A 490,596-nucleotide genomic window follows, 5' to 3' on the forward strand; every position below is an offset into this window, starting at 1 on the left:
TTATTATATCTTAGTAATAATTAAGGATCTAAAAACACTTTTTAGTAGGCCAAAAAGCTTATAGTGTTGCTTTTTTAGAGAGTATTACTATTAAGTATATACAGCGTTATTTTATAATATTTACTCTAAAATAGAGATATCTGTTAACTTAGCTATAATATGCTACTTAAGTTTAATACTTATAACTATAAATACATATTAAAAGTTATTAACTTTAACCTTTTTATTTTAATTAAAAGTTTATACTTTCTCTAATACATATATGTTTTAAATAATATTATCTGGTAGTACTTTAAAAATAACGGATCTTTTATTATATAGTAGTAATATAGCTATATTTTAATGTAGAAAGTGTTATTATAAAGTATTACTTTATTATTAAGTATAAAGATGAGCTACTTTCTTTTTAATATGTTACAATGCTCTTAGATAAAAGTATTATTAATAAAAATATAGGTTATTAGAGGAGGTAGGTTTTTAAGCTAACTAATATATTTTTAACTTAAGATATATTAATTATTAACTAACTATTTTATATGGAATAAACCACCTTTATGATAAAGCTAAAATTTATTTAAATATAATACTAAAGTTAATACTTCTTAAAGATTTACTAAGTTACTATATATTATAATATTAAAACTAACTTCATATTTCTTAATAATAACTTTAATATAAAAAGGAAAAAAGTAACAATAAAAGTTTACATACAAATACTTAATAAGTATTTATTAAAGATGTAACAACTAAATTATTTCTTTATATAGGATAGTATATTAATCTATTTAGCTAAATTAACTACTTTATTCTTAAAGAATAAGAGTTATTTAAACCTAAATTAGCTTATTATAAGCTATATCTATTTGTTAAATCTAAGTGATACTATAGATTATTAAGAATTCTACCCTTAATAACTATATCTACTTAATAAGCATTTTACATCTATTTTTCCTCTGTATAAAAAGTATTTTAGAAATTTCTTTTTTTAATTTAAATTATTATAATTAAAATACCTCTAAATTAAATAAACTAAAAGCTAATCCTTTATATATTTAAGCTTTTTTAAATATTTATTTTACTAGTTGTTTAGCGTAATAAATAATAAATAGAAAATAAAGCTAATTAAACTAAAAATAGCTAGTTTAAAACTAATATTAATAAATAAAGAGGTGTTTAAAATAATCTAAATAGTTATTAATAGGTTTAATAACTAATTGAATAACTTAATAATTTTATAATGAAATGATAATAAATTAGCTATAGATTTAATATGAATAATAATACTTAATCATATTTGAATATTAATAATATTAAACTTTATAATATTTTTATTAATATCATTATTTTTTAAACTAAATATTATTTAACAATTAAATAATACTTAATATTTAAAACTTCTTTTTAATTTCTCTAAACTTAGAGAAAGCTATAATAAGTATATGATAGAAATATAATAATTATATAATAGAATTGAATAAAGTCTTTTATTTAAATAATTAAAAAATATAATATTTAACTCATTTTTATTTAGAATTTAAAATATAACGAACACTTATAATTTTTTATAACTTAAGCAATAATAATAGCTTATTTTAGCTAAATATTCTTTTAATATATTTAGATTTTATTTATAATACTTTAAATATAAAAAGTAAAGTTTTTAGAAAACTATTAAAATTTAAAATAAGATATAGTAAAGATTTTATTTTATTTCTCTTTTATTTTAAATATATTATCATAAGAATAAATAGTATAACTTAGCTTAACAATATTCCAATTAATTATTTATATAGAATATTATTAAATAAACTTCTCAATTATTTAGTTAATTATCTAACTTTTTAAAAATATGTTAAGAATATAAGCTTTATATAAAATATTAAATACAAGTTAAAAGAATTATATTATATTTATAATATTTTATATGAATCCATAATTCCTAATATACAATTATTATATCTAAAAATAGAAAGAAATAGAAATGTTAACATAATAAAATTGATATACATTTTATATAGAAACATAAATAAACGTTTTAACAAAAACATATATTATTATTTTAAATATAACAGAACTAGCTATTCATAAAATAATTATTAAAAAGCTCAAGAATTAAACAAATAATTTTAAAATAATAAAACCTACTAAAGAAATAATATATTTAAATTGACAAAACTAAAAAAGAATTGTGTATTTCTAAGTACAGAAATAAATAGTTTTAGTATGGAATTAAATATGAAACATAATAGAGAAAAAGGAAACTAATTAAAGATAAATTTAATTAAAATATAATATAAATAAGCTTTTTATAATATTAGTAATTAGAAATAATAATAATATTTTTGTTAATATTTTAATAAATTATGATTATAATATCTAGATAATAATAAATTATTAATGTATTTATTATTTGTATTTATTATATATTAATTACTAAATATAATAATTCTAAGTTTTTATTGATAATTTAGTTTAAATCATTATAACAGAAATAACTATGTTACATTTTAAAATGAGCAACTATATGTGATATTATTTTATTAATATAATAAAAACATTAAATATAAAGTGTGTTTTAAAGAAATTATAAGTAAAACAAAATGATATTATATATAATATAATAAAGACATAAATATTTTATAAAAACAGTAAAGACTACTATTATTTTATGAGAATAAAATAAGTTTTAAAAATAGAATAAATCTAAAAAGCTTGTTAACTAAGTATTATTTTATTTATAAAAATCTATTAAACAATTAATACAAACTAATTATTTAAAATAACAATAAAAATATAAATTATAAATTTGAAAGATATTAGAAAAGCACTTAAAATAAAAACACTAATGAATAATTTTAAAAAGCTATTATAACATACTTATAATAATGTATAAGATTTCGTAAGCTTATTGAATTATATTTCTTATTTCTAACTTATTTTAATATAAATTATAAAATTAATTTTAAATATAATGTTTCTGATTAAAAACTATTTCCATTTCAAAGCTTTCTCTGTATTATATTAAGAGACAAATTACTAGTATGTAAAAAAGAATTTATTAATGTATTAGTTGTTTTTCTTTAAAAACTAAACAAACAATTACAATTTTATTATAATTATTAAATGTTAAATATAATTATAAAATAACATTATTGTTCTTTATTTTGAACTTAAAAAACCTTTGAAAAACTTAATTCAATAAAATAATATATTATACTAAATATTATAATGGCTTTGTATAGAATTTATATACAAAAAGAATATTAAAAGAAAACTATTTGTATATGTAATACAAACCTTTTAAATAATTAATCTATTTATTTAAACTAAATAAAAGTCTAATAATGTTTTCATAATACTTTAATAATATATTAATAATATATTAATTGATAATAATAGCTTCTAAATAAACTATAAATAAGAAATTTATAACAGTCTCTAAATACTTGAAAAGATTGATTTTAAGTTTAATTTAATAAAATATGAGATCTCTATAAAGATACTAAAATATATAAAACTTATTTTTAAAATAAAAAGAAATATTATTTATGACATAGAGATAATATAAATAATTATTAAATAAAAAATGTTTATTTTTATAACATTATTATAAAACGTCTTTAACTCTATTAACTACTACTAAATACTTAGATTAAAATATTTCAAAAGTATAAGAGTTTGGATTTTTGTTTAAAAAAAAGCCTTATTTATTTAAAATAAAAGATAAAAGAATATATTTCAAAACTTTAAATATTATTTTTAAATTATATTAATATTATATCATTCTAGTTTATAAGCTTTAATAATTATTAAAATAAATTATTTAAAGTTTATATTAAAAGAGTATTAATTTAAAGAAGTTTATAAAATCAATAATATTTTACTGTTTTTAATTTATAAAGGTTAAATTTAATTTACTATAACTAGTTGAATTGTAATAAAAAGCTTTTAATAATACTTATATATTTAAATATATAAAATATAAAACTAAAAAGCTATTTTAAAATTACAACTTTAACTAATTATAAAAGCTTTAAATAGTTTATGTAGAGAAATATATAATAGAATATTAAAATTACTAATTAGAATAAGTTTTAAAATATGTTTTTAAATACTAGTTAAACTATTTTATAACTATATTTGATATATTTTTATATTATAAATAAAATAAATAAAAGAAATAAAACCATCAAAAAGGAATACAAACTTATTCTAAATAATGTTTAGGTTTATGTTATAAAAAATATATAAGTTAATGTCTATATACATATCTGTTATAATAGTATTTAAAAACTTAGTTTTTTAATATATTTAAAATAACTATAAATAGATATAAATTAATATTAAAAATTCTATTTGATAAATCAAAACAAAATTAAAGTTTCTCTTCTAAATTGAATTTAAAACTATAAATTATAGAATATAATATTAATACTTTTAATTAATTAATATTTATAGAGTAAATCTAAATATTAAATCAATAAATAAAAACTATTTTAGGAAGATTATTTAAATATAGTTAATTTAAAAATTAGACTTTAATAATAATAAACCTTTTTAGTTAAAATAATATATCAGCTATTTTAGCTTAATAATACTTTCAGTTAAAGTAGTCTTTAGCTATTTATTAATTTATAAAAAACTATAATAATTATAATTATAAAATAATATTATAGTAAATAAAACATAAATCCTTTTAGCCATTATGAATAATAAAATAGCTATATTATAACTCTACTATAGATTTTATAATACATCATTTATATATAATAAAAATAAAATCTAAGTATCTCTAAATAATAGTTAATAAGTCTTTAGAAATAATAACTTTAAAAAGATATTATTAGTAAATATAAACCTATATATTAAACGTTTTATAAACTATTATTATTAGTTTTATAATATATAAGAATTAATTATTAGTAATAAAAATAATAAGTAAATAAATTAATTATAGCAATATTTAAGATATCCATTAAAGTTAAATAATATTTAGATACTACTTTTAATTTATAAATAAATAGAAGAACTAAATATTTTAGCTAAGAAATCTAAACAGTTTTATAAATAATAATTAACTTTATTTAAAATAACTAAAAGGTTTGTTGATTGTCTATTTAAATAGTAATTAATAATTATAATATAGTTATAATAAAACTACGTTTATCCTTTTATTTAATAAATATTATATCAATTTAATATTCATAATTTAGTTTTTATTAAAATTAATAAACTTATATAAATTAGCTATTAATACGGTTATTAATAAACTAAGATTAACCATAAAATTAATATCAGTTATTATTATAATAGTTTAATAAATAATAAAGTAATTAATAAATATTATAAAAGTACTAATAAAACGCTAAGAAATAAATCATACGATTCAATTATTACTAACAAATTTGTGTATACAATAATTTTATAAGAAGTTAAATTAGTTATATTAAAAGTATAAAATAACTAAAATAATCTTCTTAATTAGAATTAAATCAAATATTTCAAAAAAAGTTTATAACTATTTTTATGTTAGTTTATTATATTATGTTATAAATACTTTACTCTTAACCTAGAAAATTAACAAGCTTTAATTATCGTTTATTCTTAAAAATAGAGAGAGTAAAGGGAAAGTTAAGTTTATTTTAATAATATGATAAAGATATGTAAATAAACATAGAAAATATAATTTACTAGTTAAATAAGTAAAACATAAATAATTTATTGAGTCATTTTTGTAATGTTTATAAAATAACTAAATAGTTAATAAGTTTTCAAAAAAAGCTTTCTAGATATAAATAAGAATGACTTTTAATATGAAGTATAATAAATAAATAATAATACATAAATAAAAATAAATTGAAGAAATAATAATAAAATGAATTATAATTAAGAAAATAAAACGAAATAAAAAACCTCTATTATAACATAAAACTATATAACAGCATAATAAAGCTAAAATAAACTGAAAATAAATACATAATAAATAAAATAAAAACTCTAAAAATAAAACTTTTAGTTCTTTTATTTAATATAAATAATAATAATAGTATCAATAAACTAAAAAGTAATTAAAATTTATAAATAGAAATAAAATAGAAATATAATACATTTTATAAAGTTTTTTAGTTATATTTAAACAAGCTTAAATAAACTAATATAACTAAGCTTTATCAAGCTTAACTAAAAGTAATATTAAAATAAAAATAATAATAAGAGTATTAAAAATAGAAATAGCTAGAAAATTAATCAAAAGTATTAAAGAAATATTAATATTAATAATAGTTTTACTAATAACTTTAATAATATATTTCTCTTTAGTTTTAATATAGAATTTCCAGTTTTAAATAGAAATAATATGAAAAAGCTTTATATAAGCTTTAAGCTATATAAAAAGCTAATAAAAATTAATATTTATATTAAAATAATAGAATAGTAAAACCTTATTAAAACTTATTTATTATTATTACAATATATAAAATAGATATAGCTAGAAAAACCCTTTTTACAATAATAGACTATATTTTTATTATTTTAGTAAATTATTAACTTTATAAAATGAGAATAATAAGAGAGTAATATTTATATCAATATAAATAGACTCAATAGCTTTATTAGAATAATAAATATAGTTAATAATATAACCTAAACAATAGTTAGTTTTTATAACAACTAAAAAGTAATAAATCAAAATGTTTTATTTAAGAATATTATAATTAATTATAATATTACTAAGTTGTTTAGTTTTACCTATAATAAATATATATTTTAAACGAAGAACGTTATAAATAAATCTTTAAGTTCTATTTAAAAGGGTATTATAAAATATAAGCTAGTATTTATAAAACCTTAATAGAATATTAGAAAAGTAATAAATAAGTATTTAAAATATATAATACAATAAGCTTTTATATAATAAAGTAAATAAAAAAGGACTAAATAAAGTTATAGAAGAAGTTATCTTTAAAGTTAAAATTCTTTAAAATAGGCTTTTTAAATATTAGAGAAACTAATAAACTTAATACAATTAAAAAGTAAGTTTTTATACTTTGTATTTTTATTAGAGTTAAAAAGAGTAAACTATATAAAGTTAATTATAATAAAATCATATAGAAAAAATAAATAATATGGTTCATCAGTCAGCAACAAATATCAGTCAGCAATAAACCTTTTCCCATGCACATAATAGTATTTACCATTACACAACCACAACATATTTAATTAACTATTCCTCATTACTACTTAAATCATTTAATAACTCCATATCCTTAGAACAGGTTCTCATATTATAATTAGTCTCACCACACACACCACAGCATCTCTAAGCTAGCTAGGCTCTTTTTGATAAACCCCCCTCCTTATCCTCTTGAGGTGTTAGACGTTTCCCTTTTTGTTTCCCTTTAAGCAAAACCTAAGATTCCTCTATACCAAGTGCCCCTCTAAGCTATATTTATATTGTTTTAGCCCTCTAGTGCTTAGTAAGTGCTATATTTATATCTTTAAGGGTATAAAGCTGATTAGTTAAAATAGTGATTAAGCATATTATTACTTGTACACCTTTTAATAATTACTTAACTATAGTAATAATTAATATTAGTAAGCTTCCTTAATAAGCAGAGATATAACTTTTAATAAATTTAGACTGTGAGATAGTTTATTATAAGTTAGAGGGTGTTTATAACTGCTAAGGTAGTAGTATTTGTCACGGGCTAGAGCCCAGATTGATATCTCCGGCTTCGCCGGAGCAGTTACCAAGATCCGGCTCCGTTCGACCCACTATTCTGCCGCAGTACGCCGCCTAACCCAGCCTGCTTCACCAGTGTTAGGTGCCTACCCATATAAAGTCCTTTCTTCCTTCTTCAGCTTAGAATAGTTAATCGACAGCACCTCTACGTTAAATAAGCCTAGAGGCCAGCCCCTTATATATTCTAAGCTCATCCACAAAAGACGCTTACAAAACCTCATGAGAGCGATATAACTGATTCGCTAGAGGGTAGCGCAACAAGAAGATGCTATATAAAAACCTTATAAGTGCGACATAATAGATTCACTAGAGGGTAGCATAAATAACGTAATGACTGCAGAGATTAACCGCAGGGTTAATAAAGCGGATAATATAAGCATACATCCTCTTTAGGACCAGATGACGCAGCTCTTAATAGCTCTGAACGGGCTTATATCAACAGATAGAGCAACCCTTACGCTAACTACAAGCAGCATACCTACCCCATCCACTGCTAATATAACTACACAGGCGATAAGCAACAGCATCATAATAATAGTAGCTAAGCCCCATTAACCAACCTCAACTAGATAACTAAGGCCAACGCTTCCTAACCCCCTAAAGTTTAATAGCATAAGATAATAGTTTCTATAGTAGGCTCTAGAGATAAACTTAAAGCTATAGATTGACGCTAAAGCTATAGGCGGAGAAGAGAATGCATTTGCATATATCTACGCTAGGCTAAAGGGAACCACCTAAGCAACATCCTCCACCTTCTTTGCTAATAGAGTAGCCTAAGGAGACACCTCTTTAGCTTAATTTATAGACTATCTTAAAAGAATATATAAAGACCTAAACGCTAAAGCCTAAGCTTTAGATAAGTTATATACTATATAGCAATAAGAGGAAGAGAGTTTTACTTCCTTTTTTCCTAAGTTTAAAAAGAAGCTAATAGTAAATAAGGGAAGATCTTAGCAAGATAAAATTAAAATTAACTACTTAGAGGGCATACTAAATTCTTAGTTAAGCAACCTATTAATAAGGGTACTAGAAGTGCTAAAGGACTACCACTAGTTTATAAAACTGCTTCTCACTATAAGATCCCACTTAGATAGCAGGAAGCTTAAGGAACACTACCTTAGTTATACTTCCCAGAAAGTACTACAACCTAACTATTAAAAAGATATAGATAGAGATATACTGATATCTAGTATTAGCTACGCTAAAAGTAAAGAGAAGATAAAATTATATTGCTAATAAAGCAGCTCCTTATCTAAAGACCTACTATAACTTATAAGAGACACCTATAAATACTTCAACTATAACTAGATCAGCTATATTGCTATATTATATCCTAAACTAAAGTATTCCTATCCTATAAAAGTTAAGAAAGCTAAGAAGTAAGAAGAGAGCAGCAATAAAAGTCCTATAGAGGAGCTAGAAAGCTCTAAAGCTGAAGAAAGTTTAGGAAAAGAGTAACTCCACTATAAAGTTAGATATTAGAGGCTAAACTTAGTGATATTATAAAATTAAAGCAGTTTAAGCATTATATAAGCAGCAAATCAGCAGTAATTACTACCTATATATATAAGGACACTTAAGCAGACGCCCTAATAGATATAGGGTGTAACTTATACACCTTTATCAACTATAACCTAGCTTATAAGCTCTACCTACTAGTAGTAGACTGCTTTAAGTAAGTATTAAGCAGCTTTAGCAACACTATAAGCATTATAAAAGCAATAGGTATAATTATCTTTAACCTCAAGCTATATAGTTATAATAAGAAGATCTTTAAATACTATATATAGCCTTAATAATAATCTATTCCTAAAGAAGCCTTAAGTAGAGAGGAACTATATCCTATATAATGCTGCTATATAATAGATATAATATAAAAGGGGCAGCATAAACCTATATCTAAAAAGCGAGGAAGAGCTAGGATAAGTGCACCAGATCAGAGCTGCCCACCTCCTCCTAGGAGCCCCTTTCATAACGCTTTATAAGAGGGCATAACAACACACTAAAGGGACTGCAGGATATAAAGTTCAAGCGATCAGCCTAGTAGATATATAGAAGGCTTTTATAAAAAAGACTGAGAAGGTAGACCTAAAAGCCTTCCTCCCACCAGCTGTACTAGCTAAGTTCTAAGAGCTATTCCAACCTAATAAAGCTGCTAACCTTCTACTATATCGCCCTAGGGTTAACTATAAGATCCCTATTAAATAGGATAGTAATAGTAATAAAGCTATACTACTATAGGGTCTACTCTATAGCATATTATGAGAAGAACTCCTTATCCTCTATAAGACCTTATAAGACCTACTTAATAAAGGCTTCATCTGCACTAGCAGCTTAGAAGCATCAGCCCTAGTACTATTCATATATAAACCAAATAGAGGAATATATTTCTATATTAACTACTACGCTCTTAATAAGCTTATTAAGTATAACTAATACCCTCTTCCCTTAATTCAAGAGATGCTACAGACTGTTAGCGCTACTAAGTGGTTTATTAAGCTAGACGTAGTAGCAATATTCTATAACATCTAGATTGCATAGGGAGAGGAGTACAAAACATCTTTCTAGATGAGATATAAGCTATTTAAATAGCTAGTTATCCCCTTTAGGCTTATAGGAGCCCCCACCACATTCTAATAATATATTAACAGCATACTTTAAGAGTATCTAGATAACTTTATAATAGTATATATAAGTAACATCCTGATCTACTTAAACAGATTATAATAAGACTATAAAGCAAAAGTTAAGCTAGTACTGCATAAGCTTGCTGCAGTAAGGCTACGTTTAGACCCTCATAAGTGCGCGTTCTCTATAAAGATAGTTAAATACCTAGGGTTTATTATTACAGCTGGAGTTAGTATCTCTTATAACCCTGAGAAACTGAAGGTAATTAAAGAATAGGTAGCTCTAAAAATAGTTAAGGGAGTCTAAAGCTTCCTTAGATTTATAAACTACTACTAGATCTTCATCCCAGTATACTTAGAGATTGCTGGACCCCTAATAGCTCTTATCAAGAAGGGTGTCCCCTTCTGCTGGGGTAAGGAACAAGAAGTAGCATTCCAGGAGCTTAAGAGGATCTTTGCTGCTAAGCCTATTCTATATCAACTGGACCCTAAGCGTACAACCTATATTGAGGCTAATTGCTCAGGCTTTGCCCTTAGAGGCGTACTCTCATAGGAAGATAAGCATAGCAGACGTCATATAGTAGCCTACCACTCACAGCAGCTTAACACTGCCCAGTTCAACTATCTAATATATAATAAGGAGATACTAGCTATTAAAAGCTGTCTATAAGAATAGAGAGCAGAGCTATAGAGTGTTAGCTACTTTAGGATCCTATTAGACCATAAGAACCTAAAGTACTTTATAACGAAGCAGAAGCTTATAGAACAGCAAAGCTGATAAGCAGAGGAACTATCTCAGTATAACTTCAAGATATAGTACCAGCTAGGAAGCAAAGCAGTAATGCTAGATATACTCTCTAGATATGAATAAGATATACCTATATCTCTAGAGGATAAGCGTAAATAAGGTTGAATCCTATAGCTCCTCCCAGAAGCAACCCTACCCTCAGCGCATATATAATATATAGGGGCAGCACTATGAATACTTATATTTACTAATAACAAAGAACTACAGCAACTCTAAGATCAAACCTAAGGATAAGATGAAGTCTACTAGCAGGCCTATACTGCTATAAAACAATAAGAAAGAAGCTTCCCCCTAAGCCTTAAGCTAAAAGTTCAGATCGCTAAGTGTAAGATTAATAATAGTAACCAGCTACTATTCAGAGATCAGATTTAGGTCATAGGTAATAAAGATCTAGATAATAACGCAAACACACTACGCACCCATATCATTCAAAGCACCCACAACTCAGTGCTTAGTAGCTATCTAGGAAGAGATAACACCCTCACGCTAGTTAGTAGATAGTTCTACTAGCCTAATCAGTCGCACCTAATATAGTATTTCTGCTATGACTGCAATAGTTATAGGTATAGTTATATCTAGAGGGAATATTATAAAGGACTTCTGAAACTACTACTAATACCACAGCATATATAAAGCAACCTCACTATAGATTTTATTACTAACCTTCCCCTTATAAATAAAAGTAGAAGATATCTTTCGGTAATTATTAACCAGCTAAGTAAAGGTGTAACCCTTCAGGCGATAGAAAGCATAGAAGCTGAAGCCTACGCTAAATAATTCCTAAACTGCTACTTTAGGTTTTATAGCATCCCTATATTAATTATAAGCAACAGAGGGAGTAACTAGATAAGCTGCTTCTAGCAGCAGTTCTGCAAGCTTTTAGGAATAGAGCAGCAGCTCAGCACCACCTACCACCTGCAGACTAATTAAAGCCTAGAGAGGATGAACCAGGAGATCCAGGCCTACCTATGCAACTACGCCACCTACTTATAGAAGGACTAGGCATATAACCTTCCAGCAGCTCAGCTAGCGCTTTATAGCCGCAATAATAGCGCTATTAGGATGAGTAGCTTCTTCCTAAAGCATGGATATAACCCAGAGCCTATTAAGATCAAGGAAGCAGACCCAGCAAGCCCTAAGGGCACCCATGAGGGCCAAGCACGTAAGTTAGTAATAAGGCTTTAAGATATGATAGATATAGCCTAATTAACCCTTGCCTCAATATAGCAACACTATGAGGAGCTGGCTAATAAGAAGCGCCAGCCTATAAAGAGACTAGAAGTGGGCGATAAAGTCTAGCTTCACATAAGGCATTATAGATCCCCTAGGCCTAATAAGAAACTAGATTAGTTACACCATAAGTATATAGTTATAAAAGTTATCTCACTATATATAATAGAGCTTAATATACTAGTAGCTATATACCTATGCTTCTATATAGATATCCTGAAGTGCGCAGGTAATAACCCCTTACCTAATAAAACGTTAGATAATAAGCAGCTGCTATTAATTATAGATAATAAAGGTGAAGAGACCTGGAGTGTAGAGAGTATTAACACTGCTACCTGGAAGCATCAAGGGCGCAGGTAACGCCGCAAAGTTCTAGTTAAGTGGGAAAGATATATAGAGAGGACCTAGGAGCCTGTTGAGACGCTCCAGGGGACAGAAGCAATAGAGGCTTACGAACGCCGTTATAGCTCTACAATGGAGCACAATAGAGACCCAGCCTTAGCGCCAAGGGCGCGCCGCCAGAGGGGAGCGGGGGGGTGATATCACAGGCTAGAGCCCAGATTAATATCTCCAGCTTCGCCGGAGCAGTTACCAAGATCCAGCTCCGTTGGACCCACTATTCTGCTGCAGAACGCCGCCTAACCCAGCCTGCTTCACCGTTGTTAGGTGCCTACCCTTGTAAAGTCCTTTCTTCCTTCTTCAGCTTAGAATAGTCAATTGACGGCACCTCTACGTTGAACAAGCCTAGGGGCCAGCCCCTTACAGTATTAAAAGGTTCGCTATAAGAGGTGTAGGTATCTATAAATATATATTAAGCTTTTTGATAATAGAGTCTAGGTCTTATAGTGAAATTCTAGCGCCTTAGAAAGCAGACCTGATGTTTTCCTTATCAAAAACCTCATTATAGGCCTAATAGAAGGTAATAAAGAACTTAGATTTAGTGATATGATTTATAGAGGCTTTAATAAATAGGTTGATTTTATCACTATATATGCATTTTAAAAGTGAATAAAGGGTAATATCTAATAGCTGTAGTAGATATAATAAATGTATAGGTGTACTAATAGTTATAATATTATTCTGCTTATAGTAATTATCAAATTCAGCTGATAAATAGCTTTTATAGCTGTTAATAATAAGTATCTAATAGACACCTTTTATTTAGTTCTTAATATGTTTATTAAAATGTTTAATCTAATTAAAACCTATCTAATTATCTATCTATCTATTAATAGTAGGTTTGATCACTTAGTTGCTTAGAAAACCTAATTCCATAGTCTAACTAATAAGGTGATATACACCCTTAATAATTCTAAACAGAGGGATATACCACCTGCCTAAATTAATATATTTAATAACTATAGCCTATTTATAGTTATTAAGTTAGACAGACTTTACTTTACTATATTAATCAGTATATATTACCACTATTAATATAGTAATCATACCTATTAGAAAGCTAGTTTTATTAAAATTATATAGGTCCCCCTCTTAAATACTATACTTAGCTATTATATTACATAATAATACAAACCACTTTAATATAACCTTAGGATCTTCTTAAAAAGCCTTTTAATAATTATATAGATGATTAAACTTGGTTTTTAGAGCAAGCTGTAAGTCTATAAACCGCCTAGCCTATCGCTTACTAACAGGCTCGCTATTACACGCTTGCAGCAGGAGATTAGCCATATCTTCCACACCAGCAAGGCACAAAGGAAATTCTCTGGAATCCTATTCAATAACATATTACAAAAGTGTTTTCTCTTTAATTAGATTAAATTTATATCATTAAGGTTAGGCATATTCATATTAGAGTCGATCATTTATTCCATAGCGTACAGAACTTTTAGGGACACCATAAGTCTTCACAGCATGTAACACACTTAGCTTTCAGCCAGCAACCCAGGCTGATTAGATCGCCTTAATAGCTAGAAGTATCTTATCTTCTTGTGTGTAAATTGGCATGATGGTTGCAGAGTAATTACGCATTAAAGTTTTAAGTGGTTTAGTGCAAACTGCGTTTAGGGAAAAGTTTGTTGCTAACTGATATTTGTTGCTGACTGATGAACTATGTTAATAATACATAAAAAGTGCTATTTACAGAGGCTAAGTGAATAGTAACTAGATCTATATAAATTAGTAATTAATAAGAATTTAAATCTAGTTAACTTATAAAATAAATAGACCAAAAGTATATTAAAAATATGAATATAATAATAATAGATTAATCAAATAATGGTATAAAAGATTAAGTAATCTACTACTATATAGATTAATAAAAAAAGAAAAACTAAAAAGAAACTAAATAAAAGAATTATATTATTACGTTATTTACTTATAAAGCCTAATATAATTAGTAGTCTAAATTAATAAAGCTTTAAGCTTATTTTTAGTTTATACTAATTACTTTTAGCTTCCACTAAACTTATATTTATGTATAAACTAGAAAGAGGAGTATATATTATAAATTATACTTATTTATTATGTCTTAATATTGCTATAAACTTATAAAAACTCTACTTCTAATAACTATATTTACTTAATAATTACTTTATACCTATTTTCTCTCTATATAAGGAGTATCTTAGAAACCTCCCTTTTTTAACTTAAATTACTATAATTAAAGTACCTTTAAGTTAAATCAGCTAAAAGCTAGGTCTTTATATTTTATAATTTTAAATAAGCTTAATTACTATAAAAATAGACTTTTTCTAACTTTCTAATTTATTTATTTATGTTTTAATACACTTTCTATTATTAAGATTAGCTATTTTGTCTATTAATATAAATATAAGTGTATTTAAGGGCGTAATATGTTTACTTATATAGTATAAGGTTAAAACTAAGCTTATATTATAAGAAAAAGTAATAGTTTTAAGTACTTATAAGTCTTTAATTATATAGGGAAGAATAAGAGAAGAGATGTATTGTATTAACTTTAGTTATTATAGTTAGTAAATTATATTTTAAAATAAAGAAAAAGAGGGGAAGAATAACTTAGAATATAGCTAAATTAACTACTAATTATATAATATAATTATATACCTATATATATTATATAATTAATATTATAGGTATAAAGTATTATAAGTAGAGTATTTATAGATAGAGTTTTATATTTCAAAGCTATTAGCTTATTTATAATAAAATAGTTAAATAAGTAATATACTATTATTATTATGTAAGATATTATATATTAATATCCTTTACTACTCATATCATATTTTATAATTACTAGTAATATTAATAAGTAGTTATGTTAATTAACTTACTAGCTGTACTAATAAAAGAATAATAAAAGAATATAAAGATAAAGAAAAAAAGAAAAGAGATTTGTTTATATTTATCTTTTATTTAAGAAATATAGCTATATTTATTATTCTTTCTCTTTTATCATCTTATTAGTAATATTATATTAGAATCTTTTTCTTTTTCTTCAAGACGAAATTAAGTATTATTAATAATACTTTTTAAAACGTTATTTTATAATACGTTTCTCTTATATATGAAGTTTGAAATTTAATAAAACGTATAATTAAATTATTATACTAATTATAACTGTTAAGGAATATACTTTATATTAATTACTTACTTATTATATTAATAGATATAAAAAAGAAGTAACAAAAAAGATATATTAGTTTTTAAGCCTTATAAAATATTAAGAATAGTAGAAAATTAAATATTATTAAATGTTATATTTAAGAAATAGATACTAAATAAATTACTAGAAAAGTACAAGAGTTTAACTAAATAATAAGTTTAAATCGAAATATATATAAATTTTAAATCATCCTCTATTTTAAAACTTATAATTTGTAAATGATTTTTTAAGGTAAACTAATATCTTTGTACTAATCTTTCTGTTAAAACCATTAGGTTTCTATTAAATATACTTACTATTATATAACTAATACTATACATCTTTTATTTTTAAGTAAGTCTTTATTATGCTTAAAGTTCTATAATATAAGTATACTATTCTAACCACTAAACATTTAAGTATATTATTTAGCTATTATCTTTATTTATAACTTATATTATATCTTATAAAGCTATATTAAACTATAATTCAGAATAGGACTAGAGGTTTCTATATATAGAATTCAGACCTTAAAGCCTATTATGCCTAAGAATCATTCTTACCCCACGCTCAGTCTAAAAAGAGATGTGAATGCTGAGTAAAATGCGTTAAAGAGCCGATAGGTTATATCTTCATTAATATTAATCACCGCGAGCTCTCAAAAGACCGCGTCTCCCATTATTACAGATACATCCTCATAAGAGATCACTTGCTTTCTGAGGTGTCGTCACATTTCACTAATTTATAGCGATTTTAGTCATCTTTCAACTTCAATTCAGCGGAGACTTCTCGCGCAAACTCTGAGAGACTTTGTTCTTCACGAAATAGTGCCTAAGTCTAAGTGTGAAATTAAGTCATCCGACATAGACCTTCCTTCTAGTGTGGAGTAGTCACACTTCAAACGTCAGGCAAGCACTCTTGTAGATCTGAAGTAACATTCTCTGAAGCTGTGGTCATTTGGGGGTTATTCTACAGCTTCATGACAACCAGGCTCGCTCATGTCAGATTAGCGTAGCTTTGAACAAGGACTGCGCAGAAACGAGTACGTTCTGGCCCTTCGTTACTTCCACTCAAGCTTTAAGAGCTCTCGGCACGTCTTCTAACTCTCATCTTAACGTTCTTGGGCGGGGCTTGCAGCTCAGCCACCTGTCTGTTCATGGGGCGACGGCCTTCATACTCAGCCGGGAACTCCAAATCGTAGTGCTTCAGGATGTGAGCCACGATCATCTTCAGCTCGAAATCGACCAAGAAGCGCCCAGGGCAGGCATGGCGACCGTGACCGAAGGGCAAATAGTCAGGAGACGTAGACACAAATGCATTGGTGTGATAAGCGCCCTGCTTGGAAGACTTATCATCGTCACCATCTGTCGCCTCGCCTGCAGCCTTCTTCTCTTCTTCCTGCTTCTCTAGCATGTTCGAGAAACGCCAGGGGTCGAATTTTTCTGCGTTCTCAAACTTGGCGGGGTCACGTTGGGCTTGGGACGCGAGGAAAGCAACAATGGTGCCCTTTTTCAAGGGAATGCCGGTATCAGTGACGATACCATCCTTCATGACCTTTCTCAACAGACCGCGGTTGCCGAAGGGGAAGGTCACGCGCATAGACTCGCGTGCGATGCTATCGTGGCCGTTCATCTTGAGGAACTTGCTCTTCTCCCAGCCGCCAGGGCCACTGGCAAGCGCAGTCTTAGCCTCGTCGCGGAGCTTGTTGATGGTGTCGAACTCTTTGTCGCTGTCGACGATGTTGAGAAGCATCTGAACACAGGTGCCGGCGGTCTGATGCATGCTCACGAAATTTGACGCTGCAAGACGAGTGGCGATGACCTTGATGTCGTTGATCTCCTGAGGTCGCTTCTTCTGCGCGAAGCGCAACATGACCTGAAGCTGGTCCTGAGGCTGGTCGTCCGGGTCTTTCTCAAGGGCTGCGAGGCGAGTGTGATAGTCGGGTGTGATGTGCTGGGCAATTTTGCTGAGGTTGTGCCAGGTGTGGATGCTGGCAAGCCTGGCGACGACGGGGAGGAGGATCTGGGGAAGGCAATTTCCGACAATGGCAGTGATCATGACGCCGTCGATAATGGCAAGGGTTCGGCGCAGGTAATCCTCGTTGCGGCAAAGTGGGAGGCCGACGGTGAAGCGACTAGAGCAGGCTGCGACGATGGTGCGCACGGTCTCGTCGAGGTCGATCTCCTTCCACTCAGTATTAATACCAAGAGTCTTGGGGACGATGTAGTCGAGCTCGTCGTCGACGGTGGGAATGAGACTTTGCATCATGTTGTTCAGCTGAGTCTTGACAAGTTGGAATTGCCAGGGGTCGCCCCAGTAGCGAGAGTGACCGAGACTGTATGAAGACAAGTTGGCTTCCAGGAATGCCTGCGAGACGCTGAGCGCGCTGTCAGGCTGCGCAGTGCACCATTCAGTCGAGCTTTCGGGCAGAATCAAGTCGGCTCGACCTCCGTAACCCGGGACTAGGGCGGCTTTTCCTTCCTTGCCAAACTAGAAAGGGCGTCAGAGGGTGTTCAGAATAAGTTATCTCGATGCGCCGTCATCGACAGACTTACACGGTAGTAGGCGTCGGTATATAGTGCAGCGCAGTCATAATAATATCTGAGGCGAGACTTGAGGCTGAAGCTCTTGGCACCCTCCGGTTCGCCAGCTAATGGCAGTCCAAGGCCATCGTAAACGCTTGTCGCGAAGACGAACTTGTAAAGGGTAACGGCTATGGCAAGAATCGCTATTCCCGCTGATGAAAGCAGAATTTCGCCGGTGCTGGGTAGCGCGGAAGCAATGAAGGACACCATGGCTGCGTGCAATGCAAAATTTGCAATCACTTTGAGCTGGCAATATGATAATTGGGTAATCGGAAGGAAGACGTGATGGACAGTATTGGAAGTAGAGTAGGCGTGATGATGGTTTATCCAAGAGTCTACGTTGTTGCATCGGTCAGTGATATATACCAAGATATGTCAAGATTAGGGTCTTCTTTCTAGGTGTGGACAACTTGATCATTTGTCATATTGAGCTGAGCGAGATGAGAATCGCGCGCCGGAGAGATGAACTCATGTCGGACGATGCGGAGCTCCTGCACGGAGTATACACCTGCCAAAATGCATCTCATCATGTTGCGCGGCGGACTTCAGGCTGACAGGGATTGAGTCGACAGCGGCTTGTAGGGCGGCAGAGCTCGGGATATTCGTAGGTGGCGCTGCAACTTGACGGAGTATTCTGCGCGCTGCCTAGCTTCCGAGCCGCATAACAAGGATTGCGGGATAAGAGCCTCCTAGATTTAGTAAATGGGCTATGTCGGTTGGGCATGATCGGCGAAAAGTAAGCTGACAGTTTAGCGCAAGTGGTGAAAACGCTTAGTGATTTCCCGGGCTGGCCATCCATCAGTGGCGGAAACGGCTCACCTCATATCCATGTCGGAGTCGGATCCGGGGATCCACTTGAGTTTTCCGAGTGAATGTCCGGGATGCATGGACGGCGTCTGTGGCTGCCTCGGCGTGAACTGGCTTACTTTGCGCCGGCTTTCCTGGGTGCCGAATCGCATCTGGTTTGAACTGGAAATTCTGGCCACCGTCCCTCCTTGGGCGAAGTCGATTTGGACATATGCCCGAATTGCTTCATAATTACCATCCCTTGGGAAGAGCCTAAACAGTTTGACGCAATTCATCTTGCACACCTAGCTTATCAACATTAGTGTCCATCAGACTGGCCATAACAGGAATCGATTTCCCACACATCGAAAACAACATCATGTCAGTACATCAGGGAACGGGTAGATTCGGCATGGACTACTGTCTAGAAAAGCCTCTCACCTTGGCCTGCGGGCTAACCATTTCCAACCGGCTTGTCAAGGCTGCTATGGCAGAAGGACTGGGTCGAAAGGATACAAGGAATCTACCCGCAGGCAGAGAGTGTCTGGACGTGTATGGAGAATGGGCAAATGGGGGCTGGGGCCTCGTCATCACAGGTTCGACCACCTCTCGGTCTCTTCGCGTCATCGAGGCCATCATTCGCTCGAGCTCGCTGACTTTCTGTACAGGAAATGTTCAAATTGACCCATCACATCTTGGTGGACCCGAGGACTTTGCTATCGACAGCACACTTCCTTCTCACACGACCCTCGCAGCGTACGCTGCATGGGCGCACGCAAGTTCGCGCAATAACACCAAAGCCATTGTTCAGCTATGCCACCCAGGCCGGCAAATCGCATTCCATAAGCGCCGAACCATTGCTCCGAGTGCTGTTCCGATGAACTTCGGCGACTCACTTGGTCCAAATTTGCTCAATAAGCTCGTGTTTGGCACGCCCCGTGAGATGACGGCCGAAGAGATTCGAGACGTGATCAACAGATTTGCAGGGGCAGCCCGCATTGTGGCTGATGCAGGGTTTGCCGGTGTAGAGCTGCATGGCGCCCACGGGTATCTACTCACCCAGTTCCTCTCTCCGGCTACCAACTTGCGCACCGACGAGTACGGCGACAGTGCTGCTGCGCGTGCTAAGATCGTAGTGGATATTATTCAGGCAATCCGCCAAGTTGTACCAGCAAAATTCTGCGTTGGTCTGAAGATCAACTCAGTGGACGTTGGCAGCAAGGGCGCGTTGGCGGAGTGTATTGACCAGCTGAGACTGATCACCGAAACCGGTGGGCTTGACTTCCTAGAGGTGAGCGGAGGCAGCTTCGAGAACCCGACCTTCAGCACCGGCGTTGGAGACGCCACAAACACGGGCGCCAAAGCTAGCACTCTCGCGAGAGAGGCATTCTTCCTCGACTTTTCGACTGCCATTCGCAAGGCCCTCTCTAGCGTGCCTCTTCTCCTTACAGGCGGCTTCCGCTCACGCAAAGGAATGGAGGCAGCTCTCAAGGGTGGATGCTGTGATTTGGTTGGACTTGCACGACCGTCAGTGTTGGATCCGCTATTACCACGACGAATTCTTCTGAATAGAGTTGTACCGGATGATGAGGCCATGTTAATTGCGACACGAGTTCCTGAAAGCAACATGGCCAAGAAGCTCGGAGTAAAGCTGCTCGGCGTTGGTGCGGAAAGGGTGAGCCTGAACAAGAGAATCTCTCGCATGTGTCTAAGTGCTGACTTATCGAAATGGGATTGGTACATCGAACGTATGCATCGAATCGGCTCCATCAAGACATCGACGTTGATTACGGCCGCCGATACCAAGATCGGCAACTCAATCCTTCGTCGATTTCTCTCGCAACGAGGCCTTGCACAATCACAACATGGCATCTATTTAGCTGGGGACATTGCTGATGTCAAGAAGACGCTTCTAGAGAATGAAAGACCACAACACTCTTACGAGACGATGCGTCTGGATCAATCCAGCGTCGCATCCGTTCGAAGAGTGGCAAGCGACATCAACAAACGGGTGGCAGCCGGATTCATGCCGCCGATTCAAGCTTTGGTATTGACCAGCGACCAGAACCAGACAGCTAACTTCCTTCTGTGCCTCTTATTGTTGCAAAGCATGGACAAGAACCGCGGCAGGATTATAGCAGTAAGGAGCAAGCCAGACAGGTCTGTAGTATATTCATGATGTGGGCATGCGTCGACACTGACACAATCTCTCTTCAGCGCAAATCGTCTCGATGAAGAGACAGACTCTGCTTCCAAGTTGGACGAGTCTAGAATCTGGCCGTAAGTTGACTGTTGCAACCAAAGACATTATGCTGAGACTGACAACCACTCTCCCAGGGCCCAACTTAAAAGTCGCTTGGCTGCTGATCCAGCATTGTGCGATATTTCTGTAGCAGAGGTGATTTCCGAAATTGGCTATTCAGAAAGCGGTAGAGTAGAGAACTGGCTATTGTTTGCAGTGATTTCGAATATCATGTGGCTTCTATCAGCGATCGTGTCATTCGTTTGGCCGATGCATGTCGCCGATGGGTCGGTCGCCCGGGACGTGGTTCGCGCAGTTGGCGAAGACGTCAACAGCGTTCATCTATGCGCCTTGGCTGTGTCTGAGAAAGATGCCATGGCTGATGCGGAGAGATACGAACGTTCTTGGCAAGATGCATGCATGCGGGCGGAAATGCAAGAGGGGGACACAATTTTGACAGATTGGCGATGATTTCGCTAAGGAAGTTTACTACGCTACGAAAATGACTGCCAAACTTCAAGGCAACAACCCAATGTTTTCAGTGCGTTTACCAGCGCAATATATAAGTTACAATAGTATTTAAAAATGAGTGAAACTTTTGCGCTAAGCTTTAGGCTCAACGGCGATGTGGGCAGGTGATTTCAGCCTCACTCCTCAAAGTTCAAGAATCTTGAGATGTGGCAATATGGACCCGGTAAATAAAACTGAACAATGATACAAACATCATTACATTCAACTCAAAGATGGCTTAGGGCTTTGGGGTTCATTTACAGGAGTCTCAATTTTGTCTCGCACTTGTGTATAAATGAACAGAAATTTTGTCTTCTGATGTTATCCCGCCAAGTTCCTAATTAGTTGGTCGTTCAATGACCAAAAAAACCAACATCGCCATTTTTGCATGATTTGAAGAGACAGAGATGGTGAAAATAGGAATCTTGATCTATGAAATGGGGATTCTGCTGGAGTGAATGCTGCTCCGTGTTCTTTAATACAATAGATGCGCCACGCATGAGGCCCAGCCGTTTGCAAAGTTTCAACACCATAGTCTCCTTCGTTTTACAGTATTATTTCCTTTGTGCCTTTGCTTTCCCGCCAATGTTGATGCTTCATATCTCCCGCTGACTCTGTACTGATGCTTGCACCTCCGAGATGGTTAAATTAGGCCTTGCCCCAGAGACCAGCCTTGTCCGTAGTCTTGATGGTGAAGGCGAAAAGACCGCCAGCAACGGTAATCGCACCGCTGAACATGGAGACCGCAAAGAAATTGCCCGTAGCCCCGACGATTGCACCGTTGATAGGAGGTCCGATCAGGGCACCGACACCCGCCACAGCCATACCCATACCCATGTACGTTCCCACCTCGCTGGGATCGGGAGCACACCGGGACAGCGATGCAGCAGCGCCAGACATGATAGTTCCCGAGCCCAGGCCGAAGAAAACGGCGTACACAATGATGCCGGCATTATCAGTGGCAGATGTCATGCAGAAAACAATGACACCAGTGGCGATAGAGCCAATGGAGAAGGTGTTCAGGTTACCATACTTGTCTGCCAAGATACCCGGAACAATACGGCCGAAAGTCGAGGTAGCATTAATAATAGCGATGAGATAACCAGCGAGTGCAGCGCCCATACCCTTAGAGACAGCATAGGTAGGGAGGTAGAAGTTAGGTGTGAACATACCCACAAAAATGATAAAAAGCGCGACGGTGAACATAAGGAAACGGGTCTGCTTCCAGGGGTCGAGTAAGAAGAGCTTAGTCTTTCGGGGCGGCACGCGAGGCTTGACGGAGATGACGGCAAAGGTCATAAAGAAGAGGACAATGAAGCCGACGATGCGCACAGACCAGCCGAAGCTGATGGGCGAGCTGTTGAGCAACTTTGACAAGATGATGGGCATGACGACGCCGCCAACAGACGAGCCAGCAACCGCAAGACCAAGCGCAGCAGCCCGCTTCTTATCGAAATACTGGGCGACGGCGGCGAAGGCGGGGATTTGGAGGAAGCCTTGGACGAGTCCCATGAGAATACCTTGGACCAGCATGAAATGCCAGTACTTGGAACAGAGGGAAAGCATCATAAGAGCGAAGACATAGAGGACGGCGGCGGGGTACATGATCTGGCAGATGGTGTTAGTATCAATTCAGATTGAGGTTTCCGCAGCATACGAGGAGGGAAATATCCTTACCAAAGCGCCATGACGATCGAACAAGGGCCCCGCGAGCATGCCGGTGAAGAACTGGAGGAAAGACTGCGTGGAACCGATCCAAGAGATTTTGGAAGCGGACTGGCCCTGCAACTGATGCGTCATGTAGTATTCTTGGAAGATACCGAACGAGTTGGAAAGACCAAGAGTGCAGAAAAAGATTGTCGCAGAGCCAGCAGCAACCATCCAAGCGCGGAAACCACCATCGGGAGCTGCGTTTGGGTCATTTGTGGCTTTCTCGTTGTCGTGATTGAGAGAGTTGGTGGAGTGAGCACCGTCGTGCTCGCCGGTAGAAGAGTGTGGAGCTGCGTGGCCGTCGAGCTCGCTGGGCGAGCCCGCTCTTGAAGTCTTCTCGGGCGACATTATCGGATTTTGCCAGGCGTAAGATGGAAGAAAGTCGATTTCCAGCTTCGTAACTTTGTGGCCGTTGCCGTGTTGTTTTTGTTTTTCTTGATGTCGGAGTTTTATCGTTTGTTATTTGATGCGTGATACCGATGTAATGGCTTTTCAATCGAACTTAAGGGCACGAAGGAAGACCCAATATATAAAACTGCAGACGGCGGCCCCGTCTTGTGAACATCCCGTGGACGGACTCGGACTCGGCGTCCGGACTCGGGATCGGAGTCGGGAAATTCGCCCAAAAGTCGGCTAAGCCGAAGATATCCCTCTGCTGCGAAGATCGGTGGATCACGGTAATTTGCCTGATTGGTGAAGTTCCTTCGGAAATGGGTCAGTCCAACATATTCCCGTGCCCACCGCACGCCAAGCGTCATCAGATGGCAATCTTGTCCTTGTTTTCGAAATTCTCCCTTAAGGTTGCCTCACAACCTCGACATCGGTCGGCTTTCTAGGTCCACTTTCCCCCTCGCGTCTGTCAGATCCGTCCATTCGAGAAGTTTTCGTCTCATAAGGGTATCACTAACAAATTCGGACGACCGCTTCGAATGTTTTTAGTACCAAATTCATCTTCAGATAATTCTCGTTTCTATTTCATCAACAGTTGAAGGACACATTTACGAACTCGCGGCCACCTAAGTAATTTGAACACAGCACAGGTAACGTGAGTCAACTTTGAGGCAACTGCAGACTTCACGCCAAGGATCGTTATTTTTTCCCCAGTCTTGCTATTGACTAACGAATCCCGCTGCAGTGCAACGAGACATGCAAGGTCCCACACCTGACGGTCAGGCACGGCGCCGAAGCCGTCGGCCGGCTACATCATGTACCCTCTGCCATAAGCGCAAGATCCGATGCAATCGTGCTAGGCCGTGTTCTAATTGTCTGCGGTCCAAGACTGGGGCCAGCGGATGTGCGTACGAGAATGACGCCCCCAACCAGTCTCAGGTACCACCTTCAGTGTCTTCGAGCGACCAGACGCAGCATGCACCAGATCAAGCGGCGCAGCCGCAATCTCAGTATTTGACACCGTCGAGCAGCGGTATATCCAGGCCGACATCGACCGGCTTTCCGTCAATGTCAGGCTCATTAGCCGCCAATAGCTGGACACAGCCGTCGAAACCAGGCAGTGCCAGTGGCCAATCCTGTCATGGCACGGAAGCGCTCAGGCTGCAACTCGGAATGCAGCAGCTGGAGAGTCAACTATCAAACCAATCTCAGTCCATTCCTCGTCGTTCTCCAGTCACTTTATCGTCCCCAGCTGTATCATCGTCTCCGGCACCTGCTACAGTCCGCGCGTCCGCGATGGATGCGGATGTGGAGATCATCAGCTCACAACTTGGAGGCACATTTCACATTCATTCGACCAGAGACACCATCCTGGGCCAAGATCAACCCCTGATAGCGAATGGCCTTAGTTTCAAGACGCGCTTGCTTGGACAAAGTCACTGGGCAGTTAGCACTGCACATTTGGCAAGACCTCATCAAATCTCACGCGGCTGTGTGTCAGACACCCATGGCATATACTGACCGTTGACGCAGATTCGTGATATCTTCAGCACTCTCGGACAGTATGAAGGCACACCCGATACGAATTGGACTGGTATAGGAAGATGCAAGTCCTTGGCTCGGTACATTAAAGCCCGACGAACACCAGCGTGGCCGCCGCCACCGAACTCGAAACTCCCTAGCAAAGAGGTTGCCGACACTCTGCTCGACAATTATCTCCGCACAACTGAGTCCATATACCGCATTCTTCATCTGCCCACCTTCCGGCGGCAATATGAGGCGCTCTGGGTCAATGACACAGTCCCCGACCCCGGCTTTCTCGTACAGTTGAAACTGGTCCTTGCCATTGGCGCCGTCACATACGATGACGAATTTTCACTTCGAACGTCGGCGATTCTGTGGGTATATGAGGCCCAAGTCTGGTTGGCCGAGCCTAATTTCAAGGTTCGCTTGAACATCCAATTCTTACAAACCAACCTCCTCCTCCTTTTCGCCCAGGAACGTGTTGGTGTTGCGGGTGACTCTACATGGGTTCTCTCTGGCACCATACTGCGCAAGGCGATGCACATGGGATTGCATCGCGACCCCAACCACCTCCCTGGCCGTTCCGCTTACGAGGCCGAGATGCGGCGGCGTCTCTGGAACACTGTGCTGGAGGTGGACCTCCAAGCTAGTCTAAGCTCCGGCGGAGCGCCGCTCATATCCATGTCCGATTTTGACACCGCGCCCCCTGGTAACTTTGACGAAGAGCAGCTAGAAGCCGATGGGCCAACTCCTAGGCCGCCGAGTGCATTTACGCAGGTTTCGGTTGCGATCGCCCTGCGCCAAACCTTCCCGCAACGTCTCGCAGTAGTGAACTTTCTTAACGGTCTCCGTGTGTCACCAGGAACGTATGAGGATACCCTACGTATCGACACTGAACTGCGAGAGGCGTTCAAGGGATTGAGTCGAATCTTGCGCACAGCCTTCAGCAGCTCTTCTTCACAAGCTCAAAATGCCAAGTCCGAGGTCCAGCTTGTCGACTTCCACATGCAGCGTTACCTCATATCCCTGCACGCGCCATACTTCGGTCCCGCACACGGTACGGCATACACATACTCACAAAAGGCCGTGGTCGAGTCTTCACTCCGTATCTGGCGTGCTGCGTGCCCGCCCCCGGCTCTCGCCTCCAATGGTCTCCAATTAAACCCGGGCGTTGGCGAGACTGAGTCAGACCTGCCTCGCTTGGCGTCGTGCAGCTCCGGATTCTATCAGACTGCCACTTTCCACGCCGCGCTCTTGATCGCCCTCGATTTGCGCTCCCAGCTTCAGGAAGAGGAAGAGTACAGCCTTCTTGGTCCCACGCCTCTGCGGCCGGACCTCATGTCTGTGATGGAAGAGGCACGCATGTGGTGTTTGCGGGTCATCGAGGCCGGAGAGACAAATGTGAAGGGATACTTGCTTATGAATCTGGTAGCAGCACAGATAAGGAGCATGATGGGACTGATGAAGAAGGATGAGGCTGCTGGTGAGTTGATCAAAGCTGTGAAGGGTGTGGAGGAGAAGTGTCTGCCAATTCTGGAACGGATGGCGGAAGAAGTAGGGATGGATGCCGCTGGCGCGGAGACTATTGATGACATACTGGGACAGCTGCCAGAACCTATGGAGTTGTGGCAAGGGATGGAGGATTGGGTCTTCAATGACGATATGAAATCTGGTGATTTCGTGTTTTAAAGTTGGGCTTGTATGAAGAGATCATAATTGACAACAGTCAAACGGTTTCAATGATTAGAATTCAGCCCTCCTCATCCAGAAATTCGTCTGCCAAGTTTGGAGTGAGTGTTTGGGCTCATGTGCTCTTTTTCTGGTGGCTAATTATGTGCATTTGCGAATGGGAAGGTCATCGTTTCTAGACGGAAATGGTCAAGCGACCAAGACATGTGTGTACCGACACAGGTTCTGCTCGCTGACCAGTCTACCGTCTCCAAGCTTGATCCGCAAAACACACTTATAAACATAAGTACTGACCATCATGTTCCCAATCAACAAGACTTTGCGAAGGAAATAGGGCGTTCGAGTTTCAGTTTCATAACCACGAGTCCATCACCATGATGGGGCATGTGTAAGGGGCTGGCCCCTAGGCTTGTTCAACGTAGAGGTGCTGTCGATTGACTATTCTAAGCTGAAGAAGGAGGAAAGGACTTTATAGGGATAGGCGCCTAGCAGCAGTGATGCAGACCGGGGCTAGGCGGTGTGCTACAGCAGAATAGTGGATCCGGCGGAGCCGGATCTCGGTAGCTGCTCCGGCAAAGCCGGAGATCTCGGCCGGGCTCTAGCCCGTTACAGCATGCGGTCAATAATTAGGTTCCAACTTGACATTTAGACATTCTGCGCAGAGCAAACATCGACGAGAACTCTTCCATCTACATGATTTACGCTTTCTCACACTCTATCATGGCAAACTCCGCAATGTCAGAGTAGTGCACGCCCGTAACCTTCAATCCAGCTCGTACAGCGATGTTGCAGAATTCCTCCTCCGTCCTCTCCTTGCCACCCATAGTTGACAGGAAGAAGTCAATTGCTGCCACGAGGAAAGAAGGAGGGTTTGTCGCCACGGTATCGGCGATCAGTAATTTGCTGTCTGGGGCCATGGCGTCGACGACGCGCTTGAGAATGTCGACAGCCTCGTCGTCTCCAAAGTCACGCAAGCAGCGACGGACCGAGTAGACCAAGGCACCTTAACTTCAGTCAGAAAACAATCGTCGTCTCGGTCGAATAGGTTGCATATATAAACTCACCTTGAACCGGCTGTTCCTTGTGGAAATCAATCGGCATCAGAGTTGCCTTTTTGATATTGTCGTCTCCGTGTTTTTCGACGAACGAGATCACACCAGGCAAGTCCTGCAACACGCATCGCTCCATGGGAATACCCTCGTTCTCGTTGACAATTCTTTGCAGCGTCCAGCCCTTGCCACCGCCAACATCCACAATTACTTTCCGGCTGTGGGGTTCTTTGGCGGCCCGATCAGCAATCCACGAGAAATCGTAGAACCCGGTCTGGGGATATGCGCCGTCCATGAGAGGCATAGAAAGATGAATGTGGGCGACCCGCTTAGGATGCTGGCTCATGATCTGCGCGACCGTGAGCTCGGGCTGGCCTTCACCAAATGCTTTGATAGAGTGCAGCCGGCCCGTGGGCTCCTTGATACCGAATTTCTCGTAGTAGTCGGGCATCGCGAGGAGAGGGTGCATCCATTCGTCGCATATCACCATCCACAATGAGGCGTTTGCGTTCGATGTGGTGGAATTGGCAAAAATGCGCGTGTGTGAGGTGTGGCCGATTTGGTCGTGGCCCCTTTGCTCAAGGAAACCAGTTGCAACCAAGACCCAGCATACGCGCCCTAATTCAAGATGTGAGTCGAATGTTCTGTTGCTGATGGGCAGACTAGTCGAGCTGCTTACTGATGAGAACCGCATCTCCGCCAACCTTCTCGGCGAGATCTTGATAGCGGATAAATCCTGATTCGGGTATGTTTTCGAAGACCTTCCAGTCTACCAGGAGGCGGATGGCAGCAGCCTTACACCACGCCATGCTGGTGTCATATACGTCATCTAATGGTGTGTGTACCGCATTGCCGACATTGCGGATCGTAGAGACAAGTGTGTCGTGCTCCTTCTGGGAAGGTTCATTACCCGCGCGCATGGTCTTCGCCGCGGATGTCAACTTGACAGCGAGCTCTTCAAGCTTGTCTGCCTGGTCTGCAAGAGATGCGGAAGGGAGCTGGGTTGTGGCAGAAGGCATGGTGAATGATGTCTATGTTGGATTTTGAGGCTTCTGGGTCAAATTGAAGAATGATTGTTTCTAGTATCGAGCAAAAAGCGTTATAATCTGATCATTTTGTTATTATGAACGGCGGAAAGGGCTTAAATTTGGGGGTGTCTTATTCAACAATTTTGTCAATATAAGTATTCGCTCAATGGCGCTGTGAGCAGAGTCTCGGCGAAATGGATTACATGCGTCAATCGTTTCCCCGTCTAATGGTGCAACCTGGCCAGGATAATTGTCGCAGGTAAGGCTCCTTCGCCCCGACAGTATGTTGTTCCCGTGTAAGTGTACAGCCCTTGAGCAGCCGTTGTTTCGGGACAATCTACCAAAGACTGTCCTCTAATTGGACAATCAATCGGAATAAGCCCTTCTCTCTGACCATAAGCGCCGATGTCAGAAAACTGCAGCTTGCCGCCTGTCAGATCCCCGGGGAATAAGACGGGGAATTCGGGTTAAAATGCGCCATGTACGTATTTCGGGATTTTGTCCATCTAGACGTCAAAACCCGTCAGCAGTGGAGAGCGGTCGAAAGCCAATCAGACGAAAGGTTAAAGACGGCATCAGTCGAAAACTGTATCCAAACGTGCTGTCACATTTACTTTTCGGAATAATAAGTGAGTTGATCGAGGAGCCTGAATAATTTCAAATCGTCTTCTTCAGTGTTTTATATCACTCATCGACCGGCCTGCATTTTCAGTCTTTTGCTATCTTTGCTGTCGTTGAACAAGCTACCGGTTGCCAAAACGTCCTTACGTATCAGCTGAGATGAACGTTAACGTAACCGACGATTTCAACACGGCGCAAGGCCAGCAATGGCTCCAAAGCATACATGACTACAGAGTCCCCCTGCTTGTCGTAGCAACATGCCTCATTGCCGTCCTCCTCAGCAGACCTTTCAGCAATAGCAAATCCGACAATGAAGGCGGCTTACCTGCTTCTCGCCTCTGGCAATGGGATTCTTTCCTGGGTCTAGATACCGTATATGGCCAGATGACAGCGCTGAAGACAGACACCTATCTCGACTGGCTCCAAGCTCTTCACAAAGGCCACAAGAAATCCAAGACTTTCTCCCTCCAGTTCTTCACGGGGCGCTGGATTTACACTATCGAGCCGGACATCCTCAAAGCCGTCTACTCGACCAAATTCAAGGACTTCGGCGTCGAGCCCATCCGCCGCAACTCCAAGTTCACTATGCCCTTCGCCGATAAGGGTGTCAACACAACGGACGGCGAGGATTGGCAGTTCAGTCGCGCACTGATTCAGCCATTTTTCGAGCGCGATGTGTACCACGACACTGGCCGTATCGAGTCTTTTGCTGATTCTTTCATGGCCCTGTTTCCGGCCGTCGACGGCGAGACCTTTGATGTGCAGCCGTTGCTGCAGAGATGGTTCTTGGATATCAACAGCGACTTCATCTTCGGCAAGTCAATGGACTCGCTGATTGATCCATCCAAGGTCAAGTTTGCGACTGATATGGTGACTGCGCTGCGAGGCGCACGTTTGCGAGCCCAATCCCGTGAGTTTTCCTTCTCATGTCGAAGCCACCAATGCGCTACTCAGGATTAATGCTGACCGGGAATCTAGACCGTTTTATGTGGGCTTTCAATTGGGGCTGGTGGCTCGAGGCTATCAACGACATTCACGCAATTGTCAACGCCCACATTATCGCCACATATAAGGAATTGGACGAGCGGGACCTGGCCCGCAAGAATGGCCAAGAGCTTGGCCCGGAACGTACTGATCTTCTTTGGATCATGGCCCAGCAGATGAGAAACGACCTTGAGGGACTGCGCTCCCAGGTCTGTCTCATTATCGTGCCAACGAATGACACCACGTCTATGTTCATCGCCAACTGCATCTGGTACCTTGCTCGACACCCTGAGGCGTGGGAAAAACTGCGCCAAGAGGTAGCTGAGCACGGTGACAAGCCACTGACTTTCGACGCGTTGAGAAACATGGTATATCTCAATGGCGTCATGAACGAGAGTAAGTTCGCTTCCCCTCAAACTTTTGTGTCAGAACAATACTGAGACTGTTGCTCTCTTCCAGCCCATCGCCTGATTCCAAACAACGTAACCCAAGTTCGTGCATGTGTAGCAGACACGGTCCTCCCCATTGGGGGAGGCAAGGACGGCCAGGCTCCGCTGGCCGTCCGCAAAGGCGACATTGTAACCGTTTCAAAGAACGTCATGTATCGCGACCCGGACTACTGGGGCGCCGACGCTGATGAGTATCGCCCCGAGCGGTGGGTTGGTCGTCGCGGAACCTGGGGCTTTGTCCCGTACGGAGGTGGGCCGCGAAGGTGCCCGGCGCAGATGATGGTGCAGACCGAGTGTGCGTACATGTTGGTGCGGATCGCACAGAAGTATCGACGTCTGGAGTCGAGGGACTCAAAGCCATACCAGCCGGTTATGCGGATTGGACCGTCAAACAAGCATGGTGTCAAGATTGCTCTCTACAAGTGATGAGCCTAGTGTCAACTAAATGGAAACTGCTTTTCTTTGTTAGGTCGAAAACATGTAGTAGTTTGCAGATGAGCCAGAAACGTGCGCATGGCTGCTCGAAATAAAGTGCAGACGTTTGCAAAAAACAACATATTCCCCAGATTAATGCCCAAATGGATTAGTCCACAACACCTCGCAGCAACACTGAAAGTATATGACCCAGTTTATGGAACTTCTCAGACGTAGAGTCTCACCTGCATTCAGAAGGTGTTCCAGGAGAAAGAGGTTCATATCTTTATTAGAATCACTTTTGATCGTATCAGAAGTATGTACACCAGGGAATCACAAAAATGTAAGTCCTGCATATCTTCTCAATCCATTGCGTTTGCTCCAGCCACAAACCCAAGGCCAACATGTCGTTGCGATCAACATAAGAACGACTTGCTGAGAAGGGTAGAGTATTTGCGTGCTACATTATTTTCAAATTAAGCGTCATCTCATAGAGAGGTTTTGACAGAGCTGCCTTGACAACCTGCTTTGTTGAAATTGTAAGAATGCGACGTGAAGGTATCACAATGCGGACATACGAGGAAACAGTTGTTGCGACTCACTTTTCGATAGACAGCCAATAGCCATGGGGAAATGAATTACGTTGTAACTAGATTCATGCATTGACGCAACGTACCAAACAATAACTGTTACTTCCAATCCGCCAGAGCCGTCTCCCCTTTCTGAAGGTTTACGTACCCAACGCTGTCTCTCCATAAGATTTGTCTCTTCTCCAAATCACTCGCTTCCGCACTAACCTCCACGGGCTGTGTGCCATCCAAGTAGGCCCCGCCGGCTACATTTCTTTGGTCATTCATACCAGCTTCCATGATATCCCTCGCTGATACATGAACAGTACGCATCGGACCAGTACTTCCAGGCCAAAAATACTCCCGAGTTTTCGTAATCGCTGCGATCAAGATCCATCTGGGGAAGTTCCGAATGAGCCAATGACTCCGCCGCAGCATCCCGGTGCCCATTGTACCAGGGTCAATACCTATGGAAGTGACGCCTTTCAAAGCTGGGTCCGCTGCGAGCCGCTTCTGAAGCTCGCCCCTTCACAGAGAGAATGTCAGTATCTTTCCGTGTGAGTAGGATGGGAAATCCTTACACCGACATGGCAACACACATCTTCGCTGCGCCGTACCTACGGAAGCCGCTCCGGAAAGTCGGGTCATCTTCCTTGGAGCTCCAGGTCCCCTTGGCAATCCCATCCGCAGTTCCATCCCGCATGAACGTCTGCCACTTCTCATCTGGGTAGATTCGCGCCGAGATGCCCGGGCGAGAGGGGTCATGCACGTTACTCCCCACCCAAACCACTCTCCCGCGCTCTTTGACAACGCTCTCCAAGAGAAGCAATGTGAGGAGGAAGTGACCGAGGTAGTTCGCCGCGAAGCTCATATCGAAGCCGTCTTTCGAGTATGTCTGCTCTGCGAACTCTAAGAAGCCGGCGTTAAGGACGAGCACTCGGATAGGAGGGATGACGCCGGATGAGACGCGTTGATTGATGGAGGCCGCGGCAGCACGAATGCTGGCGTTGTTGCCCAAGTCGAGTGATAGGACCTCGTGAGACGTGTTGGGGTCAATGGCTGCTTCTAGCGAGACATTGGGAGTGGAGGCGTTGCGGACCGTGTAGATGCCGTGGTCGCCTGGATAGACTGTTGAAACATGAGATGCAAGTGCGACTCCGAGACCGCCCTGGATGCAGTTGATGTTAGTAAGACGAGCGGGCACTTTAGAGCTACTCTGGAGAGCAGATACAGCTTGGGAATTGCGTACACTAGCACCGGTTATAAGAATGGTTCCTTTCTTCATAGCCATAATGAACTTGTCTAAATAGAACGCGTGGAACACTGAGATTTACCCACTGACTTGATGTATGCGTTGATTCAAATATCGAAACACAAAACCCATGTAGAAAATGAGGCCAACTGCCTGACTGCTAGGCATAAAAATCGGATTTGATCTTCCCAGCACGCCAACACGGACTATGAAAGTATGATAGTGTTTTCCATAAATTCCGGGCATACTTGCCGTCAAGCGGCTGATTGCTGAATTGGGCTTTGAGTATCCGTACGGGTTATTCAGCTTGTTTGTTCACGCCTCCAAATACTCCGACACATTGTACACCGGCCGGGCCTGTTCTACATGCGGTTAGATCCAACATCCATTACTCACATATGATTGGATGAGACAGACGGTCAACGAACTATAGTGGAGGAAACGTGTAAGCAGCCGTACCGGGCGTACCCCAGAGATTCTCCGCCAGACTCCATGTGGTGCTGAATGTGTGCCAGCTGTGGGCCTTTAGTCCGATTTCCCGCCGCGGAGCAAGAGGAACGCAGTGTCAGGACGGGATTCTGTCAGCACCGTCTTTGTTTCGCCGTAGGCCTGCCTCATTTGTGTATCAGGTGGTGATCCCCGTATTCCATATCCGTCGATGACCATCACTTGCTTCATTGAATTGACAACGTCTGGGCGCTAGCTATACAGCATGTCATCAAGTTTCTAGCCTGGATCGTTTGTCTGGTGGGAGTCAGGGTGTCCGAAGTTTACTACCGATAACTTGTGAGGTTGTTCCGTGGCAGATCGATGCAAACGCAATTGAATGATTGTGCTGAAATTCTGCCAGCTGACAGCACCTATCGATGATCCGTGCGAATGTACATGACTCAGGTTCCTGTGTTGCAACAAGCTCGTTTTCTGCGCAATTTTCAAGATCTTATTGACTCCTACATATTCGGAATGCCAGACTAAAGAACCGAACGCAGTTGGGACGAAATGGTCTATCTGACATCAAACGCCACTACTGCTTCTCATGCTACGGCTACCGCCAGCGCGTCAGACACACAGTAAACCAACTTCTTGCCCTTGACCTGACCCTTCCTTACCTCCTTCATCCCTTCCCCAATAGCGGCCAGCCCTCCGCTCCGGTCTTCTCTCGGATGCGGGTCAATCATGCCTTCATCCAGCAAGCGTTGTGAGACGGAGTACCATGCTTCCGCGCATCTCAAATCCTCCGGCCTCGCGTCGAGGTTGTACGGCGGCGCCCACGCGACCGGGTTACCAAACTGCGTGTACGTGCACACCCAGTCAGGCACAACACTTCGACGCGTGTGGCCGCGCAGGGGGAAGAAGTCTAGGCCGACATACCGGCCTCCCTTGCTCCCCAGCGCTTCGTAACACAGCGCCATCGACGACGTATCCGTAATGCAATCGAGAGCAAGTCCCAGAGCGCCTTCGGTATGATCTAGGATCTCCGATCCGCAGGTCGGCGAGTGGTAATCGAAGACGACTTCCGCACCGAGGCTCTCGGCGCGCGCCTTGCTCTCCGCCGAACCGCATGTGGTTACGGTTCTGAATCCCGCCCACTTAAGCACTTGGATCGCCATGCACCCTGTCGACGTGCCGCCGCCGTGCACCAGCACCCATGAGCCCGCCGTGTCCTGGTCGGCTGAGGAATTAGGCGATGGCATCGGAAGCTTCATGTACTGGAACAGCGACAACCCGACAGTTGCGAGTGCGGTGGGTAGTGTCACCGCCGCCGCGAGATCCATGCTGGTGGGGACATGCCAGATGAGCCGTGCCGGAACGGCGACGTATTCGGCGAAGGCGCCGTTGTCACGACGGAGAGGGTTGTTGCCAAATATTCCGCCAACGACGCGGTCACCAATTTCCAGCTGGCGCATATTGCGCTTCATGCGGACGGCGTTGTCAGATCCGCCGACAGATATTCCCAAGGCAACGATGACACCCGCGAACTCAGTGCCGCAGGTTGCGCCGACCGCTGGGGACATCTCGGCGGACTTGCTGTCGACGGGGCCTATCGAAACATAGGCGACACGAACTAGGACATCCGAGGGTTGGATTCCTGGTAGGGCAGTGTCTTGTTGTAGCGCGACAGCGCTGGAGCCGGTGATTTTCAACGCCGTCTGCGTTGACGGGAGGGTATTTGATAGCACCATTCTGAGGATTTGCGGTGTTGGTCTACCCTCCGCAGGTTTCTTCTTTCTCACGGATGAGGAGGGATCTAAAGTGTGAAATTTGAATTCTGAAGGTTGGAGCATCAAGTGATGCTCTCGATGATGTGGCGCTGGACTGGTGGAACAGAGCCGACATAAAAGCCCAAGAGACAGATATGCGAGTGCATATCAGCCCTATCTGCCCCGAGATGAAGTCTCAAAATAGCCCGTGGCTGTATTGCTAGCTTCCGCGACCTCCGGAACCCACCCGAAGCATATTTTCTCAAATTCTCCAGTCAGCGGAGTAAGACGGGGTTTGCGGCCGGTCTGCCGCCGCCTTGCTTCCCCCAGGTGGCGCCCGTCAGATTCCATCTGCCAAAAAAGCGCCGCTGACATGTTACTGGCAAGAAAAAACCGTTGCTAATCTCCAGTTTCGTCTTATCCGAACTTCCTAAAGGAGAATGGATCCTATGAAACCGCTTCTACAAGCGCAGGTTCCCGTCCCCTAGACGCACGCGGAGTAAAGAATAAGCTTCGAAATGGCCGCCGCCCCTTGTTCGCGGCCCCACGTCACCGGGGAATCCTACGAGGCTGCACATTTTCCGAAAGGTCCCTTGCCACTCGGAATGATCCCGCCACTCGGTCTTGAGGCTCGAAGGGACAAGAAACCCTGTGAGATCTGTAGTGCTAATCTTGTAGATACCGTCAATGGCGAGTATGCGGTGCAGTATTTCAAGCAGATTCGGCCCATCACCATCGTCATTATCGTCATTTTGTCAGCATTAGCCATTGATGCTCTCGATCCTCAGACAAGAGAGCCATACGCCCACTTATTATATCACACCTCTTCGTATCGCAAAGAGTATAGAATCTAGTGCATCTTGGTCGATTTACCTTCATAAGATACGTCAAATCATACCATAGGTAAATCACGAACTATTCATCGCCAACCATACGTCAATGCTGACGCCCGAAGCATAGACTCGCATTCCACAATGGCCACGCACAACTACGCCAAGGAGCCCATCGCCATCATAGGCTCATCCTGCCGCTTCCCCGGCGGCTCGACCTCCCCTTCAAGACTGTGGGATCTTCTTCAGAAGCCTCGCGATCTGCTTCAGGAGTTCGACCCGGAGCGCATCAGTCTCAACCGATTCTACCACCGTGACGGCGAGCACCACGGTTCGACAAACGTCACAAACAAATCATACACCCTCGGCCCGGACCATGACAGCCGCAAGTTCGACGCCTCCTTTTTCGGCATCGCGCCCAAGGAGGCAGAGGGCATGGACCCACAACAGCGCCAGTTGCTTGAGATAGTATACGAGGCGTTCGAGTCTGCGGGCCTCACTCTAGAGCAGCTTCGCGGCTCGCTTACCTCCGTTCACGTCGGCGTCATGACCAACGACTGGGCACAAATTCAGCTCAGAGATCCCGAGACTCTGGCCCAGTACGCCGCCACGGGCACGGCCTACAGCATCATGTCAAATCGTATATCCTACATCTTCGATCTCAAGGGACCCTCTGCAACCATCGACACTGCGTGCTCTAGCTCCCCTGTTGCCCTGCACTATGGTGCACAGGGCTTGCTCAATGGTGATAGCGAGACGGCTGTCGTAGCGGGTGTCAATCTCATTCTGGACCCGAGCGTGTATATCACCGAGTCGAAGCTTCACATGCTTTCCCCTGATGCGCGCTCACGGATGTGGGATAAGGACGCTAACGGTTATGCCAGAGGTGAAGGTACATCGGCTGTGATCCTGAAGAGGCTGAGCCGTGCCTTGGAGGACGGCGATCACATTGAGGGTCTCATCCGCGGAACAGGCGTCAACTCTGATGGCCTTAGTCCCGGCATCACGATGCCTTTTGCTCCAACGCAGAAGGCCCTGATTCACAGTACCTATCAGCGTGCTGGTCTGGATCCAATCATCGACCGGCCGCAATATTGTGAGTTTCTTGGTCTTTTCCTCCTTAATCTTCATCAACACTAATATGTCAATCTTCAGTCGAGTGCCACGGTACAGGAACACCTGCAGGTGATCCCGTCGAGGCGCGCGCCGTCAGCGAGGCCTTCGCAGTTGCACCCGGCTCGAACACCGACGATCATCCGTTGTACGTTGGCTCGATCAAGACCATCATCGGACACTTGGAGGGCTGTGCCGGTTTGGCTGGCGTCATGAAGGCACTCCTCGCCATCAAGAACCGCACTATCCCGCCAAACCTGCACTTCAACGAGCTCAACCCAGCCATCAAGAAGTTCTACGGCCCGCTGCAGATCCCCACGGCCCCGGTCCCCTGGCCTAAGCTGGCACAGGGCGTTCCGGCTCGCGCCAGCGTGAACAGCTTCGGTTTCGGCGGGACGAACTCCCACGCCATTCTCGAAAGCTTCGAGGACGCCACTTCGGATCACAATCCGACCGGCGGCGTCATCGGCCCCTTGATGTTTTCTGCCGCATCTGGTCATTCCCTTTTGCGGTCTGTTCAAGCTCATTTGGAGCACATCAAGGCTCATCCCGATCTCGACTTCGGCGACTTAAGCTGGGTTCTTCAGACACGCCGTACCACCCACCGCGTCCGCACGCACTTCTCCGGGTCTTCTAGGGACGCGATCATTGCCAACATGGAGGGATGGGTTGCAACCGAATCCAAGTCATCCAGCAGCAACGTTGGATACCAGCCCCGCCTTCTCAACCCCAAAGAAGTTCCTGGTGTTCTCGGCGTCTTCACCGGCCAAGGTGCTCAGTGGGCTACGATGGGAAGGCAACTTCTAGCCTGCTCCCCGCTCTTCCGTAAGACTCTCGAAGAGTGCGAAGAGACCCTGCGCAATCTTCCCGCTGCTGATGCACCAGCTTGGTCTCTTATTGAGGAGGTTCAGGCCGAGCAGTCGTCTTCTCGCCTCGGTGAAGCAGCTCTATCGCAGCCCGTCTGTACTGCTGTCCAGCTCGGCCTCATTGATCTTCTCACTGCATCCGGCGTCGTATTTGATGCCGTAGTCGGCCACTCCTCTGGTGAGATCGCCGCTGTCTACGCATCGGGTATCATCAACCGCCGCGCCGCCATGCAGATCGCCTACTACCGCGGCCTCCACGCCCGCCTCGCAAAGGGTGCCAAAGGTCAGAAGGGCGCTATGCTTGCCGCGGGTCTCTCACTTGCCAAGGCCATGCTTCTTTGCGGAAAACCGCAGTTCGAGGGACGTCTGCGCGTGGCTGCCAGCAATGCGCCGTCTACCGTGACGCTCTCTGGAGACGCGGATGCCATCGAGGAGGCAAGAGAGATGCTCACCGCCGATGATGTCTTTGCACGTGCCTTGAAGGTTGACACCGCGTACCACTCGCATCACATGCAACCTTGTGCAGAGCCATACCTCCGAAGCTTGTTGGCGTGCGACATCCAGATCTCACAGCCGAAGCCTGGCAAGGCTATCTGGAGTTCCAGTGTGCGTGGCGACACTGAGCTGCTCAAGGGCGATTTGAGCGAGTTGAAAGGCCCGTACTGGGTTTCGAACATGGTACAGACTGTTCTGTTCTCCCAGGCCATCGAGTCTTCCATCTGGCACGGCGGACCTTTTGATTTAGCAATCGAGGTTGGCCCGCACCCGGCTCTTAAGGGACCTGTAGAACAGACTCTCAAGAACGTGTACGGCTCCGTTCCTTTGTATAACGGCGTGTTGAAGCGGGGGGCATCCGATTTCGAGGCATTTTCCGCGGCCATCGGCACTGTCTGGGCCCAGCTCGGTCCGTCGACACTGGACTTCGAGGGTTACCGTGAAGCCTTCTATGAGGAGGGCCAGGCGCCGGCACCAAGGGTTCTCAAGGATCTTCCGACCTACTCGTGGGAACACGAAAGGGTCTACTGGCGTGAGTCGACCATGTCCCGTCGCTTCCGTCTTGCCGACGAGCGCCACCACGAGCTCCTCGGCCGCCGCGCTATCGACGACAACCAGCGCGAACTTCGTTGGCGGAACCTTCTCCGCCTGCATGAGGTGCCCTGGCTCCGTGGCCACACCGTCCTTGGCGAAGTCTTGCTCCCCGCTGCAGCTTATGTGTCAATGGCCGTTGAAGCTGGACGTGAGATCGCCAAGGCTGCCGGTCGTGATGTGCGCCTGTTCGAGGTCGAGAACGCGGATATTCTCCGTCCTGTAGTCATCCCTGACAATAAGGAGGGCGTTGAGGCAGTCTTCAGTGTTCGACAGAAGGAAGGAGGACCGCCTTCAAAGGATACCCTGCGTGCCGAGTTCGCGTACTACGTTCGCGCTGATCCCGCAGGCGCGTCGATGCTGCATGTCTGCAAAGGCGAATTGGCTGTCCATCTTGGACAACTGGCCGAGGGCGAGCCGATCCTACCGCCTCGTGATCTTGAGAATCAGCACACTGTGGATGTTGACTGCAAACGTGTCTATGGCATGTTCGACAAAGTTGGCCTGTCCTACTCTGGCCCCTTCCATGCCCTCGTCAACAGCCAGCGCGTCTTGGACTACTCAAGCGCAACAGGCGTCTGGCCCGAGGACAAATTGGCTAGAAGCGACATGATCATGCATCCTGCAGTCCTCGACGTTGCGTTCCAAACGTTGTTCGTTGCTTTGGCACACCCCGCTAGTGGCTTAATCACTTCCGCGTTGCTGCCCTCGCATGTGCGCCGCGTCCGCGTCAGCCCCATCGTGGCAAAGAGGGATGAGACTGGCAGCGTCAAGACTGACTTCGAGAGTTGGGCTGTCAAGCGTACCGCATCTTCCGTTGTTGGCGACCTGAGCTTGTATGATGGGGTGTCCGGTCGCACTCTCGCCCAAGTCGAAGGCTTGTCTCTCAACAAGGTCGGCGAACAGGACTCGTCACGCGACAGACCCATCTTTGCCAAGACGGTATGGACGCACGATGTTGCATTGGGTTTGGCTGAGCCCGCTCGTAACGAGGCCGATGATGCCGAGTTGCTTCGCCAAACGGAGGACTTTGAGCGTGTCGCGTTGTACTGGGCTCGTTGTCTGGACGATGCGTTGGTAGATGAAGACCAAAGCAAGTTTTCATGGTACCACCAGCGTATGCTGAAGGCCAATCGCGAAATACTTGAACTGGTTGAAAAGGGCCAGCACTCTGTTCTTCGGCGGGAGTGGATGGCGGATGAGGCAGATGTTCTGGATAGCGTCAGCGCTAAGTATCCTGACAATCCAGTCCAGTTGCAACTGCTCAACGCCCTGGGCCAGAACTATCCCGGCATCGTCCGCGGAGAGACCGACCAGCTTCAACTCATGATGAGAGATAACTTGCTGAACCGCTTCTTCACGGATGACTTGGGCTGCGACCGCTCCAACAAGTTCCTCGCGGATGTCGTGTCCCAGATCACGCACAAGTATCCCCGTACCAATATGCTCGAAATTGGTGGCGGTGCAGGCGGCACGGCGTCGAAGGTGCTCAACACTATCAAGGACGCTTACGCCTCTTACACCATCACTGACGCGTCGTCGATGTTCTTGCCTGCGGTGCAAGAGAAGTTCGCAGACTTCTCAGACAAGATGCGCTTCGACACTCTGGACATCAACAATGAACCTACCGCCCAGGGCTTCGCCGCTCACTCTTACGATGTCATCATCGCGACAAACGTTCTCCATGCGACTAAGAACTTGTCGACGACGATGGACAATATTCGCAAGCTTTTGCGCCCAGGTGGATACCTTCTCATCGCCGAGACGACTGGCATCGAAAACTTGAGCAAGCCGTTCATCTTCAGCGGTCTTCCTACTTGGTGGGCTGAAGAAGAAGAGGATCGCCAACTCCGGGCGACCGTACCCGTGCTCCGTTGGGAGGAAGTTCTCAATGATTCCGGTTTCTCGGGGCTGGACATGGTCGTCCACGATCACGCCGACGAAGATAAGCACACTGTCACGGTACTTGTCAGTCAGGCTATCGACGACAGGATCCAACGCCTTCGTGAACCCCTGACCGAGATCGGCACCAGCTCAGCCCCTGAGGGTGGCCTCATCTTCATCGGGGGCAAGAAGCTGGCCACAGCCAAGATGCTTTCTGAGATGCAGAAGCTCATCCCGCGGTCTTGGCGCAAATTTGTCAAGACAGTCAACAGCTTGGACGCGCTGACTGAGGATGATCTCACTAACATCGGATCTCACCCCACCGGAACTGACATCGTGTGCCTTCAAGATCTTGACGAGCCCATCTTCGCATCCACCATGAGCGGGGAGCGGCTCACTACTGTGCAGACCATGTTGATGAAGGTTCGCAACCTGCTTTGGGTGTCTTCCGCCACCACTGCCACCAAAACCCATGGACCCCGCGCCACCATGTTCCATGGTATTGCACGCATTGCTCCAGTCGAGATGCCGCACCTGAACTTGCAGACTCTTGGTCTCGAGAGCGGCGTCGCCCCGGGTGTGGCGGCGAGGCGATGCATCGAGTCTTTCCTCAGGCTCCGAGAGACGGCAGAACAACCCGATGCCGATGAGGACGACACCGGAAAGCCACTTTGGGCAGTTGAGCCTGAGATTGAGGTCCTGAAGAGCGGGGAAACGCTCATCCCGCGTGTCATTATGGATCAAGACCTGAACGATGTCTTTCTCGCCTCGAGTCGCACCGTCACGAAGCATGTTGACGCTACCGAATCGCCCGTTGTCGTGATGGAGCCAGCCGGACCCACGGCGAGAATGGCGCTCCAGGCCTCTGCTGACGATGTCGTCGAGGCAGACGAGGTCGCAATCCAAGTCCAGTACGCCCTGCACATCCCGACTACGCTATTCAACAGTGTCTATCTCGTCTGCGGTACCGATGTTGTCACCTCTTCTCCGGTGGTGGCAGCTCACAAACTGAACGCCTCGGTGGTTCATGTCCCGCGCGATCGTGTGGTGCCGGTACCTGCAGAGGCTTGCACTCCAAGCATGCTCATTGCCACCACTAACCACGTTCTCTCAGGCATTGTGACGTCGTTGGTGACGCCTGGCAAGCCGGTTCTTCTCTACGGCGCCGATCAATCTTTTGCCAAGGCTGTGTCTGCCCAACTTTCGAAGCAGGGTATCGTTGCGCACTTTGCTACCACCGATGCTGACGCTCCTGACTCGTGGACGAAGTTGCACGAACAATCTCCCTTGCGTGCTCTTCAAAGGGCAGTGCCTCACGGCATTGGTCTGTTCGTAGACTGCCCTGCATCCTCGACCGCCATTGGTGAAAGCTTTCGGGAGTGTTTGCCTCTGGGTTGCCAAGTTGTACAGCTGGACGCGCAGCTTTTGCGCAGGACATTCCTTGGCGACAAGACATTCGCAGCGTCGTTGCTTGAAAGGTCTTCGGCCGAGGGCCAGGAGCTGATGGGCAATGAAACCGGCATCGACATCATCGAAGCTGCAGCCTTGCCCAAATCTAACGCTGCCGCCCTGTCAACCAAGCGCTACATCACGAATTGGCAGACGGATTCGTCCAAATCCCTGCCAGTCACTGTCCCAAGTCTTCCTACTGAGGGACTCTTCCGCCCTGACCGCACCTACCTCATGGTTGGTGCTGCCGGCGGCCTGGGTCTGTCTCTTTGCAAGTGGGCGATCGACCATGGCGCCAGGCATCTTGTTATCACCTCCCGCAACCCCAGCGTCGATTCTACTGTCCTCTCGGAAGCAGAGCGTCTCGGGGCTACGATTCGCGTTGTCCCTATGGACGTTACCTCTCGCGAGGTAGTCGAGAATGTGGTGCAGGAGATTCGCTCCACCATGCCACCTATCGCGGGTGTGGCCCAATGCGCCATGGTGCTGCAGGATCGATTCTTCCTCGATATGAGTATCGAAGAGCTCAACGGAACCCTCGCGGCCAAGGTCGACGGAACTGAGAACCTGGATTCCGTCTTCTCACGGCTTGAGGCCGCCGACCAGAAAGAGAAACTCGACTTCTTCGTTATGCTTTCTTCTTCTGCGTCCACTATCGGCAACATCGGACAGGCCAACTATCATATTGGCAACTTGTACATGACCTCCCTTGCTGCTGCTCGTCGCGCTCGTGGTCTTGCCGGATCAGTTATTCATATCGGTCACATCACGGATGTCGGCTACATTGTCAAGTCCAAGGAGCGTACCGACCATCTCGCGGAGCACTTCGATCGCATCCGTATGATGAGACTGTCTGAGACCGATGTGCACCACGCATTTGCACAGGCCGTCAGAGGTGGCAGACCGGGAAGTACCATTTCTCCGGATATCATCATGGGTATCGAGCCCCCCACCAAGCCCGTTCCTGCAGACGAGGTAGACGGCCTCGAAGAGAGAATCCACTGGCTTAAAGATCCGAGACTGAGCCATATGACTCCCTGGATCCCTCTGCACGGTGATGATGATGCTGCTGGCAACGGCGCAGGTGGGGCTGTTGCTGGTAGTGTGCGGCAGGCAGTTGAGGATGCCGAGAGTGAGGGAGATGCGGTCGCTGTCGTCGTTGAGGCATTCTGCTCTCGCCTTGATGCCATGTTACAACTTCCTGCTGAAAAGACCGCAGAGAACTCCCATCGCCCGGTTATCGATATTGGAATTGACTCACTCGTTGCTGTCGAGATCCGTAACTGGTTCTTGAAAGAGGTTGGTGCAGACGTTCCTGTGGTCAGAATTTTGGGCGGAGACAGCGTCACGCAGGTCTGCACTGGTGCGGCGAGGACGCTGATGGCGAAGGTCTTGAAAGAGGGTGGCAAGAAGGAGAGAGTGAAGCCTACCGAACTCCCTGTTCCGCCTCCTGCAGTTCCTGCTGCGGCCAAGGCATATTCGAGTAGCAGCGGTAGCAGCAACTCGGGCAAGGAAGATGACGCTACCGGCTCAATCAATGGAAGCCAAACTCGAGACGCCGTTGATAGTGAGACTACCTCGATCTCCAACGACAATGACCCCTACAACAACCCCATTACTTCATTTTCCGAGAAGAGGAAGGCTGAGATCGAGACTGTCGCTTCCGCTGTCGAATCTAAGCCCGAAATTCTTCGGGAGGAACGAATGTCTCGCGCTCAAGCTCGCATCTGGTTCCTCAGCAAGCACATCACTGACCCGGCTGCCTACAACATGGTCTTTCACTACCGCGTTTCTGGACCTGTCAACATGATGCGCCTGCGCCACGCTCTGAAGACCACGACCCAGTACCACGAGTGCCTACGGATGAGCTTTTATCAGCGCGTTGGCGACGGCAGACCAGTACAGGGCCTCATGGCATCGTCTCTGTTCGAGCTGGAGCACGTTCCTGAAGCTAGCGACCTTGACTTCAAGCAGGCCATGGACAAGTTCAAGACTCGTGTCTGGGATGTTGAGACGGGCAGGACGATGGGCATGACGGTTCTCAGTCGTAGCAGGGATGAGCATGACTTTGTGTTCGGTTATCACCACATCATCACGGATGTTGCTGGCTGGTCTCTGTTTCTTCGGGACCTGGATCGCGCTTTTCGACTGGAGCGTCTGGGGTCGGACATCTCCCATCTCGAGTACACCGAGAAACAGTGGGAAGACGAATCGGCGGGATGCTATGCTGATCGATTGAAGTTTTGGCGCGAGGAGCTGGCCACGTTGCCAGAGGCCTTGCCGCTTCTGCCTTCTGCATCAGTCCGGTCTCGGCCGTCTCGCCAGGAAGAGGCCCTGGATTCCAAGATCCAAAGCGTCTACCGCGAACTCCCCCCGGCGCTTGTCTCTGCGGTCAAAGAGACTTGCAAGGCTCTTCGGATCAGCCCCTTCCATTTGTATCTTTCGGTCTACCAGGTCTTTCTTGCTCGACACGCCAACATCCAGGATGTGTGCGTTGGAGTTGTAGATGCGAACCGTGACGCATCCTCTGATGAGGCTGTCACTCGCATGGTCGGTTGCTTCGTCAATGTTCTCCCCGTTCGGACAAATATCGTTCCCACCCAAACATTTTCTGCTGTTGCCCAGGCCGCCTCTCGGAAGGCTCTCTCAGCTTTCGCCCATGCTGGTGTCCCATTCGATGTTCTCCTGGACGCGTTGGACACTCCTCGCTGGGCAGACGGCGACACACCACCCCTCTTCCAGGCCGCAGTCAATTACCGCGCTGCGAGTGGTGGCTGGGGCGAGATGGCTCTTGGTCGTGATTGCAAGATGACTTTATGTCTGGAGGACGGCAAGGATGTGCAGCCACCTTACGACATCAGTCTTGGAATCATGGACTTGGAAAAGGCGTGCACCATTGACTTGCATTGCCAAGGCAAGCTTTACAGCGAAGAGGCCACACGAGGAAGTAAGTGTATCAATTTTCCAGTCGTTCCAGGAAGCCATCACACTAACCACTCACTGCAGTGGCCGATTCGTACATCCGACTTCTTCAAGCGTTTGCGGCGAACTCAGATCTTTCCATTGAGAAGGCTCCGATCTATGATGATTCTTGTGTTACAGAAGCTCTTGAACTTGGAAAGGGTCCCGTATTGGACTTTGGCTGGCCATCAACTATCTCCCAGCGGTTCAAAGACATGTCCCAGCTTCATCCCAATGAGCCGGCCATCATCTGCGGTCGCTCCACCCTCTCCTACAGCGAACTTGCTGGACGTGTCGACGCAGCAGTCAAAGCACTTAGCCTCGCTGACTGTACGCCCGGCGACTACGTCGCTGTTCTTTGCGAGCCTTCGGTCGATATGATTGTTGCGATGCTTGCTGTCCTCCAGAGCGGCTGTGTCTACGTTCCTTTGGATACCAGCTTGCCAATCGCGCGTCACGCAGCCATGATCCGCACTTGCGAACCCACTATGATAATCTTCCACCCTGCCACGGAACAGCATGTCCTTGACTTGGGCGACGAATCCAGTGCGTCTTTCAAGCAGATCAGCCTTGACGATGTCCCCTCGTCTGCCAATGCCGAGACAAATGCACCCGTGGCGTCCGACGCAGATGCCCCCGCTGTTCTCCTTTTCACATCTGGCTCAACTGGCAGGCCCAAGGGCATTGTCCTTACTCAGGGCAACTTCGTCAACCACCTGGCACTGAAGAGCCATGTCTTGTGTCTCGGCCGAGAGCGTGCCCTTCAGCACAGCTCTCTCGGCTTCGACATGTCCCTCATCCAGACTTTCTGCTCGCTGGCCAACGGCGGAGCTCTTGTAGTCGTACCTCGCGACATGCGGCGTGATCCTGTGGCGTTGACAACTCTGATGGTTGACCACGGTGTCTCTTTGACAATCGCTACTCCCTCGGAGTACCTCGCCTGGTGCAAGTACGGGTCATCTTCCCTACGCAGCCACAAGGCATGGAAGCATGCCTGCATGGGTGGAGAGATCGTCACAGCACAGTTGAAGAGAGAGCTCCAGCTTTTGGGGTTGGAGGGTTTGACGGTGACGAACTGCTACGGGCCGACTGAGATCACCGCCGCTGCAACTTTCCAGACAGTCGCTATCAAGAATCTGTCCGAGGCCCAGCCTGGCCAACCTGCGGAGTCTGTAGAACGGCAGCTGAGAACGCAATTTGCTGTGGGCAAGGCATTGCCAAACTATACGATCCGCATCCTCAATGACATGGGTCACCCACAGCCAATTCACCACACTGGCGAGATTTGCATTGGCGGTAAGGGTGTTTCTGTTCGAGGCTATCTAGGTCTTCCCGACGAGACTCAGAAGAAGTTCATCTCGGACTCGGCCACTGGTGACGTTCTCTACCGAACTGGGGATTCTGGCCGACTTCTCTCTGACGGTACTCTTCTCTGCCTCGGTCGCCTCGAGGGAGACACTCAAATCAAGCTGCGCGGCTTGCGCCTTGAGCTGGAGGAGGTGGAGACCGCACTTCTCCAAGCATCCGAGGGCTTGCTTTCCAGCGTCGTCGTCTCCCGTCGCGGAGACATCTTGGTAGCCCACGCGACTGTCTCTCCAAATCTCTACATCGACACGGCTTTGACTGACTCAGAAATCAATACCATCCTTCGTCGTCTGCACGGCCGCTTGCCGCAGTATTTCATCCCGGCTGCCATTATAACCATGGCTGATCTCCCTACCAACCCCAACGGTAAACTCGATCGCAAGGCCGTTGCCAGACTTCCTCTTCCCGAGACCGATCCCGCTCAAGCCGAGTCCGTAAATGAGAAGGAGGAAGAGGCTAGCATGAACCACCGCGAAGGCGAACTTCGTCTTCTCTGGGAGAAGGTCCTTCCATCTGCTGCTTCTTCGACCATGGGACGCATCGTACCGTCGTCGGACTTCTTTCTTCGCGGTGGCAATTCCCTGCTCTTGATGAGGCTGCAAGCCTTGATTCGGGAGTCTATGGGTGTGCACGTCACGACAAGAACATTGTACAGCGCCAGCACGCTCAAAACCATGGCTGAAGCTGTCTTTGCCCAGCGAGACGCGGACATGGCCGAAGAGGTGAACGACGACGTTGACTGGCAATGGGAAGCTGAAATTCCTGACTGGCTCAAAGAGAGGGTTCAGGGGATGTCCAAGGAGAGTGGGAAATCCCAGCCCGCGAAGTCCAAAGGTCTCAATGTCGTCCTCACTGGCGCGGATGGTTTCCTCGGCGGTCGTGTGCTTCGAACCCTCTTGCAAACGCCCGCGGTCCAGACCGTAAACTGCATCGCTCTCGAAGACGAGCAAGAGGGCAATGGTAGCAGTCACGGCGATATCCGTAAGACCATCGAAGCCAACCCAAGTAAGACAGTCAACACTTTCGGTGGGAGTCTTGCAGACCCAAAGCTCGGCCTCACCCCTTCCGAGGCATCTTGCCTCAGGGATACAGCTGATATCATCATCCATGCCGGCTCCAGTGGACACTGTCTGAACAACTACGCTGCCCTCAAGGCCCCAAATGTCTCTGCTACGCATCGTCTCGCCGCGCTGGCACTCCCTCGCTCTGTGCCATTGCTCTTCATCTCTAGCAACCGAGTCCCGTTACTCGCCGGCAATACAGAGCAGGTGCCCTGTTCAATGGCAAAGTGGATGCCCGCTGGCGATGGAAGAGAGGGACTTACCGCGACGAAGTGGGTTGGCGAAGTCTTTCTGGAGAGTCTGAACAAGCTTGTCACCAACCAGACTGAAAAGGCCTGGGCTGTCGAGGTCCATCGCCCTTGCATCGTCGTCGGCGACCAGGCGCCAAATTCCGACAGCATGAACGCTATATTGCGATACTCGCTGCAAATGAGGTGTGCGCCTCTCGTGACCAGGGGTCGGGGATACATTGACTTCAAATCCGTGGATGATGTTGCCATGGGTATCGTTGAGTCAGCCCTGATTATGGCTCAACGCAGGACTGGAGGCGTGTCATTCAAGCATCACTCCAGCGGAGTCAAAGTACCTGTTGACAAGTTCAGAGAGCATTTGGAGCAGGAGTATGAGGGGAAATTTGAGTCTGTTGAGATGAAGGATTGGGTTGCTAAGGCTGGTAAGGCTGGGATTGATCCTTTGATCACGGCTTACTTGAACGGAATCTTGGAGTCGGATGAGGAGATGGTGTTTCCTTACCTAGGAGCTTGAGAGCTTCTTGTCTGAAATTGATATTTTACTCTATTTATTCCGTCGTCGGGCTCTTGATATTTGCTTTGTTCTGAATGTTTCGTTTTTATAGATTAAGATTCTGCGATTGCAGATCATACCAAGGCTACTACGCAGCTACTACCCCCTCTGCTTCTTAAACCTTACTATCTCTTTTAATCTGAGAATCTATTTAATCTAATATAACTGCCTCTTATATTAGTATTTAAGCTATTGATTGGTGCTGGCAAACCCGGTTTGTCATGCAACTGTAGAAGTCAAACAATCAGAAAGAGATAACGAGACTTATACGGCAATTCCTATAGAAGTCCTCACTTATAAAAGTTCGTAAGTACGAGCTTATCATCATCACTATCAACCATCAACTCACACGGCCCCGGCGGCGCTCGGCAGCTTGAACGTCAAAGAGTGGAGCTCTTCCGAACCCCGCAGCGGCTCCGCCGAAACCACCGGAGCGAACCGAGTCGTGAACCCCACGTGTCGCAACGCGCGGCTACCCGGGGGTCCTGCGCGCTGGCTTAAGCAAAACCCCCTACTCACGTAGGGGGGGAAAAACCCCTTACCACCGAAAAAAAACCCTTTCCACTCCTAATACCTCTTAAACAAATAAAGAAAATAATAAGATAAAATAGCTTAAAATTAAGTTTAAAAAATCTAGAATATTTCTATACTAATAAGTATAATATCTATAAAGTAATTTATAAGATATTAAGTCTTAAAGTTAGAGGGGGTTTTAAGCTATGATTTCGTATGAGGTACTTACATTCGCTAAGAAATTGTATGGTGGTAAGGGGTTTTCTCGGTGGCAAGGGTTTTTTTACCCCCCTACGTGAGTAGGGGGTTTTTGCTTAAGCCAGCGCGCAGGACCCCCGGTTAGCCAAGTCAGGTAAAAGTAAGAGGCGCCTCATTTTCAAGAATGAGACTCAATATGTCAGTCGGGACCGTGATGTAGCCATTACAAGAAGCCTCCGACATCGATCACGAGGCGGCGGGGTGAACGGATCTTGGATTGTCAGTCTCGGCCTCCGACGATGCCGTGTTGCTAGATCTGCTGAACAGACCATAACTTTGTCCCCAAGATCTGTGACGAGAAAACAAGTCTTTTGAGAAGAAGAGTCGTGAATGATAAGAGTTCTATGAAGCAAAATCAAGTCAAAACTCCAAACCCCGAGCCCTGAAGATCACCTCCAACCCTCCCTCAGGGCGTCCCATCATTCGGATTCGGAAACCTGCTCACAAACTTGGGCGTCTCCGGCGACTCCAGCCCATTGCCCTTCGGATCGCGATATCCTCCCGCGTGGTTATTCGCAAACAGTACATGCCTGCGCTCCTCCATCATCTCCGCCTCGCGCATCAAGTCCCCAGTCAGCGTGCCCGTCAGCGCATACGGCGCAGCGAACAAGTTGACCGACGCGGGGTGCGATGGTGCGAGCGTGCTGGAGCCGGTATGCTCGATGCCGGCCATGGGCGCGAAGCCTGCGGTGTTGATGGCAAACATGTCGGCAGTGGGCAGCTTAGGGGTATGGGAGTCGATGGTCGAAACACCGAAAACTGCTGGCTTTCCTTGCGCCTGGTGGTTGTTTAAGATTGTGCTGGGATGATTTTGCGGCATCACACTGGCGCGTCTCCTCCCGGACTGCGCCTTCTTCGAGTCATGTATCGTGAAGCCAGACTTTCTCGCAGCTGCAGCCGTCGAAGACTTGACAAGCATCGGTTTCTCCAGACTAGGCGGGTTGTACTTCACCCTCTTGCTCGGCCTATCGCCCACGTCAGGCACCTTAGAGTCCAGCGCCTCGTCCGAGGCCTCGTGCAGAACACCGCCAAAGATGTCCTTGATCCTGCTCACCGCCCCGCGCAGCATGTAATCGACGTCCCGCTTCAGACTATCCGCATTGATGGTGTTGATTGCCTGCTTGGTGTGACTCGTCGCATTCTGAATGGTGCACACGTAGTTCTGCACCGCCTCAAACTCCTTCGCCGGCAACAGCTCAATCTCCCTCCGCGCAAAGGTGAACAACCGCGCCGAAGACGGACGGTGCGCAATATGGATGTTGGGAATGAGCGGGAGGAGCAGCGCCCAGTTCTCCAGTTTGATCCGTGTGATCTCCCCAGACCACCCGAACAAGTACTTGGTCGTCTCGAATCCCCGTTCGAACATGGGCCTGAACTCCTCCGCGATACCCGGGTACATTCGCGTGGCTTGCGGCTGGTTGACCAGGGTGATGATCTCCTCGTGGAGGCCGGCCAACGTTTGGGCCCGAGCTTTCAGAGTGCGGATCACCGGCTGTACCGTGAACCTGATCCGATCCTCGTCGCCGAGGTTGAAGATGTCCAGGTACAAACCCGTGATTGTGTGGATTTCGTACTGAAGCTCTCCGAAATACGTCCGTAGAAGCTCGGCGAGTCTCCGGCCGGCCCCCTGCGCCACGGTGCCGATGTTGTCCCAGAATGTGTCTGCGTTGGCGAGGTTCAGCGACGGTGCCGGCAATTTCAGCTTGCGACCTTGCATGCGTTTTGTGAATCGGGCCAACAAGTTCTGGTACCCCAACAGCGCCTCGTCCTTCCATTTCTGGAGCTCCTGATGCGTCATATTCACGAGGTTCCGTCGGTAAGTCGCCCCGATCACAGCCTCGATAACAATGATGTTAGCCTGCGCGCCCGTGTTGAGGAGCAACCACTGTCTCTCTTTCCAGCTGAGGTAGTCCACCTGCCACTTGGCCTTCGCGCATGCCAGGTTCAGATGCTCCTGGGTCAGTGACATCAGGAACTCGTACACCAAAGGATTTGTCTTGAGCAAGTCATCAGGCCATTCGTTCCACAAATCCCACTGCTTCGGCAGAAGATCTTCATCTTCGAAGGTTGGCATCGTCCGGTCAGGAGGCGGAAGGATCCTGGTGGGCATGTCTGTGTTGAGGCGCATCGCGGCAGATCCAAAGCGCGGGATCTCGGTGGTCCACCACTCTTCGGTGAAGAAGCGCAGCACCTGGGCCACTGATATGAACGTCGCGTACTGGTTCGAGACGAGAACCGGGGTTTTGAGGATCGCGTCGCTGGGGTCTTTGCGTGTTTCGTCGTCGCCGGGAGGATCTTGGTGCAACGCCCGCGGCCAGCGATACAGAGTGAGCCCGCAAGCCGTAGAGTAAAGATGTTTGGGGTGGACATGTGAACTCCGGCCGATCAAAGGCCAGGCGGTGCCTCCATAGAGCTTTGAGGTTGTCAACAATACTGTGGAAGGAATCACTAGGGAGGCGTCTTACGTGATTCTCTAACGAGAAGCCCACTTCGCATCTCTGCTCTTGCTCGAAGAAAGGCTCCGGGGTTCTTTGATGGGCAAAAAGAAGTTTTCCTATGGAGGCAATCGAATTCTCCACGGCAGGATGGCCAGATATAATCGGCAGGGTGGAGGGCCCGGGCGAGTGCATCCAGTTCCTGTGGGCGTAGGTAACAGCGTGCTGTGACGTGTTAGCTAGCCGCATCATAACGAGGCTTCCTGCGAGACTAACCGCTATCTCATGAACCAAGGTAGTCGCAACACGAAAGGAAAACACAAGTCGTTCATTCGTAGTGTACCCCTCTACAAGCAACGGATAAATGTCGTCGGCGCCGAGACACGTGCGAATCGTCCCATCGTCTTCGGCAAACGTGATGCCGTTCAGGGGCTGCCCTTCTGCTTCGTTCTCCGTGTGGAATGTGCTTGTAATGTTCAACACCAGCCAGTCGTTGAGGACGTTCGCGGTGGTTTCGATGGGGTCCAGGAGCTGGTAGTACTCTGGCGGGATGAAGGGCTGGCCACCGGGGGGCAGGGGGTCAGTGTTCTTGGAGAAAGTAAACATCGGCCACCGGTCTCTCTGATCTTGCGGACGATCGTCGCGTGATTCTGGAACAGGCATTCTGTTCCAGACATCGCAAAGAGCTTTCCAAAACGGATCGTGTCCTTCGAGGTAAAAAACCATCCGAGACGCCAGTATCAAAGCGGGCTGAAGACATTCCCATACATAATCATCGCTCTGTTCGCATCTGTCCGTTAACAAGCACTCCTCAAGCTGGGAGAAGCAATTGACCTACGCCAGGATCTAGCTCGCCCTTGTGATTTCCCACTTGATAAACTAGTCTGGGCGTGTTCTCGCTATCACCGCGCCAAAGAGGCGATTCCCATCTACCCCTACGAAAAAGTCTACCAAGGAGTCAGTTGCACTTATCTTCCGAACATAGGTCATGACTTCACACCTATGCACGGGGCTCTTCAAAGTAATTCTGGAGTCGTTCCCGAACGATAAGACGCCGTGGTCCAATAGCTGAGGTTTTGTTAGCGCTGCTGTTGTCATTCGACGAATATGGTCTCACTTCGTTGGTAGTAGCTCCCAGAAAGAGAATTCTTTGCCAGTCCTCATCCTCTTGCATGCTCGTCATGGCATTCAGAACGAAGGCACTCTCTTCCGAAAGCCTGCCTTTACCGCTGGGATCCAGACTTGCGTATCTTTGCAAAAGCGCTTCGACACTGTCATCGCCCCAGTTCTTGGCGAGTTCCTCAGCCTCTCTGGCAACGTCCTCGCCACTGATCTTGTAAGCGGTGCCGCCGACGGCGAACTGTCGAAATGTGCTTCTCGTCGGCGTCATCCTAGACCGGCCGTCCTGGCGCATGGGAAAGATGCCGAATCGCAACGCCATAGCCGTGGGCTTCCGGATCTGGTCTTCGGGCCGTTGCGCGGGACGCAGGTACCGCAGCAAGTCCTTCGGTCGAACGAGGCGCTTGTGAGGGTCCTCCTCGTCGATCTCGAGCTTGGGGTCTACCCACAACGGATCGTTCCATTCCGGGATGAACTCGATGTAATTCCAGCGACCTGCGAATTCCCCCTTGGGTGGAGGTTTGGGCATGTTCACGCCCGCAAGGACGGCGTGCGGACGGCCATTCTTCTGGCGGGCGATGTACAATGCGCTTTCGTCTTTGCCTCGCTTCGCGTTGCCGATGTTCGCCTCTACGACCTCAGGGTCGGGGTGCTCGCGGGTATTCCGTATGTACCAGTCTTCATCGTAGACGTTGACTGTCTTGGGGCTTGGTGCTGCGCTATTGTACGAATCTGAGTCGTCGAATTTGGCCGTTCTGAGACTTGACGCCGAGCTGGCGGGGGAATATTGCTCGGTGTCCTGGCAATGCATTTTGCGTCGATTAGATAACAGGCGGAGTTGAGATGCGAGTTCATGGAGATCAGGTGCTTGAAGATCATGGTAGTCTGCTTTCCGACAATATTGAAGCTTCCTTCTGGGTACCGGCTGTAGTTATTCGCCTGTTGATCTTGTATATAGAAACATCAATGAAGGGCACAAGGGAGTCGAGTCCTGCTTTGAGATGAAGAATGGTGGCTATTACATTGTTTCTAGCGATTCTAAATTTGATGAAAGAAAGCATCCTGACATTGTAGACATTTCATAACGGATTTGGGAGGTTGCCATAAGCAGTGAGAGCAAGACATCGCCATAGCTGGCTGTTGATCATCGAGAGGGCATGCCAGGTTGGGGGCAGGACTTGAAGAGTTCAACAGCCAAAACAAGCCATGACTAGTGATATGTATGCTGGAAGATGCGAAGCTCGCAGTCACGAATACGCAGGAACTTGACGACAGGTGTTGGTCAGAAGCTGTGGGGTAATAAAAGACGCTGGCGAGAGCACTGGCTCTTTGCCTGTCAGTAAATCCTCATGCAAGGGATTGCTGGAGTGCGTGCACCCTGCTATGTCATACAGGAAACCAAGAAACAAAAGCGACCGTGGTCCCACAAACAATCGCGAGTCGCCGGTTCCGTTGATCCCTTGAATGACGTTGAAAGAGATGGAAAATATCGTGGAAATCAAGCACTCCACCTCGGGAGGTGCATGGCTCCGCCACGAGTCAGGTATCGGGATGGCCGCAACTATTAAGACCCAGGAATTCCTGCATTGAAAAACGGCTTCTCGAGGCCTGGTGTCGGTCATGGAATGGTTCGCGCAAGAGTCAAAAAGTAGATAGTAGTAGCAGATGAAGATGCCATTTAGAAACGCTGGACTGGCGGGGGACGCATGAGGCTGATATGCTGGCGGGAGATGGCTGGTCCTGTCTCGTATTCGAGGATTGAGATCGCCATATTTGGTGGTGGACCCATAACGCTCGCTTGCTACCGAGAGATTAGCCCAAGACAAAACAATATATCTCCGATCGCCTGTTCCAGCAAACACCCACAATACCGCATGACAGGTGTCGCGAGGGAGACTACCTGAGGCCATCGCGCGACGGGTATATATGGACGACAGCGACGGACGATAGGAACGGACGACAGGGGCCGGGACGACACAACACCCGCTCTTACCCAATTCACTCTTTAAAGCGGGTCGTAGTTGTCGAAGATGGTTCCTTCGATATTGATGCTGCTTCCGGCTGTGGCACTTGTTGCTGCAGACTGCGCTGCGGACAACTGCATTCGAGCTCTCGTCGCGACCCAGACCCCTGGACGCCTTAGTTCAGCCCAATCGTTTTGCAAGACTTTCATTGCCCAGCCGGTGGCCAGTACTGATATCCCTTCTTTTGCTTCTCACTGCTCTGGCGACTCGCTCGACGCCGGCGCATTCTCGACTCGGCTGTCGAGTGCCTGCTCCTGTATTGGAACCAGGGTGGCCGCCACCACAGCCCTTCCAACTCCCACTTCAGGCCTGCCAATCACTTCTACCACCCTCAGCCAGACGACCTCGGCGTCTTTCACGACGCTCATCAAGCCGTCAACCACACCTCCAGCGGATTCTCCAACTCCAACAGAGCCATGCGAGGTGGTAAGCCGCAGCTGGGCATCAGCGTTCCGAGGTAGGCAATTCGTGTGCATCTCGCCATGAGTCTGGCTCGCTGGGCAGTTTCAATTGGCTAGCCGTCGTCGTCTATCGTTGTTGTCATCTATCGTCGTCATGGTCTATGTCGTCATGGTCTATGTCGTCGTGGTCTATGGTCTTCGTCGATCGTCGTCCATCGTCGTCCATCGTCACTATCTATTATCATTGTCATTATCGCCGCCCCTATCGTCTTCTCTACTACTGTCGTCGTTGTAGAAGTATAGGGTACCATAGACGGCAACGAGAGACGGCAACGAGAGACGGCAACGAGAGACGACGACGACATAGGCGACGACGACATAGGCGACGACGATATAGGCGACGACGACATAGACGATGACGACATAGACAACGACGACAGAAGACGACGATAGATGACGACGACACAGACGGCGACGGCTAACCAATTGACACTGCCCGACTTCCTCGCCATATTAAATTCGAGGCTGACAAAAACTCTTTATAGGCGCATCTCCCACTGTACCAGCCAAAGTCGCGTACGACTGCCTCAAGTCGGTGCCTCTGCACAAGGACGCTGCCATCGAGCTAGTCGATTCAATCCGGCCGTACCTCGAGTGGCAGTCGGACCTGGCGTTCCTCAAAAGCCCGCCTGCGGACTATGAGCCTGGCCCTTTCGACATCGTCGGCCACCTAGAGAAAGTGCGCGCCAATCTTGAGGCCAACGAATACGACGGCGAGCTAGCGTTCCAGGAAGACCTTTTCGCTTTGACAGCGAAGGCTCGTGACGGGCATTTCCAATTCATGCCTGACGCTTTAACTGGCGTCTTCGAGTATGTGCGTCCGTTCGGGCTGGTGTCTTACAGTAAGGACCCGACATCGCTTCCGGTCATCAAGAAATGGGAAGAGGTCGGCGCGAAGCGAGACGAGGCCAGGATTCTGACGCGGCTGAACGGAGTCAATTCGTCGGAATACGTTCAGAGCATCGTCCAGACGGTTGCCGGAAACCAGGATCTGGATGCCGCATACAACGCCATGTTCTTTTCCAGAGCCAAGATCAACGCCGGGAGCACTTCGGGCTTGTTCAGGATTGGCGGTTGGCACAAGTACCTGTACCCTGGTGAGAACACGACGGCAGAGTTCGCAACAGGCGAGACGGAGTCCGCCGCCAATATTGCTGTTGTCAAAGCCAGCTTTGCAGGCGTGACGGATGGAGAGTCGTTTTACCAAAAGTTCTGCGCTGGCAACTCATCTTCGCTGGGTACAGCTGCCTCGCAAGCCTCAACGACGGAGGATGACCAGCTCGAAGCAGCCCTATCTCCAGTGGTTAGCACCAATGATGGAAAGGTCTCAGGCTTCTACTTGGACGCCGGTGACCTTGAAGATGTGGCAGTGCTGTCCATCCCCGGCTTTGACACCGGCAGTCCAAGGACATTCCAGAAAGCCGTTGAGGAGTTCCTCCAGGCATGCCGGTCTGATGGCAAGTCCCGTATCATTATCGACTTGCAGATGAACCCGGGTGGATATGTTTTGTCAGGAATCGATCTGTTTCGCCAATTCTTTCCGAAGATTGAACAAGGAGGTTTCAGCCGGTGGAGAGAAAATGAGCAGTTCATGGCGATGGCCAATATTGTGTCTGACGCCACCGGAAAGATCGACCCCGCAACGTCGCCGAGCGAGGAGGCTGTGAGCTGGGCTCAAAGCTGGTGGAACTACCGCTTCGACCTCGACGTGTCTGGGAAGAAATTCACTTCCTTCGACGCCAAATTCGCCCCCAACATGTGGGCTGGCGACCCGTACACAGCCGTCGTCCGTTCGGATCTGAGTAATAACCTGACAACGGGAAACGAAACATTCGGCATCGGCATCGAGGTAACGGGGTACGGAAACCGTCGGAACTTTACTCAGCCCTTCAAAGCCGAGAATATTATTCTGCTGACGGATGGGTACTGCGCCTCGACTTGCTCCCTATTCGCATCAGAGATGAAAAGAGTGGGCGTTAAGAGCGTCGTAGTTGGCGGCAGACCTGAGAAGAAGCCAATGCAAGCAGTAGGCGGTGTGAAAGGCGCCCAGGTTTTGCGATACAGCGACATCTTCAACCTGACCCAGGAAGCTCTCGCGTCTGAATTGGTAGAGGTTTCTGCCGAGCAAAGGGCGTTGTTGCAACGGTTGACGGACCTACCAATGCGACGAAGCACAGACGCCCGTCTGAATGTGCGGGACCAGATCTTGGCCGATAATCTGGAGGATGGTGTTCCAGCCCAGTTTGTCAACGAGCCTGCCGACTGTCGTCTCTTCTGGACTTTGGACATGATGGCCGATGTGTCGGAGGTTTGGAAAGCTGCGGCTAATGCCGCCTGGGGTAGTGCTGGCTGCGCGTCTGGAGGGTTTGAGAAGGGTGCCATCACATCGAAGCCGACGATGATGAAGGCGACTGCTGCAAGACCACTGCGTGAATCCACCGTGGTTTCGGATGCGGAGCCGGGACATCACGTATCGGAGATGACGCTCGATAAGCATAACCAGAGGGTCCACATCGTGTGAGATGGTGATCTCTTGGGGCGTCTCGGGCTCTCGAAATGAAGCCCATCATTATGTAGCTTGATTCCTATATACAGCCCCCCTGTTTTTCCTGTGCTAGAGCCACCACCTTTCCTGTGTGATCGCTATCTTCAGTACTGTCGTAGTCGTTGTTATCGTTGCTGTTATGGTTGCCCCTCGTCGTTGTCCCTCGTCGTTGTCCCTCGTCGTCGTCTATCGTCGTCGTCTATCGTGTTCCCTTGTCCTCTGTCGTCGTGTCTGTCGTCGTGTCTGTCGTATGTCTGTCGTTATATCTGTCGTTATATCTGTCGTTACATCTGTCGTTACATCTGTGATGATGCCTAGCATCGTATCTATTGTCACATCTATCGTCGTGTCTATCGTCGTGTCTATCGTCTTCCCTTGTCGTCTATCACCGTCGCCCCTCGTCGTCCTCATTAAAGTCGACGAGTACACAGGAAATGTAGCCGCCCAAGCACAGGGACTAAGGCGATCTCCCTATGTATTCAACCACAGCAGCAACATCATCAATACCCCATTATTGTTGCCATTGAAGGTCGCGATGATGTATGAGAGCCGCATGCACATCTGCCATCCAGTTGACACCAAGAACAGACAGCAATGGTTCATCGCCATTGACGCCGGTGTGGACGTTCAACGATAATCCTTGGTGATGGCCTGCCACCTCCTGACAATGCCACCCGGCGCATTCTCGCAGACACTTCGGACCCAAAAGCGTAAATCTTATTCCACCGGTTCGTGACGACGGGAGTAAGGTAGGTTTGTTGAGGCACCAGGCAGGGGGGTGTCGAGCAACTGCGGCTGCAAAGTATCAGTACGAGGAGCTGACGAGGTGTACGGGAGACGGGCTGACTCTTGCCTGCAGGTATTCGGGAGTCACGTCTAGTCGGTGACGGAATGCGTGGGAAGGTTGCGCGTACGGATAGGCCCGCGGCGGGTTGACGTCAAGCCATTTGGGAGGGGTGTGATGGATTCGATGCTCGGGATGGTGTCATGTTGGCGGGTTGGAGGCCGTGGTGTCTGGATTGCCAGTCCTTGGGAGGCTGGACATCGGTCCCACTGGAAGGCGGTTTGGTATGCTTCGGCCGCGTCTTTAGGAGGCTTCGGTCGCGGGATACTGGCTTGGGGACGTATCGACTGGATCACGAATTGTGGACGGCGCGGAAGCTTTGAATAGGGGTTTGAGTTCGTCGGATGCTTGGCAATTGTTCTGTACGGTAGAATATGATCTTTTCAAGGACACGAGGAGGCATTTTAGTCCAGTAGCGCGAAGCTATCAGTCCAATCTGAATGGCATCAATCCAAACGGCAGCAAGAGCAAGAGCATCACGTCACAGAGCTCAGGAACGGAAAGGAGCCAATCGGAGGCTGACCGTTGCTGAGTAATACCCGAGCTAACGCCGACGCCAATGGAGGGGCAAGAAATCAGCATTTGTCTTTTCTGGCAGTCTCCTGAGGCAGAAAAGAGACGACAGGGGGAGGCACTTCAAGAAAAAAAAATTGCAGATCGGAGGGAAGGAAGCATTTTTGACATGTGCTTCGAGGTTTGTCGCCCAGCCCACGAATCTCCAGGCTATGGAAATGGGAAGAGTCTACGGGCTGCGTTCGAATCATCACGAACCCAGTGTACCCCTCCATCCTCATGCCAGACATCAAGGCGGTCAAAAAGACGGGAGGGCGTGCGGCCCTTGCTTGCGACCTCATTGCCCGGCTAAGAAATGACCGACCTCGAAAATCAGAGGGCGAAGAAAAAATTCTACGGGGCCCCACGATTTTGTGGAGTAAGCCCGCCAGCTTGTGTGTTTGGCGTTATCGTGGAGCAGCCAAGCGAACGCACGGCAGAAAAAAAAAAGATGAGAGGCGGCTGGCTTATCGATACGTTCAGGCCATCTGTTGACGATGGAAGGCGGGGTTCGATAAGCGGCCGGGCGGGCTGAACGGTAATATCGACGACATGCCGGTGAGAGCATGTAAAGAGATTCTGGGGAACGAGGCGGCTGTGGGCTATGCTCCTGCTTGATGCGGTCAAGAAGCCGCCCTGCAGATAAGGGTTACATGCAGCGTACAGCGTACAGGTTACAGATTGCAGCCTTTGTGCGGTTGCTGTGAATAGAAAGGCGGTGACAGCGTGATTGTTGGCAGGACTGCTGATGGCCGCCTCTGATGCCTCAATGCCATACAGCCCGTGGAAGCCGCTGTTAACGTCTGAGGTTGTCTTCAAACTATCAGAATTCTGCAACATTGTCGATCAGGCCGGCCTCGAGTGGCCTGGCTCTTGTCTGACGGCTTTGCCTCGTCGCCTGGGCCAGTCTTGTCGCATCTGCGTCAGCCTTCCCACCAATCCGCACTCCCGCTGACCCAGGCTAGGGTGAACTTGCGGCGGCGGAACAAAGGCCCAGATGGCAACTCGGACGGCGTGCTGGGTTTGAATGAATCAAGTCGAACCGGGCAGGCCGTGGCAAAAAGGGACGATCCGAGTGGTCCGGAACGCCAGCGAAGCCCAGAACCGGCCGAGCGAGCAACAGGGCGAGAAACATTGGACAATCGCAGCGGGGGGGACAGAGTAATATAGTTTTATTAAGTTTATTGCCTATCTATATAAGGATCTGTTCTAACTACGCCTACTTAATCTCTATAAATAGCTAGTATTATTAAACTTTACTTAATAATAATTACTTCTATTACTATAATTCTAAGATATTAAATTAATAAAGAAACTAAGTATTATATTTTACACTTACTTTAATATAGTTAATTATATTAAAAGTACTAGCTTAATATTTATTATAGTATTTTTTAGTAAACTAATTATGAAAAAAGTATTAAAGCTAAAGATAAGGATCTATACTTATTCTTTATATAAAGGTTTTATTATTATTATTAGTATTATTATAAGCTTTTCTATTTAGGTTAGCTAGATATATATATAATTATATACTTATAGGGACTTTTAATATATTAAACGTAAGAGTTTAAACCTTGTAAGTATAAGAGGGTATCTTTCTTAGACTATAGAATATAAAACCTAAAGATTAATTATATTTATATTTTTATTATTATTATTCACTTTATTTATACATAATCTTAGTTACTATTATTATAGTTTCTAGTTAATAAGAAAACTATAGTAATTAGTAGTATAACGTAATATCTTTTTCTTTTATATAACCTTTCTTCTCTATAACTTTATTATTATCCTTAATAATAGTTATAAGAAGATAATATAAAAATTATAAAATAGTTTTTAAATCAATATTTAACTTTAAAATATAACCTTAAGATTTTACTATAATATTAGGTTTTTTAATATAACTTATAAGAAAAAGTAGTAAAAAAAAGAGGAAATTTACAGAGAATAGCGTTTAATAGTTAATATTTATAGCTAATTATTTAAGTTCTCTAATTTTACTATTTTCTAGTAATACCTCTCTTTTTAGTAATAAAAATCTCCCTCTAGAGGACTAACTATTAGAAAAAGCTATAATATTAAACTTAAAATATTATATAACAGCTAGAAAATTATAAACTTTTTAATAAATATATTATAACTATTAATATGTTATTAGCTTTAATAAGAGATTTTATAACTAAATTATAATTTAAATATTATTCATTAGGATAATATTAACACGTTTTTTTTTAATATAGATAATAAGGTATAAAAAAAAGTTTACTTAGAATATAGATAGATATTTTATTAGTTTAAGTATTATTATAGCTATTAATAGTATATTTAATACTATTTTTATTATATAAAAATTATAAATATTAAGAGTACATTTTATTTTAACTTTTTAAGAAGAAAAAATTTTTATATATAATAATAAATTTACTTTATATATAGTAATTAATAAAGTATATACTTTATATTAATTCATAGTTTTTGGAAAATAAGTTACTATTAATATTACTTAAGTTTTATAATTTAAAAAAGGAATTTAATAGGAAAAGAAAAGATTTTAAACCATAAATTAATTTCTTATTAGTTCTTATAATAGAATCCTTAAAATAATAAGAACATTAATAGAGGAATAATTATAAATAATTTAATTATAAAATCTTATAAATTTATTTTTAATAGCTTTTTAAAAATAAATCTTATTATATATTATATTTAAATTATTTATAATACTATAGAAGACTAATAAACTTAATATTAGTACTAACATAGCTATTATTACTACCATGTAAATAATTATTATTAAAATATCTCTATCTTTTATAAAATTTAGCTTTATTATTATAAAGCTTCTTATTAGAAGTTTTTAGCTAGCTATCTAAAATATTTAATTTAAAGTTAATATTATTTTAAGTTTTAATAAAATTTAATAAAATATTTAGTTTAGCTTAATAGTAGCTTCAAATAGTAAATTTATTTTAGCTAAGCTAAATCTTATAGTAATATAGCGTTTTCTAGCTAAACGCCAATAAGAAATAAAATATAAAGCTAATATTATATAAATAAGATTCTTCTTCTTATAAAAAGCTAAATATTTAGATCTTTAGTTCAAATATAACATTTTATACTTTAAATATAAAAATAGAGATTATAAACTATTAGAACTAACTATTATAATACTATTTTAAACTAATAAGAATATTATTTAGAATAAAAAGAACAATAGTAATATTTTAGAAATACCATTTGTAAATGTTTTATTCTATTTTAAAAAGAGTTTGTTAACTAAATCTAGAAATATAAGTTTATTATAAAAAGCCTTATTAGTAATATAAACCTCTATATTTTCGCTTAAAACTATTTTAAATATAAATAGTTTAATATAAGCTTTATATTAACTACTATTTAGTTATTAATAATCCTTTATAATATTCAAAATTTAAAATTTTAGAGATCTTTTAATAAATTCAATATTAATTATAATTAATTATATTTTAAACTTAAAATTTAAAAATAATGTACTCTAAAGTGACTTTAAATAAAGAGAAAGTTTATAGTTTTTATATAATATATAATAATAATAAGATTATATTACTAACTTTAAGCTTAATAAATAAGCTATTTAAACTATAACTCCTATATATAATATAGCTACTAAAAATATCTTTAAGACTACTATTAATACTACTAAAGCTATTAAGACTAACCTCTTTAAGAAGTTATATAAATAGCGCTATAAAAAGTATAAAGCTACTATAAAAGCTACTAGAAAAGCTATTACTAAATAGACTACTATTAAAGCTATTACTACTATTAATAATAATAGCAGTAATAAGGATAATAATAATATTATTATTATAGAAAGCCTTAAAACTCTAATTAAGATTAAAAAAGCTACTTTAAAAAAAAGATAGCTGCTACTATTTATAATAAAAATAATAAAAACAGTGACGCTAACTACACCTCTTATAAAACAAAGAAGCTTATTATTATTAAAAAGCGCCTTTACTAAAAGTTAATTAATAAAATAAAAACTTATACTATATTTATGCTTACTTATTACTCTAATATAGTTCTTCTCTAAAAGGTCTACTTTACTATTAAAACTATTAATAATATTAATAATATTAATAATACTTTATCTAATACTCTTATCTACTATATCTAGAATACCCTTAAGCGCGTTCTTAAAAAGTTTAATAATATTAAAAGTATTATTATTAAGGATTAAGATAAAAGTATTACTATTAATCTTCAGAAGTTATAGAATAACTACCTCTTTAGCTATATTATATTTTAGTTATTTAGTTTATTAGAAAATATAATAAAACTAATAATACTATTATAAATTACTTTATTAAAGCTTAACTATTTTAACTTTATATCTATTACTCCACTTACTTGTATTAATACTATCATTACTATTAATATTTATACTTATAAAAACTTTTATAAAAGCTTATAAATATATTATTATTATTATAACTAGCTTTAAAATAGCTATTTTACTTTATTTTATAGATATTAAGAAAATTATAAATAGTATTACTACCATTATTAATAATACTACCATTATAGCTAAAAATATTAATATAGCTATTATTAATAAATTTTCTTTTTAAATTATTAAGCTTAAAACTAATATTATAATTAAATAAGCTATAATTAATAAGATTTATACTATTATAGATAAAATTAAACAGACTGAAGTTATTACTTTATATCCTAAGATTACTACTTTTTATACCTCTATAGTAAAGATATAGAAAACTATAATAAAACGCCTTATTACTATATATATTAATATACCCTCTATGAAATATAGTTATATTTTATTTATATTTACCTAATTAATAAGTTAGTAAGAAGAATAATAAGATAATTATAAAGAAATATAGTAAAGATAAAATAAAGAATAGAGAGGAGAATATATCTATATATAGTTTAGAAGAACAGTTAAAATAACTATCTTTAAAAGAGAAATATATATTATAAGCTTTTTTTTATTTAAGTTAGCTAAATATATAAATAACTATATACCTATAAGGACTTTTAATATATTAGACGTAAAAGTTTAAACCTTATAAGTATAAGAAAATATCTTTTTTAGACTATAGAATATAAAACCTAAGGATTAATTATATTTATATTCTTATTATTATTATTCACTTTATTTATGTATAGTTTTAGCTACTACTACTATAGCCTCTAGCTAATAATAAAACTGTAATAAATATACTTATAAATTAGCTAAAATATTAGTTATTCTATAAGTATACAGTCTATTATGTTAGTTTAATTTATATAATTATCTTTAGATTAAAAGAGAAGATTTATATTGTATTAATAATATCTATAATATTTTATTTTAATATATTTATTTTAATAAATAATAGTTTTATAATAATAACTATTAAGTTTAAGGATAATAAATTTAAATTAAACTATAGATATTTCTTTTTAATTTATACTTTTTAAGTAGTTTTTAAAATTACTAAACCTAAGAAGAGAAAGTTTAACTTTATAGTATTAAAGCTATTATTTTTAGAGTATTTATAGATAGACTTGACACCTCTCTAGAGCTTATTCTAATACAGAGGTATATGTGTATACTGTATGCAAATGGAATATTGATATAGAGTAGTTAGGAAGGAATTGGAAACTACAAAAGAAACATTGGATAATGCTGCAGCGGAAAGAAGGCAGGCAATTAGAATGGAAGGGGGAAAAAAAGTTGGGACGATGGGAAACAAGCCGATGTCGCCTTCTTTTCTCACATGGGCGTAAGTACGGAACCTTCGAAGAGACAGGAAACTCTCAGACGCAGGACATGTAACAGGCTGCCAAAAAAGAATTCTGGACAGGAGGTATTCAGGGACGTTGCCGCCCCATGGGAAAGTCAATCTCCTGGAGGATCTACCTAGCGCCGCCCCCAAAGAGCGGGAGTGGGTGTGAAGAATCAATGAGTTCGGATATTGCAAATGCCTGGCTTCTTTTACTGCACACACAGAGACCAGAGGCCGAGGTGGCGAAGCCGAGGCGCAAGGGGCCCAGTGAGATCTGTCCCGTCCGACTGCGCTGCGCTACCTATACAGTACTCCTGACTTGCTTCGTTTGTGGACGTTCGCTCGCATGGCGAGGATAGGGACAAATCATGTCGTTGAACGCGTCGGCGACGACTCAGACGGCCTGGAAACTGCAGGGGAGTGTGCGGTTGCACATGGACGATGGCCGTCTCACCCCCCTTTTTTCTTCGTCAGTGTCGCCGCCGCGGTCGTGCTTCCCCCGTAATCCGCTAGACGCACGGAATATAGGGCTTATCGTGAGCCAGCCGGCATTTATGTCAGGATTGTCAGCCTGCTGATGCTCTGCGCTTGTATGGGGTGGTGAGATGGCTTGGACGGGGATACGTATGGGGATGCGACGGGATGTTGACGACATGTCGGGTCGACCGCCACTCGTGGAGCTGTCTTGAGCGATAGCCACCGCAATTTTTGGATTTGAGATGGCAAGGGGCAAGGCAGCAGATACACGTGTATGATTGAGGCAGGTATACAATTGAGATGGCAAAACACCGACACCGCCCGAGGGTCTTTTAGGAGAAGACGGTTCAAGCAGTGACGGGATGTTATGGGAATATCTCGGAGGTCTGCTCCGTTGGGCCAGCGTCGGAACTTCATTCGCACCTGGGTCAGGGGCCAGGTAAGACGGTGTTTCTGCGCCGACGGGAGCAGAAAGAATAGCATGGCAATCTTGGAACCAACCATTGTCACTATGAGATGGTGGATGGTCGCTGTGTGTGTGAGACTAACAATAAAGAGTACGGGGATCCCTGGTGAATGACAGCTCAACAAGAAAAGAAAAAAAAGTCAGGAACACCGACACTGGGACAAAACACCAGCAAGCATTCCACTATTGAAGTGTCAAATCGCAAAACTACGAATGGCAAAGTAACCGACCGTCCGTGGGCCCTGAATGACCAACCGGCAACTGGCACCAAATTTCCAATGCCACCCAAGGCAAAATGAAAAATTGTCGACCTGAGATTGAAAATTGCAGTGGTGCAGCCAACGCATGAAAGGGCATTTCTCTCACCGCCTTCCACCCTCCGTCCCGTTTCGGACTAGCGCGGGGTCTGATAGCCCCGCCGATAAGCATTACTCGCCAGGGGGGATGTCTCTCTGACTGGAGGGGTACAGCCCAGCACACGCCGCAGCGCTGCACTCACACTGTTCGGGACATGTCAGTGGTGGGCGAGCACCAAGCAAGATACCTACTGGCCAGGACAGGAGGACACCTCAGGACAGGACAGGACAGGACAGCGTGGACAGTGCAGCGACACCCAGTCAGGCCGCTGCACCGCTCCTGGTTTCCGCAGTTTCTGATTTTTCTGAGGTGTGGGGCTACCCTTGCCGCTAGCGTCGCCGTCGCCGGGCCAGGACTCTGAGAAAGGGTGCACCAGCAGGCGGAAGGACCAAGGCAGTGGCCTCAGGTCGCACGGGAAAAATAAAACAAAAAACTTTTTTGGTGGGAAGGCGGCGAGTGAATGTGGCAGGCACTGAGGCAGCCAGACCAGACCAGCCCAAGCCAACTAAGGCGACGCTGGATCTGCCACACCTGCGAGGGGACACCCATGGGCCCGCCTGAGTGGCCTCGAGTGGCCCTCGTTCAGTGGGAATGGAGGGGGGAGGAGGGGGCAAGAGCGATAACACAAGCCAGAAAAGCGATTGCAGATAAAAAAAACTCGTCCCCCCGCCATCTTCTCCCCCCCTCCCGAACATTTTTCCCTCCTCTTCCTCTCTCGAACCTCTCTCTACCTCCGTTCCCTTTTCTTCCTCTCCTGGATTGTTCGTCTTCCTCCAGACGTATCTCCACTCAGTCCTTTTGACTTTCTTTTCCACAAAACATCGTCACTGTCTGCGACGGTTGTCAAGAGCTTTGCTGCCCTGATCAACCCCCGCCTTCGCAAGAAGAAACAACAGCGACCGAAGCGCCACCTAGAGCAGAAGTTCTCGACGATCCTCCAGTCGTCGTCTCTTCTCGCGGGCCTTCCCAATACCCAGAACTCGCCTTTCGGTTTTACGATAGAGCATAGACTTCGCATCTAGACGCTTTAGACGTTCGGATCTGCGATTCTTTCACGCCAAATTTCGACATCACCCCGATCGAGATTAATACCCCCCAACAACCGCCATAATGTCTTCCGAGAACGCCCAGTCCGTCAAGGTTCTTGACGAGCTCTTCCAGAAGCTCACCGTCTCCAAGGAGGCTGCCGACGTCAAGGAGTCTGCCAGCGCCCTGGCTTCCTTCATGAACGGCCGCATCGAGGACCAGGAAGTTCCCACCAAGTGAGTTTTTCTGCCCATTGATTCCCGCTTCCGTCCCCTACACTCCACGGCGATGAGGCGACGGCACGAGAAGAGTCGGAAAAGAGTATGGCAGATGCGACCCAAGCCACCGTGTCCGCGGCCTTGGGACCCTTCTCCAACTTTTTCAGATTTTTTTTTCCTGCGTGCTTATTTTTCGCCTCGTCTCGGGCGGCCTTTGCACCGACCCGCCAGCATCTGCAAGTTGGCTGTCCCCCTGGCCACTCAGCGGCGAGCTATTTTCGGTGCACACACAAAATTTTTCTGGAGCATCAGAACTGACATGGATTACCCCGCAGGAGCATCGAGGCCATCCGCAAGCTGTTCAACAACAAGAAGGATGCCGCTGCCCGTGAGAAGGCTGCCCTGGCCATCGCCGCCATTGCCCAGCACTCCGAGGTCTCCGCCCACGTCGAGCCCTTCCTTGTCGCCCTCCTTCCCAACGTCCTCGCCGCCGTTGGTGACAAGATCACCGGTGTCAAGAATGCCGCCCAGGCTGCTGCCCTGGCCATCGCCGAGGCCATCAACCCCAACGCCGTCAAGGGTGTCTTCGACCCCGTCTGCAACTCTCTCCTGACCGCCCAGAAGTGGCAGGAGAAGATGGCTGCCCTCGACGTCCTCGAGACCGTCGTCCGCACCGCCCCCGCCCAGGTCGCTTTCCGCGTCCCCGACCTTATCCCCGTCGTCTCCGAGTCCATGTGGGACACCAAGAAGGAGGTCAAGGAGCGTGCCTATAAGACCATGGAGCTCATCTGCCAGCTCATCGTCAACAAGGATATCGAGCGCTTCATCCCCGAGCTTATCAAGTGTATCGCCAAGCCCGAGAACGTCCCCGAGACCGTTCACTTGCTCGGTGCCACCACCTTCGTCACTGAGGTCCAGGAGCCCACTCTTGCCCTCATGGTTCCCCTCCTTGACCGTGGTCTCGCTGAGCGTGAGACTGCCATCAAGCGTAAGTCTGCCGTCATTGTCGACAACATGTGCAAGCTCGTCGACGACCCCAACATCGTTGCTCCTTTCTTGCCCAAGATGATGCCCGGTCTTGAGAAGAACCACGACAACTTGGCCGACCCCGAGGCCCGTGAGAAGACTCGTCAGGCCCTCGACACCCTCATCCGTGTCGGTAACGTCGTTGACGGCAAGATCCCCGAGGTCAAGCGCGACTCTGACGTCAAGGTCGTCCTCCCCAAGCTCAGGGAGGTCATCCCCGCCAAGCACAAGGCCAAGGCTGAGAAGCTCGAGATCGTCCTTGAGTACGCTGCCGCCATTGCCGGCCAGCTCATCGACGAGAAGGAGCAGGAGTCCCAGGTCTGGGCCGAGGCCCTCAAGCCTTACATCGCCGTCATTGTTGGCGACGAGGATGCCCAGAAGGTCACTGACGACCTCCGCAAGAAGGCTTCCCCCGGCGCTGCCGAGGAGGCCGAGGGTGATGCCGACGACGAGGAGGGTGAGGACCTTTGCAACTGCACCTTCTCCCTCGCCTACGGTGCCAAGATTTTGCTTAACCAGACCCACCTCCGTCTCAAGCGTGGCCAGCGCTACGGTCTTTGCGGTCCCAACGGTTCCGGCAAGTCTACTCTCATGCGTGCCATCAACAACGAGCAGGTCGAGGGCTTCCCCAAGCAGTCTGAGGTCAAGACCGTCTTCGTTGAGCACGACCTTGACTCTGCCGACACTGAGATGACCACCATCGACTGGACCATGATGAAGCTCAAGGCTGCCGGCGTCGAGACCGCCCAGGCCGAGGTCGAGGCCAAGCTGAACGAGTTCGGCTTCACCGACACCATGGTTAAGGGTGAGATCTCTGCCCTCTCTGGTGGTTGGAAGATGAAGCTCGCTCTGTGCCGTGCCGTCTTCGAGGCCCCTGATATCCTGCTTCTCGACGAGCCTACCAACCACTTGGACGTGAAGAACGTCAAGTGGCTCGAGGAGTACCTCTGCACCTCCCCCTGCACTTCCATCATCGTCTCCCACGACTCCGGCTTCCTCGACAACGTCTGCCAGCACATCATCCACTACGAGCGCTTCAAGCTCAAGCGCTACCGTGGTAACCTGTCCGAGTTCGTCAAGAAGAACCCCCAGGCCAAGTCCTACTACGAGCTCGGTGCCTCCGAGATGGAGTTCCGCTTCCCCGAGCCCGGTTTCCTCGAGGGTGTCAAGACCAAGGCCAAGGCCATTCTCCGTGCCAGCAAGATGTCCTTCCAGTACCCCGGTACCAGCAAGCCCCAGATCTCCGACATCACCTTCCAGTGCTCTCTCGGTTCCCGTATTGCCGTCATTGGCCCCAACGGTGCTGGCAAGTCCACCCTCATCAACGTCCTCACTGGTGAGCTTATCCCTACCGAGGGTGAGATCTACCAGCACGAGAACATCCGTATCGCCTACATCAAGCAGCACGCTTTCGCTCACATCGATAACCACCTCGACTCCACTCCCTCTGAGTACATCCAGTGGCGTTTCCAGACTGGTGAGGATCGTGAGACCATGGATCGTGCCAACAAGGTCATCACCGAGGCCGATGAGGAGGCCATGAACAAGATCTTCAAGATCGAGGGTACCCAGCGTCGCATTATCGGCATCAACTCTCGCAGAAAGTTCAAGAACTCCTACGAGTACGAGTGCTCTTTCGCCATTGGTGACAACGTCGGCCAGAAGAACGAGCGCTGGACTCCCATGATGTCCGCTGACAACGCCTGGCTGCCCCGTTCCGAGCTTCTGGCTTCTCACCAGAAGATGGTTGCCGATGTCGATATGAAGGAGGCCCTCGCCTCCGGTCAGTTCCGTCCCCTGGTCCGTAAGGAGATTGAGTCTCACTGCGCCAACTTCGGTCTCGATGCTGAGCTGGTTTCCCACTCTCGCATGCGTGGTCTGTCTGGTGGCCAGCGTGTCAAGGTCGTCCTTGCCGCTTGCTCTTGGCAGCGTCCCCACTTGATCGTTCTTGACGAGCCTACCAACTACTTGGACCGTGACTCTCTCGGTGCCCTGTCCAAGGCCCTCAAGGCCTTCGAGGGTGGTGTCATCATCATCACTCACTCTGCCGAGTTCACCAAGGACTTGACTGAGGAGGTCTGGGCTGTCATGGACGGCAAGATGACTCCTTCCGGCCACAACTGGGTCCAGGGCCAGGGTGGCGGTCCCCGTCTCAAGGCTGACGACGGTGATGAGGAGGAGAAGTTCGACGCTATGGGTAACAAGATTGTCAACACCAAGAAGAAGGTGAAGTTGACCTCTTCCGAGGCCCGTAAGAAGAAGAAGGGTATGTTCATCCCAGCCATTACTTGACTCATGACTTCAGAAGCTAACTATATGGCAGAGCGTATGGCCCGCCGCAAGCGTGGTGAGGAGGTCTTCTCCGACGAGGACGACATCTAAACCAACTCGTCACGGTCGCTTTCCTTTCCATTTGTCACGAGCCTTCCAAAAGTCTTTTCGGTAACGCGGGTTGCATGGTTACGGGCCTGTTTATGATTTCTTTGACGAGCACCCATGAGATTCCCCTTTGACATGAATCGCCGGATGAAGGAATGACCATCTCGCTCCAGGATTGGAGGATCCTGCAGGCGAGGAGAGAGGTTCCTGGCGACAGGGAATGTGGGGTAGAATAAGAGGTAGAAAGAGTAAATAGACGGCAATACATGCCATAGACATTTCATAATGGTTCTTCGAAGTGATGTGCTGGTGACGCTGTCTCTGGTGTATGGATTCTCTGTTGATGCCTCAGGTTTGGTGTACCGCAAGCGCGAGGACAGTCCCCGTCCTCCCTTTACCATGCGGCCCTCGACAGTGATTGTTCCTCGGCGTGTTTCTCATTGTCATTCCTCTGCCTGCGGTGGCTATTTATGTGCTTGCATTCGAGTTCCCCTGGTTGCATTTGGCCGAGTCAACGTCGCTTCACATTGTCTTAGGTTAGGCTTGTATGCTCACATACATTGCCATCTGCGTCTTCGTTTCTGAAAAGCAAACATTGTGCAACGCCCAAAGAACAATGGTTTCAGCGTCTTTTCCGAGTCCGTCGGCGGCCCTTTTTCCCAGCGACGGTCCATCCGTCAGGTTGTACGTCCTCCATGACAACGTCCCTATCCGGCGGTCGTGGGTTCTCATTCACCAAAGGAAGCACGATCACCTCACCTCTGTCCTTCGCACCCGCACGCCCCCCGGCGCCGAGACCCCCTTCCTTACCTCCTCGCGCCCGCGTCTTTGTAGGCGCCTGCGTCGGTCTCACGTCGCTCTTCGGACCGGGAGAAGCCGCGTCGCCCTGCAGTACTTTCGCCCAGTTCATCTCGACCCTAGCGGCTTTGATGACTTTGGGGAATTGGCCGGGAGCTGGAGCACGGGGGACGCGTTGGACGTCGGTTTTCCAGCGGGGCTGGCTGGTTCCCGGGTTGGATTGTCGGTGGTCGTGGTATGCGATGATACGGTGGCGGCAGGAGGTTTGTAGCCATGTTCGCAACTCGGTGTCCTCGGGGGACAAGGTCAGGGCTGTTCCGGCGCGGCTAAGGAGGGATGCGGTGAGGGGCGATGGGGAGGTGTATTTGATGAACGCTGTGGTATGTCAGTGACGGGATTCAAGGCGTGAGTGGGTTAGGGGATGTGTACAAGTCATGTTGTAGATGGACGTCCCGTCAGAGATATACGTCTCGCGGAAACCTAGATCTGTCTCTTTGCCGTCGAACTCCCGCAATGTGTCCTGCGTCATGGGGAACTCTTCGGGGTTTGGTGCGATCTTAGCGACGATGAAGTTGCGCGTGTCGTATAGCTTGGTCAGCACCCAGTGCGGACTCTGTGCCTCGAGGTGGGAAGTGCAATCTGTGCCCCAGTATGGCTCCAGGTCGCTGAGTGCCTGGGTCTGCTCGGGCTTGATGTCTGCACATTGTAGTTAGCATTCGATCAACGCAAAGGTTATGATAGAACTCACTCCCCCGCCCGAAAACACAGTCCCGAATCCGGATCTGCGAGGACGAGAGCGGTTGCGTTGAAGACTGCTCCGGCACGACGCGTCCGATCCGCAACTCCTCCAGCGCGGCGTGTACACCCAGCCCGGAGACAGATCCGCCCTGCCCGTGGGCCTGCCTCCATGCCTCAGTGGCGTCTTGGCCAGCGAGATGGGAGATGAGGGACGCGCCGCCGGGGTGCATGTCGCAGTATCCTATCCAAGATTCAATTGAGCCAAGCTTCGTAGTCCACATACTTTGATAACATTACCTGTGAAATCGTATACGCTGCCGTTAATGACAGCATACATCCCCGTCTCGCGGAACGCGAACCACTTCACCTCGTTAGCCGTGAACACGCGGTCTCGCCGCCGCGGGCGGGACATCTCGTCGCGCAGCCAGCCGATCTTGTACGGAAGGAGGTTGGCGCGGATCAGGTCTGGGTGGAAGCCGGCGTCGATTGCCGCGACGGGGTTTCGGTTGCGGTAGAGGATGTGTTGGAGGGTGTGGAGGGCTGGGGAGAGTTGCATGTCTGCGTTGTACGTAAGTCGAGGGGCCATGAGAAAGGGCAAGCGAGGGGAGACTTACTTGTGATGTCGAAGACTTCGGCTCCGAGGGCAATCCAGTTCGGTCTGCCCTCGTTGCCGTCGTTGATGCAGACGTCTTCTTCTTGGCGCCAGAGCATTGCCTGGCCGAGTGGTTGTTGGCTGAGGACTTGGGAGAGGATGTCCGCTTCGAGGTTTGGAGAGAGCATGCGTCCTCGTGGACCGGGAGCAGTGAAGTTGTTCCTGGCATCTGAGTCCCAGCCGTTGGGAAAGATCTCGATGACATCGTAGACCTGCACCTCTGTTTCGTTTTCTTCCTGCCATAAGACGACCTTTTGCCCTGCTCCCAACGATTGGAGGTCTCCAATCTCACCAGGGGAGTAGTGCTTGATGACAGTGCCGGTGACCTCCTCCCCGGCAATCCCAGACCTTGCAATGGCCCAGCTAGGCAAGTCTGCATCTTCATCATCAAACCTGTCGTCCTCATATCCCACGGGGAAGCACACCTCCCCGCTGTACTCTGGCATCCGGAACCCGAAATCCAACCAAACATCATCCAAGGGGAACTGGTCCATCTTCACTCTCACATCCCTCATCGCAGCTTCGAACTCCATCACAAGTTCCCCAGACACAACGCCGCCCCATTTCCATCTCAAAAACGCAACCCTCGCATTATCAAAGCACATCTCCCGATCATGACTCCTCCCCCCAGCCCTTCCAACCACCTTCCACCTCTCCCTCTCCTTCTTCCCCTTCCCGCGCCGGATGACCTCCTCCAGTAACTCCCGTGGCGCCGCAAACCGCGATCCATGGATAAGAACCTCCGGATACGCCGGCACGCTCTCGTCCTCCCATGTTTCCGCGCCCCGCCTCACCGGCACCGCAGCCATTGCCAGAAACCCAACAGCCCTCCAGAAGCCCCGTCCGCTCCTCTCCCCCTCGATCCGCGTCCCGCAGACTTGCTCCTCGACACCAAACGGCCCAATCATCTTCTTCGCGGCAGCGACAACACCAGCTTCGCACTTGACGCTCCTACGAACACCTTTGATCCCCGGCACCCAGCTACGCATCTGAAACTCCGCAAACGGCGTCTCGCTCCACTTCGCATACTCGTCCGCATACCACGGCCTCAACATCTTCAACCTCCCCCTCCGCTCCCTAATCCGTCCCCCAAACCCGCCAGCATCATCAAGCACACCCGCCCGGTGCACCGTATACCCCCTCGCCTTCGAGTACTCCGCCCTCGCAACACTCACACCCCCCGTCTGAACCCTGACCCCCTCCGCCCCAAACCTGCGCACCCTCACCCCCCAGAAGTCCTCGCGGGTCATTGCCCACAGCACCCGCCCCGGCACGCCCGCCCGCTCCTCGATGAACGGGTCGGAGGGCGCCCAGCCGCCGTAGTACTGGAACTGCCCCGCGGCGGCGGTTTCCGGGCGCGGGGCGCGGAGGGCGTGGTAGGCTTTGCGGCGGGAGCGCGGGTTGGGCCAGGTGTTGCGGAGGACGGTGCCGAGGAAGGCGGTTTCGAAGGAGTAGCCTGCTTCGGCCCAGCGTTCGTTGTTGAAGAACTGGGGGAGGGGGGTGGTTAGCTTGCGGGAGGATGGGAAGGGGGAGGCGACTCACGAGTTCGAAGGAGGGGCAGTTGTGAGCTGGGTTTGCGGCTTTGATGGAGGTAAGGATGTGTCTTGATATAGCGTGCTACAGATGGGTTAACAGGTCAGGTTCAGATATGGAGGTTGAGATGCAAACCATGAGTTCGTGCAACATCTAGAATCAAAGATCACATTAGATTACGAACGGTACTAATTGGGGATGGATTACCTACAACAACAGCAACCTCAACACCGGCAACCCTCCTCTCCCCCTCACTCCCTTCACACATCCTCTCAGCCAGCTTCAACTCCACCGTGCACCAATGATACCCCCTTTCCTCACTCACAATCGTGTCCGTCTTGCCCAAAAGCCCCGGCGCCTCGTCCCCATGATGAAACCCCCAAAACACACTCCCCGCAATCTCATCCAGCACCTTCAGCGCCTGCGCGCGCGCTTCATGTGTAACCGGACCAGGAACCGCGCGGTAGATCGTCGCGTTGGCGTACCTCCGCCCATCAACCGTCACCGAGACCCCATGCACCGCCTCACGCCCCGCCGCGCTCAGCATCGCGAGCAGCCAGTGGTGCGAGAGCGCCTGTTCCAGCATCCTGTCCGCGAGCTCTATCCCGGGGGCGATGCGGCTCCACGCGGCGTCGTCGTCGATGTGCAGCGGCGCGTTGGCGATGTGGCAGGCGGAGCTGGCCCACCTGCTGCGGTGGAAGACGCTGTGCCATTTTGCTTCGTTGACGTGTATGAAGCCGTTGTTGGGGGGAGTGGATGGGGAGTAAGGGTCGAGGGCCTGGAGGATGAGGGACTCGGAGGTGCGTAGGCCGCTGAGGTTGAAGAGCTGGCCGTGTTCGGCGTGGAAAAGGGTGTCGAGGGCGGGCGGGGGAGGGCAGGGGAGGGGGATGGGGGTTGGGAGGAGGGAGGTTGCGGCTGGGGATAAGGGGGGATGGGTTGGGATTGTGAATGGGAGTTCTGTGTCGTCCATTGCGGGTGGATGAAGAGGATGGAAGAGGTGCTTGAGACTGATGGTGATGCTTGAGATATCCGGTTCATGGCGACGACATGGTTTTCAGAGAATGATGAAGGTTGGGCGGGAACTGCGATGCCATGCTGCAGTCAATTTTGTCGATGACTCCAACATTGATGATCAAGACAAAAAAGAAACTGGCAGAAACTTTTCATTCAAGTCTGACATTATCATATTCATCACCAGAAACTTTGCCTCGGTTAATACCTGGAAAGGGATGTTGTGCCCATTGTTTCTCGGCCTCGCCCTCGTTTCCTTTGTCATCCGTCTCCCTGCCATATTCCCCAGCATTGATATTTCAAGGTCCCAAAGAAACCCCTGAATACCTCTTGTTCTGTCTGTGCTTTTTCGCCGGTTTCGTTCGATTGAAAGCTATTTTTCGAAGTCCATTGAAACAGGTCACAAAGGGCGATTGTGTCAATGTCATAGCTGCTCTGGACTTCTTCAACCTCGTCTGGGAGTTGAAAGGGGGCGTGATGCCCGGCCATCAACCTTTGGTTCGATCTCTTTCTCTTCCAAACCTTGATTCTGCAGTTTCTTTTCCTTCAGTGTATTGCGACGTGTTTTCGACCGTCCGCAGCTCTCGATCTTGTTCCTTTCGCATGTCCTTCGACTCCTGCAACCATCAGATGCCAACATGAGCGACAACCGCGTCGACCCATGGAAGAAGCACTATGTCACGGGCACCCTCCCGCAGCTCAATAACGACAGGCTATCATGGCTGGACCCCATGTTCCCCTCCATGGATCCCCTCACGCTGCGGCTCGACCCGCCCAGCACCAATGCGCTCCCGAAGCCGTCGCCGGCCGAGCTCGACGACCTCTACCTCTCGGAGCGTCTGCAGAAGCACTTCATGTACGGCCTGACGACGTGGGAGGCCGCGATTCTGGCCAGCGCCGAGGATTACACGGCCTACGACGAGAGCGACCACACCACGGCCAACGACCTGTGCGTGGTTGAGGATTCGTGGCTGCGCGTGTGGCAGAAGTACCGCTGGAGGATCGACTTTGTGCAGCAGCAGCACTGGACCGGGAATGCGGGTAGGAAATGGACGGTGGATGACCCGTTTCTGTGGAAGGAGCTGTCGAAGTGTATTCAGCTGGCGGATAATATCTTGCGGGTGTCTGCGACGGAGCCGTGGTGAGTGCAGCACCGTTGGAGACGAATCTGGTCGGGAGTTAACATCCTCGTGACGCAGGTTGCGCATGCTACTATCCAAAGACGGCCTCGAATCGGTCAAAGTCGAAGTGCCGTACGGCTCTAAGAATTGGGAGCAAATCTGGCGCGTCAAGAACGACACCTCATTCATGACAACCACGCAAGCAGTGCTCGACTTCTTCGAGGACCCAGAGTTCTACACGGCCGTTCTATGGGCTTTCAAAGATCATTCTACCAACTTTGTCGCCTCAGATAATGGCTCGGCCGAAGTTGGGACGACCCATCAAACCTACAATGCGCATCGCAGGCTGTCGCCGATCACCTTGGATATCGTGTATTTGCAGACGATGCTTGACCCGTCCGCTACAGCGGTGTCGAAGAGATTGGCCTTGCACCTTCAGGCCCTTACCGTATGTCTCCCGAGATGAAAGATGCGTATTGCTGAGTCGTGCTAACCTTATTGGAAAGATTGTACACGAACTCATGGTGAGTAATGGGATTTGAACTTGGTAGCCCAACTAATATTTTTCAAGCACGCGGTGAACTTAGAGATCCGAAGCAGACCTAATCCCGGATTGACGCAACCAACGCTCACCTTAGGCGGGCACGCAAAACATGAAATCGTAACATCAACCATGTCCAGATTCCGCATACCTCGGTACTGACACGTCCCAGTTCGGAGCCAGGGAATATTACCCCGAGATGGGCCACTCCTGGGAGGGGTCAACTTTAGGAGGCTCTCTCTTCGGTATCGAATCCCTCGAAACCGGATCCCATTACAGGAACTCCAACGCAGCAGGCATCATCGCCGGCCTCGCCGTATGGCCGAACATCAACAGCCACACCTGGCACGAGACGTACGGCGTCGCCCTCTGCATTCCCTCGTACCGCACAACCTGGCCAGCCCCGGCCCTCTGGGCCACCTCGTTCCGCTCGGGCGACTTCTGGAACAAGATCGTGCCCAAATACGGGCCCGGCGCCCTCAAGATGCCCAAGCCTCTTGTTGACGTCACCATCGAAGATGCCCCGTTCAAATCCGCCGGCGGCCCCGTGCCATCGCAGGCGAGGTGGGTGATGGGCTATATCCCGCCTGAGTGGCATCGCAAGTCGCTGGGCACTCTGGCGCGGCGGCTCACCTCGCGTCGTCGGGCATACCAGACAAGGAGGCCGTGGTTCCCGGACACGTTCGCGATGTGGCAGATGACGCCCTGGAGCTGGACCGACTTCCGCCGCGAGCTGAACGTCGCGCTCACCATACATTTCGTCCGCAGGGGCCTCGTCGACCAGTTGTACCTGCAGAGCATGATCGTCAGACTCATCCACCCGCTCGTGATCGGCGTCAAGTTCCCCGACGGCAGGGTGAGTATGCAGATCCCGCCCGGCTTCGAGCACGTCAACAAGGAATGCGCCGTGCAGGCGTGGTTCTTCCGCGCTATCGGCATCCTCATGGCCGCCTCTCTGCCCGCGCACGACGGGGAGGTGGTGCCGGAGAGGGAGCCCTCGCATTACAGCAACCCCAACCCGTGGAAGATTAAGGCCAGCGTCGCGACAGCGCTGAACAGCGCCGAGCGGTCGGACCTGTCCGCGGCGATGAGGTATTTGTACAGGAACCGACACAAGTACGACGGCTTCCGGATGGATAAGAGGCATCACGCCCCGGACCCGCCTAAGAACAGGCTGAACCTGCGCCGCGACTTGATCGAGCTGGCTGTGAGCTGCTGGGATGCGTTCGAGGCAGTCTGCGACCTGCCTCTGGGGCTGCGAGGCGCTTTTTTTACCACTGTAAACGATATGACGGCCCAGCTGAAGGCGGACTTGGGCAATGATTACAGATCATGGCTTGACTTCAACTTCCGCATGCCGGAGTACGCTGGTGTATGGGAGAATGGGCGAGCAACTGGGTTGGAGAAGTTCAAGGAGGTACTCAAGGATGGATGGGACGCCATGAGCCCGGCGTTCGGAGAAGAAGCTGTTTTGCGATTCAACGGGGAGCCGGTGAAGGACCCCGGCCACATCGAAATTGAACCGACCTGGGCCATCGGATGCGTGGGTATCGCGGGTGACGTTGTTCCGGTTGATCAGCGTCCCGGAAAAGGCGACTTCAAGTACTTTACCACAAGCCAGATATACGACCAAGCGGTGGAAGAGGGGAAGCCTGTGCTCATTGCTGAAGAAGGGATTCACCTGAACATCTTCCTCGTTTCGGATGTCAAGGAACTCCTGGGCAACATCACTGAGGAACAACTGAACACCATCACGTCAAAGGAGTACAATGGCCAACAGCTGAAGCCCGAAGCTGTGAAACTACTAAGACAGGCTGCTCCCAACCTTGTGCCACTGGGAAGGGCGATGAGACTCTGGAGAGAGGACGAGATCGCCCTCTGCGATGGGACGAACGGCTACCCCTTTTGCGTCCGGATCGCAGATAGCATTTTTGACCTCACTGGTGCGTGTGAACCATTCATTTCGTGGGTTTCTGATGCTGACGTTTTGAAAGATGTTGATTACCTGGACAATGGTGGCCCCGACAAGCGCGTTAATGTCCTGGAAATCCTCAGGTCGACGCCGGGTGGCAACCCTTCCCAGAAGCTATTGCAGGCTGGCGTCTTCCCCCGAGCTGTCAGCGACCAGATCTCTCGATGTCGCATTGGATATCTGAATTCCAAGGTGCCCAGAGCCACCCACAGGCATCATGAGAGGACGTTCACGGAAAAGACGTTGCGTCGCTATGAGTTTGTGGATTGCAGCATGTATGTTGCCATCCAGGACAAGGTGTACGACATCACAAGTGAGACCGCCACTCTTCATCTGGTAGGATCAAAATACTGATAATTGCGAAACTCAGACTACGTTATGCTCCACCCCGGGGGCGAAAGGCTCTTAGTCGAGAACGGGGGAAGAGACATTACCGAGCTATTCAACAAATATCACCCCAAATCCAAGGACGAATTGATAGAATCATTGCAAGCCGTGCACATTGGAAGGATGGTCGAGAACCGGTCCGAGACAGTCCTGCTTGACGGACTGCCGTCGCCAGAGGTTGTGCACCATGACGAGATCCTGCTCCGCAATGAGATCTATTCAGTCCGAGGTGAGCAGCCCCATCATCAATGCGATGAGATTCATCAACTAACACTTTGTTCCTGTCAGCTCTCATCGACTCGGCAGAGAACTACCGCCTGGTCGAAGCACTCAGGCCCTACCTGGGCAAAGACGCCACCCAAGCGCTTGCGGCCGAGGACGACGACGAGGGTCCTCTGACGACGTTTGCGCGTATGAAGGGCTTCATCGTGGCCATGACCGACCCTAAAAAGACTGAGCTTCGCAACATGTCAATCACGGAGATGAGAGACTTCGACGGGCTGAAGGACCGCCTGGCTTATGTTGCTGTAGATGGCTTGATTTACGATGTGACAGGTATGCCAGGAGTTACAAGCTGTCTCTGGATGGTCAACTGACATCACCCAGATGTGATCGATTTTGGCCACAAAAATCGGAACTACGCCAATTTGTGTAACTACGTGGGTCACAGTATCCAGAGCGACGACGTTTTGGCCGAATACGTAAAAAACAACTGCGAGCACCGGCTGTGTGCCAGGCTGGTCGATTTCAGATACGCAGACAGTGGACCCGAAAAATTCGTCTGGAATGCCAAGAGATGGCGACCGAGTAAGTTGAGTCTTTCCATCGAAAGCGACATCATCCTGATTGATTCTCTCCAGGTGAGAACCATCCGCCTCTTTGGGGTTACAAACTCCCGAACCCCCCTTCGCCACCACAGCCCTACGAAGTCGCGCCCTATCCCCACTTTCAGATGGTGGAGGACAAGTACGGCGTGCAGGACTTCTTCGACGGCCCTGACGCCAACACCGCCGGCGAGGTGCTCGATTCCCTCGTCAACCCAGCCGGTGGCTACGAGGCGGACTCCGACGACTCGGACTCCGCCCAGACCGTCTACGCGGTGCAATCGTACCAGCCTGTGATGGCTTCGCGATATGGGAGGAACAGGGGCAAGATGGACGTCAAACGCCGGCTTAAGGAGAAGCACAGGATTCAACGGCTGCGTGGGAAGAAGACGCCTGGAATTAGGCCAAGGCCGGATGATGGCAGCGTGGGTGTGGAGGAGAGTGTGTGTTCGAAGCGTGAAGTTCATTTTGCGAAGGAGGATGGGCCTGAAAAGAGGCGGAAGATCTTCGAATACAGCACTGAATAGGCATAGAAAATGGTGGTGTCGTAAGTTTGTTAGAATTTGTAGGTTAAGTTGGGGCGTTCATTTGATACGGATTTGATTTTTCGACTGTTGTTTTTGAACCCACGTGGCTTAATCCTCTTTCATCGTTTGTACCATTCTATCCTGTCTGGACCTAATCCTCAACACGCTTAAACCAAACGAGCGGCCCATCGCCTGCCGGCGTACCCTCAAGTACATTCTCCAGCCTGAGATCCAGTCCAAGCTCAGTCACCGTACCGGTAACATCAACCTTGAACTCCGCCCTCATACAGATAGAAGGAGTCGTGACATTCTGGGCATCTCCAGCCTCCATATACAGACGCCCGACCCAGTAATTACCAGACTTGGGCTCGAGATACAGCACCGGCTTCATGAACGCCCAGCCTACGCCCGCAACGTTCAACACGCGAAGCATGCATTGCTCGTTGGCTTTCCCGTTGTAGCCGAGGAACGAAGGTTCCGCGTCTTCGCAGTGCAGATCGACCTTGACTGTTCCATATCCGGGATCGCTGTATTCGCCGATGTGGTCGGAGATGGGAAGCGTCGGGAGAAGAGGCGGCTCTGGTACTGAAGGGTAGATGTAATCACCGCAGTTCTCGAGATATTTCTGTTGCAACTTTTTCTGCGACTTGTACCTGCTCAAGTATCAGTGTCTCGCTTCCACTGTCCATGCAATCTGCTTACTGCTTATTAAGGTCAAGCCGTTTCTCCTTCGGCACGCCAAAGTGCTCGTACAAAAGATGATGAGCAATCAGCTCTATGGCAGGAGACTCGGTGTTCGACATTACCGTAACGGCGAACTTCTTCGACGGGATCATGATCATGATTGACACAAACTGGTTGACCTGCCCAGAGTGAAAATACGCCCTCTCGCCCTCGAACACCGCCTGGTTCCACCCGAAAGCGTACGTCACCGGCCCGACGAACGGAGGCTTCGACATGGCCGAGAAGCTCCTCGGCGTCTTCACCTCCCTGTGACCGTCCTTAGACAGCGGCGCATCCTCATTCATCATGACGTGGAGGTACTTGGCGTAGTCAAGCACATTCGAAATAATCGACCCGGCGCCCTCCTCAGCAGAGAACGGCTCATGCGGCACCTGCAAGTGCCTCCCCTGCACAAGATCGTAAACATACTCATTCGCAAGCACCAGCCCACTCTCCTCCGCATCACCCAGCGAAAAGTACGTCTCCCCCATTCCCATCGGCTCCCACAGCCTCTCCCTCAGAAAGTCCCCCAGCCACTGCCCGGTGAGCGTCTCGACGAGGTAACCCATCACGCCAAACATCTTGTTGCAGTACTGGAACCTCGCACGCGGCTCCGCAGACATGGGCAGATTCCGCAGATTCCGCACCATCTCGCGCGCCGTCGTCGCCGAGGACGCGAGGTCGTGGCGCGGGTAGCCCGTCCGGTGGCTCAGCGCGTCCTCGAGCGTGACGTGCGCCGTCGCCCACGCGTCGCTGAGGACGAAGTCGTCGAGCACGCTGGACACGGGCGTCGTCCAGGTGAGGCTGGTGGAGTTGTCGACGAGGAGGGAGAGGCCGGCGGCTGTGAAGGACTTGGTGGTGCTGCCGGTGTAGAAGAGCGTGTGCGGGGTGGCTGGGGTTGAGTTGAGGACGGCGTAGCCGTAGCCCTGGTGGTGTGTTAGCTGATACTATCGTGGGCGGACGGGGTTGGTGTAGCCACGCAGGCGCCGTGATTGCGGGCCTGGCGCCGATCGTCGGGCGGCGATGACCCGCCGACGGATCCGGGATGCCGGGCATTGGGGAAGTAAGTACCTTGGCCAACGTCTTGTCTCCATCTACAGCAGCCACTGAAAGACCCGGCACATGCCATTCTTCCATCAAGCCTTCGATGTAAGCGCTGATGTTTGGGGAGAGCACCGACGGATCAGCGTCAGATGATAGGATGGGCCGCTGTGCCGCATCCTCCCTGACTGCGTGAACGCCGAGCGGGAGCGCCAATAGAGCCAGAAACGCCCTCATCTTCAATTACAGTCAGAAATCAACATCTGTCAGTAAGTTGGTGATGATTTAAGGATGAGGGGTTCGTTGACACTCGGATATCCTGTAAGCTGAGAGCTTGAACGTCGGATGACGTTGCCGCACAATGATCCCTGTCTTAGAACATTAGGTCGTGCTGATTACGGCGCCGCATCGGCCATCTGTGCCGCACGAATGGATAAGCGCTGCATCTTGACAGGACTGTTTACATTGGTCCGTATAAGGAAGGTCGTTGCGCGCTGTCGCTCGACTACACATTGAGCTGGTCAATATGGTAGACGGACAACAATATTGCTAGAGGTTGAAATTGTCACTCATGTGCAAGGAATCTGCTGAATGTTGGATAATGGGCAGCTCCTTGACAATGAAGATGACGAGGAAGAATACAATGCATTGTCCATAAACGCCATTGCAGGATTTCAAAGACCCAAGATGCCCCTGGAACCTATCGGAAAGAGGATGTTGCATTATCCTTTATCAACTGTCCATCGAAGCTTCTTGTCCTTCTCTCATGTTTAGCTCTCTCGTTGCACAGGGAGGAGTTCTTTTGTTGCCTGACTTCAAAGAAGCCTGTGGGCCCAGCAAAGTTTCCAGGACACGCGCTTTGTTTCCGTAAAGTTGAAATATTTCCAACTTGTGCCCAATATTGGATCTTGAGATCAACGCAGTTTTCAACACATTCATTAAACTGTAGAGTTCTTTGCAACTTGAATTATCATCGAAGCAACGTTTTTCCTGGTTCAGACGCACCCAGGTAACCAACTCAATATGTCTGCCTTCTCCGCCACCGACGATCAGGAAATAGCCAACCTTCTTGTCCTCGCCGCAGCCACTAATGAACAATTCCAATGGTCCCAAGAGGCGGCCACAGCAGAAACCTCTCCGGGCCTCTCATACAACAGTCTGACCGACCCGAACGGCTGCGAAACCACCGTATCGCATCTCGACATGTACCATTAAGACCTTGAGAGTGGTATTACGAACGCGCCAAACGGAGATGGGCCCCACCCGAGACGAGAATCTCTGCCTAATACTCTTTTCCTGGACGATCTCCTTTGTATCGAGAGCAATACTCCGACGTCCTTCGAACTGACCTTGGCCCTCGAGAATCTTGGTTGAGAGAACGCCACAAAACCCGTTCGGCATGGAGCTATTAAGCTTTACGGGGATGCGCAGGACCCATATAAAACCGTTCAACGGCGCAGATATTTGTGAGCCGCATCACTCAGGGTTGGAAACCCCCTGCGAAAAGCCGCATACAAGCTTCAATATTGGTACGGATCGGGCACATTCCAATCTCACCCAACGATGCGGCGGCTACAGATCTGTCCAACACAATTTCACCAGAAGGATGGCCGCTCATCTATACTGGCAATATTGGCCATAGAGGAGCTCAGAGACGACAAATGGTGATGACGATGGCCACAGGGTATGGCAGCGCCTAGGTATCGGAGACTGCCAAGAAGACAAAGCAACAGTAGACAAGGGAAGAAAGCCAAAAGGGTCATAATCATGATACAGTCGTTCATCCAGACAGATTGAAGTATTTGTCCACACCGCACATCCCCAAGCACCCTGGGGGAACCTCAATATTCTTGAGCGTCAAACCGCCACTCGACTGAAGAATTGCCACCCAATGCTTTCTCCGAACTTAGACAACAACCGTTGCGAACAATGCAGGTTTTAATAAATAGAGAGATCTTCTTCCCCTCGCGTTCTTCTCGCTTTTCTTCCTTCTCATCATCGGCAGCTAGCAACCAGCTTACTGACATCAACGCTAGCAACTCTAACATCACCAGGTTTTCACGAACAACAAATCTTGCCATCTAAAACCATCTTATCACATCATCCATCCTAGTCACATACCAAGATGCACTCCAACAAGTTCCTGGCAGCCATCCTGGCTGTCACCGGCACAGGTTTGGCCTTGCCCCTGGAGGCACCCACCGCCACCCCGGCTTCCCCTTCCGCCGCCCCGGTCGTGGAGGGTCTTAAGGAGTCGTGGGTTGGCTGTGACAACGGTCATTGCCCCCCCGAGGACCCCAGCCCCTGGTCGAAGAAGGCCAAGGAGCGTTGGGCAGCGAAGAAGGCCAGGTTGCTAAAGAAGCCTTCGAAGCCCGAGAAACTCAGCCCCGAGGAGCTTGAGAAGAATTTAACTGAGCTTTGGGGAGAGAAGAAGGCTAAGAATTTCTTGGCAGCGAAGAAGGCTAAGAAGCCGCAGAACCCTCCGAAGCCTGAGGAGCCTCCGTGCAACAAAGACAAGAGAGACGCGGCTGTCGACGCCGCCTGCGCAACCGACGACGACGGCTTCAGAAAGCTGTCGCCGGAGGCCCTCAGCGCCATCCTCAACGCCGCCCCGGGGCCCGTCGTGGCCAAGTCAATGCCCGCCGTCGCCGCAGACAAGATCCTGCCCAACGACGCCGTCGAGAAGATCCGCGGCCGTCCTGGCCCCGGCGTCGTCGCCCCTACCGCAGCCGTCTCGGGTCCTCTCAAGCTGACCAAGAGGCCCGCCCGCACTTCCTCGGCCACCGCTACCCGTACCGCGTTCTCGGCCACTGGTACCCCTACCGCGTCCTCAGCTACCGTTAGCTCGACCGCCGCTACGGCGACCAACACCACCGGTACGGCGACCGGCACCACCGCCCCCACAAAAGCCCACCTCGCGGCCCGGGGCTACCCCTCTAACTTCGGGGACGTCGTCCGCGTCGGGCCCCAGATCGAGAAGAAGACGGCCACCGCAATCCCCGCCAACATGACGTCCCAGGAATATTGTGCTCCCAGAATCGAGAAGATCCGCCAGAAGGGCATCGAAGCCGGGGACAAAGTCGGGGAGCCTTCCATGGCGACCAAGAGGGCCGAGTTAAAGGCCATGGTGGGCTGTATCATCGAAATATTCAGGGACGCTTTGCTCGGTCCTGAGAGCGCGAAGCCCACCGCGACCCCGGCGCCCAACGCCCCCGACTGCGCTTACATCATGGACGAGGGCGTCAAGGAGATCATGGCCAAGGGAGACGCGGCCATGGAGAACAACGAGGCCTTCCAGCGGTGTGTCTTCGCTGAGGCCGCGAGCCAGAGTTCGGCTTTGTCGAAGCGTGGTCGTATCGATCGTATCCCAGTGTTGGATGATGCTACCCGCGAGCGTCTCATTGCCGACGGCGAGATCATTGTCCTCACGGGAAAGCGCAAGCCGGGTAGCAAGCCTCAGCACTCTTGAGTCCTCCGCCGACGATGAGGGATGGGTGAGGACAAATGGCGAGTTGATGGAAAGACGGGATGTAGGAGCACAGGGCCCTTAAACAATAAATTGAGCAAAAAAGGCCAGATGTGTGGGATCCGTATATTTATTAGAATGCATGAGTAGGGAAGCAGTGTATCACCTCATTGGTGAATAAGTCTAGATAAGAAGTGGAATCTATTTTTTCCCCCACACGTGTCGCTCTCGAGTTCCGAACATCATGTGCCGTATCTCCATGGGCCGTAAAGGTTTTCAATATTTCATGTTGACGCAAAGCTCCCCCCACTCACCGAACGCCACCCCCAAAATGAGCAAGACGAGGGCATCGCCTCACTAACCCGTGTGAGCTCCTCCCTCGTCCTCACCTCTCATGAACGCGTCTGGCTGGGAACGCCGAGGACACGAGGTAATGACAAACTTGGCAGATCACATACAAGACACGCAGAATCGAAGTTTAAGCAAATCGTTGTTCAATTGAAAGCAAGTACGACTGAAATGATACCTCTCCTGCTTGGGATATAGAACTAAAAAAAACGCCGCGACCAAGTACCATGAGCATCGCCACGTCCACACTTTTCCAAGTGCAGCTAACATGAAGGCTACTTTTCCATCCGCAAAATGAGGTAACCTAACGCCTGTTGGGTATTTCCGCTCCGAACGCCTCAAAGCATACGAAGGAGCACCCAGGCGCTCCCGTACGCCAAGAAGCAAAAGAATCTGACCGCTGGCGTTGCTTCTGCTGGTCCTCCTCCCATCCTCTCAGCCCCTTTCGTCTCTGGTCCTCGTCCGTCTCCGGTGTTTTCGTCGTCCTCGTCGTCATCGTCTTGGATCTTCGTCTGTCTTCGTCCGTCTCCGTTTCCGTCTCTCGTCATCCATTAGCAGAAAGGCAGATCTTTACACTGCTTCGGTTTTAACGCAAGCCTCGTGGGCACCTGCTTGAAACTCATCCTGCAGTTGCGAAGCGGCGAGATCGTCGTCATCGGCAAATGGATCAACGTCTTCGGAAACCGAGGAGACCTCGGCTGCTGGAGGCTTGGCGAACCACCGAGATGTGCCCTGCAAGATGGGGTACATTTCAGCCCGAAGAAGGCGCTCCGCTCTTGGAAGACCAGCTGGCTGGATGCTGGAGTCGACCCCAACTAGGACAGAAAGGTAGTCACGAGCGAGGAGGTTGTAAATCTCCTGTACCTGGGCAGCCATATCATTTTCGACCCGTTTGCATAGCGCCTTGAGTTGCTCTTTGACGCTATCTGTGGAGCGACGGAACATTGTATGACGGGCGTTCTCAACGTGGTTGATCATGTGCGACTTCATGCGAGCGTACGAACCGGTGCCTGTCGAAAGGTTAGCTTACTACCCGTTGACCGAACTAGATAAACTTACCACACTCTGCGACACACAAGTCATATCCCGGCTGCATCTCCTCGGTGATAACGGGATGGAAGCCTCTGCTGGCCTCACGCTGCAGTTCCTGGACAACGGTGCGGAGCAAACCTGGAATTTCTTTGAGCCGGGCCGTGTGGGTCCGAAGCTGCTGGCTCAGCATGTTGATTCCCGCGTAGTTGGTGCCGCGCTGCTGAGAACGGGCGATGGCTCCACGGTGGAAAGTGTCCAAGAGCAGGCGGGCACTCATAGCGAAACCTTCAAGCGCTTGGGGGAGGCGGCGTTGGAAAGCACGCTCCCATCCAGTGGCAAGCTGCTTGCTAATCGGCTCGAAAAGCTCGGCATTGAAGTCGCGAGGACCAGATGCACCAGCATAGACACCGGACCGGCGGCACGTGGCCTTGTAGGTTGCCCAGAACATGCCACCTTCGCTTCGGTGTGCGCCCCAGGAGGTGGCAGTTGGGACGGCTGCGGCGAACGCTGATGGAATGGTAAGATCAAAGTAATCGTATATGCTTTCAGCCAGAGCCTCCTTTATCGAGGTAAGGCATTCATCGACGGCCTTCTTAAAGTCCTGCATTCAGTCAGCACTCAACAAGACCCGGCAAGACAAAAGGGCCAGGGAACTTACTCTATCCAACGAAGCCAATTGCCGACGGATGTGACCTTCCTCGTTTCTCTTGTCTTGGTCGCTCATGTGGGAGAGGGAGCCATCGTTGACAGCCCACATCCTCATGGAGTTGAGTAGCTGGCTCAAGTCGTTGAGAAAACGACGGCAAGTGGCCGCACGGCCAGCTTCCGTGAGCTTCTTGGCATGCTGTTGTAACTGGGTAACCTCAGTTTCGTCGGCGTTGCGGAAGCCTTCGTCGTTGAAGTCGTCCTTCTGTAGGCGACCTCTCATCTTCTGGTACGCACGGCTGCTGACACAGAATACGGGCAGGTTGCGAGCGACCTCATCATAGTCTCTGATATCCTCATCCGGGTTGAATGTCTCTTCGTTCTCCTCGATGGCAGCTTCCTGGTCCAGTCTGCAGTAGTTAGTAACAAATTCATAGTGCAAAAGCGGGGGACGAAAATGAGAAACGAGGACGGAAAACGAGGGCAAGGGTGGAGAGCGGGACCGAAGAAGAGAGACGAGGACGGAGAAGAGAGACGAGGACGGAGAAGAGAGACGAGGACGGAGAAGAGAGACGAGGACGGAGAAGAGAGACGAGGACGGAGAAGAGAGACGAGGAGGGGAAACGAGGAGGGGAAACGAGGATGGGGTACGAAGACGACGGACGAAGATAGGGGACGAAGACGGGGCCAGAGACGGGAGGTGATGACGGGGCCGGGGACGGGAGAAGGGGAGGGGGGGACGGAGACGGGGGACGAAGACGAGGGACGAAGACGGGGGAGAAGGGGAGGGGTGGGGGCCAAAAACCTACTCTTTGATACCCATGGCGAAATCGCGTTGAATAGCGCCTTTCGAGTATTCGTTTCTGCCCTGGATGCAAACAGCTTTTACGCCAGCCAGCAGACGACCCTCTTCGGCTTGAAGGGGCTTCATCGCCTGTCGATGACCGGCTAATTTGTGGTCCACCTCCTTTCGCAGTTGGCGAACCTCCTTGCGCTGTGCCTTGAGCTCTGAGAGCCTCTCTTGGATCGTCTCCTCAGTTAACGGCTGGCGTTCGCCATCGCTGCCGTCGTCGTTGTCGTCGTCGTCCGGCTGGTTCTCCTTATCACTAGCCGAATCGTCCGAATACGACTCGTCGTCGCTGTCAGCAGATATGCGGTTCTTGCGGCTTCTGGAGGAGGTCGCACCGCGTTTGCGTTTCTTGCCGTGGGTGGTGGGTAAGTAGACGGTCTTGCCATCAGCGTGCCGCTGCGATAAGTCGTCCCACTTTTCCCACTGGCTGTCGAGCTGCTCGAGCCTATCGAGGAGGTCTGCCTTCTCGTCCTTGCCTTCCATGAGTTGTTTCTTGAGGATACGCAACTGGTCGCGCAGGTCGTCAATTTTGGCCCACGAGTCGGCGACGTCTGCCTCAATGTCGAGACTCTCGGCGGCCTCAGTCACCGAAATATCGTCCGTCTTGGAGCAGATGAAGGTAACAGCGGAGTAGATACCGTCGTACTTGAGCTGGCGCTTGAATGAGTCACCAAGAAGGGACTTGGCGGTCTTGTCGTCGACTGCGCGGTTGATGGGAGCGACAATCCAGAGACCACTGCATGCCTTCATGTATTGCTGGGCAACAGCAGCTCGGGCGGCGTTGGAGTCCTGTACACCGGGCAAGTCGACGATGATGGCGCCAGTGGACAGAGCGTTCGCCTTGGTGTAGATGCGGACAACCTTGATCAAGGGCCAATACTCCATGGGGACGTCCTTCTTGAGATGGTTGTTCTTCTCTTTGCTGTCAACGTAGCGTTGCATGCCGTTGTAGAGCTCCTTGGCGGTGGTCGACTTGAGCTTCTTGACGCTGCCGAGTACACGTCTCACTTCGGACTCGTTGGCGAGTTTCTCGGGGCTGCTCTCGGCGATCATCTTGTTGGTCTTGGAGGGATAGACGGACTTGATCTTGGCGTAAGCGATACCAGCCTCCGTGTCAGGGTTGGTGCACTCGCGGGATACATTGCCATTGTCGTCAAAAATGTCTGTGTGTAGCGTCTTGAGCTCCTTCATCCAATCCTCAGGAGAAATGAACTCAATCTCGGCACGGTAGAGCTCGGAGGGGTCGTCGGATTTGTTGTATGAGATCTCCGTGGGGGAGGCAGTGCAGGCTCGAAGACAGTTGGTCGGCAGAAGTCTCTCCTCGTCGAGGAGCGCATTGATGACGGAGCTCTTGCCGGCACCGGTATTGCCAACGACACCAACAATTGCCTTGGAAGCCTCCGATCGGGCCTCGAGATCGCTGATGGCCTTGAGCCAGACGGGAGCTTGGGTGTCGGGCATGGATGAAGCAGCATTGAAGAAGTTCTTGATATGGTTCAAAAAGTCCAGGCCTCGCTTGACGCCATCCTCTAGGACCTCCGGGGATGTCTCTGTAGACCACTCCTCGAGGGGGTCGGGGCCTTGCTGTTCTTCCTTAACGGGTTGCTCTTGCTTGACCTCAGCTTTCACTCCAGGCTCAGCCTTGACATGGTGAAGAGGGGTGCCGCGGAGAGTAGATGCCGACGCAGGTGTGGCGTAAGGAGAGACTTGGTTCGAGTTCCTGAGGTTTGCAACGGGTGCGACGGGGGTCGAAAGCAAGTCGTTGGCATCGGATGGCTCAGGTTTGATGCCCTCCATCTTTACCCCCTCCATCTTAATCGGGGGCATCTTGTCAGATGAATTGTGACTAAGCCGATCTGCCTGGACCGTGGTTCTTGGATGAAATTGGTGACGATGGGTTGACCTGACTTGCGGCTAACGTTGGACCCATCAGCAATACGGGCAGGTGGCGGTTGGTGTCCGTTCACGGCGGCCTAGATTGTTGGTTGTGTAACCCGGGAAAAGAAGCTTGGCCGGGATGAAGGTGAGTGAGAAGGATAAGGTGAAGGTAAAGCGGGGTCAAGAAGTGGAAGAAAAGCAATTGGGTGCGGGAAAAAGAGGGCCAGAATTCAGAAAGGATTGTACTGAATCGAGGCAATCGATATCCCGATCGACGATATCTGTGGGTGAAATTTTGGGGATTGTGGAAGTCGATCGATGTCGAGGACCCTGCAAACGCGTCGAGGTGAGCAGCAATTAGTTTTCGCGTCGAGGGCGGAGCAGGTGCCTCATCCCTGCAGCTTCCCTGTGTACAACAGGCAAGCAACCCCTCTGTTCGTTCCTTCCCTGGGCAAGATGGTGATGTCACGTGCTCAATGAAGGTATCCACTATTACAATATTTTCTGATTGGACGAGCAACTGCCCTGTGATTTGCAGGAGGAAGGGGCCGACGCCTGGTTTAGGAAGGTGCTCTTTCCTACCGAGGGTGACAAGGACGATGAATGAAAGAGACGGTGGGAGACAGAGGAAGGGAAGGTAATTAGGACAGAAACAAGGACAACGACGACCAGAGAAAATCGAGAATAGTGCCGGTTAACAAGATAGCCTTTTTGCTTTTTTTTTATATCCTTCTTCCCTTCTAACTTTTGTTTTCACAGCTTGCTGCCTATGGGCACACCTTTTTGACTGCTGTATGACTCTGACGGGGATTGAACCAGGCTGGTATCGAAAAACTTGACTGCGTGTCTTTTGATTCGATTATTGCTTCACTGATTAATTCAACCCAACCCAAGAATTCAAAAGTCCCGCATGTAATGCAATTCAGGCCTCCCAAATGTAGCCTCGAGATGCCCTCTGTCTCAGTCGAATGCAGCCCGCCAAGCATCCTCAGCGCCGGTGTCCTCGGTGAGCTCGGTGTAGCCCAAAAGTAGCTGACTCGCAAACATCCGAATTCGTTCGTGAGACAACACGCCCCTAAATTGCCATCGTTTTTCCGTTCCGCCGGTGATTTTATCCCATCGGTACCGTCCAGTTCTGCCCAGCTCCCCTATCTCAACGGTACGACGCCTTCGGACTTTTTGCGGTGAAAACTTTCACAATCGTCGTTGAACTAGCTGTCTCCGAGACAAAAACCAGTCACTCATTCTTCCCCCGGCCTCCTCTCAAACAGCAGCCACCACCACGAACTCCACCTGACCTTAAACCTCAACCACCACACTCACTCATTCTCACACCACCACCTCCAAAAATATGGGCTACATCGGCGCCACCGCAACGGGCCTCATGGCCGGCCTGCACGGCTACATCCTCGTCCTCGAGATGTTCCTCTGGACGCACCCGCGCGGCCGCAAGGCCTTCCGCCTGAGCGCCGACTTCGCCGAGAAGACAAAGGCCCTCGCCGCCAACCAGGGCCTGTACAACGGCTTCCTCGCCGCGGGGCTCGCCTGGGGCCTCGCGCACCCCGTCCCCGAGTTCGCCGAGCAGCTGAAGCTCTTCTTCCTCGGCTGCGTCGCCGTCGCCGGCGCGTACGGCGGCGCCACGGCGAACCCGCGCATCTTCCTGATCCAGGGCGTGCCGGCGATCGTGTCCATCGGCGCTGTGCTGTCTGGGTACTAAGCGATGAGGGCTGGTGAGAGTTGGCGATGGGGGTTGAGATGGAGTGTTGCGGCTCAACTGGGCGGTGAAAAAGACACGTTGGGGGGGGGGGGGGGGGGGGGGGTTGTGTGACCGGCATGACGGTGCACGCTGTTGACGCATCTTTGTAGAATTACTAGCGTTTAGCCTGTATAAAATAGCGAAGACTGTTGCTTTGGTTTCTCATGCCCTCTTTACTCCAACATTACAACTCATCTTTGTCTCCCCGCTCCGCAGCCCTCAGCTCCTCCTGGAACTTGGCCTGCCTATCCGACCTCTCCTGCCTCAGACGGCTTTCTTCTCTAAAGGCCTCCATTTCTTTAAGGTGGTCCGCCTCATTGAATTCCTCCGCGGGCTGGTTGGGATCGACCCAGCCATATGGAATTCGCTCCGTGACAAGATCCCGATAGACGGGCTTGAACAGCGGATTCGCCGCCATCTGCTTGCCCAACACCTTCCGCCCAGCCCGCACAATCCCATCGCTAAAGATCGTCTCCCAGATTCCGCGCTTGACCTCCTCAGCGTCCGTCTGGACCGGGACCCACGCCATCGGCTTCGGGGGGTTGTTCTTGAGGTAACTCACGGCGCGGTCCCTCCGTTTGCGGTAGGCCTTGTACTTCTCCTCCGCCTCGGCCTTCTGCGCAGGCGTCAAGTCCAGCTTGAACCCCTTCGCCCTCTCCCCCGAATCCAGCGCCTGCGCCGTGAGGAGCGACGGGAGATACGTCGTGTCAAACCGTACCTCCCAGCGTTCCGGCTTGTCCTTGGCCGAGGTGAGCTTAAACCAGTGATCATGAAGCCTCTTCGCCCGCTCATGTAAGTCGTGGGGCTCCTCCGGGATGGGGCTGTGGTACCCGCCGCGGTTGGCGATCGCCGACACCGTCTGATCGATGCGCGTCTCCTGGATGACGAGCCAGGTGAGGTCCTCGCGGCCCTCGAGGCTGCGCAGCATGGCCGAGTAGGTGTCGTAGTCGTCGCCCGGGAGAGATGTGGGCAGCATGCCGTCGCGCAGCGTGTCGCCGATGAGGAGCACCTCCTTCAGCGTCTCGTGGACGGCCGGGTCCGCGGGGAGGTCGCGCCAGGGATTCGTGGCGGCGTAGTCTCCGGCATCGTCCTTGCCCCCGAGCCCGAAGGAGCCCAACACGGTGGGGGATGCCCAGATGACGAAGAGGAATGCCAGGATGCGGGTGAGCCAGCTCATCAGCGAGCGCGTGAGTCCAGCTTGTGCCATGTTCTTAGCGTGTGGTGGCTGCCAGCATCAGCCTTGCTCTGGGATTGTGAGATGTTATTGTGTGTGATGAGATGTCGTTGGCGGCGAAACACATGTGACGGAAGGGGGCCGTGATATTTGGGGATGTGGCATGTGTGGTTGAACAAGCTTCCAGGGGGCTCCGCGGTTTTAGGTAGGCTAGCTATGAGACGATTTGCACTAGCGATGGGATAGCGCCGGACCCGGTTCGGCCGAGACATAACATTATGAAAGGAAAGACGGTAATAGTGAAATGTCGAGAAATCACATATGGAATAAGACTTTAGACGACGTGCGGCGTTGGAAGCGGGCGAGACACGTGGGAGGCTACAGGATGATGCTGTTGTCGTCTCCAAACCATTGCGCAGCCCGGGGGCAGTTCTCACAGATCAGGCCGCAGGCTCCAGGATGCAAGTTGCTGTCTTGATGGGCTTCAAGCAACCGTCAGTCACGTCACCGATGCACACGACGTAAGGCCAGCAAGATAAGTTCGAGATGCACGGATATCTTGCGGGCAGACAGAGGCAGTCAAGAAAGGTGACTGAGTAATGACAGAATCGAACAGCACGAGCACGAGGCGAGCAGATTTCATCCGGACAGCAAGTCTGCGGACAGCAGATAATAGGGCAGTTCAGGCGCAAAAGGCAAAGGCCAGCGCAGAGCCAACACCAACCTAGGTGAGGGGGTCGAACGTCGTCTCATTGTTCGTGTGTGATCATCCTGCGCAATGCTGCCTCCTCAACTCCTCCCCCTCCATCCCTCCCTTGGACGAGTCGAGCGTGAGTGTTCAGAGCCCGTTGGCTGCATGAAACAACCCAAAAGCATTAAACTCTCCCTTGAGCTTGTTCTGAAACTCCTGCCCAATGACACCTGCGGTGGGCGCGAGGGATGCGAGTCGTGGGCAGGCATGAGACTTTTCTGTTCTGGCCCCAAGACATGGGACGAGGAGGCGGGCGGGTTGGTTGGCAGCAGGCAGCATTTTGAGGCGTGGTGGTGAAGATGAAAGTCATGGCCTGACCTGAGAGAGGAGGCTTTTCTCTTTTTAGAGTGCATAGTGAGGGGAGGTCGGGCAGCGGCGACGGTGTGCTCTAGGGGATGACCCCTGAAGGCCTAGGTCAGATAGCCGGGTTTTTAGGAATTTTAGCACCCGATCCCAGCCCAGCCTACTGCGTAGGGTCTTGGGTGTCAGATAGCCCCCAAGCCAGAAGCCCTGCAGCAGCACCCGATGATCTGGGCACTTGAGGCTTCAACGTCAGAGTGGGGTCACGTGTGACGTACCACGTGACGCAATGGAAGGAGGGTCTGCCATTGGGTCACGTCTTTGTTGCCGTGGAGGGGAAGGAGGAAGCAACAACCCAATTGTCTTCCAGTGTCTTCAGTGTTTCCTCCAAGTCGGAGAAAATGTCAAGTCACACGAAACATTCAGCAGCACTTCAGTTCTTTTGCGATTAAGTGAAAATGCAAGATAAATAGAACAACCACCAAGCCAACGTCATCCGGCACTCACCCTAAAAACGTGTGGCCGGCACCGGCAAAACCCCGGGCGCTTCCCCTTCTCGGCCTAGCGCGGGTACGGTTCCCACAGTTCTCCCTGGTCCCCACACCACACCCATCGTGGGTCTTTCCGAGCTGGCAATTTTCCTTTCAAACCTTTGATTTTTTCGACGAGACAGCTCACCCTCACCACCCTCGCACGACGACCGCATACGCTCGCGAACCGCCCCCTCCTCGGTCTCCCGATCAATCCATCGTTTAGCAAGCCTTCATCAGCTATCTGTATCACAACACCGATCACCTCTGTGTATCCATCTCCAACGAAACGTCGCGCGCGACACACAAACACACACCAATCCAACTGCATCCGTTCCCTTTCGTGCCTTGTCCACGGAAGCGACCAGAGTCGAATCAGACCAACTCCCGAAACCCCCAACCCAAAAAAAAAAAAAATCCACAACCACAACCTGCGCGTTGTTGCTGCAACCCCCCGGCCCTTGCTCAACGCCAGCAAACACCTTCAATCCCCCTATTTTTTTTGCGCAACACCAACATCAGCCATGCCTTCGAATCTACCATCAAGCTTCGCCTCCGCCGCCGCCGGTCAGAACGCAAACGCGAGAGCGGGACGCAGCGACCGCGGTTCGGGCAGCGGGGAATGGTCAGTTGCCCTCTCCTCCACCTCTTCTCTCTGCTCCTCTTCCCACTTGGTCGCTTGTTTGCCCTACCCACCGCGCATTTTTCGTTTTGCCGCAGACTTTCTGCTCGGCCTGTCGTCGTGACGATGTCGCATCTTTTCCCTTTCTGCACGCTAGCTGCGTGCGTTGGTTGCTCGGCCGGTGTGGAGTCTGCTCCATCCTCTCAGCCTTGCCGCAACGTCACAGCACTCCTGCACAACCCTGCTGTCCCCGGCCTCGCCGCGAACCAACACTGCACCCAAGCCACGCATCCACAAGGTACTAACACGCGATGCAGGGCTCGACGTGATGCCAGAAACGGCACGCTGACCTTCCGCCGCCCCTCGACGACCCCCGGCCAAGCCTCCCAACCCGCTGCCTCATCCGAACACGCCTTCGCCGCGTCAAACGCCGACACAGGCGCGATCCCCCAGACCCCCGGAGCCGCCAGCTACGACTACCCGATCTCGTCACAGTACCAGAAGGAGTCAATCCTGGGCTTGTACAGGAACGGCACGGCGGACGCGGACCCTTCTGTCGTGATAGAACCGGGATGGACTCCGGGACACACAAACGGAAGCGCTGCGCGGGGTTGGGGCAAGAGCAATAACAGCCATAACTCTCAAGATCCCTCAGCCTGCTGGAACCCCCGTGGTGACGGCCACCCTGTAGGAGTGAACGGCTTGACGGACGAGGAGGAAAAGGTGCGCTGGCATGACGGCACTGGCAGCCACGCCATGGATACTAATATGAGGCAGGCATTCGCATCCGACGTCAATTCTCCTCTGAAGCCGCCCATCCAAAACAAGGAAGCAAACCAAGCGCCTGGAACCAACGGTCGGAAAGCGTCTCTGTCGCACGGCAGCGCCGCTGGATACGGTCTGTCTTCTCCAGTTTCCGCTTCGAGACCGGGCACCCGACGCCGCGAGACGACAGACTCGAACCCCTTCGGCGGCGGCGCCCTTGCGTCCCCGAGTGCAGCGCGATTCGGGGCCCGTGGCGACGATCAGTTCTTGTTTGGGCGTAAGAATGATGTGAAGGAGCAGGAGCCGGACGAGGTTGAGAGCCCAGCCCGGTCCCAGGCCAAGGCCCCACCATTCGGCGGTCTGACCCGGAGCAACACGGCTGGCGCTCCCTCGATGGGCGCCAATATCAGCTCTCTCTGGAACAATCCTGGCCAGACGTCTGCTGGTGGTGCGGGCGGTGGCGGTGGCGGTGCCTTTGGTCAATTTGCAATGCCGACGCCGACCTCTACCATCGGTTCCGGCGCTCGCGGTGGAAGTCGCTTCGCTAACCTGATCAACAAGGACGGTCCTGACAACTCTGCCAAACCGAACGAAGCCTCCGCCTCCGATACCCAATCCTGGCGCTCACGCCCTCGCACCGACACTGACCCCTTCGGAGGCGACGACGGCCTATCCGGCAGCGCAGCCCTGGGTGGTGCACAAGACACGAGCCCTCCGGCCGTTCCCAACCAGAGCAACATTGGGATGTTTGAGACGCCCGTCAAGGGCTCGACAGGCGATTTCGGCATGTCTGGTTTGAATCTTGGTCGACACTCGGAGCAGGAGCCCGGTCCCCAGAGTCCTGCCGAGACCAACCCATACCGTAGCCCTCCCGCCGAGCGCGGTGAATCTCACGATGACACTGGTGCTGACAAGCAACACGGTGCGTCTATCGGTGGGGAGCAGAACCCTGGCTTCAACTCACTGCGCGGCTTCCCCAGTCATGCTCTCGACGGCAGTGATCGCAGCCAGACAAGTAGCGCTGGGCCTCGCGGCTACGGCTCTGGTTGGCCTGTTCCTCTCTCAACTGGCACCCCTGACCGGGAGCGCGGTGGCTTCGGAGGAGTCTTTGGTAACTCGTTGTTTAGCCCCATGGGTACTGAACTTCAGTCTCCAGGCTTGGCAGGCATCAATGCTGGGGTCTTTGGGCCCGCCAGCGCCGGCGGTCTTGGTGGAGCTGGGACTATCGGCCGTAGCAAGCTGGGCTCACTTTTCCCACCCGCCATGCAGGCTCAGATGCAAAGCCATGAGCAGGAGAATTTGAGCGACTCCCTCCCCGACCTGCGCCAAGCCAACCCCCTGGGCGCTATTGGCCGCAGCAACTTCTCCGCCCAACCACGCGAAACTGGTAGTCCCATGCGCAGTGGCCGCGGCGGCATCTTCGAGGAGATGTTCCCTTCTGACCCGGCTCGCACGCACAGCGGCTTCGGTGGCGCTGACCTCTCTCACGCCGGAGCGGTCGGCGTAGGACACCCGCAGTCGTTTACTCCCGGGGCTTCCACCGGTGCTGACTACGGTGCTCAGCGTACCATGGTTATGCCTGATCGAATGAGATGGGTTTACCTCGACCCTCAGCAAAACATCCAGGGACCTTTCAGCGGCTTGGAGATGAATGACTGGTACAAAGCCAACTTCTTCACGCCCGATCTTCGCGTGAAGAAGGTCGAAGATGTCGACTTTGAGCCACTCGGACAGCTCATCCGTAGAATTGGAAACTCCAGAGAGCCGTTCCTTGTCCCTCAAATTGGCATTCCTCACGGTCCTCCCACCCAAGCCGGGCCCTTTTCTCCCAGCGGCAGCACCGGTGTCATCCCGCCTCTCAGTGGTGTCTTCCCTAGTTTTGGCAGAACTCTAACTGCGGAGGAGCAGAACAACCTCGAGCGCAGAAAGCAGGAGGAGCAGCAGGCCATGGCTCAGCAGCGGGACTACATGATGCGGCAGCAGGCCATCACTAGATTGCAAAGTCAGGGTCCAGGTGGTGTTCCCGGTCTTCACCATCAGCACAGCGCTCACAGCCTGCAGAGCCAACCTAGCTTCGGCAGCATTTCGTCTCCGATCGGTGCTCACCCCCATCAGCCTCCCATTGGCGGCGGTGTTGGGCCCACTTCCGGCTTCTTCGACTCTGCCATCCAGCAGAGCTCCGCCCAGGCCCCCGTCGGGTCTGGGCTTGATCATTTTCGTGAGGAAGATCTCGCGAACCTGAATCCTACCGAGCGCCAGATGCTGACCAGCATCCAAGCTCCCACCAGCCTGTCGAGCATCTTCCCCCAGCAGCCCATCGGCGCTCCCGCCAACGATACCAGCCTGCGCAACAACCTGCCTGGCACCGAGGATTTGGAGAAGGATGAGGAGGGCTTCAGTGAGCGCCTCAAGCAGTTCGAGGATCTCCGCGCCGAGCACGAGGCGGAGAAGGCTCAGGAGGCCCAGCACGCCGAAGAGCTAGTCGAGCAAGAGGCCCCCGCGTCAGCTTCATCTGCTCACGCGGCGAGCCAGGAGCAGTCTCGTTCTCCCGCTCCCGGCATGAAGGAGATTATGGAGGAGCAGCAACAACTCTCTTTGACTGAACAGGTCCAGAAGGCTCAGGCTGCTGCTGCCGCCGCCAAGAACGCTGCTGCGGGTCTGCCCATGCCGTTCCCTCCCCCTCTGCCCACCGCTGGCACTCCCCTCCCGGCTCCCACGGCCCAGCGCGCCCGCTCCAACCTCCCCGAGCAGTACAACCGTTCTCAGACCGGAACTCCCGACACCGGCTCCGCCACCGAGCCTCCCCCGCTGGCTCCCTGGGCCAAGGAGGCCGCCAGTCGCAAGGGCCCTAGCTTGAAAGAAATCCAGGAAGCCGAGGCTCGTAAGGCGGCCAAGGCTGAGGAGGTTGCCGCCGAGCGTCGTCGCCAGGTCCTCGAACAAGAGACCGCCGCTCTCAGAGAGCGTGAGAAGGCTATTGCTGCTGCCACTGGAGGCCTGCCCACAACTAGCACTTGGGGCAACGGGTCACCGGTTTCAGCCGCTAGCCCCTGGACCAAGCCGGCCGCCACCAAGGCTACCCCCGGAGCCAGCACGCCCAGCAAGCAGAAGACCCTGGCTGACATTCAGAGAGAGGAGGAGCTTCGCAAGGTCAAGGCCAAGGAGATCGCTGTCCAGACCGGCCTGGCGACTGCAGCTGCGGGTAAGCGCTACGCCGATCTCGCTACGAAGCCCAATGCCGCTCCTGGCCTCCCGCAGCCTGCCGGCACTGCCCCCCCTCCTGGAAGCGGCTGGGCTACCGTCGGAGCCGGCGGCAAGGTCAAGGTGCCCACCGGTCCTGCCGCGCAGACCCGCTCCGTCAGCGCTGCTGGTGGCAAGACTACCCCGGTGATTGCGAAGCCTGTAGTCAAGCCCGTTGCTGCTCCCATCGCGGCTCCCGCTAAGACCGATGTCGCCATGGACGAGTTCAACAAGTGGCTCAGCCGCGAGCTGTCTAGGGGAATCACTGGTGTTGACAGTAAGTCTCACACGAGTCCTTCAATATTGAGCGTCTCTAACCAAGTATACAGTTGATGTTTTCGCCGCTGGTCTGCTCATTCTGCCTCTTGAGCACGCCCTCATTGCCGACGCCATCTATTCTAGCTCGAAGACGATGAACGGACAGCACTTCGCCGATGAGTTTATCAGACGCAAGAGGCTCGCCGACAAGGGCATCGTGGAGAAGCAGATGTCTGGCGACAGTAAGGCTGGAGGCTCTTCCAGCGGATGGAATGAGGTTGCCAAGAAGGGCGGCCACAAGGAGCCCGCCCCTGCCGGCGACGCCGCCATCCAGGGCGCCGGCTTCAAGGTTGTTCCCACGCGCAAGAAGACGGGCAAGAAGGTCTAGGAGAAGCTGTCAGACGAGCTCTGGACATGGTGGAAATGAGGCACAATGAGATTCATAAAGCTAGCGTAATCATGTACTATCCCATGGCGATGTTGAGGAGACTCGGACAGCGTTATTGCGTATGGTTAGTTGTTCATGGCGGGGATCTCATCATGTAGCGTATCAGTGCAAGCGATAGTGTAGCATTGTCAAGACTCAGTCTTCCCTCGCGATATTGAACGAGTTGAAGTGAGCATCTATTCAGAGTGAGACTCATCAGGGTAATGGTGGTGGGTTAGATGCCCCGCGGAGAGCTCGGTGAGGGGCCAGTGAGCTGCTTATGTAAAAGTGACAGACAGCAGGTGAAAATTTGCCCCGCCCCCACCATGGAAATTTCGATCTCACAGGGCATCAAAACACCCCAAAACCGCGCCGTTTGACTCACCGGCGACGAGACGGAATCGAAGAAACGCTAAGTTACTTTGGAGGTACCATTGGGCGACCCTAGAGAACTACGACAGCCTGCAAGTTCCGCATCGTTGTACAGGGTTGCGAAATTTCAAAGGTTTTCTTTTCTCAAAAGTTACCCCGCCGCGGGGCAGACTTCACCCACTATCGCGACATTCTCATTATCGCAACCGAGATTATTCGTCTTGCGACAACAACTCACCACATCATGGCTGAATCCCAGCAGGCACCGGCCTCGCTGCTCTCGACAGTCGCAAACGGCGCCTACGTCGACGTGCTCACATCCTCCGCCGCGAAAGATGTTATCGCCAGATTCGCGTCCAGCCTCGCACAGACCAGCGAGCAGCAGCCGTCCGGATCTCTCTCCGAAGACGAGATCGCCGTCGGTCTTGCTACGCTCAACGCCTTTTTGCAGTCTAATGTTACCGGCCCTGTGTTGGAAAATGTCGAAAGGGTAGAGAAGCTCTTTGTTGAGGCGCTTGCTGCGGCAGACACGTCCACTGGCGAGGACACACTCAAGGTCCTGAGGAGGAAGAGTTTTAAGGAGTTGGAGGTTGACGGCGTCTCGCCGTATCCGTACATTCCCAACATCGAGCTCTTCGCCCTGGCACGACACATCTTCACCGCCTCCACTTCTGAGGATGTAGTTACTCTCTCCGACGCCACGCGCCTCAGCGTCCCCTGGACCCGTCTGCGCATCAACGTCTGGCACTTCAAACTCCTCAGCCAGCCCTCCCTCGGGCCCGGGTCCAACTTCGCCAAGGCGTCGCAGTGGATCGACGTGCCCACGCTCGCGGAGCAGATCACCGCCTGCCTCGACGCCGTGCGCAAGCAGCTCCTCGATGAGGATGTCTGGGCCACCGGCGAGAGCGCCGCCGCCTGGTCCCGCGAGGAGAAGGTGCAGTTCCTACTGGAGGCGGCGAATACGCACATCATGCTCGGCCGCGACGACAAGGCGCGCGAGGCGTTGAAGGAGGCGACGCAGTTGAATAGCTTCGCGTACGCGCTCTCTGGTGCATTGGGTAAGAGGACGAAGTTTCAAGAGAAGAGCACTTCTCAGCTTGTCGTTCTCGCGAAGTCCGACGTACCAGAGGAGGTAGCGGAGGAGGAAAAGACCGGGCCCGAGGCCGTGGCGCTCAACGACGATACTCTCCTCGAGGAGATCCAGTTCTCCAAGGACGCGACGGGCAAGCACGGCGAACTCGCCGCTGCACCTTCTGCGCTACCAGCCGCCCTCGCGGATCTCTCCCCAGACGCACAGCCTCGCCTCTCGCCTCTGGACCAGATCATCCTACTCACGGAGGCGACGCTGAAAGACACCTTCTCGCCGGTAGACGCGTTGACTTCGGAGGAGGTCCTGCCGTACGCCGTTCGCGTGGTGTCGGACAAGCCGACAAATTGGCAGATCTACACGCAGGCCCTGCTCGTGCGCTCCCGCATCGAGGTGCACCGCAGCAGGACCGTCGAGCGCGGCGTGCTGCAGATGCAGGCCGTCGTCGACCAGGTCGTCGTCGACACCTCCGAGGCGCCGCGCCCCAAGGCCGAAGACGTCGCTGATGTAGACGTGCCGGCTATTGCAGTCACATCCCCCGACACAACCACAACAACAACATCGCAACAGCAGAAGCCAACCTCCTTCTTCCCAGCGGCAAAGGACACCGACACTGCGCCGGCACGCGTCCGCCTGCAGTACATCCACACCCTCTCCTCCCCGCCGCGCTGGCACCTCGAGTCCGAGCTCGCCTACTCCTGGGCCGGCGTCGGCTCCCTCGTCTCCGCGCTCGAGATCTTCAAGCGCCTACGCCTCTGGGCCGAGGTCGCGCTGTGCCTCGCCTCCTCCGCGTCCGCCGATGACGAAGACGGCCGCGGTTCCGGGGGTGAGCAGAAGGCCCGCGCCATCGTACGCTGGCGGCTGTTCCATAAGACCGGCACCCCGGCCGCCGTCGAGCACGCGGACCCCGATACGGAGCTCGAGGACGGGGAAGACGTCACGTACCTTAAACCAGACGCCTTCCAGGGCCCGGAGCGCGTGCCGCCTCCGCCCAACGCCCCGCGGCTGTTCTGCATCCTCGGAGACCTCGAGAACGACCCCGCGCACTGGGAGCGCGCGTGGGATGTCTCGAAGCACCGCTTCGCGCGCGCGCAGAAGTCGCTCGGCGAGCATTGGCTGCAGCAGAAGGACTGGACGAAAGCACTGGAGGCGTATCAGGCCGCGACGCGGTGCAACCGCCTCAGCCCGGAGCTGTGGGGCCGGCTGGGCGACATCAGCCTGCGGATGGGCAACTTTGCCGACGCGGCGGAGGCGTACGGCCGCGCGATCGGGGCGGCGGGCGAGGTCGTCGGCGGAGAGGACGCGCGGACGTGGAGTAATTTGGGCAGTTCGCTGTGGAGCATGTACCTCGAGACGGTGGAGGATCTGAAGAAGAAGATGCTCGATGAGAAGAACAAGGAGGATGACGATGAGGAGGAAGAGAAGGTGGCGCATCCGCAGAGCGATGTCAAGGACCCCGCGACGCTGCTCTCGCAGGCCCTGGCGGCGTACAAGCGCGGCGCGCAGATTGCGCAGGAGAACTGGCGCATCTGGGACAACGTGCTCACGCTCGCGTCGCGCATGCGGCCACCCGCGGTGCTGGACATGGTCCTGGCGCTGCGGGCCATCATGCGGATCCGCAAGACGGAGGACGCGCTCGACGACGACGTGCTGCGCGCGCTGCTCAACGAGGCGCTGCTGACCAAGCAGAAGGCCGAGGACGACGGGCACGGGGTGTACACGCCCCCGCGCGGCACGGTGGAGCGCGCGGTGGTCGCGCTCTTCGAGGAGAGCGTGGTGCCGCTGATTACGACGCGCTCGGAGCTGTGGGGGCTGGTTGTGAAGCTGCGGGTGTGGCGGCGGGAGTATGCCGGCGCGGTGGACGCGGCGGAGAAGGGGTGGCGCGCGGCGATGGGGGCCGGGGCGGGCGGGGGGTTGACGGCGAGCGCGGCGGGGACGGGGGGCGTCGGGGAGGGGAGGAATTGGCTTGTGGATAAGGGGGCGTGGGGGGTTGTGGTGGAGAGGACGGATGAGTTGGTGGGTGTGTTGGAGAACTTTGGCGGCGAGGTGGAGGGGGTTGGGAGCAAGTGGAGGGGCAAGGCGAGGAGCGCGGTGAGGAGTGTGATGAGTCGTGGCAAGGAGAGTTGGGAGGGGAGTGAGGAGTGGAGGGTGTTGGAGGGGTTAATGGAGGGGTTGAAGTTGTGATGAGAGAGAGGTGTTTTGCTAGTCAGATGGAATAGACAAAAAAGAACATTCCGGTTTGACCAAACAAATGGCGCTATATTTTGGAATCAAATGAGGTTTGCATGATTGCTGGGCTTGAGCTGCTAAGAGAGGATTCATAGCATGGAATCTTGCCGAAGAGGAGTAATCATCCTATTTACTTCTTTGAAAAAAAAAACTGAGAACTTTAAGGCTGTGAATATTCAACGCTCGGCAAGCTAGATTCAAGCTCGTCATCCACTCACCTCCATCACATTGCTATTGTATCATCTTTATCATACACAACTAGCATCCCGGCTCCTTCTGATCCCGTAAAAGCACCCAGCCGTTGTCTTGCATCCGTAGTCTCCACTGTCCCAGCCCTTTCGTCCCTAGATATCGATCCTTCTCTTGAACATCCATCGGGGCCGTTCTCGTCTCCAGCATCTTCTTCTCCGACGAATCAATAGCAAAGAATGCAGGAAAGGTCGAACTCTTGACCACATTCAATCCAGCCATCCTCGCCTGAATTAGCGCAGCTACCAGGACGACTGTCGACAGCACGACCTGGCACGAGATCAAAGTCATCCACCACCAGCGCACCTTAACGTAAGTCTCGCTGACATACGCCTGTCCCGTGATGTACGCCTGCTCCGTCGTCAAGCTATCACGGAGACTATTCGTCAAGCTCCTCGCCACATTATTCGTCACATTCCCAACCGCCTCGAAAAGCTGCTTCTCCGTCCCGTTCCGCTCCCGCCGCACAACATCCAGCACGTTTAAGTACCGCGACGGCGCCCGGCCGCGCTCGTTCTCCGTCGTGGGGTACGTCCCGTTCATGGCGCTGGACAAGCTCTCGATCAGAGGCGTCAGCGCCGTGCCGCCGTATGGGAACGCCACCCCGGGCTCCTGCGGCACCGTCACCGCCTCCGTCGTGACCTCCACCTGTTCCTTTGAAGTCGTCGACTCCGGCATCAGGAATGTGCCCTCCTCCACCTCCGCAGACGAGTGGATCAGCGTCCGCGAGAAGACGTTGTTCTGCACCGAGACGTTGTAGCGCTGCGCGCACATGTAGAACATGACCTCCATCGCGCCAGTGGTTTTGGTCGTGGTGAAGATGGCGGTGAAGTTGAAGAAGGCCGACTGCGGCACCTCGGCGGCGGGGAGGAGGGATGCCTGCCCGTTGTTGAGGCTTACCAGCCCGGTGAGGGACGGGGCGAAGTTGGCGAGGGCGCCGTTGGGCAGGGAGAGGCTGCGCGGGGTGCCGGTGTTGACGAAGCGGCTGCTGTTGCCGTTGTAGTTGTACGTGAGCTGGTCGGTCATGTTCCACATCTTGGTGCAGATGGCGAGGGTGCTGAAGACGCGCCAGCGGCACTCGGTGGTGGGGCAGCCGGGCTGGTCGAAGGGGTAGAGGGTGTTGGAGTCGTGGCTGAGGCCGGCTTGGATGCTGGCGTCGTAGGTTGCGCCTTTGATGTCTGGGGGTCATGAGTATGCAAACACGCGGGCATTGCCGATTTTCAGCAGAGGAGAGATTGAGAAGAGACTTACAGGGGGAGTACCAGCTGACTGTCATGGGATTCCAAAATCGAACTAGACGAGCAACGGGAGAACTAGGCAAGATGGCAACCTGGCGCTCGGGATAGGTGACGGATGATTGTGTCAGAGCGGAAGTGAGCATGGCAGTGACCAATACAACCATAGAAATGACGCTCAGAGGCCTAGATGGCGTCAGTATTACTCGATTCATTGGCTATGATGAACCACGTACCAGCCTTTCGTGGTTTTCACCAGCTGAAGACTCCCCCACGGTCCGCGACTAGCAGCATCGAAATCCTGAAAGTCCTTCAGGGTCCTCTGCTTGCGATACCAGAGCCACTTGAGTTGAGACAGGCCCTCGGACACCGGAATGACAAAGGCAGACCTTGCGACGGTCGCAAGCAGAGCGATTACTGTGTTGAGGGTGAGTCCAGAAGGCCAGTCGGGCAACTTTCTATTGTCGTAGTGGCGCAAGAGGATGTACAGAGCGCAAACTGATATGAGGCTGATGGCGCACCATATCAGCTCTTGCCACCATGCCAAGAAAGTTGCGTTCCAAGAAAGGAGCAGGTCTCCGTCTGGCTTGGGGTCTTGTTTGTCCGATATTTTTGGGGTGAGATCTCTTCTGTCGTCCGAAGCTCCGGCTGTCGAGGAACCTGAAGATGGTATCGGAGCTTTCGAAAGCAGATTGCCGTGATCTCTTCCGAAGTTCTGCGTGCCATCGTTTCGCGATAGACCACGATTAATGCAGTCCTCCGTCGTAGCAGGGTGTGATGAAATGTCCCGTGTATCCGAATGGTGGACATTGGTGTCGTGCTCTGCTCCAGGAACGCTCTGGTATCCGCCTTCATTGACTCGCCAGGGATTCTGACCAAAATCGGTTGGAGATTGATAAGGCGCCAGTTCAGGACTATCAGGTCTCGGGAAAGAATCCGGGACGCGTTCTGAGTGGCCTTCATTGGCGTCAGAGTGCTCCTTCGCCTGCTGCGTGACAGGCTTCCTCCGGAGTTGGAAGCCTCCAACAACCCCACTGTCCTTCCATTGCATCGCGAGTGCTGTAAAGGAAGTCAGCTACAAAAAGAACCTCATTGATTCATGAAATTGACGGGCATTGTCCCACAGAAGGAAGAAACAGTTTGATGAAGTCGCAGGGGAAAAGACGAAAAAAAAAGAGAACCAGCTCATGTAAAATTCAGGCTCCAACGCTTGGCGAGGGAAATAATACGCACATGTTGGTGTTGTGGGTCAAGATCCCGGAATCGAAGTTCCAACAGACTTCGTCGCCCGGCCATTGGCCACGACATAAAGTATGCCAGGGGGAACCAACACGCCGAACCCCCAAAAAGGCTCGCTTAGCTGTGGAATTGCAACGTTTCTGCAGCTCAGCTGCGCTCAGCCCCGTTGGGGTTGACGGATTGACGGGTTGCTTGCTCTTTTGAGGTGGCGTTCGATATTGAGATTAAAGAAGCTGTGGGATGCTCGCCAGGGTTCAACAAGCGACTCTGTTGTCTTTTGGATATTCTTCCAATCCTCGTTATGCACGTGACAAACTCTGAAAGCGAGTCTAGATAGCAGACCATGTAAAGTATGTCGGTAGAGTTGGATTCCTGCTGCTATGAATGCAAGACGTCAACCTCTTCTCCGAGGTGACACAACTCAGCCCCAGAGAAGAAATTCATGCCTCTAGACAGCTGAATCACCACGCAGTTGATATTCACTCGGAAAAGAACAACAATTATCAGGGTCATCGTCGAGACTTCATCGACGCAACGAGGACAGCAGAAGACCACACTATGACAGCAGAGAATTATGAGAGGTGGCTAGAGTCCCCGGAAACGGCGCATGATAGACTGATGATCAAAGATAAATGCCTATGCCGTGGTCTCAGAAGTGTGTCTCGTCCACTAGCCATTGTCCTTCCACCAGTTCGACGGAATTTTGCTTCAAGTCGATGTGCATCCACAGTTGGTCAGCTGGCAAACGATCCAATCACCGGGTACGGCGTAAAGCGCAATGGAGAAAAGGTTTTGGGGAAGAACGGGCTGCCTTATGCCAGCCTAGGCAACCGCGGAGATTATCTTCGTGTTTCAAAAAATGTCGCCCCAGGGGGCAGAAGCTTGGCGATTGGCGATGGAAGAGAGAGATTAGGCGAGGTGGGATGCCGTTGATGGTAAATTGGTCCAACGAACTCATACGAAGCACCAGTGGGGCGAGGTAAGATAATCCGTTGACCTTGGTCCTGAAATCCTCGTAGATTTCTTCCTAATGACGGAAATGCCAATGGGACGTCCTTGAAAACCAAGGGCTGTTCATGATGGGTGGAAATATTCTCTTGTCGGTCTCGTTTGTCAGCCGTATTCATTGAGACTTCAAGATAAGATGTTGACGTAAGCGGAACCTCATCTCTCCCTTAGCTTTTCGCCGTCTGTGTCTCGGACAGAGCCCAGCTAGAATATTGCGTTGCTGAAAACAACGATTGACTTGGATTGTCTGGCGCTGTTGGGGGGTTGCGGGTGACGTGACCTACGAACTATGCCAGGGAGAAGAAGACTGAAAGATCCATGAAAATGAGTAGTGCTGGAGGATGATGAGGCACAAGCAAACGTGCCATCCCATTTGAGCGCTGAGCAGGGCTAGCCGTGGGGAAACCAGATGGGATGACAGCCTGCGGATTCCATTTGAAACCAGGTCTGCAAGATCAGTCATCATGTTTGTTTCTACGGCCGTTATGTGACAGAGCACACAACGCTCTCTAGTGTGTATATTGAAGTTTACAATCGGGGTCAGCGGGTGCTTTCTGGCCGGTGCTCAGGGGCAGAAATCATGACTTTGTGAAGCTAGAATGCTGTTGCTTGCGTCGAGGGCTGCATGACTAATGAGCCCACTAGAGTCCATCGTACAAATCTGCACGCCCTAGAAGCGGACCTGCCTTGGAAAAAAAAAAAAAAAAAAAGAGAAGAGGTCGTCGTTTTAAAGACGAGCCTCCTTGGGGGCATCAAGAACTATCCCAAATCCCAAGGGCTCCACCGTCTCCACCGTCGGGCACTTGTCGTCCTCCGAACTGGCACTGCATGATCCGCATGACGGGAACCGTAACACCCACTGCGAAAGCTCTGATTCGTCGATGGGCGTTCAAGATGGAGATGGGGTGGGTCTCCCCGCGTCACATCGTGGGCGGGAGTTGTGCGACAGGGAGTCCGGCGGCCTATTCCGACATGTTTTACACGATGCCTTGGACGGGAAACTTGACGACTTCAACAATATTTTCTGCTGGACGCGGATTAGATAATACGGACGGACTTTTTGACCCTGGCGTTGTCATTTTTCCTCTTCTTCGACATTATAAATACTCATTTCAACCTTGAAGTTCGTCTTTTCTCATGCTGGTTCATCGCATTAAGGGTTTAGATCTTTCAGCACTTCTTTTGACAAATTCTTCCTTTTTTGGCTGGCCAGCATGGAATTCCTCCAGCCCCCGAAACACTTTCTCAGCACCTGGGCGGAGTCATCTCTGCACAGGAACATGGACGTCTGGACATCGTTATGTCTGGGCATCATCCTCCTCAGCGTCTTCGCCGTCGTACCCCACATGCGCAAGCCCTCTCGCAAGCTCCCTTGGATCAACCCCCCAGAGTCACTAGACCTATTCAACAGCGAAAGGAAGAAGGGATTCCTGTTGAATGCCAGAGGCTTGATGGAGACTGGCAGAAAGAAGTTTCCTGGCCAGCCCTACAGATTCATGACGGACGTCGGCGAGACCGTCGTCATCCCGCCGGAGTTTGTCCACGATATTCGCAACGATCCCGGGCTCAGCTTCATGGATGCATTCGCGGATAACTTCCATCCCCAGCTATCTGGATTTGATGGTTTCGCGGTCGGTACCAGGCCCGATCAGCTGTTCCAGGTGGTCATCAAGAAGTCCATCACCAAGTTGTTGAGTAAGCCGTCTCCAACTCCACGTCAACTGTCGAAGCCTACCCCACACCCCACATTGCCGCAACTCGCTCCTCCACATTGCAACGGCAGCACTGACACTCATCTCAATCTCTTAGACCAAATCACGGAGCCGCTGTCATCCGAAGCCAAGTTCGCCGTCGACCTCCGCTTCGGAAACTCCACAGGTAATCCTCCGCACCGCAGCGACACATCGCACCGACTAACACGGGTCCCCCGACACACAGAATGGCGCGAGTTCAACATCAAAGCCGACGTCCTCGACATCATCTCCCGCCTCTCCTCCCGCGTCTTCCTCGGCGACGAGGTATGCCGCAACGAGGCCTGGCTCGAGGTCACAAAGTCCTACACCGTCAACGCCTTCATCGGCGCCGAGACGATGCGCATCTACCCCAGCTGGCTGCGACCGCTCGCCCAGTGGTTTGTCCCGCAATGCAAGGTCCTCCGCCAGCAGGTTGCCGACTCGCGGCGCATCATTGAGCCTGTTCTACAGAAGCGTAGGGACCTGCGGGCACAGGCGCGGGCCAAGGGCGAGCCGATTCCGAGGTTCAACGACGGGTTGGACTGGTTCGAAGAGGAGAGCCGCGGGGCCAAGTATGATGCTGCCGGGGCGCAGTTGGGACTATCTGCTGTTGCGATTCACACGACTACCGATCTGCTCGTGGAGACGATGTTGCGGATTGCTGAGCACCCTGAACTGTTTGATGCGATAAGGAAGGAGATTGTGGATGTTCTCAGCGCTGAGGGCTGGAAGAAGACCGCGCTGTTTAACATGAAGCTGACGGACAGCGTCTTGAAAGAGGCGCAGAGACTGAAACCGGTCACTTCAGGTTTGTCATCAGCCTTTTATATTCAAGGTAACTTCGAACTGACATCTTCGGCAGCCATCATGTCTCGAGTCGCAACCCGTCCAGTGACCCTTCCCAATGGTCTCCAACTCCAAACGGGCGAGCGATGCGTCGCTGACCTTGGTAGGATGGTCGATCCCACAGTCTATGAGAACCCCGACCAGTTCGATGGATACCGCTTCGTTCGCATGCGAGGAACCCCGGGCTTGGATGCCCAAGCCCACCTCGTGAGCACCTCGCCCGAGCACATCGGCTTCGGACATGGAAAGCACGCATGCCCCGGCCGCTTCTTTGCAGGCAATGAGTTGAAGATTGCGTTGGCGCACATTATCATGAAGTATGACTGGCAGCTTACCCCTGGGTACAAGCACCGCTGGGAGGAATACGGATTCGGATGGTCATCAGATGGTATGGCCAAGTTGCTGATGAGGAGGAGAGAGAGTCCCGAGATGGATATTGACAACTTCTGAATTCGCCCAGCGGCAGTCTGTTCTGTTAAATACCAGGTTAAGTTGCATGTGGAGGCATATTTGCTACATGTATTGGATAAGTCAGTGGAAGGTCCCCGCCATTTGGCTTGTACGAATGTTACGCTTTAAGTTGTTGAATTTTGGGGAACCCAAGCGGGTTTCTCAGCATTGATCATCACGGAGATAAGTTTGGATGTCGCATATTTTCAACTCAAGCTCTCTAGATCGGAGTTATACCAACTGTCCGTCCGTCTACTCTTAATACATGTCTTCATTCTCAGTTTGAGTTTCTTCTTGGGAATCATCATCATCTCCTTGAAGATCCTCAGCCTGGTTCGTGTCAGTATTAAATTCTCTTCAAAGGCCAGAACAGATAGTACTTACGTCTTGACCGCCATCGGTATTCTGGAGCTCCTTCATCTTGTAGACCTGGTCCGGCAACTCAACGCCCTTCGGCGCAGTAATGATGCCAAACTCAACAAGTCCATCGAAGTGATGCCCCCACCAACTGCGCCCGTAGAACCCAACGATTATCTCGTCGCTCTGCACCTCTGTCCCCTTGTTAGCATCACCATCGAACTCATTCTTATCAGTCCACTTACCCAAAGTCAGAGTCTCCTCCCGCGTCTGATACGGGTCATCCTCATTGCCGGACAACGCGCCGCCGGCCTTGCCATTCTCAAAGTGAATCCTCATCCCACACAGAATGTTGTCTTCCCTCGCAACCTGGATCCTGACAATCTCCTCACCCTTGGGCCAACGCACATCCTCGGCCGCGTGCCCGCCGAACTCGTGCAGATGATCACCGCCCGCCCACCTGCTAATCCGTGGCCCGCAGTTCACCTTGGTGCCGTCGGGGAACTTGATGTATGCGCCGTCGAGGATGCAACCCGTCCTGACGTCGATGCTCGACGCGCGCAGAATTTTGCCGTTGGGGGTCTTCTTGCTGAGCAACGTTGCCCAGCTCCAGAATTTGTCTTTGCCATCGTCAGACTCCTCCAGGTCCTTGGTCACCACAGACCTCTTGCGCAGCACGACGTCCGACCCGGGGATGCGGACGTACTCCGACGCGGCAAACACCCTCCACAAATCCTTCACCGTCTTACTCTTGCCATTCATCCCCAGAACGTGAAGCTTTAACTCCTCCTCTGGATCGAACCGGTTTTCCAGCTCCTTGCGACTGAAAAAAACCTTCTTGTACGGCTCCGCCACACTCGGCTCCTCTTCCGACTCCCCGTTGAATTCAAGCGCCGCAATCCCGGCCACGCAGTAAATCTCGACGCCAACATCTTCCATCTCGGGGTTCACCACAGACATAACAGGCGCACTAGTCCTAGCCCCCGCTTCCTTGATCTTCTTATCCCCTGGCATCCAAAAGTGCGGAAGCATCCGGAACGAAAGCGCGTCCCTCAGATCCCACCGCGCATCGTTCATCGTACGTTCGCCGTCGACATAAACCTCCGGCTCACGGGTTTGCCCCGCCCGCGCCGTCGTCGTCAGAAAATTCCGCGCCCAATGCCGCGGGTAGCCCCGCGCCATAATCCCCGTGGTATGCGGCGCCCCGAATGCGTGCCCGACCTCGTGCAGGAACGCGCCCTGCCCAACACAGCACGCCTCCCAGAACGTCGCACACTCGCCGTTGTCATTACCCACCGTCCGCCCGGGCACGCGCGTATCCCGCAGGGACTCCGTCACCTCCTCGACGAACCGCGGGAACGAGTACGCCAGGTGGCTGCCCATCATGCCGAGCGACACGCCCTCGGGGTTGTGGCAGCCCAGCGCGGCGTGGCCCAGGATCATGTTGTGCTTCGTGGAGAAGTGCGCGTCGAGGAGCATGCCCGCGACGACGGGGCGCGAGGACTCCTCGAACGGCGCGCCATGGGACGCCAGCGCGTCGAGGAAGTAGTCGAATAGCTTGTCCCTGTTGCGCGCGGCGTTGTTCTGCTGCGCGACGTCCGCTTCGCGGAGCTCGGCGACGGTCTTGCTGGAGCGAATAATGTGTACCTTTGCGGTGGACTGCATTCGCGGCGCGGAGTCGTCGGTGGACATGAAGGATTGACTGGTCGTGTCGGCGGCGAATTCCTCCTCGAGGCGGAAGGAGCGCCGGCCGAGGCCCTTCATGCGCATGTCCTCGGCGGTGAAGGCTTGCCACATGTACGCGGCCATGCGCATCTTCGCGACGGCGGCGTCGAGGGAGGAGTGCGCCGTTGAGAGGCGGCCGTATTTGGAGGGCGGGCAGTCGATGAGGAGGGGAGAGTCTTTGGCGACCATGATTGCGAGGTGCAGGGCGGGCGTCTGGAGTAGTGGGATGTAGTTGAGGGTGAGAGTTGTGGGAGCCGGGGTCTCGGCGTCGGTGGAGGAGCGGGTGATTGTGAGAATGTTCTTGCCGGGGGAGAGGAAGGCGATGGCTTTGAAGCGGGAGGCGTCGAGAGGCCAGGTTTGGGGCGGGAATGTCTTGGTGGTGCCATCGGATGATGAGATTGTGACGAAGTCATTCCATGGGACAGTGGTGCTGTAGATACCTTTGATGATGATACATCGCTTTAAGAAAGATGGTGTTAGTGCTGGAAGATGGCTCAGGGGTGCTTGCAGTTACCTGATGGACGGTTTCACCATCATAAAAGTTCTCGATAGTAAGGCGGGCTTTCACGGTGGCAGCAGTGTCCTTGGAGACAGTCTGGTGAGACACGCGCTGGCGCTTGGGTGGAGGCATATGAGAACGCATTTCGACAGTTGATGTGTTGGTGTTTTCGAGTTCAATGTACATGTCCACTGATTGAAGTTCAGCGCATAGAGTAACTATTGGAAAAGTGATGATAACGAGGCTTGAGGCGATGTGGAATGAGATCAAAATCAAGTTCAGGACATCTCTCTTCGCTCTTAAATACACCTCGAATGTTTCTGCTGCAGCCCCTTTCGACATCCGATGTTGGAGATGGCCTCACAGACACGAGATGGCGTTCAGGCAGAACTGCGCTCTGATTGGTCCACCCGCGCCGCTCTAGCCGCTCTGCCTAAACTTCCCCGGCCCCGCGCCCCACTTTCCCGGGCCCATCCTTGGCCGGACCGATCCCTCGGATTCGCCTCCAGGCAGCAGCACGTGGTTCGATATCACGGATCTAGGTGCGGAACACTGCGAATTCCGTTCAACATGGCGTTTCGCATCATCTCATATGATTGCCAGCAAGCGAAGGATTCGAGCGGCAGAGGCGATGACTCAGTACTACTGCCTAGGTTGGCAGGCGCGAAGCGATCGATCGTGGACACATGCCTGACCTGACGTAGGCAAGAACTTGCATCGCGGTATGAAATTCGGGAGGGTTTCCGGGTAGAACTTTGAAGCGGCAGTCACCAGTATCAACGGATGGCGAGAGGAGCTTGAAATCAAGCTAGCTAGGCTCTCTTGCATTTCTACCGCTATAATATTAGCCCGTATCGCGTAGCTAGTCTTTAAAATGCCTAATGAAAGAACTTTGTGACTTTTCACTTAGACGTTCTGGCGTGACGTAAAAATTGAGGCTCGGTCGTATGATAAAGACAATTTCATCAACGCAATTGACTTAGGGCTTAAGGGATTCGCATTGGCCAGATGCCTGTAGAGCACCATGGGAAAGGAGCATCTCTTATATTTGTCTAGACCAATTCTTTCACAGTTCATTTCATTTCGGACATGGCGAACGTTTACTCAACGGCGAATTGGGGCTTGAAGCAGCCTTAGGTATGAGACCGCGATGCGAATAGATTGCTTGGGGGCACATTGGCTGTGAACGTAGTGATAACTGTGATGTGTCATGGAGAGAACTAACTACTGGCGCTAGGGCGCTGGAGAGGGCTGTATGGCAGCCTCTGGCACTCGCTCCAGACTGAACATTACTCCTGCGGTGAGTGACTCTTGTATCATTCTGTCGAGCGGTCAGACTTTGCTTCTAATTAATCTGGTTGTCTTGTGCATCACTCGAAGGTTTAAACTTCGAAAACACAAGGATCGACTTTCGCCAGAGCTGGTGCGATTTAGCCACTAAATGCGTCTTCGGCGACCGAGCCGTAAGCCGTAATCCGTACGTCAAGCGATCAACCCGCTACTATTCTCTGGAGTATAAAGATCAAGTTTGGGCAGACTGCGCGGGAGACCAGGTTGAAAGGACGAACATGAGTCCAGTAGCGATGTCTGTAAGCCTGTTTCATCATCAGTCTTGCCCTCCTCGAAGGAAATCTTGTTGCGGAAACGCACCTTGAAGATACATCCGTGGATGGATCGGACGCAACGAGTCATACGGCAGTCAACAAGGTGTGCCTCCAGGCGGCAAACTGCGAAGAAAAAAGTTAGAAGGGAAGAAAGACGTTGTGGAGACCCCAAAAGGAGAAGTGTCATCTGCAGGCGTACCCAACGAATGCAAGTCCACCTGCGTAGCAGAAGTGACCAACCACCCACTGGATTATGTGGCCCAACCTTGACCGCATACAGCGACTGATAGAGTCGCTTCATCAACATCTCTGCGGGGTTTCGTCATCACCTACTGGGAAAGAATGGCCAGAAATGCTGCCAAGATGCAACTTCATGCAAGAAGCTGATGAAGCATTTGTAATCAACGGAACGTTCTTCCTATAAAAGTGATGAGTACAGTTGGCAAAGCGAAATGTGAAAGGTTTACTGTATTTTTTCGCTCAATCAAGGAGGGTCAGCAGGATCCTTAACCTCTTGATGCCCGAAATGGACAACAACTCGGAGTCGCTGAGAAAGATTTCTCGCAAGCATTCCAAATCGATTCCCCAGCTTCTCTCGGATATTCAACGGTGTCAGTCGACCCAGCAAAAGGATGTCAGAATTCTTAAAAGATTGGATTGTCTTCATATATCCAAGCGACAACGAGCTGCTGCTTGCCAGTCAATCGCAAGCTTCAATGATTCAAAATCAGTGCGCTTGTCGCGACGCCAGATTGACACTTCCGAAGAAAGCAACTACATCGCTTTATCATATACATGGACTGCATCTGAGCACGAAAACAATATTTCTGGAGCTTACAAAGTCCAGGGAAGTTCAGGCAGGATATTTCGCCCATCTCCAGTGCGAGCAAGCATCTTCGATCGTATTATTCGATACATGGACGCCACCGACGTGGACCTTCTCTGGATCGATCGCCACTGCATTGACCAAGACACCTGTGACGAGGAGATGTGCACTTGTGGGCGCTGCGACAGAAAGGCGCGCGCTTTGCAGGCCATGGACCTAGTTTACAGCAGAAGCTCTCACCCTGTGGCATTACTGTCAAGACCAGTCACATCCTACAACGAGCTAAAACTACTAGCCGACATCATGCAGAATGAATTCAAGGCGAGAAACAAATCCATGGTCGGTCCAGGGAGCAAAAGAGCATATGGCGCTCTACATTTGCTAAGATTAATGACCAACGACCCCTGGTGGACCAAGGCTTGGACCTACCAAGAGAACTACCGTGCAGGGGTTGCGATGATGCTTCTCATACCTCATTCATCAGATGTAGAGGGGTGGAAACACTTGATCGAGACTTCCATGTCTCATTACATCGAAGGCGAGATAGCCATCAAATCTGTCGACTTCATGAAAGCGGCCACTCTCTTCTGCGAGGAATACAAGCAAGCCAAGTATCGCCTAACCAAGATGGAAAGAGGTGCCATTGAGGGCATTCTCAGCAAAGCTGCAAAATACACAGCTCTTCTCGAACCGGACGCATTTATGTTTCCTACAGTCATCTCGGATCTCAGTAAAAGGGAGTTGGAAAGGCCTTGGGACCTTCTCGCCGTAATAGCCAACTGCTGCCAATACTCGTTTTACCTGGATACGCAAAAGCTATTCCAAAAGGGCGCCAGTCGAAATCTGTCAATATTAGCAATGTGTCTCATCAATGGCGAAATCTTGAACAATAGCTTTTCAGGCCCAAGAGGGGTGTCAGAAATGACTGTGGTCAAATATCTGAAAGAGCTATGCCTACCATCATTCGCGGCGCCTCCAGATCGGGACCTTACCTACCGTAAAGGTTGCAGATTTCACTCAGTTTCCCTTAGTGAAGCTGGCATTAAGACTGAAGGACATCTATGGGAGCTTAGAGATGTCATCGATACCAGGGATTTATGGAAACCCTCGCGTGATGCTCATCCCATGTTCAAGAATGAGCGATTCTCGGAGGAGGAAGTCGATCAACTAGCAACACTGACGGACGAATTAGAGGGTTGTTGGAAAATTCCTCTCGCGGATGGCATCAAAAGGCTATTACGCAGTGGATATACCGATGAGAAAACAACGTTCGCAAGAGGCCATATGGAGGCCATGGCCAAAGAGGTGGCGAGGGCTGTTGCTGAAGGACAGCAGCTGAGACTTGGACGACTCTGCAGCAAGCGTGACCCGCGACCCGATACTGCCATCTTCCTATCGAATGAAAAATGGTCTGACAGACTCTCAGAGAAGGAATATCAAGGATACGTCTTCACATCGTCATCAGAGCGCAAGGATGAGAACGATGTACATCGCCATGTGTGTCTGGACGTCAGCTGGAAAGGATCCGACTACGAGATACCTCAGCTGTACACCATACGCGGAATTCTCGGGTTATGTTTCTTTCAGGGTCATAAACCGGGGGAGGTGATTTTCCCATGGCCATCGTCGGTGTTGAACGTATCCCCGTGGTGCTAGGGTTGATCTCAAGTCTGGCTTAGAGCTAGACACTGTTCAATATCCCACCTGATACAAGGTTCATTGGCTATGCCTCGAAGTGACATTTGAAGCCTTATCATGGTGCTTCACCATTTATGAACAATGTCAGGTGCAGCGGGCATTGCAATGCATTCTACTGCTGGTTTCAGGAGAACATTGATACTCTCTTTCCATGCTGCCTGTTACTTGCAGGCGTTGACCCTGTTTCATGTTGCTGCACTGAGCAGTGAAATCAAGAGCGAGAAAGCTGCATCATAAATATCAAGCATAGCCTGTAAACCTGAAGTGGTCAAAATCAGCTTCATGGCTACCATGACAATTATGTGTGTCTGTTACCAAGGAACAGTAACAGACGGTCAAAAATTCGAGATTGGCAATGTGCAAATGGGCTAGTATATTTTCGTCTGGACGATGAAGTGCAAGTCATTTGGGCCTTTCATAGCTGCGGCAGGATCTGGTCTAGCCGCGCGCTCTGCAGATTCCCCATTATCCTGCTACCCCATCATCCCGCCGGCCATGAGTGGGTTCCAGCACATGTCACGCGAAATCGCAATCCATCAAAAGTGGATGGAGATTTTTCTTTCGCTCAAATTGGAGATTGCGAGGCTGGCAGGGCTTGGGTAAAATTGGGACGGGGTTGGAAGCAAAATATATTGTAATCCACTCATACCCGACGGGATATCACCTGTCAACTTTCGCGGGGAAATAGGGTCTACTGTGTGCACCTAGCCGCTTGACATGTCTGGCTCTGTAGACCCGCTCCTTGTACAACTGATCAACTCGTATGGAAACTCGCTTCACGATATCACTTCATAATTGAGGCTTGATTCGCCTGATTGCTCCTCGATGTTGCTTTCGCTGCAAATGAATTATCCTGGTCCCCATCGAGCAACGTCTGAAAATTGACGACGTCCCACCAAAGCGTTTTGCGCATGATCAGAGACCACAGCTTGGAGGACAAAATGATGTACAAAAGTTGGTCGATTATTTGGAAGCATATTTGCCACTAGGCAAAGCCAATAGTCTTATTAGTTTATCACCCGAGAAACTTTGATCAGAGGCCGATAAGGGACGGTCCAAATTCTCAAAGCCAATGACAACAACCGTTATTTTTCGTTTTAGGGTTGTTAATGGCAAGACCATTGTTGAATATTCGCTCCGTCCAGTTGTATCACGTTCATCGGGTGCCGTAATGTCCGCAATGCGGCAACACAGTCTAGGGGCGGATGTGGAATAGCTGTCTAGTATCACCATCGGCCATGAGGGTAAGCCTATCACAAGACTCATGCAGACATGTCAATGTACCCTGACATAGTTGAGTGTGACTTCACTCCACAAATCCACAACAGAAACTCGGCGCAAGCAGGGTTCTACGGGCCCAGCCGGATCGGTTCAGGGATTTCAGAGAGACACATACTCAAAGCTAACTATTTCAAGAAGATCCATCCAGCACGCGCAACTTTAAAGTGACCCCACCCCTGGCATACACAGAACAGTGCCAACTCACGTGTTCAAATCGACTCGACGGATGCCAAACCTCCCGAGTAAGAGCCAGTGATCTCATCAATCAAAGTAGGAGACACATACCAACCTAAACCTCGCTACAGCCCAAGGGCCCAAAGGCCCAAGAACTCCAGGCGCATTCTTCATCTTGGTACCTGTGATGTGTTGTGACATTTGACAAGACACCAAAATTGACTCTGATTTTCTGCTCTGCCAGATGTAACATATCATTTTCATAGACTCAACCTCGTACGATTTTATGATAACTCGAAAGCACCCTGAACTGACTTTGTCCTTCATCTTTTCTCCAGTGGAATAGTGTGATGTCCAGGGATACGTGGCGCGTCCATTGAGATTCAGTTCAATTCTTCTCCCCAGTGGAGGCTGCTCGCTAGCAAGTTGCGCATTTGCATGATTGAATACGTTTTCGGTTGACATCCTGCTTGCTTTCATGAAGGCCTTCACTCGCACTTTATTCCTCCACAAACCTATAAATGCAGAGGTATTTCCCTCGAGGTTGAATCTTTTGGGATCATCACTCGACACTTCACTCACAAACAATCTCCTTTCATCCAAGACACCAAGCCTTTTAGTCAATACAACGACTTCAAATATCCCCAAAACCACCAGTAAGAATCCCTACCCTTTCTCTTGAGCTCTACAGCATGAGAAACTGACGCCATAGCGCAGACATGAAGACCACCTTCTTCCTCGCCGTCGCCGCCCAGGCTGCTCTCGTCTTCGCCAACTGCAGAGTCGAGATCCTCGACGGCAACTCGTTCCAGCTTGGCACCGCCTGCATCCCCAAGAGAGGCCAGGGACCTGTCGCTGTCAATGGCCGCAACTACTTCGTCACCGCCACCACCAGCTGTGGCCTGGGCTTCCTCGGTACCCAGACCCACCCGTCTGACTGGCAGCTCAAGCTTCTCGGCAACTGCTAAGCGACTAAACGACCCGACGACTCTTCGAACAACATTTCCACAGATTGAACTGATAATCTCGTGCGTGGACACTTCAGATGCGCGAGAATGAGGTTGGGATATGGAGGAGTGGTTGTCACAAGGCCCGGGGACTTTTCAGAGAGGGACAGTCTGCATGACTGAGTGTTCTGTTTGCATAGGATATTAGTCTCAATACTCACTGAAAAGTTCGCTAAATGTGATTTGATCTTTTTCTAAATAACGCTGCTGTGAAAAATAATGTAAAATGTGCTTGGTTCTATTCTTGAACTCCTTGGCTTCAATTCAAATGTCGCTTAAGGCCCTAGGTTTTTGAACTGCCGCTTGTAATTGTCTGTCAGGTAGTGTACGTATTATACTTTCCTGGTAATGTCAGGTTGCTTCTCGTGGCATGGTTTCGCGTCTTGTGACGTCGCAGTGGGCACAGCTGCATTCTAAGACTTTCGAAGTTTCATCAAAGTCATACCAATCCACCTTATTGATACGCGGCACACACGATAGATGATGAAATTATACATTTTTGGTGCCGTTGTCCCGTATCAGACTATCAGTTGTAACGATACATATCAGTCGTCGTGTTTTCAGCGGCTTCGACGTCTGTGATAACATCGAAGAGACGCATGTAGGACCCTTCACCACAGCACATGACGTAGGTGAAACCCATCTTAGAAACCATACTATTTCTTTTTAAATTGAGTTTGGACTTGATCTATGACTTTGATGACAAATTGATTCTCCTGGGTGGCCTTCTCAAGAAGACATCATTAGAGCCAGTACCTATCACAACTTCAATGTTGCAGCAACCCTAATTGAATAGGCAAAGCACCGCATGCCGTTGATATAACAGTGGTGGGACGGAAAGTGGTGTATGAACGTACTGTCTTGGAGCCCGGACCGGCCATATAATCTCCTGTCTATTTGAATAGTGGTCTCTTTGCCCCCTTGCTGATTGCATCCATTGAAAACATCGCCATAATTTCCAAGTCTAGGTTCAACAACGAGGACCACATTGAGCAGTTGTGCAAGGGTTTGTGTTGAAAGCTCCGTCACATGAACAAAGGCAATCGCTGGCCTTGCTTCCGGCCAAGAACCCTACTTATGTTCAGCCAAGCTCTAATCATTGAGAGTGCGGAAGTGTGGAATATCTTACAGCAACACCCATCTCTGACGAGCAATTCATGCAACTGCAGCATCACTTTGAGCGTATGTTCTGCGTCACGTTTGGTTCAAACTTACTGCCTGACAATATTGTGAGCCACAATCACCCACAAAATAGTATCTCGAGTATAACATACCTGTTCTTCCGGTGTCTTTGCTTCCCTCGGCCTGTCGGTGTGGGGCGGAATTGCAGCAACCATGGCTACGAAGACTGAGAGCAAGACAACTAGCTTCATTGTGGCGTGTGATTGGTTGGAGTAGATTGTGCGGAGAAGTCTGTAAGTGTACCCTGAGGATTGGCGCTTACAGTAGGGGCGAAAGTATGGAATATGGCAGTAACGAACGAAAGGGTCAGAGAAAGGTGAAACGCATGCTCCGTCGAGGGACAGATTCCGTTTTATGGGATTGCTGGTCAGTTTTGCCTTGCGACCGTAAGGTAGTCAGCCAAATTAGCTTGGTGGGTTTCCGAACATGCGACGCGCTTGGCATGTCATAGACCCATTCAATACTCGTACTTCACGACTCATGTTCCCTTCAAAATACCACGATCGCAGCAACCAGGAAAATCGAGTGCCTCGAATCTGGCAAGGGGCTGAACTCTATTTGACTGCTAGTCTGGTGGGTGTTCATCTGGCCTGCATCGAAGCAATCCATACGGAAGATATTGTGTTCGCCGTTGGGGGTCCGCGGATCGACTGTTACCGCATGATTCAAGGTGAAACCGTCACACTGGTGCATCACTAGAGTACCTGCTTGGCGCAAAACAGAGCGTAACACCATAGCCCCAGATCAACAATTCGAAGATCATGGCAGTTAGACCAACGTGAAGTTTTGTATACATCTATAAGAAGGCTGTCGATTGAAAACAGAGAGTAGAATTGAAAGCGTCTGTACCATCCAGTCTCGATAACGAAACTTAGATCGATTTCAATACCACTCACACGCAGGCTAAGCTGCAGCCAGCTCTCACAAGGTGGTTTTTATTCATACGTGGTAAGGCCACGGTGATTGCATTTCATCGCAGGCCTCGAGGCGCAGACCACATCAAGCATCAATCTATCTCAGGCGTCGCTTTGCGCCCGTGTGATTATCTGATGGAGCTGCCCGCAACTCGGCCTGCCGACTCGGAGCTGTCCTCCTTGTCTTGTCGGCTATTCTCCGATGGTCCCGCCACCTTGGGTTGACACGAGCCCCACAACAAATTCGAAGTCTAGAGGGTTGCTCCCCTCGGCTCGACTGAAACGGTTGCTGCTTGTCTCATAAAAAAGGCCGCATTGGTTTCGGACTTCTTTGGACGGCGCTTTCTTCAATTTGCCTACTTTGGAGCCTACAGGCACTATTTTGGTCGAACGCTTTGGGCGAAAGATTGAATGAACGCATTCGCTGTCAGATTCCTCGCACCTGTCAGATGACTCGGACACCTTCCTAAGTATTTGACACTACCATTTTCGCAAGGGTTGAGATCGTAGACATTATTCAGGTATCTCGGTGGTTTGTTAAGCGCCGACGCCGATTTAGTAACAGGCGGGAAATTACCATTGGGGCCTGAATCGGAATCGGGAAGACCCCAAAACTCCGCCGGGGAGATGTCGCATTCGGTGTGCCGAAGTAATATGAGTCGTCGATTTTGATGCTGCGTCCCTCTCAGAGTCCTTGAATACCTCAACCATCTTTGACCCGCTCGTGCATTTGACGCTGAATCGATTGTGGCAACCCGTACTCTGTCGTCGTCTCTAGATCATGACAGCAATTAATCTGTATGCCTCGGAAATGTAACCATTTCTCACTTGACGACAGGTAATTGTTCTTCTGCGTCTGAACGACATACGCTGTTGTTAACGGGACCAGCAGAAGATAGAAGTTGAAAACGCTATACTGTATGTCCTGAATCAAACACTTCAGGAACAAACGTCGTTTCGTTGTCCATGGATTTCGGGGGTGTCATTTCAATTAATACGCAGTCTTCAAGACGATGTCGGTGTTCCAGATGACGTGACGGGGGAAACCTTCAGCGGTGATCAGTGGGGCCTCGGAGCTCAATTTCCATGTACAGATTACCGTCAGGGACGGGTGCTAAGCCAGGGCGTTTTCTACATGTGAATGCGAGTTGCTAACAGTAATCATTGCCAGATCCTCAAAACCTCTTGCTCTGCAGAGATTGTCAACATCGTGTACTGAGACGGAATTTCATCCAACTCACAGCTGTTCCCCAGCTCCAGAAACCCACATAATCCAGAAATGGCTTTGAACAATGCACGGCCATCATGTGCTGTGGCTGAAGCCGCTGACTAAGATGAAAACCAACGAATCTGTCCTATCTGCAAGGGGACCCTTTCCAGCAACCTATCAATACGCGCAATGAGACACCACAACCGACCAACGAGTTGATTCGTGTCCCACGAAACAATCAACCATGTCAATGCCTATTCAACCGACGGCATCCCATGCCGCCAACGACCTCTCCGACGCGGCCCTGGGAGGCCCAATTGCCTTGAAAGATGGTCTCTTCGTCGACGGCTACGGTCGGACTCTGGCGCTGCACGGTCTCAACATATCCGGGGCCAGCAAGCTGCCCACCGCGCCGAACGGCCTGTCTCACCTCACCGAGGGTTTCTTCGAGCACCGGACCGTCACGTTCGTCGGCCGGCCGTTCCCGCTTGAGGATGCACCGCTGCATTTCCGCCGGCTGCAGGCCTGGGGCCTGCCGCTGATCCGGCTGCTTGTCACATGGGAATCTATCGGCCACGCCGGTCCGGACCCCCGGACGGACCTGGACCTAGAGTACATCGAGTACCTGCGCCAACTCGTCGAGATGATGCCCACGTACGGCATAAAGTGCTTCATCTGCGCGCACCAGGACGTCTGGAGCAGATTCAGCGGCGGCAGCGGTGCACCTGGATGGACATTTGAGGTGGCCGGCCTGGACGTTGAGGCGTTCACGGACACGGGGGCCGCATATGTCCACGGGCAAGATGAGCTGCGCCGCGCGACTGCGCCGGTGAATGAGAAGGAGCCGAGTGGCCCGTTCGTGTGGCCGTCAGGGTACCAGAAGCTGGCTGCATCGACAATGGCGACGCTCTTCTGGGCGGGAGATGTGTTTGCGCCGAAGTTGGTATGCAGCCGACAGACTAAATCAGGCAAAGATGAAACGGTTTCAGTGAAGGATTTCTTGCAGGATGCGCTGATTGAAGCTTTTGGACGGTTAGCGGATGAAGTGGCTGACCTGGAAGCCTGCATCGGCTTCGAACCGATGAACGAGCCACATCGTGGCTTGATCAACCTGCATGGCTTCGATGGCTGGAACTACGACACAGATCTTCACATCGGCCATTACCCGTCACTGACGCAGGCTCTCGCCCTAGCTAGTGGCTACGCACAAGAGGTGGACTACTACGTAAAGTCATGGCCATTTCCCACACGAATCTCTCATCGGTCCGTCGTGGACCCGAAGGGCCGGTCAGCTTGGTTGACGTCCAAGGGGAAGAACCTAGGACTGGGCGAGTGCGTATGGCGTGCTCACGGAGCATGGGACTGGGACGCATCCAACAAGAAACCAAAGGTACTCCGGAAGAACTATTTCGAGGTCGATCACCGCCCCGGACGCGAGGGGACGCCGATTGAATGGTACCGCGACTTCTACGCCCCTTTTCTAAAGCGCTTCTCAGACCGTGTCTCACGGAAATCACCACGTCAATTTTGTTTTATCGAGCCAATACCGAATGAATTCATGCCTCCTTGGGTAGATGGCAATTCAGGAGAAGCCAAAAGTCCAAAGAAGCAGAACTACGCCACAAAGACAGTCATCGACACAAAACGACCAGATAACCTCGTCTTCGGGCCTCACTTCTACGACCTCAACGTCTTATTCAGCAAACACCACTCATGGATGAGCGTCAACGTGCAGGGTCTTTCCAGGGGCATGTTCATCCTCAAGGCGCTCTACTTTGGCGCGCGGGCACTGAGGAAGAACTACCGCGCGCAGCTCGGCAACATCATCAAATACGGCAAAGCCTCTCTCGGCGACCACGTGCCCGCGCTCATCGGCGAGGTCGGCATCCCCTACGACATCAACGGCGGCGAGGCCTTCGCCACGGGCAACTACGACAAGCAGCGCGAGCTCATGCACGCCCTCATCGCCGCGATGGAGGACAACATGGTCGGCTTCACGCTGTGGAACTACAACCCGGACAACCGCGTCGAGTACGGCGACGGCTGGAACAAGGAGGACTTCTCCGTCGTCAACGGCGACGCGGAGGAGGTGCCCGGGCGCATCATGCAGGACTACGCGAACGCGCCGCACGCCAAGGACGAGCTGTACCGCGGCGGGCGCGTGCTCGACGTCGTGATCCGGCCGTACGCTGTTAAGATCGCCGGCCGGCCGCTGCGATCGGACTGGGACCCGCGCACGCTGAAGTACGAGTTCGAGTGGACGAGCCAGGACCGCGTGGGCGAGGAGCAGGACGACAAGCTGCGCACGACGGAGGTGTTTATACCGAGGTATCATTATGAGGGCGGGATCAAGGCTAAGGTTAGCGACGGGGACTGGTCGTATGACGCGGAGCTGCAGACGCTGTATGTGCGCCACAAGGCCGAGGTCTACCGCCACCGTCTGGTCGTCGAGATTCCCAAGGTTGGGCGGCGGCTGCTGGAGAGGGTGGAGAGGCGTCGTCGAGCGGTCCCGCCGAGCTTCCCGCTCAGCTTGCTGTCAGCAAGCGGCGAGTTGGCGTTGGAGGAGCTGGATCCGGGGCTGGTTTTGGTTATGCTGCTGTTGCCGGCTATTGCCATTGCGTTGGCCGTCTTTGCTCAAAGACTGGGCTAGAATATGAATAAAGATTCGCTGTTGCGGGTTGTGGGCGCTGGTCATGTGTACTTATTCAAAAGAGACTGTACGTTGAGTCAAGAACAAGGTTGGATTATCGTCGAATAGCGCTAAGGGCCGCGGACTCCGCGGCATATCAAGCGAAGTGCAGACAAGCTTTTCATGCACGGACTAGTCGACTGAACCGAGTGTGATGGAGCATTAATTCAGACGATTTTTTGATGGACGTCCGATGGGATGACCAGGGACGTGCCTTCATGAAGTTCCACGCCAGTCTTTAGCTCCGCGAGTCTACGTGACACAAGTCTCAGCAGTGCGTATGAACAGGAACTCTTTGTTTGTTCTTGCGGTCCGAGCATCTGCGTCCAATCTGGCACGCATTTGAGGTCTAAAGACAGTTGAAAATAGATGTCATAAGCGTCTTCTCGGTATTGAGGCTGTAGAACGAGGTTTGCAAGTTTAAACGACCCCAGCTCCGTCGGCATCCATAGTGTGTATCGGATCAACGGCAAGACACAGATTCATCTGACCAGGCCACTTTCAGAGCCGTCATGGTCGGTCACAAAACCCACTTAGTGTCCGCAAATCTGGCCTTCTTCGTTAATGAGGACCGTAAATCATCAAACTACATCATTTCGGGGTCCACTATATTCGGCATCACAAGTCGTGCTAAGCGTTGTTACGGATACTCGGGTAGGGCCAGTCTACGGATAGGCCTGTGCTCACACATGAAGATTTCTCCATCAAATCAAGAGCTGCCTTGGGATAGAAGAGGGCGAGATTACCCTTCTCGTATTATGCCATCGTTGCGCGCATTGGCCCAGCCAACCGGCCGTCGGGACTACGATCTGGGCGCCTTGCAAAATGATCATGCAACATTTATTCAATTTAACAACTGCTAACGATGTTCCAGAAGCGGTCTAAGTTTGAACTTTTGAATTTCTTCCAAAGCCGTATTCCCGTTAACTCGTAAACACAAGCCCGCATCACTGGCGAACTATTTAACGTAGCGTTGCAGCCTGCTTTTCTGACCATCATGTGGATAGCATCTTGTTCATCTCTCTTTCCTTGATATTTCCAATTATCAGATTGAAGGACTCTTCATCGCCAAGATGCGTGTCGGATACCTTGCCCTTGCCGCGGCCGCTGCTGTCGTGTAAGTAAAGCCACAGGAAACGCCACCGACAGCGCGTCGACTAATAACAAGCACAGCGCCCACCCAGACCACACCAGACACAACTGCTGCGTGCAGTACGACGAGGGCGGCCCGTGATTCTACGACCAAGACCTTACTGTCAACACGTGCAAAGCCTACTTTGGCAACCGAGTGCGTTCCAATCTGCCATCCCGATCTCCGCTCTATCTTTGCTGACATGACATTAGGGAACCGTCGACAGCGGCACCGTACGCCATTGACCCCATGTACTGAAATCATGTTAGGCCATACTAACCATTTGCGCAGTGCCTGCAGAAGCCTGGAATCAGCATCGACGGAAGCGAGTTCGACTCGTACTGCCAGATTGAGGCGTATGATCACATGGGCTACACCGTGGCTTTTGTTGGTGCGGGATACAGGGGTAGCTGCTGAGCTCCATGATGGACGGCTGCATGGGTCTTTCCGGCAATGCGGGAACGCTTCCCGTGGGAACGGAGGTTACTTGCTCGGGCCTCCCCTGTCTTGTGGTTGTTCTCGTCAGCTCCCAGTGGCTGGGAGTTTTGAGGGTGATAAGTTTCCCCAAGTGTCTTCAGCCAGAGGGACAATGATAAGCGAAGATTTCTGTAATATAAGTAATACCGTTTGGAATAATTCTTGTCTTATACCAAGGCTGAAAGACGTTCACTCCCTCTCCATCTTAACCCCAGCGGATTGCAATGTTACACGCATTCTCAGCTCGCTTGAAGTAGAAAAGGGGCACACCCCATCCAAACGCGACAACTCTACAAAAGAAGCGGCATAATGACGCATGCCAAGATTAATAGTCACGAGAGAAAGTGACCACGCTTCTAGACGTCTTGTTCGGTCAATTAAACATGCTGGGAGGAGGCACAGCAACCACTTGATAGCCACGTCCAATCGCGTGTCAAGGAGCTGTTTTGGGTCACAATGCTTTTGCCTAAAGCAAGCGCGACAACAGAACAAGCCTCCAACACGAGTTGGCGACGACTTGGCGGTTTCTTCTTATTCTGCCTAAAGTCTTGTCGTGCCCTTTTCATTTTTTTTTCCCTTTTGGGTTTGAGTCGGTTACATCAGCTCTGCGGCGCAGGAAACGGAACCAAACAAGAGAGTTGAGTACAAGACGTTCTGGCAACCGGCATGAAGAGTCCGCAAATCTAGAAATCTCCGCCTTTTTCCTTCTACAAGAGGCTTAACCCTACGGTGTCCTGGTTGTTCTGGGTCTGCTTGGGATCTTTGCTGTGTGGGTTTTGTGAGTTGTTTACATTGGGGATGAGCTGCAAGATGACTGAGGGGCAGACCTCGATCACGATGTTCTGATATATGAGGCAGAGTTTACGTTCTCATGAGTCTTGTTCTAGGCCTCGCTCGCTAAGCTGCTAATTCTCCCATGATTTGACGTATTCTATCCTCTCTACTTTTCCCTGATAGAGATCGTCCTCTTCGGGACTGCCCCCAAAGCTCGCCCCCTCGCCGAGAACCGTCTCCTCGATACCCCTGATCTCTGTCAACTGCGGCAGCCTCTCCGCCTTCTTTTCCAACAGCTCCTTCACATGGCTGTCAACTGCAAAGTTCTCCCCCTTTCGGTACCCATACAGGCACAGGTACTCCAAGCTGGGCGGCAGCGCATCGACAAGCCGGAAGGGCGGCTCCTCTTTCAGCTTATACGGGGGTTTCCAGCCGTCGTTGGGGCCCATGAGCGCCTGAACGTTGATGCTCAGGTGCGTGAGGGCTGCGAAGTCGTGGAAGGAGCCGATGGTGTACCCGTACTTCCTCGTATCCGGGATCCTGTGTGGGAGGAGCGGGCCGGTTGCTTCGGCCTCGGCGAGGAGGAAGTACTCGTCCTTCTCGAGCGTGGCCTCGGTCACCCCAATGACTTCCTCGCCCTCTTCGTCGAGACTGTAGTCTTCCATCCCAGCTTCCTCTTCCGACTCGCGCGCGTGAATGCCATTCTCAAGGTCGAGGTCAAGTACGCGGAGAGTCTCCTTCTGCGTGAGAAGACACTTGCCGATCGTCTTCAGCTGGACAATCGGGCTCCCTCCGTCCAGGAACCACAGCCCGCCCATCGAGACGACGACTTCCTCCAGACCCTTGGGCGCTCTGAGGAGCATTCCCAAGACGCCGCCAGAAATGTCTGTGCACCTCGCCTGGATGCGCTTGAACGAGGGAGAGGACGTCCCAGCGGGGAAGAGGAGATTCTCCATCTGGTACTCTCCGGTGCCGTCGAGAATGAGGTTTCTGAAGCTGGGCAGACGGTGGAAGTAGTGCAGATACTCGAGGATTTCCAGGGTATAGTAGTGGCGCTCGTCGTCCTTCCACGACAGGTCGACGACCTCGACGGTCTCGAGCTGCGGGAAGGCGCGGTAGTCGGCGGGGATGAGAGCGTAGTTTGACTTTTTGAGGTACTCTTTCAAAAGGGGGGTCCATTCCAGGTTGCCGACGAGCAGGTGGGTGACCTTTCTGGTGTAAGATAGTAACAGCACGGCAGCGACTTCGGCGTAGAGCTTGTTATGCTTGACGAAGCCTTTTGGCGAATCGGGGTTCTGGGCAAGGAGGTGGGCCTTTTTCCAGGCCAGGGACCGTAGCATGACCTGTGTCGTCTTCTCACCCAGCCCTAGATCCCGGACGCGGCCTTCGAGGAAGGTGTGGGCTGCTTCATCAACGGGCTTGGCGGGCTCGGTGAGGGGGGCGTCGGGGTCACCAAAGAAGCAGCTGCTGCCGCTTGGCCAGCCGGCAGGGTCAATTGCAATCTCGGTGACGGATGAAGCGGAATCTGGCGTGAGGGCGTATGATGCGAGAAGGGGGTAGATTGCCTCGATGTCATCACGATCCTGGACGATCCGGATGCGGGAGCGGTGAGGCGGGGATGACCACGAGGCGATTGAGGAAGTCATTGTGCGGAAAGACTGGAATGAGTTCTGGAGATTGAAGATGATTTGAAGGGGTGCTTGTCGGGCAGCGGCAGTTGAGGTGGCGATGAGAATGAGGGAAAGGGAGGCAGGTGGGAGCAGGCGTTTTATGCCTTTATCCATCAACATGACGATGTATGCAGAATTGGCTTCAATTAGGCAGACGCTACCAGGCAGAAGCGGCAGTACGCTCGTGTTGGCAACAGGAAGGTCGAGGGAGTTATCGTGAAGCTGGCACGAAAAGGTGATGTCAACAAAGACGATGCAACTAGGCATCAGCCCCTATTCTGTCGTTAGTCATCCGATGTTTTCAGGATCTGACTGACACGATGCCCGAGTTGGGATGGTTTGGATCCTTTCTCATTCTGCGTGGTGCGCGTTGCATCGCTGCACTGTGTTGGTCCGATGCGGGGGAGAGATCCACTGAAGCTTCAGGGCCCTGTAGGTAGTGTGGGGAGGCTCAAGCGCCAGTTCCACCCGTCTGTTTCTGTTGCCCAAACTGGCAGCGACCCAGGGCACGGACCATTGATGTCAACTTCATCGCTCCTTCCCTGTGGATTTCGAAAGTTTTTGAGGCCGAACATGACTGATGGCGTAACTGGTTTCTCGGCTCGGTGACAGTTTAAGGTCTGGGTAGATATGATGGCGGGAGGATTGGATGCTGGATGTGCGCGGCGACCAGCTGATCCGCACTTTTGGCGGGGAGTGTATTGTTGAAATGCCCATTTCGACCCCCTCGTGGCTCATGAAACCAACTTACCAGCTTCTGAGCCGCCGTTCAGTCGATTCCAGCCAGAATGGACCCGTCCAAATGTTTGAACTGAGCATGCACAATGGAACAAACGAAATTACAAACCTCCTCACCAACTGGAGCAATCTCTATTTGGAAATTAGTGGACCCCTGCATCCATACCAGCTGAACTGGAGAAATATGGACCTTGAAGGGACCACACCGGAGAACCCAGTCACGATCAGCGAGAACCAGGAGGACGGCGAATCCGCCAACACCCAAGCTCCCAACCAGGATGAGGAAGGACCTGATGACAGGAACTACACAGCGCCAGTCCTTCTCGTTCGCGACGGCTGCTACAGAAAGTGAGGCTTCACATCATCGTCCATTTCGGCCTGATGCAACGATCTAATCAATAGCAGAACCGTGGTTGACACTGGGTACGATGAAGACGTCAATATCTCGGTTAACTATCTGCCACCTACGCTGTTTCCGAAAGACCCGTGCGTCAGCTTTCAAGGTATCGTCAGCGGCTCCGGCGAGACACTTCTGAGGAAGGGATACTTGACCCCCGTGACGAGAAGGTTTTGTGGTTTCGTCCAACTGTCTACCTACATCGATCCAGGCAACAGCTACACCACATTCGCAAAGGGCAACCATGGCTTTTGTATCTTTGTCATCACCCCGATCACCGAAAGCCCGTACGCGCAGAGGTACAGAAGGCTCGCCCAGTCCCCTCAGTCGCCCTTCCGGCGCAACAGCAACTTCGCATGCAGCATGGGTACCGTGGTCGGTATTTTGCCCAAGCATGCCATGGTCGACCCTCCCACGGGGCCTCGCGACACGGTCTTGATGGTGGTCCCTGAAGACCCGGACTTCCAGTTCGGGCCGGGAGCGACGGCCGCAGGATTGAACAACTGGACGGGTGTCGATCTAGGCTCGAGCCGCAGATCCCGCAGGAGCAGGTTCGTGACAATGGGCTCTGCGTCTCAGGCATCGCAGGCATCGCAGGCCTCTGAGAATGGGAGCACGGCATCATCGGATTGTGAGTATTGTTTGTGGACCTCTTGGCACGCCGCCCGGTAAGCTGACTTCGTGCTTCCACAGCCCAATCAAACTCCCGGGCGCCTCCCACTCCACGGGGGTCTTCCAACACGACTCCCATCTCCTCACAAACAGACATCAACGAGTCCTTCACCTATTCGCGTGGCGAACCTACCTCGTCGTCCCCTCCCACCGTCTCTCTGTTCGTCGCCGGGGAAGATTTCAACCCTCGTCAGAGCCGGTCGCGCACGGCATCCGTCTCATCGGCTCACTCTCCCACGAGTGCTAGCGCCCGCAACAGCAACAGAGGGGGCCCGTCCACCTCGCCGGCCGGGTGCTCTTGGGACAGTCTCAAGAATCAGCACCGGCCCGGCGGCGCCTCATCCCCGCAAAGCAGCGCCCGTAAGAAGAGGATGCCACGCACCGAGGAGGTGGAACAATTCAAGAGAGGACAGGAGCGTGCGGTGGCCAAGCGGGCGAGGCCAACCGACTCGGATGTCAACGCGGACGGCTCGCCCACCCCCGCGAGGTGGCGGAAGAAGCGCCTGCTTCCGTTGGTCACCGAGTCGCAGGAGTCAGGATCCCAGCAGGACTCTCAGCAGGACTCTCAGGTTGTTTGAAGACGGTCAGGCTGTTTCTACTACAAGGTCAGGACATTTCGAGGATGCTTCTTTGTTGTATGGCCGTGTTGAACTGACTCATGTGGATGGGCAATCCAATCACGCATGGACGGATTTGTCGCTGGTATCTTGGGTTCTTCATCTTTTTCTTTTGAGCTTTGTCTGTTGCAATGCTGCTTGCTTTACCTCTGCCTGGTCAGTTTGCTCTTGTCGAATGTCACTCGCTTTAGCTCCCGTAGTCTCCGCAATCGATCTTGTTTCCTCTCATGCCTGCGGGCCTCGGCCCCAGGTAACTGCGTTATGTAAGCTGCGTGGTTCAAGTAAGTAAACGCGTGGGATTCTTCCAGAGACCCCAGCTGACGCTGTCGCGTAACAGAAAAGAGACTTTTCGAGACTAATCAACAGGGTACTCACAGGTCTGTTCGTGTCTGCCACAAGTTTGTTTCTTCGCCATGCTCGGTGTGACATGCTGACCCGAGGAGACAGCAGCCACACTACTGCGAATCCTCCCACACCCAACACCACTGTATCTCGGCCAACAGGGCCATCCGCCACGCCAACGTCGCCGGGTAAGTCGGTATCGCCCCGAATCGTGGGACAGGTCACTGACATCTTTTGTTCTCAGCGTCTCCATCAACGCGATATCCGAGGCTCGATACGAAGTGCCATTATCGATTGCTGTCAGCATGGCTTCGCGGGCTTGCTGTACGCGAGCAACATGCGGCCGGTTCATCGTTGGGCCTTCCAGAAGCCATACACAGCTCAACAAGCCAAGCTGTAGGTGCTCAACATCCGAATTCGCTCCGAACTGCAGCTTATATGTTACCAGGAACTCTTTGACGATGGTTCATCTTGCTGTCTATCGAGATCGGCTTGTCTGTTCTCTTGAAGCCGATGTCCCTCTTGATGAGATGTGTGTAGAAGCGAGGATGTTGTTGGAAGTCGGGATCGTGTGGATGGCCAGTAAGTCGACCCGAAGGCTGATTATCGTTCTGGACTCACGGCTCATCTCTCCCACTTCGCAGGCTATGGCCATCTCCATGTTGTGAACGTCGGCAGGGTCAAGTTGAGCCATCTTGGAAGAGATTGACAAGGATGTTGTTGTGGAGGGGTCAACGTAGTGTCAGAATCCCTGGTAAGTTCGGTCTCCACGCCCTTTGTGATACTTCTTGTGCTAACATGAATGATGAGCAGCCAGCTTGGCTAGTTTTATAGCCATGCTGATCCTTGCCTTCAAGGTTGTCTGTCACCTTGAGAGATGAGGCCAAATGGTCAGTGATCTGTGTTCGCGCCTCTCTGACGTTAGACTGACCCGTTCCAAGCAGGCAGCATATCTGTTGATGCCTTGAAGCTTATTAGTAAAAGAATCTCTTTCTAGAACACTGAAAAACTGGGTAACAAAACCAAAGCGACTGTCGGGGTATTGACTTGCTCCTGAATTATTATACTGGGTACATAGAAACTGCGGTTTTTTTTGTTTTTTTTTTCAAATGATTTGTCCTCGTTGCGTGACATCTGTGAGGTTCTCGTGTTTTAATCGGGTCATGTCCTGAATGCAAGCCTGCGACGTCCTGTACTGCAAGTTCAGCGGCAACCCGCTGTGGTCGTTGGGTGTTGAAATTGGTAGTGTAAAGAACTGAGAGGAGTCTGATCAAGTCTGATGCTCATTGACATCGGAGAACATGGTGTTCGAGCCTGCATGTAGGAGGTTCACCTTCGCAGCTAAGTGTAGTACCTTGAGTCGTCCCAGTGCGCCCTTGCTGACAGCACAAGATTATCCTTGACAATCGTTTTCCAGTCAGGGAGGGGCGATACAGTTTTCCAAATCGCTGGGGAATGGCTGGACCATTCTTGAATCCATTTGCCATCGCCCCAGTGCTTGTGATCGTCGACGATGGCCTGGAAATCCAACGGTGTTCCTACCTCGAAATCGCACCGAATGATCGAGCTACCTTCGCCCATTTCTCTGACCACTCGTGGGAGCTCTTCGAAAAAGTATCCTGCAAAGTCGCAGAAGTTCTGCGGTCCCCTTGTTGGACCCGCATGGAAGACATGGTCTCTTTCCCTTACCGAGTTGGCCGCAAGCTTGCCTCTCAGGCCAAACCACGAAAGGTCCAAAGTTCCATTTCTTGCGCTTTCAATCCAAGCCTGTTGCCATGCTATATCGCGGTGCAAGACGGACTGGAATATCTGGCTGCACAACTCCGGTGCCCCACCGCTTTCTAACAGCAGTGAAAACGAGGCCGGGGGCATGCCAGCTCCAACGAGCGCCGCCGCCTCCACAATCCAGGGCCCCAAGGCCGCAGTTATCTGGTCGGAGTATAGGACGCCGGTTTCATGTTGGCCCGTCTGTTGAGCGCACTGCCATTCAAGGTATGCATCGTACGTCATGCCCGTGAGGAATACGTTCGTCCACAGCTTGACGCGGCGTTCTACGCGGAGCAACGGATTGTCCTGGCAGAACGGAATGAGACCTCTATCATGAGACTCTGGGTATGAGATGCATTTGGCATCTTCGAGGAGTATGATTTTGCGGAGGTGAGGGCGGAGGGTACAAGGGACGGATTTCAGGAAGTAAATGGCGGCGGCGGCGGCGGAGAAGCGGTATTTGACAGGGTCGGATTCGGCCGAGTCAAAAGAGACGGTTGTCTCATCCTTTGTGAGAGATATCAACTCATTCATCTCGTGTGTGGATGGAACATCCCACGCTTCCGAGCGGGCGTTGACAATTTCGAATTGAGTCCAAGGCCCATCCGCGCGGTAGGCCTTCGTAATCTTCGCAGGCACAAAGTCACGTATCGCACGTGAAGCTTCGGGTTCATCTGCCGCTAAGCACAGCGCATCTTTGACAAACTCCCGATAGGTTGAGGGGACCTCGCCGTACGGCCCGTTGCGCCTGTAGGTCCAGTAGCTCCGTTCATGCCCAAGGCGCTCTGGGGGCTCTTCGGACTTGAGTCGGTCCAGCACGGGCGCGAGATAAGGGTAGCCCCCCTTGAGCTGCAAGATTGAACTTTCCGAGAGATGGTAGCCAACGTATTTGAGCATGGCATCCCGGAGGGGCTCCAGGCCGTCGTTCATCAACTGCTGGAAAGCTTTGGCGAGGGTGCTGAGGTCTGGCGAATAGAGAGTTGTGAAGGAGATGGCGTTGAGGCGCATCGCGAGGCCTCCGCGGTCCATCTCCTCAGCGATAGTCTTGCAGGTATAGATCAAGGCTATGTTGATGGGCTGTCCGTCAATCCCCTTGAGCCGACCGGTGACGAAAGCGTCGGTGTCGCATAGGTACCCGCCATCGACGGTGATGTAGTATCCGTAAATAATCTCGCGCAGCTCCCGCGGCAGACGAAATAAATGAGACATAATGATGAAAGACGTGATGCGGCGATTATTGATGTGTGGAGTGATGGAGGCCTGAGAAAGAGACGGGGGGCTGCCTTGCTCTAAAAAGAGAACTGAGGCCTTTTGAGTTTCTCTCGGAGAATACTGCCTGCGAGACGCTGACAGAAATTCATGGAATTGTGTCCGATGTGCGACTAGCATCAGGTATTTGCTGATAGGCGGGTCAGTGGCACAGAGCTTGAGCAATCAAGGTCTAGGCCCCGATAGAGGTGCCCATGCAACACCATAACGACCTAATTGCCTTCTGTTCAGGAAGAGAAATTTTCCCAGCCAATCAGCTAAAACCCCATATTCAATGTTGTCTGAAATAATCGGAATTTTCGCTGCTCAAGTCAGGTTGCATCCCCTAGAAAAGTATCATTGAAAGAAACAGCAATACACTCATATTAGAAATCCATCCTTAAGAATTTGAAAACATCAAACTTTAAAATAACCCCGCCAAAGGTTTCTGAGAAGTCCATCAGGGTCGTAAGCTGACGCAACGCTTCTTAACCGCTCGCGATTCACCTGTCCGTACCCAGCGTACACATCTTGGTTCTTCTCAGCGTAATTCATGTACGTATAACCTGCAAACAAGCCCCTCTCCTCCGCAAGAGCCTGAATCTGGGCGATGAGATCTGCGGCACTCTGTCGCACGAGACAGTCAAGATGCGCTGTCTCCCAGTGTGTTGTTACCTGGATGTGCACCAGTGGGCCCTTTTCCGGTGTGAGTCCCAAGGCGTTCCCACCATTCTTTTGCATCGCCTCGAGAATGTTTGCCGTGATGGGCTGATACACGAAGAACGGCTCCACTGTCTCGTTAGTCTCTTTCGCCATCTCGATGAGAAGATTGGCGTGTTCTTTATAGAACGGGATGATGTCCTGAAGAAGCTGTGCCGCCCCCTCTCCCAAGTAGACGGAGGTCCCAGCCCAGGCTTTGCGCCCTCCATACGGCTCCGAGATTGCCTTGGAATGAGTGGTGATGTTTGCTACAGTGGTCGTATTCAGAAATGAGCCAGCGACGGATGCGCTCTTGACGAAGACTTCGGGCGTGTCTCCCACAGTGGTGGGGGGCGTGGCGTGGTAGAGGTAGTTTGCAATGACAAATCCACCGAGTGCTGCAAGATTCGTCATGATGAAGAACGTATGTCCGTCATGGTCGGCCGGCAGGCCGTTGACTGACAAGTCCACAAACGCAGGCACAAGCTCGGTGCTGGAAGAAAGAGGGTACAGCGCGGTGTACAGCCAAACATCGCCCTGTTCGAAAGCCACGAGGTCGAAGCGTGTGACTATGCCAAAGTTTGAGCCGCCGCCCCCGCGGAGAGCCCAAAAGAGGTCTTGGTTGGATTGCGGGGAAGCATTGACGACTTCGCCGGATGCCAGGACGACTTCAAAGTTGCGGACATTGTCGCAGGCCCATCCGTAGCGTCCCGAGAAATACGATATGCCGCCGCCGAGGATGAGCCCGCTGACGCCGACGTCGCTGACTCGTCCGCCAACAACGGCCAGTCCCAGCGGGTCGAGCTTTTCTGAGATATTCACCCATCGATTGCCAGGTCCGACCGAGACAGTTTGGCGATCATCGGAGAGGGTGATCTGATTTAGGCGTACCAAATCAACGGTCACTCCGTGCGCGATATTCGATCCTCCGCCAAAGGCCGTGTGGCCACCGCTCTTGACCGTGAATGGAATCGACGACGAAGTCAAGATCTTCATCGTGGTCGCGACATCTTCGGTGTCTTCGGGCGTCACGAAGCAGGCGGGGTGGATCTCTGCCTGGCGCCCTGAGTAGTAAATGTTTGACAACGCGTATTGTGTGGAGTTCGGGAAAGAAACTCTTCCTGGCAGCTGGGAAGCCAGGAGGTTGCACTGCTAATCCGTCAGAAAAAGCGAGCAGCTACACCTTGTGCTTTACTTACCCCTTCATGAATCTCTGGTACCCAATCAGTGGCAAAAGCTCCAGGTTGTAGGGTGAACACCGCGGACCAGGCGATCAGTGAGTACTGCATGGTAACTGGATCCAGCGGCAGCTGGTGTTTTAACGACGATTCTCGTGACTGGCCGCACCCATGGCAGCCTCTGCGGGACCGTTAAGGGAGCACTCGCCCTCGTTTTACAATTTTTAGGTGCCCACGCGATAATGGCCATGGTATGTAAGGGGTTTCTCAACCGCCAAGATGCACGTGGCTAGGTTTGCCTCTCACTTTCTGCTGGCAAACGGGACTCATTCGCGAGCTCGGACTGTTTCCCCGCCATAAAGACTATCCGGCATTTGATGAACGGCGATAAACGGTCTAGGGCTGACTTCGATGATGCTGGCAGCGGGTCCGGGTAGCATTCGCGTGGCGCGGGCTAGCCGCTTCCGAGATACGACGCCGCAGAGACTAGCACCCTATTCCGAGGCTCCGGGCAAGACAAACGGTCACCAGAATGGCGGCGTCTTTGACTATTTCCCGGAAAAGCTCACTTCCGAGCGCAATATTAGTTAACATGTACCAAAACGTGGCATGTGGACGTCACGAACACCAGCATCAAGTGGTCTGATCGACCCTAAGGATCTAATCACTAAAGTCCCCATCGTGAGTCGCACTACTGTGCTGAGCTTTTCATCGTTTTTGCGACGAGACAAGCGCAAGCATTACAGTGCCATAATGTCAGCTATCGTTACACGACAGATTACCAAGTCTCATTCATGAGCCTTCTGCCCCGAATTCCGCAGCCGCTCACCCCAAAACCAGAGCACCAGCGGCGCAGGTAGCCCCAACACCATGAAGATGAATGCCAGCAAGCTGTTCCCCCACTCATAGCCCAGAGTCGCATACTCTCCAACATCCACTGGCGACCATTTTGGTCCTAGCATTGTATTGTGGGCTGAGGGGGTTGGCAAGAATGCACAGCCAGCGAGGAATTGAATGTTCGGAGCGGCGGAAGGATGCCTTGCTAAGGAATATGGGTACTTGAGGGTTGTTTAGTCCAATCATCCATATCACACTCGCACGCTTTTCGGGGACCGATATACAATTATATGTATGCCAACCTCTCTCCATTGCTGAAAATCATGATGGAGATGCGATACTTGCAATAAATCGAATCAAGTTGACATCTCCATTCTCCCTCCCAGAACCTCGCACCACCCGGTCACAAAGTCCTCCCCCTTCAACCCCGGCCCGGCTCCTTCATAAACACCCAACGCAGACCCCGATACAACGCCACCGCAAAGTCCGAAAAGTTCAACGCGTCAACACACGCCTTCCAGCCTAAGAACCCGCCCTGACTCTGCGCATCCTCCGCCAACACATTAACCACAGCCGAGCCCTTCTTGCCACCGTCTTCGTCTCCATCATTCTCCGTCGCAGCCAGAACCCCGGCGCCGTTGCGTGCGACGTACGGAGCCCACGGGTACGCGTACAGGTGCATGATCCCGATGCCGAACATCTCGAGGCAGAGGAGCAGGTTCGGCACGCCGATCGCGAGGGACGGGTAGGATATCGCGTCTGTGGGGCCGAGGGGTTGGTCGTCGCGTCCGACGATTGCGTCGAGGACGAACTTTGTTCTGTCAGTCTTTGGCCCACAATGTAGGAAGGAAGCGTCAAATTGGACATGGGTGCAACTTACCCCTTGCATCAGCGAGAGGAACACCACGATCTTGATTGCGAGAAATTTGAGGACGGGCTTGTGCGGCTCCAGCAGCTCCTGCGACTGGTAGTAGAATTGGAACAGGCAGTGCATGGCCGTAATCAGGATGGCGACTGAGACGACAGTGTGCAGCTTTACTATGTCAGTTCATATGTTCACTGAAATGGAAACCTCGATACCCACCCAAAAGTCCGCATACTTCGTCCCGCCCTCCTCGGAGCAAAGCACCCCCATGCTCTCAGTAACATACGTCGCGATCGTGACGAGCAGCTTCATGAAGGGGTACTGGTAGATGCAAAGCCACATCCTCTGCACTTCAAGTCAGGTTTATCATCCCCAAAATTCCATCCAACCCCAACTCACATTAAACCGTCTCCAACCCGCATTCTCTGCCGGCTGGTCATAATACGACCCCTTCAGCGCCGGTACGCACGCCGCAAACGGCCTTGTGAAGAACCACTTCTTCAGCCCGTCCTTGTCCCAGGACGTCGCGAGCCGGCGGTGGTCGGTGTCGAGGTACGCGCAGCAGAGGGCGTAGAAGGCGACGAGGGCGCAGGCCTCGTAGAGGAGGTAGATGCCGGCGAGGTAGACGTGGTTTTTGTAGAAGACGATGGAGAGGAAGGAGGAGAGGGTGTAGATTGGGACGAGGAGGCAGATGCGGATGATTCTGGTTTTGGGTATTAGTTTTCGAGGTCGTGGTGGTTGGAAGGGGTTTGGTACTGTTTTTGCTCGAGTGGTTTGGTGTAGTTCGTCGCGTGCCGGAAGATCTGGTAGAAAGACATGGAGCAAGAGGTCATTGTGAGGATGCCGCCGGCGAGGATGAGGAAGCCCTGGAAGCTGAGGGCGCCGACTATGGGTTTGTCGGAGATGGGCAGGTTGAGGCCTGAGTCGGGACACATGATGGGCAACAATTGGATTACAACTGGGGGATGTATGTGATGTGGCTTTTTGTCAAAGAAGATGATTTGCGATTGTTCTTTCAAGAGCAAATGCAGTCTCCTTATATCGACGAGTGTGATAGATTAAGATATGTGCCCCAGACAACATACTCCGGCACTTACACCCCCTCCCACAAGGCGCGGCCCGTTTTGCCAAGGAGACACAGCCCCGGCGCCACGGGGAGCCCCTGTCTCTGCCCGCGCGTTATAGATTTTCGGCGGAACATGTTCGGGATGGGCGGATCTATGGTTTGTAGATCTGTAAGCGGAGGGACTGTCTCGCGTCTGTTACGAGGTACGAGGGCGGCTGAAGGGGTAATGCGAGGTGTCGAGCTTCGTGGCATGCAACTGAGGCACTTGGCGTTGACGGTGCTAAGCTGGATGGAAAGCTTTGAAATATGAGAGTGAATCGATTAAAAAAAGGACCTGACACGTAAAAGCTCGAAGATTAACATTGGAACATATTTTGCGAGAAAAAGAAAATCAACAGTCAAAAGTACAACATGTCCAGAATGGGAGGTTAGTGGACGATGATGGAAGACCTCGTCGGCCGATATGGTTGGGGTCAACTCGCCCCTAACATTACGGCAACCAACTGCGAGCCTAGCTTACAAACGCTGCAACAAACGAGGTGTAGTCAGGGTTCAACGAAGCTGAGCTGTCCAATCGGGAAACCTCGTATAGCTCGGTGAACCAACTGCCTACTGGCGTTTCACATTGGCAGTATGTGCGTACCGCCCGACTATCCAAGCTGAGCGCGAGTCATAGTGGTTCTCTCGCCTCGTCATTCTGCGAATAGGGAGGTGTCATCCAATGTTTAGACTCTACTTGGCAAGCTGACATACGACACAGCCTCAGGGATAGACCCAAATGACAGCTACGAAGTTTTTCGTGAGTTGATGCTCTTATCACAGCTGTGGATATGTCCTTATCTGCAGTATCATCATGACGGGATCCCGGATTTGTACAGCGAGACTGATGGCTGGACATAATGGTGATACACGTTATGGCAAGCAGTGGAGTGGAAATCAGACGCGGTTTCGTCTCGAACTTTTCTGTCGACTGTGGCTGGGTGATGGTAGTCATGCGCGCCTAGGAGACATATCAAGCCCAGCGCAATATCGTCTGCCATGCCCACGCCGTCTTGTAAACCTATTCATGTAAGTGACCTCGAATGTTTGAGGCTTATGAAAGTAGAAGTATTGCTGCAGACAACATGTGTCGCCTGAATGCAAAGTTTGAGAATAATACTCAACAGGGCTGATAAGTCGACAGAAGGCAAGTCCAGTGGTTGCTTGCGCTGCTCGTAGGGCCCGAATGCCTTCTTACATTAGACAATCAAGCGGTGTCAAGGAATGGAACGGTCTTTAGAAAGGACCAAAACTCAAAATGCGTTGTGCTGCTCCAAGCCACCAATCGACTTCTCGATCAAAGAGATCTGTTGGTATTTAACATGGCAATGTTGAAAGCTGATAGGTGGTGGATTGTCGATTGCTTTCGCCGGAGAAGGCTCAACAAGACAACAACCTTGCGAGCCGCTTGCGCCGGGTACTTGTCATGGCGGTTACAATTGGGGAGCGGCGTTTTTTATGACGTCAGGCTGGTAAACTGAACATTTGCAGTCAATCGCATGCCGCAATAGCGTCGAGACGACGATCATGCGCGGGTTAAAGAGCGTTTCCCCATTCTGGCAGATAAACTCCATAGAGCTTATGCAGCACGCTGCGGCGTGGGTTCGGTGTGATGGCCGCATTCCCACGAATGTCACAGGTAGACGCTGTCGGACAAGGTCGCAGGGTTTCCGGACGGGAACAGAACAGTCGGTGTCTGGGTCCGCTGCAGCAGGCCGGCGGTTGCGAATAGGCGAACCCATCAGCGACGAGGCAAAAGTTACAGTGGCCCAACAGGTGCATGAAGCAACCACGAGGGCAAAGCCGGCGGCCGGGATTGTCACACCGACACGTTCTGTGCGGGTAACCTTGTTTGGAGTTCGGAAGGGGTTCATGTCGGACGACTGGAAATCGTCCGCTCAATCGGCGGTGTCCGGGGACTCGGAAGGTGATGATGGGATGGACGTGTTCGGGCCGGCGAATGCGGTGTAACCAGTGTTTCTTGAGCGAGCACATCCGTGAGGGTGCGAAACGGACGAAGCGTGTGGCTGATGCGGGGGTATAAAGCCAGGAGGCATTCTTCTGAGACTGATGCAAGGCCGAATGAAAACGATCCTAAAAGTACTGGATTTCGGCCAGCCACGGCCAAGAGAATATGGAAGCCAATGGTCCGGGGGGACGCCTCACTGTTGTCGTGGGTGGAAGCTGACAGGTCGTCTTGCTTTGACAGGATGTCTCGGAGCCGCCTTGCAGTGGCAGCAGCAGGAGGAGGTGCAGCCGTTGGGGATGCGTATGCAAGCAGCGTCCATGCAGCCAAGCAGTACACGCAGCAGCGTAGTGGTTGCCCACCCACAGGCAAGATGAACTGTCCATCGGATGTGCCGTCGGTTGCAAAGGAGGGCTGTTGTCAAGGATGCTCGGTGGAATGGCGGGAGAGAAAGTGCCGACGTTGAATGGGCGACACGTCTCGCGTGTAGAATGCAGTGAAGCGTAGGCTTTGGCCCCATGACTGCCTCTGGATGAGGCTGAGGGCGATGGACCATGGAGATGGGTACCGCTTCCGATAAAGCAGGCTGCAATGACTGCCTGGGGTCAGTGTCGAAAAATTGCAAGGCGTCCTTTGTTGGATGGGAATCCGCAATGTCGTTGCTTCTGGAATGGCACTGTTGGATCGGCTCTTATTTCCATTTGGCGATCTGCCTGCAGGGCAGGCCGTCGGGGAATGACCAACGGCAAGGCGACAGAGGGATGAGTGGGCATGTGACCAGAATGCGACTCACGGCTGTGGGGATGCTGCTTGTTTGCAGTCGCAATCCAAGAGAAAGAGATGGTCCAAAAGTCGTGTTCTGATGCAGAGTAAGACAATCGATCGGATTAATGACAGCAGGTTTACATGTAAGCTGGAGCAGAAACATGACAAAAAGTAGATGAAGGCGGGGAGCACGAACCAAAGACAACAGCCATGGATGACTGGCCGAGTGGGCCTTAGTCAGCTGATTTTAGCGGGAGGGTCCATGACGATGGAAGGCAGGCGACCCTGAGCTGCCTGCTGCTGTCAGAGTGTGCCTACCCAAATCTTTCCTCCAGCGCAGGTGCAGGTGCAGGCAACAATGCCCGTGGAGAGGAAAGAACACCCAGCACCCAGAAACGCATCGTACTTTCCATCTAGATGAGAAGGTACGTTCCTTCCATCCATGTACCTAGCTTCTACGTAGCAAAGAACGTACCTTCCGTGGGAATGTTGTGTAAGAATTTGGTGCAGGTGCCTCCCAGGTGAGAATCCGAGGTAGGTAGGAAGCACCTTCAAACTGCCACACCACCACCTGCCCAGGAACAAACCCCGAAACCCAGGCGAACCACCATCTCATAACTCATTTCTCTAGAGGCGCGCCTTTGCTTCTGACGCCTTTCTTTTTCCTCTTTCCAGTTGGACTTGTTGCATACATCTTTGCATTTGCATTTAACCATCAACTTCCCCCGTCGTGACCCTCGTCAACACCGCTGGCTTCATCGTCATTTCTATCCCCAAAGTATTGGTACTATTACCGTCCCACGTCGTCCCGACCGTGGTCACCGTCTCCCATTATTTGGCCGTCGGACACTTCATTTCTCTCTACCACAGCACACTTCATCTCGTCATCTCGTATTGAGGTCAATCATCATACGTTTTCCACCATGGATACCATCGACGCCACCACGGAGCGGCAGACGACCGGCCCCGACGCCGTCGACGATGTCGACGCCGGCAAGACCCCTGCCGAGACCTCCACTTCCCCGCCGAAGCCCAGCATGCCTGAGTCGGACCCCAAGACCACCGATCGCACCGAGACTTCCAAAAAGGGGGAAGCGAAGAAACCTAAGAAGACTGATAAGACCAAGTCTAAGAAGCCCAAGAAGTCCGTCTTGGCCGATACGTCCACATCTGCTAGCGACGATAGCGACAATTCCAAGTCAGCCATCAAGGACACCGACTCGTCTGATTCCGATGCCTCAAATGACTCCGCCTCTGAACCCGACACCAAGCGCAAGGCCAAATCGAAAAAGCAGGTGGCCAAGAAATCCAAGAAGGCGCTCTCCCAACCTAAGAAGACCAAAAAGTCAAAGCAGGTCTCTGGCGATTCGTCTGACTCGGACTCCAGCGACTCCTCCGAATCATCCGAGGACGACGACGATGGATTGACCAAGGTCGCCATGTCTCCTCAGCAGTTGCAGGCTTTCCAGCAGTGGTCGCGCACCAACGACACGCTGCCCTACAGCCTTGGTCTCTCAACTGGTGATACACACGCGTACCTGCCTCCTCCGCCTCGGCGCCGCATCGGAGGCGTCGGAAGCGCCTCACGTCGCATGGGTGGCTTTCTGGACGCCGACCCCTTTGATGCCAGTCTGGGCGTCAAAAGGTCTCCCGCACCCTCAAAGAAGCGGAACGGCAAGGTCAAGCTCGACTACAAGCGGGTTGACCAGGTCTGGGATAGCTCCATCCATAACTACAAGCTGCAGGAAACCGCCGAGGCCACCACTGACTCCCAGTACGACGGCTTCGTGCTTCAAATCAGACGTACCTTTGACTGGGAGGGCAAGTACAAGACCACCATTGTGGATATCAAGAGCAAGATCCTTCGCGAGTGCCTGCAAGACGTCATCGGCAACATTAAGGGAGTCAGCTTGGTCGACGAGGTGCCCAGAATGGACCCCAATCTCCTCTTCCTGTGAGTCTCAGTCCACTCGACGCTTCTTAAGCAGAATCTAACAGGCAACAACAGATATCTTGAGGATCTCCGTGCCTACAGCAAAAAGCTCAAAAAGCAGGAGCCCAAAAGCACCGAGAAGAAGGCGCGTAAGAAGCAACAGAAGCACATCGATGACAAGCGGATGCATTTGAAGGTCCTGCTGAAGTACCTCGACAAAGACTACGCTCACATCAAGAAGAGGTATGGTGGCAGCCTCTATCCCCTTCACTGGCGCTGACAACTGTACAGTCTCTACCCCATGCTCGAGAATGGCCTCATCACCTTCGATCTCCTCTGGGCACTTTTCAAGCCCAACACCCTCGTTTACACAACCACCTATGGCACAGCAGACGAGCCTCGTATCTTCAAGGTTGAACAAACGGAGCGTCACAACAGCATGATGAAGGGAGAGTTTTACTGGGTCGACGGCAAGGTATGGTCGTTCTTCCACCGGAGCTTCGCTTTCTGACTTGCAGCAGTATTTCGAGTTCGACGGCAAACAGTTCGGCTATGGATCCTTCTCCGAGGAGATTGGCGAGTTCCGCGGAGCCAAGAAGATTACTAGCCTTAAGGCTTACCCTCTTGACTACCACAAGGACAAGGAGGCTGTCGTGGCTACCCTCGTTGAGCGCGGCAAGAAGTTCGTCAAGCTTGGCGGTGTTCACTACCAAAGTCACGAGGGTCTCGCGTATTACAAGAAGAAGAAAAGCGTCATCAAAGTCAACGTCAACAGCCGCGTCATGATTGACCCCGCTATCCATCGTCGAATCAATCCCAACTATCAGGTCTCTGCTGTGCGGCCGAAGGATCACGACATTCTGTCGGATGATGAAGCAGAGGACGATGACTCCCAGAAGGATTCGGATGAAGCTGGCTGCTGCGACAGCGACAGCGATGCTTGTGAGAAGATGGTTGTCAAGGTCGTCAAGGATGACAAGGGCAATGCCCGCATGGTTCGCATTCCCAAATCGGAAGTGGAGGACGAGAATGCCTCCGAGCAGCCTTTGGTGCGTCTGGAGGATGGAGGTGACAACAATGAGGGAGACCTCAAGACCCCTGCCACATCCTCAAAGAGCACTGAAGATGCCAGGGAGGTTCCTGAGTTCTCCGACGAAGAGTACCTCATTGCCTCCCCTGTGGTGCTGGGGTTTTCCTTCTCAGAGAAGCTCTGGCTTGAGTTCACTGTGTCCGGTATCAAGGATATACAGTGGAATGAGAGCGCATACGAGTCCCTTGTTCTTGAGCCGAAGCAAAAGGACATTGTCCAGGTGAGTTTAAGCATATCACTGAGCCATCGTATGGTTTGTGCTAACATGAACACAGGCCCTCGTTGAATCTCACAAGTACCACGCCTCCAAGAGCATTGACGATGTCATTCAGGGCAAAGGCAAAGGCCTTGTGGGTAAGTGGCATAGTTGTTTCAGTGCACCTCTTTTGGATTTGAGACTAACAACCCCCCTTGTAGCTGTCCTCCACGGCCCCCCAGGCACTGGAAAGACCCTCACGGCAGAGGGAATCAGCGAACTCCTCAAATGCCCGCTTTACATGGTATCTGCAGGAGAGCTCGGCACCGATTCGCGCATTCTGGAGCAAGAGCTCCAAAAGATACTAGATATTTGCCACGCCTGGGGAGCTATCCTTCTTCTCGACGAGGCTGATGTGTTCCTCGAGAAGCGAAACTTGCATGAGATTAGCAGAAACGCGCTTGTCAGCATCTTCCTCCGACAACTCGAATACTTCCAAGGCATTCTGTTCTTGACAACGAACCGCGTGGAGGTACGTAAAACATCTTTTCAGTGGCTGCTTGCCTCGCACTAACAATGACAGACCTTCGACGACGCTTTCCAGTCCCGAATCCACATTGCTCTTCGGTACGAGAGCCTCACTGTCAAGGCCAAGAAGAAGATTTTCAAGATCTTCATCGAGAGAGTTCGCGTCATGGAGAAGATCGACCTGATGCCCTTCACCGAGGAGGACTACAATGATCTCGCCAAGCATGACCTCAATGGCAGACAGATCAAAAACACGATCGGAACGGCCCAGGCCTTGGCCGTTAACAGAGGTGAAGCTCTGAGCATGGCCCACATCCGTCAGGTGCTTGATGTCCAGAACAGCTTCGATATTCACCTCAAGGGCGGTACTGGCTACCAGGACGCTCTGCGCAGCTACTACTGATCTGCTTATTTTTGAAGGAGGCTGTTGCGGACTTCGATGACGAAAATTTTCCTTGCTTTCTTGCGAAGTTCCAGGCTGCAAGAAGTTGCAGTCAATGGTCACCAATTCCGGGTGTTGAACACAGCGTACGGTAGCTAGCTTAGGTAACCGAATTAAACTCGAGCGATAATGTTTCGGAACATGCAGTGGACCATACGTTAGGCTCCTCAACTGGATTACGCATAAAATGTTTATGGGTGATTTCTGTGTAAAGCATTGTTCTTCTATCAGTTCTTTTGTCTTGACCTTATACGTTATTCCTTCTGCCCTGGCTTAACATATTGAAACTAGACCACACCTACCTCAGGGCGTAGTACAAAAACACAGCAAAAAGCCCCATAGTCGAGGCAAACTTCCACATTGTGCCCCTGGACCCTCCTCCTGCCATTCGTCGCATGAAAAGGTGAAGCTTGTTTCTGCCGCGAGGTAGTGTTGGGAGAGGGATGCCGTCGATTGTGGGGCCAGTATCGGCATTCTGACATTGAGACTGAAGATCAACCTCTGTTCGAACCGAGCGAAGATATGGTTCACAAAAATTCGCGAGAGGAAGCCGTTCTTCTTCGAAACGGGGCAGATCGGGCGGCCCTGGTCCACCGCGTCGAACAGGCGGCTGAAGCGGGCCGCTTGAAATTCTCGAAAGACAGCTTTGATTTTGTTTTCCGTGAGCGAGTCTCCGGGGGAGGTGGGGGCCGTCTTGAGCTGAAGTTGGTTGGTACAGCGGCTATTTAGAGAGAGCTGTTGCCGCCCTGCGAACTTTGTCCTTGAATGGATTGTGTTCTCACTTTGGAGTCTCCCTCATACGGTCCGAGGCGTCTGAAGTTTCAGCCAAGACCTCAACTAGGCCGGCCTTAAGACGAATGGGCACGAGTTCGGAAAGCAAACTAAAGCGGGCAAACTTACAAGCTGATCGGAAGGAGACGATTACTAAGCTCAACAGGATTTGGCGAATAACTGTCGAAAGAAACTTCAGGAATGTACGTCACCACTTATTGCTGCCGCAGCCCTAGCTCTAAGGTGTTGATACTAATATTAGATCTGATCAGATACTGAAATCGCAAAACAATATGAACATATGTCAAGGAGTCTAGATCAGATACTAGTCACCAAAAATATAGTCCGGGGCTGAACCACTTGGATGGGGTCTTCGGCAGCCCTGCCAAACCCTCACTTTCATCTATCCACTCAATGACGTTGCCGTCATCGAGTTGTGTTCCCACACCTGCTCAGAGTAGCGCAGCTACGCTTAATAATTCGCGTCCTGTTGGGTCAGACTTTGGTGATCCCTCATAGGGAATTCTTCTCTTATTATTCATTATTCTTCTCAACTGCTAGCGGTGACTTACATTACCCACCTACAATTGTCGCTAGTGGAAATAGGCATGTCCGCGTCTGAGCCCAGTCTAGCACATCGGTCGGCGCGAGGCGCAAAACATTGACGATTTTCAGGCATTTGCGCAGTCACACTACACAGTCTAACGTTTAGGCGATCGGAGACAACCATGCCGTATTCTATTGGGGGTGTTCATGTTGACAGAACGAATCTTGCTTTGTCTTTGAGCCTACAGACAAAACTCTCGGCGGCGTAGCATTTGAAATTCTAGTATTTATCAAACTCTAGGGCGGTATGGTTCTGTCGCGTGCCCCCAATTCGCGAAGTCTGATTGGGTTCGAGAAAAGCTCTATACGATTGTGACGAGTGTCTCTCTCCCCCCCCCCGAAAGCTGTACGAAAAACTCAGTGTCATCTTTGTTGTGGTCATAAATGTACCCAACTCTCTCGTAGAACCCTTCCTGCTGTAAGCGCTTGAGAATAAGTGCTGTTAAGCCACCCGACATGTTGGATCCGATTAGGATAAGAGTCAACGAAAGTCCTTCGTCGAAGCCCATTTCAAGATCCCATTCCGCGGGGAAGGTTCGTCCCCCAACATCAACGTTGAGGAGCGAAAGCACAGGACCTGGAGTAATATGACCTTGACAAACATGACCTCGAAGTCGAAGAAAGCCGTGTGTGATTTGTTCCGTAGGATCTACACCCTTCAGAGTCACTCCTGTGTTCACTACGACGGCATGTTTCTCCTTCAATCTCGTGCTGTCGTTGTTTGGGAATTCGAAAGAAACATGCTTTCTGTGTTTTGCATATTCGACACCTTCGCAAACTCTCGGAAATTCCCAATATTCGCCATCTAACGAGAATGGAGACCAAGAGGGCGCTCGATACCCCTTTGAGCGCTGAAGCCTGCGTGCTCCCCTTACTTGCCAGGTCATGGAATCAAGAATGTGATCCTCCCAAAATCCAGCCAGAGTTCGTGGAAATTGATTTGATTTCCACCCAGGCTTAGGCAGAGGGGTATGAATTGCGATTTCCTCATAATGCGCGACGACGGCTCAGACGTGGGGGCATGGTCTACCTCCATGCATTCACATTTCAAGTCTTCGACACATTCCCATAGAATCTCCCCGTTAGTAAAGTGGACAATTCGTTTGGCCAACAGGTATTCTTGTAGAGCCCATGCTCGACTGTTGAGATTTGCGCTTCTGATGGGATGCTCATGACGGTCTCGAAAACAACCATCTAATTCCCTTTTGAAAATGTGCGAAATGCTGCCATCTGGGTTCCTAATATGCCCAATCTCAGCGCCAATACTGAGTGAGCTCCTCGGCGAACGGCCCTTCACAATGTCAAGGAATCCCTCGGCGGTATTGCTAGCGTCGGGGGCGGCAATCACTAGAAAAGCATCTCTGTAATAAGCGGCCATTTTTGAAGACTCCGCTTGCCAATCTGAAGGCTGATCTTGCAGGATGCACAAAGAATCAATCCATAAGTATCGGATGTCGATGGCCCGGGCTACAACTATGGCGTCTTGGAAAGTTCTGGGTAAGTTGGCGAAATCGATGGCCTTCTCATGTTTCGAGAGATTTGATGCCATGGTCTTTGGCGGATGTGGCTGTCCCCAGCAGTAGCTGAGGGCCAAGTATTCGCCGGTGTCCTCTTCTGAGGAGACATGAAGAAACAAGTGAGGCTCAAGCTCGCTGCCTACAAAAAGGACACGACTCGGAAGTTTTGCACCCTTCGTCATACAGCCTTCATGTATCTTATTGCAGTGTATGATCCAGGGGGTGAGTATTTGCTGAAACTCTTCACGCCGTGCGATTGTGGGGGTCCGCGCAGATTTAATGTAGTCCCACGACGGTTTTGACGACCCTACCACGACGTACAGTTGGACGTCTCCCAGAGACCTAGTGGTGAGGCCGTGATCATCAAATAATCCAACCCGGAAAATGCCAGGGTGATCGGCACGACAATAAACTCCGACTTTATCGATTCCGTGTGCCCATTTTTTGAACTCATAACAGCTGCGATATATGATCATACATCTCGGGCAACCGCAATTGGCGTCTTTGTCGATCCTATCCAAGTCGAGATGCCTGCGGAAACCGTGGAGGCCATCGGCATAGCGGCAGATGCCTCGACATTCGGGTAGAGTTGTAGGCCACGTTATTTGGAAACAATTACGCTCGCGATCTTTTGCGCCCATGTCGAGATGAATTCAGGTATCTATGGTAAAAGAAAAGAAAATTTAAAAATGGGATGTCGGAGAGTGAAATATGGCTAGTCGAGTACTTCAATGGTATTTTTCCAGGGAAGGAGAATTTAGCGGAGGAAAGCCCTACCATATGCCGAATTACGCGAGGTGATTTCCGCCATGGTGTGATTGATGTGCATTCGGGCACGAGTTGATCAGGCAGCAAGTGGAGTGACCTCTAATTGGCCCAAGTCCCTAGCACACACAGCACCGTCATCTTGCCACGGCAATGCTGCCTTATCCCATCAAATGCCACATGACGCCAGAAAGTCCTACCCACAAAACGCCCCGATTTTACCCCAATTCTAGAGTCTATGAAATTTTTCGTTGGTCTAAAAAAATCCTTAGCGTCGCTCGGTGTACATTGATTGGCTCTACTCCGCACCAGGGGTCTCTGGCGTCATGTGGCATTTGATGGGATAAAGATAGAGATGCTGAAAGGTTGCCTAATCACTAGTCCCAAGAAATATCCATCATGAAAGTTACGGTGAACAGACTGTGGGTTAGCTATCGCGCTAGCGAGTGGACGCGGGAGTGGCACCGGAGGCATGCATGCTCTGCTGGCTGCCGAGGACCATGTCATGTTGCGTGTTTTGAATCTTGATGCGTGATTTGAAGCTAATTCACAACATTCATATCCTCAACGTACCAAGAGCAGCACATACAAAGGCAACCCAAGCCCCCAAATCCACCGTCAACATCCTTCTCCAGTTCACAATCAACCATTTATCCAGTGCCCCATTCAAATCCTCCCCCTCTTTTCCTTCCACAAGCGTTTGCACATGCGGCGCGATGAACGGGACATAAGCCAAGTGCCCCAGTGACAGACCCGCGCCCGCGACGTACCACCAAAAGGTGCCCTTGGTTTGAAGTACGGTCTGGTTTACCCGTAAGTTGGCAAGAGCCGTCCCAGCGGAGATAGCGAGGAGGCTGAGCACGATTGGGAGCCCGCGGGAGAAGAATTCTTTGTAGTAGGGGTTTATCAGAGGCTTTGAGTGGGTGCGGACTGTGGGATGATTGAACAAGGATAAGAAGAAGTGTTGGTCGTGGGCGTAGAGAAGGGTGCAGGTTGAGGAGAGGAGGGGGGCGAGGAGAAGAGGGGAAGCGCCGGGGTGGAGAATGCGAGAAGCCATGATTGGTTCAGTGGCTGTTGCAGGTTGGTGTTGAAGTGGAAGAATTGAAAGTCAGGCTGCGTACGCTGATGGGTCCTGGTTGTTTTAGATGGTTGGTGATTCGGATCGGTGGCTGTGTTTATGCTCCGTATGTGGGACAACCGAATCCTTCGCGGTCCCGGGTCAGGTGGTTCCCCACTTGATGGTCTGAAGACGGCTTATGTCCGGGCGGTAGCCGGGGATTCTCGGGGCCCAGTGTTCGGGGCTGAGTTCAGCGGTCGGGGATTTGGTCACAGACTGGATGAGACAAAACACCAGCAGGCTCCAGCACAGTTGGGTTTGAATTCCAGAAGGTTGGCGAATCTCAGTCGGAGAACGCTGAGGCTGAAGATGGTTACCTTTGTCTGCATAGGCATCGAATGAAAGCAAGACTGGACCAGGGTCTAGCAATAAAGATCCACAGAACAGAATCAGCTCGATGTTCACTTGGCCACTTTGTGGCATCTCACAATCATGATTCATTGAGAAGTACAGGTGTTGGTTCCATCGTGGCCTCCAGCATATGCTGGAGGCCGCCCGGCAACGTTGGTTGGTAGGGTCGCCAAAATGGCCTCTAAAAAGGAAAGTGTATCAAGTATCCGAACAGCCACCCAACTCTTGAGTCGTTTGATGAGATCAATCGAAAACCTATAAATGGTGGTTTTTGTTCGCCGTGTGAGTACTTCGTCCTCAGAGAAACCATGCCTCAATCGACTCTGGAACCCGCCGTCATGCAAAGCGACCTAGACCAAATATCTGCCCCCCGGAGAGACATGCCGGAAGACGAGGTAGCTGTTGCTCATCTCTGCGAGAATGCAAATACTCTAAGCCTCAACTCCGACCCTCAAAACGCCGAGACAGACACATTTGAGCGCTCAGGCGATATCATCCTTGAGTTTCTCCGTACGAACGTGCCGGAATTCGCCAGGCTCAGCGCAGTTCGAAAAAAGGTATCACCTGCCTGTGTTCTTCACTTTTTTGGGTTCGCATCTGCTGACAATGTGCTCTTAGGGATGGGAAAATCCAGCCGGCGACACATACTTCCGCAAGCAGCGAGAGGCTGCAGACCATGCCGACGAAAAGTTGTCAGCGGTCTTTTACAACATGATGAAAGGCATAGGGACAGAGCTGCACCGAAAAACCCAGGCGTTGAAGATCAAGGGGCCAACACTGGGACAGAAGCGCATCTTGGACATGTGCATGGCGCCTGGAGGGTTCCTCGCGGTGGCTCTCGAGAAAAATCCAGATGCACTCGCTCTTGGGTTTAGTCTCCCCGTTTCGCAGGGCGGGCACAAGCCTCTACTTCCACCCACCAGAAACGTGGACGTCAAGTTCATGGACATCACGATGCTGGCGCAGGATATGGGGGTCACAGACATTCCATCAGATCACCCTGACTCTGGCAACTTCATCTCGCAGCAGCTGGGCCCACAAGACAAGTTCCATCTCATCCTCTGTGACGGGCAGGTTCTTCGCCAGCACGGGGAGTACAGGGCGCAGTACCGAGAGAAATGCGAAGCGCGGCGATTGACGGTCACTCAACTTGCCATTGGGCTAGAGCACCTTCAGCCTGGCGGCACAATGGTTGTTTTGCTGCACAAGGTTGAAGCATGGGATACCGTGCTTCTGTTGCGGGACTTCAGCAAATTCTCAACCGTCCGGCTTTTCAAGCCTTCGAGGAGCCACGTAAAGCGCTCATCATTCTACATGATTGCGAGCAGAGTCCAGAGTCAGAGCGCGGCGGCTGCTGCGGCTGTCAAGGTGTGGAAAGAGGTCTGGAGGGTTTCTACATTTGATTTGAATGGGGAGATGAAGCACAACTGGCGGGAGGAGGAGCCGAGTGCGAAAGACGTGATTGATGAGTTTGGGGATCAGCTCATCAGGCTAGGCAAAAACATTTGGAAGACGCAGGCTGAGGCGCTGGAAGGGGCTACTTTCATCAAAGGATGACAATTCCCGTTTCATGCTTGTTGCTAGCTTTTCGTTTTGTTTTATCTTTCTGCAGTAATTTCCATGTGAAGGAACATCACACAACATAGTCGTTTTTGCGCTACTAAACATTTTCAACCTCGCATCTCCCATCTTGACATCGATTTGGACTTTGTTGGTGCATTGTCCTGCCAAAACCCAATCTGAGACCTTTTTTTCTTTTTTGTATCATTCACTAATCTGTAGTATGCTCAGACTCAAAGGCGTGTTATCATGCCATTGGCGGTCAGTAGACGCGGGAGGCCGACTGAACCTTGTGGGCTTTGGGGCGAGTGATTGGCTTCATGCATGCAGGCCCAAAGCAGCTCGCAGATCATTTGACATACGACCTCATTCTTCACGGTTTCTCCTGTGACTGTCAGAAGACCAAGATTTAAATGTCAAACTCTCCTCAATTCTCCAGATACTCCAGTTTCTCCTGACATGTCAAATGTCGACCTTTTTCGATGAATACCACTACTGATAACACAACCAAAGCCGAGATGCCAACAGAAGAATTGGACAGCGTTCGCATCGCTGCGACCGACTCCGAAGATATGGAACATGGCACTCCTGGTGCTGTCATCGTGCAGTACTTGACCCAACACTCGCCAGAGTTTGCTGAACTAAGCGAACTCCGCAAAATTGTACGTCGGCTACGTGAATCACGGTGGCGCTCCGTGTCTCGTTCTCCATGACTGGTACTGACCATCGGCGTCAACAGGGATGGGAAAATCCGGCCGGCGATCGCTTTTTTCAACAACAGCGTGCTAGAGCCACCAATCCCAAAACGAGTACCAAGTTATCCTTCTACGACATGATGAAGCGGATTGGCACCGAGATGCAGCACACCACAGGCGCTCTGAAGATCAAGTCTCCAGCCTCGGACTCCCCACAAATACTTGACATGGGCATGGCGCCGGGCGGCTTTCTCGCGACCGCCATGAGGTTGAACAAGAATTCCGGCGCCAAAGCTATCGGATTCAGTCTGCCAACTGCTGATGGCGGTTACCAAAGTCTTGTCCCGAAAAGCGAAGACATCGACGTAAGATACCTTGACGTGACGATGCTAGCGGCAGACCTCGGCTTCGAAAACATCCCGACAGACCATCCAGATGCCGACAAGTTCTTGCCACGTCAATTCGAGCCTGGTCAGAAGTTTGACCTTGTTATATGCAGCAGCTCAGTCGTCCGCGAGCACCAAGTGGACGACTATAGGAAAAGGACAGAGCCACGCCGGTTAACGACAAGCCAGCTCGCCTTGGGGCTTGAGCGGCTAATCCTGGCGGCACAATGGTCGTGCTATTTCACAAGGTGGAGGCTTGGACAACGGTACTTCAATTGTACCGATTCAGCAAGTTTTGTAAGAAAGTGTTTCTGTTCAAACCGACAAAGGGACATACGAAGCGCTCGTCGTTCTATATGATCGCTGCAGGCGTGCAGAGCCAGAACCCAGAGGCCGCTGTTGCAATTGAAAGGTGGAAGCAGATCTGGCGGGCTGCTACGCTCGATGTAGAAGGGACCGGCGCAATGTTACGGGAGTTGGACGAAGAGGAGCGGTCGCCGGAAGAAATATTACGAGATTTTGGAGGAGATCTTGTGCGATTGGGGAAACGCGCTTGGTCCATCCAGGCAGACGCTCTCAGGGATGCGCCTTTCATGAATGGTCACTGATAAAGACACCAATGGAACGAAACAAGGGGCGAGGCAGAGTGTAAGGTTCATATGTTATCAATTCACAGCATTGCTGCCTTGCCTTCTTTGCGTAACTTGCCTGCCAACGGAAGGAATTTGGTTCAATCTCTGCCCGGAGCTAATTTTGTTGGTTCGGGTATGTAGTTTTACTACTCGTCCTCTTAGACTGGTCGCGTTAAATAAGCAACTGCGAAGAGACATCAACTTGAAGGCTATTAACCTGGGGCAGATTCATAGCCCTTGAAGATTTTGAGTGACAAGCTCCACGATATATCCATCCTAGCAGTACAGTTGATCGTCAGCAGCTGTATCTAATGTGCTTTTTGTATGGCGGACTTGTATTCTCAGAATGCGAACAATGGGGGCTTACCGGGCCCTTGACAAATGCAATCTGCTCGAAGACGTTCTTGTAGGCTGAAGTGAGATCTCCCAGCCCGATGCCACGTCCAGCTTCCCATGAACTCAACGGGACATCTTCTCGAGTTGCGCTGCCCAAATCCTTGATGACTTCCACGCCATGGGCCTTCAGGCGCTCAAGTGCGAGTGGCACATCCAGGACGGAAAACCCCAGATGCCCAAGGCCCAGATTCGGTGGCTGGTTTCCGTTGCTATGATACCCTTCAGGCTCATTCTCCGAGCCATGAACATGGTACAACTCGAAGAGTCCCAGTGTGTCTGGAAGCCTGGCTACCGTGTCCTCGCGAAACCTTGCAAGGTCGGCGCGGTGCTCAGTTGTTTGCGGGTACCCGAGGTAGTAGATGGTGAATGGGCCGGTATTCATGGTGAACACGGTTCGCATACCCATCAAGTCGATGTAGAAGTGCAACGAACGCGCAGGATCTCTGATGCGAAGCATCGTGTGGTTGAACTTGTATCCGGTTGTTGGGTCGCTGGGTGAGATCGCTGCCTCGTCATCCATGGTATGTGGCCCGTGAGCTTCATCTGGACCAGACTTTGATGTAGATGGCGGCGTCGGCTGAGACATGATGAGAACGGTATGTGTCGAATCTGGGTGATCTACTGAGAACTGAATGATTTGTGTAGTTGGATGCTGGAAGAAAATAGATGGACGTTGAGGTAGTTGAAGTATTGTTCAGAGCGAGCTGCTGGAGGGAAGGCGCGAATGGAGGAAGCAAGGGTCCGTTTCCGAAGGCACAGATCTGTCCGCGGGTGCACGTCTATGCTCTGTAATGTTCTTCGGCGATTGGTCGACGAAACGCGAGAAGGGCAGGAGACGCAGGGGGAAGTGAGGGCAGGCAGGAAGTCACCAGGAGGATGGATAGTACCTTATGCCAACAGCAGCAGCAGCAACATCCTTTTCGCTCCAGTAGTTTCGCGCGAGATGCCGGCTTCAGCATTCACGGCATCTCATATTGTAAACTTCGTTGGCAGAGTATCCCACTGATTGCGTCGCACTACTCCATCTCGCCTATTTAATACCCATTTCTATCCTTTTCGTGGCCTTGAGCAGCCGGTGGGATACGCAGAGCTCCATTGTTGTACGTCCAGTCTATCAAATCAAGTATTCAATATGACGTATGAACACGGATTCCAAAGCTTAAGTTACAAATCAGCGGCAATCTCTTCTCTACTTGCCTACTTTCACGAACGTTCTTGGGTATTGGCCTCGCAGTGCTAACCAACATTTTCCCTCGAACTGCCATAACTTGTCAGAGTTGATTGCAGAGTCATGGCCTATCACCACTCTTTCAATGTCATAGGTAGGCATTTGCATTTGGACCCCTGTCAATGCTGGTCATTTACGAGCTTCGAAACACGGTTTAGTCTGAGATTCCGACGTTAATGAAATGGGCTAGAGATCTTTGGTGCATCGGACTTTCCATGGTGATTACCTTTATGTCTACCGAATAACAGACGATTGCTCTGAACTAGTTACATCGTAAGATGCACCTCACTGATCCATGCATGCGAAAGGCATCCAGCTCAAACCGTTGATCACTGCATTTGGAACTTCTACCAACTCATGCAGCCTATAAACATCAATGTTGTAACTCAGGACATCACGGCAACAGCAATGTAAGCGCTAAGGCAGCAGTCAGCATATATGACTTTCGTATCAAAAACATAACTTTCTAAATTGTCTGGAGCCCCTCGCAGCATAATAAGTGATTCCTCGCCATGCTCCTCCATGGGCTATCCGTCCAACAAAGATCTTAGCATTCTGCAAATTTCACACACTCCAAACATCGATTAGAAGCCGCAACAAGGGCCAAGTAATAATGATCACCAACGGCGTCGCCAACGGCTTCAAAACCGAGCGCTTGCTCATTCGCGCATTCGACAGCAGCGAGCCACAGATAAGGTTCATCTACGAGCATATCGGGGCTGACCCAGTCCTCTCCGCCCTCGCGCAACCATGGATGCTTAGACCCCAAATCCAAAAGCACGCCGAGGGGGTTGCGGGGGGCCTGACCAAGGCCGTCCTCAGTGTCACACTCTACCTCCCCGCCTCGGAACCCGGTGCCGAAAGCGAGAATACGCCTGACGGTGAAATTGACATCAGCAAGAAGGATGGAGATGAGCCCGTTTCCAATTGGGATCTTGATTGTCGGATGGGAAGGCGCCCCTCAATGGGACCAGTTCCATCATCAATCTTCGACGATTGGGATCAGTCTTGCTGCTGAGTATCAGAACCAGGGCTACGGCAGGGAGGCGATCAACTCGGCTCTGTACTGGGCATTTCGGTTCGGGGCATTTCACAGTGTTCGTCTTGCGACTTCATCGTTCAACGAGCGGGCGCAGAGTCTGTACCTCAAGCTGGGGTTTGTCGAGGAGGGGCGGGATCGACAGGCGTTTTGGTTCGACCGCCAGTGGCATGATGTGATTCGGTACAGTATGTTGGAGCATGGGTGGGAAGCGTTGCGAGGGTTGAAGAATTGAAGTCAGTGTCTGGTTACCTTAGACGACTATGGCCCTTATGGTTTCAATTTGTCTTGACATTCGAAATGCTGCACAACACTCGTTCCTGCTTTTCAGACATGATTTTTCTAAAGCTTGTTGGCCCGGCTGATGTCATTGATGCTCAAAATGAAATTGCCAGGAAAATTTGAAATTTACATGCAAAGAGGGGAAAAAAATTCAACTGGGCGCCGTGATGTCCGAGCCAACGGCCAATGCTCGTCACCAGGCTCGCAGCATCCTCGCTGCTCACCTGCGCACGTGTCGGCCAGCCCTCTCACCGGCCCGAACTCACGGCTGCAAGTCAAACCTACAACATGTGGCTCTGAGCGCCGTCATCCATGACCTCAACCACGCAGACGACCAATGGCGTGCCTGCATTCTGGCCGGAAGTCTAAATAAGCCTCAAGCAGGAGCCGGCTTGGCGCTTCTAGAAGTTCTCTATGCGGTACTGGCACCGTTCATCCCACCATTTTGCACATTTGACGTTTAACGTGCGGCCCGCCGGTTGACTTGCAATGACAAGAAGCACATTCCCTGCGCAGTGGCTTGCCGACTGCTAAGTTTTGCTTTACCGCCGCCGGCGTTGAAAACCTTTTCAACCCAGCCTATGAATGAAATTCCAACGGCAAGGAAACGTTTTTTGCTACCGCGATTTTGGGTCTGCCAAGAAAAGGCACGCAGCGACACCATCGCGGAACGCATGCCATCCGAAATCTAAACATTCGGGTGGACTGACTGTACACATAAAGGACCACGAAGCCAGCTTCAATCCTTCAAAGCTCTGACCAGTTACATCTATAATTCGATCACATACTTAACCAGCGTCTTTATTTATTCCAGCCAGATCACATTAATCACGCTAATCATAATGCTGCCCTCCAACATCTTTTACCTCGCCACCGCCGGCTTGTTGTCCTCGTTTGCGGCCGTTACCAATGCAGTTCCCACCCACAAAGATGCCGGCCCACTGGTTCCAAATGCCGAGCTCCTCTTCCAGCTGAAGATGACCCTGGGCCAATCCGTTAACTTTGGTGTGGGACCACGAGGCAACAGATTCTCTGATCCGATTACTGGAGGAAGCTTCGAAGGGCCGAAGCTCACTGGTAAGTATTTCACCACTTTGGCGGATTAGAATCGGCTAATAAGGTCATCAACAGGTGTCGTACTTCCTGTCGGTGCCGACTGGGGCCTTCTCGACGCCCGTGGCCAATTCGAGGCAATCACGCTGTTTCAGTTTCAAACGAACGACGGCGCCAACATTTTCGTTCGCGCTGAGGGGCCTGCGCCGAACGGCAAAGGCATCTTGTACCTGACGCTTGAGACCGGTGTAGATGCGTACTACTGGGTCAATCAACTGATGATTGTCGGAGTCACCAATGTCGAGAGGGACCAGGGGTTCGTTACCATCGACGCCTGGGTGTTGTCGCGCGCGGATGCCGACTAAATGCCCTCCAACACACCGGTCCCTCCTTTTCTTCTGGGCTGCTGGATGGCCCTAAAATATTGCGGGCTGTATTTTTCTTCTTTTTGTTTTGTAATAGATGTAGAAAGCATTTCTAGTTGTAGTGTTTAATTTGCCAGCAGCTGGTCATTCTGCCTGGGCGTTACTGGTCTTAGGTTGTGTTGGACGTAACTGCATGTAGGCATGATGTCACCGAAAGTCCTGTCCTGCTGCATAAAAAGCGACATGTGTCTAGCGATTAGTCTTCCTTGTATCCGAATTATATGTGATGCTACTGCATGCTGCTGCATGATGTGGATTCCAACCGATCGACGGGGACGAAAATAAGGTAGAAAATAAGCTATCCAGGGGGGCAATATGCAAGATCTTACCTCCGTAGTCCACAATCAGTCCACAGTGCTGAACACTGTCGCAGCGTCGGTGGGGAACTTCTGGGCCTGATGTAGGGGTAATGGCCGATGTCGGCAGGCTTCTGAATAGCTTTAACTGGAATGCCTCCTGCGAATGATTTGAACGGCGATCTGCGGCATATAAATTTTCGGACTACGACAGTTTCTTTGAGTGTCCTCCGATTACGTCTAATGTTGCGGCGTGAGTATGTTTGGGCTGAGGGGAATGATTTCGGAATGATTTTGAAGATAGAGGAGCCCCCGTAGCCAATGCTTGGGCAACTATCGGAAGAGGAATTCCGCTTGAATCCAGAACTTCAAGAAGCAAAGAGAAGCGATAATGCGAGGATGGTATCCAGCATCTTGGACCGCCATTGAGTTCACGATTCACCTGGATTATGTACGGCAAGCATAGTTAGGAGGGCGTTCATTTTGTCAAGTGTTTGGCTGGCGGCAAGCATAAGTTGGGTTTAATGAAAGTAACTCGGCATAAATCTTGAGGTTTGTTTGCGATGCCCAGCGTATCACAACATCATTCGACAAACACCAACATGGCTATTCAGCCCTTCGTATCTGTACATCAACAAACTTGAATTGAATGAGTGAGTAAGAGCCATTCAAAACGCCCTACAATGAGATTACCTCACGCAAGCAGTTAAATTTCAATGCGAGTGAGATGGAAGAGCCATAGTGATGGAACAACATGTCGCTTTAGTATTTTCATGAATGATCACCTCCCAAGCGAAGACGAGCCGTGTCATTCTCAAGTCCAGGTTCCTAGCGGCCGATGCTTGTGATGCCAAGAGCCCATAATAAGCACTAGAAGTTGGTGACTGGGTTCAAGTACCCTTGTAGACGTCGTATCGGCTTGCAGGCAGATGGATTGCTGGTTGAAAATAGGATTCTCCAATCAGGGGTTACGGCACAGCAAGTTTGCCCTGTCGATTGCTGCCACATCAATAGAACAGCCCATTCCGAGTCTAAAATAACGAGCTCCCCAGAAAACTGAAGCTTTGCAAGACTTAGTCTCGATGTAGCTCCAATAAGAACGCCACGAGATGTTTGACAAATATCGTCGAAAGTCTGGCATTGGAGCCCACTCAGGTCCCCCGTCGCTGGACCAGGAATCACGTCCACGTCGCCACAATGCAAGCCAAAGTCTTGAAGAGCCACTCGTCAGGAACTTCTCGATGAGCGCCGGTGAAGCGCAACCCGAAAACGAACAAGACCTCACATCCAAGAAAGCCCACCCCGTCTGCGTTACCAACGACGACCTCAAAAGCAAAACCCCGCCTGTCTCGACCTTATTCCAAGACTTCTCAATCCGTAAGGAGTCCAAACCCCTGCCCAGACCGAACGAGACCACACAGCCAGTCTTCAGACCGTGGGCCCCAGACATCGCCCTCCTCCTCACAGCCGCCTGCCTCCTCGCAGCCATCTTCGCCACCACCCTCTCGCAGGACGGCAAGCCCCAGCGCGACTGGACGCTGCCCATCACCCTCAACGCCCTCGCCAACATCCTCTCGACGCTCTTTCGCGCGAGCGTCGCCGCCGTCGCCGCGGAGGTGATTTGCCAGGCGCGGTGGATGTGGTTCTGGTCCGACACGCAGGGCGGGCGGCGGATGATTGATCTGCAGCACTTCGACAGCGGGAGTCGGGACCTGCTTGGCGCGCTGAGGCTCGGCGGGGTTGTTAAGTGGAGGAGCCCGGCGACGGTGATGGCTGTCTTTGTGGTTGTGGCGTCTTTTGCGGTTGGGCCGTGTGTACAGCAGGCTATTGGGACGGTTGAAAGGCCTATGCATGATCCTGGGGAGGTTGCGAGTATCCCGACGGCACAGGGCGTCGATCTTGATTCATACTTCTTTGAGGCGATTTACCGCGATGAGGAGGATGGCAAGAAGGCGACTGAGAGGATTATGCGGCCTGGGATGAGGATTACGCTGCAGACGGCTATACAGAGTCCCCGAGGTGTGGAATCTGCTGTTGCGCCTATCTGTCCGACTGGGAATTGTACTTTCATGGGGCTCGAGTCTGGTGCGCCGGTGGTTGAGCTCGGTGAGATTACACATGCGTCTACTGGTCTTTGTTCTATCTGTACGGATGTCACACCCCTCATCAGCGTCGCCGAGAACAACAGTTCGATAGCGTTGCCGAACGGGATGAACTTCTCCACGGGCCGAACCGCGACGGGCATGGCGTTTGGCTCGGGAGATCTATCTTGGGCTAACAGCGTCATGTCTGAGCGAGCTAGATCTCTGGCGAAGCAGGGGTTATCTAACATCACCGTCCTTACCAGCCAGAGCCCCATCGCAGATAGGTACGGCGCCCCGTTCATCCATACCCGCATGGCACTCTCCTGCTCTTTGTACCTCTGCCTGCGGAGTTACTCGGGGGTGGTCCAGAAAACCCAGCTCAGAGAGAAGCTCGTTTCTGAGGTTCCCATGTACCACGACCCGATGTACGACGGCGTCGAGCACCAATGGATCAAGAACGGCAGCTACCTCGCCTCCCGCACGCCCTGCGTAATCAACGGACGAAACTACACGGCGGAAGCTGAGGCCGGCAGTCTCAACATCACCACGCTCTGGGCGCCCGACGCCGCGGAATGCGTATACAGCGTCGCCCCGACCTTCGCGGACGGGCTGTCGTCGTCTCTGAACGAAGCGTTCAACGAGACCTGCACCTTTAGCGCGTTCCAGGACGGGAACCTCAGGTGCAAGAACAACTTCTGGCTCTCTGAGCTATGGTATCGGGGCAACGCGACGGTTGAGCTTGTTTCTGGGCGTTTCGCGGATATTGCTACTGCAGTGACGAATCAGCTCCGGCGCGGGTTAGGCAGGCAGGAGGGCTCGATGTCTGGGGTTGAGGGCCAGGCGCTTCGGTATGTTGTGTTTGTGGTCATTGACAAGGGGTGGCTCGCCTTTCCGGCTGTGCTGCTTGGGCTGGAGGCGGTGTTGCTGGGTGTGATGATTGCAAGGAGTTGGCGGTTAAGAGACGAGGAGGCTGTTTGGAAAAGCAGCATTTTGCCGTTGATCTTTTACAAGAGCCACTTTGCGGGGTCTGAGCAGGTTGTTGCTTCTGAGGGGCGGTTGATGACGGTCAAGGAGATGGAGGCTGATGCGCGGAATGTTTGTGTGAAGTTTTCTCGGGCCCGGACGGGAGATGAGATGAGTCTGCACCATATTGCGAAATAGTCATTTAGAGTAACGATTTGAGGTATAGCATTGAACTCATCTTGCTCACTCTCATCTTACCTCATTCTAGTTAATGGATTTGAGGTGAATCGTGAGTCTTTGTTTCACAAGTGAATGCCCCGCTCATTGAAAATCGGGAATGCTCCTCATCGTCAATGCCTTCTTCACCGCTTCGCAACCACTCACCTTCCACATTATTCTCACGTGTTGTTGATTGCAACGAGTCAGTCTCATCCCATCGCTGACGTGGCTTATGTAACGGGGGCAGGCATCGGAGGTTTAACAACGGTGAGGCATACCGAAGGCCCCCACTTTTTCAAATCTCACTCCGATATTGAGTTGCACACGTATCGCAAACCTTCACGATCAGATCTCACCTCACACATCCATCTGTCACTCCCTCGACGCCAAATTCACGTGTCACTCACTCGCTTCATCGCCAAGGACGACCCAGATCGATTGCAACTTGAGTATCCTCGCCGATCACAAACATCTCGAAAATGTCTCAAAAACCGAGACTCCTGTGCCTCCACGGCGGGGGCACCTCCGCCCAGATCTTCCAGATCCAGCTCATCAGGCTGCAGCGCATCCTCGACGCCCGCTTCGACTTCGTGTACATCGACGCGCCCATGGACTCGGCGCCCGGGCCCGGCGTACTCCCCGTGTTCGAGGGGTGCGGGCCCTACCGGCGCTGGGTCAGTGACGACCCCGCGACGCCCGCGGACGAGTTCCAGGCGCAGAAGGACGCCGCCGTGTCGTTCCTCAAGACATACATCAAGGAGAACGGCCCCTTCGCCGGGTTCGTCGGGTTCTCGCAAGGCTGCCGCGCAATCTCGAGCCTGCTGCTCGAGCACCAGCGCGGGGGCGATGATTTTATGGGGCCGGAGGCGAAGCCGTTTGCGCTGTTCATCTGCGGCACGTTCCCGCCGTTCGTGCCGCACGAGGAGAAGATCACGGCGCCGACGGTGCACGTGGTCGGGCTGGAGGACCCGTACGAGCCGGCGAGCGAGCAGCTGTATGAGCAGTGTTCGGAGAAGAGCACGCGGAGGATTCTGAGGTTTCCGGGGGGCCATCACCTGCCGACTGCACCGGAGACGATACAGCATGTTGCGAACATGACGTTGAGTGTTTACAAGGAGACGTTGAGGACGTAAGAGGGCATGGCTGTGTGAGATAGAGTGGGTTGGTTATTGGGCGCTAAAGATAGAAAGGGGGAAGCGTGTTTCGATCAACGGCCGGGAATAATAGACATCTTTGGACACAACAGAGACATCCAGGATCATCGAGAGACGGGAGGCAATCATGAGTTTGAGGGTGTTTGGTGGTGAGCTTGCAGCACAAACCAGCCACGAGATTCAACCCGAAAGCGCCAAGAACGTGGAATGGAGTCAATGGCTGGAACTCTGAGTATGTGTGTAACCTCCCCAACCAACAGCACCTCGCCGGCGACGTCTGTCTTGGACGTGATGGTGTGAGGAACGGCGCCAGAAGCGTGGCAGCCAAGTTTTTGGCCGAGGCGTTGTGGGGTGCTCCCGAAAGAATGTTAGCGCCAAGTGCGGGTGCTTGTCTCTGATTATCATCGGTCCCAGCAAAAAGAGGTGTCGTCCTGATAGAGAGGTACGTATCCCCGGTCGTGCGCTTCAACGCCCCCGCTGTCGGTCGACGTCACCTTCAGCGCAGCAGCAGCTTAAGCTCCGGCCTCCTGAGCGCCCGCGGCAAAACAAGGAAAAACGATGTGACAGCCACCACGACGCGCACGACGCCAACTTCTCCCGGTGCTGTGCTCTCTTCGTCCAGACTTTTCTCCCCAGGTCTGATCTTGGTGTTTCGACGTCTGACGCCGTCAATTGAGCATACCACTGCGGCTTCTCGCGATCATCGGCCGACAGACTCGACGACGGCAATTGTGGACGATACGATCGAACGACGACACCCGAAGAGATAACCGCTCGGAGCATTCGACATGGCTCGGTCCAGCTGGTTTTCCCGCCTGATGGGCTGGGACAAGCATCCCAGACACCATCACGATTTCCACGCCGACTGGATTCGCGACGACCGCAGACGCCGTACGTGTTCATCCCTTCTCCGTCGTCCCATGCACTCCCACCTCGGATGACAGCCTCCTGCCGCCTCACTTCCCTTTGGTAGGTCAAGAATGCTAACAATTGGCCCTATCCAGTCCTCCCGCAATACCGAAACGAGAACATCCAGTCCGCGATCCCCGCCGCCGAAGTCACAAAGGTCGCCCTCAAGCTGCGTCATCTGATCGAGCTTGCTGTTCCGTGCGAGCTCGACGAGGAGGAAATCACAAAGGCACACAGCAAAATCATCACTACCAAGGTCATCAAGGCCGCCAAGGAGGCTGGTGGCCCTCACTACCGCTCCTGCGTCGTGTTTTGCCTGGTGGTTTGCAAGAGATGGTTCAAGCACCAGGCCCTCGTCGAGCTCTGGGATGCCGACATGCACAGGGTCCGAGCCGTTGCCTGCGAAGTGGTGGCCAAGCAGATGTAAGTCCACCATCTATTACGATCGACGGCAGTATACTAATCACACGATGGCAGCATCGAAACCGAAGACGACTTCGAGTACCTCATGCATTCCGTCCTGCTCCGTCGATACTCCATCATCGTCGACGGCGAAGCCACCCCGCCCGCCAACGTCGTCGAGAAGGCCGTCGACCTTCATGCCGTGAGGGTAATTGGATCTTCGGGATACCAAAAGTGCATCTCCTACCTCTGGAAAGGCTGGCTTGTCCAGGACGAAGACGATCCGGCCGTCTTTATCGACTACAAGGACAAGGACAACACGAGCTTCTTCGTCCACATGGATCCCGACCGCATTCGCGCGCCCATGTACCAGAACGCCACCCAAGTCATCATCTCCTTCGTCTACATCGGTCTCTACACCGCCGTCATCAACTCCGTCAACCCGACTGGTGTCTTTGACACGGCCGAGGTCCTGCTGTACATCTTCACCCTCGGCTTCATCTCCGAAGAGGTGACCAAGTTCTGGAAGGCAGGCTACCACATCCTGGGCTTCTGGAACGCCTTCAACAGCGTGCTCTACGGCTTCATCACCCTGTCCTTTGTTCTCCGCATCATTGGCCTCACCCATCAACAGGGTGATGATACGCGCGAGTTCTACAGCAAGATGAGCTACAACTTCTTGGCGTTTAGTGCACCCATGATCTGGTCGCGGCTGCTGCTGTACCTTGACAGCTTCCGTTTCTTCGGCGCCATGCTCGTGGTGCTCAAGGTCATGATGAAGGAGTCCATCATCTTCTTTGCCCTGCTGATCGTATTGGTCGTTGGCTTCCTGCAAGCCTTTATCGGCTTGGACTTTGCTGACGATTGGGTCGCGGACGATATCCTCTTCATCCTGCAGGCCATGGCGAATGCTGTGATGCAGAGCCCCGACTTTGACGGATTCGACAAGTTCTCGCCGCCGTTCGGAATCATTCTGTACTACTGCTTTACGTTTATCATCATGGTAAGTGCATTTCCGCGTGTTATTCTCCGCGCATGCTAACCCGTCCCAGGTCGTCTTGCTCAACATCCTCATCGCCCTGTACAACTCGGCGTACGAGGACATCTACGGCAACGCCAACGACGAGTACCTCGCGCTCTTCGCCCAGAAGACGATGCAGTTCGTCCGCGCGCCCGACGAGAACGTGTACATCCCGCCCTTCAACCTGCTCGAGATGCTGGTCATCTGCCTCTTCTGGTGGATGGAGAAGTCCAAGTTTGAGCGCATGAGCGACATTATCATGGGCATCATCTACTCGCCCGTGCTGGTCATCGCGGCGTGGCACGAGACGAAGACAGCGGGCGAGATCCGCAGCAACCGCGCCCGCGGCGAGGACGACGACGACACGATCGAGGAGTGGGAGCAGATGATGGACCAGGTCGACTTTGAGGCCGACGGCTGGAACAAGCTATGCATCAGCGCCAAGACGAACCTTGAGGCGGACCCGACCATTACCGAGGTGCAGAAGCTGCGCGGCGAGGTCGAGGAGCTGAAGAAGCTGCTAGTTGATATGACGAAAGCCTTGTCTTCCGGTGGAGAGGTCGAGCCCAGCCAGGCGTCGACCCTTATCGACGTCGCCGAGCCAGAGCAGAGCGAAAGCAAGCCGAAGAAGAAGAAGAAGGGAAAGAAGAGCAAGAAGGACAAGAAGGCAGGCGGCGAAGGAAATGCGTCGGCATCCTCCAGCTCGAGCGACGAAGAGTGAGGAGAGTTCATCTGATAGGACACGTCGCGTGGTCCATGCGTTCTGTTATTATCTACTGATTGTGTGTAAAATGTTTATGGCCGTCACGTCACGTCTGTCACGAAAGCAATTGCTGTTCTGTTTCTTTGGGGGATTTGGATCTCGGGTAATCGGCTGCGAGTCAGGATTCATTGGCGTTGGACCATCAGTCATTGTTTGTCAGATTGGATCTGAGAGCATAGCAAACCATTACCAATACCAGCGAAAATTTGCACAAGTTCACCGACCAGAAAAAGCATCCGTGAGTCCGCTGACGGGAGCCGCGACTGGACGCAGTGGTGATTGTCCGTCGAGTCCCGTCCGCAAGTCGGCTCCGGGCAGATTGTTTGAGCCGACCCCACGACCGCCAAGGTCACCAGCTTCACCAGTTGGGCGACTCATCTTGGTGAGTTGTCCCGGATGCCGGCTCGGGTCCCACGCGAGGAGGGGCTGTGGTGCAAGTTGCAACAGCTGCGGAGACAGGGTTAACCGAGCTGGGGCTTGGGTGGCCTTTTTTCTCCTGGAATGGTGATGGGGGCAACCTTATTTTTACATGTCGGAAACGACCTTCTTTTGACCTCCCCAACTGAGACTGGGGCGCGTGGAGAATTATTGGGGATGTTGGCACCATTCAAGATGGGTGACAGTGATGATGATTCTGTAGAAGCTGACTCTGAGGCGCAGAGGGGTCGCGACCATCCCCTCCCTACCTTAGGTACTTAGCCGCCAACCACCCCTGGCTAGGCCCCAAAACCTGCATCTCGAGACGTTTTAAAGTTTAGTGGCGTCCAGCGGTTCCCCGGCATTCCCTCTCCACACACGGTGCCCTCTCTTCCCAGGAACACTCGGCACGAAAAGGAAACTTGCCCAAACGGTAGCGTGCTTTCTCCCTTGTTTTGCCATGGGATGAACGAGTTTGGTTATCGTTTCTGATGAGATGGGAGGAGATGGTTTGTGGCCATGAAGAGTGATGAAGTTGAGTGATTACGGAGGGATTGTCGTGGCTGCTTATGGGGGGGATTTGGCCGCAATACCATTCAAAGCACATACGGATAGTCAGAGTACCCCCATTCAGCTCCATGTTTACACGGAGACCAATTGGGCCCCCCTACTTCCCTCCCCCTGGCGCTTAGCCGGGATTGATTTTCGAAACATGATCCGAACATTGGCGCGGGACGACGGCACCATGGCCGCGGCTGTGTTTGGCCGTCGCGCCCTCGCCAGCGAGACACGACACGACTCCAGCCCAGTGCATCGCGTGGATGTCGTCGACCTGGTCCCAGACGCCATGGCTGAGGATGTCTCCCTCGCCTTGGTAACGGGAATTGGGTGTGTGTGTGTGCAATTAGCTCCCACAGCTTGGACCCATGTCAGCATGGGGCAAGGTAGGTAGCCAAACATGGTGTGGCACCGCATTTAGCTTCGTCCCAACGCTCGGGTAGTATGTGTATGTGTGTCTTTGACCCCCCTATTTGGCATCCGTCCGAAGAAACCAAAAAAGCTTGGCCTGCAGGTCGTTGGGGTTCGGTGGTGGCATGGCTTAGAGTGGGTTGCTAACTACCACGTAAACCTCGGATGTCAGATCCCCCGGGACCACTCACTCTATGGAAACAGTCCCTTCCGCGGGGCGAAGTCAACCTCTGTTTCTTTTGCTGCTGTTGGAGATTGTGTTTCCTTTTTCGGGGCTAGCTGATCATTGCCGCGCTAGTTCGCTGAGGGTAGGACAGGAGTCGGCTGAGGAGACCGAGACCTCCCTTTCCGTCTTCTCCGGATGGCGCTGTCGTGAGGCCGCCACGCGACTGGCGGCATTCTCGTGCCGAGATTGGGGCTGTCCTTCTCGGCTGCGGCAGAGCTACACCTGAACATGGGCTTCTCGAGGAAACGATGTTGCCTGGGGTTTGTGGCTTTCGGGGCAGCGTTAGACGTTACAGGGAGACCGCCACGAGACCTGCCTCGTCTCTTGTGCATGTCGGATGGGTTGTATAAGAGGACTGTCATCTTCCTGTCAAACTCGGACTTGACATCCCACCATCAGCACAAACATCTTCTCCTTTCTCTCACCTCCAGTACCCAAACACCAACATAATCCAGAGTTGATCTCTAACACACACATCTCAAAATGCACGCACAAACCCTCCTCGCCCTCCTGCCCGCCGTCGCAATGGCCCAGTACGGCTACGGCAGCGACGACGCCACCGATGACTCCTCCTCCTCCATGAGCATGGACATGTCCATGTCCATGACCACAACCGCCTCCGCCGCCGCCGCCTCCTCTTCCTCCTCCGCCTCCGGCACCGTGCACGTCGTCAAAGTCGGCGAAAGCGGCCTCACCTTCTCCCCCAACGACGTCAAAGCCGCCGTCGGCGATACCGTCGAGTTCCACTTCTACCCCAAGGCGCACTCCGTCGCGCAGTCCTCCTTCGACAAGCCCTGCGAGCCGCTCTCCAACGGCACCGCGACCGGCTTCTTCTCGGGCCCCGTGCCCGTCTCCTCGGGCGAGGGCGCCGACGTCTTCTCCGTCAAGGTCGAGGACGCGTCCCCCAAGTGGTTCTACTGCGCCACCGCGCAGCACTGCCAGGGCGGCATGGTCGGCGTCATCAACGCGCCGAGCAGCGGCGGCAAGACCGTGGACGCGTACAAGGAGGCCGCGGCCAAGGCGGCGAAGAACGTGGCCCCCGCGTCGACTGGGGGCGGTAGCTTGGGGCCGGCGGCGACGGGCAGCCCGAGCGGCTCTGGGGGTTCGGGTGCCAGTGCGAGCGCGAGCGGGACGTCGGCGGCGTCGGGCACTGCGGCGAGCGGGTCGGCGTCGGCTTCGAGGACCTCGAGCCCGAGTGCGGGTGTTGAGGCGCGCGGGGATGTTAGGTGGGGACTGCTCAGCTTCGGTATGGCTGTTGCCGGTGTCGTTGGTGGACTTCTCATCTAAGATGCGGTTGTATGGCTTTTGGGTTTGGGGTTTGGACGGGGCATTTATACCAAGGTGCATCAACAGATTGGGCTTCCTGAAAGGAGGGTCGGTCTGGGTTTAGAGCGATTCATGTGTACAAAGTACCCTACTAGTTAGTCATTGTCTTGCAATTTTGATCAAGCTGAGCTTTCAAGATTTTGTGGTTCTGGGTGATCTTAGATGACTTGGATCGAAAGAACAGTCTGGGGGAATAAGGTATTCTGGCTGCTTCTTTGATGATTAAGGGTTTCAATTCTATCCGGGCAGTATTTACATTTCTAACTAAACGGATGGATCGTTCTAGCCCGATCTGAACCACAACGCTGCGTGTGGATGAAGCTATCGCAGCCCTCAACAGGTGTCCTATAATCAAGACCTTCTTTAGGCGTTTGTAATTGAGGCTATTATCGGTGTGCTGTCATCGTTATTCTTGCGTGATTGAAGTCGTAATTAGTTGTGTGATCAGGCCATCAAGGCTCACTGTGACTAGTTAAAAATGTAGTTGCTGCCTGGATAGATTTTCCACATTGCCCAGATAGCAAATCCAGAACCGAAACACCAGTGGAACTAGACCTTTCGTGCGGCTTAATTTACAGCACTTAGTCAAGAGCAAAAGGTCCCATGAACGAACCCCGAGAAGACTGAGCTGGTGAACACACATCCTCAAACTATGTCATACACCCTCTCGCTCGCACGGCATCATCGATATCGATAGCTTGTATGATTCTGAAATCTCATGGCAGTTACTTTGATCTCAATCATTTCCAACTTCGTCTCATGGCAGCACCTGTCCTGACCCTTCCATGCTTCACGGTTCACCACTGGTATCCAACTTCTTGCATTGCCTCCTTCCCTTTCCGCGACCGCTTCACTTCTCGCTGAATCATCTCAGCAACGACCACAGCATCCAGCTCCGTAGCATCAATCACAAACCCGTCCCGCTTCATCTCATGAAAGCAGTCAACCTCGTCAAAGTCAAATAGCTTCAACGTGCGGTAGCATCGCAGAACGAATGCGTTCTTCAGCACCTTCCTCTGCACGCTTGACTCTGGCCAACACCGAACTGGGTCGGTGATGCGGCGGATGTTCTCAGCCTCGCTGCACATGACCGTGACAGGCAAGAACGGCCGGTTAGCCTTGTACGCGGCCTCGAGGTAGTCCATGGGGTTGTCCGTACGCTCGAGCGAGTCGGTCTGGAAGTCGGTGAAAATGATTGTCTTGTGTCGCATGTGTGGGGCAAGAACGCAGGAGCGCAATACCCTTTTTCGGTCTATGGCGCCTTCCTTCCAAGCTTGTGAATGGCGCCGGGGAAGGGCTATGTTGTCGATCCGTCGATGGTTTTGAATGAAGATGGCGCGGTCTGTTCCAATGAGATGGCGCAGTTCGATGGCGATTTCGAGCTTTCCGGTGCCTGGGAAGCCGTTGATCCAAATGACAGGAGCTGGCGGTGGCTTTGTGTTCTTTTGCTTGGGTTTGGGTACCCTGCTGCTGAAGGGACGAATTGACGGATTTTCACAATCGGCAGAAGCTGAGCTGACTGAGAAGGCAAAACCTGGGGTGGCTGACATTGTGCTCTGGACCTTCGGGTCGTTGTGGAAGACTTCTTCAATGGCGAGTAATTTTCGGGTTTGATGTAGTTGATAAATGAGAAACGTGAACGAAATAAATTTTTGATAGGCAAGTGATCTCGTGGTATCTTGGTGAGGTTGACGACCTGTCGGCAGTCTTCTTTTTGAGGCGGCGGGGGGTCTGCAGTTTGCTTTTGTACAATGAAACTTGCCTCAGATGATCAAGATTCAACTCGAAGCGTAACGCAAATAAAGCGAAAGGTCAAGAAGCGAGCTCGTAGAAAAGAATGCGATAAACTTAATCGACTTCAGGCCAAAATTGGAAGGGGCTTCAGGGTTGGACCTGCCGTAAGAAATATCAGACAAGGCGGTTTAGATCCACAAGTTCAAGAATAGATGAATCATTATCTATTCAGACGAATACTAGATTACTCGCGTGACGTCATTTTGTTTGATCCTGCTCAACCATATCCTTCCGATTCATGAAATAGTTGTTCATGATGGTCTCCTCAGCCGCCCTCATATCAACGCCTTCGGCTTTCTTATCCAGTCTCTTCCGGCTCTCAGACAGTTGCAGCGCAATATCCTTCCACGTGAGTTGCTTGCCCCCAAGTCCCATCTCCTTCGCGCCATCAATCCCTTTCACAACCGAAATAGGCAATAACTTGCCGGCTTCCTTCCTCACCACTCCGCCCACAATCACCGTCTCGACATCTCTCTCGCTAGAGTGCAAGACAATCGCAGCAACAGGGTCCACCTCAGCAGCCGGGAACATGGAAGTGCTAGTGGTATCGAAGACCACGAGGTCTGCTTTGGCACCGACCTTGATCTGTCCAACCTCTCCAGCCATGCCAATGGCACGAGCGCCTCCGATCGTTCCCACGTTGAATATCTGCTCAGCAGTAGGGCCAACGTGGCGACTCCATTTGCCCTGCCGACGAAGTTCTTCTTGGCGCTCGGTGCGTGCGTATTGCAGCCCCAAACGCATCTGACTGGGCATGTAGCTGCTTCCCCAAGTGTGGCAGTCGACTCCCAAGCTGGAATTTGCTTCGAACTCAGGGCGGAGAGCGAGCGGTGGCCATCCCATCTGGAGCTCCGTGTTGGGAGTTGCCGAGATCCAGACATCGTTCTTGGTAATCAGCTCCGCATCACCGTCCTTGGGGAAGTTGGCGTGCGAGAGGAGAACGTCGGGGCCGAGGAGACCATGGTTGTTGAGGAGCTGCGCCACGGATGGCCCATTCCCGAAGGCGAGGCCGGCGGCCGCGTGGGATGTGATGACCTTCGCCTTTGCCGCCCTAAGCTCCGAATAAAGCTTCTTCATTGCGTCTCCTGGCTGATAAACATTGTCGACGACGAAACCAATCTGGACTCTTTCGTCGCCGTATGGCCCTCCTGATGCCAAAGCTTTCCAATCTTGAAGCACGCTCGGCGAGGTGTAATCGTCCTGTACTGTGAACGGGCTCCAATTGGAGACGGTACGAGGAACGGCATAGCAGTAGACCGTCCGAAGACCAGAAGAAATCAGGGCTTGAATCATCGTAGGAGCTGTGAAAGTCAGACGGTACCTCGCGTCAACGGTAGAGATAAAACCTACGAAATTCGGGGCCCATGTTCAGACTTGAGTGATCCACCACTGTGGTGGTGCCGCCGTCGATGGCTTCGAAAGCACCGGCAAGTTCACCCCAGAAGGCGTCTTCAGGCTCATAAAATGCACCTGCATAGTTTCCAGGAGGGAGATACTCGATCAGTGTTTGGTTCACATGGCGTCCCTTAAGTTGAGTTTGCCAGACGTGGTGATGAGTGCTGATGAAGCCCGGAGAAACGACTTTCCCCTCGCAGTCGATGACCTTGACATCACCGTTTGCTTGAATGTTCTCACCAATCTCGGCGATCTTATCTCCTTCGATCAGTAGGTCGGCCCGCTGAGGAGTGACTTTGCCATCATCTGCATGCACAAGAAGCTGACTATTTTTGAGTATAATCTTCGAAGTAGGAGCCATGGTGTGTAGAGTACTAGAGCAGGTGTAACTTGACAAAAAATGGCCGTTCCAGTAGAGTCAAAATTGTCCGGCAGTTCTGATGATCTGATTATGTATTCACCGTCGTTTGAGACCAACCCCTCGCCACGAAAGTCAAAAGCGACCGGCGCTTACGGTGGCTTAAGTCCATGCCTTCTTGACGTAAAGCTGATTAAGCTTGAATTCAAAGAAGTTTAACGCGACCAAGCTATGACCCATGCGGTGGAGTCTCGCGTCAATCGACACGATCCTTTAAACGCGAGTCCCGAAGTCGAGGTACGGTGACATTTATCCCACTGCTGCCGCCCATTCGGACCGCCCCGGAGGCCGAGAATGCGGGGTAAAGTGGACACCGAGGATTGCGATACCTCCGGCCGGACGGTGATATCGCCTTTGGGCCTCCGGAGTGGCGTTACAACGATAATTGGTTTTTGCCCCCGACATCTGAGACTTGAGTCTACCTATCACCGAGAATCAAGACCGTAGGCCTTATAACATAGATTTGCAAGTTCATGGAATGACTGAGATGGGCCTAAGGCGATGCAGTCGGGTGTAATAGATCCGAACCTTCAGTCAGGAAATTCCAGTCTGCAACCATTAATAAGCCGAATGCACTTTGCGACTTACCCAAGGTTTTGCATTATTCCCTATTTGTGGTGTCAAGGATAGGCGCAGCCAGAAGAGTGGTGTTCTGACCGAATCCATCATATTCGTCTAGCATTCACGATGAGATCGTGGCCTCGCAAAGAAATAACTCCATGCTGAACCCTGTCCAAGTTTCCGATGAAAATTCTAAGCATTAGGAGCTAGGTCTCATCAGGCACAACTGCTTATTTGAAAGATGGGGAGGAAGTGTCTTCGAAAGGGAATGACTGAATGCATATCTCACGTCATGATCGCATATTACTGAGTGTGTATTTGGCATATATATCAGGTAAGGATGGTGGAAGTATTGTCAGTATTGGAGCTGCAAGGCAAGATCAAGAGAGACCATCGAACTTCAATTTGTCAAAATTCGTCAACATTCTGTGAAAGATCATAAGCAGCCTATGAGAGATCAATGAATGTACAATTGAACGAGCCGGGGTGTAAACAAAACGACCAATGATGTGTTCTAAATACAGGGTGTGTGATACAAAATATTAAGAATTGAATTCATATGTGCAGTCTGGTATCTCTTCTAACGTGCCCTTGAATAAGGTGTATGAAAATCAAAGGGCTTGGGGTTTAGGCTTTACCTATTACTAACACAAACGGCGAATATTAACAAGAATTAGAAACTAGGAAAGTTCTGTTGCTCTGTTGCTGCGAATCAATGCAAGCGCTGCAAGTGCTGGGTTCAGACATTACTGCTGTGGTCCACGTGTTTCAGGTGCGCCGTTCTGTTTTACAAAAGCATCTCGCCAAAAGGGAATGGCGAAGGAATTATGCCAGCTTGAAGCCGGTTCTGCGGAGGTTCTGGAACACGCCCTCGGGGTCGTATTGCTCAGCAACCTCGCTCATGAAGTCGAAGTTTTTGTATCCGTGGGTGGCGAGGGGGTCTTGGTCACCCCAGGCGTAGTTGGTGTACTTCCAGTCTTTGTAGAGACCAAGGTCCTTGGCGTAGTTGTCGATCTCCATGCGGAACTTGCGGATGTACGGAAGGAGGATTTCTTGGTTGGCCTCTGTGTCGACAGTCAAGGCGATGAGCCACATGAGAGTGGGGCCGTCGGCGACGACATCCTCGAGGCCGAGAACGTTGCCACCGGACTGGGCGCTGTGCTGGACAATGGACTGCGTGACCGGCTGGAACTGGATGAGGGTGTTAAAGTCGGAATCGGGGGCGGCAGCCTTCATCTTGGGCGAGTACTCCTTCAGCTTATCGTCGATAAACTTGAGCATGCGGATATCGTGAGCCGTCTGACCGACGAACCAGTTGGCGCTGGAGTTCGGTTAGTTGTGTCCAAAAAATAGGCGATTGTTTTACATACTAGAGACCAAGCGGTGTCGGGCCAGTAAATTGGGGGACCAGGTCAGAAACGGCGCCAACGGAAGCAGTGGTAGAGATGTTGGGAATAGCGAAGTATTCGCTGAAGGCAGGGGCTTCGGGGTTGGCGTCAACATTGCTGAGAATGGAGCGGAGGGTGTAGCCAGTTTTGTCGTAGTACAGCGCAACGATGTTCTGGCTGGCAAGATCCTCGTCCATGTGGTTCGCGAAGTTCATGTACGCATCGAAAACAGCGTCTCTCTTGGTCTGGTTGTAGGTGAAGAATCCACCCCACATCTGAGTCGACTCAACGACACCTGAAATTTTGTCAACGTTGAGGTTCAGATGGTTCGAAGTTTATGGAATCAAGTACTTACGCTGATCAATTCTGGTAACGAAGCCGAAGTTGCCAGAGCCTCCCTTCTGGGCCTTCCACAGGTCCGCATTCTCGTGTTCATTGGCGTTGACAATGGTACCATCGGCCAAGACGATCTCAAAGTTGGTGACCTGGTCACACGAGAAGCCGCGAGAGTTCGTATGGAAAGAGTACTGGAAATCGTAAAGTTAGCTATGGGTCTGCCAAGCTAATGTTATTCATCTACTCACACCACCGCCTGTGACGAAACCACCAACGCCGACGACTGATGCTCTGCCTCCAACAGCAGTTACACCATAGGGATCAAGAGCCTTGTAGACCTCACCCCAGTTAGACCCGGGGCATATTGAGGCTACCTTGCTGTCTGCGTCGTACGTCGTGGCGTTCATGTAGCCGAAGTCAATTGTGACACCGCTCTTGACGCCGTTGGAGCCCTTCCATGCGGAGTGAGCGCCGCTGCGCATACCGAAGGGGCACTCATGTTTTGAGATGATCTTGGCAATCGCCGAGACATCTTGAGTGCCCTCGGGAAGAACCATACACCAGGCTTCCTGCGCAGCGTTGGCAGAGTAGTAAGACTTCAAGCGTGCGTCGTAAACAGCACTGTCTTTGCCAAACACCTTGCCTCTGAGGTTTTCATCTGAAGCCAGAGCAGTACACTGAACTCTAAGTTAGCAATGATCATCGCTTGGCAATGGGGAGTTTTCAACGTACACATGAGCATTGGGGGCCACGACTCTTCGCAGACACCGCCGAGCCAGCCAATGCCAGGAGGGCCAAGGCTGATGTTGAGAACTTCATGACTGCAGAGTTTGCGCACGACCTCCCGCAGTTACACGACGATCTCTCTTGAAGACGTGAGAGTTTGGGAAAGGGCCACAAATGAGAGGGCGATACCTGGCTACACACGTGCTGTCTGTCCGGGGGTAGTCAAATCAAAGCGAGAAAAAGAACGGAAAAGCAAAAGGAAGAATGAGGAAGAATCGCCTTGGATGATATCTGTGCTGTTACATTCCATTTCTGCAAGCAAATCTTGAGGTCCGTGTATCCGCACTTTTAAGTGGCCTAGGGGGCCGGATCAGCATAAGGCGATCTAATTTCCATCGGGGGAGACTAAGTGGGAATCACCATTCGCCCACAAGCCGGAGACGGGGCTCAGCGGACGAGAATGCGGATTTGGAAGGTGGACGGGCCGAGGGAATTATATCTTGAGAGGTCTGCATTAGTTACGAAGGGATGCGATGTCTTCGGAAGAAAACATAGTTTCTACCGCCGTGATTGTTTTCCCTCTTGACGTTGTCTTCCCGTCAACAAACAAAACTCTATTCAGGGACGATGTGAACTTTGACGTCGCAACCGGTTGTCTCCAACGACGGAGTGCAACCTGACATCTATCTTCCTCAACATCCCAGATGAACAATGCCACCCTCTCCAGCAGAGATTATGGGTCTTTCATTACCGAGAGGGTTTAGCATCAACTTCTCTCTCCTATCGGCGTCCTCGGCAAGGTCTGGGGCGGGAAGGGAGGAGATGCGCACTGCAACCTAGTCTGGCGCCATTTCTGTAAGCCGCATGATCCCAGATGCACTCAATCGTTCATACCGGCGTTGCCTTTCTTCCTCCAGTTAAAATCAAAGACGCCTCCCCGGATCCACCTCCGGCAGCCAACTCCTGAAATGCGAATGTCATTCTGTCAACTTCCCTGACTATTCGTCCGAGATTTTACCTTCAACGTCTTCCTTCGCAAGGTTGGGCTGGTTCGAGTTTCAGCACACCGAAGACCCTGCGCAAAAGGAGAGAGAGAACATGATTCGGTCACCGAGCATCATTTCTGCCCAGTCATCTTGTTTTGGGGGCAGGCTTGCACGACACCGCCTGCGGAGGGGTAATAGCCGCCACCGAGGTCGTTTGAGTCATGTTGAACTTTCTGAGACTTTTCTACACAGCATATCCATGCAGACTGAGGAGATCATCGGGGCTTTGCAGACCGCCCAAAACCGCTCAGAGGAAAGTGATCAGCGCGTAGGAGAAAATTTGTTCAAGAGATCCTTTCTGGCACAAAGCACCTTCATTGAGTTGATCCCTTCTAGCTGAAGTGTTAAAATATCGTGACTGAGGATCACCGCTGGCTTGCATGACGTTGTGAGTTGCCGCAATTAGCTAGCCTATGCCAGGTGGGATTGATCAACGATTGTCCCAAGGTCCTGCAGCCTTAGAAGGCCCGGCATACGAGATGTGCGGTAGGGGTGGACAGACCCTGAATCTTGGCCAGATCGCTCGGCACCAGCGGCAGAGTGAACGCAGTGACCGTGAGATGCCCACCTGCCTATCAGTGATGAGCTATTAACATCTTGTGAAGGCCTCTTCATACGATATCCGACACGGGGCCTTTCCGAGGGTCTTCTCGAAAATGCAACTCTGAGCCAACGTCACATCAGCCAAGACCTTACGAAGTTGGGGCTTGGGGACGACGACTCTCGGTGCTTTTGCTAGGGGCTAAAAGTGCTCCGTATCCACATCCCCGGCCGCCCGCATGTCGGATGACCGCCATCCCGGCTGGCAGCCGACCCCGTTTGGCTGGGGCTCCCAGCTCAGGCTGCAGGAAACCTCAGCCGAACTTTATTGCTAGGTTGGATCAGCTTCTTCAACAGGACGATTTCTGCTGATCAACCAAAAAGCCAAGGCGCCCCTATAGCGGATAACCACGATCATAGCTTAAGATATTGAAGTCGCACAACCGCTACTCTCCGGCGAGCCTAAGCTGCCGCCCCGGCCAAGCTCTTTGCCGGGGTCTTCTTCGGTAATCGTCGAGCGGAGTCCCGCAATAGCATTGCTGGCGGATGAATCGTCGCAACATCTGTGTCCCTGAACCTCTGGAGACCCCGAAGATATCACACTCCAGATTTCCATAGTAATAAGATATTCGTAGGACAGTGCACAAGGCGGGGAGTTGATCCCCTTGATTTACTCACAGGATTCACTCGGCATCGCCATGTGGCCTGTTCGTCTTATCCATTCTCGAGTGGGAGCGTGCTCGCAGAACGTAATTTCGCAGAATAGAGATGCGGGCTTTCGGGGATGGACCCTGGTTCTATTCTGGGCCAAGAGACGCGAGATCGCCTGCCCAACGAATTGCTCAAACTCTGTCAGAATTCAGGCTAGACATATAAACAAAACCCAAACCTTTTGTTGGCGTTGGCTCCTCGTCGTCGATGATCGTTTGCTGTGTCGCCAAAGATGTCGAACCACACGCAATTCCCAACGGCTGATATGCCGGCGTCCGTAATTCCTCCTCCGCCGGGGGTGACGGTTGATTTCGACCATCCGCGCCAGCAAAAGGTGCTGGAGCATTACCTCATCTTTGGGATCGGCGGCACAATTGCCTTCATCGCCCTCTGTCAGAGGTTCTACACCAAGATCTTCTTGTCAAAGGGTCTTCAAATCGATGATGGTACGTCTTAGCCCTGACCTTTTGTACTGAGGAGCATTGCTGATTTGAGTTTCTTGCAGCTTTCATGTTTCTTGGTTGGGTATGTGATCGTCGGGAGCTCGGGGCTCGCGCTGTTTTCTTCGGCCGAAAGACGATGATCTAACTGACCGTTCACAGGTCGCCTCTGTGGTCACGCAGGCCATGCTAGTTGGTAAGTGTTGCCACAGTCTCAATTTGCTGCCATATGATGACTGACATGTATTTCAGCCTCAATAGCTGAGGGCGGGATGTGTGCACACGCTTGGGAAATGCCCCTTTCCCGATTTGTAAAATACTCCATCGTATGTGCCGACCACCGCCAAAAGCCCCAACTATAGCAAACAAAGCTAACTCGAGGAAGGATGTGTATGTCACTGCGCCGGTGTACATGCTCTGCAACGGCTTCACGAAGCTGTCGCTTCTTACCTTCTATCTTCATTTGTCGCCGCAAAGATGGTTCCGAATTTGCGTGTGGATCGGCATCGTCGTTGTGTCCTTGTACTCGGGATGCATTACTTTACTGATGCTGTTCCACTGCAACCCAGTCCGCAAGGCCTTCGACTTCACGATCAATGACGGAAAGTGTTTGGATGTGGCTGTGCTTTACATTGCCACGGCAGTGTCAAATATCGCGACGGACGTGATGTTGTTCATCCTGCCGATGCCAATGATCTTCAATCTGCGCATGAAAATTGCACAAAAGATTGGCGCGATGCTGATATTCGGTATTGGGTCTATGTAAGTGCATCCATTTTACCGCTGTTTTGGATGCCATGCTAATGAATCCAGCACCATCGCAACGTCAATTATCCGTCTTGTCCTTCTACCCAAGTTGCTGACCAGCACCGACCCATCGTGGGATGCGGCGCCCGCCAATATCTGGACGTAAGACAGACCATGCGGCTCTCATCTGGTTTCATCAGAACTAACTGAGTTTTATAGTTTCATAGAGGGCAACCTTTTCGTCATTTGTGGCTCGATGCCGACATTGCGAAAGTTCTTCAAACACTTCGCACCCAAGCTCATGGGAACTTCAACGAACCCATCGTCGTACGGTGCGGTATACCACGCATCTTACGCCAACCAACAATCACACAACACAAAGAGCCGAGCGCGATCTCAGTACCAACAATTTTCAGATCAGAACGAGATGCATACATTCCATTCGGATCACAAGCGGGGCATGGACGACGACTCCGCATTCACCTTAGTTGTGGTCGCTGGAGGTGGAAGAGAGAGCGCAGACGACATGAGCGACAAGGCGATATTACAGACGAAGACGGTTACAATTCAGCGAGATTAATGGGATGACGATGTGGATGGCCGGGTAATGGTTCGTGTCAATGCATGCGGAATGGAGTTTAGGACGGGGTTCGGTCAAAGCGTCATATCTTGGGGGCTGACATCAAAAAAGAATAATGGCGTAATGGATAACTGTCTAAATTTTAAAGAAGGCATTCTTTCTGCATTGAGCCGCAATTCTTGGCTGGCTGGAATATTTCGCTCTGACTCGGTGATCGGTGAAACCACTGGCTCATGATTCGTATGTGGCGGGACAACCCAAGGGAACAATCCGGTTGCTAATCTGTCTCTCTCTCAAGCGCTTCATGCTCGGCCTCTGCACTTAAGCTCGTCCGGCTGACATGCGAAATGCAATCAGTGCAATGACATGCTCAGCCGCACTTTCAATAGTTAATTGGTCCGCATGAGGTTTTCGTCACGGGTCGATCCGCTGCCTCGGGCGAACTTTTTGCTTTTTGCGATACCGAGATTATATCCGAGCGACTTCTTGACTGACAGAATGTTCGGACTGCACAGTCAACATTGGTCCGTAGAATAGTCAAGGGATCAAAGCCAACACCGGCTGCCGTGTTGCCGGATATGAGCGACATAGAGAGAGAAAAGGGAGGCCGGTGGCCGTAGCTCCAGAGGACGTATCGGCTCGTCTATTTGAGTTTGATTAGCGCCCGGGCCTAGCTCGTAGAATGAACCTTGTCAACTCGCAACTCGCACAGAGATAACAGCGGCAGTTTTCCCGTGACCTCTGAAACAGGGAAGAACGTTGCGACTCATGGGTTCTTACGGAACAAACCGAGGGGACCCCTCGCAGCTTGGAAGATTCTTCTTCAGCATATAGGCGAGCATTTCCTCGCTCTTTGACGCGATTCAATGGCCGAGCAGAGCAGAAATCCTTCCAATCTCTCTCCTGAAACCATCACGAGAGAAAGGGACGCGTTTCTCTGCCTCTCACGGAAGCATTCCGCAATCGTGAAGCCGTGATCATTTCATCTTGGGCAGAAAGGATGCCCGAGACCCTATGACAGATTTGTGCATATAAGTACGGATATTTGCGAAGGGTGACGAGGCGGTGTTCATGTGGGCAAAAAGTCAGGTCACGTTGTATCGTGATGTGGGAAGAGATACTGCGTCAGTAATCACGTATGTATTGTGTCAAATATTTACGAAAGAAAGGGAGTCTCAAGGATTGGACCTCCTATTTCCTAGCCAGCTCACACAATGGTAGAGCTCAGTTTCTTCTCTCATACTTGCCGGTGACCTGAATCTGGGGCGTCTGGAAGATGTCCCAGTTGTCAGATGCCTGGGGGTTACCAAAAGGCTTGAGAGTGGCAAATCGCATGCTGGAGGGACTAGTATTAGCACGGTGCCGAACCACTTCAACTTTAGAAAGGCACTTACGTGTAGTTCCCAAGTTCAATCTGACTTCCGTTGCCCAACTTGCCGAACCACCAGAACTCGTGGTAAGAAGCCTGTGTCTGAGCGTTGCGGTAGAGATCGACTTCAGGGTAGGTCCAGGTGTCATCGGGATCGTAGACATTGGGGTCAAAGTAGGAGACGCTGCCGGCCACAACGTGGCTGGTGGCCGGGCCGATGTAGCCATTCTTGCCGGGGACGGGAGGGTATTCCCACTGTCGCTCAGTCCAGCCAGGCTCGTAGATCTACGCACACGAGTCAGCTATTGTGGCAGTCGGGCGTCGATCAATGTGTTCACTTACATCCCAGCGGACTTCCTTGGTGCCCCAAATCAGCTTGGAGTAGATGATTGGGAAGTCGGCGGCGAATCTGTCCAGGTTGAAGGAATACACGCTTCAGGATGTTAGTTGTGCTTGCTCTAGAGAGAGACACAGGGAAGGTTCTCACTAGTCACGCTGCGTGGTGAATGGGTAGCTGGGACGGTAAATAGGGCTGATTTCAGCTTTCAAGTTGGCTCCAAGTCCTGCAGAGTTGTAAGAACAGGCGGTCACACAGATAGGTCCAATTCTACAGAGCCCGCTTACCCATGTAAGGCACGGACAATTGCTCGCCATTGTTGCCAGAGACAATGACCTTACCACTGTACAGAGGCAAAGCGGACGAGTTCCAACCCAAAGTGTCGGGGTTGGGGAAGTTGACCCTTGTCATGTCAGTTTGTTGCCATCAATTACAACAGTGCTCTCAAACTCACGAGACAGTCTTGCTTTCGCCTGGCTTCAGCGTAAAGTCTCTGGGAACCGAGACCTCAACTGGAAGACTGGTGGGAGTCAGCTCGGAGAAGCTCTTGATCCTCTTCTCGCCAGCCCAAGGCTCGACGAATGGGTACCATCCGAGCATCTCCACGCCAGCAGCATTTTCGTACGAGAACTTGTAGCTGATATCTTTGTCGCCGTTGTTGGTGACGGTAACATCGTGGTAGCGGCTGAAGAAGTGAGTGTCGTTGAGAGCAATCTTCTCAAAGGTGAGACCGGTAGCGTAGCTGACAACCTTGAAGGCATTTATCAGCCCGTTGCCGACCTGCGCGACGGGTGCGGAGAAGCCGTAGTCAGTGGCGGTGCCATCGGACCAGGGGAGAGATGTGCCGCTGGCGATGATGCGCTGGTGCAGCGCCTTGGCGAAGCCCTTGCCTGAGCAAAGGATGTTAGTGCACGCGTTCATCTGTCTAAAGTTGGATCTGGGATACATTCAGTAACTTACCATGCACAGATCGTCCGCCATTGGCACTAATATAGAGTGCTGCAACGCCGGCCACGTAAGGAGTAGCCATGGAGGTTCCGGATAGTAGAGCGTAGGTGTTGTCCAGGTAGGTGCTGAAGATCTGCGTACTTGTCAGGATCACGCAAGACCAGGAATTATGACAATCAAGTTTCCTTACCTGACCACCGGGAGCTGCAATGTCAGGCTTGATCTGGAGATCATATGTTCCTCCCCATGAGGTGAAGGTGTTCGGTCGACCGCCTGCAGGGTAATCTAGACCAACTACCTGTTCGGGGTTAATAGAGAAGTCAGCCGTAACATTACCACCCGCCTTGACGGTGTCAATGATGGCGGCGCCCGCTTCAGCTGTAATCAATGCAATCAGTCCGTTTTCATCGTCGGTGTACGGGGTGATGAGGGGGCCCTCGTTGTTGTAGAAGAGGATGTACTCCGCGCCCAGGGCAACCAGGTTTGCCTGTTTCGTAGCGAAGGTACAAGTGCCGCGGCGTACCAAAGGGATAACGCCCCTCAGGCTACGAGTGCCGTTGGCGTAAGGCTCGCATGCATCGGCAGGGTCCGTAGTGTCAAAGTTCAAAGGAACGACCGGCCAGTCGGTGATGTCAGATGAGAAATAGTATGTGGAAGGAAGGTATCCGGCCTGCAGCTTGTTAGGGCAAAGGTTTTGTGGCTGATACCAGGGACCTGACCTTGACTGTCTCCGTCTTGCCATCAAGAACAGAGGTGAGCTCGAATGGCGAAGCAGGGAATGTCTCTGTCTCGACGGAAGCAACAGCAAGAACATTCTCTCCTGAAGATCCGCTGCTTGCAAAGAATGGTCCGGCAGCACCAGAATTGCCGTTGGCGATTGTTACAACGACGCCTTCCTCGACGATGCGGGACGCGACTTCAGCCCAAGCATTTGTTGACCATCCACTAGGGCCACCGATACTAGCAGTGATAATATCGACCTGAAGCCTTTGTTAGCACTGTGGCATACGTCAGATCAACTTCGAACTACTGACTCCATCCGTGTAAGCTCTCAAGAAGGCCTCAATCAGAGTCGCATCATCTGTAGCGTCCTACAAATTGTTAGATCTGAAGGGGATTTCCTTGTTTCAAGATACCTACGATCTGAGCGAAGACCTTGTAAGAGTATAGACTAGCCTCTGGTGCAACTCCAGTCCAGCTGCAAGAAGGTTAGTAAGAGAAGATTGGTAGGGATGGTTTGTGACAGTCGTACAAATCTGTCTTGCCAGCAATGATACCGCTAACATGGGTTCCTACATTCGCGTCAGACATTTATCTCCTTTAATGGTTGATGATAACGTACCGTGACCCATCTGATCCTCTGGATCATCGTCGGGAGCCTTGTCCTCGTAAGGCCAGATGCCGTTGCCAACAAAGTCATAGCCACCAGCGACCTTGAAGCCTTCACCAAACCCACCACCTAGCTAGATGCAGGTCAGCACATACGAATCGTTGTCTCCAAGAAATGCAACACGTACTGCAGGATGATTGTACCAAGTGCCAGAGTCAACAACGCCAACCGTGACACCTTGACCGAAGATGCCCTTATCGTGGAGCTTGCTCACGCCCGTCGCGTTGTGGGTAGTGTAATTCGAAGCAGCCGCATCCTCGATCGCTTGCAGACCTTCGACAGGCGACAAGGTGACGCGGGTATTGTGCCACACGCGAGCGACACCCGCGAGGTTCTGCAAAGTGTCAATGTTATGCGTGTCCGTCTCGATGCTGGCGCCGGAGAAGATGTCGGTCTCGAAATCTTTGACGATCTTGATATCTTCTGCGAGGGCGACGTCGCGGCGAGCCTTTGCGGAGCCCTGCGATGCGGGATTAGCAAATCGCCTGTTTCAACAGCGAGCGATGAAGACACGAACCTGGGTGTATTCGATGATAAAGCTCTTGGCGACCGGGACCGTGGAGTTGCTGGTCTGTCCCTCGGGGGCTTGACGGGCAGAGAGGACATCCGCGCTTCCCAGCGCAGGAAGCGCAAGCAAGCTGGCGACGCTAAGGAGATGCATCTTGGTGTAGTTCGGCCAAGATCGTGAGGCGCCTGAAGCTTGAGGTTCGAGGTCAAGATGACAATGCCGGTGGGATGGCTATTTAAATGTTATTTGACGGCATCCAAGGTATTGTTTACTACAGAAACATGATATGAGGTGCAGCTGGGCACTGCAGCGTTGCATTGCCGATACGGGAGCATCCCCTTGGAGGTCTATGGTGATATCGCCATCGTGATGGAAATGAGCTTCCTACTTGGGACGACTTGCACCCCTGCCATGTGCTGCAAGGTCGGATGAGGAGAAATTATGAAGAATGCGACCACCACTTACGTCGCGTTTGACTCTCTTGGGGCGAGTTGTGCTGCGTTTCTTGGATTGATAGGGAAATCCTCACCTGTATTGTGTCTCGTATCCCAAAAGACATCGTGAATCTTCAGTGCTACCCAAACAGCAGTTAGACGTCGATCAACCCTCAATGGCAGCAATGAGAGCAGCCTCTCCTCAGCTCACGGCGGGAATTGAGGGGTACTGATGGCGTCTAACTGACTTGCGGCTCCTGATGCAACCCAACAGACGCCGCCAAGACTCTGCCCCTGGCTGTTGAGAGCAAGATGCATGGCCAATTCTCGTATTGGGATGAACGCAACGTGCTGGGCGATAAGGAACAAGTATGACCCGGTCGATGAGGCAAGTTATCGCCTATGGCGCGAAATGGCATCATCCCCCGTCGAGAGACGCGATTACAAGCGCCAGGGGTGTCAGAGTACCTGCAGGACCCCTTATCGGTCATCGTCCATAATGCAGCCCAGCCAAATCATAGATAAGTATCCGCGGAGACCTGCAGGTGTCTGCATGCTTATTTCACTCATCACCTCGTGTTCAATGTACGCGCGTGATCAACGCCGTTCATGGCGTCTTGGCCGAGCCAAGGGCCGGATAATGGACCGGATGCATCGGCCGATTGCTGTTCTGAGAGTAAAGGCAGCTCGTCGGCTGTCGGCTCGCGAGGAGTCTTGGCTTATTTTGACAGCATCCTCACCATGCCATGAAACCTTGCCATGCTCCATTTGATAGATCCCGATTGGAACTTTGGGAAGGTGATGCGGGGGATAATACTAAAGAAACGTTAGCGAAATGGCTCCGGAGGGCCCGCTCCGGCTGAGCGGACTCCGAAGCGGGGAGGCAGGCGGCGGAAGATAGGCGCGATCTCCGCCCGCCGAGCGGATCTCACGGAACAGATCGGATGCCGTATTCGTTAAGTTGAGCAATTCCGGCCGGAACCAAGCTTTTGCTGCGCGACATAACTCAATTCAACGGCCCGATTGCAGCTGTCGCTCAAAATCGAAATATCAGATGGTTTAATTGACTCTTGATTTCTACTGGCTGTTCTTGATGTCTGTAATCGATTCCGCAACCAGTCTGTTCCGTCACATCCAGTCGCACAGCTCGAGTATCATTGGCCGTTCCAAATCACTGGTTCTTCGGCTGTTTTGAATCTGACTGAACTCACTCGCGGTGAGTAGCCGACTTCTCCTGGTGCCCCATCTCTTCGTCGCTACCCACCGGCCGTCCAGCTCTCACTTCACGGTCATGGAGCTCGTCTTCCATCGTCTCAACGCCAGCAACCTCCCGCATATCCGAGTCATCAGCGACATCGAAACTGCGTCGCAGGTGCTCGGGCCCAATGAACGTCAACAAAATGACATACACGAACACGCATCCCATGAAGATGCAAATAACCTTGCCATAGTTGTAGCGCTTCGTGGTGCCCTTGCTGAGGAGGGGGAACTTCTCTCCTAGACGCGCCTCGATGGTGGAACTCGCCGACGACACGAGGTTACCGAGCTGGTACGATGTGCCGACCACAAAGGTGCGGAAAGCTCCGGGACTAAGTTCCATCAAGTGGATGGGGATCACACCCCATGCACCCTGCACGCAAAATTGCTCGAAAAACGCCGCCGCCATAACGGCCTCCGTCGTGACAAAAGTGTATGGGTACAGCAGCGCGCCACCAAAGATGCAGCAGACGACGATGCTGAGCCTTCGGCCAAAGATCTGACTGCAGTACCCGACGGTCGTGCCGCCCAGCATCGCGCCAAGGTTGGCGACTACCTGTGTGACAGTGACCTGGTCGGCGTTGAAGTTGAACTGGTTCGTAAGCATCGTGGGGTACAAGTCCTGGCTTCCGTGAGACATGAAGTTGAACCCGGCCATGAGGAGGACAAGGTAGGTCAGCAGCAGCCAGTGCCGCTTCAGCGCGACCTTTCCTTCCTTGATGAACGTCGAGGTGACATTAGACTTTTCTGTCTCAGACTCCGCGGCGTGCCTGCCGGCCGCCTCGCGGAGACGCTTGTGCTCGAGGAATGTGTCCGTCTCGGGCAGCATAAGACGGAAGATGATGAAAAGGACCGGCGGGCAGGCGCCGAACCAGAAGAGGGGCCGCCAGCCGTGCTTGGTGGTGTTGACCAGCCCTCGGGCAAAGGCCGCAGCCAATAGGTATCCGAAGGCGTACTGATCGGCGGAAAGGTTAGCCTCGTGACGTCCGTTGCTGTTGGCCAGATGAAGTTGGGGTAGAGCTGGTGGTGTGGAGGAGTTCGTTGGCTCCGTTTCAAACTTACACCTTGTTGTAAGACGCCGGACATCATTCCGCGCGTCTCCGAGGGCAGGTCTTCCAGCGCCGTCGCGGCGGCGTTGCCGTACAGACCGCCCATTGCGACGCCAAAGAGGGCGCGGCATGCTAGGAACTGTTCATACGTTTGGCAGAAGCCCGTTCCCTAGAACAAAGGAACAACTCATGTCAGCGTTCGTGTCACTATGGAATGCGATGCCACTGATGTCACTAGCAGAGAACTAGTTGGGTACAAGGGGGTTGGGGGTTGGGCGGGGGAGAGCTGGATTGTGGGGGAGCACAGGGATTCCCCAACGGACGGCGCAGCCAAGACGAGCGAGAGGGAAGGGTAAAGCTTGTCTGCTGCACCCGGGCTCGGCACAAACTTGCCGTCGGGGACCAATCACGGCTGCGGGAGGTGGAACAGGTGAGTGATTATTTCTTGCTTACCAGTTCGAGGATGATGAAGAGGATGTTGTTCACGATGAAGGGCCATTTGCGACCGTATCTGTCTGCCGCGATACCAAAGAGGATGGATCCGACGGATCGGAACATGAGAACGAGGGTGATGCCCCAGGTGATGTCGGTCTTGGACTTGTCGAAGGTTTCTGAGAGCTCGGTGACGGTGAGGGATACGGTGAAGAAATCGAAGGCGTCCCATGTCTGTGGGGAACTTGTCAGCAGCGGTCCCCAAATTGCAACGCGAACTGTGCGTGGCTGGCACATACCCAGGCCGCGAAGGCGACGGCGAAGAACGCCCACTGGCGGCGGCTGATCATCACGACCAGCTTCAACGGGTTCGGCGCGCTGAGCATCGGCGGCTTCAAGGTGCTGAAGCGGGTACCGAGGTAGCGACCGACAGACATGCCGTGCCATGGCGTCTGGTCCTCGTGGTGCTCGGCATGGTGGCTATGCTCGGGGTCGACGTGGCTCTTGTCGTGGTTCTCCATGATGTACTTGTACGTCGTGATGGCCGTGTCGAAGAAGTTGATCCCTCAAGGTTGAGTGGGCAAGCAGATAATCTTATATCCCAGAGACAACTGACGGCTTGTTCTCCGCGGGCACTAACATGAGCGGGGCTATCCATGAGTCAAAGGACACAAATAATGATGCAGGCTGGCAGGCTGCTAGATAGGGCCGACGAGGGTCGAATCCATGCCGGGGGTGCGCCGCCGTCCAGCTGGCCCGGGGATTTTGGAGGGACCATGGAGATAGCGCGGAATTGACGTGTCGCATACGCAGAGAAAGTCGCAGGCAGATGTACTTGGCCGGTACCAACCATCACCTTCGTTAGTTAGCTACTCTCTCATTGAAACAGAACTCTCTGAGATGCTTTCATGTCGGTTGCGCCGAAGTGTCGCCGTCTATTTCGCCTACCTTTCCTGTCAACTTCCCCAACCGCGCGCTCTGCCCCAAGCTTCTTCCCCATCCGGTGCCAAATGAGATGAACGCGACGCAATATTTACACATCGAACTCGGATGAGCCCCAAAAGACTGTGCGCCCTGTCACCGTTGTGGCCCCGTTGAGGGCGTGACATCACGTCAACAGCCAAGACGGCTATGGAAACCGATGCAGGGCACCCTGGGAGGCGACCCCGTACCCGCAGCCACCGGCGCCCAGTGAGAATTCAAATGATTCTCCAAAACCCCCCGCGCTAAAGGTGCCCCCGTGGGACATGTTTGGAGAACCCCAGCGGCAATTGGCCCGCCACAGAGCTTATCTTCGCTTGGTGTTGCCCTCTCCACCTGCGGCCAGGGACCGGTGTGCTCACTAACGGCTTGGTCAAAGGCTTCGCCTTTCGCCTATCGACGGTCCTGCAAGCTTCTTCCTTCTTCCCTTCTAACTTTTCTTCCGCAGTTTACCGCCTGGAGGCGCACCTTGTTGACTGCCGTATGACTCTGACGGGGAAGCATGTGGAGGGTTACAGCGTAACCTCTATGGCTAACCGGGGAATATGAAGGGGATTTTTGAGTCGCCTGGCCAAGCAGAAGCGGGCTTTAAATTTGGGCTATGGCAAGGAGGCATACCGCACCACCATTCATTGCACAGCCTGGCGTATTGCATGAAAGTAGAAGGCCGGTTGCAAGAAAGTTACGATAGGTCTTAAACGGTTACCTGGGCCAAGTTTCTATGAGTTTTTTCTCGTACGAGAGTTGTCTGAACACAAAAATACTATCGACCGGAGATGGACTTGTAAGAAGACTGTGGTAATGAATATTGTGATTTGACAAGGGACCATTATGCCCCTTAAAAATTAAAATATGACAGTCAACGCTTCTAGTTCCCAAGGTTGCAAAAGTCGCATACCCGTATTGTCCATGGGGCTTTCCACCTCAATGAGAAAGTCAAAAGGGAAGAAGGAATTAACTCGATCCTGACATATTTAAATGCACTGACTGCCACAACCCACAGCCATCTGGAATGTTTACCATCTGCTACCACCACCTTCAACCACCATCTTCGTCCACTGATTTCATCCACCGCTTTCGCGGAACTAGTAATCATGAGATTCCTCGCCGTCTGTATTTTAGCACTAGTGCTAGTCGTTCTCGTCGCGGCCGAAACAACATCCGCTTCCCTCAAGCCTCAGAATAAGTTCACATCGAACGGCCCCAAGAAGGGTTCCGAAACACGTCCCAAATCCCTCCGCGCCGAGCCATACACTTCCTGCCGCTACGGAAGAGACAAGATATACAGGATTATCGCAAACCGAGTACCTCTGGAAAAGATGAAGAAAGTGTGCAAAACATTTGAAGACCACCTCCGGGGGGGCAAATGCGGATACATGAAAGACAAGGCAAATTTCAAATGCGGATACGGTGGCATTCTCAAGCTCGATATTATATTTAATGCACAGGGTTGCCACCGCATGGTCGTAAGAGAGGCCTGGCGGGTTGCAACGGAAAACACATATGGCGAAATTTATTGCGGTCAAGTAAAAGACCAGCATCTGAATGACCCTAAATTTGGGAATCTGAAGGTACCTGATGTTGGGGTTCCTAAGACCATGCCACCTTCTCCAGCATTGGGTTGAGGCCGCGCTTCAGAACGGAATGCAATACGGTATGTGGGGCCTACCAGTCTTCAACTCTTTTTAGGGCATCCCTAACTCCTGTTCAGACACTAGGCTTCTCGCCAGTAAATGCTGTTGATCGCATTTCGACCACAACGGCTCCGCAGACAGTATGGACACAGGAAAACATGAACTTAGACCCGACCCGACCCTGTTGCTCAACTCGTTTGAGTGGTGTTGCGCAAGGCTGGAAAGAGTTGTGTCTTTCAAACGCGCCGACGTTTTTACAGAAATATCCAGGCTTGGGCTAAGCTCTAGGTATCGATGAGCCGCTCAACATGGATACACTAGTGAGAAATGGCATTTAGACAAGTGCTAGTTGATCAGAATATTGCAACTTTTGAATTTGGTTTCCACTGCTGATCATGAAACACCTTAAGAGACAGGCAGTTTCACTCCCGTGAGATTTCCCCAGAGCTCCAGCAACTGGTCCTGTCTCTTGATATCCCTGGTGAACTCCTCCGCGACGTCTTCCTTCTTCCCAGGCTTGAAGTACTTTCCACTCACGTCCCCACCATCGGTTCCCTCTGCAAGCATGACATATGTAGCCGTGCCATCATCAGCGCTACCCGGAGCGCTCTGTCCGCCCATCTTGGTAGCCACCCAGCCAGGATCAAGAGAGTTGCTCTTAACGTCCGGCCACAGACGCGCGACAGCATTCGCCAGCGTGCTTACGTGCAGCTTGGAGTCGCAGTAAGCCTGGTTCTGATCCCAACCGGCCTCTCCTCGCTCAACCCACGTCGGGTCCTTGAAGGTTGCGTCGCCGCTGCGGTGCATACCCGATGACACATAGATGATTCTCTTGGGTTTGCTCATGAGGCATGTTAGGAGGTACGGCGCCATCACGTTGACTGCTGTGAGGCTCGAAAGTCCGAGGTCGGTCTTGCGGTACGGGCCGCGGTAGAGGCCGGCGTTGTGGATGACCACGTCAAAAGTGCCGAGCTTGTTGGCGTCCTCGGCCAACTTCTTGGTCTCTGCGATCTTGGTGAGGTCGCCGATGAGGACGGTCTCGGCCCCGGGCACGGCCGACTTCGCATCTTCGGCGCGCTGGGCGTTGCGGGCATGGAGAACGACTTGGTGGCCGTTTTTGACAAGTTTCTGGGCCGCAATGGCACCAAGGCCGTCGGAAGAGCCGGTGATGAGAATGCGGGCCATATTGAGATTTGGGTTTTTTCTATTCGGAGTTGCTTGTGTCTGATAGCAATGAGTGAATGTGATGAGACTGGCGGGTTTTGATGTGGTTTTGCTGAATAATCCAACAGTCCCGCAGTCAATCAAAGCGCGCATGTCTGGAGCTTGAGTTAACTCCGCAGGTGGAGTTGATTGAGGGGTTGTTTACGTCATCCATTCGCCGAGACTCTCTGCCGTCAATGACGCCTACTATTGGCTGAGGCTTGGCTGCATTTAGCTCGGGAACAAAATAATAGATAAATCGAGACAAGCAGTGAATAAGTTGTTTGCGTTGCCTGAACACGGATCATGGCTTCTTTTGCGTCGGGATTCTTTTCCGACATCCACCAGCCTGCCTGCAGCTCCGATCAGGTTGATAAGTTGAGGTATTCCAGTTGGCTTTCAATGATATAAATTATTCTTGACTGTGAACTTGCCACTTGTGACTTTGCCTTCGGTCAGACATCTATAACACTCACGAACGACCATTTTGTTGCTTTCAAGTTAAGTATGTAGGTACACCATAGGCAAACTCTCATTCAGCCTATGCGATAATTATAATCCTCAACAACTTTGGCTAATCAATGGCCTTCGAATACTCAACATTCAAACAGTCCACATCATGAAGATTCCAGGGCCTTGTGGGAAAGAGACACCTTAACGCAAACTCGATTTAACCAGACTAATCAGACGTCCAGGCAGCCAGGTGTGTAATCCATGACAAGTATTTCCTCCGTAAGTGAGTGGAACATGAGGAACAACACTTTGTGTGCAGGATCCTCCTTAATGAAGTATGCGCAGTCGTCCGCGTTTTCAAACTCAATCTTGGTTGAGTGTGTGAAGCCGTACTGCTAATTATTAGACTCTAGAAAGCTGCCGACAACACGTTGCAAGCACTCACCTTGTTCGGTACGATACTCGAGTTCTTCCCGCTCACAACAGAGAGGATGTACGGCTTTTACGTACTAGGATGCACGCATTCATGCTGTAGATTCCTACTACGTTTCAGAGCCTGACATGGCGAATCAACATGTGCTTAGCAATTAAGAAGTCAAATATCTTACATTCTCAATTTCTGCAGGACTGCAATCAGGCTTGAATTTCATCAAGACAATGTGGATAAACGGCATCTTGTAGTTGAATCAGTATGAGCGACCGATCGGTGTTTATCAAGTTGAGAAGCACAATCTTGAGATGCGTCCTTATATACGGTGTTCAAGCGCATATGTTCACTGGGTTTCAATGCATAAAGTTCCTCTGTGGCGATAGGTCGGGCTCTCCGGTTACCCATCAACATGTTCCGAGTGACCCGCGAACTCCGAACCGGAGGAACTTAACCCCATTCATGACTCCATGAGCCGATTCAGCGTTGTTTGCTTTTACACCACATCCAAAATCCCGTAAGAGACAGTCTTCGTCACCGTTCTTAGTGGGCCGTCAAAGATCCGCATGCCCGTCGGCCCGTTGTCGCGACGATGCGGTCCCGTGATTCGGGCTCACGGAGAGGCTGCCGGCGGCGAGCGGATCGCGGGACCTTTACACCGCATAATAAAAATGCAACCAAAGCATCTCCGATCCCCAATGCCTAGACAACAAAGGTTTTCACTTCTGTTGACCAATTGCATTTTCGACAGCTTCTTCAATCCCACATCAATATGGCTTCAACGGCACCTTATGCAAACGATCATCGAGACACCAACGGCCCAGGCGACGCCCGCCCCAACGCGCTCGAAATCATCCGTGATGAAGGCTTGGATGGTAGTCTTCAGGGGAAGGTATGCCTCATCACCGGAGGAACGGCTGGCATAGGAATCGAAACCGCCCGTGCTATGCACGCCACAGGCGCTGATGTCTACAGTACCGGTCGAGATACTCAGAAAAGTGTCGCTGTTGCGGAGAGTCTGACCAGTGACGGAAAGCCGGGCAAGGTGATTTTCCTACAGATGTCCTTGGACTCCGTAGAGGACGTTTCTGCGGCTGCTGCGCAATTTTTGAGCATGTCGGAGAATTTGAACATTCTCATTTGCAACGCAGGTACGCCGTCTCGCCCTGCCTTACCGACCTGACTTTATGATCACATTGAATAACTCCGCATAGGAATTGTGCTTCATCCCAAGGGTCTTACGAAAGACGGTTTTGAGACACATTTTGGCGTCAACTATGCAGCGCACTTCGCATTGTTCCAGGCACTGCGCGAGACGTTGATAAAGTCGGCTGGTCCGAGCATGTCTTCAAGAGTTGTGATGCTCGCGTCCTTATCGCATCAAGCGTCATCGGTGAATTTTGCAGACATCAACTTCACGACGCGGGACTACAGCCCTATGCTTGCGTATGGAGCATCAAAGACGGCGTGCATCTGGATGGCCAACGAGATCGAGAGGCGATACGGGCGTGAGGGGCTGCATGCAACATCGGTGCACCCAGGAGCAATCCACACCGAGGCTGCACGACACAATCCCTCAGGTGACGCCGTGATGCTGAAACCTGAGATGAGGAAATATAGGAAGAGCCCCGAACAAGGTGCTTCCACAACGATTTGGGCTGCCGTCGGAAAGCGATGGGAAAGTAGCGGGGGCCGGTATCTCGCCGAAGTACAAGAGGCGGAGCCATTGAAGGATAATGACACCTCGTTTCCTCGACTTGGCTATGCGTCTCACGCGTATGATCAGGAGGCAGAGCACCGCCTTTGGGATATGACCGTTGAACATTTGCGCTCAAAACAGTAGTCCGAGCCAGCAGTCATTATACGCTAAGCCCCGCACTTGTATGTACGAAGTCGCTGTAGCCGGTGCAGGTTGCAAGAGGACTCTTCATCAATATTACTTGACCAATTCAGCCGCGTCGTTGACCACCGCAGCCCATTACAAAACCCGAACTTATATTCAAGATGCGCGGGGTTTCTCCGTCTTCAATACAATCTCAGGGAGTAGCCCGGCTCACTTTTTCACGGACTGCTCCGTCCCCTGCACAAGTCCGGAGGCCGTAGATTGGTCAAACGAAACAATGTTCAGCGGATCATCTCCGCACATCCACAATCCCCGCAACTCAATTGCCATTTACACGTAAAAGCAAAGATTCTCTGATCCAGACTGCCAAGTTAGTGGATGCTCAAGAGCGCCGATTTCCCGTTCGAGGTTGGACTTGGCTCGCGTCGAAATGGCTCTGGTGCAGTTCGTTACCGTAATCCAACGATTGTGAGAGAAAATGTTCGGAGAACACCCGGAGTACTCCGTGGACTTAAAAGTCGCCAACGACCGGAACATCCAGACATTAACGCTTATATAAAAGGTTCAAGACGATAGTCTTCGAATGACTCATGTCAACGTGTCCATCAAGTCTATTCCACGGAGGCCAAGACGCCAAGACTCCTGCCATGTGGTCGACGACGATTCCCATTCTTGCTGGCCTGCCTTTGGTGGCAAGCTCCTTCTTGGCAGATCTGCCAGCCACTTTTAATGATACGCCGGCGATATGGGCACATGTTTCCTACAGCAACCCCTCCGTAGCTGTTCTGACCGGTTCATTCAACCGTTCGGCCATGGATGCTCCGCATACGGGAGAAACGAGTGATCCAGCTTTGAAGAAGACGTAAGTTGTCACCGGTTTTGCGTTCAGTGTATATCACCCTCTAACACCGTCGAGAAATGAGTTTCTCAACACCACCAACTTCATTGCTTATGATGAGAGGTTCTTCGACATCTTCGGACCTCATGCGACCGTCAAGCAGGTCCAGCAGATAGCCTTTCAGACCCACGAGGCGCCATGCTACAACAAAGATACCAAGGAATTGTACTTCGCCGAGTGGGGTCCTCCCGGTGGTGACGATAGTACCCACTCCTGGCAGTATATGCTCGATACCAGGAACAATACGCTGAAGAAGATCACCACAACCCCGCCGACTGTCAATGCGCATGGCTGCATCTACTACCGTGGGGCTTACCACGTAGTCACTGACGGGTCTCGCAACGAAACCGGGGCCCTGGTCCGCGTCAATCCCGAGACTCTTGAAAAAACAGTGCTGTTGAACAACTACTACGAGGAGCCATTCATGGGTTTCAATGATTTTGACATTGACTCTGAAGGTAACTTCTGGTTGACGGATTCCAAGTCTGGATGGGTAAGATGACCTCAATACCGTTCAATGGAGAAAGCGGCTGACTAGATAAAGGGCCGAGATATCGTGGATTATACGCCGCCGACAAACCCTACGGTTTACTTCGTGAACGGAACCACGATGAGACCCAAGGTTGTTCATATTACTACAGGAAACGCCAACGGTGTCGCCGTATAATCTCTCCAAGACGGACGCCACACTTTGTATCTTCCTGACACAGGCGTATCCGAGTTCAAGCCTGTGTCCAAGAAGAATCCCTACGGCAACAGGGCACTTTTCGCTTACGATGTTGCAACTGGTGGGGTTCTGACGAGTCCTCGCCTGCTCAATAACCCGATCTCGTACTTTTACGACGGTATCAGGGTTTCAAGGAATGGTTGGATCTTCGTAGGTGCTGGAGATGGAGTGGACGTTATTGACCCTGTCAGCGGGCTAACTCTTGGCACGATCCGCGTTGGTGGAGGTGACAACCTTGCTGTCAGCTTGGCTTTCGGTGAGCACGAGTTCTGGATCGTTGGGAGGGGCGGTGTTTGGCATGTCAACAATGTTGCAGAGCGCCTCGATCGCGAATGGTAATTGAGGTGATTTGGGTTCTTGAAAATTAGGCTACTCAAATATTGAATTGCTTCATAACTGATCATGGTATCATTATACGTGACACAGAGTCAACGTACTTAGTAAACATAGACAAACTCGTCGTTCTGGCTGTCAGTCAAGTCCAAGAACGCATTCTCTCCCAAGGCAACACCCTCAGTCTCCTCCCCTCTGCCATTGACGTAGTGGCGCTCCATACTCAAGTCCTTGATCTTCCTGGGCTTTCCATTCGCCACTCTCTTGCGCTCTTGCATCTTGTTGGAGATGAACAGGACAATCACCTGCAGACCGATGATGGCAAGTAGCGCGCAAGTAATTCCCATGACCTTGGTAAGACCGGGTTTGTACTGCGGTGCATCCTTGGAGTTGAAGAGGAGCGGACCGACGATGTTTCCAGCAGAAGAGCCGGCATTGTACAGAGACAATAGGACGGACTTCTTCGTGGTACCGGCGATGTTGGAGATCATCCATGAGACGATGAGAGGGTTACCGCCGAAGAGGAAGGCAAGCATGTAGTATGCGACCAACAAGGGCGGGATGCTGTTGCGGTCCAGGATATAAAGCATAATGGCGCCTGCAAGGACCGGAGCCATAAGAGCAGCCAGGAAGACGGACTTGATGCGGTAACGGTGGGCCAGCCAAGAGGCAGGGAAGATGACGAGAAGCTGGACAGCTCCGAAGGGAATGTTCAGAAGAGACGTCTTGGAGCTGGAAAAGCCAAAGCCGGCAAGGACAATGGGGCCGAAGGTGTTCGTGACGGCGGCAGTAACGTTGAGGCAGATGGCCATACCGACGAAGAGGTAGCTCTTGGGCTCGATGAGAGCTTCCCAGACGTGGCTCCACTTGAAGTCGCGGCTACCAGTACCAGTCTGGTTTGCACGCAGACGCTCAATAGCCTGCAGCTTCTCGTGCTCAGTGAGGAACCGGGCAGAGGGAATGTCGTTGTCGAGGAGGAAATAGACAACCGGGGATGAGAGGACGGTCATGAGACCGACGAAGATGAAGAGGATCTGCCACGAGTGGATCGAGCCATTGATCTGGCCCAGGCCGTAGGAAACGGCAGCGGCAAACATGGTTGCCAGACCGTTGGTACCGTACCAACATGCGACTCGCATGGGCTGCTCAGCGCGGCGGTACCACTGGGATGTGATAACGGAGAACAAGGGCAAGCAGCCAGCCTCGAAGAGGCCCAAAAGGAATCGAGTTGCCAGAAGCCCTTGGTAGTTGTGGCAGGCGGCCATGCAGCACTGAGCAACACCCCATCCAAAGACGAGGGAGGGCATGAGGATGCGGTGAGGAACCTTCACAATAAGCCACGAGGAGAACGGCTGCCATGCGAGCTGGGCAATAGCAGAGATGGAGCTGACCATCGAGTATTGATCGCCAGTGAGGTTGCAGTCTGTCCTGAGACCGAAGATGGCGCCATATCCAAGAACTGACTTATCGAGAATCTGGAGGAAGTAGACCCAGATGAGGATGGAAAGGATTCGCTTATCGGTCTTTCGGCGGATGCGCTTGTTCTGTGTTCAAAGCATATCAGCATTCTGTAAATATCACCTGTGTAAGATTGGGAAACTCACATCTTCCTCTGTAACCTCAACTTGCTGGTCTCCGATCATGTTTGCCGCTCGGTCGGCGCCCTTGGTGGGGGCTTGGCTGTGATGCTTCAATTGCTCAACATCTTCGGTCTGATGCTGAGACGCCGTGTCTCCGGTCTTCGTGACAGTGTCCATGTTTCTGGTGAGGAAGGATGTCTTCTTGCAGTCGTGGAGAGCAAAGGAGTTCCCTGGACTTCTCAACACCACGCTCTTCTCGTGGGCGACGATAATAAAGCTTCTTATACGGCGGAGTAGCTCTGCCCTGTTTTTGGCAGCGCGGTGATCTATCCGGCCGGACTCTCGGCCATACGCTCGAGCCAGGTCGTCATAAGGAATGCGCTCATTGGACTCAGCGCTAACCCCCATGTCAAAAATGTCCAATAATTGTCTTCGTGGTGGAGGTTTTCCCCCATGGGGGGATGGCGTTCCCCTCTCTGTTTGCGACGCTAGTCAGGCTTCAGCATGGGGAAAAGAAAGGAGAAATGGGGGAGGCGGCCCTTTCCCCTCAAACCGCGACCACGTTGGCACCGGGTTGTGGGGTTGGGAGGGCGCGTATTCCGCGCGCGGTGAGTCGGTCCAACTGGTGGTTTGCTTGGCAATCTGAGACTGAATCAGTACGACCCTGCCTGAAGATCCTCGGCTTTGTCTAAAAACGCGAGATTTCCCCCCCACTTAGAGGCTGAGGACACCGTTTGCGTCACATGAGGATCGGATCACCACGGGAATTCCGGCCGGCCGAGTGCTGGGTTGATCAAGCCATTGTGAACATTAAGGTTTGATAAAGCTATCTAAGCCTGCCCATTCTCTCTGAGCAGACGGAGATTTGTACCCGTCAATATGATGTAGATTGTATCCAGTGTCGGCGTCGAAATGCTCAGCTCTTTGCCCTTCCTGTACGGGTAACCGAGGATGATATCCACCTCCATGGGTCTTCCGGCCTTGTAGTCGGCCTGCATACTGCTGCCGATTGGATGCATTGCCAAGATCTTGTTGATGAGCTTGTCAGTCAGGTCATAGTCGATGGGGACGTTGCACCCTTTGGCGACGTCAATGACCTCGGTCATCAGACGCCGTGTCAAGGGCGTAGCGCCGTCCGACGAGCTGAGCCAAGAGTGGGTATCGAGAAGCGTCAGGGTCGTGAGAGAGTTCCACGCGGCATTCCACACTACCTTCTCCCAGCGCTGGACCTGGATGTTGGGGACCACCTGGAAGACAGTCTTGCCCTCTGTCAGGAAAGCCGCGAACTCGTCTAGGCGTTGCTTCTCCACACTTTGGTCTGCATCATTAGGGTATAGTCCTATTTGCATGTCCTCTGACTTGGTGTGGATGATGTTGCCGGGCTGCGGCTGAGAGGCGCCAGTCCAGGTCTAGTCTCGTCAGTTTCCAGGCAGCCGGGAGAGGACCGGGTTCTGGGGACATACCACACATGAGATGATGGTCGCGTGGGGGAACGCGCTGCGGAATGGCACCTCATTGCCAACCCCGTTTTGGATAATGACTATTGTTGACCTCTTCTCGTCCACCGCTGGCGCTATTTGAGCAGGGACTGCATCTTGAGTGATGGCTTTGTGGGCACAGACGATGTAGTCGAACTTTGCATCTGCCTCGGCTGCAGTCTTCACAACTACTTGCCGTCAGACCTGACCTGATTCAATAGATTCATGAATCGCATACCTTTGTATGGGCGTATTGTGTGCTCTCCATGATTCTCGCTTTTCAGAATGATTCCATTTGCTTTTACGGCATCGTAATTTGACCTCGCCACCACTGTTAATCTGACAGCAGGCACCCTGCTCAGGATGAAGGCATAGAATGAACCGATACTTAGAGGCCTTAGTCAGCAACTGAACATATGTCACACACAACATTGGCAAAGTGACTTACGCCCCCAGTCCATAGAGCAGGACCTCGGTGTGTTTCTCGGTGGCCATGATGGTGTCAGCGATGCGTGTTGGGATTCTCCAATTAGAAGTCCAATTGGGGTTCAATCTATTGCTCAGGTGAGGTGAAGTGTGACTGTTGCTGCCGATTGTGCTTTCGGTAAAGCTTCCCTCATTCCACCGAGTATTTGTACGCGATTACTTCGGAAAAGTAGCTCAGAATCGACAGACTGTCAGCGGACACGTTCGTGCTAGCAAGCGTGCCCCTCCCCGATGTTCGGTGCTAAGCTAAGACCAAGCACTCTGGGGAACCCTTAGCACCTCTTCGATCGGAAGGGTGGTCGGTTGGGGGTACAGCTTGGGGTTCATACTCGTTGGAGTCTCGTGGGGGTCACACACATGAGTCGGCCGATCAGGGCTCGGGGTCGTGTCCGACGTGGAGCTCACCTTGTTTCCCCTCACTTCTCGGTCATCTTCCACGGCGGAGGTGGGGAAGCCGGCACTGGACCATCGCATCTTTATTGAAGGCCTCAGATGGGCGCATCTCGGGAAACCTGTTACTCGGGCCCTTAACATGTCGAAGATTACTTAGAGGACCTTATATTCCATGTGTGACATCATAGAAAAGATCAACTTGAAGGTCACACAAATTGCATCTTATATTTGATTTCATTCAATTGTGCCACTACATAAATAGGTGGTACTGTTGAGCCCATGATAGTGAATACCTAATTGACCGCGTCGAAAGCACTGAACATTATTTCTTGCAGCACAAAGCTTGCCGTTGGATTGCTGCCTTTCTGACCGTCCAAGTGATGAAACCCTTTTTCCAGCCCAAACTCCTAACCTCGCAGCTGAGATGTCGATCTTTTGCGTTCCAACTTGTCGCCCCAATCCCGCGCGCAGTTGGCAATCTGCAAAGCTGTTTCTCGAATACGATTTGCTTGCCTCACAAGCCTCTGCCTCTCCGCTGGTGTTTTCGGCGACTTGCTGGATTCCGAACCTTCCTCCCTGACGCTGTGTCCCCATTCGTCTGCGGACCTTGCAACCAAACGGGCTGCATCCTCGATTCTCTTCCCTGGAGGCTCTGTGCCATCATCAAATAGGCACTCTTGTGGTTGCGTCGACATGACTCCTGCAATCAGGTTCCAGACGGCAATAAGATCTTCCTTAGGAATTGACGGTGAGATGGTGGCGGAGATGGACCGCCGTTCCGCTGAATAACTCCGGGTCAACCGGACAGCCGATCCCGGACGGGCGAGAGCCCGGGCTATCAGGCAATTGCTGCATGCTCCGCCATGAATGCTCGGAATCTTCACGCATTCTGGCGACACGCCTTCTCCCCTTTGACACTTGGGGCATTGCTGTTCTGAAGCTTGTATTTCCCCTCTTTCGTGAAGCATGATGGCTTCTACAACGGGAGCTTTGGACACATCTGGTGGTGCTTCGCCCGATCTTCCCCTCCAAGCTCTCCGAACCGGCAGCGAACCAAGCTGCCTCATGACTTCTGTTGGTACTGTTTGCGCCTGTGATGCCGAGTCTGGTCGAATCGCACCGGATGCCGTCTCAATCGTGTCTTTCTGTCGACCTCGGGCCCCGTGTGCCGCCTGGCCATGAGCCAAGTTGTCTCCCGAGACATGCTGCCGGCGGTCGGATGCTGTTCCGATATGTGGCGTTTGTTGTGATGAAGCCGACCCTGAGGCTTCAGGGTTTACCGATGACCCATTTTCAGATCGAATCCGCGATGCCAGTGCCGTCGAAGGCATCCTGTTTTGTTCCTTCACAGCAATCTCTCCGGCCTTTGCCAACAGCTGCAGCGAGATGTCCGCAATATCCCTTTCATCGCCCATTACTCCCTGACTCAAGGGGGCATGGCAAGCAAATAAGAGTCGCGATCCCGCACAAACCCACCCGAAAAGAGAACTAGAACAGAGAACGGACCCAGGAGATGGTCGAGTGACCCCAAGAGAAAACAGTCGAACCTCGTGATGCACTACAGCTTGACGATCCACATCTCGACGGTACGAAGCCACGAGCCACTTATAATAAACATCTGCTCAAGCAAACCACGTCGGACCCTAACTTACGTAATTCTATTGGTCATGTCGCCGACGTAGCGGGCTAGCTAGGCGGTGATGATTGGCTCAGACTCATGTGCCGGGACGGTCAGATTTTGAGACCGGTTCTGGACTTTTCTCGAGAGGAGAACCGAGAGGAGACGCTTGCTAGGGAAACAGGCACTTTTGCTGTCTGGGTGGCCTTGAATCCGTGCCATGTCATCCAGCCAGCCTTAGTGTAAGGTGGCTTTAGGCTAGGGGTCTGGGGACAGTTCATCCAATCCGACGGTGAGAGAACCATGGGAACGACCGCTAGCGATGACAATAATCCCCGATTGGATGGTCCAGATCAGCAGAAGGGCAGAATCGGGTCCTTTTTTCCGCGGCGTGGAAGCCCGAGAAACCGGAACTTTGACAGCTTCCCACAACTTCCAGCTCATGTCTCAGCTGACTTGCGCGCGAGAGGGAGCCGGTGCCGGGGCGCGGTGTGGGTTGCCTGTTACCGAACATAGCCGGCCGGGCGCCGATCCGTTTGCTAATCTGAAATCTAGAAATCCCACCGCCAGACCGCGAGGGGTTTAGCGGAGGTGAAAGAACAGCAAATTGTACGAAGTTCTTTCCCTCTTTGGTATTGTTACTCATGTAGAGTAAGAAGAAACACAAACACCCCCACGGGGAACATACAGGAGACTGCGCGTCACTGAAAAGAGGTTGACCGTGTTCCAGTGAGACCAGCGACAAATTCAGCGAGTCGCGTGCGCGAGGGGGAAACCACGCCGTTTCCACAGCGGATGTCACCGTCTCGCCTGATGAATGCACCACGCTGAGTCCGGGGTGGGCCAAAAGAGTGCAGGTACATGATCTGTTTGTGTCGGACTCTGTGGGGAAGAAACAGTGGAGATGATGGGGTAAGAAGAAAAGAAAGACGGTGGTGTTTGGAGTTTGGGAGATTCCCTGCCAACACGGCCTGCTGGGAAGTCGGAGCCGTGAGGCAACTGTCGGGGACTAGAAAAAGCACCCGCGGGATAGTCTCCGAATCTTTCGTTTCCACCGATCTGTGGGGGCTAGGTGGAAGCTCTAATGCTTCGGATTAGGGACATCTGGCCCGTCGCAAAGGTGCCGGCGTGGGGGTCTTGGAGTCGGTCTGTGGCTACATGTACTACTTCCTCCAACTTGGGGTTGACTATTTGTGCGCATGACTTACACCGAGAGGCAAAAAGGTCGTGTTCGGATGATTATTCATAACTTTTCTGATTAGTTCCTTGCCTCCTGAAATAATTTTTCTTTACACAGGAACACTGCTTACAACCACATATTGCCTCCATTTGCGCTCTTATCAACTCCAACATCCCGCTACTCTTGAGTGCGCCCTCCTAAATCGACTCCCGCCTCGTCCCACAAACCCACAGAATCATACCATCATGTCGCCTTCAGCCAACGGCAACTCCACCCACAATGGCAATGGCAACGCCTCAAGACCGGCTCTTACGCCCGGTCTCTACGTCCCAACAGTAGCCTTCTTCCGCGGAGACGACTCGGTAGACGTAGAGACGACCACGACCCACGCGATCCGCCTCGCCAAGGCCGGCGTCGCCGGTCTCGTCACCCACGGCTCCAACGGCGAAGCTGTCCACCTCGACCACGCCGAAAGACAACTCATCAACCAGACCACCCGCGCGGCCCTCGACTCCGCCGGCAAGACCGACCTGCCTCTGATGGTCGGCTGCGGCGCGCAGTCAACAAGAGAGACCATCCAGCTTTGCCAAGAGGCTGGCGCTTCCGGCGGCGACTACGCCCTTGTCCTGCCGCCGGCCTACTACGGGGGCCTGCTCTCCACCGAACATATCCTGCAGCACTTCCGTGAGGTTGCGGATGCTAGCCCGATCCCGATCCTCATCTACAACTACCCTGGCGCGTGTAGCGGCCTCGACCTAAACTCGGACACCATTATCACGCTGTCGCAACATCCCAACATTGTCGGGGTGAAGCTGACCTGTGGCAACACCGGAAAGCTTGCCCGGATAGCTGCCGCTACTATGCCTAGGAAGGGAGACACTGGCAACCCATTCCGAACTTTCGGTGGCAGTGTCGACTTCACTCTGCAGACACTTGTTGTCGGAGGACACGGCATCATTGGTGGAACCGGAAACATTGCACCTCTTGCTTGCGTGAAGTTGATGAAGCTCTGGGATGAGGGCAAGCTGGCGGAAGCTAGAGAGCTGCAGGCTGTTGTTGCTCGGGGTGACTGGACGGCTATCCAAGGCGGCTTTGTTTCAGTCAAGGCTGCGTTGCAGGAGTACTACAACTACGGCGGCCTCCCCAGAAAGCCTTGCGCGCTTCTTGAGGGCGAAAGGCTCACCAAGCAGTTGGACGGTTTCTCCGAGCTCGTCGGTGTTGAGAAGAAGTTGCAACAATAATTACCTAGGTTAGAATGGACAGTGGGTTGATCAACGGACTGTATCAGAGGTTTTTAGCAAAAATGCATTCAAGTCATATTACTATATCAATCAACCGCTCCTTTGCGACAGTCTTTTTGCTGCTATCCGCTCACAGAGTAAGTGCCAATAACCAGGGTGGTAGTGAAGGTTTTGGCCGCGCATGCAATGAAGTTTGGGCCCCACGGGCTTTCTTGTTGCTGAAACCTTGACACGATGCGAAAAGTTCGCATCTTCATACCGCGAAGAAGCTTTAACTATGATAAGTTCAACCAACTTTGACTTTTGAAATTCTGGAATTCACGGGCTGGCGATCAAACCCTCCAACAGCTTGACAAGTCCATACGCCCCCGGGTCGGGACAATTCTTCCACTCCTCTCCACCCACATACACGGATCTGCCCAAGCTCGCTTCCATGCCTTTGGTAGACTCACACCCCTTCCTTGCTGCTTCAACAGCGTCCTTCAAACTGCTGCTCGCCGCGAATGTGGAGACGAAAGGCGCCAGGGCGTCAACTACCGTCCGGTCTCCCGGCTGCGCTGGTGTGTATTTTCCAAGAGCCGACAACGCCGACTGGAGAGCCTTTGCCCAGATTTCACCGGTAGCTTGCTGCTCTTGTTGGATCTGCTGTGACTGCGTTCTAAGCCCGTGAGCGAGGGCGTTCAAAAAGATGGCATAAAGGGCTCCAGAGGTGCCATCCATATTGCCTTCCACTACACGAGCGATGTTGTCGATGAGCTTTCCGGCATCTGCCTCTAGACTTTGCTGTTCGTTGATATATGCTAGTACTGCCTGAGCGCTGGTCTTCAGACAGAGACCACAGTCGCCATCGCCGACTAGTGTGTCGTACTTGGTGACTTCGGGCTCTACAGCAATGACATGGTTCAGAGCACTAGTCAGGGCAGATTTCGTCACAGTAATGTCGACTAAAAAGAGTCAGCCCGTGGTCTCTGTATTGAAAAGTGTCGTTGTTACCTCTGAGGTTGGTTCCTACAGGTTCCTCGTCAGTGGCAATGTCTTTCTCCTGCGAAGATGTCGCAGCTTTCTGGTTCTCAGGTAGGTCTGCAGTGGTGATGGCGGGCAACCATCCACTAGCTTGTGTAGAAGCGTCAATCAGCTGGATCCAGCTCTCATCAACAACCTTCAGAAGAGTGATACTGAAGCCCAGCCCATTCAGGCTGGACATATATGTACCACTCAGGACTCTTCTTGGCTGAATGCCATGTCCCTCCCTAAGCTGTGAAATGACCTCGTTGGCGATGGCGCCTAGCTCAAGTTGACTGAGGCCGCCGAGATTATTGATCATCAAGACAACCTTGTCCTCCTTCTGGATGCGGATGAATGCTCGATCCGTATCATTTTGGTCCAGAAGTTGGTTCAACATTGTGGAAACCACGCCGGACATACTGTCTTTGACCCGTCCGAAGCCTTCTTCATTGTGAATGCCCATGCCAATCTCAATCTCTTCGTTTGACGACAACTCATCTCCTGAAGGTGCCCTGCCTGGCACATGAACATGAGAAAGAGAGGCGCCAACAGTGACGAGATTTTCAGCAACCTGTGAGGCAGTGTTGTGAATTTCGGACAAACCATGCCTGTTGTCAAAGTTTAGCCCTGGCCCCTTGAAAGGTGATCGTCGGCGTTTACCCTTGAGCTGCTAGAGCACTAGCAATCTTCTGAACAATCACCGTTCCAGCAAGCCCTCTCCTTCCAACTCTTCCGGATCTGGACCTTCCAACACCAACATCATCGCCGACAACGAGCATATCGCACCGGATACCGGCAGCTCGTGCCTTTTCCACAGCCATGCCAAAGTGTAGGACATCGCCGGTGTAATTCATAATGACAACGAGGATGCCGTTCTCCCGCCGCTGAAACCCCAGTCGGAGGAGGCAACGGAAGACTTGATCGGCAGAAGGCGAGGCAAAGATCGAGCCAGCTACCGCGCCGGAGAGAAGCCCCTTGCCGACGAAGCCGGCGAAAGACGGCTCATGGCCGGACCCACCGCCGGAAATGACGGCGACCTTGGGATCGGTGACGGCGGCCTTTAGAAACACAGTCTTCTGAGCTTCGTCAAACGCAACAGATGGGTTAATCGCTGTTAGGGACCGGAGTCCGGCGATGACAAGTGCCGAGGGATCATTCGAGAAATGTTTTGCTTGAGCCTTTCATGTCAGTGATGCTGACGAAATCAAGTCGCCGATACCTTTGCGGGCGGATCTTACATGACATCTTTGTGGTATTCTTGAGAATTCTGTGCTGTGTCTAACTACCGAAGCATCCTTTCGAATCACCAAAATCCCTACTTATCATCATTCTTCCAAGAGTCCGCCGCCACTTTTCTACCTTTACCAACTGATTGGCATTCGATACAATAAGGACCAGCATCGTGGGATCATTTACTTACAGCATCGCCAGATCACCCCCACGCGGAACCACAAGTTCTCAGAGTAATACCAATCGCCCTCTCATTCAGATGAGATGCCCCCATCGTGGTCCTCAACGGACCCCCAACCGTCATGGTTTTGTCATATTTGTGTATCTCTCGCAACAGCCCCATTCTTTCTTCATCCCATTTGCATCGAGCTAATACCGACTTGGCTCCGACCGTCTCGAGACTATGACCGTAAGCGGAATCCTCCCGACCCCCACGCAAGCACACCGTCGCTCCTAGCCCGATGTCCAAGCGGCTCTGCGGGTCCGGACTTGTGCGGGGCTGACCCCCAACAGGGCCGGTGTTTGCGTGCGGGGAGCGGGTCGGACAAATCCGCGGGGAGGGGGGAGGGAACTGATCGGAAATGGTCTGATGCGTTCCTGGAATCCACACACCCTCTTCAAAGCTAGTATTCCCCGCAGGTTCCCCGTGGGAACGACTCGCGTGAGCAAGGACTTTGCTGGCGATGAGCCGGAACCCCTCACTTCGTGGCATTTCTAGATCGATCATACGTGTGGTGACACGAATCACCTGAGGTCCACTTCATGCAGAAGCCCGTGTTGAGCCGATGGTCGGATCTGGGCCATGGGGAATAGTGCGGGCTCAAGCTCAGCGTGGGGGTCGTTTACCTACGTGATCGCGGGGGAGGGGCTCGTGAGATTTGGGGATCAAGATTGGTTTCTTGAACTCTAGATTGATATGAAGGCATGGACTAAGGCCTGTGCAGTGTTGACAGACAGATTATTGTGATTTCACAACAACACAAGTCGTAGTACACACTGAAGATGGCGAACATCATCGAAAAGCTATTCTCATTGCAGGGCCGTACGGCTGTCATTACTGGGGGTACGCGGGGCATTGGCCAGGCCATGGCAATCTCCTTGGCCGAGGCAGGGTCAGATATTATTCTCATCCAAGTAAGCATCACCCCAATTACACGAGCCCAGCTGTTGCTGACAGTACTCAGAGAGACGAGAGCAGCACAGAAACCCAGAAGCAGGTTCAGGCATTGGGCCGCAAAGCCACCATCTACACCGCCGACCTCTCAAATCAGGAGCAAGTAGAAGGCCTCACACAACGCATTCTAGCAGACGGCCATGACGTGAGCATCCTAGTCACCTGCGCGGGCATCCAGCGCAGACACCCGGCACACAAGTTCCCCATGGGTGACTGGGATGAGGTCCTGCAAGTTAACCTCAAGACGGTCTGGACCCTCTGCAGAGACCTCGGCGCCTACATGCTCACCCGCAGCCCGAACCCGGTCAACGGCCACCGCGGTAGCATCATCAACGTGGCGTCGCTCGTCAGCTTCCAGGGTGGCATCACAGTGCCGGCGTACGCAGCGGCCAAAGGCGGCATTGCACAGCTGACCAAGGCGTTGAGCAACGAGTGGGCGAGCCAAGGTGTCAATGTCAACGCTATTGCGCCCGGGTACGTGGCGACGGACATGAATGAGGCGCTGATCAACAACCCCGAGCGCGCCGCCAGCATCTTGGCTAGAATTCCTGCGGGGAGATGGGGTACCCCGGACGACTTCAAGGGGGCCACGGTGTTTCTGGCGGGGGCGGGGAGTTTGTACGTTTCGGGTGAGCTGCTTACTGTCGATGGCGGCTGGATGGGTCGATAGAGTGGGTTTGGACGCATGTAGGTGACCAGAAGAGGATGTATCGATGGGCCTGCGGTCGGGATAGACCTGATGTAGAATTAAATAACCGTGATATCGGGACAACACAGGCGTCTGGTAACTAGCAAACCCCGCTTGGGGTACCCATGCCGATTTAAAGTGGTTGGCTAAGACATGGCGATCTCTACAGGGCAAGGCAATAGACGGCATATCGGAGAATTTGATGAAAGGTAACGTGGGGGCATAGATTTGTACTTCGTCTCGTAAACTTGCGAACAAGCACGAGTGAGATACATGGGAAGGCGTGAACGGTTGGTACGCAACTTATGGCACAAAGCAATTTCAAAACACTCGACAGACCGTTGTGTTGTAAGTGTGTCAGAGCCCTTTGAAAGAAAAGGTACTTAGGCCATTCGAAGACCCAAATCATGCAAGCCCATCATCGAACTTGCGGCCACGTTTCTAGTGAGGGGTTAAGCTGTCGCAAGACTTAGTACTGCAATGCAGCTTGGTCCGTTGGTAAAGACAGAAATCTGGAAGGCATTATATTCAGTGTATTCTCTCAGTATGACCTAGGCCGCTACCTGGCCACTTCAAACGCGCGTGATCATGTTGGGAATGTAATTTTAGCGATGCGTTTTCATTATGAACGATAAAAGTACAGTTTAGTCCGTCTTCTTCACCATTCTCTAATGCTTCCATCAGGACCATGGAAGACTTTGCATTGCCATGGCTCTGTCTCCTTGGCGATCTTCTCCACCATCTCCTCATCAATGTCAACGCCGAGGCCATAGCCCGTTGGCGCCTTGACATAACCGCCCTCAATGTCAAAGACTGTGGGGTTCTTCAGATAAGTCAACAGGTCAATGTCTCCGGCTTCGGTGTTGTAATGCATTCCCAAACTCATTTCAAGAATGGAGAAGTTGGGGGATGACAGCGCAACCTGGACACTTGCAGCAAATGCAACGGGACCAAGCGGGCAGTGCGGTGCAATCGCCACGTCGTAGGCCTCGGCCATTGTGGCGATCTTCTTAGTCTCGGAGATACCTCCAGCATGGGCGATGTCAGGCTGAAGGATGTCGACGCTGGCATCTTCAAGGAAACGCTTGATGTCCCAGCGAGTATACAAGCGCTCACCAAAGGCAATCGGGATCGTAGTCTGGTCGGCAAGTTGCTTGATAGCTTCGGGATGCTCACACAACAACGGCTCCTCGATGAAAAGCGGTTGAAGAGGCTCAAGTGCCCTTGCTAGTTGCTTGGCCATGGCCTTGTGGAGACGGCCGTGGAAGTCGAGACCAGCGTCAAGACCCAGAGCTTTGACTTGCCTGAGCCGCTCAACAGTAGCACTTAATACCTTGGGCGAGTCAACCCAGTTCAGATCTTCCGTTGCGTTCATCTTGACGCAAGTAAGGCCTTGCTCAATGCGCTTCTTGCTGGGGAGATGTCAGTGCTTGGAGGATATTGTGAATTGTTCAGAGTACTTACGCCGCAGCCTCAACATCGGAAGGTCTGTCACCTCCGATCCAGCAGTAAACCTGGACCTTGTTTCTGACTTGGCCACCCAACAACTCGTAGATGGGCACCTTGAGGTTTCGTCCTTTTCATGATGTCAGTATGGGGGACAATCCAAGTGGTCTGTTTGTTTTTCGTACCCTTCAAATCCCACAATGCGATATCAATGCCGGACATTGCAGACATGAAAACGGGGCCTCCACGGTAGAAGCCATGTCTCCAGAATAATTGCCAGATGTGCTCAATGTTGCTGCGAATCTCTAGTCAGCACTGAAGCTTTGGGTTTCTATGGGGTCAATGACGAAAATCATGAAATCTTACTTTGCCTCGAGACCAACAATCCTTGGGATCATCTCCTCAAGGGTGCCCTCTACCGCCAAGTCGTGGCCCTCGAGAGTGGCCTCGCCCCAACCATACTCTCCATTCTCATCGGTGATCTTCACCATAAGCCATCGAGGCTTCACGCGGTAATACCGCACTGACTTGATCTTGGCCATGATGATGTCTGTGGGTTGGGTGGTCTGGGCAGTGGGGTCTGCGGGCAAATCTGGGGAGGAGGTTTTGGAGTAAAGCTAGGCGGGGAAATCTGAAGCAATCCGGGGATTACACATCGCATTCTTAACAGAGCTTCAGACCATCGTCAGACCCCGACCTCGAAGTGCCACTAGTGCAGCCTGATCCACCAACGGGTTTGGGGTCAATGGGGTCGTGACTCCATTAGCTTCCATGAAACATCCGCATAAGCCCCCCACCACCCCAACTTGACCCCCACGACAGCTGGTACACGAGGCACGGAGAAGCCATCCCACGATCCCCACTCATCGGGTCGCGGCACAAGTTGTCTCGGGTTTCTATCCGCGTTTGCGTGGATGGAGAACGCGGCGGTAGAGTGGATTTTCTTACCACATCGTTTCTCAAGACGGGACCCATTTCGACCATTGACCCCACCTCCAACTCTATGCTCACAAGCCACAGTCAGGACCAAGCCACTTGGATGCTGCTTTTCAAGTTCAAGTCAGGCCATGTGTATGTAGCTGAAGACGCACAATTCTCGACGGCTTCTTAATGAAATACGACCTGTTGAAATCTTATTCTATTATGAGGTTTATCAATATGCCCTTACGCCGCCCATGTCTATGATGTCTATACCTTTATCCTTTTTCATGCATCGTAAACCATTGCCCCGAGAACCCCCCGGATTCTAATCCCCATACGTAGGGAATAACCGTCTAATTTCTTGTGTTTGTCAAACCCGAATCTCCGTTTGCGCCATCTCTATCAGAAGCCTTCTCCCGTGAGATACCTTCCTCCTCATCTCGGCTTTCGCTCGATGTATCCTTCGGCTTCGTATCGTCAATTGGCTCCAGGCCACGGTCCTTGATCAACAAGCAACCGACTAAGCAAAGTCCAACTAATGGAATCTGAAAGATGAAGACGGCACGACTCGCTGCCATATATGCGTCCAAGACTCTTGACATGTCGTCGCTGCTGAGCTGAGGAATCGAGTACGTGCTGCTTGAAAGGTACTTGAACTCCGCCGGAAGGTTTGCTCGAAGAGTCGCTTGAAGAATCGCAGCGGAAATAGCCAGACCACATGCACCACCAGCGCAGCGGAAGAAGTTGCGGTTGGATGTGATGACAGCTCGTCTCGACTTGATTGAGTGCGCCTGGAGGGCGACCAGGGTCGGCTGGAAGATGAAGCCAACGCCGATGCCGACAATTAGTAGCGGTATGACAATGATCCCCGGTTTCGTGTTTCGATCGAAGATCAATGTGAGACCGGCGCCCCTGTGCCATAATTAGTTTGCTTGCTCGACTTTGATGCCACAGACCACAATTGGTCGCTCACTAGGTATGTGTACTTACAAGGTCCAGAACCCAAATCCCAGCCAAATCACCTCCCCGTACCGCTTGGTGCGAGATATGTATTGACCCGATAGGATAGAAAAGACCGACTGACAGACGACGAGAGAGACGTAAATAGCCGCTGAGTGCATCACCGAAAATTGGTGGGCATTTTGAAGGTACAGCGGGATGTAGTAAAGATAAGATTGATATGCAGCCCCGAACAAGAAGGTTTGCACCAACATTACCACTACAACCTTGTTTTTGAAAATTGGGACTATCTTGACGTCAGTCCATCAATCTTAGTAGCTACGGTATGAAAGGGAAACTTACTCGGCATCATTGGCAGCTTGGCAAATTTCCATTCAACGACAATAAATGATACAAGAGCAAGCGCTCCGATGGTCAACATACTAATTACCATTGCCGAATTCCAAGGAAAATATGCACCACCTGTATAATGTGAGCAACTCGTTTCCACAAACGGGCTGCATCTGCATTAACTCACCTCCCGAAATCGGAATTAGTAACAAAATGACGCCGAGAGAGGAAGTAAATGACCCAGCGTAATCAATTTTCTTGACGCTATTCTTGAAGTCGTCGCTGGGTGGTTTTGAAGGCAGGAAGAAATAGCAAATGACTCCTACAATAACTCCCAGAGGTGAAAGCATGTAGAAAAAAGCTCTCCACGTTGCCCTCTCCATGAAGGCAGCGGCGAGGAAGGGGCCAAGAACGTTACCCAGGCCAACCATTGAGCCAATGATGCCCTGGTATTTGCCACGTTGCTCGAGAGTCACAACATCAGACACAATGATCATGGCCAGATTCGTGATACCGCCACCGCCAATTCCTGCAATGCCTCGGAAGATATAGAACATGGCCGCATTTTGCGAGAGCCCGCAAAGAAGGTCTGCCAATGCCAATAGGCCAATTGCGCTCAGAAACACAGCTTTTCGGCCGAAAATGTCTGAGAATCTTCCATAAAGCATCTGGAATGTGGTGTTGGCGATGAGCGATGACGTTCCCGCCCAGGATATCGTATCTTCGGCATTGAGGTCGGCGGCGATTGTCGGTAATGTGATACTGATGCCATTTTGATCGATGAACGCAATGAGGAGGGTAATTGCCAAAGTTGCAAAAACGACCATCAACTGCTTCAAAGGAAGTATATTAGTCTGATCGTGAAGAGCCTTTTCGGCCTTGGTGGTTTCGAGATCGCCCCTCATCATTCAACCCTTGTCGGCGATCAGTTGAAATGGGGCAGCCAACATCCGATAAAGCGGCACACAAGATAATGCAAAGTGAATTGAAAGATGAATGAGAGACTAGAAATTCGAAATCGATTAATGTTGAGTCGACATTTTGCACGCTTCAAAGAAAAATTTGACACCGGCAATCCGACGTTGAGAGTGGACCTGTCCGGGGAGCCAAGACGGGATAGCTGTAGGCGAAGATTGGTTCATCGGCCTGTTTTCGGCTCCGGGCTCGGCGAAATGATCTGGAAGGCGAATTGATGTGACCATGAAAATATCGGTGCGTCATGGCTGACAGGGGCTTCGGCAACTTTTGAAGCGATCGTCTCCACAACGGTTTAGTCCACATCGGAAGATCCGATGCCGAGGGTCGCTCGGCTGGCGGGCCAATTATCTGGTGGTCGGATATCCGACAATATTTATCTGTGGAATTTTGTGGTAGTCGATGGTTATCAGAGACGCATTGGTCGTTTCTGGCTTGGCGACGAAGATCTGGTTCTTATCAACTATCCTGAAGTTGGAGGGTGTGACGCCGCAACGAGGGCAGTACGGGCTCAGTGATAAGGCGTCTGTTCGTTATCTACATGATCTTTAAGATCTGCAATGGACTGAAAAAATGTCGGTTTTTGATATTAGTGACTGCAATGCACTTTTCGTAAAACATCTGCCGAGTAGCGTCGCCCATCTCGTTCCCGTCAAGCTGTGATGGGTCAAGCCGCGAGACTGCGGAGAGCTTTCTCCTCCCGAAAAGAGTTCAAGCAATTTATTCAGACCAAAGAGCATCCCGATGATGGTCCAGCTTATTTCAACGAAGACTTGCTTCCAACACCGCCCTGTAAGAACGCAACGTGAGAAGACGACAGCTTGGAATTCATAGCTAACAGCGTCGTAGCTCAGCGTACATGGACTGCGTTGCATTTCTTCGCATATTACTTAACGCAGACATTTTCGCCTAGCTCATATAACCTAGGAGCAACTCTGATCTCTATCGGCCTTGTGAGATTCGTTACTTGACCTTTCCCAGCCGACAGTCGCTAACTCAAATACTCCCAGCAATGGTGGCACGGTATTGTCGCAGCTGTTATCGGCTCAGCTATTCTGAGCGTCGTTGTTATTCTCAACTCTCGCGGTGCAACTCGATACCATGTTGGCTTTCCCGTCTACGTCAGAGCCGCTGCTGGGGTTAGCGGTGCAAAGCTGTTCATTGTGGTTCGCGCCTCTGTCGCCATCATCTACTTCGCAACCCAGTCTTTCTATGGAGGCATGCTCACCTCAGTTGCTTTGCGGGCTATCTTTGGTTCGGGATGGGACAAAATTCCCAACAGATTTCCCGCCAGTGCCGGAATCACATCCAAAAACCTACTCGCCTTCTTCATTTTCTGGGTTATTCAATTTCCAGTCATGTTTGTGCATCCAACGATCTTACGCCATTTGTTTGTGGTCAAGTCCATGACGACAACTGCTGGCCTGTTTGGTGTGATGGGATGGGCCATTCACATGAATGGAGGAACTCTAGGCGATTTCGACTTTGGAGGGAAGTCCCTGAGTGGCTCCGCACTTGTGTGGCCCATGATTCAGGCTATCAACAGTGTCATGGCAGCACTGTGCCCGATTCTTGTGAACCAACCCGATGTTGCTCGGTATGCCACAAAGCCCGCACAGGCAACTTGGTCTCAGGCCACTGGTATCCTCGTTAGCAAAGTCTTGGTCATGTTCCTAAGCTGTGCGACTACCAGTGCTGCGGCAGGGTTTCTCGGCAAGAGCTACTGGAACGTATGGGATCTCTACAACGCCATCCTGACTGAGTACTGGGGCCCTGGGGCAAGGGCAGGAATGTTCTTCGCGTCCGCAGTAAGTCCCCTCTTTTCAGCCAGATTCTTGTGATCTCCTCTTAACATGCGCGTCTTATAGGGCATGATCTTAGCAATCATTGCAACGAACGCTGGCTCAAATTCATTGCCAGTTGGTGCCGATACCAGCGGACTTTGGCCCAGATATATCAACATCGTCCGTGGCCAGGTTATCTGCGCACTTCTAGCACCGCTATGCGTTCCATGGAAGATTATCTCCAGCGCTAGCTCGTTTCTTACATTCCTAGGCTCATACACCGTTTTCCTCATGCCGACCTGCGGGGTATGTACCTCATTGGATGAGAGAAGAAGAAAGTTCTGTCTGACAAAACCTACAGATTATGATTGTCGACTACTGGATGTTGCGCCGCGGCAACTTTCATGTTCCGAGCTTGTACACCAAAGATGCAGGATCTCCATACGCATATCTAAACGGCTGGAACCTTCGGGCTATTGCTGCTTGGGTTGCCGGTGTGGCATTCACGGTTCATGGTATCGCGGGAAGCCTCGACCCAAACGCCGTCAATCAAGCCAGCAAAAACATGTACAAGCTTGGGTTCTTGTTGTCTCTCATGATGGGAGCGTTAGTGTACTACGTGGCTTGTCTGATTTGGCCGCCACCTATTTACCCCGAGGGAAGCGAGTCTGAAGCGACGATGGGCTTCGAGGATATGGCCTCCTCAGAAGGCTTCTTTGCGGGCGAAAGCGTTGACACAATACGAGGAGTTCTCTCAGCTGATGAGGGCGGAAACGTAGGCCGAGTTGAGGGAAAGGGTATAGGGACTGAGTCAGTCAGTGAGAAGAACATGGTGTAATCATTTGCCTTCTCGTGTCGAGGGAAAAGATGTAACCGATTACTACTCTTTATTGAAAGCACTGACGTATATGTCGAACTTTCTCACCGTCCGCCTATCCCTAGTCATTGCCGGAAAGGCTCTGCAACAATTCAAAATTGGGCATCCAGACAGGGCTTCCGCTGTCCTGATCGATCCAGTTCGCCAACTCAGCGACCATGGGCCAAGCACCTTCGAAACCCCCACCAGCAATTCCAGAATCTCCAACGCTACCCAGAAACTGGTCTAAGCCGTCATCGGTCATTTGTCCCACTTCCCTCTCGCCGGCAGCTTCCTCGCTCTGCCCGTCTAGCGTCGTGTCCTGTTGTCTTCCTGCACGCATCTGAGCTGAGGCCATTTCCGCCAAGCCCGATTCACCATCCTGAAGTTTCTCCATGGCTGCGTTCACAAGAACCTCAAAAGCGTCTCTGTATTTGCGAACCCAAGGTGCTCTCTCGCCCATGACGAATAACACTAAAGAGCAAGCACGGATGTCATTCGCAAGTGCTACTGACCAAAGCTCATTTCCCTGTGTCCAGAGTCCATAAAGAAGAGTGACCCCGGCGACGAACACGGTCTGAACGGCAATGAAGCTGTGACCGTAGTCAAGAGTTTGATGGAGCCTCTTGTGAGCCTGGCAGATATCCCCCGCAGCTCTCATACACAGTCCGTAGAACTGGTCAGAAGGGGGAAGAAGAGGTAAGAAAGGCTGGATCAGAAGCCTGAGAGCGCGATTGTACAGCAACAGAGCGTAGTTGAGTTCGGGATGATTCGGTGCCATCCACTCATTGAGCGAAACCCGCCAAGTTTGAAGCCGTTGGTAGAGACGATCGAGCTTTGGTCGGAGGGTATCTAAGGCTTTGTCTGTACGGTAAATGGAGTGATGAATCTTCGACTCGATTCGGCGGAGCTTGAACAGCACAACTGCGAGCGTTATGTCGTTTCCAACAGTCCCGGATGCAGATGAGCTGCTGTTGATACAAGTATCAGGAAACTCTACATCAATCTGGTTGTCCGCTATACTCAAGGGTCGACCGAGTGAGATGGCGATTGTCCGCTCTAGTAAGTAGACAGACCAGAATAATCTTCGCCTGCGCTGAACCACAGATTCAGAGAGATTGTTTTCGTGAGCTGCGCGGTGAAGCCCAAGATCAATGGATGTCCTCATCGCCAGGCCAATCATGTACCACAGTCCATGACTAGAGGTTGATCGAAGATGGAACATGACTAACAACGTCATCGCCTCAATGTTCTGCACCGTCCGCGATTCCCTTGCCGCGGATATGTGCTGCAGTGCAGTGATGTAGAGAGCCTTTCCATATATTAGCTCAAGTGCTTCACTTTGCAACGTCCGTGAAGAAATAAGGACGTACCTCCGGGGAAAATCCCGGGCCACGCTGTGTCAGCTGTACCAATGTTGCACCCATAGCATACACTAGGTACAGCTTAAACACACCAAATCTTTCAGCTTTGCTTAAACTTTGCGGTGGAGTTCCTGCCAACGCGACTCTTTCGCCATGCAGCTTCCATAATTCCTCAGGCTCGAGAAAAGGATACTTGGAGTGCAGTTGGGACATGTATGCCCTCAGCATCTTTGAACCCTGCTCATCACTCGGGGGCTCTTTGACACCGTGAGCCAAGAGATCCTCTACTGTAAGACATCTAGGGCCCGGATTGAGGCAGCCCGTTGACCGATTGGCACTTGCACCGTCATGGATGTCTGGCAACATCTTGTTCCAGACTGTAGCTTGGACCATCTCGCCGAGATTGAGGGCCAGCGATAACCCGGCCGAAGGTCCAACATAGGCAGGAGCCTCAAAATTCCCTAGCGACACGTGTGCAACCACGTCGCTCAGAGCATTTTTGTCCCTGTTTGAGTGACTGGAGTGAATACTGGCGGTTTCTCTGGGGGTCGAGTTGGTTTCTGGCGTAGGAATTTGAGCCAGCTTGTTCTCCAGGTAGGCCACCCTTTCTTCTAATGCCCGGGTGTATCTGGATCAGTCTTCAGCTTACGTTCATTAAATCCCCGAGACCCTGTGTATACTTACGCAGTTGATGAAGCTTCATCTGTGACATCTGCCTTGTCGCATTGAGCGCCTGACCTGCGGCAGTTCGAGCAGACCGGAAATTGGTCATCACACTCCAAAATCAGATTGGTTTCCAGTATTTCTTAACAACCATAGCCGATTACCTTTTGCTTACGACTTTTACATCTTGTGCAGGCCGTTCTTCCTCTCTTCCTAGGGTTCGGAGGGACTCCGGCTGAGGAGACCGGGGGCGATGAAGCCGGGGGATGTGCGTCAGGCGTCATCTCCGCAGGCTGATAACATGAGATGACCGCCAAGAAGCTCGACTGCCAAGCTGTCCGCAACGCTGGGTGAATCTGCGGAGGCGGATGTCCGATTTACATAGATGTCGGTTGCTATCACCGTTGCCGATCTCGCCTTTGGACAGCTTTTTCTTCGTCGGACGACTTCCGTGAGACACTAGCCCCCCACTTCGGAAACATTCCGACGCAGCAGCCGTCGCACTGCCGATCGGAGGTTCCGACACTCGTAGCTCGAACAGCCAGGAAGAGTGCCAAGTCGGCCATCATTGGCAATCGTCTTTCTCAACAAATGTCTTGGCTATGCAAGCGCTGGAAAGTGATTGATCATGTGTTCACTACACAGAACTAGTAGGTGTTTTGAGCAAGCTACTTCAATATTTGTGCTAGGAGATTTGCTGCATATCTACGTCGGTATTGTAATTGAATGATCAAGCCTTCATAGAAATATCTCTGACTAGAACCATTACCTCACACACCCTTCATCCACTCGCCATTGGGTTTGTACGGGAATTCAGCCCTCATATGCTTAGCAATATCCCTTCGAGTCGTGACCCAAACCCCCTCTTTCTCTGAGATGTACTTCATGAACTTTCTCAGTGCCTCAGATCTCCCTGGCTTGCCGATGATGCGCGTATGCAACGGAATGTTCATTAACTTCCCGCCCTCTCTGTACAAACAATCGAAGGTGTTTTTGAGATATTGCTCATATGTCTCAGCGACTGAGCTGCCAAACCCAGGTGACATGTGAAACTTGCCATCATTGCAGTCATAGTTGTAAGGGATCAGAAGCATGCCCTCCCTGTCAGCTTCTGGCAAGTCCTTCTCCCAAGGCAAGTCTAGCCAGTAAGGCACATCGTCGTTGTAGCACTCCGAGGACCAGAGAAACTCTCCACCCAGGCTCTTCCAAACCTCTGGGAACAAGGAAGGGGTATTAGGGGTTCCGCGGCCGAAGTAAGCACCGACCGGCATCTCGCCCGAGACCTCTTTCAACATCAAAATGTTCTGTTTGATGTATTCCTTGTCTTCTTCAAGCGAGTAGTTCCAGATGTCGAGCCATCTTAGACCATGGCAGGCAATCTCGTGGCCGTCACGGACCAGAGCCTTTGCGAAGGTCGGGTTTCGTTTCAGGGCATAAGCGACGGCATACGTGGTGAAGCTCCATCCGAACTCCTTGAATAGTCGGATAAGACGCCAGGATGCAGAGCGACTGCCATACTCGAAGTCTTGCTCGGCGTTGAGGTATCGTGCACCTTCCTTGTAACCGCCTGACGCACCCTTCTCCCACAGGTATGGCTCCGAGAATGGATCACCATCCAAGATGCTTCGCTCTCCTCCCTCTCTAGATGTTCCATCAGCCCGTGGTACCTTTTCAACGATACATACATAGTAACTTACTCATAATTGAGGACAAAAGACACAGCAATGCGAGCACCTTTGGGCCACTTTGGATCAAACCCCTCCTCGCCGAATCCTAGACATGATGATGTTAGATGCACATATTTCCGTTGTTGGACTATTACTCACCCTCAAAATCGCGAGGGATCTGGAGACTCTCCTCGATATGCACCATTTTAAAAATTGTCAGAAATTGTCAGTGGTTTCGAATATTGGAATAGGCCTAGACGAAACTTATGAGTGAGCAACCCAAGATCGATGGCCTCAATGCAGTCTCTTACTTGTCGCGATAAGCAGTGCGTGCTCTTTAATATAACCATTGAAACTCTCAATATGCAGCCTTCGTGAGATAGCCGCAAGAGACTATCGATTTGCCCCTCCTTCGAGAACTATTTCATCTTGCGATATCTTGCGGGGTACTTGGATGGTGGGGTTGATCCTTCCCAAGATAAGGACATAGTGGGGTTGATTGAGCTGCACTGCTACCGGTTCACAGTCGCCGATGGCCTTTTGAGAGAGGATTCGGATGATCCGAATGCAGTAAATTGTTCGCAGGGAGTCGATGATAGCGATAAGATATCGATTCAGGGCTATCGGACCTATCTAGGAGATTAGGTATGCATTAGAACTACTATGGATGTTCAATCCACATCGGCTTGAACAATATCAGCTGGCTTTAGTCGCAAATATCTTGAATCAGGCGTCAAGTTCGAAACGGAGTGCGCCTCATTGAATATACTGTCTAAATCTCAATACTGATCCCGAAATGTCTGTCTTCTCTTTGAACGTTGACAAGACAAACCCCGTCACGGCGGAAGTTCTTGACGATAGCCTCAACGCGCTGGGCGTTACTCTGAAAAATGATGAAAAGGATGAGTACCAAAAATTGCTTGCGGTATTCCACGAATCTGTTGTCGGGATCATGTCTCTTCCTGGTGAGTTGCGTGTGCACCTTTTGTCAGGCTGAACTAATAGTATTTGCAGACTATGTACCACCAGTGGATGAGATTAAATTTCCGAGAGAAGACATTCACTTTCCTGACTCGTCCAACAACCTCTTATCAGCGTGGGCGTGGAAATGTCGCATTGAGGACCAGCAGAAGAAAGGAGGACTTCTTGTTGGAAAGACGATTGCTGTCAAGGACAATATAGCCGTAAAGGGTGTTCCGATGCTTATGGGCACCGACTTCGTGAAAGATTATGTCCCTGTGAGGCATTGTTCCACAACCCGTTGAGCTTCTTTGGCGACTAATGCGCGACCGTAGAACACCGATGCGACTATCGTCACAAGGCTTCTCGAGGCCGGAGCCATTATTACTGGCAAGTCAGTCTGCGAGAACATGTGTCACTCCGCCACAAGTAGCTCATCATCAACCGGCCATGTACACAACCCCTACGCCAAAGGCTACAGCAGTGGAGGAAGCTCGAGCGGCTCTGGAGCTCTGGTAGCCAACGGCGATGTTGACATGGCTCTGGGCGCAGACCAAGGAGGTTCAATTCGTGTGCCTGCCGGCTGGTGTGGTATCTACGGTCTCAAGCCAACCTTTGGCCTTGTCCCTTACACGGCTTGCGGCTCTAACGAGCCGACGAATGATCACGTCGGGCCCATGACGCGAACTCTACTCGACAATGCTTTGATGCTGCAAGCCATCGCCGGAAACGACAACATCGACGACCGGTCTTTTGCAGCACCTTCACCGGATAAAATCCCCAAATATTACGACAACCTGGTTGCGTTGCAAAACCCGGCAGACCTGTCTGGTGTCAAAGTCGGTGTTCTGGTCGAGGGTATGAACCAACCCTCAGTTGAACCTCGTATCAAAGCCTGTGTCGAGGCAGCGATCCAAGGACTACGTGACCTGGGCGCAACCGTCGAAGAAGTCTCAGTATCGTTCCATTCTCAAGGCGCAGCAGTGTGGACGGCCATCAGCAAGGCTGGAGGATATCTCGCCAAGCGAAATCTCAACTTCGGCAGAAGAGGCCATGTGATGACAGACCTCACCGAGAAGTTCCAAAATCTCACCCAAGAGCAGTGGGACAACGCCTACGTCTCGTCCAAGAACATATATCTGAACGGGGTTTACGCGCAAAAGGCGTTTCCCGGTCTATTGGGGAAGGCAACGAACTTGAGCAGGAAGCTCCGAGACGATTATGACGCGGCACTCAAGAAGTATGACGTGCTGGTTGCGCCCAACCTGCCCTACATCGCCAACTCGCATACCCCGTATGATGCATCGCCGCTGGAGAAGATCGGGAAACAAGTAGGGTTGACGGCGAACACTGCTCCGTTTGATCAGTCAGGGCACCCGGTGCTAGCCATGCCTATTGGTATGCTCACCATCGAGGAAGGCCCACTTAAGGGCTCCGGAACTAAGCTGCCAGTGAGCATGCAGGTGATTGGAAAATGGTGGCATGAAGACGATGTTTATCGGGTGGCATATGCTTGGACTTTGAAGAACGACTGGAAGACCAGATAAACGACCGTCGGCAACACTGATCTTTGAATGTTTTCCTCGGGCCGGAGACCACATGATGTAAAAGCACAATTTTGCAATTTGAAAATACACCATATGCATTCGCGGGCTATGGAGAAACCCCTCCACTTTCTTGTTGTGCGTCATAACTACCAACAGCACCTTGACCGAAAGACGGCTTCCCTGATGCACTAGACATCGTATTGATCGACACTTTTGATGTCTTGCAAGGATAAGTCGGGCCCTCACATAGCTTTGATTAGCTAGAAATGCTAGCTGCAGACTTACTTGTTTAGGATACTAGGGATAATCGAGTCAAGTAACTTCCTCCGAAGCTCGGGACAAAGCGATCGGACTATCACTACCATGATTAGCAGGGGATGGACTCGTGAGAAGTAAAGTTCCAGGACAGACCGCCGTCTGATTCACACATAACATCACACGGCATTCCAGTCTCTCCCTCCGCGTCACGGCATGCGGCGACCGGCAGTAGCGGGTCCGAGGGCGGAGTCTATCTTGTCTCGGTGGCCTCAGTCCCGGCCGACCTCGGGCCCTTCAACTTCGGCTTCTTGCCCGATGCGCCGGCACCGTCACGAGAGGGAACCAACACTCCTGGGAACCCCCACGCTCCGCTCCCGGCCCCGGCAAAATTTCCACATTATCCTCGACACGCAGGCCCAGACCCAAAAAGGTGTTAGATAAGGGAATTGCAGCCTCAGTGGGTCCCCGCGGGCGCCCTTGTCCAATATCGTGCCTGATTTCAACCCGAAGTGGAGGTGGCAGACGCAACAAGAGTTGCAGATTGTGTGGTTGTTCCCCGCTGCGGAGTCGCTCCGCTTTGAATTCCTAGCCGGACCCGGCCCAAGGAAACATTTTTTGCTGGTTTTGAGCTTCCATAATTCATGGATGATGTCTTTGAAGGCGTCTCGGAGCTGTTGATCCATTGATTGTAATTGACCGACTTCGGAATTCGCAGCCCGAGTGGAGACCGACCGGGTAAGGATTTTTTCTGCGTTTTCTTTCAACACCCTTTGAACTTCTCGCACATGCGCATTTAAATGCAAAGCTCGTCCCCTATTTCTGGATTGTTTTCCGCTGTGTCATTGTTGGAATTAGTGAACGTGTTTTCTTGGCGAAATCCTGAATTCTCCCTTGTCAGCGATTCTCTTTCATCCTGTCTTTAGTTCAACCCAAGTTGGCAAATACATCGCATTCAACTCCGTGTTCTCTTTTCTATGTCACAAGAAGCGCTACGTCGAACAGGTCTCCAAGATGTCGTCGATAAATACCCTGTCAGAAGTACCCACGCGAGTGGATGAGCTGCCGCCAGACTTGCTCGCAATGAGGACTTCCAACGCCGAGAAGGGTGTGAACATCCTCGCGCAGACTCCCAGCCGGCCCTTCTCCTATCGTGAGGATGAGACGGTTTACGCCAAGTTCACCCCCAAGCGCAAGATCCTGATCACAGCCATTGTATCCTTTGGTGGTCTAGGGGTCAATCTGGCAGCCCTCCTGGTGTTATCGGCCCTGCCTGAGGTGGCAGCGGCTTTCCACACCACGGGAACCATTATCAACTACTCCAACGCGCTATTCCTATTGATCATGGGCATCGGTGTCCTCTTCTGGGGCCCGATCAGTCAGGTGTACGGCAGAAAATGGGTAAGCACAATCATCACTGTACCTCGAACATCATGTACAATAGTAGTCTTCACAATAGGCTTTTTGGCAACTCTCGCTGTTGCGCAATTTCTCCATCGTTCCGTTGAACTAAATGTCTCAGGTTTTTGTCATCTCGACAGTGTTGTTCTGCACATTCTCTCTCGCAACTGCGAAGGCCCCCAACCTCGCAGCTTTCTTTATCTTCCGCTGCATCACCGCGTTCGGAGGCACTTGCTTCCTAGTCGTCGGCTCAAGTTGCTTAAGCGACGTGTATCGACCGACTGAGCGCGGTACAGCTTTGGGCTGGTTCTTGGGTGGCACTCTGATTGGACCTGCCTTTGGCCCCTTCCTCGGAGGCGTCATCGTGACTTACTCTACATGGGAATCGCTCTTCTGGTTCCAAGGTGCTGTAGGAGGAGTAGCAATGATCCTGGCCGTCGCTTTCTTGCCGGAAACAAGTCATGGCAAATGGTCCGAAGAGCTGGAGGGGCTCACCTTCAAGGAGAAGGTTGGACAGGTCTGGGAATGGACCAACCCAGTCCGTGTCATTTCCCTCTTCCGTCATCCGAGGATTCTTCTTGTGGTAAGTCTTCCAAAAGCTCCTGCCATTAAGAGACAACGTAGGTTTTTCGCGCCAAAGCTGAACCGCTGCAAGCTGCAAGCCTCAACTCAAAACGCATGACGCGTTTTGATCAACGCGGTAAGATGCATTCTGTTCGTTCACCCCCAGCTAACTACACAACCAGGGCATCGCCGCATCATCGATTCTGTGGAACATGCAAGTTCTCTTGACGCCCGTCCGTTACGTGATCAACCCGCGATTCAACCTCACTTCCCCGCTGCAATCTGGATTCTTCTTCCTGGCTCCGGGAGCGGGGTACCTCGCAGGCACCTTCGTCGGCGGCCCCTACGCGGACTACACCGTCAAGAAGTGGATCAAGAAGCGTGGCAGGCGGGTGCCGGAGGACCGACTACGAAGTGCTTTTGTTGCCATGGGGTTGGTGATTCCAGGAAGTGCGATCATCTACGGATGGGCTATCGATCAACAAAAGGGAGGCATCCCCCTCCCCATTATCTGCATGTTTGTGCAGGGTGTTGCTCAGATGGTCTGCTTTCCTTGCCTAAACAGTTATTGCCTAGATGTCTTCCGAGACCGGGCATCCGAAGTCATGGGTATGTTTTCCAACTCACCGACTTAACCCGTATTTCTGTATCATGAAGATGGCATTTCTGACGTGAAACCCACAGCGAGCAACTACTTCATTAGGTACCTATTCGCCGCTATTGCGACAGCAGTATGTCTTCCGGGAGTCCAGGGCATTGGTGTCGGTTGGTTTTCGACAGTGAGTGCTCTATTCGTCATGGTGTCCTCTGCTGCTGTGATCTGCATTGTAATCTTTGGCTCTAAGACGAAGAAGACGGCGGAAGAAAAAGTTGAGAGCGCTTAAAGACCCGGCCAGGCTGGTTATAGAAGAGTCTCGGGATGTTCTGGTACTTGGGAAAATTGCGTAGCATTTTGTTTAGATATACTTAATAGCCTTCGAATTCATGATCATCTATGGTCAATTAGCTTCCTCGAACATTTGACTGCCCTATCTTGGCGCCGTTCAAACATCAGAATCTTCGCATCGAACTCGATCTCTCGTTGGTGGTGGCTTGAACGGTCTTGATCCGTTTGAGAGCGGGATCCAGCGGGATGGCGGAACGGCGGCTTCCTTGCCGCCACGTTGTACCCATGCGCAGCCAACATTTCAATTGCACTTCAACTGCATTTTTAACCGATCTCCGCATGATCTGCGAGAAGAATTCTCTCAATGATGTAAACTTGATTGGCTCGGGGATCAGCTCCGAAGACTTGACAACCTAGATCGCTCCATGCACGCCCTAATTATGGGGGAGATTTTACAACACTAGGCATTATGGAGATGCCCGTGTCAAGCTAAGGGCGCAGGCCGAAGTGGACCATCGGCGCCGAGACCAATGATTTTGCCTTTTCAGGGATGGCATTGACAACAAGGCGCAACAACAAAGGCGAGACCTGCCATGTGCTCGGAAAAAGGGCAGCCAGCAAACGCGCCTTGCCGGATTTTTTAGAGTTAGTGCGACGTGTCTCGCGGTTTCCAGAAACATCGATCGACAAAAGATCCAGTTCTTGCAACGATGAACGCGGTTACGCGATGCTCAAAATCTGTACAAAAGGCCCAGCTGCTCGGGTCTCCAATTTGTAGGAAAGTTAATCCGGGCTATCCGTACAGGTCACTCTTTGTGTGTCATCATCATCCCTTCACCGTCGCTCGGGATCGTCAAGTCAGCCGCCTCCTCAAGCGCCCGATCTCGTTCTCGTCGGTCACTCCCGCAGCCATGGCGAAGTCAGTAGAGATCCGATCGGACGGTCGTCCTAACATCGACATCCGGCCAGCCACCCTCGATGATGCCAAGACAATCGCGGAGCTGGGTGCGCATGTCTTCTCCGTCACCTTTGGCCACTCAGTAGAGCCGCACGAGCTGCAAGCGTTTCTGGACGAGTCATACAGCATTGAAGCCGTCACAAAAGACTTGAAAGATACCAACAAAGACACCATTCTCGCAACGGACGCTGCCGGCGACATCTTGGGCTTCGCAATGTTGACCCGCGGCTCTACAGAGCCATGTGTCGCGGACCTCGAGGGCATTGTCGAGCTGCAGCGCATCTACTTGTACCCTAAGGCCCACGGCACTGGTACCGGCAAGGCACTTGCAGACAAGTTAGAAGACATGGCTAGGGAGCAGGGCTTCAAGAATATCTGGCTTGGCGTGTGGGAAGAGAACTTCCGGGCAAGGAAGGCTTATGAGAAATGGGGATACAAGGCTGTCGGCACTCACGACTTTGTTGTCGGCTCTGTGGTTCAGACGGATGATATTCTGGTAAAGGAACTATAGAAGTAGTGATTGCAAAAGGGTCTGGCTTGGGTTTACGGAGTTTTACTTTTCTTCGGTGTCCAAGAGATAGATTCACAACGATAGACGCAGAACAGGTGCACTAAAGAGGACAGTAGAAATAGGAAATAGAATAGAAATGCTACGAACTAGACGTGCATGAACAGTAATTTTGCGCACATGACAAATTGAAAACCGGATCATTTCAACATTAGAACAATACCCGATTTTACTTTAAGACAGTTTTACAGCTCAATGGGGCATTTCGTAGTACCACCGATTCTTGTTCATACCCCACCCAAGCATTTTGCTGCAAGTTCGACAACCTCACTATGAACCAAGACTCATGAAGGACTAGTTGCGGGGTATGTCATAATATTGTACATCATTCTCGATCCCTAGTCAACGTCAGTCGCTCTGACAAAATGACACACGATGCTGCTCTAGTCAGCAAACAAAACTAGGGTCTTCTCAGGAAGCATACATTGAGGCATAGTACTTGTCTCGACGGATGACGACATGTTGCGAGACTCCTTATGTTTATACGAAACTTCCAGGTTGCGAGGGAAGTTTAGTAACAGCGTGATCGGCTGAGCAGCTACTCCACATCTAGTAGTTACACGCACCGTACTTCCCAATTCGACGGGTGCGGTAATGTTTTACGGTTCTGTTTCCGCCCCTGGCCAGCTCTTGGCCGTCGACCAAGGTCCCTGCGCCCTACGCCTCACAGAGTCACGCCCTATACATGACAGCTTTGGATAACATCAGTGCAACAGTGTGGTGGTTACTGATCATCTGTACCATGCTCAACATTGACACAGGATATTCTTAATCGAATAAAGACGGACTGATGCTCTATTCTGAGCTACAAACACAATCACAATTCTTAGTTTTAATTGCAATTACCATAAAGAACAATTTTATCAACACAAATTCATCATGAACGAAGTTACACGAGACGTTCGGTACCATGTTTTCCAGTATTACCTCGCGAACTGCCGTCCGCCAACGACGCAAGATATTGCCAAGTCAGTCGGCATCAGCGAGGAACAAGCGCGCGTTTCATTTCAATAGCTCGACACCGCCCACCATATAGTCTTGCATAAGCATGGAGTCCATACCCCGACACCAATTTGCATGGCACACCCGTTCTCTCACCTGTAAAGTGCCCCAAGACGACGTTGTGACGAAAGCTGCTGACAGTATTGTGAACAGTCCCACGCCCTATGTTGTGGTAAGTCGTCTTTTCACATTAACGTCGAATCGCTTTTGATTGCAAGATTAGGCTCAAGACGCCCGGTCTTGGTGGACGAACTGCGCCTGGTGCGGCTTCGGCTTGGCTGCGATGCTGCTGGGTCCCCATGGCTCCTCCTCATCCTCCGTCAGCTTGTCCGCCAAATCCGGCACAGTCGATGGAGAAATGAACTTCACGGTCACAAATAATGGCATTGAACTTCGCGGAGACGAAGTGAATACCGAAAAACGCGGGGTTCACTTCTCCGCACCTCTTAAGACGTGGTGGACCGACGTAAGGTTCGCTTGTGTTACGATTCACGTTTTCGGCAGCCAGACACAAGCGGCAGAGTGGGTGAGTACAACGAAAGCCTTCAATATAATAAGAAGTTTCACTAATCTATCTCAAGTGCGAACGATACGGATTCAGATATGGAGAGGTGATGAACTTGGACACAATGTGGAAGCTTTCAAAGGTACGATTGAACCTAACATGTACTACCAATTTATTTCTTCGGTGACTTACAGATCTCTAGGCTTGTTATGAGAACAAAGCATCGAATGATTACGACAGACTGGATGCTCAAGAGGTTACCGATCTCTTCCGAGAATTGGGGTTGGTATCCGAATTTTGGTCTCGATAAAATTGCGGGTGCTGCGCCTCACATTGAACAAAGGCCTTGCAAGGCCGGACATAGAAAGCGGAGGCTTCGTGAAAGCGGAATGAAAGATTACTTCATAGCTTGTGGTATTCGTTGGCTTGCACGTTGGTCGGTCATGTTGGCCTCCTCCTGTTGCTGGCGGTCCGGCCCAACCAACACGAGGCGGAGTCGTTGCTCCTTACGCGCCAACCGTTCGCCCTCAGCCCCCGGCCATTATGCGACCGGCCCGCAAGTCTCCAACAGCTGTCGTATTTTTGGTGCAATCATGTTGAAATGGACGGATCGCAGCGTCTGCAGCCTAAGCTCATTCGACGATCCCCTGCAGTGATAATGAAGCCCAGCGGCACCTGTCTGAGCCACGGACTTGGGCTCCTAGGCAGACAGCCAGGCATACTACACGCTCATATATTAGGCATCATTATCCATCGACTTTTCAAAACTTTCCTGCGAGTTCTTGCCACGGTTCATCTCAGTCAAAGCGCTCGCAACCTTCGGGGCTGCTGAAAATCAAAATGGTAGCTATCCTTGATGTCGCGAATCTGGAGGAAAGATGGGCAATTTGTAAAGTCGAGGACGACCGGAAATCCGCCTTGATCGGCGTAAGTCTGAACAACTCGATGCAATCATTTGGGTGGATGCTGATTCACTTGGCGCAGGACTTGTTCAATCACGTTGAGACGCTCACTCGCAAACTCGCTGAAGCTGAGCAGAGCCTGGAAGAGAAGAACATTTACATCAAGTCTGTGAAACAGAGTGGCGCTGAAATGAAGCTGCAGATTAATCAGCTTCAGTCCGAGAAGGTATGCTATGACTTTCGTGCCCGGTTTGAACTACACGATTGACGATGCTAGGATAAACACTCCTTTTCTTCTGTGGTCATCGACGGCGATTGTATGCCGGTAAGTGTTTTACCCTCACACTATCTTTTCACCCCATAGTCAAGCTGAACAATTTTAGTTCACCGATGAACTCGTTACTCAAGGATTTGAGGGTGGCAAGAAAGCAGCAGGAATGCTGCGTCAAACCATCTTGGAACAGTTGCCTGATTTGGACCCTGACATGCCACATTATTCTCAAGTGATGATCCGGGTATACGCCAACCTCAAGGGTCTTGCCAAAGTTTACCATGATACCCAGATTTTGAAAAATGTGGAAACCCTGAACGACTTCGTGAGAGGCTTCAATAGGGGATCATATCTCTGTGATTTTGTTGATGCTGGTAACGGCAAAGAATGCGCGGATGAGAAGGTTAAAGGTACCTCGAAAGCAACTCCAAAAAGCCGCATGATGTTACGCGCTGACATCTTTAGAAAACTTTGAGCTTGGTCTCAACGACGTTCATTGTCGCCGAGTCTTGTTAGGCGGATCGGGCGACAATGGGTACGCTCGTTTACTTGAGCGACATCTTGCCGACAGCCCCAAGCGAAGCAAAATCCTACTGATAGAGGGACCCCCGTTTGAGAGGGAGCTGGCAGATCTTCAGGGCAGCTTCCAAGTCCTGTCCCTTTCCAGCGTATTCAGGGCACAGAAGCTCCCAAGCGTTAAACGACGGGTATCGTCTCAACTCACCCCTCCGACGACACCGTCCACGGGCTATGCAGCCGCTGCTTCGAAAGCTTCCGCTCCATCAACCTCGGCAACCACTCGGATTGACTCGCCGTCCACGACGACTCCAGCACACACGATGAACGTGGTGCTTCGCAACAAGGTGGGCGAGCGTGTTGACTCTCCCCTGAGTTGTATGCCGCAGGACGTGATTTGGATGAAGAATCGGAAAATGTGCAATAATTTCCATCTCCTTGGAGATTGCCATTTTTTGAGGAACTTCGGGTCGTGTCAGCACAAGCATGGCCCAAAGTTAGATGGTAAAGATCTCCAGGCTCTTCGTGCAGTGGCTCGCCATTCGCCTTGTCTGGCCGGCTTGGATTGCGACGATCCAAGCTGTATTCACGGCCACCAATGTCCGCGAAGCAGCTGTAGTAGTATGTCTGGGTGCAAATTTCCATTGAAGATGCACAACACCGACACAGTTGTTGTTCGTCGTGTGGTTTGAGAAATCCTGGATATCAGTTAAGCAGCTGCTTCGTTTTGTTTGGCATCTTCATTTGTATCTAGAGCTTGTTTCCAATTCGGTCATTTTGTCTCCAATGCGCATCGTATTCTCCCCCCACTTGGATGCCTAAAGCTCGAGCCCGTGCCAACTGAATGAAGAAGTTGTCGATAATAACATGTGCTACGCCCTACTCGCTTCGGCCGAACCATGTCTAACTGGTGCTGCGCCGTCAAGATCAACAGGGGTTCGGACCCTCCCGTGCGCCATTTCAGGCCAAGCGTCCAATCACTGAGGGCTTCAATGTCTGATCTGGTGATGATGCAGAATGATTCATACCGGACCCAGTCATCTTCGGTGCGATCTCCTGGATCCCGCCGGGGCATCCCCGCTACCATGACCTGTCTGTGCGAGATGAAGCTTTCTTAAAAGATGCACCATGCTCTGTTTCACCTGCGATCTCAGTGGTTATTCAGAGGACAATTGAATCCACAACGAGCCAATATGACGACCCGAGATTCGCAAAGTGCAGCGGGGCGCTGTCGGCTTCAAGCGACTCGCAGGATATTTCCCAAGACGCCTGCGCCGGAACCTACCGTATCGAAGCTGTCCATCATTGACGCGACAGTCGCACGATTCACGCCTACCGCTGCGATCTGGCTTTACGATAAGAATGATATTGTGCAACTACCATACCCGAGTTTATTTGAAATACTTGGATTGGCCCTCAGCGAAACTTTGGACGATTTCCCTCATTTTGCAGGGCAAATCCAATGGGCGACCCAGGACATGGTGAAGAACGACGCAGTTCAGCATCATCTTGGCCGTCCAGTCGTATCTCATGGATCTCCAGAAGACCCTGGGGTAGAGCTCATAGTTGTCGAGTACCATACCAACTTGGACCAAGTCGTTCCGAGCAGGAACGAAAGAGAAACGAGTCTGAAAGAGTGGAACGCGAGCGACTTTCAGCAAAGCGACTTCCTGCCGAACACCAAAATTGCGCTATCATCCCTCAATGCGATCGAAGGATTGCCCAGCATGGCTATTCAGCTCACGGCATTCAGATGCGGAGGCATAGGGATCAGCGCAATGATTGCACACCCACTCGCAGATGCCGCTTGCCTAATGACCTTCATGAACTCCTGGGCTGCGCGATCAACGGCTTTGCTGCATCCAGAGTCTATATCCGGGAGCTCAAAAATTGTCAAGCCAGTCTTTGACCCTTCTCTGCTTGATCGAGTTGCACAACTAAGCCATGGAGGAGCACCCGACAGTGCCAAGATTCAGAAGGCTCGATCACTACCAATGCACCGGTTCGACTGGTGGGCGGAAGATGCGCCCGGGTTCCCTTCTGGTACGAAGCCCGCCACTCAGGCTACGATGCCATCTGCTGAAGAGATGGGACACACACAGCTCAGCCCGTCGTCCTTCCCCCCATGGCCAACATGGGACATGGCTGCAGCAGTTGATCACTACCAGATCCGTTTCTCGTCCAGCGAGCTAGCGAGGATGAAAGAAGCTGCGCAAGCAAGTCTTCCTGCCGATATGACATCTTGTCGCATATCTCGACTTGATACTGCATTGGCACATGTGTGGACTCTCATCAACCGTGCAAGAAATCTCCAGGATACACAGAACAACGTTTATCTCAACATCACCCTGGGACTTCGCCCAAGAGTGAGCCCGCCCTTACCCGAGACTTTTGTCGGGTCTCCTCTCCTTCTCGGATATGTTGAGAAGACTGGAGTTGAGGCGTCTACAACGGAATTGGGGCCTGTCGCGGCTGCGATCAGAGGAATGATGGACATGTTCACCCCAGATGCGGTCGCAGCTTATATCCATGATGCCGCTCATGAAGTTAGTCCACAAAGACTGTGGCAAGCCTTCTTGGGCAAACACCATACGCTTGTTACGTCTTGGGTGAGGGCACAAACCTATGAGCTTGATTTCTTTGGAACACAGCAGGTGGCCAGGTATGTCCAGGGAGTCATGCCCAAGATCAATGGTCTTGTCCAAGTCATGGATGTTGCGGATACTGGCGACTTCGATGTCAGCATATGCATTCAACGGGAAGCCATGGAACGGCTCTTGAGTGATCCTCTACTACGGAAGTATGAGTCTTAGAAGTCGCGATGATTTTTGCGAAGTCTGTGGCACAACTAGAGCAAACCTAACGGACAATTCAACTCTTAGATTAAGACTTACACTTCATATAGAATTATTATTTGGAAATTTCATGAAGTCGCATTCCTTCGGCCATGCCATTATCGTCTGCTTAAGTAGATACAAGAAGTTCAAATATGTACATGTAGACCTTGACCATCATTCTCCGAGTCGTTCAGGTCCAGTCTTGGCAATAGTGATTACGATGATAATTATGGTTCCTTCACTTCTGATTTGCCTCAGTCATACACTGGCCGATTTGCGCTTAGGCGTAGACGTAGCAAAGTGGCGATCCGCCAATCGTGTTCATCAGCTCGCTGATCGTGCGGTTCTCTGCCAAGACTCCAAGGTAGAGAACATCTTCCACGGTAGTGTTCCGACTCGCGGGCCTGTTGTTGATCGTAATAGTGCCGGCAACCTCGAAGGCGTTCCAAAGGTGCAGAGCTTGCCACAGCCAGTACACGCGGTCGACCATCGCATGGTGAAGGAAGAACGAAGGGTCAACGGGTGACGAGTACAGATCGCTGGCCTCGCCGTTAACGGAAAAGTGGCCTGCGGCGTGCATGCCGAGAAAGCCGTCCGCGAACCGTCCCTGGAGTTCGTTTTGGAAAAGCTCGATGTTGCGGGAAGCAGCTCCGATAGTGATATTGGCCATGTTCTCGTTCGTCATCCAGTTCGTCATGGTATAGGAGCTGAGGTCACGCTTCAGGCATCGAGGGTTGTGGCCGAGTCTTCCTGCGGGACTGGCCTCCATGCCGTCCATACCAGGGTTCACAGGTCCAAGGTTGACTGTCATGCTGTGCAGATATTAGCTTGCCTCCATAACGCGATTGGAGCAGAGAGATACTTACTTGACGAAGGGACCACTCTCTACGCAGCCACCGCCCTTACCGGAAGGCAACCAGATGGCGCCGGCGCCGCTGAGACTGCCATTATGCTGCACGAAGGCACCGTCGCCACTGAGACTCGTGTCGCTACCATCGAAGATTGGAGACTTGGTCAAATCATCTTGGTACTTGAGCCAGTTCCAGTACTATTTTTGTTGATTAGAAGTGTTCGGGCTTGAAAGAAAGAAATCAAAGATGTCCAGTCTTCAAGATAGTCCACTTACAGGTTGGGAGCCCTGATAGCCACACTCATTTCTCAGAGCCTCCTCATAAGCCCATGTGAAATACCGATGCCACGTCAAGAAATTTCCCTACATCATGGTGTTAGACTCGGTCGCATCGAAAGACGAATGTCTTGCTTACGGTGCCATGGATGGTGGTAGTCTGGTTGATATGCACAGCAACGAAGTCATCATAACGGTTGCGGGCGCCCGGGGCAAACTCCGGGTCTGACTTCGAGGGCGACGTCAACATGCACTGGACGGCACTGATGTACGCTTTCTTCTCCTTGTCAGAGAATGCCTCCCTTCACGCGCATATTAGCAACCGAGGACTACGCGCGATCTGCATCGAGCTGTGGGGGAAGTACGAACCAATCCCGGCGATAGCGTGCGTTGAAAATGTTGCAGCTGCTGCGCTTGTTCATCATTCCTGGGTTGGCTGCCTTGAGGGCGTCCATTGCCCGGATCTGCAGGTCAGAAAGAACATCGCGCGTCTCGATGGGAGAAGCAAGAGCCGGTGCGCTCAGCAGCCCAAAGGCCGCAGCCACGATATTGATTGAACGCATTGCTTGACGGTACTCGTGTTGTGGGAAGACGAACGAAGTACAGGGTCGCCGCGTGCGAACAGGACAAGGGAATTAGGGAGAAGGAGGAGATGTGGTCCTGTGTTACGTATGGCAAAGACACCTGACTCTCTGCAAAGACGAACACGCGCGGGAAAATGCGTGGGAAGTGGGAGCGGGATTGACGGTCCGGAACTTGTGTTCAGAGATCAAGAGGAAGGCGTTCCGCCATGCAGTCACAGAACCTCGCTAGCTATATAGACGGATGCCTGTCAGACGTTGAGAATAGATTAAAATCCGTTGGCTAGCGCCTCCGGCCTTTCGCTGCAGGGCTCCGGATCCGCGCCGCGGACGTCCTAGCCGCACTGGGCGGGATGGCATGTCTGGAAGGCTGCAACCCCTGGCGCGGGATGCCGCTGTTGGTGGGCGAAAAATCGAGGTGAGGGTCGTCAATCGAACGGTTTTATGCGGCGGACAATGGAAGAAAATTCGATAGCCCAGATCCTGATCCGGGGCCCACGGAGCCGGGATGCTGGATGTAACCCTCTTCGGTCAAGATGGGTGGATGAGATGCAGGGGAGATGGGGAGATGCGACTCCGCCGTTGCCACAGGCCGAGGCGAATCACCCGAACGGTATTTGCCATCGGCAAGAACGGCAAGTCGAGAACGACAGTAACACTCGGCTTCCGGCTCAGCTATGAGGTACGGTCACATTCGTTCTGATATCGACCATTTTTCGGTCTATGGGACCTCCCGCAACGCACCGACTCGTGTGCCCCATGAGCTTAACTCAAACACTCCAACTCAAAAGCAACAAAGGTGTTCATCCCATGATCCCAACCTTGACTTCAGTCGCGACATTTGAGACAGTGTCCAACTCATCGGTCACGGCCCGTCTCCACCAAGTCAGCACTCGGGATAACCAACCGTAGCAACCGATCCAGGACAGATCATTTTCTGGTCTGTTGTGACTTCCAACCCGTCCCGCTAGCCAGGTCTTGGCATGCATCCCATAGCATCCGAGAGGCAGGCAATCCACTTCTCGTTGCACATTGCTTCCGATAGGCCACTATGCCTGTTGGTCTTCGAGAGACGGGCGATTCCGTCGCGATTGTTGCTTTTTATCGTAGGACGGCCGTGGTCTTTAGCGGAGAAATTCTGCTAAAGAGCCCTCCTACGCCCACGCAAGTCCACATTTTTAATTAAGTGCCAAGGGCATTGGTCCGAAGTTGCCTGGTGGGCAGTCCCGAAATGGCCCACGAAGGATCGATATCTCCAGGGCGTGCGGCCGCCAACGAAAGCGCAGTTGGAAATTGAACATTCCTCTGTCTTCACTTCTGAAGACCATTTCCATGTCTCAGGTGATCCGAGAAGTCGGGTTCGATAGCTCATCATTCTCTTGACAGATGCTGCGCCGTGCGGCAGTAGTTCAGATGGCACTGCAAGAGGGCGGCGCCGTGATGTGGGAGACACCACCCTTGTTGCCCCCATGGAGCCTCCTTTCCATTTCGACCACTCACATATCTAATTGGCGATCCTGCAAAGCAAGCACAATCATCACACACTCCACTCCATGCAAGGAACACTCCGGCCCAGGAATTTTCAGACCAGATTCCAATACCTTTGCCATTCTGATAAGATGGATCTGCTTCCATGCCTCTCCTTGGAACACAGTCTAGAAGCAGCAAGTCGCACGAAATGTTCCCTCGGCTCCGCTGGGCTAGAACAGGAAGCTCTCCAGTGACTCCCTAAGCGACCGTCACCCAGTGACGACTTCTTAATTATTCCGTGTCGTGCTGTCCCTATTCCCGCCCCATGTGCCCTGCATGCTGTAAGAGTGGTGTGGTTCCTGCATTCCCTTGATGAAATCTGAAATCTCTTCGGAGCCGAATAGCTCAGAAATCATTCATGCTTAAAAGATTGCACAGATCCCCTCGCTCCTGAAAGTGCCCACTCCTGATCTTCGTGGCTCTTTTTTGCTTCCGTTGCCATCTTTTCCCTTATCCTAACGTGCGCCGCGTCTTTGACGCAGTCGCCTAGCATGTCTTCGACTTCGTCCACCACGGCTGTGGACCCGGCAAGAGCCGCGGAGAGCAACACCGCGATGATCTTGGCCGTGACAGGAACCTTCCACCTGATCGCGCTCATTTTTGTCAGTCTACGAACGTACACCCGCGCGGCTATCGTGAAGACGATAGGGCTCGATGATTATATGATGATCATGGCTGCGGTATGGATACCCGGGAGATCTCGCGCCTTGGCGTCGGTGCTGACCCCCTTCAGCTTTGCGCATTGGGTGGAGGCATGGTTATTTTCATCATCCAGGCTCAATATGGACTTGGAAAACATAGGGATACAATCAGCAAGCTCGACTATGTTGAATATTCCAAAGTCGGCTTCTTTCAGTCCATCATCTCCGCGATCGCCGCGCTGGCTTTCCTCAAGATTTCGATCGCGCTGTCCCTGCTGCGACTGAGCAAGAATCCCTGGTACTCGCGATCACTGTGGGCACTCATTGGTATCCAGTTACCTATCCTTTTTCGGCATAACACATGCTGATCACTTTCCAGTGTTTGTCGTCCTCTACACGATCATGGCATGGTTGAGCTTCTTCTTGTACTGCAAACCACTCGCCGGCTACTGGGATAAGAGCCTCAAGCCCACCACTTATGGCATCACGTTGTTTGTCAACTTTGCCCTCATCAACACAGGTATGCAGCTTGATCCAGCCTGCACTTGCTGCAATCTAACCAGCTATAGCATTCAATATCTTCACTGATGTCTGCTTCGCAACGTTGCCGATCCCCATCATTTGGGTATTGCAGATGAAGCTTCGCACCCGAGTCTATCTGATTATCGTCTTGAGTCTCGGCTATTTGTAGGAATATCTTTTGTCTGTGGTATGCTACAACTAGCTAACTGATTCAGTGCCGTCATCATGGGAATCATCAAGGCCGTCTACCAGATTGCTCAGCCCGGTAACAAGGACGGAACCTTCTATCAAAGTGTCCAGTTCTGGGGATTGTAAGTGCCGCTGGGATTATCCTACGCTTTGCAGTTGCTGATTAAACTTCCCACAGTCTCCAGCTTAACCTCGGTATCATCGCTGCCTGCGCACCCGCCCTTAAGCCTCTCGTGGGCAAGGCCCTTAAGATCTCCTCGAGTCGACGATACAAAAGCAACAATCTTTACGAAAACCGATACCCGACCGGGCGTACCGGCAGGACCGGTAATGGCACATCGAACGCTCGAAGGCAAGGATACAGGGAGCAGGGTAGCCAGGGAGCGCCTGACTTTGAGCTCGAGGACGGCCCTTTCTCTCCAAGCACGGAGATGTACAGAACAACCATCAAAGGGGGAAATCACCCGGCAGCGGTGGCAGTGTACCAGAACGGACGCAGCTTTGGGGGGCGATCAGGGAGTGAAGAGACGATTCTGGTCTCGGATCAGAAGCTCAATGATCATGGTATCATGAGGACTACAGAAGTTTCAATACAGCGTTAGTATATTCTGAAATGATTTTATTATGACCATGGTCTCCCGCGTGCTGCGCGACAGGCTGCGTTCGTTTCCAAGGTGAAAGGAGGAAACTATCCACTCCTCCGGCAGGAACATGGTGTATACGCTCAACTGAGTGTATTGAAGGCGCGTGGCCGTCCCTGTGTCTGGCGAGAGGCCGCTGTCAATGGAAGTCATCTAAAACTAGGCACTGGCGGGAGTTGAGCTCTGCCTCAACATATAACGGTATTGAAACTCTCGCAATCATGCCGCTCAGTAACTAACGTAATAGTAGACCCGTCAAATGCCTACGAAGCTATACACCATGATCCCACCAATATGGAGGAAAATGGCCTTGGCGTCTAAGGGGATAAGAAAGTCGGCGAGAAAGTCGGCGAAAAAGCGGCGCGGACCCGTGCCAAGACCGTTGATTGGGGATTACTCCATCCAGGATATCATGTAAGCCAGATTAATCTTCCAGCATTAAGTCTATCCAAGTGATACGAGCCCGTTCCATTGAGAAAGCTTAATCATTTTGAATCCAAATGTCTCCGAGAAGAAAGATATAAGGCAACAAACGTCGAAAGGCTCCTACCAACATGCTCTGCCCGTACTTCTGTCTGCACCTAGGTCAACACATCCCCGAGTTAGTATTCTGAAATTCAATAATCAAATAGGTTTCAAAATTGCTCCGGCATCATTGAACTTTTCATGCAATGGCATTTTTTGCGAAGCACACTCTCTTCCTCTGGCCAAAGGGATTTTACCCTCGTCGAATCGTTTACTACCTGCTCCTCAAAGGCTTGGCCACTCCTGGTGGCATCATGAAAGGCCAGAGCACCTCAATGTCATTGAAGATCAACATCATCAACTACAACTCGGAGACCAACCGTCTCGAACCTGCCGATGCCGACGACCCAAAGCCAGCTGACAAAAGCATCCCGTGCCTGCGAATCTTCGACGCAGACAAGGGAACCACCCGATGGATACACGAGAGTACCGCAATCCCGGCATACCTGGAAGACGCCTATCCCGATTTCTCTCCTCTTCAGAGCCGCGATATCGTGGACCGAGCCATATTAGGCGACATCATGGCCGGCATCAACGCTGCGCAAGACGATTTCAGCTACTATTTGCGCCACGCGTCGCCTGTCGCGTGCAAGTATATGGGGCTTGATGCAGCAGATAGGAGTCTCAAAGCGGCACTCAACGCCAAGGCTCAGATGCACAAATGCCTGCTAAAGGTGCAGACATGGGCTTCGGAATCATTGGAGAAGACCGGGTGGCTCACACCTGGCATCGACACACCGGGTCTCGCAGATATTTGTCTTGCAGGATGGCTCCGATACATTTGGCTATCGTATGAGTATGATGTTATCGAGGCGAAAGGCATGGATGCACTGAGAGACTGGTGGGTGCGCTTTCGAAAGCTCCGATGGTGGGCAGAGGTGGAGGAGACTGGAGAAAGTCATCCGGAAAGTCTTCGATTCGGGAAGGAAAGTCGAGAGGTCTAAAACCCTTCTAGATGAAAAGGACTGAACTAGCGACTTTGCCTCAAGTCTCCTTTTCTATCAAGGTGTTAGTATGCGCACAAAGCGTGTCTTTTTGACTTCTAAATGAAGCAATCAATTCTACAATCCAGAACTGCTAGCACGTCAAAATTGCGTCCGGGCTTCTAATAAAAACAAACAATATTGTCTTATATTCAATCTCGAGCGTCTTTAATCAATCACGACACGTAGCTAACCCATTGTACCTTTCTGTATACCTAGTACTGCATTTATAGTAGTCGATTAGGCCACGTTCTTGTCTGAAGGGAGCCGTCGACCGTTGTTCTGGTGCCGGATTTGAACCCACTTTGATGAAGTTCAAGTTTATAGCCCACCCAGTATAAGGCTTGATAGTAGGAAAGCACAGTCAAACCAGTTCTGTTAGTAGTCCATTCAATAGCATCCCAGCACTATACGTTGGCAGGAGTCTAATAGTTACACTTCACAAGAGACCTGTTCAGGCTACTAGCATAAAGCAAATCACTAGACAACGAGGTAGAGGGCGGAGCGGGTTGATTAAATATGTCCTATAGTTCCGTATACCATTGCCTAATTCATGAAACTACCTGGCCACATCATCCGAGGCGTTCCGGGGGGAAACATCACTTCATGCCACCGTCATTCAGAACAATGAAACTGTGCCCAGACTACAGGTTGGTTCCAAGCATTGGCTGGATCTTCGAGGGCAACATACAGCACAACAATCCTTCGAACTACGCATCGCAAAGTTGTTCGGGTGGTTTGTATAGCAAAATGTTGCGTGATGTGCGGTCAACAGCCCTTTAGGTGGTCTTTAAGGTAGGCCGGAGATACCTGACTAAGCTAAGTAGCGAGATCTGGGATCGTTGTAGTTACCATTTTTGGCGTTATTTAATGAAAGTGATTTCCAGGGTAACAGGCTGCTAGGACGTCAAATCCCACATCTCGTTCAGCGATAAAGAGCGCGACCTTTTTAGACCGTGGTGGAATCCGGGTGTTTACTCCGGGGTTGTGACCCACCCTTCCCGCTATCCTTGCTACATTCCGGCCCCGCAATCGGAGCCCAAGTGCGGACCTATCCGAATATCAACAATTTGATATTCCGAGACACTCATGTCTCTGGCTGAAGTTTTTACTTATCGCTTAATGAAAATTTCCATCTCAAGGTGACGCATGTGCGAGAGAAAACCACTTTGTTGAATGCCGACAATATGCAACGCAACAGTGGCTGGTCCTCGGATACCGATGGCGTTATCGAGCAGCCTAATGTCGTTATGAACCCAAATCTGCCAGGGGCAGAATTTTACGTCCGCCATGCCTCCTTTCAGGAAGGTAACAAGCGTTTGTCAGTCCTGAATCAGACTGACTTTCGGGTCATCAACGGCACTTCTTTGGGCACTTAAGACGGCGTGTCCGCCCGCGCCCAGACCGACCCGTTTTGGCCCGCAAATCTCGCCGCGCGTTCGAGGTCATGAAAACACCTCACTTGACCATGATTGCATACAAAATGCTGTTGACGCGAGACAAAATGTATCAAGCTTCCACCTCGGGTCTTCAAAGTTTGGTACGATTTTGGTCATCGACGTAAAGTTTTCGGCCTGATTTGGCTGTTGAGCCAAGCTTACGTATTTCCATACGAGTATCTGCACCCTTCTCTTCCCAATCGTGTGATCACTGGCCTACATTCCTTTCCCCTTGCATCAATGCAGAAGACAGACTAATCTCGTCTATCTACTCAAATGATCGCGCATCAGGTAGGTACCTGCCATAGCTCAAGGAGCACTTAATCTTCAACTGGAAGCTCCCGATGGATTGTTGTCCAACAGCAACTGTCTCATTCTGAAGAATTCACATTTGAAAATACGACTTGCCTTTGACTCAAGTCCAGTCATCTCTCATCTGGTTGGAACACAATGTATTTGAGCGAGCCATGTAGCCTTTCACGGTGGTGTGACCGTTTCTAGCAAATGTCGTCATTTGCCTTCGGTGTTACTCCATCGCAAACCTCCAACAGCTCCCCGTCAAATAGTGGACTCCGCCGCGTGGGGGTGGATAACCCCAGCCAAAGCTGTCCAGTCTGCAGAGCTTTGGAGACATTAGGGATCAGCCGCGGTGGGAACACCGTCCCTGGAGGTCGTTCTCGACGTCTCGGCGGACGCGCCCGATTCTTCTCTTTCGTGTAGTTGAGTATCAAACCTGATCTGAATGAGACGTTACGACCGGCTAGTCCCAGCTGATGGGGCGAATGTGGCCAGTCCGTGCCGGTCAGGATTCGAGGACCCCGATCGCGTGCTTGTTGGTGGTGAGGGTTTTGACGCCAAGAGACCAAGAAGGCAACGTCAAGCCAGCAAAAACATGGATCAGGAATTAAGCCAAGAGACAAGCAATTGTGTGATTTTACCCCATCGTATCGACGCCTGCAGACATGAGTCGGGTTACTCCTGCGGGCGGCGTCAACCGGGATATATGAAGTCTCGACACGCCTGCCATTAGATCGGCCATGATGCCCACAACCCTCTTCGATCTTCGTTTTCTCAATAGGTCTATTTGACACCTTCGCTCAGACCTTGAGGCAGTCTGTCTTCAAAAGCTGCTAGTGTTTTCACTATTGCAGCATAGTCAGGCAGACGAAGATGGTCTTCTCAAAGCTGTTCGGCGGCGGCGAGAAGTCCGAGCCCGAGTATCGGGTGGACCATGAGGCCAGCGACTCTGAGCCTTCGATCATCCATGATGGAAACCTCGCATATACTCGTCAGAAGGGAGGCAATGGCTCCAAGCCTTCCTATCAAGAAGCTGTCGGCGCGCCTGTGGAGTCCCAATCGCCCCTGGGGTACCATGTGGGATGGGCAGCTGTCATCTTTTTGAATATCAACATGATGATCGGAACGGGTGTTTTCTCAACACGTAAGTCCACGCAAAACATTCAGGCAAGAGCCACAGAGCCATATGCTTACAAAATCTGTTCCAGCGGCAAGCATCCTCAATCGCACCGGCTCAGTTGGTCTCGCACTTCTCTATTGGGTGATCGGATTCCTCATGGCGGCCGCTGGATTCAGCGTCTACCTGGAGCTTGCCAGTTACTTCCCCAACCGCAGCGGGTCCGAAGTTGTCTACTTGGAACAGCAGTACCCTCGCCCGAAGCACTTCTTCCCCGTCGCTTTCGCCGTCCAATCGGTCATCTTGTCTTTTAGCAGTAGCAACGCCGTCGGTAAGTTTGAAGTCACGTAGCGCAGCCATACATGCGCCGTCAATCAGTCAGTAAACTCATGAACTGGTAGTCCTCTCGAGATATTTGTGGAGGATGGCCGACATCACCCCGTCGGAGTGGCAAATGCGGGGGGTTGCCATCGCTGCTTATACCCTTGCCGTCATCTGCGTCCTTGCGCACAACAGATACTCTCTGTGGCTTGTCAACTTCATTGGTGTTCTTAAGATCCTTACTCTGGTCTTGTAAGCCTCCTTCAATCGCGGTCTAGTATCGATTGCGGGACTAACAGAATTTCAAACAGCATTAGCATAGCAGGCCTCGTAGTCCTTGGCGGCAACGTCAAACACATCCCCGACCCCAAGGCCAACTTTCGGAATGCTTTTGAGGGCACCACGAACAACGGAAACGATCTTTCCAACGCACTGGTGTCTATCATTTTCAGTTATGCCGGATACTACAACGCTTTCAACATGACCAATGAGATCAAGAACCCCATCCCCACCCTGAAGAAGAACGGCATTATTTCACTCGGTACTGTCGCGATCCTGTATATGCTTTGCAACATTGCGTACTTCGCCACAGTTTCCAAGGCTGAGTTTGCCGAAGCCAGCGAGATTGCTGCGGCCGTTTTCTTCTCCAAGCTCTTTGGCGAGAGCAAGGCTGCTGCGAACGTTCTCAACTTCCTCGTGCTGCTGAGTGCGTTTGGCAATCTCCTGGCCGTCTTGATCGGATCGTCGCGAATGATTCGTGAGATTGGCCGACAGGGTGTCTTGCCGTTCACCGAGTTCTGGGTTTCCACCAAGCCGTTCGGAACGCCGCTAGGCCCTTATCTCCTGAAGTGGGCCATGACGTTCGTCATGATCGTTGCTCCTCCAGCCGGCGATGCATTCTCTTTTGGTATGTCTGCCCTTGGAACCATTGGCGATAAATTGAACACAGTATGCTGACTAGCCTTCTCAGTCGTCGACCTTCAGACATATCCGAGCGCGATGTTCAACTTTGCAATGACATACGGCGTCTTCATCCTGAGACGCAGACGCAGACGTTCTGGCATTGGCCGCTCAGACTTCCAGGCTTGGGACTTTGTTGTTCTCTTCTTCTTGGCTATTCAAGTTTTCGTACTGGCAATGCCTTGGTGGCCGCCTAAGGGTGGCCCTTACGCTGGCAGCGTCAGCTTCTGGTACGCGACGTACTGCGTTGTTGGCATTGGAATGTGAGTATTTTCAGCGCGAGCGCAACTCACAACTTCTCCAGAATCTGCACTGACACTCGCTTAGCATGATTGTTTGCGGTCTCTACTACGTCTTCTGGATGTACCTGCTTCCCAAATGGATGGGATATGAAATTCGCACTGAGATTGTGGAGGTCGATAACGACGGTGCCAACACCCACCGCCTGATCAAAGTTCCCAAGGCTGAAGTTGCTCAATGGGATTCCGACCACGACGAGGCGGGTAACCTGCGCCGAAGGAATGTTACGACTGTTCAGATCGAGTCGAGTGGGTCCAACGAGAAGACGGCCTAAAGTAGACCACATACTTTGAGCTTCATTTTAGGGACTTCTTTCTAGAATTCTTCTGTTGCCGCTACACATGAGATTGCAGTAGATCTAATCGAAAGCAGAGTAATTCAGCGCAATATGATCGTTGGGCGCGAGAGGCTTACAGATACAGCTGCCACGCCACGTTGACTATCCGGCGATAATGAGATAACAAGCCTCGCCCACTTCACCAACGGCACTCGGCGTTTCATTTGGTATCTTCTGCATGATGTACTCGATCCAGGCAGCGAATCATAGTGCTTACCACCACGGACGCTGCTCCCTGAACCCACTAGTAGATGCCAGATGAGGGTCAATGGATCGGCGTACTAACTCTAAGAACGTAGATCTGGGGTTCGCAGCAAACACTGCAGCCGTCACATGGGGATCATGCGATTACATGCGATTCATAGCGTGCCATTGGTTCATAGACGCTCCGTAGTAATAAGCATAAATTATGAGACATTGGATCTGAGCATGGATGGAGGCTAGTGACGATCCACAAAGATTCCAGTCATGATACAAGAGGAAGATCTGATCGCCTTCACCTGCAAGCCAAAGTCCACCTTTCTAGTTCCAAGATTCGAAAAAAAGGGACGAATAAATCCCCCCCTGGTGGGTTAGTCGACTTCCACATAATGGCCGAAGCCTGAATGCATTGATACGATAATTACTTAGTTCTCAAGAGGTGAGCTCCACACCGATGCGATGAATCATAGCAGCCGACCCGAATGATGAGCCCGTGCTTGTACTTATCTTCGGAAGAGGTACACATGAACGTTATCGGATGCCTTCGTTCTATCTTCCACGTGGTACACATAAACATCTATGGGATCAGAAGTGCAAGGACGATGATGACACCCTTGACTGACATCATCCATCTGACTCTTGCAAGCTAGAAAATAAGCTAGCAATTGATTATCTTCTTGGACCTTCTCTTCTCGTATTAATCATCAGTATTACTTTGGCAGTGCTGTCATAGGAATCGTATTGGTATGGCTATGCATGCCAGATCCGGTTGACCGAAAGTCCCCATCAGAGTAATCGTCGCCTAGACAAACGTCCGTCGACAACGGCAACATGTTTGTCAACAAATGTCAACCATGTGAGTAAATTGATCCCATATCACGGACCAGTGACGGATCGCCGGAACCGGAACCTTCTCCAGGGGGTTGGGAATGTTTCCCGCGTCTTATCTCCCGAGGCCAAGGATCCCCCGCCAGCCGACGAGTCATTCTTGCGCCTTTTGATCCAGTGCCCCGCAGAAACATGTCAACCCCACAGAATGCGACGGACTGGACCTGCAAGACTCTCAATAAGCTGCAGCAAGAGCCAGCCAATTCCCCGGGATTTCTTCATTACCATTCCGTAATCGCTCAATTGCCGTGTCCTGGCTATCAAGATAAGTCGCAGATAAGACCAAGAGAGCACTAACAGACAACGGCCGACCCAGAGGTTGGTCGGCATGCGAAGTCGGTCAGTCCTTGCCGATGGCATTAAAGCTCATCTTTTTGCCGACTGATAAGCAAATCCCGACCGCACGGGTCCAGCGTTCGCCTAGCTCAATCACCTTCGGACCCCAACCACGTGCGATTGGGCACCTCCGTCAAGATAAGGTCGATATGTCAGGATGTTGGTCCGAAGTTACGATGAACTACGCGGATTCCATGGATTCTAGCTCGAGATCATCAGGCTTGAACGAGGCATTTTCGAATTTGGTCGGATATTGGTTCCAAAATCGGACATATTGTGTCTTATCCAGTCTTATCACCATGGCTTCACTGACGACAACCGGGAGAAGTCCGTCTTGATGTCAACAGTATAAGAGAACCCGTACGATCCATGAGAAACCCTTTTGGTTTTTTTCAGATCAGCGCAGACTTTTCAATCTCCTGCAAGCCGAAGCTGCCTCAAGACAAGCCCTTTCTTCCCAAGAAACATCAGCGCACCAATCAGTCAAGATGCAGACCCGCAACTTGTTCCTCGCCGCATCGCAGCTGGCTCTCGGCCTTGCCGCCCCGGCCTCCATGCCCGGCTTCCCGGTCCACCGGCTTTCAACCCGCGAGACTCACTTCAACGCCAGCCTGCCCAACATTACCATCTTTGCCACGGGCGGTACCATTGCCGGCTCTGCATCATCCAACGCCCAGACTACCGGCTACCAGGCCGGTGCTCTCGGTGTCGACATCCTTATCGACGCCGTCCCTGAGCTGTGGAACGTTTCAAACGTCAAGGGTGTCCAGGTTGCCAACGTCGACTCCGGCAGCATCACCCCCGAGATCCTTCTCAACCTCACCCGCCTTGTCCAAGAGGCCCTCGATGACCCGTACTGCCAGGGCGCCGTCGTCACCCACGGCACTGACACCACGGAAGAGTCCGCTTTCTTCCTTGACCTGACCGTCAACTCTGAGAAGCCCGTCGTTGTCGTCGGCGCCATGCGCCCTGCCACCGCCATCAGCGCCGATGGCCCCATCAACCTCCTTGAGGCCGTCACTCTCGCTGGTAACCCTGATGCCAAGGGCCGCGGCACCATGATCGTTCTCAACGACCGCATCGGTAGCGCCTTCTACACCACCAAGACGCACTCCAACTCCCTCGACACCTTCAAGGCCGTTGAGCAGGGCTACCTCGGTTTCTTCCTCGACATCAAACCCATCTTCTACTACCCCGCCGTCCTCCCCTACGGCCGCGTCTACTTCAACGTCTCCGAGGCCACCGAGCTCCCCGAGGTCGACATTCTCTTCGGTCACCAGGCCCTGCAGCCCGCTCTCGCGGCCGCTGCTGTTGAGGCCGGTGCTAAGGGTCTCGTTCTGGCTGGCATGGGTGCTGGTGGATGGACCACTCCTGGCCGCGACACACTCAAGAAGCTTGCTGAGGAGCACGACACCCAGATTGTTGTCTCCAGCAGAACCATGGGTGGCTTTGTCGAGGACGACGATGCGCTCAACACCTACGGCGGCTGGAACCTGAACCCCCAGAAGTCCCGCATCATGTTGCAGCTTGCGCTCTACGCCGGCTATACATCTGAGCAGCTTGAGACTCTTTTCAAGTTCGCCTACTACTAAGATTAACGAGTTGAAATTATGAGATCATGAGCACATAGATATCAATAATAGACCAAAAGTAATGTTTACCTAATAAAAGCCGATGTACTCCAATTGCTGAGTTGTTACGAGCCCAGAGGCGGGGAGGAGCAAACTTCCTACACGTGCAGCACTATATCCCCCTCTTTCTTCCCTTCAAACTTTTCTTATTCGCAGTTTGCCGCCTGAAGGCACACCTTGTTGTATGGCTATACGACGTTCACATCGCCAAACCCACGGAAAAAGAATGATCAGAAGAAATGAATGCCAGACCAATGAAGAGGTATTTTTGACTTAGTCTACGTGAGCTTCACAAGGCCTTCATTGAGTCAACTGTAGTCAACTGGCGATACGGGTTGTAGACCTCGCCTGCGTATGATGTTGGTAATTCGGAACAAGTTGTGCGAATAGCGAATACGAGTTGAACTGGTTCTTCGAGCTAAACTCGAGTGCACAAGATCCCCCTTAAGAAACATTGCTGCCAAGCTTGATGGTATATTCAAGTTCGTCAAGATCGTTAGCAACTTCGATCTATTGAAGTCATCTCCCCCCCTCCCCTTCCCCCTAACCACATACGCAACATCCAATATGTGAACTTATGTAAACTGCTTTCTGGATCACAATTCTTAGCTGTCCATCAGGACTCACTGCATTGGTATAATATCTACCAACTCAAACGAGCTTGTAGACTGAGTTTCTTGGGCTGAGAATTTGGGCGAATGATGTTGTCGGCTTATGCCTCTAACAAGAATGCAATACTTTTAACGTTGAACTATGTTCCGCCTATTTTCGTTTGAAGTCGTCACAGGAAACGCCGGTAACGGCTGGCAGTCCTAAGCCGGAACTCGGCTTGAACCAACTAGGAACAGAACTTAGACTAGATATGCACAACAGTAATGGGACAGCGACAAGGGATGCTATCAATTTATGATCTTAGTTCTAGAGGACACTTTCACAATACAGTGGAAAGGTTAATTCATCATTGGATCTTCGAAAAAAAAGTGTCATATCTTGAAGAGTACTTCCTAGCACGTGCCGACAACAAATGTAGTTAAAGTAGGCAGGTCATGAGTAATTCTGCGCGAACCTTACATAAGCCGAGGGGTTTTCACCCTATTATTGTGTCCACTAGCTTATGTTAAACTCTGAACAGGCGTATTAGTTAGACGTTACTATCACCTTTGCTGGTGGTTGCTTTAAACACGCTTGTCCCTCAGTTGACGTTGAACAATGATCTGAAGTTAAATGGCTCCCTTTCTCAAATCAGCCCTTTCATAGTTCCTACCGTAACCCAAAAGAGCGGGTCATACAATGTTTAAAGTTTGAGTGCATCCTGCGATTTCGGCTGCGCCGAGGAAACTATTGATAATGGAAGCAGAGACGGCAAGACTCATGAGCCCCACAAAATAAGAAAAAGTCTAGGTATGGAATAGAGTACATCGTAATTATTCGACGGAGCGAAGCATAATGTCATCATTTGGGCGATAGCGAAGGACTCTATTTTACATTTTCTAAAAAAAGAATTCTTGGCATCGCGCCGGCTTATATCCTCCAGATGCTGCACTTGTCTCTCCTTCAATTCTATCCTTGGCTGGTGCACTCAATCGCTCTCGTCACTCGTTTTCAATTGACTCTAGTCTTGACTGACAACAAGGATGCCTCAATCGCTGATCCTTCTTGCATTTTTCTACTTGTCATGGTTCGCGGTGGCCGCTCAAGCGTCCATGACGCTCGAGCGCCGAGCCACTCGCCGTCAACAATCAGACTCCTCGCAATTCTGCAGCGTGAAAACTTGCGGCGCAGCGAGTGCGAATACTTGTGATCAGCAGCTCAATACCAGAGTTCTCGGCGCGCCTGATCGAGGAAGTCAACCCGCCCCAGGCCGGTGGGCCGACCCTACAAATTACGGCGGCAACGTTGACAGCTTCTTCCGCGGCGAGGTGGCCAAGCTTCAGTGGTCCCAGCAGGACATCGTTTCTATTAACGGAGCAGACGTGACTTCAAAATACATACCATTCAAGAATGAGCCAAAATCGCTGGCAGCGCTAGGCTTCTGCGGTTGTGTTGGTGTTATTGTCATGTCGAGGTCAGCGGTTTGGATGGCGCACATCACCGAGGATCCCGTGCTCACCAATGAAGCGACATTCAAGAGGAATGGTCTCGATGTACTTGAAAATGGATCTGGAACGGACGACATGTACTATGGCTTGGCAGATCTGAAAGACAATGTTTTCGCCGCGAATCAGGATCCCGTCATTGTCGTTTTCGCCCCCAAAGACGAATCTGGGGAGTTCAAATACCGGAATCTTATGGCACAAGTTGATGATCTAGTGGAAAATTGTAAGTTCATTCCAGGACCTGTTCTGATTCCTGCATCATTGCATTTTGAGCTACAAGGTACGATAAGAACACAGTATGTTGACTGTTTTAGTGATCCCAGTGCGATCCAAATGGATTGGATATACTCCGATGACTGGAGGCATGGAGAAATACGACACCCGCTGCACGACTTCCAACGGCAAGCTTCTCGTACAATACCAACCGTCTCATAGCAAGTTGTTCGGCAAGTCAGATGCGAAAGCCAGAATTTGGGTGGAGGGAAGCCGATGGATATATGAGACCGCATGGAAACCACAGAGCGATCAGAAATCCACCTCATAGAATAAGCTGGGCCTGAGAGCGCAACAGCAAGTGCGGTAAAGGCTTACGGTTAGGAGTCAAACGCCACATTATGTTCAGACCGAGATTAATTGATCCATGGATGCTACATCAACATTTCGGCAGTTACCTTGTTGCCGCTCCTGCTGGGCGGGTATCATACCTCGGCTCAAGCAGCAAACCCGTGGTCGCCCACACCAGAGCAAAACCTTGCATGGATACATGTACTGAAACCCGGAATTTCTTTACATCAGAGTCGTGCAATGATCCTCCAAGGGTTCATCCAAGCCCCAGCCCAGGCCGTTGACGGCAACGCAGAAGGTTCCATTGCAACCGTTATTTTCCCGACCTGTTCAGCCCAATTTGCCGATGCTACCGCACCAAGGCCGAAAAAGCAATTCATGCGGAATTCCACTATATGGCTCAAGCTATGGGTGTATATCATAACGATATAATAGCGCACAGCTTCTAATGTGACAAAGACAACGGCTGATTGTGACAAAGGCGAACGCCAATGCAACAAAGGCGAAGGCTAATGCGACAACGCCCTCGACTAACGTCCAAGAATTCAGGAGCAGTAGGCTTGAACTAGTTATTTCCTAGCTTGGAAAGCTGGAAAAATTCCATCCAGTGCGGTTTACTTATACGGCCTCATGTGCAACGCAATTAAATATCCTCTTCGTGTCCCCTTTGCAGGTTTCCCAGCGGTAAGCCACTCGTTCAATTCACCGTCTTCAGAACATAACCAAAATGTCCCAAGCCTTCGCAGCTTTTACCACCAGGTGGCTGTTGACCTTTATCGTCGCCATTGCCTTGCACTCCGCAAGCTTTGTTCGTGGACTACCTGCTTCCGAAAGCGCCGACCTTTCAACGGATCTTCGAAGAGTGCCCCCCCACAACTTCCACCTCAAATCGAGACAAGATATTCCTGATGCTTTGGCCAAGTTTCCATCCGGCCCTTTGAACCAATTCCTCAGACTCATCAGCACACTCCCAGCGGGAGCCGCTGCCCTGGATGCAGTTGGCCTGGTTTTGACTCCGTTGCAGCAAAGTCTTGCCGACGCCGTCGGTATTGACACGACCGAGAACGGCTTGGCGCCGAATGCTACCTGTGCCGATATCACTGTCATATTCGCCCGTGGAACAACCGAGCCTGGAAACGTCGGTCTCGTGACTGGCCCTCCTTTCTTCGATGCTCTGAAGAAACAAGCGGCTGGCAAGTCTATCAACATTCAAGGTGTTGCATACCCTGCAATCTTTGAGGGGTTCAATAACAATGGGACTGATGGAGTGCCCAGCATGTAAGTGAGCTTTTACAAGTGGTGTCTACGATTGGAGTTTTAACTAAGCCTTCTAAGGACCAACTTCATCAACAAAGCCATGACCAACTGCCCTAACTCCAAGATTGCCATATCCGGCTACTCTCAAGGAGCCCTAGTTGTCCGCAGCACGACGCAATCGCTTCCGCCTGCGACAATGGCTAAGATCAATTCGGTGTTGACTTTTGGCGACCCCGGATACCCGAATCCCATCCCTGGGGCCGATGGTAAGACCCAGATTATTTGCCACGACGATGATGCGGTCTGTAAGGGAGGGTTTATCACTGTGGACCATCTGACGTACGCGGAAAATGCTACTGCAGCGGCACAATTTGTATTGCAAAAGGCAGCGGGTAAGTTCATGCAGGACGTTCCAAAATGTTTGCAAATCCGTCGCTAATATGGACTGTAACAACTTGAGCAGCTTGAACAGGACATGTTACTCATGGCGTATAAACTTAAACGCTAGTCGGATCTTGACTTTTGGAAACGGACGTAGGAAGCTTGTTAGACGAAATGCTGAGCAGAAGACAATTCATGAAGATATCCAAAAAGAAAAAAAAGAAGAAAAAAAAGTGCACGGAAAGATTAACTCTACTAAAGTACAACATCTTCTCTGTTCCCTGAAGCCTGAAGTTCGATCCACTGAGGCTGTACCTGTTTGCCTTCTCCTACCTTGGAGAATCTAGGTAGTCTTTCATTCATTGTTCTGGTAACCTTTTCAAACTCTCGCCACCCTTGAAAGAAATCGGCGGATGTTGAGTGCCCAAAATGTCTGTAGTCTTTCCTTATCGTCAGATCACGCATACGATTGACCATCCATAGGTTCTCCGACTGGTTCGCTCGAGAAGGAACAGTGCCCTGGTGTCTCTCGTGGTTCCACAACGACACCCCACTTGAGTCGCTTCTCCCCTGCGTTGGCCTCGTATTTGGATGTATGACAAGCCGCAGCAATTGCCGCACTGCAGCTGCTGGCTACAGGAATCTTTCCATCTCGAAGTTTTCAAAATCCTGAAGCATAAGAAAACCCTATCATGACCAGTCCTGCCGCAATGACACAAATCACACCATTTGGCGACCATCCGCACGTAGTAAAATTGGCCCTGTCGGAACCGTTGTTTAGCTTTGTGTCCGCTGCTTTGATAATATCCATAACATTATCCTCGGAAGGGGCATAAACCTCCAGATTAACAAGAAATATGCTCTGGGAAATCAGCCAGTGTACCCCTTCGGAAAATATCACGAGAGGAAGCGAGTATCGGTATGGCAACTAGAGGAAGTAGGTACTTCTCTGGGCACCTTTTGGTCGAGGCGATACCCGCAGGCCTTTTTCGTTTTTCCTAAGCCGATCCCACTCAGTCGCGAGGGATGTGCTGGTGTAAAGAGCGTTATAATTGAGATAGATGAGTGACATAATTGCCTGGGGTGTGTTAGCCACTATGGCGTTCGACGCGAGCGATTCAAGTTTTAGTTATTATATTAATCTATTTAGTTTACTTAAGTATTAATTTCTAGTTAAATTTCCTAAGTTATTCATAGTCTCTAGTAATATATTTTATTTTTTGATAGTTATAATGTTTAAAATTTGAAAGTTTTTTATTATTAATTTTAGTAGCTATACTAAGGTTTATAGGTCTACTATACTATTCATAAGTAGTGTTTTATTAGATATTATTTTAATTATTATAAAGGTTATCATTATTTTATTAGCTATTAAATTTTTATTAAAGTTACTATTAGTATTTATGTCTTAAATTTAAATTTTAGTATTTATTGCTTTATTTTTTATATTAGCTAAAGAGTTAATTATTAATTTTCATAATGAGTTTAATATATTAAAAGAAGTTATTAAGTTAGTTACTTTAATAATTTTATGTTTAATTTTATTTTTAAGGTTTTAATAAAATATAAATATTTTAGTTTTTTTTAGTAATGTTGAATTAAACGCTAAATTATCTAAAGTTAATAGAATAGTTTTTAGTAGATTTAGTTTATTAAAATTATAAAAGATTTCTCTTAGCTTATTATTTTTTATTAAAGTTCTAAAAAAGTAATTAAAATATATTTATAAACTTTTAAAAATGAGTATAAATATTATAAGGCTTTATAATATATTTATTAAAGGTTTTATATTCAAAATATTCTTTTTAGATAAATTTAAACCATTACAAAGCTTTTCTCTTAAAATAAATAGTTATATATATATATTAATTTCTTAGTTTTATTAATAAAATCTCTATAGTAAAAGTTTTAATAGTTTTTAATTCTTTTAAACGTTTCAGAGGTTCTATTATAAATAATAAATATACTAAGCTTAAGTTTTTATTATTCTCTATAGAGAAATGAAATAATAATATTAATAGTAGCTTAAAAGGTTTAGTTTTTATTTTTAAATTAAGCTACTTAATAAATAACTTATCAAAAAGCTTTCTAAAACTTATTAATAGCTTAAGCGCTTTTATTAAATATATTTTATATTTACTTAATACTGCTATTAGCTTTTACTAATTATTACTTGAGGTTTTTATTATTATTATTTCTTTTAAGTTTTATTTTATTTTATAGTTATTAAGTTTTTAAGCTAAGTTCTGAATTATTTATCTAACGGAGAAGTTTAAAATAAATAATTTTATAGAAATATAAAAAGATATTTTATTTATACTATTTAGTAAATATTAATAGTTAACTTATTAAATAGAAATAATTAAAATATTGTAATTAGCTATCTAATCATAAAATCTACTAATAAAAGCTAAAGATTAATATATTATAATAATATATTAAAGTTATAATTTAAGTTATAAATTATAAGCCTTATTATAAATTAGTTTTTAGAAGCTAAAATAATTAATTTTAAACTTTATAAGTTATTTATAGTGAAAATAAACTAGAAACATCTTAAGAATAACAATAAAATTAATTACTAAAAAGCTATAGAAGTTTAACCATAAAGCTAGCTTAAATTATATTATGTATAAATTCTAGATAATATTTTTATTTATATCTAAGTAATTACTTAAATATATAAGTAATTATAATTAATTAGTAATACTAACTAATTACTAAATATTCTTTCCTATATTCTACTAATTATTCCTTATCTTATTATTATATAACTCATAACTATAGTTCTTCTATCCTAAGTAAGTTCCTATTATTCCTATAATCCTATAGTATAAATATCCTATTCTAGCTATCTAACGCCTAAGTAGGTTGTTTAGTTATTATCCTTGTTTACAGGTCGTAATATTCAATTAGTCGCTAATATAAAAGTCAGCCTTCGTTTTAAGACACATGTCCTGAGTAGCTTCATCCACATCTTTAATGAAAGATGCTACTGCGTCTCCGATTGTTAACAGAAGTGCTTTGTCTTTCCTAAACGCAACGAGGAACATTAAGGTGCCTTTAAGTAAGTTGAGCGCAGCTACTACCCAGCAAAGCGAGTTGCTGAAGAGCAGCTTGCAGTGCTCATCTGTCTTCTAGCTATGACACTTTTATATCTTTAAGTCAAAGGGCTCCCAGGGCTTGGACCCATTTTTGAACGACACAAGCTGGTCGTCACAGGTGTTTGTGCTGTCCCCGCGGCACATCCACGCATACGGCTGAGATACTCCGCCGCTTTGGCCAAGTTCTGGAAGCAATTTCTCTTCGTTGAACGAGTTTTCGTATTCGGACAATGATTCTCCTTCCAAGATAACAAGAAGATTTCCCCTCAAAGATTGGAAGGGCGTCCCGTAGGCGTTAAGACAATCGGTAATGCTGATTGGATCCAGAGCGCCTTGCTTAACAGCATTGTACATCTTGTTTATATCCGCAGTTCGATTGATGTAGTCAGGGAGGCTGACGACTTTTTTAGCATCGACAGGGATGAAAGTGCTGTTCTCTTTTCTGATTACTTCAGAGGGAGACAGAAAGACATTGTAGGTATTCATTGAGGTCGATGTAAATATGATGGAATTGTAGCTAGATGTTTGTTAGCAAAGTTCAATAACTGAGAATGGCGAGGCCAGATTGCAGTAAATGCAACGGGAACGATGATGCAGATAATAGAAGCCAAAGCAACCGCCTCTTTCTCGAGATACTCCACAGATTTCTCATACTTGGGACGCCAATATCCAGCCACTTCTCTTTTGCGTGTGCTTTATCTGTATCGGAACGAGTTGGAGCAATGAGGCATTGCGTGCAGTAGTTGCTGCCAGCCAGAAGAATCGTACTCATGATGTTGATAACCACATGAATGCCGGTATTGAATCCCTTTGTGTACGAACAGCCCTGCTCGGAAATGATGCCGATACCGTTCTCCAGTGTATCTCGTCTAGTTATTGTTGCCCAGAGAACGAAGATAACGTTGACTGTGAAGTCAAAAACGCGGCGATGGAAAATCCAAGTGCGGCTTTTTGCCAACGAGTCTGAGGAATGAATGTTCGAGTCTTCTTCATCCATGAACCACTAGCCGAGTGAGCTTGAGACGGCGGCGAAAAATGGTGTGGCGAGACTAACTTCCTGATTGAAGTATTCGTCATGAGCGCCGAGCAACCCAAGGCGCGCAGATGTGGCCAATCTTTGGGACGTCGTGACGATCTGTAACTTCTCGCTCTGTGTGGTTCTTCACGGCTGGAAATACTCTCTCTCGGTGAACATGTGTTACTGATGGCCTTGCTCCGTGGGTCCCCTAGTTCTAACGCCTCTTGAGATTCGCCAAAGTCTTGGTGAACTGGCGTATACATTTTGCGCGATCCCTCGGGGCTGGCTTCGAGCAAACGGTGTAAATGCGCAGCTGACGGCCGTGAGCTGCGGGACAGCGTCGTAGGAAATATATGTTCACATGCGGCGCAAGGATGCCAATTGAGGCGGTTATGAGAACAAGAATACAAAGCTCGACAAGGGGGGATGGCTGCAGTATTAATATGTCGGTCATCCCTCGCGATGAAAGGGCGCCTTCAGAACTGTATCGTCAGCCACTCGATTGCACTCAATCTGCCGGCAGCCTATTTTTGGAACTCGGCAAATTGTGTGTAACAGTAAGCAGATCGTTGTCTAATACAAATCATTGGAGTGTGTAGAGACTTCATGACATCGCCTGTCTCAGCCTAGGCGCAGCCTGCGGCATTCGCAAGGCACAGCAAATCAGGCTGTGCTCATATTTCACAAGCCAGAGAAAATGCAATCTGTTGGGAGTAGAGAAAGGAGCGAACCTAGGATCGAAGCAAGGCAGATTGAGTTTCATTCAGCCGAGCTTCCAGAAAGGAACGGTCGATTATGATGATCTCTAACGAGGGCCATAGCTCCAAAAATGCGTTAACCAGGAGCCTTTTTTCACCTGCGAGCTATAATCATAGTCAATTGTTAAACGTGTATGCCGAGCTCAATGGCCAGGAAAGGCAAGCTTTAGGGGCCACAAGATGACGTACAAGTCGGCGATAAGCAGGCTGTCACGCAAAATCGGTGCTACCGACTACGCTGGTCATGTTACAAAGTCCTTGTTATCAGTGTAAACGCTCTCGACCGCTATTTGGTCGCCCGGCCCGTTTTTCGGCATAGCCCATCATCAAAAATACGGGGGGCTACTCCGCGTCGGGCGCGTCATTTGGCATCCGTTCTTTCGGCAGTGAACCCCCGGATTACGGACTCTCGGGCCCCCCGATTGAACAAATTCCGCACCCCGGGGCCAAAAGATCTTTGGTGATTCAGCTGGTCAAGGCATTTTCTGACACGAATACGACGAGCGATGCAATTTCGCTTGTTGAGCCACCGCTTCTCAGCCAGTGAAATTGTCCGTTTTAACAAACACTTGGCAACCGCCCAAGGTAAAGAGCTGATGGGCCGATCCGGGAACGCAGCTTCCCGGACGCGCCAAAGTGGGTCACCTTCCGCGCTCCGAATTGCAGCTTTCAGTCGTGGTGTTCCTTCGTTTTCTCAACGGTATTTGTACCCGACTACATCTCAACAACAACATCCATCATCCATCCCACCGGTCACACTCCAGCTGTATCATCGTTACGAGTAATAAGATTCAGAAAACCAACCACGACACGAGACAAGATGGCCGCCGAAGCCATCATCAACGCTACGATGTCCCTGCACCCGTACTTCCCCCTGGATGCCCCTCTCAAGGGCTACGTCGAGAACAAGCTCGGCGCCCTGGCTCTCTGCAGCACGTTTGCTGCCGGCACGATTGCCGTCCTCGCCCCGACGTACAACATCATCCGACGGACTAACCCACGTCTCTCCAATGGCGAAGTTGCTACGGCGTTGTGGTTTGTCCTCTGTGGCTTCATCCACTTCTTCTTTGAAGGTTTCTTGCTCACCTCCCCAACATCACATCACCAATACTGACATGACCACTAGGCTACTTCGCCTACAACCAATCCCACATGCCCCGCATGACCGACATCTTCGGCGAGCTCTGGAAAGAGTACTCCAAGTCCGACTCGCGCTACCTGACCCAGGACTCCTTCGTGGTCTGTATGGAGTCCATCACCGCACTCTTCTGGGGCCCCATGTCCTTCGCCTGCGCCTACTTCATCGCCACCGACCGACCGCTCCGACACCCGTTCCAGATGATCATCAGCCTCGGACAGCTGTACGGCGATGTGCTCTACTACACCACCTGCACGTTCGACAAGGTTGTCGAGAAGCTCGTGTACTGCCGCCCTGAGGACTACTACTTTTACTGCTACTACATCCTGATGAACGCCTTCTGGATCGTCATCCCGTTGTTTTTGTTGGTCAAGAGCTCGGTCGAGGTGAAGAGGGCCTTTGCGGCGTTGAAGACGATCAAGAGTGGCGCGGAGAAGAAGAAGCTCTAGGTTCAGCAGTAGCATCATCGGAAGGACCCGGCGGTATACACAGGAACTCCATGCGCAGGTTTGGGGGACTCAAGACAAAGGTTTTAGAGTGGTTATGATTACATTAATAATAGATAGGAGATGCTTTGGCGCGGCGTACGCCCCTTTCGCCTTGGTGTAATGGATCCAATCCAACCTATTCCCCCACCATCTATGCAACAACTCTTGGTATCCTTTTCCGACGCAAACAGAAGTTAGAACGTGATGCTAAACACTTTAAGCACCCTCACACGTCCCCTTTCTTCTCCGACTTCTTCTGTCGAATATCAACCCAGCCCATGCCCCATCCCAGGATAAAGACACAACCCGACAGCGCAACACACAGATAAAACACCTCGCTGATGCTTTTAGAATACGCCATCACCACACCAGGAAGCTCGCTAGCACTAACAACCTCCCTGAACCCTGTGCCTCCAGCAGCCAAGATCGTCTTAGCGTTGACTGAAGGCGCGTACTTTTCCAGGTTCTTGCCCAGCCCTTCAGTGAAGATGAGCTCGGCAAAAGTGAGGAAGACTGCGCCGCTGAGCGTTTGAGCGAATACCAGCGTCGCCATCGAGACGGATAGCAATGAGGGTGGCAGGTTGGCTTGGATTGCGATGATGTGCTGGAGATTACCATTAGCGGAGAATCGTTCAGGGAGTCAATCAGGAGACTAACCATTTGCATGCTTGAGCCACGGCCAATACCGAGAATGATCTGGTATCCGATCCAGATACCGGTTGCTGTCGTAGGCACCCAAGTCGAGATGAGTCCGCTTCCAACCGCAGAAAGGCCGGCGCCGATGAAAACCCATGGAAGATAGTATCCCATCCGCCCAACTGCGATTGAAGTCAGCATGTCTTCTCTTCTCCATTGATAGCGAAGAAAACCTACCAAGAGCACCAGAAGTTACGGCAGAAATCAGCTGCGCCAAGATCGTAGGCAAGTAATCCACACCACCCTTGAACGGAGTCTCCCCCTTGACACTCTGGAAGTACATCGGCAGGTAATAGCTTCCCACCAATGTGACACTCATGTTGATCCCGCCCACCAGCGCACTCGTGCAGACGACGCGCTTCTTGAGCATCCCCAGCGGTATCATCGCCTTTTCATCTCCGACGTGATGCTCCCAGAGAACGAAGAGGATGGCCATGACGCCAGAACCCACGAAGAGGCCGATGACGACGGAGGAGTTCCACGCGTAGTCATTGCCACCGAATTGCAACGCGAGGAGGAGCATGAGTGCTGATGGGATGAAGAGAACACACCCGGGCAGATCAAGGTGACGGGGGACTTCGAGCAGGGGAAGTGGGGCGGAGATTCTGTCGGGGATGTGGATGAGGGCGAGGAGAACGGCGACGACGCCGCCGATGGGGAGGTTGAGGTAGAAACCTGCCTTCACAGTCAGTAAATCGATTGTTGAAGATGGCGAAGGGGGGCTTACACCACCGCCAGGTAGAGTACTCCGTCAAGGCGCCTCCGACCAGGGGCCCGATCACGAGTCCCATGTTGGCGAGTCCGATCAAGATTCCAATGATCATGGGCCTTTTTGCCAAGGGCACCGTGTTCCCGATGATGGTCAACGCGCCGTTGTAGAGACCTGCGGAGCCCATGCCAGAGACGGCACGCCCGACGATGAGCATGTTGGATGATTTGGCGACGCCGCAGATCAGGGAGCCGAGTTCAAAGAGGAATAGGCAGGAGAGGTAGATCCATTTTGAGCGGAGGTGCGTGTAGAGCTTTCCCGCGAAGGGTTGTAGCGCAGCGCTGGACGTGTTAGGCTGAGGCTGAGATGGAGTAGGACCATGCAGATTACTCACCTGCACAGGTTGTATGCTGCGCCGTACCAGCCTACATCGGCGAGGGAGTTGAATGTTGTAGTGATTTGCGGCACAGCCTGGACAGGTCAGCTACCAACTCCTCGCCAGTGGGGAAAAAAAAAGAACACTTACTGTGACGACGATGGACATATCCAGCAAAATCAAAAACGTAGTCCCTGTCAACGCAGCAAGAACAAGCAATAACTTGATGCCGGTGATGTACTCCTCGTCCTTTGGCGCCTCGTCACTGCCATCGGCTGTCGTGCTTCCCCCGTCATCCTTCATTTCTGTGACCTGTTCATGAGACGGATGCGGTGAAATAGTTGTCGAGTTCTTCTCGTTCAGTGACGTATCTGCGGCAGAACCATCCCTCAAGCCTTGCTCCTTGACGGAGCCGCGCGAAACAGGTCGATCCATGTCGGAAGCCTCTAGATGCTGTGTCTAGGCAAACCCAATACCGCAGGAAATCAAAACGCCAGTGATGGAGGACAAGAATCGCCAAGCCAACACGGTTACGATGCGTGAAATATAAGCCTGGCTTGTCTGGAGGCTACTGCAAGGTCCTCCTCCGCCTCAACTCCCAACTCCGCCCCAAACCCGAACGCACGCGAAAATGCAAACAAATCTCCAATCGTTCTCGAGCAGCCTAATATGGGAGCGGACAAACAACACCCACACCAACACGCCGTTCTTCCGCCCCAACAACACATGGATAAGGAAGGGCCCCTGACCCCCCCTGTGCCGTGCCGCATGCACCTGCGGGGTTCATCCTAACCCCGGCCTTTAGTCCAGCCCTGCAGCGCTGAACGAACCCCAACCCATCTGAACATCAGCCCATGTTGGTGTGGAAGGTGTGGGTGAGTCACGCACGCGATTGGCTCGACGGAACGTTACTAGCTTACGAGATCTTTTGGCACCAGATTTACGACCGGTGCAGCAACAACACAGCCGCTAGGCATCAGGTTTGGATCTCAGCTCCGGTCTTTGCTGGCATTTCCCGTGATTGTTTTTGGTATGACTCTTTTTGGAGGAGCGAGCGACTGGATGGCTGACTGACAGGCGGACGGGCGTATGGGATTGAGATGCGGCTTTCGGGCGAACTCCGTCGGGTCAGCAAGCCATTGTCTCACACCCGCCAGCATGCAGCGGGACAAGATTGATAAGACCTAACAAGAGAAAGCAGAAGGGGACTTTTGTCCCGGATAATATCGCATTTCCTGATTACTAACCCATGAAGACCCCCATTTCACAATCCCGGGCTTATGTCCATGTCTCCGCCGCCCCCCAAAGCCGGCCCGTTGAGCGGCGTATGCATGTTCGTCTCGCTTCCCAAATTCAACTCCCCCAAGTCCGCGTCCTGCGTGTACTCATACAAAAGTATCGCCCATGCAAAAATGCTAATTCCCCCGGATTAGAAATCAAACGGCGTAAAGATGTCCGTGAACCAGCGGTTGTCCATCAAATCCAGCCCAAACTGCCCCAACTCCACCTCCCCGACCCCAGCCGGCACCCCCGCGCCAAGCACCGGCCCCACAGCCGCCGCCGCCGCCGTCGCGGGGTTGACAAACGGACCCAACGTGCTCTCCCAGTTGCCCCTCAGCCCGCGGATCGTCTTGACGGCCTTGGCAAACGCGTTGCCCTCTTCCACATCTATATTCAGCCCGGCCTCGCTGCAGACCCTCATAAACCGGTCGCCGACCTCGTCGAGGGTGGCGATGAGGTCGATGGTGTTGCGCACGCTGGTGCGGTCCCAGACGGGGTCCTCGAAGATGGTGAGGCGGTAGAGGGCAATGACGCACTGCGAGAGCTGCGCGAAGAAGGTGAAGGGGATGGCGTAGTAGGCGGCGGGCGGAAGGGTGAAGAAGTGCTCGAACCAGGCCTTGACGGCGTGCAGGCAGGCGTAGAGGATGTCGAGGCGCGCGACGTCGGGGAGGTTGGCGGGGACGCAGGCGTTGGTTTTGGAGGAGAGGGCGATTTCTTGGATGCAGAGCTCGGCGCAGTGGAGCTGGGAGATGATTGTGTCTGGAGAGCGCGTTAGTTTCGGGTAGAATGAGGGAGGTGGGAGAGGGATGGGATACTAACCTGAGCTCTGGAGTTCGGTGGGGAGGTTTTGGAGAATCTTTTGTAGTTGGCCTTGGAGGAGTTTGACGTACATTGACGGCGGTGTGCGGGAGCCGTCTGTTGCGTCGTAGGTTACCTCGGGCCGCCACGATAGACGGCCTGCTTCTTCCTTGAGGAGCTGCATCCTGACGAGCGCGACGAGGGCCTGGTCGGAGGGGACTGTGACATGACTGTCGAGGATTTGGAGGCACTCGTCCATGTGTGGCGTCCAGCGCAGGGGATCCATCTTGCCAAGGAAGCTGGCGACGCTGTGTTCTGTTAGCAAAATCACGGGGAGATGCACAAGTGCAAGAGACACATACTTGGATGTGACCATGTAGCACGCGAGAACAGCCCTCCGCTGCTCCATCGTGCGAGGCTGCTGGTTCTTGAGGAAGAGGCTGGCCGGCGCCGTGGACCCATTCTTCTCTCTGTCGGCCCTTTCCTGGGCGGCTTTCCAGCAGAGGAAGGGGTTCATCCCGTCGACGGGGTCCTTGTTCAGGCCCAGGTCGAAGACGAGGCCGATGGCAATCTGGCAGAACAGGCACATGAACGGCTTGTTGCCCAGCTGATGATTCGCCCTGTGATACATCAGCATCAGTCAATCACCAAAAATGGAGGTGACACTCACCATCCCAAGACCACCAGCAACCCAAGCAGGTAGTCAATACCCCTCTCATTCTCAACGAGCAGCTTCTGCCCCACAATCTGCCTCACCCGCGTCCCCAGCGCAAGCTGCTGGCTCGCCACCCGCGACGCGACAGTCATGATGCAAATCCAAAGAAACGGCTTCTCGCTCCGCAGCTCCCGCGCCGTCATCGTCGGCCGGAAGTGCAAGAACGGGAAGTACCGCAGGTTCTGGCCCCGGAACGACTCGAACAGCGCCTCCGCCTCGTCCGGCGAGGGCAGGAAATCGTCCCCGTCGCCGTACCCCGTGCCCTCGGGGCTGGCCGTCTGCGTCGGCGTCGGCAACGAGGTGCCCCTCGCTGCCCCAGCTACCCCAGCTCCGGCTCCGTCGTCCCTGCTGCCGCGGTCGGCATACCGTCCATCCGCGGCACCCGAAGCTTCGTCCTGACTACTCGACGACGCAGACGCAGCAACCCCCGCGGGCCCGCCGCCGCCGACAACGCCAGAGATGTTAGCCGTGTCAACGAGCTCCGGCCGCCCGCCAGACTGCCGCAGCAGCGTCACCAGCCCGTCGAGCTTCTCCTCGAGCTGCGCCGTCCGGCTCGACGGCGGCTTCTTGCTGCGCTTGCGCTGCGGGTTGCTCGGCTGGCACGTCTTGTTGAGCCGGTGACACCGCTCGCAGGCGCCGCCCGCGGGGCGGAGGATACATTTGCACTTTGCGCGGGAGCAGTTGGTGCACGCGCGGCCGTAAGGCGCCGCGATCCCTCCGCCGGCGGCCCCGGCCGGATGGGGCCCGGCGTCGCCGTGAATATCCCCCGTCGGCATCCGGGATTGGGGGCAGTAAGTAAGTGTGGTGGTCTCTTTCTGTTTTACCATGTTCCTCGGGAGCGGGCCGGGAATGCCGTCACACCCCCAGGTCCTCGCGGAATGGAATGTCCCCGGCGGCGGGTTTGCGGTCGACCAAACGCACCCTGGATCCCGCGCTCGCTCGCAGCCAAGCTTTGTGGCCGCAGGAGGTGTTACCCCTAACCAGGCGTTCTCGACTGGTGATTGATGATCCAATACGCCAAAACGCAGCGTCACCACAAAAAACCGGGCTTCAGAGTCGATGTTGTTCCACAAATGCCGTTCAAACCACCTTCGAAGAGCGCTTGCTGCAGGAGAGGGAAAAGGGGAATGGTGGGAAATCGAGCAAGGTGAGGAATTAGCAGAACAATTAACGCAGAGCGAATTCCGCCGGGGTTGGGGGCTGGGTCTCGAGGGACGTTGACGCATAAGTAGGGTGGACAGGCGGGTTTGGACGCGAATGAGGCCTACCCCGCCCGGCAGGACTAGTGATGACCTACTTTTTTTGCGGCGCGCTGGTATTTGGCTTGGGGGGCGCACGGATGTGGGCCGGGAACAGGATTCAGCCGAAGTCCGAACTCCGGCGCAAGCAGTCGCACTTCAAAGGGCGATGCTTTTGTGGCGGTTCACCTCATTCGGAAATGTTGGACGAAGGGATGACAATGAAACAGTTGTCGAATTTACTCCGCAAAGGAAGACGCTTCCTTCACAACATGCACAGGTAAGCCCTGTCAAGGTGGGAGGTACATTCCCACGACAAGGCATACAGGCCTCAGCAATCTTTCGCATCACGTTGCAAAGAGCATCATACGAGACGGCAAGTGCCACAAAGGTTGTACGATTAAAAGTTATCAAGCAATGTTCCTAAACGCCGTCTGCCCTGATTTGGTAGAATGGGCACCAATTGGCAAGCAGCCTAAACCCCCCTTTGGATATACCACGCATTGCATCAAAAACGAATGTCAACGTCTCCGTAGAGCTGGTCAGTCGTGACCGTTGACCGACCTCCAACGCCAGAGCCAAGCTTCAATTACTCTGCACCAGAGCCGCGCTCATCAACTGCTCAGTGGGAGATGAGGCCCTTCTTGCCAACGCCCTCCAATTCGTGTACCGTCCCAGGCCGTAGCAAGATGGTCCCAATATGGACACGGCACCGTAATCATGCCGAAAATTCAGTCGCAGGGTATAGTCGTACTGTACAGTTGCCGGTCCGAAATATGTTTGAAAAGTTGCACCGATTGTTCGAAAAGACTTGTTCCCACCATGAGTTCTGAGATTCACCACTTAAACACCGCCGCCCATGAAGGCAGCAAGGTCGTCCAACTCCAACAGCTGGCGCTCGAATGCGGAGCAGAGCTCGCTCGCGGTCATGTCCTGAGGCACAGGAACGGAAGGCTCGGCGCTGGGAGCAGTGCCGTTGCCAACAGGAGGCTGGGGGACGGCCTCGGGTGAGGCCTTGACCTCCGGTTGCTGGGGCGGGGGGCTGACGGAAGCCGGCGTTCCGGAGACGGAACCGCCATTGATAGTGGCGACACCAGGACGGCGGGGCTGAGGGGCAGGAGGCTCGCTGTCGCGGCCGCTCTCGCTGACGGGAGCAGTGCCATTGTTGACAGGAGCCTGCTGGGGCTGAGGAACGGCCTGATCGTAGTCCATGGCGTCGGGGTTGGTGTCGGCGTTGCTGGCGGCCTCGTCCTTGACGGACGCCTGGTCGGCGACAGGCGGGTTGGCAGGAGGAGGAACGGAGGTGCGAGCAGCAGGGCTGCTGGAGCCGGCATCGTTGCCCAGGACACGGTGCATGACGGCGAGGTGCCTCAGCCAAGAGCTAATCAAGGGCCAAGTGTCGACACCGTCTTGCATGAAGTGAAGGCCGTCGCGGACAATGTGTCCAGCGGTCTCCACGGCGTTATTCGGTGTGAGGCCCTTCAGGGACAGGTACGCGACCGTGGCGCTAGCGGTAAAGGAGGAGAAGAGCATGAAGATGGGGAAGCAGATGATGCCATCCTTGTCGGAACCATTCTCCAGCGCCGTCAGCATGGCGATGGTGCTGTGGCACGAAGTAAAGAGCCTGTCGATGATCTCGTGACACTGGGGAGACAGGCGCCAGCTCTCAACGCTGAAACCGGGTGCTGTGACATACTGCAGCAGGCGGCGGCGGTTGATGAAAATAGAGGCACAGTGGAGCATGCAGTGAAGCATGGCGTAGGTGAAGCCGGATCCCATCGTGATATGAAGGTTGATCTGGCCGGGCTTGTCCACGTACTGCATAGACAGAGAGTTTCTGAGACGCTCAATCTCATTCATGAGACCAGTGCAGACACCATCATTAAAGGTCTCGGTTGTGGTAGTCATGAGCATGTGGACGACATCGCGCCAGATGCGGGTAGCCAGGACAATCTGGCCGAACTCGCCAATGTCGTCAACGCGGGTGCCAGCGGGCAGGCGGGACGGGTCTGTCAGGTTGATAGTCTGAACAAAGACGGCGTTGCCGAAAGCGAAGTTCATGTCAGAGCACGGCAGCGAGACGTCGTTGGTGTCGTTGGTGGAGAGAGCCGGGTGACGGCCGGGCGTGCTGGTAAGCAGACAGTCGAGAATGTACAGCAACCAGAGGACACGGCGGAAAGACTCCTCCTGGAGGAAGCGGTCGGCCTCACTGACAGCGGCATGGTGACTGTGCAAGATGCGGTACATCTGGACCATGCGGCTGGCTTGGCCGAGGTAGATGTAGGCACGAACAGCATTGCGGGAGCCCCATTCGTGAATGATGATCAGGCAAATGGCTTGAATCTCCGCCAAGCTGGGGGTGTCCAAGTTCTGGTTGATGATACCCATAGCCTTGGCGGCGAAGTGCTCGGCGGCACCGGTTGCGCCGGACTGACCTCCATAGCGGCGAATCAAGTTCGGGGAGCTCCTGTGACGAACGAGTTAGCGGGGCCAGTCCGCTGAATCCACTGAGCGGCACGACACTGAGTCGGCCGAAAGTCTAAAAGAGTGCAGAAGGACGCTTCGGGCCAAGTCCGGACATTTGGGGCTTAGCGAGCCGACACGACACACCCGACCGGAGGGCCGCGCCACCCACAAAATTTCGGACATTGCGGGGGAGGTGGTGAAACACACAAGGGCAGGAAGGAGATGAGGATCGGGAACAGCTGCAAAACAGCCCATCAGGTGGGAGTACGTACCGAGCAGCACAGGTCAACAGCGCGTAAATGAGGGCCGGATCGAGCGAAGCGTTCTTGAGTTGCTGGATGAACGAAGGCTTGTGGAAGGCGACGCAAGCCGGGTAGGTCTTGGAAATGACGCGCTCGCATTCCTGAATGAGCTCGGGAGTGAGCCTGATTGCAGAGTTATGTCAGCATTCCTGTCTTGATTTGTTTCTCGGGGCAGACGCGTCCCGAGGAAAGCCAGAAACAGTGAGAGGAAGAGCCGGCACGAGGCCCGGATGTGTGGGGATCAGAGGCCACGACTCGGGAAATGAGGATGCGATGGCGCACGAAAAAGGGCTGTGGAGGCAAGGGGATGGGGGCAGAAAGCTAAACAGCGGCTCCGCGGCGACGCTAGCGGAGGTGGAAGATGCCGCCGGCGGTTGGAGATGACGGCCGCCTTCGGGAGATCGAGGGCAAGGCAGAGCGATCTTGGGGTCTCGGGGGTGTCCTCCCAGCGCAGAGCCAGAGACTCTTCTCCAACTCGGGCAGAAAGGGGGAACAGGCGTGTGTGAAATGTGTGTGATGAGGAGGGGGACAAGCCACCGCGCCCAGGCCGCATGCAGAAGGGGCCGAGCTCCCTCCCTGGTCGGCGGTGATGGGCGGCGACACAGCCGACGACCAGAATAGAACGCCGGTGCACACGGGGCGCGGCAGCTGATTCTCGGGGCCTGAAGGGGAGGGCAAACGGGGGCAAAGATGGGAGGGGAAAGGAAGGGAGATGGTGAAGCTGCTGTTGGCGAGTAGGATGATGAAGAGAATGTGCGACTTACTTCTCGGGCGGCTGAATGTGCCTAGAGGCAGCGGAGGCCGGGTTGGCGGCGCGCGCATCGCCGGCCGGGACCGAGGCAGGCAGGCTCTCGCGGGCAGGGCGATGAGCAGTGGTATGGCGAGCAGGCGACTGGCCGTGGTGATGGGCCATGGACTCGGAGGGCAGATAGCATTCGTGCATGCCCTTGGCGCAGTTCTTGCATGGCGCGCGGCCGTTCTCGTAGACGCACTTGGTCTTGCCCTTGCGGCAGCGCACACAGGCGCCGCCGGCTCTGAGGGCGGTGGACCGCACAACACCCGTCGACATTGTGGGTGATGCGATGCTGTGGAAAGTGGCGACGATGTGTCGATGTGGTGATCAAATGTCGCAAAGATTCAAGAGGTAGTATGCGACAAGACGGTACAGCTTGGGGTTGGATGACGAGTCCGGAGTCGCGTCGGTGTTGCGGGATTGTGCGCGCGACGCGATCAAAGCAGACGGTGTTTGCGGCAGCGAGAGTGTACTGTGCTGGATGCGACGACGAGGACAACGACAGCGACCGTGATGGATGACGGCGGTGTCGGGCTGAGTTGCGAAGTGTCCCGGAGGAGTGCAACAGATGAGGTTGGATGGACAGAGGAGAGAAGGAGGAAGAGATCGGAGGGGGATGGGGAGCGGGAGGTGGTGTGTTTTGTTGAGGGGGGCGGGCTCCGGAAGAGAAGAGAGTTTTGGGGCCGGGTGACGCAGAGAAAAGACGACCCGTCGCGCCGAGATTATGGAGCCCCAAGGTGAAGGGTGCCAGCGGTGGCAGCGGTGGCTCCAGAGGCGACACGGTGCCCAGGGGGGCGGGGGCGGGCGGGCGATGGGCGTGTGGGACGCGCAGGTGCCGGCTTGAAATGACGCGGGCGAGCAGACGTCTCCGGAGCGGTGTCGGAGCAGACCGATGATGAATCTGAAGAGGATGCACGAGAAGCGATGCAGACTTTTTTCGTTGGCGATGTTGATGGAGCGAGGAGGGAGAATCGGGGGAGGAGGAAGGACACGGGCGGCCGCGATTTCTCGGTGGTGGGCGAAAAATCCGGGCGGTGGTTTTGGTGCCCGTTTCGGTGGAGGGAGCTTGGGGGGGGTGTGGAGGAAGGAGGAGGGACAGGAAGGAAAAAGAGAGAGAAAGAGGTACGGAGGTACAAAGGGGATGTACCTTTTTTTTTTTTTTGTGTGCGGCAGACGGGACCTAAGAGAAAGAGTGAAGGCAAGGCAAGGCAAGGCAAGGCAAGGCCAGGCAAGGCCAGGCCAGGCAGGCAGGCAGGGTCGGTACCTACCTTACCTGCCCCAAACTCCAAAGGAAAGCCAAAAGGTAGAGCAGGAGTGGGCAGCCGGGGGAAAGAATGAACCGGACAGGGACAAAAGAACGGGAAAGAAGTCCGTCTGTTTAGGTTGATACAGGCACTAAAGAATTACGATGGTTCTATTTCTACGGAGTATCCGTACGTCCGTCTGATGCGAATTCTGATGCTGCTTCTGATGCACTGTCGTCTCCTGCCTGCCTGCTGATGGCAATCCCCCCAAGGCCAGGGCAGCTCAGTTGTGCCTCAGGGCTGGGCATGCGCGGCGCGGTCGGGTGCGGGTGTCGTCGGCGGGTCTGGGGGTGTGTGCCGAAAGAACAAGTGGAAATGGACGGAAGAAACGAGGCGGACCACCAGGAGAAGGAGGAGGAGGACGGGACCACCACCACCACCACCACACACAGAACCGCAGGCGCAATAAAGAAAACGAAAAAAGCCGGCAGCGACGAAAACCCTGGGTGCCTGCCTACCTACCTCCTCATCAGTGAGTCGCGTCGAGGCAGGAGGGGAAAAGGGAAGAGCAACGGGACGTGGAAGGGGGAGCGACGGGGCCAGGCAGACCTGTGCTGTGCTCTTGCTGTCCTGAAGTTTGGGCAAGTCACGTCCTGCCTCCCCACCGTTCTGCCGTCACTTGCCCTGAGGTTTTACGGGCGGATCGGCTGGCGGTGCCGGAGCTGAATGAGGAGGTACGGAGGGAAGCCAGGAGCCAACGTATCCACTTTGCCTGCTGAGCGCCTGCTTTTCTGCCTTGAACTCGGTGCCCTCCACGGTAGTGGGTCAGAGTAGATGTACTTCGCCCACTGCCTACGTCTCTGCGCGATGAAAGTATCGATACGCACAGCACCGCGTACCAGGACACCTCCTGCCTTCGCAATGCTTGCTGCTCGTTTGTACCTGCCGCAGCGCGTGTGCGCGCCTGCCTGACACTCTCTGGGGAAGCAAGCACCTACCTATGCGCGGCAAGACGCACCTGCCTCCAGATGCACCACTGCTCCTGCTCTCCTTCCCGCTGCCTTTGGAATATCTGCCTGCTAGCCACAGCCAGCCCTTACCAGAATTTTCGTGAGAGTTAAACAAATAAATCCGAGTCTGCTGCTCTTCATCCATCATCACCATCACCATCACCAACAATGACACCTCTGCCCAACGACGCCCGAGCAATGGTAGCCAACGACTACAGTGCGGCACAGTGTAGCCGGTAGACCTCCCCGACACATCTCGTGTCTCGCATCCATCCGTCCTCTGCCTTACCCACCGCCGCCGACCGACGCCTCCCGTTTGCGAGAGACTGCGATGCCCGCGGCGCAACAATCACTCCATCCTCTGCTGTCGCTCGTGCTATTTCGCATCTCGACTGCGTGCTATGTCTGCTGCCATCGTCTACAAGGCCTGAGATACTCTACAACCCGAATCTCTCGCGCCAGACGCTCAAAAAGACCCTCCGCAGCAGCAGTCTACGAATCTCCGAGGCAATATCAATCGGACCCGACCGGCAGCGCCTGTCACCAGCCTGCGACGCCCCCGGGCCCGCCGATTGCTACAGCACTTTTCACCTCGGCACCACAGAGTCACAAACCCTGACATGCCCGCCGCGCACCGGGCTCTGGCCCACCCAACGACATCAGAAGCGCGGACTGAGCGATCGGGCCATTCCACTTCTTGACTCTCTTGCAACGCAAACCGCCGACTGGAACGACTCGACAGCATTGGTCAGATTGTCCATGACATGGGGGCGTGGACGACAAACGCCGTCGGGCGGGCCTAGAATGGCCGCGCCCCCCTGGTTTTCCCCTTCTCTCTCGGTCACGGTGCGCACCTCCACCCTGGGAGTCCCTCCGTCTCCCGCCTTCGACAGCACAAGCTTTGCTCCATACGCGCTGCCGTCGCCCGTTATTGCCCTGAAGATTCCGCGGATCGCCCTGCTCCAACGCCGGCGGCAACACGTCCTGGGGCTTGCCTGTCTGTCCTTTCTCCTTCAGGATCAACACGGCGCCAACCCTTACCGGAAGTGCGCCTTCATACCTCACTTCAGTGGAACGGCACGGCCTGCTGACCTGAGAGAACGCCCTTCGCCCGTGCCTATCGACTTTCATTTGCGGCGCGGCCTACCGACCGAAGATCAAGGGGGGCCGGATCCCGTGCAATAACGAACATCACTCGTCACGTCGCCCATTCCCTTTTTTTCCGACTGCCCGCAGCATGCGGAGGCGTCGACCGCTGGTACGGCGAGCAAAAGCGTAGCTATATATGATATGCATGCTTAGCACATCAAATATGCTTTCATCTGGGGCGGGGCCGGTGGCTGCCAGCTGGGCCTCCTCCGGCGACCATGGCACTCGTCGGACCGTGGCCTCCATTCTGTCCGTCGCCAGCCCGTTTGAGCCGTCGCTGCTTCAACAGAAGTGCGCATCATTCCAGGGACTCTGGTGACAATCCAGTTGATTCTTCATAATCTGCGAACCTGATGCTTCGGACTGGTCTGGACTGGGTAAACTGGCATGCTGTTGACCACCAGGCTGTTGGCGCAGATGGCCGGCCCAAGTCGACATCGGCACCCGAATGCGCCTGGCAGCTGCAGACCTCACTGCTGGGCGCGAGCTGCCTACAGCGACATGTGGGTCCTCATGACAGCTAGTCCATCAGGCCCTTCAGTGAACCCTCCGCCTGGCATCAGCTTGAAACAACACTATTCAAGCAGCTCGGCAGGTTAATTACAGAGGCAAGCCAGCGCTGTGCCCGAAATTACCCACGGCAAACGCTGCCGTCCAGTCCGGGCCAGCTAGGCACCTTGTTCCGCCTTCGCTCCGGGGGCACCCACCCTTTCCCCTCACCCAATTTTCGAAAATGGAGCAACAATCCCGAGAGCGTTCAGCGCCATCTCGTTCCGGCGACACGCCAAATTTCTCTTTAATCAAATTCGCGCTGCCCCGGGCCTGGGCCTTTGCTTTACCCGCCCGTGCTGAGAGCGGACTCGCGCTTTGCGACCCACCCCGGCCGTCCATGGCAAGCACGCAACTGATTCTCGCGAGATTCATCATCTACGGCTACCCTCACGGCAGATTCAACACAAGTCTCAGACCCAAACTGGTTCGATTTCTCGCAGAAGTGTGCATCGACCTGCTGTTACCCTCACGAAAGCGAACCCGCCGCCAATCGCGAGGCCGTCGCCGTGCAGGAGGTATCGGAAAGTGGGAACACCGGCGACATCAACCTGGAGCGCTCGGCTCGCTGCCCTCGGAGCAGCCCCCTGCGCACTGTCGCCCGTCGAATAGGGGGCCAAGCCGAGTGTGCCGCAGTTGCAACCCCCCAAGACGGGAAAACCCAAAGCCCACGCAGACAAGCTTCAGCCTTTATCCGCGCTGTAGGGCTCGGTGCTTACAGCGTACTTTAGGGCTTCTGGTACGCTGGCTGGGGGCTTCCGATAGTCCACGCAGTTGAACAGAGAGCACAGCAAAACAAAGACAATGAACAGTTGAGGGAAAGGAAAATATGAAACGGAAGGGCCCAAATGCTGCATCATGGCCATTACTCCAGGTCATCCAGCTGGTTGGGACGCCCCATATGTCTGCCCCCCTCCTTGGGGCCTCGCGACGTTACTCTTGTTCGGCCGGGCGTCGTATCCCACGATGCGGGACGTCTGATGTCTTGCCCGGCGACCGAACAAAAGCCTATTGGAGATGAACTCGGCAGATGCAGAGACAAGGGGTTTTCAGGTTCTTCTTCAACGCGGCGCCTGGTTTATTCCGAGTTGATCCTCGGCTGGCGAGAATGGCGACAATTATCACCTGACCGCGTTGCTCCAGCATCTGGGGCCAGATTATTCTTGGCGGCGCGCTTCGTTCGTGCGATTTCGGACATGTACCTTCGCTTCCGCCCTCCGAAGAAAATTGTTTCTTCTGGGGCAGCTGCCGTAGCACTCCCGGCAGCTTGGCCAATGCGGTTGCTTCCCTCCAGAAGCCGCGCCGACCCGGGGGCGTGCCAGTGCGGTACGTTCAGCCCATTTCAACGCAGTGGTCCGCGGCACAAACAAAACGAGTGAGACCTGATGAGCCCTTCCGCAGCGTCATCTGAAACCCAACATCCGACACGGTGCTCTGGATTGTGTGACCTGCTCGGGCGTTTCCCCCCAGTGTTCGTTCAGAAACAGACAACAGTTCCATCGGCCACCCGTCCGCATGTTCCCAAAGCCGTGGACGTGCCGACGGAGGCGCCAGCGACCGGAGCAGCCCACCGTCATGCCATTGGGAGGCGTTCAGCGCTGCCGTGCGCTATTTACAAACGCTTGTTGGTCCTCAGGCGGTCAAGACCCGGGCCTGGGGGGGGCTTGGAGCAGGTCACCGTCAACCGCATGTCCGTAGGGAACCCGTAAGCTGATGGTCGCTGACGACGCCACGCTTCCTCGCTCCGTCTTTCCCGGAGGTAGCGTCCACTTTTCCCTGCCCCTGTTGGCCCCCATACGGAAGCTCTGCTCAGAGGCAGAGCGCCCGGAGTTGATGTCATTTTCCAACACACCTCCGCCTTGGTCTCGCTCTTCTGCCCCGTATTGTCTTGGTTGATATGCACGTAGCCCCGGCGCGTAATCCTCCTTGGCTTTCACGGACGTGGTATCACGGGATTTGCCCGGCACTCACTCGGCGCCACGTCTGGGCTCTGCCAGTCTCGCGGGATGTTGTCTTCTCTTCAGGGAGGCTCAATGGCTTTCTCAGCAGAGGGCCAGAAGACTGATGGCCATCGGAACGGATGCAACATTCACTGCTGGATCACCCGGGTCCTTGCGGGCGGGCGCCCGAGGAATGCGCATGTCCTCGGAATTGCGCCGACCCCGCCCTGTGCAGATCTGCCAGAATCACTACCAAAGGTGGTGAATGGGAATCAAACCAGCCGAAACGATGGCATTTCTCACGCGACCGGCGATCAGTGCACCGACCAAGCAAGCCCTGGGTGGTGTTTTGGCCTTGTGGCCTTGCGGCATCACGATTTCCATTAAGTGGGTCCCTCCGGAATCTCTTCCGCCGGTTTCCGGAACACCGGTGCGGGCACGGTCCACTCGGTGAGGCTTCGATCCCGCCCCAGCCACTCGCAACCAGCAATCAGGCCCTCCAGCGGCTCATATTTGGCAACGTGATTTACATGCGTTACGCCCTGCAGAATCTCATGTTTTTTTTCTAATTGTACCAAGGGCACGGCAAAGCAAGATCTGCCTTGGCCATCTGGCGACAACGGCAGGCAGAGTTCCACAACATACGGCCGAACAAACGGGTGACACCATTTTTAAGACTCTGTGCCTTGGAAGCCCGCGCAACATCGAGGGCCGTATCCGACCGGATACCTTGCGGCGGACTTTCCTGCCATCCTCCCTCGGAGTTTGGACGGCATTCTCGCTTTCCCACCCCTGCAAATCGACTTCTCTAACGGGTGTGGCACTCGGCTGATCTGTGACGTGTAGAGTGGTTCTGTCCCCCGCAACTTTGATTACCTCCCAACGGCTTCGTTGGGCCATACCGGCCTGCCGACCTGGCCGCCGGTCGTGATCCTGCGGCAATTGATTATCCTATCATTCGCGAGGATTATCAACGTTGACCGTCTGCAAACATTTCGTCCGGACGGAGGTGTTCTGACAAATTCATCGGCGACAAGGCAGAAATCCGAATCGACTTTTCGCATTCGGAGGCGGCGGGACCCTCCCGGCAGCTCACCCGGATATGTCAGCGGGGTCCTAAAAAGCTCCGTGGTCCGATGCTGCCGAAATTGGGCTGCTCTTGCGCATTCGGCCTTTGGGACAGTCGCTGCTGGCAAATAAGCTTTGCCAATAGATTGGTCTTTTTCAGAGTGGGTGCCGGGCCGTTTCCGAAGGTTTTGAATCGCGGCGGTGGTCTCACTCAGCACCACCTTCCTCCGGATGTGATCGGGAGCGGTATCGGCTGGGTGACTGAGTGGTCGAAATGCTGTTCGGTGTGCGTCTCGTATTTCAAGGTGAGAGGTTTGTGCTGAGGGATTGACGTCTTCAGAGCGTAGGTTTCTGAGTCAGAAAGACGGGTTGGTGATTCGTCTTCGTGTTATTTGCAACGTCGGGTCAGCTAAACGGTGACCCGAGTCTCTCATTTTGGTCAAAATTCCTTCGACTTCCAAATCACCAGCAGTCGGACATTTTGGGGATGAGGGAGGTTGTGTCCAGGGAAAGTAGCATGACGAACTTGAACAGTGACGAGTTTTGCGTAAAATAGGTGGTATCTCTACTCCAATGCCACTGCCTCAGTACGACCTTCTCCTTCAGTTCAACAATCCGAGCAGCCCGAGCATGAGATGGCACCTCGTCGGAACATCCGAGTAAACACGGCGCTTTCGACGCCGATTCCACCGATGAGTACCAGTAACAAATTCAGAGTCTCGTGCTATGTAGAGATTGTAGCTAGCAGAACGATTGAATGATGCCTCGTGGGGTAGAGCATCAAGACCATGGGCATGGCCTCTATAAGTGTTTCCTACTATGTACAGCGCCTCTTTCTTCAAATTAGAATCACCCTGTTCCAAATGCCGTGAGATAGTGTGGTCTGGGGAAGTCTGGGGGAAAGCTTAGGCTGCCCTCCCCCGCACTTTCCGGTGGACGTGCGGCATTGCCGGTGGGGGGAGGCTGATACGCCGCACGGCAGTAGGGCTGTTCGACTACCAGGACGGCGACAGGAGGCACCGATCCGGTTCTCTTCGTGGTCGGAAAACCCGGGTGTAAACCGTTGCGATATGGGACAACTCCAACGAATAAAGTTGTCTGCTCGTGCGTGCAAGAGTTGAGTCAAGATTGAAGTTGACTTTTGCAAACTTGTTACTAACTTAACTCAACTCAATCTCAACGACATTGGCACGAGCATTACGTACAACGATGGGCGGCACATTTGTAGAATCACGTGTCGTCGAGATGGTCTTGAATAATCCCACCCTCGCGATCTTGGGAGCAGTCATTCTTGGACTCGCTGTTTGGGTACGAAGAAAGGGAAAGTCGACGGCGAGATTACCGCCACAACCACCTGCCACGCCGGTCCTCGGACACCTGCCGGAGCTGATCCGCGAGAACAAGGCGAGGATGTGGCACTTGCGGCTGAACGAGTGGGCGAGGACGTACGGGCCGATATTCGGGGTTAGGTCGGGGTATATTGTTGATTATTACATCAACTCTGATGTGATGGTGAAGGTGAGCAAGCCAAGTTTTGGTTGTTCGGCATGGTTTGAGATCAGGCGCGGAAGGGCTTTGTTGACTGGGGCGCAGGAAATTTTTGACAAGAAGTCCGCGCAGACGGCGGACCGGCCGACGTGGATTATGTCGAGCACTATTCTGAACAACGACTTTAACGTATTGTTCTTGAAGGCGAGCGACCCGACGTGGAAGGTGAGTAGAAAGTGGCCAAGCCTGAGGGAGGCAGTTTCGGCAAAACAACGATTACGGGGAAAGATGTTATGTTTGGTGATGTAGCTTGCTGACGAGTGGTTGGAGAATCAACGCAAGGTTATCAACCAGCTTGTGACGAATGTCCAGAAGGCTGATGAGATCATTCCGTGAGTTTGCGTTTCTCGGATCACGAGACGGAGAGATCTTGGTGCTTACTGCGGCCGTGCCAGGTTATTGGAATACGAGACTTTGAAGTTCCTTCATGAGAATGTTACGGATCCCAAAGGCGGCCTTGCTGGCGCGAGACTGTATCAAGCGATCGGGAGGTACACGTACAGCGCTTTCGCGACGGCGTTTATGGGCATGGATGTAAGGCTCGTCTTCATCATGTGTGGACTAATAAGGTAGGGGGTTGTTGACGCGACGATGGACCTAGATTCCCGATACGGACGATGCCGTGATCCCGTTCATAATGGGTGAGTAGAACCTTGTTTTGTACCGCCTTGTTCGGACGCTGACATTGAAGCAGAGGCTGAGACGCAAATCATCAGTACGAGTACCCCTATATGCGCTCAAGTTGACTGTTCAGGCCGACGAAGCTGACCACAGTCACGCAATCTCAGACACGTTTCCGGGCATGAACGTCATCGACCTGATGCCGTCACTTGGAAAGCTCCCCATGTCCTTAAAGCCTTGGGAGAGGAAGGGGCGCGCAAGGTATCGTAGAGATCTGGCTTGGGCGATGAAGAGACTCGAGGTAGGTCGTAGTACCAAACGATCATGTTTGAGGACCACGTCTGATGCGTGGGTTGCAGGCTGCTCAAGACCGCCTGGCAATGGGCGATCCATCCTTGGAAAACACGTTTTGGGGCTCGGTCCTAAAGTCGGACGATCTGAGGGGGATGTCATGCAAAGAAGAGGTGGCCATTCTGGGGTTGTCCCTTATTGTCGGAGCAGCGGATACGGTGGGTTAAGCTCGACGCCTGCGATCCCCGTTTCGGTGAATGTGACTGATCAAGAGAGCGCTTTCATAGAGCCGGATGACAACGTGGACATTTCTGGAAGCGATGATGATGTTTCCCGAAGTACAAGCCAAGGCCCGGGAAGATATCGGCAAGTCACTCGCTTTCCGTCTTTGGAGCGCTTAGGACGAAAACTGACGTGCGAGGGAACTTAGATCGAGTCGTTGGCGAGAGGATACCCGTCTATGATGATTTCAAGAGCATCCCCTACCTCCGCATGATGATGAAGGAGCTCTGGAGATGGCGGCCGCCGGTGGCCCTCGGACACCCACACATCACTGCTCGAGATCTCCAGGTTGGGGAGTATTGCCTGCCAAAAGGCGCGAGGCTTCATGTCAACGCATAGTGTGTCCACACCAGGCCTGCAGTGACAAAATTTGAGGGAGACTGACATGATGCAGCGCCATAAGCCACGACCCCGCGAGACACGAGGACCCAGAGCGTTTCTGGCCGGAGAGGTTCAAGGACGACGAGACCACGACGATGGAGAGCATGAACGCCCAAGACCCGACGAAGAGGGATCACTTTGCGTTCGGGGCCGGCCGACGCGGTTGTGAGCTGCCCCCGTCCCCTCGGTTGAACACGTTCCAGTAGAGGCTTTGCTAATAGTGTGCTAGGTCCGGGGTACCACGTCGCTGAACGGTCTTTTGTGATCACCATGATGCGCATCCTCTGGGCATTTAAAATCGCTCCGGCGCCGGGGACCAAGTCGACGTTGGAGTTTGCTGACTATGCCGGCGAGTTGCCCGGAAATCCTGCGGAGGATATGCCTGTGAAGTTGACGTATAGGAGCGAGAGTAGGAAGAAGACCGTCATGGACGTTTTTGAGAGGGAGACTGCGGCCAGGCCGGCTATGGTAAGTTACGTGTCTGTATCGCGATTGACATGGAGCAACTTGGGTTGACGCTGTGTGCAGATGCCATTGAATATGGGGGAGAAGCGCATACCCAAACCAGAGGAATATTTGTAGGCAAGTGGAAGGGAGGCGAGTGCATGCTACCACAGAAGAAATCCAAAACCTGTTTTCTGAACCAAGCACTCGTCCGTGGTTGAAATAGGCATTTTTCGCCTGCGGCAAGTCGGATCGCCTAGCAAACCTTGTGAAGGTTGTCATTTATCCAAAGCCCAGGTGATCTCCTAAGGGGGCAAACGGAGGCCGGGATTGCCCTTCTTTATGGTGTGGGGCCGGTGATGGTGGCCCCGGAGGCCCCCTGAATGTTTCTCGGGAGGTTGAATCATCCCGGGCTTTGGATCTGGGGTAAAGCTAGGCGAATGGACATTATGAAATGGGTGATGAGTTTCTGGTAGGTTTTGGCCGTTGTGAAGTCCAACGGCAAGGCAACCCAAGCACTGGGCGGCAGGTTCTTCTAACACCTTTCTGCATGATGGCCACACTGCATTTCGCTTCCTCTCACATGCGGTTACGGGGACTTGGAGCTGATGACAGAATTTGTCTTGTTATTGGATTTATATATATATGAACTGAAGAGACATGCTACAAACAACGGCAGACGCTTCCCAGCAGTTGCCTGACTGCTTCTTAAGGGCATCCAGGAGCACCGCTGCCGGTGTTAGCACCAGCGGGATCACAGCAGCCCTGAGAAAGCTGTATCGCCAAGTCAGCAACTACAAGAAACTTCGCCATAATGGTGAATGCGCAGGAAAGAGATGGAAACTCACGTCGTTTGGTCCCAAGTAGTTGCAGCACAAGAAGTACTCTCCCCACTGCGTGGCAAAGGGGTACGGGTGGTCGAGAGAGCCCCATTTCTCGCACTCGGGGCTAACCTGGCGCTCTTGAATGGCGGCACCGGCGACGAGGGGGGCGATTAGGGCGATGACGGAGAACTTCATGATGAAGATGTGTGTGCAATTTTAAAAGAAAACGAGCGGAGATGTGTATTCGAGTGGCCTCGTTGTAAGTCTGTTCCATTACTTGGGAAAATGAGTCTCTTATATGCCGAGTTCTGACAGCACATTGCTCCCTTGGAAGTTTCTCCTGATCGGATGAACGGCTGACCCCGAGTGTGGAGCCGTCAACAAGTCAGGCCGCGTCCGTGGATATGGTTATTCTTGAGTTTCGGCCGATGGATAGAGACTTCCGGGCCATTTGCCCCATTAGGAAAAGAAATAGAGGCACTACCGTCTCAGAAGACAAATAATTACGGTGTATTAGTTGCACTCTCACTGGTGTTTACGCTTGATGTTCCCCGGTTTCGATGGTTCCCAGCCGTTAAGCGAGCTCTCGGTTCCAAGCAAAGAACCGCCAGCATGGAATACTACCTGGCCTCCAGTGATGATCCGCAAATTCAATTGAGACAAGAGGGCCGATCCCAGTACGTTCATACGTCACACGGACCAACAAAATCGACCTGCCAGACTCGGCTGCGCTGTTTGTGCCATGTCCTTAATGAGCTGTATGCTTTTGGAAAGTTGCCTAGAGTAACCGCGCGGGTGGTTCAGAGACTTGCCAAACTGAAGACGGGAGAGCAACTTGCGATAGCCATGGTCGAGATCTCAAAGCATTTGAATTTCTGTGACATACATGTTAGCGACATCCAACTGCTGCTTCAACACGGATCCCGCCCGCATGTGATAAGACTGGGGTTTTGCCTCGTTTGCAACACATTGAGATACTAGGTGATTCAAGTTCAAACGGATCCTTGCGTATATCTAATCTGTATTTTGGGCGATGTTGTGATACACGATAGTGATGACGTCTTGCCTGCACTCTCTCAAGGAACTCTGGCTGGTTTCTGGAAACAATGTCCCACAATAAACCATCATTGTAAGGGCTTGCAAGCTTTGCTTCAGGTCTACGGGAACATATATCTCGGCCTTAGAGGATTCCAAGCTCCTTCGCGGCCTGTTTGAAGAGCTCCTTCAGATCATCTTCGCTCAAGACCCTGAGACCCAAATTTTCATTCCAAGACAACTTCTTGGAGTCAGTGCCTCCGTATCCCTCGCTGTACATCATTGGGAAGTAATAGGTGATCATCGCAGACTTGTCTCCCTTGGCCAGCCTCTCGTTCGCGTCGCGGACCATATCCTCAACCTTCAGATTGGGGATGCGGCCGTCCTCGACGCTGCCAAAGTCGATACCGGTCGCCTCGGACGCAAGTCGGGTCACCATCTTCTCGCTGATGGCAGCAGAGTAGAAGTAGACCGGCTTGTTGGCGGTCTCCTCAAAATGGCCAGGCTCAAGGATCTTAACCAACGTGGTGCCGATGTCAGGGAGCAGGGATGCACCGACGACCTTTTCACCGCCGTCGTGGAAGGTAGCTGTCTTCTGCATCAAGTTGGGACCGAGAATGCCGAACTTGAGGCACAGCTCGAGGAATGCGCCGTTGTTGATAGATGTCCATGTCGTTGAAGAAGAAGCTGAGACCACAGATTCGAGGTACTCGCGAACCGCAACCTTGCCAAGGACGTGAGGCAGCTTGCGAGAAAGAGGGGTGTCCAGATTGGTAGTAAACTCGGAGGGAATGATGCGCTTCACTGAGGCTGCGATGGCGGCGTCGATTATGACCTTGTCTGAAGCGAGAGTCGGGTTTGGAACAGCGCTGATGCGGCGTCAGTAGTCGGTGCAAAGTAATGCAGAGTTCTGAGGGTCCCCTGGGCCTACCTGACGAAGACATCCTGCCCCTTGAACACGGAAACGAGGTCATCGAAGCTGGTCAGGTCAACCTTGACAGACTTAACGCCCTGAGGCGCTTCCTTCGTAGATTCCTTGCGCTGGATAACGGTGACAGAGTGCCCAGCGCCAGTCAATGCTTTCAGCAAGTGAGGACCCAGTGTCCCGGTAGCCTAACAGTAATTAGAGACGTCAAGATCTAGATGCTTGAAGAAGAGGTCCATCTTACCCCGAGGAGTGCAACGTTTCTCACGACTGTAGCCATTGTGATGTGTAGGAAGGTATAAAGAATAGAGCTTGTGATCAGGTGTTGTTCGAGAAGTCAGCGTACCAATTCACGAGATAGGCTCGAGCGTTTAAATAGTTGGGAACAGTTCGGATCTGACTCAAGTTGGAGGCGCCATACTATCTTGAACCGGCGACCGTAGCGATCCGTACCGCTATCGATTCCTCCATTCTAATATGAGCAGGTTACGATTGGCCCATCATCTCGGCGTCCGGAGGGCTCCGATGATTGTGCCGATTCCGCATCGGGGGCCCCGACTGACACCTGCTCCACTCGGCGTCGGTCGGAGGCCGTATGTCTCATGTGGAGCTTGAACGAGCTGGCTCCAAAATCATAGAAAAATGCGGACAGATTGGAGTACTCAAACATCTCGCATCCCTGCATCACGTATTGGAGCTGCGGACTTTGAGCGGACTTGAACCGTGATGTCACAACTCCGCCCTGACGAACCTGATTTGGCTACGTCCTGCGCTACTCCATAGACACTTCGAGACACTGCGTAATACATGGTTCCACGGCCCTTACCTCCTGCGGACTTCAGAGTGGGCTGGACATGTCTAGACTCTCCAATATCCGAAATAAGATACAAGTAACGATAAGACAGCATAATCACATAAGCGTCAACTGTCCTCAACCTCTTCCACTTCAGGCTATGTCTCGTTCAAGACTATCATATGATTCAATCCACAAATACTTCAGCTATCGCAACTCCGTGCTCAACTACTGCTTCAACGGGACCTTGTACATCTACCCTCGCCCGTAGAGCAGCTGAACCACCTCATATTGTATGGGTGTCGCTCGGCCGAGCAGCTCAACAGGCTTCATGCCTTGGTCGACCTGCAGACGCAAGGCCATGCATCGTGTCGCCAGAAGGGTGTAGATGATGTCGGCTGTCCCAACACATCTCCTAACGCTCGTGGGACTCTTCACAGGCGTTTTCAAGGCTACATGAGGACCTTTGTCTGAACTGTCCTACCTGAGTAAGACATACACACAATGACCATGAAGATGTCAACTATAAACGAGCTGGAAGTGTGATGAAATATTTAGCCGAGATGTTATCATCTGCTAGCTGCCCACTCTCTGGCTTGCTTAGGTGCTACGGGCAAGCTCAGCGGCTCAAAATGGCTCTTGGTCGGCAAAAGCAGCGCCAGTGGGCCCCTCGGCTCACACTCTGACACCTGGTGGCTGGGTTGGGTTCCATGGACTCCCTGACTTGAAGATGCATGTTGCCACGTTCGCCGCTCTTTAGGCTCGTGCCTGACATATACCATCTCTACTCATGGTCCAAGGATTCCTCTGGATTCTGACCTTTCCTTTGGCGATTTGTCTCTCACATGCTGACGTCCCTTTCTTTGGGGAACGTAGGAAGATTGATTGACACCCTTGTGTATTTCTGGCTGGTATCCTGGCCATCTGTCCGGCTTCCGTCTTGTGTACTATGAGGGGTTCGCCCAATTGAGTGAGTGTAACTAATGAGACTGATGAACGCCGGGTACTGGTCAACTGCCTTACGGGAACACACGACTGGAGTAAGCCGGAACCACTGCGGACTACTCCGTGTTACGCCCGTTGCAGTTGATCCCTGTAGGCACATGGCTGCATAGTGCGGTGCAGGGGATAGGGGTGCCGGAGGCACCATTAGCGAGACTTTTGTCTGGTGATGCAATTAATTCCCCTGATCTGCTCGTAAAACTCGGCCGCCCGGTGATACGAGAGCGTTAAACTGACAGTTAAGCCGAACTTATAACGGCTTGTCCAGGCTTGGCGCAACGGTCAGATGTGAAGGTTCTCAGACAGGGCCACAAACAGGTATAGCTAGATGTATGGGATAATGAAGTTAGAATGCTGAGGTATGTTTTCTCTTCGCTTGTAGGAGAAGCTAATGTTAAAGACAATTGGATCTTGCAGGTATCTCTATGTATCCCTTGACCACCGTAAAGAAGACTAAGATTCAGGCCTTTTTCAATAGCCTCGTATGACTTGTCGAGTCAGGTGCAGGACAATAAGATGAGCTCTCTCCCATGTCTTTGCCTTCCTATGAGTTGTAGCTCGGATAAGTTGCACTTTTTAAATCGAAATAGAACCATCCGTTTAAGGTTTGGAGAATCCCCCCACACATTCGTCTCGAGGCAAATCTATACGACACGCGTGTCACAAGGCCAAATTAATCAACAGTGATATAAGGCGAAAGCTTCAACAATAGTTATGCATCTGTGCTTGAAGTGTTGTGGCGAAGGGAAGTCAAGATATAAGAACCGGGAAGCACTCGCAGTAAACTACAGATGTTCAACACTCCTAGGCACTTTCCACAACAGGTTATCAGCTTTGCAACACCAAGCAACGCACAGTATAAACCCTCAAAATGCAGTTTTACAGTCTCTTATTTCCTCTTTTGGGCGTATCACTTGTGTCAGCCGGCTGCAAGACTTGCCTCGGCATCAGTGGCACTGTAGCGTGTGTGAACGGCAAAGACGACACATGTTTGGTCGGCAGAATAAGCAGCAATATTCCCTTTGGTTGGAAGATTTGCTGTGACGATCCGACATATAGCATTGTTAGCTGCAACAAGTCGTGTTAAGGTATGCGATGCACAATTTCCAACAATGCGCGAAAGACGGGGAAACTGACATGGGAGTACATTGAACGACATGATGGCGACATTGTGGTCGGCTATCCGACAGCAGGGTCTGTTGACAGATGTTGGGAATTCACGGTGTGAATCAGTTATCGCACGTTCCTGATCTTAGTTTTTGTACACCGAAAGACCAGGTGTCAAGGGTTCTCGTTATCACCCATAGAATAGAAAATTCAAATTGGCGATAGAGGGCAAATGAAAAGTATTCCAAACAGCAATCAGGTGATTTCTGAATTTCCAGAGTTCTCATTTCGAGTGCAGTTCAATACAAGTCCTAAACAGCCATTCCTATTTATCTTTACTTCCTACGTTGCCTTAGAATGTAGTCCACCAAGATTTCAGTCTCATGTTTTGTCTTGCACAGGTTTATGTAACCGTCGTGATGCTCTCATGGTCTGAAAAGCCCTTGAATTTATTGAGCTCGTCACAATTTCGCAAGCCGCCACCCCTACTTCCACAATCCTCCCAACACGCGGAACGAGAGTGACCGTATCGCGTCAGGCTTGCATCGGCAGCTTCAAGTTGGAGCCAACACCCTATCAACAATCCATCAATACTCCTGTGCCTTAACAAGGCCGCCCGGTCGGGCCTGTTCATTATTTGTACTATTGTACCCTCATCTAAGCCGAAATTCCCAAACCAACTCTCGAGCTGCAACACGGAGAGATCGTTGCATACCCCATCTCGACATTAGACTATTAGTACAAAACTCTCATAGACGGCCAAAAGAAAAACGAAGAAGAAGCTTTAGGATGAGTTCAGAAATCAAGATTTCAAGCGAGCGCGCTGTTGGACCAGTGCATAATTGAGAGCCTGCAGAACACGGTTTACCGATGAGGCATTCACGATGAAATTTCTGGGAAAACATTCATGGATGCCGGGGAATCTGACGGATTTTGACACGCTATTGGATGCAAACTGGCGAGAAAAACCAATTCGGTAACTCAGCCCCCGAATCCTTCTTGATCAGCGTACATGTAGACAGCGAGTTACCCCTGCATGATGCGTTGCCTGATTTGGTGCTTCCCCACGATCTCCCTTTTCGGGCAACCCGATTGCAGGCAGCTGTAGAAAAAGCAATGGTGATTCAGAATCCGGACTATATTTCCAGATCGCCGTTGGTTGATTACACCTCTCAGCGGGTCTGACAGCTCGCTAGTAGTCCGCAGTTGCTATCATATGACGATTTTGTGGTGGCCTCCGCAAGGCTCCCGATAGAAAACCGAGGGAAATTAAAACAAAACAACCCCAGTATCCGTAGCCAAATCAGCCGGCTCCGTCGCAAGCATCGTCTTCACAGTTACTCCCGCTCACTCATCTCCATCCCGAAAATTGAGCAATGACAGGAGGTTGTCTTGGAGAGTCAGACTTCATGGCATGACAACCCAAACTACCCTAAGGCAGGAATACGTGCACGGAGTCAAACTGTCTTACCATACTACTCCTACGCGATGATTCCTGACGGCTCTAGCTGCCCTGAGGACAGCAACTCGACCGACTGTCTCCTGCGGACTTTGCTCCAGTTTCTGAACGAGCAGCACCGAGAGTAAGATGCCCAAACTAACTAGGATCCGATCACTTCCTGGTTCACGGTTCCCGTCGGTGTGCTTGCCACTGTATTCGTCATTACCATGATTCTGCAAGCTGTTTGTCACTTCGTTTGGTTCAATTTCAGCATCCGTGATAGAACAACTGCAGACAGCCCTGAGGAGCTCGCCAAAATTGCACGGGTATTACAATGGGCTTTCGACGACAAGAAGCTACGTGTCAAAGAAACAAGAAATCTCGAGTATCGCAAAGCCGAACAAATCACCAAGAACAAGCACAAAGCAGAGGAAGCGGCCAGAATGACAACAAAATTGGCTCAAGGAAGAAATCGACGCCATGCTATGCTTAAGGCACAAAGAACTGCCGAAGAAACAGCTTTGGCTGAGAAGATCAAAGCTGAAGCCTCCGCAGCACTACAAGCTGCTGACTTGGAGTCCAAGGAACCCATCAAAGGCTATCTTTTGGTTCTTCAACTATGTCTCAAGTCACTTCACAGCCCGCAAAAGCTTAGACAATGGTTCCTCAAGTTCCCACTTGGATTGCAGAAAGCTTTGCGATGGGTAGTCCTTCAGCAAATGAAGGACGTCGACAAATGGCTTCAAGACAGCGGAAGGGATGATGTCGAGTTCCAGGCTGCGGTAGTATGCAGCACGACATTGCTCTTACTTCGCGCCGAGGAGATGGCCAATAATGTCCAAGATTGTGGCTCTGACACCAATTCTAGTTGGTGTCAATTTGATGGGCATGGCTCTGGCCAAGTTACGACACACACTGCAAACCAGCAACATTGCAGACATGACACGACTCGTTGTAGGCATTCGAAGACCCTACAAGCACTTGAAAACCTAGTGAAGAGCTTCAACCTGGATGAGAATATCTACGAGGCTCTAAACTCAACATATGACACGGAACATAATCATGACGTAGTCAGTCCCGGGCCTGAGATCGCCAGCAGCAAGGAGCAGCTCCTTCATCTACACCCGTTTGCTGAGAAAGCAAGGCAACATGGGCGCCATTTGAAACACCTCACAGGCTTTGATTTCGAAGAAGGCTCTGACGCAGCCGGTTTGCACCAACTTTTGGATAGACTGCGAGCACTTTTGTCCAAAATTCTGCTTCAGAGAGCGATTGGTCTTCCTGGGACCAAGCTCACGCCCATAGAGACCAGAACACAAGGGATGTCGACGATGTTATCATTTATCGATGTCTAATGGTAGCCTTTCTCATTCGAACCGCCTCGGATAGTACCAAGATACTCGAGTCGGGTCTTTGGGAACATGTCGTGCCTCTCATATAGGGCCAGTGAGGTGTAATTAAGCTAGGTTTTGTTTTCATCAGTTGAAATTTCAAGTTCTGTGACCAGCTGTTCGTTGTGCAAGATGGCTCATGCAAAAGGCCAGTACGCCAACTCGAAGACGAATCCCGTTGTCATCTTCGCATGCTGGAGTGCGTGATCGAAAGAAACATGCTCAATCGTATCGTTGGGGGTATGAATGTATGGATTGTGGTTTCCAAAAGGCGCCTCAAAGATGAACGATGAAGGATATCCGTTGCGGTTGGCCGACGCATGATCAGAGCAAGCATATCCGCAGACGGTCTCCTCATACGGGATGTCGGTGTACTGCATACCATTAGTCCTTCGCCACCACAAGTCTGGTCGACAGACTTACCGCATCAATCACCCGTTTCATGAACGCGACCTGATCAAGATCAACCCAGTCCGTGACGACACCGAATCTCTCGACCCCATCTCGGCCAACGTATCCGACCATGTCCTGGTTGAGCATGGCGACAACCTGACGGCGGCTTGCATTATACTGCGTAAAGATGTCCTGGCTACCAAGTAGTCCGGCCTCCTCGGCGCCATACCAGTGGAACTCAACGGTGTTCAGCAACTCTCCCGCCGCGATCCTTGGATCCGTCAAGGCGACTCTCAGCACCTCGAGAATCATCACGCTGCCGGACCCGTTGTCATCGGCTCCGGGTGCACGTCCTGCACCTCTATCCCCAGAGATCACGGAGTCCAGATGGGCGCCAACTACAACGGTACGTTGGTTCTGGCCAGGGATCGTGACAATGATACTGGGCTGCGACCAAGCAGTATGTCTAACGTAACGGACATTGGCGGTAGGGTGTCCAGCGGCATCAACGATGGCGGAGATCTGGCCGAACAGCCACTCGGCAGACTCAACACCTGTGCGAGAGAGGTAGTACCTATTGTGGAAGGTCGAGAAACGCTCCAGATGGGCTTGCATGCGAGACTTGTCAAGCTTTGGGGTAAGAGCGTTGACGTGGGATGTCTGGTTCATCTCGGTCGGGAACGGGAGAGCCGCTGCCAATTTGAAATCTCCAGTCGATGCCGCAGGGGAGTCAGGCCATTCCGTGATGTCGAAGAAGTGGATGCGTTTCTGGAAGTGTCAATAAAAGTGTTTTAGAGAGACGTGCGGCTACCTACGTCCATCATCTCCCACTTCTGGTCCTCCGTGACGGTGACGGTTTCACCGGGCGCGGTCTCCAAGGTGAAGAGCTTGGAGGCATCGCTCGCAATGGATTCTGCCGCCGCAGAGGCAGCGAGACCCGCAAGAAAGGTTGTAACGCGCATTGTGACGGCCGCGTTGAGCGGAGAACGAGATTCGGAATGGACGACGTCGAGCGGCTGTTACTTCAGATGATGCCCTCGCAGCTTCGGTCGATGATCTGGCCCAGGAAATGGAAGTGGGAGGGTGGAAGGTAGAAATATCCACTCAAGCCCAGCCTGAACCCTGATGAGCTCACATCCGTGTGAATGCGGTGGTGAAAAGCCCTGAAACTCAATTCAATCTATCGATCGTCAGTAATGGACGTTCGCTTGGCGGCTGGGATATTCGTACTCTGAGCTGCATGTAAGACTTGGTGGTTGCCCAACCCCCTCACCGTCACCATCTCCCCGCGCGATTTCGTCCTTGGCTAAAAGTCACCTTCCGAATACAGTCAGTCTTGGCACCTCAGAAAAAGTGACGTTGGCGAGCAACATGATGTTTGTTCAAAACATAAAGACAGGCAAGTGTCTGTCCGTAAGCCAAATCATTCGTAGTTCCGAGTGAAGTGAGCAGAGATTACTGAAAGTTCATAATAGCAAATCTTGCACATAATCAATCGAACGCGTCGCGAGGTTGAGACAGCGGGGAACCCAAGGTAGATGGCAGATCATTCCAAGAGCTCGGAAGCCCGGGCCAAGAAACTCACGCTCTTGGCTTCACGGGGCCACCTCATTGGGTACACAACATCCGTACCTGCAGATCTCCCAACCACAATCTCGAGCATCCTCTTGGTTCCATTGATAACAGCTGATCATGGCCCATGGATGTCTCGGGAAGCTGCCGAGTATCACCTCCTCATCCAAGGCCTCGGCGCGCTTAGCGCTGCATCAGCATTCCAACTTCCTAATCTCCCTGACGAGAGGCATTCGCCATTTTTCTCTCTGTGGACTCATTACGCGCACTTCGCTCAAATTCATTACTAACGGTAAGACCCCGGCTCCAAATCGACTACCTACCTCTGAGACGTTCAATCTCGAGTGTCTTGAGAGCTCGGGGCGTACTGGAGCTGTACGTACCAAATATTTAACTCCTAGGGTCCGTTCATAAGAGCTCTAAGTTGATCAGAATCATTGAACAGGCAAATTGAAGTGGTGGATCTTTGGAAGCCGTGAGCTAAAGAATGATAGACATGTTCATTCGTGTAGGATCTCTCCGCAAATTAAATCCTATCCAAAATCTTGCTCTACTCTTTGCTTCGTCAGAATGTTCTTCACCCTATAGCCAATCAAGCCTACCATCTTTCATTCAACTATACAGCTTCCATCCGTCCCAGCTTGCTAGGTGGGTTGCCCTCTTTAGATCAAGTTCAACGGCCGGTCAACATCCCCAAGGCTTCAATGAAAGCTTCTTCCATAGTACAGTCTGACTGAGGTCGGTAAAGGTATCCTCGATAACTCGGATGGTGCGATTGACTATCTCATCAATATCGTTCTCAGTCACGATGTAAGGTGGACATATCAGGAAGTGGTCCCCGGCATAGCCGTCATATGTTCCACCGGCATGGAATAGGGAGATGTCGTATCCAGGCTGGAGACCTTTGGCGTGGAGCAGGTTGTTGACGTCCAGGCTGGAAGGAAATGGAGCTTTTGTCGTCTTTTCCGAAACGAATTCAACGGCCCAAAATAGCCCACGGCCATGCACATCTCCTACAAACGGGAGAGGAAGAATCCGGTCTTTGAGCTGTTGTTCGAGATACTTCCCCACTTTTGCCACATTACTGACGAGGTTGTGCTCCCGGATAATCTGCTGCGTTTTCAGGGCCGCGGCCACGGCCAATGGATAGGCCATGTATGCTTGACCGTGTGGAAAGGGCTTTCCAGCCCTCTTGAACGAGCTGACAAGGTCAGAGTTGACCAGAACAGCCGAGATTGCACCATATCCAGCGCCCAGCCCTTTCCCCACGGCCTGGATGTCTGGGGCTACTCCTTCCTGCTCCCATGCATGTAGAGATCCGGTGCGCCCCATACCGCACATGATCTCGTCGAGAATCAGAAGCGCACCGTACTTTTGGCAAACAGCCTTCATCGCTCTGAAGTAGCCGGGAACCGGAATTGCGCAACCACTCGCCTAACGTTCCAGTCAGTCTTGCGGAGCAGCACGGGCAAAGTGACGGAGACTCACACTTCCTCCCACTGTTTCAGCCACGAAGGCACAAACCTTTTCTGGCCCGACTCTTTGGAACTCATCGTCGAGCTCCTGGGCAAGTCTTTCGACATAAGCTTCTTCTGTCTCCCCATGCCGCAGCCCGCGATAGGTGCCACAGGCCGAGACATGCGTCGTGATTTTGGGGACCATAGAGTCGAAGGGAACCTTCCGAGGTTTCCAGTCTCCAAGTGCCAGCGTGCCCAGGGTCGCGCCATGGTAAGATCGGACCCTAGCAACGAATCTCGTGCGTTCGGGCTCAGGGGTGACCAGGTGCGTGAAGTGGGTCTTGGCTAGCTTCATCGTGACTTCCATTGCCTCGGATCCTAGAATGCAAGCTAGTCAAAGTCTGCCGGAAAGGGTGATAAGGTAAGGTTCAAGGTATGTGAAAGTCCTTACCAGATCCGCACAAAATTGCCTTGCCCATGTGCCCATGCGTCGATTGAACTAACAACGAGGCAAGTTCTTCCGCTACTTTCGTCTGGTAGAATCCAGGGTGACAATAGGGGATATTCAAGAGTTGTTCAATAACCGCTAGCTTCACTTGTTGATTATCGAACCCAAGGCACGAGACAGCAGCCCCAGAAGTGGCGTCGAGTATTTTGCGACCATCCTCGGTTTCGAGGTAGATGCCCTTTCCCGAAGTAATTACCAGAGCAGGATTCTTTTCAAAGTGTTTGTATAAAAGGCTATGGGTGGCCTTTTTCCCGTTTATGTGGACTGGATCCTTCATGATGCAGAGATGTGAGAATTGTTGGCTGTGTCAATGATTCTGAGGAGGGTTTATGACTCTGCAGTGGTGACGAGGAAGAAGTGATTGGGAAATTGAATCGGGACGATGGGAAGGCCTTGGCAAAGTTATAAGACGTTTATTACAGCTGTTGATGCCCGGGGCCTGTGTTAAAGATCTTGCTTCCGATATTCTCACCTTACCAATGTTAACACTAAGCATCACCAGTACTCTTTTTGATACCCTTTGAAGGGGCCCATACCACTGCCATTCATGATTCTTGTAGTACTCTACTAACGAATCTAATAATATGCAGGAAACACTTATCTTCCCAGTTTGCCAACACATTTGTTGCACCGACGATGGCTTGGACGAGGTATCTCGTACTCACCCAGAAGGTGCAAGGCGCACCTCGATTGGGAACAAGACATTAGTGTGGTGCCGATATCGTCCGATGTGAATGCTAGAGGACAAACCCCATGACAGGACTTTGTGCAACATCAAGTTCATTGCTTTAGTGAGGGGTAGGGCATTCCACTTCCAATCGTAGACGATTACTGCATATACCTACTTTTCATCGTCATCGTAGTGTACGGACCGAGGCTCATACTCAATCACAAGCCTTTGCCGTCTTCAGCCTCTCGGTAGTCATCTGCACAAGAGTGGCTGTTGTTGCACAGTTGTTTCTCTCGACTAGCCTTGCAAGCTATCTGTGGCTAGTGTGCTCTCACCCCACTCACGTCATGAATGTTCCATACGTTGAACACATCTTCAACGTTTCCGAAGTCATTGGTTCTGTGCTCCACCTCCGGGAATATCTCTTTCCCAACATCTCCCGCGACACGGTAGATGTGGAGATAACTGCGCCAACCCAAGGAACAACGAATGGCGTAAGTTATCGATGGTTAAACGAAACGTCGCCGTCAGACAGTCGCTCAAGCCCCAAAAGTTGTACATGGTAGCAGTACGCCTGAGCGGTCCGGCAGCGATCCCCAGATCCGAGAGTTCGCTGGTGACAATCTACGACGATGGCACTGACATCATCATTGACCGACCGAAAAAATAGGACCACACGTTCTACCATACACTGATGTCGCACACTGACACTCCTGACCCGTCAACAAACAGGAGAGCTTAAGCTTCATGGTATTCCTTTTTGTCACAGGCTTGCACCATCGCCTCTGGTGCGCTTTCCGAACGACCATGCCTACCAGTATCTGGAAGGTAACGGCTGCTCGATTGACGAAATAACAAAAGAGGTGGTTTGGCGCGTAGTCGTGAGGGGACCTGCGACGTGGCATGCGGTACTTCCTCGCTTATCTTCCGGTCAGGACGGAACCCGACCCGGCCTTTGGTCAACGGCTCGGAAGTGGTTGAATGCGTGTCCGACACCACGAAATCCCACACTTATCTCACATGATCGATCCCTCAAACTCACACCCCAAAAAATGAAGAACCGATACACTCTGAAAAGGATCGGATGTTGCACCTAACGGAAGCTAAGCGGGGAGGGAACTGGTGGAACATTGGTCTAAACAAGAATCATCACAAACCTTTCGTCCGCGACAGATCCCGATCAGAAAATGGTATTCTTTGACGTCATGCCCCTCAAACTGCAAACACCATGTTACATGAGTTGCAGAATATGGGCCCCCTTCAAGTTCCACTTCCATCAGGAGGAACCCACAAGCGGCTTCTTTGAAGACCGTCATTTCAGCGCCTCCAAAGTTTGTCATAAGACACACTTTGTCGACGGAGGCGGCGGAAATATCAATAGCATCTTCGACAAGCCTGAAGCCGTTGATCATCATGCGTAAAAATAGACTCATAGCATACGGCGACACTGTCTTGATTGTGGATTTGTATCTTGGCGCGCCTGAGTTTAGCAATGCCCTTGCAGGCCTTCTCATGACACTGTTAGTAAGCTATTCTGCCATTAGCTTCTTGCACACCTTAGTTGGCGATACCGGCAAAGATGGCTTTTGGCAACGTCCGTCGAGGTTGTAGAAATGTGTGCGTACCTTACCTAGGCAGTGTGAGAGGTCACGGTACGTCCGTGCAGACGGCCATCCATGATTTGGATTGTAGAAATTTGCTGCAGAAATTTGCTCTTGCCAGGAAATGCAAAGATTTGCCAACCTCCACTCTAACAAAAATAGCCCCACCAAAGAATCAGATTCTTTACGCTTTGGAGATCATCAACACAACCGTCAAAATGTGGGAGTTGCTTCCCAATGAGTTGAGACTCCAAATCCTGGAATATCTCCTTGCCCTGAAACCTGAACGCTTAGCCCCATACACCACGTTCTGCCGACCATGGCAACACCGCATCGAGCCCATCCTATTCGAGGAAGTCACGCTCTACGTGACAACCGCCAATATTTTGTCAGGCAAAACGACTCCATCAACACTCGCTGACATCGTCCGTGGTCCAAGGATACAGGACCTCAAAAAGCTGAGCATTGTCATAGACTTTGATCCATCAAGTTCCACCATCGTCACGGATGGCCCGAGGCGCCAAATGCAACTCGGCGCTGCCTTTGCGGATTTCATCGACGGCACCATCGACGCGATGCGTGGCTGGAGACGCGACCAAGTATATGTCCATCTTGAGATCCACGAGAAGCGATCGTGCGGCCATCATCTGATACACTACGGAAGTAAGCTCGCAGATCTGCAGGGGAAGACCATCGACTGCGTGCGGTCTATTCGACACCTGGAATACATCGTCGATAGATGTCGCTGCTGCTCTTTTAGAGGACTCCCAGCAATGATTTGCTCGACAATTTCGACAGATCCGTTGGTTACCGAGTACGGATTCGATAGGCGTGAAATCAGCAATCCGGCGATGTTCAAGGAGGAATTCGATTAATCGATTTTCTTACTTAGGGTTGAAGTCGCTTACTGTGAGAAACATGGCCTCGAGCGGCTATGATCCATATGATCGAACATACGATCGATTTTATCCGTGTTCTTCGTCAATTGTCAAACTCAGCCAGAACTTGGAAACCTTCTAAACCTCAGATCCCGTTGAAAATATCTTGGGTGGTAATTTTCCACGGTGGCCGAACCTCAAGTCCCCCTCCATGACATCAACACGGCTGAGAGACTTTGCATACAATGCCCAAGCTGAACTGGATTGTATGGCAGAGGTCGCCCAGAGAATGCCACAACTGCGACGGCTCGAATTTTGGTGCATCGGAACCAATCGCGCGCACCTGGACAACGCGGGCCGCCAACTTTACACAGTGAAAGAAAACAGTGCTCATCTTTCATAGCAGGCTGGCGGGACCTTCAGTTACCGATTACGCATATCTCCTGGGCGCAAGGTGGCTAGCCTTCATGGCAAGGCGCTAAACATCACAAGTTCCGGGTTGGAACATACTGATGGGAGCGATCTGTATCTTTACATAAAGTTGATGGAATTCTTCGAAACGGGTCTGTATTATGGGAAAGAGGTGCAGAAAGACGAGTAAGAGACACTGATCGACATGAGACCGGACTAGCGAGGTGAGATATTGATATCAACGACGGATAATTGCAATATTCTGAAGGGCCACAAGTTGCTAGGTCGTCGGCAGAAATATTCGATACGTAGTCACCGAAAAACTAAGAATAGAAGTAAATATCATGAAGTTAATAGCTCTGTACCGAAAATTCGTCTCCATACGACGCTCGAATTTATGGCGTAGTTGTTAGCGATTTGTGTATGAAAAGGCTTCACCCGAGTTGTGTGACTGAGCTATCACCAAGGCTTACAGGCCGGACACGTTGTTCAGGTGATAGCAGACGCAGCATGTAGATATTGCCAAACTGGTGGCCGTTTCTATTTTTTGCAAGTCTACATTTACATTGTGCCTGATGTTGGTGTCGTGAACCGTCAGGTCCACATCAATGGCGCCCGGAAATAACCCTTTTGTCCCGGAACTTTGCACACCATCAGGGTGAAAGCGAGAACATGGGATTCCATGTGAATTATGAAGATGAGTAAGGGGCGCTTATGGCCGAAGTCAACCTTGAGAACAGCGTCATCCTGGTGTCAGCCTTTGGCGCGGCAACTTCATGTCACCTGCGACTTCCTCAAACCTCCTCATTCCCGATCTGCCTGCCTGGCACTGTGCTTTCCACATGGAGGCATGCATGCATCTCGATAAGTTAAGGTACCTAGGTAGGCAGGTGCTTGCCTTACGTAGGCTGCATCCTCTGTCAATGGCAGGTACTACTGCCATTCCTAGCACGGAGCGCTACGTCTGGTGCTTTCTGGAGTAGGTGCAGGTATATGCTCCTGCCTCTCGGGCTAGATGCTCTTGCTTATCTAGAGATGTCACCAGTCTGTCAGTCTAGAACGAGGAAGGCGACACCGACAGCAGCAAGTGCGAAATGTGACGTTAACTGCCAACCAGAGAACATTTAAGTAGCCGTCCGTCCCGGCACCTCAGCCATCTTTTGACTTCAACCAAACAACATCACGTTCAATAGGCATCCGTCCCGGCACTCCACGCAATCTTTTGGCAGCTCCAACCACACAACATCGTCTCAACGTCAACGAAACATGAAGTTCCCTACTTTCATCGCCGCCACCATCCTCCTCGGCCTGGGCGCCAACGCGTCTGCCGTCCCCGACACCGACGCAGCGATGGCCGCCGGCATTGGTGGAAATAAGCACTACGGCGTAAGTGATACCCTCAGCAGCCTCGACACACAGCCGGAGTGACCACTGACACCGACTGCCAGAAATGCCTCGCCGGCCCGAATCAGTGTGTAATCAACCAGAAGCACGGAGAGCAAAGAATTGACTGCAGGAAACCGGTATGTGGACCCTTCGAACCCCTTCCTTGCGAGATTCCCTATCCTGACTTGCGAAATCACCAGTGTTCAAGAGATGGTGCGCGCTGCAGAGAGGGACGTGTTCGTCACCAGGCGCATTGCTGGTGAGCGACCAGAATCTCTCATCAGACCTGGCTGGCCGTCTACATGGGGCGTTGGCAAAAATATTGGAATGCATGGAGAGGTTCGTGGGAAGGCACGACAACGTGGCTGGCGTTTTCGAAAGGAAACACTGCCCTATCCAGCGCAGGATGCAAGGGAATTGGCGGAAGAAGGGAAAAGTGCTTTGAGGCCGGGTAGGCATGCTGAGTATTGATAAATGGTAGCTGAATAAAAACATAATACGTCCTACTCCAAGCCAAGCCCAAATGCTCTTTCCTGGCATCACGAATCTATCCTGATAGCAAAGGTTGCGTTTCCGTATCCCCGTGGTCTGGTGTTGATCTAGTTTGAGTAATCCACAGAAGCATGCCCTGAACGATAGAAAACAGACCATTGTTGACCACTGGCCATCCAACCAGACGATACCATCCATCGTAAGAGGGTGAGTACGGAGGATACCTAACCCGGACCATCCACGAAATTGCCAATGCCGCGAAGACAACGGTCTGCGTGGCGAAGCCTGGCACACTGGTAGCCCCAGGGCTTGGCTGGCGCTGTATCTCTCGAGCTTGCGGGATGGCAGAAGCGAGCACGAGTATGCTCGATACGGGGAGCAGGATGAGGTAGTGCCCCATGACAAAGAGGTCACGGCCCCAATTTCTCGGTTCGGAGCGCGAGTCCGGGAAGATGGCGTCGAAGATGGCCGGGACGAGGGAAATCAGGATGAAAACCACGTAGATGACGCCGACGCTGTACCGCGTGGCTTGACGGCTGGTGTTTGATGCCGAGTAACGAAGGCTTAGAAACAGTCTGCCCACATGTTAGCCACCCGACGTCTTCAAGAAGCAAGGGATGCTTGGGGGTCTGCTTACAGAAAAAGAGAGCACAGCCAGACAACAACAAGCTGGATGAAGTTGAGCCAGTCGCCTGCTGTTGCGGGGTCGTTGACAAAGGCATCGCCCCGAAGTCTGCCCGTGTCGTTGACGTTGAGGAAGAAGCCAAGGGTGAGCTGCTCCGTTGCGCTGATGAGATTGAAGAGGACGTAGTACAATGACAGACCGTCGCAGTGGCCCTGCTCGAGGATGCGGTGGTACTGAGGAAGGTACGATGTGATGGTTGCGATGCTCAAGGCTCTGAGGGAAGTCAGCATTCGCCCCGGGTGCAGTATGGGAGGTCTCGATGTTGCCCCCGAGGCAAAGGCGATTATGAGGATAGGTGACTCACACTCTGGCCCAGTTTGGTAGAATATTTGGCACCATGGCTTCCCTATTCTCGCGGTCAGGGTCAAAAACGGCTGCTCGAGTCGAACCAACGGGCGGGGAATGCGACCGACGGCGGTTGAGTGAGACTAGCGGCGGTCGATGGCTTGTCCAACGAGCTTAGAAACGGCAATCGCACCGCAAGAGATGATAGCCTGAACGCAATAGACAAACAAAGATCCAAAGTTGGCTGCCTGTCGCGAGGCAAAATATTCTCGTGATGGTGGTTGATCCTGTAGGATTCTTTCATTCCGCCACGTGGGCGGGCGAATCAGAGCAACTCCGCCAAGAAGTCGGGGAACCGGTGATCGGCGGGTCGTTTACCTCTCTCGAAGCTCGCATTTCTCCAACGAGATCAAGATTCATCACGGACAAGTAGAAGGATCGCGATTTGGACGGTGGTTATCTGACAGAACAATGGCAGGTGCAACGAGACCTTGGATGGTCGTGGTCGCGAGTGCCCCGCTTCGGCTGAGCAGGGGACAGGCTTTGAAGCGATCGTGGAAGAAACACCAAAAAACATCATCACGAGTCAAGTCAACACGAGAGAAATGTTGCGTTGCATAAGCCGTACGCATTATCGGGCTACCTATTAAAGACTGCTGCATAATCTGCCCTATGACCACCTCGCGAAGCCACTGATACAATTAATCATCTCTGCAAGTCTGAATCTCTCTCTGCCCGTCCGTCTCGAAAACCTCAAAAGTCCTTGTCTCAAACCACTGATACCACTCCAGAACCTGACCGAAAGAACCCAAGCGGGAACCCCATCTGAAAGAAAGAACCGAATCTCTCTAGGGGTAGATCTGCCAGGCGCCGTGGGCCTTGTTGCCGAACTGCTCCTCGAGGTCGCAGCCGATGTTGCCCCAGCCGCGCATGCGACCGTGGGTGTTGTCGAGGTGCTCGATGGCGCCCTCGAGCAGACGCTCAATGTCCATGTTGCCGATGACGCTGAAGTAGCGCGGGCCGTAGGCGAAGTGGCACGTCTGGTACTTGATGATCGGGGTCAGGTCGCCGACGCGCGCGGCGCGCACCTCGTCCGCGTTGAACATCCAGAACTTGCGGTGCTCGCGGATGTAGATCATGAGCGTCTTGCAGTCCTCGATGAGCGCCGAGTCCTTGTGCGCGCCGCCCATCCAGATCGTCTTGCCGTTGCAGCGCTTGGAGGAGCCCAGGGGCGTGATGACCTGCTCGGATTTGCCGCCGAGGGTCTTGACCTCGGACCGGACGTTGCCGTTGACCTGGAAGGTGGCGTTGTTGCCGTTCTTGTTAAGGACGGCGACGTCGACCCAGGTGACGTGGGCGGGGTCGTCGGTAGGGGCCTTGGGCTCGGTGGCGTTGGCCTCGACGAGCTTGATGTTGCTGTAGTCGGGGGTCTTGAAGGCGTCGGCGTCGATGTCGTTGTCGCGGCGGTCGAGCTCGCCGGAGGGGAGGTTGGGGTTGCGCCAGAAGAGGCTGAACTCGCCGTTGTGGATGGGCCTGCTTCCGTCGAGAATGCACCAGACGCCCATCTTGCCGGTGACGCCGCCGTCATCTGTGTTGCACTCCTCCCAGCGGATGACGTTGTCCACGAAGCGGAGCATGTCTCTGTTGGTGACGACGATGCCGGGCTTGGTGGTCTTGAACATGATGCCGCAGGTGCCGTGGGCAGCGAACTTGGCCCAGTAGCCAACGTCGCGGTCCTTAAACTTGACGCGGGCACTGTTGTTCTGGACGAACTTGGCGAGGCGCTCGCAGTCGACCTTGCGAGGGATGTTGGACTCGGACCAGGAGGATGTCAGCCAGGTGGGCTTGCAGTAGGGGCCCTCCATGTCGCCGCCGGTGGTGAGCAGGAAGCGCTTGGCGAGGGTACTGTCGCCGGCCGTGTTGTTGGCGAGGGTGCTGTTGCTGGCCGTGACGTTGACGAGGGCGCCCAGGTTGGTGTCGATGGGGATTCTGTCGTTCATGATGTAGGCGGACGTGTCCTTGGGGATCATGTCGGCCGTCTTGACGACGAGGGGGCCAAGGGCCTTGGCGTCACGAATGTCGAGGGCGTTGTCGCCGGCCAGGGACTCGGTGGCGGCGCGCTCCTGGAGACGCCAGAACATAGGAGCCCAGCCAAGCTCGCCGTCGACAACGGCGCAGTCAGCTTCACTAGAGGCAGAGAGGCGGCCATCGACAGTCCAGGCGCGGCGGTTCAGGGCGCTCTCGAGGAAGCGCGTGACATCGGCGTTGCTGAAGACGACGTCGCGGTTGAAGGTCTGGCTGCGGAAGGCACAGGTTCCGACCCAGAAGACCTCGGCCCAGCGAGAAAGGTCGACGTCGTGGTCCTCGAAGTAGACGAGGGCATTGTGGGCCTTGACATAGTCGTGGAGGGCCTGGCAGTCGTCGCGACGAGGCATGCCGGCGCCGGCTCTCTTGGTGGCGCGGATGGTGCAGAGCTCGGCGTAGCCCTTGGCGGGCTCGATCTTGATATGCTTGGCGAGGGCCGGGGAAGACTTGTTGCGCATGTCCTCGACCATGGCGAAGCCCTTGCCGATGTTGAGGATCACGTCAGAGCCATTGGAAGCCTTGAACGTGATCTCGGTGGCGGCGACGGGGGCCTGGTGGGAAGCACTGGCGACGTCGACGGGGATGACGACCGCACCGGCTTGGGCGGCCAGAACCGCGATGGGAGCGAGAGCTTTGCGCATCGCGAGATTGGGAAATGGTGATGCTTGGAGTGAATTGACTTGGAGGAAGCAACGAGAGGAGGAGATCCCAAAGGAGAAGAGACGCAAAGAGCGCGAATCGCAGCAAGGAGAGGCGTGATTGGGATGAAAATTTCCTTCCAGGGAGACGCGAGGCCCTGAGCTTGGTGTGGAAGAAAATTGAGAGTGGTGTGGGAGGAGGAGAAATTTTTGCTGTGTGGCCTTGGGAAAGGTGAAAGGTGAAGGTGAATCGGGGCTGAGGGGGGTGGTTTGAGGGACGCAGGGCGGCACCACCACAACACAATATTCGCTTCTTTTTGGCTGCAAAAGAATGAGAAGGTCACCAGGAAGCGTATGAAGACTTTTTCGAGGGAGATCTGGAGGAGATTCAGGCAGATGAAGACTCGAAGGGCCAGGCTGAGCTATGTTGTGTTCGTTTTCAGGGGCTGCCAAGACCTGAGGCGAGGCAAGGTGAGAAGCAAGGTGAGATGCGTCGATGTTAGGAAGCCACAACTGGAAGAGATTTTCCCACTTCCTTCTGAACTCAGCTGGAGGTTTTACCTTGCGCCATGAAAACTCTGAATATTGAATATCAGTATCGTGGGCGTGGGCGTGGGCGTGGGTGGTGACGCGGGTCCTAGGGTTCATCCCGTGCGGCTGGTGATGGTTGCATGCTGGTGCGGCTTGGTGGTGATGAGGTATGGGCCCGCTTGAAGACTCAGTGTTCAGTTGATCACATGGCAAAGGGATGTGCGTGCTACGCATGGTCACTTGGGACCAGCAGCAAGGAGGCGCATAATAAGCCGGCAAAAGGATGTGAACAAGTTGGATGTGCGAGGTACAAAGCCACCCATGGATACTTATGCATCCAAGACCAAGTCAATCAAACTCCTGGATTCATGGATCAAAGCTGAGGCCTGCATCGGAAGAAGAGTTAGTGTTCATGCAAAGTAATAATTGAAGCTGAGTTTACGAGCTAATGGGTTGAGTATAGAAGTCGAGATGCTCATCACATTAGATGTGTAGGTTTGAAATTGAAAACAAAAGAGTTGGACAGGGCTTTTTAGACTTCCACAGCCAACAAGAGTCTGACAAAGTAACAAGAATCAAAGGTGACATTAAAAAAAACAGAAGTGCAAAAGATATCTTTGTATAACTTCAAACTCTTCAATTCAAACAAAGGATTACTCTCTCGAGGGCTACTCTAATTGCAACGTTTCTTCCAGTTTGACATCCCCCGCAGAAAAGCCTACCATAAAGTGATACAGACCTTCCACGAACTTTTCGCCGCGTATTTGCTGATCCCAGATCTTCAGATCATTCTTGGAAACAACCAATTCCACGTCTTTACTGCTGCCAGCTGGGACCTCCACCTTGGCGAAAGCCTTCAGCAGCTTGGGCGGCTCCTTTGCCTCGTCAGGATATCCAACATACAGCTGAACAACCTCTTGTGCGTCTATCGAGCCTTGGTTGGTCAATGTGACTGTAGAGATGACGGTGCTCTCATTGCTCGAAATCTTGAGATCGCTCAGGCTGAAGTTGGAGTATGTCAAGCCGTGTCCAAACGGAAAAAGGGGCTCGACACCACTCTTGTCGAAGGCCTTGTAACCGACGAACAGCCCCTCAGCGTAAGGAACATCGATGGCAGTGTTGATCTGGATGGTGTCGTTCAGCTTGGCTGGAAATGTCATCGGCAGCTTTCCACTGGGGCTAATATCGCCGAAGAGGAGACGCTCCAGAGCCAGGCCGACTTGCTGACCGGGGTACCAGATGTCCATCACCGCGTCCACATCCTCAAGCCAGGGCATGAGAACAGCAGAGTTGGAATTCAGAACGACAACCGTCTTTTTCGACTTTCCAGCAAGCCTGCTGATGAGCGCGTCTTGGTCGCCTGGAAGCGACAGACCAAGCCCACTGTCGGCACCCTCGGACAACCGATCGGAGGCAAAGACGATGCTGATATCAGCCCATTGAGCAAGTTCGTCGGCATCTGAGTCTCTTGTCTGGTTGCCAACGTCCACGCCAAGAGTGATTCCGTATCCCCCGGTCGAGAGCGAGTAGCCCATGTCGTATTTCAACGTGAGCTTGACTTCGGCTCCGGCCCTGAGATCTGCCGTGCCTTGAACGAAGTTGCCGAAATTGGCATACGACATGTTCGCGATGAGGACTTCATCCAAGTAAAGAAGGGCAGTTCCTTGTCCATACATGGAAAAGTGGTAGGTGCCGGTCGTGTTGGGCAGGAAGATTCCCTCGTATACGGCGGAGAAGAAGTCTGGGTATGCCTGCCACAACTGCGAGGGATAGCTCGCAATAGTGATATTCGGGATGATCTCGGTCGCATTGACGGGGCCGGAAAAGTCGGTCGTCTTGTAGTACGTCACATTCACGCCACCGTCCTTGAACATTGATGATGGGATGGTGGGAAACTGCCCCGTGCCGGGGTACGCTTCTGAGTACTTGACCGAGATATTCTCGGCACTCCCACGTCGAGAAAGCGCATCAAACGGTGCCTGAACAACCATGGTGGAGTCAATGACAAAGCCTCCGTGGTTCTCGGAGACTTGGTTCTCGGTCGTCGCACCAATGCCAAAAACGGCAATCTTGGTGTATTTCTCAGGTGATAGAGGCAATGTGCTGTCCTCGTTCTTGAGAAGCACTGCACCCTCTTCCACCATTTTCTGTGCAAGGTCCAGGTGCTCCTGTGTGCGAACATGAGCCGTCGAGTCGCCAGTGACGGGGTTGTCAACCTGTCCCAGTTTGAACATGTACCTCCAGAGCCTCTTGACCATATCATCAATGCGCTCTCTCGGAACAGACCCGTTGTTGACTGCTTGCACGAGCAGATCTCCATAGTACGCAGGGAAGCCATAACTGTCCGTCAAATCCCCACCAGGCATGGAGATATCCAACCCGGCCATGACGGCAGGGACCGTGCTCCTCGTCGAGAAATACCAGTCCGCGACCACGAAACCTTCAAAGCCCCATTCCTGGCGCAGCGTGGTGTTAAGAAGCCAATCATTCTCGCAGGTGAAATCGCCGTTCAGTCGATTGTATGAGCACATCACGCAAGCCGCGTCGGCCTCTTGCACACTTGCCTTGAAGGCAGGCAGATACAACTCGTGCATAGTCCGCTCGTCGACGACCGCGTTCACCGTGACCCACTCAGGGCCGAGTCCAAAGCGGTTGGTGTCCTGATTGTACGCCGCAAAATGCTTCGGGCAAGCCAGCGCGCCCTGGCTCTGGATTCCCTGCGTCACCGCAACGGCCATGCGGGCAGTCAGCCAGGGGTCCTCGGAGAGAGTCTCGGCCGCGCGAGCCCACAGCGGTGAGCGGAGGATGTTGATTGTCGGAGCGAGGACGATGTTACGCCCTTTTCCCATGTGCTCCTGTGCGAGCGCCTGGCCGTAGTCGTACTGGATGGAGGTGTTCCACGACGATGCGGCCATGACAGGGGCTGGGAAGGCCGTGACGTTGTTCAAAGAGTTGCCGACTCCTGCCGGGCCGTCGCCCATGCAGATGTCCGGGATGCCGAGGGTCGAGTTGCCTTGAATGTGGCCAATGCAAGCGTTGACGCCAGTTCCATTGTCGGTAAGCTTTGATGTTGTCAGTATCATGAGGAGAAGACAGTGGATGATGAAGGCTTACCTCCGTGTCGCCTTGGACCATGGCATGCTTCTGAGTGTCATTGAGCTGCGCGATGAATAAATCAAGACGCTCTTCAAATGGGAGTGTCTTGTCCAGCCATGGCTGCACTGCCAGAGAAGTTGACGCCCATGAGGCGAGTATTAGCGTTGACGAGGCCCTCATGATGCCGTCTGTGAACCGCGAAGATGTCCGCAGAACGCCAGTAATTCAACAATCTGGGGTTGGACCATAGATGGCTCCATGGACTCGAATTTCTACTCCTGCATGACATTTGCACTGCATATATGGTGCCTGCTATCGTTCATCTGTTGTTTAATTTGACCCTCTTTGACCTCGTGATCCTTCGGACCGGGGTTGATGGGCGGTGTGCGGGCTGGTCCCCGCGCCGGCCTCTCAACTCCAGCTCTCATTATCTTAGATTACCGGCCACTGCAACCCTAATATTCGGCATCGCCATTGGCATATCGGACGTCAACTCCACTGATAGGCATGGAAGATATGGCTCCGGCTAAATGCGATTTGCAGCCCGCGTCCCCGGAAACCGGAGTTGATGTTCTGCTTGCAAGGTAATCCTGGCTTTCTCATATCGACTGGATTTACCAGTGCCATGGCCCCGGGAATATCATCGGCAAGATTGGAGTTTCCAGATATCGAATTCCATAGTCAGGCACTGAGTGCTATCATTCAATATCTCAGATAACAGACGAGGGTAAAATGAAGTTAATCAGGCAACGCTGCGCTCCTAGGCTACGTTGCCCAGGTTTGGGCTAAAGAGTCTAGCGATATTCTCCACCGCAGTCGCCCATGTCCTCAAACATCTCCATCCTCTTGCTTCTCTTCAGAATTTGTTCAATCGAGGTTCGATCATCTTCATCCAGAGACCAGCCGAGCGCAGCCGTATTCTCGTCCGCGTGCTCACTAATACCCATACGAGCACCCACAATGACGGCGCCGACGTAGGGGAAGTCCAGGACCCAGCGAATCGCAACCGTGGAGAGACTGACGCCGTGCTTGGAGCTCACTGATTTCAATGTACGCAAAAGCTCTTGGTAGAGCTCCCATCCACCCCAGCTTTTGATCATGGCGTAGTACTTGCGCTGGCTTGGGGTGATTGTCTCGGCGTACAGATCAGGTTCATCCTTACCGAGCCACTTCTCGGCAAGGAAACCACCACACTGTGATCGGATGATTAGCACCTATTTGGTGAACATGATGAGTTCATCCCGGGCAAACTTACCAAAGTCCCGTACGTGAGAAGCTTTACATTGTGCTTCTCACACACCTCGGCCATGCCCACGACTGGTCTGGAATCAATTAGAGAGAACTAGAAGCATGTCAGCTCACCCGCCCTCAATTGTGAATTCGGAGGTTCATTACCTGGACCTGATTTGAATAAATCTTGATGTTATGAGAAAGAATGTTCTCCATGTGGTGCGTATCAAAGTTGCAAAGACCCAAAGTCCCAACTCGTGAGTCTTCTGCCAAGAACTGCAATGCATTGATGTATTGAGGGTCCTCGTACTATGTTTTGGTCAGGCTGTGGACTTCCAAAACATGCTCAATAATAGCTTGAGACTCACAAATTGCCAGTGAAATTGCAGCAAGTCAATCTTGTCCGTTCGCAGTCGCCTGCATCTCTCAGATACGTTGGCCTGAATAACCTCACGAGTGACGGTCACAGGATTGAACACGCAGTACTTGGTACCGGCGAACGTCGCTCCCTTGACAGGATACGAAGCGTTGAAACGTCCCTAGATGTACTGTTAGCTAGGTTTCAGATCTTATCAGAAGGCCTCGAGGCAACTCACAAAGACAATCTCCGCATCGCCGTAGTGGTCAGCCATGTCGAAAGCAACCAATCCAGAGCTGACATATTGGGAGAACTGGGCGATGATTTTGGAAGTTGGTGCTGAACCCCACGATGGACTCGACATCTGCCACAGACCCGAGAAGATTCTGGGGAGTTTGCGCCCGTTCATCTCGAAGGTCTCTTTGGCTTCGGGAGGAGTGACCTGCAGGGTATTTTCTGGCGTATTGAGGTCGTCGAAGGCTGGGATCGGGACTTCCAGGAGGATGCAAGTTGTCGTCAATGCCCGCGTGTAAGGATAATCAAGACCTTTCTCGTTTGTGGTTGCCTTACAGTCAACCAGGGCTTGGTGCAGGCTGTCGAGGAGTTTTCGCTCCTCGTCCAGAAGTTTAGAGCGCCCAGCTGAGAGCAGGGTCTTTTCTATTGCAGTTATCAGCTGCACAACATCTCCGTCGATGGATGCTAGAAACTCTTCCGTGCTCGTCCCTTGGCTGAGGAGTAGATCGACACCCTGCATAGTCAAGTTGCCCATGAGGGTGATGCTCTCGTGACTGAGGCCGCATCCCATCATGCACCGAATTGTCTTCTGAGTCGCTTTCAATGACGACGTATCCAGACCTCTAGACTGAGCCTGGAATTTCGGAAGAGCCACATCTTGGATGTAGCTCCTCGTCTCTGCTTCGAATGTGGACGTGATTTCTGGATGAGACGCCAACAATGAGCGCATGATAACCCGCATTCCCTCAGGCGTCATATTCGTAATGATGCTGTCGGTCATCATGTTGACATGGGCCGTCTTGACCCTGCTGGCCCCTGTACCTGCTGCCATCTTGACGGTCGAAGTTGGCAGTGAATTGTCTAAGGAAAAGATACAATCGTCGATGCAGTGCCCGGCGTCACGATACTGCCAAATTGCGTCGTACAAACACAATCTCGACTCAGATGCAAGCGTTGTCGTCACAGCGCGGGAATAAGCCAATGTCGTTAAGGATTCCCGTCGCCGGCGTTCAAACCGGCCTGTGGAATGCCGGCGAGAGCTTGTTATCGGAGTTGGCAGGGAGCCAGTCGGAAGCGGGGAAGCGGAGGGGACGTTTTGGGAGTAGCGCCGATAACTTATCATGAGACATGACCGCGGGGACCCTTGGTGAAGAGCCGACGAGATACCGCGGGTGGGGTTTTCCGAAATTTGACCGGGCTTCATCTGATCAATAAGACACCGACGGCGGCAACTATCGCCAGTCTGTTGACCGCACAGTTCAATCCAATCAATCGACGTTGCCTGGCCGAAAAGAGACTATGGAGGCCCTCAGTGAGGCTCCGCGGGGCCCAAAGTCCGTGTAAGCTTCTCGGGTACGACGCGATGCGTCAATGCGCAAATGCTGATGAGCTGATGGCCAATTCAAGTGTGAAGGCGTGCTTGCCGTGCAGAACTGTTAAGATGCGATGTGTTGTTGGGGAGAATGAGACAATATGTGCGCGTTGTTCGCGCAAGTCGCTTAATTGCGTTTTTCAGGATCATCGCCGGGGAAGGAAGCCTGGAACACGGTGCGTTGCGTCGTTCGAACAGTCACATCACACAAAACCAGGTAGTTGACGCTCAATTTGGGGGTTTAGGATTGCGAAGAGACACAGCACCTCCTCGAAGCACCTCGCCAGCACCCCTCCACCTGATCAGACGAGTTCAACTGAACAACCGTATGATGACTCTGCTGCAGCGACGGCAGTTCAAAAAAGTCCCGACTGGGATAACGGTACGCTCCAACCAGCCGGAATATTCAAGAGTCAAACTACAAGAAAGGGGTTTTGTCTGGGAAGCATCTTGAACGCGTCGGATATAACAATACCAGAGACTAGAGAAGACGATCTGGCAATTCCTTCAGACGATCCTATTCAACTTGGCTTGGTCAATCTGTCCATTGCTTCGTCCCTATTTGAGAAGTAGTGTCTCCATCCAGACCTGTGAAGACGCTCACTAACAATACACACAGTTTCATGGTCACTCTTAACCCATATATCAGCCAGCTAGATCCGCATCTACACAGTTTCAGTCGCGTGAGGAAGAAATCTGCTTTTCTTGTGACTGTCATACTCGCCGCGGCGGCCAAGGCTTTCAATCCTGCTCTCAACAAGAAGCTCCGGGATCATGCAGAGGATATGCTTGCCGACAGTTTTCGTAGAGGCTCGAAGTCGATCGAGACGGCTCAAGCAATCATGATCATGACTTACTGGAAAGACCCCGAAGATACGCGTGCGTGGATGTACTTGGGATACATCATCAGAATGGGAATGGAGTTGGGCTGGCACCGGCTTGCCCCGTACAGCCTCAAAACTTCCGATATCGGGACTGATCACGAAATTCGGGAAGCGAGAAATATTGAGAGAACATGGCTTGTTTTGTTCGTATATGACCGAAGGTGAGCGTGCTAGCTAGAGGGGCGGATAAGGCGACAACTGACTAACTCCTACCAGCATGAGTCTACAAACTGGAAAGCCATGGATGATTGAGAGGAGTGGGTTCATTGAGTCTGTGGAGGCGTGGTGCAAGGACCCTACGGCTATCTCAAATGATCGTCTCCTCGGTGCTTTAGTTACCCTGCGACTTCTTAGTTCAGAAGTCTTTCGCTTACTGGGTTCGAGATCAAATAGGGCTCGTGCAGGCCAGCTCCATACGCTCGAGTCCCTTCTCGCCATCATCAACGGGAGAATAGAAGAATGGGAGGGAAGATGGCTAAAGCTGGCCGATGAAGGTAAGATGGGCCACAATAACTCCAGGGCTTGAGTGCCGCTAACATTTCCACACAGACAGCTGTCATCCTTTCTTGATCCAATTCTACGGAACCCATCTCCGGCTACAGCTCTTCTCCTTACCCCTCCAAGAGACTCTAGGTCAGCCGGATGAAGGGTCCTCACACCGCATGGAAGCACTATGGGTCAGCTTCTCGAGTGCTTTGGAGATGCTGCATCTCATATGCCGCCATTCATCTTGGCTGTATTTTGCCCAAGATTCAGTCCATGTGATGACAGCGTACAGCGCCGCTTTCTTGATCAAGGTAATCCACTCTTGTAGGTCATCCAACCAAGTACCAAACTGACAACAAGAAATACAGCTCCTGATGTCTGCGCCAGAATCAGTAACTCGTCAAATCGAGCCTGCCATCAAGAGCGCCATTTCTGGCGCGGCGGTGGTGTTCTCCCAGCAGGCCGCTCCGCCTGGTTCGAGTTGTGCACTGCAAGCTAAGTTTCTCGACAACATCACTACAAGGTTTCCGAAAGAAAGGCCACACGTCCATGGCAGGGGACAAGATCAGAGTATTGCGGTAGAAGCAGGCGAACATTCCACGATATCAAGCACGCAGCCAAATTGTGACGACTCGCGATGGGATTCTGGCGAGACAGCCAGTTTCATTGCACCGATAAGGGGCGCAAACATTGCTGGGACAGGACTGACTTTCGAGTCTGCAGAAGAAGCTACTTGGGCGAGTCTCATCGCGGAAGCTGGATTCAGTGCTCAAGATGGGGTTTTCTTTGGATAAGAGTAGCCAATAGTTAGGCACAATTGAAGTCTTGAAAATACCATTGATTGATCAGATTCATGAATGTCTATTCCATCATTCCTTGTCTACCTTACAAACTCAAAACCTCCTTTAAATTCATGAATTTCCTGTCAAGGGCACAGCCGTTGTCTCGGAATGGCGAAAAGTTCGGATTCCCTCTCGGATGATCTTTAGCTGAGAGGGGCAGCATGGATCAGGGCAAGCAATTAAGGCGTCGCTGGTCATCCAGTCATGTTTGTGGGTGACTCTCTGCTTGGCCGCGAGAAGTGGCAGTACGGATGCTGTAGCCATCATTATTCACTGCACTACCGTCTCTCATCTTCTGAAAACTAGACATACCTAAGCTGTATATGCTGATTCCTTGATCCGGAGGCAGGTACAACATCTCGCCTTTCAGGGTGAAATGGTCGCCCTCCTTTGCCCCACACATGATTCGCTTGCCTGGCGGGCAAACAACTTCGACCCGAAGGTCAAAGAGTTGGAACTCATCGGGTGCCGCTGTTTCAGATGCCATTGCTAAATTTCCTTGAGATCTCAGTAAAGGTTCGGCTGACCAGGCATTCAACAATAAGTCTCGGCGAGTCGTCTTATCTTACTGACGATTTTACCGATGGCAAGTCCCTGTAACGACAGCCCCGCGATATCGCCCGGCGTCCTAAATGACCAATCGAGCCCCGCACCGGCGTCCTAAAAGTCGGTAAACCCCCGACTATCTTGATAGGCCGCGGATACTAGCAGATAAGTTCGTCCGGTGATCCCCAATGCAGCAGTCCCCTGGCCCGGTAGCAACGCCATGCCGGTTGCTTAACTCAGGGTCAAAGACACAACTGCGGATATAACATGGCCAACCACGCCTGACCCGCTGCCGGGTCGCATGGTTAACAGTGCATGCTGTGAATTTGAGCGAAACACAACTCAGCTCATAGTGAGCCCCAAAATTCAAAGTCTGTGACTTTGGAATCACCTCGTATGCAATGGAGGGGAAAGAGAAATACGATGCGGCGTCAGACACGGCCCCGATGCCAGACTTGGACGGAGGGCAGAATGTGTCTGTGTCAGACGCAGAGGGCGGGATTAAGCGCGACTTGAGCTCCCGGCATATCAACATGATTGCGATTGCAGGAATGATCGTGAGTTGTTGGTGTTCTCTCAAACTTTTGGCTATTTTCTTGACATTTAACGCAAGGGAACTGGTCTATTCCTCAGCTCAGGCTCGGTGATTGCAACTGCAGGACCCGCAGGTGCACTGCTAGCCTATATTGTAATGGGATTCGTTACGGCAGGCGTTTCATACACCACGGGCGAGATCACATCTTTCATGCCGGCGACTGGCGGCTTTATCCGACATGCGACGAAGTTTGTAGAGCCAGCTCTGGGCGCTGCGACCGGATGGAACTTTTGTAAGTTGTAGAGTTCTGCAGACTTGAGAGCAGCTTGACTGATGCTTAGGAATTAGGGTACACCATGGCAATTTCGGTGCCGGCTGAGATCAGTGCAGCGGCAACTCTTGTTCAATTCTGGAACACCTCAGTCAACCCAGCTGTTTGGATTACTGTCTTTCTCTTTTTCATCATCGTCGTGAACTTTGCCGGGGTCAGGCTTTATGGCGAAACTGAAGTTGTGTTTGCTTCTCTCAAGATAATGACCATCATTGGCCTCATCATTGGCGGACTAGTGATCAACCTCGGCGGCGGGCCCAATCATGAGCGTCTTGGTTTCCGTTACTGGCAAGACCCCGGAGCCTTCAACAGCTATATTGTTTCTGGCTCAGCTGGAGGCTTCCTGGCTTTCTGGAAAGTGTTGCTATCTGCTGCCTTCAGCTACGGCAACATCCAAGTCGTGGCCATTTCTGGCTCTGAGACTCGCCATCCGAGGAAGATTATTCCTGCAGCGACTAGAAAGACTTTCTTTCGGGTCTTTGTCTTCTATGTTCTGAGCATTCTTATTGTTGGGATGATTGTGTAAGTTGCTTTGTTGGGCCTCATTCGCAACTCTGAAGCTGACCGACTTGTAGTCCGTCCAACGACCCGGCTCTGAGTGTCTCAACTGGCACGGCTCAGCAATCCCCATTCGTCATCGCCTTCACTCGCTCTGGCGTGTCTGTCTTGCCATCGATCATCAACGCTGTCGTCTGCACATCTGCAATCAGCAGTGGATCAGCCTGCGTCTTCATTGCCTCTAGAACGCTTTATGGTCTCAGCTGCGATGGCCATGCCCCGAGGATCCTCCAACGGTGTAACCGCTTTGGAACACCTTATGTCGCTGTGGCTTTGACATGCGTCTTATTTCCGCTTGTGTACCTGAATGTTGGAAACAACACTTCCGTTGTGTTTGGTTGGTTCGTGAACATCACAACAGTCGCTGGTCTTATTGGCTGGATTGTCATTGAGGTCACCTATCTCCGGTTCTATGCAGGACTGAAGGCGCAAGGGCATTCTCGGAAAGGTAAGACCCCAGTTCCGCATCAATCTCCCAGAACGTTCGCTGACGTTGAGATCGCAGATCTTCCCTATCGAAGCCCTGGACAGCCTTACGTGTCATGGATCACGCTAGTTGCTGTTGTTTTGGTTGTCTTTTTCTCTGGCTTTGACGTCTTCACTACCGGAAACTTCACGGCTTCGGGATTTTTGACCTGTTATCTGAACGTCTTCATCTTTGCTGGTAAAATATCTCCCCTCGCCTGCTAAGATTTGTCAGCGAGCTAATCAATATGCAGCGTTGTACGTCTTCTTTAAGTTTTACCTCAAGTCTCGGGTCATCTCACCTTCCCAAATGGATTTCGAGACGGAGTTTGCATCAATCCGACAAGAGAAAGCGGAGTCGGAAGTATTTGACACGAGGGAAACCGGACTTAAGTCGTCATTTCGCAAACTTATTCACTCCGTTTAGACATTCTTCAGCACTTGAGAGTCAGCGGAATTAAGATAAGGTTTCATCAGTTGCCTTGCTTCATGTATGCCAAGTCTCCCTCTGCAACGTCTCGTGATAAACCCTTGCCTACGTGATTGGAGGACCGTCGGGTTTCCTCCTTGGACAGCTCGATCGGCCAGAAAATAGCCATTTTGAAGAATTGCGTACAACATCGGTAAGGGGCCAAGACTGACGAAACATGCGCCGTGAAATCTGGCAATGTACTCGCCAACTCGGCTTAATTGTCGCTTACGTCGCTTGATCGTGAACCCGTATGGTCTGACGTAGATTTCATTGACGTGTCCGGACCCAAGGAACTGTCGCCGCGCGTTCTCAGACATTGTCGTCTGAACCAGTCTCAGTTCCACGAGGTGTTCGTCTCACTTACCGCGTGGGGGCCTTTGGAACGGGACCTTTCCTCCGATTATTGACCATCTCCATCTCATGTACGTAAGAGGATACTTTTCGCCCGGCGGGCTGGCCTCACCCGCGGACGCCGCCCACCTGCGTGTACCCCGCATCGCCAGAGCAACATGAAATGATGGCCAACCACTAGTGTCAGATCCTAGCCAGGGGTCTTCAGGCGGGTGCTCCCGGGTCGCCGCGTGGCGACAGCTCGGAGGGCTGGCTGTCAGCATCGGGAGCTCTGCCTGTGCTTCCAGTTGGGGGCTGCAAGATTAACTTTGGTCCGTGACAACGTGGCTCACGACCGTGCGATGATGATGACTTCTCTATGCTCACTTCTCTGTTTCGTTGTCTTCTTCAAGAGAGATTGATTGTCTTCCCCGGTTGCCAAGAAGATCCGAGAGCTCACTGAATTGAGACATCGTGCGTCCCTTGCCTGTGATCTGGTCCAATGAATAAGCAATTATCTCTCAAGATGGGCATCTGCCGGGCTTGGCGTTATTAGTGTCGGATAAAAGGCCGACAAGGTGGGATCGCATCTCGCGTCGCCTTCTACCATTCAAAGCACGTAAAGCAATCTGCCGAGAGCGGGGTGTTGGGCTCTGCCCAGGCCAACTGTCTGGGTACACGTATTTGGCTAAACTTGGATATTGCAATAGGGACGATAGTTTCTTCTTCGCTCTTTTTGGGGCTGGCTGAGACCACGATGCGGCTTTTTGTGGAAGTGATAAGAGCCAAGAAAAATGGTGCAATCCTACGCCCTGCATGCGACGGATCGTATCCGATTGAGTATAGTGAGACACGAAACGGAGCCAAAAGATGCGCGGTCGCGGCGCGAAGTTGCCATCGCCTACAGGGCAAGCTATTTGGTCGAGTTCCCACTTTTGATACGGAGTAGGCGCCGAAGGAGCTCTGTTCCTCTCTGGAAATGGCCAAGAAAGCTCCTCCAAGCTGCGAGGAAGCTGTCATGGCCTATTGTTTTCAGCGTTAGTCCGGCCGGCGCAGCCACACATGTGATATGGGGACAGGTGCCGATTGGACCGAGACCCCGCACGACTGCATGAAACTCTAGTGTAGGTCTCACTCTATGGAGACGGTGTTAATCTACAACAATGTGGAAGGAGGATAAGACATGATGAGATGTGGGCGGGTATGTTTACGCCGTGGCAGCGTTGGCTGATCGTGAGGGGCGAATGCTGTGCCAGTAGCGCGCCTATGCAAGAGCTCTCGTATCCAGGGTCTAGTCCTCTTGGGCGAGAGCTTATAAAAAGGAGGGGTCGGAAGCTCTCAAAAGAGCTCGAACGCGAAAGAGCTTTTGTCCATCTTCAAAGCTGTTCTCACTGACTTTAGCGCTCCACGGAATATCCCCATCTTTCAACTCCATCTCCTCTTAAGGTTATCTGAACATACATCATGGGTGTCTCCACCGAAGTCCCGCAGACCGTCGAGTGGGCGGGGAAGCGCGTCCCCATCTACCCCATGGAGACTGTCGACTTCGGACGAGTCCTTTCCCAGGAGCCCGCTGAGCTCGAGAACCTGCTCCGATGCTGTCGCGAGTCCGGCTTCTTCTACCTGGACCTCGACAGCCTCGATGGCCAGAGATTCCTCGATGACCAGCACCAGACGCTGAAGATGATGCACCGCTACTTCGACCACCCCATTGAGGAGAAGAACGAGCTCGGCCTCGTCACCGCACACCTTGGGTAAGGAGTATATGCTCAATCCGCAGACGATAACAATGGTTAGACTAACAAGCCAATTAGCTACGAGGGCGTCGGCTCCCGCACCGGCGGTCTTCCCAACACCAGAGACGGATATGAGATGTTCAAGGTGAGATCGGCATCATCCCCGCTCCGCCACTTACGCGAGTCACTTACATACCCCAAAGGTCTCCAGAGACGAGATCCAGCGCAAGGACCCCAAGTTCCCCGCCATCCTCAAGAACGACACCGACAAGCGCGTCCTCCGCAATGCCATCTCCGGCTCCAACATCGTCACCAAGGCGATCCTCTCCGGTCTCTCCTCCGCGATGGGCCTCACCGGCGCCTCCCGCTACGAGAACGCCCACCGCAACGACCGCCCCTCCACCTCCACCCTGGCCATGATGCACTACGTCCCGGCCGATCCTCTCAAGGACAAGGAGATCGGCCACCAGAAGCACACCGATATCTCCTCCCTGACACTCCTCTTCGCCGAGGAGTGGGGCCTGCAGATCCGCCCTCCCGGAACCAAGGAGTTCGGCTTCGTCGCCCCCAAGCCCGGCTGCGCCATCATCAACGTCGGCGACTCGCTGCGCTTTGCTAGTGGCCACACCTTCATGTCCTGCATCCACCGTGTCGTGCCCTTCCGCCCGGATGAGCACCGCTACTCCATTGCTTACTTCCTCCGTGCCGAGAACGACACCATGTTCAAGGACAGCGAGGGCCGCTACATCACTGCTGGCCAGTGGCACGACGAGAAGTTCTTCCTGTTCAAGGCTACCCCTGATATCCAGGCTCTTGCCCCGCCGTCTATGCTGTACGGTGGCATGTCTGCCGATGAGGAGTGGACCCCGTACTCCCAGCCTGAGCTGGCCAAGGCGAAGGTTGAGGACGTCCAGAAGGAGCCCTTGGTGAAGGAGGCCCTGGTCGAGGCTCACTAAGCAAAGCATTCACCAATGAGGGGCATTGAAACTTGTCCCTTTCTTGGCCGTAAACAATACAAATAGTCAAATGAATACATGCACATTGTTTGTGTAAAAACATTGATTTCTTGGACGTAAAGCTACCAGATGATGCGACCGTGACGCCAATGACCCCACACTCTTCTGTGGTTTTAGACATGGCCGAGATGTACCGAAAGAACAGAATTGTTCTTAACTTTGAGGTGCAAATGACCAAAATGCACTCATTGATAATGACTGAGAATAACAACCATCCAGTCCACAGACGTTCGATCCTCGATCACTGACGAAACGAGGGTTTCTCGATCCCTCCTCCAACATGCCGAGCTCCGCTCAACTGACCTGGATTCTCTTAGCTCACTTAGTCTAGCTGTAGGCGAGCTCTTCCGTCTCCAACATCCCTGTCTTTCAGGGGGTCCAGCCCCTCAAGGTGCTCGTGTCGAACACCATCCCGCTGAAATAAACATGCCCGTCCCTCGACCTTCCAGTGGCTCTGTCGTCCACGTCAAATTGTCCCATCAGACGAATCTGCCATCGAATCAGCAGCCCATGTTCGCCGGAAAGAATGAGCTTCCTCCCTACAGCGCCATTGGCGAAAACCCCGCCACCAGCTCCGTGAGGGGTTCGAAATCCCGTCTCCAATTACCCCGCAGGTCGCGATTCCTGCGCGTGTTTGGCCTGGCTTGCCTCGCGTTCATCGTCTACGCGCAATGGCGGCAAATATCATCCATTGGGAGATATTCGAACTCCGAATCTAACGTGCATGGCCTCTCAATCGCGCAACTCAAAGAAGATCTCGCAACATGCGCCGAACTGCATCACAAACCGGTGGATCCCGCCGGGTACGGGCGGGCAAGGAACTCCCGGTATGTTGACGGCCACAGGCCCACTCTCATCAAGAACGCGACGGTCTGGACCGGGGAGCCGGTCAAGGGGACAGCGAACTTCAGCTGGATACAGGCAGACGTGTTTGTCGAATTCGGCCTCATCAAGGATGTCGCTAAATCAATTGCGGTGAAAGAGTTGCCTGAGGATATTTTGGTTTACGACGCTAAAGGCCGCCCCCTCACTGCTGGCATCATCGATATGCACAGCCATGCCGCTGTACACTCTCTACCGACCATACACGGCAATGAGGATGTCAGCGAACTTTCGAAGGACATCACGCCCTATGTCAGGATAATTGACGGCATCCAGCCGACGGATCATCAGCTTCAGGTCATCAAGTCCGGGGGCGTGACGACGTCACTGATCCTCCCTGGCTCCAGCAACAACATCGGTGGAGAGGCCTTCCCAATCAAGCATGCTATCGGACGACAGGATGGGCGAAACGAAACAAGTGTTATCGATATGTTGGCAGACCCGGATCGGACGTGGCGGTACATGAAGATGGCCTGCGGTGAAAACGCCAAGCAGATCCACGGGAAAGTTGGCGAGCGTGGTCCGTACAGTCGCCTGGGTGAGAGCTGGGAGCTTCGCCAAGCTTTTGAGCACGCCACCAAGTTGAAGCGCGAACAAGATGATTGGTGTCGAAATGCTGCCCATGGGCTGGATAACGTCAAGACGTATCTACCCTTCGAGCTCGAATGGGAAGGCTTGGTAGCTCTCTTAAGTGGCCAGGTCCACGTTCACACCCACTGCTACACCATCAACGACCTCGAAGCCTTCGTTGACCATACGAATGAGTTCAAATTCCCAATCAGGGCTTTCCATCACGCCCACCAAACTCATCTTGTGCCTGAGGTGGGTCCCCTTTTGTATCAACATGTTGTACTCCAGCTGACTTGGCTTGGTCTTAAAGATACTGAAGCGGGCTTGGGGTGACGATCCACCGGCATCAGCACTCTTCGCCGATAACATGTGGTATAAGGCCGAGGCCGCCATAGGTTCCGAATATGCTGGCAAGCATCTCTATGATGCGGGTCTCGTTCCCATCTACGTCAGCGATAACCCGGTTCTGAACGCCCAGCATGTCGTCTTCGAAGCCGCTAAAGCCTATAAATATGGACTACCATACCACGCGGCGCTTGCATCGGTGACAACAGCCCCCGCAGAGCGACTCGGTCTTGGTGAGCGCCTAGGTAAGATCAAGTCTGGCTATGACGCCGATATCGTCGTTTGGGACAGCGATCCTTTGAGTGTTGGTGCGACCCCGGTTCAGGTCTGGATTGATGGCACAGCTCAGTATGAGAGTCCATTCGAACTGCAGAAGCCATTTGAAGGGACGCTTGTACCGGATGAGGACCTCGGAAATATTGGGGAGGAGTCAGCTATGATCAACAGCGACGTGGTCTTCACTGGTATCTCAAAGGTTCTTATGTCTGTCGAAAAAGCAGGCGTTGCCGCTGATGGAGACGGCTACAACGTGGCCGTCTCCAATGGCAGGATTACTTGTGTCGGAATCTGCGACCGTGAGCTCAAGACCGCGTCCAAGGTCAAGGGTGCTGTGATCGACGTCAAGAACGGGCATCTCTCACCAGCCTTTACCGCCTTTGGCTCGACGCTAGGTCTGAACTACATTGAGACCGAGAGTGTCACGGACAACGGAGCAGACGGGGGTCGCTTCAGCCGCGGGGTTGATGGTCTCGCACTCGATACAGAGAAACTCCGTGTTGCCCATCGATACGGTGTTACAAGGGCTATCTCGGCCCCGAAGTTCACCGGCATCGCGACCCACCACGGCACCAGTGCGGGGTTCCTGACCGGAGCGGAGACGGTACTCGGCTCTGGGGCCATCTTTGCTCGAGATGCCGCGCTACACTACACGCTCGACCTCTCAGCTAAACGGGCAGTCGATGGAATCCCGTCTATGTCTGCAGCCGTCGGTGACCTGCGCAACAAACTCTTGAGAGCCGTGGCCTCCCTTGCGTCTGCAAAGCCCATCAACTTTGAAGAGAAGTTCTCAGAGGCTTCATTCCTTCGTGCGGTGATACAGGGAAGGATGGCTCTAGCGGTTACTGTGCATAGTGCCGATACCATCGCAGCTCTGTTGGATGTAAAGTCTTCAATTGAGGACACCATCAAAGAGGCCCATCTGGGTGGCAGGCATTTAAGGCTTGTCGTTGTCGGCGGTGCGGAAGCGCATCTCGTTGCCGAACAGCTCGCGTCAGCTGGCGTAGGTGTCATCCTCGCCCCGTCGCAATCTTTTGCAGTTTCGTGGGATCAACGAAGGGCCCTTACAGGAGCACCTCTGACCAACGGGACGGCGATCGATGTTCTCGTCAACGCGGGGGTACTGACGGCCATCGGCCTCGAGGAAGATTGGCTCATTCGGGACTTGGGACTTCTCGCCGGGGTTGCATACGCCAATGGGAGACACAGGATAAGTGAGACGGCGGCACTTGATCTGATCAGCCGCAACATTTATGACATGCTAGGCTTGGCAGACGAGGAACGAGACCATTTCATGATATCATCGGGCCATCCACTTGAGATTGGTTCCAGGGTAAAAGCTGTTGGAAACGGACAAAGGTGTTGGCGTGTATGAGTATGAAGGTCATCTATTCTGTTTTACGAATATTTTTCATTCACAAAATCCCGTTGCATTCCTGGATACGCGGCTGCTGCAGAACCACACCTCATCTTCTGCCTTCAGGTCGAACTCGTGTTACGGGCTTTGAGACGTGCTCCGACGTGGCCCGAAGGATGCAGAGTTCCCAGGCCAAAGGTTCTCAAGCTCATACCCGTCTCTCCACGCACCGCCTTATCAGAAGTGATCTCACAATCATATAAGGTAATGAAATGAGCAACGCATCCTATCAGAATGCGCTTCGCGAGGAATCGTCCTGGGCACATGTGCGCTCCGCCTCCGAATGGCAGCCACGATCCGGACTTGCCGTTGATGCTGTAGACAAACTCTCCGCTGCTGGTCTTCTCAGGCAAGAGGAACCTCCCTGGCCAAAACTCCTCGGGCGGGTGGCTCCTGGCAGCCCCGGTGCACCAAACAGATGGGTTCATGTGCTCAGTAGTCGAGTTGACGAAGAATAGCCGATGCCCGGGAATAAGGGAGCCCCGCACGTTCACTCCATCGACAGGTGTTTTGCGAGGGATGATGCCGTGGACTCTTAGGCGAAGGGTCTCGGCAAAGACGGCTTGCAAGATCGGCTTCTTCAAGAGCTTTTCCATGTCGAAACGAGGTCCGCCATCGACATCTGCAATGCGACAGTCTGCCACCTCTTCCTTCACCACACGCATAAGCTCTGGGTCGCGGCATATCTCAAGGATGGCCCAGAAAGCGGCCGGTGAGGAGTTTGCTGTGCCTCTGCGAAAAAGTCAGTGTCACGAACTTGTATGAGAAGGGACACGCGAGACTTGTACATACCCCCAGAGAAGCCCCAGGTTGTGAGCTGCGATAGAAGAGAAAGGAAATCGGTCGACATCGATGTACATGGCTGTACGATCGCGGAAGAACGCATGGCCCCAGTAAGGATCGAATCCGTCCTCTGAGATGGTGTCGGGGTGGAAGTTCGCAACTGCCCACTCGTTCCATTCTTGAACAGCACGGAGGCACCTATCTCGAGCTTGATATATGCGACTCATCAAGAAGTTGGGAAGGCGGAGAAACAGAAGGGTAATGTTGTCGTGGACGTATTGCCAGTCCTCCAAAAACATGGGGTTCTCCTTCAGCAAGTAAGGCCCACATAGAGTGTCGATGAAAGAACGCACGATCTCCATATCTAACGACTCCTTCAGATCATGGAGCTCGTGTTCCGCGTTGCCTGCAGTCAAGCTTCGCATGTTCTTCGCCAACGCTTCGTCGAAACGGTCATTGAAACCCTTCGTCCCTGGACCAGAGAGGAGGTTGCTGATGTGGTGATGACTGCGGGCTCCGAAGTCATTGCGGACCTCTTCTTCACCATGCTTGGATGGGCCATCTTCTTTTGCCTCTTCTTCTTCTGTCCAGAAGAGGCCGAGGTCTTTCTTAGGCAACAGAAAGACGCGATGGACGAAGATGCCCTGAAAGAAGAACGTCGAGAGGGACTTGTTCTGGAAGGTGGTTCGGATGTTGCTTGCGCCTTGAACGATGTAGCAGCTGAAGTTGAACCACTTGATCTGAAGTGGTGAAGCTCGATGAAAGAGATCGCTAAACATCAGAAGGGTTAGCCTTGCCTACTATTGGTGGGCCTCTACACAAGTAAAAGGCACATACGACACGGTGAGGAATTTGAGGACGTCGAAGACCCCTCTGAAGTGAGACCAAGTAAGAGGAATGAGGCTCGATCCCTTTGCAGGCTTCTTGCCGGAGCTGATGTGTGGTCGGAATGGGGTGTTGGGAAACGCATATGGCAGAAGGAGGAAGATGAACGAGATTGCAACTATGGTCAAAGCCTTATTTGACTCAACCGGGGGCAGAAACCCACCAAACGCGGTCGAGTTCTGGGCGATGATGGGCAGCCCAGTCCCTCCAGGCGCCACTGAAGCCATGACGCAAAGCTGTAAGGCCTTTCAGGGGATACTCGTTTACAGGACGGAGCGCACTTTTCCACTCCTTGCGTTCAAATATCAACCATTGCATTTTATATACACCACATCCTGCCGCCCACCTGCGCAATTCCCGGAGCCCGATCCATCAATGAGTCCTGCGATTGCTGAAGAAAATCCTGTTCTCGTTTTGTAATGTTAACAAGGGTTCACGAATGAGGGGCACTGTATGCTGCCAAGATGTTTCGACTGCCTAGATGCCTGCCAAAAAATGCTTCGTCGGGAGTTGAAAGGAAGAAGCCGGCGCGGCTTTCCCACCCCGCGCGGAAGATCGTGAAGACGGGCTGGAGACAGAGCTCAATGCGGTAAGTTCTCCATCTTATCAATCAAATTTGATCTTATCAGATGGGGATCAATGTAACGGTCCCCATCATTACTCGCAATTGCTCCACAACAAAGTCTTTAGGGTCGCACATTGGTCTCCAGTGATAGCGTCTGCGATAGCGTGCCTACGTCAATGCGTCTCGATTTGAGTCTGGCCCATGCCAGTTACTGCTGAAGACCATTTAATCCTCGAATAAGGTGGTATCAAGCTCATCTGGCCCGCATGAAAGCTGAAATACGCGAGTATTGACTTGTCGCTCATTGGTGGTTACTAGGAAATCTAGACCTTGCCCCTGAAGGGCCATGCAAGGTTAATGCGCCTAAGGCTGTTGTCAAAACGATCATCCGTGAAATTTTCTTGGTTTCTTGAAGCTTCACGTTAACAGCAGAGTATTCTGCGTCCCGGATGAAGGTGGAGGCCACTCGCTTAAAAGACATGAAGTCGGGAAATATAACCCGATGTCTAAACGGGGGACTTTTGGCATCAGAACTTTCGACTTCGCATCCCGCGCACCCCGACGAGCAATAAGTCGAAGAGACTGGATCTACCCGTTGAAGAAGTTCGTCTTCGCTCAGATTCAATTTTCCGCTGCAAGCTGGCTTATTCCATCAGACAATGATGGAAACGGTGAGAGCAATGGCCTGGCATAGGCTGATGTTTGCTGTCGGTGCCATCTCAGCCTTTGCCATGATTGTCCGCTTCATATATCGAGGATATCAACAACGACGCTTCTATCGAAATTTGGTGAGTCAAGAGCGTGGGCTAGACTAATTATTGTCCAAGACTAAGATCGGTCACAGCCAGGCCCGCCTCACAGCTGGCTACTCGGCCATCTCAAAGCAGTTGGCGACGTAGCTGGAATACTGCCACCAAATTGTCATCCGCAAGCTTACTACACCGAGCTCGCACGGCGACACAACCTCGATGGAATTTTCTACCTCGACCTCTGGCCAATTGGACCACCAAGCGTAATCTTGACACGGCCTGAGTTGTGCGACCAGCCTGCGATCATCAAATGCGCTGTTCGGCATCCTGTCGCAGGCGACACACTAACGCCAGTGGTTGGCCACGGTGGTATCGCAAACTCGAATGGGCCTTTGTGGAAGAAGTCGCACACGACGTTACTGCCGGCATTCTCTTGGGCAAATATCCGCTCCTTGGCAAGCTTGATGGCTGAGGAGTGCATGCCATTTCGAAGCCTGCTGGATAAACTATCTGAGACCGGGGAGGTCTTCTCTCTGGAGGACGTAGCAGCGAAGCTTGTCTTCGATATCATCTTTCGTATCATCTTCAACTTCCCCCTCAACGCTCAGACAGATGGAAGCCAGGACCTTGATGATCTGCGAGAGTTGATGGCGTTCGCGGAAAGCCAGAGCGACCCGGCTGTCATCCTCAACCCGTTCGCCCGTTTGAAGATTTGGTGGAGAAGGAAGAAAATCTCCAAACAGCTTGACATTTCAATGACCAGGAAAATCCGAGAACGCTTTGTGGCATTGCCTCAAAACGAAATCATATCGTCCCGACGAAGTGCACAGCCCATCTTGGACTTGATGCTGCGCGAGCACCTCCCGACTCCATCAGAAGCAAGCAAAGAACGACCCAATGCTCGGAATCTGTCAGAGGTTGACGAGGCTGTGATTCTATCCAAGTGAGTCAAACCTGCTATATTGATACAAGTACTGGCTAATGCATGGTCAGCATCAAGAATCTGCTTGTCGGGGGGCATGGAACGACGACAGACACCATTTTTGTAAGCTTAACAAGATCCTCTAATCACTATGACAGTTCAACCTTCTCACAGAAGCTTCCCAGTTTTCCTTTATGCTTCTTTCTGAGGCACCGGCGGTGGTCGAAACCATGCTTCAGGAGCACAGAGATATCCTAGGGTCCGACTTTGACAGCATCGTGAGCTCCATTGCAAACAACCCAGAAAAGTTGCAGACGCTTCCATACACCGAGGCTGTTATCAAAGAGATCTTGAGGCTGTTTCCTATTGGATTTACGGTTAGGCAGGCCGCCCCACAAGCAACGGTGAGCCATAATGGCGAGACTTTCCCCATAGATAACGGCTTGATGGTTTGCATGAACGGCCATGATCTACACTACAATCCTCAATTCTTCCCGAACCCCTCGAATTTCTCACCTGAACGGTGGCTAGGTCCCAATGAGATTCCGAGATCGCAGTTCAGAACCTTTGGGAGAGGTCTGAGGTCATGTATGGGAGAAAACCTTGCCATGAATGAGTTGAAGATCATCTTTTCGCTGATCTTGGTGGACTTTTCTTTCAAGTGCCACGGGTTGGCGCCGAGTACGAAAACCACAACTTCGTACACGGATTTGGACCAGACATACGGAGATATTATCTTTCAAGAGCTAGGACTAGAGGCAAAGCCTCGAGGTGGGATGATGATGACTGTTGAAAGACGATGATAGGACTACGCTATCTGAAAAGCTGTGATTTAGAAAGCTGAAGGTCCACCATCCAATTTATTCCGCGAATGTAAGCTTCCATTCCGTCCTTGTACTTCAGATCGTCAGCATTTTGACTGGAATCAGTGCCCCCCTAGAAACTCTCCCGCTTGCAAATTAGAGTCTAACTTCGGCATACACGGAATAGGGTCGTGGCTGCTGTATAACATGCTGGTCTCGCCAGGCTTCTACCCAAGATGATCTCCCAACTTATTGCGTCACAAACACGCTTCGCGGAAAACGCTTTCCGATCCTTGTCTTTGTCGTATCGGAGTTGGTGGGGTATTCCCCAACATTTCCGTCTGTCTGCTTTTGTAGACTTGAATCTGACAAGGCTTTGAATAATGGATGAGTAAACTGCCGACTATATCATGTTCAGTCATCTATCCATTGGCCTTTCAGCCCCTGTAACTCTCCGAGACCGCTGAAGCCTCCAGGCTTCAGCACATAACTATTATGCAGTTGTGCTTTAGTCTCGGTTAACATCACGACGCAGAAAATAAGTCTGTGGTCTCTAACCGTCAGAAGTCATACCCTACGTACTGAACATAGACCGTGCTAATGAAGATGATGCTGTGTGATATTTGACAGCCGATCCGGTCACTTCTATCTGGGCAAAATAGAGTTTCGATGGTCGAAAGCTTGACACGAACAAGCGAGACTCCGGATATCACTTGAGGGGTTATGTAAATCACCGTATAAGGTTGTATCGAATAATCGAACACGGAGCTATTGATTGATCCTTTGGAGTGATTTCAATGTCCGCGTCTTGCTCTCCCACCGGCAAGGCGACCAATTCCCTTTCCGACGCAATGTCCATGGTGCCGCTCTCCCACCGGCCCAAAGATTTATAAGCGATTGCATGCATGAGATTCATAGTTATTCATAGGCAATTTGGCAAACGAAAATCAAGTCGCAAGCGTGTGTTCAGCATATCGGAAATCAGAGGTCTGTCCCTTAGAAACCCGGAACGTGGCGAGAAAGTGACATTTTTCGAGAAGCGGAAGAGGCTACCCAAGGACCCATGGACGCCCTTCCTTAACGACGGGTAGAACAATATGAGCGGGCGCCCTTTCATTGAAGTACATAAAATCGAGGTCTTAGGACTTAGGCATCTTTCTGGAGCATCAAGAGTGCAATTCAACTCGAAGGGGGGGTGGTGTTTTGACGTCAGCGGAAGGCTATATATCAGTCAGCCATTTTCCCACTCGGCCTCCCACCCGATCAATTACTATCTTAGCGGGCAATTGTTTCTGAGCATGCTGCATGGAAAGAATCGTTGAACGGGAAGGAAAAGACTGAGTATTGTCTATGATGTGGAATCGCCGAATCCAGCATATAAAAGGAGGAGGAATGGACCGGGTCATCGGAAATGCTTCACTGATCACACTCTCAACACGAGAAGTATCACTGAAAATATCCTGTTGAACTCATCTGGTTCTTTTACGATGGCTAATACTTTCTTTCTTGTCTTGGCAGCCGCTGTTGGACTTTTCGCAACGGCTTCATCTTTCTCTCCGGAGCCTGCTTCTCTTGTGGTCGAAAGAGCTCCTTCGAATGTTAGGCCATATTTACTTCGATACTCTACCGGAGATGCTTATCAAATTGGGGCCGACATTTACAGGGTCCTGGTGACAGATCAGTCTTCAGGTGGCGCTTTCACCTTGTTTACGGAGAGCGGAAGGGAGAATCTCTAGATAACCAAGCACCGCCACCAACGCTACTACGAAACCTTCTTCGCAATCCGTGGAGGCATGACGATGTGGATCAATGGAGAGATGCGCGCGCTACAGGCATCGGACTTCGCTACTGTCCCTCAGAACCAAAACCACTCTTTCCAGTTCACTGAGCCGGATACCTTGATGGCGAGCTTCATAGCACCAGGAGGGTTTGGAAAATGGATTTACAACATCTCGGAACCCTTTTCGAGCGAATTCGATGCACCGTTCCCGCCGGATCAACCCTTGCCTTATCCTGTGGACGAGATCATTGCCGCAGCAGCTGACGGAAGCTTTGACATTACGATTGCCCCAGATGCGGCCTTGTCGCACAACATGACAAACGGTACCTCGAACCAAGGGTTGCCCTGGCATAATGGTAATAGTAATTTGCCGGGTAACCCACATGAGCCGTACTTCGTCGCCAACAATCGGGGCCCAACGTTCCTTCATCGCTCCGAAGGACAGGTCATCGCGCCTCTGGTGAGCAGGAATGAAACGTCCGGAAATGCTACTATCAGTATCTCACAATCGGGAGGAGAGCGCTGGATAGCGAAGTACCACTGCGCAAACCGAGCGGCTCACAAGTGTTGTTGGTCCTAGACTGGCAGTTGATGGTCTTGGTGTCAGGGCAGAAAGAAAGTCTCCTTACGGGCGATGTCGTATTTGTGCCACCTGATACTGAGTACAGCTACTGGAGTGACGTCGCTTTCACTAGGCTGTATGTTGGTGCGACATCTGGTGATGATGGATTGGCGGACCAGTTGATGAGGGACGCAGAAGACTGGGGCTTCGCGCCGTATCCTTCGACTTAATATGACGTCAGACCCGAAGAGGTGCTTTGAAAGCCATGGAAGAAGTTGCTGGTTACACAAGACAGATACTGAAGTTATCCTTGGTCGTGTACGTTGGTCTGGGGTCATGATGTTTGGCAAATGTAAAATGAAGTCGAGAGACATCCTGAATATTTCTAGGTATTCTTCAGCTCGACGGCTTGATCGGCATGACTTTGATAACACGCGCGCCTAAGTTAGTTCAATTGGCTACAAGTGAAAGCTCCTGAGGAGTTCCTACTTCCTAGTACGTCGACCCGAGTACATAGTGTTTCGTCCATTGTGCATAGACTCAGATACGATGGAGGAAGTCTTTGTTCCACCTGTCTATGACTGTGTACTGCAGAAATGTTGCGGACTTTTAATTCTCCGGCATGTCGTGTCGCTTACACTCATAGAAAATTCAAGGTGATGTCGCATCGTCTGCGTTTGGGAGACAGAAGAACAAAATCAACAACATCCATGCTGTCTGCAGGCATTTTACTGCTGAGCCTCGCCCCCCGACATTCCCGAAAAAAGATCGCCGCAGAAAGTCGAAGTTCCATCATGGCCAAGTGCTGGCCAATGCAGACCCTCGATCCACCACCAAGAGGTATCATAGCTTGCCTTTGTCGCAATGTGACCCCCGCAGAGTCTAGAAAACGGTCGGCCTTAAATCTAGGATCATGGTTAACTCTAGAATGAAATCAGACGACAGGATAGGTATACCGATGAGGTTCATGGAATATCTCTGGGTCTCTGTGAAGGGTGTAGGCAGGGCTGTAAACCACTGTACCTGCTGGGATGTAGTGAGCTGACAGAGTAGCACCTTCCTCGGGAACAGTCCGGGGTAGAGACGATGGAACCGCTGGATATAACCGCAGCGTCTCTTGAATTACAGCATTGAGAAGAGGGCAGTCGTCCAGCGTCTTATCATCGAAGTCATCACCTAGCTGAGATATCTCATCCTCGAGTCTTCTTTGTAGTTCCTCCTGCTTCAACACGGACCAAATCAGATAAGTCAAAACTGCGGCAGTGGTATCTGACCCAGCGACCATCATGCCCGCAGCCTCTATTCGCACAGTATCATCATCGAGCCATTGCCGTCCCTCCCTCTCGCAGTCGATGATCATTTCTTTGAACAGACTCCTGGTCTTGTCGTCTTGCCGATAAAGCTTCTCGACCCCGACCTTTCCCACCGCATCACACTGTTCAAGGCAGCGAGATATTGTCTGGAGCGACGATTTGGGAATCAGTCGGAAGAGGAAGTGCAAAACTGGGAGTTCGCTTTTGAAAACTGCTCCAAGCAAAGCGGTCTCAATTGCCCGCATGTAAAGGGTGCTCTTGGTCTAGATCAGCGAAAGTCGACTCTTGAAAGGAGGACGATCCTTTTCTTACCTTGCCCAATCCCAGCATACCGAAAGACTGGCCAAAAGACAGAAGACTGATGATGTCCGCAGCCATCAATGTCCACCATTTGTGAGTATTGGCAGTTCCCCGCAGCGCCTCGTCTTTGATCTTCGAGACGGCAAGTTCCACATTCTGACGGATCTCACTCTCCCAGTTTTGTCGCAAAGATGCAAGTGTAAAGGACCGCTGAAGCAGCTTCCGTCGCTCTTTCGCTTCCTGCTTGTTGGTGAGAAAGGACAGAGAAAGTGCCGGGAGCTTATCAGCGAAATTCCCAACCCACTGCGCTTTCTCGAAACCACCACCCATCTTGTACACCCGGATGACCGAATCGAGATCGACACATGAAATCTCATTGGGGGCAACTCTGACCAGCTTTCCGTATTTTTGGTGAAGATTGTAGATATAAGTCATTCGAGTTCCGGTAAGCCGACTTGCCTTCAGTCTCCATCGACAGAACCGAGTGTGCCATGGGCCTGGCACATGGCTGAGGGGCGATCGTAGACCCGCCAAAATAGTCTGTGATCTGTCAGCTCCGATGTATGATCGATGAAAGGACCCCAACTGACGCTGAGAAGCATGTAGGCTGCAACTGCAACCAGGAAGAAGAAACTCCCACCCCTGATAGACGGGATGTCCTGAATCGTCGTTGAATACTTCATTTTCGCAAGATTTGTCCCTGCTCGACATACAGAAGCAAAGTTTTTTTTTTTTTTTTTGCGCGATGAGTAGGCGATCGCGTTTTATCTGGCTCTCTCGCTGTGTCAGGAGCATGGTATGACATTGCATTAGATCCTGTGCCCCGGCGGTGCATCTTGTTTGCCAGGAAGTTCTCAAAATGGACAGGGCTGCCCCCACGAAGTACTAAGCTGATGGAAGTCCTAGACCAACCGGGTACCCTTTTTCACAACTGTGCCTCAAAGTAAGGCTTGGGAGAACCCATGGTTACCCGAACCATGTGGTCTAGGCCCCCGGCTGAAATAGCAAACCTGTTGTGAAATTGGTGTTGGAACCAACCGATTTCAGCTGGGTAAATTTGACAGCGAGAATGACACCCACCTACCAACAAACATACCGAATTTTGCCGGGGCCTCTTTCAGCCCGACTGGAAAGCTGAAGAATCCAAGGCACGCCTCACAAACTGCTTGGCTTCACCTTGAGCGCAACCAACACATGATTATGAAGGATCAGTATGTTTTGGGCACGTCTAGGCGAGAAGATAGAGATAAGGCTTGCTAACTAGTTGATGTGGTGGAAGAGCTGATGAATTTGATCGATCAAGCGACGAGATGAGCTTCTTACGGCCGAGGATACTTGCCGAATCCTTGGAGCACTGGGGACCCAAGCCTCCCGGCATGTCGCGATAAGACAAATGGGATTGGGAGTTAAAGGTTTTATTTGAGATAAGTCGTAATTACAGATGTGAGGAAGGGGAACAGCACATGAAGCATTGTTGCCCTTTAAACATACGTCTCAGGACGTTTTAAGATCTTTACACATGGAGCTCATGCCGCGTGGTGTTTTTCACAACCAGATTTATTCTAGAAGTCTTGAAGCTGAATTTAATTCTTCAATCCTCGCTCAACTCGCTTGAGGAAGGCGACCAGTGTAGCCACTGGAATGCTTGGACATGGTTAAAATTTGCAACGATAAAGTGGCTTGCGTTCTAGTGCTCTTAGTCTGAAGGGTCTTGAGAGATATTGACGGCTTTGCGATGATACTTCGTCGGCAAGTGCCGTACCGAACGTGAAGGCTTGCCCGTCCGAGTTTGACTTGCGAGTTGCTGAAGTTTAAAGATTATTGAAATACGGATTATTCAGCAGCCTCATCCGGAGATTCGATGAACACTCGGCGCCGAATTGAGTTACATGACAAACCAAATACAGCACGTCAACTTGCTCTTAGAGTTGGTGATGTCTGGATCAAACCGAACAACGGTTTCTTGTTTGTGGGGTACTGCAATTGCGAACTCAATGGGCACATGTGTTTCTTAGACCTCGGGCGAATCATGAGCTGCATGCTGCAAGGACGGTAAGAAGAAGAACTATAAATTCTGAGGGACGAAACACCCTCAATACCAACCCCGAACCAGCTCGGAATCCGGTGGAATTCACATCGTGGGCAGCCCGGCCGGCATCAAAGCCGAGCGAGTGGTCCTTCACATGGCGGCAAAGGCGGCTGTGGGGCCGTGCTTGATCGGTGGGCGGGGAGAAGACACTCCGACGGATGGAGACCCGAAAAGCCCGAGACCCCGATGGTTGTGGACGAATGCGGTTTCACAGCTAAGATGAATGACGCACACGACGGAATGGCTGTAGCTCCATTTTACGCGGGTAAGCTAGGTGTGGTGGCCAGAGCTCCGCGTAATAGCTTTCGCGAGCTGCCACGCCGGAATCACCTCATCGTAATGCGATTGATGCGAAACAACGAACGGGATTCCACCGTCTCTCTACACGAAAGACCATCTCTTTTCATAGCCGGTGGAAACCTTGGCTATTTCTGGGTTGCATCAAGCATGTAGGGCTCCGCGCAGCCGTCTGGTGTTCCCTCCGGCTCGCCCGGGGCCAAAGGTCCCATTGGAGAACAACGGGCGGGGAGAGTTTCACGTTGCCTTCGCTGTCCGATCGCCTTGACGTCAGCTGACGATTAGACCTCTAGGTGTTGGCGTAGTCGATTCTTCTGCCTGCGGTGGTCTGGCGTGCTATGGCGTGGTGTTTCTTTGATGTCGGCGAACAAACTACTTCCTTATCTACCTTCCTGCTACCTCGCTCACCCCTTGCCTTCCTTGCTTGACAACTTGCATTCCCTCTTATCAACCTTTTCCATCAAGATCAAGATAGTACTGTTATCAGGGAATTGATAAAAGTAATCGAATATGAAGGCTATCGCTGCCCTATCCTGCGTGGCCGTTGCCAACGCGTTTATCCTTCCCGACCCTCAGATTTTCGAGCAAGCGTCGATTCAGAACGACGAGCGCCCCTCCTGGTGGGACCGCGTCCCGTCCAAGGATTCCATCGTGAACACTGTCGAAGAGGGCTTCGACTCTTTGTCCTCCCAGATTGAGGGTGCTCTGCACACTCTCGAGGACACTGTCGAGAACAAGTTTGAGCACATTTTCGAGGAGGAAATTTTCAATGATGAGGGCGACACTTCCGACAAGTCCATCTTTGACCTCGTCGCCGGCAGCAAGTACACCACCACTCTCGCTAAGCTCGTTAGCGACTACGACGACATTGTCGAGGTGTTGAAGAGCACCAAGGCCAACCACACCGTCTTCGCACCGACCGATCGGGCTTTTGCGAAGCTCCCCAAGGGCTTGAAGCTTAGCAAGGAGGCCATCAAGAGTATTCTGCTGTACCATGTTGGTGTTGGTGTGTACGACGCCAAGAGGGTCTTGCGCACCCACACGCTCCCCACGCTGCTGAACGAACCCTGGCTCGGTGACAAGCCTCAGCGTCTTCGCACCAGCGTTGGTCTCGGTGGTGTCCGCGTCAACTTCTACAGCAAGGTTGTTGCAGTCAACATTGTAAGTAACATACGACCTCAACTAACAGCTGCAACTTCACGTGCTAATTGTCTTTTTCCCACAGCGTGCGAATAACGGAATCATCCACGGCATCGACAGCGTCCTCCTTCCTCCCCCTCCGGTCGGCCGGGAGCTCACCCTCCTGCCCAGCCAGTTCTCGACCCTCCTCCTCGCCTACGAGAAGACGGACTTTGTCAAGTACATCCACGGCGTCAAGTCCACTGGCACCACCGTCTTCGCCCCTTCCAACAATGCCTTTGCCCGTCTCGGACCCAAGGCCAATGCCTTCCTGTTCAACAGCCCGACCGGCCTGAAGTTCCTGAAGGCTCTGTTGAAGTACCAGATTGTCGCGAACACCACCCTGTACAGCGACGCCCTTTACCGCCCCGGTAACAAGGAAGCCAACGTCATGGAGCACTACCACGTGGACCTCCCGACTCTGCTGGGCGGCAAGAACATTGCCGTTGATGTTGCTGTGTGGCGCGGCTTCAGACGCGTCAAGCTCAATGGCTACATCCCCATTGTTGTTGCTGATGGCATTGCCAAGAACGGTGTCATCCACGTCCCTGCTCGCGTCCCCATCCCTCCTCACAAGCACAAGAAGGACAGCGAGAACGGCGAGATTAGCGTCCAAGATTTGAAGGAGAGATTGGCGGAGTATGTTGACGAGGACGATAAGCAGGACGATTTTGGATGGTCTGCTGAGCTCTAAGTGAAGCACATGTAGACAGGGAATGCTGTAGCTCTGCCCCGTACATAGCACCAAGGAAATGAACAGCAGCGCACGGGAAGCGCTGCGAAACTGGATCACATCACCCATAGCAAGTATGGTAAAAGTCTATCATGAACGCCAATACAAAAGCATTCTGAGTCGGAATTCTCATCTTAAAATCATCAACGTCGCTATGCACATGTAGAAGATTTCACCGGAGGCCTGCAACTAGTGAAGCTACTCAAGTCCGAAGCAGGTCCTTGCATCAACCAGGGCATAGGGCTCGGGTACATCAACGTATTTGCCAGTGCTTCTACTCTGCGCAGTCGTTAAAAGTCCGAAGCAAGAAAACGCGCCACGAGTGACCCATCCAGTGGACTGTAAACCTTAGTTCCCGACTACAGACACAGCCAGATACGGCCATTATCGTCTTCCCAACCTGCCGGAGCTGCTACACCGGCCACGTGAGACACAAGGGCCCCCGGACTCGGGGTAGCGCTGCTCTCAACTCATCTCGCTAACCGTCCAAAGCAATCCCCGACTTCAGCCCTACCTCCCCGACAACACAGAGCGTTCCAGCTACTTCATTGGATCCTCGGGTACGCTGACAGCGGCCAGGCTTGTAAGGCCAGGGAAGCTTGCGTCGCAGAGAGCTCTGCCAATTCAGGCTGCATCTTCAACACGCCATTCAAAGGACTCACGAACAAAAGAGATGCCACATTGGGACACCCTCTCACCTGCATCGGCCAACGGTTATCGGCAGTCTTCTGTCACAATGCACCATCACTGCCCATCCAACCATTTGCGCCTCAAAGCGTTGCCAGCCCCCTGAACACGCATCAACCTAGTTCAGAGCCGGCTACTGTAGCCATTCACGCCAAAAATCAGCTCTGCCGTCCCTGAATCCGCATCGCGACTGGTGTCGCCGAGGTGGCGCTGGGCGCAGGCTTCAGCTGAGGGAGGGACGGAACGCCTCTTCCAGTCTACACCTGCTTCGATTGGCTCCCAACCTTTTTTATCCGCGCGAATGCAGGACAACATGTGAGTGGGCAAAGGCGTGGCCCCTGATGCGGTCAAGCGGCCTCCCTGGAAGCCACCGAGGGCTGGACCGCGCCGGCACGGCGAGAAAACGACGAACCAGGTTTCGTGAAAGATGGAAGTCCTGGGCGGTGCTTGGCTTCTTGTCTCGGGGCGGATGCAGTAGGCTCGGAAGAAAATAGCAGCAGGCTCTGGGTCATGGAATACACTAGGACGCCAGACAATGTCCGACGGGAGGAGCATTATTCAAGCGCCGAGTGGCTCAAAAGATGCAATTCTCCCTGCGACTGCGGCGTCGGGAAACAGCTCTGGTGAGCTTTGCTGTTTTCCTAGGTCCTTTCTTAAAAGTAAATCATCATCGGAAGACGAAGCAACGGGTCCACGCCGTCGGTAACGGCCGTTGAGACAAAATGCACCACCCTCCGCCCGCTGATCAGTCGACCTTCGACTCGCAGGCGCGGTACAACCTTCAAGCCACCGAGGATGTCGACGACGAGCAGCATATCGTCGAGGAGGAGAAGATGCGGACCATCCAGTTGCCGAAACGACCGAGCTATAAGCCGAAGCCGTTGCGATGGCCGTTCATTGCTGTCGTTATTCTTCTGCTAGGGATCCTCATGAGTTTGGTCATTGTCGCCAGGACGACGATGCCCAACTCTGACAGCACGGCGACCATTGAGCCCAGGCATATCTTGGTGTACCGGCAAAACAATACTTCGGCTGAGCAGTCAATGTCGGCTGATCTACCGCCGTCAACGTCCCCGGCCGAACCCAACTCTACACCGGCAACAACGGCCTCCACGGTAGCCGCTACGCCGAGTTCTCTGACCGCAGCGAGCCTTCCTACCAGTATCGGCCCCGACCTACCAATCAGTTCTGAATCTCAGATTCAGGCAAAATCTGAACAGCTATTACGAGCCTCGGAGTCATCCACATTGCTTAGTCGCTCTATTTTGGAGGTGCCATCTCCAGGGGTGTCATCTTCAGTAAAACATGAAGTAGTGCCCACGTCAGATCACGCCGTGGTAGCAACTGATCAACCGACCATCACTGTGGTTCCGGAGTCAAGTCCGTCTGACGAGACTGTTCGGACGTCTTCGAAGAATCCTATTACCACTACGGCTCCGGAGCCAACGGACTCGACATCATTCTCACCGAAGACCATCGTGGAGACCACAAGCACCGCTTCTGAGAGACAAACTACATCCTCTATCAACTCGAAAGACAGCACCGTATCAACAGGTCCAGCATCCGGTTCCACATCCGCCAAGACAGGAACAACTTTAGACCGCGAGTCAAAGCCTGCGTCGTCGACGGAGTCAGAACGCAGTTTTGACGCAACTTCATCAAGCACAGGGCGCCGAGAGAAAGAGCGCCCAGCCATCACCGATACTAGTTCTGGACCCGAGATCACGTCGTCCACGTCAAGTACCAGTCACAATCCGTTCAGACTGCCCGTTATCACCAGCGAATTCACAACCACCATCACCAAACCTGGTTCCACCACAACACCAACGAGGTCACTATCCATGTGCCTTCGACTTTCACCTCAACCGGAAAGACAACGATGCCAGGAACCCATGGCGTAACAACGTACACCGACGTTCGCACAACCAGCGTACCGCGTACCATCACGAGATCGGGCGTCACGAGCTTCGCCCACGTGACAATAATACCAGTCAAACCAACGATGACTAGTATCAGAACCATTAACGACGAGAAGACCGTATCGGAAGTCGTAGAGACCTCATTTGAGCCCATAGAAATAACGTACACCTCGACGTCGGCTTTTACCGTGCCACCACGCACAAGCGATGTTACTTCCGTCATCGTCAGTGCCGTGCCATCAACAGTCGCGTCCGTCGTCACGAGTACGAGCCCTCCTCAGGTCTATGTGTCAGTGGGAACCACCGAGATTACCAAGTTCATTACCGTTCCTGGTGGGAACCGAGGCAACGAGCCACAGACCCAGCCTCCAGTCTTTCAGGTCATTACCAGTGTCTACGACGGAAAGGTCGAAACATTTGTGGACAAGGGCACTCCTCAAACCATGGTGAAGAGCGATGGTGGAGTGTACACAGTCGCCTTTACGCCGCCCCCACAGACGATTGTTACACATGAGGGAGGCCAGGCGACCTGGATGGTTATCACAGTGACGCCTTCTCCAGAGGTAGCCTTCGTCGCCGTTCCAACGACGAAAGATGGTACACCGACTGTCGTTATAGTCCCTTCGACTCTCAATCCAGCAGGGCCCGGCGCATTCAAAGAGATGGCCACCACGATTAATGGAAAGGCGACCGTCGTCAACGTTCCTGTCACTCAAGAACCAGTACTACTGGCTGTGCAGACCATCATCGATGGCACACCGACCGTTCTATGGATCAATTCTGTACCAACAGCAGGGTTCAGTCCCATTTCATTGACCCTGGTGTCGGAGATTGGCGGCAATACCGGTGTATTAACGACATTAGATCCTCTAGAGACTACCAAGACGACGATAGACGGCAAGGAGACTACCATAATAAGGACGCCGGGACCGCGAACGTTTACATCGGTGTCGGGAGGGACTCTGACGACCATGACCATCATCACTACCCCGACCGGCACAATGCCTCTGTCTTTTACAGTAATCACGACCATTGGAGGCACCTTAAGTACTATCATATCCACTCCCGCACCTACTACGTTCACCACCTCTATCTCGGGCACATTGAGGACCATTACCTCCACACCAAGTCCCACAACTCGCTTGTCAACCATCAAGCCCTCCACCACTCTTATCACCTCCACGACCAAGCCAACATCAACAGACAGCCCTGATCGAGTCATAACCGAGATCGAAAAGTTCGGTTTTACCAATGGCGACTACTTCGTCGGGAAGTTCCTCCCCATCATCCTTGCAGTCATGATTGCGGTTCCCCTCCGGATCATCGACCTTAACGCCAAGCTGTACCAGCCTTTCCACGCTCTCGCACAGGAAGGAGGCTCGTTGGGGAAAAGCAGCATGACCTTGCAATTTGATGGCTGGAAAGGCTTCTTGGCTCCCTTTGAGAGTTTGTTGCAGGGTCATCCGGTCCCTTTCATCACAACATTAATCATATTGTGCTCGTCTCTACTTGCACCTCTAGCGACGGAAGCTATCGGGATGAAACTCCATGGCACTTGCAAAATCACAGCAATCGAGGGCTGTGGCATCCAATTGGGTGTCTCTCCCGTGTCGAGCTACGCCCTAGTCGCCCTGATCGCCTTCATCATAGTTTTGCTTCTCGTCTTGCTCTTTTTCCTTCGGACTTGGGAAACAGGCCTCCATGCCAACCCCTGGAGCATAGCCGGAATCTCCTCCCTTGCACGTAACGCGGATATTCGATCGCATCAAATAGACTTCAAAGCCAGCGCAAAAGCGATGAGAGAGAAGCGATATGTTTTTGGCTACTTCGATAACAATCTCGGTCGCGACGAGTACGGCATTATCTACTGTGACGACTCAGCCCAGAGTCTCCAAAGCGCAACAGCTTCCGGCGCAATTCCAGCAGACGACGAACTCACTGGCACGTACCAAAGGGACAATGCAAAGAAAAGCCGTAAACCGGTGCCTTTCATTGCACTTACGTGGTGGTGGCGACTCGGGTTCATCTTCTTCCTCGCTGCCTTGTTTATCATCATATTGTACTACCATCTCACACTGTCCCTTCGAACTTCTTTCAAAGACTTCATGGATAGTCAGACGTTTGGCGTTCGGTTCTTTTTCGCGGCGTTGGGTGTTACCATTATCTTCTGCTGGGAGTCTATTTTCATCAGTAAGTTGACCCAACTAGCCTTGGGGTTCCCCTATCTAACGATCTAAGGCATCGCAATAATCAGCCCCTACGACAACATGGGTCGTCGCTCTCAGCCCCCGAAAAAATCAATCCTCTTGACTCGTCCAACGAACGGCTTCTACGGACTCTACGCGGCGATATTAGAGGGCAACATCATTCTTATGCTGGCAGCTTTCATGTCCATCCTTGCCGAATTCCTGCCGATTCTCTTCGCGAACGTGCCGTACAACCTGACGCAGACTCTGAAATCCCACAATGTCTGCGCGACCATCAGCCTTACGATTCTTGCGCTCATGTTGGCCTCCATGGTGGCAAGCCTATTCATCAAATGGCCCGAGCTGCCAGTCGATCCGCGCAGTATCGCTGGAGCGTTGTACTACGTCGCAGAAAGTCGGATGCTGGAGGATTTCGAGGGACTTTCGAAGCTGAACTCTGAAGAGCGGGAGAAGAAAGTCAAGGAGCTTGGGCGGAGGTACTTTTACGGAGGACTCACGGGTATTAATGGCAAAAGAATGGGTGTTGAGTCAGTCGAGAGCGTTGAGGACACAGTATATACTGGTGGTCATTGGTTCTTACCTCCACATCAAGACCAACGGGGTGATGGAGACAATCGAGGGGAGTGGGTGCCGGAATCTGAGGTACCTCATCAACCCGTGCAGACCCTGCATTCTGAAAGAAGGCAGGAGGTCAATCAAGAGGATGACGTTGATCGAGAGGCCGTGTTACCAGAATCCGCACAGCCTCGAGAGGTGAAGCCGGGTCCTGAAGGATTGATTTAATGCTGCATCACCTAATTCATTGTCTAGATGACGGACGTAAAGCGAAACAAGTGAAGTTGAGTTGTATTATGAAGAAATTTGTGTCAAACACATTTACCATTACAGTCTGGCGGCGACTCGGGATTATCTAAACGCAGGAAGACTTTTCAAATTTTTGAACAAAGGAAATGTTGATTCATGTCATGCGCGTGAGGCTTAGCATCGAGCGTTTCCCTTGGTAACAGACTTGATGTAAGACTTCACCTTCTCATATTTGCCTCCTCGCACATTTTCGATGTGGGTGAGCACACGAGGGTAGACCTCTTCATGGGCAGTAGGACTCATCCAAGCGTCAAGATGGCCGCGACCTTCGAAGACTTGCCTCTCGTAGCACATGCCGCCGTTAACCTCGCTGAGGGTAGTGAAGGACTTGTCGGTGTTCTGCGGGTCGTAGACTGCGTTCTCAGATCCGGAGAAGAGGAAGATGGGAAGACCCTTGAGACGAGCAATATTCCCCTGTGTGGTAAGTTCGACATTCCGAGAGTCAAGAACATTCCCTGCGAGACCGCTGTCCATGAGGTGGCGAAGGCTCTTCATCGAGGTACCTCCGAGGAAGTTCTCCAACTGGGCATGGGTGGCATCATTCAGGTGCTGGTGTGACCAAAGGCTAGCACATCGAAGTTAGCAGGTGAAAACGTTGGAATGCATGATCATGAATCGGAGTTCTTACCGTCCAAATACAAGAGAGCTACGATGACAAACGACAGAGTTGCAAATCTCGTCACGACGACCGACGGGGTAGAAGCGGAGCGCCTGGTTGATGACCTGCTGAATGATGCCGTCCTTGGAGGAGCTCGAGCAATCGTACCAATTGCCCTGGAAGAGACTGTAGATAGACGCCATGGAGATGGGAAGGCTGGCCTTGATTTGATTGACTTTGGCAAACATTGGGTTCATGAAGACTTGGGAGGCAGTCACGCCACTGAGCCACTGGTGTGGAATTGTGCCGTCAAGCAGACCTGAGGCGAGAGCAACAGAACCAGCGCAGTGAGCAACGACGTATGTTGTGACGGATGGTCCACTTCCGCTATCCTCGATGTGATGTCTTCGTCGAATTTCCTCGAGAGCGGCCTTGAGATCCAGTCGAGCATCGTATGTAGTCCAGTTTTGCTGGGCAACGATGGTCTTGCCCACTCGGTGAACCATCGAGTACACTCGGAAGCCCTTTGCACGGTAGTAGTTGACAGCATTCTTCTCAATTGTGGGCAAGGCGAAGATCTGCTGGTCAACAGCAGCACCGGGGATGAGGAACACTATGGGCGCGTTCGACTCGTCCCAGTTGCGCTTCTCATAGGGCTCGTAAAATTGAGGGCTCCAGTAGAAGAGCTTGGTCTTGACACGATCGCTCGCATGAAGTGTTATCTCTTCCGTGTATCTTGAGGGGTTCTGGTAGTTGTTGAATGGCAGACTGGGCCACTGCATGGGGATGAACGGGGTGAGGAAAGCACTGGCTGCCTTGGCGGTGAAGTAACCGAGGAAGTTGGCAGTCGAAGCAACGCGGGAGTAGAGCGTTGAGCCAGTAGTCTCCATGGTGGTGCATTCCTGGAGGAAAGAGGTGGGACGAATGTGGATGATACCCTTGCCGAGAACGTTGTTTTCGTCTCCCATGCCACCAGTCCCAAGCTCCGTGATGGTGCAGTACAGGGTAGTAGTAGCCTTCCAGAGGTTGAGAGGGTTGAGGGTGACGTCCGGATTGACGACCTTGTATCCGTTGAAGTGGAGCTTCTGGCCGTTGGGGCACGATATGGTAAAGTTGTACGTGAGGTTCATGGTGTCAGGTGCGCGAGGGTCGTCATTGAAGAGTTGGAATTTACCGCCCTGGACCATGCAGGTTCCGCCGAGCTTGGGGCAGGTAAAGGTTCCGGTAAGAGTGGCCGGGTGCTCCTTGTCATGGACAACTATGCGAGGTCAGCTTCTGTGTTCGATTCACTGGCGCAGGTTGACTTGCGGTTGTGGGTGTTCCATGAGCGAGCGCTCAGGAAGAATCGCGCAAACTCGCCACGACCGCGAGCAGTGGCCGTCGCGTGTTCGAAAGACAAGTTGTTGATTGTCTCATTCTTGTCACGGATATGAATCCAGCCGTCCATCATCTCAGTGAAGGCAATACCAGCAGTGTTGTCATCTCTGGCAGTCTGAATGATGTCTTGAACTCTCATCACTTGGAGGGCATCTTCACGTTGTAGGCTTTCGGGAATGTGCGCAGGCTTTCCAAAGAGATTGAGAGACCCTTGAACGTATTAGCATTTCGGAAATGCCATCGTGAACTGGACCGAAACTTACAATTGCGATCCTCCCTGATAGTCAAGTGCCTGTCTTCGGCAATCTTCTCCATCGATCTCTCGGCGAGGGCGGTGATGGTCGCGAAGGGGTTAACTCCGAGAGCAGCAGGGACAATAGTGCCGTCGCAAACAATGAGGCCAGGGTGGACCTCTTCTCCATCACCCTTAAACAACTGGCCCTTGTCGTTGACACCACCGCCAGCCCCAGTGCCGTCGTTACTGATGCGTGCGCCGCCACTGGAATGATCATGTAAGCAGCTATTCAACAAGACAAGGGCCACTCAGTTTCTTACATTGCGTGGACTGTGATCTCCTTTTCTCCGAAGGCGGCATAGAATGGGCTGTCAACGTAAGTGCCCCCAATCAGGTTGGTGATCTTCTGGAGGTAACCCGCGAGCTTAGTAGCTCTCTTGGAAGTGCCGACGCCGGAGAAGTTGATCAACGGTCTGTCATCCACCAAGTTCATTGTTGCTTGACTGCCTAGGAAGAAAGTCAGATGCGTCTGAATGATGAGGTGAAAGGGCTTCACTTACTGTCGTGCGACATGATCAGGTAGCATTGGGTTCTCTCAGTGCTGCCCTGTGGGTTGTAAGGTCCAAAGACGCGAGCACCCACAGCAGCAGCCAAGTGGTCGGCCTTCTGACCAAAGGAAAGATTATGCGGGAAGACGCGACCGGGCAGGTACTGCAGCATAGTCTGGTAGAATGGTGCCAAAGCGGCGGGAATGGCACCCTCCTCGATCACGAAGCCGTCAAGAGGGTTCTCTTGGTCACGGCAGTCGATGACACCCGTGATGCATGGCCCGACAGGGCGATTTGGCGGTGGGTCTGGCCGCCCCATAGAGTTGACATACTCATTGGTGTTGTATCTGACGTTGATTAGCAGCTGCTCATGTGGCCCGGGAGGGCTTCCCAGTCTTACCCAAAAGCCAGGATGTCGCCGTTGCCGCTCATACCCTGGCCGACGTCCTTGCTCATCTGAAGGCCAAACTTCTGACTGCGAAGCAGAATCTCCGTGGTACCAATACTACCGGCGCCGAAGCAGACCAGTTCCTTTGCGTGAACCCACATGAGGTCTTCGTAAAAGATGTCCTGGAAGTTGGCTCGCTTGCCTCCATGCCAGGCAAAGTAAACAATGTAGCCGTCTCTTTCAGGGGCTTCAGTGACGTAACGGACCTCACACTGGCAGAACATCTCGGCACCCCAATTCCAGGCATCGCTGAGATAGTTGACCAGAGTGGTTGACTTGCTTCCGTCATTCAGACCCGTGGTGTCTTGGCCAGTGAGCGAGGATGCCTTCATCGAGACACCAGTGCTGTTGTCTCCGTCGACGAACTTGGTCGTTTGAGGCACGCGATAGAACTTATCGCCCCATCCCATGAGCTTCGCCTGCTTCTCAAGCGTCTCCAACTTGGGAAGCTTGGGGTAGTCCTCTGGGTATTGTGCCGGCTCCAAGACTTTGCGAGCCTTCTCGTAATCTGTTACACGTCAGTCTCTTTTTAAGCAATCCACATCGTCCAAAACTTACATGGCTTGAGGTTATCGCCTCGGAGTTGCTCGGGCCAAATCGGTAGGCTCATCGTGCCAGGGTCCGCCTCCAAGAAGACATTGGCGTTCAGGAGACTAGTACCTCCAAGGCCGTTTCCGACGAAAGCGTTCTGGCCATCGCCAACAATGAGGTGGTAGAGACCAGTAGGATCGCCTCCTTCGGCAAACTTCCCAAGTCTGCCGAGTACGCCGTCCGTTGCTGCATTGGTCATATGCAGCTCTTGGGCGGCACCCGCAATTCCAGAGGGAAACTCTCCGGGCCACTTCTCTTTCCCGCGCTCTAGTAGACAGACGGTCTGTCCAGCTCGAGCCATTCGGCTGGCGGCGACGGCCCCACCATAGCCGGAGCCGATGACAACAACATCGTATGAGGGCCGGATCAGCTCAACGGGGCGCGAGATGCGAGGGTACGTGCCGGTGACAGGGTCGAAGTTGTCACTGCCATCGTTGTAACCGTAGTCCGTGTCACTGAGATCGTCCCGCAGCTGTGGTGTTCCGTTGTGCTGCGGCTCATAGTTGCCGTTGGTGTAGCCGTTGGAGCCGTTGACCTCCGAGTTGCCGTCCATGGTATCTGGTGCCACGCGAGAGACTAAGACTTACTTACCGCTAAAGAACTGGCAAGCGTCCGTTGAGATGAGTACGAGTAGCCCCAAAGAAGACGGAAACCACGGATAATATCCACTTCTTATAACGGGAGTGCTGCGGGTGTCTCTCGGCCCCGGACTCTCGTCAAAATAGCCAATCACACGGGGGTCCTGTTGAGAGACGATATCATAAACCGTCGCCAAGGGAACTCCATTCCCACGTTTCATTCACATGCCTCTTGGAAAGTGACTCTTAATATTCGAGAAGTCACCGGTTCGCGAATTTCCCGAATGCGGCAGGCTGTGCTCGGCGTCAGCATGGGGGTTTCTCACAGCCATCCTACGTACAGTCAGCATGCTGATAGTGGTGTTGAGGCACGGTAACTCGTGTGCTATGAGAATAGCCTACACTACGCCCCGTTTCTGTCAGCCTTCGAATTGGCTCTTCCCATTCGGTCAAACATTTGTTTGTGGCTTACGGTCATGTTTCCTCGACGCTCTCGGTGAAACCGATCTTACATTTGGCATGTGATTCAAACCCTTCAGACACAGCGGGTTTTTCCTGTGTAGCAGTCGAGAAGAAGAACAAACTCGCGAAGAACCGAGGCGGGACGTCCAGAAAGCCGCAAAGTGAAGTTTTTTCGTGCCGCAAGCACTTCTAGACTGACGATGTTTTGAACATGTCCCAACTCTAAACATCATGCGGCGCGGGGAAAAGGCCCTAGGCCTATGATACTAGCGGCATGTTGCCTGTGTTCTGAGTACTTTGGGGTGTTTGAATAATCTCCACTCTCTAAATGCCGCGTTCCGTAGGCGACCAGAGAATACTTGATGTCTACATCCTCTTCCCCAAATGGCCAGTCGGATGCCTCGCGTTCCCCGAGGGCTTCGGCCGTTGGCCCGTTATAGCTTTAGTGGAAAACGTTCCCTCTCGCCGAAATGGGATCATTACTGACTGATTAGGCATCGACCCTCCAATGTTGTCTCACCACCGCGGGGGCTCCCCGATTGGCGACCAGGGCGCGCTTCACACCTGCGGCTGCAAGACGACAGGTTTACGTGCGGGAACACTAGTTGACGGGCCGCAAGCGGATCGAGGGACAGCATTTTTGAAGGCCTGGCAGGTGAGCAATTTTGAGCTGAACGTTCAGTGGTCTGTAGAATGTGGAAAACATCCCTTGATTGAATCGCTTCGGGTGCCGCGAGATTCCGAGACACCACACGCAATATTTGACAGCTTGTGTGATTGGGGGTCTGAACTAGTTTTCAGCTCATTTTCACTAGTCTGGGCGGTGTCTTGATGCGAACCCTGGAATGCCACTTCTCAGCCATCCCGCCCTTGCTGAGGTAAGATACTTTGGAGATGCAGAAAGCAGCACCCACAACTATTCACACGAGCCGTGGTGGGCAGAAAATTACAACACCGCAGAAACCCTATCTCTGACGCCACTGTCAGATTGGGAGCCAGCGTGAAAGCTTCATCGAGGAAAAGCCCACAGCGAGGGGCTTTCGAGAGCTTCAGCACGTGAAAACAGCAACCACAGCATGTGAGTGAGAGACAACAAGGTCTTGATCTGCATTCCAAGACCGCGTCAACTCCCTTTTGCATCATATTACGGCAAGATTCCAGCCAGCAGCAAAGCCAATGATGAGATGACATTCATGAGAAAATGATATAAGAAAATAACTCGCCTCACAATTCTTATCGTAAGACTTGGCTTTGAAGTTTCTTTCTTGTCAGCTGAGCCGACCCAGACCTTCGTCGAGAATGGCCAAAGTCAATGTTTATCATTCCCTCCCGAGGGACCTGAGCAACCAGAAGATCGTCGCCGAGTCCGTTCGGCCGGTCACCACCGGCGACCTCCGATCGCTCCTCCGCAAAGAGGGCCCCCATCGCCCCATCAAGGACAGGATTGCCAAGCTCGAACTCCGGAAGCCTGACTACTATACAGGTGCACCATGGAAGCTCATTCGCGACGATGCGATCTTGTTCGTGAGGAATATCCCTTACCTACTTGGCATCGTCCTCCCTCTGTTTGAGAAGCCGCCTACGCGGTCATTCGACATTGAGCGTACCGATGATCAGGGCTTCAGCATCAACCGTCTGAGTCGTCAATTCGAGGCATTTGCGCAACGATACTTCCACTCTGGCCCTCTCGATGAGCTTTACCCGTCCTTCGCCAACATCTATGACATCACTTTCCACCTCATCCTCATCATCGCCCAGTCCACCTTTCTCCTCTCCCTCCCTTTCTTATCCTTCTTCTCCTTCAATCTTGTCGTCGCTTACATTATTGGCTTCGTCACCTTGAACTACTTCGTGTGCTACGCGCTGAATGGCTACATGCCTGGTGGTTACATCCAATCCACCGACTTTCCGGAAGCCAGTCTTTGGGACGAGGAGCATAGGAAGGAGCAATGGATCTTCCTGAACGGAGTCGCAGTCGGGTAAGCCTTCCCATGTTGCGGCTCTTAGATGCTTGAAGCTAATTGTTGCACAGGCAACACTGGCTGCGAAGTAATATCGACCGAATCTCCTTGACCTTTCACCGCAGAGTCATTGGTGTTCACAACAAGACGTAAGACAACAACTATACCTATGTTCTCATACATTCTGACATTGATTGAAGTGCTGGCGTTATCTTCGATATCATTCAGTGCCTTCTCGAGCGCTGCTTATACTTCGGCACCTCCGACACCAGAGCCTGCTTCGCCTTGATCTCGGAAGCTCTTATGCATCCCGAAAAGGAGAAGGTTGTCTTGATCCTCCACTCCCAGGGCGGGCTCGAAGGCAGTATCATCTTGGACTGGCTCATCAACCAACATCCCCGAGACATCCTTCAAAAGCTGGAGATCTATACCTTCGGCAACGCTGCAAACCACTTCAACAACCCTCGCGTGTTCAAGACCGACCATGGCGAGCACGACGGTCGCAACCGCGCCATCAGACACATCGAGCACTATGCCAACTCATTTGATTTTGTGTCGCGATGGGGTGTCATGCACTTCAAGAAGAAGACCGCCGACCAGCAAGACCGCTCCGTCATCTACAACCTGAACGCGGCTGTCCTGTCCGGCCGCACCGAACCCAAGAAGCACCTCAGCAAGAGGCAGATCAAGGAGAACAACAAACTCGAGAAGGCCTGGAACTCGTACAGTGGAGCCTTATTCGAGCGCATCGGTTCTGGTCATCAGTTGAACCAGCACTACCTTGACAACATGTTCCCACTCGACAAGGGTCTCACGAAGGTCCAGCAGAATGGCGACGGCTCCCCTCTCCCGAACACGTTCATGGATGCCGAGGTCAATGTGTACAACGATCCCAAGCAGATCAACAGGCTAAGGAACCTCCAGAACGGATTCTACGGCCACGAGCACAATGGTGAACACCATGGTATCAATGGAGATGTCACTATCAAGAAGGTGTATCAGCTGAGCCGTCTTTGGAAGTACGTCAACGGCAACAGTCCCAAAGAAGAAGAGTACGCAGGAGAGTATTAATCTGGCTGCCATTGTATGAAACGACCTTCTGCCACAAAACTCATAGCAAAGAAAGAGCGTTGTTTGATATGCCCTGCATAATATTCTTGGCAAATGGAATCTTTGCCCGTCACGAACTATTCACCTTGACACCAAGCTGGAGAATCTGATACGAAGTTCCCATACGTATGCTAACGAGGATGCTGACTCCCACGGCCTGAAAAGTGCCTCCATACGCCTGAAGAAGCTTTCGAAGACCTGCAAATTACAGCCATTTCTTATCTATGGGCGACTGGTCACTTCAATTTCAAATTTGTTGTTGACTCCTACATCTGCATGCATGCCATCACTTGATGACGATGGTGGGTTTGAAATGTCTCCACTGTCTGCCGTGTCGAAGCTAGTATCACGCCCTGCAGTCAGCCACCTCATGGTTAAGTTCTACATCAAGCTATCCCCCAGCACCTTTATTTCGATCGCATTCTACAGCAATGACGTGGTCTTTTGGGCTTAGAAGTCTACCGTGAAACCAGAATTTACAGAAAACAGCCTTCCGGACTCGCTAAGCCAGACTTCGACCGCATGTATCCCCAAGTCATACCTTACTTACCTATGTGTACTCTACAACCCCGGGGCTTTCACAAATCAAGACGTTTTAAGAATTTTTCATTGACGCCAATTTAATTTGGTTGTCATGCATCTTGAAGCCTTCCTACCTTAGCTATTCATCAAGCAACTAAATTCGGCACCTGCCAAGACGGAGAAAGTGGAGACTGTCGGAGCGGCCCGAGTGATGCGGGTCTCTTCTTCGGCCTGGGAGGATTCTCAGTATTCCTTCCGTGACCATGCCGATGGGTGGCACAACTCCTAGCACATCGATGAGCTTAAAGCTGAGTGCGACAACTTCAGGAAGTACGGCCAGTCAGTAGCCGGTCACCCGGCGACGAACCTTTCCAGCAATTCAATACACAGTGGCTACGTCAGCTTCTCGAGGAATCCAACGTGTCTCAGTTATATCTTTTCGGAGCGTTTATTTCCCATCTCAAACTCTCAGAATACGACCTCTGTTTTCTGATCTTTGATCTTTGACAGAGAAAGTAAGCGCTCGCAGTAACCAAAGAATGATTGAAAATAGTGCTTGGCGCCTAACCGGCCCGTCCGAAGGTTCTAAGAACGGAATGTGGGAGAGCTGCGATCATGTCGGGGGCAGTTTTCTGTCGGCGGTGGGGCTGAGAATTCGAGATTGAAGAACTGGGGGCTTGGTTCGCTAGCCACGTAAGGTCTTGCGAATTCAGGCACACCATCTGCCCATGGTCACAACGACTCGCCAGATCCACCGCGGACAAAACCGATAAGCGGCGGGAAGGAGCTGTTGGTGATGTTCTCCACATGTCTGTGGAGCACTCAATCATGGGCAGAACCGTCCATTGGCTACGCGCTTCATCCCTGCGTTTGCCCCCAGCTGTGAATGAATGTTGGCATGCGACACTGAGCCGACTGTTTGCTGTGCATAACTCCAAAGAGCATCGTCACTTCTTTTAATCATTGCTTTTCGGTTCAGCAGTCGTCTTTCTCCTGCCAGTAATACAGGGCAATCATGCGGTCAATGAGGGGTCTGCAAGTGTGGTCTGGTAAACCTGGCAGTGTCCTCGACCTGTGTAATTTCCTGTTGGTTTTGTCTCGACACTTTCCAGGATGGATCTCCATTGAACCATGGCAAGCCACCATGGCACGTTCGCCGCTTGTCCCATCCCTACCCCGCTAGGAGGACCGGCGCTTGAGCCACTGTGAATGACGGCGGCGGCCTGCATTCCGCCTGCCAGGGCAGCTTAGCGGCGCTGAAGTTAGCATCACACTGATCTAGCAATGATTTTCAATAGACCAGAGATGTGGGATGATGCTACAGCGCTGTTGGTTCAGAGTAGCATTGCGCAGCTTGGCTTGCTGGGGGCCGAGGGAAATAGATTATTCTCTTTGTTCAACCAACACACCCCTTCGCAGTGAATAGTTGAGGGTCAAAGCCACACACAACACAAAATCGTCATGTCGCAGGCATCAACAGTTTTCGTCTCCCGGAACGGCGGTATTTGAACACGTAGGACCTGCGATGCTGTAATACGTTTGGGAGAATTCGAAGTGAATGAAGGCCGCAACCTCATCTGACTGATGAGAAGTTTTCAGAAGATAGCGAAATGAACAACATGCTTCCATGCGAAGTTGAAGCCATTTGGGTGAGGGTCTGTTGGCGCAAGGGTGAGGCGCAGTCGCTGAACAGCGAATCGCGCTGAAGCCCAGGATGCAACCCTGAAAGTTTGCAACCGCCTGACCCTAGTCCTTGTTAGTGGGCCAAACCGGTCTCCGGCAAATCACAATTCAGCAAAGCTTCAAGGCTTAGTTGGTTTATCGTAGGAACCTAAGGGCTAGCTGGGGTGCCAAGCGGATATGACGGGTGACAAACAGTCTCAATTTGCATTGTTCACAAGGGGAATGGTGTTGGTAGTTGGACCATCACTCATAAGAATCCGGCACCACCCAGAGGAGTTTGCGCTACGAGTCCCTCTTGAAGGTCCTGCCTCTCGGCATGTTCAGCCCAGCATGGTTATCGTATCAAAGTCATCCTCGCGGATGACGACGACGATTCTTTCTGTTTGTATTTTGTTCATGCTTATGTACTCGGTGTCGTTCCTTTCTACTTACTACCATCCTACTTCTCTACAAACACCAATACAAACGCCACCACAAACGCCAAGTCCCCCGAAAGTCTTTGAGCAACCCGAAGAAGAAAGGCCATCGGCGTGGCAGAACGAAGCGAAATCGATCATCGAGAAGGCGAGATCCTTCATAGATACCCCCATACGTGCCCCGTACAAGGAGAAGTTCTACGATGTTGGCCAACGAACTCAGATCGCGCGGGAATGGGTCAAGTTTCTTGACTCAGCTGGTGAATCAGACGACAAACAGACTGTCAAGGACGCCGTCGAGAGCGCGATCGGATCCCTGTTTCCCTTCATTCAGAACTCGCCGAAACGACCCGACAGCACTACGCCGTTCACCGATGTGAGATCCTCCATCGAGCCAGGATCACGTGGCATTGTCATCCCAACGGGGAAGGCGACCATGAGATACGCTGCTCATCTTATCGGATCGCTTCGTGAGGTGCTCCACACCAAATTGGCGATCCAGATCGTCTATGCGGGAGATGAAGATTTCCCCGCTGCTGATCGCGAACGGCTGCAAGCACGCTTCGAAGACGTCGAGTTTTTGGACATCTTGTCTGTGCTTGATGACACCACTGTCCAGCTGGCTACTGGAGGCTGGGCCATCAAAGCTTTCGCTGCGCTTTACTCGCCTTTCGAAGAGGTCATTTTGATGGATGCCGATTCAGTCTTCCTTCAAGTTCCCGAAAAGCTTTATTCTATCCCGTCCTACATCTCAACCGGAGTCCTCCTCTTCCACGATCGCCTGCTCTGGCAGCACGCCTTCGCGGAACGCCACGAATGGTGGAGATCGCAAATTCACGAGCCCAGTGCGACACTCAATAAGTCTCTGGTGTGGACAGAGGATTACGCGGAAGAGGGCGACTCTGGCGTGGTTGTCATTGACAAGTCGCGTTTAGATGTGTTGATGGGTCTTTTGCACGTGGCGTGGCAGAACACGCACGCCGTCCGCGAGGAGGTTACGTACGTGATGACGTACGGCGATAAGGAGTCGTGGTGGTTTGGTTTCGAGCTTAGTGGGGCGAGCTACTCGTTCGAAAAGCACTACGGCGCCATGGTTGGCTGGGTCCGCGACAAGCTGTCGGAATCTAGGGAGAGGATTTGCAGCTTCGTCATTGGTCATGTTGATGATGAGAATGGGCTGCTCTGGTACAACGGAGGGCTTTTGAAGAACAAAAAGATTGATGCCCACGAGTTCGGGCTGCCGACCCACACAATGGTGGACGGAACTTGGGAAAAGGGCGCTAGAAGAACAGACATGAGCTGTATGGTCGGTTCAGCGGGCAAGCCCGTGGATGAAGACAAGGGAGAAATTTTGGAAAGGTCTGTCGCATTGGCGCAAGAGTTAGACGACGAGTTTGATTTTGTTTTGAGAGGCTAGCCACTGATTGACGACGAGAAGCTTAGAGATTTTGCATTGTTTCACAACTATTATACCCCGAGAATTGAACTGTTCATGAAGTTATGTTGCCTGTGCTAATCAAAGATGAGTGCTCAATACATATCTAAGCCGGGTTCCGGGAAAATTATCAAACCTTTAATTCATAGTACTCCATCTTGATTGAGGATGAGACACTCAGTATTACGCCTCCACTGCCTGTTTCCGTTGCAACTTGCGCTGATCAAATTCGAAACAGTAGCGGGTCTTCTGAATAGAACATAATGAATGGTGTCACTGTCGATCTATTTCCCCTCGATGCTCTCTGTGTCGATGGAGATCATCTCCTCCAATGCAACCCGTAGCCTAGCAGTGACTTCTTCGCTTTGCCCATCAACCTTTAAGATCTCTTCAATTCTTCCAGCCCAACTCTTCCATCTTGGTGGGCCCCATTTCTCCTTGTTTGTCTTCTTCATGTCGTCGTAGATGACTTTGCCAGCATGGATGATCCACTCCGACGCAACTAATAGTCGACACTCTGCAAGCTTTCCCTCAGGGAGGTCTTTTTCCAGGGCCACCTCAATATCGACGCTGGGATACTTCAAGTATGTCTCCCAAGGCTTGTAAACTTTGGCTCCAACGATCCGTGCTTGAAAAGATGAGAAGTTGACCCACTCATCACACTCGCGAAAGAATTCTTCTTTCTCCTTGGGGTCTTCGGGCTCAGGCTTATGGTCTGAAGCTTCGTCGGGTCAGATATTGAACTCGTTTGCCTCATAGTGTCTCGCACTTACGAAATTTGCCATTCCATTCGTCCTCACACATCATACCGAAAACCGGATCATTGTGGTATGGATGGTACTCATACTGGCATGGATATTAGCATAACAAATCACAGCTGGCTATCAAAGCAACTTACGTCATCTTCTTGGTATGTGACTTTGGGAAGGTCTCGCAACTCAATAAGTAGCCTGACCAGCAAGTCTTGTCGAGGGTCGCAGTAAGACTGAAGCCAGGATTGAGACAAGATCACATGATAAAGATCTCGTAAGTATGTTGGCCAGCCTTTGTTCTTCAACATGTATGGCTTGTGCAGCGGATCCTTACTGGAGGGAAGATATTTGGCCCAATAATCGGCCCCAATCTGAAGTGCTGCCTGCTGAGCCGCCATATAGCCCTTGTCTTCGAAAGCTAGGAACATCCGCAGAATGATGGAAGCAGTTTCGGTGACTTGATCTTCTCCCCAACTTTCCTGGGCGGCGATTTGCTCCTCGAGGTCCGCTTTCCAAGGCTCAACGTTGGTCTCGTCCTTGGCTTGGGAGGAGGAGGTGACGGCCATGACGGGTGTGGGAGCGGGGCAGTGCGGGGTGGGAGAGTGCAAGACAAGTAGTGAGTTGCAAAACGAAGGCCTCGATTTCTCGAATGTGATTTTGATGAACCTGGTGATGGGAGGGGGCTGATAGATGTTATATGCTTTTCATTTGTCTGCTCGACATATTTGGGGCAGTGCAAAAGGTCTTGGAGGAGGGCATTCACGTTCGCCAAGTTGCTGTTGGTCGGGTCTGCTCACTTGGTCGTATCGCTCCAGGAAGATTTTAGGCGCTCACTGGTCGGTTGCACAGCCCCAGAGGCCAGCGCTTCGCCTTACCAGGGTATCGGTACCACCCGGCTGATTCCCGCCCATCTCCGAAGAATCGGGGGATCAGGTCTGAGACAGCCCGGGCCCGGATAGCGCGCATGCGCCGGCCCAACCAACTCGAAACTGATGCCACTCTACCAACACAGAGTGTTACTTTATTTGATATCAGCGCTTAACTTGCTGGCTTTAAATCTAGAGATAGATGAAGACGTTGGTTGGGCCCGTATGATACACATGTCCAGGCCGGGAATTCTGGCCAACAACGGCTGTCTGGACTTATTTTAGTTTCTAAACTGCTTTGGCGTTTATTTTGGCCACAACTCGACAAGAGATCAATGAATGAAATTATTTAAGGTCGAACGCCCAGAGCCCCGGGTCAACGATTTCAGACACTGCAATCCTGCCTCGCCGAATCGTCTCTTCCTGGTGAAGTGACCTCACTGCGTTCTTACTATTTTTATTGTTTTTCGCATTCTCAATTTCCTCTGAGGCTCTGACTGCCATCTTAACCTTTTTTCCCCTGATATATTGTTCCCTGATACCGGGAAAGTTCTGAACATGGGCAACAAACAATCCACACAGCGGCGTAATACCGACAACACCAAGCAGCACCTGGTACGTGTGCGGCAAGAGTCTGGCGTGTTTATTTCCAACTATCAACAGTCTCTTATGCCAAATATTCTATGTCCGAGGTTGTAATTTTGGGTCACAATGACGGGTGCTAATTTTCCATCTCACAGCAATATCGCACTCCAAAAGGGCCTGTCCCAGCTGCGGCCATACCATTGAATCTGGAAGACGCACCTGCTCCAAATACACGAACAAGATCCCGATATCCCAGGGAATACCGGAACAATGAAGGTCAACGTGGGCAACCTCGCACACAGCCGATCGATAACTTCGAAACAGGCCCCGGTCGTGTGCAGGGTCCTGCAGGTCGACTACATGAATATCCCATCCCGCCACCGGACACTCAGTTCCGTTTTCGCTACGATGATCCATGTATGAACGCTCATCAAGTGGAGCGCCGTATTCATCGAAATGAGAGGGCAAACGTTTTTGGCCCAGCAGATGGCAGGCCAGGCAATGATCCGATGACGGTCAGAGCCGCTGTTCGTGTTGCGCAAGTCGACGGCAAGGACGAACTCGTTGAAGCTGGGGTGTTGGCGCATCCCCCAGGGAATCGCACGGGGTTTCAACGAGCTCCAATTGAGCCACTCGATCGTCAGGGCCGGCAAATATTGCAGCGCGAGATTGATGAGAAAGGAAGAACAAGAACATATCCTCCCCGCGGTTTAGATGCAGCTTTCGTTCAGGGAGTAGAGACGAATCACGAGAGAGTGCATCGCCCAACTTACCCTCAAATGAGACGCAGATGAGGTTTTGCTTGGGCTATGTCGGTTGCCCTGCTTGCCGGAGCCTGTCATTGTGGGAAATTGGTACAACAGCACTCGAATGTTTCAAATATTACAAAATTGCATTTGTTGTCCATCATCTTCTATCTGGGTATATTAAACGAGAGAGATCCTTGCTTTCGAAATGTGACATCCCCGGATGCCTAGGTCCCCAGGCTGTATCTGGCTTTGACGGCAACCTTTGATTATTCCAAGCATCGTCCCAATCCTTCTGAACTTCCTTTATTGGGCCGGCTTGCATAGGGAATGCTTCAAGGTCGTACTGTTGTTTGATCCCTTGTGCCTGCTGTAACCAGCCCTCACGACGACCATCAATCGACGTTGCTCTCGGATCGTAGCCCCAGATGTCATCCGAATTAGTTCTAGATAGAGTTGAAGGATACGTCAAGGTGTCTCGTTGAGTCTTCAAGGATCTTCCCCTCGACGACAGGCTATTTGCTGTTCGCGGCGCTCCAAATGACCAATAAAGTAACGTCCTTCCTCGTTTTCGAGCACCCTTGCGGCCCGTTCGTGGTCGGTTCGGTGAGAATTCTCGAATATCGAGCTTCCTTTGGATCAACAAGTTGATTGTTGGCAAACAAGCACAAATAAGTCCGATTGCTAGCTCCAGCGCTCTGTTTGTAGTCAGCAGTCTCCTCACACGTGATGCATCTAGACACGAGACCTACGTGGTGATGTCTAGCAGAACGAAACCCTCCGTTCTATCTGAAGGCTCAAGGAATAGAATGGACTTATAAAGACGAAAGATGGATACACCAGTAGCGATTCCTCCAGCACTTAGCAGAGCAACCACCTTGACCTTTGTCCAAAAAGGCAGCCGAAGAGAGAACGTCATAGCGAGAGGAAGCAGCAAGATGATGATGTCGGTAAAGACGCCCAAGCACATGTCGGATATAAATACCTTCCGCTGGTTCAAACAGTTTGCTGGTTTGATGTCGGAGTCCCACGTGGCAGAGACCGGTATGCAAACTAATATCTTCAACACCATTATCGGTATATAGCAGAACAAAAGCACGTATATAAAGGTGAAAACACCTCTAGATACCCTTTCGTAAACTGCGAATACTCGCGCTTCTAGGAGAAGAAGCGTGGCCTTCGTCAAGTAGGCTGCTGGGCAGTAGAGAATGGAGCCGATATAAAGCCACTGGCAATGGTTAGCCTCGAAGGGTATCGGGCAGGTTAGTTCCACAGATTTGTGACCTACTCGCAGGACCTCCTTGTATGCTTCTTTCGTTACTTCCCATTCGTGGTAGCCTTCTCCGTAGTGCGCCACTTTCGCAATCCATCAGCAGGTAATCACGCACAAGGCACGAAAGGCGCCACTTACTGACAAGCACAGTGCTGATATAGCACATCCACAGGCCCTGAAGACAATGTTATCAGAGGTGTTTCCCTTCGCGATGAGAGAGAAATCGTACATAAGCTGCTAAGCACGTCCCTGCGGAAGCGTTAGTGTCCATCACTTGATTTCAATTCTGGAGCGGTACTCACAATCTTCCATGTACCAATGAGTGTTGAGCGCCGTCTTGGAATAGCTTCGCAGACCGAACATGATTGTCGTCAATCCCGCCATCACAGCCAGACCGACCACCAGATTCGCTCTCCCAAGATCATCCGGCTGCGCAAAATTCGGTACCCGCCCCGGCGGAGGCGGAAATGCTCCCACCGGGCCAGCTTCTTGCGCCATGATGTCGCCCGCCCGAGTTCAGCTGTTTATCCAGAGTGGTGATGGTCATTGAAGAAAATAACAAGACAAGTGGAGTGGAGCGGGTTGCGTGGGGGGATGGGCAGACAGACTGCTATACTCTTGCCTGGGCAGAATAAGGTTCGAACGGATCGATCCCGGATGCTCTCGGGCTTACGTCGTAAGAGTCTTATTGCACAGAGGAACCTGGAGCACCCCGAACTATCAAACTTTTGGGGAAGATGCGAAGCAGATGTTTGTGGTCATACTACGCGACTCCTTGAATGGAATGCACAAATGATCACGTTGTTTACGCCCGGAGCTTGTTTCGCCAAGGTCAGTTCCGTCTAGCTATCCTTGATGAGCAACATCGGTCGAAGCTTGTATTTGGTTTGAAGGATTGAAACTTAGGTCAACCTGACTTGGAGGTGGGGAAACCGAGGGTCTTGCACGTGTCGGGGAGTCCATTTCATGCAACTTAAGACGACAGATTCCCTGTACAGACGAAAACGGATGAAGTATGCTTGAAGCACACAGTGAGGAAAGTTTGTCCGCCGTCAATCAGCGTGCATCAAATTTGGCCCGAAATTAGCAAACCGCTGGGGACACCTGGCCTGCTCGAATAATGGAATGTTCTACAAAGAATCGTTGAGAATCACCCTGGCTAGGAAACCGCAAAGTGTTTGAGATTGATCATAGCGCCGGCTTTTTGGCACTACTGTCGGCATCACTTGTCTCTGTTCTAATTGCCCCTTTCGCAGTGCATTGCTTGTTGCTCAGCCAATAACGCTCACCCGAGCTCGAGTAGGATAGGAGCTGGGGAGCGTACCCTCCTTACTCGCGAAGATGTTACTGTATTACTAACATTCAGATTCAATGAATGGAATCTGGTCGTTTAGCAAGGCTGCAGATATCATGCCAAAGGGCTTCTAGAAGCAAACACGTGCCTCGGCCCGTTCCATCAAACGTTGAAAGTCTTGGGATTCCACCCCGACAGCTGTAAACATGTTGTTCGGCGTCCGACCGCGTCTATTCACCCATATTGGATAAGAACTGCGGGGCCGAGACTCCCTGTTCATCACACCACGGTGTTTCAACCGTCTTTCCTGTTTCCTCTCTCTGGGGAATTTTCGGTCTGCACCGACTCTTATTTATGTACAGCCATGATAATTTCGAACATGGAGCTCGTGCCTTGCCCATATAAGCCCTGTTCAAGATCTGGCGTTTGCATGAACGGCTCCATGGATTAGGTCTTCTTTATGACCTTCAGTCGTGGGAAGTCCTAGTTGCCATGTCACTCCAGGAGGCTCCTGGTCCCTGGAAGTAGACTCGTCCATGTTGAGAGTCCCATGATCGGGACTAGAACCATTGATTGTTGATACCGAACGGCGTGTGATCTGCTTTTATCTTATGGTCAACACATGGAAACAACTCCCCAATACAGCCCGTGTAATTGTTTGGTACCTTGAGGTAAGTGATGAGGACCGCGGTAGGGACTGTTCGATATCTAATGCTAGTCCAAGTTGGGCGGCACTGAGCCAATCGGATCATAGCATAGGTAGCCTAAAGTGGGACTAGTCTCTACGCCAAGGACGATTCGGGCCCTCGGGCAAGAGGAATCCGAACGATGTTGGTGAGGGGAAACGGATATTTACAAGCCGCAACTTGAGGAATCCGACGCATGCTTGTTTTGTATAACTCACACGAGTTAAGGCCGTCAAAGAGGAGATCGGGCCATTCGCACAAGAACCTAGGTGTCGGACTTCATTCAGTCGAACGTTGACGACTCGGAAAACCCGTACAGTGCACCCTCCTCTGACCATCTTATTCCAGCGTAATTGCTGCTGTGAAACTACAACTAGCATGGAGGGACCGTAAGTTTTGATCCGGTAAAATTTCATTCATCTAACTGTTTGATTTAGACAATACGTATTGGTTACGGGTGCAACGGGCTTTATTGGAGCCCATGTTGTCGACGAACTCCTCCGACGGGGCGTCCGAGTGCGAGGCGCCACTCGGACTTTGGCGAAGGGTGAAGAAATGATCAAGTCACGACAGCAATATGCCGATAAACTAGATTTCATCGAGATCGGGGACTTCGAGAACACAAATGTGTTTGATGGGAAGATAGAGGGTATTGATGGTATCATCCACGTTGCCAGTGTGAGTTTACTTGTGTTGCAAGCTTGCGGTGGATGCTGACAGATATCATCCCAAAGCCCTTCACGTACGATGTCAAGGATAATGAGCGAGAGCTCATTCTACCAGCAAAAAATGGTGTACATGCGATCATGTCTGCGGCAGAGGCTCAACCAAACATCAAGCGGATCGTCATTACGTCATCTTTCGCTGCTGTGCTCAACTCCGACCGCAAGGCACCTCCTTACTTCGATTACACGAGTGATGACTGGAACCCATTAACTGAGGAAGGAGATTGCATCCCTGGAACAAGCCCAGTCATTGCGTACAGAGCAGCGAAGAAGTACGCTGAATTAGTCGCCTGGGACTGGATGCGGGCCACCGACGAAGGCAAATCTCGCCACTTCGACCTTGTGACACTGTGCCCCCCGATGACATTCGGGCCAGTCGTACATCCAGTCAGCGGGGTTTCGAAGCTGAACGAGTCAAATGCGATGCTTTGGAAAATTGCAAAGGGTGAAACCCCCCTTCCGGTGGCTAGAGTCCCATTCTGGATTGATGTTCGAGACCTTGCCGTGGCGCATGTCGAGGCGCTCTTACGACCCCAAGCAGGAGGAAAGCGATACCTCTTGGGAGCCAATGATCGTTTCTCGTACGGTTTGGCTGCGAAGATTATGGCTGACAACTTTGACTGGGCGAGAGGAACTGTTGCCGAGGAGGAGCAGGTGATTGACACGTCACACGGTCTGGAGAACAAAACTGCGGCAAAGGAGCTTGGTCTGGACTACCGGACGTTTGATCAGACAGTCATCGATCTCGTGACACAAGCCAGAAATATGGATATTGAAGACACGAGGTCATAAGCTTTGTATTCAGGCTTTGCCCAGGTCTCGATGAGACGAATTACCGACTTAGTCGACCAGATCACGGCCTCATATGGATTCCAGCCACCACCTTTCCGGTCATATCCAGCCGTGTCCCCCACAGTCACAAACTTGGTTGATGGTCGTCAAGTAATCCGCCTAAATACAATTTCTGCCAACCAGAACCGTCGTCGGTACTCAACTTCCGCTCTGACCAATCACATAAATGTCGATCTACCAGGCAATGTGTGAAGGAAAGTCAGCGTCGCTGTGAGATATATGATGTCGGCCCTTTCGGTTTGGCGGCAGTGTAGTCCCGTTATTTGCCTCCGAGGGCTTCCTCGCCAGGGCGTCTATGCGACTGGAGGCGGCATACTAGCGAATGGGCGCATCATTGTGGCCCTCAGAATAGAGAAATACCTATCGGAGTTTTGGACCTGGATTCCGATGAAAGGTTCGAACATGCCCTGAACCCCGAACTTCGATCTCTGTGGTGATATATATAAGACCAAGCTCTTCAGAGACACTTTCAATCGTTTTTCTCGTCATCATAGCAGGTATTTCTCCTGAATCAAACCCTCGTCATGAAGCTATCGTTCCTCTCTACGGTCACCCTTGCGGCACTTGCCCATGGTCACTGCATCTTCCAAGTAAGTCATGTGAAGGTATTTCCCGATCGTGGTGCCGTTACTCATCTTCCGCTTTACAGAAAATATCAGTAAACGGGAAGGAATATGGATCTCTCGCCGGTCTCCGCGCTCCGAACCAGAACAATCCGACGACAGATGTCAACTCTCAGGATATGATCTGCGGTAAAGTAGCCACCTCCTCTCAGGAGGTCATCTCGGTCGCTCCCGGAGACAAGATCGGTGCCTGGTGGCAGCATGTCATCGGCGGCGCCCAGTTTCCCGGAGACCCGGATAACCCGATTGCCGCATCTCACAAGGGCCCGATTACCGCCTGGCTGGCAAAGGTTTCCAGCGCTTCGTCCACCGGCATCACCGGTCTCAACTGGTTCAAGGTCGCTGAGGATAACCTTGACACCAGCTCTGGAAAATGGGCCGTTGACAAGATGATCAGCAACAATGGCTGGAGCTACTTCAACCTGCCTCAATGCATCGCCCCTGGGGAATACCTGTTGCGCGTTGAGCTGCTCGCTCTACACTCCGCCCACACCCAGAACGGCGCTCAATTCTACATCTCTTGCGCAAACATCAAGGTCACGGGATCTGGATCCTTGTCTCCGAGCTCGACTGTCAAGTTCCCGGGTGCGTATCAGCAAAGTGACCCGTCTATCTTCATCAACATCTATGGCACTGGTGGTGTCCCCAACAACGGAGGCAAGGCGTACACAGCACCTGGACCGAGACCAGTCACTTGCTGAGACTACACTGCATTCAATCGATAGGGTGCACGAGCTGCGGGTATCTTGATTGAGGATGGCTTCCATTTCTTAGTCCTAAGCCAGCCCTGCACTTATCCCAACTTCACTCAAAGCCTGCACCGAAACGTAGTTCCTGAATCAAGCAACCAGTCATACTTGATAAACTTCCGGCTCTGATGTGCCATTACACAACCCCGATGCTCACACGACCGTCTTCGACCATCACACGTAGATTTATGTTAATGCTCATGTCGGCGGTCTTGTTCGTCCCGTTGGTTCCCCCGCCACCCGGCCCGACATTGACGCCGGAAAAGTTCCCAGAGCCGACGTTGATGTTTGTCACCTCCGTAATTCTGTCTCCAATTTCAATGGTGTTCCCATCACCGATCGTATTGTTCCCGTCACCGATATCGAAGTCGTCGCCTAGGTGGCAAATTAGCACCTCAATTGAGTAAAAGTATTTGGAAACCTATGAATCAGAAACAGTTACCTACCAGTATCTATATCATTGCCTATACCCGCAAAGCCTACGCCGTTACCATCGCCTGTTCCGCCACAGCTGACAGAGCCGGAATTGCCGGTCTGGTTCCCGTTGACGCCTTGGCCCACTTGGCGCGGTGATACTGTTTGTTCTTCAGATAACAATGAACCAAGGTTGAACGGGAATGGAAGGGCAAGTGACGTTGCTGCCAGGAAGGCAACAAGAATGATCATGCTTTCTGCGACCATCCCGGAAGACAGAGATGATTACATCAGCCTATCATGCCCATGAAATCTGGACTCTTCCGCAGGTTAAAGGTACTGCGAGAAGACTGGCAACGTCCTCCGTAGATGGTAATAAAAGGAATGCAGACTGTGAGCCTTTCCGCCTCATCATTGCAGCATGCATTCGTGTCTTTTATGTTATTCTTGGCAGAAGCCAATTCTGAGGGCCGTCCAACTACCGAAAAGGCCCCTGATGACCATCAATAAGAACGATGTATGACAAGTTCGGCCGCCCTCTTTCCCGACAATTCGACAAGCTTGCGCTTCACCAAGAGGCTGCCAAGACCCGTTTATGATAGATTGAGCGCGGCAGATAATCGCTTTAACAGCTCATTTGACCGGCAAAAAGGTGGTGGCCAGTCGAAATCTCCTATTTGGAGTGTCTGTTAATCGGGCAGGCCGCTCTTGAACATGAAACGGGGAGGGTGCCATCTGGGAAGACGGCAGATTTCCAGACGGGCAGGACGGTAACGGTGGCATCGAAAGGCCACCAGCGTCCAGTTTCACCACACAGGTCGATGATTATCTTTCACAGAACAAACTACCGTCTATGTTAATGATTGGAGTATTGCTCACAATCTCTGTCGCATTCAAATTCGACTGGATGCATGAGTCTTGGCATTGTTCGATGGGGAGTGACCGCTGTGGGATGAACAGTGTGGCCAACACCACATTGAAGGGGGATCGGGTCAGAAGGTAAGATAAAGATGAAGAAGAAGAAGAAGAAGAAGAAAGGAAGAGAGGATTGCGACTGCGAACTTCGCCAACTATCCTTTTCCTGAATGCGCAGGCGAAGCTGTGGGTTAAAGGGGGAATTCCGAATTCCTGGTTTCGAAGGGAGTGCGCGGGCGCCGAACGAAGCCTCGACGGTGGGATGACACACGAGTTTCCACTGTATGATGCTCCTGAGGAACAACACTGCCCACCCACCTGGGCATGAATCATCAGGGATGAACTTCAGTCTTTTCAACCCGGCGGTGTAGGTATATGCTGGCCCGGTTCATTTGCAGGACGGTCACAAACATGCTCCCCCGCATGAAGTAGGCGAAGTCCTGCCGTTGGGGGTAGTCTCCTGTCATGGAAGAAAACACGGTGAAGCGCGACCCAGTTGAATGTGCATCAGGGTCCAAAACGATTGACCATCATACTCTTGGCCTGGTGGATCAACGAAATGGCTGTTTGAACTTCAAGCAAGATACTCGACTCGGGACTACCGCAGTAAGAAACAAATGTCTCTCCAGCTTGCACAGCTCAATCACGGTTGCAATGCGATAATTCAATGAGGGCAAGCAATACATCGTAGCCTAACCACTCCGCCACTATGTTGATTTTGCAGAAATATCTGCAAAGTGTAATAGAGTTATTATCAGCTCACAAATTCACGGCTTCCGATGGTTCAGAAGCACAAACAAAGCAAATGTCCAGTTTGTTTCCTCAAGATCTAGGCAAAGATGGCTTGAAATTCGTATTTGATCACTGGCACTCAAGCTTGATCCAAGTACTTCGATGGGCTGTTCGGTCGCGGCAGCCAATGAGCTCGTAAAGGGACATGCATGGGCTGTCAAAAACGGCGATCGTGTCAATCTCGATAGTAGGTGGGTTGTGAATGTGGATATCAATGATGGTTCAAAAAAAGAAACCTGCTCAACAGCCCGATTCGTGGAAACTAAACATAGCGTAAGGCATTAACTGGCATGAAGCTGGCTGGAGAGGAATGCAACCATCAGGGAAGTAGCAGTTCGTAAAAAAAAAATCAGAGAGAAGCCCCGGAAACATGGACGCGAGGGGCTTTGTTGTTCCGTCATCCATGTCTGGTTTCTGTTGAGTTGGCATGACAGATCATAGCAACAACAATGCCAGCAGGTCCTTGGACGAGAACCACGATGCAGACCTCGGTGAACACGCGCTTGGTGTGCTTCACAAACACGTTGGGTGGTCATAAAGAAGTGGATGTCATGATTGATGACATGATGAAAATCAACAACGATCGCAAAATTGCTCAATTTGCATTGCAGCCTTTGGGGAATAACATGAAGCACCCGTTAGCAAGCCCACCAGCCAATTAAATCTGTCCAGGCATTAGGATGGACCCATCCACAGTCTAAATATAGACTTAAAGCCTGTGCCATTTATTCGACACAGCGAATCCGCCTCGGCCGGGCATTCGTCCGAGGCCCCATTGAAAGAGCTCCCGTCGGAAGCGTCCCTTCATGCGGCCCTATGGGCGGCCCGGGCGCCACAACATGGGGAGAGGCCGCCCAACTGGTGGGATTTCCGAATTGCTTCATGTTTACCGTGAACAGAAGTCCGAGGTTGTGTTTATTGCCGTCGCATGTCCGACATGTTTCGACGGTTTCTTGCTTGCGCTGAGACCTTTTGCTGGCTATCGCGCCATAACCAAAAATCACTTCTACAACACCGCCATGAAGACTTTCTCCTTTTTTTCAATCGTGACAAGGCTGCAAGTGAGCAGGCATTTGGAAGCAACTCCGCATCGATTTTCAGATTCACATATTCCATGTTGTTTTACAGGGCTACAGGGCTGGTTTCGATGGCGGTGTGCGTATTTCCGGACCCAAGATCGCTAAGTTTTGAGTCAGGGATAGGGAGCCATGGTTATTCTGGTGCCCGTGAGGAGTGATCATGGCCGAACTCGGCTTCAGTATTGGATGATGGTCAACGGTGGGCTTGCAAGTGGACATCACGGAGAGCATGAGATGACTTTTTGCCGTTGCAACCGATACGAGTGTCCATTGTCCAATCCCCAGCCATTTCGCGAGGTTTGAGTCTAAAACAAGGGGGTGCAGCGAAGGGACTCGCTTAACACCAGAATACGTCGTCACTGCAATGCGCTGGCCTCCTTTGTGACCATCGTGTCTAGCGCGCGGTGGATGGAACCAGAAGAGTGAGTATGTAAGCGGCTTTGATACGGACATACGAGGGGACTCTGTCTTCCGGAATCATTCCGATTGAAAGTTGGCAGGTATAATTCACTTGATAATGCGGCGGAGGCAGTGTCATCTGATGGTTGAATGCGGGAGAGCCCTGAATTAGTGGAGAAAAACAACACTGACGTCTGTATTTATGGAATCTGGTGCAAGTTGCCCCCTACTTCTGGAGCTTAAACTTTCTGGGGCAGTGTTGGGATGAACACAAGGTGACAAGACGGCCCTTCGGCGCGCCTTCGACGTTGCTTCCTTGCATCGCTCAAAGGGTGCGATTTGAGCCTCTGTGGGTTTTGTTCCCTGTTTTAGTTTCCTCGACATAACGTTACAGAAGCTTTAGTGGCATATGACGTCGATATTCTCCTATTGCGGGGGACCGGTCCCTCCGAATACGAGTCAAGCATTGCTGGGCTCCACCGATCGTCGGGACTGATCGTCATTAACGAGTGAGGAGCAGTTGGGCTCCTCGTATTTGCAGACTTGCAGCCGAAGTCTGGAGAGATCGTGGCAACAATCCGAGTATATAAGACGTTTGAATTCATCGTCCAAGATTCTTTCTGGTCCTCATCCACAACACAACCAATCAATCACTCTCCTACAACTCAATAACTCTAATAAACCAACTCAACAACTCTCTTTACCAACCACCAAAAACCAACCATCAAAATGCAGTTCCTCACCATCCTCGCGTCTGCCGCCGTCGCCTCCGCTGCCGCTATCCAGCAGCGCGACGTTACCTTCAAGGTCTCTGAGTTCAGCGCCGGTTGCATCCCCCACAGCTCCCAGTGCTCCTACTCTTTCACCGTCATCCAGCCCGGCACCATGGAGACCACTGGTGTCAAGTGCTCCGGCCTCTTCCAGGCCCAGGGCACCAGCACCCTCCCCGACGTCAAGGAGGCCCCTTGCACCGACTCTTCCCGCACCTTCGACGTCGTCCGCTCCGCTGAGGGCCTGACCCTCACCGTCTCTCAGCCCGTCACCCCCAGCTCCAACCAGACTGGCTCCCACCTCATCCCCAACGACCAGCTCGTTGTCGCTACCCAGCCCAACGCCCAGGTCCAGTCCTACAACGGCCCCACTGCCTTCGACCTCGAGTAAGCGGTTCAACAACCAGCCGTCATCGACGCTTGACTCCGGTCATCTCAGACTTTTCATTCGACGATGGGCAACCCCTGACCTTGGCATTGCAATACCAAGCAAGCAGAACAATGCATGCATAGGTGGAAGACTGGCGCTTGCTCAGTCCAGGGCTGTACGACTCAATTTTGATAGACTTGTAACATAGAAAAATGCATTCGGATCCATTTGGCAAAAACTTTCCCTCGCTTCTCTCGTGATCTGATCTCCTCTTGATGTCAGAACTATTGGTTCGAGCCATAACACTCGATTTCACTTCCAGGGCTGAGTCGATATGACCAGACCTAATAAGTGGTCACTTTTGAGAACAACCATGAATTGTCATAGGAATACTAGCCCTTGGGGCCATCAATTTTGCGCGAACTAGTTGTCTTTACCTTTAGATCTGCTGACCCATAGCGCCGATGTCTTTGACTGCCTCGAGCTCAGGCAAAAAGCTCTCGAACTTTCCCTTGATCATCTTCCACGCCGTCGCGACTAAGGGCACTCGCAACGGAATCTTGTCCCCGCGGCTTGCGATACCATGAATGGCATCCGCAATGGCAGAGGGTTCAGCGCCCATGCCCATCTTGAGCCCTGCGTTGACGTATCGTTCAAGGGCTCGGGCAGGCATGTCGCTGGCCGCGTAGGCTGGATGGGGAGCGGTATGGGCCTTGCTGTGACCTTCAAAGTTAGTCTTGACTCCAGCAGGCTCCACGATACAGATGTTGACTGTGTTCCGAAATTAGCCCTGTGATCGAGTAACGAACATGAATGACAGGATTATTGGGCTCACTGTTCCAATCCGGATGCATCTCCCTGGCCACAGACTCAGACCAGCCCTCAACAGCCCATTTACTCGCATGATAGTAGGCGTGACCGGGAAGCCCAACCTGACCGGCCAAAGAGGAAATGTTGAAAATAACACCACCTCGGTGCTCCGGATGCTGGCGCATGACTCCGATAGCCCGGGTCGACACCCGTGCGGTGCCGAAAAACAGGGTCTCCATTTCCAAGTGGGTCTCCTCTTCGGTTGCCGACTCCGTATCGCCGGAAAGCGAGTACCCGGCGTTGTTCACCACGGCATCGAGGTGGAAGTCTTTCCCGAAGTGCTTGGCGGCCGACTCAAAGGCAGCATTGACGGATGTTGGCGATGTGACGTCCAAAGCAAGCTTGAGGATGTTGGGGTTGTCGTCGGAGAGATAAGACAGATCTGCAGGCTTGCGGGCCGTGGCGATCAACCGGTGGGAAGGTTTGCTGGCAATTAAGGTCGCCAAGGCTTTCCCAATACCGGACGAGCAACCAGTGACTACGCAAGAATAAGTCAATTTTTTCGACGGAGATTGGCGAAATGAGGCAGTCGCTAGAAGAAAAAAACATACTCAACCAAGTTGCATCGGCGGGCAAGTTGTATGGCTTGGTGTTGACGGGATTCATGACCAAGAATGGGGAGCGCCTAAAAGATAAGAGAATGTCTAATTTGTGTTGTATACGAATCGTTTAACATATCTTCACTGTGCGGCGAGCCAAGACTCTTTATATCTTTATTATTGTATCTTGTTTTACGCCGAATTCAGGCGCCGTAGCACCATAGGGCTTACTTCGGGAGACCGGCAGTCGGCGACTAGTGAGTTTGGCACTGACCCATATCCTTCGTTCAATGAAGACACCCGAGTGAGTCAACACGACCGGCAGCAATGCGGCGAGCCCAAAATGGCTGGCCGATGGTCGCATCTTCACGCTTATGTCTGTCAGCATGCCGCAAAAGAACCCCACACGCCGTAGTCCTGCTTACCTGGATTTGTCCTCTCGCACTCGGCTACCAGTTCAAGCCACACACCGGACGCGCCTTTGCATAGATCAAGCCACCAGAAAGCTGGATATCTTCTCAGGCGCCGATTGCTGGTTGTACGAATGTCTTTGACACGGCCAATGAAGGTCGCGTCAAGCCGCTCGATAGTCTTGATAACATCCATTGGTCAGTCGGCTCATCCAAAGGTGATGGTGGTTCCACCGCGGAAGGCTCATCAGCTGTACCTCATTCATATTACACCCGCCTCATGATGTTGCTTGATTTGCTGTGTGTGGCATTGATCACTGGATTCGGGGGAGCTACTTGATACACCCAGACTCACAATTGACAGATACTTAAGAATAAGCTGGTAGGGCTATTGGCCGAATGCCGAGAATGGCACGGCCTTCGTTGTTCCAATCATTAAAGGCAGATGATATTGAACTCTCTTTCAAAATATTCACTTCTGTCCTTACAACTCACGGTGCCGCTAGTAGTCATGCCCAAGACGATGCCTTGGCAAATGACTGGACTGAGAACGCGCTGAAATCACACATGGCCTGATCTTTAGTGATTTGGTTAAGAAGTGAGTAATCAGGGTGCTTTCCTCAGACGGTCCAGGCAAAGACTGAGCCTGAGTCAATCCTCCATTTTCTTCCACCACTACCACCTTTGCTGGCAGACATCTTCTCCACACATTTCGAGCCGACCAGATTGTGCGACTAGATATTACAGGGAAAACCAGACTTAAATGACAACTTCACTTGCTTGGTCTTGCGCCCTGAAATTCGTGTTGATTTTCGCGTCTTAATATCGCCAATTGACCTCACGACTGCGTGACTGGAACTTGCAGATGATAGTGTAGGGTCGTACAAAGACGCGCGCTCAGTGTTGTGGGGAAGAGCAGGGCGCACCACCACCGCGCCCGATGTGTCCACAAAATTCGCTCAACTACCCATCTCCAACTCCTGCCTTCACCGCCTACGCCGACGACCGAAGCAAGACATGGCGCCACGAGACGCATCGCCCCCAAGGCTACTACCTTATGCGGATCCCGAGGAAATTTACCCCGAGCATGTACGCTTGGAGGAGGAGACTTTCCCTTGGTACCATCCGGACAACTGGTACCCTGTAACAATCGGTCAGGTCTTTGAGTCGCGTTACCAAGTCTTGTTGAAGCTGGGGTTTGGTTCAGCGTCGACGTCATGGTTATGCCGCGATTTGAGGTATGCGTTTTTCGGCATCCTGTATTAGATGGTTCATACTGAGTGATTTTGCAGAGAACATGTCTACGTCACTCTCAAAGTCTTTGCGGTCGGCAATAGTCAAGCTGCAACCGAAGAGAAGGTGCTCCGCCATTTAAAATCTGTCAAATCCGACCATCCCGGAGCAAAATTAGTAAGACTTCTCAAGAACACTTTCAAAATCGCAGGCCAGAATGGTAGTCATATGTGTCTTGTTCTCGAAACTCTCGGTATATCCCTTGCCGACATTCGTGAGATGGCCGGCGGCAGGGTGCCTCCAACTCTTTTGAAAGGCTTGGTCCAAGGCGTATTACTCGGACTGGACTACCTGCACACTGCGGCAAATATCATCCACACAGGTATGTTTCTAATTTCGTGTCTTTGGAATTCTCGGAGCAATGATTAACAAAGATGTTAGATGTTCAAGACGGAAATATCATGTTGTCAATCAAGGACACGGATGTTCTTGATGCTCTCGTAGAAGATGAATGGGATTTGCCTAGCGCTCGAAAGATTATCAAAGATCGGGTGATTTATGCGTCGACGGGGCTGGAGATTCCAGACGAGCCCGGAGACCCCGTTATTGCGGATTTCGGAGATGCTCGGATAGATGAAGGCCCCTTTGAGTTCGAGGAGGAAGTAATGCCTGATGTCTATCGAGCCCCCGAAATAGTGTTGGGTGTGCCATGGAATGAAAAGATCGATATCTGGGCGCTAGGATTGTTGGTAAGTAGAAGTGACTGCGACTGAATCCAGAGCATGAGGTAACCCAGATACAGATATGGGACTTGCTTGAGGGTAAACTACTTTTCAAGACTAGACTGCGAGATCCAACGGTATCAAGGGCAGCGCACTTTGCGAGGATGATCTCTCTGCTCGGCCCTCCGCCGGAAGACCTCTTGGAGCGCGGTTCGGCTTGGAAAACTCTATTCGATGAAGACGGTATGTTTGAGACTCAGAGTATTGCCGACAATCTTTCTGACACAGTCCTCAGGGCGACTCATACTCGACGTTGAAGTTTCAGAAACCTCTCTTGAAGAGGAAGAGGGGATATTAGAAGGTGAAGAAAAGGCGAAATTTCTGGCATTCCTGCGGAAGATGTTGCAGTGGAAACCGGAGGACAGGCTCACAGCGCGTGATCTACTGGAAGACCCCTGGCTACGCGGGACTGCAGCGTGATGGCTACAGTGGATATCAGCCTCAATTTGAGAATAAAAAGCCATTGTAGGATGTTTTGAAATAACTTCATGCTTGAGGACCGTTCTGGGCACGTAAAATATGATGCAACCGAGAGGGGCTGTGCATAGACAACTCTGTCCTGCTTGGCGAATCGAAGGCGAAAAGATATGGTCCCACAGGAAAATATGAGCACACACATGGATTTCGCAGCCACCTAGTGTTGAAAAATCCCATCGAAGTTCAAAACGAACATTGACTCGTCTTCCAAACAAACACTAAGACTCAAGAACCGACCAACAAGGTAGTACATTTTTGCCTACTAGGCCTCCTGCGGAACACTCATCTCACACATAGTAAAAGCACTCAATCTCTCTTAAAATAAGAACGGCAGATCTCTAGAGCCCGGAATGTTAGCATTTCATCGAGAGGATATGGAGAGGTCAATGTAACTTACGTTCGGGACGGTGCTCTTCACTTCGCACCATGGCTTCATTGGATTCTTCTCATCTTTCTCGAGATTCTCAATGCTCCAGAATTCTGGCTTGCCATTACTGTTCGCCCACAACGTGATATTATGGTGTTCTTCTTTTCTGAATTCGATTCTCAGCTCGTTGCCTTGGTCATCCGTCAAAGTTTGCGAACTCGGTAGAGATCTGAATTTGCCACCGTCGCTGTGCTGCTCACTTTCCAAAACGGTCTTTTTGCCATCCTTGGTCTCGGAGATTGTGATGTTCGCCATGTGCACGTCGTCATTCTTATGTACATTACCCCGGATTTCTTGGCTGATATGGACAGTACGTTTGAGCGGCTCATCTGTATTTGAGGGTGGAGGGCTTGATGATGGTGCTGTGGAGCTTGGTCCTGGGGTTTTGGTGGCAGATGATTTGCTCGTGGCGACTGCCGTGTTACCGGAGGAAATAGAACCTGACCCCTTCGCCGATTGAGAACTGGTAAAAGTAATACTGGTGGAGGTCTTCCCCGAGGAATTGGATATCCCCTTTGATGCGGATGCTGAAGCGGATCCTCCATCACCTGATGCAGATGGTCCATTACCGGCAGCCTGAGGAACAGGGCAGGAGCCACCTCCGTCGTCGCGAGCCGCAACCGTCTCGTCTTCTTGATAACACCAAGACGACTCAAAAATTATCTTGTCGTAATACTCCCAGAACACTTTGATGGTAGGGCCTCGATTAACCCCATCAACCTTGTGCGCAGGATGGTATTGGAAGAAGGCAAGACCTGCAGAAGACTCCGGCTGCCAATAATCCATGACTCTTTGTCCTTCCTGCAAAGGCCTAGGCACACCTGGCCAGTATAAAGGACCTTTAACGTAAGCCTGGACCATAATCTTATCTCGAGGAAATCCGAGGCCAACAATGAAGTTTTTCCATCGTTCAACTGCAGACGGGTGCCGCACCAAAGCATCTCTGACAGGATCCTCACGCATTGGAGATAAAATTCCAGTCTGGGGAGTGAAAATAATGATTTGCAGTGTGTCTTCTTGCATGTTGTCGAAAATATGCGTTTGTTCCTTCAGCTGGTCAATACCCCTATGTTTTGCGTCTCCCTCTTTCAAAAACATCTCCACACCTTTGTGGAATTCTTCATTGAGGTCGAGTCCTGGATAATTGTAGGGGTTTGCGAAGTTTGGGACCTCCCAGTTGTGACTCACGTATATTCCTCGTTTGGTGATAATCATCAGAATACTGCAACCCCATAGTGGACCGCTCCCACCGACGATTCCTCTGTCAGCCCATTCACTGACTCGCATCGTGGACACTCCGTACGGCCCCAATCGCGAGGTTATACCGTCGGGATATCTGTGGTATTGCTCCTCTGCCCCGTCGCAGTAGTTCTTGATCTGGCGGAACATTCGCAAGCGCCAGGCGGCTTCACCGGCGGGCCAGGTTGTCACGTATGGTCTGTCATTTATGGGGATATCGTTGCCCGCTGCATCTTTTTTGACATCTTTAACCCAGATTCCATCAGGGTGGTTAAGTAGTTCATCGTCATCGGGAGGGTTCCAATCGACATAGTTGATTACTCTCTTTGATAGACCGGACTGCGTCTCAGTAGACGAAAGCACACAATCCCCGCAGTTGGACTCTGGGCTGCAGAAAAATTCAGAGGGTGTGGCACTAGCTGTAGAGATTGTTGTAGTGGTTGTGGTTTGCACCGTTTTACTGCAGACGACCGTTGGCTGACAGGTGAACGTGAAACATGATGTGCTGAAGCTCGTAGACTTGTCGATAGTAGTGACTGGTCTAGCGACACAGCTTTGGCCGCAGTTGGGATATAATGTGGTAGAAGCAGTACAAGACGATTCTGAAGAGGTGCTTGTGGGGGTCTCCGAGGGCTTCGGATCGTCAGGATCGCTTGGGTCACCCTTCCGGGGCTCCTTAGGAGGTATAGGCGGTGGCTGGGAAACACGGTCAGAAGCAGCACATCAGGTCCCTGGAGAGAAGGCTTACCGTGGCCCACGGAAACCCCATCGGGCCTGGAAGCTTGAGCTGAGGCATGTTGCAACCGAGAAACGGAATGAGACATTGAGGATGGCAAATCGGCCCTATGCAGCCCCAGACGGGTACGATCCAAGGAAAGATGATGCCACCGTCGGAAGAGGAGGTGGTGACTTCTGAGGAAGTCCACGTAACTTTGGTTGTTGAGTCCACGCCTGGCGGCTGCGTTGTCGTAGCGGTCATGAAGAGGACGGTGTAGGAGTTGTCTGAGCTGGTGGAAGTCGTGGAGCTGACACCGCTTGTCGCGCTGCCACCTGGCTGAGGTGTTGTTGATCGGGCGAGCGACGATGTGCTGGACACCCGACTGCTCCCAGATGAAGGAGAGGTGGAAGACTGATTGTCCTTGTTTGCGGTTGTTGAAAATTCATCGTCATTCTTTCTGTCAGTTGACGAGTTGCTGTCTTTTTGCTTGCTCGTAGATTTGCTTCTATCGTCCTCCCGCGCTGTAGAGGTGCCGTCGCTAGTCCTTTCAGTTGAAGAAGAGGCATTTTCTCTCCTGGTGGTAGACGCTTCGTCAACATCCTTTCCAGCGGTGAAAGAATCTGGTCCATCCCTCTTGGTAGTATGGCTTTTGCTGGCATCCTTGGTTGATGTGGTGTGAGTTTCGTCTCCAATTGTGGACTTGGGGCTAGTTTCGATGGTGGACGACAGACCTCCTCGAGGAGTGTCGTCGCCTAAAGAGGTGATGGAAGACTCTGCTACACTGCCTTTTGTCGAGGCCGTGTTTCTTACAGAAGAAGCGGCTCCGCTGCCGCCTACCGTACCAGAAGACTGGACAATGTCATGTGTTCTGCTCGTATCGACAGGTCTGGTGGTAGAAGAACCTGTGGCAATGAAAGGTGTAGGGCTTGTAACTGATGAGGGTGGCAGGACAACACTGGGACTTTCACTATGCCTCGTTGCATCCGAATGAGATGTGTTGGTGCGTCCTGGCTCGCCCACGGACAGAGACCTGTGAGTTTGAGAGGGATGGAAGGTAGAATTGAGTCCCTGAGAACACTGAGTTGGGAAAGCAAAGCCAGTTCCAGTTGAAGAGTAGCTCTGGTCGGTCTCAACAATCGTGCTCGAGAGGACGCTGATTTCTCCAGAATGACTGCTTTGCGGCAACGTATCATTTGAACTGGGGATGGGGGCCGTAGACTTAGACGAATATCCTGAAAAGTTGGACTTGGTAGATGTATTGGTGAATGGGCCTCGGAAACTAGATTGCAGACTAGTCGCACTATTCAAGGTAGCACTGGTACTGGTGTTCGCTCCAGGGACAGCTTGACTTGACGAGTTCAATGTGAGTACCGAGGAAGCAGGGACATCTTGAGAAGTGATTGAAGGCGTGACATCGCCAAGGCTTCTGGAGAATGTGACGAGAACGTATGTTGTCAGGAAGCTCGTAATAATTTGTCCATCCTGGAGTTCAGAGGTTGAAACAAACACCACAGTCTCATTGCTGGTGATAGTGGAAGCGGGGCTGTTGTTGATGTCTCGTTTGTTCTTGTTGCCTGATGGTAGATGGGTTAGTAATTGTCGTATCACTTTTGATCATCACAAGAGACTCTCTCACCTTCAAGGCCAGCATGACAAACGTCCAGAAGAGCAGCACAGGCAACCAAAGATATGAAGAAGCATCGAGTTGTCGGCCTTGGTAACCCCATTCTACCAGGGTAGCTTCGGAAGCACAGTACGGTCATATCGAAGGCCAAGATGAGAGGTCTGTGATTACAAGACGAAGTGAAAGAGGGGTCAAATTGAGGTTGTGAGTTTTCCCAGTAACGACGTTCGATTGAGCACGGCAAATAAGTGAGACACAGGTTGCTAACATTCAGGATCACAGCCTTCATATTTCAACAGTATCTCCTCTTCTAACGGCGAAGATATTATCAAGCCGCGAGACGCGCAAACTAATCTTCTTTGTTCCGAACGTTTATCATATGTGCCGAAGAGTTGCTGTCAGGAGGCATGATTATGGCGGCACAGCCTGAACCTGCAGGAATGGCCCGCAAGGGGTCATTTGTATCTGCGCTGGTGAGTCCCCAAAAGCCATGCAGTCCCAGGTTTTGATTTGCAACTGTTCCCAAGGTAAATGGTCCCGATGCCCAAAGTTGTGCTGCTTGTTCGTGTTCAATGCCGTGAGACAGTTTGCACAGGTAGCCTCGCTTGTTCTACAGAGTTGACTTGCCAGCAAGCCAGCAAGAGCCTCAACTATCCGACGTCGACTATACTGTTTTGAGAGCTGACCCATGCTATCTTTGGAGAATCTGTAGGTTCTATTGCCTCCTTGCCGATGCGGCATCAATGACGCGAAGACGCAGGGTTCGTTTCATGGCTATCGGCGTTGCACAAGCTGCAATGCCGTACAACATACCCTGAGGCTCCATGAAATGGATGCCCGCGTATGAGAATCAAATATAAGAAAAGCTCCAAGACTATTGCCGGATCGCGTTGTTGCAATCCTTTGTACCAACTGTGGCAGTATGCGTGCCCTAAGGCCGCCGACTGCGCCCGTGACTTTCCGTATGAGCTGAAGAGTTATTGTGGCCAGTCACATATTATTAAGACTAGAAAACAAAACAACCCGCTCCCTGCAAAGCTTCAGTCCGGATTCTATAAGACTTCAGTGCAGATTTTATCAAAATTCTGACCAGGCAATTCTCCTAACGAGTTTTAGCGTGACTGCAGACAGCCTCAATGCAGGCCCCAGGGTCGTACAGCAGATTCGTGATCTTATGAGTAGTGTTTTGGAAGGCGGGAGATACTAAAATGGAAGTAATTCCACCGCATGTTTGTTTTGGACCATCAAGGTTTGTCTTTAATTCGTGCTTTTACAGGAATTCGGAACACCTGGAAATCCACCCGAGTTCATCCATGAGTGGAAAACTGTGTTGAATCCATAGAGGTGACGAAGAGATCCACCCTTGGGAACAAAGGTTATCTGACCTGCTGACAGCTGCTTTCTTTCAACCTGTTTTCATGTATGCACACGACATTTTCACCGGACCCCCTTGCTTAACGCCCCCAACAGCAGTATTCACCAAGCACAAAACCATCTCCATGAGACATTTACTACAATCCTTTCAGGCAGGGGCGAGGCGCCTGGGTGCCAGGCTCGTCTGGTCCGCCAACATGTTCCAGGTGCCGCGCCCTATTGACGAAGAAGACCTGGCGGGGTATCGTCCAGGGGGCTACCACCCCGTCCGAATCGGCGACCATTTTAAACATGGCAAGTACAAAGTGCTGAACAAGCTGGGATACGGGGGCTATTCAACCGTTTGGCTTTCCCGGAATAACGAGTGAGTAACATGCGACTTGAGCATTGTACCTTATCCAAACTCACGGGTCGTCAGGACCGAGAGCCACGTTGCACTGAAAGTCCTCGCCGCACACACGTCCAAAGTCGGACTAGACATCAACGAGCTGGATATCCTCCTGAATGTGACCTCGAAATCTGCGACAAATCCAGGGACAGCCCATGTCCTGGGTCTCCTCGACCACTTTGAGCACCGCGGACCTAATGGAGACCATCTCTGTCTTGTGTCCAAGCCCATGGGCCCGAATACGTCGGTGTTCAGAACTTTGTTCCCGAAAGCGATGATTCCGGTGCCCACTATGAAGAGGGTTTCAAAGCGGCTTCTTCTTGCACTTTCCTATCTTCATGATGAATGCCAGGTCATACACACAGGTTGGTCCTTGATCCCAGCGCTATTCAGGTCATTCCTAACTTGCCTCCGTTGAAGACATCAAGCCAGCAAACATCTTGATAGAAAGCCCCGGGATCAACGAGCTGTTTGAGAAGGCGCCTTCAGAAGTATTCGTGTCGTCTGATGTGTCTCTTCCTCCACCAGATGCCTTCTATATAGGTTCGCATGAGTTTTGTGCAGGAGATGAGGACATCACAGAGTCGAGCGAGCTTTCAGTACGACTGGCAGACTTCGGTACCTGTAGGTTTCACTGTAGCATACGCCATAGGGATACCGCTGACACGGAGTAGCCAGCTGGTTTGACGATCACTTGACAGAGTGGATCCAACCCGCCATGCTTCGGGCTCCGGAAGTAACACTCGGGGCTGATTGGGATCACAAAGTAGACATATGGAACTTGGGGCTTGTGGTAAGTCATTTTCCTTCGACAGTTTGAGTGAACAACCGTATTCACATTTCTACTTAGATATGGGAACTCACCCAAGGGGCCGTTCTGTTCGACGGGAGCTGGACGCCTCAGGATCTGTACACAGGCGAGGCCCAGCTGGCGCAGATGACATCCCTTCTGGGAGCTCTCCCCAAGTCCTTGCTGTCTCGGTCGAGGGAATGCGATCGGTATTTTGCCAGCGACGGTCAGTTTACAATTGGAAGAAGAAAACATCTACGGAGCTAACTGCGCGCTAGGTAACCTTTTGAAGCCCTCAACATTCGGCTCTCTGTGCCTAAACGACATGTGCAAAAACAGGCTGAACTGCAACATTTCAGACTCTGACCGTGCAGACTTCTTGGATTTCACCATGGCGATGATAAGACTTGATCCAGCCGAGAGGCCGGATGCGAAGACGTTACTGGGACACAAGTGGATTCAAGAGTCGTGAGAATAATGTGGGTGGGAGTATCAGAAACGTCGCCTCCCGACGTTAAACACAACACGCCAAGTTCTCTCGGCCGAGGTTGCCGTGACCATGGATTCTTCCCCGGCCTCGGCTACCCAGCTCGGACCGTCAGCTGGTATGCTCCGCGACCCAGGATCCTGTGCCGATCCCCCGACTTCGTCACATTCCTTCATCGCAGACAGCAAAGATCCGCACAAACCACCTGAAAATCAGTTCGCCAACCACCCAAACCCCCCTCAAAGCTTTGATAAGAGCAAACTCATACATTAATATTATCCAAAAACGCTGCTGCTATGTAACGTCTATCCGCCTTTTTTGTGTTCATGTACTCCATTAAACCAGGCCCATCCGTAGGCTCTGGAACCATGCAATGCTATGCCCCAAGGAATGACGAGCAAGCGAAATGGCGATCATCAGAAATCGTTCAAGCATATCGCCGGAAAGCGCAAACTCCTGCGCTCGGCCCTCTTTCTTCTCCAACAACAAGACACACATCCACCTTACGCGACGGCGGAGATCTCGGTGATGGGCGTTGGCAGCGTGATCTTGTCGCACTTGATCTCGCGCCTCGAGTAGACCTCGCCAATGGTCCAGTTCAGGTTCTGCCAGCTCGTCTCCTCGCACGAGAGATCAGCGACGGCGCCGCCCTTTGCGGTATACCGAGCCCTGCCACAACCATTCCAGTCAGCCTCCATCATTCTTGTCCACGGGGCCACATGTGAGAGAAACTTACGGGTACTTCGGGTCGTCGTTGCACGTCCAGCTCTGGTTCAGCGCCAGCGCGCCGTCGGGGCGGCTGAAGGTGAAAGAGGTCGTGGCGCTCTCGCCGTCGGGGGCCTTGCAGTCGTAGACCATCTCGCCGTAGAAGAAGTCGTTGAGGCGGCTGCTCGCGGCGGAGCAGGAGACGGTGTAGTCGAGCACCGGGTTGGAGACGTTGAAGCTGACGTAGCCCCACGAGTTCTGGTGCGCGGGCGTCGTGAAGATGTAGCTGGCATGGAAGTCGAAGTCGGTGAGCGTCCACTCGGAGAGCTTGCCGGACTTTTGGCCGCATGTCGGCTCGTCGCGGGGGGCGATGGGAGAGGCGAGCGCGGGGGCGAGGAAGAGGAGCGTGGAGAGGAGCTGCATTGTGGCGGTGGTGATGTTGAGGTTGAGATTGAGGATTAGATTAGGTGGGATTGGTAAGGATGAGATGGGCTCAAGGAGTTGCGATGAACTGTTGCTCTGTGGTGATAATGCAAGATGCTGCTGGATGAGATGCAGTGATCGGACGGGGAGCACGTCCAGCTTAAATAAACCTCAGCAACCAACCCATCAAGGGTCGCGTGTGTGAGGAAAAAGATCGTCGAATGTTTGTTGGTTGGCTCCATGCCTGCCTGTCAACCTCAACCCAGCCATCCATCCGCATTAAAGTCGGTAAAGCCGGAGGACACAAAATGTTCGAGAGAATGACGTCGCACGGGTTGCCTTGCTCTCGTATTCCCCCTCAAAGGAGAATCCTACCGCACATCACTTTTTTTTTCTCCTTTGCATTTTAGCCGCATTCCACCCGGCACCCATCCCCCTCACAAACGCAGACCGCGGATCGCAGCCGTTGCTAGCCAAGCGGGCTGCGGTAGAAACAAAAAGAGGGGGGATGCCATATACTGCATAGTACACGAACCACATAAACACTAAAAAAACAGCCTCACTGGAAATGCCCGATTCCGGGGAGCGCGAAAAGTATGCGATGCAGGCCCGTAGCGGAGCCCGGTGTGCCATTATTAGCAGGCGTTGTTTCTGCCGTCATGCGACCCTCTGCGAGCTAAAAAGATTAAGTCTAAACGGTGACTGGCTGCGGATGGGAAGGGCTGCCGATCTCTGGGCTCGTGTTGGCAGCGGAACCTAGCTCTGCGATGCGCATTAACGGTTGCACACACAGCCTGTCGAATGCAGCCACGATCTCCCCTGGCGGTGCAGAAGACTCTTGAGCCCGTTGGGTTGGCGCACGGTTAGGGACGGGTGGCTGGATTTATTGGTGGTTGGGTTAGGACGGCATCTTTCAGGGTCCTGGCTTGTTCGAATTGCCGGATGGAATAGGGATGGAATGTTTCTGTGTTTCTCCGTTACATCGTGTTACATCGTTCGATTTCTTTACGAGGTGGGATAGATTGAAAAGGCGCCTGTATTGATTCACGCGCTCGTCAAAACACACGATCAATACGGGCGTTTCTTCCCTAGATTACTGCAAGGAGCGACTGAATTCGTCTCGACGTGCATGTCCGAGTTCCTCACTGTTGAAGCTGGAGCCCCACGGCCGAAGGTTGATGCCATCGCTCCACTGAGGGGAACCGCTGCGGCCGGCGCCTGTCATGCTCGTCATGCCACCCCGGCGGGCCGATCGAGCGAAGCGGAGCCCTGGGTGAGATCTTTTTGTCCCGCGAACAAAGGACGAGTCCAGCCACTCCCGCGGGAATACGATGTCCGGCTCACTGATCTGTTTTCGCCTCTTTGGTAGCGTAGGGAACGTTACAACAGTTGGCGGCTGTGCCTGATTCCACGTTCTCACCGACTTGGAGATCTTTCACCGACTCCAAATGGCTCCGGCGCGCGCTCGGCCGAGTGAACATGGCTGATGTCATGCTGTGTAGCGCGAGAGGACGGTCTATCGATTTCGTGAACGGGGGCGACAGGATCTGACCGCCGGGAACGTAGGGCTTGTGATCGGTGGATATTTTTGGGCAGCTGAATGTGAGCGGTCTGCAGCTAACCCCGAGTAATGGATTTTGGCGGGTTGTATTGGTTCAATGGACTGGTCGCATCGTAGGCAAACGGGCCGAGCGGTGGAATGCGGACACGATGGCGGGGTAGTTGGCGTGAGGAGCTTCATGAACCCGAGAGAAACCTTTTGATTTCTGAGCATATCGCATTCAGGAACCCTAGAGGCATGTAGCGAGCATTTCAAGCTGACATTGAGCCCGAAGACCGGCCTGCATTCGCTGGGTAGAAGATTAGGGAACACGGCCTTTCCAGACAGATCAGCGCCTAAGACGTGAATCCGTCGGCGACAAAAGATGATTAACCAGCCATACTCGTGATATCTCGACGAAGAGTTGGCCCCCATTTCAATGAAGACTGCGAGTAGGGAGATGAAGAGGATGCAGACGAAGAGCAGTCATTTCTTCAATGTGAGTGACACCAGCAACAAGTTGCAACTGAGGCGCGTGGCTGAGCCCCCAATCCCGAACGGACCCGACCCCTCCACTGCAGAATCCGGCGGAAGCGGCGAGAAGACACGAGCCTATGAAGAAGCGTCCATCGCCCACGCCCGGCGCCCGAGTCACGGAGCCGGCACATGGGCCCAGCCTCCCCTCCCGACAGGCCCAGAAACCTCCGGATCCTGCCGCGATGGATGAGATAAGATAGAGGTCATCATGAGGGGCAGCGGGAGCCAAGGTGTGGCAGATTGAAGATCGTGGCCCCTCCCTTTGGACCTCGAGAGATTTAGGATTCAGACGTGCTGAGGCTGCAAATCTATTGCGGTTGTCGTTAGGTCAATTGTCGAAACTCTGCTCGTCTGTAATATCCTCGGGATTTCAACAGATGGTGGAAAACCATTTCCTCAATCCACGAGTGATCAAAGAAGAGTCCGGATCCTCCCTTCGTCCTCCAAGCGCGGGGGAGGGGTAACACAAACCCGCGCGAACCTTCGAACCTCTCCGCTCTTGGAACCGCGCAGATGCTCACCAACGAATGAGAAAGAATCACATCCCACGTTCTCATTTCCCGCAGCGTGCGATGCCAACCTCAACCCCCGATCCGGCGGGCAAAGAGCCCCACGTGGGTGCCATGGTTTGCCCGTAGAAAAAAGGGTCTCGGTGGTGGTGGTGGGGCGGCCGTCGCAGCTTCCTTCCGAGTTTGGGGTGTTCGACATGGACATGGTGGAGGGGGTGGAATATTCTGGACAAGAGCGCTGTTAAGGTAAATAGCGACACCGAGGCGCCTGCCACTATCATGGCTATTGAAGACTTGTTGTATCTCGAATGTCGTTCCTCTGATCAAGTTTCACAAAGATTCCGATTCTGAGCACCAGAAAAGAAGCGCAGTAGCCGCGTGGGAGGGAAGAACGGGTATCGTTGCATTCAGTCGTTGGTGACCGGATGCCATGCCTCCAGTCAATAAATATCTCGAATTCCAGCGCGAAGTTGCCCATGCCGCTGCCCCTCCTGATGCTGACGGCGGCAGCACCCATCATACCCCTCACCTGAACCCTTGTACTCCCAAAGGCACCGCTGTTGGTCGTGATCAAGCCCTTGCTGAGACCTCATCTGCCATCATGAACAAAGTCGCCATCCTCACGTCGTCGACGCACGAGCCCGGCGTGAACATCCGGCAACGGTCCCTCATCGCCCTCTTTCGACCAACTTTCGACCTTGCCATCCGTTTTCAGAGGCTTGCCGCAATCGCCTCGTCGCTGTTGTTCGTCTACGGTCACCTTCTCGCAACCTCAACACTCTCGTCGACGGTGGTAGCGGCTAGACTCTTCGTCTCCCATTCGGCATATGTCTCCCGAAAGTCCCTGTCGGCGCTTCGATTTTCGATGCGAACGGCGTGGAACTCCAAGAAGATTCGGCATATGAGAAAACAGGTCTTCATGGAGTTTGCGACAACGATACTCGGTCCCGGGGGCAACATGCTGATTATCATGGTCTTCTGGCCAGGGTGGTTACTGATCCTCGGAGCCATCCTTGCAGTTCGCCTCTTCGCAGGCTGAAGCATTCATCGAATGCCTCTCGGCACAATCCTTACGAATATTTTACCCAGCCGGTGTATCCAAATCGACTAAACAACAGACGTTCACCTCGAGAAGAAGAAAGTATTGCCGCCGGCATCTTTCCGGACTTCCTTCTGGTAGTCTTTCTCGGGGTCGAACTCCTGCCACATGCTCGCTGGGTAGATGTGCTTATTGCGCTCATACCAGCGCCGGTCCACCACCTTTGTCAAGGTCGGATCATCGGTCGCACCCTCGAGGGTGTTGATATCGGGCAGAGCCTTGACAGCGGCCGCCTTAGCTTTCAACGCGGCTGCGGTGGTCAGGCCGCCATCGGGGACCGCGGGCGTCTCCTCGGCTTCGGGCTCGTCCGTCTTGGGCGGGGCGTCGGCGGCGTAGGTGAAGAGCTGCTGGCCGTCGGGGCCAGTGCTCTTGTTGATGATGAAGAAGTAAAATTCATAGTGCTGCAGAGAACAATTAGCCAAGAATCAGAAATAGAGACAAGATTACACCCACATGCGGAATAATGATTGACCCCCTCACGAGCATCAAATCGTCCACACCGACGCGTGCCCACTCTCGCCTAGCATTGGCCTTTTCTCCTACACCAAGCTCTGCGCCGACCTTGCGACTCTTATCGAGGAACACCCAGACGTAGTCGCCCTTCTTGACACGTACTGTGCCTCCAGGGATGTTGGAACCGTCGTAGAAGACGAAGGGAACGGCAATCTCGGTGGCCTTGACAGCTTCTTGGATAGCCAAGAACTCGCGTCGCAAAGCTTCCCTCTCAGCCGCCTCACGTCGGAGAGCCGCCTTCGACATGACCTTGGGCACGAAAGCGACGGAAGAGTTGGCAACGACCTTGGACTTCTTCCCTGAGCTGTCGTCGCCGTCCTTGTCTGCGTCCTTCTTCCCCTTCTTCACCGGCAGCGCGTCCTCCTCTTCCTCTTCATCGTCGCCGAAAGACAATTTGCTGCCCCCAATCTTCTTCTTTCTCTTCTTCGGCTTGCTTGCGCCGCTGCCAGAGTCGCTCCCCGGGTCTGGCGTCGCGGAGTGGGATCGGTTCGGGGTGGACGTGCCGGAGAGGGCTGCTTCGCGTTCGCGCTCCTGCTGGTCGAGGACTTCGGCGTGTCGCTTGCGGTAGTCGGACAGCTGGACCAGACCGACGGTGTTGCTCGATAGACGCTCTGTCGTGGTCTTCTTCGGCGCCGTGAAGCGCGAGGGGGCCTGGTCGGACATTGTGGATGTGTACGTGGACACGACAGTTAGAGACGGTCGCGATGAAGCTAGAGCTCAAAAGCGACGACATCGAAAGCAGCAAAGACAGACAGCGTGCGGCGTGATTGATTTCGAAGTCATTGGGCACTGTGTGATGGACCCGCTATTCTTCCCGCAGTGGGTCCAGGCGCCGTTCGCTGGCAGGTGCCGCCCCACCATCCCGCCTTCCAGCTGTCCGTCACCTCACATTTCGCTGAAGCGAGGCGAGGCGAGGCGGGCAGTGGTGGTGAGCTGTTCCAACGCTTCCTCGAATTCCCCCGCCACCTTATTAAATCGGATCAATCTCACAACTCGGCTCAGCTCATATCCTCGCTTGTCCTTCTTGATGTAACCACAGTGGTTCTTGTTTTTGTTTTGTTTGCATTTCAACCAGGAACACCCCTCACTTTTAGGTCCGCCGCCGTTCTCGTATTCCCTACCGGGCTCTCCCTCACCGCCGCGACTTTGGTGTCACTTGGTTGCGCTGCGTCTCAAGATGGCATCCATGGAAACACAGGCCCGACCCGTTGACACGTCGTCTACGCCGTACAACGGCCCCGGGGCTTTCCCGACAGGAGGAGCACCGCCTGCAGACAAGTATCTTCAGTCGCAGCCCGAGTACGCCCAACCGACCCGTCCGGAGGATTACCCCCGCCCTTCCCGAGAAGAAGACCCTCCGCGCAAATCCGACCAGTACTCCATCCGCCAGAGCCAACCGGCGCCTCCCTACATCACATATGGCCATCCTCCCCCAATTCCCAAGGTCGCCGTCCAGCCTCCTGTAGTCGAGAAGATGGCTGGGCCGGCCGCTTACTACCCGGCTCCTCCCTCCCAAGCGGGAACCATGGCCGAGCTGCCCCGCCCCGCCGCAGCGCTCCAGCCGATCACGACCACAACCCAGGACATCCGGTCGCTGAAGACGAGCACGCAGTTCGCTATGCGGGAGTACCTTTCTCTCATGCGCAAGAGACGCCCCGATGGCTCGTCGACGATGGAGCTAGAGGATCAAATTCGGGCGCAGGGCCGCATCTTGGTTGGGGACCTGAAGATGCTGCGAAAGGAGGTCGGCGTACTGATCAAGGAAGGCGAGAACCACCGTTGGAGGAATTGGCTCATTGGAGGAGCTGTGTAAGTACCTGGAGATACATCCAGAGGTGCGCCGTGTGAGCTGACAAAGAGCAGGGCGACCTTCATTCCAGCCGTCAAGCGCGTCTTCCGTCGACCTTCCTCGTCCGAGGGCAGGTCAAGCCTCCAGGCGAGCAACAACACCGAGTATGCCTTCTCCAAGAGTAAGGCTATGCTAGCGCGCATCAAAGACAGCGTTCTCGGCCGCAACAGCTTTGCCAGCATTGCCTTCTTTGTTTTCGCCGTGCTTTACATCTTCTCGAACGAGGTCTCTCTGATGGTGGCCAAGACCGTCTCGAAGCGGCTGAAGCGCCTCGGCGCCAAGATCGAGCGCGGCGACGTTGAGGTTGTTGACAGCGATATGAAGCTGCTCGAGGGGTGGAGATGGAGAGTCCTTATGTGGGGGCAGTGAGACGATTTCATGAACCTGATGAGTGGTTGCATGTACTAGACATGATGGATGAGTAGACGACAGCGTTGCATGGCGACTGCGTGTGTTTCCTTTGTGTTTGGACATATTTCGGAGTACCTACCAGAGTTTTGTTTTTCTTTGTCTCATCTTACTTATGGACTACAATAAGATTTGGAAAACGGGGATCGCAAAGGGCAGCAGTAAACCTCCATTCTACCTATGCTTGTTTGATGCGGGATTCTCTGAGAACACCGACTCTAACGTGGACCACTTTGCTTTAAGTGCATACTCCATCGCCGGTTATGCATATATGCATACGGAGGCCCACATTGCACCTCTTTATTCTCTAATCGCGACGAGAAACGATCCTCTGGATTGCATCAACATCGAAGACTCTAGACGAGGATAATCATCTTCAGATACCCGTCCATCGCATCCGACGCAGTTTTGACGCATGAATGGTGTTATTTCTCTACTACTTAAGCGCCTGCTCATCGGCGGCTGTTCTTGTTCGCCCACCTTGGTCTCCAACGGCTGCATAGGCAGCAGGCCCCCTCCCCAAACTAGGCCGGCTTTTCACCCACATCCTGTCACAGATGGCCGGCGAAAAGAGGTCGCATCCTGATGCGAACGAAACCCAAGCAGAAAGCGCGTCCGACTCTCACAAATTTCAGCGCATTGGACGGTCTACTTTCGAAGCGCCACGACCAACAGAGCCTGGCACCCACGCAGACACGTATTATCGTGACTTATACAGCGGCACGCACGACTACGCTGCGTTGGGCAAGAAGCACAGAAAACTCGGCACGAAGTAACACACCTCCTACCGCGGAATTGCGAGAATACAGCTAACTTCCTCTCAGACTCAGCGGGAACACACTCGACTTCAATGACCCGTATGCCGTCATCGCACTCAACAGCGCGCTGCTGAAGGAACATTTCGGTTTCCAAGTCGACTTGCCAGCTGACCGATTATGCCCACCTGTAAGCACAACCCTTGGCGCATTGAGCAAGAAGCTGACTGCTTGAAGATCGCCCAGAGACACAACTACATCCTGTGGCTCAAGGACCTACTCGATAGCACTTCGTACGAGCAGCCAGACCATCGCAGAGTTGTCGGTCTGGATGTAGGGACTGGTGCGTCATGCATCTTCCCTCTGCTCGGATATACACAACGTAGATGGTCCTTCTTCGCAACAGGTACCCTTCCTCGCTGACAGGTAGTATTCACAACTGACTAGTGCAGATATCGACGAGAAGAGCATTTCATATGCAAAACAGAACGTCAAACTCAATAATCTGCAAAGTTATATCAGTGTCGTCAGACGCAGCCCCGAAGAAAACTTGGTGAACCCCGAGGGACTCGGCGTGGATCACCTGGATTTTGTGATGACCAACCCCCCATTCTACACTTCCGAAGAAGAGGTCAAAGCATGCGAACAGTCAAAGGCTACGGCCCAGGAGAATCATTTCGCCATCGCCGCAAATGAGCAATTCACCGAAGGCGGAGAAGTCGCGTTCGTGGGCCGGATCCTGAAGGAGTCTCTCGAGTTGAGGGAGCAGGTGCAGTGGTACACTAGCATGTTTGGCAAGAAGGCCAGCCTCGACGCCATCTTGGAGAAGCTTCACGAACACAAGATCGACAACTTGGCGGTAACTGAGTTCATCCAGGGCCCGAACTCGAAAACCAAGAGATGGGCTGTTGCATGGAGCTTTGCGGCGATGAGGCCTTGCAACAAGGCTGCGAGAGGTCTGGCGGCCGCTCAATGGAGGGGTATGCTTCCTCCAAGCACCGAGACGGAGGTTATTGAGTTTTCATTGGATAGGGGAGTTGGAGCTCTGGCGAACAATCTGCAAGAGCTGGCGAATTCTTTGGAGTTAATATCATGGGAGTGGGATCGGGAGAAGCTCGTTGGCATCGGCAGAGCGCGAGAGGACGTGTGGAGCCGAGCATGGAGAAGGAAGAAGATGCGGGAAGAGAGGGAAGGAAAGAAGCCTGAGGATATCTCGACACCTGAGCAATGCGCATTCGGATTTGAGCTTGCCCTCGAGGTCGGGGCGGGGAGGATTAAGGTCATCTGCCGGTGGAGAGAAGGGCACTCCAAGCCACTTTATGACAGCTTTTGCGGCTTCGTAAAGACCAAACTGTCAAAATCCGACTGAGAAAGGACCGATGAGGGAAGCGGCGAACCAAACTTCATCGTGGGCCAGGAATAGAGACGGTACACTGACAGCGGGCTATCCGACCTCAAAAGTATGCTACTATGCGCCTGTGTAACAAGTGCCGAGCCTTTCCACCCGTGAACTAGCTTGAAAAAGGGGCGAACAGGCATCTCGCAGCCTGTTCCGTTTCAGTGAATAAACCACACGAAAGCTTTTCGTTCAAATATTGTGGCGATTATGCGGATTTTTCTCTGTGAATCGGTGGTCAACCTCAGAAAATGTGTCGTGAATCAGACACTAGTTTTAGCTGTCGAGAATTATAAATGGCAGTGATGGCCACCTCACCTGCATAGAGGAAACATCTTGAGTTCCAAGAAAGCATAAATACACAAAACCAATCCCAGAAACATCTCCAGCAACCACAAACTTTCCCGAAATGGCCGACAACCAGCCTAGTAAACCAGAAACCGTTGTTGACGAGTGCATTCCCATGAGCCGCACCTGTCCTCACGGCGTCAATAGAAAGCACTGCGTTTACTGCTCACCGCGTCTCAGATTGTAAGCGAGGCAAATCTCATTAAAGGCATGGAAAATGAGTGCCAGTAGCAACGTAGCGGATAAATTGCGGGAGATTCTCCGCATAGTCAAGCGGACGAGGGGAGAAGCATCAGACTAGTTGACCAATGCCATCGGCTTGGAAGTAAGCTTGGAAATATCAGCACAATCTTTCATCACCACAGCGGGATGTCACATTGACGTATGTATCTAATTCGAAGGATGCAAACTCCAATTGAAACAAGGAAAGGAAAAGATCAAAAAGCCAAGCCGATCTGGTCTAGAAGAACAACGCAAACAATTTTACTATTCATCACACCAAGCCCAAGTGCCTCAAAGCAGTCCACATCCTTTGCGCATTGTTCCCCATCCCGTTGCCCGCCAGCTGCGGCCCAATCGTCGCCCTCAACAAATGCTGATCCCGCGCATCCATCATGTCCCACAGCTCCCTCAACACGTCCATCTCCGACCGCGTCTCCCGGAAGATCCTCGCATACCCTACAAACAGCAACTGCGCGGCCCCAGGCGGCATAAACGCCTCAACCCTCGGCATAAACTCCAAAAGGAACTCCCCAATCGACCGCGCAAACATATCCGAACACCCCAGCGCGCGGTCCTGGTCCAGCACGCAGCACAGCAGGAACAGGTGCCAGTACACCTCCTGCACGACCTGCACTCTATTCCTCTCGTTCGCGAGCAGGAACCGAGGGCGCGAGAAGAGGTCGAACTCGGGCGGGCCGCCGTACGGCTGGTGCGTGCGGCACATCATCTCAATGTATCGGAACACGAAGCCCGCCGCGCGGCTGAGGCCGTCGCGAAAGCGCAGCTGGTTGAAGTCCGGCGCCTCGAAGCCCGGGTTGTAGCCGCGCAGGAATTCGGGGACTGCGAAGTCGCCGCCGAGGCCGTGGACGAAGTTGCGCGTGCGCGGGAGGTGCTCGTGCATGAGGTCGCGGTCGACGAGGATGCGGCTGCCGTCGGGGAGGATGACGGTTACGCGGTTGCGGAGGCGGCCGTCTGCGCGGAGGGGGCCGTTCTGGTTGTTGCCGTAGGGGTGGAGGTTGAAGAGAGAGGCAAAGTCGAAGGGGCGCGGGGCGAAGGGCGTTTGGGCGAAGCGGGGGTAGGCGTTGAAGGTGTTGATGTTGACGCGGTTGCCGCTGTGGACGTTGTTGTAGGCTGGGCCCGGGGTGGGAGGGGCCCAGGGGAAGTCTGGGGGATTAGGGTTGTAAGTCCATGGGCGGAACATTTTGGATGGCTGATAATGTTTTTAATATTGGCAATGAAAGGTTGTTGGAGTTCATGATAATGAAGAGAAGGCTTCAACTTTGTACGGTTTCTGGTGATGGTGTTTGGTGACACATGTATCACCAAATAAGACGGCACATGCTGCAGCAGATGTTTGTTGGCCTAACCAAAGGTAACCATCCGGGCTCACCGCCCATGGTTGGTTGGATGTGCTTGGTTCTGTCTTGCGGTGAAGTGATCTTTACGGCTGCCTGCGGAAGGACTTCAGATGGCGCTTTCACGTCCAGGCTCTCGGATCGCCATCGATCTTGCGGTGTGATAGTAAATCTGCCTTGGGGATTCCAGACACGCTGATGAAACAGAGCAACGTCAGGCTGAGGTGCCTGAGAGTTAGACCTTTATTTTGTTACTGTTGTTCTGTTGAGTGTTCTTGATGAAAACTTCGAAGCGCGTCCTGCAGTTGTAGGGCATGTTCATATAAATGGAGGAGGCATACGAATGTTCGCTGGAAATATTATGATCGTATGGACGCGACTATATATTTAAGCATCTGGTGCGCGTTCTGTTATTGAAGCTACTCAAATGGCCTGCAACTGTGTATCTACATGGTGTGGCTAGTTAAACTAGATATGCATCGAAGAAAAAAGTGTTCAGTGGACGTCCTTGTCCTTGTCCTGAATGTCCATATTGACATTTCATCGGTCCCCTGTGAGTCACCCTCGGCATGGGAAGATTTACTCCTGCTTGGTCTCCTCGCGCATGCCGCGGGTGATGCGGCTCATGGGGAGGGAAAGCTCGCGGGTGACGAGAGTGGTGCCGGGCATGGGGTAGGACTTGGCGTTCTGGTAAAGAGAGAACCTAAAACTTGGTGTTAGACATTTTGTACTCGCAAAACCGCTTCTGAGAATACTTACTTGGGGGAGAGACCGGCAGTGTTGGAGTCGTAGACACCAGGGAACTTGGCAGTGGCGGTGGGGACCTTGGTGCCAGAGCCAGTGACCTTCATCTGGCCGCAGTTGAAGTAGAACTCCGTGCCGGAGGGCTTGTGAAGAGCAAGGTGCTCGGGGCGGACGAGGTAGTCGCCGGCAGCGAGGTCCTATGAAACAGTCAGTTGAAAGTTTCTAGCCCCAGCAGGGGAGAAGGAAAACGCACCTTGGGGACGGTGAAGGTGATGATGTTCTTGTTGTAGACACCCCACTCCTCGGCAGCGCCAGTCAGGGGGAACTTGGTCGGTCCAGACTCGTAGACCTTGAACCAGTCGCCGGAGCCGTCATAGCTGGAGAGATCGCCGGAGGCCTTGCTCATCCAGATCTGGAGAGGACCAGGGTGCTGGATCTTGGCACCAAAGTTCATCTGAAAACCGACCTCAGAACCGGCAGCGACGGTGGCAGTCTTGGCCGCGGCCTTGGCGCCGGTGTTGCAGCGGAAGGTGTTGCTGGTCATGATGCTGTTGGACTGGGGCTGGTAGCCCTGGGTGCTGGAGCGCATGTAGTCGGCGGAGGCGACGCCGTTGACGACCATCTTCTCGAAGAAGTAGTGGGCAGAGGCGGAGTCGGCCATGAGGGCGGCGACGGCGACGACGGTGGCGAGAGAGAACTTCATTTTGGTAGTTGTTCGGTAGGTCTGGTGGTCAAGAAATCTAAATCGATTGCAGGAAGAGCTTGGACGACTTGTCAAAAGAACGAATGGCTCGACTGGCTAGGAATGAATGGCAGTGATCGAATGTAGGAAAGTGAAATGAAGAACCGGATGAGGATGGGAGGGAATGAGAGTGATGGGACTGAGTTGGAGGCTTCATATATACTTGAAGGTCTCCAGCCTTGCCAAGAACTATCTCGTTTGTCGGTCTAGTCCACCTGCTGGACTTTCCCAAAGGAGCAACCTAGATCAGTCTTTGGCTGAAACTGGATGACCGCGAGTTGCCCCGAGCAGCAAGGAGGATTTCGTCCGATAATCCCCTGCTGTCATCTGAATATAGGTAGATCGCCGCTAGCCGCCGGTCGGATAGGAGGACCCATGAACACGGAGAGTTCTCGAACGATCAAAGATCAATATACTTGTTTCCGTCTAGAGTTCTCCTGCCGTATGCTTAAAATACAATGCGTGGGGGCTAATCCTTATTCATTCCGCCGGCCCCAATCACCCATTACCGCGTAAGCGCGCCTTTGGCCAATGGCTTTGACCAGATCCTGGTCAATGTCAATAATGGCACAGTTCGGACGACTCAAGTGGAGCTCCGATGACCTCGGGTTCCAAGACAGCGGAACACCAATCGCAGGCTCGGCCCCTGCCTAGCGGCCACTTTGGAGGCGGGAAGAGCCTGCCGCACGAAGTCGCGGTAACAAGTTGATGATTCTCCAGTAGATGGTAAGTGGCTACCTGATACTCTTGCTGAGCTTCAAGTGAACTTTCTTTGACGTGACACTTTGTTAGTCTGCGTGGCGTTCCGATCAAGCTGGCTTCAGGCTGGTCATCATGCTGTTCGACACGATCACTCGATTATCGTCTAAATTGTCTGGACGTAGTCACAATCGACACTTTCTAGTCTGACTGAGAGTCAGGGAGATCATACCCCATGAACAGCGGAAGACTCTGGCGGCGGTGAACTCGGGTCCCGGTAGTTGTCCGTCGACAAGGCATGCCGTGCTGGTAGTAGTACACGGGCGTCGCCTTCTCGATTTTGTAGTAGGGACCGAGTTGCATGCTTGCGACTACGCGTTTTACATACATGGAAATATTGTGTGAACAATGGGGCAGCTTCTAGATTTGTTATTCCAGTACGCTTGGCGCAGCCGCCGGGGGCATGAAGCGAGGTCATCGCGTTCTCGGATTCATCAAGCGGCGACCCGAAAGGCACAGACAGGCGCGCGCCCCTGGGACAGGAGGTTTCAGTGGGTACGGCAATGCGACGCCAGCACACGAGAGAATGACGATCTAGGCCACTGTTGGTTCCATGCTTTCTGCCCGTCTGGCTATCCGTACCGCCCAGGGTGACAGAGGCGGGACTGGCAGCGGGGTTGAGGCTCTTTCGAGGTGCAATGTAGTCGCCACCGTCAGATACCGCCAAACGGCATCGAAAGATGAGAATTTGCGGGCTCACGTAGCCCTTTTACGCCTGCAACCAAGTCAACAGAAAATTACTAATGTACATAAATGTTCGGCCGCGGAGACGTTTCGGTACCCTCGTTTCTCGTATGGACCTAGAAGTGACGGCGCGGCCCATCAATCCCAGCTCTCACACCCCCCACCCAAGGAAAAGATGTACAAGAAGTCTTGCTGATTCATGGGTACATTCGGGAAATGTCCACCGAAGTGCTTCAAGTCTAAAGATTCATGTTCGCCGGCGCAGTCGCTGTGAGCGATCGCCACGAAATTAGTTTTCACATGTTTCTCCCGGCTGAGATTTGCCGATGCTGAAATTATCATGGGCGCAAGCATCTTGAGCGCGCGAGATTTTCAATATGGGCTATGCCAAGCTATAGCTTTGCTTGAAAATTGGCTTTTCAATATCACAACGGACTTGATCAAGTGTAAGCTGCGTATTCATGAAGTCTTCCAAGCAACTTGATGATCTCTATCCAAGCCGCTGATAATCTGAGTATTGATAGATGATGTATTGTTTCATTCGGCTTTGTGTCAGTATAGTGACCTCAGATCTTGCCCACCTCTGAGTACTGGAGATATTTAGGACTAGTGAATACTGAAAGAATTACGTCCCTCAACTGGCCTGTAAGTACGCTGCCAGGAGGAGATTTCAAAGCCAAAGGTTGTGTACGTATGGCTGAGGAAAAATAAGATAATTTCTACTTCCCTTGTCATCCACGACTTTTCCAGGGTGGTTGCTGTTGTCTTGGCCTTCGTGTTTCTGCTGGTTGTCGTCTCTGATCAATGTGATTAGCTATCACCTTTGATTAAGCATAAAATTGGAATCGGTTGGCTGTACAGGTAAGCAAGAGGCTCAGCAAAGAACACCCAGACGACCTTCATGAATATGGCATCACGTGGGTTGGCGCATGGAACGTAATCCGGAGTCTCCACCTGACCGGTCGCGGGTACGGCGTGGAATGTGACTTCGGTCGGGTGGATCCCCGTCCGGCTATCTCACGCCTGCGCACCGCTAATCGAGGAGAAAGTCTGACTTGTCGCTGATGATGACGCAAAGCAAACCTGAAGTTATGAATAAAATTATGAGGAAGCGGCCATCAATGACTTTACAACGAAGAAACCAATCATTCGTCACAAATTTGGCTGCATTGAAGCAACAGGAACCGGTTTCTCGTACGGAGACAAGCGGGGACAGATTCAACCACTGCGGCCAGGCAAATCTTGAGTCACAACCAGCAAAAAGACGATGTTCAACTTGCGGAAAATCAAGACCAAATGAGGGGAAACCGGGGACGAGTGCATGGTTACGAGTCCAGAGCAGTGTTGGTGACGCAAATTGTCCAAAGCGACGCCGTCGAGAAATGCGCTGCTGCGTAAAACGTGCTGACGATGAGCCAATCAGAACGCCAAATTGAATGAGTCAACCGGCCAAACGTCCGCCTAAAACGTGCCACAACCACCTCAAACCGGATGAATTCTAGGTGCCTGGGGTCAGATCTGCATGCAAGGTACGATAAGAGCTTTATCGATAACGGTGAGGGCGGTGTTGGACGCCTTGGCGTGACAAGCTGAGCGTCCGTTGCTTGTTGCCATCATCGGTAGAGCCACTAGTGAAAGCGATGGCTTTTGGCTTGAGCGGAAATCAATTGGTCCTCTTCAGGCTTTCAGTAAGGCACTCATCGGTGGAATACACCGCGGCAACAGCCACCAAGCCAACAGCTTTCGCGCGGTTTGTTCAGGGGTGATGAAGGCAAGATGCAGCGAAGGATCGCTTGGACGTGGTCATGAGAAATCCTACACACCTCCATCAATGGTTGAAGTATAAAGCAGGGCTGTCACCGCTGAGTTGTTCGGTTTCTCAAATCAATCCTCTTGTTTTACCCTCAACCCGACCTTACACTGCCACTTCAGTCCATCATTAGCATCACAGCCATGGACATCGAGAAGAAGGAGTATCACGTCCGTGATCTCCCCACGCGGACTGTCACCCTCTTTCCGAGTAAAGCTCAAGTCGTCCGCGACCTCAAACAACTTGCCCTCAAGGTAAACCCTCTCAACACCTTACTATTGAACATGCCCTAATGCCAGCACAGCCCGGCACGAACGAAGTAACCATCATCGGCCTCACCCCAACCGTCGACGACTCCACCATCAAAGTGGAAGGCACCGGCTCCGCAATCATATCCGACATTGCGATCGAACTCCTACCCAATCGCGACATCTTTGAAGAGGCCTACCCAGAGACCGACTCAGACCTCAGCGACGACGACGAGGACGACGTCGATACAGACAAATATGAAATCCCCGACTCCTCGGCACTCCAAGCCGCGCGCGCCAAAGTGGTAAAACTGGAGGACGAAGAGAGCCATGCCAGAGAAATCCTCGACAGCGCCGCCAAACGCCTCGCGATCCTCGACGCGCACTGCAAAGTCCTCGACGAAAAGAAGAACGTCGACGTCGTCCAGCTCATGACCGCCTACCGCGCCGAGCGCGAGAAGGTCTTCCAGGACCGCATGGCCGGCACAGCCCGCCAGCGCGAGAATAGCGCGCAGCTGAAGGCGGCCCGCGAGGAACTCAGTCGGCTGCTAAAGCTGAAGCATAAGGAGGAGAAGCCACTGAAGCGGCAGCAAACTCTCGCCCTCAAGAAGCAGACTCGAGACAAGGTCAAGAAGTGGCGAAAGGCGGAAGACCGCAGGAAGGAGAAGGTGCGCATCCGCCAAGAGAGAGAGCGCTTCTGGCCGAAGGTGTGCTACGCCGTCCGCGTCACCCTCGAAGCGCACGCGTTCACGCCCATGTCCTCCCGCCGCACCTCGGTCTCCAGCGACACCGCCCAGCCCTTCAACCCGGCCGCCGGGACGGAGACAGAAGCCGACCTCACCTGCGACCTTTCCATCTCCTACATCACGGCCGCGGCGTCGTGGTCGCCCAGCTACGACCTCCAGCTCTCGACGACTAACAACACCGCCACGCTGTGCTACGACGCCAGCATCACCAACGAGACCTCCGAGACGTGGAGCGGCTGCAAGGTCGTGCTGTCCACCTCGCTGACGGCCTTTTCCGGGCTGGAGCAGGAGATCCCCGAGCTCAAGCAGTGGAACATCAAGCTCGCGCCGAAGATCGGCGGCGGCGGCGCGGGAGGGAGAAATATTCTCAACAGCCGTGAGGAGAGGGCGCAGCGCGAGGCGTGGCGGAAGACGCAGGAGACGAGCACGCAGAGTCAGGTCAAGCGCGACGAGCTCTTTGGTGTTGAGGCGGTTGCGTACGCTGCCTTTGAGTGTGTCCAGGAGGAGGAGAAGGAAGAGTCGGACGAAGATATGGGCTTCGGGCTGTTTGACGATCTTCCGCAAGCTCCGCAGGGTGCACAGTTCGACAACATTCAGATGGCAGTCGCAAACAATTATGCCCGAAAGGGTCGCCAATCCGTTAGCTCGATGGTCGGCTCTGCGATCAAGAACGCTGCCCGTCGTAAGGAATCTCACGATCCCATCCAGGAGTACAGCGCCTCGCCGCAGGACCTGATGGACGCCGCGCTGGACTTTGAGGAGTCTACCACCGAAGAGACGGGACTAACGACAACGTACGACCTCCCCGGTACCAAGACCCTGCCCCCTCGCCCAACAGCTTCGAAGCAGCGCGTCGCGAGACTAAACTTCTCCGGCGTGGTGTTCAACCACACCGTCGTGCCAAAGTACAAGCCCGTGGCGTTCCTCAAGGCCAAGCTGCGCAACATCAGCAGACTATCCCTCTTGGAAGGCGACGCGGGGCTGACGCTGGACGGCACGTTCATGGGCCGGACGACTCTGCCGCGGTGCAGCGCGGGCGACAGCTTCACGCTTGGTCTCGGCGTTGATCCGGCGATCGTGGTCAGCTACCCCGTCGCCAACGTCCGGCGGGCTACGACAGGGTTCTTCTCAAAGGAGAACAGCTCCGTGTACAGTCGCAGCATCACGGTCGCGAATACGCGCGCCGCGGCGGGCAAGCCTGTGTCCTTACTTGTGCTGGACCAAGTCCCTGTGTCGGAGGACGAGAGGCTGAAGGTGGATATCCTCGATCCGAAGGGCATGCTTGTTGAGGGCGCGGGTGTGGCGAGTGGGTTGCCTGGCCGCAGGGAGAAGGAGGACGTCAAATGGGGCAAGGCGACTTCGACGTTGAAGAAGAGCGGACAGGTTGAGTGGGAGGTAAGCTTGAATGCGGGCAAGGCCGTGAAGCTGGGCCTGGAGTATGTCGTCGCCATGCCGTCGGGAGATTCTGCCGTGGAGTGTTAGGGGTGCGAGGGCGGCCGGGAAGAGGAACTGGCTCGGCCGCTTCTACTCCGAGCGTGTAGCCTCATGTAAGGATGCCGGCGGGTGGATTGTGGGCCCCGATATGCCCGGGACTTTGGTAATGCAGGGAGCATCTCTTTTTAAGAATACTTGAACGTCGATCTTTTACGTTGTCCCATTTGGGAATTTGGCTGCTTGTGTTCGGACAATTTCTTGAATTCGAAGACACAGGGCGAATGTTCCGCATCATCCTTTAAACCTTCCGGAGAGGAACTCCATTCACAACTATTCGACGAAGAACCCTTTGATTATGTAGCAAAAGCAAAACAATTCCGACCCTGATATCATTGAACAACCCAAACTCCCTCGTTTTGAAACTCATGGCATCTCCGATCTCTCATTTATGGCCGGCATCTCGTGGACTACCCTCGGATCATCGGGCAGCTCTGCGTGATAATGGCCTTGCGGATAGTATGGTGAATTTGGCGTTCTAGGTGTGCCACTTGGGCTTGGAACCACGGTACTCATGCTCATGTCGGACACCGGTCGCTGAATACCCATGCCGTCAGAGACAGTCGAAGGGGTGTTTGGCTGCATTAGGTTGCGCTTCTCGTCGGGGGGCGCAAGCTCGGCAGCACCGCCCCCAGGAGCAACATAAGGAGCAGCTGGAGCGGCGGCGGCGGCAGCGTCCTGTTGTTGCTTGGCCCGGCGGCGGCGCCACATGAAGAAGAAGCCGGCCAGAACCGCGACGACCCCCAAAGTCGACCCAACTGCAATACCTGCGATGGCCCCTCCACTCAAAGCTGCGGCTGCTTCTGGCTCGGCTGTCGGAGTAGACGTACTCGTTGCCGTGGATCCCATATCGGGCGCCGTCTGTGTACGCGTAACAGAAGTTTGTCCGGCGCCGCTGCTCTGCGGGCTTGGGTACGTAGGCTTCGGCTTGCCCGACGTGTTGACGGTCATGGGCACGCCGCCTGTGGAGTTGAGCGTCTCTCTAGCATACATCGCGAGTACTCTCGAGCCGAGGTCGGTGCAGAAGCCGAGCGGCGGCAGGTTTTGAATGGTATCTGGCCAGACGGTCTGGGTGACTTGAGGCTTATTGCTCTCCACAGGGCAGAAGTCGCCGCAGGTGTCGGGGTGGTTGCAAGCCCAGAACTTCTCGAAGCCTTCGTTGTGGGTGTCGTTGCATCTCACGAGGCCGACCCATGGCGACTTTCCTGTGCGAACGGTCAGCATGACGAAAGCTCTCAAGACGTCAGGAGGGCTTACCCATATCAAGGCCACCCTTCGGAGGGCAGTTGTTGTGCTCGTATGTCGGGTCATTGCAGCCATACTGGTATGTCACGCCGGTGGTGTTATCCCAGCAGGCCTGGGAGATGCAGTTGTCTCCGGCGAAGCAGCACCAGCTGGAGGCATAGTCCTTACCCTGAGACCTCGAGCCGTCATCGTTCTCGGTGAGGCAAGGAACGAGCGAGGGATGTGCGGGAGAGTCCTTGGCGTAGTAGCACTGGTTCCAGTCTTTCACTGGACTCTGCGCTACGATGAGCAGCGCCGAGGAGAGCAGAACGAGGGGGAGCATCGTGAAGCTCGGTCGTGAGCGTGGTGTAGTGGGTATCGTGTGGAGCAGAAAGGACCGTGTCGAGAAACACGTGGAGGCGAGAAATTTGCGGACCCTGTCGCCTTCAGGAAACGAAATTAATTGACCATGCGTCGGGGTCAGCGTGGTGGTGTCTCCTGGGGAATAAACAAACTAGCGGCCGTTGACGATGAAGGAAGAACGAAAGTCGAGACGAGAGATGCTGGTGAATGGGTCGAGGTCAAGTCGAGGCGGTCGCGGCCGGTTCGAAGCAAAAAGGGAAGGAAAGAAGGAAGACACGGCACCTGCCCTTGAGAACAGACCCAGCGGCAGATCATTTCATTTTCCCTGCAACAATTTTCCAATAAAAGTCCCCCTGCCTCTGTCCCCTCTCACTTGCCTCTCATTCTCAGCCCGTCAGCCCATCTGTCAATCTTTGCTTTTTCTCCGTCATGTTCCACGACCAACAGCACCGCAGCACCAACAAGCTGAACTACAGCCAAGCGTGTAAGCACGAGCAAACATTTCACAGCCCCCAACGGCCAAGCCGTAGCCTGCTCCCGAAGTGACACATAGGCTAGCCAACCAACAAGCTGCGACGACAGGATCTGCGGAGAACTGCACACGAGCTGTGTTCCCCGTCCGTGCCGGGGGTTTCTGATAGGCCCGCTGTCGGGGTTCAACCCCGACGCTTACAACGCGGGTGCAGACATGAGAGACACAGAGAACGATGCCAGATTGGACGAAAACCAACTTGAGTTGAGCAGGGGTAGGGGGATTGAGCGGCCGCCCCAAGGGCTATGACTGCCTATCTGATCAACATAAAGTAAGCCGCCATCATGCACTCGTTGACCTCTCATCGCGAAATATTGGGTTGAATGGCTGGCCTCTCGGGACCTTTTATCTCGGAACCTGTTATCTCGTCAGGTCGTATACAAGCCACGTTTATTTAATGCTCGATTATTATTGCCGACAGTGGCAAGGAGCACAAATCAAAAGACGGTATCCTCGGCTTAGGTAGCTGAGAACTACCCGTGTCACTATACATCAGGTGACGTCTTTATATGGATATTCCAGGGCATTTTTCAAAGCCTGGGCACCTAGGTTGGTTGGACCGGCCGCATAACTCTGACCAGAATCTTGGGTCTGGCGGGTCAGCCCCATTAACGCGACCACATGGTCTTCCATCAGTGGATAATTCTTGTCCTGACTCAGGATCTGCAATTTTTATCACCACCAAAAAGATAGCAATCTTAACTCGGGCCCTTGGTGGAAGGGGCACTCCAGCAGGGCCGTTTCCGACCAACATGCTGAAAGGAGTCGCACTTCCCAGGAGCGGTAGCCAACGTCCATCGCGCCTCTCGCTACCTCGTGACAGTATCAAAGCAGCTGGAGCCTTTGAGTATGATCACTGAAGGATAGTGAGAGAACTGTTGAAGACGTGATCAACGCCGTGGACATGCCGGATTTGGAGAGTGGGAATATTGAGGCTTTGCCGTCGTGACCCGGTCGAGCCTGCAAAAAAGGTCGCGCCTGCCGTCTCGACTCTGCTTCCGACTTTGCCGCTACTTCGCGTCACCACCCGTCAACGCGTAACACCGTCTATTTAAGTTATGTCAAATGTTTCTTTTTGCCAACGAGCTCAACCCTCTCGGGCATCTTTAACTTGCTACGGCTTTAAAGGCAACAGGAATGGATGAAGAAACAGATGGCTTGCCTCGCCGTCCAGAGCGCCATGAACAGCGGAAATACAGTTGAAGTCTGAACAACTGTAAGACGTGCAACGGACATAGAGATGCTTCTGAACTCAGTCGGGCCCTCGATTCGAAAGAGAATTGAGGCTATTTGCGCGACGGTCACTAGGTAAAGCCGTCACTCCGCTCCTGGGCTTCGCTTGTCTGTCGTCATTGAATTGATGTGAATATCAGATGAGGACGGGGCCACGGGCATTGGTAATTCCTATGTTAGGGGAGTCGTCGCTACCTGGTTGATATAGACCACAGGAACCGTCCGCCAAGATGGCTCGGATGTAAAACCAAGTACGGTGGTCGAGGTGGATGTCTACCGCAACGAAAGGGCCGTGGGTTGAGCATACTCTCGACAGAGACCACGTTACTCCACTATTGGCATCGAAGTTTGACGGAGCTTCAACTTAGTCCGTCCGTAGAAATCTTGAATCGCCTGCGTCGATATTGTTTCAGCACCTGCAGGCAGAGAAGCAAGAGAGAATTCATCCCTCTGCTTTGGTCTTACGGACTGTTCTATTGGGGCTTTCGGTTGTGTCCCCCCTGCAAACTTCTTTTCGGGCCCGTCTTAGGAGTGCTCCTTCTCGGCGTCTCTTTGGCTGCAGATGTCTCTGGTTGTCTTTCGCCTGGATTCACTGCAGTCGTATACTTAATGGAGGTTAGCCAGGTAGTCTCTGCATAGGTTGGTGCTAACATCATTTTATTCTGGGATGTTTCTTTTCCGTGACATGCCCTACGGCTCTGAATATGCAACCTTCTATTGAGAAACTTCACTATGCCCGATTTTCAACCTATACAACCCGCTCTTATGACTTAGGTGGCGATGCCGTGGAGGTCATCAAGATCGAAGATGAAGAGCGCAGCCTTCTCAGGTTCCTTCAGCGTGGGATCAACAACGCAATCGACACAGAAAGTGGACATGTGCTAACCGAGACATCCCCACCGCAGTTACAACACGAGTGGAAGCATGACATATTGGGTCAAGACGTCATATAATTCATGTCCCACCTGGAAGACTTGTTTCGGTTAAGTGCTGCCAGCGCTGTTAGGAAAATGGTATTGCGGCTGCTTGGTAGCACACGTGAGGTCAGGCATAGATCTGGCCGTTCTACTGAAACCTACGTCGTGGTAGGTCTTCTAGAATACATCACTAGCCGTTCTATTGAGGCTCTCTGCGACAAAGAGCAAGGTGGGTAGGTCAGTAATAAGGAACTCGTAGCTTAAGTAATCTCGAACAAAACTCGGCAAAACACAGTTTTGGAATATCGAGGGAGGTTCTGTGAGACGAATTGGGAAAGAGCGCCTGAGGTCAGTTGGGTTGCGACTTCCCGTTGCTGCTTCTATCGATCGCTTCGCGTCGCTTCGGCTATTTAGCCACCACCTCCTACATCACCCTCAACTCTTACTTTCTCCCACCACCAAAACATCTTGTACCGTGAAAATCCTTTCACCTCCAAACTGCTCCCACACCCGGGTTTTTCTCACTCTCTGAGTTCTCCCACCTCCTCCATCAGTCTCACCTCCAACCCTCTTCCACTTCCTATCCTCTGCCACCACAAACTCCTCTCCTCCCAAACTTTTCTCACCTGCCACCTTCTTCGACTGTCAATTTTTTCCGCCTCTTAACTTCCAACTTTCCCTCGCAATCAAAATTCGATCGTCCCCAATTCCTTCCCACTTCATTTTGGGAAAGCCCCAGGCCCTCGAAAATGGAGGCCTTGCCGGTGGAGACGATCGTGGAGATCATGCGACAGTGCGACAGTATCGGCGACCTTCTCGCACTTGCTTCTACATGTGAACGCTTTCAATCGACTTTCGACAAGTTCTCTCCTAGCATTCTTTAGCATCTCAAGGCTCCTGGCATCCCAGACTTTGATGACGCTCTCGTAGTGGTAAGACACCACAACCATTTTCTCCAGTTGCAAAGAACCAATCTAACAAAGTTCTTTTCAAACAGGTCAGAGCAACCGCTATCGTCAAAGACTCCTACGCCAAGGGAGTGCTGCCACCCAGGCCCTTTCCCTTTGACCAGCTCGCGCACGGAAAGTCACCAGCAACGCTGGTTGAGTACCAGAAAGTCACCAACCTCATTGAGTTTCTCAAGTTGATCGAGGCTGAGTTCGCTCATCTCTGGCGGAAGTACCTGCCATACATCAAAGATGACCTTGATGACCTCCGGCGCTCTTGGAAGGGCGCGTTGAATGACAGCATGCTCAAAGCCCTACTCATGAATGCTGCCCTGGCTGGGGAGATGGCGGAGCCTTTTTGGAACGCCGGCCAAAAACTCAGCGATCCTTCCGACACTGGTGCCAAGATCCTGCAATCAATTCAGGACCCTGGAAGCCGTCATCTGGGAGGCAGTTGGCAGCGCGACGAGTCTGGCATGACTTGGGTCACACGTGACCACTACGCGGAAGTCAAGGATTGGCTCAACGACAAAGACATTCAGTATCTCGAGACATACACCGCCTACAGAAATGACAGATACACGGGTCTCAGCAAGGATCTCAGCAACACAACCTTCGGCAAGCTAGCAAAGCACTTCAGGCTCGAGAACAAGTCCGCCGACTGTTTTCTTCCTCGAGTGTTTCAGACGACCTTGAGGGACATTCAGGACTATGCCTTTTTCGAGCATCCCGAAGATCAAGAGAACCTTCCGTACTTCCAATCAAGATTCAACAGCGATTCTCCAATCAAGATTCAACAGCGATTCTCCGATCAAGCAGATGGTCGTTGCGATTCTCCACCTCGGTCCATTGCTGCCAGGAAAGCTCACTCGCCTCAGTCCCGAAGCCCATGCCGGAAGAAGAACCGTCGACTTTGTCCCATTCGGATGCTTCAACGTCCACACTTACGCATTCGACGCCGTTGAGGGAGACTATTGGGAGCCTGAGTTCTTCTGGGGACAGGTTGGTGGCATTAGTCTGCTGAAGGCTCACAAGCCCCACGGCGTTGACTCGGGAGGAAAGTTCGCGGACCTTACCGACATTCTGAGCTTCTATCGGGGAGATTTGGATTACATATTCGAGAAGAATGATGAAAAGTACAATTGCGGGTATGATCGTCGTTGTCAAGCCGAGGCCGACTGGGACACCCGATGGAACAGGATCAGGTGCGACGGAGACATGGATTGGTAGGGTGTGGAACAAGGTCACCGGAAAATAGCTTAAACACAGGATGGCATACAAGATTATCGATAGCTTCAATACACGTTGGTCTGCAGGACGTACATGTCACGTTGTGTCACGGATGGTCCACGTGATGTTCAATCTTCAATTCTATTTCGTATGAGACGATCGAGGTAGCGACTGACAATTCCATGTTTTCCAAACCCATCCAACCAACACCTTGCAAGTAATAACACTGGCGCTACAGATAATTACCCATCAAATCTTTCTCTACCGTCTATCGTTTTACATCGGTGGCTCAACCTTCATTGTCGGTGAGTTCCGTGATTCGCATCGTCTGGGCCTCCGGCAAGGCCTGGGGAATAAGTTGTTTCGCAAGCGGAGGTGGATCTTTTTGAAGTGCTCCCTCTGCAAAATCGTTAGTGAACCGTCCTTCAATTTTCTCAGCAGAATTGCTTACCATATTGTCTTTGCGACTGAATATTCGACCGCAATCAGGGTGCGGGCACTTGATCGTAGGCTGGTGCGAGCCCATGTGGCGTTGGTAGTCTTTCCTCGTTGAAAAGCCAACGCCGGCTTTCGCGCAGGGCTTCTCCGTGCAGAAGAAGCACTTATCGTGGCCTCGGTAGTGCTTCCTCAAGTCGCACGCGCGGATGAATACCCTCGTGGACCGGCAACCTTGGAACTTGCATCGCCAGCTTCCATTCGCGTCGAGGTATCCCATGTGGCGTAGGTCTTCTGGTTCCCAAGTCTCCTCCTCGCGCTCTTCTGCTGGGCTGGATGAACCCTCACTCGTACTCCATACGTCCCAGCTGGGGGGTTGGCCGGCCATAATGTTGGCTGGCGTGGGAGACGTGATCACCCGTGTGTTGGAGTTGGAGGCCTGAACCAGATGGCTGGGCCCGTACTGTGGTATGGTGCCGGAGGTGGTATCCAGGTACGGCAAGGGCTGGTAGAGGCATACAGGATCTGGATGCAACGTGGATTGAAACCATTCTCCGTTGAACGGAGGTGCTGGCCCGAGGCTGAAGGGGTAGGGCGCCGGTCGCGCCTCGACTTGTGGGAAGTATTCGCCTCCATTGACGGAGTTTCGCTCAGTCTCAAATGGTGGTTCCATCTTGTTTGACAGAATTCTTCGAGCATGCGAATCAACGGCAAAAACAAGCTTGAAAGAAGGAAAGAGATCAGCAGAGGTTGTCCTGTTTGTGGAACGGGGGAATAGCAAGATGTGGCAGAATGCTCCGAGTTAAAGACGAAACCAACCCGTAGAAAACCATAGATTTCCAACCCGTCGATATATATCTGGGCATCATAAACTCTATTCTCGTAACCTGGGCCAATAGCGAAGCGGCGGTATAGCAGTTTGGGGTGCCGTTTCACCAGTACGTACTCACTGTTGTTGGCCGAAATTCCACAGCTTCGAGAACTTGGCTTCACTCCGCCTGGGCCCTTTCATCGCCGAATGAACGGGCCATGTGGCGGCTGGTAATCGGCAGCCGCTGTGGTCGGCATTCGATTCAGCTGAGAGTCGCCTTACGAGCTGGTCGCGATCTTCCGCCGGGGCTCCCGGTCCGGAAACCCCACCATGAAGATTGCGCTGGGATCCCCGGCGACCTGGTTTGACGTGATGCGCGTGCAACACTGCAGTTGGAATATGCCAGTGTCAGGGGCTGGGCAGAGTGCTGGCATCATAATCCCTGCTTCATTGCCCGCCTTCAACGATGTTGGGACTTATTCGGCGAGAGCGTGAATGGTGCGTGGAACTGCTCGGTAACCAAAGCCGTCCACTGCGATAGGTTTGCGCGAATTCTGATCATCTTGTGGTCGAGTTGAAAATCCCGCTGTCGCATTCAATCTATCAGGCATCCGTTTTCGAACAGTATGCTTATTTTATCAAGTGTAAGTGCTGTCCGTGCCCGCCGACGGCGATCATGCCGCGACTCGACAATCAACTGTTCTAAGTCCCGCACCTGATATCCTTATTAAAGAATTAATTGCAATATAAACTCAAAGATATTCGACCGAATTTTCAGCCGGCCTCACCCGCGGCAGTTTGGGTGTCCCTCTTTGCGTCTACTGCGTCTAGGTCGGCATTGAGAATTCTACACGCTCGAATACATGAGACTAAACTGACATAGACGTGTAAAAGCGTTGACTCCTGCATGTTTTGATAATGTACTTACAACTTGAGATACAAATCATTCTTGAGAGTCCTGGCAATACACCTTCATTTCTGTGATCGGTTATACATGAGCCTTGAGGGGTTTAAGCATTCACGGATCCTTGCGGATGTATGATTGAATATTCGAGGTCGTAGATCAAAGGTGGGGCTACTACTACTGTTTATGATGGCAAAAATCCCCGACAAAGGCAAACGAGTTTTTCAGTTGCCTATGATTCAATCCAAGAGGGTCAACCTATCCCGGCTTATTCCTAGCGAGAGTTGGGAGCGTCACATTGTTTTCATCCATTCCCTGATGGAAATCCCTCTTTCTGATTCATCCTACCCGTTAGAACCTTGTCAGGTCTCCAAATGCAGCTTGCTGACTTGAATTTCTCCTATCTTTTCAGATTGAAGACGAAACAGTACGTGAACGACCTAGCTGATGGAACCTCAAAAAAGACTCAATTTCAGAGTTCGCCCACAACCCCACAGTTTGGGAACGGGGTCTGCGATCAGTGTGGCACGGCGCTGCCGTGGTTGGTAAGAGGTCTCGGCAGTTGTGGTCCTCGTCCGATATCCGGCAACGACGGCCTCACGAATCCGGGTCCCGGGGGGCCTATGGGTCCGGGCGTCCCCTCAGAAAGTAATAACGGCCTTCTCCGTCAATACTACGCGACCGGTTGGCAATGCGACTGGCTCCTGGAGTCCTGAAAGCTGTCAAACCCCTCCCATTGATTGACCGGGGTCCCTGTCGAAATCGGTTAGCCAAAGTTTCGAGTCGTCTAGCGCGTGGCGAGATTCGCCAAACTCGTGATCTTAGTATATAAACCTGGGCAGTTATTTCCCATCGATTTCCGTTCAGAGAAAAATGCCGCGCACTCGGTCCTGAATTAGGTATCACTCGTGTCAGTCAAAAAGCTCTGGTCACTGTGCGTGAGCCTGGCCCGGCTGACGGACGTTTTGGAAACTCCCGGCAACTATGGTCGACGCGTACGTACTTGAACGAAACACATCAAAGAAATATGAGCGCACCAGCGTGAACTAGAACAGAAAACAACATTGTCAAATGGTCTTTTGTGTCTATGTTTCCGGTATGAAATGTCGGTGATGGAATTGAGTTCAATCATCCCGACACCCGTTGAAAACGAGAGGTACGGTTCGTACGAGGCTTTCACGAAAGACACTACGGCATGGCAACTTCAAAGAAAGGGGTCGCAAACTTTTGAGACCATGCTCCTTGGTCAAGCACGCTAGGTGGGAAGGTTTGAACCAATTCAGACAACTCATGCGATACAAGGCACGGCAGTTCTCAAGTGATCCAGCCCGCCTTCAGCTGGGTTTACTTCTGCATATTATGCTTCTATTATCCGCCTTGGCAGCCATGATTCCAATTCACCGGCATCTCTATCATCGTACATCCAACATACGTGACGTGTGATTTCGTCGTATGTTGAGTTTATAGACGTCTCTCACAAGCTCAGATTGGGTACCCTGAACAATCCGATTCCAAGGAATGGAGTGCGCACATCATACAAATGAAGAACATACACGTTCAAGCTCATGATGTTAGAACTTGGATAAGAGAGAGTTACATGAGGCAGGATAGCATTCCCGAGTCTGATAAACATAACCAAGGTGAAAGATGAAAGCCGAAGCCTCTCTCTGTGATCGCCCGGACGTGGCCAAGTGCACAATGTAGTTAATGATCTTTGACAAATATAGAATGAAAAAAGGGTGCATAGAAAGCAAGAAGTCCCAGAAGAATTGCACGGGAGCAATACGTAATCTTGTTCTACCTCCACAGAGCACTGTCCATAGACACCAAAATACCATACACCATCCTGAATAGGTGACAGCTGTCAGGATAGCATCCGAGATCATGATACACTCATCGAAGTTTCAAGACAAGCATTAACCTAGTACGGTAATAGAAACGAAAACTATGATGTGTGGTGAGGTATCTGGGTGAGAATATGAGGCCTTGTTGGTGAACCTCAAACAAGACCAGATTCATGGGACGCCGCATTCAACGAAGGTCGGACTTCTCCTGTAATGATTCTCACAGGCTCGTTCAAGTGAGGAGAGAAAAACAAAGTATGCAGCTACTTAAGGTATCAAACAAGGGGGAAACCTATTCGAAAGAACATCGTCACCTTGACTCAATTTACTTATCGATCAGGCGCGATAAACAACTAAGGTGGCCTACGAGTGACCGGAATTACCAAGTACCAGCTGAATATGTCTTCTCATAGCAGACACATGCTCGCCATATCACCTGAAAAAGGCCACGCCTCCGTCAACAACCGTACAATCTCTGATATGTAAGCTAGCCAGAGTCTCTCCCTGCCAGACATCTGTCCAGGTTGGCAACATCTTCAGGATCCTGTGACCCGCTTAGATCAGCTGCCACGGTGCGTACCTGGAAGTGCTGACAACAAGCTCCAGAACGCTTAGACGTATTACTGCTTTAACCATTCTGCTTGAATGAAGCAGCTTCGGTGAGCCCCTTTAATTTGTAAGGCTAATGCCAATAGTCGACCACATATCAGTGCGAATCATCCTGGCGCAATATTCAACAGCTACAACGGCTTGGCCATACCTCCTGCAGCGGCTTGTGCAAGACCTCAGACGGCCCATTTGCTGATAGAATACGCCGGTGCAAATGAATACCTTGCACCTATCAGCTTTGTCTCTACTGTTCAGAGCAAGACAATTTAGCCTTGGGATGGCATAAGATCCGATCAACTTCATACCTCGGCTCTGCTGAATCATGACCTGAACTGCATATTTGTGACCGAAGACTGCCCGAGGCATTTAGTTCTAGTCATTTTTTAATGATGTATTATGAAATCCGAGCAGGAGGAACTAACAGCATAGATGTTGTTCCATATGTCCTTGCTAATCTCGAGGATTGGGCTCTTTGTAATCAATCCAGCATTCGCCACCGTCTCATTCGCAATCATTCATATTTCCCCATTGTGGATTAGTAGCCATTTTCATCACAAGTGGTCAGATGTAGCACATACATTTTCTGTTAGAATATTGTCATCTTGGCATGAGCGGTCGGTTCCGTAGGCCGATCTCCAATCAGGCCGGCGGGATACCGTATGCCGAGTACCGAGTGCCGGATACCCACTGCTGGAACAGGACAAGGAGCGATGTGGACCAAGATTATCTTGCAGAAGGAACGCCGCAGAGGATGTATTACTGGGCTGTAAGGAGAACAGTAGATTACTGTCCATGCTTTTCCTTCGTCTGTTGCAGCCTCGATACTTGCGACATTAGGTATTCTTGTCGTGGGAATCAGCCAAAATGCCTCTATCAAACTTTCACGTACCACCGTCCACCTCGACCGTCAATGTCCGAGTCATTGACTCGACATCCCAAGTTGGCTGTAGCATCGAAGGCATGGTGTCGCATACCATCAAAGGTCACACCTGGCTTCAATGTCCCGCCTATGTCTTTCTGGTGGAACACCCGTCTTCGGGTCGCAAACTTCTGTTCGATCTCGGAGTACGAAAGGACTTCGAAAACCTAGCCCCGCCCATTCAGAAATGGTTCAAAGAGAGCGGCACGACCTGCAGCGTCGACAAAGACGTTAGAGATATCCTCGAAGAAGGTGGGGTTCAACTGGACGACATCGAAGGCATTATCTGGAGCCATTGGCACTGGGACCACATCGGAGACCCAAGCAGATTTCCGAAAAGCACTGCCTTGATAGTAGGACCGGGCTTCAAGAAGGTCCTAACACCGGGCTACCCTACCAACCCGGGCGCACCTCTCTTGGACTCCGACTTTGCCGGGCGCGAACTTCGTGAACTAAGCTTCGCCGAATCCGCCATCAGAGTCGGCTCATTCCCCGCCATTGACTATTTTGGCGACGGAAGCTTCTACATCCTAGACGCGCCAGGCCACACCGTTGGTCATGTCAATGCTCTTGCGCGGGTGACGACCAATCCAGACAGCTTCATCCTCATGGGCGCGGACACATGCCACCACAGTGCCGAGATGAGGCCGTCCAAATATCACCCGCTGCCCGACGAGATATCGCCACATCCGTTTCTTCGGGGGAGTCAAATGCCTTGTCCTGGCGCACTTTTCAAACCTATTCTTCAGGACGAAGATACGACTAAGCCGTTCTACGGCGTTCATCGACCTGGTATGCTCTTCGGCGACCCAGATGCCGCCGAAGAGACTGTCGACCGGATCATTGAAGCTGATGGAAGCGGCAACACTCTTGTTGTAATCGCGCATGACAACCACTTGAAGGACGTTATTAAGACATTTCCGGAGTATGCGAATGACTTCTTGCGACAAGATTGGGCCCAGCAAAGTAGATGGTTATTCTTGAGTGATTTCAAGGATGCGGTTGATGTGGATCAAAACGAAGAGTCGTAAACTCGACGCGGACATAGAGGTTTTGCAGTTCTTCTTCACACAAATTGACATATGTTAGAATAGAAAGAGACTCAGACAGAGATAGATTCGAATAGAAAGATTTTCAAATAACCATTGGACACCTCAACGATCGATTAGATGCGATGCTACAGACTGCCATGGCTAGTCGCACTTTCAATCAATACCAACGTGCAGGGTGAATGAAAGAAGCTACCCGAATGGATCTGAAATGATTGATCGCTGAGATCAAAATCCTTGTTAGAGTCTGTTGTCAGACTTTCTGTCCCAGAAACCTTGGCCTAGATTGCCGGTGGTCGCTTTTAACTCTTGCAGGTGATTGTCGTGGATTCCTCGAGGTGTGGTCTGATATTTCTTGCACAGGTGTGCTGCAGCCGCGGTAGCCAGCGCATGCTGACCTCCATTTGCCATGAACTTGGCGTTGGAACCTCCAATGTGGGTAGTGCTGATGTGTTTCCCTGCCATCATCAAGTTCGAAATATTGGTCGAGAAAAGACATCTGAACGGAATGTCATACGGCTTTTTGTCCCGCTCATCCCACTCCCAAGCTCTCAACCGGAAATTGTATTTTTCATCGCCAGGGTAATGCAAGCAAAATGCGCCAGCATTCTGAACCACCGCATCTGGGAAAATCTTGTGATCGCGAATATCAGTCTCCGCCAGAATATAATCGCCCTTGTACCGCTTAAATTCTCCTTGGGCTGCAACAAAAGCCACCCAATCAAAGTCAAGGTTTGCGTAATTCTCTGGTTCCATCGTTTTCACATTATGAAAGGTTCCATAAATGGCGCAGAGAAGGTGATCTCGGATGTGTTCACCGTTGGTGTACGGATCAAGCCATTGACCATACTCCCAGAAGTGCGTAAGAGGTCCCTTCATCCGCATATCGGCGGTCGGATCCGGTACGAAATTCGGAGGAATGACGAGAGGGCCTGGTCCGTTCTCAAGACCGGGTTCGCGTAGTTGACCACGGAGATCTGAGTAGTCTTTCGCAACCTCGATGGCCCAGGGCACAGCAGGGAACGGCACAGCCGCGTCAGCCATCTTGGTTCGGAAAAAGAGTGTGTGGCCATGATGCATGTCGTCGGCCTCGGCAGGCGCGAGACTTTCGCCGTACATTGACTTGGATTCTTGACCAAAGAGTGTCTCCGCACCAGTAAGTATGCCAAGAACAGCCTTTCCGGAGCAGTCAATGAAGGTCGGAGCCGACAGGCTGATTTCCCTTCCAGTTCGAGCGTGACGAGCGTCCAATGATGTTATTGCGGAGCCAACGAGATGCGCATCGTAGACGGTGTACTCCATGAATATTGTCGCGTTGGGCTCCGCGTCGAGAAGCTGCTTTGCCAGTAAATCCCTGTCGGTATGGCGCTGCGAAAGTTCCTGAATCAAAGGGCTAGTCATTCCACGTGGGGAGAGACCAATCTCAACACTGGCATTGCCGCCAAGTTTAGGGCGATCTTGCACAAGAGCAACGCGATTTCCCAGTCGTGCGGCTGCTAACGCCGCTGTGCAGCCAGGTATCCCTCCACCGACTACCACAACGTCATATGAGCCGGCATCGACAGGATTCTCGGGTAGTCCACGTAATCTTCTCCGCCAGGCACGCGCCTCCTCGTTATTCTGACTTGGCGGGGGGGGTGTATCCTCAAGGCTGAAAAAGATAGCGTCGCAACGGCCGCAGAATCCAGTCAGGTCGTGGAGCATAACACTTGTATCGCCATGTGGGAGATCCATAATACCTGCGTACTGCCAGGACCAGTCCTCATTGTTCGTGCCGAAAACGGTATCCAGGGTGCTTTCGTTGATGGTCAGGGTAAACTGGCCTGGATGATGGTCAGGAACCCAATCCTTGGCTCGAACCCAGACATGATAGTGCCCCTTTTCTGTAGATAGGACGGTTGTTGCATCTGCGACTGGCTTGCCATTACCGTGGGCAAGGAGGTATGGCGAGCCCATCTCTGAGTCGAATTGCGAGTCCAGAATCCAGCCACCATAGTTTTGGAACTCTTCCGCTTCCAGAAGTATGCCTGACTGTGGGAGCGACGTCATGATAAAAAATTGCTTATGATAGTGTGTGTAATGTATTGCCGCGAATAGGAGGACAGTAGCATAACCATTTCTTGTCTTCCTCCTGCTGTGGATGTATTTTATATGGCAACGCAACCATCACCGGCCCCGTTTTATGCACAAACAACCCGAGGATCGTTGAGCAAGATTATTAAACATCATTGTAGTCCGAGGTTGTCATTTCATTGTTCATTTGTGGACACCTCTTCTGGAGTTGACATTCTCGGCCCATGGACCAATCGGCTGTTCGATGCACGGCAAGCTTCGTAACTCGCAGTCGCTATAGAATGTGGAGCTTGTGCGGCTTCCCGGTACTTGGCAAGTTGGTCTGAGTTAGATGTTTTATGGTTGAGCGCAACCACAGTCTAGGAAGAGGGCTCGCCCTTACTTTAAAGCAGCCGTGCTTTTTGCCGCTAAAGTAAAGTAAAACACTACTTTTTAGCTACTATGCGCTTTAATTTCGCTTATAAGTAAAATGTCTATAAAAAAACCTAATTTATATTAATTATGTTTGAAAATTAGGTTATTAAAAGTATTACAAAAAAGGCTTACTTTAATTACTTAACGCTTAATTTTTAGTATAGGCTACGCCTATTCATTACGTCTAGGTATTACTATAAACCTTAAGAAATTCTACCCCTAGCGACTACGTTGGCTTAATAGACGCCCTATACCTATTTTTCTTCTATATAAGGAGTATTCTAAAAACTTCTTTTCTTTAGCTTAAATTACTATAATTAAAGTACTCTTAAATTAAATAAACTAAAAGCTAGCTTTTTATATATTTATTTAAGCCTTATTAAAGGCTGATTCTATTAATTATATAATATAATTAATAATAAGTAGAAAATAGAGCTAATTAAACTAAGAATAGCTAGCTTAAAAGTAGTACTAATAAGTAAAAAAGCTTTTAAAGCAATTTATATAATCATTGATAAGCTGAATAACTAACTTAATAATATAATAATTCTATAATAAGCTAATAATAAACTAATTATAAAGCTAATATAGATAATAGTAAGTAATAACGCTTTAGTATTATTAACGCTAAATTTTATAGATTACTACTAATATTACTACTCTTTAAGCTAGATATTACATAGAAAATAAGTAGTATTTAGTATTTAAAACATTTTTTAACCTTCTTAAGTTTAGAAGTTGTTATAATAAGTATACTATATAGGTATAATAAATATATAATAATATTAAAATAGATTAAACTTTCTATTTAAATAACTAAGAAGTATAATATTTAACTAACTTTTATTTAGAACTTAAAGTATAGTTAGTAGTTATACTTTTCTATAGCATAAGAAGTAATAATAGCTTATGTAAACTGAAAGCTTTTTTAGCATATTTAGACTATATTTATAGTAGCCTAAATGTTAAAGTAAAGCTTTTAAAAACCTATTAAAATTTGAAATAAAATGTAATAAAGCTTTTACGTCATTTTTACTCTATTTTAAACAAACTATTATAGAGGTAAATAGCATAATATACCAAGATGGTGTTTAAATTAACTACTTATAAAAAGTATTTAAAAAGTATTATTTTATAAGTTTTAACTATTCAGTTAACTACTTAGCTTTCTATAAGTATACTAAACATATTAGCTTTATATAAGATATTATATAACATATTATATAATATCTTATATAAAGCTTATAACTCTTAAAGTAAAATGATTACTTCTTAAAGTAAATATAAATAAAGATATTAAAATAATAAGTTTAATATATACTTTATGTAATAGAATAAAGAAAGACTTTAGTAAGGAAATATATTATTATTTTGAGTAAAACTAAGTTAGCTATTTATAAAAAGATTATTAAAAAGTTAAAAAGCTAAAAGATAGTTTTAAAGTAATAGAAATTACTAAAGAAACAATACATCTAAACTTAGAAGAAATCAAAATCAAAGAAGATATTTCTAATTTAAGAAATAAGTAACTTTAGTATCAAATTAAGTATTAAGGATAAAAAAAAGAATAAACTAAGTAAATATAGTTTTAATTAGAACAAAATATAAATAAGCTCTCTATAATATTAATAGTTAGAGTTAATAAAAGTATTCTTATTAATATTTTAATAAACTATAGTTATAATATCTATATAATAATAAACCATTAATATATTTATTACCTCTATTCATTATATATTAACTACTAAATATAGTAATTATAAGATTTTATTAATAATTTAGCTTAAGCTATAGTATAATATATAGTTATATTCTATTTTAAAATTAAAAACTATATATAGTAACTTTTTATTTATATAATAAAAAGATAAGATATTAATTTCTTTTTTTAAAACCTATAAATAGAGTAGAATAATATTATATATAACAGAGTAAAGAAGTAGATATTTTTAAGAAAATAGAAGTTATTATTATTTTATAAGAACAAAAAGAGCTTTAAAAAATAAAAGAAATCTAAGAAACTTATTAGCTAAATAATACTTCATTTATAGTAATCTACTAAAAGGTAGTTGGTTCTTTAAATTAATTATGAAAATAAAAACTATAAGTTTCAGATTTTTTAAAAAGGTATTTAAAATAAAAAAGCCAAAAACCTGTTTAGAGAAACTATTATAATATATTTATAATACGTTTATTAAACTCTTCAACCTTATTAAATTATACTTTTTATTTTAAAATTACTTCAATATAAATTATAAAATCTAATTTAATTATCATATTTCTAATTAAAAAGTACTTTTATTTTAAAGCTCTCTTTATAATATATTAAGAGAAAAGGTATTAATATTTTAAAACAATACTTATAGATCTACTTAACAAAGGTTTTATTTAAATTAATAAATTTCTTATTAATATATTAATAGTCTTTATTAAGAAACTAAATAGAGAATTATAGTTTTATTATTACTGTTAAGTATGAAATGCTATTATAAAATAAAATTATTACTTTCTATTTTTAATTGAAGAAATGTTTTAAAAAGTTAATTTAGTAAAATAATATATTAAACTAAACGTTATAACTACTTTTTATAAGATTTACATAATAGAAAAGTACTAAGAGAAAACTACTCTTTTTACATGATATAAGCTTTTTAGGTAGTTAAATAATTTATTTAAGTTAAAAAAGGCTTTAATAATATTCTAATAGTATATTAATAGTATACTCTAAAAAGTTGTTAATAACTTTATAATAATATATATTAATCATATATTATTCTATAATAATAGCTTCTAAATAAACTATAAATATAAGGTTTGTAAAGTTTTTTAATCTTTTAAAAAGGCTAGCTTTTATTTTAAGTTAATAAAATATAAGGTTTTAGTAAAAATAGTAAAATATATAAGATTTCTACTAAAAATGAGTAAAAGTTTTATTTATGATATAGAGAAAATATAGGTAACTATTAAATAAAAAACGCTTATTTTAGTAAACAGGTTATAAAATGTTTTAAAATTTACTAATTATTATTAAATATCTATATTAAAATACTTAGAAGTTATAAAGCTTTTTACTCTTTTTATCAAAACAGAAATGCTATTTATTTAGAATAATAAATAAAAAGATATATTCTAAATATTTTAATACTACTTTTAGACTATATTAATACTATATTACTTTAACTTATAAATTTTAATAACAATTAAAATAGATTACTTAAGGTTTATATTAAGAGAAGTATTAACTTAAAAAGATATATAAAGATAATACTATTTTATTACTTTTTACTTATAGAAGCTAACTTCTACTTAATATAACTACTTAATCTATAATAAAGAACTATTAGTCGTAATTACTTATTTAGATATATAAAACCCTAAATTAAAAAATTTCTTTAGATTTAAAGTCTTAACTAAATATAAAGGTTTTAAATATTTTATATAAAAGTAATACTTAATAGAACGTTAAAATTACTAAATGAAGTATCTATTAAAATATACTTTCTATTTAAAATATTAACGAAGCTACTTAATAACTATATCTAATATTTTCTTTATTATTAATAAGACGCTCTAAAAGGATAAGAGGATAAATAAGAGAAAACATAATAGTATAAATAATCTTAAACTGTATTTTAAGAAACACATAGAGGTTAATATTTATAAAAGCCCTTACTATAAAAGAAAATATCTTTTTATATGTTAGATCTTAAAAGCTATAATATAAAAAGATATTTTCTTTATTTTTGAATTTAGTTTATAAAACTTCTTTTTTATATTATTATAGTTAACAGTTTTATAGCTTTATATCTTTATAGCTTTATATCTTTATAGCTTTATATCTTTATATCTTTACATCTTTATATTTTATACTTTTATTAACAAGTTTTCTAACCTAATATTAATAACTCTTCTTATTGTTTAATTTAGCTAATTAAATTTCTGTCTTCTATTACTCATAGTAATAATAATCTTATATCTTGTGCTATTATTAATAGCCTTTTTAAGCTAATATTGATATTTTTCCTCTAAACTTTTAACAATAAATATAGCTGTTTATAAATTTCTAATATTTTCCTTTATTTAAATAATAATAATAAATAGCTGAAGCATTTTTCAGAAAATAACTATAATAATAACTTCTTATTTTAAGTTTAATAATAACTTCTAGTTTATTATTATAGTTATTTAATAGAAACTTAATAACTTAATTAAGTTTATTTATATTAACTTTACTTTTTATTATAATATTAAATTAATAACTTTAGAGATCTTTAAGAATAAATTGAATAATAACAATTAATAATAATATCAACTATATTATTATAAATAAGATCTTTATAATAATACTTCTTATATTAAGCCATTAAGTAGTTTTCTATATTATTTAAAATATTAATTAAGCTTTCATCTTAGTATAAAATAAATTATATAATAATAGCTATATTATAAACCTATTGATTACAATAGCTAGAAATATAAATGTTAATAGAAAGTTTGAAAAGAATATATTCTAAAATTAAAGCTATAATAGATTTTTTAAGAATAAATATAAACAGGTTTTTAGAACTTTTTTATAAGATAATAATATTATTATAATCCTTAGTAGTTTCAATAGCAATTATAAAAACCTTAAATATAATATTATTTATGTTTAAATCCTCTGTAAGTTTTATAAATATAGCTATAAATATAAAACTTATTTAAAATATTATTAAATTAACTACTTGAATAAAGTTCTAAAAACATCTAGTAAAATATTTAACGTGGTTCATCAGTCAGCCAGCCAGACCAGTCAGCTGGACGTTTTTTTCTAAACACTCTTACGTCCAAATCACTTAAACCTTTGACGCATAAAATCTCAATAACCATAATGCCAATCTACACCTAAGAAGATAAAGTCATTCTTGCGATTAAAGCGATCCAATCGACACGCGCTGCAGGTAATAACTTAAGCATTTCGCATGCTGCAAAGACCTATGGTATCCTAAAGAGCACCTTAGCTGATAGAATGAACAACTGACTGCAATACGAATAAGCTCAACCTTAACGATATAAACTTAATCTGATTAAAGAGAAACCACTTCTCTAATACGTTATTAAACAGGATTCTAGAGGATTTCCTTTCTGCCTTAGTAGTGTGGAAGATATAGCTAATCTCCTGCTGAGAGCGCGTAATAGCAAGCCTATTAGCAAGCAATAGGCTAGGCGGTTTGTGGACTCACAGCCTGCTCTAAAAACCAAGTTTAATCGTCTATATAATTATTAAAGGGCTTTTTAAGAAGATCCTGAGGTTATATTAAAGTGGTTTGCACTATTATGCAATATGATAGCTAAGTATAGCATCTAAGAGGGGGACCTATATAATCTTAATAAAACTAGCTTTGTGATAGGTATGATCATTATGTTAATGGTGGTAATATATACTGATTAATATAGCAAAGCAAAGTTTGTCCAGACTAGCAACTGTGAATAGGCTATAGTTATTAAAGTATATTAATTTAGGCAGGTGGTATATCCCTCTGTTTGTAATTATTAAGGGTGTATATCACCTTATTAATTAGACCACAGAATCAGGTTTTCCAGGCAACTAAGTGATCAAACCTATAGCTAATAGATAGATAGATAATCAGATAGGCTTTAACTAGATTAAACACTTTAATAAACACACTAAGAACTAAACAGAGGGCGCCTACTAGATGCTTATTATCAACAGCCATAAGAGCTATTTATCAGCCAAATTCAATAATTACTATAAGCAGAATAATATTATAACTATCAGTATGCCTATATATTTATTATATCTAATGTAGCTATTAGATATTACCCTTTATTCACCTTTAAAACATGCATATAGTGATAAAATTAACTAATTTATCAGAGCCTCTATAAATTATATCACTAAGTCTGAGTTCTTTATTACCTTCTAACAGGCCCATAATAAGGTTTTTAATAAGGAAAACATTAGGTCTGCTTTCTAAGGCGCTGGAAATTCACCATAGGACCTAGACCATATTATCAAAAAGCTTAATATATATTTATAAACGCTTACACCTCCTATAGCTAACCTTTTAACACTACCACCTTAGCAGTTATAAACACCCTCTAACCTATAACAAACTATCTTATAGTCTAACTTTATTAAAAGTTATATCTCTACTTATTAAAGAAGCTTACTAACACTAATTATTACTATAGTTAAGTAATTATTAAAAGGTGTATAAGTAATAGCACACTTAATCACTATTTTGACTAATCAGCTTTATACCTTTAAGGATATGAATATAGCACTTACTAAGTGCTAGAGGGCTAAAAGAACGTAGGTCCAGCTTGGAGGGGCACTTAGTATAGAGGAATCTCAGGTTTTGCTTGAAGGGAAACAAAAAGGGAAACGTCCAGCACCTCGAGAGGATGAGGAGGGGGTTCCATTAAAGAGAGCCCAGCTAGCTTGGAGATGCTGTGGTGTGTGTGGTGAGACCGGTCATAATGCGAGAACCTGTTCTAAGGATGTGGAATTGTCAAATGATTCGAGTAGTAATGAGGAATAGTTAATTGAATGTGTTGTGGTTGTGCAATAGTAAATACCACTATGTGGATAGGAAAACGTTCGTCGCTAACTGATATTTATTGCTAACTGATGAACTACTTTAGGTATATTTTTAAGGAATATAATAATATTAATAGTTTTACTATTAACGATTAAGATAAAAATATTATTATTAATCTTAAGAAGCTATAAAATAATTATCTCTTTAGCTATACTTATATCCTAGCTATTTACTTTTTTAGAAAGTATGATAAAACTAATAATATTATTATTAGTTATTTTATAAAGTTTAAATATTTTAATTTTATATTTATTACCTACTACGTTTATATTAATATTATTATTACTACTAATATTTATACTTATAAGGATTTTATAAAAACTTATAAATATATCAATATTATTATAACTAGCTTTAAAATAGCTATTCTATTCTATTTTATAGATATTAAAAAGATTACAAATAATATTATTACTACTACTGATAATTATTATTATAGCTAAAAATATTAATATAGTTATTATTAATAAGCTTTTTTTTATATCATTAAGTTTAAAACTAATATTACAACTAAATAAGCTATAGCTAATAAGATATATACTACTATAAATAAGATTAAATAGACTAAAGTTACTCCTTTTTATGTTAAGATTATTACTTATTATATCTCTACAATAGAGATATAGAAGATTATAATAAAATACTTAGTTACTATAGATATTAATATACCTCTTACTAAATACAATTATATTTTATCTATAACTATTTAACTAATTAATAAGTTAACAAAAAGAATAATAAAATAATTATAAAAAACCGTAATAATGATAGAATAGAGAATAAAGAGGAGAATATACCTGTATATAGTCTAAAAGAATAATTAGGATAACTATTTCTAAAAGAGAAGTATATATTATAAACCTTTCTACTTAAGTTAACTAAGTATATAAACAATTATATACTTATAAAGACTTTGAATATATTAGATATAAGAGTCTAAACTTTACAAATATAAGAAAGTATCTTTTTAAACTGTAGAATCTAAAACCTAAATATTATTTATATTTATATTTCTATTATTATTATTTACTTTATTTATATATAGTTTTAGCTGCTCCTACTATAGCCTCTAGTTAGTAGGAAGACTATAATATATATACTTTACTCTTAATATAGTCATGTATATATATATAGTAGAAAGTAGTAGAAGTACTTAGTAGTAAGAAGTTTATACTTGAAATAAAAGTAGTAAAATAAATTAGCTATATAAAGGTTTTTGAAGAGAGTAAAAAGCTTAGTTTCAATAAAAATAGTAAAAGTAAAACAGTATTTAAGCTTTTTAGTAGTAGTAATTATACTTATTTTATATAAAAGCTACTAATTAATAATTAGAGAAGCTAGCTAGCTTAAGTAGTTTTACATAGCTTATAAATATTAAAATACATTTTAAAACATATTATAATTACTATCAATACCTAATTATAATATTTATGATATACTTTTAGGTGTTTTATATATAGCCAATAGGAGTTAATATAGTTAATAAACTATTGTACTACTAATAATACTATTATAATATAATAGTAATAATATAAACAAAAAGTAGTAATTTAGTAGTAGAGGTATTTAGAAGTATATAGTTAATAAGTTAAAAAATTAGCTTCTAAAAAGATAATAGTAAGCTAAAAATTACTAACTTCTTAATTAAGTAAAGTAGCCTAGAAAAACACGTTATTGCAGCCTGTGCTTAAATTTATGTGCTTTTAACTAGCCGAGAAAAAGCGGGGCTCTTTTCTAAAAAAGCAGTAAATAGGCGAACCCTATTAGGAGAGATGTTTAGGTAATGTCCTCTTCCGAGTAGAAGATATATCCGGGTCGAGGCCCGGAAGGTCGCAACAGAAACTTGTAAGATCATAGACTCCACGAATGTGTCTCAATCATGGAAACTAAAAAACGGAGGCGGGATTGCTGTCAATCCGTCGGGCAAATCGACTGAACGGAGACGCGGCGCCTTTGTAGCTTCGGCTCCCACGCCGGCTCCCGCACTAGTATTGGTGGGGTCGATTGAAATAGCAGTCTGATTCCTGCGTACTCGGCACTTGGACATCCCTACATTTCATCATTTTTGGTTCGAACTCTAACATGGATTCTAGAACGGCGCGAGAGCGTGCCAACGTGGTGTGCGTTGAATGTCATTCCAGAAAGGTGTGTCGTCCTCAACGTATACTTCAACAGCGAGGAGCCGGTGCCTGACCACCGTATGGCCAGGTCAAATGCGATCTTCAAGGCAGTCCAGATAATAAATGCCGAAACTGTCGCCGCTCTGGTGTCCAATGCATGCAAGATTGCCCCATTCTCCCAAAGTTGCTCCAAGGAGAAATGCTGACCGCGTGGCTGTTGCAGTCGACGCGATAGCGTTAGAAAAAGACGGAAGGTCATCGCACGGCACGGTCAGGCACTACTACCGACATCGCCCACTGTGCCGATTGTGCCGTTGGCTCCCTCTGGCCTCGGCAGTGTCAGTACAGAGAATGAGAATGGGACGCACATGATCACCCCAACGCCGTCTTCCGACTCCAGCAATCGGACCTACCAGTCGGAAGGTTTCATTTCCCACACCTCCGTCCTGTCATACGACTCCATCACTCAGTCAATGGCCATACACGAGGGCCTTCCGCCACGAATTGTCCAGGCTAGAAATATTATTTTGGGCGCGAGACAGGCGAATATCCTCCCAGCTCCATGGCTGAGAAGAGCGTTGACGGATAGCTTCATTGAAAATGTTCTTCCTTACTGTCCCGTCATTGATTCGAAGGACCTCACGGGCGAGAACTCGTCGACCCTGCTTCAGTTAGCGGTGTGCCTCGTCGGGAGCCTTATGCGTCATGATCCCAGCAGCCTGCAACTGAGTTACTCCCTTTACGAAAAGATTCAAACTCTAGTTTACATCGATTTCGAAGATGATAATATGGCCCTGCTGAAGACGTTCTGCCTTCTGTCATGCTGGGCTCCAGCCTCTCCGTATCGGGTCACGCTTCATGGGCCGTGGCACTGGACGGGGATGGCAGTGCGATTGGCGATACAAATGGGCGTGCATACGCAGTCAAGTTACGCAGAAAGCGAAAATGCCGGATGTTTTCGGCGGATCTTCTGGTACTTGAACGTGCGTGCCTCCTTCCCTTCTACTCTTACTTAACGAGTCTGGCCTCTGTTTTATGTCACCTATCCTGTTTTGGAACGAAGACGCCAATGCCACCTTCAACATTTCTTTCTACAATCCAAGTTCAAACAAAGCACTCTTTTTTATCTAACTGAGACTTTTTACTGATCTCTCACAGAATACCGAAACACTTATGGTTGCCTGTTGGGGTCGCCCGCGTTCTCTGAAGCTGGAGGATTGTGATGTGCAGCCCCTTGCGTCGTCAGACTTCGCCGTTGAAAGGGTATCTGTCATGGTTTCTCTTCATTTCACGAGACTGATGAATGTCGCTCGCAGTGTTGCAGAATGGAACACCAAAAAGGGGGTTCCCTCTGAGCATGAGGTTGAAGGAATAATCGCGTCCATTTGTAATTGGTATCGAGGTCTGCCAGAAGAGTTGCGGCTTCACGACCAAAACGGAACCCGAAGACCATTCCACCGTTTCACTTCGGAGTTACATATCCACTATTTGACGACGATCATACTTATTCAGATGCTCAGCAAAGACCGCCATTCACCGTGGCGAACGTCCCCAGCCTCAATTGTGGCAGCGTCTTGCGTTGCTCATCTGTACGAAGAGATTCACTGCAGAGAGCAGGCCGTCCATTTGCTCAGTGTCAATGGCTTCTTGGCTTTAGTTGCTGCAATTGTGTTGATTTTCCAGCGCCCGAAGTCGCCACAGAAGGAGGTCATTCGCAATAATGGCGTCGACAGCATTTGCTCCGTTCTGCGCCTCATGTCCGCCAAGTATGGCGGGGCGAGATCAGTGCTCAAAAGGATCCAGGGGCTTCAACCGAATGCTGAGGGCAGACAGCCTTCCGCCAATTACCACCAAAATGGTGGCCCTGCGTCATGCGCCCCGTGGGTAGCAAGGGCTGTCAACAGGCATATTGATGAGCTGTTTCCTTTCCCGCATAGCTTTTGCGAGATTATGGATACTTTAGGTCTAGCGGAAATTCGATTGGACCAGCCATCAGTTCAGGCAGCAGGAGCCTTGGATTCCATGCCTTTTGAGCAAGTGTCAGACTCCGGGTTTTCGTTGATGGACATTCTGGAAATGGATTTCGACGTCTTTGAAACCATGACTAGCTGCATATAGGTGACGGTGCACTGCCATAATATTTAGGTATTTTGAACATTCAGGGTACTTCAAATCTAGTATGAACAATGAGATTCATGCCTGAGTATATGAACGTTTGGAATGAAGAGGAAGGCCGCGTGAGGCAGTGGGAGGTGGACAGCTTATTGCTTCATTCGTTGAAATCATCGTTCACAATTTCCTCAGTGACTTAGAATATGACGATAGTTCATTGCAGCATCGACTGAGTTGGTGCCAGCACGTGGATATGAGTCCATGGTCGGTGGCAGCGTTCGAATGATAGACTTTGGTCCAGCAAACCCTGTCCCTTGCCAATTCGTCTCGGTTATGTGACGGTTGCCGAGTGCCGATAACCACCGTCACCTCTGCCGAAAGTCACGTCTACCAAGTACAGTCGAAGTATACGTGATTCATAGTCAGTTCCTGGTACCAAGTAAGCTACACATGCTGTGTCTATATATCGGCGTATTCAGAAGGCTCATGCGGCAAATCAATGAATGATGTGGTATTTTCCCGAAGTACGAATCATCTTAGTTAGCCGAATGGCGGATTCCACGCACCGTTTGGTGTTCTAATTGATGTCTTTTGTACCAACCGTAGAGCCGAATCTCTTTGGAATCCCCAGTTTCATTACAGCTCCCCATAGATATAAAGAGGACGCAATGCCACATAATACGTGGTTCACAGAACCCATCAGCCTACTCATGAATAAATTTAATACCTCTTTTGTGTCATCTTAACATTTACAAACATGTCTAATCTCATTGTAGTCATTGGGGCAACCGGTGGTCAGGGTGGAGGAGTTGTCAACGCCTTTCTCAACGAGGTAGGGTGGAAGGTGAGAGGTACCACAAGAAACACCTCCAGCGAAAAGGCAAAGGCACTCTCCGCAAAAGGCGTCGAAGTCGTTTCTGCAAATCTCAATGACGAAGAAAGTCTCGAGAAGGCTTTTCAAGGCGCCACGGCAATTTTTGCATTCACCGACTACTACGAGACGTTCTTCGAATTGGGAGATGAGAAGTCTCTGGAGCTGGAGTTTGCCCAGGGCCAGAAGATTGCACGTGCGGCAGCCAAGAACCAGTCTCTTCAGAGGCTCGTGTTCAGTGCCGGTCCTCACACAAGCATGATTACCAACGGAGAGGCAATCTGTCCTCATCTTGAAGGAAAGGGACGCATTGTCACGTATGTCACGCAGGAAATGCCCGACCTTGCCGCCAAGACAACATTCGCCGTTTTCACCGTCTTCGCCAACAACGCATTGCTCTACGATATCTTCAAGCCCATCTACGTCGTAAGTGGAGTTATCCACGTCGTATCATCAAGACATGTACTGACTAAATTGAAGCCAAGCGCCAAGAAGTATGTCACCTTGTACCCAACGCCGCCCAGTACGCCATACCCATGTGTTGGGGATCCTGCAGTCAACGGGGGCATCTTCGTTCGAAGACTGGTAAAGAGCCCACCACCTCCGGGTTCCTTTGTTCGATGCAACGTGGAAACTCTGACCATGGAGTCTTACCTCGCCGCCTGGGGGCGAGCTACCGGCCTCGCCCCGGAGGAGGGAGCGACTGCCGCAGTGCAGATTTCTCCCGAAAGCTACGTTGAGCTTTGGGGTTCCATGGGGCAAGAGCAGCTATCTCAATGGAAGTTCTTCCAATGGCTCCACGATCATTATCCCTCAAAGTGGGAAGGAATTACGACCGTGGAAGGCATGGATCTCTTGACTGACGAGGACAAGAAGGAACTTCTGAGTGTCGAGGAGTCGCTGAAGTGGTACGACTGGAGCGCGTTCGAGAAGAAGCCAACCGCTAAAGCGGTCACTGGCCGGTTTTCTACCTAGGCGAAAGCTCAGAAAGCCCAAGCCTGTAGGAGCGCCATATGAAGCGATAACAGACCTATTGAATTCGCGTCATTACTTTACAAATCACTCTCTATCAACATTCTTACGAGCATGAAGACGTATCAATAAAAGACCGTAAATCATACATAAACATGTTCGATGCTGCCGAATCATGATAAGGCGATGTCTCTTTATTTCATGTTGAGCCACAGGCGGTCAAGTCATCCCTGACTACGGCATACACCATCTCGTCCATCAAGACACCGTTTTTGAACACCGCCTTCCTAAGCCTGCCCTCAAGCTGAAACCCGCTCTTCTGCAGCAAGGCCTGGCTCGCCTTGTTCTCAGAAAACACACCAGCCCATAGCCTCTCAACCTCGGCCTTCTCCTCGCCCATTCCTTCGAACATCCACTTGACGAACGCAGGAACCAACTCGCTCATGATTCTTTTCCCCCAAAATTCCTCGCCCAGCCAGTATCCCAACTCATAACCCCGCAGATACACGTCTTTACCGGGAATGATACCGATGCTACCCATGCCTCGACCCGATGTGGGGCAGATGATGACCCAGCTGCGGTACGGAGGTGTCTGGTTCATTGAGATCCAACTCTCGGCGTCGGCGAGGGTGTATGGGTGCGGAAAATGGTTGCGGAGATGAACGACGACGGCCTTGGAGTTTGCTGCTTTGGCCACGGACGGTGCATCTGAAGGGTGATACGGTCGGAGGATGCTTTTTGAGAGGGTGAGAATGGGCGTGGGCAGATCAGATGGGGACGCCATGTTGCATGCCAAGTCGACGTGACCGAAATCTTCGCCCTGAGGTGAGTCGTCGTAAGCCCAAAAGAAGCTTTCTTTGCACAATGTCAATGAAGTTGGTTGACCTATTCTGTTGAAGAACGCGAGTGAACAGTCATTCGACGGAGGGTTTCTTGTGGTTTAATATGTGTCATCAAATGACTCTTCATACAAAAGTTCCGCTGTAGGCGATAAGGTAGTCAGCACGCAACGTTGCTTATCAGCCCCTGTGTAGAATAGCACCTTATGGTCCGCAAAATTCCTAAGTTAATTAGGAATCATCCGTCATCGTTCCCTTCAATCGGCGCCGGCCTCCCATCGGGGCCCGGAGGGATCTTGACAGCTGGACCCCGAGACACGGCGGTGTCAGTAAGACTCATGCGATGCCACACAAGCTTCCGTTGTACTGTTCCAGCCACATGCAGCAGCCACAGCGTGTGATGCGCGTATGATTTGCCCACGTGGGTAGCTGCCCATCAATCGGAGGATGTAACAACAAGCGCAGCTCAGTTTTTGCCTCCCCCATTTTCTTAGCTGGGCAATTCTCTCAACCTTGCAACATCAGAGCACCATATTGTTGCGAACAAAACATACAAAAACTGCAGATACATCATGGCTTACCTGCAACCCCACGTCGAACGTCCCCAGTACCCAGCCGGGGTGCCCAGCAAGTTCGCTCCCGACGGGGCGGTCCAGGCCTTCCCGGGAAACACGATCATCTGTCATCTCTCTCCATCCGATCCTCTCTACGTCTCAATGCAGGAGCTCAGCGACAAGCTCGCAGCCAGCAAATTCGCCTCTTTGATCACTCTCCTACCAGCGACGAGCTTCCACATGACAGTCTTCGAAGGGGTGTGTGATCAAGTTCGGAAACCTGGATACTGGCCATCTGATCTACCCCTAGAAGCCCCTCTTGAGGAGTGCAACTCCAAGTTTGAGCAAGCTCTGGGTGCATTTGATCTCGGGGATGAGCATATGCCCCCGTACAAGATGACGGTGAGGGGGTTCGACCCACACGAAATCGGCATCGGTATCCAGCTTGACGGGCGCACGCCGGCCGAGACGGTGCGGCTAAGGTCCTTACGGCACAAACTTGCAGACAAGCTGAACATCCGACACCCGATACACGATGAATACGGCTTTCACCTCAGCGTTGCATATCTGCTCCGACATCTGACAAATGAGCAGAATCGAGAGCTCGAGGCTCTCCTACACAGCCATTTTGAGGAGATGCCCCAGAATTTTGACTTGGGTGCGCTGGAATTTTGCACATTTGAAAACATGTTTGCATTCAAGCGCGTCTTCTTCCTCGGGGGAGGGTCGAATTGAGGTGCGCAAACATTGTCGTGGTTCACCTGGTCTAGACGAGCCGTGGGAAAAGCCGGAGGTCAAGTGCTGGCGATCGCATCGTGAATGAACGAGGCGGGGCATTCAGATCATCTTCAATTATTCGTTCGCTGATGCAAAAGGGTATAATACAGTCTAGAAACATCGTCATCATCTCATGAGCAAGCGTCTGCGCTATACAATCCATGCCGACTCCGTGTAGTCCTTTGACAAGATCTGGTTGGTGTTCTTGGTGTACTTCAACCAGCAATACGGGTCGTCGTTGCCCTGGTCATCCTTGTAGAGATAAACAATACCGGCGCAGCGACCGAGCTCAGTTTGCTTGTTAACATTGAAGACAGCACAGAGTCGGATGCATTCCTCGATGTTTGAGGTCGGCACCTTGCCAATGTCGTTGTAGATGTAGTCGCTGCCGCAATCCTTTTCGAAGGTGAGGTTCGTTCCTGGGACTTCCCATGTCGGCTTGCTTGAGCTAGTACCGCATTCTCCCTTCCTAACAGCTGTGTCTGTTGGTGCGGGTTTACTGAGGTCGAGGACGGCGTTGGCTGTTCCGGAGGGTGTCGATGTGCTGGATGATCCGGCGGCTGCAGATGCCGTGGCTCTGCGACAACGTTAGGTCTTGTAATAAATGGAGGAAAGCCGACGAGACGTACTTTGCCAGCTCTGAATTCTTCTGTGCTACCACAGCTCCAAGCGCACCGGCGACCGCGATCAGGGCGCAGAGGAGGAAGACGGACACAAGCATCAAGAAGAAGGTAGGTTTGCGTAGGCCGCATATCCTCCCATCACGCGGGTCGCCCTTCTCCCCTGCAGGTGGCACGCCGACGGGAGTGTGATTATTCGTAGAGGTTGTTTGCGTGTACTGTGTCTGGGGCGACGTCGCATGGTGGTCATAGTACGGCGCGGGCTGGTGCTGCGACTGGGGATAATACGGCTGGGGCGCATTATTGAAATCCATGCCTTGATTCACTTCCAGTCCGTCGGGAATGGCACCGGACTCGGGGCCCGGGGAGCCTTTCGGGTTCTTGAGCATCTTCTCGGCTTCGGGCGACACGGAGTGGCTGCTGTAACCGCTTGTTCTGCCTGAGTAAAAGTGGTCGTGCGGATGCAGAGATGCCATCTCAAACACAAGAGAAGGGCGGCCGTCTGAGATTCGGAGGTGGGAAGGGAGATGCTTAAATTGAAGGGTGATTTACCCGGGTACTCCGGGGCGGGTTGACAGTGACAAGGAAGAGCAGGCAGAAATGTTTGAGGTGCTTGTAGACCGGAGAGGGATTGACAAAGAGAAAGGACAGAAGAGACGGCGGGAGAGCAGGAGAAAGTGACTTGAAGGATTGACAAGACGTGCCATCGCGCGGATCAGGGGGTCGCGAGAGGGCTGTAAGCAGTAGATGTGCTAGCTAAGCTACACAAGTCTAAGACACAATCTGGACGCCAGCCCGTTCTATCCACCGTCTGGGCCGGTAGGGCTGGCGGCAAAGAGGTGGAAGGCTGGCCGGGACCTACTTAGTCTCACGACGTAATAACGATAACATCTTGGAATAGCATCGGGTGCTGGCAGCAGAAAGTGCAATATTCGGAGAGAAGGCAAGCAATGAGGGCAAAGCAAGGCACTGCCCCTGGAAGAGACCAGCGCTCCCCGTAAAGCAATCAAGTTAATTATGAGGGTCAAACTTAACTTGATTGCTATATCGCGATACTATACTTAATTGCTTGCAATTAATTGCAAGTAATTACTAAGTGAAGCTATTTAGAACCCCCTAGTAGTGAAATTACACCCCTCTTATACTATTACTTCATATATTAAAGCATTTCTAACGTTTCTACTTTTATCGTTAGCCTTTATAAGGTTTAGGTAAGAGATATAGCACTAAATACCCTCTTATAGTTAGATAATTATAAAGGTATTACAAAGATCCCTAATACTAGCCTACTTAGCTAAGGATATTCCTCTTTATAGGTAAACCACTAATTAATAAGATTATAGTTAGCCTACCTTATAAGGGCAAAATATCTCTCTAATTCATCTATTTCCTTATTATCCTCTTTTTTGTTAAGTATTATATCTTTAGCTTAAGCCTATTACTTAAAGTTGTCTAGGTTAATAGGTTCTAAGCGATAATTTATATCTCTTATACCTTCCCTTTCTTTAAGAGGATATTATTAGTTAAAATATCTCTTTAGAGCTAGCTTAATACTTAATATTTATTCCTACTAGCGAGGGGATCGCTAGTTTCTTTCTAAGTACTTTAAGTTAAAACTAAAGTAGAGGAGTAATATAGTAATGTATAGAGGTAACTCCTCTATTAATATATAGTACTTATTTAGCTTCTTCTATCTATTATTAATTAAAGTCCTTAAGTATTATTAGCTACTACTATCTATCTCTTCTAAGTTTAAGATGCTATTAACATACTTTTAATAAATATAAGCAGGTAAAGAGCTCTTATTAAACTATCTCTAAGATATTTATAATATTTAGATATATAATAGAACTTATTAGTTTACTAAGTAACTAGATCTCTAAGATACTTCTTATAAGAAGGCTTAGAATTTATTTAGTTTAAGATCTTAAGTATCCCTACTATTAATACTATTATAGAAGGTTTTCTACACCTTAAAATAACTTAGAAGATACTCTATTATAATAATTACCTCCTAAAGTCTACTATAAGAGCTATCTTCTCTAAAGCCTTATATTTAAAATATTATCTTCTGGATAGGTTTTAAGATTATTATAATCTCTATTACCTATAGCTAGTTATTAGAAATTAAGATATCTTAAGCTAGTATAAAATCTTTAGTATTCTAAGAAGAATAAAAGCCTTTTACTTTATCTTTAAGCTAAATAGTATACTTATTTATAAAGTATATAGAGCTCTACTTTATAATATTATCTTAGATTAATTTAACTTCTTTAAATATCTACTAAGAGAGAAGAAAGCTATTAAATTAATTAGAAGTTTCTAATATCTTATAAGATAGAATCTTAAACCTCTATATACATTATGGTAAAACTTTAATAAACTTCATAATATTATAAAGCTTACTAATAAGGCTAGCTTTATACTAATACTTAAGGTTAGCCTGATTTTACTATAGAAGAAGATATATATCTAACTATCTCTTGAAGCTCTTAGAGTCCTTACTAAATAAAAAAGCCTTTAATATAAGGTTAAAGATATATCTAAAGTAATAAATCCTTTTAGCCTAAATATGTTACTTCTTTTTAATAGAAAGGTTAAGTTAAGAGATCAAATTTGTTACATAAATATTATTTAAGCTTATATTATTAAAAATTAAAGTCTTTACTTTCTTTATAATACCTTAGTCTCTAATAATCTCCTTAAGAGTACTTATAAGGTTAATACTATTATAAGTATTAATTTACTTCCTTATCGTAATTAGACGTACTTACGGGTCTTTGCGCTTAATAATAAAATATATAGTAACACTTATAATAGCTTAGTAACCTAGAGAAGTCTATAAATTAAAGCCTAAATATATCTCAAAGTTAGTACATAGAAGTTATTACTAGATAACTATCTTTTATTACTTCTATATACTTTTAAAAGCAGTAACTATTAAAGCAGTAAACCATAGTAATACTTATAGCTTAATACTAGCCCTAGAGATTATATACTAAAAAGCAAGGCTTTTATAGATAATAAAGGGAAGGTTAATATTAATAATTAAGTATATAGTAGCTTTCTAGATACTCTTTATATAGCTCTTCATTCAACTAGTAAATTAAGATAGCATCTCTTATATAAAATATCTTTAGGTTGGTTAGAACCTTCTAAGTTAATATATCCTATTTATATCTCTCTAGGATAATTCTTCTTAAGATACTTAGAAATAGAAGAAATAGCTTTAATATTAAACATAATATACTTACCCTTAAGATTATAATAATAGTAAGCTTAATAATTTACCCCTAGTTAGCTATCTAGCTAGTAGAAAACAAAATACTATCTATAGCTTCTTATCTAGCTTATTCTCTCTCTTATACCTTTTCTCTAAAGATCTAACTCTTATATATATACTTTATTATTTATTATAACCTTAAAGAGGTCTTTAAACGAAAAATAGTTAAGTAAGAGGTAGTTTTAGTTTTACTTAAGCTATAATATAATAGATCTATACTTTAAGAGTTAACTAAAGGTATTTAGAGGAGGGGTAGGAGTTAAATAGAGGACTACTAGTATAGTAAATATCTAGTATAAAGTGAGCAAAAAAGAAGATAAAGTAGACTTAGTAATACCTTTATATTTAAAAGACGCTAATAGGTAATAGAGATAGAGGATAATAATAGTAAAATAATAATTTTAATATAAATCTCTAGGAGATCTTAAAAGCTAGCCTTTAGATTCCTTAAGGAGTTTAGCTATTACTACTAAGCTTAGAGAAAATTACAAATAATTATTAGATTAAGGGAAAAAAAGAAGAAGCTAGATAGGCAAAAGGGGGTAATTTATACCCTACTAAGGGGGGTCCTATCAGAAGTAGAGGGTAGATAAGGAAGGGCAGGGAAGGGCAGAGATATTCAGTAGTAGAATATTTATTTAATCTATATCATAATCCCTATCAAAAGAGTTAAGGTAATCAATCAAGTTTGAGGGTTATAATTAACTTAATTGACTAGCGATGGCTTTAAAATTGATTGATTGATTAATTGAACTTGGCAAGTTTGATTGCTTTATGGGGGGCGCTGGAAGAGACTCAGCCGCTGAAGTGACCTCGTGGTCCAATGGACGAGCTCCGCGGGATGAGATCGGCGCCAAAGATGGGTTGCTTTTGGGCGCGAAGGATCCGGACCCTTGGCCAAGCCTAGCGCTTTTTGGGGCAAAGTAAGCTTCACGAGTAACCATAATTGTGCTGCCTCAAACGCCCCCCAATTTCAACAGCGGCCAACCGATTCTCCCGGCAGTTTGTTTTGGGCCAGTGCCGCCCGTCTGCAGGATGAATCGTGTCAGTCTTCCACCGATACTCTCTACAAAAGTACCAAATAATAGTCAGATTCTTGCGCCGTTCAAGTTTCTGATGATCCTTCCCTTTCTCTCTTGCTTTGAAATGGTTTCTAGCTGGTTTCTTGGTCCCCACAGTAAGGCCTTGGTCCGTGACAGCGTCCGAATGAGGCAAAACAGCCCTGCTCACTTCATGTGCGATGACAAGTCCGCAACATTTAGCGGCCGCCCGAGTGAGATATGGTCTTGTCCCATCACTCAGTGTTGAGGCTGAAAGAGCCTGGATGCTTCCTCTACAAGACCCCATGAGTTCCTCAGGATGGAGCTCGCGATTTTGCCGTGCCACTGCGTCCCCAATTCAACTGGGTGCCCGTCATCATCGATCTCCTACGTCATAGACCTCGCCGAAGTCCCTTTGAATGAACAAGGCCATTCATTCTCACTTGCTCAACTCTGAACAAAACAAACGGTCAGCCACCAAGGCATACTTCTCAAAGGACTCCAAGCTCGAGTATGTGGCGATGCGCGCTTTGAAGCAAACCACCATGACAACAGGCTCCGGTCCTTAGCTAAGCCTGTGTGGCTGCCCTTAGCGGGTGGTCCCGGCCAGTCAGCATCGGATGTTGTCCGCAGGCCAACAATTGCAACCTGGAGGCGATGTTGGCGCTTAGCCGCCGCAACACCCCAAGGTGTTTGTCTTTCTTTGTTTAAGTGTCCTGGAATCCTTCAAAGTACGGTCGCTAAGCGCGACGCGGGCACTTCCAGCTGTCAAAGCTTCGGCTCCGTGGTGTACCGGAAGGATCAGAGTTCCGGGCCGGGGCGGGGCCAGAGTCAGCATGCGTCGCGAGAAGCCATCATACTCCAACTGCAAGAAACGACAAGTGTCATTCTCGCCACTCAAATTGCTTTTAATTACATCTCATCTCGTCGCTTTGCTGTAAATACTGCTTATTGCCCTGGAAACGTCGCAAACCGATTCTTCCCCCAATATGTTAGGTTCTTAGTCTACCACCTGACGAAATTACACCTCACAACATGTCTTCTTTCAATCATCCGTATTCTTGGACAAAGTCAGCGAACGAACACCGACGCTGAATGATCAGAATTTGGAGTCAGATCTATGTGAGTAAGTGACAGGCGGTACTCGAACTTTAACGTGCGTGACGTCAGCGTCTCCTCGCATGGCTAGTGAGACAAGCCTTAAGCCCGAGCGTGAATGACATATGGGAGAGAGGGGCGGTCTGGGGACTTCCCTCAGTTTCCCGATGCAATAGCAGCGGAATTTCCGATTATAATCGAATACACAACAAAAGAGACTCTTTCGAATTACTTTGTCTATCGAGTGACAGAGAACAGACTCCTTGAATGTCAACATGTGCCGCTGGTTCGCGTATTTGGGAGATGAGCCTCAGCTCCTTGAGGATCTCATCCTCAGACCCCGTCATGCCGTTGTGAAGCAAGGTGAGTTCAGCCTTCAGATTGGGGGCCAGAAAACATCCTAACAAGATCAGTCGATGAGCATTTCTTGCCGTCCGGTCATACTTCATTCGACCCCCAGAAGTCCATGGCCGTGTCTGCTGCCAGTGACACCGGCTCTCCGAATGCATTCAGCAACATGGATGGATTTGGAGTAGGTTGGTTCTCAACCGTCGAGCGAGAATTCGCGACAGGAGAACATGGCCGTGGGAAAGAGTTGCTCCGGCCTATCGTGTACACCAACATCCGGCCGCCCATGAACGATCTCGTTCTCCAGAGTATTGCCCGCGGCACTAGCACGACAGCGATCATTGCCCACGTCCGAGCTGCACCCGGGCTCACGCCCGTGGTGCAGACGAACTGCCACCCGTTCACCTTCGGACGGCATCTCTTCGCGCACAACGGCATTGTAGGCGCTTTCGCCTCGATCAGGACACCACTGCTGCAGTATCTCCCACTTAGGTACCAAACGGCCATTCTTGGCACCACGGATGCTGAGCATCTTGGTGCCCTGTACATGTTCATGCTGTGCGGAGAAGAGGGGGACTGGACGTCACTGTATGGCGTTCATCAGTTGGCGGAAGCGATGAGGAAAACAATCGTTATGGTCGAAAATATGCAGAAAGAGTTTGCGGGCAATTCCAAAGTCGAAAACACCCTGAATCTGGTCATCAATTCTGGCTCTGAGATGGTTGCTCTGAGATACGTCAGTCCAGCCGGTGTAGAGGCTCCGAGTTTGTACTACTCTATGAAGGCAGGTTCCACCATGAACAGAAAGTACACTGGGCATCCGGACGACACCAAGGATGATGGTAGTCTTGACGAAGAGAGGGGTCTCTATGCGAAGGATAATCATGGCCGCCATGCCATCGTGGCCAGCGAGCCCAGCACTCTCAACCAAGATGAGTGGGACCTGGTTGAGCCATCCCAAATGGTTTTAGTTGACGAGAACATCCGTCTGAAGGTGGTAAACATGTAAAATGGCGCATAATGACAGACTAGTACTAGCTCCCACATAGGGCGCACGTTGTGGCCAATTCCATGATTGTGTCCTTTCCTTTCGCATCCAGTAGCTTTGTATGTTGTTTCATTCCGTTACCTTAACTCGCGTGCGCCGAGAGGCAGGCTCACGGGCTGGCCAAACGCTGGCATGGGTTTTTCCACAGCCGCATCTCATCCGCTGCAGTCCAATCCTTTGAAGCCGCGCAGATATTCATGCTTCCATGTTCTCGTGCATGTAGGGCTGATGGCCAAGACTGTTGTGCCCTTGACATGCAGCGCTTCCGCGGGGACTTCATATCACGCAAGTCGGAACGCTGCTCCAGAAGCTTGTCTTGCGTCTCCAGCACCACCCAGCACCATACCAAGCCTATTCCCAGCCCGAAGTCCGGCAACGTCCACGAATCATACGTCTGCAGCCAGCATTTTAGCGAACATTTATGGAGACAGAAACCCGCTCAATAGGTCGGCTCGACGCAAAATGGAATCCAATACCGCAAAAAGCTTTCCATCAAGACATCCAGACCAAAGAAAGTGCTCAGTCGCGCCCCAAGCTAACTGCAAACGTGGTAGTCTTCCCGGCCGCGATACCAGGATTGGCAACGCGTGTCAGAGTCTGCGCGTTCACTATCCCTTATCAATCAATCTAATCAGATGATGCCATCTTCTGTGATTGGTGCTCGCTTCACGATGCTCCCACCATCCACCCTTCTGAAATCGGGAACCCGGCATTGGAGGCATCGCCAAGCACGTTCAGGACCCGCAAAAGGGCCCCTACCCGACCCGAAGGATCGTCTTCCCTTCCCGTGTCCTCGGGTTCGCGCCAAGCACTAGACGATTTCGGTGCTTCTCGACCGCGATGTTCGGATGGCGTCCCCTCATCATTCGTGGTGTTGAAGGAATGCGCGTGGGTCGGCGGTCCTTTACGTAAAGCACTAGGCTCAAGATGCATGGTTGGCGTCCCGAGGTGGGTTGAGAGACGGTGGCGCAAAAGTTCTTCGTCTGCCTGCCGCTCACTTATATCTGACTTGCCCGCTCCCTGTAAGACACATGGCTCGTTGTTCTCTGTTCGCCGTCCCTCCGCGCAACAATGGCAGTGTTCTCGAAACTCCAAGAGGCCCTCGGCCGCAAGCCTGCCAATACCGAAGACGAGATTGTCGCTGCTCCCGAACCAGTTGACGATGCCGCTGTAAGGGAAGCCGCTGATATCCCTGACGAAAAGATCGTTGAAGATCTTCCCAGTGAGAATGTGCAGCATGGTGTCAAGCTGGCGCAAGCCTTGTCTCTGACTTGGGGCAAAGAGTCGCTGGTTGCCATCTTCATCTTGTAAGAATCTTGGCACACCCTTGCTCTTCTGGACGATGATCTGACGCAAATCTAGCATGTGGTTGCTTTACCTTACCAACGGATTCCAGAGCTCGGTCCTCTACAGCTTGACTCCGTATGCAGCCAGCGACTTCGAGTCGCACTCCCTGCTCCCTGTCATTGACATCGTGTCAAGCGCAATGACGGCCTCGGTGTACATCCCTTTGGCCAAGATCTTGGATCTTTGGGGCAGAGCTGAAGGCTTCCTTCTCATGGTCATCTTCGCTACTCTCGGAATGATTCTGCTGGCTGGCAGTCAGAATCTGGCTACCTACTGCGCAGCTACCGTAAGAGTCAGCCGTCGAAAGTTGCCCCACGATGATGCTAACCTGAACCCAGGTGTTCTGGCAACTTGGCTGGTCCGGCCTTACCTACAGCATCGATGTCATCACGGCCGACTCCACGAACCTGAAGAACCGAGGTCTGGCCTTTGCCTTCACCTCGTCGCCTTACATCATCACTGCCTTCGCAGGACCCAAGTCCGCCGAGGGCTTTCTTGATAACGTCAACTGGCGGTGGGGCTTCGGCTGCTTCTCCATCGTTTTGCCCGTCGTTGCTGCGCCTCTGTATGGCATTCTCAAGTGGAACATCTACAAGGCCAAGAAAAGAGGTGTCTTGGTCCGTGAACCGAGTGGCCGGTCGGTCTTGCAGAACATCTGGTGGGCGCCTGTGGAGTTTGATGGTATGTATCAAGGATTATGCGTCATTGCTACACCGGACTAACCTACCACTTTGTAGTTCTTGGAGTCGTTCTGTTCGCATGCGGTCTCGTCACCTTCCTCCTCCCGTTCTCTCTTGCCAGTACTGCGCCTGATGGCTGGTCTTCCGGGTACATCATTGCGATGATCGTCACGGGCTTCGTCGTTCTTGGACTCTTCCTTCTCAACGAGCTTTTCCTCGCCCCGGTACCATTCTTGAAGTTCAAGTTCTTCGCGGATCGAACAGTCATGGGTGCCTGCGTTCTCGACATCACCTACCAGGTCGCTTACTACTGCTGGAACAGCTACTTCACCTCCTTCCTCCAGGTCGTGAACGATGTCTCTGTTTCAGAGGCAGGGTACATCAGCAACACTTTCGATGTCGTCTCAGGCGTGCTGCTCTTCATCGTCGGCTTCTCCATTTCCAAGACTGGCCGCTTCAGGTGGCTCCTTCTCGTCGCGGTTCCGCTCTACACCTTCGGCCAGGGTCTAATGATTTACTTCCGCCGACCTGGCCAGAGCGTTGGATACCTCGTCATGTGCCAGATCTTCACCTCTATCGGCGGAAGCGTGTTTATCCTGTGCATGCAGGTTGCCATCCTCGCTGCTGTCGACCACCAGCACGTTGCTGCCGCCCTTGCTTTGCTTAGTGTGTGCGGCAACATCGGTGGCTCTGTGGGTAACACCGTTTCGGCCGCAATCTGGACAAACACCTTTGAGAGCGCCTTGGAACGGTACCTCCCTGCGTCTGCATTGGACAGTGTGGCTGATATCTACGGGGACCTCGACACGCAATTGAGCTATCCCGTCGGCAGCGATGAGCGCATCGGAATTCAAAACGCGTATGGGTATGCACAGACAAGAATGCTGGCTGCCGGCACGTCAGTTATGATCTTTGGATTTGTGGCCATGTTCATGATCAAGAACTATAACCTCAAGAAGATGACTCAAACAAAGGGGCTGGTCTTCTAGGCCTGCTAGCAATCAATAGGAAGAATACCTCAGTATTAATCAATCTTTTACTTGCAAGACCATTCCAAGAAGGTGATTTCCCGTTCTCATCATCCCGCATCACCATAGAACCATGCCTCGTCTATATACGAGCCCTATTGTATGCCCCTCGCGTGAGATATACGTTCCACACCGTATGCCATGTAACAAGAACCAAAGAAATAAGGCAGGCCCTTCCAGCACCACATCCAAACGCCTACGCTTGCCGCATGCCCTTTCTCCAACGTCTATCCCTATTGCGCCGTATGACAATGTGACAGAACCAACTATCGCAACCGGAGCATATGACTTCACTAAGAAGCCCACAAACGCTTTCGTTTGCGTCAAGCCAAACTACCGTTGCATGAGTGGCCACGCGAGTCTGTTACAATTCCGACTGTTTTTCATTCTTCAATGTGGCCAGGAGCTTTCTCCGCAAGCTTCCTGCGCTTGATACTCTCCCTTCCGACTTGGTTTTGGATATCTCGGGTGGCATTCAGTTGCTTGTTGTTGATCTTGAGCTGCGAGGCAAGTCAGTCAAGGAATCGCAGATGTATGGGAACGCGAGTTACCTTTCGCTCGGCGGCGGGGCCAGCAGCAAGTCTATGTGTCCAATCTCCTCGAAGCGCAGAGTGCAGCATGACCTTGTGGTTCTATTCATGAGATTCGTGTGTCAGTCGGTCTCCAGTATTTGACGTTCAAGAATCAGGCCATGTTATGCCATTTTGCTCACCTGCATATTGAAGCACATCTTCTCCCAACGATCCGCAAAGCTGTCGAATCGCTCCCATTTAGGGCAGCTGTCCCCAGTCCAGCGGAGCCTCAGCTCCCATCCCTCCTGACAGTCCATGGCAGAGTTCTGTTTCATACGTCAGATTTGGCCACCAGCACGAAGTAGCAGTCAGCACTTACCAAAAGCTTCTAACAGACGAGCTCCACCTCGACATCCGAGAGGTCACAGCGAGCAGCGGCTCGGAGGAGGTCAGCCGGTGTACTGTCAGGATTGACGTAGACGGAGTCTGTGTGAGAGATCCCTGGGATCTTCCTAGTCTTTTCCTTTCCATGCTTGCGCTTTAAGGACGGGCCCGGCTTGTTGACGGCTTCGTCTGTGGTGCTACCAAAAACGTCAAGGCCGTCTTGCTTCGAGTCCAATTGGGCCTTCTTTCGCAATGCGTCGGTCTTCTCTTGGAAGCAACTGGTATCAACGATTGCTTCGTACATGTGCTTAACGTACGCTTGCCGTTTCTCTCTCGTGGTCGGCCAAGTCGGGTCATCCTCGCGAGGCGTTGACTCCTGACGGAAGTGATGCTCGTAAGCTTTTCCAAGCGCCACCGCCTGGTCGTTATCGTCAATGATACCGCGGTACGCGAACGTGAGTGCGGTTTGAAGTTCATTCTTAAGAAGCACATCTTGGTGGTCAGTGATCTGCTTAGCCTTGCCAGAGCGCTTTGTTGGCTTGACAAGCTCGGGCTGCTGCGGACCCTCTGGAGATGTCGCCTTCAATGTGTTGTTGTATTCAGTGATGATTTTCATGTAGTGATCCACGATATCGGCGGACATGTTGCTAAGCCAGAAGGCAACATCGCTGCCCATCCGGCGGATGTCGGGGTTGGGTTCATTATGAAGAAGTGTGTCGTAGAAGTCCACGGATGGAAAGGCCCGCGAGCCGTCATTGAAGCGGTAAGGGAATACCTTATCTGGGAGCTTGTTAGAGGGACATAAGTGGTGTTTCTTGGCCATGATGATGACATACCGACAATTACGCCGAAGACGACCTTCCTCACTTCCAAAGAAGTCTGCTCGTTCATGACTTCATCCAGGAAGATGAGCAATGGGCCCTCTGCACTCTCGCTTGATCCGTCGTTGTGCAGTTCTTGGGAAACGTAGCTGTTGCGACCAACGTCATCGGTCGGCAACGGAGCCGCGCTCGCAGGAACCGAAACTGGAACTAGAGTGCTTCCAGTCGGCTGACGCGACGAATCATGTTGGCTTGAGTCCGAGGGCTCAAGATTGTCGTTCCCAGCGCACACTGGCGCGACCTGCGCGTCTGCGCCAGCGCGTTGATCGAGGAGCGGCGGCAGATCATTAGCAACCCACGCGTTTCCATCCCTATTGAGGCGTCAGCAATCGCGTGAAACGCCGCGCGGTAGCTTCATTATCTCACTCAGTAGATAGAAGACCCAAAAGAAAAGGGTCGGTGTTTGGGTCGGCAATTTGATCTTGTGAAATCCACGGCCAGTCGAATTGTGCTTCATGATCCATATCCCTGAGAGGATGGGACTCCCACGTCGACTGGAGCGACATCTTGTGATCTCAATCCTGACGATTAATAGAGAGGTGTGCTTTCGGGAGTTTTGTCAAAGTTGTCAGGATGTCTGAGATGCGGATGAGAATAGGGGTTGGATACGCAGAAGGAAGTAGAGTTGGTTGAGGTGGATGGGAATTTGATGTGAAGGCCAAGAAAAATGCGCAGCCGACGGGATTTTGAAAAGTGAAGAAGGTACCTTAGAAGGTGCGCTCAGGAAGTGTGGATGTAGTTCCTCAGTCGTTGCTGGGGAGGGTGTGGCGATGTTTATTTGGGAGTCGGGGTTGAGCCTTAGGCACTGTGTGAGAACAGTACTGGACGTCGCGCCCTGCTCCCATGACGGGTAAGCGAATATACTCGGATGGTTCATATGTGCACACAGCTCATCAAGACTGCTTACCTACCTTGTTTAAGTAATATTCTCAAACCAAATGATGGTAGCAAGTCACGATGCAGAAGTCAACTCCTGGAGCTACACCACAGCACTCTAAAGATCACTGTTGAGATAATTCCCACCATGAGCAGCATCTCATCACCTTGAGACTACTTCTACAGTCCCCCGGAACACTATACCTGAGTGGGTACATGGCCTACCGCGAATGTATCCACAGTAGGCACAGGAGACGGCCCATCAGGAGGTCGATTGGCTCTCAAGGGCCCCCCTTTTCGAGGCCCGAATCGGACTCTTGGAGGAGCATCTATGACCGACGACGGGCACGAAGTCTACCTTTGCGCGAGATGTGATCATACCAGAAGAAATGGAATACAGAATATGTTGATGTGTGTGTGGGAGACAAGAACAACGACCTGATTAAGACCCACGATCGAATTGTTTACGAGCTCACGGGGTCATTGCACAATACTGACTGACCTCTGTGACTCGTGACTGGAGCTGCAGAGGCAAAACAAAGTACAGTTCATCGGCAAAAGATGGGAGAGGCGCGATCAACATAGGTATTTACCATAATCAAAGAGATGGAAACTCCTCACCTTTCTTTCGCCAGCTGGAGCAGCCGTCAATTAATCCCCCCAGTTCTGGCGCAGCAAAGAGTAAACAATCACTTTGTGATGCTGGAAGCAAAGACGGGTCAGCAAATACAAAATTAGACAATGGGGCTGAGCGGAAAGGCTTACCAGAAGGTTGGGTAGCTATTGTGCTTGGTCCGTTTTCCTGACAAGAAAGTTTTCCGGAAAGGATAAATCTAGCTCGAATCCTTCTGAGAAGAAAAGATGGTGCGAGTGATCTGATCGGGTTCAATAACGGACATTATCAACTGCTCGTATAACTATCGTCCTTGTACCCCGTGAAACCCCATATTGAATATTTCTACCTCGCATATCCCGCGCGTTACACTCGTTGCCTGAAACTGCAGGTGGATACTCGTTTATTTCCCAGTGAATTTGCTCTGGTATTCCAGATCGTTGTAACTCATGACTGTAGTGTCGAAAGCTACCAGAACCCTACTGCTGAGACAACCCCATAGCCCCTTAACAATGTAGAAGCCCCGAAGAAAACGCAGTTCATATCAGTTATGCCAGGTGCAAATGTCTCGTCATGTCTTCATACGGCTCAATTGGTATTGGACTGAGGGCTCGCACCGGTCTTCTGACGCTTCAGCTCCGCGCGACCGAGCTCATTTTGCACATCGCGGGTGCTATTGACCGACTTGTTTCCCTGTTTCATCTATAAGGGTTAGACATAGTTGAGCAATAAGAAATAGAAAGTCACATACCTTTCGCTCGCCAACAGGGCCAGCTGCGAGTCTGCTCAACCAATCTCCGCGTAAAGCAGAGTGAATGGTAACCTTATGATGCTTTGCGGAAGTCGGCGTTAGCATACGGAGGCCGAATGGCATGAAAGCAAGGAAATGAAAGAGAAGAGCCAACATACCCGCATGTTGAAGCAGATTTGATCCCAACGCTCCTCAAAGCTGTCATACCGTTCCCATCCTGCGCAGCCATGTCCACTCCAGCGAAGCTTCAATTCCCATCCATCCTGGCAAGATATCGCGGTACGTTGTCGTCTGTTAGCACAAGCTTGTTATAAACAACAAGGATGTGTGCTTACCAGGAGTTTCTAGCTCAGCAGCTCTACCTCGATGTTCTTGATATCACATCGGGTTACCGTTCGGAGTAGGTGAGTTGGAGTACTTCTCGGGTCCACGTACACAGCATCGAATGTGCTAAGCCCTGGGATCTTCTTCGGCATTTCCTGGCCCAGCTTTCGCTTTCGTGAGGAACCGGCCTCATCCCTGGCATCAGCTTCATTAGTGTTGCCGTGCTTGGCCTCTAGCTTCGCCAACTTTCCCAACGCGGCCTTTTTCTCCTGAAAGTCTCCCATGTCGAAAATGGCCCCGCACATCTGCTTCACATACGCGCGGCGCTTTTCCTTTGTCGAGGGCCAAGAAGGATCCTCAACGTGGGCCGTGGAGGTTTGGCGCAAGTGCTGCAAATACGCTCTATCCAATATCGAAGCCTCCTCGAGGTCGTCGATCAGCGCATCGTACCCAATTGTCAGGGGCTTCTTAAGTTCGGTTTTGAGCAATTGATTATGATGGTCAGTGACACAAGAGGTCTTGGCTGACTTCCGCGTCTTCTTCTTCTCGCTCGCTGTAACCTTCTGCTGGCAGGTAGATACAGCCCAGCGCAGCGATTGGTGATATTCAGTGATCGTAGCCGAGTAGTGGTCGGCCTCGCCTACTGTCAGTTGGCCAAACCAAGCTGCACACTCTGCACCGAACTTCTTGACGTCACGGCTCGCCTCGTTGTAAAGAAGCGTTTCGTAGAACGCCACGCAGGGGAAAGAACGTGCACCGTCGCCATATCGATATGGAAGGATTTTGTCTGTTTACATGTCAGATGGTGTCCATTGTACGCGTCAATCTCGCGTCGAACATACCAACAATCACAGAGAACATCAACTTCTTCGTCTCTAAAGAGGTCTGATCGCTCTGTAGCTGTTCCAAGCGACGAGAGAAAGCTTTGAACTCTGCTCAACTGCCGTTCTGATCTTGCAGACCACCAGGGCCACCGTGTCGGTCAAAAGGGGGTAAGTCATGCGATTCTCGAGTAGTAAGCTCGGGTGCCACTTCGGCTCTGCGAGCCTGGCCTGCATCAGCGAACGGGAAGGAGAACTGGGGGCATAGCTGGAACCTCTCAGGCATATTTGGGTTTTGATAGGCTCCCTCGCCGTCTATGGCCTGGTGGTCGGCCATGTCGAGGAGCCCGTGAACGTAATTGTCGGCGAGAAGGCCTTCTCCACTGCAGACTCGTCAGTCGGTTTTGCATGCGATTGTGGACGAAACCACGCATCAAACTCACGAATCCGAGGCATCCAATCCAGTTAGAGTTGCAATTGTGCAATAAGCTTCGTTCGGGCTCGATGAGAAGTGAGCTGTCAGCGAGAATGCATCCAAAGCTTCGTGGCCGATCTGCCGCGACATTTTATTCTCGCGATGTCTTTAGGGCGTGGAGGCGATGATCAAAAAGAGTTCAAAATGAGATCTAAGACGGCTAGGTGTAAAATATGACCAGAATTTCGATCCCAGTCCGCGTTGTGGAAAGAAGTTGGGAAGTTGAGACGGGGAGAATGGTTGCTGGGGTTTCCCTGAGCGACGAAGTGTGGGTGTGAACACAGTCTCAGGTACTGTGGGAGACGAGAAGCGTCGGGTGGCAGAACCACCGCTCAGCCACATCGCGCGCTGATCTTGGCTCCCGAGAATACATCAAGAGGCAAAGGGTGTATACAGCTAGGCTGCGGTGCTTTCATGCCTTTTTGAGGAGTCCGCAGGTTCATCCTCTTGCGATCTGGCCATCAGCCTTCCCAACAAGATCAAGGTTGATCCCAAGTTATTGTCATGGATAGGGAAGCCCCAAGCTCATCTGCTGATAGCTTTCAGGCCTTCGAATCAGTCCTTTCTGCAGTTATGCCAGCGCGAGCACTTCGTATGCCGGCCCGTCAGTTTGAAGGTTTCTGCGCAGTCTCGCTCAGGGTGCTTGTCTTGGGGAAGCCAGTCAGCGCGATGCTTAGGCTTTCCACGATTCATCCGCAACTCCATGACCATTTATGCCTCAGGTCCAAGCTGTATTCTGCATTTTATTGGTGGTTGCGGTGCGACGTGCTGCCAGTATGACGAGCCGCTGATGTCCTTACGCAGGCTGCTTGGGTTCATGCTGTTGAGATCCTAGCGGCTGGGAGGCAAATCAATGACCTTAGCTCTTCCCAGGCCAGCAAGATGTATTCTCGAGGATCGCTTCCTTGGACTATATACTCGAACTTGCAAGACGCGAGTTCTCGTACAACGCCGCTTGCCAGCAATCGGTAGCACTTGTATTGGAAGGCTGTTCTGGTCCCCAGATCAAGTGTTTCCTATGACATTTACGCTATTCCATAGAACAATTCTTCGTGGTAAGGAAGACAGTCCATGAATACCGAGACGTTAGTCGAAAGGATTTGATTGATGAAAAAGGCTTTTATATTCATTATCAAGGAAAGGTTGGTGCCCCGGCCATTCCTTCATGCGGCCACGATTCTCAACCCGCAACGCCAAGCAGTAAAGCTATGGGATGGTTAACATCCCCCCCCTTTGCTGCTGAGAAAAGTGCAAATAAAGAAAAGGCCGGTTGTTGTTCACTTGAGTGACATCCGCCTCGCCGCCAGGGACTTCACCCCTACGTAAGCACTCGTCTAATTTGCGCCTTCAAGATCATCTCGGCCAGGGGGTGTGACTTTGGTACATCTACAGCGGATCTTGCGCGACTCCTAATCGGAAAACCACCATACCAAAACCCCAATCCAAAACAATTGAACCGTAATCGGGGGTCAGGTGCCTGCAGCTGCGTCGTCTGGCAAATCCGGTATTGTGGTCAATCAATTGAGGCGCCTTGCGGATACAGTGACCCCGAGCAATCTCTCGGCATCTTACAAATAGATTATGTAGAAAAGGCTCCTGCCAAAAGAATGCTGGAGCGAATCGGATGCAATGTCTCCATCCAATTGGATCAATGTTTCTCTGCTATTACGCAACGTTCGAGGAGTTGCTTTGGTCGCCTTCTCCCTGCTTCAATGTGCTACTCTGCAGCTTGGCGCCCGCTTTGTTGAGAACATCTCTGCCGACCTTGTTCTGGACGTCTCGCTTCGCATTCACGGACTTGTTGTACATCTTGAGCTTAAGTCCACAGTTAGAGAAAAGAGCTGGACTCAGCAAGGTGGGGTGCTTACCTTGCGCTCGCCAATGGGTGCACCTGCCAGGCGTGTAGTCCACTCCGTGCTCAACATTGAGCAAACCATAATCTTGTGATGCTGTCAGGTAAATACGTTAGCACTGCTCAAGTTCGAGTATCGATGAACTGCCGGGAACCTGACTGACCTTCATATTGTAGCAAAATTGGGACCGACGGTCAGCGAAGGTTTCATACCGCTCCCAAGCTGGAGTGCTGCTGCCAGCCCACAATGGCTGCATCTCCCAGCCCTGCTGAGCGTTCATGGCCGATACCTGGGACTTGGTTAGAACCCCTTCCCTGCAGATAGGAGAAATACCCTACCAAAAGCTTCTAGCCCTGGATTTCGATCTCAACATCAGACAGCTTACGGCCCACGACAGCTTCCAACTTCTCGGAATTGGTTTTCTCCGGGTTGAGGTAGACTGCCTCGGATTTGTTCGGCGCGGGAGGCTTCGTATGGGCGGTGCCACCCCTCTTCCTCTTGCCAGGTCCTTCCGCGGCATCGTCTTCGTCTAGGGCTTGCTTCTTTGCAAGACCAACGCGCTTCTCCTCGAAGTCGGATAGATCGACGATTACCTCCACAAGCTGCCGGATATATCTCCAATCGTGTTTAGCGTCAGTAGGCCAGGTTAGGTCTTCAGTAGTTTTCTTCAACTCCTAGCGAAGAATCCTCATATATTCTCGCTCAGTCTGAAGGAATAGACTAGAGTCCCGAATGAGACCTCGGTACTTAAAAGAGCATTCCTTGTTCACCTCTCTCATCAATAGAGGAACATAATGATTGATGACCCGCGCAGAGGTCTTGATCGTCCTCGACGGCTTCTTAGACGTCTTTATAGCCTAACTCGAAGTTAACTACGCCTCTAGGGCCTGAAGTTAACCACTCTAGATCTGATTAGGTCCAGCAATCTATACTTTAGGTCCAAATTCAGGCCGTAGGCTTAGTGACTCAATAGTATATCGCAGGAGCATAAGCGTCCCGATAGTGTCGTCTGCTACCTCCTGGGATACCACGTAGAAGTACTCAGCACAGCGACGCGCTAGAGGCTATATATCATTAGCGTCCTCCTCATGATGCGTCAGGTAGATATAGAAGTCCACTAGCAGGAAAGTGCGATTACCATTACGATAGCAGTACTTCAGGACATAGTCTAGCACGTTCATCAATCTTTATTAGGTAGATCAGTGCAATATAATACAGATCCAACATACCAAAAATAACAGTAAGTGCCCTTTTCTTCCATTCCATGCTGGTGTCAGGCCTGTGGAGAGCCTTCAAGTCTTGAATGAAAGCAGGCTCGGGGCCCTTCTCCTCGATGCTTTCAGGGCGCCTCTGATCCTGGCGCTGCGGGGCGCCTTGAAGCTGCTCTAGATTTATCATCTCATGTTCAACGGTGGGAACATATTTGAAGGTGTGCAATCCGAATAGGTCTTGCAAATCTTGGCAGTTCTGGTCGTGAATTGTCACGCTTTCCTCTCGAGGATGGTCGTACATGTAGAAGCTGGGTGCTTCATTGTCAATTTCGGCCCATTGTACAGCGGCGCACTCGGCCACATGCCTCTCTGCACTATTGCTGTCGACGATCTAATTAGAGGACTTCCCTCGGATTCTCACAATTAGGCTAGGCGAACTCACACAGAGAAGTCTCCGTTCGGGATTTCCTGCTGGTAGGGAGAAGCCGCATCTCCTAGTCCCGTATCGCACGCAAGAAGCGCCGGGTTTACCGTCGAAGGAGACCATACAAGGTCAGGCATGACTGGTATGGCAAATACCTGAACAGGACGCGTATAAAGGGGGTGGTTCTCGGGGGATCAGGTGTTGTCGAAATCAGACGCGATGGTAGCAAGGGAAACAGCGAGAGATTTGGTCGCGCAAACGACGCGTAATTAGATACGTGTTTGCGTGAAAACGTGGGAAAAGGAATAGTTGCGAGAAAGCGATGGCTGGGAGAAGATAACGCGTGGGAGGTGACGTTGTCTAGGAGACCACGAGCGGCTCGTACGGTACCTAGGGGGAGAAGACGCGTGAGGCATCAACTACTGTGGCCTGGCTCATACTCGATGGCGTATTCAGGCAGACTCTCTGGTAGTCGGGTCATACTTTGCTCTCGGCTTTATGGGTGGTCTTGATATCTAATTCACGCTTTATCCTGAAATTCGCCACGCTGATCACCATCCCTCTTTCCCAATCTCGTGGGTGACGGGTGCCGGTTCTAGTCAGAGGGTAGACGACACGACGTCAGACATGATTGGTCTTATTCTGGATCCTGGAAGAAACCTTGACTACTGATGACTGTGGGAAGAAGAATGTATGGGTAGTGCAAATTGATGGACGGGGCAATTTGATGAGAAAGGATTGGATACATAATGAAGGCATTCAAGTTCATTCTCGGTGCCCGTGCGACGCTCTCATTTTAAAACATAAACGACAACTCGCAAAGATATGCTGTTTGACTCCAGTATGATTGCTCTCTTGTTCTAAAGGGCCCCTAGCCCCCAAAGTTTCATGTTCTAGACCAAAGGCCCGTCCTACGACGCGACCGCGACTCCGGCTTGCTTGAACTGGGAGGCAATTTGGTCCCGTAGCGCGATGAACAGCGTCTCGATAATGGCATTGCCACCTCGGGAGACGTACGCCGGATAAATCAACGCGATCGATTCGCCCGAACCAGAGCCTGCGACGTAAGCGACATCGGCGTCGCCTTTGGCTTGGTTACTCAATACCTCTTCCTGGCGGGAGTGAAGCTTGTCGTAGGGACGTCGGGTTATAGCGCGAAGCATGTCGTCGTTTATATGCTGTTGATAAAAGATTGTGTATCTCTCCTAAGTATGTGCAGCCTGGCCGCAGCTTTGGCTTTTCATGGTGTATCCCTTCTGGTTTTCTTTCGCCGAGAGCTTTTGTGCATGAAGTCAGTACTTGGAAGCGCAATTGCGCAAACGTTTCGACTCCCACGACGCTCCTAGCAGATCATGTCAATGTCGATGTCCTTGATCTCATGACGAATCACGGCCGTCGATTGGGCCCGAGGTGAACTTTGCGGGTCCGCAAGGATAGTATCCATAGGGTTCAGCTTCGCCTGCTTCATCTTGCTAGCAGCCTTAATGCATATCTTGCGTCTCTTTTTGGGTGCCTCGCTGATTTCATCATTGATGAGTGAGGTTGCTCAGGCGACGACGCGGGCCTGGGAAAGGTGGGTCGTTGAGACACGTGAGGCAACAACGCCTCTGGCCTGGGCCCGACGGGCGCGACAACGCCCCCAAGCAGACTCCTCGAAACTCGATTGACACATTTCCAGTGATTCAATCCAACTTGAATGTTAGACTACGCTGGTCTGTTGAGTCTGCCGCTTCGGTGATGACACCATGTACGGCTTATTAGGCAATTACGTGAGAAAATTAGCATGACCTCAGATACAATAACGATTCTTCGCTTTTGAAAGAAATCAGCCATCAGACTCGTCTCGTAGGCTCTTTGAAATGTTCAACTTACAACAGCTTGTTTCCATGTGGCTGCCAAGTCATTCGTATCAATAGTATGATGCTGCCGACACCAGCCTCTGTAAGCCATTGAAGCTCCATGCTTTAGAATTGATGAACGTGAAATATTTTGAAACAAAGGTTTGAATCTCTTGATTCTCCAGCATTCATCTTATCTAAGTGTGTGCAATGTTGCGGATTAGTCGACAGCCGAGAAAAGATTCACACCTTGTGATTACTATTTTTGCCGAAGAATAGAGGGGTATCAGAGTAGGCGCTCATCAATGGAGATAGTATCTTTTGTGATTTTTGGGAATGCGCGCTCACAGGAGGGCCTATGTGATGTTTGCTCCTTCATAATTGTCCGATTCCTCCGAACGATTGGGAAACCTTTCCCTTGATCCAAAATTCAAGAATTCATGAACAAAATTCCGTTTCTTTTGCATATTTTGCTGCGCCCTTTAGCTCTACTCGCCTTTCCGACGAGGCCGTTTCCGGTCGGTGTATGAAACGGCCCAGCAATCGTCGTTGTTTTGTCCAGAATCTATGACATGCACTCGGCATCCAAATTGTGTTCCGTCCAGCACCTCAATCCAAGTGCTCGTCTCCCTGTTCCGTCACGCCGGTCTTACTGCTTTTGATGACGCGTCTACCAACACGACTCTCTTCGTCGCGCTTCGCGTTGAGCACGCGGTTGCTGGCTTTGGCCTTGTGAACAAAAATATCAGCGTCTAAGGAGTATCCTGATGCAAGGAGTACGGGACAGAACACACCTTCAGCTCGGTCAAGGGAGCCGACGCTGTTCGCGCAAACCAGTCCACTTGGATGAGCGAATTGAGAAGTTGCTTGTTTGTCTATTCAACAATGGTCAATGATGTTGGCTGCCAGCCGGCGAGCTTAACAGCACGTACCTTCAATATCAGACAAATCCGGTTCCAGCGTTCTTCGAAAGAGTCGTATCTTTCCCACACGCGGGCTGTCTTGCCACCCCAAGGTGCCTTCATTGTGAACCCTTCTTGCTGCTTCTGAGCCTGAAGCTACAAGTCAATCAGTAAGCAATGCTATTTGAAGGTGCTTCCACATCGTCCTACTCACGAGTAGCTTCTAGCAGACCAATTCAGCCTCGAAGTCTGTGAGGTCATAGTGTATGATAGCCTTCAGTTGTTGCTGCGGGGTGCTTTTCGGGTCGGCGAGGACCGTCTCGGCAGTGTTCAGCTTTTCGAGTCGCTTCAGGCCGTGGGACGCGCCGTGGTCAAGCTTGCGCTTCTTGGATGCACCCGTCTGGCACTCTGCCGGCGTCTCCTGAGTGGCGACATTGGTTTCGTCGATTCGAGCTTGCTTTGCCAGCGCGGCAGTCTTCTCGGCAAAGCTGGCCGTGTCAAAGATGGCTGCAAAGGCCTGGCCAATGTAGCCATACTGCATCTCTTGCGACACAGGCCAGGTCGCGTCGGTCTCAGTAGGGCTCTCCAACGCATCCTTTCGAATGTGGTTGTCGTACGCCTCTTCTAGTTCGTCAAAATGCTCCATGCTACGAATGAGGCTGCGGTAGCCCATAGTCGCAGGATTGGCCATTTCGCGCGCAATGAGGGGGTGCTGATGATCGGTGATCTCGGACGCTTTTGCCTTCCCCTTGCTGGCCGGAGCCGTCTGCTTCGGGAAGTTCACGTGTCTCAAATCAGGAGGGCTCGGAGTGGTCAGCGACTTGCGAAGCTCAAGGAGCTCATCAATGCGAAGATCAGCATCGCTAGGGGTGATGGAATGAAACCATTTAGCACAACGCGTCGCAATCGGCGTGGTCTCGTCGCGGTCAGGCTCATTCTGGAGTAGGTACTCGTAGAAGTCCTCGGGTGGAAACAGACGATAGCCATCATGGCGACGGTATCGGATGACTTTGTCTTAGCGAATGGTTAGCGACAGCAGGCTGCTTTAGACAACATAACTTACCGCATGCAATGTGCAAAATCTGCAGCTTCCTCTCCGAGTTGGCTTCCCCGTCGAAAAGACTCTCAAACTCGACAGCGAAGATTGCCGCGCCGTTGTCGTTTTCCGAGTAGCGTTCGAACGGCTGCTGTGGAAGGAGGACCGGCATTTGCTGGTACATAAGGTTCTGCGCGTTGAAAGCATCTGCGACTGATTGAGGGATCATGGAGTTTGGGGAGATGTTCCTGTTCTGCTCCTCCACTTCCCACCGTATGTCAAGTCTGGCTGGCCTTGCGCCAAACAAGCAGAAGGGTTGATGGGGATGTCAGCGATTTCTTCCGAGATCAAAGTGGCAGGGCCATGGCCAATGTAGACATTAGATGGGCCTGTCATCTTCGTATGTCGGCGTGATGGAATGCTTTTCGGAACTCGATAAATAACACTGATGGTGATGGGTCAATCGAGTGTCGTTGGTTGAGATATAACAGTGTTGCGAAAGAGGAAAAGAAGCTTTCTGTCGTAGGATAAACGTCTGTGGGAGGGAAGTTGTTGCTGAGTTGGCAACGCAGGTCCCGAGCAGGTTTTTGTGGTGGGAAGGGTGGCTGAGGCATCAAGCCCTTTTTGCCTGAGTCCAGCGCAACCCATCACGTAACCTGCTTTGCGTCTTCAAAGCGTTTTGATGAGTATGATATACAGTTCAATTCCTGATTTTGGGCACACCGGAACCTTTCAGTGAGGTCAGATGCGTCGTCAGATATGTGGCATTTGCGATCGACGTGCCTGAACCCCGTCTGTTCCATGTGGGACCATTTTCGGATTTCGAATTACCACGACTTTACGCCTCAAGCCTTTGCTTTGGGGCTTCTCCGGTCATTTACGAAATTTCCTTGGTGTGGAAGACGGCTTCATACTTCCCTCTGGATCATTTTCTGTTGTTACGGCTGTCGGTGTCTCCGGAGCAACGCCACCATGCTAGAATCCAAATAGGGGGCGATGACAGCGGGCAAGATGGAAAGCAAGGGGATGAAGTAATTTGTTTTGTATAAGAGTGTCTTGGGACTTTGGCCAAAGACTAAAAGCGAGACAGTTGTTCAGAATGGCAGATCAGGAAAGCTACCGTGTTGGGTGGGAAAACGTTTTCGTTCCCTTGTGAAAAAAGGGGGACTGTGGTCGAACAACTCGTGGGGTTTGGGAAAGGGGGGCCTGAGGACATCCGCGAGGCACCAACCTGCGTCGCCTCAATTCCACGCGACTGGACATCAGGTGCCAAAAGTCCTTGAAAATACCTGGGGTTACATCTTCGTAGATTGAATGAAGATTCATGGTTCATCCATTCAATGTCTTTCGGTCTTCTGACGACCAGAAATAAAGGAGTACCAACAACTGAATGCATCTTCAAGCGCCATCTAATTATTTATACAGTACTTCTTGCTTTGAATGCTTCTTGTGCGCTGTGTTTCTCTGACAACCAATCTAACAGAGGAACAAGTCTTCGTCGGATTGAATACATGTTCCCCAAATGCCTATGGACGGTTTGTCTTCCAGGCCCGGGCCAGTCGCTGGCCTTCTTCTGTTCATCTTGGCTATTTTTAGAAGCCCATTGATGACACATACTCTTTTGTTGGCGGCCTTCTTAGAATTTCTCGCTTTTCTCGCCCTCTGTGCGCTAGGTGCGGGTGAGCTTGTCGGCCTCGGCGGCGAGTTCTCAGCGTTGGCGTCGACCGTCTTGCCAACGCCGGAGAGGTCGGCGCTGACCTCGCTAACGCGGTCTTTGTTGCTGGCAGCCTTGGGGGAACCCGGATAGAGCATCTCCACGTTGTCGAAAGAGTCGCGAATTTAAGCGACTCCGGCGATGATGACGTGGGTAATTTATTCCTAGATTCAAGCTGTGGCTAGAACCCTGGTTTACGAGATACAAAAGCCATACCACGGCCGCAGCAACACCCTTGGAAGCTCTTTGTCAACGTAGGTCAGTGGTTTCAAGAATAGCTACTGTATACAGCATCGTTCTTGTCAATGTCCTTCCTCAAATATAGCCGAATGATGATCGATGGGATATCCCGAGATATCTGCCTCTGTGTCGGTATCCTCATCGACTCCGAAGCTCAAATCAGCTGAGCGGTTCTGAGCTCTAGTTGAATCGGTCTTTAAAAACATTCAGAGCCGAGAGACAATCGAAATTGAGGTTCTCGGAACCTTTGTTCCAAGCCGGAGGGGCACTTAGTTTCCGGCCCGGGGTTACTTTGTGTACTTGGCCCAGTATCCACTCACAGCCACCTAACAAACTAACAGTGAAGAGTTGCGGTGCGATTTGCGATTCGGCGGTCTTATATATGGACACATTAGGCCTCGTCAGCTTGGTACCAGAGATGTGATATCTGAGATAGTCTTCCACGCGTAACAGGTTTTGGCAGAAGTGGTTGGCATGAAGGACTTTTGACGGGAAAATGTGCTTTGGAGCAGGTTCAACTATACTCCCTTAGGATGATAATATGCACTGTCTGTCTGTAAACTTCTCTTTGCTTTTCAAATTCGTCTTCGGCACTCCTCGCGCCACACCCGCCGTACCGAAGTATTCGAAGGCACGTACTGATGCAGTGACGACGATGTCTGCACGTGTTTTTAAAGTCAGCATACTACAATTGCCAGTCAGAACACACAACCCATCGCACGCTTTCTGGGTGATACACAGATTCTTCTTGAGCAACGTCCCAAAGGCTAACGGGTAGAACCTTGCCAGCCCGATGCGTCCACTGCGATATTTACCGAGTAGCCATCTTTGAACGAGGGATCACGAACTGAATCTCCGTTTTTCCCAATCACCCATTTGTTTGCACCACGGTTCCTTCACCTTTAGGACTGAGTTTGCGCCAGCAGCCGATCGCCCATGTATAGCTTAGCTAGACCACCCGCAGCAGGTTCTCAGTCCCCGTTCCTCCGTTCCCCCGCTGAAAGCGAAGGGCATCCCCGAGAAACACCATGATTCGCCAGTTTGGAAGATAGTTCTGACTAATTTCCGAAATGGCGGCCCAAGGCGGCGAGGCCACCATTGTCCTGTTTCTTCAACGAGCTCTAGCTCGGCAATCAGCCAGAAACCTGGGGCGCTCTTCACACCAAGGTTCGTGTCGTTAACAGAGATCTCTAAGTGTCGCTCGTTCACGGCTCAGCGCGCTGCGCAACAGTTACATGGAGCGCTAGACCCTTCCGGGTCGTTGCACATCTCCCTGCGATGTTGCTGGTCGCACTTTATACAGTATGCCAGGCATCGGGCCCGGGGCAGCAATGTCGCTTCTTTCGGCGAAGAGCCCCCAAACTTCTCGAGTAAACGTCGTAAAGTCGCGCGAAAGATTAATTTAAGCGGTCTTACGGTCGATATTGTCTAGATATATTTCGCGCCAGCGACGCTTCGAGGCTTTTCTCCGCAGTGTTCACATGCCCTTGAACCAACCCCAAGCGTTCTGTGTTATAACTAGCGTCAGAAACCTTTCAGTATCTGTAGATGAAGGCTATTCCGCTTCCTGTGAAAGGCTTAAAGACAGGGTGAAGAAGTCGGCCGTAGCATAAACGGTAACATTGATCATCGTGCGTAAATTGTTGGATGTGTGTCATCTGCGAAGTGAGGAAAGACGGAGCGCGATAGGGAGAGCGCGCGATAAGACGCGTCGAAGGAGGGCGCCAGTCACAGGATTAAATCCTCATCAACGATATCGGCAGGTATTATTTGGAACTTCGCCGCGTAACAAACCCTCCAGGAGCAGTAGTCTTGAGGCCATACTCATTGCGCAGAAGAGTATGATGAAACATCTCAGCAAGGAGCTTGCGGGATCTATCCCGGAAGCGGTGCTTGATTACGCCTGCTACGTCAAAGGTCAGCTATCGTGTTCTCAATCACGACTCCACGAGAGAGAGCGAAGTTTTACCACAAATGATGTCCATCATAGTGGATTTCTCGACCCGCCCAAACTTCGCGTCTCAATGGCGATCGGCGTCGCTCTCGAAGTCGTGGACGCGTTGGGTGGCCAATAGAGGATTCTGAGTCCCTGGCGAGACGAGGCGAGCCTGAAACCTTGGTTATTTAAGGCCTGAAGATAGCAAAAGGGTTAATGACTATTTTTGGCCTTGGTCAGTCTACCTTTTTACTGTTTGCCAATAGAGCGCGTGCTCAAAAGCTTGCAACAATCGCACCGATGTCAGCTTCAACCAGAATGGATCCATGTTCCAACTTTACGTTGGTCTGACAATGGGCAAGCCCGTTTACTTGTACTCGTCGTGGTTTGCGACAAGCAGACATGCTTTTTCGAGTTGGAAGTGGCTCAAGGTTCTTCTGCAATGCAATTGATACTTCACTGCGGGAGAGATCTGGTGGTAAATTATGTGCGATGTAATATGCGGACGAAAAGGACAACAGGAGATTAAAAAGGTAGAATCAGGATGGAGAAAAACGCGTTCCATCAGACAGCTGTTCAGCTCGTACTGCGACCAAATCGACGGGTTCGGCAAGCAGTCCTTTCAATCCCCTCCACTTCTTTTGAATATGGATGAAAATCTGGAAGTATCCCTCTTCCCCGCAACGGGCCGCGGAGACCTACCATCCTGCTCCCAGGTCCCCAAGCTTTCGGAGTCGCTATCGCGTATGCTTGCTCTCATCTCGTCCTTCAAAGCCTTGATCTCCTTGTCTTGTGCGGCTCTGGATGCACTGTGCAACTCCAGCGTCCTCCCATGTTTTTGCTTCTCCTCGGCTGCTTCCTTTCTCGCGTCTTCTGCAGTAGTCCTTGCCGCAGCACACTCCTCCCGCGATCGGGCGAGCTCGGATCTGGTCATCTCGAGCTCTTGCAGCAACCTGTCGCGGAGACTTTTGACCGAGGTGAAGCCCTCGATAGAAGCGTCGTAGTTTTTCTGATGCTGGTCAGTCCTTTCCCGGTACTCGTGCCAATCCTTTCGTAAGGTCTCCATGTTTTGCTTGTAGGATGCCGTCTCTTTCTTGGCCGAGTCAACCACCTCCTCCATCATCTTCCTTTCTGCGCGGATTTCCTCGGTTCTTTTGATGGTCTGAACGGCCTCCTCGAGCTTTGCCTCCAGGGGGCGTATTGTCTCCTCGTCGTAGAATTTGTGTTCGCCCTCGGGCTGCCTCAGAAGGGCTTTCATGGTCGAGTTTTCCCTCGCAACCTTCTTCAGGGTGCGGAATAGAGGAGCGACTGCGTCCGCGAGAATTGAGAAGCACTCTAAATGGTCTTGCCTTGCCGCCGCCGTTAAAGCAGACTCTTTCCTCGGGTTCTCGTAAAGCAGGTCGGCCTTTTTGTCGATAAGGAGTCGCAGCGTGTCCACCTTACCCGCTCGCGCCGCTAGGATAATCGCTGTGTCGTGATTATTATCGACCTGGTTAACGTCGGCGCCCGCCTCAATTAGGGACTCGACTGCCTCAGCCGACATGCCAAACGCGGCGCTAATCAGAGGGGTGGACATGTCGCCGGCGCCGCAGACCTTCACGTCCACCTTAGACTTAAGGAGGAGCTTCAGGATCTGCGGCTTGTTCAGCTTGGTAGCCGCAAGTATAGGCCTCTGGTACAAGCCTCGTCCGAGATTCGGATTTGCTGGAATGTCGTGCTCGAGAAGTATCTTCACAACGTCTGTGTTTCCAGCACGACAGGCTGCGTGCAGGGCGGTGCCGTCAGTGAAGTCCGGCCCTCGATAGTTTGGCTCAGCTGCGATCTCGGGTATCCTGTTGATGTCTGCGCCCGCCTCCAGAAGAGTCCTCACTACCTCGGCGTGGCCTCGCTGGGCTGCATTCTGCAGAGGACATCCGTCGTCTGTGTCCACTTTCGCGCCGAAATCAATTAACGTCTTGACAATAGGAACCGTCCCGTCCCATGCAGCCGCGGTGAGAGCGTTCCCGTACCGCTGTCCGGGATCGTTCTTGAAGCATACGTCCGGGAGGATGCCTTGCTCCCGAAATGTTGCGATCGCCTTATTAGGGTCCACCTTACACACATCCAGAATCCACCGCACCGTGCCGTGCTTCTCATTATCTGCAGCCTGGTACAAGGCTGCGCTGAGAACCTTCGGAGAAATGGGGGTCTGCGCGGTTTGCCACGTCTCGACAAGGACACGGTCAGCGATCTGCCTGGCATCGCCCTCACGTGTGGTGACGGCCGCGAGGTAGAAGATCTCGTCGCCCGCAAGCCCTGGCTTGGCCTTCGCGATCATTTCCACGCAGGTCCAGTTCTTTTCGACGGCGGCAACCAGCATGCACTTCCGAAGAGTGTCGTCGTCGAGATGCTCTCTGGCCTTTTTCAGGAGCACGTCGACACTATCCTTCTTCTCGGTGAAGCAAGCCTTGTCCAAAGCCACCTCGTAGTCTCCCCGAGTCCATTTCGTTTTGCCCTCGACTAGAATCTTCTCGAAAACCTCCTTCTTCGACATGGCAGCGGCAAGTGCGAGCGGCGGCTCCGTCCGCGCCCCATGCGACGTGAGGCTGTGGCGGCTGTGATGTAGCAAAAACTGCACCGCGTCGTTGTTCCCCGACCTGATTGCGGCATTGATAACAGGGCCAAATCTTGCACAGAAAGCATTGGGATCTGCATCATTATCGAGAAGACGCTTCATAGCTTCGATATGACCTTGTGTTGCGGCAGCGTGCAAGGCTGTTCCAGTCTCCTCGTTGCCCACATCAATGTGTACGTCATTCATGGCGAGCAGGAGCGCCTGGATGGTTGGTTCGTGATTACACATTGCTGCGATGTGAAGCTATCAGATGTCAGTATGGAAGCATATAGAAAGAGCGACACGTCGTGGATGCCAGCGACGTACCGGTGTGTAACCGTTGCCGTTAAACATGCCTAGCTCCCGCTTGTGGCCATGATGGATTAGCTGCTGTACGAGGCTGTCGTATCCAAACATCGCAGCTGCGTGCAGCGCCGTCATGCCGACGTGTGAGATCACGCGGTCGGACGATGGTGAGTGTAATGGATGAGATGCCAGCCATCTCTCTCTGAGCGGCGACCTTTCTTGCCAAAAGGATGGCAGTTCTCGGACAAGATCCTCGGCAAGCCCTCTCTTCCCCTGCAGCGCATGGTTCATCCAAAACTCCCAGTGATAGTCAGTAGCTGTTACCACCGTTGTTCCTTCGTCCGAAGGATCGCTCGCCGGGTTGGCTGTACCGCTTTCGCCTTTCACGGTGGTCGGACAGGGCATGTTCTGGGTGGCCTCCATAGCAGAGAAACATCTCCACGCCAGCAGCCCATGGATACGCTGAATTTGGGGGTTCGCCTCAGCCTCCGCGTTGAGGCCCTCATCTGACTCCCAGAGGAAGTCAACTTTCAGTGACGGATTGCTGAACTCGAGACCTTGTGTGTTATTGCTCAAGGATACAAGTTGTATCATGGGATTGCATCTTTCCACGAGCGTGCGCACCCTCGCTGGGTCCCTGATCCCGCACAAAACAGCAAGCTCGTCGATGGTTGGGGGGCGAAAGGCCAAAGCCAAAGCGCTTAGCAGATCTTTTAGGGAGTGGCTGTCCTTTGGATTATTCTCGAATATCTGTGGAAACATGAACGTTGTGAGCCCTAGTCAAACAGAATTTGCGACCTAAGTACGTACCGTAAGCCAGCAGGTCCGCTTAAGATTGCGCAGATCGATGGCAGTGGCTGGATGTAGGATCTCTGTGATGGCCTCCATACTGCTCCCATCAGCTAGAGCCTTGAGTCGGATGTACTGAATGTCGATCCAGTGCTTGTTTGGCGGCCGGCTCTTCATCAAGTCTTGGATCATGTATACTTGATCTCGTGAATACTTCTTCGACTGACGCAGCTTTCCGACCTGCGTCGTGACGTGATTCTCGAGCGAGCTGCTGACCTTTTTCTTGAATTTGTCGGCAGACAGGTCCACTATCTGGGAACATCCAGCACGCATCAGTTGCCCGAAGCGCTTCTGGTCGTCCCCATCCAAGCAAGTGAACAACCACCGCCGGGATTCGCTGTTACTGGTCTTGGTTTCCAAGAAGTGGTCATGAATCTGCTCAATTAGCAAGCTCGTTTGCAGTCCGGGGGCCAGAAGATGGACGTTGTTGATGATGATGTACGCGTGAGAAAAAGCCTCGTCGCGGAGGATTCTGTCAACGCAGTTCCATAAGTTGTAAATGCTCATGACGGCATTCGTTTCGTTTACCAAAGACTCTTTGGCTTGCTTTGTTGATTCCTGGTTCCTCAGCAAGAAACTTTTCGCATGGTCGGCCGTGAGGGGGTTTTGATCGAGCAGCTGAAGCAGCAAGGCCTTCAGTAAGATGACCGGCGAGGTGCCCGCAGTGGTTGATTCGCAAAAGAAGGAGGCGATGAGTGGGATTTGGTGCTTGTTTTCCCTTATCTTCTCCTCATTTGAGCCGCCTAGCTTGGCAAGGGCGGATAAAACGATCGACGTCCTCCCGACGCCAGGCTTGCCAACCAGCCAGAGGCAGGACAACCCGCGCGGAGAGAGCCTCTCCCAACTCATGTATTCTTCCTCCTGCAGAAACCAGGATGTCTGATTGAATCTTGCGGGGGTTGTCTCTAGCTTGTGGCTCAGTAAGGACGCAAGACGTCTCTTCAGGTCATAGAGGGCCGTTGATGACATGCTGGTCTCGCGCGATGCACCCTGTCTCTTCTTGGCCAGACTTGGGGCTTCCCTGATGGATTTGGACAGCTTCTGGCGTACACTATCATAGTCCCCGTCGACATCTTCTGGGAATTTGACAAGGCCGCTGTGGTCTATAGAGCTGGACGGCCTCGCTCTTGTTCGACAAGATGTCTGCGGCAGATTCGCGAGTCACCATCTTCTGTGATATCCTGTCAGCTCACAAAGTCAAACCGCACTGATCTCGCTCGGCGAGGCTAACCTGTTTCCCCCAGGTTGCATTGAGGGTGGAAGTGACAGCTCCTCCCAAAAATGGCATGCTGGCGAATGCCTTTCCGTATTCAAGGTCCACTGACTCATAGAAGCAGTGCAGATCAATCGTAGGGTAAATCAGGGCTGCAAGCTGCTTGAAATCGCCGCAGAGCTTCTGTAGCCGTGCGTTGCCGGGCGTTGGCCACATTATGGACAGTATGTCGGTGTGGAATTTGGCTGATGGGGCATAATTCAACACCTTCTTCGCCATCTCACTGCCGCTAAATGGCACCCCAAAAAAGAAGCAGGCCGTAACGCTGGAGACAACATCTCCATAGTGGTCTCTTCTTCTGTGTAACTCGTTCAACGCCTGCAGTTCAATGTAAGAAACGGAATCTGATTAGGGGTAAAACGCCCGAACGAAAAAGACTCGTCGATTCTCACCTCAGCGATAACAACTCCTCCCATGCTGTGACCAATCAATATGATAGGGCGCCACTTTTCGTCTGCTTCCTTTGGGGCGACTCAGTAGACACTCAAGCAACCTGCGACTGCCGGATTATCAAACGAACCTTTCTTGTGGACTTCAGTGATTCGCAGAGTTCCGTGGCGAGGTTGGAAAAGTTGGTCTCAATCTTAAGTCTTCCTCTCCAGGCAGAAGCATATGCGAAGCAGAGAATTCGGGCTTTCGAGGATGCGATGGAACTCAGGCCTTTTGAATCGGTAACCCAGTTGAACGTAACCTGCTCCCCGTCTCTCGAGGCACGGCCCGGCTTCACTGGCTTGCAGTGTTCCCAGCATTTTACTGGATCTGTACCCAGGCCAGGGACAAGGACGATGCTGAAGCCAGTTTGTTAGATGAGACAGTCGAAACGAACATTGTGCTCTTGTGTCGAGCAGTCGGAGCCCACTCACTCAACCTCCGGCTTATCAACTTGCGGTCTATCGAAGCGATACATCCCGTGAAGAGTATCTTCTATGTTGTTTGGCTTCGAGTTTATCTCCGGCGGATCCATGGTGTAAAATATCGGTTTGTTCTTGTCTTGAGGCGGAGCGTTTGCCTGGAGCAAATCAGCTTTGACCGCTGGGCTGGAGAATTACTGGTTGGAATAAGATCGACGAAGTTTCTAGGGAAGATGATGCCTGTAGCGAAATGAGCTGGGAAAAGGTTGGACTTGGGGGAGGGCACAATTAAGGGGTATTCGTTTGGAATGCAAAGGATCCCCGCCCAGCCTCGGATCTGCGGCTTTTGGCCTGGCAATGGCATTTCGACGATCACACTGTGGTAAGCACAAGCTGCATGCATTAAATCGGTTTAGCTTTGACTGAAAATAACGTACCACACCCACTTCTCATGTCAGATTGCAGGGGTTAAAATGGCGCTTCTTAGCCGCTAGGGACGGCCTAGGAAAATAGATAGTCCGCCTAGCGAGAATAGTAAACTTTACGTAAAACGCGCGTAGAGTTTTACCTATTCTTAGAGGTATATAGGGAATATGTATTTGAGTTAATTTATTAATTAATAGTTTAATTTATATTAACTAATATATTAATAAGCTATTTATAATACTAAACAGTAGCTTATATATATATATAAGAATATTTCTAAATAATAAAAAGATCTTTATAAGAAATATAAAACACTAAATACTTTAAATTAACTAGATTTAAGCTTTTTCTTACTTTTTTAAAATAATATATTATGAACCTTAAGAAATTCTCTCAAAAATACTACTTAAACTTATAAGTTAGCTTCTTGGAAACTTATTAAGCTTTTAGGACTTTTCTATATTTCTAATTATTTACTATGAAGGTTTTTAACCATAATAATTCTCTCTAAAGATAATAATAAGATATTTTAATTATAAAAGCTTAAATATCTCTCTTAAGTAAACTATAATCTCTATAGTAAGCTTAAAGTAAATTATAATCCCTTAAAAAAGAGTAGGATTATATAATAAAAAGTATATAAGAGATCTATGTAAAGATCCAACTATTTAGGCTAGAAAGGCTTAGAGATAGCTTAGCTAGACTAAGCTAAAAAGGTAGAGAACCTCATAGAGATAAAGCATAGAACCTTCTATAGTAAGAACTTAGTAAGTACTTACTAAAAAGTCAGAAAAAGAGATTTTACAAAAACTAAATAAAAGTAGCGCAGTAATACTATCTTTACTTTTTAAGTATTTTCTCTATTAGTTTAGTTTAGCTATAGTTTATAACTTTTAAATATCTTTATAATTCTTTTATTTCTAACGTAAATAAAAAGCAAGCCGAACAGACAAGCGAGCTGAACACCTAACCGCAACCACATTATAAATATAATCATCAAATAACCACAAAAACTATAAATTAATTAAAACTACTCAGAAACCTCTTGATTAGACGTTTCTTCAACAAATTGACATGTTTGCGCATTATGACCGGTGTTCCCACAGACGCCACACCGCTGTTGGCCCGTCTCAGTCCTTGGCCGACGACCACTACTCTAACGCGTTTCCTCCTCGATCTGAGTTGTCGCCTCTCTCTGCGACTGAATATCCTCTGCCTCAGCTACAGTAAGACTTCCTCCTTATCTAAGATATGTTTTCTTAGTCCTCCTACGTCGGCTAAGTAGGTTATTCTCTTCCTGAAGTATCTGGACCTCAGACCTCAATAAGGCAATCTTATGTATAAATCCACGCGCCCCCTTTAATAAATGCTTAACAGCCTTAATAATTAAAGTTGGTGAGCTATTTTGATAGCGTGAGATTTGATTCTTAATGAGTTTGGATTAAGAAGACGCCTCTGTTAGGTTGTTTAGCGTCTGAGAAGTCCACGCAGGGGGTGTTGTTAGGAGAGACCCTAGAGGCGTTAGAGTGTGTAACTTCATATCAAGCTTAGATAGCACACTCTCTGCACGTAAAGGCATAAGCCTAGCCCCTCTGAATCCTCTCTAAATGTTTTTTTCTATAATTGCTTTTGTTAATGCTCTGTAAAACGCAGGGAAGAAGTCCTCCTTTATGATATAGGTATCACCCTGTCGCATCTTTTCCTCAATTTCTCAGCTGTAAGCCTTCTTCAGTGGCCTAAAACACCTAACATCTAAGGGCTGAAGTAAATAAGAGGAATAGGCTGGCATATAAAGTGTAATAATATTATTTTCCTTGTAATATATCTTAAAGTCAGCTGCATAGTGACTTTCATAACTATCGATAATGAGGAGGCGATATCTGCCACTTATATGTAGTTTTATATGCTGATCAAAGTGCTGGAGCTAATCTAGGCCTCTTTTGTTTATTATCCATCTGTTTTCAGACGTTATAATAACCTAGTTGTATAGTAGATTGGTTTCAGTATACCAGGTGGAGAGGTGATATTAGCCTGCAATAATGATATATAGCGGAACGCTGTAGCCTGACGAACTGATAGCCTGAATAACTGTAACCTATTTATAATTGCTAGGCTGCATCATTTTTATGTTTGAACGCCTTTCAGCACTTATGATAACCATCCCAGATGTAATCTGGCCTATTATAAACCCAGTCTCATCAAAGTTATAGATATCAGAGTCCATAATGCTGTATTTTGCGATCATGTTCGCCATAAGATGAAACTATATATTTATTATATCTGGATCTTTATATTAGGCCCTCTTATAGTCATACTTGCGAAAAAAGCGCATCTAGAGCTATAGTTGTCGCTTAATAAAGTTTGAAGCCTAGCGCTTCCCAACTGGGGGTGCGTCGCAGTCGGCAAGCAGTCAATTAGCCATATCTTTAACACTACTAATCTGGGGAGGAAATAATTAGGAATCCAGGTTGAGAATATACTCAACAAGCTTTTCTTCTTTAAGCGTAGTTAATTTCTGCAAGTTAGGCGTGGTGTCATATCGTGATGATCTTCCCTTCAATCGATCGTATAACGTTATAACTGGGACGGAGTAGATCTAGGCAGCCTCTCAGATACTGAGACTTAGTGTGTTTTTGATAGCTTGGACTGCTAGGACTACTTAAGCTTCTTTTTGTGTTGATGCTATTGTTATTATGGGATTGATGTGTGGTAGAAGTAAGAAGATGCTGTGGTTGCAGTTAGGTGTTCGGCTTGCTTGTCTGTTCGGCTCGCTTATCATTTACGTTATTATACTTTAGGAAAATTAGTAATAATAATGATGCTATATACTTAATATCACAAAGTAGGGGTTATAAAAATAAGTGAAAACAGGTTAATCTGTTAGAAATAGTGATATAAGTTGAAAGCGTATTAAATACGCCTATGCCATATAAAGCTATAAGCTATAAGTACCTAACTAACTACGATATATCCCTCTAGCTTTATATATATAATATAAAGCTGAAAAATAAAGCTATATATAAATAAAAAGAGGCTTATTTGCTTTACTTTTTAATAGATAGTGCGATAATATCGGTCTACTATAGTTTTTATTAAGGGTAGTCTCTATAGATTAGCCTCTACTTCTACCTTCATCTTTCGCTAAGCTAGTAATACTCTACTATAGTTTCTACTAAAGGTAGTCTCTATAAATTAACGTCTTTTAAGCCTTATAATATAAAATACTATAACTACGCTATTTTACTATAGTCTCTAATATAAGTAATCTCTCTAAATTAATATTACTTTATATAATTATATCTAAAAGTAACTATAATAATGTTTATAATAGATATAGCGTCTCTAGCGCCTTAATAATCTGTTTTTCGCTTTAGAGATAATTTTAAATTTAGCTTCACTTTAGCTTTAAGAGCGCTTCTAAGATAATTTTTTTTTACTAGCTATAAGGTAAGCTTTATGTTTAGTTTATTTACCTCATAAAGCTATCTCTAAGCAGCTATATTTTATAACTAACCATTAATATTTTCTTATTATATAAGCACTTTTAGAAATTATTATCTCTATAGCCTCTACTTAAAATAGAGTTATTTTATATATAGGTTTCTAAAATTACATAGAGCAAAGGCTTTAAGTAGCCTCTAAGCGTAATATAGATATTATATTAGCTTTTTTAATTTATATATTAGTTAACAAAAGTAGAAAAGATCGCTTTATATTTAATAACGCTATATATAGGCTAATTAGTCTCTTCTGCTGTAATAAGTTTAATAAAGCTTTATTTAGCTTAAGATAGCATAAGGCGTTTACTAAGTACTTCTAAAAAGGTATATAAAGTAAGGACCTTTTAGATCTTATGGATCTAATATGCTTATATATATTAATATATATAATGTTACTTCTAATACTATGTCTTTAGATTTATTACTACTATAGCTCTCTATAGTAAGGTAAAGTAGTTATTTTATATAGTAATAACTATAGAGGGGACTATTAGTAAAAAGTAATTCTTAAGTATATAAATCAAGGTTTAAATTAAAGTATTCTTAATAAGAATAAAGTTACGTTATATTATTATTAATATTTTATAGTTTATAATATGTCCTATATACTCTTCTTAAATATTTTTAACTGTAAATATAAGTAGTAGTAATAGCTTAGTGTTAATAAGGTTTAGCTAGTAAGTATAATAGTAAGTAGCTTAATTAGTATAAAGTTAGATATATATATATCAAGCCTCTTCTTATCGCTTTATATGTAGTTTCTTAAGTATAAGAAGCTATAGTACTTATCATATTAAATTAAATATCTCTTTACTATAAAGTTTAATATATGCCTATATGTTATTCTAAAATATATAGAAGTATAGTTATATAAACTACATAAGCTAGTTATACTATTTTATGAGGTGTATACTAGTTAGCTACTATTAAGCTATTAAAAAAGATATTATAAGATAAAAGATAAACTATATTAAGCTATAGCTTATTTTATAGTATATTAGAAGGTACAAAGCGTTATATTAAGAGCTAGGCTTATAACTATCGTAAAATAGAGGTTATAGAAATAAGTGAAAATAGGTTAATCTCTTAGAAATAGAGATATAAAGTAAAGGTGTATTAAATACGCTTATATTATATAAAGCTATAAGTTATAAGTAGCTAACTAGCTATAATACTTAAGTAATATTTACTCATAGAACTAAGAAACTTACGTTTAGTTTTTACTAACTGCTAAGTGAAATAGCTTATATAAGCTTATATAAAGAAACTAACTTTAGTAAATAATTAGAGGATAATATAAATCAAAAAGGGGAAGTAAAAAGCTATATTTTAAATAAATTTAATAAGTTTAAAAACAAATAAGCTATTTATACTAAATACTTACTAACTAGATAATAAATATATATAAGTAAATAAAGAGCCTAAAACCCCTTTCTATAAATCAAATAAACTATAGAGCTAAATATTTATAGCTATAGCTAATACGTTAGCTTAAACTAAAGAGCTAAATAAAGCTACTAGCTAGATACTAATATAATAAATTATAACTATAATAGCTAACTAGTATAAATTAGTTACTGTCACGGGCTAGAGCCCGGCCGAGATCTCCAGCTTTGCCGGAGCAGCTACCGAGACCCGGCTCCGCCGGGTCCACTATTCTGCCGTGGCACACCGCCTAGCCCCGGCGTGCTTCACCGCCGCTAGGCGCCTATCCCTGTAAAGTCCCTTCTTCCTTCTTCAGCTTAGAATAGTTAATCGACGGCACCTCTACGTTGAACAAGCCTAGGGGCCAGCCCCTTACATATTCTAAGCTTAACAAAAGAAGACGCTATACGAAACGTCACGAGAGCGATACAACTGATTCGCTGAGGGTAGCGTAACGGGAAGACGCTATATGAAACCTCACGAGAGCGACACGATGGATTCGCCAGAGGGTAGCGCAAACGATGCGATGACTGCAGAGATTAACCGCAGGGTTAACGAAGCGGTTAACGCAAGCATACGTCCTCTTTAGGACCAGATGGTCTAGCAGTCGACCTAGATGACGCAGCTCTTGACAGCTCTAAATGGGCTTATGTCACCAGATAGAGCAACCCCTACGCCGCTTGCGAGTAGCATACCAACCCTATCCACAGCTGATACGACTATACAGGCTCTAAGTGACGGTATAGTGAAGGTAGCTGAAGGGCGAAAGAAGCCCCTACTGAATCCCCTAAAGTTCACAGGAAAGCGTAAGGACTACCCAGCATGGTCTCAGCAAATGCGCGATAAGATAACCCTGGATATATGGTGTATAGGGGGTAAGGCTGAGGTCTGGTATTATATCAACTCACGCCTTGATGTTAACCCTCAGCAAGTTGTTCCTACCTTCTATGCTGCTGGTGGCCCTGAGGGTAAACGAGACCCCTCTGAGTTTATGAGGTACTTAGACCGTATATATAAGGACCTAAGTGCTACCTCTCGCGCAGCTGCTACGCTACGAACGATCTGGCAACAGGACGATCAGTCTCTCGCCTCTTTTCTCCCCCGATTCGAGAGAATACTGTCAGAAGCTGGAGGAGCAAGTTAGGCAGACCAGGCGAAGATAACCCTCCTCGAGGGAGCACTTAGTATGCAGCTCCAGCAAGCTCTCGTTACTGTCAACCTCCCTGTTGATGACTACCATAGATGGCTTATGCGCGTACAAGACGTAGCTGCAAGGCTAGAGAGACTTCCAGCTATAACGCGTGGGAACAGCTCATACCGCCCTAGAGCCCCCAAAGCAAGCAGGCACTGCGACGACGATGGTGATATGGTTATGACCGGCGTAAGCCGCGCAAGGAACAAGAAGAGAGCTATAGAACCGCAGCGCCATAGACGCTACTCCTCCTCATCTAAGTCTGAGGGTAGTGAGCAACCACATAAGGACAGTCGCTGATGTTATAACTGTAACAAGATAGGCCATATCGCTATATAGTGCCCTAAGCCAAAGCGTTCAGGACCAAAGAAGGTTAAGAAGGTTAAGAAAGCCAAGAAGCTAGAGGAGAGCAGCAATAATAGTGCTACAGATGAGTTGAGAAGTTCTGAGGCTGAAGAGAGCTTGGGAAAAGAGTAACTCTAACGCAAAGTCAGGCGTTAGAGGCAAAGTCTAGTGATATCATAGAATAGAAGCAGTTTAAGCATCGCATGAGCAGCAAGTCAGCAGTGATCACTACCTATATATATAGGGGCACTTAGGCAGACGCCCTAGTGGACACTAGGTGCGACCTATACGCCCTTATCGACCATAACCTAGCCTGTAAGCTCCGCCTGCCTATAGTAGACCGCTCTAAGCAGGTACTAGGCAGCTTTAGCGATAGTATAGGTGCTACGAAAGCAACAGGCGTAGTTGTCTTTAACCTTAAGCTATGCGGTTATGACGAGAAGATCTTTGCGTATACTGTACGTGGCCTTAGCGACGACCTATTCCTAGGGAAGCTATGGATGGAGAGGAACTGTATCCTATATGATGCTGCGGCACAGCGTATACGGCATAGGAGGGGTGGTGTAGACCTACGTCTGAAAGGCGAGGAAGAGCCAGAACGAGTACGCCAGATCAGGACTGCCCGCTTGCTCCCAGGAGCCCCTTTTGCAACGCTCTATAAGAGGGTATATCAACGCACCAAAGGCACTACCAGACATAAAGTTTAAGCGATCAGCCTAGCAGATATACAGAAGGCTCTTATGAAGAAGACTGAGAAGGCAGACCTAAAGGCCCTCCTTCCGCCAGCTATACTAGCTGAGTTCCGCAAGCTATTCCAACCTGACGAAGCCGCCAACCTTCCACCGCATCGCCCTAGGGTCGACCATAGGATTCCTATCAAACAGGACGAAAGTGGTAATAAAGTCGTACTACCATGGGGTCCGCTCTATAGCATGTCATGAGAAGAACTCCTCGTCCTCCATAAGACCCTATGAGACCTACTTAATAAGGGCTTCATCTGCGCTAGCAGCTCAGAAGCATCAGCCCCAGTACTATTCGTATATAAACTGAACGGAGGAATATGTTTCTGTGTTGACTACTACGCTCTTAACAAGCTTACTAAGCGCGACTGATACCCTCTTCCCTTAATTCGAGAGACGCTATAGACTGTCAGCGCTGCTAAGTGGTTCACTAAGCTAGACGTAATAGCAGCGTTCCATAAGATCTGGATCGCTCAGGGAGAGGAGTATAAGACAGCCTTCTGGACGAGATATAGGCTATTTAAATGGCTAGTTATCCCCTTTAGGCTCACAGGAGCCCCCGCCATATTCTAACGATATATTAACAGCATACTTCGAGAGTATCTAGACGACTTTGCAACAGCATATATAGATGACGTCCTGATCTACTTAAACAGATCATAATAAGACCACAAAGCAAAGGTTAAGCTAGTACTGCATAAGCTTGCTGCAGCAGGGCTATATTTAGACCCTTATAAATATGCGTTCTCTGTGAAGACAGTTAAGTACCTAGGGTTTATCATTACAGCTGGAGTTAGTATCTCTTGTGGCCCTGAGAAACTGAAGGCGATTAAGGAATAGGCAGCTCTAAAGATAGTTAAGGGAGTCTGAAGCTTCCTTAGGTTTGCAAACTACTACTGGATCTTTATCCCAGCATACTTAGAGATTGCTGGACCCCTGATAGCTCTTATAAAGAAGGGTGTCCCCTTCTGCTGGGGTAAGGAATAAGAAGTAGCATTCCAGGAGCTTAAGAGGATCTTTGCTGCTAAGCCTGTTCTATACCAACTGGACCCTAGGCGTATAACCTATGTTGAGGCTGATTGCTCAGGCTTTGCCCGTAGAGGCATACTCTCACAGGAAGATAAGCACAGCAGACGTCATGCAGTAGCCTACCACTTATAGCAGCTTAACACTGCCTAGTTCAACTATCTGATATATAATAAGGAGATACTAGCTATTATAAGCTGTCTATAAGAATAGAGAGCAGAGCTATAGAGTGTTAGCTACTTTAGGATCTTATCAGACCATAAGAACCTAAAGTACTTTATAATAAAGCAGAAGCTTACAGAACGGCAAAGCTGATAGGCAGAGGAACTATCTCAGTATAACTTTGAGATATAGTATCAGCTAGGAAGCAAAGCAGTAGTGCTAGACGCACTCTCTAGATGTGAATAAGACGTACCTATGTCTCTAGAGGATAAGCGTAAATAAGGTTGAATCCTACAGCTCCTCCTAGAAGCAACCCTACCCTCAGCGCGTATATAACGTATAGAGGCAGCATTATTAATGCTTATATTTACTGATGACGAAGAACTATAGCAACTCTGGGATCAGACCTAAGGATAAGATGAAGTCTACCAGCAGGCCTATGCTGCTATAAAACAACGAGAAAGAAGCTTCCCCCTAAGCCTTAAGCTAAAGGTTCAGATCGCTAAGTGTGAGATTAATAATAGCAACTGACTACTATTTAGAGATTAGATTTAGGTATTAGGTAATAAAGATCTAGATAATGATATAAACACACTACACACCTATATCGTTTAAAGCACCTACGACTTAGTGCTTAGTGGCTATCTAGGAAGAGATAACACCCTCACGCTGGTTAGTAGACAGTTCTACTAGCTTAGTCAGTCGCACTTAGTATGGCGTTTCTGCTGTAACTGCAATAGTTATAGGCATAGTTATATCTAGAGGGAACGTCGTAAGGGACTTCTGAAACCACTACTGATACCACAGCATATATAAAGCAACCTCGCTATAGATTTTATTACTAACCTTCCCCTTATAGATAAGGGCGAGAGATATCTTTAGGTAATTATCGACCGGCTAGGTAAAGGCGTAACCCTCAAGGCGAAAGAAAGCATAGAAGCTGAAGCCTATGCTGAATAATTCCTGAACTGCCACTTTAGGTTTCACAGCATCCCTACGTTAATTATGAGCGACAGAGGGAGCAACTAGATAAGCTGCTTCTAGCGGCAGTTCTGCAAGCTTTTGGGAATAGAGCAGCAGCTTAGCACCACCTACTACCTGCAGACTGATAGAGGCCTAGAGAGGATAAACCAGGAGATCCAGGCCTACCTATGCAACTACGCCACCTACTCACAGAAGGACTAGGCATATAACCTTCCAGCAGCTCAGCTAGCGCTTTATAGCTGCGATAATAGCGCTATTAGGATGAGTAGCTTCTTCCTAGAGCATGGATATAACCCAGAGCCTATTAAGGTCAAGGAAGCAGGCCTAGCAAGCCCTGAGGGCACCTGTGAGGGCTAAGCACGCAAGTTGGTAATAAGGCTTCAAGATATGATGGATATAGCCTAATCGACCCTCGCCTCAATGTTACGACCCGTAAACAAGGATAACAGCTGAACGACCCACTCGGGCGTCGGGCGGCTAGGACAGGACATTTGTACTGCAGGGTCACAGGAACAACAGGAACTCACTCGGAGACGGAAGAACTATGGTATAAGTCACGTGATGATAAGATAAGACTGAGCAGGCAGTGTGGATCACTGAGCGCTCAGTCGAAGTTACTGAGCACTCACCAACAGTCAATGAGCGCTCACTGGTACCTGGTGAGGGATCAGTGATAGAGTAAAGGGTACTGTTCAGAACTTGTATATAGTATGACCCTGAGCCTGGCTCATGGTCAGACTTCCATAGCTCTTCAGCAATCAACTTAGTATTCATCCTCACGGATACTCTCAGCTTACCTTCACTGCAGATCACTTATTGAGTCTAAGACTGATCACCTTGGCCTCTGAAGAACCGATCTACTACAGCCTACGAACTACGACCTACGACCACGACCCAGTGTACTGTTAGAACGTATCAATCCCCAGCTTCTGTTAGCAGACCCTACTGTCGGATAGCTGACCGTAACACTCAACACAGTAAAGCTACGAGGAGCTGGCTAATAGGAAGCGCCAGCCTACAGAGAGACTAGAAGTAGGCGACAAAGTCTGGCTTCACATAGGGTATTACAGATCCCCTAGGCCTTGCAAGAAACTAGATTAGTTACACTATAAGTATACAGTTACAAAAGTTATCTCACTATATGTAGTAGAGCTTGATATACTAGCAGCTATATACCCACGCTTCCATATAGATATCCTGAAGCGCGCAGGTAACAACCTCTTACCTAGTCAAACGTTAGATGACGAGCAGCCGCCACTAATTATAGACGATAAAGGCGAAGAGACCTAGAGTGTAGAGAGTATCAACGCCGCTACCTAGAAGCGTTGAGGGCGCGGACGACGCTGCGAAGTTCTGGTTAAGTGGGAAGGATATACAGAGAGGACCTAGGAGCCTGTCGAGACGCTCCAGGGGACAGAAGCAATAGAGGCTTACGAACGCCGTTATGGCTCTGCGATAGAGCACGATGGAGACCCAGCCTTAGCGCCGCGGGCGCGCCGCCGGAGGGGAGCGGGGGGGTGATGTCACGGGCTAGAGCCCGGATTGATATCTCCAGCTTCGCCGGAGCAGTTACTGAGATCCAGCTCCATTGGACCCACTATTCTGCCGCAGTACGCCGCCTAACCCAGCCTGCTTCACCGCTGTTAGGTGCCTACTCTTGTAAAGTCCTTTCTTCCTTCCTCAGCTTAGAATAGTCAATCGACGGCACCTCTACGTTGAACAAGCCTAGGGGCCAGCCCCTTACACTTTAGGGCTATAGCGTTCTAGTTAAATAAGTTCTGCATTTCTCAAAAATTATTCTTAGTTTTCTAGCGCTCTTACTTAAGCTTATTATTATTATTATCGCTATTATTATCGCTCTCTATATTATCTTTATTTTTTATTTCCTAGTCTCTAAGTTCCTAGGCTAAGTTCTAGGGTGCTTATCCACTAGAGGCTGCAGAGGAGGATCTTAAGGTAGGGGATTTAACAGAGGCATAAGAGGATATTTTATCTATACTATTTAGCAGTATTAAAGGTTAACTTACTGAATAGGAGTGATTAAAATGTTATAGTTAGCTAATCTAATAGTAAGGTCTATTAATAGAAGCTGAGGGATAATATTAATAAATAGTAATATATTATCAGAAGGTCTCTAAGGTTATTCTAAATAGATTAAAGTCTAAAAGGTTATAATAATTAGTTATAAGCTTAATAAAATATTTATAGTATAAGATATATTAAATTTATCTAAGGGATAAATATAAGGTTAATTACTAAAGAGCTATAGAAGTCTATCCCTAAGCTAAGCTTAAGTCCATCCTATATATAAGTCCCAAACTATTCCTTCAGGCTGCCTATATTAAATATCTCAGATATCCCATATATTCCAGAATAGTTAGAATATCTCACATATTAAACACATTATCCTGCAGCCATCCTTATCCATGCTATTCCTAAGGTCACATAACTTATCCATAGTTCTTCCGTTCCAAGGATCCCTGATCATCCTTTTGTCACTAGGTCACATATATCCCACGTTAGCCGCTGAGAGCCTGGCGGGGTTGTGTTGGTAGCTAAGCCCAACGGGTCGTAACAGGGGCTTACTAAATAAAAAATAAAACGTCTAAAAGTAAAGGGTATAAAACTTAGAGAAAACAATTTTATTTTTTTAAGGAATAGAAAGAACCTTCTGAAAAAAACTTAAAATACTAAATAATATAACTCTAAAAATAGAGTCTTAAGATTTATTATAATAATATTAATAATAATGAATAAATAACTTCTAGTAAGTATATTGTAGATAACTATTATATAGATAATAAGAATAGTTTATAATAATAATAATAACTATAAAAACTTGTTATAAATTATAGAGGTTCTTATTTTATTACTATTTTTATTCTATAGTAGAGATTACTATAATTAAAAAGGGGATAATTATAAAGGTCTAGCTACTTAAACTAAAAAGGCTTAAAAATAGCTTCGCTAAACTAAACTAAAGAGGTAGAGAACTTTATAGAGGTAAAGTATAGAACTCTCTATAGCGAAAACTTAATAAGTACTTACTGAAAAGTTAGAAAAAGAGATTTTAGAAGAAGTAAGTAAAAATAACATAGTAATATTGTACTTACTTTTTAGGTACTTCTTTTATTAGTTTAACCTAACTATAGCTTATAGCTTCTAAAAACCTTTACACTTTCTTAAACAAAAACCTCTTTAATATATATTTAACTTAATTATTATTATAAACTATAGCTAGCTTTATGATAACTACTTATAAGTGTTGATTATCTTATTACTATTATAAACTTTAATAAGAACTTTAAGAAAAGAAGCTAATTACTTCTAAATATATTAAATAAACTAAGCTTAAGATTTATCTTATTAAGAGAGAGAAGATAACTTAATACTATACTAAAGCTTATATGTTATTTTAGAAAACTTTAAAGTTTAAGAAAAATATATATAAGCTTTACTAATAGTATTATTAGTATTACTAATACTAATATTAATACTAACGTTTTAAAGTAGAAGCTATAATAGGCTTCATAATAGCTAGATTTATAATAATAGAAGTAAAGAAAGTAGGAGAGATATTACTAGCAAAGCTTTCTAGTTTTAGAGAGGTTAGAGTACTAGTTAAGCTTATAGAGGATACAGCTAAACTAATAAAACATATAGGATTATTAAAGTTATTAACTTAATTAAGTAATAAGTAGAAAGAATAATATTAATTAAAAAAACGTTATATTTAAGCGATTTGAGTATTAATTAGTAAAACTAATAAAACTAACTAAAAATATATTTACTATAGTCTTTTTAAACAATTATATAACTTAGTTAATTATTAGGTAAATTAGACTAATTAGAGGCTGTAGTTGAGCTGAAGTAGGGCGGCAGAGGTGCCCTACACAGGCAGGATAGCTAGGTTACCCAGGCAATTTAACCGGTCTCTTATCTATTTACCCAGGCCGCCCATGGCGGCCAAGAAGCGCTATTTAAACCCCTGCAATCTAACAAAAGGACCTCGCTGGCCATCCCTTTAACCACCGGATGTGTATTTTAGCGTCGTTTTCCGACGCCCAATGATATTCTTCCAGAAAAGAGGTTCTCGATCAATCAGATACTGTAAATCCTCCCTTGATTGCCTTCTTCAGTGACTTACCAGGAAAAAGCCGCGCTGAAAGTCTGGTGGTCAACGGGATGGCCTGAGGGGTGTTCAGCTGGGGCGGCTGGATATGCTGTGTAACGCGAGATAAGGTAGAGTACGACATACCCAGTTCCCATGATAGGCGGATATGCTGGTTGTCAAGCGCCGGCCTGAAACAAATATTCCCACTGTGTGTCATCTTTGCGAACGCTTCCGTCTCCCCTCGCCCTACTGGTAGTCGAAATACAGAAATGAAGAGCTTAACCGGCCCGGAAAGGAGAGGAGTTTGCTGGTTCGCGTTCTTAATTAGATGGTGATCTTGCAAGCTCCAACGTACCTCCCCGCCCTGAGCTGTTGTCCTGAGGCACCCAGTCACCCACGAGTACCTCTTATCCGTCTCACAGCCGATTCGGCTTCCATTGCTCAACACCATGGCCTCGCCAAACCAGCCCTATCTGTCGTCCAATGTCGGACCAGAACCTAGTCGCCCAGCCAGTACTGCAGACAGTGCCGAGCAACAGGCCGCTGTGTCCTTTCCCTGGGTTATTGAAGAAAGCAATGTCAAGAGCATCAAGTCCATGGAGTACATATCCCTACTGCCTGCATCAATGCGTGTTGGTAACAACCTAGCGTGTCCCAATCCTACGACGGTTCTCGATTTTCTTGACGCGGAGACTCAGCTGGGCCGGCTTGACAAGATTCACGATGATCTCTGGCTAGCAGGACGACCTGTTCCACCGCGACCTCTCTATACCCAACGGATCCTCAAACGCGATATCTACATTACCGAAGACCTGGACATGCACCTGGTCTGGGGCGATGGGCGTATCTACCTCAAGCCACTGCCTATTTTCATGCTGGAGCCGTGCTTTTGGACCGAGGCCTTGCAGTGCTGTTGCAAAACGCCGCAATATCAACCCCCTCAACAGTCTTCCAGCGAAGGCTCATGCGTATGCGAGCGGCTGGGCCAGTGCAGAAAGCGTGCCCGGGGCCTTCTGTTCTCCTACACTGGTCTAGTGTCCAACAAGAGCGACCACGCCATCGCCCTGGCGAACGGTCTCTTCCCCGCAAGCCTGACTTGGCCCAAATGGCAAAGGATGGCCGCGCACACCCTGAGCAACCCTGACCTCTACAACTCGATCGACCGCCGATTCTGGTACGGCGAGCTCCGCCTCACCAGACTGAATAAAATATTTTTCTACAAGTACACGCCCGGAAAGCAGTACAAGTCGCAGTGGAACCAGTATAGCTCCTTTTTTGATGACAACTTGGGCTTTATAGTGAGCACCTTTGCTTACGTAGCCATCATCCTGACAGCGATGCAAGTCGGGCTTGCTACGGAGCTTCAGCACAACACCTCTTTCGAGTCGATGTCTTCCGGTTTCACCATCTTCGTCATCATAGGTCTCGTCGTTGCCCTCAGCTTCGTCATGATTGCGTTCCTGTATCTCTTCGCGAACAACTGGGTGCATACGAAGAATTTTGAGAAGAAGAGGTTCAAAGAGTTCCACGAATACGGAAACTTTGTTGTCCGCTCCAAGGGTGTAGCGGCGATGTAGCTGGCAGAGGTCCGGTGGAAGGCTGGAAATGTCATGGTGTGAGGGCTGCTTGCTTTTCGTACCTATGCTCTCAGAGTAATCTCTTCATCATATCTCCGCTATTTAGATATTGATGTGGGTTTACATGTGTATTTCGTTCCTCGTTTCAAGAACCTGATCATGAGGTCTTGATGCAATTGATCTAGCTCCCTGCTATGAGCAATCTAACCCAGAGAGAGAAATACTGTGTAGGCCGCACGCTAGTGTGCTGTCCTCCTTATGCAGACGTTACGCTTCGTTCTAGAGACTTCTATTACTTCAATGTTAGTAAGATTCTATCCAACAATTCCTCCCATTGGGATCACCAGAGGCCGACTCTAGCAGAACCGCATGGACTGCCTGAGGGTACGGCAACTGGAATGACAGTTTCGAGTCGGTTGTGACCTGAAGTCCGTCTGGTCGGACGATTGCGTGCCACAGTCAGCCGGGTGCATACATCCCCCCGGGCCCGAAATCAGATGTTATCGAAATCATTCTGACGACGTCATTCCCTTTTTCCGACCTAATATTCAAGACACGTGCTTATTGCGATTGACGGAAGCTCTGCTGTCCCGCATCGCGAGCCTGGCTTTCTCATCTTTTGTTCCTTAGATTTGCTGTTACTTCGTTTAGATGTCCTTCGCGTATTTCTCTAGCGGAAAATTATGAAACGCGTAACGTGCTCGAGTGAAAGTGTTCCTCAAATCGCAAAGAAACATGCAGAAGACGCCGAAAATTCCAGATGATGAGAGAAGGTTATTCAAAGCTCGAACTTGAGGTAATATTCGCCTGCTATTGGTCTGCTATTGTGAGCGCTCGACCCATAAACTGTCATGGATGAGACGCGTAACAAGCCCGTGAACGTGGCGATGTGATGTAGAAGAACCCAGCTAGGATAGCCCGCAGGCCTGGAGGTTGGAAGGAGGCGGCCCAAGCCCGGCCCGGCCACTGTGGCACCTCCAGCGCGGCCAGGTGCCGCCACTCCGCCCCTCAGGCTCTATGGCCTGCCGGCACTGGTAAGCGTACAAAAGGAGCACAATTCTATGAACCTCGCAATCGAGCCAAATCGCTCGAATCCGATTAGTTTTCGGGTTGTTGAACAACTCGGTCAAACTTCGGATAGGTCCGTGGCGGCACCTGTGCGCAGGTGCCGCCACAGAACCAAAGGCATGGTAGTGAAAATTGAGGCTATTTAAAAGACTTCATGATGGGCGCCTGGCTCATAAACTATGAAGACGCGTAGACTGTAGTGATTACGGTGATACATGGACAAAAACTAGAGTGCGCGGAGGCCTGGAAGCAGAGTCGGGAGCAGGCGCCGGGGCCAAGAGTACCACCGGCGGATCTCCGGGGCGTGAAGGACTACTGAGCCGTCCGGGCGTCGAGACCAGTGAAAGCCTTTACAGTGCCGACGTACCATCGACTGCCGTCGTGGAAGATACCATGGGTTGTAAGATAGACATTGGCCAAGGTTCAGGGGCGGATGGGCTGGAGTCTCTGCCTTGTCGTGTTTACGGTCGTGCGGTCGATGCTCATCACAGCGTGAGGGCGCATAACTCCGAGTAGGCTAGGAAAGAGGGACCTGGGAATTGACAATTTTCATTACCGGCGCCGGCAGTCCTCGTCCTTCTGGCAGTGCTGGACAGCCCTCCAAGACGAGTAGGTTGCTATTTGAACAATGAGGCAGCCTGTTGCTCTTACGACGACACAGGAAGAATATTGGTGGGCCCCGCTTTCACTATTGCTCAGCCGGGTACTCAACTCCGATGAGCCCAAACACAGTCATTTACCATAAGGAGGTAGCCGGAGCGAGAATCAGTGGTAAAAACCAAAGGAAATTTATATTCATTATGGTGTAAAAATATGTTCTACAGTAGCGCCAGCTGCCTTCTGTTCTGGTGGGACTTGCTTCTTGTTTGGTGGCCAGGGAGGTACTCGGAGTAACAATCAAGGTCAGCAACTTCGGGGCCATCATAAGCGACTACGCCATCACCCTCATCATAGGTAATAGTAGGTAATGTTGTATCCGTCATCCACAGGCTTGGGCTGTTGTGCAGGCTTGGGATTTTCGTCAACTACAGCCTTAACGGTCGGTTATCGACGAAGAATGTGCATCTAGACGTAGATACGATGATTTCGATTGCCCTATCCCTCCTGACGTATGGACCCGAGCCGTTCCATTAGCACACAGTGCTCAAGTAAAGGGGCTTCCTTGATCTGAATTCTGAGCAGCAGCATTCTCGAGCTCTCAGCCCATTTTCACATGCTTATTCTTCTGGGCATTCGACGCGCTGTTGCTCGGCTTGAGCTGTTCCAAGGTATGTCAGCAACGCTCACAAGGATGGAGACTGGGGCCCTACCCTTCAGTTCTGCCTCAGGTGTTGCCGTCAATCGCGCAGCGAAGACGCCTTGTGTGAGAGAGAGAACCGTTGCCTTGTGCTCCCGAATTTCATCAGTACTTTGAATGGGCCGTCTTGACGCCTGATGCCTTTCAAGTACTCGTGCACATTGGGAAATCGTGCTCCACCGACCCTGAAAGCTCTCAAACTTCTCATGGCGTCCGGACGTCTTGGCTGCCCAGGGGCGGTTCATCAGGGATCCTCTCTGTGCTTCCTTTGCGGAGCCCTTGAAACCGACGTCAGCATATTCTCGAAGCCATGGTACGTTTTGCGGTGCCAACAGACCAGCAAAGTCCAAGCGAGGAGCTCCAACTCCAAATCTGACATATGATAGTGCAGTACCGCCGGGAGCAGCTTGTCTTGGGTTCTTGTAGGGTCATTCTGAAGCGCCTCGACCTTTGAAAGTGTGAGTTCTAGCTTTTCTTCTCGATCGCCCGCTGCTTCTCGGAAAAGTCGGATGTATCCGCCAACGCAGCGAAGGTTTGCTCCGCGTACTCCCTGTCCTGCTGAGCAGATGTCGGGAATGTGGCGTCGAGCTCAGGGGTCTCGTTCACGCGAACAGGCTTTTTGTACGCCGCTGACAGAAGACCGACATAGGCGGCGTCTCTCATAATACCACGGAAGGCCATCGTAGCAGGCTTTGCCAGGTCTGACTTGATGAGCTGATCATGGCTTTCGGCGTCGTCGCCAATCGGCTCTTCATAGAGTTGGGCCTCTCGGGGGCTGCTTGTGACATCCATTGTACCTCCATCCACAGCTTCATATCTTTCTGGATAACATAGAGCTCCTGGTCAAGTGATGAGGTAGCTGCCGCTGTAGCGTTCGATCGGATTTTCTCTGCGAGAGTCAAAAGCTGATCGCAGAAATCGGGCGCTTGAGTTCTAAGCCAAGAGACGCATCTCTGGAGGAAAGGACGAATTTGATCGCGTCGGGGATGGTTCCAAGGCAATATCTCGAAGAATCCAAGATTAGGAACTTCCTAAGTATCATCGAGACTATAAAGCGTGATGATGCCTGCGGGGAGTCAGTCTTGGAAATGCAAGTGGTCAGGATCGTGGAAATAGCGTGTCAAGCGCGCGTCAGGATTTAGGGGCGACAATGAACATGATCTTCGAGGATCGCATGTTGTATTGGAACAGTCAAGGGTGTAGCGTACCAAGAATGACATCTGCTAAGACGCCTCTGCTCTGAGGAGGCACGCTCTCATCCTGCAAGTATGCCAGATCCTCCTAGAACTGCTGGCCATAAGATGCTGGCGCACTTTGCTCCAGGACTAAGGCCCCTCGACTACCGTCATCAGTCAGTAAGCGACGAAGAATCGACAGGACACACGGCGGTATAATACTTGTTGTGAGCCATGATGGTTGGTTTTTGCATCACTCGCTCTACTGCCAGGGTGTGCATCGTGAGAAAGCTGTCGAAGAAGTTGGTTTCTGTTGGAGAGCAACGAGATGCCTGTCCCAGCGGCTTGTCTTAGGCCGCGTGGTACTCAGGGGCCCGACTCGGAGCTGGTCGTGCTTGACACCAGCGTTGCCAGGCAACAAAACCCAATGGCCTTAGGTTCGCCATAGCCACGGCCACGTCCACAGCCAGACCTGCGGTTCTATCGCGGCGACAAAGACGGCGACTTGCGTCTGTCGCGCTTTTGAGATTATTCAGTCAAGCAATGGGACACAAGCCAGGGTGTCTACCGAGGTTCCACTGGCCGTGAGCCGGAGTATGTTGGCTTTTAATTGAGTCCTGAGAGCATTATTTAAGTGTCTTAAGCCAATCCTTACGTTAGGGCGCATTCTTTCTTCCTCCCACGCCCCCTTTCCGCTGCGAAGGTATTGGATATGCTCCTGAAACTGCCGGAGGTGTCCTTCGTAGCTTTACTTCTTCTTCAAGCGGGCAACGCTAAATATTGGGTTCTGCGGGGGGCAGTACCAATTACGCAAGAATTTGAGTAGAAGAGCTTGTCCTTCTGCCCTCCAGCCGTAATGGTGCGCGGCTAAGTCGAACAGAAAGATGCATGAGAGGAAGTGGAGTGGGCTTTCATGCCTTATTCCGTGTTGTATCAGGGGCAAAACTAGGAATAAGCACCAAGCAAAGCGTTTTCCGGAGTATCTGGACCCGTACTCGGGATGAAGGTCTCGGGCTTTGACTTGTTTACACCCATTTACCACCGCAATCTTTGGTCGTAGACAGCGTGGTCAATTCCGTCGAAGGGCTTCAATATTGTAGCGTCATACTCTGACACTATATTGGGACCACGACGTGTATGTAGTCAAATCGAGACCACTTGGTGTCAATCTTCTTTTTTGCTATTGCAGCAAGCACAGGTGGGGGATATGACGAAGCTGGAAGCTGTGAGACCAAAAACAAACAGACAAATTCGCTGCTTGCCTTCCAAGCTTGTTCCTCAAATAGGTAAGTTGAGAATAACAGCAGAACCACGTCCTGATCACGGCTTCGTGTGTGCCCAACCAACTCCGATGCTTATGTGGTATTGAAGGCTCGAAACACAAAACCAGAATGGCCGGTACCTGGAGATGACGAGCGTAATACGGACCCTGCACCTGCTGTCTAGAGATACAGCACCGAAATGAACAAAGCGCCACGCCTTGAATCTCTCGCAAATCTCCACGGACTGTCACCAGATATGAGCAATTGAGTTGATGACGTTCGCAAAACAATTTGCGCCGGCGGCTCTAGTACATCTAATAATGTTAAACACCCCAGGGAGACGGAAATACTGCGTTTTCTTGGCCAGACAACGGCCCATTGACCATTCCATAGTCAACGAGTAATAGACGGTCCGTCATGAGCCCGGCTTTCATTGCTGCTTCGATGAGGTGCTGGGCTGCAGCGCCCTCGGGAAAGTCCTGGGTAGTCTGTGGAGCGAGAACCATTGAGGACAACAAAAAGATTGTGTAATAAAGGGGTGATGGCTGCTGATACACGAGTCACTTGTGACACATGGACTCAAGCTCTCCTCCTCCACCACATCTACATGATGCCAGTGTAAAGAGATTTAATCGAATCCCTGCGTGTCGGGATCTCGAGTTGTCGGCTCATTGCTGTATACTCACCCTGCTTGCCATTGATGCCATGCATATCGGCCTACGCTACATAATGTTATGCTGGCGTAGGTGGAAGAGAAGAGGGATGGAGGTTTCACCTTCATCCCTGACTCGGGGGAGCATCCAAAATGCAATTTCAAAGCATCGAAGGACTCGGAAGATATTTCTGACAACCATAAGTTTTTGAATAAAATGTATGGGTCTAGAACAAAAGAAGCAAGCATTATTCAGTAATTCTAGTGATCTCAAAGCAGGAATCAGTCGCGTCAACGACAAAGACAGAGAGCACCTCAGACAGCTGAAAAGAGAACGCCCCAACTCCACCACTTTCCTACACAGCCTGGCGCTTTGCTAGCTGCCTGCGCGCCTTATCTCCAATCTGGCTACCCTTATGTACCAGCTCTCCATCTCTTCTGCGGATCTCAAAGTTTTCCGATGTAGTCCACTCATTGTCGGAGGTCTTTTGGCGAATAATGTTGCGTCCAATCTCGTTCTGGATATCGCGGCGACCATTCAGGAGATCATTAGAGAGCTTTGCCTAAGGGAATAGATGTTAGTATGGAAACAAAGGCATCCAGATGATGTGCTAGGACATACTCCACGTTCTTTCGCAGGCGCGCTTGCGAACTTGTTGAACCAGTCTGCGCGAAGGAGCGAGTGGACGAGAATTTTGCAGTCCTAGAATGGGGCTGATTAGTTAAAATTCAAACATTAATTTGCTTCTTACTTACAAGCAATTCTCTGCACATAGCAGACCATCTGTCGCTGAAGGTCTCATAATGGTCCCATGTTGACACTGTGCGGTGCCCAGACCAGAGTGGTTTCATAGTGAATCCTCGCTGGGCATAATCTGCCGCAAGCTTGAAGAGAAGTCAGTCAACCAGGAATTCATGAACAAACAAAGGGGAATATGACAAACCAATAGCCTCCAGCAAAGAATCTCAAGCTCAATGCTTGAGATCTTGTGGTGAATCACAGCATTCAACCGGTGTACTGGTTGCACCTCATGAAGCAAGTCCCAATCAGACTTGCTCATGCCCTTGGGCCGCTCATCAGATCCCTTGGCGGCATTGCCCGTTTTTCTGCGCTTCCTTGATCCATTGTCCTCAACATCTCTGTCGTCGCTGTTGTCAGAATTGCGGCTTGCCTGTGCGTCAGTGTTCCCAACCTTGGCTCTGACCTTAGCTAGGCGTTCCTTCGCCTTGCGGAGTTCAAAGAAGTCGTCTGTTTGAGTAATCGCGTTATACATGTCTCGAACATATGCGCTGCGCTTCTCAAGGGTCTGAGGCCACGAAGCATCTTCCTCAGGGCTGGTACCAGCCGGCCGCTTGACGTGGCGCGCGTACGCCTCATCGACCCCTTTGAAGTGATCCAAGTCACGGATGATTCCTTCGTAGGTAACCGCAGCGGGCTTTTGCAGCTCCGATACCAAAAACGCGTCATCAGAGCCTTCGTTGGTGGCTGTTTGGGCCCGGATCTTCTGCTTCGGGGGCTCCTGCGGGGTGGCTGGATAGCTCATCTCGGCAGTGGTTCGTGGAGGAGAGGGGTATTCGGGAACGATCGCGTCGATAGACTGTGCCAGGTCGAGGGAGAGCTCGATGTCAACGCTGGTCTTGATCTGATTCATTTCTTCAAGGGCTGCATCTGCCATCTGAGGATTCGAGATCGCTAGATCGTAAATCCATTCATGGAAGCGAGTGACGAACGCCCAGATCTCCATGAAGTCCGCGCGGTTATTCAAGAGCGTTCCGTAGAAGCTCAGCTCAGGGAACAAGCGAGGCTCTTGATGGTACCTATAAGGCACGATCTGGTCTGCGTTCTATTAGTGCTGTTCACGAGCGACGGGGCTGAGGATCTTTCGTACCGAAGATGATGTCCAGCATCCATCTTTTTTGTGCGGCCGGAACCAGCGGGTCATGCAAGGTGTTGAGGTCGACCTGAAAGGTGCTGTCAATCTCCATCGTTTCGCGATTACTGAAGAATCTGGAGGAGGCAAGAAGAGTATTGACGATGGAGGATTGGGGAAAGGGGGTAAGGCGACGGATCGTAGAAGAGATACGGTGGAGGATCCTAGAAGGAGAAGGTTGAGGAGATGGGGGAGTGATGGAGAAGGTCGATCTGGAAGAGGATCGTGGGGAGATTTGGGCTGGGTTTGCGACCTTGTTTGTGGGAGGAAGGTGGGAGATTTATGCTAAAGAGAAAGTTCCCAGGTGAGCCTGAGGTCGCCGCAGTGATTGAGGTCAAGGTGAGCTGAGTGAATCCCCAGGTGCCATCGCCAACCTCAGACGACTTCCCAAAAGGGGAATAGGCGAGCTCGACGCGTCGAAAAACTTTCAGACGCGTCTATTAGACCTCCGAAAGGTGAGAATTAACAGCTGCCCATGCCGTCCACGTCCTTCATCTGATAGAAAAGGGGCATCACGGGGTCGCAGGTGAGAAGTCTGTCGGTAAGTAGCATACCGGAGGTGAAGCCAGACGCCCTCCAAGCAACTTCTGCAGACCACAAGGTATGCCATGAATCAGAAATGATGTTGATTCTACGTGCATGCGATACTATCCGATGAGATCTGCCGGTGCAGGTAATCTTCTCTCCATTTGATTCGGCGAAGCTTGCCTTCGATTGAACCACTCGTTGTTGAGCCCCAACCGTAAATCTCGCGACGAAGAAGTAGATATAAATGGCAGGATTACTTCCAGAGATGAGTTGGATACATTCGATACGCGCCTTGGGTACCCCGACGAGGTCCTTACGTCGCTCCTTGCGTAGTCGGCTCTCGCTGCCAACCCCAGGAATACGTTCCGTATGTACAAATATGCCTATTTGTTCACATTGCCGTGCTTTTTCTCTGCTGAGAAGCACGATGGAGTGATTCAAGAGTCGCTGCTCCCAAAGGATGTCCCAAGGGCAAGAAATTAGAATGAACCCTGCCGCTGCGAAGTATCGCGTACCGTTTCTCCCTACACGTAGATCCTACGGGCTCCGACGAAATCTGACAATAGAACGCAATTTTTGATCGTAAATAATTCAGCCGCGAGAAGGCACCATGAATCAGAACATCTTAATCTTCATCGTCGGGTAAACGTGCGATGGACCAAGCAAGAACGAACGAATTGCCCCAGAATCAACCATTACCAAACTTAATTGGCGCAGAGCCACCGGCTCTGTTATTATGTCCCGGAACACCCTGTCTGCCTCCCCCTCTGTGTCTAATCTGAGTTCTTTTGATGATTACTCGGCCCTTTCTTTTACGAATCTCCAAGTCATCCGTGCTTTGTCCCAAGACATTTAACGTTCTGGAGAACTTGCGAGTGAAATTAGGAAATTTACCCAACCGTGGGCGTGGGATATGATTGCAGATCGACAATCCTTTTCAAGATTCGCGTTCGTGGCCACAAGTTATTACAGGAAGAGCTGCGTGTATTGGAGCTTTATGAACAGCATCGCCAGAGGCTTTGCGAGCGACGTTGTCGGCCCAGTTAAGGTGCTTGTAGATTTCAAGGATTTGCTTCCGCTTCGTAGTCGCATTTCGTAAGTGTCCAATGACTGCCGCTTGGATTGTCGTCGCGCTGAGTGCGAGGGCCATGGCCGCTCGGAGAATATCCCTTGTCAATTATAGGGAATGGTATTTGTACGAAATGACATCGAAGTTGGTTGGCTTTAATTGACGATGAGGCAATGAGAATAGGGCTGTTCAAAGAGAGTCCCCTGAGAGAGAAACGGAAATAGCTCGGGTATGAATGCGATCTCGTACATGGCTTTGATTGTTGCCGCTCGCGCGCTGGTCGATTAAGGGCCCCTGGGACCTCTCACAGTACTTTCCGCGTACCTTGGACCATTACACTTACCAAGCGCTCAAGATTGTCGTGGATGGAATCTTCCAGTCGCCAAGAGAAAGCATCCGAGACGCGTCAGAAGTCGCGTGGGATTGGTAGCAGAAGAATAGAAAATGAACAAGTGGTCTCCAAGATAAAGGCAGCATTGAAAACGCCTTTTTTGTCAACGTTCTCGCCGACGTCTTAGGCGGCAACGACAACCCTAGAAACCCAATTCAATACCTTCGCAAGATCAGCTGAACGAACACATCGGTGTTGCTACTTTCTACGACTAGGCCACGCCTCCAAAGTAGAGGCCTCCAAGAGTACCACGTCGCCGACCAGCCGGAATGTGCATGAGGCAGAGGATGTCGTTCTGTACCTCCAGCATGCCTATGTTGATGAATTGGGCGTTATGTACCACTTCCTTGGGGGAAATAGTGATGGACGTGATGTTCGGAACAATTTAGTTATCCCAGGTGAGACCAACTACTCTCATCGTGAGTTTACTATATAGCGAGAAGTATCTGAGGATAATAGAGATATTATCTTTGTTCACCGGAGCACCGTCATAATAGTCTATAGGCTATCTAACAAAGATACTTATCAGCTTTAGTGGCTCAGCGATATCCACCAGGTTAGCTGCAGATAGAAAAGTCTGAGTGCCAGCCGTAGACTTCGCCTTCTTAGTACTGGTGTTGCTAGCTAAGGCTCTGCCAGTTTTAGTTTGATTCTCATTATGAATCGAGGCTCCGGTGCTTCTTTCTTACCCCAATGCCTGAGGATCGCGAAAAGGACGTCTAGAGAGTCTGTTGCTGAGATGTTAGCTGCCGTGGTGTCCACATACATCGGACGGCGCGAAGTGAGATGGCAAGTCTGACTTATATCCCGCATCAAGGTACTCTTGGTACCCTCTGCGGTCGACGGGCCCGGCTTTCCATACATACGTGGAGATATATGCGAGATACTGTGGCATCGTGCAAACAGAAAAGGCAGTCGCCCGGTAACCTATCAGGCAAGCTTCAAGGTTATTCGTACGTCGGACTGTCATCTTCAGGTCCGAGAACAGCGAGATGGTTTTCTGCTGTGAGGATTCCATCATGTATCTTCTTCGTTGATGGTATCACTAAACGGCTGGCGTTTTTCGGGTCCATTGCGTTTGTGGCTGTCGTCTTTGTCCCTGCTAGAGGAGAGGAGCATGAATAGGAGGTTCAAAGCCGTTCATGGTTATGAGCTGGAGACTGTCTTCGGGAAGCTTATCGCGCTGCTGGTAATTCGTGGACTTATACTTTTTCCGTTGTTCCAGCTGGGCGAGAGAAGAGACCGAACATCACCAGGTAGTCCTGGAGTGGGCCTTGATAGGATAGCTTCTGAATCCAGCGGCTGGTTTACGCGCCTTGCGCCTGAGTTACGATATTCGTCTCATTTCGGGCAAAAGAATGATCCGCCTTGAGGTATCTCTCTATTATCCACGGCGTGGTTAACGGTGCCAAACTCCCGAAGTATTCGCAGCATTGCGAAATATTCGCATATTCGTTGCTCTGTACCGCGTGCTAGGCGTGCCATATCAAACTTGAACTTCGGCTATTCTTTTCAGCCTCCGTAGCTTGAGACGGCGGTGCTTGGGCTCCAGTCTAAGTATTCAATCTCAAAGACGATAGCCCCTGAGGAATATGCAACGTAGATGTGCAAAGTGCAGTAAAACGCTGTAGCACGACCATTGCTTCGTGCCTTCCTTCGCTGCTTCCTTCGCTGCGTTCATCTCCTTGCTTTGGCTTAGTTTCGCGTACGTATCAACCGGGCTTAAATCGATAGCCGGCTGCCCAGCGCGACACTCTCTTTCGCACTCGAGCGCGAGATGAATACAGGGAGGGAACTGTCCAGTTACTCCAAGCTGCCGCCGTCAAAATAGGCGAGGGCCCCGGGCTCGGCGCAATGGGATGAACTCATGAAAATACTCCGGAAGTAGGTACATTTGAGAGCCTGGCGATTGTTATGTGGTAAAAGAAATTCGTGCCAAACAAAACAACAGGGTGTTTACAATTACGATAAACCCAGATTCAGTTTGCTCCTCAGGACGACATCCCCAATGCTGAGGAGACTCACGGTTAGGGCGAGGCCAGTATCTTTTGTCTTCCGTCGACCGTGGTATTTGTAATGCAGATCTTTCGTCTTTGGTCTTCCGCCTACATCTTGTAGGCTGGAATGCATGAGTATCGCTAGCTATGCCACATGTAGATATTGAGTTGTTGTTATTTGCGTTGTTGAAGGAAGTGTTGATCGAGTGGCCCGACCAAGACACTTGGTGGTGCCTGTGTAAGGTACCGTGCCTTCGACTGAATCCCAACACATCGACAAAAGCCGTGTCAGCACATATGAATTATGTGTATCCTAAGCTTTTTCCGCATAGTGGACATGAAAGCAGGAGAAGTCGACGAGGACGGTAAAACTTTTGCCCCGAGGATGATGAACGTTTTTAACTTCTCAGGAGTGAAGGTGTTGTGTCGTTTGTATTCTTAAGGGAGTATAACTTATTGTTTCATATTTGTACCCCTCATTAGTCGAGTCGCACTAGTAAGACGGGCAATATCGAGCTCGACGTCGTATCTCAAAGACAATGTCCCGTATTCCAGCCTTTCGAGTGGCTCTGTCCGTCGTTTTGTTGTCCTTGTGCAGCTTTGCTTAAAGGATTCTAGTCGATGATCAGCGTAAATAGGCCCTCCAACACAGTTGGGTCCATTGTTATTAGTGAAAGGCCTCTGTGAATGGTGCAGGAGACGTTCGGAACGGACAATGTAGAGCAGCATATGACTCAGGCGGACACAACGCCATTATTTCTAGGCTTCGAGGCACTTCATGTCTTTCAGTCTAGGCCAAACTTCTTCCATCAACTGCCTTGGCCCCCGCCAGTGGGTGATGAGATGTTACCGCATCGTATTGCGGCCGGGGCCCTGGGCTGGTTCGAAAGGTCGCAGAACGTTTGAGATCGAAGATCGAATCTCCTGCGCCACTGATACGAGAGCAGGCGAAGGGGCCATCGGAAAACCGGTGAAGTCCTTGACCAATGCCTCCGGCACAGGACTACCCAGACCTTGTTTTGTAACCCAAATTTCGGCAGAGGTAGGTGGTTTATCCGCATCATTGGCCAGACCATACCATAACCAGGAGATCATAACAATCCGCCGAATCAATCTGGTGGAAGATGCCGGACCTGTAAGCTTTGTAGGTCACAAGGACAACTACAAGTATGCTGATGATAAACAGAGGCGCGACGTTGACTTCGACCTCAATCTTTGCAGTTGAAGGTGTTGTCATTGTTTCTAATGCTTGCTCCCGTCTAATCCACAAAGGGAAGCGGCCACCTTAGTCCACACCGGAATCCACTCTCATGGGATCCAATGGTGTGAATGTGCATACTCTTGGCTCTTGGGTACCAACGGTTCCAATAATTTTACAGTGCCATTCTGTGTTTCAGAACAGAGACAACATGCAGTGATAGCCATGGATTTCCGCCGACCAAGATGTTAACGTGTGACCTTTTCTTTGTTGTTGTTCTATGGCTGATTCCCGAAGGGCCCGGATTCAAAATCCACCACACCAGGCTTGAATGCGTGCTGGCGCCTATCGCCGTCTGTTTTTTGATGTTGTTGTAACGTTCTTAGACCGAATCGAAGATGGCGGCGTTGCTCGAATAAAAGTTGTTGGTCTTCACGCCAGCTGTCCAGATGATATCCAAGAATGGAGGGATCTTGGTCCAGGCATGAGATGGAGGTTCTGTTGACTGCCTCCAGAAGCTTGCTGTAGACACGTCGTATATGTACGCGACGCAAAGAGTCCATTTTGAGGTCGCATCTCAGATGAAGCCGCGAGACGAGCCCTATGCGGACATTTGTTTTACCCCGCTTCACCGTGTGGAACACCAGCGAGCCATCACGAATATGGTTCAAGAAAAGCTCTCATGAGTCTGATGTTTTGGTCCGACCTTACTTTTGAAGGTTGCGCCAAGGTACGAAAATCGGGTCGGAGCTACGGATCTTATTTGGCTCCTGGTAAACTTCCCAGGATAGGGCTGTGGTACAGTGAGGCCAGCCTTCTCCCATAACCTCCGCAAACAAGAGCTTATTGACATTCTGCCCCTTAAGCTAACGGGCAATTATGGACTCGAGAATCATGCTGGAGCTTGAGCAACTGCCACCTAATTGTGCTTTCTAACGAGGCTAATCGGGGACGTCATGCTCCCAAGTTGGCTTCATATCATACAGCGACACTATGGTTGGCCCCCGACGGGCCCGGATTTGAGGCCTACTCTTCCAATGTTCTTGCCACGGCTACCATAAGTGAGACAAAGACCCTGAATACCTCATCTGGCAAATTGCCGCACATGCGTAATTTACTCGGGGCAAGGCCGAGCTTGAGATCGCAACGTAGAGCGAAGCTGGGCCCGGGGGATGTGTGCATCGCGGTAATCCGCTTAATGCCGCTTCATTGTGTAGGACACCATGCGAGCCATCTGGAAGACGGTTCTACAAAAGCTCTCGCGAGTCTGATGTTTTATTGTGAAGTTGTTTCTGCTGTTACTGGGAAAAGAAAGTGTTCTTTTCTGAATTTGACGTGTGAGACGCGCAAAGGTTTGTAGGTCAGCTCTTCGTAAATAAGATGAAGACGAGATAGAAGGCGGGCAACTGTAACAGATCCTGGAACACCGGTGTTGTTCTAAATAAAGCCCCGGCAGCAGGCGGTGATCTATCACCTCGCCGGCTGAGTCCGTTGGCTTGTCCACCGCGTACCTCTAGCCCCCAGATGTAGTTTCCTCGCAGCTGGGACTGGTAATGCATCTTGAAGGTTGTGCGCCGCGTCTTCGCTTGTAAGCTACATGCTTGCAAGAACCATTTTGAAGAATGCGTTGCTTTAGCTGGTCGTCGCCGTTTCATCCGCCCCTTTTCCGTCGGCCCAGAGCGACGGACGTCGGGCTTTCGTTTGGGAGCCGCGAAGGGATTTCGACATCCCCCATCCTGCGAGCTTGCCCCGCCACTTAAGGCCCTTGAGTCTCCAATCCCGGCTTCGTCGCTGTGAGGGGCCGTCGCCGACGCGCCTGGACCATCATCATCCTCATAGCCGCGTAGATGCCACCTGCAAGGCCGCAAGAGCGTAGCAGGTAGACCCGTTACAGTAAGGACCCTCAAAGACGAATCCGTCTTGATCTTTGCCATATCCGGGAGGGATAGAAAGGTACCCTCTCGCTCGAGCAAGGTCGATCTGGCGTGCCGAGTGTCGCATGGCCGGCGGCCCATCTGCCTTCCATGACGAATGTCGGCGGAACATCAAAGCTTCCGTGTCAACTGCCTTCCAGGATACAAGGCTGGGAAGATATCTGCGTGCTTCTCATGTACCGTGTTCGCGTTAAGGGCCCGTGGTTTAGTAATAGGAGTTGAGAAATGAGGTCGCTGCGGGAAGTGGCAGCGATACTGACGGAGAGAACTGTAACAATGTCGGTCTAGGTTCTTACGTCCAAGTTCTAACAGCCGGAAGCCTTTGCTCCTTCAGCAATATCGCTTAATCCTTCGGTATGATTTGACTCCTCGTTCTTGAGCATATGTGACGACGTCTCCCAACGAACGATAGTGTCGTGTGCTGTCTTGAGTAGAGACAAGTGGGCTGCTTCTTGTTGGCGGTCTACACGCACTCGAGACGTGTGTTGAGACTCTACATTCTGTGTCTGGCGTGTTGGCCTCATTGACCAATCTGATGACCTTTCTGGGCGAGTGTTTCGAGTTCAAGGGCCTGTGGTATCTCGTGATAGTGAGGCGGAACAGAAGAAGTGGCGTCGCACGTTCTCGGGTCTCCTTAAAGATGATAGACCTCTGGGACGAATTCATGCCCAGTTCCGTTCGGGGTGGAGGGTCCATGTTGATCGATCATGGTAGAAGCCGCCCTGTGAGTGGATGCAGAAAATTCAATGAACTGTATTCAGTTCGGGTTGAGAATGATCAAGCTGAAGTATCCGTAGCAGGCGGTACTAGTAATCGCTTCCACTCAAGCGTTGCCCTAGACGGCCGGCTTTGGCTTCTACATTCTTCCTCGACTCTCCGTGCAGAATTGCTTGCAATGGTCTCAATCTACCTGTCCCCGCGTATAGGCTGCGTGCTTTCGGGGACAACTCCAAAGGCGTTGGTGAGGCTGTACTACAAAAACCCCAAACCCAGCCCCCAGTGTGCACCAACGTCTCAGTCGGGAACTGAGGCTCCTTTCCCAGAGTCAGCGCCAGAGGCCTTACAACTATGGTTGTCTGTTTGACTCGGAGTGACCGTCTGCGGCCAACACCGAAGGGCCATGTCGAGGGAGGTTGCTTCTTAGAGCGCGGCAGTAGTGACGAACTCTATTAGGTTCGACTTTTCTTCCGCTTGGGAAGACGATCAGTCCTCTCTTAGTCATCTGGTCTTCGAGCAGGGCGCCAATGTTCGAGAGGCGTCTGTCTCACAGACGATGTGATTCGAGTTGGAATTGGCATCCGCCAGAACTGCGAGGGCCCATGGTAAACCAAGGTACGAAGATTACAGTTGGTATCTTCTGGCGGAACGCCAACACCATGGCTCAATTTCTCCGACCCAACACCCGAAGGACATAATGATAGTAGAATAACGGCCCCGCACAGCGATGCGTTTGCTAA

General features: G+C 50.5%; 135 protein-coding genes across 135 annotated transcripts, besides 1 other annotated feature; 71 read left to right on the top strand and 64 right to left on the bottom strand.

The window, feature by feature from the left end:
- Positions 1–17,069: 17,069 nt before the first annotated feature.
- On the bottom strand, positions 17,070–18,787 carry tenB-1 (Cytochrome P450 monooxygenase tenB; the record flags this gene model as incomplete). The annotated part of the gene is made up of 2 exons (XM_037320839.1): positions 17,070–18,482; positions 18,548–18,787. The coding sequence occupies 2 exons, from the start codon at positions 18,785–18,787 to the stop codon at positions 17,070–17,072; spliced, it is 1,653 nt and encodes a 550-aa protein (XP_037182127.1).
- A 955-nt stretch (positions 18,788–19,742) lies between these two features.
- On the top strand, positions 19,743–22,076 carry nadA-3 (NADH-dependent flavin oxidoreductase nadA; the record flags this gene model as incomplete). Its single annotated transcript, XM_037320840.1, has 3 exons — positions 19,743–21,523; positions 21,581–21,643; positions 21,701–22,076. 3 exons carry the CDS (start codon positions 19,743–19,745, stop codon positions 22,074–22,076), a joined length of 2,220 nt encoding a protein of 739 aa, XP_037182130.1.
- Positions 22,077–22,763: 687 nt separating this feature from the next.
- On the bottom strand, positions 22,764–24,173 carry apdF-12 (Aspyridones efflux protein apdF; the record flags this gene model as incomplete). Its single annotated transcript, XM_037320841.1, has 2 exons — positions 22,764–23,723; positions 23,793–24,173. 2 exons carry the CDS (start codon positions 24,171–24,173, stop codon positions 22,764–22,766), a joined length of 1,341 nt encoding a protein of 446 aa, XP_037182129.1.
- Positions 24,174–25,511: 1,338 nt separating this feature from the next.
- On the top strand, positions 25,512–27,428 carry lepB-5 (Transcription factor lepE; the record flags this gene model as incomplete). The annotated part of the gene is made up of 2 exons (XM_037320842.1): positions 25,512–25,661; positions 25,749–27,428. The coding sequence occupies 2 exons, from the start codon at positions 25,512–25,514 to the stop codon at positions 27,426–27,428; spliced, it is 1,830 nt and encodes a 609-aa protein (XP_037181182.1).
- Positions 27,429–28,126: 698 nt separating this feature from the next.
- Positions 28,127–29,496, bottom strand: fsa4-2 (Methyltransferase fsa4; the record flags this gene model as incomplete). The annotated part of the gene is made up of 3 exons (XM_037320843.1): positions 28,127–28,431; positions 28,493–29,095; positions 29,157–29,496. The coding sequence occupies 3 exons, from the start codon at positions 29,494–29,496 to the stop codon at positions 28,127–28,129; spliced, it is 1,248 nt and encodes a 415-aa protein (XP_037181183.1).
- Positions 29,497–30,285: 789 nt separating this feature from the next.
- On the top strand, positions 30,286–31,985 carry tenA (Cytochrome P450 monooxygenase tenA; the record flags this gene model as incomplete). Its single annotated transcript, XM_037320844.1, has 3 exons — positions 30,286–31,036; positions 31,105–31,506; positions 31,570–31,985. 3 exons carry the CDS (start codon positions 30,286–30,288, stop codon positions 31,983–31,985), a joined length of 1,569 nt encoding a protein of 522 aa, XP_037181180.1.
- A 2,843-nt stretch (positions 31,986–34,828) lies between these two features.
- Positions 34,829–35,977, bottom strand: tenC (Trans-enoyl reductase tenC; the record flags this gene model as incomplete). The annotated part of the gene is made up of 1 exon (XM_037320845.1): positions 34,829–35,977. The coding sequence occupies one exon, from the start codon at positions 35,975–35,977 to the stop codon at positions 34,829–34,831; it is 1,149 nt and encodes a 382-aa protein (XP_037181181.1).
- Positions 35,978–36,969: 992 nt separating this feature from the next.
- tenS (Tenellin synthetase) lies at positions 36,970–49,375 on the top strand (the record flags this gene model as incomplete). The annotated part of the gene is made up of 3 exons (XM_037320846.1): positions 36,970–37,921; positions 37,981–46,170; positions 46,230–49,375. 3 exons carry the CDS (start codon positions 36,970–36,972, stop codon positions 49,373–49,375), a joined length of 12,288 nt encoding a protein of 4,095 aa, XP_037181178.1.
- A 1,216-nt stretch (positions 49,376–50,591) lies between these two features.
- Positions 50,592–53,283, bottom strand: CGCA056_v005595 (uncharacterized protein; the record flags this gene model as incomplete). Its single annotated transcript, XM_037320847.1, has 3 exons — positions 50,592–52,598; positions 52,651–52,845; positions 52,897–53,283. The coding sequence occupies 3 exons, from the start codon at positions 53,281–53,283 to the stop codon at positions 50,592–50,594; spliced, it is 2,589 nt and encodes an 862-aa protein (XP_037181179.1).
- Positions 53,284–53,392: 109 nt separating this feature from the next.
- CGCA056_v005596 (uncharacterized protein) lies at positions 53,393–54,550 on the bottom strand (the record flags this gene model as incomplete). Its single annotated transcript, XM_037320848.1, has 4 exons — positions 53,393–53,398; positions 53,459–53,567; positions 53,621–53,688; positions 53,738–54,550. 4 exons carry the CDS (start codon positions 54,548–54,550, stop codon positions 53,393–53,395), a joined length of 996 nt encoding a protein of 331 aa, XP_037181176.1.
- A 1,219-nt stretch (positions 54,551–55,769) lies between these two features.
- ustP-4 (Peptidase S41 family protein ustP) lies at positions 55,770–58,745 on the top strand (the record flags this gene model as incomplete). Its single annotated transcript, XM_037320849.1, has 2 exons — positions 55,770–56,220; positions 56,710–58,745. 2 exons carry the CDS (start codon positions 55,770–55,772, stop codon positions 58,743–58,745), a joined length of 2,487 nt encoding a protein of 828 aa, XP_037181177.1.
- Positions 58,746–68,358: 9,613 nt separating this feature from the next.
- Positions 68,359–71,900, top strand: TEF3 (Elongation factor 3; the record flags this gene model as incomplete). The annotated part of the gene is made up of 3 exons (XM_037320850.1): positions 68,359–68,510; positions 68,828–71,784; positions 71,842–71,900. The coding sequence occupies 3 exons, from the start codon at positions 68,359–68,361 to the stop codon at positions 71,898–71,900; spliced, it is 3,168 nt and encodes a 1,055-aa protein (XP_037181174.1).
- Positions 71,901–72,519: 619 nt separating this feature from the next.
- Positions 72,520–76,588, bottom strand: Fads1 (Fatty acid desaturase 1; the record flags this gene model as incomplete). Its single annotated transcript, XM_037320851.1, has 8 exons — positions 72,520–73,070; positions 73,125–73,391; positions 73,444–73,674; positions 73,731–73,991; positions 74,048–75,572; positions 75,628–75,702; positions 75,754–75,771; positions 75,944–76,588. The coding sequence occupies 8 exons, from the start codon at positions 76,586–76,588 to the stop codon at positions 72,520–72,522; spliced, it is 3,573 nt and encodes a 1,190-aa protein (XP_037181175.1).
- A 679-nt stretch (positions 76,589–77,267) lies between these two features.
- On the top strand, positions 77,268–82,001 carry CGCA056_v005600 (putative cytochrome b5; the record flags this gene model as incomplete). Its single annotated transcript, XM_037320852.1, has 9 exons — positions 77,268–77,770; positions 77,829–78,198; positions 78,257–78,274; positions 78,464–80,234; positions 80,286–80,576; positions 80,634–80,879; positions 80,939–81,205; positions 81,257–81,457; positions 81,511–82,001. The coding sequence occupies 9 exons, from the start codon at positions 77,268–77,270 to the stop codon at positions 81,999–82,001; spliced, it is 4,158 nt and encodes a 1,385-aa protein (XP_037180737.1).
- Positions 82,002–82,137: 136 nt separating this feature from the next.
- flp lies at positions 82,138–84,002 on the bottom strand (the record flags this gene model as incomplete). Its single annotated transcript, XM_037320853.1, has 4 exons — positions 82,138–82,142; positions 82,206–82,654; positions 82,704–83,650; positions 83,796–84,002. 4 exons carry the CDS (start codon positions 84,000–84,002, stop codon positions 82,138–82,140), a joined length of 1,608 nt encoding a protein of 535 aa, XP_037181014.1.
- A 1,888-nt stretch (positions 84,003–85,890) lies between these two features.
- CGCA056_v005602 (uncharacterized protein) lies at positions 85,891–87,234 on the top strand (the record flags this gene model as incomplete). The annotated part of the gene is made up of 1 exon (XM_037320854.1): positions 85,891–87,234. One exon carries the CDS (start codon positions 85,891–85,893, stop codon positions 87,232–87,234), a length of 1,344 nt encoding a protein of 447 aa, XP_037181249.1.
- A 915-nt stretch (positions 87,235–88,149) lies between these two features.
- NUGGC-0 (Nuclear GTPase SLIP-GC) lies at positions 88,150–91,933 on the bottom strand (the record flags this gene model as incomplete). Its single annotated transcript, XM_037320855.1, has 4 exons — positions 88,150–88,589; positions 88,639–89,212; positions 89,270–89,666; positions 90,066–91,933. 4 exons carry the CDS (start codon positions 91,931–91,933, stop codon positions 88,150–88,152), a joined length of 3,279 nt encoding a protein of 1,092 aa, XP_037181013.1.
- A 1,402-nt stretch (positions 91,934–93,335) lies between these two features.
- ypaA (Uncharacterized protein) lies at positions 93,336–93,701 on the top strand (the record flags this gene model as incomplete). Its single annotated transcript, XM_037320856.1, has 1 exon — positions 93,336–93,701. One exon carries the CDS (start codon positions 93,336–93,338, stop codon positions 93,699–93,701), a length of 366 nt encoding a protein of 121 aa, XP_037180605.1.
- A 223-nt stretch (positions 93,702–93,924) lies between these two features.
- On the bottom strand, positions 93,925–94,947 carry CGCA056_v005605 (uncharacterized protein; the record flags this gene model as incomplete). Its single annotated transcript, XM_037320857.1, has 1 exon — positions 93,925–94,947. The coding sequence occupies one exon, from the start codon at positions 94,945–94,947 to the stop codon at positions 93,925–93,927; it is 1,023 nt and encodes a 340-aa protein (XP_037180606.1).
- A 2,072-nt stretch (positions 94,948–97,019) lies between these two features.
- On the top strand, positions 97,020–101,765 carry mpd2 (GYF domain-containing protein mpd2; the record flags this gene model as incomplete). Its single annotated transcript, XM_037320858.1, has 4 exons — positions 97,020–97,120; positions 97,435–97,840; positions 97,895–101,396; positions 101,449–101,765. 4 exons carry the CDS (start codon positions 97,020–97,022, stop codon positions 101,763–101,765), a joined length of 4,326 nt encoding a protein of 1,441 aa, XP_037181015.1.
- A 655-nt stretch (positions 101,766–102,420) lies between these two features.
- On the top strand, positions 102,421–105,447 carry CGCA056_v005607 (TPR repeat-containing protein; the record flags this gene model as incomplete). Its single annotated transcript, XM_037320859.1, has 1 exon — positions 102,421–105,447. One exon carries the CDS (start codon positions 102,421–102,423, stop codon positions 105,445–105,447), a length of 3,027 nt encoding a protein of 1,008 aa, XP_037181016.1.
- Positions 105,448–105,750: 303 nt separating this feature from the next.
- CGCA056_v005608 (uncharacterized protein) lies at positions 105,751–108,027 on the bottom strand (the record flags this gene model as incomplete). The annotated part of the gene is made up of 3 exons (XM_037320860.1): positions 105,751–106,919; positions 106,993–107,162; positions 107,213–108,027. The coding sequence occupies 3 exons, from the start codon at positions 108,025–108,027 to the stop codon at positions 105,751–105,753; spliced, it is 2,154 nt and encodes a 717-aa protein (XP_037180607.1).
- A 2,410-nt stretch (positions 108,028–110,437) lies between these two features.
- On the top strand, positions 110,438–112,252 carry eqxH-3 (Cytochrome P450 monooxygenase eqxH; the record flags this gene model as incomplete). The annotated part of the gene is made up of 4 exons (XM_037320861.1): positions 110,438–110,918; positions 111,033–111,101; positions 111,162–111,764; positions 111,819–112,252. 4 exons carry the CDS (start codon positions 110,438–110,440, stop codon positions 112,250–112,252), a joined length of 1,587 nt encoding a protein of 528 aa, XP_037180608.1.
- Positions 112,253–112,510: 258 nt separating this feature from the next.
- CGCA056_v005610 (putative zinc metalloproteinase) lies at positions 112,511–114,977 on the bottom strand (the record flags this gene model as incomplete). The annotated part of the gene is made up of 4 exons (XM_037320862.1): positions 112,511–112,582; positions 112,637–112,803; positions 112,855–114,793; positions 114,849–114,977. 4 exons carry the CDS (start codon positions 114,975–114,977, stop codon positions 112,511–112,513), a joined length of 2,307 nt encoding a protein of 768 aa, XP_037181717.1.
- A 6,158-nt stretch (positions 114,978–121,135) lies between these two features.
- Positions 121,136–121,384, top strand: CGCA056_v005611 (uncharacterized protein; the record flags this gene model as incomplete). Its single annotated transcript, XM_037320863.1, has 1 exon — positions 121,136–121,384. One exon carries the CDS (start codon positions 121,136–121,138, stop codon positions 121,382–121,384), a length of 249 nt encoding a protein of 82 aa, XP_037180861.1.
- Positions 121,385–124,973: 3,589 nt separating this feature from the next.
- On the top strand, positions 124,974–127,379 carry CGCA056_v005612 (putative glycosyl hydrolase; the record flags this gene model as incomplete). The annotated part of the gene is made up of 1 exon (XM_037320864.1): positions 124,974–127,379. The coding sequence occupies one exon, from the start codon at positions 124,974–124,976 to the stop codon at positions 127,377–127,379; it is 2,406 nt and encodes an 801-aa protein (XP_037180872.1).
- A 1,112-nt stretch (positions 127,380–128,491) lies between these two features.
- Positions 128,492–128,967, top strand: CGCA056_v005613 (uncharacterized protein; the record flags this gene model as incomplete). The annotated part of the gene is made up of 5 exons (XM_037320865.1): positions 128,492–128,535; positions 128,587–128,630; positions 128,690–128,706; positions 128,763–128,783; positions 128,842–128,967. The coding sequence occupies 5 exons, from the start codon at positions 128,492–128,494 to the stop codon at positions 128,965–128,967; spliced, it is 252 nt and encodes an 83-aa protein (XP_037180869.1).
- Positions 128,968–129,932: 965 nt separating this feature from the next.
- CGCA056_v005614 (uncharacterized protein) lies at positions 129,933–131,447 on the bottom strand (the record flags this gene model as incomplete). Its single annotated transcript, XM_037320866.1, has 1 exon — positions 129,933–131,447. The coding sequence occupies one exon, from the start codon at positions 131,445–131,447 to the stop codon at positions 129,933–129,935; it is 1,515 nt and encodes a 504-aa protein (XP_037180851.1).
- Positions 131,448–135,578: 4,131 nt separating this feature from the next.
- CGCA056_v005615 (uncharacterized protein) lies at positions 135,579–137,213 on the bottom strand (the record flags this gene model as incomplete). Its single annotated transcript, XM_037320867.1, has 1 exon — positions 135,579–137,213. The coding sequence occupies one exon, from the start codon at positions 137,211–137,213 to the stop codon at positions 135,579–135,581; it is 1,635 nt and encodes a 544-aa protein (XP_037180850.1).
- A 456-nt stretch (positions 137,214–137,669) lies between these two features.
- Positions 137,670–139,240, bottom strand: yanF-5 (FAD-dependent monooxygenase yanF; the record flags this gene model as incomplete). The annotated part of the gene is made up of 2 exons (XM_037320868.1): positions 137,670–139,100; positions 139,151–139,240. The coding sequence occupies 2 exons, from the start codon at positions 139,238–139,240 to the stop codon at positions 137,670–137,672; spliced, it is 1,521 nt and encodes a 506-aa protein (XP_037180856.1).
- A 1,147-nt stretch (positions 139,241–140,387) lies between these two features.
- On the bottom strand, positions 140,388–141,766 carry CGCA056_v005617 (Transmembrane protein 184-like protein; the record flags this gene model as incomplete). The annotated part of the gene is made up of 5 exons (XM_037320869.1): positions 140,388–140,777; positions 140,847–140,999; positions 141,051–141,176; positions 141,231–141,534; positions 141,588–141,766. 5 exons carry the CDS (start codon positions 141,764–141,766, stop codon positions 140,388–140,390), a joined length of 1,152 nt encoding a protein of 383 aa, XP_037180852.1.
- A 3,824-nt stretch (positions 141,767–145,590) lies between these two features.
- Positions 145,591–148,817, top strand: Rpt2 (26S proteasome regulatory subunit 4; the record flags this gene model as incomplete). The annotated part of the gene is made up of 7 exons (XM_037320870.1): positions 145,591–146,621; positions 146,676–146,843; positions 146,892–147,075; positions 147,122–147,910; positions 147,966–148,044; positions 148,108–148,418; positions 148,470–148,817. 7 exons carry the CDS (start codon positions 145,591–145,593, stop codon positions 148,815–148,817), a joined length of 2,910 nt encoding a protein of 969 aa, XP_037181526.1.
- A 4,254-nt stretch (positions 148,818–153,071) lies between these two features.
- On the bottom strand, positions 153,072–153,572 carry CGCA056_v005619 (uncharacterized protein; the record flags this gene model as incomplete). The annotated part of the gene is made up of 1 exon (XM_037320871.1): positions 153,072–153,572. The coding sequence occupies one exon, from the start codon at positions 153,570–153,572 to the stop codon at positions 153,072–153,074; it is 501 nt and encodes a 166-aa protein (XP_037181525.1).
- Positions 153,573–154,291: 719 nt separating this feature from the next.
- On the top strand, positions 154,292–155,540 carry CGCA056_v005620 (uncharacterized protein; the record flags this gene model as incomplete). The annotated part of the gene is made up of 2 exons (XM_037320872.1): positions 154,292–154,540; positions 154,602–155,540. The coding sequence occupies 2 exons, from the start codon at positions 154,292–154,294 to the stop codon at positions 155,538–155,540; spliced, it is 1,188 nt and encodes a 395-aa protein (XP_037180516.1).
- Positions 155,541–156,061: 521 nt separating this feature from the next.
- CGCA056_v005621 (uncharacterized protein) lies at positions 156,062–156,830 on the top strand (the record flags this gene model as incomplete). Its single annotated transcript, XM_037320873.1, has 3 exons — positions 156,062–156,205; positions 156,283–156,726; positions 156,777–156,830. The coding sequence occupies 3 exons, from the start codon at positions 156,062–156,064 to the stop codon at positions 156,828–156,830; spliced, it is 642 nt and encodes a 213-aa protein (XP_037180517.1).
- Positions 156,831–157,484: 654 nt separating this feature from the next.
- gloA-0 (Lactoylglutathione lyase) lies at positions 157,485–158,238 on the bottom strand (the record flags this gene model as incomplete). The annotated part of the gene is made up of 2 exons (XM_037320874.1): positions 157,485–157,532; positions 157,624–158,238. The coding sequence occupies 2 exons, from the start codon at positions 158,236–158,238 to the stop codon at positions 157,485–157,487; spliced, it is 663 nt and encodes a 220-aa protein (XP_037180518.1).
- Positions 158,239–159,826: 1,588 nt separating this feature from the next.
- Positions 159,827–159,898: a sequence feature (Short protein (CGCA056_v005623, KAF5522876.1) was converted to a misc_feature.).
- A 1,145-nt stretch (positions 159,899–161,043) lies between these two features.
- On the top strand, positions 161,044–161,619 carry CGCA056_v005624 (UPF0311 protein; the record flags this gene model as incomplete). The annotated part of the gene is made up of 2 exons (XM_037320875.1): positions 161,044–161,278; positions 161,333–161,619. The coding sequence occupies 2 exons, from the start codon at positions 161,044–161,046 to the stop codon at positions 161,617–161,619; spliced, it is 522 nt and encodes a 173-aa protein (XP_037180519.1).
- A 1,597-nt stretch (positions 161,620–163,216) lies between these two features.
- CGCA056_v005625 (uncharacterized protein) lies at positions 163,217–165,220 on the top strand (the record flags this gene model as incomplete). The annotated part of the gene is made up of 1 exon (XM_037320876.1): positions 163,217–165,220. The coding sequence occupies one exon, from the start codon at positions 163,217–163,219 to the stop codon at positions 165,218–165,220; it is 2,004 nt and encodes a 667-aa protein (XP_037180520.1).
- A 500-nt stretch (positions 165,221–165,720) lies between these two features.
- On the top strand, positions 165,721–166,374 carry FUS5-1 (Esterase FUS5; the record flags this gene model as incomplete). Its single annotated transcript, XM_037320877.1, has 1 exon — positions 165,721–166,374. One exon carries the CDS (start codon positions 165,721–165,723, stop codon positions 166,372–166,374), a length of 654 nt encoding a protein of 217 aa, XP_037180521.1.
- An 809-nt stretch (positions 166,375–167,183) lies between these two features.
- CGCA056_v005627 (Calcium channel YVC1) lies at positions 167,184–169,448 on the top strand (the record flags this gene model as incomplete). Its single annotated transcript, XM_037320878.1, has 4 exons — positions 167,184–167,286; positions 167,400–167,727; positions 167,782–168,709; positions 168,759–169,448. The coding sequence occupies 4 exons, from the start codon at positions 167,184–167,186 to the stop codon at positions 169,446–169,448; spliced, it is 2,049 nt and encodes a 682-aa protein (XP_037180522.1).
- Positions 169,449–171,585: 2,137 nt separating this feature from the next.
- On the top strand, positions 171,586–172,389 carry CGCA056_v005628 (putative GPI-anchored cupredoxin; the record flags this gene model as incomplete). Its single annotated transcript, XM_037320879.1, has 1 exon — positions 171,586–172,389. The coding sequence occupies one exon, from the start codon at positions 171,586–171,588 to the stop codon at positions 172,387–172,389; it is 804 nt and encodes a 267-aa protein (XP_037180514.1).
- Positions 172,390–173,225: 836 nt separating this feature from the next.
- CGCA056_v005629 (uncharacterized protein) lies at positions 173,226–173,978 on the bottom strand (the record flags this gene model as incomplete). The annotated part of the gene is made up of 1 exon (XM_037320880.1): positions 173,226–173,978. One exon carries the CDS (start codon positions 173,976–173,978, stop codon positions 173,226–173,228), a length of 753 nt encoding a protein of 250 aa, XP_037180515.1.
- Positions 173,979–174,420: 442 nt separating this feature from the next.
- On the bottom strand, positions 174,421–175,978 carry dadD (5'-deoxyadenosine deaminase; the record flags this gene model as incomplete). Its single annotated transcript, XM_037320881.1, has 2 exons — positions 174,421–175,523; positions 175,573–175,978. The coding sequence occupies 2 exons, from the start codon at positions 175,976–175,978 to the stop codon at positions 174,421–174,423; spliced, it is 1,509 nt and encodes a 502-aa protein (XP_037181442.1).
- Positions 175,979–177,421: 1,443 nt separating this feature from the next.
- On the bottom strand, positions 177,422–179,139 carry yanF-4 (FAD-dependent monooxygenase yanF; the record flags this gene model as incomplete). The annotated part of the gene is made up of 5 exons (XM_037320882.1): positions 177,422–177,917; positions 177,967–178,279; positions 178,340–178,511; positions 178,569–178,997; positions 179,053–179,139. 5 exons carry the CDS (start codon positions 179,137–179,139, stop codon positions 177,422–177,424), a joined length of 1,497 nt encoding a protein of 498 aa, XP_037181441.1.
- A 2,436-nt stretch (positions 179,140–181,575) lies between these two features.
- Positions 181,576–183,110, top strand: CGCA056_v005632 (Satratoxin biosynthesis SC1 cluster protein 4; the record flags this gene model as incomplete). Its single annotated transcript, XM_037320883.1, has 7 exons — positions 181,576–181,789; positions 181,849–181,868; positions 181,946–181,979; positions 182,036–182,109; positions 182,169–182,545; positions 182,597–182,692; positions 182,750–183,110. 7 exons carry the CDS (start codon positions 181,576–181,578, stop codon positions 183,108–183,110), a joined length of 1,176 nt encoding a protein of 391 aa, XP_037181440.1.
- Positions 183,111–184,334: 1,224 nt separating this feature from the next.
- On the bottom strand, positions 184,335–187,815 carry vpr-12 (Minor extracellular protease vpr; the record flags this gene model as incomplete). Its single annotated transcript, XM_037320884.1, has 15 exons — positions 184,335–184,446; positions 184,505–184,764; positions 184,822–184,912; positions 184,967–185,042; positions 185,104–185,219; positions 185,271–185,706; positions 185,777–185,897; positions 185,955–186,434; positions 186,484–186,744; positions 186,799–186,855; positions 186,905–186,962; positions 187,017–187,056; positions 187,107–187,227; positions 187,282–187,614; positions 187,672–187,815. The coding sequence occupies 15 exons, from the start codon at positions 187,813–187,815 to the stop codon at positions 184,335–184,337; spliced, it is 2,706 nt and encodes a 901-aa protein (XP_037181439.1).
- Positions 187,816–189,303: 1,488 nt separating this feature from the next.
- On the bottom strand, positions 189,304–191,355 carry CGCA056_v005634 (Carboxylic acid transporter protein-like protein; the record flags this gene model as incomplete). Its single annotated transcript, XM_037320885.1, has 4 exons — positions 189,304–190,308; positions 190,416–190,571; positions 190,856–191,068; positions 191,134–191,355. The coding sequence occupies 4 exons, from the start codon at positions 191,353–191,355 to the stop codon at positions 189,304–189,306; spliced, it is 1,596 nt and encodes a 531-aa protein (XP_037182356.1).
- A 2,499-nt stretch (positions 191,356–193,854) lies between these two features.
- Positions 193,855–194,634, bottom strand: chyC-0 (Short-chain dehydrogenase chyC; the record flags this gene model as incomplete). The annotated part of the gene is made up of 1 exon (XM_037320886.1): positions 193,855–194,634. One exon carries the CDS (start codon positions 194,632–194,634, stop codon positions 193,855–193,857), a length of 780 nt encoding a protein of 259 aa, XP_037181445.1.
- A 1,670-nt stretch (positions 194,635–196,304) lies between these two features.
- Positions 196,305–197,375, top strand: CGCA056_v005636 (Retinol dehydrogenase 12; the record flags this gene model as incomplete). Its single annotated transcript, XM_037320887.1, has 2 exons — positions 196,305–196,683; positions 196,747–197,375. The coding sequence occupies 2 exons, from the start codon at positions 196,305–196,307 to the stop codon at positions 197,373–197,375; spliced, it is 1,008 nt and encodes a 335-aa protein (XP_037181444.1).
- Positions 197,376–198,187: 812 nt separating this feature from the next.
- On the top strand, positions 198,188–199,339 carry CGCA056_v005637 (uncharacterized protein; the record flags this gene model as incomplete). The annotated part of the gene is made up of 4 exons (XM_037320888.1): positions 198,188–198,237; positions 198,292–198,766; positions 198,818–198,926; positions 198,984–199,339. The coding sequence occupies 4 exons, from the start codon at positions 198,188–198,190 to the stop codon at positions 199,337–199,339; spliced, it is 990 nt and encodes a 329-aa protein (XP_037181443.1).
- Positions 199,340–199,437: 98 nt separating this feature from the next.
- On the bottom strand, positions 199,438–201,321 carry CGCA056_v005638 (putative transporter; the record flags this gene model as incomplete). Its single annotated transcript, XM_037320889.1, has 2 exons — positions 199,438–200,877; positions 200,938–201,321. 2 exons carry the CDS (start codon positions 201,319–201,321, stop codon positions 199,438–199,440), a joined length of 1,824 nt encoding a protein of 607 aa, XP_037182355.1.
- A 422-nt stretch (positions 201,322–201,743) lies between these two features.
- Positions 201,744–202,886, bottom strand: CGCA056_v005639 (Oxidoreductase; the record flags this gene model as incomplete). The annotated part of the gene is made up of 4 exons (XM_037320890.1): positions 201,744–202,322; positions 202,377–202,579; positions 202,630–202,778; positions 202,840–202,886. 4 exons carry the CDS (start codon positions 202,884–202,886, stop codon positions 201,744–201,746), a joined length of 978 nt encoding a protein of 325 aa, XP_037181438.1.
- Positions 202,887–206,313: 3,427 nt separating this feature from the next.
- CGCA056_v005640 (putative 4-hydroxy-2-oxoglutarate aldolase) lies at positions 206,314–207,309 on the top strand (the record flags this gene model as incomplete). Its single annotated transcript, XM_037320891.1, has 1 exon — positions 206,314–207,309. The coding sequence occupies one exon, from the start codon at positions 206,314–206,316 to the stop codon at positions 207,307–207,309; it is 996 nt and encodes a 331-aa protein (XP_037182365.1).
- A 318-nt stretch (positions 207,310–207,627) lies between these two features.
- Positions 207,628–209,559, bottom strand: dak1-2 (Dihydroxyacetone kinase 1; the record flags this gene model as incomplete). The annotated part of the gene is made up of 4 exons (XM_037320892.1): positions 207,628–208,253; positions 208,303–208,922; positions 208,975–209,485; positions 209,553–209,559. 4 exons carry the CDS (start codon positions 209,557–209,559, stop codon positions 207,628–207,630), a joined length of 1,764 nt encoding a protein of 587 aa, XP_037182366.1.
- Positions 209,560–210,546: 987 nt separating this feature from the next.
- Positions 210,547–211,388, top strand: kduD-1 (2-dehydro-3-deoxy-D-gluconate 5-dehydrogenase; the record flags this gene model as incomplete). The annotated part of the gene is made up of 2 exons (XM_037320893.1): positions 210,547–210,678; positions 210,729–211,388. The coding sequence occupies 2 exons, from the start codon at positions 210,547–210,549 to the stop codon at positions 211,386–211,388; spliced, it is 792 nt and encodes a 263-aa protein (XP_037182363.1).
- A 676-nt stretch (positions 211,389–212,064) lies between these two features.
- dgoD-2 (D-galactonate dehydratase) lies at positions 212,065–213,394 on the bottom strand (the record flags this gene model as incomplete). Its single annotated transcript, XM_037320894.1, has 4 exons — positions 212,065–212,818; positions 212,871–212,982; positions 213,038–213,147; positions 213,219–213,394. The coding sequence occupies 4 exons, from the start codon at positions 213,392–213,394 to the stop codon at positions 212,065–212,067; spliced, it is 1,152 nt and encodes a 383-aa protein (XP_037182364.1).
- A 732-nt stretch (positions 213,395–214,126) lies between these two features.
- dotC-5 (Efflux pump dotC) lies at positions 214,127–215,968 on the bottom strand (the record flags this gene model as incomplete). Its single annotated transcript, XM_037320895.1, has 4 exons — positions 214,127–214,685; positions 214,764–215,019; positions 215,076–215,195; positions 215,251–215,968. The coding sequence occupies 4 exons, from the start codon at positions 215,966–215,968 to the stop codon at positions 214,127–214,129; spliced, it is 1,653 nt and encodes a 550-aa protein (XP_037182361.1).
- Positions 215,969–216,700: 732 nt separating this feature from the next.
- Positions 216,701–218,660, top strand: DAL4-1 (Allantoin permease; the record flags this gene model as incomplete). Its single annotated transcript, XM_037320896.1, has 5 exons — positions 216,701–216,830; positions 216,888–216,991; positions 217,049–217,846; positions 217,907–218,128; positions 218,184–218,660. 5 exons carry the CDS (start codon positions 216,701–216,703, stop codon positions 218,658–218,660), a joined length of 1,731 nt encoding a protein of 576 aa, XP_037182362.1.
- A 100-nt stretch (positions 218,661–218,760) lies between these two features.
- Positions 218,761–222,577, bottom strand: cda1-0 (Chitin deacetylase 1; the record flags this gene model as incomplete). The annotated part of the gene is made up of 6 exons (XM_037320897.1): positions 218,761–219,990; positions 220,052–220,670; positions 220,727–220,780; positions 221,480–222,346; positions 222,403–222,478; positions 222,532–222,577. 6 exons carry the CDS (start codon positions 222,575–222,577, stop codon positions 218,761–218,763), a joined length of 2,892 nt encoding a protein of 963 aa, XP_037182359.1.
- Positions 222,578–223,168: 591 nt separating this feature from the next.
- Positions 223,169–224,879, top strand: AMID-0 (Amidase; the record flags this gene model as incomplete). The annotated part of the gene is made up of 3 exons (XM_037320898.1): positions 223,169–223,337; positions 223,387–223,610; positions 223,668–224,879. The coding sequence occupies 3 exons, from the start codon at positions 223,169–223,171 to the stop codon at positions 224,877–224,879; spliced, it is 1,605 nt and encodes a 534-aa protein (XP_037182360.1).
- A 1,269-nt stretch (positions 224,880–226,148) lies between these two features.
- Positions 226,149–227,983, top strand: DTR1-2 (Dityrosine transporter 1; the record flags this gene model as incomplete). Its single annotated transcript, XM_037320899.1, has 4 exons — positions 226,149–226,535; positions 226,657–227,118; positions 227,282–227,708; positions 227,784–227,983. 4 exons carry the CDS (start codon positions 226,149–226,151, stop codon positions 227,981–227,983), a joined length of 1,476 nt encoding a protein of 491 aa, XP_037182357.1.
- Positions 227,984–228,896: 913 nt separating this feature from the next.
- Positions 228,897–229,454, top strand: CGCA056_v005649 (putative N-acetyltransferase; the record flags this gene model as incomplete). Its single annotated transcript, XM_037320900.1, has 1 exon — positions 228,897–229,454. The coding sequence occupies one exon, from the start codon at positions 228,897–228,899 to the stop codon at positions 229,452–229,454; it is 558 nt and encodes a 185-aa protein (XP_037182358.1).
- Positions 229,455–230,390: 936 nt separating this feature from the next.
- On the top strand, positions 230,391–231,328 carry CGCA056_v005650 (uncharacterized protein; the record flags this gene model as incomplete). The annotated part of the gene is made up of 5 exons (XM_037320901.1): positions 230,391–230,479; positions 230,667–230,685; positions 230,737–231,039; positions 231,095–231,160; positions 231,221–231,328. 5 exons carry the CDS (start codon positions 230,391–230,393, stop codon positions 231,326–231,328), a joined length of 585 nt encoding a protein of 194 aa, XP_037181363.1.
- A 2,857-nt stretch (positions 231,329–234,185) lies between these two features.
- Positions 234,186–235,520, top strand: CGCA056_v005651 (Acyltransferase; the record flags this gene model as incomplete). Its single annotated transcript, XM_037320902.1, has 1 exon — positions 234,186–235,520. The coding sequence occupies one exon, from the start codon at positions 234,186–234,188 to the stop codon at positions 235,518–235,520; it is 1,335 nt and encodes a 444-aa protein (XP_037181906.1).
- Positions 235,521–235,824: 304 nt separating this feature from the next.
- On the bottom strand, positions 235,825–237,233 carry orsC-7 (Tyrosinase-like protein orsC; the record flags this gene model as incomplete). Its single annotated transcript, XM_037320903.1, has 5 exons — positions 235,825–236,356; positions 236,411–236,592; positions 236,671–236,757; positions 236,810–236,972; positions 237,040–237,233. The coding sequence occupies 5 exons, from the start codon at positions 237,231–237,233 to the stop codon at positions 235,825–235,827; spliced, it is 1,158 nt and encodes a 385-aa protein (XP_037181364.1).
- Positions 237,234–239,272: 2,039 nt separating this feature from the next.
- Positions 239,273–241,095, top strand: CGCA056_v005653 (uncharacterized protein; the record flags this gene model as incomplete). The annotated part of the gene is made up of 7 exons (XM_037320904.1): positions 239,273–239,461; positions 239,515–239,749; positions 239,802–239,942; positions 239,992–240,109; positions 240,160–240,255; positions 240,312–240,730; positions 241,025–241,095. 7 exons carry the CDS (start codon positions 239,273–239,275, stop codon positions 241,093–241,095), a joined length of 1,269 nt encoding a protein of 422 aa, XP_037181907.1.
- A 350-nt stretch (positions 241,096–241,445) lies between these two features.
- Positions 241,446–242,243, top strand: CGCA056_v005654 (uncharacterized protein; the record flags this gene model as incomplete). Its single annotated transcript, XM_037320905.1, has 1 exon — positions 241,446–242,243. One exon carries the CDS (start codon positions 241,446–241,448, stop codon positions 242,241–242,243), a length of 798 nt encoding a protein of 265 aa, XP_037181908.1.
- A 2,648-nt stretch (positions 242,244–244,891) lies between these two features.
- MUP1-4 (High-affinity methionine permease) lies at positions 244,892–246,990 on the top strand (the record flags this gene model as incomplete). The annotated part of the gene is made up of 6 exons (XM_037320906.1): positions 244,892–245,162; positions 245,227–245,466; positions 245,537–245,708; positions 245,768–246,363; positions 246,427–246,679; positions 246,744–246,990. The coding sequence occupies 6 exons, from the start codon at positions 244,892–244,894 to the stop codon at positions 246,988–246,990; spliced, it is 1,779 nt and encodes a 592-aa protein (XP_037181365.1).
- Positions 246,991–248,966: 1,976 nt separating this feature from the next.
- Positions 248,967–250,070, top strand: CGCA056_v005656 (putative L-asparaginase 1; the record flags this gene model as incomplete). Its single annotated transcript, XM_037320907.1, has 1 exon — positions 248,967–250,070. The coding sequence occupies one exon, from the start codon at positions 248,967–248,969 to the stop codon at positions 250,068–250,070; it is 1,104 nt and encodes a 367-aa protein (XP_037181366.1).
- Positions 250,071–253,496: 3,426 nt separating this feature from the next.
- CUTI-0 (Cutinase) lies at positions 253,497–254,521 on the top strand (the record flags this gene model as incomplete). Its single annotated transcript, XM_037320908.1, has 3 exons — positions 253,497–254,047; positions 254,105–254,418; positions 254,499–254,521. The coding sequence occupies 3 exons, from the start codon at positions 253,497–253,499 to the stop codon at positions 254,519–254,521; spliced, it is 888 nt and encodes a 295-aa protein (XP_037181909.1).
- A 3,528-nt stretch (positions 254,522–258,049) lies between these two features.
- Positions 258,050–258,283, bottom strand: CGCA056_v005658 (uncharacterized protein; the record flags this gene model as incomplete). Its single annotated transcript, XM_037320909.1, has 1 exon — positions 258,050–258,283. One exon carries the CDS (start codon positions 258,281–258,283, stop codon positions 258,050–258,052), a length of 234 nt encoding a protein of 77 aa, XP_037181368.1.
- Positions 258,284–260,107: 1,824 nt separating this feature from the next.
- Positions 260,108–260,874, top strand: Ebp (3-beta-hydroxysteroid-Delta(8),Delta(7)-isomerase; the record flags this gene model as incomplete). The annotated part of the gene is made up of 2 exons (XM_037320910.1): positions 260,108–260,360; positions 260,414–260,874. The coding sequence occupies 2 exons, from the start codon at positions 260,108–260,110 to the stop codon at positions 260,872–260,874; spliced, it is 714 nt and encodes a 237-aa protein (XP_037181367.1).
- Positions 260,875–261,139: 265 nt separating this feature from the next.
- Positions 261,140–263,129, bottom strand: mlcE-2 (Efflux pump mlcE; the record flags this gene model as incomplete). Its single annotated transcript, XM_037320911.1, has 6 exons — positions 261,140–261,517; positions 261,571–261,731; positions 261,787–262,284; positions 262,337–262,659; positions 262,713–262,789; positions 262,845–263,129. The coding sequence occupies 6 exons, from the start codon at positions 263,127–263,129 to the stop codon at positions 261,140–261,142; spliced, it is 1,722 nt and encodes a 573-aa protein (XP_037182293.1).
- Positions 263,130–264,123: 994 nt separating this feature from the next.
- Positions 264,124–266,264, bottom strand: WAR1-1 (Transcriptional regulator WAR1; the record flags this gene model as incomplete). Its single annotated transcript, XM_037320912.1, has 4 exons — positions 264,124–264,734; positions 264,795–265,081; positions 265,136–265,393; positions 265,444–266,264. The coding sequence occupies 4 exons, from the start codon at positions 266,262–266,264 to the stop codon at positions 264,124–264,126; spliced, it is 1,977 nt and encodes a 658-aa protein (XP_037182294.1).
- A 1,305-nt stretch (positions 266,265–267,569) lies between these two features.
- Positions 267,570–270,563, bottom strand: CGCA056_v005662 (putative transcriptional regulatory protein; the record flags this gene model as incomplete). The annotated part of the gene is made up of 3 exons (XM_037320913.1): positions 267,570–269,193; positions 269,465–269,617; positions 270,259–270,563. The coding sequence occupies 3 exons, from the start codon at positions 270,561–270,563 to the stop codon at positions 267,570–267,572; spliced, it is 2,082 nt and encodes a 693-aa protein (XP_037182295.1).
- A 7,893-nt stretch (positions 270,564–278,456) lies between these two features.
- On the top strand, positions 278,457–280,952 carry patI-3 (Cytochrome P450 monooxygenase patI; the record flags this gene model as incomplete). The annotated part of the gene is made up of 12 exons (XM_037320914.1): positions 278,457–278,765; positions 278,841–278,960; positions 279,066–279,127; positions 279,191–279,329; positions 279,397–279,436; positions 279,490–279,510; positions 279,584–279,717; positions 279,776–279,929; positions 280,138–280,327; positions 280,384–280,535; positions 280,600–280,838; positions 280,899–280,952. 12 exons carry the CDS (start codon positions 278,457–278,459, stop codon positions 280,950–280,952), a joined length of 1,614 nt encoding a protein of 537 aa, XP_037182296.1.
- Positions 280,953–281,522: 570 nt separating this feature from the next.
- CGCA056_v005664 (uncharacterized protein) lies at positions 281,523–281,833 on the bottom strand (the record flags this gene model as incomplete). Its single annotated transcript, XM_037320915.1, has 2 exons — positions 281,523–281,588; positions 281,663–281,833. The coding sequence occupies 2 exons, from the start codon at positions 281,831–281,833 to the stop codon at positions 281,523–281,525; spliced, it is 237 nt and encodes a 78-aa protein (XP_037182289.1).
- Positions 281,834–282,818: 985 nt separating this feature from the next.
- On the bottom strand, positions 282,819–283,878 carry PLR_Fi1 (Bifunctional pinoresinol-lariciresinol reductase; the record flags this gene model as incomplete). The annotated part of the gene is made up of 3 exons (XM_037320916.1): positions 282,819–283,542; positions 283,605–283,786; positions 283,843–283,878. 3 exons carry the CDS (start codon positions 283,876–283,878, stop codon positions 282,819–282,821), a joined length of 942 nt encoding a protein of 313 aa, XP_037182290.1.
- Positions 283,879–289,469: 5,591 nt separating this feature from the next.
- Positions 289,470–290,687, bottom strand: lapA (Leucine aminopeptidase A; the record flags this gene model as incomplete). The annotated part of the gene is made up of 3 exons (XM_037320917.1): positions 289,470–289,706; positions 289,756–290,493; positions 290,541–290,687. The coding sequence occupies 3 exons, from the start codon at positions 290,685–290,687 to the stop codon at positions 289,470–289,472; spliced, it is 1,122 nt and encodes a 373-aa protein (XP_037182291.1).
- A 1,294-nt stretch (positions 290,688–291,981) lies between these two features.
- On the bottom strand, positions 291,982–293,109 carry CGCA056_v005667 (putative aminotransferase; the record flags this gene model as incomplete). Its single annotated transcript, XM_037320918.1, has 2 exons — positions 291,982–292,731; positions 292,786–293,109. The coding sequence occupies 2 exons, from the start codon at positions 293,107–293,109 to the stop codon at positions 291,982–291,984; spliced, it is 1,074 nt and encodes a 357-aa protein (XP_037182292.1).
- Positions 293,110–298,088: 4,979 nt separating this feature from the next.
- CGCA056_v005668 (uncharacterized protein) lies at positions 298,089–298,471 on the top strand (the record flags this gene model as incomplete). The annotated part of the gene is made up of 3 exons (XM_037320919.1): positions 298,089–298,208; positions 298,271–298,345; positions 298,409–298,471. 3 exons carry the CDS (start codon positions 298,089–298,091, stop codon positions 298,469–298,471), a joined length of 258 nt encoding a protein of 85 aa, XP_037182297.1.
- A 284-nt stretch (positions 298,472–298,755) lies between these two features.
- CGCA056_v005669 (uncharacterized protein) lies at positions 298,756–299,724 on the bottom strand (the record flags this gene model as incomplete). The annotated part of the gene is made up of 3 exons (XM_037320920.1): positions 298,756–299,275; positions 299,338–299,598; positions 299,690–299,724. 3 exons carry the CDS (start codon positions 299,722–299,724, stop codon positions 298,756–298,758), a joined length of 816 nt encoding a protein of 271 aa, XP_037182298.1.
- A 794-nt stretch (positions 299,725–300,518) lies between these two features.
- Positions 300,519–301,670, bottom strand: CGCA056_v005670 (uncharacterized protein; the record flags this gene model as incomplete). Its single annotated transcript, XM_037320921.1, has 1 exon — positions 300,519–301,670. The coding sequence occupies one exon, from the start codon at positions 301,668–301,670 to the stop codon at positions 300,519–300,521; it is 1,152 nt and encodes a 383-aa protein (XP_037181280.1).
- Positions 301,671–303,592: 1,922 nt separating this feature from the next.
- cbg-1-0 (Beta-glucosidase) lies at positions 303,593–306,200 on the bottom strand (the record flags this gene model as incomplete). The annotated part of the gene is made up of 2 exons (XM_037320922.1): positions 303,593–305,986; positions 306,039–306,200. The coding sequence occupies 2 exons, from the start codon at positions 306,198–306,200 to the stop codon at positions 303,593–303,595; spliced, it is 2,556 nt and encodes an 851-aa protein (XP_037181279.1).
- Positions 306,201–306,814: 614 nt separating this feature from the next.
- Positions 306,815–308,674, bottom strand: CGCA056_v005672 (putative oxidoreductase; the record flags this gene model as incomplete). Its single annotated transcript, XM_037320923.1, has 5 exons — positions 306,815–307,213; positions 307,276–307,362; positions 307,416–307,559; positions 307,619–307,789; positions 307,847–308,674. The coding sequence occupies 5 exons, from the start codon at positions 308,672–308,674 to the stop codon at positions 306,815–306,817; spliced, it is 1,629 nt and encodes a 542-aa protein (XP_037181278.1).
- Positions 308,675–309,141: 467 nt separating this feature from the next.
- On the top strand, positions 309,142–311,378 carry priB-0 (Protein priB; the record flags this gene model as incomplete). The annotated part of the gene is made up of 6 exons (XM_037320924.1): positions 309,142–309,182; positions 309,834–310,259; positions 310,315–310,592; positions 310,648–310,895; positions 310,953–311,058; positions 311,308–311,378. 6 exons carry the CDS (start codon positions 309,142–309,144, stop codon positions 311,376–311,378), a joined length of 1,170 nt encoding a protein of 389 aa, XP_037181277.1.
- A 117-nt stretch (positions 311,379–311,495) lies between these two features.
- CGCA056_v005674 (uncharacterized protein) lies at positions 311,496–311,913 on the bottom strand (the record flags this gene model as incomplete). Its single annotated transcript, XM_037320925.1, has 2 exons — positions 311,496–311,680; positions 311,739–311,913. The coding sequence occupies 2 exons, from the start codon at positions 311,911–311,913 to the stop codon at positions 311,496–311,498; spliced, it is 360 nt and encodes a 119-aa protein (XP_037181276.1).
- A 460-nt stretch (positions 311,914–312,373) lies between these two features.
- On the top strand, positions 312,374–314,288 carry PUT4-1 (Proline-specific permease; the record flags this gene model as incomplete). The annotated part of the gene is made up of 6 exons (XM_037320926.1): positions 312,374–312,529; positions 312,586–312,799; positions 312,856–313,360; positions 313,414–313,844; positions 313,902–314,060; positions 314,116–314,288. The coding sequence occupies 6 exons, from the start codon at positions 312,374–312,376 to the stop codon at positions 314,286–314,288; spliced, it is 1,638 nt and encodes a 545-aa protein (XP_037181275.1).
- A 1,839-nt stretch (positions 314,289–316,127) lies between these two features.
- On the top strand, positions 316,128–317,355 carry vrtI (Oxidoreductase vrtI; the record flags this gene model as incomplete). The annotated part of the gene is made up of 3 exons (XM_037320927.1): positions 316,128–316,417; positions 316,478–316,544; positions 316,603–317,355. 3 exons carry the CDS (start codon positions 316,128–316,130, stop codon positions 317,353–317,355), a joined length of 1,110 nt encoding a protein of 369 aa, XP_037181274.1.
- Positions 317,356–317,841: 486 nt separating this feature from the next.
- CGCA056_v005677 (uncharacterized protein) lies at positions 317,842–320,863 on the top strand (the record flags this gene model as incomplete). The annotated part of the gene is made up of 2 exons (XM_037320928.1): positions 317,842–319,119; positions 319,178–320,863. 2 exons carry the CDS (start codon positions 317,842–317,844, stop codon positions 320,861–320,863), a joined length of 2,964 nt encoding a protein of 987 aa, XP_037181273.1.
- Positions 320,864–320,967: 104 nt separating this feature from the next.
- CGCA056_v005678 (25-hydroxycholesterol 7-alpha-hydroxylase) lies at positions 320,968–322,800 on the bottom strand (the record flags this gene model as incomplete). Its single annotated transcript, XM_037320929.1, has 3 exons — positions 320,968–321,637; positions 321,698–322,459; positions 322,526–322,800. The coding sequence occupies 3 exons, from the start codon at positions 322,798–322,800 to the stop codon at positions 320,968–320,970; spliced, it is 1,707 nt and encodes a 568-aa protein (XP_037181282.1).
- A 1,018-nt stretch (positions 322,801–323,818) lies between these two features.
- stcS-5 (putative sterigmatocystin biosynthesis P450 monooxygenase stcS) lies at positions 323,819–325,612 on the top strand (the record flags this gene model as incomplete). Its single annotated transcript, XM_037320930.1, has 4 exons — positions 323,819–323,926; positions 323,983–324,830; positions 324,881–324,932; positions 324,968–325,612. 4 exons carry the CDS (start codon positions 323,819–323,821, stop codon positions 325,610–325,612), a joined length of 1,653 nt encoding a protein of 550 aa, XP_037181281.1.
- A 3,276-nt stretch (positions 325,613–328,888) lies between these two features.
- cypX-2 (Cytochrome P450 monooxygenase cypX) lies at positions 328,889–330,250 on the bottom strand (the record flags this gene model as incomplete). The annotated part of the gene is made up of 3 exons (XM_037320931.1): positions 328,889–329,524; positions 329,580–330,107; positions 330,158–330,250. The coding sequence occupies 3 exons, from the start codon at positions 330,248–330,250 to the stop codon at positions 328,889–328,891; spliced, it is 1,257 nt and encodes a 418-aa protein (XP_037182220.1).
- Positions 330,251–332,463: 2,213 nt separating this feature from the next.
- Positions 332,464–333,826, top strand: aurS-1 (Aurofusarin biosynthesis cluster protein S; the record flags this gene model as incomplete). Its single annotated transcript, XM_037320932.1, has 2 exons — positions 332,464–333,114; positions 333,179–333,826. The coding sequence occupies 2 exons, from the start codon at positions 332,464–332,466 to the stop codon at positions 333,824–333,826; spliced, it is 1,299 nt and encodes a 432-aa protein (XP_037182221.1).
- A 1,448-nt stretch (positions 333,827–335,274) lies between these two features.
- On the top strand, positions 335,275–336,453 carry CGCA056_v005682 (uncharacterized protein; the record flags this gene model as incomplete). The annotated part of the gene is made up of 1 exon (XM_037320933.1): positions 335,275–336,453. The coding sequence occupies one exon, from the start codon at positions 335,275–335,277 to the stop codon at positions 336,451–336,453; it is 1,179 nt and encodes a 392-aa protein (XP_037182218.1).
- Positions 336,454–336,554: 101 nt separating this feature from the next.
- CGCA056_v005683 (uncharacterized protein) lies at positions 336,555–339,461 on the top strand (the record flags this gene model as incomplete). The annotated part of the gene is made up of 2 exons (XM_037320934.1): positions 336,555–338,661; positions 338,710–339,461. 2 exons carry the CDS (start codon positions 336,555–336,557, stop codon positions 339,459–339,461), a joined length of 2,859 nt encoding a protein of 952 aa, XP_037182219.1.
- A 195-nt stretch (positions 339,462–339,656) lies between these two features.
- On the bottom strand, positions 339,657–343,892 carry choB (Cholesterol oxidase; the record flags this gene model as incomplete). The annotated part of the gene is made up of 8 exons (XM_037320935.1): positions 339,657–340,107; positions 340,171–341,398; positions 341,431–341,727; positions 341,781–342,016; positions 342,073–342,259; positions 342,313–342,647; positions 342,701–343,256; positions 343,307–343,892. 8 exons carry the CDS (start codon positions 343,890–343,892, stop codon positions 339,657–339,659), a joined length of 3,876 nt encoding a protein of 1,291 aa, XP_037182224.1.
- Positions 343,893–345,678: 1,786 nt separating this feature from the next.
- Positions 345,679–347,411, top strand: CGCA056_v005685 (uncharacterized protein; the record flags this gene model as incomplete). Its single annotated transcript, XM_037320936.1, has 3 exons — positions 345,679–346,358; positions 346,412–346,489; positions 346,541–347,411. 3 exons carry the CDS (start codon positions 345,679–345,681, stop codon positions 347,409–347,411), a joined length of 1,629 nt encoding a protein of 542 aa, XP_037182225.1.
- A 2,574-nt stretch (positions 347,412–349,985) lies between these two features.
- Positions 349,986–351,488, top strand: MNT3 (Alpha-1,3-mannosyltransferase MNT3; the record flags this gene model as incomplete). Its single annotated transcript, XM_037320937.1, has 1 exon — positions 349,986–351,488. One exon carries the CDS (start codon positions 349,986–349,988, stop codon positions 351,486–351,488), a length of 1,503 nt encoding a protein of 500 aa, XP_037182222.1.
- Positions 351,489–351,790: 302 nt separating this feature from the next.
- Positions 351,791–352,824, bottom strand: CGCA056_v005687 (uncharacterized protein; the record flags this gene model as incomplete). The annotated part of the gene is made up of 3 exons (XM_037320938.1): positions 351,791–352,227; positions 352,280–352,352; positions 352,405–352,824. 3 exons carry the CDS (start codon positions 352,822–352,824, stop codon positions 351,791–351,793), a joined length of 930 nt encoding a protein of 309 aa, XP_037182223.1.
- Positions 352,825–353,682: 858 nt separating this feature from the next.
- Positions 353,683–354,503, top strand: CGCA056_v005688 (uncharacterized protein; the record flags this gene model as incomplete). The annotated part of the gene is made up of 2 exons (XM_037320939.1): positions 353,683–353,739; positions 353,865–354,503. The coding sequence occupies 2 exons, from the start codon at positions 353,683–353,685 to the stop codon at positions 354,501–354,503; spliced, it is 696 nt and encodes a 231-aa protein (XP_037182216.1).
- Positions 354,504–358,086: 3,583 nt separating this feature from the next.
- CGCA056_v005689 (putative uncharacterized oxidoreductase) lies at positions 358,087–359,225 on the top strand (the record flags this gene model as incomplete). Its single annotated transcript, XM_037320940.1, has 3 exons — positions 358,087–358,097; positions 358,146–358,386; positions 358,443–359,225. The coding sequence occupies 3 exons, from the start codon at positions 358,087–358,089 to the stop codon at positions 359,223–359,225; spliced, it is 1,035 nt and encodes a 344-aa protein (XP_037182217.1).
- A 584-nt stretch (positions 359,226–359,809) lies between these two features.
- On the top strand, positions 359,810–360,609 carry eglD-9 (putative endo-beta-1,4-glucanase D; the record flags this gene model as incomplete). Its single annotated transcript, XM_037320941.1, has 2 exons — positions 359,810–359,875; positions 359,935–360,609. The coding sequence occupies 2 exons, from the start codon at positions 359,810–359,812 to the stop codon at positions 360,607–360,609; spliced, it is 741 nt and encodes a 246-aa protein (XP_037181212.1).
- Positions 360,610–360,793: 184 nt separating this feature from the next.
- On the bottom strand, positions 360,794–361,338 carry CGCA056_v005691 (uncharacterized protein; the record flags this gene model as incomplete). Its single annotated transcript, XM_037320942.1, has 2 exons — positions 360,794–361,032; positions 361,104–361,338. 2 exons carry the CDS (start codon positions 361,336–361,338, stop codon positions 360,794–360,796), a joined length of 474 nt encoding a protein of 157 aa, XP_037181211.1.
- A 3,647-nt stretch (positions 361,339–364,985) lies between these two features.
- CGCA056_v005692 (uncharacterized protein) lies at positions 364,986–365,417 on the top strand (the record flags this gene model as incomplete). Its single annotated transcript, XM_037320943.1, has 1 exon — positions 364,986–365,417. One exon carries the CDS (start codon positions 364,986–364,988, stop codon positions 365,415–365,417), a length of 432 nt encoding a protein of 143 aa, XP_037181214.1.
- Positions 365,418–365,835: 418 nt separating this feature from the next.
- CGCA056_v005693 (putative oxidoreductase) lies at positions 365,836–366,872 on the bottom strand (the record flags this gene model as incomplete). Its single annotated transcript, XM_037320944.1, has 3 exons — positions 365,836–366,167; positions 366,232–366,744; positions 366,818–366,872. 3 exons carry the CDS (start codon positions 366,870–366,872, stop codon positions 365,836–365,838), a joined length of 900 nt encoding a protein of 299 aa, XP_037181213.1.
- Positions 366,873–368,232: 1,360 nt separating this feature from the next.
- On the top strand, positions 368,233–369,650 carry SRPK-1 (Serine/threonine-protein kinase SRPK; the record flags this gene model as incomplete). The annotated part of the gene is made up of 5 exons (XM_037320945.1): positions 368,233–368,453; positions 368,508–368,830; positions 368,890–369,197; positions 369,251–369,413; positions 369,466–369,650. The coding sequence occupies 5 exons, from the start codon at positions 368,233–368,235 to the stop codon at positions 369,648–369,650; spliced, it is 1,200 nt and encodes a 399-aa protein (XP_037181208.1).
- A 344-nt stretch (positions 369,651–369,994) lies between these two features.
- CGCA056_v005695 (uncharacterized protein) lies at positions 369,995–373,854 on the bottom strand (the record flags this gene model as incomplete). Its single annotated transcript, XM_037320946.1, has 4 exons — positions 369,995–370,045; positions 370,105–372,069; positions 372,122–373,665; positions 373,728–373,854. 4 exons carry the CDS (start codon positions 373,852–373,854, stop codon positions 369,995–369,997), a joined length of 3,687 nt encoding a protein of 1,228 aa, XP_037181207.1.
- A 1,432-nt stretch (positions 373,855–375,286) lies between these two features.
- On the top strand, positions 375,287–376,739 carry SRPK-2 (Serine/threonine-protein kinase SRPK; the record flags this gene model as incomplete). Its single annotated transcript, XM_037320947.1, has 6 exons — positions 375,287–375,453; positions 375,508–375,842; positions 375,898–376,101; positions 376,152–376,270; positions 376,328–376,493; positions 376,546–376,739. The coding sequence occupies 6 exons, from the start codon at positions 375,287–375,289 to the stop codon at positions 376,737–376,739; spliced, it is 1,185 nt and encodes a 394-aa protein (XP_037181210.1).
- A 518-nt stretch (positions 376,740–377,257) lies between these two features.
- Positions 377,258–377,882, bottom strand: CGCA056_v005697 (uncharacterized protein; the record flags this gene model as incomplete). Its single annotated transcript, XM_037320948.1, has 2 exons — positions 377,258–377,423; positions 377,491–377,882. 2 exons carry the CDS (start codon positions 377,880–377,882, stop codon positions 377,258–377,260), a joined length of 558 nt encoding a protein of 185 aa, XP_037181209.1.
- Positions 377,883–380,898: 3,016 nt separating this feature from the next.
- On the top strand, positions 380,899–381,507 carry CGCA056_v005698 (uncharacterized protein; the record flags this gene model as incomplete). Its single annotated transcript, XM_037320949.1, has 1 exon — positions 380,899–381,507. The coding sequence occupies one exon, from the start codon at positions 380,899–380,901 to the stop codon at positions 381,505–381,507; it is 609 nt and encodes a 202-aa protein (XP_037181206.1).
- Positions 381,508–381,590: 83 nt separating this feature from the next.
- Positions 381,591–382,743, bottom strand: CGCA056_v005699 (FAM50 family protein; the record flags this gene model as incomplete). The annotated part of the gene is made up of 2 exons (XM_037320950.1): positions 381,591–381,968; positions 382,021–382,743. 2 exons carry the CDS (start codon positions 382,741–382,743, stop codon positions 381,591–381,593), a joined length of 1,101 nt encoding a protein of 366 aa, XP_037181205.1.
- A 514-nt stretch (positions 382,744–383,257) lies between these two features.
- Positions 383,258–384,298, top strand: CGCA056_v005700 (uncharacterized protein; the record flags this gene model as incomplete). Its single annotated transcript, XM_037320951.1, has 2 exons — positions 383,258–383,889; positions 383,944–384,298. 2 exons carry the CDS (start codon positions 383,258–383,260, stop codon positions 384,296–384,298), a joined length of 987 nt encoding a protein of 328 aa, XP_037182052.1.
- A 596-nt stretch (positions 384,299–384,894) lies between these two features.
- On the top strand, positions 384,895–386,461 carry CGCA056_v005701 (U6 small nuclear RNA (adenine-(43)-N(6))-methyltransferase; the record flags this gene model as incomplete). The annotated part of the gene is made up of 4 exons (XM_037320952.1): positions 384,895–385,109; positions 385,162–385,282; positions 385,330–385,435; positions 385,545–386,461. 4 exons carry the CDS (start codon positions 384,895–384,897, stop codon positions 386,459–386,461), a joined length of 1,359 nt encoding a protein of 452 aa, XP_037182051.1.
- An 868-nt stretch (positions 386,462–387,329) lies between these two features.
- On the bottom strand, positions 387,330–388,259 carry CGCA056_v005702 (uncharacterized protein; the record flags this gene model as incomplete). Its single annotated transcript, XM_037320953.1, has 1 exon — positions 387,330–388,259. The coding sequence occupies one exon, from the start codon at positions 388,257–388,259 to the stop codon at positions 387,330–387,332; it is 930 nt and encodes a 309-aa protein (XP_037182050.1).
- Positions 388,260–388,992: 733 nt separating this feature from the next.
- eglD-12 (putative endo-beta-1,4-glucanase D) lies at positions 388,993–389,860 on the bottom strand (the record flags this gene model as incomplete). Its single annotated transcript, XM_037320954.1, has 3 exons — positions 388,993–389,116; positions 389,173–389,354; positions 389,411–389,860. The coding sequence occupies 3 exons, from the start codon at positions 389,858–389,860 to the stop codon at positions 388,993–388,995; spliced, it is 756 nt and encodes a 251-aa protein (XP_037182049.1).
- A 3,435-nt stretch (positions 389,861–393,295) lies between these two features.
- Positions 393,296–395,628, top strand: CGCA056_v005704 (uncharacterized protein; the record flags this gene model as incomplete). The annotated part of the gene is made up of 2 exons (XM_037320955.1): positions 393,296–393,406; positions 393,457–395,628. 2 exons carry the CDS (start codon positions 393,296–393,298, stop codon positions 395,626–395,628), a joined length of 2,283 nt encoding a protein of 760 aa, XP_037182056.1.
- Positions 395,629–396,003: 375 nt separating this feature from the next.
- On the bottom strand, positions 396,004–397,204 carry CGCA056_v005705 (uncharacterized protein; the record flags this gene model as incomplete). Its single annotated transcript, XM_037320956.1, has 2 exons — positions 396,004–396,842; positions 396,895–397,204. The coding sequence occupies 2 exons, from the start codon at positions 397,202–397,204 to the stop codon at positions 396,004–396,006; spliced, it is 1,149 nt and encodes a 382-aa protein (XP_037182055.1).
- Positions 397,205–400,655: 3,451 nt separating this feature from the next.
- CGCA056_v005706 (uncharacterized protein) lies at positions 400,656–402,083 on the top strand (the record flags this gene model as incomplete). Its single annotated transcript, XM_037320957.1, has 4 exons — positions 400,656–400,740; positions 400,816–400,838; positions 400,904–401,604; positions 401,732–402,083. 4 exons carry the CDS (start codon positions 400,656–400,658, stop codon positions 402,081–402,083), a joined length of 1,161 nt encoding a protein of 386 aa, XP_037182054.1.
- Positions 402,084–402,372: 289 nt separating this feature from the next.
- TRI6-0 (Trichothecene biosynthesis transcription regulator TRI6) lies at positions 402,373–403,191 on the bottom strand (the record flags this gene model as incomplete). Its single annotated transcript, XM_037320958.1, has 2 exons — positions 402,373–402,480; positions 402,535–403,191. The coding sequence occupies 2 exons, from the start codon at positions 403,189–403,191 to the stop codon at positions 402,373–402,375; spliced, it is 765 nt and encodes a 254-aa protein (XP_037182053.1).
- Positions 403,192–407,550: 4,359 nt separating this feature from the next.
- mpaDE-2 (Cytochrome P450 monooxygenase mpaDE) lies at positions 407,551–408,636 on the top strand (the record flags this gene model as incomplete). Its single annotated transcript, XM_037320959.1, has 1 exon — positions 407,551–408,636. One exon carries the CDS (start codon positions 407,551–407,553, stop codon positions 408,634–408,636), a length of 1,086 nt encoding a protein of 361 aa, XP_037182048.1.
- A 258-nt stretch (positions 408,637–408,894) lies between these two features.
- sthA (Soluble pyridine nucleotide transhydrogenase) lies at positions 408,895–410,703 on the bottom strand (the record flags this gene model as incomplete). Its single annotated transcript, XM_037320960.1, has 1 exon — positions 408,895–410,703. One exon carries the CDS (start codon positions 410,701–410,703, stop codon positions 408,895–408,897), a length of 1,809 nt encoding a protein of 602 aa, XP_037182047.1.
- Positions 410,704–420,339: 9,636 nt separating this feature from the next.
- amdR-0 (Acetamidase regulatory protein) lies at positions 420,340–421,984 on the top strand (the record flags this gene model as incomplete). The annotated part of the gene is made up of 2 exons (XM_037320961.1): positions 420,340–420,849; positions 421,025–421,984. 2 exons carry the CDS (start codon positions 420,340–420,342, stop codon positions 421,982–421,984), a joined length of 1,470 nt encoding a protein of 489 aa, XP_037181084.1.
- A 751-nt stretch (positions 421,985–422,735) lies between these two features.
- On the top strand, positions 422,736–423,824 carry NMRAL1-4 (NmrA-like family domain-containing protein 1; the record flags this gene model as incomplete). Its single annotated transcript, XM_037320962.1, has 2 exons — positions 422,736–423,275; positions 423,330–423,824. The coding sequence occupies 2 exons, from the start codon at positions 422,736–422,738 to the stop codon at positions 423,822–423,824; spliced, it is 1,035 nt and encodes a 344-aa protein (XP_037181085.1).
- Positions 423,825–424,020: 196 nt separating this feature from the next.
- Positions 424,021–424,605, bottom strand: yoaA-1 (putative N-acetyltransferase YoaA; the record flags this gene model as incomplete). Its single annotated transcript, XM_037320963.1, has 1 exon — positions 424,021–424,605. The coding sequence occupies one exon, from the start codon at positions 424,603–424,605 to the stop codon at positions 424,021–424,023; it is 585 nt and encodes a 194-aa protein (XP_037181086.1).
- A 771-nt stretch (positions 424,606–425,376) lies between these two features.
- On the top strand, positions 425,377–425,949 carry CGCA056_v005713 (uncharacterized protein; the record flags this gene model as incomplete). The annotated part of the gene is made up of 1 exon (XM_037320964.1): positions 425,377–425,949. The coding sequence occupies one exon, from the start codon at positions 425,377–425,379 to the stop codon at positions 425,947–425,949; it is 573 nt and encodes a 190-aa protein (XP_037181087.1).
- Positions 425,950–426,141: 192 nt separating this feature from the next.
- Positions 426,142–427,087, bottom strand: CGCA056_v005714 (uncharacterized protein; the record flags this gene model as incomplete). Its single annotated transcript, XM_037320965.1, has 2 exons — positions 426,142–426,568; positions 426,621–427,087. The coding sequence occupies 2 exons, from the start codon at positions 427,085–427,087 to the stop codon at positions 426,142–426,144; spliced, it is 894 nt and encodes a 297-aa protein (XP_037181088.1).
- Positions 427,088–432,307: 5,220 nt separating this feature from the next.
- DUG3-0 (putative glutamine amidotransferase DUG3) lies at positions 432,308–433,389 on the top strand (the record flags this gene model as incomplete). The annotated part of the gene is made up of 2 exons (XM_037320966.1): positions 432,308–432,395; positions 432,446–433,389. 2 exons carry the CDS (start codon positions 432,308–432,310, stop codon positions 433,387–433,389), a joined length of 1,032 nt encoding a protein of 343 aa, XP_037181089.1.
- Positions 433,390–434,499: 1,110 nt separating this feature from the next.
- Positions 434,500–436,444, top strand: mirB (Siderophore iron transporter mirB; the record flags this gene model as incomplete). Its single annotated transcript, XM_037320967.1, has 4 exons — positions 434,500–434,735; positions 434,791–435,061; positions 435,114–435,456; positions 435,513–436,444. The coding sequence occupies 4 exons, from the start codon at positions 434,500–434,502 to the stop codon at positions 436,442–436,444; spliced, it is 1,782 nt and encodes a 593-aa protein (XP_037181090.1).
- A 422-nt stretch (positions 436,445–436,866) lies between these two features.
- CGCA056_v005717 (uncharacterized protein) lies at positions 436,867–438,766 on the bottom strand (the record flags this gene model as incomplete). Its single annotated transcript, XM_037320968.1, has 6 exons — positions 436,867–436,983; positions 437,035–437,115; positions 437,196–437,321; positions 437,393–438,159; positions 438,216–438,571; positions 438,627–438,766. The coding sequence occupies 6 exons, from the start codon at positions 438,764–438,766 to the stop codon at positions 436,867–436,869; spliced, it is 1,587 nt and encodes a 528-aa protein (XP_037181091.1).
- Positions 438,767–440,337: 1,571 nt separating this feature from the next.
- CGCA056_v005718 (uncharacterized protein) lies at positions 440,338–442,210 on the bottom strand (the record flags this gene model as incomplete). Its single annotated transcript, XM_037320969.1, has 8 exons — positions 440,338–440,451; positions 440,501–440,581; positions 440,659–440,698; positions 440,936–441,611; positions 441,667–441,718; positions 441,787–441,871; positions 441,921–442,028; positions 442,089–442,210. The coding sequence occupies 8 exons, from the start codon at positions 442,208–442,210 to the stop codon at positions 440,338–440,340; spliced, it is 1,278 nt and encodes a 425-aa protein (XP_037181082.1).
- A 5,845-nt stretch (positions 442,211–448,055) lies between these two features.
- CGCA056_v005719 (uncharacterized protein) lies at positions 448,056–449,613 on the bottom strand (the record flags this gene model as incomplete). The annotated part of the gene is made up of 5 exons (XM_037320970.1): positions 448,056–448,175; positions 448,241–448,321; positions 448,379–448,504; positions 448,581–449,362; positions 449,412–449,613. 5 exons carry the CDS (start codon positions 449,611–449,613, stop codon positions 448,056–448,058), a joined length of 1,311 nt encoding a protein of 436 aa, XP_037181083.1.
- Positions 449,614–465,683: 16,070 nt separating this feature from the next.
- On the top strand, positions 465,684–466,975 carry CGCA056_v005720 (uncharacterized protein; the record flags this gene model as incomplete). The annotated part of the gene is made up of 3 exons (XM_037320971.1): positions 465,684–465,878; positions 466,289–466,699; positions 466,766–466,975. The coding sequence occupies 3 exons, from the start codon at positions 465,684–465,686 to the stop codon at positions 466,973–466,975; spliced, it is 816 nt and encodes a 271-aa protein (XP_037180724.1).
- A 6,711-nt stretch (positions 466,976–473,686) lies between these two features.
- Positions 473,687–474,637, top strand: CGCA056_v005721 (uncharacterized protein; the record flags this gene model as incomplete). The annotated part of the gene is made up of 1 exon (XM_037320972.1): positions 473,687–474,637. One exon carries the CDS (start codon positions 473,687–473,689, stop codon positions 474,635–474,637), a length of 951 nt encoding a protein of 316 aa, XP_037180723.1.
- Positions 474,638–480,447: 5,810 nt separating this feature from the next.
- On the bottom strand, positions 480,448–482,077 carry CGCA056_v005722 (uncharacterized protein; the record flags this gene model as incomplete). Its single annotated transcript, XM_037320973.1, has 5 exons — positions 480,448–480,654; positions 480,714–480,794; positions 480,848–480,976; positions 481,036–481,928; positions 481,981–482,077. 5 exons carry the CDS (start codon positions 482,075–482,077, stop codon positions 480,448–480,450), a joined length of 1,407 nt encoding a protein of 468 aa, XP_037180726.1.
- Between the last annotated feature and the right edge of the window lie 8,519 nt (positions 482,078–490,596).

This window comes from Colletotrichum aenigma (assembly GCF_013390185.1).
Source record: "Colletotrichum aenigma strain Cg56 chromosome Unknown KSG_Cg56_contig03, whole genome shotgun sequence".
NCBI classification, from domain to species: Eukaryota; Fungi; Ascomycota; class Sordariomycetes; order Glomerellales; family Glomerellaceae; genus Colletotrichum; species Colletotrichum aenigma.